A 462,001-nucleotide genomic window follows, 5' to 3' on the forward strand; every position below is an offset into this window, starting at 1 on the left:
TAAGATAAAACTTTAAATCTGCATTAGTTGATCCACTAACAAGTTGTTTTTTTTTAATTTATTTTTTGTTTTTGTTTTTGTTTGGCTGTTTTTGCTTGTTTGATTTGATTTTTCATTTGATTTAGATTTTAGATTTGTAATGATTATTCATTAACTATTTAATCCATCAGCTTCAGTACTTCTGTCGTTAGTGCTCATTAGCAAATGTTAGCATGCTGATGTTCAAAACTGAGATGGTGAACATTGTAAACATTGTGTGTTTTACCTTTAATTGCATTACTTTCAATGGTCACTATGAACATTGTTAGCATACTTGTTAGCATTTAGCTCAAAGGAAACTATTGTGCCAAAGCCCAGCCTTTTGTTTTCTTAGGAAGTTTATAAGGGAAAACTTTTCAGGAAACTTTTGCCCATTAAGAAGACACTGAATAATATTAGCACCAAGTCATATTTCTGGCCATATGGTGAAACAAAAAGCATACAGTGGAGGAAATAATTATTTGATCCCTTGCCAAATTTGTAAGTTTGCCCACTGACAAAGAAATGAACAATCTGTAATTGTAATGGTAATTTTAACAGTGAGAGACAGAACATCAAAAAAATAAATCCAGAAAATCACATCATATGGTTACAAATTGATTTGCATTTGATTATGGAAAATAAGTATTTGATCCTCCAGCAAAACATGACTCAGTACTTGGTGGAGAAACCGTTGGCAAGCACAGAGGTCAGACGTTTCTTGTAGTTGGTCACCAGGTTTGCAAACATCTCAGGAAGGATTTTGGTCGACTCCTCTCTGCAGATCCTCTCCAAATCCTTAAGGTTTCAAGGCTGTCGCTTGGCAACTCGAAGCTTTAGCTCCCTCCACAAATTTCTATGGGATTAAGGTCCGGAGACTGGCTAGGCCATGACCTTAATGTGCTTCTTCTAGAGCCGCTCCTTTGTTGCCTCGGCCGTATGTTTTGGGTCAATGTCGTGCTGGAAGACCATCCATGACCCATTTTCAGTGTCCTGTCTGAGGGAAGGAGGTTGTCGCCCAAGATTTCACGTCATCCTCCACTCGTTGCGGTGAAGTCGTCCTGTCCCCTTAGCAGAGAAACACCCCCAAAGCATAATGTTTCCACCTCCATGCTTGACAGTGGGGATGGTGTTCTTGGGGTTATAGTCAGCATTTCTCTTCCTCCAAACACGGAGAGTCGAGTTGATGCCAAAGAGCTTGATTTTGGTCTCATCTGACCACATCATCTTCTCCCAAGCCCTCTCTGAATCATTCAGGTGTTCATTAGCAAACTTCAGACGGGCCTGTACATGTGCCTTCTTGAGCAAGGGGACCTTGCGGGCACTGCAGGACTTTAATCCATTACGGCGTAGTGTGTTACCGATGGTTTTCTTGGTGACTGTGGTCCAAGCTGCCTTGAAATCATTAACAAGTTCTTCCCATGTAGTTCTGGGCTGATCCCTCACCTTTCTCATGACCATCAATACCCCATGAGGCAAGATCTTGCGTGGAGCCCCAGACTTAGGGCGATCGATGGTCATTTTGTGTTTCTCCCATTTCTGAATAATCGCACCAACAGTTGTCTCCTTCTCACCAAGCTGCTTGCCGATGGTCTTGTAGCTCATTCCAGCCTTGTGCAGGTCTACAATCTTGTCCTCGACGTCCCTAGACAGCTCTTTGGTCTCCATGGTGGAGAGGTTGGAATCTGATTGATTGATTCTGTGGACAGGTATCTTTTATACAGATGATGAGTTGAGACAGGTGTCTTATATACAGTAATGAGTTGAGATTCGGAGTACTTTCTTAAAGCAAAAGGACTAATCTAACCGATCTGTGGGAGCCAGAATTCTTTCTGGTTGGTAGAGGATCAAATATTTATTCCCCACAATCAAATGCAAATCAATTTATAACTTTTATATAATGTGATTTTCTGGATTTTTTTTTTTTCTTTGATATTCTGTCTCTCACTGTGAAAATAAACCTACCATTACAATTATAGACCGTTCATTTCTTCGTCAGTGGGCAAACTTACAAAATCGGCAGGGGATCAAATAATGATTTCCTCCACTGTAGGCGATCTACAGTTGACTCAGATCGTGCAGCAACTTATGACAGCGACACTTCCTCCTGTTCATAATTGAAGACTGCAGATGTAATGCTATGTAATCCCGTTAAATCATAACCTCAAACCTACGCTCATGTTACTGGCTGAAAAGGAAGGAGACAACCAATTGGCTACAGATAAATTACCTGTTGAAAAAATACATTGTTGAATCGAGTCACGACAGGGAAGTCTCAAAAACGGAAGTTCACAAATGACAAGCAGTTGTATCTGCAGGCTCAACAGTTTGTATATTAATTTAACAACATCCTAACATGTTTTTGATAGGAAAATCATATACTTTTAAATACATACAGTATATTTGTGGATTTCTATTACAAATATTGTAAACAAGAAATATTTGTAGTGCAACAGAAAAACATTTGGGAACCTATTTTTTGATGTTTTTTTTCTTTTTTTAATTAAACATTTTTGTGTGCATTCAAAAACTTTTCTGTGGCGGTAGTCATTTGTAAATCGCGAAATACATTTGTGAATGAATTAATTAATCCTGAGACTAATCTGACTCCATCTAGAGTTTGTAACACAATCAATCATTAGAACTGATAATTAAACAGGTAGAGCGTCATGCAGATTCAAGCCGTAGAGCTCCAGTGAGTCACCTAACATTTTCTTTTGAAAAAACAAATGGGACTTTTATATCTGGAGCCAATGGTGCCAAAATAGACTCCTCCCACCTCACAACTTTCAAAGTTGAATCAGCTATGAGATGTCAAAACACTCCATAGACCTGAGGGGAACCGCATATTGTCTTAGTTATTGCAGGCAATGCCTTTAACATTAAATCTAATTATTCAAGCCATTATTTGCATGAAATTATGAATAACAAAAATATAGTCTGTGATTTTCACTTTTTCAATTGTATGAATTAAGTGCCATTCAAATACTGTCTGGTTCCTACCAGTACCTAAATGTAGTTACAGTGGAAGAAAACAAAACTATGTGGAACACGGGAGGAACAACAGGGTATTTTTGAGAACAGCAGAAATAATTTACACCTTTGTAAAAACAGGGTACCAACATGACAAAACAGGTTTGAGAAAAAATGCTGCTAACCACCTTGCTCTAATTACAAATTTAACCAAATTACAGGTTAGGGCAGCTGTAAGTGTACATCACAGACAACAGTAAATCGGGCAAAAAGGATGAAAACAGAGATCAGGTGCGCTGCAAAGACGATCCCCTCCGAGGCATCATCATCTTGGTTGGATTTGACATGTTGTTAGCCTGCTGTTAGTCAGCAGTTAGCTTTTTTTTCTGTAACTGATGATTGAAAAATTCAATTGGATGGACCTCGTAGTAATTTTAAGAACAGGGAAACAGCTTTGATACAGTGCCTTAACAAGACTCCAGGACCAAAAGACGAAGACCTTGTCACTGATTTTGTTTTTTAGTGGTTCAAATTTCCAGCAAATCGGTAAACAATGAAATTATGTCAACCCAAATTATGTGGAGTTGAGAAGCTAACTTTTGGGACCTCCGGGGATTGACAGCATCTCGGTTGTTTTTGTCCTGTTAATCCCGACTTGTCGATGAATTTGTTGGTGTATTCACTGTCTGAACAACATCCTTGTGCTTCATCCAATATTATGCTTTTGAAAGGGAGTTTATTTTGGAGTCACTCTAGTGGCCCTCAGCGGTATTGCACTTCACGGCACTTCTGCAACGGCTTTACTTTTCAGGCCCAGACACGACCCCCATTTTGATATAATGTCTATGCTTTATACAGATTTTGCTTTCTATAGTGTCATGTATCTTCCACATCTGATCAAAAACTGTCATGTCCAATACATGAATGCCAAACACGATAAATGTTTTGGAGGGTTTCACACAACTGACTCAGTCTGCTGTAATAGAAGACTCAATGTTGTTGAGTACTGTTAAGTTGAACAAGCAGAAAAACGGGCAGAGCAGGGTGGAAGGTCACAGAGGGCTGAGCTCTTCGCAGAGTTCAATGCTGCACAGGAAGTTTATGCAGAAGAGGTCAGAGACGTCACAAAGTAGCCACAACGATGACACCGAGCCCGCTGCAGAAGTGAAGGTTGCAGCTGAGGTTTTAGTAGAGGAAAAACTATTTTTAAAAGTCACCTTCTTGGTTGTAGATGAATGTTGGGTTGGAAATGAACAGACAAAGTCATAGAACAGACATAGACAGTGTGATTTTCACTTTTCACGATATATCATCTAAATTTGATAACTTTTTTTGAAAACTGGTCTGTTTGTCAGAAACTGCTCCATGTTTGCGATATATAAACACTGTGCACTGAGCTGTGAACAATAAAACAACTAGCTGGAAAGACAAAAAAATGTATGAGATCTATTGAGAGCAGAGTGAAAATAATATCAAAAGGAAATAAGTAAGAAAGAACAATCGTAATAACCTGTATATAGGACAACACTGATTACAAGACACAAAAAAATGAAAGGATTAGAAATACTTTGACACTCATCCTGTCAAGTCTGTCCACACTCAAGTTTGCATGTATTAACCCAGCAGCACCTGGAGGGCCAAAGGTCGCTGTGACCTCAGAGAACACATTTGTGGCCATAACTCAGAGCTCCCCGGTGTGTTTCTGTGGTCAAGACTGTGGAAGACGCTATGAACTTGTTTTCAGACGTGATAATATATTTCCTCTGTGGCAACAAAATGTAAGCCGTTGAGAAATATCTGACACTTACTAGCCAAGCAACATTAATGCTACTAACCCATAATGCAACAAATGTCATCTAGTCCTGGAATATAACATGACCACAACTGATTCAAACCAAATGTCCTGAAAGAAATATTGTCTTATAATCGGAGCAGTACGGTAGTTTGTTTGACGTGTTGAAAATGTCGGCAAGCAGTTCTGATGGAGTTAATTCATACGTTAATTCATATATGCTATATATTTATAGTATCACAAACAAATGCTCATATATTTGCGAGTAATTTATATTTACATTTCAATGTGTATTTTGATCCTCTATCAGATTAATACGAGTATTTAACAAATAGTGATCTGTCTTTAGCCTGTCTCTCAGACTCAGTAGGCACCTTAGAACAGGACAAAAATTATGACAACTATCTCATCAAAATGGGATTATTTTCAGATGGACCGCCAGAAAACTAATAAGAAAAAGGGACTTGAGCAAATGACACCAAAATGACTCGTGGAAAAAATGTATTGACTTCGTATTTCACGAGAGAAGTTGAATGAGTCTATGGAACCATGGCCTTTTTGGAGCCAATCCTTAGTGGTCCTCAGTGGTATTGTAATTTAAAGCACATCCGCATCGGCCTAATTTTTCAGACCCTAATGCAACATCCACTTTTATATACAGTCTATGATGCCAACCCATCTCAAAATCATTGTACTGTATGTGCAACTTCCCGACACCACAGCCTGAGAGCAAGCAAGGGAATACAATAATAATTTACTTCAGCTGTGGAAGGGTGATTTAAAAAAAAGTCTGACTTGAGGTAAACACATCTAACATTTGACATCTGTCGGAACCAAAAGACAAGCTTGAATTTTTTTTTAGCATTTTGATATTTTTTGTGTATCCAATCATGTTAATTTGGAAAGTTTCAGTTCAGATATTTCAGACATTTTATCACAGATTTTTTTTAATTTTTTAGTATTATAGATATTATATAAGCTTTTTTTTTCAGTTCGTCTTCTTTTGATATTTGATTTACATTTATTTAATCACTCTAACTTCACTGCTGCTCGTATCTGCAATGATTAAATGAAGTGCGTAATCCTGCTCGGTAAACTCTAGTGATATTCATGTTTGACAGTCAAAGGTTTGATTTAAAGGTTACTATGACACAGCTGATGTGATTTGGTCTCTCAGCAGTAGGAAAGCATTTTTAATAAATTTCCAGCGACCCTCACAGTTTAAACATCCTTACAGCGAGCATTCGGGACGGAGGCAGCTGTGTCATTAACTAGAGTGACTGCACAGAGTATCCTCAGATGCAGCCAGCAGGAAGCAGGTGTAGAGGAGGAGAGGCTGTATGATGGAGACAGTTAGCTGCTGGAATAAACCTTATCTCGCCTTACATTGTTTCTCACAGTCTAATCACACCACGTTAGACTGAGAGATGCAAGTACAACTGTAAATCCCTTTTTTTTTTGCCAAGCTGTACAACATAGAGCTCAGATCCCTGTGTAGAGGCCAGACAGCCCCACTGAGATGTCAGGTCCACAGGACACATATCTGCTCACAGAGTCCTCTAAAATTAGCTTCACTGCTGACTAACATCCCAGGAAATGCTCTTATTCTGTTTTTTGTTGTTGAGAGTTGAAAAGGATCATGTGTCATGTCAAAATGTGTTCAAAAAGGGTTTAAAACAGCAAGAACTCATTTTGTGCTGAAATAGGTTAAAATACTGAGAAAATGTTATTTATTCATTGTTTATTTCATACATTTTTGTTAAAAGTTAATTAGCTATTACATTACCAATCATCTGCTAAGTAGCCTGATCAGCTATCCTGAGATCGATTGCTTTTGTCTTTGCCTGCACAGCCGGGGAATTCGCGGTGTAAATGCGTTCATTGAGTGTCTACAACCAGGCGGCTGAACCCTGAGGCAGCTAAAGAGCGGGATTGAAGGTAAATCACGCATGTCGTTAGTGACGCACATAATGAAATATCTTGTTAGAGAAGAGGTATCAGAACTGGAAGATGACGGTATGTCAGAATTGTTACTCCTGAAAGATAAAATCACAGACCGGACCAGATTCTGGAACAGCACAGGCTGAGGAAATTGTGTTAACTGCAGAGACAAAGAAAAATAGACGAACGAAGGACTACAGAACAGCATAACAATCTGCGAGTGGATCAGCTCACCACTAACTCTCCTGGTCCTGAGACGCAGCACCAGCTCCAACCTACCATCAGTCCTCATGTCAGTGTGCAGCCGAGTCCATGTTGGCGCAAAGATTTCAAAATCTCAGGCCAAATTGGCAAACCAGGTCAGAAGGCAAAACTGACATTTTCCAGCCTTGCTCATCAGATTAAAAATGGACTGAACAGAGGTTATCCTGAAATGGAGATAGTAGATGCTGTAATTAGGGCTATCTCCCGAGGCTCACAGTTACGCAGCTATTTAGAAGGAAAACCCCACTTGACGCTCCCCACACTTGGGCACATCCTGGGCTTCGGAGTTTAGGACAGGGGTAGCCTCAATGAAAGGCCTCAGTGCAGAGATAGCTCATATCAAGTTTACAGTACCTGCCATATTTAAACACATTTATATCTTTAGTTTGGGAATAGATTTAACCTGCTGTTCTGCCACATTACTAATTAAATATTCTAGCAATCAGTCACTCACTGCACATGTCTATTTCTTTGTTCCCAGGGAGAACAAAAAGGAAAAACCCAGTGTCCCAGCCGTGCAAATGGTTCCCAGGACCTACACTGAAACAATAACTATTTAATAAATACTTGTTTGTTCTCTATTTGGCAATTCTAAGCAAACAATGTTAAACTACATCATCTCAAAATGCTGTCTGCATAATTGGTAACAGCTGCGTCGTTACATAGGCTAAGTCTGCAAGGGGACCTCATGTGATGCACTGAGCCCCTTTACTCTCTCTTTCAATCTCTATGCACTCATGTGCCTCTCTTAGCTGCATGCCTTTTCTCTCACATAGTTTTTGCTTATTGTTTGTTGCTTCTCCATTCAGCTCCCCTTGCTCACAGTTTTTGTGGTCTTTGATTATTGCCCTCACCAACAGTTCATGTATGTATGTCTTTGTCTATGTCATGTCTATGCTGTCCTTTTCTCTCTCTGCTCTCCTCTCACCCCAACCGGTCGAGGCAGATGGCCGCCCACCCCTGAGCCTGGTTCTGTCGGAGGTTTCTTCTTGTTAAAAGGGAGTTTTTCCTTCCCTCTGTCGGAGGTTTTTCTCCCTTAGGTTAGGTGGGAATTGTTGAATTGTTGGGTTCCTCTGTATAATGTTGTAAAGCTCTTTTCTAAGGACTTTACTGTGTTTAGTGCCATGAAATAACTTGTGTTGTAATTTGGCGCGATTTTGATTTTGGCAGACACAAACATTTTCTAGATTTTCTCATTTAACTGTTAGCGTGAAAGCTAATGAGCATTTCGCAACAATTGCTTTAAACCCTTTAAATATGACTAACAGAAGTCACAACAAAACAGTTATTTTAAGCCAACATATCAGTTTAAGAGACATTACATTTTCTTAATGAAAATGATCTTAGCATGGGCTTATCAGAAGTCAACCTCACTGCAGCGTTCTCTATTGGTGGCATGTCTGTACATGTATCTCCATCAAAGTATCTAAATGACCAGTTACAACAAAGTTTGGCCAAAACAGTGGATGAAAGTTGAACCCTACACGGCTCGTGACTTCAACACTGACACCCGGTTCATAATGCACACAATGCCCAGATAAGAAATCCAATTAAGTCGATGCTGCGCCATCTTATTTCCCATTTCTGCAATCATCTCATACATGTCTATAAACAATAAGCCATTGAGAGTGTAATACATTTTTCTCATAGATATGCAAATGCTCCATTATTAGGGGATGGAACGGTAACAGGGCGAGTGACTTTTGATCAGCTGTGATCACAACTGGGGTTCAACCAGGAAGAGACACTGCAGCTTTACTCCATGAAACCTCTTGTCTGTTGGTTTGAAAAGAAAACAATAAGCCTTTGATGATTCCTGTTTGAACGGTGTGTGCTGTGGCAGATAATTATCACAAGTAACTTCAGCAAAGTGGAGAGTGGAGCCCTGTTCAGTCTGAATCAAGGTAGTGAAGCCTCTTACCTTTGAGGCCTTATGGCCTTTACACACCAGCGGCATGACGGATCAGCAGCACAAAAATAAAAACTATTCAGATCAGCAGCAATGTGAATGTGACCCAGTTGTTCAAAAACTGGTTTGAAAAGACAAAAAAAAATATATTTTGGTTCATTAGCCAAATCTGCTGTGATACTGTTACTTGCTTACAACGAACTCTACTACATTTTAAAGTAAACTACATTAATCACTATTCTGTTTGCCAAATGTTTTGCCGATTCCACTCCATATGTTGTCCTTAAAATAATTAGGGCCCGAGCACCAAATGCGACCAAAATTGTCGCAGACAATCTTTGGATAGTAGATATACGTGTTTTCAAGGGGATCTACAGTGATATTAAATATCTTCCTGTAATGTGTAGTGTATGCAAAACTTTGCAATTTCTCCAAACGTTTCAACTTCACTAAAAGTTGAATCACCATCAACAGGCCAAGGTGGAATTTGAACCATTAATAGCAACCTTGGTGAAGTAGAATCTTTTACCTGTTGAGTTAACCAGAATGTTGGTTGGGTCACTGGAAGCTCTGAGTGAACTCCATGAAACACTTTCTCCTGCCATGACTTGTTCTCTGGCAACGAAGATAGTCCAGTGTTCTACGACGCTGCTTCAGAGCTGGAAATGACCTCATGAAGACATGGGTTTGAGCCCCACTTCAGGTATTACACCTGGTTCACAGAGGGGAGTCCCCTTAATAAGCCACACGGTTCACGGAGAGCAACTCCCTCTAAGGGTAAGCTGCATGGTTCACGGAGGGTGAGTAATTCTACGTGTAAGCCACACAGGTTCGGGTTTGTACATAAAGTCGTACTAATACCAAACCAAAGGAATTCCTTGGATAATAAAGGGCTTTTGCACCTTTGGTGCTTGGGCCCTAATAAAAATCCACCAGCAGAGACTTTTTTTTGTCATATTTCGGTCAACGTGCTATAGTATGACACAGTGGTGCACTGGTTAGAGAAGTTGCCTCACAGTGAGAAATAACTTGAGGCATGCATGTCAGTTCAGAAAAAGGTCATACTCCAAAAAACAATTAAAAAAAAAAAAGTCATCCAAAATATCCAAAGTATGTTGTCCAAAAGTTTTTTTTTCATATTTCGGACAACATGCTATAGTATGACTTTGTATTGTCGTCCAAAATATGAAATAATGATCATATTTCATATAATATATATATCATATAATAGTCTTCAAAAGGACAAAAGAAAGTCATGCTATATTATGACTATAGTATGACTTTTTTTTCACGTTTTGGATGACAAGCTATAGTATCACTATAAAGAAAGTCACAGTATCCCAGGCACAGTGGTGCAGTGGTTAATGCTGGTGCCTCTCAGTCAGAAGAACCAAAAAAGTTTATGTTGTCTAAAGTATTAAAAAAAAAAAAAAAAACCTGATACAATAACATGTAATTGAAAACTGGAAAAAAAAGAATTTACAGTTTCCAACTTCCAAAATTTCCAAATTTCCAACAATTTCAGATTTATGACTTTTTTTCATATTTTGGACAACATGCTACAGTGTGACTTTTTTGTCGTCTCCCAGTCTAAAGGTCCGGGGTTCGATTCCCGCCTGGGACTATCTATATGGAATTTGCATGTTCCTGTATAAGTAATAACCTAAAAGTAAAATATATTGTCCAAAATATGGACGACTAACTTATGCATAATGTAAAACAATTGTCATGCATGTAGTGGTAAATGTGACAAAGTCACACTACAAGCGAGAACATGCAATCCTCCACAGACAAAGTTCCAGGCCCCCTATTGAACCGAGTACTTCCTGATTGTGAGATGACAACGCTGGTTTTGGAACTGCAAAATTGTGCTACCTTTATTGCATGCTTGTCTGACTTATATGACTTTTCAACATATTATGGAAGAGAGGTTGGTGGTGCAGTGGTTAGCATTGTTACCTCCCAGTCAGAAGGTTCCAGGTTCAATTCTTGCCTTTAATGTGTCTTTTCATCTGAGATGTTAATGTTGTCCTTTCCTGCGCGAGTCTCGAACCTAGAACCTTCGGACTGGGAGGCAACAATACCAACCAGTGCATCGTCGATCACTCTTCCATAACATGTTTAAAAGTCATATAAGTCAGACAAACATGCAATAAAGGCAGCAAAATGCTGCAGTTCCAAGCCAGCGTTGTCATCTCACAATCAGGAGGTTCTGGGTTCGATAGGGTACCTGGAATTTTGTGTGTGGAGGATTGCATGTTCTTGCTTAAATGTAATGTTTTACATTATGGACTACATGCAAAAGGCAGTCATCCATATTATGGACGACAAACTTTACTTTTAGGTTATTAGCTTTGCAGGAACATGCAAATTCCACATAGAATTTCCGAGGTGGGAATCGAACCACGGACCTTTACACTGCAAGACGACAATGCTGACAACTGACTTTAAAAAAAAAAAAGTATTATTCCCCGACCCGCTGGCTCCCCGACGTGCAGCATGCGAGGGCCCGCATATCAGTGCTTGCAGTTTTAATTGCGTTTGTAATTTATCAGGCAAAACCGAGTGGGTGGAAATACAAATAATCAACATATTCATTAAGAGTTATGATGTGACATTTGTTCCTCTTCCACACAATGTGATTGGTTGATGCCTATACTCATGGTGTGAAAGTTCAGGAAAATCATTGTCCTTCCGAAAAAAATATGTAACTTTTTCGCCAAGTGATTGTTAGCACAAAGAAAAATGTCCCTAGTGTGTAAAGCCCTTCAGAGTGTGCAGGTTTGTATGATTCAGCCGGTGATGTGTCTGATCACCTTCTCTAGTCTGGATGAACCCACTAATTAGTGAAAGCAGCTGCTTTAGCATTGGCATGGAAATAAATCTTGACCCTCTTAGCAATTGGCTTCACTCTGTGTTCAATCAGTGCACACAACGGTCCTCCAGAAACCTTTTACATGTAACTGTTTCTACAAGCAAAGATTTAACACATCTGTGTTTAACCTCATCACATTTACAGTCCATTTAGACTGCCATTGTATGTCATTAACTCTTGAAAGGCCTTAAAGGCTGTGGCAGTGACTGCATCAGGGGTCTCCAACCTTTTTTTCCTCTGGGAGCTACTTTGATCAAATTAAAATGTCATATTTAGTAACCTTTATTCACATAGCTGAGCTCCACCCAAACCAGCTTAATGAACTTCTTTTTGTATCACAATAGTAGAAAATAAACAGTGTGTGCAGGTTTTCAATTTGGGGGGTGGGAGGATTTTCTTTTATGTACAATTACACAGATGTGTGTGAAACTGGAGGGCTTTTAATTTGAAAAATAGCAGTGTTCAGCTGAACTGCGGTGTAACTTTGATTTCATACTCACTCAGTGATAGACAGTGGCTTTATAGATCCGCCCCGCTGTTGCGGTCCAGTTGAAAACATTCTATTTTTGTTATTTACCTAATTTATGAGCGCCCATTTCTGGGTGCTCAGGGAGCCTGGTCTCATCTGTGGGGCGTCCCATGCTTAATCCAAAATAATCCTTTGTGTGTATTCCTCGGAAAGCAACGGCTTTTCACTCCGATTCAACGTTGCAACCTGATTTATTGCTGTATGAAGTCATTAAAGGAGAAGGCACGCTTGCATTCCTGGCTCTTGAAAAGGAGTTTGGCTGCCTGCTTATCTATGTTAACACTTTGGAAGTAAAACACATAGAGAGAACAGTGTAGTACATTTAGGATTTTTTTTTTTTTAAACAGTTGAGTTTAATTGTCACTTTATCCATTAAAATGAAGTGTAAGTCTGTTCCATTAAAACCCTTTTTTTTTTTTTTATTATGGTGTTTTACTTCAGCAGTTTGTTGTTTTTAAAGCATTTTGGAATCCAATTCTCAATCTCCACCAGGTTTTTGATGATGTTGAGTGCCTTTTTCAAAGCAAACTGCAGAATGATACCCTCCCACCACAAAAGCTCAACTGCAACGAACATGGGATTGTTATCGACATACTAATTATCTTGTTCTCTCTTACAAGAGTCTGTCTGAAATATAAAAACCATCCATTAATATCACAGAAATTAGTTTCAACACTTCTAAGTAACACTGGATAAATGATTCAGTTTTGGATCTGCACTAAAAAACAGTTGAGGTGCCAATTAATGTGCACTTTAAAGCTACTATAATCAATATTTTTACACAAACGGTTAATTACGTAATGCAATTTGTTGCTCTTGGTGACGAACTACAAAATGACCACTTATAACTATAACTGCTTCAGCTTTTTAGCATGTTCTGGTTTTACAGCCTGCAGTGTTCACTCTTCACTCTATCTTGCTAAAAGGATGGACTTTCAACAAGTGGACAGAAATAACTGTTTTTAAGACCTGTTGATTTGGCTTCAGAATTAGGAGCACTTTCACAAGTAATTTAACAATAAACCCCCAAAAATCCAGTGCAACACGCCATAAAGACACATTTTGCTTCATGAAACCTTCTTCACATACAATGAACTCAAGACCAGCAAAGAGTGTAAAAATACATGCTGCACCAACTATTTACAAGCAACCTCACAGCAGCAAATGGGGTCATATACAGTGTACACGAGAAAAGTCACCCTGTTGTGGTATTCACAATGTCGGGACATTTTCTCACATTTTGTCTCGAGTTCATGAGTTGTGACGTGTTTGCTGACGTTTACAGAAATGTCAGAGACCATGACAGCTAATTTTTGTTGGATGTTAACAAATATATTGTAATTTTAGTCATGTAGTTTATCTTCATAACTTAAATAATAGCCTCTGTTTGAAGAAAATGTTGATCTTCCCAACAGCCTCATCTTTTCCCTCTGTACCTTTGTATTTCCTGCATTATGTAATCTCTCCGTTAACCTGTTAAATTGTCAGCCTCTGTGGTTTCTAGAGGCCATCCATGTTGTCGTTGCCTAGCAACCGTGTTTTGCAGCTTCACCACTTTAACGCCGAGCATACAGTGCACACGACTGCCCATATTATACCCACGAGCTCACAAGTGTCATTTGAACCAAGAATATGTTACAGCTGTGAAAGACTTCACAAGTATTAAAGTATCAAATTGAGGCTCAAGGATGTCTCAGTCTTTTAAATGCCTTTAGCTTGAACTCTTCATGTTTCTGTTCGTGTTGACTTATTTTTACTGTTTATGTGATATGATATGATATGATATGTTATGTTTATGTCTATTCAAATATAAAGTGGGGAGTTCTTATCACAAGTGGTGGCCGAGTCACATTGTTGACTCATGTTCGCGCCAGGTGCGAACAGACCTATGAGATCACTTGTCGATGGCAGGGTGATTAAAGAAGGAAATGTTTATTTTGGTCCATATCAAATTACTTTGTCTTGTAACAGGAGGATCAGGCTTTTTTTTTTAAATAGCCTTTAAAGTGAATCCTCTTAAGCTCCCTCACTCCACTTCTTAATTACAGAGGGCAGAATACATGTAATCCCTTCTTGATGAATAGGAGCATTAGCTGTGGATAGAGGAGACTTCTTAGAGGAAATCAAATCAATTTCCCCATTGAACCAGTGTAATTAATTAGTTCATACGGTCGAGGAGACAATAGTGTCACAAAAAAACAAAACACAGATTCAGAAATAAACAGACACCTCAGTGTGGCCTGGTTGCCTTTAAGGCAGGTAAATTCCTACATCATCAATTATATATGATGTTAATTAATATTATTATCTTTCACCACATCTGGTGCCTTACAGGTGACAAATGAGATATATGAGAAATGTTCATAAACAGTTTCCCACTGAAATAATAGTCCAAGTTACCAATCGTGTATTTTTAGTATTTATGTCATATTTTCTTATAAAAATCAGTGAATCTTTTTGTCATGAAGAAGTACTGTTCATATTGTCTGTCACGATAGAATAAGACATTGAAAATGGATGGACGTAGTCATACAGTATACTGTATGCCTTGCAAGTATACAGCTTTGGTCTCAATAAAAAAGACAACATTGACTTCCCATAGGTCTACAGAACACAGAGACAATTTTCTTAAGCTAATAATGTGGAGACCGATGTTATGAAATTGTCATAATGTAAAAAGCAAATCTAAAGCTGCTACAATAAATGTTTTGTTTTGTTTTGTTTTTTATGAAGAGGTCGCTCCTAATGACAAACAGAAATCTTTTCACCAACTCTGCAGTTCTCCTTACCTCTGCAGCGCATTTTAGTTTCTTTCAGCTCATTATTTTGACCTTCCTTACTGCTTTCATGGTGTCTTTTTTGGACACAGCAGGCAGATGTTTTTAGTAAAACACTGTTAAACCCGCTGGAAACTACAAACTCAAAGTTAGTGTAGCTAGTGAAGTGCTATACAGAGATGAAAAAAAAGAGTGGAAAATATACTGTATGTAGGCTACATTCTTAAGGTGGCCAGAGACATACCTCAAAGGATGCTGTTTTTGCTCGATATCTGCTGGATGTGTAGTATAAACAGCTGCTTTCTCGCTAACAAGTTTGTTACATCATCCTAAACAATTCTAATATGACAGTCTTGCGCACATTATTTCTGTTTCCCCCATTATTTAACACTTGATTTGAGCCGTTCCTACTCTGTTCAAGTTGTTGGCTTTGAAATATGTGGTGAAAATGTGAAAACATGGACAGTATGTAACTTGTCTGTCTTCTGTCCATCACATGAAAATGTAACCTAACCTGCGTTTTGAAATATTTCTCCTTGCGGGATCAATAAAGTATATCTGTCCATCTATCCCATCTATTACTTTGGTAATTATTATTATGTTGTTTAGTTTGGTTATTCATAGGGCCAACACATCCAGACAGACAGAAACAACAACCATTCAGGCTCTCATTCACACTTAAGGGCAATTTTTTTCAGAATCACCCAATAACCTGACATGCATATCTTTGGATGGTGGGAGGAAGCCGAAGTACCCAGAGAGAACCCACGCCAGCACAGGGAGAACATGCGAACTCCACACAGAAAGGCCCTGGCCAAGGTTCGACTCCAGAACCTTCTTGCTGTGAGGCGACAGTGCTCAGCACTGCACCACTGCGCCGTCCCACAAAAATACATAACTGCAGTAATATTTTTCTCGTCATATGTCACTTTATTGTATTCGAAACATTAAAGTTGTAAACAGTCTAGCAGCATCAAGAAATTGCATCTGTTGACCAATTTATGAATAAAGTTCCACCTGCAAGTACAGTAGGCGACAGGTGATAATTAGCTGTTTAGCTTACAGTAGCACATGTAGATTACTGTAGCCTATTCAGAGTGTCAGTGTTGGTTAATGTGCATAATTTCCTTCTTTATTATGCACTGTATTTGCCTGTTAGTGGAAAAAGTTTTGCTGCCCGTTTCATTAAAGATCCCCTCCAGTGAAGTTTTTAACCTTGTTAACATGTCCATGTGGCCTTTTTTAGATGTTAGAAGAAATGAGCGAAATAAGCAGTCAACGCCATAGCAGAGAATTTATGTTTTGTAACTGCAGCCAAGGTTTCATAATTCACCTACCAATCCCATCAATTATAGGGCGCGGCAATATCGTCAAGGATACAAATACATATTCTGTTTGAGCATTGATTGGTTCTATTTGAATCATGTTGTCTTCTTCTGCAGTGACTTAATGGAACCTTACCAGAGAGATGGTGCCACCAGCGCTCAGTTCCTAATATTCACATAACAGTTGTGGATGCAAACATGAACTCTTTCCATTTTCTTTTGCCAACTACATGAACATTTGTTTAAAGTTTGTGCTTTACTTTGATGGAAACTAGAGTCCCAGTATACATTCCAGTGAGCACAATGAGGCTTTAGATGTGGTAAATCTACTGTACATGTAATGCAGCAGTTGTATTTGTTACTCCACTGTGTTTGATAAGTTAAAAAGCATGTTGCAGAACAGGCTGTCGGGCTTCAATGAGCTTTTCTGCATGACATGTTAAACTTCACATGGATTGAACTGCGACGGAATGAAGGAGCAGACATCAGCAGGTGGTGTGCGTGAAGCTGTGGGAGCACTAAAGTGTATTTGAAACAAAGATTATTTCATATATGTGCAACATATTTAACGTTTCTAATACTGGGCCTCATTCATTATTCAGACCAACGATAAAAATCACCTTTAGATGACCTTTAAATGTTAGTAGAGTCAGAACGTCATCATTTCTATTTGGACCATTTAATAGAAACTGTGTATCATTCTCCATTGTTTACCATGACACTGCTTTGTTTTCTTAATGCACAAGCTATTTATTCTAGCCAGCATGGTACGAGCAGCCCATGTCATGGTGAGGAAAACTGCCCAACCAGCAAGCTGGTACTGCTCTGTTGTGGATTTGTGGTGCATTTGTGCATGTCTGAAGTTTGGCATGTTGAAGTTGAAGTTCGTGCACAACTGAGGGGTTTCAGTTACCGGGGCGGATTAGTCCTCTGCCCGGGTTGATGTTGGGTGGAGCAAATATTGGAATAAAGTCACGTCGCAAAAATAAATGCTAAAGATGACAGTTATTCTGTATTAACAGGTGCTTCAAAACTGTCTGATATTGGAGGAAATGTCGAACTAGCACAGTATGTAGACAGACTCCAGTGAGAAGGTGAGGTAGTGTGGACTGTTGGGGGTTTGGAGCAATAATCGGCCCCGCCCAGTTTCAACATGGGAAGATGTCTCATCGGTCAGAATACAAGCAAGAAACACCTGTACGGCTTTGCACAAAGTAAAAATGGGTTTGTACGGTCTACAGCAGCGGTTACATCACCATCTCAGCCATGAAGTGGGACTGGCGGCTTGGTGACAGAGTGACTACTCACAGGGCTAAGTAGTATCAGCATTAGTTCTTGGGCAATAGCTCCCTGAGCTTCTTTTTAATTTTTCCCTACAGTTTTGTTAACACTTCTATTAGCTTGTTAGCATACCTTAGTTGTTTTTTTTTTTTAAACTGACTTGTAACATTTACTCTAGTCTCAGAACTGTTCTTTTATCCTCTGACCGAGGAGGTGGGATAAAAGTGATTGGTTAGCGGCTAAAAGGCTACAATAACTCCCTCCATTCAGGCCTCTGTGCTGGTCTTTTCCAGGCCCACAGGAGTGGCGCTGGGCTGTATGGTGGCAATTTTAGTGTAGCGGCTACAACTTCCATAATATGACACACACTGGCTCAAAAAGCACTTCCATACACAATCATTGGAAAAGCAGTGGCTACAAAACATGAATGCATATTTCTGAGCCTCACGAAACCTGCTGAAAGCCTTTTTACTACCAGAATTTAATCCATTCAATCCAATAACATTTGGAAAGTCTAGAAGAGCCATTCAACATTATATTTTATTTGGTATGTGTTCGCAGTGGCCAACCGGAAATGAGCCTGAAGTCTCGGACATGCTCTTAACCTATTTGATATTAATGCACAGAATGGACCCAAAATCTGCAGAATTGTGGGAAAGCTCACTGAAACATGGCTGAGATTATTTTGGTGACAGGAACTCTGACATAAATAAATCCACCTTTGAACGCGTTGTCCAGCTCTCCATAATACATCGATGCTCTGACCCTTTAAACATCATCATTGTCACAATTCACAGCGCAACTCTGTGCAGAACATTTAACTGATTTCACCATTTTAAACACAAGCGTGTCCAACATTTAACATCTGACAAAACGATAATGACCACGTGAGTATTTTGTGTGTGTAAATTGTATCATAGTGACATTACAGTTTGGCATGATCAATTCTGTAATGACCTCCATTTCTGAGTAGGTCACATCCTTTTATGGCCAAAACCGAAAAGAGCACTGTCAAGCCTCACAGCAGTTCACCAGTTTTAAACTATACCTGATCATTGTTATTGTCTTTGCGGATGCCTGAAAACAAAGGTTAAATATTCAGTGAACTGTCTTTTGGGAGACATCTGGGTCACTGACCACAATAAATATGCTCCTATCTGTCACTGAGCATGACCAAAGCAAACACCAGATAAGTGGCTCGCAGAATGGCTGGATTAGCTCCAGCTCCAACAAAATGTCAGCAGTTATGCAAAACAGCAAAGCAAACAAGACAAAAGCATCTCCATTCATCAGACAGTCTGCATAAAAAGTCTCTGCTGCTGTGTGATGGGTGAGCTTCACAGGAGAAATATTGTCAATGAACTAAACCATCAACAGCAATAATCAGATGTTTATAGCAGTCTATCAGTGCAACTGGAACATTTCTGCTTAGATCTGTGTTGTACAAAAAGTTACACTGTAATACAAAGAGGAATCCATCATGGAAGAGACAGTTTTAAACTGTAGCTCAGGAAGTCTCTGCTGAGTGATCTGCTCTCCTTTTTACTTTAAACGATGAGGCTGGTTTTATTCTGTACTTTTGTTTTTTGTCAACACTCCTCCAAAAAGTCCAAAACTATCTTGTTAGTTTCTCTCAAAACTTCCCGACTTCCCTTGTCTGTGACGTATTGTATTGTCACTATCTCTATCACAACTGCTCTCCCACCTGTTATTGAATTGAATTCAGGAACTGTAGGAAGCAGATGTAGTTCTAGTGGACTGAGAAAAAGTGGATGCCACCAATAGATTAAAAGAATGTCAAGAAATTCAAGTTACTATTCCATTTGCAGTCAAACTAGTATGATTTTATAGTAGTAGTAGTAGTAGTAGTAGTAGTAGTATACAATTCATTTATATTCAATAGTTGCAGATGTTACGTTTCATTCTTATTATTGTGTAGTCTGTTACATTTGTAAAAACAATTTGTCAGGACTAGGTCATGCTTTAAGCTTCTTTTATGGCCATTGTAACTTTTGGCAAAATGGAGGGAATTTGGGCGACAGACAAATCTAAAAAGTCCATATACATATGTAGTATCCAGACTTGGATTAGGAGCATTCATCAGTAATGATTTCAGGTTGGATGGTGAGAAGAATTTGGTGGGCCTTCAGACTTAAAACAGCCTTAATTTGAAACATTGCAGGTGTCTGCATCGTCACATCAGGGACAGATGAAACAATTAAATACAATCCAGGAGCTCCATTTTAAGTAACAAGTCTTTACTGCTTTGAAAAGTTATTTTGGTTATTACTTTTGTCATGAAAATCATGAAAAAAACAGTAGAAACAGCCTTTTGTGCTGCATCACAGCAAAGTTAAACCTGGTTCACAGGGAACTTTACCTGTGAATCAGTTCATCATTAAGTCAAAGGGAACATTTGAGCCAAATTTGATGGACTTGTCATACATACATACATACAGCATTCACAAGAATAGGTCGGACGGACCAGCAACTGGAGAACATACTTCCTCCAGTTAAAGACCGTCTCCAGCTCAGAGGTAGCTTACAGTAGCCTGAGCCTTCAGACATAAATTACTCTATATCCTGAAACACATTAAATACAATAATCGTATGTATAATGATATCGAGTTGATTAATCAGCTGTGATCCAGAACACAGTTCTGTTAGAGTGACAACGTGAACATTAACAGACTGAGTGCAACACCTCCAGCCGTCACATTCGCCTCAGAGGGACACTTGTTGTGAAACAACAGTCCCACAAGCTACATACTGTACATCGATCTGTGGAGCTGGGCTTTAGTTGGCCTGAAGCCTGACTCATTAAAGAGAACAGAAAAGTGAGTTTTATTCTCAATCGCTGCCAATAAACAGAGTAAGAATGGAGCTGTGAATATTACAGGAGAGCAACAGTGCAACCTGAAAGGAAACACTGAAACGACTGTAGATACTAAATGACTTATTATTATTATGGTTATTTTGTAATGTATTTTGTCGATTATCCAATGTGTTCATTGGAACACATAGAACACATAGTAGTTCATTGGAACTACTATACCTATAACAGCTTCCCTGAAACTCCCTGAAATAATTATGTAAAATATTTGTATCACTTTGATATGACAGTATTTCTAAAGGTTTTATTTTACCTACAGTACCTTTATCCATGGTTATTAATTCATTTGACATTTCAACTTTTGTCCTGCCTAGTTGGGACAAATACCATGTTGTTTTAGCTATCAGAAAGACCGTCCAACAGGACTGTTGGACATCAATGTTCTCTCACCGTTACGATGAGTAAATACATGCAAAATAATGAATAAGCCTGTTAACATGTTAACATTCAGCTGCTGAGACGACAGCTGAAGAAAAAAAAAACGGATGCCATAAATTCCAAAAGCTGATTAGCGCTTTAAAAATCCTTAGTTTGTTAAGAATCAGAAGCATTTCAGCTGGAGAACTCCCAAACAGTTTCTGGAGATGCCTCATGCACTTTGTGACAGTGATTACAGAGTTAACTGATTGGGGTTTGGTAGGTGTCAGCCTATGAGACGTTACAGCAGGCTGTGTGTAAGATAACACAGTACAAACATGGAATTGTGTCTAATTGTAAAAAATGATTGCTGTTTTTACTGTTGATTCTACACTGCAAAGGTTACAAGCAATATGATTTTAATTAAACATGCAGAGGTATGTAATAGTTTATGATAATTAATGATTAATAGTATTGATCGGGTTTTTAGGATTACTTTTTAGAAAGTAATACCAAATATTCATAAATAATATGAAACAAATTGAGCCAAATAAAATCCAGAAACATGACGAATTTTATTGTTCATGTTGATCTATGAAATCTTTCATCCCTGGAACACAGATGATGTTGAGGTTTGCCGGGCTGTACAATAAATACAGGTAACACTGTTCACTGGGCAAGGTAAGAAAACGCTGTCCGTTCCATGGAAGAGCATTTACATGATTCCTACAACTACATTAAATATGATTACCTGAACTAAATCAGTGAATTTACATCAGATCACGGTGTACACAACACAATACATACAATTCATAGATCACAGTCTACACGTGTTATCATCTGTTCTCTTCCAGTTTAATTGATGCTGCGTTTTGTTTTTCTGCTTTGGAGATTTGAGAATCCAACGAAGAAATATTAAACTGTTAAAAAAAAAAAATCCCTTTCACTGGGTCTTGTGGTTCCTTTAAAATATCAACATAAGTTTGGTAAATGGGTGAAATGTTTGTCTAAAATAAATAATGATCAATCCTCTAAATGTGCCCAAAATAAATCAGTGTTTATACCGTATATGCCTACACTAATTATTTTTCTGCTTTTTGTAAACAGGCCACATCGATTTCCAAAAGTATGACGTCTGACGTCAGAGGGCAGAGCTGAAATCACTTACATCACTTCACTTGATGTACCCTCTGAGGTCGTAGCACCACGTACACCAAAATGGAGGGGAGCCTTTTTTTTTTTTTTCAGTAAAGACACATTTTGTATGTTCAAAGTTTTGGTCACAACTCCCATAAATATGGTCCCTGACACCAAAAGACACTTGGCCACACGATTTGAAAAAAATATGGCTACGATGCTTCATACAGTGAATGTAATCTGATCGATCAGTCAGGTTACACGTCACGTTACAGTGAGCGAGTGGTCACGTGCACTCACACAAACTAGTCTCTTTGGCTCTGGAGAGCACCGGTGGTTTACATGTTCCATCCCAGTCCAATGTGGGTGGCCAGCAGGTAGCACATGGCGATCATACATGTCATTATCATCATGGGGAACCCTAACCTGTGAGAAGAGAGAAAAATCACACAATAGATGAGAAAATTTGTATTTTATTCTTCCTGAGAAAGGGTTTTTTTGTAAAATAATTTTGTTGACCTTAATGTACGTTCAAATTATATAGTCGAAGCACAGAGAACAATCACAGACAGAACAAATAATGGTAAAAAAAAAAAATGTAATGAGAGGCACAAATGGTGAGACGTGTGTCTGGTTCAGAGTCATTAACAGATTTCCCCTGGCGATCATCATACTGATTGTCAATTATTTTCTCAATTCATTGTTTAACGCCTAAAGTTCTAAGTTATGTGTTGAAATTTCCACAAGTAAGGCCAAAATACATGTAGTTGACATTGAGCTTTGTGGATTAGAAACACTTGGGAGAGTTTTGAAAATGCAATTACTATGTTTATTCATTACCAGGCCAGTGAGATTAGAGAAACTCAAAATTTCCAAATCTTGACAATTATCTTCTGCCTTATCAAAACTGTAAATTTGTAAATGACAGCATTATAACAATGAGTCAGTAAACAGTGATATTATTGGACCTGGTCTAAAAATTCTTAATTCTGCCAAATTTGAATGGAAATGTAATGGAAATTAATCAGTGTTGGTAGGCAGCGTCATTAGTGAATGTGCCTCACTCAGCAAACTTCTTAAAAAGGCATCAGGTTTCATTTTAATAACAGATAGATTTCAGTCCTGGTACACGGACCTCCACGGTGGAGAAGGTTAATTGTTTGGTCCTTAAAGTTGGGCATTTTTGATTAAAGGAGCAGTGTGTAGGATTTAGTGGCATTTAGTGGTGAGGCTCGGTCAAAGTCAGCTGGGATAGGCTCCAGCACCCCCATGACATTGGTCAGGATAAAGCAGGGTTGGGTGGGGTGGGATGGGGCGGGGCTGGCTGGCTGGCTGGCTGCATAGTGATAATTGGTGATCATTTTTAAAATGACCCATGACTCAGTGGAGTAGTTTTACCATGTTGTGGCACATGTCCCCTGGTTCAAATATTATAGGCAGAAATATGAGACCTCCTGTGCACTCCTACTAGTAAACAGTTTTCTCAACAAGTCTCAACGTGCAACAGGGAGGTCAAAATGTATCTGTGACTGTGCAACAACGATCAGGAATAAGATACCAATGTTATTACTGTCCAAACCAAGGTTTTACTATGATCAATCTTCCTGTTTATAAAGAAAGTGTAGCATCTTTCTTTAAAGAATGCAGCTCTGAAGAGGAAACAACCTCTGGAAAAACAATATTAATACACTAAATACTAACTGGAAGCAGCTGCAAAGATGATTGACAGTGTTTTTGTAGTTGCCACCTGGTAATTATGCATCATCTCACTAATATGAAAATTACTTGCAGACATGCAGAGAAAAACATGCCTGCTTTTATTGTTGGAAAGTTTAGCAGTTGTCGCATGATAACACAATAAAGGTTGTTGGAGTAGCAGTAACATAACATATAGTACAAACAGTATAACCAGTCCAAAGAATATTATTTTTTTCTATCTACCTTATAATTTAGTGTAACTCAGGCATGTTTCGTGTGTCGTGCCATGACAAACGACAGGATTGAGATTCAAACATCAGCAGAGTAAAAGTGGGTAATTACAGGCACGTTTAGTTACATTTCTCCACATCAGATAAATGAAGCAAATTGCCTGACGCAACTTATTCATGAATAAATGTTATATAAAGTGGTGGGTTCTTCGCAATGTCACATGACATCACAATTGCCATCTCACCATCCTATTTTACTGTCAAATTACTTTTCTTTATTGAAACAGTTTCATTATTTGTCTCTTTTTGACCCGTTTTGACCTTTGACCGCGACAGACAGACAAATTCTTCATATTAGGGAAGACCAAATTATTGGAAAATTCCGATGTGACACTTCCCTGAGCCCCACAAGCTCTTTTCACCCAGCCCCTTCAGAGTGGTACTAATTCAGTGTCTTGTTCAAGGACACATCAGCCTGCAGGTGAAGGCTTGTCTTCCTGCTCACTAACAACCCTGCCGCTCCAACACATGCCTAATGATGTGCTACATATTGTTTGCAGAGTGAAGTCAGACTGCACTTGTCAAAACAATCTGAAAAGTATTCAACTGCATGCAAACACCTCACCAGTCTAAAGTTATCACTGTGGCAGACTATAGTGTCCTGTGAAATACTGCCTGGCATTTTTAAAGGCCAAACCACTTCTCAGTGTGATGACTGAAATTGAGTTTATTCATTACGCAACAGCGATGATCGCTGCCATAAAAGTAGCATTTCAGTCCTGAATTAGTGCCCTTAATTTCAAATGCGTCCTCAGACGACTCCAGCACTGCAGATGGTTTGTCGTTTGGACGCCTACCATGTCCTATATGGACACATGGCTGCTCTGAGGGCCAGAGATCTGCTCGCCCCCAGTCGGTGCCACAGATCACTTTATTTTTTTTATTTTTTTGGGGGGGGAATAAACTTTATATATATTTATAGTGCCAGCAATCAATCAAAAGAGTAATTAAAACTCCAGTCCTGCTACTGAAAAATTAAGAGAACCATATCGTTAAAACATCATTTGGAGCAGATGTTGCTTACCAGTGTAATGGTGCAGTGTGACATGCGAGGCCAAGTCAAAAACTCAACATAATAAAATAAACCATGAAACTACCGCTGCCATATTAGCTGTGCTAATCTCCCTATAGAGATTAATGACAAAATGATGACAACCTGTTATTTGCGAATGCACAGCCAACTATTGCATTGATGACCTTTATATTCCATTTTGTCTGCATCTTTTACCAGCAGACGTACTCTTGTGGGAAATGAGCGTTATGCTGATGTGGATTTCATTAAAATAAGTACTGTAGCCACGCGCAGGTCAGAGAGGGCCTTACAGACAGTTTACCTGCACAATTTCTTCTAAGAGCATTTCAACATCAAAGATGACCTTTTACTTAATAAGCAGTGATTCACAGCTGCCAACGACTGTCTTGTTTTATTTTTAACTTTCTTATATTGGGTTGTCTTAAAACTAAAATCAGGTATGTAAATATCCTGAAAATATATTTTTCAGTTGATCAACTCTGCACAAGCAGAAACATTTCTTAATAAACTATTGAATTGATTTCATTTGTTTTCTTGGATAATTTAGTCTATATCAACTTATGGAAATTCACTGGACAAACAAGACAGATATTGTAATGAATGAAAAGTAATTTTAAAATGGCAGATTTTCCTCATTTGTTCGAATACTGTAAGCTTACTGTAAGTCAAGTCAATATTTATGTTTTCTAATCATGGTCAGCATGTGTGTGATCAGGATTGATACCCAGTGCAATCAGAACAGCACCCTCTTTGTTTTCTGGGACCTCCTGATTTACAAATTAAGCTTCGGTGTGGAAAGCTTTCGTGATGGCAAACAGTGGCAACTTTGTGCCAGAAACACTTAAATAGAGTCACTAACTATTGAAGTGTTTGGTGCACTGTGTTTCATGTTGAAATTCAAAATGAGCACATATTTTTCATAAAACAATAAAAGTTCTCCGTTTCAACATTTGATACGTTGTCTTTGAACTATTGGATGGAAACAGCGTTGTATATTGTGTATAAAGGCATTTATCAACATCATGAAGTGGGTTGCAGCTTAGTTTATTATTGGCTCTGCTTCTTTATAACCAGAAATGATGATGTCAGATGTGACTGTGGTCCCAATATGGAAGTTTACCGCTAATAAAGGCAACAGGAGCATTTGTACTACTGATAAATCTAACTATCTGGAAGGCCACGGATTGTCAGATAGTCACTGAGTTATGTCACTAATAAAAAATGACATCTAGCACAAAACAAGAATAAATAAAAACACAGAAAAGGCAGGAGAAACCTTCTTTGATTAAACAAATGCTCAAGAACACAGAACAATGACTCACTTGAAAAGTCTTTTGTGTCAATTTTGTCTCTTTCTAAGGGGTTGGACGGAGTTAGCAACTACTGGCCAACTATATCTGTTTTATGAAAGCTCCATTTTAAGATGCCATTTCTGACTGCCTCATGCATTGAGTCCTCTACACTAAAGAAGGTCAGAAAGACATAAAAGATGTCCAGAGAGCCTTAACTTAAAGTAAATGGTGCACTGTATGTGTGTGGGTGCATATCTGATAATTGTGTGTCAATGTATTACTTTTATTGCTGTAACTATTTCTTCATTCAGATGGATAAAATTATTCTGTTTTCATTTAATATTCATGTGGAAATGTCAAATTAGTACTTGAACTGAAGACTAATGAGGCTAGTCAAGCACTTACGCTCATTAATAATGATTTCAATACAATGTGGTGGTGCATTTAAATTGCAACAAAGCTAAACTTTCTGAGATGCCAGATGAACTACAAAGGTGAGTGTGATTATTATTTTTATTTACACATTAAAAGTTTAATCAAGGATTAATCCTGAGGAAAACCTCACACAAGGATGCTAGAAAAAAGCTAAAAAGTTTAAGTACAAATCATCTAGCTAAACAAAGACATCATGATTTTTCTTCTGATATTTAGCATTAAAAACCTGAACTTTCCCTTTCCTAACTTACTGATAACTAAACTTTTAAGGACATACTAAAATGTTTCACAGAAAATGGCTTTGCAATTTATCCTATACTTTCATATTTATAGTAATTCTACTAACAACACACAGTTGTGTTTGAACTCGCTGAAATGTATTAGTTTACTTAATATTTAATTGTTGTTGTGCATGTATTTTTAACATATTTATCAGTCAAATTTATTTTTCTCTACCGGTTTTAAAACTGAGATATTTAAACTCCTGCTCAGCTTTGTGAACCCCTTTCTTTGTAGCGAGAGGGTGCTGAGAAATGGTAATGTCTGAGGCTCAGGAACTATATTTCAAGATGTTTTAAACATAAATTACATGAAGGAATTAGGTACATGTGCACATTAAAAAACATGTATTACTAAGCTTCTATGTTCCACAATTGTAATGGATGCAAAGCAAAGGCAAATCCACTACAATCATGGAATGGACTACTTGTTGGGTATCATGAATCATTTAACCGATGCCCCTCAGCTACTGGTCCACTACAGTGAGGTGTCCCCCAGGGATCAATACTTGGTCCTCTCCTACTCATCCTCCACATAGTATCTGCTGTCAGGCATGATCTCCCTCTATGCAGATGATGTCCAGCTCTACATAACCACTAAATCCATCATCACCGCAACTCAGTCCACTCCAACCAACTTCTTCAACCAAGCAAATTTTCTCAAACTCAACTGTGATATATGTGACATCCTCTAGGTAATAGTTAATGGAAGTCTTTCATTTCCAGCTCCTAAAAAAGTTCCTCACATCACAATGGACTGAGGTCAAATCTCCTCCAGATTTCCTCAACTGACACAGCCCTTCCCTAAGCTTGCAACCTCTTACTTAGTTCTTACTGTTTACCTGCAAAGGTCTGAAGAAAAACATTTGTCTCATTTGTTCAGTATAAATTAATTGTTCCATACCCCCTGTCTGCCTTAGTAATTGTTGCATGCCTGTCAAGCTCTCTGTTCTTGCACAGTATTATGCAATTAAACGGTAGCACATTATCAACTTGAAGTTCTCAGTCATATTCTTCCAATGTCCTTGATTTCAGATACAGGTGAACAAAAGCAGCAGCAGCTAATACTGACTGGTTGAGCAGAAACAAGCTAACTAAGGAAACTAACGTTAGGTTCATGTGTTGGGTTAAAGTAACGTCGCCAAGTGGCATTTTTTTTTCCAGGTAACTTTTTAAAAGGGGGAATCCTGTAAAGAATCTTAAATATGCACATGTTGGCTACGTGATATTGTGCAGCATGATTATGGTTACAGCTGCTTGTTCCAGCCAAAAGCCCTCACATGCTGATGAATCATGTAGAATACATGCAAATACAGAAACAGCCTTCATGTCGTATCTCAGTATAGAGCTACTGCTATAAAATGTGTTATAAAACATTCCAGAGTTGGATAGAAATGCTGCATTCAGCAGTGTAGCTGGAGAGTCACACCAGCTAAGTGTGTATATTGATGTGTAGTGGGAGAATATAGTTCTGTCCATACTACTGAGCCAATGTTAGCTGTTTCTGTCAGTACTATATATATTTTTATTAAAATCATACTTGCACACACAAACGGGAAATAGGAAAATGAAATGGGAAATAGGATTTACCCAGGTCAATGCCCTTAAATAGTTCATGAACATGAGGCCACTGTGACTATCTTTGTGGAGTGAATGTCCAGTTAGGATGGATGGAGTGAGGAATCTAAACTGTCACAAGCAGAGGTCACCTCTGCACGAGTGAATCACTTTCTGCTGAGCAATACCAGTTTCCTCATCACAGACACCGCATGGAGGGACAGAGGGCAGATGAAAAAGTTGCCACAATACAGCACAGAAAGGAACAGGGTTCACCTTGTCTAAAAATTCCCATCGTACCTCGCCATCTCACACACTGACTTGATTGCATATGATGGGAGGTCTTTGAAAGTCCTGATGCAATCTCAAAGACTCTCTTTAGATAAACCCAATGGATGTGCTTCTCTGACTGTATGACAAAACAGCACTGCTGCCCATGACAATGGTTGGCCTGCTCTAGTCAATAAGCACTGTGACGTACAAAATGTGCAACGTTCAGGCTGTCGAGTGGCACAGAAATACTCACAATACCTCCAATAATATGTATAATGTTGTCACTGATTATGGTGAATGTTAAAACTTCTTTCAAATGAAGGTAGCACACCTGCGGTCTATAGTGCAGGGGGCCTTTGTTTCCAGCATGGTACTCATTTGCAGATGCAGAGAGCTGTGTGAAGGGAAATATTAATTCTGTCGTGTGGTGCAACAAAGAGAGGGCGCACGAGGTGTGGAAACTGAACAATGCTCCCCTCTCTTTGATGCAGCTCACATTGTTTGATGTCATTTGTTTTGGAGCCTGTTTGTACTTGATGGTCAATGCACAGTCAATGACACAAGCGCTGCCCTGCTAGTGGCTCTGACGGACCATTTTAGTGAAGCCTGTAAGCGTGTTAATATTTGCTCATTATCAGCTACAGTTGCTGATATCTTTTCAGGGAAGATTATAACTTAAAATACAGTGAACTGATTAAACCAGTTTTTCTGAAACATTTTGGCCAAAGCCTTAAGAGACCGTTTCCAATGGACCCCATGTCACGTTTCAGATGTCTATTAGTTTCAAACAATCCCACCATTTTTATTCCTCTAATCTTCTCTGATTGTTTCACTTAGATAAGTTTAGAAAGACCAAAGAGTTACGTCTATTCAATATCATACAATAATTAAAAGAGTCCAATAAATAGTCTATCTCGAGACCCCTTGAAAGGGACACAGCACTTTTAGAAACCACTGGACAATACTAAATAAAAACAGCTTAGTTCATTGATAAGCTGCCGCTACTAAACTGTAACAGGTTATTTTTGCGATGCTGCCTGGGTTAATGGTTTGAGGAGAGGAGGATGATAAGGGGCTGGAGGCATGAAGCAAGCAATAGGGACCATAGCTACTAACTGCTGAGCTATTCGGGGCCGCTTATTTTCCTTTGTGATGGCCTATCAAAAAGGCATCCGTGTCCCCGTGGGCTCATCTGGCCCCTGAATTCGACCACATGATACGGCACCAGTCAGCCCCAGCTGCCTGGAGTCACCGACAGACTTTCTCTCCCCCTTACCTGACTCTCTGAACAGCTGTGACCCTTGCCACAGACAGCCAATTAAATGTAGTGCTTCAGCCGATAGCAATGCTTCCATCCAGTTACTGTACACACAGCTACAGTGAGAGAGCGGAGCTGACAGGCTGCAACTGTCTCCACTCATTTCAATGATATTCTAAGCAGATGGTCATTCCTGTGTCTTTTGGGTGCAGCAACTAACTTGTCAACACACTATAACCTACTGGGAGACCTTCTCCACCTTTTAGTTGATTGATTTTAGTCTCTCTTTTCTCTCACATTCACTACCTCACTGCCTCCTGCTCTGAGAAAATAAGGAAGAACTCTATGGAGCAACCTACCACAGAAACTTGAAGTCATACCTAAGATGGTCACATTACCGTGCTCTATTGTTTGCAACAGTCGGCCTCTTATTTTGGGGTGCTAGAATGCTAACATTTGTCAATTAACACCAACGACAGCATATAGCTGAGGCTGATGGGAATGCCAATGCAATACGTGGTTTTCACTGGACAGGAAAAGTATGAAAAAACTTTAATATTAAAGGTAATTTAGTTCCCTTGAGTTCAAGGGTAGCTAAAAAGTTTTCTAAGTATCATCAAATTAAATGATGAATTATTTGGATAGCTTATCTGTTCTGAAAAAAACCAAGATATAGCATGAATGGTTAGCCTCTATGATGACCAAGATATTAGCTTAGATGTGGAGGCAGTGAAATTAAGCTGGGAGGTAGGTGAAGTCAGGCACTGCCAGGATGTCAACAGCTGGAGCCACCACACTGAACTACAACTACATTCTTCAAAAAAACCTATTGGTTCCATCACCGAGGCTCTTTTTACAGGAGTAGGATGAGGATCACCAAAGCTACTGCAATTCATTGCAATGGTCCAATGAAAGTCAATCTCATGGCAAGAAAAAGTCCAGGGTTCATCAGAGTCATTACTATTTATTGTCTGGGTACCATAAATATCTGTACAAAATTCCATACCAATTCATCCAAGAGTGGTTGAGCTCACAAAAAAACATAATTACACACAAATGAGAAGTCATCCAAGTGAAAAGGACGCTCACATAAACTGGCAGCAGTGATCAAACTCTGTCACTCCATCCAGAGAAAAGGTTTTCTGATCTGTGAGGTACCTTTAATGACAATAGTTCACACCCAGACACAGACCCTGCATTCAATCACAAGTGCCAATAAAACAGATATAAATCAGATTGTGGTGGCTCTGCTCTGATGGAATGTCTGAGTTTCATGTAGATATTAGAGCCTCTGACTCCCAAAAGGAATGGTCTCTCTCTGTCTCTTTTCATCATTACATACAGTGCATTTAGTAGCCCCATAAATCTAATGACATCCTATTTCCAAGTGATTGCATATTAAACCTAATCAGACTCATATTCATCCTTGTTTCAACATCACTGACCACTTCCGCTTCTCCAGCAAGCAAATTGAAAAGTATGTCTGTCTGTTACGTCACCGGAGTGAGAATTATAAGGGAGCAGGTGGCAACTTGGGAGGCAGCCTAGTTACCGTCCAGCTCCAGATATAACCAGTTTTCACCATTCAATTCAAGTTTGTTTATCCTTTTTTTGTAACCACCATTTAGTCCTCAAATTAAGCTCTTCACAGGGGTTTCACTCAGTATCAATTCAATCAGTCACACGTATGAAATGGTTTTTTTATGACTCAGTGTAACAAACTTGTTTTTCTGTAGATATGAGTGAATACTGCTGCAGTTTGAATCCTGCAGACTCGCTGTCGTAAACATTTGTCAGTGCTCTCAGGTCACTGAAGAGGACACAAACTAGGATCACTGCTCGGACCAGATAACATAAACTCGTGTGCCGCGATGCTTCCTGGAGTTATTGTACTGACAGAACAATGCGCCGGCTGTAGAAAGATACACTCAGTTCCTCACTTCCAGCAACACCTTCTTAAAGAGGTGAGCGGCTCCGGCCACGTGACACACATTTAAATGACGAGGACTCTGTGGAATCTGAGGCTTTTTGCAATTCCAGTTCTGACAGGGTTTTTTTCTCTAAATGCTCTGAGGCCACTCATACACACTGTTGGCATTTTCTACCGCAACATATGACAGACATTAATGTGTAAGTACGCCTTCTGGCAGAACAGCCTATGGTACAGCATTCCCAGTAATGTACAAGTCTGACAATCCCCCCAAAGACATAAACAAAAAAATAAAGCCACTACACAAACACGGTGTTCATGACCTTTTTCTCACACTGACCTGCTTGAAATGTGAGAGCTCATGTTGTTTAGGGAGAGACGGCTTACCTGAAGAACTCCACGAAGGAGAAGCCGTATCCGTGTTGCTCAGCGATTCCTGCACACACAACGTTGGCTGATGCTCCGATCAATGTGCCGTTTCCTAAACAGAGCGGAAAACAGTCAAGGACAACTGTGAAGTAAACCACTATCCTTTTAAAGAAAATACTCATCAGAGGTGGAATGTAACTAAGTACACTTGCTCAGGTGCTTTACTTAAATACAAATACGAGTTCCTTGTGCTTTACTTGAGTATTTTGATTTTATGCAACTTTATATTTCCACTCCACTAAAGAAAAGGGACATATTGTACCTTATACTTCATTACATTTGTCTGACAGTTTTAGTTCCTTTTAAGATTACAGTTTTTCATACCTGTCCTGTCCGGTCAAAACCATATATTTCCTAATTTGGTGATTTTAAATTAGAGTTTTTCTGATAACCTAAATAATCAAATGTTCCTTTATGGGCTGAGGGAATTTTTTGACTTCTTAAGCGAAACAAACTATTTCAAAACCTTCTTAAATCAGCTTGAAAAAGCATCGTTACTAAGCTGAAAACATGACAGATTTTTTATGAGGTTGTTGATTTTTTTCAGAAATGTATGTACTCACAGGATAATACATACAGGACATATACAATAGTAAAATAATGACAGGGAGCATTTACTGCACAGTGTGTACCATTACTTTTAATATTTTCAGTGCATTTTGCTGATGACACTTACATACGTTTACTTGAGTAAGGTTTTGAATGCAGGACTTTTACTATAGCAGTAGTATTTTTACTACAAGTGTGGTATTAGCACTTTGCCTTAAGTACAGGACCTGAATACTTCTTCCACCACTGATATTTACGTCTTATTTCACTTTACATCATATAAGGTGGAAGAGCACAATCACAAAGGACTTTAAAATATTCAACATCTGCACTGGTATAATAACAATAATAATAAAGTAATCATCAACTTTCTGTGTACTCAACATTTTCAGTGTTCATCTAATATAAAGTTGCACTTTTTTTTTCTGTTGGCAACATTTTGACAGTCGGCGTGCGTATCCATCGATACTGCTCACAACTCAAAACGTGTCAGTGTGAGGATGGAGCTGGGCAGTGGCGGCATCATACTGCCGATCGATGAAGGCCTGTCACAGTGCAGTTGATTAAACTGAAACACTGTGACAGCTCTCTCTCTCTCTCTCTCTCTCTCTCTCTCTCTTTGTGTCCTTCCCACCCAAACAGAGCCGCACTCCGCCGAGGGGCCGGCTGCTGGGGGGCAGCAGAGCAGGAGCGAGGCATGCATTGAGGGCCTTGAGACTGTTTTCGCAAAAAGCACAGCCTGACCTCCCCTAGGAGAGGCACAGTTGCACAAAGTGTGGCTGTCACTCAGAGCATACGAGGTCTCCTTCTGGCTGGGGCCATCGATAAAGGGCCACACCTTTCAAACAGGGATAAGCCCTCAAATCCCCGCTGTCTGTGAGGGAGTCTGCGAGGGTGTTGTGCGTTTTGCCCAAAACCAAACATACACTTTATCTATAACAGAGAGGAGAAGGCTAAAAATGAAGACTTACCACCGAGACAGGCTCCCATAGCCAGAGCGAAAATGAGAGGTTTTACTGGCAGGTTCACGTCAGCATCCTGACTCAGGTTGATGATAACTGGAATCTGTGAGCACCAGAGATTTAAAGTCATCGATAACATACACTGTTTTTAATGTGGTGACCGTCCTGACAGTTTTTATATGCGGTTTAGTTTGGTGTCTTTAACAGGGCAGGTTGTCTTGTGAATTGCACATAACAGCAACCCCCATGTACACAGCTCCATCTACGATGGTTTACTGATGAGCCACATCGTTTCCCACCATGATGGCCAGACAGTGTGCATTCAGTCATGTCATGGAGTTTTCTGAAGGTAACACATAAAACATTAAAGCTGTCGTGTGCAGCACAACGGAGAATATTTGCACTCAGTCCTGGCGGAACCCGGCCAGTGTGTTGTATGACTGAATGCTGCTGTGTGAATCACATGACTCCAAACCATACCAGGAAAGCAATCATATACAGTACATCGCCTTATATCCACCTAAATGTTTGCTGCCTGGTTGGGAAAGCAAAACCCCTCCCTGAGTGTTTACAGGAATGACTAAAATAGTAAACTGATTTGTATTTGGAATTGTTTGTGTAACAGACTTATTTCCCATTTTGAAGACAGTTACAGTACATGTTGAGTTAGTGCACCAAGACTTTAGGTTTTTTTCCACAAATTCAAATAAGTTGCGACTCTGTTTCCAGTGTTGATGCTAACCAAAGCTAACCCCTGCTGGCGTGATATTTATAACACAGACATCAGAGGATTATCAATATTCTCATGTAAGTCTGGCCAAGAGAGCATATAAGCGTAAATGGTGAGCTACACCTTTGAAAATGAAAGTGCTTCTAAATTCAATCATCCATCCATCCATTTTCTGAACACAAACATTGAGGTCTGAATGGGGAAAACAAATCTTTTCTCAGCTTCAGTCTACTGTGACAATCAGGACATAGTTTCTTATCAGCCGTGCACTGAATTGAAAACTGACGCGCTTTGAAGTCCCCCTTTTTTCAGGTGGAGCGACGCTCGTGAAAATATGGAAAAAAGACTGTCAGAGAAAAGGACATTTTCAGAACCCCGTGGACCCACCGGTGGGGGGCTGACTAGTCGAAAATCTGATGGTTTAATTCCAGCGAGCAGCATCTCGCTCTATCAGTGGGATAACATCTTGTCCTTTTGTTACTGTCATTTTAATTGAGCACACTGGCACCCCTCTGAAACATTGATCTCTGTACAATCTATTAATTTTTTGCAAAACAGACAGCTGACAACAAAAGTGGTGAGGCGGCAGTTGGTCAGACATTTGTAACAGAATTAATTGATAGCTGCGTCAGTCCCCGCAGTTCACGTCGACGAATGATTCATGGCCCTCAGAGAATTCGGTGTATCGTCCTATAATTTGTATGAGAGCATTTTGTAGGCACTAATACAGATTTCAAACACAATCTAACATTAACTGCATGTTCTTATGAACATAATGACACTGCTGGGACTGCTTCTCTCCCATGACGATAATACTGTATATAATAAATTATGCTGGAAGTAATAGATATTATCCAGTATGTTAAAGCATCTTAGTCTCTGCATGTCCTCTTAAAGTCCTCTCAAAAGGAATATCCAATGAGAAAAGAAGAGACTTTTATCACTTGCCATTTTTGTCGATTTCTTATTTCTATTATCCTCAAAATGTATAATTATCTCCAGACTTAAATAGGTTAAAATGTCAATAACAGAACTGTACAGTGTGTGTGTGTGTGTGTGTGTGTGTGTGTGTGGATAGAGACTGCAATAAAAACACAGGAACCACTGCATGTTAGAGTTTTCCTAGAGCTATAACAATGAACAAGTCAGAGTTGACTGCCCTTCGATTCCTGCACTATGAGTAAACCTCACCATGTCTTTAAATACACAGCCTTTTTCTGTCCCAGCAGGATTTTGTGTTATTTCTGTGTTAAACAGTAAGACAACAGTAAGACTGTGTTTGTGTGACGTACTGGAGTGTGAAATGCTGCTGACACCTCTTACCATGGTGGCGGTGAAAGGGATGTTGTCGATGAGAGAAGAAGCCAGAGCCGAGACCCACATCACCAAGATGATGGCTATAGCCAAGCGGTGGTCTTCTGGCACCGCCTGAGAATAGAAGAACGAGAGTAAACTGCTGCTTTCATTGATACTCGCATGCACACGCCCTCCCTCCGCCCGTCACTAATTTCACTCAAAATACACCAATTATGTTCAGTCTTTGACACTGAACCTCTTGCTGGCGGATGAAGCTATTTTCATGTGCGACACGACCACAGGCGGAGTTTTATCACTAAGAGTTCTCTGTCCTACGAACATGGTGAGACCAGTTCTCCACATGTGGTGACAAGCGTGACAATGCTTGAACCCTCTTGATATTCTTCTATTAGGCATGTGTGGCCAGGTTAACGGAAACAGTGTCTCCTCCTTTCACTTGTTTTCATCCTTTTACTTGTCCTCCAGCTGGATCAAGAGAGAAAGGCCGTGCAATTGAACCCAGCATGTTGTCTATTGTTTGGGGACACTGAGTGGGTCAGAAAGCACGAAGAGCGCTCCACCTGTCATGATTGATTATCAGACCTACAGAGCCCCACAGTCTAAACACGAGCCGACGTACCTATTACTGGTGCAATTCTCTGCTAAGAGACACCTCGCTTGCATGATGCACAGAGGCAAGAATATGGGATCAGATCCCCTTCGACTGCTGGCAGGAATCAGATATAAACAAAATAATTGAATTCAGAGCTGTGCACAACAAACGGATCAATATGCATGAAATGCAATATCATGTCACCACTGACCAATTATCAATTATGCCAGCTGCGTGGAGACCTGAGAGATGACTGTTTAGGTTGAGAAACAAAAGGAAAAACTCACTTTTATAAGCTCCGCTGTCTGTTGTCCAATGTAGTCGATAAGCTGCAGCTGGGTTAAAGCCTGAAAAATGAAGGGGAGAAGATTAATATGGGGAAAAAAATCTGAGAGAATTACTTATAGTTGGGATTAAGTGAAGAGAAGAAAAGCAATTTGGTTTTCATTTAGTGGCCATTAAACAGACAGATCTATCCTTGTTATCGTTCCTGACACTGAGGATAAAACAATATTCACATGCCGGTGGCCGGTCCTTGCAGGGACTGATTTTCTGACACTATGTGGTGTTTAATGATGTCAACAAATAGTTTTGAGCACATCCATACCAAAGACTCAGAGAGACACAAAAAAGCTTCTCCTTTCATCCTTTCACCGGGTGGCTCATGGGTAAAGATATAGGTAATTACTTTTCATATTGTGAGCTCACTGACAGGCTGAATTTCTGTCACTGCCCGGTGTACTGTCACTAGATCTGAGCACTGATCCTGTTTTCATTTAGTATCCTGTGAAGATGCTTGTCAGAGGAGAGCCCAGCTAAAGATACATTTATCCCAGATCTGGTGCTTCAAATACAGATTGCGTTTTCAGTCCAAAATTTCTTAAAAAATAGAATCAGGCTTCTCTGTCAAAGGCCAGAAACACAGACACAATGTTTAAATACCTCCATCAAAACAAAGAGGCAGGCGAAGAAGAGCAGCGTGGCCCATTCCACTCGGTGCAGGATGATCTCGAAATCCTGGATGTCAGCCAGAACCAAAAGCCACAGTGCACCCAGGATAGCGATCCAACCTAAGAGAGAGAAGAAGAAACACCATCTGACGTCTCCCTTTATAGCTACAAAACACTCTCACACATATAAAAAAAATTCTATCACGGTCACATCCAACAGACACCGACACCAGAGTAGCAAATTTACACCGATTTATCAGAAGCAGAGATGTCGCTCACAGCACAAGGGTCCACTTCAAGACTTTTTAAATGATTAAAAGTCATCTCATGGAATGAAGTTCCACCTGCTCTCTGGTCAGTCAAATATATCTTCAATCACTTTTTGTTAAAACACTAGAGGCCTTTATAAAATGTTGCAGATGCTACCACTGCGTCTTTACATGTAGATATAAAGTCAAAGATCCAAAAAACATTGAAATCAAATATGTATAAGACAATATAGGAAAATAGCACGTGATAGTTTAATGTGGTTCGGATGCAGGTGATAGGCATGACAGAAAAAGACTTTGACAGCCAGAACATTCAATCTTATCAGTGCTGAACCCAGACCATCACTATACTGTAATAAAGCAGTCATAGCATGAAGTGGTTCTTGATGGAAACAAGTATTTGCTCTTCTTTGTGGGTTTGATGAAGCAAAACGTCATTCCAGTACATTCTAGTCTGGAGGATAAAAGTTGGCCCCAGCCTGTTGATATTTACAACCACAGAGTGTGTTTGAAAGAGGAAAGAGTGCGCATCCATTTGGAGAAAATTTGATTAAACAGGTGAGCACCAGTAATTACCTTGGCCGAGGCCTATGGGGAAATCATTTCACAACTGAGGGGAATTAGAGAAGAAGGAAGTGCATTGGAAGGACACAAAAAAAAGAGAGAGCGGCGCAGGAAAGATTCAGCACAGAGAAACTGATAAGAACATCAGGACTGAAAAACAAACTCATCAAATCATTATATTTGCAGCTGCACAGCGTGTTTACATGCTCAGAACCTGCTGAGCTGTTCCTGCTCATCTCAGGCCACAGTTCAGCAGTTCAGCATGATCTGGGCTCGTAATTCATGTTTTTCGCAGCCAGTATGGTTCTCTAATATTGACTTTACTCCTGAGGCAATGATAAACAGGCAAAAACTTATTGGAAAATTTAAAGGAAGTTAGAATGGAAATGGCCATTGATTCTGTAAGAGACAGTAACAAAGAATGTAACTAAGAGATTTACATGAAAATAAACAGTAAAAATCATTTAATAAAGGTTGTTTTACGACTTGTTTATGGGTGTTTTCTTCTGGTCATACTATAGCTGGCTTGCGTTTTTAACCAAAAGTTGACTGATTATACTTGTCTGAATGTCAAACAGGACTTTTTGGTTCTAACTGTTTCATATAGTTTTCATTGAGAAAACATTTTCAGCAAACTTTGCCAGGGAGGAAGCGCAATACGCTTCATGCTGGCAAACAGTTGGCTGTCACACATCCACCATACATGGAGCAATATTCATTGCCACGATATACCTGAAAACACTTGTGCTGACTCTTCATGGCCCATAAATGCTCCCCTATGTTCTACAGCTAGTTGCTAACTTTGTCTGTCTGCTGTTTGGAGGCAGCTGCTTGTTGTGTCTGGAAACTGAGCTGATGAGCAGTAAGACTGAAGTTAAAGTTGACTTAAATATACTTAAAAGAAGAGCAATCATGTCATCGTTACCGTCTCTCAACATTCACTCAACATTACAAGTCATTTTTTCAGTCGGTAATATAAAATATTGATTTGTGAAGCTTTAAACTCATTTGAAAAAAATGCTTACACATATATTAAAAACCAATTGTGTGTTTGTGTAGTTATTTTGAACAGTAGCAGCCATCATTAGTGTAGAAACACGTAGGTCCTTCAATACCTTCCATCATATACAATTCATTGATGATCTGTGGAAGATAAAAACGTGACACCAGTGGCTTTGAAAACAGCTCAATAAAGAGTGCAATTCATGTTAAAATACCAACAGAAAATACCACGTGCTGTATTATATTGTAGATCTGCTTACATGGCAGTGAGTCAGAATTACTATGAACGTAAGGTTCTTCTGTGGGGTGAGACATGAGGCTGTACTGAAGAGTCTGATAACATTTCTCATCAGAGTTTAGAGGAAAGATCAAACGAGCTGACATGCTGCAACAACAAGGAGGTCAGCATGGGTTAGAAAACACAACTTATCTCTAAACACTACAACTAGAATACACTACAAAATTGTGATTTACTGGGGGAAATGTGTAATGTTTCTATCTCATACAGATAAAGTCTGGTGGTATTTGTGGGCTAAATGCACATCTTATTTCTAATCTAAAGCTGACTCTTACTTAACTTTCATTATAAAGTTCCGTAAAGTCTTTTGTTCATTGTTTTTATTTCTTTGCATTCCATGAGTTTGTGGATTGAAATCAAATGATTAAAGATTAGAAACATGACTCATCGTGATCTTCCTCACATGCTTTCACATTTGGGAAGTTGTCGTAGTACACTAAGTTATACGTCCAGAATAATTAGCCCATTAAACACTGTGAAGTTCTGTGCTTCTTTCAAGGACCCCAGAAACAAAAAACAGGAAGACAATTTGATTTCCTCACTAGCTTCATATTCCCCAAGGCTGCCTCGTGTACAGGACCACAATCAAACTGCAGCAAACCAAAATAAGGAGTTCTCAATTAAAATGAGCATTTAAACAAGTCTGCATTTTGTGATAGAGTCATCTAACATATACAGGAGACGACAGTGTTTGAGACAAGAAATGTGTTGGGAGACATATCTCACCACTGTTGGATAAGGAACATAGGTGATGAAGAGATTTGTGCTCGTAAATATAAGGTTAGATAAGGAACTGTTTTGTTTCAGGTATCTTTTAGCCAGAAAAGATACAAAGATTTGACTAAACAATCTCAGTAATTTAAATGTGGAGATTTAACTAAATTAGTGTCTTGTGAAAAAACAAATGTCACAGGTTGTTCTAAGCCCCTTCCAGTGACTTTCACCACGACACTCTCCTGATTCCTGCCCAGAGATCAATAGGGTTTCATCCCGACCACAGTTGTAACTCACAGCACCGCAGACACATTAGAGGGATTAGATGACCAGGCAATAATCAGACTGAAATTAAATCCCACCGTGTGAATTTAATACAATTTTAATGAGGTTAAATTTTTAAAACACGTGTGAATGAATAGACTGAGCTTGCAGCGGCAGTCAACCCGGATTCTGACCTGCATGCATTAATGAGAGCTGTGTTTGGACAGGCGCCCATCCCTCTGCGGGGATAGAAAACTCGCCGCTGTGGGGTCATTCCCATTTAATAAATGTCACAGAGAGGTAACCTGAGCAGCGCCTGTAATTAACTGAGCATGCTTGGTGACTGAGTGGCCTCAGCAGTGAAGGGTGTGTGTGTGTGTGTGTGTGGGGGGGGGGGTCTCCACCAAATTCTTCTCTTAAGATGCTAAACGCTCCACTATGTTCCCCAGCTAGGAGGGGATAGTTCCCAAAAAGAAGGGGATATTGAGTATCTACGCCCTGCCCTGTACTCTACTGTACTGTAAGATTCCCTAAATTGGAAACTCAGGAAAGCTGCCATCACGCAAAGAAACTGTGGTTTATAAAAGGCCGACAAACACAAGATGACATCAGAAGAAGCATGCATGTTGTAGAGCAAGCTCATAATCAACCATCAACAACAGTGCAACTCTGGTCAGCCTCAATGTAGACGAAACACTCAGTAGACTTAGGTGGCCTTTTCTCCATAGAATTAGGTTTTTATAATCAATTCTTTAGGTGAATACAAGCTCTATATAGAGGTTCAACAGTTAGAATAAAGATCAATGGCCAGGCAGCTTTAAGCAGCTACCTACTGCTACCTTAGCCATAGATAGGCATATTTACTGTATATAGAGAGCCTTCTGACAAAGCCAAAAGGTGAAGCACTTAATGTGCCTTTTTGCAGATGACGTCATTGTCTATCTTCAAAACACTAATAACACTTCTCAAGCTTTGGATGGGCCAGGATGACTTTGGATGATAACTAAAACACAAATTTAATGAGGGGTTTGTGTGTGTTAAAGTGATTCCACTCGTTCTAACAGAGCGACCGCAAAAGGAAAACAAAACACTATATAGGAGATTATCAGTAAGAAAGTCAATACTGTGGGAAAAACAAAAAGGAGAAAAAAAAGGCTTAATAATAAAATGTCAGCAATAAAACAGGAGGGACGGTGGATGAGATCCTCCAACAAACACCGATCAGCAGGTCCAGATCTTTCTGTGATGAGCAGGTGACTTTTCATTCAGTGCCTCGATAGTGTTCGTGAACCTGATGAAGCTACCTGTGAATTCTGCGGGACACATTCAGGACCTGTGACAGCTCACCTGAATAACGGGACTGGGGGGGATATCCAAGCAGAGATACGCTGGAACGACCCAGAGGCAAAATGCTGAGTCGTAAGAAATTTTTTAATTGCTAGTATGACGTGGCTCCTCCTTGTTGTTGACTGTCAATCACCATTGAGTTCAGAAATGTCATCGCTGGACAAACGATATGTCTAAATATTTTTTTTCCCTTTGACATCTCAAAAATATTTCCACAGTGTAAAACCACGTTCTCGTATTCTTTAGTTTCTCTGCGTCTCCTTCTCACCACAATAAGAGCAGCAGTCTCTCCAGATTTGCGCATCTGATTTAATACGTTCCTTTCAGTCGTACTAAAATAAACACGCAATCACTTCTCCTGTTTCTACGTCCAGGTTTAGTAAATATCGTTGCGGGTGTTAAATGTACGTATTTGCAGGTTCCCTCCCAGGATTTTGCACCTTCAAGCAGAAACACCCAATATGACATATGCATGCAGGCAAACACACAAAATGGACAAAGTGTGTTAAATTGCACATTTGAAAGACGCAATCCTCACTGCACGTCATTAGTAGGTCTGCTTGGACATTTCTTTGCAGGTGGTGTGGAGTTTGCACGTGATTTTACACACGCAAATGTTTAGTAAATCAGGCCCCAAGTGTTATAACCAGGAGGAAATACAAAATAAAATGGGAAGTAAAAATCAGTAAATATCTTGAAGTGCTAATCACTTGTGACTTAAACAAAACGTACAATAATTACAACACGATAAACGATGTGATTCAGAAATATATTACAACATTAGCAGTGAACTTTAGTTTAAGACTTGAGCTGGTTAAAATGAATGAATAACTCCATCACTACCTGTTTGAAGCCCAGTTTAGAGACTGGGATGAACAGATTTCCAGGTTTATCTGGGCAGGAGATTGGCCAATGGTAAAATTATAAATACTCCAAACTGACAAAGATAGAAGAGGTGTAGTACTGCCTAATTTCAGAGCATACTAATACTCTGCATAGCTGAGATATGTAGTTGTAGTTTATTGGTGCTCCCCTGAGTATCAACCCAGATGGAAACACACTGAGGTGAGTCTGGATTAATATAAGCTTCAGGCAAGGCTAAGCAGAGATGAATATACAGACCGAATGGAGAAAGAAAAAAAAAAATCACACTGTAGAAGAACCAGTGAAAATATGGTAAGAGATTGTCTAAAAATACAAAAGCGTAGGAGACAGTAAACTCCTGATATGGCCTTCTCAGACCAGCAGCTTTAAACCTGCAGACGCAGATAATACATTTGTAGGGTGGAGAGAAAAAGGAATGACAGCTGCGTGTGTACTCACTGGAGGCAGAACTTTCCAAAGATTTGAAAAAGTCAAAAGAGAATTCAACTTTGAAAAAGGAGATTTGTTCAGATATTTGCAGTTCAGACAACTTTTCGACTAAGCTTTAAAAAAAAGGCTCATCAGCTAAGGGTTACAGGAATTCCTTCCTAAAATGTCTGATAGTTTACAAAAATGTAGTGGAGGAAATATATCTTATGTGAAATCAAAATAGGAATCGGAATTGAATATTGAGCTTCTAGAGGGTGAACACCTCGCGTAGCTCTAAAATATGGAGGGATTTACATCACCATTCTCTGGGGATTAGCATATCTGCAAACACAGCTGCAACTGTCAAGACAATGCTGCTTATTTTTCCCAAGAAACTTGTATCAATGTTGTAGCTTCACTGGGACACTGTTCATCAATACAGATTTGAAACTCATGAATAGTTGTCACGTGATGGGTCTAGATGCAGCTCCCAAATGGTTGCATTTGCTAGTCAGGCCATTATTTTCACTCATTTATACTGCAAGACCGCAGGAAGCTGTGTTTCATAATTACATGACAGAACTCACAACTAACCAGTACAAACATTGCAATAATGAGACAGTGCTGCGCTCACCGAGATCGAGATGAATGCTGGGAAGGAAGGAGTTGAGAAAGAACATGAAGATCACGACGGCGAGGACGGACACGCACTTCACCAGGAGAACCTTGTCAGTTATTCTGTGCTGTGGAGGAGAAAAACTGATTATTTCTGCATGTGGAAAGGAGGCAAGTCTATCACACAGCTGACAGTTTCTGTCTTAAGTGAACTCGGCCGACTTCATTATTGAGATAACATCATCGCCCCAGTCACAGTGGGAGAGAAATATGTCTGAGGTGAAGTATCCGAGCCTACCTTCTTTTGCAGTTCTTGAATGTTTTGCTCCCAGTTTTTATCCTCCTGAGAAATTTGTCTGTCAGAGAACAGCAAAATATAAATATCACATTAATTTCATTTCTCTGAGGGAGAATAAACCGAAGTGAATCGTGGTGAAACGGTGCCTCTATTAGCGGTTTGTGACTACACACTGAATGTTGAGTTTTGTGTTAGGTATTTCTGTATTTCCCCACTGTTAGATGTTTGTGTTTATGGACTTGCTATTATTGCTGCTCGGGTCTGGAAAGCGTAGCAAAAAGGGATTAAAAAATAACGTATTTCTGGACTTGCACATGTTTTCATCTTCAAATGAAACCAAATTTGTCACGCTTAAAGCCATGACGTTTTACACAGTTAGATCATCTTAAATTAAACTAATCTTCCATTAATTAGCATAAATTATGTCTAATTGCAAAAGTAGCAAAAATAGATACTTAATTCTTTGTGTCATTAAACAGCCTGCACTATATGGGTTGTTATTCAACCAGGAAAAAAACAATAACATCACTTCAAGTGTGTTTCTGTGAGAGCTGATGGAAGCAGTCTCAAGAAGGATTGATAATTTTGTTTTGTTTTCAGTGCTTCTCTTTTAACCTTTGGAAGGTCTTCATCATCTTGCGGAGCAGACTTTCCAGGTTGAGGACTTTTTGCATCAAAAGGCACTTCACGGCCGTCTCCTCTCGGCTGGCCGGGTTAATGCGCTGAGCCGTTTGCCTCCAGACCAGGATCTCATGCTTGAGTTCTGGAGGAGCCGGACAAAGAGGAGAAAAAGGGAGAAAGCCACTTGTTAAACACACGGACGACGGACTCATTACAGCGATGAAGCTTATAGTGAGGGTTGCTTGGTAATGGCTCCTACAGCTGAGGCTGAGTGAGAGGATATCATGATGTTTTCGGTCAATATGCATCGTAAGCCCCCACAGAGGGACGAATGCAACCAGACGACGCGCGCATTGACTGCTTAGGAACAGCCAAAGCTGAGACAGAAACACCTCCTGAGGGAGCTGGACCCTTGTGTGAATGTCAGTAGGTGCCATCCTTTTTCGGGGGGGGGTTGCTAGGTGACCTTAATAGACTGTAACTAGCCCCGGGAAAAAAAAACCTTTCCTGTAAGCAAATCTGCACAATTAGCAGCCGTGGCAGGGGTTGGGGCTGATTTAGCCACATGGTAGGCAAGGCTGGCAGGAGAAGCGGAAACTCCACAGGGTAGGATTTACTGATGGGCTATCGGGCCTGCATTGAACGGTCGCCGCGGTGAACAGCGATGGCTTCCTTCAGTCTGCCTGTAGCTGGATGTGACAGTGCAGCTGAAAACAGTCAGTAGTCCTCAAGTCTTAAATGGGAGCGGTGTGGTGACCGCTGGGGAGCTCGGTGGTCTCGGTTTTAATGATCCCCTGCTGACGTTGTCTCAGAGGGGGACGCTGTGGTGTTGTGGGTAAACACTGATAAGAGGTGACTGCGTTTCCCAGGAGAATTGTTAACAATTTCACACAAATATCCCTGTTTTTTGGGGTGTATTTTTGTTCGCCTATCATCTCCATCCTCGGGGTCTCGTATGCAAAGATCTACAGCAGGACAGAAGACACGGAGGACACAGTCGTTCTCCAAACCAAACACACCCTGTGGTTTATATTCTTATTAAATGAACTCACTCTCCCTCCGGACAGTGTACCAAGCCTCCAAGGAAGGTCGATTCATTTTTTATTCTGTTGCTGGATAATTAAGGAGATACATAAAAGAATGGTGGTGCACCAGATTAGCTGAGTCGTTAACACAATAGCACAATTAGAAAGGAGGGAGGTCCTGCGCTGCTCATACGCTGATCTCTGGATGAGTGAATCTGTATTTTCACTGCCAGCTCGTCACAGCCAACAGCTGAGCGTCGGAGTGAAGAGGTTTTCTGAGATGAGCATGTGGTGTCTGGGACACTGGGTGAATCACCAGACTCTCGAGGAAGGCGCGCCGGTGAAAGAGGCAAAAGGCATTCTACCTCAATTAATGATGTTGGAGTTAGCTGTTAACAGAGCTGTCCAATCTGGGGTACACGGGCCAAAGTTTGGCCCGCACCTTGTTTGTTTTGGCCCACTACAACATTTGACAAGCTCGTGCTTCTTTTCCTCATTCTTAAGTGCTGTAAAATCCAAACCAGAATTACTACAAACTGTAAATTTTGTACAGCTAAAAGTACATGATAGGAGTTTTACAGCAATGTGCAGCACAGTGCTGTTCAGCTTCCTAATTAAACTACATTGGTCTCCATCTTATCTATGAGGAATGATGCTATTCTCTCCTTCTTTCCTGCTAATGCTCATGTGCTGTTAGTGTGTCCTACGTCACTGACTTTATGCTGCCAGTAAAGATGAGATTCGAGGCAGTTACACCAATTAAAGGACTATTTTGCTGATTATAGACTATTTATACTACTATTATAAGAGTAGTGTATGCATTATTCTGATATTCTATTTTACATTTAGAATGTTAATTCTCTGTGAAATATATAATTTTTTCATCAAATGTAATTTTACATAACAAAAACATTTCCTTTTGGCCCGTGTCTGTCATCCAGATACATTATTGGCCCTTATTTGAGCACTTCTGGTTTATCATCATGAGTCCTTCAATTAAACTAATTTCTGGCCATTAACATTAGATAGCTGTAAACTTAGTCATAAACATGTTCACAAGGAGACCCTCCCTTTTATCAACTAGCAATTCATAATCCAGACATGTTCTGTCTGAGATGACGGAGACTTCTCACTATGTGAATGGAGTACTATGGAAATGATCCTAACACAGAGAGCATGCATCACATATCAGATGTTGAAGTTCGGGGGGGTCATAATACAGTTAATTAACTTTTTTATAGGTCGGTGCGTCACCTGAGAAGGTGAGTAGCTTTATTGCAAACGTAGTGTGAGCAAAGATGTTTTTAGGGGTTTAATACACTTCATAATAATAAAAAACAACATCATAATTGATTTCAGATTGTGCCGCATCCAGGGAACAACTATGATTTACATTTTGGCCCCATGACAACATGATAATCCCTCCCCAATGGCACCATCTAAAAAAGAAAACAGCTTTCATGAGGAAAGGATTTTCTAAAAGACAAATTATGTTTATCAAGATTTTAAAAATATACACAGTAAATTTCAAACATTGTATTTGTGACAAAGCGCTGCTGCTCACCGACTATTTCAATGGACTCTTTGTTGTAAAGTTTTTTGTTCCAGTAGAGCATCCGCAGGAAAGGAAATGAAGTGAGAAGGACGAGGCATATTCCGAGGAACATGTAGCCTGTGAAGGTGGCGAAATCAATCCCCTGTAAGACACATAATTAAAACGTGTTAGCCACACACAGCTTGCACCGGACTTCACTCAGATGTGACAAATTGAGGCTGGATGACAGTTTTGGCGAGAAAAAAAAAAAAGGCACAACTACATGCAGTGATGATCTGAAAACCCACCGTCACAGAGAGAATAAAGTAATGTGGTCCTCAGAAAAAGTGAGACTAAAGCTCACGTAATACAGATAACTTTTCATTATGTGAGACATAGTTTAGGATAAAAGCTGAACTGTGTGTAATACAGTAATCTAAGTAATTAGAGTTCAGTATGATTAACAAAGAATAGAAGTCTTGAGTATGGTACAGATAAATGGCATTATAGGTAATAAAGGTTTTAAGATTTAAGGGCCACCTGGCAAAATGACAGCGTTAGATAGGGTTTGTTCAGTATGAGGAATAAAGCGCCGCACACTCGGTGTTAGAACTGGTTAATAGTGACCTCTGCAGGATTTCAAGTTACAAAAATACAGACACAAAAAGAGCGAGAGAGAGGAGGTGATACAATGAAAGATGTTGCAGGATAAACCAGCAGATTATATTTTCACTCACGACTTCAAATGTCATTAATGAAAGCATGGGATATTAAGTGATGGATTTAATGCACAGGTTCGCTTCGTGTCGCGGAGTTAATTTCGTCTCGATGTCACCTCATTGCCTCACTCGCGCAGCGCACTCTGACTGCTTCTTTATTCATGCGCCCATAGAGACCTGCTCTGTCAGTCTGCAGTGACCTGCAGGGCAGCCGCGTGGGCTGAGGACAGCTGCTTGGGCAAACCTGCAGAAAAACTCTCATAATTTGTGTGTAAGTCTGGTGTTTAGCTTCAACCAATGAAACAAGAGTAAAAACTGAAGATTATAATATACTATATCTGTGTTCAGAGTCCACTAAATATCTGTAACATATTTAGAATAGTTCCACAAGATACAGTGCGTGCGTGTGTCTGCTGAAAATGTATCTCTGGTTGCGGTCGTAAACTATGATCCTGGTGTGTCCACATTTCAGCCCCAATGTCAACAACTGGTTGGAGGGGATCCATTTGGCAAGGAAAGCCCTTCAATAAAATGATACCAAAAGAGGTGGAGATTTTGTATGCGCCGTGCTACCTAACAAATCAAAGCCAAGGACACTGTGATGAGGGGCAGATTCCCCTGAACACACACTTCACAGCTGTGCCATTCTTTCTATCTCTGGATTTCCCCTTGACACAAACAAGCACACGTGCAAACAAACAAGCAGGCGAGCAAAGCGGGTGTGCGCGCGGGCGCAAGCTGTGCTTATCAGAGGCCAGACATGACTGAATGAGTGCGCCGCCGCTGTGTCCCAGCGGTTCTGTCACCTGGGAAATGCAGCCAAGACAAACTGGCCGTGGGAGCCTGGTGTGGCAGGAGCTACTGTACACCGGAGGAGACCACATACCATGTGGGGAGGAGACCACATTTGCTGTACCCGCAAAGGCTAAAATGTCACCCGCACCAAGCAGATGCCACACCAAGCAGTTGGGAAAATGTCATGTCTTCTAGAGATGTAGCAGTGTGCCCCTTTGAGTATACAAAGAGTGAAGGTTATGAGAAGAGCCTACAAGTCATTGCCCTTTTCAGACAGCGACAGGCTGCTCTGATAAACTGAGGAAAATCTTCTCACTGCTGTTTTACCGACATCTCTTTTAGTCACAGTCTATACGATAGAAGACAAAATATCATAAGGTGATAAATAAGGAGTGTTTTATCATTTAAATCTGAACACAAACTCAATTAAACCAACAAATATATCATAAAACGTATGTTCTTGTGATGTCCCACAGCAACAATGCAACATTGGGCTATTGCATTTCAATGTAAATAAATTCTATGAATGTCAAACAGTGTTCTGTCACCTCCTGAGCCTGGTTGTCATAAAGGTGTGCACCACAGGTGATGTGCATCATTCACCACTGGAAGAGAGCTGGGCGTACAGTTACATGGTTTCACACATTATTGCATCAGGAGTGACAGTGTCTCCTCCACGAGTTTAATCAGAGACTAATCCCAAAGACAGGGTTCTCAGCGTGCCCGAACATGCCACTTAGAAGACGAGCGCATCACCATGGTGAGTGTGTCGCAGGGAGGTGAAGCTTTAGAAAGGTGTTACTCCAGGGAGGTGTTGGAAATGATTACATGTTGGGTAGGAGGGAAACAGGCTGCTTCTAATGACTGCATGTATACAATCCATGGCACAGTAATTTTATATTTATCGGTAATGACAGCTGTATTTTTGGACAGTGCATGTCCACAGTATGGTGACCAGATGTCCCACTTTATGTGAACTGCACAGCATTTTCATCCCTCGTCTTGCGTCCCACATTTTGATTGGCTGTACTTTTTAAAGACAACACTGCAGGACAGTCTATTCAAATCTTTTCCAAAAGTTGTGAAGACAACAGGGTAGGTTGTTATAATGGGGCTTTGTCAAACTGTGCGCACACGGGTCAAGTGCAGATTAGTCTGTCATCATCTTTGCTGCCAACGGCGAAAATCACAAGAAAGTCACAAGCTATGCAGATTTCTGCAGAATATGATGGAAAACTACCACAAAGAAAAGGAAATGCAGCAACAACAATGACAGGAAAATACTTATAACTGGGTGTAGCTGGTGGAAGAGTTTTTTGCCTTTTTGTCATGTCTCAAATCCACATGGGGAAGAGTATGTTGTGAAGCAACCCAGTACAGAAATGTATGGTTTATAAAGAACAGTTTAAGACACCTCCACATTGGCCATATTTTTTGGATCCGGAAACTATGTCCACTTTTATTTACAGTCTAGGCTTCAGCTACACAAAAGAGTTGAAGAGCGAACCTTTTGCATTAGTTGCCCCTGCCCTCTCTGGTGGAATAACCCCTGCTGGCTGATAAAAAAGAAAACACATTGTTGAACAATGGGCTACTTGGGATTTTTACTGGGATTTTTACTGCATACAGACATGCAGCTCATTCCAATTCTGCAAGTTTAAGGGTTTTCATCAGTGGGCCAAGAGGCTCAATCCCCTTCATTTGACAATAGATAATGACTTTGCAAACATTTAAATAAAAATGTTTGAGATTGTTACTGTAAAAAAGGTCTACATTTGAAGTCAAATCGAACAAACATTTGATTGAGGAGACTGCCGAAGCAACAGTCCGTCACGCTGAGCAGCTGCCTTGAAATAAGACGGAGTAACAGTTTCTTCTCCCACTGTTTTGACATTTTTAATTCCTGTGATTTATGACGGTTGCAGCAAAAATAAGAATTGGTTCCACTGGCTCTACATCTCCATTCATCACCTGCACATCAGCGTAAATAAGGGTCAGCGCTCATGACTGTATAAATACACACAGAGATTGTGCTGAACAAAGATCGCAAATGTACGAGCCAACAAACACAGATGATTACATTTTCTCACAGAGCCCATTTTTAACATGCAGGCAAATGTCTCTACGTACTCTGTAAATGTGTATGTACTATAAATGCTGTATTGGGCCGTGAATGCCCCGGGTTGTCTGAGGAATTTGAAGGCCTTACAAAAAAGCTTTTCAACAGGACATCACACTGCCAGTAAACTGTTAATGGGCACACAAAGTGCACACAATTATATTTCTGTAGGATCTTTGATTCACCTTATTGTTATTGTCTAAGTATTTTGAAGTTCTTTACGAATATGATGTGCTGGGTTGCCAATGTTACTGCACTTTGCACCGATACTTATGTTTTAATAACAGGGAAATAACCTCAAGAAAGGAGAGAGAATTATTACATGGTCAAGTACCAATTTTAAAACGTCATGAGTGTATATGAAACATTTCGAAAACCAACTGTAAAAACATCAAAATACAATCTGTTCATGCTATAAAAACCAGGCTGTTTTTCTTGGTCATTAAGATCTCACCTGCCAACTGTGGTATTGGAAATGTTTGAGGTCCATTTATAAAAAAAAAACAATTGATATAAACAAAGCAACTAAATGAAATTTGTTAACTGACGCTCCAGCTAAGTGTTATACAATGTTATGTCATATGAAGATATTAATTGCATATGTTTGCTGGTATGTTAAAGGGGCAGTAATTCAATTTCGACCACTTGGGGGCAGAAAGATATATCCGTCCGTCTGTCTGTACATCCCATTCTCATGAACATGATATCTCAAGAACGCCGTCAGGAAATTTGGTCAAACTTGGCAAAAAAACATTCTCTTGATACTAAGGATGAACTAATGAAATTTTGAGTGGAAAAGGTCAAAGATCAAGATCACTGTGACCCCAATTCAACACATTCACATGAACATGATATCTCATGAACGCCTGGATGGAATTTCCTCAAATGTGGCATAATCATTCATTTGGCCTCGAGGATGGTTTGGTAGACAACGTTTTAAGTCACTGTGACCTCATGTTCCACCTCATCTGTCCGTCCAGTTCTTGTGAACACAATATATCTAGAACGCCTTGAGGGAATTTGCTTGAATTTAGCCAAACCAACGATGACCTGATAAGATTCTGGTGTTCAAAGGTCAAAGGTCACTGTAACGTCACATTAACCCACACCTGTGAACGAAAGTTTTTCAGAACGCCTTGAAGGAATTTCTTCAAATTTGTCACGAATGTTCACTTTGGCTCAGCAATGAAATGTTTGGATTTTGGGGTTCAAAGGTCAAGGTCACTATGAGTTTAATATCTACGTGTGTTTGGACAGATATACATGCACACAACAACTTGAGTGGTTATCGGAAGCAGACAAACACTAAGCAGTAATTCTAGTCTTTATCTTGCTCTTCTGACTCACATGCAAATCAAATGCTACAACCAGAATTTACATTTAGCACCATGGTGTCCTCTTTATTGCCACCTGACAAATGTAACTCCAAACAAACCTCGATGAGCAAAGAGAAGGTGAAAGCTCCCTAAATTTCTGGCAGCAACACAGTCCCTTTCAGGTAAATATCAAAATATTTCTTATTGGAGCTTTGAAGTGGTGCTGCTGTCCCTATATGTCACATCAGAGTTGCTTGGAATAATAACTGTCAGGCCTGTTTATCCCTGTGTGTTTATTAATGCCTAAAAGCCTCGTCATACCATGAGGAGCATTTCAAAACAGTTAGTTGAACATATTATGGATTAAGGAGTGAAGTGCCAACCATGCTCACAAAGCTCTTCATCTGTACATGTTGATTATGTACTGTACTGATGTACAAACTTAGACAAACACTGACACTGAGTGCTTTGGGGCGGGGGCAATTCCTTTCTCATATATAATTTTTCTTGAACACAATCCTTCCCTTCACAGAGACCAAGGGTAAAGCTCATCAATACAAACACAATAACTCAGGAAGAAAAGTCTTGAGAATTCATCTTTTGATCAGAGCGCTGACCTTACTGACTATTTCAAAGTCTCCTCACAACAATTAAGCTACAGAGTCCATGAATCTAACAAATACTGCTGCCATTGTCGACAAAAAAGATACATAAAGTGCAAGAGGCAGCAGCCATGACAAGCACCTGAGGGATGTTTAGACTGAATCCACGAATGCTCCTTAGTGTGTCATTCACATGTCAGTACTGAACCATCTGTAACAGCTGAAACAGAAATTTCCTCTTTACTTTGTTACATTCAAAGTTGTGAGGCACATTGTGTTTGTTTCACTCAGCGTTTGGTTCATGTGTCAGGTTACATCGAGCTGCATGTTAGAGCATGTTTAAGCAGAGAGCTGTAAAAGTGCTTACTTCTCTGCGCAGGTGCTGATTTGATACTATAATCACGTTGGGTGGATCTCCGACAGCTGTGGCGGCCCCTCCAATGTTGGTGAAGATTACTTCTGCAATCAGGACATGTCTGGGGTCTAGATTAAGCACCTCACACAACCTGCGAAATCAGATAGAGACAGAAAAGCCCTTCAGCGCCGATTAGATTGCAACAGGAGGCAGAAATAAATACAGCATTACAGTAAACTGAAGCTTTCCTGTACTGGTTCTGTTTTAAGGATGTAATGTGTGTTTGCCTGGACAGGAATTCATTCATCTCTGCAGCATGATCAGCAGCCTCGTTTATAACCATTGCATACTCACAAAACGAGGCTTGAAAGAGGCGTACGCTGCTCTCCACGCAAAAGTTGGAGTTCATAAAAACTTGACGGGAAAATCTGCCCACCTGTAAGCGAAGTCTGACCCATGCGTTAGCAGGTTTGGCAGACAGATGGTGAGGTAGTAAATTGAAGGCAGATTGTACAAATTAAATGTGAGATGCATGATATGAGGCTGATCTACGTGCGCATATTTTCACGTGATTTATAAAGGTAACATTGTGTTCAGGTGCGCGTGCACACGGTTTTATAAATCGGAATATTTATTTGCATACACCATTTTCTGTGTTTGTGAGCACATAATCTTTTAGTATAAATCCTAGCCAATGTTTTATAAATGAGGCCCCAGGTATGTCAGGCGCAGTGGAAGATTTTTTTCTATCTGTTCCTATACTGTACCTTATGGTGACAGGCGTGAAAAGCATCATCGTGGTCACGTTGTCCAGAAAAGCAGATAAAATGGCAGCGATGAGACACAGGATGATGATCATGGGCCACACTCTTCCTCTGGATAATTGGTAAGCCTTCAGAGGGAAGAAATACAATGATGAGACAAGGTCGAAGGCAATTACTAAACCATTTAGATGATGTCAGAAAGGATTTTAAAACCCAAAGCAAATGTGTCAAAGTCATCGTTAAGCGGCGTTGCTGAGGAACGGTTCGGACACTGTAAAGATGTGTTTGAGGCTTTTAGAGCATCGTGATGTCATGTTTAAACTGAAAAATGTACACTTGAATGGAGAATTTTCCATTATGAGTGGTACTTTAAAAATACATTAGGTCCTGTACCCAGATAAAAAAAAAAAAAAAAAGCAAGAACTGCACCCAGAATCCCACACAAACCCTATCTTTCTCAAGCTGCAAGACTTTAATGGTAATACAGCCGTCCTCACCCCTGGGAAGGGCTCAGGATGGACACCTTTTGTATGTAATAGTACAATGAGCGCGAGCTTCAGGCTCCTCTCTGAGAAGGTGTTTTGATTTGAAGTGCCTGCCCTCATCCAACTCACACTTAAAATTCATGAGCCTGCATGATCCCTCTGCTTCCAGGTCTGAATATCTTCCTAACAATGACATTTGCCCTCCTTCAGCATATACAGCGAAGATTCAGGATTGAGCAGCACAAAGTGTTTTCTGATGGTGGGAAGCCTTGACCTTCTTTTGAAACGAGAAAATTAAGGTCTTATCCTCCATAGTAGAGCAACAGACTCATTTGAAAATGCATATTCCTGTATTATAGGATAGATGTGCGACTGTAGCACCAGAAAATTGTACTTCAAAGTGCTGAAATGTACCAACATACAGTACAACTGTATGTTCTTTTTGTGTTGTGCAGTAAAAACATATTTTTCTTCTTAAAACATGGACTTAAAAAAAATTCACCTGATTTCAAAGACCTCAGTTTCTTAACTCCATGACAAAATAAAACTGTCATTCTTGAAAGCATGTTACTGCTATATGTTTGGGTCAGGATGTAGAGGTAGACATCAAAACCTGTTAGGCCATCTGACCTTACAAAGGTCTTCCTAAGTCTTCATCATGTCAGATAAGTCAAAATCAAAACTGCAGGCTTGTCATGTATCACCGCTAATTTCAGAAATAGCTCAATTTCTGGAGACAACTCACAAGTTGGCAGCTACTTTCATAGATTTGTCATTCAGTACTCAACATTGACAAAGGTAAACATGCCAATAGTTGTTAATGTCAATAGTGGAATTATTATAAATTATTACTCACCTTCACAGCACAATAATCAAAGAAGCCAGTTTCTGAAAAAATGGCCACCATCACCATCTGTAACAAAAAAATAGGTTCTGAAACTGGTTGTGAAACTAAGAAAAATTTAATTCCCATTATAGTAACAAGATTATGTGTCACCCTGATATTTCAAAAATTGCCACCACAGATGACAAGATGGGGCTCAGATAAGAGAAGGGGGTCATTATCAATTTCTAAATGTGCACTTTATTATCATATCCAACAAGGTATGACCGCAAAAGAAAATGGTTTTGCTTGGGGACAACTTAAAACTGAATATTAAACTTGTACAAAAACCTAACATTAGGTCTTTGAATGAAGTGTACTGCTGAATATAGAAATACACCGTTTGGGCAGCTGTTGTCAGTGGACGTTTACTATCTGCAGTTATTGAGCAGCATCACATTTAGGTATCACTGATCTAGCAGAATTATCTTTAATGCCCATGATGTAATCTGCTATAACGCTATAATTTGTAAGAAATGACTGATTTGAAATAAGTTCTCTCTGTTTCTAACATTCATAGAAACCTCTCAAACACACTCTTCAACTTGGTACCAAATACGACATGTTTGTTTCCATGGAGACAGGATTTTTATAGCGTCTCCATGACTCCACAGAAACAGATTTACCTCTATCAGTCACTCAGAGGACTGACAGAAAGGGCACGGAGTGAAGTTAAGTTGTAAAAACATTCAGGAATATTACATCAAGATTTTTTTGTGTTGAGAGATTTGTAAATAAACATGTGAAGAATGTCTCTGACTTTCTCACCATGCCAAACAGAAGAGCCAGCGTCTCGTAGTCGATCCACTCCACCACGTTGGCCAGACTGGGACGCTGTGGGAGACACAAACACAATCATTAGATTTGGCAGAGATTTATGAACAGTTATCAGATCTGTGAAGGGAAATATATATATATAATATATTAGCATCAGATACACTAATAGCTGACATCATGCAGAGTTATAACTCCTTGTTCCAGACCCTGGCATTGGGTGATTTACATCTTTTTGCACAGATGACTTTACTTGCTGCAGCAGGAAAAGCAGGTGCAACCTGCAAAACTAAAACTGCTCTGTTCCTAAAGTGACCCAGCGAGTCACAAAGGCCTAGTACTCTCCAACTGGAGTCCATAATTAATTGTATTCATTACACCTGTGCTTGCTCCACCTGCAGAAGCTGCAACTTCGAAAAACCCTTTTTTTAAGTTTAAGTAACTGATCAAATAATTTCCTCTGTTATCAAAAATAAAGTCAACTGGCCTAATCGACATGTCAGCTGTGTTGCATCTCACATTAAAACATGTTGTAACTGTTTCTACACAAGTTACTTGTGGTGGAAACACCTGCTTGGTACAGACTGGAATAGTTTATGGTATAAAAAAAAAAAAAACTATAACATATTTGCTTACAGTTAGGATTGAGCTAGGAAACCAACTTCCTGTTGTTGCCTAAAACTTATATTTGGACAAAAAAGCAGTTTGGATAAGTGAAGCAGTTGCAGGCATCACACCTCGCTAGAATAGAAGAGTAAAAGAGACTTACATCACCAATGATAGCCAGAGCAGCTAAGGCTGCTAAAGATCCCAGCATGGCAGCCAGAGTGCGGTGCACAATCTGAAAATTCAAACGATACACAATAAACATTTTATTGAATGTTTCTGAAACAAAGTAAACAACAGTATTTATGTTGTTTACCTAAATATAGAGACAAGACATCCAACACTCATCACCCTGGCAATCCAACCTTTTAAACATGCACACTCATAATCAACTACTCTTAGGTCAAAATGACCTTTGGTTAATTCACATCAGGGAATTAACATTATAGTTAAGCTAATGTCATATACTCCATAATCACTGTAATTTGAGAGAAATCCTTATCTAATATTTCCCAAAAACTGTCTGATTTGCAGCAGCAGGAACATGAAATGAAAATGAAATGAAGAAAGTCAAGGAGATATTACACATGAATCCACGATGCTGTTGAGAGTCGCCCTCCTCCAGCGGGCCCCATCACCACGCTCATGTATGACACATCTCATTATTAACATTTGAAGCCTGTGATAAGCATGGATGTGTTATCAGCCACAGAGCTGCTCTTCTAACATTACTGCCAACGCAGTAAACTGCAGGAAAGTAGGTCACTTTAACCCTCCTGTTGTCCTTGGGTCAAAATGACCTGCAGCTGTGTTCAACCAAGTTCTATTTTATTTTCATATTTTTTGGGGTATCATTGGTGACAAGGAGGCTGTGAGGGTTTCTTTAAAGAATGATCACCAATGATCCCAAAAAATATAAAAATATAGAAATAAAATAGAACTTGGTTGAACACAGCTGCGGGTCATTTTGACCCGAGGACAACACGAGGGATAAGTACATCTGTAAATACTGCTCCCGATGAAGGAAGAATCTGCAAATGTTACGTTGTAAAATTACAAACATTGTGAGGAAAATTACCATCGTTATAGAATGTATCTGTAAAATTTGATAGAAAGAGTATTTTTACCAAATATATATATATATATACTGCAGCTTTGTCAGGATTAACATTATTTTTAATAAAGCACTTTTACTATCACAGCCATGAAAAAATACATATATCAAAAAAAAAATTCATTATGAGACTTATGTGTAAAACCTTGTAAAAAGTTATGTTATTTTTTTGCCTGTTAATTCTGTTGTCGATTGTAAAAGAACAACATCACTGTCACAACAGTAATTGTCTTTAATGCATACTGAACTGAACTTGCTGAACTATTCAACATTAACCTGGGTCTCATTACTCCAGATGAAGAATAGCTCAGACACTCAACTCCTATTTGTCTGTATGAATCTGTTCAATAATGAATAAATGAGAACAAAAGCATCCCATTTTTCTGTCTCAACCTTTGTCAAGAATGACGAAAGGAAAATCTTCACTTTAGATGTCTTTGGTAACATTTCACTGAAGTGCCCATTAAAAATAAGAAAAACTGATGTCCAATTACCAAAACATTGACAGATCCCTCTGTTTGAACTTGGCATTCAGAATATCACAATACCCTAAATGTGAGCATGTGCTCACTCATTAAGAAGCTTGTGTCGGGTTCTCATCAAAGTTTAATGCAGAAAGAAAACATGACTCTCCAGTGAGACAAACAGAAACCTGACAGGGCTGATGACATCTAACTGATGGCTGAGTAGCGAGCACTGTACGTGTTCGACTTTAGAGACAATCGCTCACACTGGGAATTACAGCCTCTGCAAACAGGCCTGTCGGTAACTCAGATGACACGAGAGAGTGTGTTCAGAGCAGAACTGCTCTGTCATCGCTCACAGCCTGCTGTTCACTTTCATATCATAGTGTTGCCCCTGCCGGCACAGTTTAGTGACTTCACACCTTGTCACGCTCAGGGAGATTAGCCTGTCTAATTAACACCAAATGCTGAGTGGAAGTAAATGGAAATCTCAGATGTACACCTGGGCAACTCTAATTCATAAAGGGAAAAAAAAAATGTGTGAAATAAGAATTTGTGAGCAACAAGTAACAAAGATAAATGTAAATGAAAAATCACTTGATATTTGTTTCATATCAGGTAGGAAATAATGTTATTGATGGCAGATAATAAATGTGGTAAGAATTTGAAATTCATCGATTGCTTAATAATGCAAAAAGAACAGACAATTGAAGGCTATAATGTGAATGTAGAACTTGTCAGAGAGACGGAGGAATAAAGCAATTCATATGGTTGTACGGCTACAAGGTTATAATCATTACAGTATTTTTTTATTTTTTTTTATCATTCCAAGGTCAATTTATTAGTAATATAACATTTGTGACCCATTTATCTGCTATTGTAATTGCAGCCTGTGTATGTAATGGTAGAGCAAACAAAGCTCTAGAAGTGTTGCAACATCTGTGGCCTTCAAATGGGTCCTGTTTACCGTGTTCGCAATAAGAGTCCGTATGAAGACCCCCTCTGGTGGTACTCACAAGCTCAGATCTTTAAGGTTTTCATTGGATGGTATATTAATGTATTATGATTTTAGCTGCATACCGTTTTCCTTCTTAGTTTCTTAGAAAATGTCCCATCTGTCATTCTGCCTCTTCATTTGCATTATCTGCATTACGTTACCTGCCTGCTAGCTTGCTAAACTGAATGCGAAACATACCGTGCACACGACTTCCCATGTCCACTTGAAGGTCAATCATAACTAATCCCAATTGTCCTGCTCTAACAGCTGCAGCACATCCATGATTCAATAAAAAATAACAGAAGCGTGAGAGAGCCGTCAGATGAGCACGCCCTGCACGCCAGACAAAGGTGTCCAAGCAGGCACAATTAAAACACCTGTGGGGATGTGCTGCAGTGTGTAGGGCCTTTATGGTGTGCTTTTCACAGCAGCCATTTTGATTTGGCAGAGATGGGGAAGCACAGCTGTTGCTAATAATGTTACCGATGGCTCTGTTCATATTCAAGTGTCCCAGCAGGCCATAACGGTGTGAACGTGAGCCAGAATCAACAATATCAGCGAAGCAGCTAAATGAAATTCAGCCATGATTCATTTTATAATTCACACCTGTGTTTTCCTACTGTGACATGTCAAAATGTTTTCTGAGAAGAGGCTGTTTGAATTCAGCACCAAAGTGGATATATTATTTTCTTGGTGGTCTTTTTGACCAGGATGCTGACGTGAAAACTATTGACGAGTCAGGAACTGATAACTCTGATACAACATGAATCCGGTACCTCTTTATTTTGGGTGTAAATTTGAGATCATTCTTAAAGAAATGTCTGCACACACACAAGTTGTGTTCTTCCTTTCAAGCTGCACGGAGCTACACATGTTACACATTTCAAACTAGGCAGCGGATATTGAGCACCCACTCGTTCATCATCCGTAGAAGAGCACGAGCATCGCAGGTTATTTACCTCAAAGATGATAAGAACATAGACCCCGGCCAAGATGACTCCAGAGATGGCCACCTGCGTCTCCACACTGACATAGAGCGCCTGGTGGGTCATAGACAGCGGCACAACCTCATTATCCTGCAGGAAGGCCTGAATCGAGATGATGATGGGGTCACTGTGCGGGAAACAAAACAGCACGACGACGAGAACAGTGTGTGGGTTGTTCGTTTACTGCAGGTTTGAAATCAAAGAAGGAATTGCTGTCAGAAATCTTAGCAGTGGATAAACCCTAAAATATTCTGTGATTTCCCAGTGTTTCACAATGATGTAACATTATATGGCATTTTATTGAAAAGAAAACGGTTTTCTTGTGGGAAAAGTAACTTCCCGTCACAAGTTTTCTTTAAAAAATGCCAAGTGTCAGTTCTGTGTCACCAGTGGGTTTCACTGATGAGTTAGACATTACTCCTGTACACCTGAAGTGAGGCTAATTTTAAAGCATTTGATGCATCTTGTCAGAGTGGAAACTGATATAATTTATTAATATACTGCATAGATTCATTATTATTTAATATATGACTCTTTGATTCTATATCATGCTACATCCTTCATTTAAACCTGTTTCATGTTTTCCAGTTTATGACTGCTGATTTATAAATGTTAGTACTTGACTTCACACAGGATGAAAGCTGATGAGCTCATACGATCACTGAAATTGCATATTGCTATGGACATTAGCTGAAATATTGGTACATTTTACTCTAATACATAAATAAAATAAACAGTAAATGAAAACTGAGAGGTATTAAACCTATACTTATCTTTGAGTATTTTTTATTAGTTGTAGTTATAGTTACATGACGCCAGGTGGACGGCATCTGGAAATCCTGTTTTAGCGACCTCCAGTGGTTTAAATGTTCCTGCTGGGGCTTCTGACCACTGTTAGTGCTGGAGCAATGCTTTCCTCATTTTGTTTGTTTTTGCATGTCCTTGTGTACATTCCTGCCAGTCCTTTCACATATTGCACTGACGTACAGGTGGCACTAAAAACAGTAGTAGTACAGCAGCAAGGGTGGGAAAGAAAAAGACTGCCAGCTACCGAACAAGGCAGTGATATAGAGGGAGAAAGTGAAGCCAATGCGGAACTGCCTTAAACTACAAGACCACCGATGGCCACTAGGGGCTGGCTCCAAAAAGCCTATCGCTCCAGAGACTCAAACTTTTAAGAAACATTAGCTGTGAAAATATGAGGAAAGCAATGCATTCAACACATTTGTTAGACCTTAAAGACATACTGAACTAACATTTCACAAAAGCAGAAACTTAATTTACGAGAAAACTCCACCTTGTTGCAGGGATGCAGAGGACTACTCCAGGATGTGACATCGCTGAGTGTAGGTGTGTAAGTGTGCAGGTGTTCAGGTTTTTGTGTACAACCCCCTAGTCATGAGGTGACAACTCAAATAGAGCGATTGTATTACTTTTAGGTCCACATACATTAAAAATCAACTGGTTTAAATCAACACAGTGTCATCCAGTGTTGTGACTACCTGCTGACCATCTCAAAGGTTTTTGTTAACACCATCTGGTCACTTCGTTCCAGATTTAGAGGAATGCTCCAATTATGAGTCACCTGTTCACAAACAACAGAAGATGAACAAGTTGGCTTTTCATCAGTCGACGCTTCCCAAATGAAACGGCAAAGAAAATGCGTCTGGTAGAGGATCTCACCTGCTGCGTTCGCCTCCTGCGCTGTCCTGGCTGCTCAGTCTGCTCCACCTGGATCAGGATGAACTCCTCGCGGTTGAGGTCTATCATCTGTCCTGCGAAAGGCCCCGCCACCTGTAGCTTCAGCAAGGTGTTGTCCCGAAAGTCGGTTAGATTCATTGCTGTGAGTCGAGGACGGTCAAGAGAAAAATGTGAACATGTTGAATGTATGTTTCTACATTTGAAACGAGACTGGCAGACGAGCACGTGATAAAGAAAATACGATCCTCCCTCCTAGAATAAAACTCACGGACTGAAGAAACACAGCAGCTACATGAATACCTCACCTGTTAGGATTTCTACCACTCCCATTTATCTATCTTTTCCTGCAGCATTGAAAGTCCTAACGACACAGCATAACACAAAATCGCCACGTGTGTCTTCTGTAAAGCGGTGAGAAAGGATACAGAAACTATCTGTCTGAGAGACTGCCAACATCCTCCAGGGGTTGTCTCGATCCGGATACATGCTGAAGAACAGCTGAAACCAGACAAAAGTCACCTGTAACGCTGAGAAAATAGATGATATGGGAAATATCTTGTACTTACGCCGCTGTATAAATTCAGTCAATGCATTATGTAGGAAAGTTGCCTTGCTAAACCTCAGATGGTAAAAATAAAAAGTATGCTGTTTCATTTAACTTAATCCAGTGAGTGAGCTAAAGCCAGGAGGTGATTATCTTAGTAAAGACTGAAGACAGGGCAAAGCAGCTAGCCTTACCAATGCTCAGCTTCAGTAATAAGCCAGTGATGACAGTAATGACTGACCTTCACCACACATCACAGTAAAGGTCAGTCATCAACATGATTTATCCTGTCTGCACGTACAGAAATGTAAAAAAAAAAAAAAAGAATTTGTGGTTTAAGAATCGTGTGTTCACAGTGATGTCACGGGAAAAAGAGTTGATTGGATGAACTGCTTTTTGCCAATAAAATCGTTTTTGCTTATAAAACCGTAAAACCATTGTTTTGCTTTTTTTGTTAAATTTCTCATTAATGAGCCTCAGATGTATTTTTTAAACTTTCGACAGAGCCAAGCGAACTGTTTTCCCCTTTTCATAAGAATAAAGATGTTGTGTAAATAAGGGGAAAAAACTAAACTTTTAGCACAAACTTGTTTTTTATGTGATTTATGTGATAAAGGTGTGTTATTTTGGGAGACGTATCCACTTACACTGCAAAGAACGACAATAGCAAAGATAGTGGCGATTTTGGCGATTCTGAAGCAGCATCTGACAAGACAAAAAAGTGGATATTCATTAGAAAAGAATAGAGATTAGTATGATGGTACTGTATACCAGCATTTTCACACTCAGAGGTTGGGCCCCTAAAGGGGGACACACAAGGAATCTGTGGAGTCCCAACATTAAATAACAAAATCTTTATTTTTTTGGACTTTTCTCAAATCTTTCCTACTTTTTTCTGATCGTTTCCCCTCTTCAAGTCTCGACATTATATTTAGAGATTAAAAGGAAGAGATATAAAACACAGTATATGAAATACTCCAGTCAGTCATAGTTTTCTCCTGGTAACATGACAGGTCTCACTTCACATTGCTGGCGAGTCTGAAGTTGATGTTGTCCACAGCGTCGTACTTCTCCGAGGAGCCGCAGCGGGACAAGGAGAGGCTGGTGACCTCGCTGCCCAGCCGATACCGTCTCTCCACGTCCAAGGAGCCGCTGTCCCAGTGCTCTTCACCTCCAACAAAGCTGGGGTTATGTAGGGTCATGTAGGTTACACTGGCAAGGAATAAACACTGTCAGTCATGGTGCAGAAATAAACACTGGAATAAATACTGGCATTAAGACAGCAGCTGTAGATCTTGTCAAGCTCTTAAATTGAAAAATGTTTTTACTACTGAACAGCAAAAACATCTCTAAAAGACACGCACCCCGTTATCATAAATTTCTTACACAAGTCGTACCACTGCTGATTGAATCAATGTAGGAAGGGTTTTACAACGGTGTTATTTGTTGAGCTGTTTCATTAAATGAAACTGCTGGCATGCCATTGTGATTCTGCCGAACACGAAACATTAAAAGCAAAGTACATAATCTCCTTTTCTTTTCTTTTTTTACAAGGTTTATAAAACTGCTTCTGAAAAGAGAGTTTAACAAACAGTCCACTTTATGGAGCCCTAAAGTCTTCATTATAAAATATATTGTGAAACAAATTGCCTTCATAAATTGAGTAAATTATATAAATTAGCCATTGTCATTATTATAACTCATTATTATGCAAAGTTATGCCATCACTCTTCAACAGTACTTTATCTAATTGGAGTTAATGGCCTTCTTCCAGTGAGGTTTGTGTTCCACATTTTATTTCATAATGTCACTTTTAATTCATTTCATGTTTCATGTGAGTTGTCCCCAGTCGAAGCCCCCTCACCTTTCAGCTAATCACACTGCTGCCAAGCTTTAGCTAGCAGATGATGTAGGCCAGAATAAGCTGTGTCCAAAATCACTTCTGTACAGCGCTCTACATTTACTGTCCACCTTTTGGTTGAAGTGTTCGGATTCTGTATGTGAATTTATTTGCAATAGTGTCCCCTAAATATTAAAAGAAGTGTCCATAGCAGGTACGCTACTTTCTGCGAACAATTACACATTTTATAGATCTTAAATGACTGTTGTTCGACTCAACAGGTGACAGTGATGATACAAAAACAAGTTGATAAGTGAGCGTGCAAAATCGTAGTTTCTTGCCTACTATTGAGTAAACTATTGACTTTCCATTGTCGTGAATGAGTAAACAAGGGAGGGATTTTGGACAGAGCTTCCAAACTTGACATTTGTAAAAGTCCTATTCGGTTGTATGGTTTTGTCTTTCATAATTTTTCACAACTTTTTTACACAATTTATCAGTTTAATTATTTTGCTGTTTTGTTTTGAGCCATTTGGGGCTCCATGCAGGAGCTACCATGTATCGCCTGAAGAATTACTCACCTGTCATCTTGAGAGAATTTCAGCAGAGACGACCTCTCTGTAATGTTGGCTGAATTTGTTTTTCCTCTGAGGATGTTAACAGCACTGAATTTTTGCCTGAAACTAGAAATGCAATGGAATACAATGAGTTAAAAAAATAAAAATAAAATAAAAATAGCAGAAAAACAGGGAGAAACTAAGAGCTTTTGTGAACTTTGACCCCAATAGAGAAACCCTCAGCTGTCAGTCACCAGTTTAAGAAGCATGCCAGACCTTTTGTCACCCCCCGCTGGCACAAAGGTGGGTGAGCAGCTGGTGACTCAAGACCCGAGGAGATCATTAAGGGGTCTGTGTTACCCTGCTGCTGCACTGTAGCCCCCAAGTGGCTGCCTGCAGCAGCACCTGCCTCTCTGCTGGGTCTGAACCAACAATCACATCCACACATGTACACGCACACACAAAATATCTGTCTCCATCTATTCCATCATCATATGCCTAAAAAGCAGGCCAGTGAGTGGTTAATTAATCATAAAAAAAAAAACACTTTCATCAAGCCCACTGTTATCTCAACAATTACTTTGAAACAGTAGAGATGTCATGACAATTGTGTAATGGAGCCCACTGAGGAAAAACTGTTAGACAGAAATCTTTGTAAAAATGAAGGGTCCTCCTCTGCTAATCTTATAATCTTGAGGGGTTTTCATATAACCCCCTCAAGGGGTTATATTGCCTGTCATGCAAGGGGGAGAAATGTCTAATTCATAATACCTTACTTGTGTTGTTGTCTTACAAGTCTGGTAGGCATAACCAAGCACGTTGCAGACAGGGTGCTTTGAAGCAGTGAATGTGACAAGGGTGTTGGATAATGGAGTAGATTACACAATTGGAAAGTCTGCTCTGTTAATCCTCCTCGATAATGTTATACAACTATAAGGAGATTTAGTGCATGTCTACAAATATTTCCTCCCCTCTTTTGTTCCTTGTCTTGACTTTGATTCTGTCCCCCAAATGTGACTTGGCAGAGATTGCACTTCACTAAGTGTTTAAAGTATATTAAGCTCAGACAGAAAGGAAAGGAAAATTGAAATTAGAAGGAGTTTTTAGTTTTTAATGCACTTACAGTGTCCAGTCACTGTGATTAGTGTTGACCAGCAGAGAAAAAGGTCAAATGTTACCACATTATTTTTTTAAACTGACGTTTTTGGATGGATTTAACTTCCTGCAAAAAATGCCTGGTCATAATATCATATTAAGTTCTGTTTTTAGGTACTTTCCTCAATTGGGGTGATTTTTTTTTTTTGGAAGAGACTGAACACTGTTTTTGTCCATACAATGTGTTGAATGAATGTTATTATAAAATGTACTCTTTGCTGGCGTCACACTTATATCACTCACAATTGTTTTTGTAACCTAAAGAACCCATGTTTTATTATTATTATTATTATTATTATTATTATTATTAAAACAGTTTTTAAAACAGTTTTAAACAAAATCTAATACATTCATTTAAGTTATAATTCAAAAAAGTTGAGAATTCAAATATTTCCAGCTAGTTCTGTGATTTGCAGTATAATATTTTTTTCATCAAAAATTAAATCCCAATTTTCTCAGAATGTTTTCCAGTTCACATAAATTGACAGCCAAAAACCCACATTAACTCAACAAATTATATTGACATTTTTGGGACAATCTGCTCCAGATTAGCGCATTTTTCATCGCAACAATATCTGAAATGGAGAGTAAACATTGGACATGGGGCAGAATGAACACGTGCAATCCAGCGACTGTTTACTAATAAGTTAGCCATATCCAATATCTTAGGTTGGTTTTGCTCTGCATCAACTCTTGAGGGAAATATCTGTCTCTTTGCTGAATATAACTGCAGCTACAAATGATACGAATATGTAAAGTGAGTGAACAAAAACAGCAAGTTGTGGGCTTCAAAGCTAAAACACTGAGATGAAACCCAGAAGTCAAAAGTCTTTATTCAATGTTTGTATAAAAACAAATGATAGCTGCTTTAAAGTTTAAAGCGGCAGCATTAATTTTAATGAGCATGACAGGAACCACAAAGTGCTAAATTACCATACAATGTGGTCTTGCTACTTCAAAGAACTGTTTTACAAAGAAGTTGCAATATTACGCAACAGTTTGCTGTTCCTTAAGCCTATTAAGTTCAGCCTAAACCTGTCTTCAAGCATGTTTTACAGTCTTGTGTTCAAACACAGTTAAAAGTGCCAGACAGACAACCTGACAGCTACCGCCGCTGCAGCATTCTTTCTGCCGAGGAATGAGCCTCTGGGCCGGAAAAATATTGTCAACTTGTCAGATGCAATCATGTTCAAATGTTTAACAGCAGCAATCCCTCACAGCTTTTATTACCGTAAACAGGAAACTACAGGCAGCAGGTGAACAGGGTAGGTTCTCAAAGGAAACTATCAGCTCAGTCTTATGATCTCATTTACGTCTGTTAATTTAACCATCACCGGACAACTTGATCATTTCTGGGTTTTTTTGTTTTTTTTTTCCTCATTCTTCAGCTTTTTCATTCATCATTTTGAAATGAAAAGAGTAAACTGCAGGAAAGGTTACAGTACCTGATGACTGTAAAATATCAAATACAAAACAGCAAATCTGATCCACCACAGGAGACACACAAGTATCAGCTGCAGTCCACTCTTTATCATGTACAACTTTGACTTAGTTCATGAAGCACAAAATCCCCCAGTTTAATCCTGATAACATCACAGCCACGGGCTTGAGATTAGCCCCCCTCAGCGTCTCAGATCACACACCTTTAGGTCTGTGTGTGAGAATGTTCAAGCTTACATAGGAAGCTCAGGTCTTTTCCACGTATGTTTATACATTCTCCAGAGGATTTATCCAGTAGGCCATGTGTAATATGTTTCTGGATGTGTCGTTCAAATATCTGTCATGTCTTCACTCCAGAAAAACCCAGTAAGGAGAGAGAATTAGCGCTAATCTTCAAAACTAGTATACAAAAAGAATAATGTCAATGTGGAATCTAGACCAATTAGTAACCGAGAGCTTTAAACACAAGCTTTTTGCTTAAGATGGCTTTCTTTTTTTCTTTTTACAATTTGTGGCAGTGAAAACCAGCTGTGAGCAAAACTTTGGGATATTATCACCCTTTACTTGATATAGCTAGCTTGTTAGCACACACTTATTTACACATCAGCTGTTGCAAAATTACATCAGCATTCATTTGGATTCATGTTTATGTCCCCCTGGCTAATATTAGTCCAGTATTCATTCTCCTGAGGGAAACACAGGCTTTTTAGCAGCTATAAATACTCTGTTGTTTAAACCAGCTAGTTACTGACTGTTTGCTGAGCTGGTGGTGTGCAGTGAAAGCTTTATAGTGAACCAAAACAGTAAAGATGTGGGTTTCAAAACCAAAACAACAAGCTGAAAAATACTAAAATAACACCATCGAGCTGAGGGGAGCCAAACACCAAGTCTTAGTGCTGTGAACGGTGTGGCGTCATCTTTTTGATGACAATCTGACAAACAATAACCAATACAATAAGCCGCCCTTTTTAGAGATGAATTTTTGTGTAGAATTAATGGAGATACATTATACAAGCAGTCTTTGGTCAGGCTGCTTTCAGTTTAGTTGAACATTCACTAGGAAAAAAACATTACCGGCTAACAAGGACTATATAGCAATATCAGCTGAACACCATTATTCTCCAACTACATAAACTCGATCAGTCCGCCATCTGCATGAGGCAGGAGGTGATTTTCTATATTTTTCTTTTTATTATTAAATCTCATGAAATGGCCAAAACCAACAATGAATGGATTAATGAAAACAACTATTGCCTGCAGTGGTAGCCAGGTAGGCGTATAATTTCACCTTCTCTGCCGTAGGGCTTCATTGTCATCCTCCTGACACTATTAAGAACACATCAGTGAGCCACCAGATGACACGCTGCTTCATTACCATGAACGTGGGCTCTATAGTTTATTCTGAGTTAATCCCACCAAGAAAGAATTTGGAATAAAACCTCACAGCTGAGAGGAGATCCCAACATTGACAGTGTTTACTCCAGTTTAAGTATAATTTTCCGGTGCCCAGATGTTTCAGGTAATGAGCAAGCCTTTCTTATTCGCCACGGTGGACATTTATGAGCTGTTTTTAGCCTTTTATATCACTATTATGGAACAAACAATCTTAGGGCCTCGTACCACAAACAGGGTGGTGAGTTCCACAAATATTGCACTGTTGGTTTGGGTCTTTTCACACTTTATTAGATTGACTTTCATGATTACCAAACTAGTCTTTGAAATCAGCCCATTGACTTATAATGAAACCAATTAGAGTTGCTAGAGTAGCTCTCCCTCCAATAATGCTTGTTAATAATAAATGAAGTTATTGCCAATCAACCACAGTGAGAGAACAGAAGCACTTCATACCCGTCCTCTGGTCGAACGGGGAGGAAACCGTCAGTGTGGAGGACGCACTGTGGGGAGGGTAGAACCGCAGACTGGCGGATCTTCGGGGTCTCTCTCCTCTCTGATAAACCCTGCAGCAGGAGCAGCTCCCCAAAGTTCCCTGCGACTTCCTCTGGTGACTTCAGGCTGCTTCTGCCCTGATGGTTTTGGGCCGACGCCTGAGACATTTCAATCTCCAGGTTGCTTTTGTTTTCCAAATACATGATGGCACCACTGCAGGGAAGAGGGAGGCAAAGTTTGTTTTTTTAACAGCAGATATCAATTTAACAGTGAGGTGTAGCAAAAATAAGTCATCAACCTTCTAAGTTGACATGGCTAACATACGGAAAACCATTTGAAGCCCGGTTTCTGGTTCTTTTAGCTGTTTCTACTCTTCACAAACCCCTGATGGAAGTATGCGCCTTTTAGCTGCTCAATGTTACATGCTGACAAGCTGTCAGCTACCTGTGGCTGTCAGATATTTGGGTTTAAGCAGGTGCTGCAAAGTACAGCAGGTTCACAAGAGGTTTGACATCTAAAGCCCCTTTCATACAGCTTGTTCAAGGCGGGCATATTGAGTCATTATTGTGCCGCTCTACTGTTTTACATGTCACGCCTCTGATTCCAGAGCGCTGGTATGCTGTGCTAAAAACTAGGGCAGCATTATGTCAAAAAGTAAAGCTGGTCTAACTACGTCTTTTCTTTACTGAAGTATTACAGGGGGAAAACCGCCACCGGCTGCTGCTAACACAATGAGAGCTGTGAGAGTCAACCCAAACAGTAAAGCCGGAACACAGACTACCAAAACAATGAGCTGAAAGACTCTTAAAGGCTCCACAGGGTTAAGAGAAACGCAGTCAGGTGATTCATTTCTGTGGTTTTATCACGACGTGGGAATTTTTCATGTGATCCGTTGTAACTATGAAATCTGTTATTCCTGTACAGCATCTTTGTGACTTTTCTGTTCAATTAAATTTCAAAAATTGTGGATTCTTTGATATTTTATCTTCTTTCTTTGATTGCAAATGCTGTTGCCTGCTTTCCCTCCACCAAATAAATGCATTTATTTTTCTTGAGCTTTACAATTTTTCCCAACAAGTGATTGCAATTATGCGACTAAGTATTTGCAAATAGCCTTAGTACAGACTGTTGGATGAGTTAAGGCCAAAATTTGTTTGGCTTTACATCCCTAAAATTCTTCTCCCGGGGGAACAATAAGCTCTGTTGTACAGCAGAGATCCACCATCCTTTAGTGGTGATAGCTACAGGATACACAAAGTAACTGTTTATGCCTGCTCCTGTCTGAAATGAGCAATAAACTACCGATAGCCATCAAACCTGGTGTGATTTGCAATGTAAATGGTTGTGCTGAAATTACAGAGGAATGTCAACATGCATTATAACAGCTGAGTGATGCTCAGCACCCATAAAGCACAGCGTGAGCTCAGTGGATGAAGTCAGCTACAGCAGACATGTGGTCCTCATCAACACAAAGGCTGCATGAATTCGATGGGATTATTGCTCACATGAAAGGGAACAGGAACTCACATGTGACTTTTGAGCCCTTTGCCATCATACTTCTTTGAGTAGAAAGACTATTCCTGCAAAGAGGCAGCACACACGGATGAAGAACTGATGATCCTACAAACAATTTGCAGCAGTTTTTCCAGGAAAAAGCCCATCACTGCCAGTAACCCCTTCACATGTGTAAATATATTGATCAGAGTTGCTTTAAAGTGAAAAGTTGCACCACTTTTTGTCCATACATCCCATTTACATTCATCTCTTATTCACAAACACAAAAAGCTAAAGTCTTAAAAGTATTAAGTTACACGCAACTATACTCAAATTCACTATTATAACATTACAAAGCATATCACTTCATTGCCTGCTGTCACTCATTTTGTTACGGTTTATATAATATGCTTGTCCAATGCTTGTGATGAGCCTCATCAGGGAGCAGAATGAGCCTTTTTGTTCGGCATCCTGACTGCGGGCTGAGTGTGTGATGGCAAACACAAACTGCTTTCTTAAATTTTCCACCCTTGTTCACCGAAATTAAAAAAAATCCAGTTCAAAAACTAAATCACATTTAAGATGAAGGACTGTGAAACACAAAGCTGAAACAGAAGGATTATACCTACTGTATGTGTCGGGCGTTTACCTCTTGTTCGTTTGACTTTTTCATTTCTTTGCTTGTCATTTTCAGTATCAGATATTGTCTAAGCAATGTAATAAATGATCCATTCAGTGGGCATCTGTTTAGGTAGGTAGGTAGGTAGGTAGGTATTTACTTTATTAATCCCCGAGGGGAATTTTTTTTTTAAATTTACATATAAGTTTACAAATTAGTGGAATAAATGAAGGCATTTTCTGTGGCAATGTGCAGCTGGATTATGACATGATACTTAAACAAAGCCCAAGGTGTAACAGAGAGGGGTAACTGAAGCAAATTTTGATGAGGCACAGATGAAGATGTCAAACTTACCTTGACAAATGAAGACAGAAGTCCTTTTAGATGATGATGATGATGATGATGATGAAGACAAGGGCAATAATGATGATGTTGAATGATGAACTCCAAAAGCAAAATCACAATCCACACCAATAATCCTAATTTAAAAAGTGAAATTTGATGTTCTTAGAGATGCCGGGACCGTTTCGGTTTTAATGTTGTTGTTGTTGTTTTTTACTGGTAAATCTGTGAGCACAGTGACGTAGTCGAAGGCGAGAGTGGCCAAGGTGTTTCTTCTCCTCTCCTCCCCAGCAAAGGAGGGAGATGTTCAAAAGCCGTCTGGGTACCGAGGAGTTGAGGGGGAGTGGAGAGGTGGAGGAGTGGAGGAGTGGCACAGTTTGCTCTCCACTAATTGTTGCTCACCAGAAAACGTTCCCATTCAGTCGTTCTTACTCCCCTTCTCCACCTCCCCCCACCATCTCCAACTCATGTGCTCCAAAGGAACAACCTAAGACAATTTCTTTACACAACATTAGCCCTAACTGGAAGTGACACGAGTTATTTTCAGCCAGATTATGTTATGTTATGCCTATATTTAAGATTTGTAAGATGGGTTTAAAATAAAGATATTATGTGGATATGTAATAATAGTTGTTGCATAACACATCCTGATTAGCCATAATGCTGTTATTTCACACTTTGTTAATAAATTACCGGGATTTTTATGAACTGAGATGGAAGTGGGTCTTCCTGGGAAGGGGAGCTGCCATACATAAACCTCTGAGCCTAACCCACTTTAACAGGGTGAGTCAACGCCACAGATTTAAGGTGTAGAAAGGTCAGACAGGTCAGAGACAGAGAGGTTTCAAGGAAAACTTAAACCACCCCTCAGACTCCAGTTTGAGAAAAGAACGTCTGCATGTTTTGCCACTCTGAACGATTGTTTTCACCATATTAGATCATCATCATATAATTGCAGTGGCTGGCTCATTCGTTCCTTAAAAAAAAAATGTCGAAAGAAATTTTGTTTTGTTTTTTTTGTTGTTTTTTTTTTTGAATGAGGATATGATTTTCAATGTTTGTGCAAATGCATGTTCAAAGCGAGACTGGGTAGTGGGTGGACGAGTTTGCTTGCGGGGAAGGGGAGTGGGAGAGTCGAGTTAATCCAGACTTAGTAAGAAAAAGGTCAAAGAAAAAGGTCAGAGGGTCAGAAGTTTAGAAAAAAAACTGCTTAATGAAATGCACTGTCCAAAAAAGATCTCTGGTGCTGGAAGTTGCTTATGTCTTCGGGTTAAATGTAATAAAGGGTCTCACATTTGGAAAAAGTAGAATTGCTGCACAGCAAATGACTCTGAGGTTTGTAAGTTCATATTCAAGCACAAAGACTAACAATAAACCTCAATTGTATAGGTATTTGTACTTTGGTTTAGGATTTCCATTTTAAGCTGCTCTGTACTTCATTTCAGAGGGAAAACTAAGGTAAACTATGAACTAATTCAATTTAAAGTGGCAACCTCTCAAATGCATCTATACATGTTCGAGCCCAGTGGACAACCAGAACATCTGCGTCTACAAAGATCACAGAAGGACATTTTTACTTCCTTTTTGCGTGACATAACGGTGCATTTAGTCTTTTAATCCCAAACCGTATATTTACAACTTTTTTTATATATAAATGGTAAATGGTCTGCACTTATATAGCACTTTATCATTTTTGCAGCCTCAAAGTGCTTTACACTGTTTCCCATTCACACACATTCAAACACTACAGGAACTGAGCTGCCATCAGGAATACATTCCAGCACCAATAGTACGCCATCAGGTGAAACTTGGGGTTCGGTGTCTTGCGCAAGGACACTTAGGCATATGGACAGGAGTAGCCAGGGATTGAACCACCAACCTTCCGATTCATCTACCATCTGAGCAACAGCCGCCCCCATATATGCCCCTTTTAATACATGTACATATGAAAAGTGCAAATATAGTTAGTAAAATGTTATTCTCCTGTTTCAACTGTAATCTATAGAGAAATGTGGGACAAGCTGATGTGTTCAGAGCTGTCTGAAGCTGTCCAAGCTTTTTTCTTTGATATATTGTGTTTACATACATTTAGTTCCCTATTTGCTTAATGTACACAACCGGCATTGTAATAATATACTTTATATATGACAGAGAATATGTAAAAGCATAATAGGCCGTCTTTAAAGTACAACATATTGTAAGATTAACCAGTGATTTCCAACTTGTTTGGCTTCTGACATGTACAAAAACCTGTGTAGTCAGGGTCACATTTCACATGTCGCTGAGATGTTAACGGCTCCAGCAAATAGAAATGTTTCCCTCAATGTCCTTTGTTGCACCTAGTTAGTGCTCATTAATCACCCTGGCTAAGATTCAGCCAAGTGGAGTGGTGGTCTTCCCGTAAAAATCAAAGATGAGAGAAAAAGTCCATAACCTGAAAACAGATTTGCAGATCAGAGTTGGATTATTTCTTCTTTCCTCTCCCCGTAACCATCTGACAGCCCCTTAGATGTATCTGCCACCCGTGGGTATAAAACGGTAAAAAAAAAAGTAGTTTAAACTAGCTCCACCTGCAGCTGCTACAACAGCAACATGCTGCTGACACACTTATGCTTGAGTAATAATAATTTAATGATGTCTTATATAATAATAAATGAGGCAGCGATACCAAATCATTGCTTTTACTTTAATACTCGAACTACATTTTGCTACTAATACTCATGTACTTTTCCTTAAATGGGATTTTTCATGCAGGACTTTCACTTGTAATCGAATATTTTTGCATCGTTTAATTGGAACTTTTACTTATGTAAAGTATATGAATACTTACTACCGCTGATCAACACCATTTTTTTATTTTACAACATAAAAGCCAATACCATAAGTCTGCAAAGGAATTAAATAAAAACTATATTTTTCTTTTTACTTTATTTTGTTTATATTTTGGTTTTTGGTGAAAAGTAAGCTATTTTTCTAAACATGGACAAATGAAATTGTCCCTTTTTAAAAAAAACAAAAAAAAACAGCAGTGACTGTTTAAAATTTGGGGATTTGAAAGGTGTCATGACAAAATCAGGGCGTGTGTCTTTAATTTAATCTCTTAATACTTTTGCCTTTGACCCATCACAACTGAGCAGATTGGGATTTTACCATCCCGCCATCCATGAGTAAAAGCCAGTGAACCAGACTAACAGGACCAAAGTAATTAGAAATCCCCACTACTAAAACCTGCCCCCTATGAAAATCATCTATCCAGGGAAGTGAATAAAATCAGAGACAACATTATCTTTCCGTTAATTCTCCACCCCAAAATCATTTTTGTGGCCTCAATTTACACTTCCGGCATCTGCTGCCTTCATTCTCAGAAATCAATGAAGACAATGTTTCCCATTGAGCAACCGGAGTCACCTGGTCTGGACTCACCAGAGGAAGGAACGCTACGCAGAGAAGATGTCCAGGGGGCAGACTGCACACTGGTCTTGTGGGCTGATGCGAGATATAGTAGCAAGATCAGAGCAATCACATGTACAACAAGGACAGAGGAGAGTAAGCCGGGGGCTTTGAATGACGGTAACTCGTGTCACACGGACTCTCAGAGTCCTGGATGAATGAGTTATTCACTCCAGGGTGTTGGTAATCTCATACATGCACAAGCTGACTCTTCATACCAGCAGTGTCATGTGACGCAGAGCAGACATCATCATCGTCATCCAGAGGTGCTTTTGCATTGTTAACAACTTGTAGAAAAAAATGCTGCCCAGACGAAAATATTTAATCATATCACCCCTGTTCTTATTTTATTACAGTGGCTAGATCACACTTTAAGATTTTACTTCTATAATAAAAAATACAACATGGACTTGCACCTTCCTATTTATCCCCTCAGGTCACTCCTCATATACTCGCTAGGACTCTTTGCTCTTAAAATACCGGTCTCCCCACCTTTCCAAAAATCTATAAACCGTCAGTAGGTGGTTGGACTTTGTCTTTCCGAGCTTCTCTTCTCTGGAATCATCTTCCCAGCTGTATTTGTAGGAGCCCTAAATGGTAATCTCAGGTCAATCATTGTGCACAAGGTTAGGAATATGGGTTTATGTGTGCCGTCTCACTTCTGCATGTTATTATCACAACTTCTATATTCTGCTGCCTCTTGACTGTTTTATTGAATGTAGTGCACAAGTCAAATATTTAGTTTTGCTCACATGTATACACTTCTGTGTGATATACTGATACTGTTCATTGTTGGCTTTATTACATGTACAACCCTTTGAGGACTGCTTTGTGATATTGTTCTATAATAAACTTTGAACTGACTTGACTAAATAGGGAAAAAGTAACGAATGTGAATGAACTCTGGTCAGCTATCGTCGATCATTTAGAGATGTGTTACACACCGATGTCCATGTAAACGAGCAATGAGCACTAATGTTTTAGGATTCTCAGTCTTCCATTCACAAATATCTTACTTTTTTCATATTATTCATACATGTAATATCTGATGACATAAATGAAATGGGGGATATTTGTTGATAATGTTGCATTTTGTAGTGGGAAAAATAATTCTCCTGTTTTACGGTGGCTGAGAACTATTGAAAACCTCAATCAATATATTGAGGCTAATAATAAAGATCTTAAAATTTAGGGTTTCTACTCTTCAGTAAATCCTTTCCCAGATCATGTCCTGTGACATTCGGCGGGCATCACTGATTGGAGTCATGACCTGGACTAACAAGTTCCAGGATGTGGAAGTTGCCTTTAAAATAGAACAACGTGAAAATTGGAGGAACTGGCGATGTTCAGATTCCTACTCATCACCCAGTACCATCAGGGAGGCATCGGATCTCTCCCACAGTCACACTGCAGCATGCCAGGAAGTCCAAACATCCAGCCAGAGACACAAAGAACTATCTTCTGCCACAAGAAGAACAAAGAGTCCTGCAACAGATAGTATGACCCACACAGAGCTGGGATCTTTACATCATGGTCTCAGTCTGATTGCAAGAAGAGACAGGAGACACATACATCCAGTCACTTCTATTTATCTAATTAGTTCCTGTGCATCTGTTTCATTTCAACTCAGTGTTCACAGTGCCAGGCTAATTTGTCCGTTTCTCTGCTCTGCTGCGTCTGTACTTCCCGAAGGCTCGACCTCAACCGGCTGAAAGACAGACCAGAACATCAGCATTTTAAGTGGCAAATAGTAAGGACGCTAATGTTAGCATCAAGCTAAAAAGCTAAAAAAAAAAAAAAAATAGACCCTGCTGTATTCTTTGTCAGAAGATTCTTTAAATGTTGAGCCTCAGGTATTTATTTTTGTGCTGCCATTGCTCTCCGAAGCAGGCAGATGAGAATCAGATACTGCATCCGCATGCAGCTTGGAGGTGTGTGCTGGATTTCCTCTCCTCCTTCTCGGTGTACCGTAGACCCGAGAGGATCATGTTCTGCCAACTCCGTGACCTCTCTGGCTCAGCAGATTGCTAACCAACCCTTTCTGAGAGTAACAGTGGGCGAGGGCCAGAGCCGCCATCGCCAATTCATCAGGGCACTAATGGCTCACAGCCACGCTCGAGCTACAGCGAGGAGAACGCATCTTCAACTGAGAGCCTAACAGTCCTGGCGGCCACAACGGACGGCTGATGAAGTCTTGGTGCTCTTGTGGGCTGATGCTGCTGACCTTTCAGAAACCTGATTGTGACTGAACTCCTCAGAAGATTTTCTCAGGGCTGTTCTTCTGCTTTGGGGAGACACGGTGGAATTTGGATCATATAGTTGGATCCCTCTGAATATTTCTCGCCTCAGCTGCTTATCCTTTGGACAGTACAGCGGCAGGCCACAGGTCAGCAGGTTAAGCCTCCCAGTAGCTGCTGGTTACTGATGTGACCCGTGTAGCGTTATCTGTTACACCTAAATATTCAGTACACAGCAATACTGAGGCTGAGACAGGCTTCCTGCAAGGTGCAGCAAATTATGTTTCAGACTTTAAATGAAATTCAGTAAATATTTCACAGTTTAAGACCCACTTTTATTAAATACATGTTTGTTAACATGTGAGCACATTTTTGTTCGGACTTCCCAGCCGTACATAGCAAAAGTCCCCAGGTGTATAATGTATGAGTTAGCATAATGTGGATATGTGTATTGATTACTGTACAGGGGCCAAAGGGATCCGGAGGCCCCTGTAGGCCTGTGTATGAGGTGAATGTAAATAGTTTTTTCGTTAATAGTAACAGAGCTCAGTAAAAAGACTACAATAAGAGGCATAACTATTCCATAAGCCGAGTGGCTAAACTGCCAGACTTGAAGCCTCAGGTCTCCCTATTTAGCCGTTGGCATCGTGGTTTCTTTGGCCCCAGAAGTGACCATATTTGGAAGCGCTAGGGAGGAGAGAGCGGTAGGTCTGACTGAGAACCTGATGACGCTATGCTCATAGATAACTGACTGCTCCCCTGGCATGTTAATCGAACCAGGGACGCCCCCAAACATCAGCGGTGCAGTACTCTCTGTGACACATGCACACGGTCACATCCAGTTAAATTGTGTCTCTCTAAGGTTGTGGAACCATTGCAACTTAAAATGCCATCAATTTAATTTAATGAAGTCAACTATAATCCTGCTGCATTCAATGGTTGGTCTGGATACTAATGTGTTATTCTCGATTTTGGTCTCAAAATGTTGCTTAAAAAATGTTGACAATAAAAGCCTTGTTAATGTAATGTAGTTGAAGGTATATCGAAATATCAAGGTTTTAAAAGTAGACTGGCGTACAGCAAAGTAATGAAGTACACAATGATTCTTCCTTCATATCTCACACCAACAGCCGAATGCCTTTATGTTAACTGTAGTGCATCACGGTTTCCTGTTTTCCGTCTTACTTCCTTTTAGTTAGAACAGCAACCTTGAAAATGTGATTAAACTGCATTTAAATCATCATTTTGTTACAGGGAATCGCTGAACATGTACACCTGCCAGGCATGGACAAAACTGCACCCACGGCCAGGATCAATTGTAACCCCAAAATCATACAAAATTCGTATTATTGACTAATTTTGTAGTTGATTTTCCACAGAAGATTGAACTTGACAGACTACATTATTCACTGTGGTAACCAAATTTAACTGCGGCAATTGGGTTTAAACCCAGTGAACCTCAACCACAGATTTTAAATGTTTAATCCGAACATAAACAACAACAAAATAAAATAAAATGAATGAATTTTGTGGAAACAACCAAGTAAATGCCAAATGAATCCTCGGGGTTGTTCAAGTTTGAGTTTTTGTTGAGTGCATTGGAGTTCCTACTTCATCCTGAGTGAGGAAGGCCGTCTGGCCCGGCTCTCAGGAGGACGAAAGATACGAAGGCTGAATCTGATGAATAGTGGAAATGAAAATCCAGGGAACGGCCAGAAGGAGGCAACGACGGCGGCGAAGATCTAGTGAGCGGTAAAAAGATGCCAATGGAGAGCAGGAGGCAGATGACAGCGACTTGGACAGCACAAGTCTTCTGTCTGTAGTGAAGCAAAAACAAAAAATAGACGTCGCAGAAGGTGCAGAGTAATCACTCAGTCGTCCATGTAACAGTTCACTTGTGGTTCATTTCTCTCTCTACGACACTACAGATATCAGAATAACCTTCATTTCAGTAATATTTCACTAATGCATTTCAGCTCAGAACTAAATATTATTTGTACTGCTGTCTGACCTTGTTTCCATAACAACTTCTCAGACTACCTGGCGGCATTAAGAAATGAAGGGTTTGTGTACATGCTGAAATGCCGGAGGGCTTTTAATTTGAAGCAGATACAGGAAGTGTTGAGTTTGTATTAATGCAATAACTATAAAAGGGCAAGCGGCCGCAGATCAAAAGGAGGCTTTAGGTGGACTTCACAAATCAGTCGATACACAAAATTTCTATATGACAACTTCCCACTCATTTTGTTTTCGTTGTCTCTGTTGCATGGCTTTAACATTGGAGATGATTAGAGACTAAGAGAACATTTTACTTCCTCATTTGGAGAAAAAAGTGTTGGAGCGTTGTTCCAGTACGCTCCTGAATTTGAGAGAAGTGGACGCTTTTTGGATGGGAGCCAGAGTTGTTTTTTTTAAAGCCAGCTCCTGGTGGTCATCAGTGATATTGCACTTTCAGGCCCTTCTGCATTGGGTTTCATTTTCAGACCTGAAAACTTTTGTATAGTCTATGCTCAGCACCATCATTGCCTGGATCCAGAAAAGCAGCAGACAATTTATGGATAGATTAACCTTTATTAGAAAATAAGTGCTCAATTTATGACTTTAGGTTTTTGTTCAAATTGATACTCCCAGCTGATGTTACTTACCACAGCACTTGTTGAATGTAACTTTAAAAAAAAAATTAAATTCAAGGCTTTCTAATACTTTCTAAAGCCTTTTTTTTTTAAGGGAATATAATGTTACACAGGTATGCTTAAGATTTGAATCCAACTGTCTTTACACATTTTAAACATCATCAGTTAGTTTAAACTTACCTGTAATAGACCTTAAATATACAGATGACTGGGCTTTAGTCTTATTCCCATCTCCCCACTCCATCTCGCTCATACGCTGCCTTTCCAGGAATTATTGCTGTTTATACAGGGTTCAGTGGTCCTCATGACTTTGGCCACTTTGAACACTTAAGTTATTCTGATCCATTCAGTCACAAACCAACTTTTAGAGGAATCTGACCTTCATTTTATGAGACTAATGGACGCTTTTACATTCAGTGGCTTCGACCATTGAAATGTTCTCCGAACTCAGGATCACATTTATCGAGTTTTATTTTATTCATTTAATTAAAAAAAAAAATCATTTTTATTTTTTCAGCACTTTCTATTTCTCTTGTCCATTAGTCTCAAATTTTACTGTTTGCATTTGAGACAATATACTGTTTGCAGCCAATCAGTCACCTGTAAATCACTTTTACATTGCAATAACATGTAAGAAACGTCTACAACTTCAGCTGAACTTGGCCATCAGTAACATTTGTGATTTTTGTTGTTGTTGTTGTGGTTTTGAATACAGCCCATGTTCATGACAGCAGATCTGCAGCACAGAAATGCTTTGCACTGTTTTACAAGAGGGCCGGCACAGATAGAAAGACGAGGAAACGTTTTTTGAGAGTTGCAGTTGCTGCTCCTTTGTCTACCTCCCACATGCAGTCACATGCTGCTGCCGACTCACGGGGCCGCCTGTTCTCTCTCGGTCTGTCTGTCTGAACCATCCCGAGCCGAGCAGCATCCCTCATCCCGCGTGATCCGAATGCACTGGCCTGAAACTCTTCTATTGACATGTTGAACAGCTTTACACCATGTTTGGTATAATGCTGCTCACACTCTCAAATGATCAATGTCAGTATTGGGGCCTTGGTTGCTTGATACTTGCACTGATACTTATTCAGAGAAGCTGTAATACCTCATTAAAGGGCAACCAAAAACCAAAGGTGTGTTTTAATATTTCAGTGCAGTTTAAATGCATGTGTCCACATTCTCTGTATGTGGGGCATCTATCCCAGTGTAATGGACTGATGAATTAAACATGTGGAAATCCAATGTGTTTAACATGAATCTTGCCCATATTTAATATTTTCTTCACAGTATACTGAGTTTCCTTATTAAAAATATCTTCATCCAGCCTTAAACTATTTGAATCAAGCAGAGAACCTTTTTTGCATGTTGACTCTGCCTCTCAATCTACTCCTTAATTTTTTTTCAAACGTAATGAAAAAGCCAATACATTTTTTCAAGAGCCTTTTTTTTTTTTTTTTTTAAAGATCAGCTGCCCCACAAATTCCTCCCTCGTTTCATTGCTGATCATAAAATGTGCCCTGAAACTCACTTTTTGGAAATCAATCTTTAAAGGATATGCTCAAGTTTTTTCTTAAAACACTATTTACATGTTCGTACTGTATTCTGTGAGATGTTGTGATTCACTATTTTTTTACTTGAAATGTAATATGAAATAAACCAAACTAACTGTTTAAACTAACTTTAAGGGAGTAAAATATCTGAATAAACATGTTTTATAAAATGCCACAATACAATTTTGACATGGCAAAAAAAAATACATTTCTGTGTGGTTGCCGACTAATTTACATAACAAACGCTACAACTTGAGATGAAGGAGATCGTTCATTCCTGAGCTCGGCTCTCCTCCCTCTCCCCGCCTTCAGCCAGGACTGTGCTGGAAAGCACCTGACTCCCTGCAGCATAATGTACTAAAGTACTCTGTGATTATTACTGGGGAAAAAAAGCACTAAGTCTTCAAAGAATGCTAATGATTTTTAAGCCAAATGAAGCCTTCATAAAACCTTCATAAAACAGACGGCTTTTTTTTTTTTTTCCCCTCTCGTGACTCCACAGGACTGTGCATAATTTTACGAGACACATACTTAAGGGAGGTCACTACAGCTAAAGACGGTATGAGGAATGTGTTAGTCAGTGAGTGGAGGTCTTAAGACCCCCGGACATCACATCACTTTCTTTCCCAGCACGAGAGGGAGGCGCTCTGCTAACAACAGCACGTCACAGAGGTAATTAGGGGAGATGTCTTTAATCCCACAGAGCTGCAGGCTAACAATGTTGACCGCCATCACGGTAACACTGCTGCTGCAACCTTTGTGCTGTATATTAAAAGGGATTCTTAAAGATATCAAACTGAAAGTCGGATTTAAATCCATCTAAAGCGCCGCCTGATGAAAAAAGACCAAAAAAATCAAATAAAATGACCCATTTTGAAAACATTTAGTGCAAGTTTCATGAGATCAGCCTTTTAACCTCCCCAAACACATCCAATTTAAACAATAACCTTAATCCACACAATAATATCTCAGGAAGATTGTGTAAAAAAAAAAAAAATAATAATAATAATCCAGGAAATGAATGTCATTTTAATGTTTGCGATTAACAATTCCTGTTGCATTTGATTTTCTAAAAACCTTTTAGATGCTGTTTGTGTGGCACGCAGAAAATGTCAAAAAGAAATACAATCATTTCACTCCAGAACCAAAATGCTGCATCAGAGGAAAGTATTTCTTTTTTCCCGTTTTATTTATTAACAGAAATTTATTAACATTTAATATGCAGGAATGAGACCTGTGAATACATGGCACAATCATATTATATACATTCTTAAAGGAGACAGTGCACAAACATGGTGGAGGGTAAATACAGGAATTTTAAAATGACCCTTCGGTGGGCTCGGACTGACGTGAGCTGGGTGAGAAACACTGACGGTTTTTTTAAGTTAAAAATGTTTGTTTGTTTGTTTGTTTTTTTTATAAAGAAACATGGCTATTACCAAGAAACAAAAAGTAATACTACGGTTCTGTCACATTAGTTTCTATATACAATCTAGGGACAGGTACTTCACACAAACCAGAGGGAGAAATCTACCACAGTGCTAGGCTGGAGCCTTGTTTGTTTTTTGTTTTTAACTCTGTAACTGTAATAATATACATAATTGTCATGTAACACAACAGAACATGTGCAGCTGATCACCCCACTTTATTTGAAAGAAACTAAATCAGAGCAAACCTGCGTTTGTTCCTCTCTTTAGCTTATAATGCTTTTAAAGCTCATTGCACATCCCCCCTCCCTCCCCCCTCCCTCACAGACGTTTGTGTCTCAGTATGAACGTGTGCATTAATAAGTGAGATTATCGCAGTCTCTCTGTGGCAGCTCGTCTCTCCACGTCCGTAAAAAGGCTCAGTGTCCCGTTAAGTAGTCCTGCGTGGAGTCCGATGCGAAGGAGTCGGCGTCCTCGTTGTCGGAGTCCTCGCTGCTGTCGTCGGCCGCGGGCTCCCCGGACAGAGCGATGCGGGCGTAGTCGTCCGTGTCGATGGACTTGCAGAAGTGAATGGCGTATTTCAGTTTCTCCTCCAGCACCTGTTTACACGAGTACCTGGGCAGCTTGAGCAGGAAGAAGCAGGTGTAGGACTCTGGCAGGAAGTGGTCCGGAGGGTTGTACTTATCCAGCACCTAAAGACAAACAGAACAGATTAGTGTTGAATGTCTAGACAACAAATAGCTTTAAAATCAAAGGGGCCGTATGGAACTTTACACTTACTGCTTCTAAATAACATTTTGTGATCATCAGAGTCCTTTTTTTTGAACTAATCGAAGGCCTGTAATGTTTTGGTCTGATTTGATGTCTGCATGTCTCTCTGCTCCGCCATCATGAAGGATGATTTCATATATTTAATGTCCATTTTTCTGTTCAGGATCATTTCCTAAAAACATTGAAGAACAGGGTTTCCTACGTTTGGATTTCTTTCGTGAAAATAGTGTCTGTGTGTTAACTGCAGGTTGGATTAACTCGGTAAACATGAACAACCGAAGGAGTTATTGTTTGGTTCGTAGTCTGTGGCCTTTTAACCTGGAACATGGACGCTAGTCATGGAGACTCTTCAGGCTCCCGCAACATACACTTTGTGATACTTCAGCTCAGTCACTGAAAATCCCTGTATGTCAGCTGGGAAATATATTTTGATGTGAGGTAATAATTATTTTTAACAATTACTTCATTTTCACTTAAAAAAAAAAAAAAAAAAAAAAATAACAGCCAATAAAATGTAAGTACAATTTTTTTAGAAAGTCTTTTCAAAACCAAGATAATTAGATTTTGTTTAAATTTAATTTATTAACATTTTCTTACACATACAACTGCAAAAAAAAAACTGACAGCAGAAATGTCTTATGTGCATTCAGTGTGTGAGTGCTGGCAAAAGTAACTGCAACATTATTATTATTTGGATATTTCATTGACGATTGTTTAGCACCAAATGTTTTCCCTCAGAACGTCGCAGCAGGACTCGGCGTTGGCAGTCTGACCCCGGGGAACAAATTCTCAGTGCTGCGCTCCCTTTGCCCACAACAGGAAGAGTCTCTCAACCTTTCATCAGACTTCACACAAAATACTAACAGCTGATCTGAGCTGTGCTGCAGTCATGAGAAACCGACGTTGCTTCAGGTTAAAGCTACAAAGATTTCCGTAAGGAAAAAAATCTGTCATCGCTTCTTTGATTCTTGTTTTCCTTGAATCTCTCACCAAGATGTGACGAATTAAAACAAATGACGAGTACCCATTTTTTTTTTTTAAATCCTTTGTTTGCCTGCTGGTGGTCATGTTTCTCCTGCTCCGCTTCCGCAGGATTCCTTTAAACTGTCAGATTTAATTGTTAATTAATTAATTATGTCTCACCTGCACAACGAAGTCCCGTCCCCGGAAGTCGGCGATGGTGCGGGGCAGACGCGTGCGTCCCCAGACGAACCTCAGGAACAGAGACCTCTCCGTGTTGGAGAAGGACTCCATCACTTCCCAGAACCACTGGATGAGCGGCGCCGTCGGCTCCACCCCCTTGTAGGTGGCCACTGACTTGAGCAGGTGGAGAGGGATGTCCGGGCTTCCGCACACCTGAAGAGAAGGAAACGCTTCCTGTAAATTCTGCACACACGGTCGGAGCACCGAGGTAACGTCGCCGCCTGAAGCGGCTCCTCCTCACCATCGTCTCCAGCTCGTAGCCGGTGAACAGAGACAGCAGGGGGACGGGAACCACTCGGGCCATTCCCTCGCGCACTGCAGACACCTGCTCGTCGAACTCGTGCAGCCTACAGGGTGAAGAGAAGCGTCAGCGCCAACACGCTTGCAGATGTGTTTGTTTGTGTTTGCGCTCGGTTTGTTTTCTCACCGGTAGTTAATGGCCAGGCGGACGTACTCGGCCCGGTTCTCCAGCGTGATGTGGGAGTACTTGGAGCTGAGCTGGATGTCCTGGCCGCTGGCGTTGGGCACCGTGAAGGGGAGGGTCATGGCCTCGAACTCCTCAGCTGTCGCCTCGTTGTCGCGGATGTACATCAAGCCGGGAATAAAATCCTTATCAACCTGGGAAAGAAAACAGAAAATCTCCGGTGGATATTCAAACAAAACTACTGCATCAGTTTGGCTCTTAATAAACTACAATTTACAGTCCATTCATTTGTTTTTGTGTGCGGTTCTGAGTGTGTGTTACGTGAGCGCACTCACATTTTCTTTGAGCTCCCCAGTGATCCACTCTTGTGCTAAAATCGTTTCCCATCTAACCTTTTTAATATCTCAGGGGCAAAACCACAAAACAAGAGCAGCTTTGTGAGGCAAAGGGCCTTTTTTTCCCCCCACTCCACTATTCTCCCAAAGATGGTTGAGGAAGCCTCATGATCAGAGCGTGAGGGCAGGAGTGGACTCGCAGCTGCTCTTGGACCACAGCCGAGGTTACGGCTCACAACTTCTTTCACTTAAAAAGAATGATTTCAGATTTCAGCCTTTTTCTGAAGAGCAGGTACAACGTGAGCTCCCAGAAACTAGTGGAGAACTCGGTGCCGCCGCAGAGCGGGGAGCTGATTGGCTTAGTTTTATAATCCGAGGAGGAATGTATAGGAATGTGTTCTTTTTGCAGGTTTTAAAGCAGGTCATGAGGGCTGGAAATGTTATAAAATATCTGACATAAAGTGAGGCCTTCTTCTGTCTGTCTTAGGAGTGGAGATTTTAGTTTAGAGACAAGTGGAGCGCCTGTCAAGTTGTAATGGTAGACAGAGTGTTAAAATAATACACTAAGCTGTAATATGTTCCAAATGGTTGTAATTAAATTGAGGGTTTTTATATTCCTAACAAAATCACTGTCTTACTTTTTGTGTTTCAAGTCAGCTCCACATATTGAATGAAATCAGATTTTCTTTTTTCTTTATAGAGCAGGTCTATGCACAATAGAAATACTGTGAAAGTATCAAAATGCCTCTGAGAAATGTACTGTTTGGACTTCACTAAGTTTGTTAAGCCACAGTGAGGTTGTGACATCACTCATGTCACACGTCATGTCTGTCCTCAGCACGGCTCAACGTTCAGCCTCGTGTGGAAGAAGACGTTGAGCCACAAGGTGGAGAAAACCTGTGGTTGGCCTGTGACATGTCTCAATTAAAAAAAGGAGTTCAGAGGCCAATCAGAGGAGAGCTGGTTATTGATGTCACAAAACAGCTTGTTCTTCGTAAAGCTCCAGAGAGAAGCTTAAGAGGAGCCGTAAAACTGCAAATAAAACACCAGAAAAGTGAAAAATATGGGACCTTTAAACTTGAGAATGCCATCTGTTCAGGAGAAAGTATTGAAGTGTGTCTATTGGTGCGCTCCTAAAATCTTGAAAACGGCCCCATCATCACCACCACCCCTTTTAGGAAGGTCAAACAAGGATACTTTTTTCGTGACTGGATTAAATATATTACGAGACTGCATTGATAAAAAAAAAAAAAAAAAAGCATGATTTGTATCCGAGTTTGTAGGATATTCTTATGATGTCTAATGCCGACCCTCTAGGACATTACTCTTTTCTGTCATGGAGCTGTAATTTAAATTGTATTCCTCTTGTAAATACATGTTCATTCTATTGTATGTGGGTGTGACACCGAGGTGCCTTCAGGTCATATGAATCAGTCTGAAGAAAATCATTTTTGTGCTTCTCTGAAGTTTTGTTTGTGTGGATCTTATCTGCTGCCTCATAAATGACTTAAAAATGCATTATAGATAAATAGGATATAAACAATTTGTTTTCATTCACGTGGCAGAATGTCTGTTATTGACTTGTTCAACAGCTCTGAAAACAGGGCGGGGTATCACACAAAAATATTTAATACTGGCCCCAATACTGGTTCTTGAATAATACTTTTTTCATACAAAATGTATAAAATCCATTTTAAGAAAAATTAATTATAAAAAAAAACATTACAGAACAATTGTTTTGTTTTCTAGCGGTTTAGATGTGGAGAGTGTAACCCAGGTTGATTTCTGTAGCAATAAATTAACAGATGTCTCCTACTGCTAAACAGGAGTCATCGCTAGACACTACAATTTACCAATGTTCCCTAAATGCCTCATTTTTGATTTTTGATTTGATTTTATACACTTTATTAATCCCCGAGGGGAAATTTCTTCACTACAGCAGGGGGGCTCTCAGGGGGGAGATGCTGCAACAGGCTGCCACTAGCGCGGCGCCAGGTAACCTGACCTGAGGTGCATGTTTTTGGATGATGGGAGGAAGCCGGAGAACCCGGAGAGAACCCACGCAAGCACAGGGAGAACATGCAAACTCCGCACAGAAAGGCCCAGGACCGGATTCGAACCCGGAACCTTTTTTTTTTGCTGTGAGGCGACAGTGCTAACCACTGCACCACCGTGCCGCCCAATAGCTCATGTGCTATCAGTAGATGATAATTGGGTGGCTGCACACAGAGAAGCCTTCAGTTACTGCAGAGTACTCAGACAGGTGTGTGGCCAAAAATGAGTTAAAAAAGATTTAAAATACGACTTTCTAAGGTCAGATTTACTGTAGTAGATTCTATTTATGGTAAATTCTGTGGTTCACTGATGCTGAAGAGATTTAGTCCGGCCTGAACGAAGCAAAAGTTAAGCATTTTAAAACAAAACGTGTTAGTGTGGATGAAGCTGAGATTAAAAAAATGTGGTACTGAGTGATGAGGCACTTTTCAAGAGTAAACAGAACCAAAGTCTAACTCAGTCTGCGCCTTCAGTACTCGGCCGCTTTCCTGGAGTAAAATTACATTTAGTTTGAAGACAAACTTCCTGGAAAAAACTCTCTTTCATCACTCTGAAGTGACGCTTAAGAACAAACGTGTTCTCACGAGTGATTCAGGCCGAGTGCTTTAAATGTTCAATACATTTTCACATTCAGTCAGTCTTCATCAGTGCACACGCACACTCTCCACACACACACACACACACACACACACACACACACACACACTCTCTCTCCACTCACACACACACCCTCCACACGGCGTTGTGCTCTGCTGAGCAGGGCGGTGCTCGTACCTCACTGAGGTCAGCGATGGTCAGGTTCATGCCTGCCAGCTGTTTCCACACGGGCTCCGCCAGGTTCAGGCTGAGAGGGCTTCCAGTCCGGATTGCAATACCGAGGAGCACTCCTGCAGACGCAGCAAGGCAGAGCGCATTACCCGCAGAGCAAACACGAACAATCAGCTGTCACTGTGTTGTGGAAAATGTGTTCAACGAAATAAATGAAATCTCTCAACTAAAATGAAGCATAATCAACAGGACAGGTGTTTTATCAGCAAAAATACACACAAATTACTTGTTCTTTTTAAAAAAATAAAAGCATATTTTCAATTTTTGTTTATCTAGGATTAACACCCCGGGCCTGACTAGGAGATTAACTGGATTATACCTAGGAAGCGGAACATGCTCATGTGAAGAGGGGACTTGGCTGCGGGGTTAAGCAGGAAACAGTCCCTGTTGGCGCCCGACTCATCGCGGCCGTTGGGGGTGACTATGAGCAGCGGCGTCAGGGCGTTCTGCAGCTCCTCGCACATTTCGGCGATGGACTCGCTGTAGCCTCCGCCGCAATCATCCACCGACTCCCCTGAGGAGAAAGGAAACGTATTAAAAACATATTAATGCTGACAATTAAATGTTACTTACAGTTGACGGAGGGGTAGATGTCAGAGTGAACACATACCTACAAATTTAACCTTCCACACGCGGTGAGGCAGCAGCAGGCTGTCAGGGCTGAATGAACTCATTTTGGCACACATCTGACCAAACACAGACTTGGTTCCATCCGGACCTGCAAGACCCCCTTTACTGCGGGAACGCTTCACCTGCAGGGTCAGGAAGACAAAAAAGAAAATGATTATAGTTTTATTTGTTTTTGTTCTGGGTTCCCGCTAGATGGAGAGGAAGCACTGATGAGCATGACGGGCTGGATGTGACAGCCACCCCCCCTTCACACACACACACACACCCACACAATCAGACAGGGACAGGGTGGAGGTGGGGGGGCGGTGGTCTGAGCCAAGACTCTATGTGAAGTAAAGTCTGAAACTCCAAGCAGGACTCCCTTCAGACAGGAAGGAGTGCAGATCACACACCACGAAGGAAAAAAAAAAAAAAAAAAAAAAATCCCCTTATGAAAGACATCACATGTAATGCTCAGGAGCCTGTCTGGCACGGAGCCTCACAGTGAGGGGGCGGGGGGTGAAGGGGCAGGAGGATTTGAAGAAACAGAAAAGGGATCGAGCCACTGATTAAAGTGTGTTTCCTGATTGTACCTGAATCCTGTTCAGCTCCACCACCGGTCCGTGCTGCCTGTCCCGCACCATCGTGGCTTGAACCACCTTCCTGAAGGCTGCTTCCTGTTTACAGACATAAAAAAAAGAAAGAATCTTTTAGTGCCAATCAAACACATCAAATTATTCTGTCTGTGCTTTGTGTGCATGTCTCTTGTTTTTCAGCTCCACGTTGTCCCACCTTGCCCTGCGAGATGAGGATGCCCCTGAGCGTGTCGAAGCCCACCGAGGGGCCGTGGCCCGTCTGGCCCAGCCGACCCTCCAGGTCAAACATGGGTATGCACGGGCAGAACAGCTCGGAGATGTGGTGCAGCAGCAGCAGCCTGTTCCTCAGGGCCATGATGGGGATCTCCTGTAGGTGGTTGTACTCCATGGGAACCTTAAACACACCACAAGGACATCCAGAGATTTGACAGCTTGGATCGGCATTCAAGTGTTTGAAAGAAGCTTTGATTTAATGTCTGCAAAACTTTACTGCCATCTACTAGAAGCTGTAGGCACAGGATTCATTTTCCACCACACATAGTCGCTTCCATAGGAGTACATTACCTGTGCAGGTAATTTTCCAGCGTTGGTGGGCTTGCTGGTGGACCAGGCGAGAGTGTGGGCGGAGCCACAGGCCACCCTGTTGATTTTCTTGCCCTGCAGTGCGGCCACCAGCCGCGGCCTCTGGATGGCATTCGTGGTCCCGTCTCCAAGTTGGCCCTCGTCGTTGTCGCCCCATGTGTACACTTCTCCTGAGCCAAACACAACAGCAAAGCTTTTTTTGGAGCTGCAATCCAGCCTGACTAAGCTGAACTGTTGGGACTCAATGACAACAAACGGAAAGATGGCAGAGAGAGTGTGTACAACAAGCTCATGTGAAATAAGCAAATACATCTGTTGGGAACAAGTACGAAAGGCTCCTACCATCCTCTGTGCAGCACACACAGTGCAGCGACCCCGTGGCGATGGCGATCACTTTCTTCCCTTGGAGTCCCTGCACCTGTCTGGGGCGTCGAACGTGGTCATCGGAGCCGTGGCCCAGCCGATGGTAGTCTCCTTTCCCCCTTTAGATGACACAATACACACACAGACATGAGCCCTCACATCACGGACGACAGTGACACGAAAAGCCATGACAGATCTTCTCAGTAACATACTGTACATACCACGTGTACACGGCCCCGGATTTAGTAAGAGCCACAGAAAACTGAGAGCCGCACTCCACTTTGACGACTCCGAGACCCGTGAGAGAGTCGATCTGAAGACAGAAAAAAAAATCGTGGAAAAATCATACTCAGAAATTGATCTCCTCACAATACACACACTGTACACTAGACTGTGCTTTATGGATACTGTCGTGTGGAGTCATACTTTCTGTTTGTAAATAAAAGCAGATCATCCATCTAAAAAGGGAAACCTTCCTGTTTCACTGAATGTTGGCATCACATTGTAACTTCTCTGTTGTCAGTGGACATGATGAAATGTGCTAACTTTGAGAGCATTTCAGTGAAAACCTGCTATTCATGTTAAATGATGTCTGATCCATCACTTGGCCTTTTGATGGGCACCAGGCTGTGCCAGCATAAATCTGTGAGACCCCAAGACACTGTTCTCCTGCCCTCCCCTGACGGACCTTTAAGCTGCCTTTGAATCCTCATCTAAACCCAGCAAAGAGCAGGTCCTTGGAGGCACGACTCAGCCTCATTCCTTTGTTGTATCTGTTTAAAGCTTATAAAGGCAGGTTGACCTGCCTCTGTAAGCAGTTTCAACTGAATGTCATTCAACCTCATTAGTAACTTTTCCACACATTAAACGTGCCCTCTGACCGAGAGTATTGTACCAGAAAAAAATGGTTTGAACATGAAGCTCAGTGTAAGAGAGCCAGAAGCTCTAAATCTGGGCTATTCAAACTGCGGCCCTCGGGTCAGATACTAATAATCCCGTCATTAATTCGATATTGGGCAAAAGAAAAAAAGCAGTATTTCTGGGGGTATTTGTTTGATTGACAGGCCTGTGGTGCAGTCAGGTTTCTATTATAGGTGGGCAGGTGTAGTGTCATCAGATTCCCAATCAGATGAAGTCAAACTAACAGCTTGCCAGATGCTGACGGCCAAAATAGCAAACTGGAGGCTTCAGAGCGACCGTTCTCAAACCAGTGGGTGACGTCACTGTTGGTCGCCGCTTGGTCTGCACCGAGACATTCAACACAGCCAAGACTAAGACTGCTGGGCTAACATTAGTCTCTGAGACATTTGATACCTTTGCTAGCAGGCCTTTGCTTGTCAGAAGTGCACATCTATGAAAAGGTTATTGATTTTCTGATCTAACGGTAAGAAAATGTGAAGAGTATCTCTAAAACTGTCCCACTATTCCTTTAACCTCAAATCTATCACCATAGGCCCAAATCTTTAAACTCGCAGTACTCCAATGTGTTCTGAAAATAAAAATTGTGGCTACTGGTCTGAAGAGAAACAGAAAAGTAAAGATCGACAGTCTTTGCTCAGCTTGATACTCTGATCTCCCAAATGAAGTAACCGGAGAGAGAAGACATAGAAGTAAAAAGTGTTTCCTCGGCTGACCTCAAGATCACATTGTTTGGTAATCTTACCTTCATGGGGATTTTGCAGCCATCACTGCCTCCCCGGCCCAATTTGCCATAGTCCCCGTCTCCCCAGGACCAGACCATGTCATCGTCAGTTAGACACAGCGTCTGTGCGTCCCCGCTGCCGCAGGCCACGTCGATGACCCGGTGACCCTGCAGTGCGTCCACCTGGATAAACCACACGGACAGTTAACTCCTTTCACGTTTAAGTGCACACCACTTTGAGCCTTGTGAGAACCGGAGCTAAGTGATCACAGACCAGTTTGGGTTTAAGCTGGTCCTCGCTGTCTCCGTGGCCCAGTCTCCCGTAGCGACCCTTGCCCCAAGTGAAGAGCTCTCCGCTGGCAGTGATGCAGGCGCTGTGTGCCCCTCCGGCTGCGATGTCCACCACCTCCACTCCCCTCAGGGACTCAATGACACGAGGACGGTCGCAGGGGCTAAAGTCAAAAGGAATCCCATTTACGTTAAAAACATCTTTTAACAATCTTAATTCTTACAATGATATGATCATTTATGGTGAAAGTGTCTTTAAGTTGATGTGATCTTAACCTTCGGTTCCCGTGGCCCAGTTTTCCATCTTCAGCTTCCCCCCATGAGTAGACCTCTCCCTCAGAGGACAGTGCCAGGCAGTGCTTCCCTCCAGAGTTCACAGCCACCTTCCTGATGAAGACGTGTTGGATGGACTCCAGTAAAGTTGGGGTGGACACCGATTCAGTGCCACCAATACCCAGTCGGCCCCCTGCTCCATATCCTGTTGCATATAGCTGAGGATCAAGATATAATAAATTAGTATAACAGTCAGATTGACAATATTGATCAACACTCTTGCTAGAAAGTTAAATTATTTTTGATAAAAGCAAACAAAGCTAAAACCTTTCCGTCTGCAGTGACGGCAAACAGAGTCTGCTCCCCTCCGATCAGCTGGACCGGCCGCAGTGTGGCGAGGGCTTCAGTGGGTGTGGGTACTTTGACCTTTGCCCCCTCGATGCCCCCCAGCTGCCCTCTGTGGTTGTGGCCCCAGCCGTAGATGGTGCCGCTGCCCCCGGCGGAGAGGGTCCAGTCATCCGGCCGCCGGTTCATCCACTGCACGAGCTGCTCGTCGTGCTCACGCTTGAACAAGTCGTGACTCTCGTGGAGTCCGTTCATGCTCTCGTGATCGGCCATGAGCTCACGAATTTTCTTTGTGACCTTTAAAGGGATGAGAATGACCAAGGACATTTGATTAAGGACATTTTTAGGTGAACAAAATTGATGGAGAAAGTGAATGCTGGCACACGTACCTCATCCAGGAAGGGTCTTGGTAGAGAGGTTCTCTTATCAAGGGCTACAGCCACTCGGGAGGCAGTGCAGTACCGGCGGAACCAGGCCCACTTATGGGTCTCAGCACAGCAGGGTAACGTATCGAGCTCAAGGTCACAAGCAAGAGCAACCAAGACCTGGAGGAAATGTTGAAATTAGAATAAGAGAAAACCATCTCTAACATCTATTAAAAAAAAATCCCCAAAACCATCAACCTTGTTGGCTAAAAATCAACAACTGCAAACTTACCTTGAAAAATGGACTATGAAGCAGCTGCTTCCCTCCCCTGACAATGGGGTCCTCGTACTCATACTGCCTCTGCAGAGCCTCTGGTAGGCCCTTCACAAGAGCAGCCAGAGCGCTGCCTGTGAAACTCTGAAAGAAAACAGATTATCAGTCAGTTACATCATTGTTAAAACAATAAAGCTCTTTTTTTTTTTTTGGCTTTCCATTAAATGTTACTATTTTGTTCAATTTTGTTATTGTTACAGTTAAAACAATTACACAAAGCAAAACAGAGGCACTGCAGTGGATGGTTGAAGGAAAGTGAGCTGAGAGAACTGAGCCAAACACAACGAAAAGCTACAAATTGTGGGAAAGAAAATGTAATTGATCGACTAAACAAACACATTTATACACCATGAAAACAAGAGACTGGCATACTGTCTCTTTACTTAACTTGTGAAAAGACTTTATGTCAGTCATGTCAGATAACATGGCCAGAGCAATGCCATTGATCAACCGTCCCTCAGCTACACACAAATATTACAACGACAACATATTCAGTTACCAATTAAAACAGAATAATTTATAAATATATTTGCCTGCACAGTACACGGTGAAAGACCAGATACAAAAGGACCTGCACGCTTGCTCCAATTAATTATGTAATAATTAATTTTAGATCATTAACATATAAGCTTCCCCACTGTAAATAGTTCAATTAGCTAGTACTTTGTGACAAATAAATGAATGATATTGTATGGACGTATGCTTTACGTTTTCAAATAAGTGACAAATATAAACAGTGAGTGCTCCACAGCCTCCGTGTTTGCACTCCTTCCTTGAACTTCTTATTTCACAGGGTTTTGTGACCAGTTTTTCCAGTATACTACTTGTGCTCACAGAACATTTTGTCAATGCACTTGATGTTGTCCAGAAGCTCTATCATGCCAGCATGGTTAGCTTTTAAAGCTGAACAGGCACTGTGCCAATTTCATTAAACATGTATGACGTGTTAAATCACAGTACACAATAATTTTTGAATTTTAATCTGTCTTCATGCACTGCCAGAAACGACCTCTCTGCTCAGTGGTGACCTGAATGTGTAACTTCACGACGGGGAAAAGCCAACAACTATCCTTCCTCCTATGCACTGTCATGTTTTGACTCTGTGTGCAGGGGGAGCGGGGCAAAGAGGGGCTGAACCAATGAATGTACCGCACGCAGCTCTATAATAAAAACGTAAACCATTTTAAATAGTAGAAAATATATAAATCAATATGTGGCGGTTAAAGATTTATGGGAAATACTGAAGGGACAATCGTGTGTCTTGATTGGAAAAAAAAAAAGAGAAAGTTATTAACCCAGGCAGGTCTTAATCTACTAGGCTAATCCGCCCAAGTAGAGCCTATACAATGGAAGCACTGGTGAGTTTCACTCTGTACTCACCATGGAGCGAGGCTCGCCTTCACTGTCCCCCAGCAGTCTGTTTATGTTGATGGACTGACCGTACTCGGTGGTCAGAAGCTTTCGTAGCCTCTGCAGAGCCCACATCCTGTGTCCTGCAGCTACACACAATAAAATATCATAAATTAGTATTTCATAGAGAAATAGAATTTAATTTCATGAGAATTGAATCTCCAACAGATGAATGAACTAATAATAAGCTTTATACATGTATAAAAAAAACTACCATCACAAAGTGCTTCACAAACAATGATAATGAGAAAGAATTGGAAAGCAATCAAGCATAAACTCACAGTTGACAAGTAAAAATCACAAATATTACAGGTTAAAGTGAAGATAATGGATTGAAGTAAACGGATGAAAGAATTGATAAACTGAGTAACAGGTACAATAATTTGTAAAAAGTCTTGAGACGTGATTAAAAGTTCTAGTCTACGTTCTTCAGGTTAGCTAATGCAAAGAGTTGGAGCCAGAAGAGCAAAGGCCTTGTAGTAGAGTAAAATGTTCATGTCCCAGAGGGCAATTTGCATTAAAAAGGTACTCTAACACATACAAACAATACATAATACACAACACAGTACAAGATGTATATGGTCTTCAAATCTAAAGCAGGAATAGCCAACACGGCCTCATTCTAAAATCCTAAACTACAAGCAGGTGAGTTAAGATTTAAAAGCTCAGCACTATGCCATGCTGGGCCTTTAAAGTCAGGAGCAAACCTTTTAAATCAAATCTAAAGTGGACAGGCTAAAGGGAAGCTAAAACATGGGCTTTGGTTAAGAGTCTGGTGTCTGCATTTTGGACATCCTGAAGCTTGTGCAATCATGTTTTGGAGAAGACAAGCAGACACAGCAATTCAATAAACCGGACGAGGGAAGATAAAAACATTTATAACTCTGAAGATCATGAAAAGATCAAATGGAAAAAACAAGACTGAGCTAGCTTTTAAAAGTGGGATTCGAGAGCGAGGTTCTGATATAACATAACTTCAGGTTTCTTCACGTCAGGTATCACATGCAGAGCTTCAGTGCCAAGCACAGGCAGACCTTGGCCAAAAGTGTGCTTGGACTTATTAGTAATAAGGATTTCTGGTTTGAAGGGGTTTAGTTGAAGAATATTTTCTGCCACCCAATCCTTAACAGCAGCTGGGAAATTTGGCAGGCGAGATAACTTCACCGAGTCAGAGGCTTAGCAGGACAAATACAGCGGAGTATCATCTGCACAACAAGGAATGTTAATATTTTGTGCAATTTGATTATGTGGGCCAAAGATAGTAAATAAAGAGAAATTAAGAGCAGTATTAGAGATACCAACCCATGTTACCAATGTATTGATAATAATGCTATGATCAACTGTCTCAAAAGCTGCACAAAAGTCAAGCAGAAGCAGCACCGAGCATTCACCTGCATCAGCCTTCATCAAGAAATCATTACACTACAACTGTATACCAAAGTTTCACTAAATTCCACCTTTATGTGGACTAGGGTAAAGTTTAGTCACAGTGAGTCAGAACATTCATACTGTACCTAGCGCACTAAGCTGAGCGCAAGCAGCAAGTGAAGCAGCTAGACGAGGCACGATGCTCCTGTTGGAGGCAAAGTTGAGCCTGAAGTCCAAGAGACATGTGACCAAGTCCATGGAGGGGCAGGACAAGATACAGCGATCAGACAGCAAGTCCTTGGGACCTGAGGAAAACCATGAAAAAGACTGTCATAAACCAAGGCAGAGTGTATGTGAGCCAGAGTAGTGGTTCTATTATAGTATGACTTCATAAAAATGGCACATGTATCAGTATAGTAATAAACAAAATTTGTGTTAGAAATGTGTAGCCAGCATGTATTCAACATGTCTCACCAGCTGCAGGCATGATGGGGTAGACAGTGAAGCGCCATCCCCAACCGTTAACCGAGCCATCGCTGGTGAACTTCCATTTTAGTTCGTCTCCTGGGATCCTTAATTCACTGGACCAATCGGACCACTCCCGACCTGAAACACACACAGCAGGTAAATACATTCATGTTTGGTTCTCTTGGCATCACTTCGATTTCATGACAATTAAGTTGAATGGTCTCCCTCTCATCACCTGATCGGACAGAGACAATCCTGTTGGCTCCATCCATGATTGTTAGCGGGTCGTGGCGTCTCTCGGTCGAACACTGTCGGTCGAACTCTATCCTTAGACCCTCAGCACCTACAGGACAAAGTAGAAACTGTTGTCTACATCCAAGAGATCTGTCATACACAAAATGATCAAACTCTTTAAAGGGGCAAAATTTTCAGGTGAAACGAGTGCGTTTGTTTTTACCTGGGATCTTTACAGTGCCACTTGTGGATGTGTCATCGGTGTACGGATGGCTGCTCTCCACAACAACTGGCTGGGAGGACAGACGGCCACTCTGTGAGTCCGTGGCAACGTCCTCCAACTCAGTGACACACAACTCCAGCAGCATGTCAGCAACCTGAAACACAATCATGTTGAATGTTGACATGTTTCCTCCAAATCGCAGACCTTCACACACCTACGTATCAGAGAACGCAGCACGTTACCTGTGGATAAGCTGTACCCATGCCGGACAGCACAGCAGACAGCACGTCCTTGCCTTTCTCCCCGGAGCGACAAGACACTGCCAGCTTGAGCACGTCCACCATTACTCGTGTATCATCAGGCACAAGCAGACTCGTGAACTCGTCCAGGTACTGAGGCTCTGGACCAACCACTTTACTCTGACTCTCAGAGTCCTGAAGACAAAGAGAAGACAGAGGAAAAGGCCGAGTTAGATACTTACGGCTGAGGTGAGCAGTTTAACCAAGCAAACATGGGCTGCATAGTACGAGACTGACTAACTTCTTTTGTCTTGGTCATGGTCTCCGCTATGATGCTGGCTGCTCCGGGGTCGTCGGTGACGGGGATGAAAGGACGCGAGGATGCTCCACAGGCGGAGGGAGTCACAGCTGATGATGGAGTGATGGCATCTTCTGATGAGGGGACCTGTTCACACACAAAGTCACCAAATATAAGTATTCGTTGGATAACAGCATCAAATATAGTTTTTGTATCAGGTTATTCTGGTACTTTATTTAAGCTGTAACTATTTTAACAATCCTGCACATCATTAGTAGATCAGCTTGGACATGTTTTTGTGGGTGAAGTTTGCACGTGTTTTTCTTCAGTAAATCAGGCTCCGAGTGTTTGTCTAAAGTGCGCGCACCGTTTCCACCAGTAATCACTGTGATGAAATTAAAGCAGATAAACAGTGAGAATAAGAGCTTTAACACCCAGAATTAAAAAACTGAGAAATCTGTTGCGGAAACAAATTCAAGTTGTAAAATAAAAGTGCTCAGAGCTGCTGGTGTTTCCAAGATTAGAACCAAATATAGTTTGCTGATGGTTGCGTCTACACACCTAGTCATCATGGATAAAAAATGCACACTGCATGATTACTGTTTTACAGTAAATCAGCACAAAATATAGTTGAGGCTGCGCTTTAATGATGTAAAAGCCAAACAGTGTGAATTATTAAGTTTTACAGAGACAAGGACCGATGCTGTGAAAGTGCATGTCGTGTTCCTGACCTCTCCCTTCTTGTCTTGCCAGGGATTAGGGCTGACCCGCTCTTCAGCTTCAGGCGCGACAGGAGGACCTTCTTCATCACTCACGCTGGATGAGCATGAGGAGTCTGACGGGGGAACAGGTGAGCTGGAAGGACACTCTGCTGGCAGGATCATGCTGGCTGGCATCAGTGCGTCAACCACTGCATCCCTAGGAGAACACACACAACACATCCTGTCAACTATAATACCGACTAATGACAATTACCAGCACCAGTCAGCAGATTAAAACATGTAGAGGTCAATAAACATCCTACATATCTCAGCCTGTTTGGGATTCCAGCCTCGGCCGGATGGCACTCATCCAGTTCTTGTGCAGCAGTTAGATTTTAAGTGGTGATAAACAAACAAGATGGTGATCCTATTTAAATCTATGAATGTCCTGACTGGTTTCACATTAGAAGTAGACATGAATTTGCAGTTTTAGTGATCATAATCAAAGCTCAAATACATGAGATTTAACTAAACAGTAGAACTACTTATCCTCTGCTCTCAGACAAATTTCCTCAGACTGCGCCACACTTGCCACGTGAGCCCTCTCCGTCACTTGAAAGGGATATTTCAGACCCAGCAGTCAGCCTACCTTGCATACATGATTTGGAGGGCAGACAGCACGTGAGACAGAGCCTGCTGCTTGGCCAGGTTGCCATCCAGACTGAGGAGAATTTTGGCCAGCGAGGGTCGATTCGGCTTCACGCTGTTCTGACCGCTCATCTTGTTGCTCGCTGCTGATGAGTCGCTGTCTGACTGAACACCTGCCGTGTACAAAACCAAAACAATGGAGACACACACTGTCATTAATGGGAATAAAAGAGTTGCAGATACCAGTTGTAGGCCTGCAGTTTGTACCACCTGCTGATGGGAAAATGAACTGCAACAGCAGCCAACACCTGCAGAGGTTAATATGGTCATTGGTCTCACCTACAGGCAAGGAGTGTTACTACCACTACTACTACTGTTACTACCACTACTACTACTACTGTTATTACATCTTTAATATCTCCAGCAGTAGCTGAAATAAAAAAAATTAACATTAATGTAGAAAAAAATTATAAATTTACTGTGATGTAAATACAAAAATGTATTGAAAAATTGTACTATGGTGTTTGCGCCCCTGATTTAGAGTACTGTTAATGATAAAGTGTAACATGCTGTCAAATGTTCAAATCAAACAGCAATTAAAGACCAAAATAAGCTATTTTAAGTTATACATATTATTTCAGCTAACATTATTATTCATCAGAACCAAAGATTTTGTAAAATTTCCTTAAACATGTCCCAGGAGGAATTTATTTGACCGCTATCTGATCTCTCTTGACAATAACTGAAGCGCTCCCCCTTGTGGACAATCTGCAGTCTGCCACTTATGAGTCATGCATAGCAGGACTGCTTGTTTATATTTCTATAAACCAATCACAATCATCTTGGACACGGCACTAAGCTCAGGATGCAGTGAAGGTGCCCTTGCAAAGTAAATTCAGAGAGGACCTGTTTTGGTGGAACATTTGCACATGGGGAGGCGAGTCCAGACATAAAATGGCTAAATCCCAGCAAAAGACAGAAAAAAAAGCCCTCCAGATCTGAGTGTGTAGAAAAGGAGGACTACCTAAGTATGATGCTCCGAGGGAGTCTCGGGCTGTCTGGAAAAGGACCGGCTCATGAACTGAAGGCGTGGTCACGTCCACAGTGGTCCAAGCCACGCTGTGGGAGGAGCCACATGCCACTCGAGTGATCTTCTGTCCCTCCAGACCCTGAACCAGGGTGGGCTTCCTGTTAACGGTGGTGGTGCCATTCCCCTGCTGCCCGTGGTCATTGTCGCCCCACGCATAGACCTGAGACAGAAACACAAAACAATGACTGGATTTCATGTCAATATGCAGCATTCTGTCAGCTGGTGTCTCACAAAATTTCTTCTGCATTTGACACATTGCTGAACTGTACAGGAACTTTAGGATTAAGTTACAAAAAGGACCAAATGCAGAAGTCAAGGCAACGCTCCAAGCTCTCAATCTTAACAATCTCTTCAAATATTGAGTAGTTGCCTCTCATCATAAGAAGTGATCTGCTAACATTATTAAATCTGCTCTCAGAAAATGTATTATACGAGGCCAAATAAACTGTGCAACAGCAAAGGTCAAAGGTGTCTGGGAAGTAAAGTGAGATTCAATAAATCAGCTTTGGATGCAGGAGGAAAAACTCGCACATCTGGAACAGAGCCAGGGCAGTAAATTAGTCGAGTGTCTGAACGCGGTGCTTTGGTTTCTAACAGTTTCTGGAGGTCAGTACGAACCTGTCCCGTGTCTGTGACGGCCAGACAGTGGAGTGCTCCCACAGCAACGTGGACAATCTTTTTCCCTCTCAGTCCCTCCACCATCTGGGGCTTCCGAACGTGGACGTCAGTGCCGTGGCCCAATCGGAAATAGTCGCCTTTGCCCCTGTTTAGAAACACAAACAGTTAACGGTCAGAGGAAAGGCTGATAATGACTGATCACGTAACTGTAAGTCATTCATCGGTCTTACCAGGTCCACACCACTCCAGATTTTGTCAGAGCCAGAGAGAACTGGGCTCCACACTCAATTTGGCAGACACCCTGCCCGTTGAGCCTTTCTATGTTCTGCGGTATGTTGCAGCCTTCGCTGCCTCCACGGCCCAGCTTCCCGAAATCCCCATCGCCCCAGGAGAACACCAACCCTGAAAAAAACAAAAGACACATTACCAACAAGACACTGAAACACAACCATCCACGTTTCCTGTGAGTCATTTTAAGGGTTACTTGTAGACTTTTCATAGTAAAGTGTTTTGTTTTTTAATCTCCGGAGATACTAGAGGTTGGACACTCCACAGGTTGCCTATAAGCACATTAACAGAAATACCTTCATCAGTGAGGGCCAGAGTCTGAGCGTCTCTGCTCCCACAAGCAACCTGGATAACACGGTGTCCCAGAAGCACTTTCACCTGGTGGACAGACAGAACAATCACAAATCGTGTAGCATCAAATTTGACACACTTTGTAGTGCAGTCAGAGTCTAGGCAGCAACAAACAAAAAAATGAAGCACGACATGCAGCACAATTAAGATAATAGGTGTAAATATTTGTCTTTCCTTAAAACCGCTGATGATGAGGTGATATAAGTTTCAGTCACAGTAAAACTACATTAGATTCTAGATCCTACCATCACTCCTACAAAGTAAACAGAGGGGGAAGAGGAAGCTACAGACATACCAGTTTGGGCCTGAGTTGAGTGGTGTTGTCCCCGTGTCCAAGGCGGCCATACTCCCCCAAACCCCAGCTGTACAGCTCCCCGCTGGAGGTGATTGCAGCGCTGTGGGAGCTGCCGCAGGCAATGTCACGGATGCGTTTGGTCTTCAATGCCTCAATCAACCGCGGCTTGTCACAGTTCCTGAAGGAAAGACCATGTATGTCTTCAATAATCAACACACTCTCTATGACGATATTAAAGAAGAAAACTCTCCGCGCCAGGAACAAATAACATTCAGGGCAACGGTGAGTAAATTTACAAGTCTAACTAATATTCAGCTATACAGTCTAATATGTGAAATCGTATTGATAAAGACTCTGGAGTTGGAAAAAAAACTTGGGAATTTATCGGCTTTGTCCTAGTTGACTAAACGGTATATTACACTTTGTTTATCCTTTGCACTTGAGTGCCTACAATGTAATAATACAAGTTATGTACAGTCTCTAAGGTGTGCTCAGTGTCTATGTTAAATAACATACATTCTACTAAAGTGTCCCAGTTTGCCGTCGTCTCCCTCGCCCCAGGAAAACACCTTCCCGTCCACAGTCAGAGCCATGGCGTGGCGTCCACCAGAATGCACGGCCACCTTCTTCACCACGTAGTTACTGAGCGCGGTGATCTGACGGGGGATCGGGATGGTCCCGCTGGAGAGGCCCAGACCTAACCTGCCGTTAGTGGCTTCTCCACACGCGTAAATCTTCCCCTCCACGGTCACTGCAACGATGACACATCAGTTACATGCCATCTGTCACATGTGAAACGACATTAAAAGCATTTATTAGCTCACCTGCAAAGAGGCTTTTGGAGCCACCGGCCACTTGCACCACATTGAGAGCAGAGAGCGTTTCAGAGAAGGAAGGCACCTTGATCTGTGAAGAAAACAAACAAAAGTGATTAGAGAGCGGAGCCGCTTCTGAGCCCCTCACATCCCCGAGGATTCGTCTGGTTCCTGCTGCAGTGTGTTCTCTACAAGTTTGTGCCACGTCCTCAAATAGGCTTTTTTATGCTGCTTATACTTTTGTACTTGTACATTCAAAATCAAAATGGTATACTTCATGTGTGTAAAATTGAACAACTGGAAACTGACTTTGGGGGAAACTACGATGCACTCGTAGAATTTTAAAATTGTCCAAATTATTGTCATTGTTTTTATATTATAATCTCTAGCTAAAAAAAAATCTGTTCTCAACACAGGCCTGGCGGACTACTATTGTGTATCATAAGCTTCATTAAACAATGTTCTCATTTGTCCCAAAACACACTACAGTGTTTCAAATTTAAGACAAACAAAAACAAGCCCACAAGCTTCGACTTTGAATTATAGTTTACTTGACAAACTGCACCTTCGAGCCCTTGAGTCCTCCCAGCTGGTCCTTATCATTCAGCCCCCAAACAAACACTTTGGTCCTGATAGTGGCTGCCGACTCCAACCCTGATGACTTCTTCCGAGCAAGACTGAAAGACGAATGAATAGGAAGACAGTGAGAGCCATATGTTTTCAGTCAAATAAGGAGAGCGGAGGCCATTCCAGCAAATAAATATTCATTCCTTGGCCTGTCTTACCTCCCAGTTGCAGTTTTGTCATCATCCTCTTCTTCATTGTCAGATGCCAGGAAAGGGACTGTAGCCAGGTCTTCATCCTCTGCTCGGATGCGTCCCACGATGCCGAGTCCATGAATCTTGCAGTCGATACCCGAGCTGCGGCACTGCTTGATTGCAATCTCAATGTATCTGTGATACTGCGGGGGAGACATCATTGAAGTTATTACAACAGTAATGCAAATAAACAGTGATGAGAAGCGGATGGTAATAAGAGTTTTAAGACAACTAACCTCAGTGCAGTCACTGAGGAGAAGAACAGTGGTGTCGGTGGGATTGATGTTAATTGTCTTGAGCTCAATTAAGTTGTTCAAAGAGCTGCCACCTGTATATTAAAGACAAAAGCATTATTTCTGAGTTATAAATATACAAAAGCAAACCGGGTATCATACAACTGTCAAAAACACACAGCATCTGTTTAAACTAACGGGCAATAAAATACCTTTATTAGTTTATCTTTAAAATAAAAAACAAATGTATTCAACTCACCTGACACCACTACCAGTGAGGGCATGTAGCTGCTGTCTGCCGGGTCGACAACCATCTTCAGCCTGTGCACGAGAACGTCTGGGAATAGCTCGAGACGAATCCAGTGCTGCAAAGAAAATAATTACGTGACGCATTACACACTAACAAAGCAAATTAAATAGACCGTCGTCCAGCACATTAGACAACACAACTCAATTTCCTACCTTTCCCTGTGAGCCAGAGGACTGCCAGCACTGATCACTGAGATCAATGAGGCGAGAGGCCTGGTTAACTGAAGAGGACACGTTGAGGCTCTTGACGGCGCGCGACCAGTCGTCGATCAGCATCCCGCGCTGGCTGCTGTGGTGCTTCTTCAGCTGTTTTCCTGAACGGCCGCAGAACGCCGGAGACTGGCCTGATTGTGGAGGAGGTGGAGAACAGGTTTACACATGTGCAACACACAACCCGCACAGAAACACCACGGATGAGATCGCAGCGAGTGTGTGTGAGACTGACCGGGCTCGTTGATTCGGCCGAAGGAATGTCTGGTGTTGTGTTTACGCGTCTTGAAGCAGTTTTCACAGAAGTCAAAGTCATCGCAGTTTCTGCATTTGAACCTGGGGCCGTTGATGGGGAACATCTGGCAGCCGTCACACCTGCAGACAGCACAGAGGCTGCATTTAAACTAAATACTGAGATACATGGTTAACTGAGGAGACAGAAATCTTGAACATATCTCTACCTGACTCCAGGATGAACGCTGGGCACCAACTCCATCTCAGACAGCAAACCGGTCCAGTGGGACTGCTGTGGGAAGTCCACGATCACATCCTTCCCATTGGCACTGAAGGCTAAAAACAAACCATTTAGCTTCATTAGTGCAGTAAACAGAAGATTCAGGTTGCAGCAACAGAAGGATGTGTTCAGGTCATGAGTACATTAAGGTGACTGGGCTTACCTTTGACAACCCCGACACTCCTGTGAGTGACGGAGCCCCATTTGTACTTTGGTGTTGTGACTGTGGGCTTCACCCTCACTTTGTCTCCAATCTTTATGTGGGAAGGAGAACTTTGTGGTGGGAATCCTGGAGAAGCAGAGCCAGATAGTGAAGAGAAATTAACAATTACTAATACAATTAACAATATATTTTGTATCAACCATGTGCAATAATTATCTGTTTTTCTTTACATTTCACAGAATAGGTTAGGATGGTTTTTTTGTTGTTGTTTTTTTAAATTCTATTCTTTTGTTTTTGTATGCGTATTTGTAAATTAGTTTTCTCTGTACTCATCTTTTATTACCTGTATTCTTAAACTGTTGTGACAACTAAATTGCGACACTAAGGAATTATGAAAGTCTTATCTTATAACATGCTGTCACTGTTTTACCAAAACCATTCACTTCACGTCATCATGTGACATTAAAATCACACAAGATTACCAAGTAGCTCGATGTGGATGTAGCGGACCCAGTACGTTCCTCCTTTCTGCTGCCAGTCACACTGCACATTCAGGTCGTGAAGTCCATCTCTGTCCAGCTTAATCACCTTCCCGACATCGCCGTCATACACTTCCTCGTACGTTCTGCAGCACTTCACCATCATCCCCACCTGCAGGGATGCCACCCGTCCATCACACTTATTTTACATTTCCTGAATAGAGTTTTAGAAAACTGAAAAAGGCTGATGCTCTCACCTGAATGTTCTCTCTCACATAAACAGCATAATCATCGTTGCTTTGGAAATCGGACCTCTTCTTAAATGTCTGACTTTCAGTCACCACTGCACCTGATGGCTGATGTAACAGACAAACAATGTCTTAATAAATCATGTCACGAGGAGAATTTGACATGCTGAGGGACAAGTGGTTCAGTCTGTGGTTGTGTTTGTTATGGCAGAAATAAAAGAAAAAGTAAGGCACCACAGAGAATGTCGGCTCTGGCTCCTCCAGCTCCTCCAGCACCTCTTCATCGGAGTACTCATCGGACACGGTGTCGGCGTCTGACAGCTCAGTGACGTGAATGTCTGGGTGGTCCAGCAGCCAGCTCACCAGAGCCTCAACACCTGATGCACATTCTCAGTTACTCTCCAGAGGTAAATCTCAAAACATTATATCATAAAGCATAATGATACAAAAAGAGTAAGTATACCTGGGACACCAGAGGCACTGCCTGTAGTTCCAGACAGCGACTTCAAGGCAAACTCAATGTTTTTCCGTGGGAACCCCATCTCCATGAGCTGGAGGACTATGGGTAAGGGCGGGACAGGGGAGGTCTTCTGTTTCTTCTGTTTGGGTGGTCTGACGTGCTGTATGGTGACGGGCGTGGTGGCCTCACTGGAGCTGCTCTCCTCAAACAGCGGCGAGGACGGGTGGGCCGATTCCACAGCCAGGTACTGACAGACTGCCAGAGCTGCCGCCTGCACGCACAGATGATATTGAGGTCAAACCAAACACACCGGATCGGATGGATGCAACATTACAGATCACACTGACGTAACGCCGGTTTCCTCAAGTAAGGTCTACTGACGCACCTCCATCTCCTGTCTGTCAAAGATAGCTTTGATGGGGGAGGGCTGAGTGGCAGCAGAGAGCAGCTGCTGCAGGAGGATCAGTGGAGGCAGCGGGCCCTCAGGGGACAAGTCTCCCACATCAGGAGAGGACACCACTGTATCCTCTGCAAACAAACAGAGAGACAGAGAGGTGTGTTGAAATAAAATGAAAAGTCTAAATCTACAAAAACAATTTCACTAAGGCAGATAGAATCAGAACGGTCTAATCTTCTATCAGAAGCTTGCTGCACATCCACCCACATTTAGTCTCAAGGAAACCTGCGCAGTGTGCAAGGTATGCACGGTGGTTAGTAAGACACTGCTAACTTTGTCCACCCACGTAGCAGCGAGAACACACAAGAACAAGAACCCACACAAGTCTAAATAATAGGTTCATTTTCATTAAAATATTACAGATGTCGATAAGGTTCAAAATTTTGCATTTACTAAAACTGTGAATCTAAAATTACAAAACCCAAAAAGTAAAAAAAAAAAAAAAATAAAAAAAAACTTGAATATAACTGAAGGTCTTGTCTACCCCATGACATCCACACAAAAAAAAACTGTACATGACAGATTTAAACTTTACAGCACTGAGCTGAACTAAACAGCTGTCATTTTCAGCAAAAACCTACTGTAACCGACCCAGTGAGCTTTCAAGACTCAAACATCCTTTCAGTGGGAGAGGTCTTACCACTGGGGTTGGGTCCGATGTCCACAACTGCTGGCTGGGAGAGAATCTGCCTGAGTTTGTCCTGATGAGAGAGGAGGGCCCGCGCTGCCTTCAAAATATACAGCCTCAGCTGCTGGCACCGCAGCAAGTGGATGTCCACCTGGTCGGCTGCAAACACAACAGGTTTGATTAAACCCACTGGATTAGACCTTAAACTCTAAACACTGAATCAAAGCATCCTCTCAAATCTTAATACTTTTTGTTGGTGTCTTTAATGGAAAAAAATTATGAGACAAGCTATCTTTAATCAAAAGAGAAAAGTCTTGAATACTTTCAGGGATGGCACTTGAACAGACAATAATCTAAATAAAGTCAAGTGCTGTGTTGTGCACCTGTAAGCCCTCGGCTCAGAGATTTCTTCATGCGTTGTTTCTCCAGTTTGCTTCCTGCGAGGCTGACCAGCTGCGCCCAAACAGCCAACATGGGCTCACTGAAGGGCAGGTTCTGAACACTGAAGGTCACGGCAGGCAGCTGAGGAGAATAAACATTAAATGAAGTCAGTTTGTTCATGAATTGGAGCCAGTTTACACGCTTTATGTACATATGAACATCTAAACACAAACCGGTTTGAGATGGCTGAGCAAGCAAACCCTGCAGGTCCTCATCTCGTGGAACTGGACGGTGATGCGTCCTTTAGGGGTGATTCTTGTGACTGTCCCCTCTCCGTACTCCTCATGAATGACTTGGCCACCCAGTCTGAGGCGCCCATCAATCCCTCCAATCACTGAAAGCACTGCCATCAGACTGCCCACTCTGGGACCATCCGAATCAGGAAAGTACTCCTCTAGGAAACACTGAAATTAATGACATTAAGAACACAAAAATGTATATTAACCACTTTGTTAGAGCTGATTTTTATCAATGATGTCAGAAAGAAAGCACTGCAGCGAGTTTTAGCAACACAGTAATTGAATCTATAAGACTGCAGTAAATCTTACAGCTTCAGATTGGCAACCTGCCATAACGTCTCCAATGAAGCTCAGCTGAGTGTTGATGTAATCATTTATCATGCTGTTCCACTGGCCAAGAGAGTGCAGAGTACGCAGGACGGACACGATCTCCTCTGCCAGAGTGCTGCTGTGAGTGGCAGTGAGAGACGCCTGTGGGCGGGACTTCCTCCTCCGTAGGGAGCCTTCTGTTTAGGGGGGAGGGAGGGAATAACCATTTAAAAAATACAGACTACAATGAAAACAGCAGATTTTCAAATCTTAAAGCATGATCCATGGCTGCACCTCTGAGGAGTGGCAGGTCTGAGGAGCAGGTGCTCAGCAGGCTTCCCAAGAAGCCGAACAACTTCTCCACCAGGAACTTCATGTCCTGAGAGCGCTCCATCTTGTCCCATGAGGGGAGGACTGCCTGCAGGAGGCGCAGTGCCAGGATCTGGAAACACACAGGGTGCACAGGACAAGGGATGATTCCTCCACAGAGACTCTGTTGGTGAGAACAACATCCTCCTGTTTTCTGCATGACAACAAATGGAGTACTTAAGGGCTGATGTGGGATCTACAAAAGCTAATTAACTTTCATTTATTTTGGACTGTAGAAGAGAGAAGAAACTAAATTAGGGGACTGTGGTTTGCATCATGAAAGGCCGTAAAAATAGTTGTTGTGACATTATGAGAAGCAATCAAAAACTTCAGAGATAGATCCTGTTGCAGGTGATCAAAGCTCAGCACAATAATGCACAAGGAGCAGGGGGAAGCTATAACTTTCATGAGTAAGTATTGCAAGTTACGCTGCTTGATCAACGTTGAGTTACACACATTTCTGTGACCACTGGTGGTCTTGACCCGAGCAGAGGGTGCACATTTTTGCTCTTTGCTTAGTACCAGAAAGAAGTTGCAGGAAGGTATGTGGTGGAGATTATGTTGCTGTGAGTGAAAAGTTTTGCATCTTTTCAACACGCTGTGAGCAGTCATGTTGGAGAAACCAAATGCCATCACAACACAGTTCAGGTCGTGCGCACTGCTTGTTTTCCCTCAGACGCCTCAGAACGTCACAGTAGAACTCGGTGTTGACAGTCGACTCTCAGAGGCAAATTCAAGGTGGAAGAAAAGTTGAGAAAACGCTCCCAACGTGATTTGACCTCTTCGTGGGCGGCTGTGACAGAGTGGATGGTAGAGCGGTTTAACCAGGAATCATTAGATCTGTAGTGCCAAATTATCCTGGGGCAACACAATGAATCCCATATTGCTCCCAATGGCAGGCGAGCACCAAGTATGGTAGTTCTGCCACCATTGGTGTGTGAGTGGGTGAATGGGAGGCAAACTGAAAGCACTGTTACCACTACGCTGATGAAGCCCTATATAAGCTTCACCTGCTCTGTGCATGTCTTGGTGCTGCAGTCTGTTTGAGCCCAACAGGAGCAGTCTCTTGAACCTTTTTGATCATATTTTTCTTTTTTCTACCTTTTGTCATATGACTTCTCTTAGAATTCCTAACTGGATTTTAGAGACTAAACAGGCTTTGCTTTCAGTATCTTATATACAGCTGACAACAATGTACAAAAATAAGCTCCCTACAAGTATATTTAAGTGGGGATGAGAGACTTCTCTACATAAGACACTGATAGATTTTTGTAGAACTAGAGAATGGCATCATCAACAGCACAGGAAGCGAATCTCGCACACAACCATGGTAACCCACCTGTCTCTGCAGAGTAACAGCACTAAAGGACTGGTGTCCCTCAACGATTCGGATGAGCAGGCCGATCCACGCAGAGGTGCTGAGGGTGCTGCACATCTGCGGCATGAGAGCAATGCTGCGAATGAAGCCCAGGGTGCACCAGCTCCTGTGCTGCTCCCGAGACACCAACCTGTGGGAGTGACAGCCTGACAACACAGATGGGTCGAGTTAAAATAAGACGCTATATGTCTTGCAAATAAAAAAGAAAGCCCTTTATAAGGATGGTAGTTTAGTTACCGGACTTGTCATTTGCTCCACTTTCCACAAGCATCCTTAGGAGCCCACACAGGGTCCGTGTGGCGTCTGTCTGCAGCACCTCTGCGTAGATCCCAGATGACAGAGACAGTGTCTTCAGCAGGTTGACTGTGCTGGTTAGCATCATTGCTGTCGGATGGCTGCTCTTTTCCATCAGCTCACCTTCTGAAAATAAAGAGATTGTAAAAGGTCAAATTTTGGACCTCACATTTAGCTTGTAGCTCTTGTGATCTCTACTGACCTGTGTCATCCTCCGTGTCTGAGTCCTCGGTGGGGGGCTGGGCAGCTGGAGGGGGCTCTGCAAGTTTGAGGTCATACTTGCCCTCTTTGCCCATCCTGTAGGAGTTGGTGCTGCTCGTATCCCACTGAACTCTGATCCAACCGTCCTCACCCAGTTCCCCGATGACCCTGCCGAGACCGGGTGCGGGACCGTCCTGGACAAAGCATGCAGACGTTTAGATACTAAACATTAGACTCTTTACCCTGCTGTACACTGATTACAGCAAGAACGGATTCAGGTACCTGATCTCCCCACTTCCAGTCGACTCCCCTCATGACCCTTGTGCCGATCTTCATCATGGCTGCCAGCTCTGGGCCTGAGGCGGGTAGAGGAGCAGGGGCCGCCTCCTTTCTGGATTCCTCCAGTACCGTGGCTGAGCCTCCATGTGCACATAAACTCAGGTCCTCCTCATTGCTGTCTGTGCTGGGTCCTAGAAACATAAAAGAGACATCAAACACCAACATACATTAGTACGTGTAGGTGTAATAAGATGCCCTTGTGCTTCTATTCTGAAGAGCCTGTGTGTCTTTGACTGGAGAGTTCTCACCTATGAGCCTGAGTATACTCTGTGTGAGGGCCAATATGCCAGAGTTTAGTAGGAGACTGAGGCTGTTAGACCCGTGTTTCAGGGACAACATGTGTATCATGGCCAGGAGGAAGCGGGCCTGGGGAATGGTGCCGAGGCTTGGTCCCGCCGGGTTCTCATTGGTGATGGTCTGCAAGGGAACGGGCTGCACGCCTGGTTAAAGGAGAGGTGGTCAGTGAATCAGATTGTATATAACAAGTCTAAAAATGTTATAAATGTTATTATACATCAGCTTTCTTTGATGATCCAGCCATATATTCACAGCACTCACCGAGCTCTTTGAAGCGAGCACTGGCCTCCAGCAGGATGTTGCGGACATTGTGGATGGCCCAGGAGTACAACTTTCCAAAGGTCACCTCCAACAGCATGCGGTTGAAGGGAGGGATCAGATCAACGTCCTTCAGGCAGTCGGACAACGGCTCTCTGAGAGTTGATACAATAAAAGGTTTAATACCTCAGCACCACACCAAAAACAGATGTCATTCTTGCATCATTATTAGTGCGTTTTTTCTGGATTTTGTAGACACACAAGATCACATCAACTGCTTTGCATTGGCATCTGTTTAACATAGATGTCAAACTAGTGACCCACCCAATGTTGGTCCCTTCTGGTACGATCCTCTGCCAGCCGCAGAGCATCGCGTACTGCACAGAGGGCAGCAGGAAGCTTTTGGAGGCCAACTTCAGCATGGTGTCGATGCCCTCCAGCCGCACCTCAGCTCTCTCCAGCTATGATGAAACAGAAATAATAATGTGTCATTATCAATGCTATACTTTAACCTTCCTTGTTTTAACATCATCACACGGACTCCCACCTGCTTCAGGAGACATTTCCTCATTTTCTCTACATCCAGTGGTTCCTCCTTTAGTGCAAACTCCACGATGGTGGCCATGAGGCTGGACTGAGAAAAAACACCCTGAACACTGTGTTTCAGCCAGCGGTACTTCTGCACATTGGCCACGGTGTTTAGAAGTGGATGCCACTTGTCCGGCTGCAAAGTGATACAAAAATACAGGAATATCAAACGATATCATGATATTTTGACTACATTTGCTTGGAACTACAAATTTAGTCAATTAAAACATGCACATGACCAACCCTTTCACCCTAAATATGTATTGTTACATTGTGTCTGAGGGTAAGGTGATGCTCATTTTGTAGCATAAGATAAACTGGATGTGATTGAATAATTTTGAGATGGATTGCAGAAAAGAGGCCACCTTCTTTATGCTCTTTTTTTTGTTTATCCAACAAAAACCATCCAACAATAAACCTACCTTGGGTGTCTTGCCAGCTGGTAATTTCCTATCAGCAGGTGTGGGGCTGATATGCACATTAAGCTCTTCTTCATTGGTCCCTTCATTCTCCAGCTTTGGCTCTTCAATGTCAGCAGACTCTGACTTTTTAGGCACTACAAAATTTTTAAAAAAAGAATACATTTAAATTGAGAAACAGTAGAAACAGGAAAATAAAAGCCTGTCCCTCAGCAGGAGGTTTTGAATATCACACAGGGTGTAAATGCCCTGAGCAGCGAGTCACCAGTTCAGTTGCCGGCTGCCTGGACCTTCACTGCATATCATTCCCTGCTCTATTTCCCCACATTTCCTGTTTATCTCTACAGTCACAATCAAATAAAAGGAATAAAATCCCACCCCAAAATGTAGTATCCCACCTCGTTTTTTCCTGCGGTCCCTGATAAGTTTCTGGGTGATCCTCCTCCATCGCGGCTGTGAGCTCAGCAGCTTCAGTTTGGACACTATTGACAGGTCGTTGCTTACAGCGGGACGCAGCTCATTAAAGAGAAAGCGCAGACGCTCGATGACGGGGGCACACACCTCCTTGTAGGAGCGACCTTGTTCCTGATGGGTCTAAAAATGAGTGCGACAAAGCAAACAAAGCATTAACAGCCCCATTCTTCCTTGTTTCCTTTTTGTATCAGGAAATAACTGTACAACACTGTCCACTGAGGAGCTCTTGTGAAACCCTACCTTGATTAAAGAGCACTTTGCCTGGTAGACCATGCGGCACACGTCGATCACAGATTTCGGGAGGGACCTCTGTTTCCCTTGGTCCACACCCAAGGCACATTGACTGACAAGGGATAGAGCAATGTGACCTGTGACGAGAAGAGGTTGGACATCACATTGCTGAACAAACACAAGCCATTAAAGATGTGATTTGCTTTTGTTTGTAATAAAACTGTTGAGGATTGTGAGATTCCAGAAAGGAAAAATAATAAATTAGCATCTTAGCATTGCTACTAACAACAAAAATCCAGTTTCAGTGACAAAGTGAGCCAAAATCAGCTCCTAATTCATCCTCAAACAACCAGTCCGAGTCCAGTTGCTAGGTTACCGAGGTCTTGATGTTTGAGCAGGCAGCAGAGCAGCAGGCGGCCAACCTCCTCCACAGGGTGTTCAGGGGGGAAGGTGATGGGAGTAATAAGATGGTACTGCTTACAGCAACGCTCTATTTGGCATAAAAAGTCCTAAAATATCACAAAGAAAGAGGTAGACATGAACAAAATTTTCCTTCGGCTTCACACCTGCCATGTACTCGCCTCTTCAGTTATTTCTGTCATGCTTGTACCTTCACAGTGTGGTCCTGAGTGTTGTTGTCAGCGATGGCCTGCAGGAAAGGCTGTGCGTGGTCGCTGAGGGTTATTCGGCGGGAGTACAGCTTGGCCTTATCCGGGGTGGTTGTACCCAGAGAGCTGCAGTGATCTTCATCCTTCTCTTCATTGTAGTTGTAGTGGATCTGACTGGTCTGCAGGCCCCCAGAGAATATGGAGGACTGCAGCCATTCTGCACAGAGAAATCAAACATTTCAGTCAAACACGTCGATTCAAAGTTTGTTTTGAACAACTTGAATTTATGATTTTTGAACCAGATCACTTTCAAATCATGAAACTCACTGGCACATTCAATCTCCATGGCAGACAGAGGGGTGCTCTTGGCCAAGTAGGAGGCGTGAAGACCCAGTAGCAGTCCCAAGTTCCTCTCAGTGTCGATAAGTGGGGAGGACAGACTGCTGAGATCTGGAGTCGTAACGGTCTCCTGGTTTGGCTGTAAATGATTAAACGTCTCAATATTAAAGGGAAGAACCACTTACAAAGTAAGAAGTGGCTTTTATTAAATGAATGTCAAAGTTGTTACCTCCATATATTGGCCAACACAGAAGGACTGCATCGACTCTCTGGTGTCCTCAAACTGCAGAGCAGCTTCTAAAGCAACCACAGGGTCCTCTCCTGCAAACTGGGCTGTGGAGACATTTCGTTCCACAGCAAAAGGACATTAGAACAAATCATTGAGGATTGTTCTGTACTTTCTCAAGCAAATGAAGCAAAAAAGTTGAAAAGAATTCGGTGACATTTCATTTCAAAACTATTTCATAGTCTTACCCAAGATACTGTTTCCTGCCAGTGACTGGGACTGAGCCTGGAAGTCCTTGATGTCGTAGACCTTTCCGTCTATTACTGTCCAGAAGCCTCCGTCCTTGTTGTGATTCTCCAGGTCGGCCTTTCGGATGAGAGAAACCTCCTCATTGTTCTTGGAGTTTTGCCCTGTAAAGAATGACCCTGCCGACGCAGCAGAAAAGCTGGTTACGTAATAAACTACAAGGCAGTGAATAACATCTAATCTTCATTCTCAAATTGAGGCTCCTGATTCTAATAAATCAGGGAGATGTGAGAGTTACAGATGGTGTTATACCCATAATGCCTGGCCAGGCCAGGTCCTCGTTATCATCCCTCTCGTATCCTGGAGCCAGGTGGTTGAAGCGGTCCAAGTGCTCCAGGAGTCCAGCCAGGAGGGGGATGGAACCGGTCTCCTGCATCAGACCAGCATCGATGGTGAGGAGGAGGACGATGGACACCACCAACTCAGGCAGGAGGACGCCTATCAAAGAAGAAACAACAAGACATCCACAACTGTCTCACAAGCTCCTTAAAAGTATTCATGTAACTCATGCTGCACATGCGCACTTGAGGGACAAAATTTACCTGTTAGATCTCCTTCAATAACACGAGAGACTTCAGCAAAGTGGCGGCGACCAGTAGAGGCAATGCTTGTTGCCACAGGGAGGATGTCTCCAATGTGAGTACACAACAAGGCGATGTACTTCTTTAGCAGGGAGCCAACACCTAGGAGCTCAGGATCTGCAAAAGAACCAGAGAAATCAAACGCTGCCCGTCTAGAGATTATTTTCAAGCTGGATGAGTAAAGAAAAGGTTTGAGGAAGGGACTTACTGTATCCATTGACATTCTCTGTGCCATTGACACCCAGGTACAACTTGCTGACCAGCAACCTCTGGAAGCGCAGCAGCAGGTCCAGAGATGCAGAGCGCTCCTTGCTCACCTGCTCTGCCTCCAAATAGTTGGAGATGCGGCGAGCGACATCCTTCAGCCTTGCGATGGTCTGAGAGGCGATGTTCCTGCAGAAGTCAAACAAATAAATCTGCTAGTAGACAGCAAGGAGTTATGCTGCATTAGTGGCACAGGTGGAGCATGACTGAGGGTAAAGTGCAGGTACCTCAAAAGCTGCTGCACGAGCTGCACCAGAGGCAGGCTTTGTTTCCCTGCTGACTCGTAGATACCCGTGTTGATGAGGTCTTTGTCCAGCATGGTGCGACAGCGGTGCATGGTGGAGGCATTAGCTTCCTGCTCATCGATCTCCTTCTCTTTTTGAGCCTCCTTCTTGGCTTCAATATCCTGTCATTAAAAAAATACAATGTGTGACTGCCTTATCCCAAGAGAGGTTCTTTCAGTAATTCAGCAATAGAGGATTTAAACTAATAATAACTCATATTCTGCATCAGTTACAGGAATTAAATTGTGTTTAATATCACAGTAGTGTCTTAGAGTTATAATGAAATCTAGAAGATTGGATCTGTCAATTTAAACTGAGACTTTGGCATGAAGCAAGGTTCAATGATCTATTTATCATGTTACATATGTAGATTTTTTTTTTTCTCCAGCGTTTGTGGTAAAGACCAGTGGAAACAAAACACAAATCTACAAGTCCTAAATTATTGAATTTGAATGGAGCCACTAAAAAAAATAGTTGAATGACTCAGCAGGACTTGTTGAAAAGTAATGTTGAATCCCGACAAGTCTGTTCTCAGAGATTTTAAATTCAAGCCAAAGCTCAGTCCAAAGACAAATCTGTTACATAAACAGACAAAGTCTTACAGCTGAGGCTACATTTTGTGAGAAGGACTGCAGGAGTGATGACTCGTGCATTTAACACACTGACCTGTATCTCAGCAGTGATGGCTGCATTCAGTGCAGACTCCAACCCCCCGTCTGCCATTAAGCTGCTGACCAACAAGTCGATCATGAAGCGTCGTCCAGGACTCACACTCATCTCATTTCCAGATGCTGGAAAAATATAATTAAAAGCTCAGACTGTCTTAAATCACTTCTGTCAAAGTGAGCAGAGCTCAGGTGTTCTTTATTTTGTTGACTCAGATGTTGTGATTTGTACTCACCGGCATTAGGCAGCAGTGATGATAGTGCCCGCGCCCTCTCCTCCGCTGTGGGCAGCAGCACTGACCAGCCACTTTGGAGGACAGCTTGTGCAGCTGCTTGCACAGTATTGAGCACACCGGCGTTGCTAGCTAACACGACCACGGTTTGTTTCAGGTTGTTGAGCAGCACGCTGCCGAGCCCCAGTCCCAGCTCCTCTGGATCCACCTGGTTACTGATGGCTGCGTGGAGCTGAGGAATAATCAGGGAGCTTTAGGGCTGCAACTAACAATTAATTGTATTACTATTTATTATTCATTACTTGATCATTATAGGTTATGAAATGTTAGAAAAACCAAAGATATTGAATTTAACATCACAAAACATGAAGAACACCTACAAATATTTATATTAAGGAAGTGGGATTCAGAAGCTCCAGGAAGGATTTTGAGATGTTTTCTTACAATGAGTCTTTAAATCAGTCTAGTGTGACTGCGACAAACTGTTAGAACTGAAAGGACACAAACTAGACATGGGAGACACACTGGAAAAGCCTGAGAACATCTCTGATAAAACATCATCTGTTGCCTACCTGGAGCCTGAGCAGGTTGAGGGTAGCGACCACCATACACTCCTTCTCCTGTGGAGGAGGCCAGTCTGAGGTGCCGTCCATGTCCTCACTGACCTGCCGCAGGAGCAGGTCCAGCTGCTCAAAGGTGACGGGGCAAACATCCACCACGAAGGGCGCACGCTGTCCTACAGACCACTCTGAGCAGGAGGACCAGGCGAAGCTCTGCGGACAAATAAATACTACATGTGTTGAATCCGTCTTTTATCATTGTGAGCACATCAGATGAATGGTGAGAGTTCCATGTGTTACCTGCCCTGGCCCACAGGAGATCCCCACTATGTGTTTGGAGTTCAGCCCTGGGAGAGCCTTGGGCTGCTTCTTGTTGGAAAAGAGCGTATCGAAGTGTTGGAGCTTGTCGTTGCTGCCCCAGCTGTGCACCTCTCCGTCGTCCGTGAGGGCCAAGCAATGTGTAGATCCCACAGCAACGTCCACAACTTTCTTTCCTGATTGCAAACAGAACACACAGAGATAAGTCTTTCTATTTTAAAAGCCTCTGAAAACCATTGCGTACGTCGTCCACTCACCCTGCAGACTGTCGAGCAGCTTCGGGTAGCGGACATGCTCATCAGTGCCGTGACCCAGACGCTGGTTGTCTCCTTTCCCCCAGGTGTACACTTGACCATCTTTGGTGAGGGCTACTGAGAACTGGCTGCCGCAGCACACCTTCACTATGTCCAGGTCCTGCAGCTTCTCCACCAGCTTGGGCGTCTTGCAGCCATCACTGCCTCCTCGGCCCAGTTTACCATAATCTCCGTCCCCCCAGGACCACACCTGACCTGTGGGAGCAGACAGAGGAGGTGAATACTAACACTACAGTCTGCTTGAACTCGGGCTCGACTCTTATTCTTACCATTTTCTGTCACAGAGAGCGTCTGAGCATCGCCGCTTCCACACGCCACATCCATCACTTTCATTCCTTTCAGCGCCGTCACTAGCATGGGTGTAGTTTGGTCCTCGCTGGAGCCTGGAAGCACAGTCAGGAGACAATTTCATTTAAGTGATAAACAACACAAAGATGTTATTATTAAAGATGAGACACCAGGGGCGAGCGTGTGAAGCTCACCGTGGCCCAGTCGACCGTAGTTCCCTCGGCCCCACGTATAGAGCTCGCCATCGGCTGTGATCGCAGCGCTGTATGTGCTCCCGCAAGCAATGTGTACCACGTGCTTTCCTGTCTGTTTCCCATTGAAGGCGGCGATCATGGTGGGCTCTTCTAGATATCTGAAAAATAAAGTGGAGCAGACTGAAATGCTTCTCAGACAGAATCAAGGATTTAGGGCAACAAGATCATTTCAGGAAACGTCCTGATTGTGTTCAATAGTCGCAATTTGTGTTTAAAGTATGTTTACGATTTTATTAACAAACGGATATTGAAAGTTAGGATTGAATCCTTTCATTCTGACTTTGAAGGCAGTCAGTGGCATCTTCAGTGGCTGCCTTTGGTCAACAAGCATAAAACATTTAAAGAAATGCCCCAGATTTGGGAAATAATGTATTGTACATGTTCTCCATCTGTTTGATCAATAATTCAACTTAGTGCCCCAAATATCCAAACTCCACAACTTCAGTGTTAAATCTGTGATGCTCCTTCCACCAGGGCAGTATCACACAGTCCACACAGCCTCGTGTTTTATATGATGGGACCAGGTGGAAATACAAAAGTAAGTAAAGCCTGAAGACAAATGATTATCATTGTGGATTTTCTCTAGCTACTTACGTGGTGTCTCCGTGGCCGAGGCGTCCACCATCACCACAGCCCCAGGAGAAGACCTCCCCATTGGACGACAGCGCCAAGTTGTGCTGCCCATCAGGATGAGCCGCGAGCTTCACAATCTTCCTGGAGGTCAGACCATGGATCAGCATCGGAGCCTGCAACAAAATAATTCAGTGACTCATTCCGCAGGAGGCACAAAGATGAAAGGATCAGCTGCTGGCTGATGTTTTAGAGGGAGGTATATCAATAAACAGAGTATATCAGAGTATAACAGGTATATCAATAAACAGAGAAGACCCGAGCTGCAGGACTGACCAGGGTTGTGCTCTTGTAGTTCTGGGTGTAAACAGCACCACTGCTGGACAGGATGAGAAAGCCTTTTTCGGAACAGACGATTTGTGTGACCCCGAGGCTCGACAGGGCTTTGCACTCGATTGGTCCGCTAACGTTGGCATAAAGTTTCCAACCCAACAGGCCCCAGGCGATCACTTCCTGCAACGTCCCCTGGAACAAAATGAGACAGACAGTTTAATTTGGACTGTTTACCTTTCTGGCAGCAGGTTGACAAAACTACATAAAATAGACATAAGAAAACAAAAGCCATGTCAGCTTTCAAATCTGAAGGTGGTAATGTTTGTATGAATTCATCTCATTATTATTTGATATGAAGAAATATGATGCTGAAGAATTAAAAGTGTGGTGATGATGCTTGTCCGTGCTTGTCATACATCATACTTTATTGTACCAATTACAAGGCAAGGCAAAAACGGAAAGGCCTGAACCCTGTGAAACACTCAGCAGCTTTTGATTGGAAACGAGGGCTTTAAATTTGAAAAAGTTACAGGAATTCGCGGGACTCAGTCGACCAATAGGATAACTTAATCAGTAACTTACATACTCTGTGTGAGAAATTTGCATTGGAATACAGCCAAAAAGGAAGCATAGTAGCACATTAAAGTAAGGCTTCAGGGAAGGTATCGCCTCACTGATCTAAAATCAAGCATAAACAATCCGTTCATCATTGACAGCTAATAAAAGGAGTTGTTACCTTGTGTGATGTGGGGGAGTTGCAGTGTGGAGGGCTGCAGGGAGAAGCCAAGCGGTCCAGGTGAGCCATGATCACCACTGCTGTTTGCCGAAGGTCAATGGCCAGTTCGTTATCCTGAGGCAAGGTCAGGTAGCGCAGGAAACTCTCGTTGGGACTCAGAGGGGCTGCGAGGATCTGGAAATCACAGCAATCAACCACAAAGAACTTGTAAGCTTGATTCTTGAGCAACTTCAATCTCTCATTGTCTTATCTTCAAATGATTTTGTTCCATTTATTTTTTTAACTTGGTGTTCACCTCAGCTTCCTCTTCAGGAACGGGCTCCTCCTTGCTGCTGTAGATGTTCTGAAAGCGCTGCAGGAGGGGCAGCAGAGGAGCGCTGGTTCCCTGCGTGGAGCGCTCGTTGTCCATCTCTCTGGTGCCGCTTTCCCACAGACGTAACAGTAGCAGGACGGCAGACAGCAGCTGACTGGAAGGACACAATGAAGAAAACACACAGTGAGAAGTGAGGAGGCCGTTTGTTTCAACTGAAGCAGGTATGAAGGATGTCTGGTTACCTGAGCGTGCCCCTCTGGACAGCCAGCTCCAGCAGGATGGCCAGCGCCAGGTGCTGGTCCTGAAGAGGAATGTTACCCTTGGTGCTGGCACTTCCATGTACATCACTGGTTCCAAAGGAGACAACATGAGCTACACAGGATTATCCAGCGTGCAGTATACAGCAGGGCTGCAAATAGTGATTATTTTCATTTCTGATTAATCTGCCCATTATTTTCTTGGTTTATTAAACTTCAGAAAACAGAAAAAAGTCCAAGATGACATCCACAAATTTCTTGACACTAGAATAATGTTTGACATTTTTCTTTTAAAACAGTGACAGATTATATTTTGGTCAACTCATCATTGTATCGTTCATGTACAGTAATATTATTCAGCAGCTGATCAGTTAGTAACAAACCTGAGGAACTTTGTGGCTCTCTCCACAACCTCCAGCCACACTGATGACACAGTTCCCTCATCAAACAGTGTAGCCTCAGGCAGGGCCCGCAAGGCATCCAGAGACTCCTGGAGCAGCTCACTGCAAAGGTCTGCATCATCTCCTGCACCAGAGAACAAACCTCTTCTGTTTTATAATCAGACTGCAGCGATTACATCACACAGAAGTTACCAAAAACTATGACATTTATAGTTCAACAAGTCAAGCATTCAGAAATACAGAGGATTTATATTATTGTTATAATGTCATTATTATGAATAGACCCCATGTTTTTCTTTTAAATCTGACATTAAAATTTAAGTAATAATATAATTATTAATATTAAAATATAAATGTATATCATTGTTACACAGAATAACTGTGCTCGCAGAAATACCAGCAAATATTGTGCTAGTATTATAGGGCCACACCGCTTACACACATATCTACTCTATAACAGACTCTCTTATTCATCACCATTAGTATTCAGTAAATGGAGAAGGAGAACTATTTTTACATCACTTGTTGAATCTGTTATAATTGATAAATAAGAGCCGTTGTTTGAAGCTCTCATGCACTTCCATATAACTGCCTTCAATTCCACGTGTAATGGCAACCAGTCAGAATCCGAATGCTCCTCGTCTTAACCTTCACAGGACCTTCATTATGGTGAAAGAACACAGTTACACTTGTTGTTTATACCTTATATTACAGCTACAATGAGGATGAGAGGCTTAACTCTCTCGCTCTCTCTGTGTGTGTGTGTGTGTGTGTGTGTGTGTGTGTGTGTGTGTGTGTGTGTGTGTGTGTGTGTGTGTGTGTGTGTGTGTGTTGCTCACTACAGAGGAGAGGCTGGAGCTTTGTTCCCTGTCCCACCCAGCCCCGGTGGACAGGCAGCTCTCAACCTCACGCATAACAAAAACAGCATCTCTACTTGAAGGATGTACATGAGGAACACAGCCACTGGCAGATTTATTATTTACTATTATAATCAGATTCTGTGATTTAATTCCATTGAGATCAGGGTTCAATATCAAGCTCAACTTTATGTTCTTTTTAAGGTCATAGTGTGTGGTTGTGTTTTACTGGACTGCATGATATTAAAATATATTTGTATAAACCATGCACACATACATGAGGGGACTAAAGTTAGACATAAGTACAGTGCAGTCCAACAGAACAACACAATAAACTACAGCCTAAAATGATAATTAAATATATTCTACTTCTCTGTGGCACAGATATTGATCCTTAATTATTCTTAATTTATCTGCCTGTAATCGGGACTTCTGTATTTCAGTGCTGCAATCAATTTAGAGCTACATAGAGCTACCTCCATTTTCGCCCCCTTGGTCCTATCCTATGATCTCTCAGTCCTTCCTGTAGCAGCAACCACAAACTAAAGCTAAAAACATAGCATTGCGAAATATGCTGGGTTGTTTACCATGACCGGCCTCTAACGTGGTGCAACACATTCATCAACAGCTGTTGAGCAAAGCTCAGTGACCATGACAGCAGCTATCATCGCCTCTACTGGAGGACACAACGTCTTCAGTCTGTCTGCATGCTGGGAGGTTCTTACCTGACCTCCACGCACGACGCAGGAAAGCAAAGGCAAAAGAGAGCGCTGCCCTGGAGCCGACTCTGGCCAGACCTTCAACACCCTTACTGGCCGGACGAGGGCTGAAATAACACAGACACACAGGGATCAACTCTTCAGATTAAATTATAATATCTGCGGTTATTTTCTATACTGAATATTGTGTTGTACAGTACTGGAAACCTTGTTTACATTAACGTCTGCCCAGCCACTCTGAAGGGAGGACCAATCAGGGAACAGTCAAGCCATTTTTTTCTAAATGCAGTTGCAGCAGTGGTAAAGTTTCAGCGCTCATGTTCCAGTAATTAGTTAGTAGTAGTAGTAGTAGTAGATCCAGTAATCTTGACATTAACCCAAGAGCCAAGCGCATTAGGATTCAATAACTGGAAACAATTCCCTATTGAGTATACCAAGCGTGACTATTTTGGTCTGGATATGGACCAGGCTACATGTGAGGCAGAGTTTCTATTAAAAAAAAATAAAAAAAAAAAATAAAAAATGCTATCTTGTGCTTCTGCTGACATTTAATAATGCAACTAAACAAAGATCGGACTCATAAAAACAACAGTAAAATCTTACCACGAACACAAAGAACTAAAAGGAAGTCCGTAAACTGATGCGTACGTAAGCAGAAAAACGTTGTGGATTTTTAAAATGCACCCTAACTAAATAAATATACAGTACACTGTATGTGAATGTATGCAACTGAGGTAAAGAGTACATCTACAGCACAAGTACAGTATGTCCTAGTACATACACATACTGTGTGTGGCTAAGAGGCTCACAAAAGGAAAACACCGTGTGCACTCATACGCAAAGCTGCAGAGTTCAAGTGGTAGTCTGCGTGCTGCACATACCACAATGAAAACTGTACAGTCCTGTGTAAATGTCTGAATGAGAGCATGTACATTCATAACATTACAATATACTTTAATTCTACTTCCAGCTACCGTTGACCACTCTGCCACAGACTGGCTGTTGTCTTTCACAGCTCACTCAGGGAGAGAGGAGAGTGTACAGCCTCCGCAGGTCACAAGTCAGCACAGACGCATTCACATTCAAAATGAACTGGAACATCCAGTTCATTTGCTTATTTACAGATTATGAGGAAATGCACCGAGAGGAGAGCCACAAAGGAATGAGGAGAACATGCACTCCACAAAGAGAGGCTCCAGCTGGTTTGAATTCTTGATCATATTGATCGACCTGTGGCTTAATTATTACCTTTTATTGTCAGCAGCAGGCAGTGGAGGGCTGGGGGGCGTCTTCCAGCGGACCTTGTCCTTCTCCTCCATCATGCTGTGGCTGAGGGAGATGAGGTAGCGCTCCAGGATGACCAGGCGCTGGCGCAGACGTTGGCCGGAAAGGGTGCTTTTGGCCATCTGAGCCGAGAGCTTCTGCTGGTCGTCGACCAGGACCAGGAGACAGTCCTTCAGCTCCGTCTCATCTGTGCACACAAGGAAGGGGGGAGGAAAACAATGCAAATTAAAAATCAGCCCCAACCAAATGCAACCCGAGTTAGCCTCACAGAATAAACTTGACTACAAAAAAAAATGTGCGTACAGTAAGGACAAAATTACATGTTTGTTTTTAATGACTAGATGCCCAAATCTGTTATTCTGCTGTCATAATTGCAGAAGCTGTAAACAATGCTGCAAAAGCTACCATAAAGCAATTGTGATTTTTATGGTGTTAATTCAACAGTGAATAAAATTAGTATTAATTTCCATTCAGTTTCTTCTGCAAAATAAAAACAATTTCTTGAATCAAGCTTTATCGCAAAACATATGTTGAGATGTGCTTGCACAGTCTGTACATATTATTGTACCCGTTCAGCAGGTGTCTCACACTCAGGCATTCAGCATGGGAAAACGAAAAAAAAAACAAAAAAAACATGCTACTTAAAGTGACCCAAAATAAAACCATGTCCTCTCTGTTGACATTAAATATTTCTTACAACCCATAAAAATCTGCACAAACATACAATTTATAGTGACACAAAACAGAAGTTACAGGACAAACAAAAACAATCAAACCATTTTTGGCATTCATAAAACATACTGCTGCAATTTAATAATTTAAGCTGCTTTCTGCAATTAAAATTTCACAATGTACCTCTGAAGTTTACACGATGCACTGAGGATTTTCACAGTATAACATGTATGGAGGGCTCAGTGTGAAAAAAAAACACATTTATCCTAAGTTAATCTTTTCACTGACAGTGCAGTGTTTCAAGAAAAGGTCCTGTGACACTGAAGCTTTTTACTTGCAGGCTTAAATGTTTCAGAGTGAAAAAAAAAAAAAAAAAATCACCACATTTAAAACTCTTCCTCACTGACTTTCTTAACAAACGGCCCTTTGTTTTGAACTTTTTGAAAAGAAAACGCTTTACTGTGTCTATACAGCAGCGCTGCAGGGAAGACAAGACGGGCCAAAATAGCAGGTCTGAAATCCACTTAAGCTTTATGTAAGCCAGAGTGGCCTGAGGTTGTATGACCCACACTCCAGTCAGCTGTGCTCCGCTGTCAGAGCAGATATGGATCCCGGTCAGACTCTCACTGATAATTTTACATTTCTAAAAAGTATCTTGTGCTGAGGACATATCAAAGTCATACGGGTTGATCAAAACTTGGACACAATAAAGAGAGGAAACGAACATTCACTGCTGCGAATCAGAGCAAAGCCGACATATGTCACCATCCTGATTTCTAAACAAAAGCTCAGGTCTGAGTTGTAGCTGAGACCTTCAGGTTCCAGATATCTGACCACACGAAGGAAAAGCAGGAAGTATTCAGTTTGAACTTTAAGACTCAATGACAGAGCATCGGTCCATGTAGCGATCCAGTTACACTCACTATACAATCAGACCAGTGTGATTTCCTGGCTCACTCAATAAAAAAAAAAAAAAGAGAAAGAAAGAGAGAGAAGCAGCCAATTAGAAAAACCTGCACTCACTGGACATGTAGACCGGGCCCCCATCCCCCCCCCCACCCAGCGCTTATCTCCTACCACCATGACACCCTCCCACCCAGACCCGGCAGTAAACACAACTTGGGTGACGCTGCCCCACTCTGAACAACATTGTAATGCCTACCAAGATTACACCCTGCAGGAGTAAAAATAACCACTCAGACCAGCGAGTTGTCATTTCAGTTTCCTCACCACACGTGGCAGCAAAACACGCACACATGAGCAGGCCCTGACAGACGTGGAAATGATAAAGAGAGAGCTTGGCCACGTGTCACACTGGTCAGTAGAATTGTATCTAGTCGACATTTAGGTCTTGTGAAACCATCTGGTGTCAGCAAGGTATTAATTACCCTACTTGGAAACAGAAAGGCATAAAATAACAAGAGCCACAGCATGAGAGGAGGGCAAGCATCGGAAGTAGGCTGCAAACGGGATGTACAGCAGCCCACCAAATATTAACTGTGTTCGGGTAGCGCTCTCACCTGGTTGCCGCCCCCAGTCCCAGGTCTCGATGATGGAGTGATGCACCGATGTTAACGTCTCCTCCTCCTCTTTCTTCTCTTTGTCGTTGGGCTCATCCTTCTTCTGAGCTCCAAAACAATCAGTGCAGTCTTCTAAAAGAGCCAAAAGAAATGATGACTTTTAGCTTCATTCACAGCAGCAAGGTTAAAACATCATCCCAGTCCCCTGTATCAAGTGTCATCCTCCGACAGTGTGTAAAAATGTTGCATGTTATCAGAGCCAAGGGGCAGTTGTGTGCAAATGGGTCACAAACATAGGGTGTTAAATAAATCCTTAGTGTCACAGAGCCTTACCTGGGTGAGCTGATTCCTCTCCATTGAATGTTATCTCCTCATCTTTTACCATTTCATTCCACATCTCACTCAGACCCTCCGGAGAGAATGCCCGCTGCCAGAGGACAGAAACAGAAAATCAGCACCAAGTACATCTTTATACAATCATCTTATTCACATCTTTATGTTTGTTCTGCAGAATCTTCAGCAGGAGTATGAGACAGACTAGTTAGTATCACATTATCAGGGAACTACAACATAATACAACTGAAATACATCCAGTGTGATCAGTTATTATTCCCATAAATAACCCACTCAATGTGTGATATTTGCCTGTATTTCATCCCTCTCTAAATGTTCAAAGATTCGGAGCATAAACTAATTCTGTCATCTCTCTGACATGTGGATGAGAATCTCTTGTGCCGTCTTCAAAACTCAAAAGTACCAGAATAGCTACTTTATCTCAGAGTGTCAAGTGATTCAAGAAGACATCTGCTAAAAAAAAAAAAAAAATAATAATAATATCTGTGTGTCATCTGCTTAGTAATACAACATTCATGCATGGCTTTGCTCTACTTAGAAACGCTCACGAGCTGAAAGCCTACTCTTCCTTTCAAGGATCTGATGTCTGACAAAAACATGTCTGTTCCAATACGACACAGATCAGGCACATAACACTGGACTGCACCGCGCCTCCTTCAACACCGTAGACAGCTCTAACGATGGGAAAACATGACACCCTGGCTCAAATTAAGTCCTCATTTGATGTTGCAAACTGATTTTCGAATCCAGGGTGAGTCCAGACAGGCTGCAATTTGAGGAGGCGAGAGCAGACAGCTCAGTGCACAGCCTCGTTTCTGACTACGAGAGTCTCCCGGTCTTCTCTAGAATCAGCATACACTGAAAAAATCCCTCATAATTACTAACCCCATGAGTTGGTTTTCACAACACAGACCTTTTTAAGAATACCTTTTCTGTTAAGTTGCTGTATCATTAAAGGCTGAACCTCTGTTCACATCACAGGATAAACAATCTGTGCATGAGGATTGATGCAGCCTGCAGGCCAATGGCTGGATATGTTTCATGTAATCAGTTGTGTCAGCCCCAAAACTCTGAAATCTAACATGTTGGTGTAGTAGACAGCAGATGTAGCTCATGTAATGTGGAGTCAGTGTCTGATATCATAGCAAAAATATTTTGGTAAATAAATTGATACGATTGACAAAATCGGCTGTCAGTGAGGCATCAAAGTTTATAGGTTTTGCAGTACATCTCCAACATATTGCAAAACCAACTGACAACAATTTAGGAATGAAGCAGTTGAAAGAAACGAAGCAATACAGTCATATTTAGGTAGCAATGAACCGCAGGGAGCACCACAGTAGCTGCAGAAGAATTTATTCAATAATCCAAGGGGGTAACAATTTCTCAGCTCATATAAGAATACGTAGAAGCAAAAAGCAAATGTTTTTCAAACGCTTCCTCCCTTTAAGTACGTACCTGCAAATCTATCTTCAGCCATTTGTCATGAAATCTCAGCTGAGCATGGAGGGTAAAAGATGGAGAAGGCATCTTCCCCACTCCTCTCCTGGCTGCAAACGCAGCCAACCTGCAGGAGAAAGATATGAAACGCTGTTATAATTTGAGACACATTTACAAAGTCACAGCTAATAAAAGACATAATTAAGAAAGTATGAAGGAAAGTTGAGCTTTTTGAGTTTTCACATTAGCATGCTCATTCCCAGGCTTGTTTCCAGTTTGCCTTAAAAGTGAATAAAAAAAAATGCAATTTATCACCTGTCTGTGTGCATGATGCTGATTAAAAAAAAAACTTACATGGTGAATACAGTCAGATAGAATCAGTATATAATACTGTCACACAAATGTAAACAAAAACAAAAAACCCACGGATTTCCCTAAGCCAGGACTGACCCGGTTCAATACACCGTGACAGATATTGTACATTAAAAATAACAACCAGGTTAGTTTTAACACTGTTTTCGTGGCATTTTCCACAAGAACGTTTGATAAATTACCTCCACACATAAAACAACTACACACAGTGCTTTACCCGGCCCGCAGCGATGGGTTACACCTGGAGGTTAAAACGTGTTGTGCCACCTTACGTTGTCTCCACGGACGTAAACAACGCGGTGACTTCAGGCCAGAGATGTGTGAGCACAACGTTACACGAAACGTTGGGAGGATATCGCAGCACTACGTGCTACAAAGGCACATTCGCTGTTAACCTTGATGCCGTGGTTCGAGCCTGGTCACCGTATTTATTTTTATTTTTTTAATTTTTTTATAGCAGATATTAATCTCCAGTGGTTAATAACACACGCTGACGCAGCATTATCGAGCTCGTCGTGAAACACCTCACGCCGGGTTAACGGTCACGTTAGCTTTGGAGACGGAGGCTAACTCCTTGTTAGCCAGAAGCTAAACTAGCTTCCATCATCCAGGGCAGTCGTGAACGAGGCTCTCCGGGACGTGACACGGAGCCGCGGGAGAAGCGACGGTCCGGGGGAGTCCCGCACCGCGAACGTGTACACGTGTCAACTTTGAACGCGGAGTTTTAAAGAGAATTACCTGCGGCGTCTTCTCGAGCTATTCTCGTCCCCTCAGCTGCTTTGCTGCATTGACAAGACGGGTCATAATGTACTTGATTGACAGCTCGCGGACCGGGGCACGAGGCACGGAAACAAATTACGTAGTTTTAACTGCGAGTTTCGATGCGGTAGATCTGTATCACCGCAGCCCGCCGCTGGGGCGGGGCTTCTACTGCGGGTCCGACCGTTGGCCAACGGCCGCACGTTCTACTCCGCCCGCTTGTACTGACCGGTTTATACAATATAAGCGCTCCTTTCAGATTCGAGGCGGGACATAGGAGGGGCGGGGTTGCCCCCGTGAATGAAGGCTTTGACCGTCCGCTGGGCGGCGCTGTGTCCCAGGAAAACGTGGAGGAAATAGTCACAATCACAGACAATACCCACAATAATGGCCATTGATTCAGCACTGCGTGGTGCTTCGTCTGAAAATGCCGGAATAGCAATAGCTGTAATATCAAGTTTCATCAACGGTTCGACATTTGTGCTTCAGAAAAAGGGAATATTACGTTCCCGCGCCAGAGGTAGGCTGAAACAGCAGCTTTAAAGCCGTTTCTTGAAGGATAGCCACTTGGTTGTTCATCATGTGGCTGTTCTTAACGCCATTTAAAACGCTCTTATTAAGTTGAATGAAGCCTCGCAGGGCCCATAGACTGTATATGAAAGGTTGGGCCGCAGAAACTAAACTCTTGGCTGTATTTCCTCCAGGAGGGTCGTACCTCACAGATGTGGTGTGGTGGAGTGGCACACTGTGCAGTAAGTATAGCGACACCTACCGGTTGTGGATGTTTGGTTCATGGAGAAAGCTCATGCAGAATTTGTATCCCTAAACGAAGTGTAGTTTTGGTGCCTGTGTTCATATTCAAGGCCAATGTTCTCACGCACCTTGTCTGTCTTTAGTGATTATTGGCCAAATTGGGAATTTCCTGGCGTACAACGTGGCCCCTGCTGTGATAGTTACACCACTGGGAGCCCTTGGAGTGTTGTTTGGGTGAGTTTGCATCACAAATGCATTGTTACCCTTTTTCTTAAGCATTTATCTCGTGATATAGTTTGTCCAAATTAAATTAAAAAAAAAAAATCATCATATAGTGCAGAAAACAAAACAGAGTTAAAACACAGACTCTGGTTTAAAATAGAAAGATCCTATTTTACAGTGATCTGTTTTTCTGTTGTACCTTCAGGAGGAATAGTTAACGACAGAGCGGTTTATCCTTATCTCACACACCCATGCTGATCAGGCAGGTTTTTTGCCTGAGGCTCTGTACGTTGTTGTTAATTATTGATCTTTTTGCTCTAGTTTTGAATTCAAAAATGCTTTTTTTTTTATATACAAGTTTCAATCCTCTTAAAGCATTTTGGCATCATAAAATAAAGTGATCACGAGGTGATTTAACCTCACTTTGTTGCTGCATCATTTAAAATCAAAGCCCCAAAGTGCTGAGACAAGAAATAGAAATAGTGTAAATACATTCAGCACACTATATGTTGTAACTAGATGCTGTTTTTGTGTGCTGCAGGGCTCTGCTGGCTTCTCGGGTCTTGGAGGAGCATTTAAATATCCTGGGGAAGCTCGGCTGTGTGTTATGTTGCTGTGGTTCTGTCATGCTTCTCATTCATGCCCCTAAAGCAGAAGCCACAACAAGACTGGAGCTCGAGGAGAGGCTACTGGACCCAGGTGAAGAAGTGAAGTTTGTAATTTTCAAACACGACAGTAAAAAGTAACAATCGGTCAATGTCCTGTTCAATTACTCTACGGATTCAAAGTCAACACCTTATTCTGGGCTATTATTTCTCCTCCAAAATATGCAAAATAATGTCATTGTATTCAAATGTATTACTAATAGTTGACTCTCATCCTGCAGTGTTTGTAATGTATGCCCTCTTGGTGCTCCTGCTGCTGATCACTCTAATTGTGTGGATTGCTCCGGCTCACGGCTCATCAAACATCATGGTGTACGTCGCCATATGTTCCCTCTTGGGAAACTTCACGGTTCCGAGCAGCAAAGGGCTCGGCCTGGTCGCCCCGGACGTGTTTGGCGAGGGGGCGTCGAGCAGCAGAGCCCTGGCTCTCTTCTTGGGTCTGCTGGGCACGCTGGCTGTCAGCATCCTGACTCAGTTCGTCTTCATCAACAAGGCCCTGGAGTGTTTCAGCTCCAACATGTTCGAAGCCATATACTACGTGGCGTTCACGTCAAACGTGATTCTCGCCTCTGCTCTGCTCTTCAAGGAGTGGACCGCACTGACGTTGACTGACAGCTTCGCCATGCTCTGCAGTTTAATAACAGTGTGTGTCGGGGTCGTTTTGCTCCGCATTTCCCAGGAGGCTTTGATCACATGGACGAAGAAGGAGGCGCGAGAAAAGATGGACTGATTGTGTTGCCCACACAGACTCTGGACTTGATTTGTTCTACCTCCTATTTTAATGACCAAAGCTGCCGTATATTCATAACTAATTCCACTAAACTTGAATATCCGTGCAGTAACAAATATCAGAAAATATAAACACATAATACAGTTTTTCTTGTTTGTTTTTACATGATCATTCCTGCTTTGATTCCATTATTACTCCTGAATACAACTCTCTCCATCATGGAGCCTGTTTTTTAACTTCGGCTGAGCTCTTAACAGCAAACTCAAACATGCCCTAAAGACAGTTCATTTGTCAACATGATGTATTTACCCATTTCAAATAGTTGCAAAGTAAACACTATAAACTAGTAGTGCAAAACTAACAGTCCACTCTTCTATGATATACAAATGTGCAACTGTAACGACTGCACACAGCTGGATATATTTCCAAAACTATCAGAGTGATGTCATAATCTGCTTGTGCCTGTAGCTGAGGCCTTACATCTCAGCTGTAGGACAGGCTCCAGTTCTCCCCCATGAAACCACTGTCCCAGAGTGCTTCATAATGACTGCTTGCTGTATTAGGTTTGTGCGAGTCCATGCGTATCCCTGAGGATTACTGGTACTGAACGTGGATTGTGAACGTGGAGCTTTTGTATTTCGGGAATGGCCTATGTTTTGTAACTTTTGAACTTTACTGCCAACTACTGGATTTGAGCATTTAGTAGGCCAATCTCCCTGTGGTAATGAAAGTGAAAATAACTTGTGGATCTTCTCATGATTTGGATATTCAGATCCACAATTTATTGGGTTCTTCTTCAGCTGGGATTTCACCCTTCCAGCACTTTTCATGCAGTTTTTCCCGTAATGCTGCTGACAAACAAACAAACCACCGCGAAAACACAACCTCCTCGGTGGTGATAATAACTCTTACTATCCTAAAGAGCGCTGCCCACAGGGCTTTAATAGGCGCCTCAAATGTTCTCCCTTTCTTCCAGTGCCAGACTGACTCAGTGTAGAAGCACCAACACTTTGACTTATTCAGTGTGCCTGTCAATTATTCAGGGTAATTTCAGAAGCAGTCGCTTCAGCGCAGGAGTTGTATTGAAGGTGCAAAAGTGTATCAGCTGTGACTGAGTATTTTGTCTAATGGAGGAATTTGTAAAGCTGATACCCAAATATACTCCTTTTGTTCTGGGACCATAACTCGTTATTTTATCAGACTAAATGTGGATACAGGTTCTAACTGTGTCGTTAAAATTATTGGTGTAACAGATTGTTTTCATGATTATGTCACAGGAATGAACTGTGATTACTAGCTCTGTGAGACCTGATTAAATGAATAAAGTGGTTTAAAAAGTAAATAAACCAGTAACATGTTGCTATCACTTGTGAAATACTCTGGCTTCCCCTTTTCTTACACAATTACTGTTTAGAAGTCTTGAATAGATGGGTGGGTTTTACCATCTTCCTCTTAATCTCCAAAATTATACTCAAGATTTTGACATTGAATTATAAAATACTGTTTTCTCTAGTGGTGGAAGAAGTATTCAGATCCTCAACTTGAGTAAAAGTATCAATAAAACAATGTGAAAATATTGCATTAAAAATATAATCCCTGTACAAAAAAATTCTACTAAGGTAAAACTTCAAAAGTATTAGCAGCAAAATGTAGTTCAAGTATTAAAATAAAAGTTGTAGTTTGGTCACTCTGCCTGATTTATCGTTATATTTGATGATTTGTTCTGAAGCGTCAGTGTGTAAGCAGCGTGTTACTGTTGTAGTTTCTGTAGGTGGAGCTGGTTTAAACTGCTTTAGATCCAGTTTTACATACAGATCAATTTTTGGGGGTCGTTAGATAATAACAGATGACAGAAGAAAAAAAAACACATTTCTGTTCCACAAATCTGTTTTCAATTTCTGGACTTTTTCTCTCATCTTATATTGGATCATTTAAACATTTAGACTACTGAAATCCAACCATGTGAGAAGTTTAGAGGGAAGAATCTCTATTTGTTGGAGCTGTTAACAACTTATTTACATCTGAAACAAGTTGGAAACTATACTGGTTTAATCATTAACAAAATCTTCTGTTTTAAAAGCTTGTTATAACATCCAGTGAGTCAAATATTAATTTAAAAACGTTATTATTAATGTAATTATTAATTATTTTAACATTCTAAAACTGGCGAATGAATGTAGTGGAGAAGGAAGTACAGTATTTCCCTCTGAAATGTGGAGTGGAAGTGTTAAGTAGATTCAAATGGAAATACTCGAGTAAAATACAAGTAGGCCTACTATGAGCTACTTTATTTATTTATTTTTTATTAGAAGCTACTTTTTGACTCTTGGTTTTCTTCCGGTGATACCTGCTGATTTTAAAATATTATCTTCAGATTAAAGAAAAAAATGTCCACAAATGGATTCCTTAAATTAGAGCTGGTCGTAATGTATTTAATTCCCCACACATTTTGGTGTTTGTTGTTGACCCAACACTTATTTCCATATATCACTAGTTTTGTTTTTATAATAAAATAATAATAATAATACTAATAATAATAATAAAAAAAAAATTAAAAGCTGTTTAATTTATCCGATTAAAAATGTGGTGATAAATATAATTTGAAGTGTTAACGTTTCCAGTGTGCTTCTGGGTTTCAGCCTGCGGAGGGCACAAAGTTCACCGGTCACGTCTGCGTGTGACAAGCGGAAGAAGAGCCTCGCAGTGCGGCAGTCAGTCGTCGAGCGGTCGGTGTCGGTGTCGGTGCTGCTGGTCGAGCGTGGAGGAACCGGGACGTGATGGTGGCCGACGGAGCACGAAGGAAGGCTCGCCGTTAAGCTCCCCTCTCAGCTGCCGACAACGTCCTCGCGTCCTCGCGAGCCGCCGCCGGACAGGTGAACAGGTGAGTTCAGCTCGCGCTCCACTGACGTGACGACTCGTCGAAGGTGAGTCGAGCACGTGACTCCGGATGAACCGACTTCGACGGCCAACGAGCTAGCCCTCGCGCTAACGGAAGCTAACGCTGCTAGCACGGCACGCGACGACTCGTAAATACGTGCTCGTGAGGTAAAAGTGGGGGGAAATAATAATAATAATAATAATAATAATAATAACTGCGCCGACGTCAGTGCAACTTGTCGTCGGAGCTCGCCGAATAAGTGCTCTCTCTCTCTCTCTCTCGGGCAATTTCCAAAAAGCAGCCCCCCCCTGTGGAAGGGCGACTCCGGGCTAGCTGCACCTAGCTCGCCCAGGTTAGTGACCTCAGCGGCGCTTCTACTTCCTGCAGTCCTGAGTCTTCAAACACGTTTATTTACATAGCAGGCGACTGAGATGCAGACGGGGTTGTTTTTTTTAAATTTGTTTTATTTGCCAGTCAAATCTCCGTCCTGTGGTTGTATGTGTCCCGACGGTAGTGAGCGGAGGGTCCTGATGGTGCTGCTGCTCCCCTGATGGATCCTGCCCGCTCCCCACATCATGTTTTCACCGTGTGTAATGTGTCCTGTGGGGACGGTAGGTGTCCTGTGGGGACGGTGAAGACTTCACTCGGGGACTCCTCCCCCCCTCAGCAGCTTCCTCCATGTCCTTTCTGCTCTGTCTGTCCTCAGGTGTCTGCGCCGGTCAGCATCCGCACGGTTTGGTCGTAAATGTGACGGACCACAACAACGCATCCAGCCTCGCGATGGGTCAGGACAGGGGGAAGTATGATTTCTACATCGGCCTGGGACTGGCCATCAGCTCCAGCATCTTCATCGGAGGCAGTTTTATCCTCAAGAAGAAAGGACTTCTGCGGCTGGCGCGGAAAGGATCGATGCGGGCAGGTACTGTCCTTCTTCTTTGTGTCTGACGTCCATCACAACTCACCGTGAGGGACACCTTGTTGAACTTTGTCAGCTGAGTAAAGGCACGCCCTGCCGTCCTCTGCGAGTCAAACCAGCGAGGACAGCCCGTCACCAAATCTGCTCACCTCATCCCGACACTTCCAGCTCCCCTGTGTTTGTGTTTTGTGTTGTATGAGTCATCAAAGCTCCCAACGACTACTAATCATTCATTTCAGCATTTCACTCGACCTTCAGCTCAAATCCAGCGCGGCCGCCTGACTTGCATGCAAGTCTGGCCGGTTGCATAATTCAGATTTTGGTTATATGCAAGTGTTATTTAAATGAGGAGAGTCACGTGTGACAAAATGTTTGTGTTTTGCTTTTCAGGCCAGGGTGGCCATGCATATCTAAAAGAATGGCTGTGGTGGGCTGGTTTACTATCAAGTAAGTGATTACAAAGTTAATCATGTAATTAGTGACGTACATAATGAGCATATTCCCTGTAGATCCTCCAGTTGAATCATATATAGGAAACATCTTTTCCATACTTCCTGGTTACCTTTTAATGTTTCCTAAGGTCTTTTTATATTACTATTTTTCAGTGTCAAATGCATCCCCACTATGCAATGAAATGTGTCAGTGATATGGAGTATACGTAGTCTAGATGTCCAATAAACTGTCCACCCTACTTTAGCCCAGTTTTAACTCTACTACTGGATGTCTTTTGACTTTTTAAGAGGTTAAGATTTAGAGTTGTTGTTTTTGTCATATGGACAGTAAAACCACAGGCGGTCCTCCGTTCACCTTCAACATGAAGTTTGAAAAGAAAAATATATATATATAAACCTCAAAGGAATGTAGAAAATAAAAGAACAAGAACAGAAAGAGTTAAATCAAAATGCAAAAAGCAGCAGGGAGCAGTGATCCTGGAGTGACCAAGAACGGTTGGTCACTCAGTTACCAAATCCAGTGTTTCTTTTGTGGAGGACTGTGACACCTGCTAAACATTGGGAGGTAATCATGTACTTGCTATTGTTGCAACGGTCAGTAAACCTCAGGCTGTATTAGTGTTTACCGACTGGATGTCATCTGACATTACAACACGGTTATCCTCTTCACGTTCTCATCCTGTATCCTGACCTTTTACAGTGGGAGCTGGAGAAGCAGCCAACTTTGCAGCATACGCCTTTGCTCCTGCGACGCTGGTCACCCCACTGGGAGCCCTCAGTGTGCTTGTCAGGTACGGACGACTGAAACACTTAAACATTTATCTCGATTGACATTTTCCGCGTGTTTGGAAATGATCTTGTGGAGTCGCTGAAGTGACGGGGCTGATGACGAATGTTGTTGCAGCGCGGTGCTGTCGTCCTACTTCCTGACGGAGCGGTTAAACCTGCACGGCAAGCTCGGCTGCCTGCTCAGCATCCTGGGCTCCACCACCATGGTGATTCACGCCCCGCAAGAGGAAGAGATCAGCAGCCTGGAGCACATGGCCGAGAAGCTGGTCGACCCAGGTACACGACATCCTGTCTGGAAATGTTTCCGGTGTCAAAATCACTTCATCATCGAAATACTAAGATTTAAAGATATTAAAGGGAAACTTTGACCCTATTTTTTTTTTTGGTTCTAAGTGACTAATGGGAGCAACAATTTTTAAAATTGGTCCAGTATTGAATGAGAGGGATTCAGATCACGGCTTTAAAATGGACTGCAGTGTAATACTTTGGGGGGAATTGCGCCCTGTCAATGTTGTCCACTTAAAATACTTGTGTTTACAGACTCCGATTCTTCGTCTGACACTGTTGTGAAATGGTTCCCTAACCTGCAGGTTGCTCAGGTCTCTCTCAACACAGTCATTTTAGCTAATAGCATGACCTCCACTCTGTTTCTCTCAAAACAGCATTTTTGTGTAAGAAAACGTACTTTGGTATCAGTGTAGTAAATCAAGGCAGGCAAAGAGCCAAAAGGCCCCAAGAAATTTCAGAACGCTCCTGACTGTCATTGAGGGTCAAAATTGCCCCCAAGATTGTGAAAAGTTAACAAAATGAACAGGTGTAGTCTTATTCTATCATACCAGTCGTACATCAAGTCATCATTCATTTCATTTCAGTTTCCGTCTCCAACATACACTCACGCACCTCCCACCTCTTGAGATTTCAGAGTGAGACATGTTTCTGGTCAGGGATTACATTACATTACATTATATTACATTACATACGTAGTCTGAAAGTTGCATTAAGAATCGGTGCCAAACTCCGGCACTCAAAGCGGAGACAGATTGTTACATTAATGTCCGCAAGTAACTGCTGCAGCTGGAAAAATCCAGCTCCTGTTGGAAGAATACCAGTTTCCCTTAAAGAATTTAAGAGTATGTAGATGTTTTATTAGCGATATCAGTCTTTACTTTCCTGATCTAAGGCCTGAACTTCCTTTTGTCCGACTTAACTTGTCTTTCCTCCCATTTCTTTCTTTTTAAAGGGTTTTGCATCTTTGCCACTCTGGTCATCATCGTGGCCCTCATTTTCATATTTGTTGTGGGCCCCCGTCACGGTCAGACCAACATCCTTGTGTACATCACCATCTGCTCGGTAATCGGGGCCCTCTCGGTGTCCTGTGTCAAAGGACTGGGCATCGCCATCAAGGAGGCGCTCGCCGGTAAAAACGTGAGAAGGAACCCGCTGGCGTGGATCCTGCTTCTGGGTCTGGTGGGCTGCGTCAGCACACAGATCAACTACCTGAACAAGGCTCTGGACATATTCAACACGTCCCTGGTGACGCCCATCTACTACGTGTTCTTCACCACGTCGGTGCTCAGCTGCTCCGCCATCCTCTTCAAAGAGTGGGAGCACATGGGCACCGACGACGTGATCGGGACCCTCAGCGGCTTCCTCACGATCATCGTGGGGATCTTCCTCCTCCACGCCTTCAAAGACATTAGCATCAGCTTGGCCACTCTCGCCGTGTCCATTAGGAAGGACGAGCGGGCGTTTCCCGCGGCCAACGGCACGGCGGCCCACAGCACCTACGAGCTGCTACATAACGAGTCCACCGAGGACATGGAGGACCGGGAGATGGGTTTGCCTTTTGACAGCGTCTCCAGAAGGAACGGCGCGACGACGTCCTCGTTGGATTATTAAGGAACTTTATTTTTACTGACCCAACGATGACGTTGTTGTAGACGTGGTGTATGAAAACAATAAGACAATCAGCTGTGAGGGGGGAGTGACTCGGACAGACCAGTGGATTGTATTTAATGTTTTAATTTGCCTTACTCTTCTCAGAATATGACTCCGGTCATATCCTGTTACAGTTAGAACTTAATTTCATTCCTCTGTAGCTGTAAATAAGTTTTCTAAGAAATGTTTTGTTACATGTACATGCATATTCATGCACTGACTTACTTTCTATGAATCAAAAAGTTTTAATATATATTCTATATGAGGTCCTGCCGACAATGACTCTGATAGGACGTTCACTATGATTTGAGTTTTCGTGATACTTGAAAGTAATAACTTCTGTTGGGCGTCATTCTCGACTTGTTTTGTTGTTTTTGTAGTTTTTACATGAACAGCTCTGGAGAAGAACCAACAGATTTGTTACATATTTATTGAATTAAAATGATTAAAACAAGGCACAGTGAATAAATGCTTAACAAGCGTATGAGCTTTTGTTACTTTTCAAATTTCCTTTAAAATGTTTAGCATGCATGTTGAACAGTGTAGAAAATAGACTGACTTTCACCCTCACTTAAAATATGTTACTATTCACCCTTAATATTCAGCCCACCACTGCAAACCCTTAAATACATATCTGATAAAACTCATTTCCCTCCCTGATCTATTTCTGCAAGTATAAAACAAAGAATAGTTAATCCAAAAAAGAGGAAGGATCTATTCTTCTGATAAGGCACAAGTGAATACAAAAAAAAAAATATCATTCTGACAAAAAAAAAAAAAAAAAATGTGGCCCAACTTCTTACATTTAATGGTCCTCTGCTACTAAAGACTTAAAGGAACTCGGGAGTAATAGTTGTGGATAGTCTGGTAATGCTAACAGTGCGTGGAAATTGTCGCTGGTCCACGGTGTCGGCGGCGGCAGCACTTCAGCTGCTGGCGAGCGACTGGTGAATCGGCGGCTGGAAGCAGCGCACGTGTTCCACCGGCATGTTCTCGCCGTCTCCCGACTTCAGGTACTTGTTCAGGATGGCGAAGATCTCGTTGTTGAGGACCTGGAATTTGCGGATTCTGTCCACCATCTTCTTCAGCTGCTGAAGGGAAACAAGACACAAGAACAGTGAGTCTCGTCATGACATAAAAGGACGTTTACTTGTTTATTTAAACCCACGAAGTAAAGGAAGACGTTCTCTTGAGGGCGGCTGACTGTGCTGCGATGCCGTGTTCATTTTGTGCCATAAAGGAATAGTTCCACATTTTGGAAAATGGCTTATTCCCCTAGTTGCCAACACTTGGATGAGAATATCACCGTTCATGTCTGTTGAATATGGCGGTACGGCCAGGAGGTGTTTCGCTGAGCACAAAGACGGGAAACAGGAAGACGTAATGAGCCTGCCACTTCTAAAGCTCTGTCTCTGTTTAACCTGTTTCATAGCAAACGATTTATCAGGGTTCCCACTGATCCTGGAATTTCTGAAATATCAAGAAATTATAAAAAGTCTATTCTATATCATTTACTATTGTTTGTAGCATGTTTAAATTCGAGTTGCCATTTACTAAAATGTCATATTTTCCACAGAGTATTCCACTTCCAGCTCGTCAACAATCACTTCAGTCATTATATGCTTTTTCCTGTCGCTGCTAATGAAGGCAAACATGCAGGAAAATAAAAAATGTCAGGAGCTTTAGCTACAAAAATGATGACTTCAAGTAGACAACAGACAAGCTTCGAGTTTGTAAAACTACTATTGATCTATTGAAATATTAGAGGGAGTCCTTTGCAGCCACACCAACAGTAAGCATCATGCTGCAGCCCAGTGGAGGAGAATCAGGTGCAGCCTGAGCAAATTCATTCATTTTCTTCCCCTTTAAGAAATATTTTGCTCAGTTTGTTGTTTAAGCAGCTGAAAAAAGCGTGTGGTTTTGAACTTGAAGGTAAAGTGGATCACGGAGCGGCGTGTCGACAGGAAAACACCTGCAGCCACAGAAAGAAGCGTTCCATAAATAGAGTAGAGTGTGTGTGAGGTTTATCTACGATCGCGGTCATCTGATACCGCCTGTTCACTTGAAGAAGGTTCGTTATTGGGTGGAGGGGGGTGTTTTCTTTCTTTTACTAGTAATTTAATTTCTTGATTTTTCGGACAGTTTTCTAATGAAGCTTTAAAAAAAAAAAAAAGTGATGGCTACAAAACAGGTCCTCTAATCGCAGTTTAAAGAAACGTTGCTGATTTTGTTCACACTGCAGGTGACAGTTCTGAGTAAAATCTTGTTCACTGATAAATCAGACTGCTGGTGTGAACTCTTGGTACTGAAGTGATGTTGTTACTGTGTGGATTAATGCCTTTGTTTGTTAGTGATGAAGGTCAGTAACAGAGCTGCCTGCTCTTCAGTTTTAGCTGCTGAGACTCACTCTGACATGTTTTACTATTAACTGGCTGGTGTGCAATCACTTAAGGAATGAATGTTATTTCATAAACAAATGCTGTGTATGTTACAAAGTGCTGTAAATACATCAGCAGGGTCATATGTTCCTCGATTAAGGCAGTTCTTTAAATAATACTATTTCTATTCATCTGAACTGCAGAACATATGTTCCAAATTCAGACAGATATGAAAAAAAAAAAAAAAAATGATAGAAATATCAGAATCATATTATACAGGGTTTCAAATGATGAAGTGTAAACACGGGTGCTGTTTTTTATGAATGAGTTATGAGTGAGCTAACATTTAGCAATTTTTGACTGTGTTTCTGATCAGTTATTGATTGATTATATTACTGACTGGAAAAGAAGCTCCATCCCGTTACAGTAGGTCAGTTCCAGTACTGAACTAAAGAGCTGATATAGTGTGATAAACAAAGTTTTAGCTTTATGATAAAATAGAAAAGACAGTCATGTCTGCTGGCTGATGTGATGAACTTCCATTCAGAGGTTATATTTAACAGCGCTGCTCTTCATCTCTCCGACTCACCACGCTCTTGATGACCTCGTCCTTGCCGTCGTGCTTCTGCACCTTGAGGAGGTGATAGCTGAAGTCCAGGATGTCGAAGCGTCTCTGTTGCCCCAGCAGGGCGATGATCATGCAGCCCGCCCAGTGGAGGCCGTCTCCGAAGCACTGCCTGCAGAACGGGGGAGTGGGGGGAAGCAGAGCGTGCGTGAAGAAGAGGCACATTTTGATGAAGACGAGGCTGCACAGATGTGCGTCCTGCTGCACTCACTCCACTGTGAACTCGTGCGCTCCCACGGGGATGCAGTACACAAACTGCATGGCACTCCAGAGGCGGTGGAACTCCACGCACTCGTCCACGTGCATCACGCCGTTGCTCGGCAACGGCCCGCGCCAGATGGGGTCCTCCAAGAAGGCTCGCACGCGTGTGAGGATGACTTCGAACATGGACAGACCGCAGCAAAGCCTCTCTTTGGTCAGAAGGTCGCCCTCTCGAGCGATGGCTATTTGCTGAGAGAGAAGCGGGACAGGAGACGTGTTGGAGGACTCGGCGACAGTCAACACATCACATGATTAACATCTTTTATTTGGAGAACGATACAATAACAATGCCAATTCTACAATCAAAACAATAACGGCTGCTTCTCGTCCTGGCTTTTTGTGCCGCTCCTACCTGCGGGGTGCCGAGGCGCTCTATCAGTGGAACCATGTGCAGCGCTGTGTATTTGACCTCCAAGCGCTTCATCTTGGCATCCAGACGTTCCCCCTCTACACACACAGGGAAACATGAAACACGCATGAGTCCTGTCTGTGTAGCCAGAGCCCGACGTGCCCTCGTCCCCTGAGCTCCACTGTTGTTCAAAACCATTAAAACAACGCCAGTGAGCCGCACTGTCACACGGTGTGACGTCTTCTTTATCACCATGAACGCACGCACGTCCACTTTGAGTCAGTCCCTCGTACGCGCCCTCCTGCTGCCAGCTCACCAAACAAATGCGCTCCATGAAACACACAGACATCACTTACGACCACAAGTCAACTCTCAACCTGCGGGACACCCTGTCAATACATCGTTGGACTGCCGGCAGGGAGCCGTGCGCACGCCGCTCACACTATTCTTCATATTACATTACATAGACGTTGTTGAGGGCCCAACACAGAACATGAATTTCACACCTTCCAGTGCGGCTGCAAACACGTCTGTCTGCTGACACGGGGACCGACAGCACACCAGCAACACTGATCCTTTCGCTCAAAACAACAGCAAGAATATCTCCGTTAAGTCTGAAAATGATTACATGATCATGTGATCACAATTATTTGAGCTGACTGCAATGATTTTGCATAATCGGAGAAGTTGTTTCCACTCATCTGTATACAAACAGCTGGATGAAACAGAAACAGACATGTCAGATGTCATCACGATTTTTTTCATTGTTTGAGGTTTGACTCTTTCAATGACGTCATCTTGTGCTGCTGAGGTTTAAGGGGACATTAGTGGAAAATTAACACCACGTACGGTTTATCTTCTAACATTTCACTAAGTGCATCGTTTGAAGAGCATCTACTGACATTAAAATATTGGATTTAGTTGCAAAGTGAAAAACCTCAGCACTGCTGTTGTTTTGAAGCCAAATGAGAAAGTCGAGGCTCCTCCGATTTGTCAGATTTGTAGCTGTCAAAAGCTCTATTTGTTTGTTCAAATGTTGAGTGCCAATAGACGGTGTGTATTATTAGACTGTGATCAGGCATATACCTCCATAGTGGCATAAAATGAACAGAAAAAGACAATTAAATCTTTAATCGGAATTATTTATATGACAATTAACTGAAACTTTAACATCATGACATCCCCGCTCTCTGCTTGTAAATAAACTACTGAATATTATTTCCTGTGTTTACCTTTGACATGGACTCTGGGCAGGATGTTCTGGAAAGGTGCAGCATGCAGCAAATCACAAACTTCTTCCTGCGACTGGAAAGAAAATACAGTCAAACTTCAGTACAAGTGCATAGAACAGCATTCAAACACATTTGTGGTGAATCTTAAAGCAGAAGTATTTTCCCGGTGCGTACCAGACTCTGCTCACTCAGCAGACAGAACAGGAGGGCGTTGCCCACTTCTCTCAGGTTCTGGAAACACACCGTCTTGAGCTCGGCGTACTCGACGATGTCCTTCAGCTGGTGGTGGAAGAACTCCAGGATGCCTGACAGGAGATAGTTATTTCATCGCGTTACATACCCGTCACACATACGTGGAACAGCCCTCGAACATCACAGCAGCAGGTACGCACTGTTCCATAATGGGCACATGCTGCAACATACGTCAGCAAATATTCACTGATATCTGAAGCATGAAGCGCTCTGAGATGAAGCTACCTTTTGATTCCTTTCAAACTCTGCTCTGCTGCATATCGCGTGTGTATATTTAAGCAGATGTTTTAACATCTGTAGCAATGTGACAAGGTTCAGGCACATCAGTGCCTGATTGCAGCATGCGTGGGCTCCATGGAGGACGACCCAGTAAGAAAGAAAAACTTCAACAACAAAAAAAAAAGAGGACTGGATTTGCAAAAATGCATACTGACGAGCCACAATGCTTCTTGGAGAACTTCCTTTGGACAGATGAGACAAAACCGGAGCGTTTTGGTGAGTCACACAAAATGATACAGTCTTCCAAGAAAAGAACAGCATAACTAAAGTGAAAAATGTGGAGGTATGGTTCTGGTTGAGGGCTGCTGTGCTGCGTCTGGCACGGGGTGCCATAAAAGAAACCTTAAGACTATCAAGGAATTCTGGAGGGAAACGTGCCGCCCGGTGTTTGAAAGCTCGGTCAGCCACAGGTCATTGAAGGAGCTGAAACAGACAGTCTGGAGTCTGGCCTGAGACAGCTCCAACAGTTTGCTCTGGAAAACATTAGGTCATGTGTCACGTCGAGCGTCTCCAACGTTCAATGGGACCCGTAACCTAATATTTCTACGTCTGTATGTTGGATGTTACACTGAACCTGATCAGCCTGGTGCTCCGTCTTACAAGAGGAATAGAGGCTACATTTTCACCTACCTGGGGAGCCATACTCATGGCGTGGAAGTCTGCAAATCTTGGGCATCACCTCCATCAGGGTCTTCACATACTGCATTATGGTGCCCTGAAGCTGCACAAGAAAAAGACAGCATTCAACTGTTTTTACTGTTCACTTGATATACGACAACCTTATAGTGTAATTTATAGAAAGTTCCAGCACTGAGCTCCCACACACCGTCACTGCCTGCTGTCACACTCACCAGGCTTTTGACCACCTTCAGCAGTTCCTCCATCACCACGGCGATGCCCTGGTAGCCCAGCAGTCTGCACATGACCTTGATGTGTGGGGGACCCAGGAAGTTCCTGTAGGAGCTAAATATGCTGCTGTAGGCCAGGTTCAAGGTCTAGGGGAGCAAGAACAAATACTTGGATGATAAATAATCAACACATTTTTTTCTGTTAAAGCATCTGCTCACTGGTGGCTTTGCCTTTATTAGCAGATGGGTACTGAGGGTTTAAATGTGACTCATGGAGACGTATTAGTGACAAAAAAAAACAACCAACAATCAATGAGTAGCCATGACAACGTCTCCGTGAGGCTTTCAGCTAAATGCTAATGTTTACCCTCTCGAACATATTGGTTTAGCATGTGAGCACGCTAACATCAGTCACTTACTAAACTCAAAGTAGAGCTGAAGCTGATACGAATGTCAGTAGTTTGCAGGTACTTGAAGTTTGGGACAAACTTTTTGTAATCTCCTGATGGCACAATCTGTCAGCAGATCACCAAAGTCAGTAGGAATCATTGCCTGGAATCAGTTCAAAAAAAAAATTGAATTGTTGTCATATAATAACGAGCGTATGAATGTGCTCAGGAGATATTAATGTGTCTGGTAGTCTGTCAGACAACTTGTGTGCAGATTTTGGTCTGAGGGCGGAGCTACACCAAAGCTCCAATATTAAAAATGCAAAGGATGCCTTTCACAGCAGAGTTTAATTTGAATTGTTTGTAGAAGTGGAAATATAACAGTGCAGCATTGGGATCATCCTGCGGGGACCCCCATTAGCTGCAGTTAATTTGATGACAGCCTGCTCGGCAGTTGTTGAGAGACTTTGCGGCGGAAATAAACGGTTGGACAGATGGATGGACCGACTGAACCGCACGCCTGCTCCTCACCAGACCTCAGCACTAGATGCTACAGGTACAGTAGCATGGACCAGACAGCTGGTCAGGAGGAAATGAATGATCAGTATCAGAGGTCTCCACATAAATTATCAGGGCAAACACTGGAAACAAAGAGCAATATCAGGGCTACACAATTACCAACCATTTAAAAAAAAATGCGTCTATAATGCACTCTTTTTTTTTTATAACATCCAGCGAAGGAGATTTCAGCTCCCTCTCTCCCCTGCCAGCAGAGTTGAAGCTGCTGCTTCTGCTGCTCTAATCCAGCAGCACTCCCCTCTAGTGTGGCAGCGGCGGTGATAAGGACGCACCGATCTCCGTCTCAGTCCCGAGGTCGGAAACCTACACAGCAGCAGCCAGCGTCAGAGCTCCTGACACGGAGACGCTGGAATAGATGTTGATACGAGTGAACAGCAGCAGCACGGTGTGATCTGAACAAACCAGCTCAGGCACTGCAGATCGCTCTGTTCAACACGTGCTGGCCCAGTTTCTCCGGTAAGTCTCCCTCCTTTCCATCTTATGTTTTAAACCGATGACCACTAATGATTTTCTTACCACACAGACATCTGTGTTCTCTTGCTATGGGATACAGATGATGTGACATAAATGTGTTAAAGGAGGTATTTACTAAATATTTTGAAAAATAGAAAAAGTATCTTCGACTGATTTCTAATAGAAAATTCAGAGGTGACTCTACTGCTTTGACAAAAAAAAAAAAAACATTATACGACTTTAAACCTACAATCTAAAAAAATGGTACTGCTTTAGTATTTCTATTTTATTTTGAAAAGCACTTTAAAAATATAGAGCAAAAAATCACTTTGAAGGTGTTTGTTCCCAATGAGCACCACACCCACCCTGTATTAGTCTCAATAAGACGAGGCAAAGTGAACACATTCAAAGTTGATTATTAGATAAAATATTTCACACTGGGTGTCATGTTTACCCATTTAAGTGAAAAATAATATTTAAAAAAAAAAAATCAAATTTGAGCTTTTCTCAAAATTATAATTTGAACACATTAAATCTCCTTCACAATCAAACATGTAAACATCTGCTTTGGCTCAAAAACGATACTTGATGAGATAAAACAGCTACTTTCAATGTGTCTTGTAAATAACGTTCCAATCAGAGCTAAAGCCAAACGATTAAAACCGGCCCAGCTGAAGGTTAACAGGTCGCCAGCTGAATTAAAACAGGTGACTAACAGCACAGATGAGCTTCTTCAGAAATCATCTTGCATTATGTACTTTCTTGAACATCTGTGCGTCCCCACGCTCCCCCTCCCCCGCCACGTCCCAGATAATCCCTCATACAGTATTTATTATCCTCTGACAATGTTGTTGTTTTTAACTTTTTATGCTTGATATGATGTCGTTTGTCATTAATCGTGTTTAACACTGCTCTGTGAGCAGCAAGGCAGTCAGGAACTAATTACACCTTTCACTGAAATTGTAATTTGGCCCCCGGAGAGTCGAGCTCCTGATTTATTTTTTGTCATTGCAGCCGAAAGGTCTGAAATCAAAAGACGTCAGCCGAGGCTGTAATCACATCAAACATTAACAACAACACCACCAGCTTTCTTCACGCTGACTTAACGAGCTCCACCTTACACCAGCAGCAAAGCAGCACCAAGCAGGTGTGGCTGCTCGATTCAGACGCTCAGTTTTTATCCTCCCCTCCAAAGTCCATGTTGTTTAAATGGTAAATATACTTTTGCACATATGTGCACACATGAATGTGTTGGTCCTAAAATGAAGTGTGTTGAGGAACATTGTTGGTGCATCCCTGCAGCGGATTGTGTGATTGACAAACAAAAACCCGGTCTCAAGTCAATGCTGCAGGATTTTACTGTTATTTTCAGGCCGTATTTTTAAGACGGTAATATTCTCCTACATAGGAGGGTGCACAACGCACATACTCACTGTTTGTTACACACAAAGGAACATGCAGCAGAAAACAAACCTGCAAAACATTAAAAAATAAAAGGTTTACAATGTGAAAGATTGTAATTGTGTACATCAATCCGAACATGAGCGGGTCTGTTTTCTCTGCAGAGAAGTGTTCTTTACGACTACCTAACAAATCCGCCTTGATAACAGCAATACACCAGGGTGTAAGCACACCTGGCTCATAAGGGGCGTGGTCAAGGAATCTCTTATCGTTTTATTTTATGTTATGACCGAAACACACCTATGTTTAATTAAGAGACCGAGTACCGTCCCTTTCAACCATATGCTTCACTTTGTGTTCAGATCATCCACCACTGAACTCACAAAAGTGGATTTGAACAGACACTGAATGCACCTGGGCCTTCGCTAAAACCGTGAGCGATTGTTAAAATGGAGCCCAATCACTATGACAGAGGCTTCATCTTTTAGCCACCGGATGGAAAGGCCGCAGAAATGGCAAAATTCGACCGGTCGCGAGCCAACCAGAAGCCGCTCGGCGCTCCGCCACACTCAGGGTAGGCGTCGGCTCTATTTTGACAGAAACGCTATGTAGATCACATCAGTCTGCAGAGAGCAGATCAGACCGGCAGGAAGTAACACTGAGGAAAGCAAAGAGCATCTGGTCAGTTTTCAAAATAAAACATGCCCCATCATATGTCACATCACAGCATCAACGTCCAGCCCCGCTGGTTTTCACGTAGGACAAGAAATGTGCTCTCCTCCTGCCACAGGGACTGCATGTGAAATAGTTACAAAAATACTGAATAGGATTATTGTTTTTTACCGACTAAAAACACCAAACTATTTCAACTTTGTTTGCAGGCTTGAGCACAAAGTAGGAAATAACAACAATAAACACAAAAGAGACACACAAAAAAAGAAACCGTTTAACAACATTTACCCTCCCTAGAAGCACAAAACTGACCGACTGAAAAAAAATGACCAAATCAGGAAGGTAAAACAAAAAAAGGGCAGACAAAAACTCTTCATTTTTCTGAAACTCTCTCGGTGGTTTATGAAGTCGAGCAGAGAACGCAACAAAACCGCAGCGCGCACGCCACGGGACAAAAAACCCGTGTTCGTTGGGAAATCCAGGTCATAGCATCATCTGAATTTAGTTCCGTCATCATCTCACCCCGTGTTCATCCTCTCTCTTCTCCAGATCACCTTTATCTAGTGAACATACAACAACTGTAAGAACTGAGGTAGCACTTCACTCTCATCAGCAGCTCCTCCTGATGGGGACCATAGTCTACAACATCTCCTCCACCTCAGCCAGGGTGAGCTGGCCGTCGTCGCCCGGCTGCCTGGACACCTTCTACAGCGTCATGTACGACCCCAAATGGAACAGCCTGCTCATGGGCTACAAGCGCAAGAGCTTCATGCATGAGGAGCGCATCCCCGTCAGCCAGACCAGCACACACCTGGCCAACCTCCTCCCCCAGACCGCCTACTTCTTGTGCGTGACGTGTCAGGCCGCCAACCCGGTGCGGGAGCAGTGCCAGGTGTTCAGCACTCTGGGCGACAGCAGCGAGGGTCACGACAGGGCGAGCTGGGAGCTGGCGATGGGCGTCTGGCTGACCTGCTGCGTCTTGCTGCTGGTCATCGCCGGCATCCTGTTGTGGGGATGTCTTCACACCATCTGCTCCGTCCCCGGCCGCGGCGCCGACGGCGGCCCGGTGGCGACCAACTCCACCCGTCGCCAAGACATGGCTGCGTCTGGGTGCCACTACACTCCCCGAAGCAGCAGCGAAGACAGCGTCAAACACGTCATCCAGCCCCCCCATCTCTCGGCGCAGCCCACCGGCCACATAATTACCCCGGACCATGAGCTGAGGGCGCTTGCTAAGCTGTCCGGCAGCAATCCAGCATGAATCAACTGGATTAAGGTCATCGCGGCATTGTTCTGCCCAGACCGAATTGTCACCGAGTATTTTTATCCACTCATGAAATCCTATTTGTGTTGAGGAAAAGATGTGTTTTCACTTCTCAAAGACAAAAAAAAAATGATCTTTTATCCTATCTTTATTATGTTTTCTCTTGTAAATAACAAGATGCTCATGAAGGATGTTCTTATCGGATACTTCTAGATTTTGAGTCCACGAGCTTTTTTTTCCATTTATTATGCAGATTCCAAACAATGCTTCTTTAATGATGCTTTTCCACTTGTATTGTGTATATAATCTCAATAATATGTAGTGAATGTGGCTTTAATATGTTGTCGTACACAGCTGGTGAGGTCATGTCAGACGTCAATAAAAAAAAAGAAGAATAACCTCTTATGGAATCAAAGAAAATAAAGTGAAAAGAGCACGTTCTCGCTGTGGGAGTGATGAGAGAAGAAAAATGCACTGACCTTTGACCCGTACAGATACTGAGGCTGAGTGTTGGGTGGCTTGTCCCTCTGGAACTCCTGAGAGAAGGGCAGGACAGTGCGCACGAACCTGAACACACAGATGAAGATTATTTCAATATTTACCATCATCAGGATCTAATGCAGACAATAAGAGTTGGCAGTAAACACCCACAAAGAATGGGTCGCTTTGACCTTTCAGCAGCATTGTGTTGCACAAAAAGGTTTTCAATCTGTGAGTAAACCAAACATTGAGCATGAAACGTTTGTACCTACATACCTACATACATACCTACATACATACATACATACATACATACATACCTACATACATACATACATACATACAGTGTTGCAGTCAAACGTTTCTTTCCTGGGGCAGATTTTCTACAGGTTAAGTAGAAGTACGCACTAAAAGAAAAAGTTCATGGTCTGTTCTTAAAAAAAAAAGCTGTCCCTCACTGCACTCACCGTTGCCATAGACAACCAAAAGCGCAAAGACATGCATAGCTATGTTACGACTTCAGGGAAGGTGCCCTTGAGAAAGTATTCGTGATGTGCTCAACGCGATTTTTTTTTATAAACACTCTGCAGGGAGGAAAATAAAGGGACATTCAGTGTTAATGTGTTCTCGCTCATCTCTGCTCCACATCCAGCTTCAATAAATACCGACTCCTGAGACTTCTTCCATCTCCAGTTAACCAGCTCCAAGATTTCCATCACAAGTAGTCAAAATTCACAACATGTTTGTTATTGTTGATTTAAAGACCCCGGCTAACAATGCACCATGTTCATTCACAGATTACAGCGTTTTCTCTGCAGCACAACGGTCTACATGCTCTGGTGTCTTGTAAGCAACATCTAATCAAAAGGGTGATAAAGTACATCTAACATAGTGGTTTATTAGTTCTCTATCAATGGAGGAAAACCTCAGCTCCAAACTTTTTGTTATTATGTCAGCATTGAGTTTGCCTCTATTTATGCTCAAATGGGTCAAACAACTAGGAACTCTGGTATTCTAGAGATCAGATGATTAACTAATTTGTTGACCAACAAAATATTGTGTTTTTTTAAAATTAAAATAAAAAAAATTATTTGTTAATTGCTGTCATTTTCGTTCAGCCAAATTGTTTCCTTTTTTTTTGTTATAAATTCAGCTTTTGGGAAATTATGGGTCATCAGTTACCCTACTTTGTTCAATTTGGTTCATTATATGATAAACAAAAATAATCATTATTTGTCGACTTACTACTATTACCTTGCCTGACTTTTTTTTTTTTTAATTTGAAGCAATTTGTGAAAGCACAACATTTCTTTCAGGATTATATACTTTTACCTGTGAGCACAATGTAAACCAGACCTGGACACTCACCTCTACAACACCGGGGCACCACAATCAGGTGACGGCAGTCACCTGCTCTGTTCAGTTGGTAACTAAGGCACGCTACTTTGCATTTGCACTTACATGTGTTTGTTTAAAACAAGACCTTTGAATAACCTTTACAAGGGTGTAGTGCAATTTAGTGCAATTCATTTAAGTACCGGTGTGCATCTGTGACGTGCGCCACGGGTAAGTTAAGGCTGGTTTCTAATGTTTACACACAATAAGCAATCATGTAGATTTCCATCTCTTTAATTAACTTAATAAAGTCAACAATATATTAATATTGACGGTATATGTTTGAATAATGGAAATGTTTATCTGGAACCAAACATGTCATAAATTGCCAATATTGCCACTGTGTTACTTGTGTATTATGCATGATGACTGATACAGCAATTACATGCAAGATTACAGATTACAGCTTGCAGTCTTAAATTTATGCTTTGAAACACACTGGCTATTGTTGCCTGTTTTCTCTTATAGCTCCTTTAAACAAATATCAGAACTAATTAGCAAAAGAACTGACCATGAAAACACTAAAACCCCAAAGAACTGGCAGAGCCTTAGCCTGAATAGTTATTGTACTGTCAGTGAGGGAGGAGTCCGAACCAACGCACCTGTTGGTGGAACCGTTGTAGCAGTAGTTGGGCAGGAAGTCGTAGTTGAGCTCCCAGAAGACGTGCAGCGTGATCCTGCCGTAAGGGGCCGACACGTTGTGGTTGGCCTCGCGGAACATGGCGTCCAGGCTGTCCAGAGTCAGGAACTTACTGAGGAGCTTGTGTGTCATGCGGTTGATGTCCAGAAGACCTTCGAGTTCCTTTAACAGGGTCATACACAGGAAAATAGTCCACAACTGTACACCAACACGTCTGTCACTCAGGCCGAGGACAAACTACAGATCATGAGAAGATCGCGTCTGCTTCCAGAGACAAAACACTGCACGCTGTATCAGTATAGTCACAGATAGAAAAGAGTCTCTATTAAACTGACATTACATACCATGATTGAGGTGAGGTCCTCGCTCTCGAAGCGGTTGATAGCCAGCTCCAGAGATTTGTAGAGGGCAGCTGAAATCCTCTGAGTGATGAGTCGGTTCAGATCGATGGAGCGGCCGAGGAGCTGAGGATCACAAGAGAGGCGCGACATGAGGGCAAAGTAATGAAGGCGGCAGCACAGAGAGATCCAAAGACATGACTGGTTCGGTTCATACCTGGACGTGGCGCTGCTTCAGCAGAGTCTCGTAGCGGTTGGAGGCGGGCCAGGGGATGTTGGCTCCTTGGTTCTTACAGTCAGCCCTCAAACGTTTGTCAAGCAGAAGACTGAGGGATTCAAATAAAGAGAGAAAGTGTGAATCAGACATTTTATAGCAATTTGTTCAGGAATGAAATGCAGAACAACAGTAGTTCTCAACCTTTTTCTGTCAGACGCTTAACAGATGAACTTATTGAAAACTTGAGTTTAACTGTGTCTGTATCTGTTACTTTTATCCAATACATTCAACCATTTATTGATCACTTTGTTAAATGTTTCAGCTACTTATCTATTACTTTTAGCAAGTCATTTTAAGTTTAACCAATTATTTTGAGACAGCCTTTTAAATTTTGAATCTATGGTTTTCAGTTAACCGTTTTGAACAATTACTCTTACCTAATCATTTCAACTATTTATTCAGCACTATTAGCTTAAAGCCTCTGGTTCTCAACTTGTGGGTCAAGAAAAATGTGTGTCCTGAGACCGGACCTGTCTGGAAACAGCAGCTAAGCTAAGGCTACTATCTGGATGTCTGAGCTGGTTTGCTAATTAGTTTTCATTCATTCTTCATGGCAACAAATGACAGCTGTGCACTATGCAGCAGCCTACTGTAGCTGGAAGCTTTCTGATTTTTGAGAATTAATTTACAATCCACTTTGGATGGTTATTTTCCACTTAACACACAATCAAGTAGATGTACTTCTCTATTGTCAACATGTTCAAATTCAGTGGGCAAGTGTGCTTCTCTAGTGGAAAGTCCTCCTGCATTACCACACAGATCAAACTAACCACATCTGTATTCATGAAACAGTATGAAAAGAGGAAAAGAAGAACCTACCTTCCGGCTAGAATCTTGTAGTAGGCAAATATCTGATCAGCCAGCTTGTACACAAACTGATCGAAGCACAAGTTGACCTGAAATTACAACAGAGGCACGTTTGAGAATCCGTTTCAATCCGTGATGGCCATCCTAACAGAAATTTATAAAGTCTTGAGCTTGCAGATAACATTTTTGAATCATTGATCACCCTGACTCATGTTACCAGGTAACAGGATGAAGTTAAATCAGATTTAGTAAGAAGAATTGTTATTTTTAGATTTGGTTAGAAAACAGAAGAAGAAACAACTTCTATGTATATTTGTTTAAACATCAGCTGAACACATCCACACTGACACTGAAAATATAGACTGAACTTATCCTGGAGACAGAACGAACTCCAGCACAATACCTCAGCTTCTATTTCATCGTAAAGGAACTGCTTCTTGAATTTGGTCAGGGCGTAGTGTGCACTGTCGTTGTACAAATCCAGGGGATACAGCACATACCTGCAGAGGAGCAACGATACAAACATTTTTACTGAATTTATTCAGACGCAGGACTGAATTCAAGCTGAGACTGAAATGTGGAAAAAAGTTAGTTTAGTGTTTGGAATATGTGATGGAAAAAAAGTGCAGAAGGTGAAACAACCATTACAGTCCATCACTTCGATCCTTTCAGACACATGTTGAAGAACATAAGTCAGTTTCATATATAAAGCTTTAAGTTTGAGGATTTAAACATATTAAATCAACATGACTGAATGCACTGAGCAGCTTCTCCACCACCAGTATCACTGTTTCCATCTACTACATAGACAGCTACATAAATATTTGGATAGAAAGCCATGTATATTTTAGGTTCCAGTAAATGATTACTGTCAATATTAAATATATCTATACAATTAAAGCACAATTTTGCTGGACCATTTGAAGAATTACAGCACATACGGCTCATGCCAGTTGATGTACTTAATGGTTTATGTAAAAACTTGCATCACATTAACGTAATCCTGCAGCAAAGATTTAAAACATGAAACATGAAAACATTTATGATAATTTCAATGTCTGGGATTTGACCTCGGGGTCCTTTTAGGAAACGGAAGATAAGAAGAGACGGGCGGTGGAGTCGCTGAAGGCCTCGGGCCAGTCACACCGGCAGTAATCTCAGACAGACAGACATCTGTGGTGTCAAAGTTCAATTTGGGGAGGAAAGGACAAAGACGCACTGTTTTGTTTTTGTACTTCTAAACAGCAAATTCATCTGTGGGGAAGAATTTGGTTTTGGACTTAGATGGATCTTTCACATTTTAACTGTGAGGAAAAAAAAAATGGCTCCCAGAAAGACAAATGTCTAAAATGTCTACAAGTTCATGATGAGGAAATGTGATAAGTATGGGAGGAAATATTTTACTCCATCATGGAAGCCTCCTTGGTGTCCAGGATGTGGTCAGTGAGGATCCAGGGCATGGACATCTCAATGGGGAACTGGATCCTGCGACCCATCGTGAGTTCCAGGAAGAACTCTCTGAACCACAGCTGGGAGAGGTCACAACACTGCTGCAAGGTCTCTGCATGGAGGAGAGGAGGGATAGAAGCAGGTTTTAATAGAGGGTCTCCATTTAACGGCTGCTAAACGGCTTCTTCAGGAGCCACCGGGTCCAACTGGTGGTTCTTCTCACCGCTGAAATTCAGCAGATGTGTGTAAAAGAAGGACTCGCGGTGGAACTTCTCAATGTCCATGATGGTGGGTCCTTCCAGGCTGCTGCGCATAGTCTTCTTGGAGCCACTTTTGTCAGCAATGAGAGACTCCAGCATGGTCCTCACCATGTAGAGCTGCATATACAAAACAGAGAGAAACCATGTAACCCAGTACAATACTGCAGTACAACATGTAGGCACTTTACTTAAGTGTTTCCTTGTTGGGCTACTTTTGACTTCTACTCTATCATATTTCAGAAGCAAATATTGTACTTTGGACTCCACTATATTTATTTTAAAGCTTTATTTACTGGTTATTTTGCCGTTTCAGCTTATTACTATGACATATTAATAAATGATGCTGCATTATTGTGGGTTAAGCTACCCAACAGTATATGAAATAATAAAACATTAATACATCTATAGTTATAATACGTGATTCTGACATGAGTCATTCTGCATAATGAGTACTTAAGGGCACTGTGAGTACATTTTGATGCTAATGCTTTTGCACTTTTACTTAAATAAGATTTTGAACAGAATTTGCAGGACTTGTACTTGTACATTGTAGTACTGCTACTTTTACTGAGGTTAAGGATCTAAATTATTTTTCTACGACTAGAAACAAGGGAACAAACCCCTTTCCATGTGCTCAATATCTGTGGGTAACTTGTATGAAAGCTGTCTTTGTTTCCTCCGAGAATGTCGGAGAATGATCTCATCAAAAGAACATTTTCATATTTTCTATCATTTTCTACTCAAAACAGTTCAGTTGCAATCTAGTCATTAAAAACGGACGGTTCACACACACCTGGAGAACAGATTAGTTCTTGGAACAGACCTATAAACTGATAAATCTGTGAGGTTTATGCAACACAAGAGATCCTATAAATAAACACAATGTGTGATATATAACATAACTGCATATGATTGCTTTTAAGCCCTGAACAGCACGTGTGAATTTAAACAGAGCCAGACAGACTTTTAAAGTCATTCAGAGATCAAGAAAATTGAGGAGAGAACAATAGAGAGAGCAGAACAGATTGGTTTTTGATACAGAGCAGCCCCGTCTGAGACCCACAGGCTCATATCATCTCCCTCATCCCTCATCTTTAACATGACATGATGTAAACCTGAGCTCAAATCTGCAATGTGCTACAGAAGCACCCGCAGCTACATAAGCCTGATTAAAGCGGACAAGCTGACCTTGGATTACAGCAGGAAAGGCTAAAGTGAGTTAAAAAGAATGGATTTATCAGCAGAGGTGCTGTGGTGAGACCTGCGTGCTGGAGGGCCCCACAGCTCGCCGAGGAACTTTAATGTCAAAGCCACCCTTGGGATCTTTTTCTCCACGCAGGGCGGGGTCGTTGTGAGGCTCCCTCCCGGTCTCCCAGTCGCAGACCGTTTTCCGGATGGCCTGGAGGACGCTGCGGACAGCGGACAATTCAACAACTTTGACAAACAGTTACGCACATGGACGCAGCTACATGCAGCTGCCCCTGTCCTTGATGAATGTGATAAAGAGTAAATATTGTTGCTTGAAGGCCTTGGCAACAGAACGGGGTTCTGTTTATTATAAAGCACAAAGATTTCTAAGGAAGCAGCTACACAGAATTTGACTGAAGGTTTCATCTGTACAAACCACTCACCATCACAATCAACATTGCAATACTTCCAGGAGAAATAGGACCTTAAATAATACTTCACGCAAACACAAAAATCTTTGTTAAATAGCGAGGAATTTTTTTCACTATTCACATTTTCATGCACATGAATGCATTACATATACAATACATAGGTACGAGGTGTGATGAAAAAGTTCACAGACGGTTTCTGTTGTGCACTAACATAGTGCAACACTGTGACGTGCACGAGGAAGAAGTGAGCATGAACTTTAGCAGAAAGCACACATCAAATTCAGTGTCAAACTCAGGAAATTGGCAGCAGAGACCTGAGAAAGGTTTCGGAAAGCCAACGGCAATGAAACAATGAGGTGTTTCGAGTGGCATTTGTATTTCAAGGAGGAGCAGAAAGTCAATGTCCAAGACTGAAGAAGGTGCCTCAGGTCAGGAGTCCAAACAGGTGGGTTTTCTTTGACATGCCAGATTTAGCTTCCTGTGACTTCTTTCTTTTGCCCAAATATCTGACACAACCTCTGATGTGCACTCTCTGCTTTCTCGTCCACGTTGAAATCAGAAATGCACATGTATTTGTTCTCACAAAAACATATGTAACTCAGGTGCTGATGTTAATCAAGCTGCGTAACTTGAAATCATTACAATGAAAGATATATCTTCCCTGATCCGTACCTCTGGATGACATTCTTCTTCTTCTTGATGGCCTGCCGCAGCGGGTCACGCAGGGTCACCTGAGCAAAGTCCTGCAGTGCGGAGTAGATGGTGTGGCGGATGGCGTGATTGAACACACTCTCCATGCGTCCCATCAGCACCTGCAGTCCCTTTATCATCGCCATCACCTGCCAAGAGCACAACAATCAGTGAATCACGGGCCTACTGGTAGCTGAAAAGACACATACTATATATGTAATGTCCTAACAGACCTCTACGAGGGCAAACTTCTCCTCGCAGGTGTAGTTGTATCTGGTGGCTCTCTCGTACTCCTCAGCGTTGTCGGGGCACTCCTTGTTGGAGTATTTGTCTGTGGGGTGAACCAGTTTCCAGGAGTACTGCGGGCAAAGCCAGAAAGGTTTTTAGAAACACGACAAGACAAAAGTCATCAGTGGAGTTTAAACTTCATTCATTTTGGCAGAAATGATGAATGTCATGTATTTATCTCCTCTGTACGGTTTGTGCTTCCTCACCACTTCCATAACGTGAGCGCTCCACTGGGAGAGCAGCTGCATGCCCTGCAGGGCCAAATCAAACAGCTTTCTGTACTCAGTGTCAGTTTTTTGGGACTCTTGACGACCCGATCCAGTCACCACCTACATGGACACACATTAGCACACTTTAAGACGTCCTACACAGATTATCCACTCCATACAGTGCTGATTTCATCACCAAACCGAGGAGTGAAAAGATTCAGCAAAAACAGGTAAGAAGGGCCGAACAGTAGTTAGGTAGTTTGTTGAAACAGAGCGAGAGTAACGCTGCTCCGGTCTAATTAATGTTCCCACTTTAACACTCTGATCCACAAGTCCGTCAGCTGAACACACTGAAGTCTAAACCGCTGGAAATCCAGTGGGGCAAAACATCTGCTGAAAAGCTTGTTACATCACTGCTGGGAATTTAAATATTCCTCACACAAGAGCTTGTGAAGCTTATTGTGGAGAAATAACCTGATGTCGTGTACGCTTCTTTTTTCATATGTGAGAGAAGGGTTTGTGCGTCATGAACTGACCCACTCATAATATATTGGCCTCAAACACATTCCAATACCGCGCTGACGGCTGGTCGTACCGGCAGCGTGTTCAAGAGTCTCACTTTAATCCTATATGAATTCCATACTAACCTCACTGTTGCTGTAGCGAGCCAGCTCGGAGATGAAGCGCATGTGATCCTCCCGGATCTGAATCATCTGCTCACAGATGTTGTACTGGGGGCTGCTGGATATAGACGTGCAAGTCCACCTGGAGGATGGAAGAGGGAAGATGGGGGAGGAGGGAGGAGGAGGGATGGGAGGAAATGTAAGGATATATTGTTGTTAGTGATAAAAAGACGTGCCAACACTGACGGATAGAAAAATACACTCGTGGATTTATGGAGACAAATACGACAAAGCAGACTACATCTGAAAGGTAAGACATGAGGTAGATATGTTGGATACCGGCTTACAATAAACAATACTTGTTAGGATGAATTCTTTCTTGTGGTTTTTATTCTCATCAGAGGAGGAGGACTTTCATTCTGTTACCAATGTAAGTCATTAAACATTAATATTTAAAAAAAAACAATCTACAGCAACAGGAGTAAAAAGCTCTGACATAAAGGTATAACCGAAGAGAAACTGCTTTACATTTTAAACAACAAATAACAACAAACCACAATGTGTCCCTCAAGATCACACAATTCTATATAAAGGATATATAAAGGCCGGCTCTGTCTATATTTTTCTGACTGTCTTATTGCGGAATAAAGGCCTGATTTACTAAGATCTCAAATAAAGGCTACTAAATTGCGTGTTCCTTCCAAAAGTTTGCACATTTGTTTTTGCACCCGTTTTGCGGGCGATTTACGAAGAGTAATTGCGTCATTAAAATCAGGTTCAAATCGCTGTTTTTAAATGAGGGGTTTGCGTGTTAAAGTGATTCCAGCAATGGAAAACAGAGCGACCGCAAAAGGAAAAGGAAATCTGATCCCATTGAAATTAAGAAATATAAATATAACAAGAACAAAATGCTTTATAGGAGATTATTATAAAGAATGTCAAAACTGACATGTAAAAACAAACGTCTCTGGAGAGGTTCCTTAAAAAGGGGGAACGGCTGAATGAGGAGACGACAGGAAACTCCAACACCACCAACAAAAAGAAAGCTGCATTTAAAAGAAAATGCCAAGAGTCCAACTTAAATTACGGGTTCATCGCAACCGGTGATTCATTCTCCAAGCCCGCTCTGTATAATATGTGGCGACCGGCTATGTAATTGTGTTTTGTTTTTGTTGCATGAGTTTTTTTTAAATTGCTGGTATTTCGTGGCTCCTCATTGTTGATGGCTGTCAATCATCATTCAGTTCATTCAATAACTCAGAAATGTCATCGCTGGACAAACGGTATGTTTGAATAATTTGTAAAACCTCGTTCTCGTATTCTTTAGTTTCTCTGCGTCTCCTTCTCACCACAATAAGAGCAGCAGTCTCTCCAGATTTGTGCATCTGATTAATATGTTCCTTTCAGTCGTACTAAAATAAACACGCAATCACTTCTGTTTCTACGTTCAGGTTTAGTAAATATCGTTGCGGGTACTAAATTGTTCTATTTGCATGTTCCCTCCCAGTATTTTGCACCTTCAGGTAGAAAAGCCCAATGTTAGATATGCATGCAGGCAAACATGCAAAATGGATGTGTTAAATGTTTAATAATCTGCAGGAGTAATTTGTCAAAAATACATAACGTTGAAAACTTAAAATGTTAAATATGAGCTTGTTATTCTTGTATCGTCCTAAATTTCCTAAAGATGTTGTTTGAAAACAATTCTACTATTTCACCCTATGATGTCTGTCAAGCTACTGTGAGGTAAAACAAACTTGACAGTACAGGTGCGATGGATTTTATGACCCACTATTTGAAAAAGATAAAGTGGAAGATGCAGCTAAAAGAGCCCCACCTGAAACTGTGGGCCAGCAAACAGATCCACTAATAGCTACCACTTAGCTGTAATTTTAACACCCAGTTATTAGCTTATATAAAAGCCAAACACGTGTTCTCTGACAGCAGCTGTCTGGAGATGGATGCAGCCTCGTCAGAGACTAGGAGAGAAATCGCCTGCAGATGAGAGCAGGGCAGGAGAGGCCAGCAGCCCTGCAGTCAGAGCAGCAGGTGGGCGACGTGAGCAAAACAGCATCACTGACTAATTTTAGTGATCCGGTATGGCCGGATGAAGTGACTGATTCTGACAGGCGAAAGGAGAGCTCTTCCTCTGTGAGCAAATGGGCCGTGTTGTGTAGCCGCTTGTGCACAGTCAGGACTGGAGAAGGGTCCTAACAGTGCTAAACACGGGAAGCATTTGTTTTTCAGGTATTTAGTCATAAATCAAAGTGCAGGATAGATTCACATTTGATCCTGATGTTGGCACTCAATAAAAACAAATGATCACCAGAGTTTTTGCTTCATCCTGAGGGGCACATGACGTTGTGTATCACAGCTTATGGCCATCGATACAATAGTTATCGAGACATTTTACCGTAAATCAAACACCAACTTCCCGGTGACACGAGAGGGAAATAAGGAGATGTGATATTGATATGATCAATATCAGATATTTTAGTCCAGACCAAAACGGTTGACTTAAAAACAGACGTTGCCATCCCGAAAGCCGTCCTGGCTACATGACAAAAAACTACAGATCCAGCTGGACTAAGGATTTACTAGGCCTTTATACAAAAATAATAATACATATTAGTGATCTCTTTTTAAGGGTCACTGACAACAATAGACAGGACAGGGAAGTGAGAAAGTTAAAAAAAATAAATAAATAAACTGGACCGCCTCCTTGTTAGTTTTCATCTTTTCATGGGATTTGTCGACACTGGTTTTCTTTATGTGGATATATAGCTTCATTCTCCATCTTCAACCAACTCTACACTGACTTATCATGTAGTTTCATCAATGATCAACATTGATCATTGATGAAACTACATGATGTAAATGATGTCAGCATTACGTTCCTGGTTCAATTCCTGAGCACCCAGGCCTTCACTACATGTCATTCGTCTGCTCTCTTTCCCAACATTTCCGGTCTGTCTACACTGTCTGAGGAAAAAGCAAAAAATAACTCAAAATGATCTTCACATGTTCAGTTTTACATAATTTTATGCATCTGTCGATAGACCTGCCTCACAGAGACACAAAACAAAAGTTTCATCTCACCTGGATTTGTTCTCTTCAAAGTGAGCACTGGTCTTGATGTAGCGGGACAACTCGATCTGCATGTCGCCGAACAGAGGGACCACCTGCAGTTGCTGTGAATGCACACAATAAGAGCGACATTTTATAGTGACGTGTTTTCTTTTTAATCTTTTTTCATTTTAATAAACAGATGTCATAAAGGCTTTCAGGGCGAGTCATAAAACAATATAGCTATGACATCACCCATTGGTTTGTGAACTGCTGCTTTGAGTTCGGCATTTCAGCCGTCACCATCTTGTTTTTTGGAGCCAGAAGTGACCATATTTGGACGAGGTGGGGAGGAGCATGCGGTGGACCATATTGAGAATAATAGACTGTATATAAAAAGTGGCTTTAGTGTCCGGGTCTGAAAAATGAGGCCGATGGGGAAGAGCCTTAACCTGCAATACCAATGAGGGCCTAGCTTCAAAAAGTCTCCATAGACTCCCATTCAACTTGCCTCATCAAATTCCTCACTTTTCATACCCGGAAACTACGTCCACTTTTTTATACAGTCTATGACAGAAACGTACTGTAGAGAGGTGAATCTGCGAATCATTTGGCAAAACATGTTCGTGTTCAAATTGTTGTTCCCTGCGTACCTTGAAAAACTTGTCGATCTTGGTGAGGTTGATCCTCTTCTTAGCATCTAGTTTGTAAATGTTGCTGCTGTTTCCGTCCATCAGGTACAAGCCAAAACCCATGACCTGGAGAAGAGGAGCAGAGGTTACATAAACATCTATTAGTGTTTAACAGTGGTCCAGTAAATGGTTGAGACTGAGTGGGACAGCAGGTGCCAGGCTTTACTTACTTTGAGCAGCATGTGCTTCTCATTGGGAGTGAGATACAACTTGTTCTCGTAGTAGTCGACACACAGGTTGACGATGTCGGCCAGCAGCTCTTCATATCCATTGATCACCTCCAGCTGCTGCTGCAAAGACTGGTGGATAGTACAGAATAATAAATAATTATATACAGTTGAGTTTTAATGAGGGTTTTTTTTTTCAATATTCTGTATTATTTTACCTCAAAACTTAGTTGTTAGCTTAATATAGTGCACATTATGATAATACCAAGAAACCCAAATGAGCCTTTTCTTTTCTTTCTAATTCCTAAACTTAGAAATCAACAGATTATTTGTGTGTATTTTCACAGACCTGTGTAAGAACCCAGAGAAACACTTGTACATAAATTCATTTTAAAGTTAATACGTTTTGGACAGTAGGATGCACGTCAGACCAACCTGAGTGATTTTGTTGTGGTTTGCCAGGAACATGGACAAGTTCTGAGACTCCTGAATGGATGAGGGTTCGGACATCTTTCTGAGAAACTGAGCAGCTCTGAGCAGAGGAAAGAAAAAGTGCTTTAGTGAACATTAAATAGCTTTATTCTAATCTCTAATCTATGTCAGTGTCAGAGGGAGAGACGTGAGGCATGAGCTGCACTTTGTGTAACATCTTTGTCAACTTGTTTAGTCTTTCTGAGTCTCAACAAGGTTAAATCTGAACACACAGGCATGATAAACATATTTTTTAGATTCAGTGTAACTTAGACTTCCTGATATATCATTATCTGTGATACAGATAAAAAAGAAATATCCATAAACACACAGAAATAACAGAAAGAGGTACTTCTCACAACCCCAGAACTTGCCAAGAATCATCAAGTTTTTAAGTTATCCTCATTATTAAAGTGTTCAGGGGGCAGTTGTCTGTACATCAATGAGCACATTGCAGACAGGAACTGCTGATAATAAATTCAGCATACTTTTCATGGTGCCAGTACAGCAAAATGTAATCAAATAAAAAACTTAAATTGAGCTTCATCTGTAGCCTAAAGTAAATAAACACTCTCCTCTATCCACTCCTACACAGATATTTTGCATTTACACTGTGTTTAAACCTGCAGATGTCCAGAAAAATTTAAAAATTAAAATAAAAGGGGGAGTGTGTGTGTGTGTTGTTGTCAGACTTTGAGGTCCCCTGGTCAAACACAGTGTTCATACAATGAGTTTAGGGAGGGCACTGGAAGTGGTTTTCAATGTGATGCTGCCCTCTAGTGTCTATAATGTCAATGACTGTGTGAATTCAGGCCGTTACTTTTAAAGTGTCTGAATACCGTTTGTAGGCAGAGTGGTCGTTCTTGACGCTGCACTTCATGTTCTTCAGTTCGTCCAGCACAGCGAACATGTTGATGAACTTTCCGAGCGTCAGCAGGTACGCCTCGGAGACAAAGTCCTTCCTGCGCTCGGTGTGACACAAGCGACGGACCTCGCCGCAGAAACGGTCGATCGCTGTGCGCTAGATGGAAATAAAGGAGCTAGTGAAATAGGTTTTAATAGCAGACAGTCAGTCAAGAGTCCAGGCTGGTGAAATGTGTGATAATACCTGGAAGTACATGAAGTTCATCAGCTTGGTGACTTCGGGCTCCAGGACCTCCACCGTCTTCTCATAGATCTCCACTCTGTTCGGCTGCTCGTTGCATTTCACCTGAGAGAAGAAGAGGAACAAAAAGAGGAAGAAGGATCGTTCCGGGAGATCAATGTAAAAACTACAAAGTGAATAAAGAGGAAGCAGCCTTGTCCGACCATCAGGGCTGAAACTAACAACTCTTTTCATTATATATTAATCTACATGTTATTTTCTCTGCTGTAGTTGTTATCTTTATGTCAGAAAGGTGTGCTGTTGCTATTTCCAAAAGTCAAAGAAGAAATAGTCACATTGCTTATTCTGTTTAACCAACAGTCTAAAATGTATTTTTCTTCATAAATGACTCAAATAATAGATCAGCGGTATATACAACAATATAAACAAGCCATAATGTTAAGAGAAACACAGTGGTTACCTGTGGTATGGCACGTGAGCAGCTCCTCCAGGTGTAGAGCATGATGGCGTACTCTTGCCCCTCCTCCAACATGTCATTCTAGTTCAACAAACAAGAAACAATCAGTAAAGATCAACAAATCATCACTGAAAACAAAACCAATTCCAAATTTGCACACATTTTCTAAACTAAACCAAACACAAAATAACACACATTAGGATGAAACACTGCTGCACCACTGATTCTTTTGTAAGGCATTTGTTCCCAGTGGATGGAGGAAGTGCTTTCAAGCCCGCCCTGTGCCCATACAAAGTGCTGTTTGATTCAGACGCTGAGCAATTATCCCTCACTAATTGGACACAAAGCCCCACTATTCCTGTTAGAAGCTGGTCCCAAGCATTCATTTGTCCCCGAGCCATTTGTTTCTGGGCTCGGAGCCTCTGATCTGTCTGCTAGACAATAACAAACCTTCTGTTGGGGCAGAAAAGACCCTCAACAGATCCTGTTTCCAACAAGCCTTTGACCTCATTATGGGGAAATTATTCTCCCAGCGAGACAGAAAGGTGAGAGAGAGAGAAATGACTGAATGAATGAAGTGCTACAAAGTGATTTCTGAGAGATGTGACTGGTACCATGCTGGAGTGGACGGTGGCCTGCTCGATGTATCTGGCGATCCCCGTGACGAACGCATTTCGGTCCTCGAAGTTGGTGTTGAAGTTGGGCTGCAGGGAAACGGAAAATAAACAACTTACACTCCTGTACAGACAAGAAGTAAATACATGAGATTAAAAAAGAGTCAGTTGTCTTTTTAACAACAGAGATTTTCAAGGTCCCCCTATAAAATAAATTAGGATAATCTGCATACTCAAATAGGTTCACCTATATCATTTTATGTCTTCCTTTCACAACTTGAAGTGGAGAAATGGTTCCATGTGCTTAATAATTTAGAATCAGAGATCAGTGCCGTCATCTGTGAGCTTGCAGATGTTAATGCTAATATTATTAAAGATAAATCACATTTTATGATGTAAGCCTACTACTGGTTTGCTGTTGCTTGCAGCAGGTAAACATACTTCATTAGCAGACTACAAACTGTTTCTCACTTTTTTCTGTTTCCAATTACCTTGTTTTTACACGAGATGGTGAGAGTGTGTATTTACTGATCTATACAGTACACACTATTTGTAGTAGAAGCAATGCTGCAGGACAATACATGTCCACAGGTAGATGGTTTTGTAGCTCATAGAGAGCTGAAATGATGACTGTGTTTTTCTGCTGTGTACCCTGCAGCGATGCTGTGTAAAGAGACGAGTAGGATCAGTTAAAAAGGAGGTGGTTAGGGTTGGAGGTTATTTGGATGTGGGTAGAGAGGAAGTTATACTTCAATATAACCTTTGTGGTCCAGCTTAATTTGTTCAGACAAAGAACAAAACTTAATATATTTGCTATTGGTTGTAAATGTGTACATACTTTATATGAACTCATAAGGCTGCACTTGTATGTGGATGCGTGTTAATGCCCCGTGTTTCTCAATATTATTAGTATTATTCTCTTTATTTGTCTCTCGGTCCTTTAAACAGCAGCTAATAAAACCAACTGCCTCTCTGTGTGTTCATCTCCCAGAACAGAAAGAATCTGATAAAAACATGAGAGAAAATATGTTCACTTGGGGCCATCAAAAATGCAGAGCAGCAGAGGAAGTGCGCCTCAGTCTGCACAGATAAGAACTTGGACAGCTGTGAGCACTGACCTGATACATGACCGAGGAGGGCAGGGGCTCGATGCATGGCTGCTGGTCCGGGAGCGGCAGCTCCTCCAGCAGGTCCACGTTAGAGAGGGCGTCCTCTAAAGTCACTGTGGACGCCATGATGCTGAAAAGGTCAGAGAAGGATCATATTTACAACTTTGGTTCCAACACGCAGGATCTATACTGTTGCTCATATAAATCTAAAACAGAGCATGGCCGTCATCAGTAACAAACTGAACTACTGGGTCTTATTTTATTTCAGCCTTTCGTTTCAGCAATCGAACATGACTGAGAATCTGCACACATGCCAGCAACCAACATGCTGTTGTTAAGCATGTATAATGTTGACTATGTTTAACATCTTAGCTAACATTTGCTCGATAGCACAAAACAACAAACGTCATGGGATCACCAGAGTCATCAGGATTTGTCTTTAGAGAACCATGAATGTCTTTAGTCTTAAGGCTCTTTGGGACCGAAATAACTTTTTCTGAACTGTTGGAGGAAGAACTGCCAAAGTCACACAACAATACAAACTAAGCAACCAATCAAGGCAGCAAAAGAACAGCAACTCCTGTGTTTTGCTGGGTAAAATTACTGTTTTTGTCAAGGAAGTCCAGTTACACTAAAGACAGCAATATAACGGCACAGTTTGCCATCGGACAGGGCAGTCTGCCCGCAAGGTAAAGCAGTGAAACTATTCTAAATACAGTCGAAACAACTGATGTTGTTTTTTTGGATAGGCCTTCGTTGACATGGCAAACACACATTTTGTTGTTGACCCGGTCTGCAGCATTACATTGCTTGGCTTCCGTGCCGATTCAGCTGCCTGCTTCTCCAAACTGGGGACGAGCCAACCTCCATCTACTTTCAGTAGTGAACTAACCATGGACCTTACACAGCCCCACTTCAGTCTATCCCTTCATCCTTTGCCTTAGAAAAGGAACAAACACAGACAAATGGGCCGTTGTTGTATGTCGTGCCAACCACTGCCCAGCTTATGTTATTTAAGTATTCCTTTTAGCAAAAAAAAAAAGCCCATGAAGGGATGAAGTTCTCAGAGAAAGCTCCGCTCTAGGTAGTTCCTCTCAGGGAGTCCCCAAAACTGTTAGGTCCATAAACACCTGAGGTAAAGCAGTCTAAACCAAAGCGGTGGAGCAACCAATAGCCACTGTAATAGCATGGCTAAAACTGGATCATATTTTTTTTTTATTTATTTAAGGAAACAAGAGAGAGAGAGAGAGAGAGAGAGAGAGAGAGAGAGAGAGAGAGAGAGAGAGAGAGAGAGAGAGAGGTATAAACCTGCCGTTGCTCGGCCTGGAGGCAGCAGCAGAGCGGAGGATGGGTCACTGAAACCAAACTGAACTTCATCCTAAAAACTCCCAACCCAGAGTGAGCTGATGTGGCTGCAGACAGATACCCTTTAGCTCAGAACAACTCCTCTGCAGGAGCTTCACACCGTGTTTTGGTTCCTCTTTGTGCAAACAGCTGTCACAGTGCTTCCTGGTCAAACAGCCTCAGTATCAAGCAGCAAGGTCAGTGCTGAATCAACAACCTCATCTATCTGCCAGCATTTCTCTGTGTATCTTGACATGTTTCTTTTCTTCCATAAGACACCTCCACCTGGTCATAGCTCGTCTGCACATCAACATACCTGAGGATAGTTTTTGCACTCATTCATGTACAGACACGTGTATAAAGGAACAACTTCATGTACTGAAGGTATGTGAATTGTTTTTGGAGGTTTCCTCTACATCCAGGTTGTGATAGTGTTATCAGTTTGAATACTGCAGGCCTAAAGTGACAATATGAATACAACAGGCTATTTTAGAGGTGAAATGCAGAGTCACATTCTTTAGGGAAATCCTCGGCAATACAACATTATTGCAACGCCATTATAATTTTACCAAATTTATTATTTTATGTAGAAATTCAAGGGAAAACACAAAACATCTTTTAAATTCATACAGACACTGTAATGTCATGAAAATTTGATTAAATGCAAAAGATTGGTTCTGTATTGGTAAGTGGTGAGGTGTGCTTTGGTTTGCATTCTCCATCTGCCGCCGACTGCTGACACTGCACAATCAAAAAACCTATTGCAATCAGAATTGACAGCGAGTCAAACAATCCACAGCGTCTAACCATCAACACAAAAGCCTGGTGGTCACTGCGTACGCAGCATCAGGGTCAGAGGGGGTCACCGACCTCCCGCTCTGCAGATGGAAGTACAGCACAGAGCACAAACAGGAGAGCAGCGCCAGAATTAAAAGACTTCGGTATGATGCTGAATTTTAAAGCCAATGTTAATGCAGATACTTTTATCTCTTTGTGGGTCCTGATTCAATTTTCAGAGCTTTTTCTAAACATCTTCTAGTGAAATCCCCTCGGTTTGGGAGGTGATGTGGGAAATAAACATCAGTTGCCATGGCAATTTAAGTCTGAAAAGTATGTCCCACCCTTCTGACTCATGCAAAGAAAAGAATCATCATTATATTCTGGTTAAAAGATGCACAAATGTTGCCATCCAGTGGAGTAAAGTAGAGTGATAAATACCCATTTATCTTATCTTAATATTGACAGAAGTACAAATATCATTTTTTAGCTTCCAGGGAGTCTAAAAAAACAAAACAAATGATCTAGTTATATGATGCTGGACCAGACAGAAACTAGAAACAAACATAGGACTGCCTTTTTGGATTATTATTTTTTTCTCTTATTCATTATGAAACACACAGAGAAGACCTGGACGGTCTAATGCAAGTTAAGGTATGCACTCCTCAAACATTTCTTTAAAGCATGTGCACTGTGGCCACAGAATCAGATTACAAAAGGCTGCTGCCCATTTGATACATAAACAAAAATGTTAGTTTGTCTATCAGTTTGTACCATCTCTTTAAGACTTCCTTTACTAAATGAAATTGCATTAATAAACTTTTTTGGCACAACAAATACGGCTTTTTTTCTTTTCTTCAATTTTTCTATTGTGCAACTAATGAAAAACACCATTTGGAGTTTCTAATGCACTAAAATTGAATTCCTGATCTACTGAATATCTTTAGATGGAAATGATCAGTTCTTAGATTTAAAGGTAGTTTGATTTCAACTCAGTTCACATGCTAACGCTGCGACAGGCAGCGCTAACTCATTTATCACATCATAGCCGTATAAACAATGCAAGTCAGTTCCTGAGTTTGGACGGTGACATGTTTCCTTTTGTTTTCATGCTGAACAGCACAATGAACTTGAAATGACACAACTGAGATTCCTTTTCATTATGATGATTTGATGATATTCTATGTTGAGTGAAAAGTGTAGGAATTGTAGCATTGTTCCCACATTCAGCAGTTTATATTCATCGATGTAACCCTCAGATTAAAGCGGCAACTCGGCACTTGAACATCATCATGTGGGACTACAGAACCAACAAAACTAAAAATGTGATTTACATTCCACAGTGTACATTCTGCACTGTAAGCAATGTGACAACTAATCAGTAGCTGAATAGTTTGACGCTGCTTCTGGATTATAGTCAGCTGAAAGTGCACCGTACAATACAAAACAGGGAGTAAAAATAGGTGCGGTTAGTTACGAAATGCTGGTTTTTTTTCTTAAAGAGAGAAGGAAGTCAGATGGGAAGACGTATAAAAGAAGCGTTCCAAAACAGGTGGCATTTATGAATTAGCAAAACATTTTTTTCAGTTCGTCAAACTGAACTGCAAATGGTTAAGTAAGCAGAATTATACACAAAATATCGGTCATCAAAACCAGGCAAAAGAGGGAACTGTGAACCACAGAGAGCATGTGATACAGGAAGGGCAGACACTGAACATTTAACGCGATGTCCGAGAAACTGAAAGTAACTTATAAAAAAATATACACATTTCCACAACTATATTTTTTGGCTTGGAAACCATCCATTTGGAAATATGTAACTTTTTGAAACATTTAGTAGAAAGTACAACTACTTTTGAGGCTATTGGTCAACTTTAACTGTGAAGAGAAATAATGTCCATTGATTAAAAAAAGAGAGAACCTTTTGCTTTAGTGCACAGTTCCTGTTAAGACTACAGCATCTGGAGCCGTCTCCTCTTGTAAGAGACAGACAAGAGATAAATTAGAAGAGTCACTCCTCTTAAAGTGGTAATTTAGTCTGCCAGGTTGGAGGCCACTACACCCACTGCTGAAGTTGCACACCATGTATTTGCAGGGCAACCTGTGGCATTACACAGTAAGGAGCTTAAAACCAGCCTTGGGTACGTAATCTAGGTGCGCCAAGCAGAGGGGAAACACAAGGTACCCAACACGCAACAGTAATGATAACAGCAATAACAGTTCATTTGTAAAAATCATACAAATTTCTTCATAGGACATGATAAAATGAAAACAATGTCCAACAGGGACAAGAAATTAACAAAAAGAGCTCAAATCTGTGAATAGAAACAAGAGATTTCTCTCAGCCTTTGAAACAGTCCCAATGAAAACTGTTGGCAGAGATGTCTGGGGGTCATTTAGACCTCAGACCAAAAACAAGAGGTAGGGCAAATTGCTCAAATATTTAACTAAAAGTGTTGGATAAATGTCATCCAATAGATGGATGGTTGAAATATACAGCTAAAGTAATGGAAGAACAGTTGAAGGATATCCAACTTAAAAGTTCAGTATGTAGGATTTAGGGGCATCTATTGTCAAAAATGCGATATAATATCTATAAGTATGTTTTCACAAGTGTACAATCACCTGAAACTAAGAATCAGAGTTTTTTGTGCCCCTAATATCTACATAGGAAGCGGGTCCTCTTCCACGGAGCCTACCATGTTGCACCATCATGTTTCTACGGTAGCCCAGAGGGGACAGTCCAAACACTCACTCTAAAGAGGACCGTATTTGAGAGTTTTGGGCCCCAGTAGGAAGGGGAGGGTGACTGCAGCCTCACTTCATGTCACACTGCTCCTTTCAATTAAAGGTTAAATGCTTGAAACATAAGAATTGAAGTAATGGATAAATAGTTGAAATAGTTATTTAGCTAAAAATGATGGATAAATGGTTGCAATGACAAACAGCTGAAATAGTTATCTAAATGTAATGGATGAATGGTTGAAAAACAAAACAATAACAGACAAACAGCTAACTAGCAACCTAGCTAACCCAGTTAGGTCATAGTAATGGATAAACAGCTGAACCAGTTAAATTAAAGAATACATGGCTGAAACCAATACGTTGAAATAATTGACAACCAGCTGTAAGAGTTGGCAAAAACAAATGGAGAAAAGCTTGAAACATTCAGCTTCTGCAGCTCTGAGTGCTGCAAGTAGGACAGCAAACTTGACCAAATCGACATAAACTTTGACAGATGCATATTTGCAAAAAGGGAAACTATTGAAAGGATGTATAGTAAAATCAATGCTGCGATTTTTTTTTTTTAAATTTTTTTTTTTATATATATATAAATTCTAAATGAATACATACATTTCATCTGGCAGAGCTGTGAGGGTCCACCAGCAAACAGCAGTCCTGCAACATTATTTTTCAAATCTTCCACCATGGTAACCAGAAAACACTACAGAGTTGCACCGAAACACACTTCATGTGCCACCATTAAAAGGTGCTAGTTTGAAGGAAGTTGGAGGTGTCGAGATGAAGGTGCGAAAACTGGTTCATCACTTACTTTACAGGATATCAGACAACAGTCACTGCTTAGCACATCAAAACGAATCAGTTTATCTGTCAGTCCGTGCAAACAGACTTCAGTCCTTCAAAATATTAGTGTCCACCCTACATTACAACACTTCCTGACTGTGTCCTCCAAGTGCTCACCATAATACATAAACAGTTTTCTCTAAACTTCAGAGGATCCTCATGCCTCTGCAGGATTTTTCTGGATTTGGTTTGTCTTGTACATTTTTTCCATTTACTTCCAAGCAGTTGTGGCAACATATTTTCTTTGGTCTCAGACAGACTTCTACACTTAAAGGAAACCTCCAACTGCAAACCCTACTTAAGTACAAAGGGACGGTAGCATTACAAGCAACCTCCCAAAACTCTCCAACAGTCACGGGGTAACAAATCTACATCCTCACATGGCTTTAATAAGTCCTCAATAAAGAATATAAGTGGGAAATACAAAGCCACTAAGTTTCAGTGGCTTCAATATACTGTATTATACTGTAATATACCACTAGAGGTGTTTAATTCTGATTTGGCTTTTAAGCATCACTGAATAAGAAACCGAACCACAGAGGAAAATAACACCACGACGTTCACCAAATTAACAACTGATGTGGTTTCACCTAAAGCATCTTCATACCTCCCCCCCCCTCCACTTCCTTCCTGCTCACACTGATGAGAGACTCCAACAACCAATGAATAAATAGAACAGATGCAAAAGTCATCATTTTACATCAGGCACACGTGTTTCCAATTGTTTTTGACTGTCTCTCAACAGGGCAGCTCACTGTATAAAATCAAGAAATGCAAGAAGCGATTATTTTCATTACCCTACTGACTGATCTGTAAATGATTTTGAAGATTAATCGATTAGTTGTTTTGATTCTAAAATGACAGAAAATGACTAAAAATGATGACCGAGCCCAAAGTGCAGGCTAAAATGTGTTGTTTTGTCACGGCTGTTATCACGCAGGACTAAATAAACCAGAAAATATTAATAAAGAAGCTGGGATCTGAGAATTTCGGCATTTATTTTGAAAAAAAATGAGTCGGCACGACTCAACGACCATTAAAATGCGGCAATTAATTTTCTGTCAATCTTGATTATTTATGTACTGCAGCTCTAATGAAAACACTTAATAGTTTATAACTAAAACAGTATTTCGCTGAAGAGTTTTGGGACGCACATATTCTCTTACTGTCAGAAAAGGCCAACTCAGGCGAGATTTACAGCGACTGGCTGGACAGTGAATGTAACATCAGGACAGTAGGGTTCCTGAACACAACATTGTCCTGGCTGCGACAGTAACTCTCAAAAGAACAAACAAGAAGGGGAAATGAGTGCCGCAAAAATAAGATAAACACAGTTTCACATTTCACAGTCGCTGACCATAAGTTGAAGCCCTCTGAAGAGTGTAGTTATAACTTTTATCCTACTGTTGCTATCACACCTGGCGGACTCATTAATCCAGGTAGCAACTTGTTTCAAACTCTCCGCTAAGTAAATGTAAATCGTTTGATAAAAGCGATTGTTTGCTGGTAAAATAAAAATAAAAATAAAAGAAGAAGTCGTCCAGCATGTATGTGTGGTGATAATGGCTGTATCCCTGCGCCTCCGTGCCGCGGCCTGAGATTAGTCACCGCCCGGGCCTGTGAGTCGGGAACATGGCTTTACATTGCGTCAAGCTGTTCACCTCTTCAAGCGAATGATCCCAAAGTCCATTTTAAAATAAGTCGGTTTTGAGCGGACAACTTTACCGGCAGGCTGTCGGGAGGGACACACGCAAAGACATGCAGCACAACTTTTTTCTTCTTTTTTCTTTTCCCAAACCGGGGGCGAGTTAGCTCGAAATACTCTCCTTCTGAAACCAACTTCGCAGTCAATCATTTCTACTCACCCGGAGTTGTTGGTTAGCAGGGAAAACTGGTGCGTTTATTGACCGCACTACAGCGCCATTCAGCCGCGCAGCTGATCCTTCTTGCGACCCAGATAGTACCAACTTTGGACGACTTCTATCCCAAGTATTGTTTTTTTTTTTTCCCCTGTCGTCGCCCAGAGGAATCTTTCCTCGGTCGGTGTTATTATCATGGGCGGGGGAGAGAAGCAGAGCAGGGAGTTCCTGTCCCTCAAATAGGGAAACTCAACAGGAAACTCAGCTCAGAGCTGCGGTGCTGGCGTCCTCCACTAGGGCTGGGACGCCGAGGATGAGGAGGTGTCGCCGGAGGAATGTACAGTAACCTGGCCGCGTGTATGGAGGGTGATTAGTGCCAAACGTAACCGCCCCGCTGCACTCAGCACGACTGGTTGTTTTTTTTAATATACAAAAAATTATAACGTCCCGATATTAAAATGACAAAAACTCAAATTTATTTTCCTCCATACCACTATGTAGTTAATGTTATAAGCTTCAGCTTTATATTTGAACCAATGCATTTACTACTTCTGACAAATTAGGTCCTCATAATGTATTTCTTTATACAATATGCTTACTCTGATTGTTTTGCATCAACAAAATGCCCAAATGAGGTTAACAAATTTTAAATTAGTATTTTTTTTAAATATAAATATTGTTGATAAATAATTGTTATCACCATAAACCTAATGACTCAGGACCTTCCTGTTGCCCATGAGACAACGGTGTTAAACACTAAACCTCTTCGCCCCCCTTACGGAAGGCATACCACAAATGAAGCTAATAGGATCAGTCTAATCTCTATCTTTAGGCTACCATTGCTAGTGAATGCGAGAAAAAGAAAGGCAGTATTGTCTGAAATGAATAAATTTCACCTCGTGTACGATTACCTACGGCCGTCAATTAGATTTAAGATTGAAAGCATTACAGGCTGGTGCAATTGGACATAGTAATTTGCCAGTATTAAACTGCATTGGCCAACAACCGCAGTGGTGGCTGCTACATTAACATGCATGTATACATAACATAGTGAACATTTAACAAACTTTTAATAGTTGTTAACTAGTAACTAACTGAAGTAACAATTGGTAAAGACCACAGTTTATTGATTACCTGAATATAGCTGAGGCTCATACTGTGGTTGGCTTCCACTGTTTACAGTTTAAGAATTAGTTTGCAGTGTGATTATGCACAATATGTTTCAACCAGGCAAACATTTAATTCAAGAAAAAAAAAAATCGATATGTAGTATATACAAATACTCCCCTTTAGGTCAAAACATTATGTTTTATATTAATATATATGTTTTATATTCTCATAACCTTTACCAAATTTATTCAGTTATTCCTTTTTTTAATGAGGACTCTTGTACAGCTATCAAGTGTTTGTTACGTTGTGTCGGGAATATGATTGATAAACCAAGAGCTGAAATTCAAAGCTGCATTAAAGAATATCAAAGGAGTGAAACTGTTAGTTTTCAACTCTGAATTAGTTGATGGCACTGTCAGTACAATTATTAAACATTTATTGTTAGGTAATTTTGTATTTAAATTATACTGAATAAGAACAAGGCATATACTGTACATACATCATAGTGCAATATTTATTGTGATTGATATATATACATTATTAACAATCAACATATCAGTTCATAAAAACATCTTTACAAAAAGATACAATATTTTATATTTAGTTGATGTATGTTCACAAGTAGCTTGTTTAACTATGACCCCTCCAACACTAACTACTCCAAGTCCATCTCTCAGAGCAGCTGATGACGTCATAAGTTACACATCATGAAGAACAATGATAGCAGTCAGAGAAAAGACAGAGAACCAGACAGTGGAGTTCAGTCTATAGTGCCAAAACACAGACACACAGATGCTTCCTCAGCATTGCTCAAATCCCGCCATCAGAGAGAGGGCCAGAGACTCCACTGTACAAGGAGGAGAAGCAGAGGCAGGAGGATTACTATCTGTCCATGAGGTATAAAGTAAAGAATGTACTTGCACAGCTTTAATAAGACATCAGCAGGATGTACAATATGAGTCCAACAAGTGGATTTACTTACAATGAGGAAAGGAGCCACGACATACTGCCTTATTGAGTATTGTCACGAGAAACATGTGACAGTTTTTGAAATCTGACTCCATCTTATCAATAGACTCGATCCTGAAAAGGAAAGATAAAAATGCAATATTTAGTTCAAAATCGGCCTGCCAAGAAAGTCACAGCAGAACAGATTTGATGGACGGTTGGTGGCTTCTTCTTCTGGGATATTTGTTGAATTGTTCGTAACAAAAATGGGTATGTCATCTTCCCACAGTTCCTGACAGTTTGTACCCTTATTGTTACTTTAACAAATACAAATACACAATAAATTACAGCTCAGATGATTATTTTACTGTAGTTTAAATGAGAGCTCTTACTTCCAGGCTCCAAATCCAGCTTGCCACCGGTCCGAGAAGATAAGGACTAGATTGAGAACCTTCATTATTGCCTCCTTCACAAAACTGACCTGAGAAAACACAACCGCATTGGACAACAGTCATAAATACATGTAGAAGCCATCGTGCCCAATTGCCTCAGTCTGAACAGAGAATGCAGTAAGATAACCGGACAATATGAGAAAAAAATTATTATTAATCTATTGATCCCCAATGGTAAATTCCTTTCTCTAGCCCCCTTCACTGTGACATTACAGTGCAGCTCCAGCTAAGTAAAAATTATGCTGGAGCTGGTAATCAAACCACTGAAGTGTTGTAAATCAGCTCAACCACATTTTAAGTTTTCCCAGTTCACTGAGCGTGCGGTTTACCTTCTCCCTCAGCAGACAACGGTCGTGGATTGTTGCCAAATATCTGTAATGGATCTTGATCAGCTGGTCCAAGTCCTTTGCTTCCTGTACTTGGTGCTGAAACTCCAGTCCCGTGCTGTGCAGAATCTGCCAAGACACAATGCAGACAGATTCAAGAATGTATGCAAGTGATTACATTTCAAGTTAAAGATCTCATATTCTATAAATTCAGATTTAATTTTTTTTTAATATAATGATCACAGACATACCCTGAAATGTGTATCACCAACTCCTGACTGCGGGCAATGAACTGATTGCTAAACTGTGCACACAGATTCAATATCATGACCAGCACCACTGCACATTAAGAGGCGGTCTGTAATAACGCCTATTAAATATCTATGTTATTATACATGATAATTTATCCTTTCATATTTTTAAAGTTTAATGTTACGACCAAAGGCCGCAGGTTCACTGTGGCTTTTCTTTGATTGTTAATGTTTTAAGTAGCAGCGTGATATTGGCCTAGTGAGTCATCAGGCCTTGAGACCTTTTTCACAGACAGATCTTTTACAATCTCAATACAGCTGCAGTTAATAAGCTGGGTGATTCCTCTGAGCCAGTTACAGGGCTCAGACAGAGTTCAAATGACATAATTCACTCGGTAAATGACACAGAGCCACGATTATTGGTATTAATAACACGTTAAAATGTCTGCTCTGAAAAGGTCTTTGTTCTGATTCTTCTCACCCTTGTCATGATGTAGTTGTGAAGGCTGTTGACAAAGTGCATCAGTTTAACCCGCAGCAGACACATTCTGTGGATCTGCTGATTTATTGTCACTTTGACCTTCACTTCCTCAGCCAGAGCTCCCTCCAGTTTCTTCGTGACATCTGTGAAATCTATGAGAAACAAACATATATTAGAGAGATAGCAGCTACAGAACAAAGAAAGGAGACAGTCGACATACTGAAGACATGCATGCATAAAAAACAACTGATTTATTTTCACACATACTAATTAAATGGCCTCTGTTTTGGCAACCTAATCTTCTTAATTGCACTCCTAACTAGGACTAGAAATAACAATAATTTGTCAATCATCTTAAAAAAATAACATGTATAAAATGTCATAAAACAGGTAGTTTCTCAGAGCCTGAAGTAACATCTTAAAATGTCTTGTTTTGTCTGATCAACAGTCCAAAAAACCCAAATGATATCATGACGATATTATGATATTGGAATATTTGTTTCAGCTCTGATTAAGCTCTTACCACTGAATCGAAGTGTATCCAAACTGTATTTGGCCCATTTGATCTGCAGCAGGAGGAGAAACACCTGGTTGTAGATTTTCTGACACTCAGAGCTGATCACAATGTCGACGGGCCAGGGAACCTGCGGAGAGTAATACAAGTCAATGTGACAGTTTCAAAAAGCAGAAACAATATCAAAGCAAACTCGTTTCCGCTGCTGACCTTGTAACTCAGAGTGAGCACTTCTAGATTATTCACAGGGTGTTTTTTCCGGGAAGGATCGATGGTCTCCAAAAAGATCGACAACCTATGAAATATGAAATGGTGGATAAAATATTGACTTTTCAATAACATAAATACACATTAACCACGTAGTTGTCACACCACATCTTCAGTGTGATTCTTCACGCATAAATATAAGCAGTACCTGCTGCTGTCCTCTGGGTAGCGCTGTCCAACAGCCTCCTGCAGCTGCACGTTAAGAAAAGACAGCTGCTGCCAGCTCTCCTTCTCTTGCACTTTGTCAAAGATGGCCGTGTAAAAATCGTACATGGTGTCTCCGGCTTCAAGCAGGAAGTAGTTCCTCATAGCCTGCAGGTATTCCAGCAGCCTGCGGACACATCAAAGAGCTCAGTATGCTCAAACTAAACAAAGCGATTAGCGGCCGTCAATCATTCAAGACTGATGCTTACTTGTAGTCTTTTTTCAGAGTCTTCATTAGGTTGCCACAGCACTCGATGTACCTCCTCTCGATGTGGGGGTAGAGGCAGGAGCGCAGGGTGAGCTCGAACGTCTGGCAGGTGACGGACTGAGACGAGCGGTCCACAATGAAATCACCTCCGGAGAAACGCTCGTGGAAGTCATTCTGCTCCAAGTAGAGCCTGAAGGAGGGGAGGCAAAGCGCAGAGCGACTTAAACTCTCTGGATTTACCCACATAAATCTGGGATAAATAAATAAAATCCCATGGAAATCAAATTATCTTTGGACAGAACCATTTGGGAGATTATAAAACCAGCAGTTGAAAAAAAAAAAAGGCATCAAATTTAGCAACTACTTAAATGATCAAATTGAAACCCTGAACTGTATTCTTCTCAAACATGAATAGTTTTTACATTCTAGGGTTTAAAATCACTTCATGAATTATTTCTGAGTGGATCAAAAGTGCTCCAGTAGCCTGTTGTGACTGCTTACCTGGCGAAGTTGATGGCCAACAGCGGGTCGTGGACGTCGTCGATCTCCAGGTGCTGCGCCATGATGGACTGCATCTTGATCAGACTCCTTTGAGTGGCCTGTTGCTCAGTCACTGTGTCCGTCGGAGACTCCTCTTGGCTGCAGAGGCGTGACTGCACCGACTCCAGAAACAGTGTGTACAAACTCTTCCTCTCGGCATCTGAAATGTCATATTTTCACGTTAGTTGAAGACGTTTCTGAAACAACACTAAACGTGAAGAAATCCAGTAACCAAACACTGACCTCTGGAGGATCTCTCCGACTGCTCCGCCTCCTTACAGTCCAGGTTTTTGAGCAGCTGCATGGACTTCCCTGCCATGATGATCTGCTTGAGGACGGGCTTGAGGAAGGACACCATGGTGAGCTGCCTGTTGCTGGAGGTCTGGTCCCCGCCGGAGCTACCGCTGGCCGCGTCGTTCAGCTTCTCCTCGTTCTCCACGGTCTCCGACACACTGTACAGCGTGTATGTGGCGTACCAGAAGTCCCTGTGGTTCACTGGGACGTCCTTGTTCCTAGGCAAAGGAGAGAAAAACAAAACTCAGCCAATCAAATGCAGCAGATGATAAAGATGATGAAATATAATCCTTGTTAGAAACGTACCTTTGGATGATGAACTCTTTGGCCGGGTCAAACAGATGGCCGTGAACAATCCATTCGTCCACAATCTCTAAATATGGCCGGACTGTCTCCGTCCATAGAGAAAATAATAGAGCCACCTGGCAGAGAAACACAGATCACACTTGTAGATTTGTTTTCTAGTCAACATCCCAAAATACTGCGTTGAATTTAAATATCGCAGCACGCACTGCTTGTTCTGAAGCTTCCCCGACGCTGTCATACTCAATGATGGCCTTGTACAGGGTGTTGAGCAGGTGAGAGGCCCGCACTACATTCGGGGTGGCGGGCGGGACTTCAGCGACTCCTGTGCAGAAGACTTTGTGCAGCACTTTGATCTGAGCCAAGTGACAGCCGAGTCGCTCCAGAACTGCAGACAGGGTCAACGTCTCGTCTGCAAAAAGACGCCGACTCATCAAACAGAAAGTAACACGAGAAAGAAACTTCTCAGGGATCAAATACGTGTGTAGAAATACAAGTAGGAAAAAAATTACTACAATAACAGTGTAGTGTAACAGTGCATGACTGCACACACAGCAGGGGGGGATATAGCACAATGCCACAATAGCTTATATGTGGGTATTTTCAAAATGTAGGAGTGTTGATCAAAACTTCAGAGACTTTTCCTGTTGCGTGCAAACAGAGCGCAGCACGGTAATACGCACTGAGGAGGAGGAAGCAGCAACCTTTGAGTGAGTATTCCAAGTTACATCGCTTGATCAGCATCTTACTTTCACTTATTTTTGTGGACCTGAAACTTGAGCGGAGGGCGCACATACAATTTTTGAGGAACAGAAAGGTGACTGCTTTCTGTTTGAAAGGGCGAGAAGGGAGCGGTGACGGAGAGAGGATTGTGTTGTTGAGGGTAAGAAACACACTGTGTGCGTGCGTACCGCCATGTTGGAAAACCCACCACATCAGGTCGTTTGCATTTCTCTCAGAAAGTCCCAGTAGAACTCAGAGTTGAGAGTCTGACTCTGGGGGATGAATTCGTGGTGCACTACCTTGTGAATGTCAAAGAAAACCCACCTGGTTGCTCCTGACCTGACGCACCTTCTTCAGTCGTGAACAGTGAAGTTCAGCCCCTCTTAAAACGCAAATGTCACTCAAAGCCCGTATTATTTGCCGAGGGAGTTCACGTCCGCCATCGTTATCGCTGTGTACATTCCTCCATCAGCTGACGTAGAGGCAGCAGTGGACACCATCCTCTCCACTGTGTCCAAACTACAGACTGAGCATCCCGGTGCATTTTTGTTAGTTACTGGAGACTTTAACCAGTCTGGATAAAGTCCTGCCAACTTTGCACCAGTATGTGAACTGCCCCACAAGGAACAATAAAACTCTGGACTTACTGTATGCTAATGCCATGGATGCATACAGTGCTCCTGCCCTTCCCCCCCCTGGTAGATCAGACCACAACCTGGTCCTGCTGACTCCCAAGTATGTTCCTCTGGTACAGAGGCAGCCTGTGACCACCAGGACTGTGAGGAGGTGGACACAGGAGGCTAAAGACGCCCTGCAGGACTGCTTTGAGTCCACGGACTGGGATGTGCTGTGTGGACCACATGGGGAGGACATCAACAGCAGGACAGACTGTATCACAGAATACATCAAATTCTGTGAACACTCCACCGTACCATCCCGGACTGTACACTGCTTCCCCAACAACAAGCCGTGGATCACCAGTGACCTGAAAGTTCTTCTTAATAAGAAGAAAGCAGCCTTCAGGTCTGGGGACAGGGAGGAGCTCAGGAGAGTGCAGCGCCACCTGAAGGAGAAGATGAGGGAGTGCAAGGACTCCTACAGGAGGAAGCTGGAGGCCAAATTCCAGCAGAACAACGTGAGGGAGGTGTGGACCGGTATGAAGGAGATTACTGGGTTCAAGGGGAGAGAGAGACAACCAGGGGGAACCTGGAGAGGAACAATGAGCTAAACTGTTTCTTCAACAGGTTTAGTTCACCGCCCTCATCTGTCCCCTCCACACCTCACAACCACCTTCCCCCCTACCCCCTCTGTCCCCCCTGGTGAGCTGCATGGACACAGAGTCCTCAACTCCAAAGGGCTCTGATACAGGAGATCATTCCTGATACAGGAGATCATTCCTGCCCGCTGCAATAAGGCTGTACAATAACTCACCTCTGGCCAAATCCATCACACAACAATAACACCGTTGGTTGTCTGTTTTCTTGTTTGTTTAAATCTTTGCACTATTGTTTAGTTAGTTTTAATTTAATTATTCTATTTTATTTTATTCTATTTTATTGTATATACTGTGCATTTTTATATTTAATATTTTACTGTTGTTTTATTGCTTTCCTGTACCTATAATGCTGCTGTAGCGAAAAACTTTCCCCTTATGGGATTAATAAAGTAACTATCTATCTATCTATCTATCTATCTATCTATCTATCTATCTATCTATCTATCTATCTATCTATCTATCTATCTATCTATCTATCTATCTATCTATCTATCTATCTATCTATCTATCTATCTATCTAAACAGCTCGTCTGGCTCATTGCTTCATTGCCGTTGATTTTCTGAAGCACTTTAAGGATCTCTGTTGCAGATTTCCTGAGTTTGACACAAAATTTGACGTGTGATTTCTGCTGAAGTCTGTGGTGAAATCATGTGTAACAGATTCAGCCCCTGAACCTTTTGATCGCACATCGTATGTATGTGTGAGATTAGGAATAATGATACGAACTCATTCTACACCAAGTTAGTTCGACAGGTCGCGGGATATGAACTGTCAGGGTCCCAAAATATCAGCTGGCAGCTGAATGTTCCACAGTCATTAAAGAGCACGCAGTAACATTGTGAGCTGTCTTATCTTAAAATAGCACCTGCAGTCTTTATGCAAAACTACCTGGCACCTCATGAAAATCCAGGGCTCTGTCCTGCTCACTACTATTCACCCTCTAAACTACCAGGCAGGTTATAAAGTTATAGTATTGACACTGATTTCCCTCCAGTAAACACACTTGCACTTGCCGTTGCGTATAAGCTCTCTCTCAATTGTGGTCAGCTCCTCTTTGAAGCTGGTGAAGTACTTGTTGAGTGCCCACACAAAAGCCTGGTAGGTCCTGAAGGGAGGCTCGGAGCCCTTCTTGGAGCCGTGGGAGGAACCGGAGCCCGGTGGGCAAGGCTCTGAGCTGTGCCCTGTCACCTCGTCTATGAACTTCTGCAGCCTGAACACCGCCTGCCCGTACACGGCGATGTGCTCCAGCACGGAGCGCAGGCAGTTCTGCAACATGAAGGAAGAAGAAACTGTTTCCTGTAACTAACAAAGGACACATTAATAAAGAAATAAGGAGTTTGGGGATTTTGGACTTACACTTGTCAGATGAGTTACCACCACGTTATTCCTCACCGACACTTTTCCATCGTGATGTTGGAATATAAAGTGTTTCTTCACCCCCGAGAGCAGCCTGCAACACAACAGTCATTCAGCTCATGATAATAGACAAAGATTCAAATGTTTGGGGATCCACAAGTTAATAAAACTTGTGAGAAAGCAAGAGATCAGTTTCTTTGGAAGTTTGTACAATAAGCACCGTCACACATCATCACGTCTTACCACAGTGTCTCCCGTATGACTTGCGTCTCTGTGACAAAGGCCTTCTCTTCTGGCAGATACAATGGATCAGTGTTGTACAAGTGCTGATCCCTGAGAAGAGAGACACTGAGCATCAACATACGAACATTTTTAAATCATTTCAACTCACAAATATAAAGTTGACGTTGGCCAAATATATGATTTTAAACAACACACTCATATACAGGCAATTTATAGTTATCAGTCTTGGCTGGTGTCAAAAATATAGATTTCTGGTTTAGTTTGTTGATTATTTGCATTTTTGTGCTGTTTTTTTAAACTTCCCATAAAATTATGACTTTATTCTCAAACTAGTTTTTTTTAAAGAGTGTGAAACTGATTTAAAACTCTGTTCTCATGTAGATACAACGTATTTCTTCATATAATTGCAATTTTATTTTCTCAAAATTGTGACTCGGTGATTTCCAAACTGAGGTACGTGTACCGCTGGTGGTACATGAGGCTCCTCCTGATGATACACAAGAACCTCTGATGATACACAAGAACCTCTCTGATGATACACAAGAACCTCTCTGATGATACACAAGAACCTCTCTGATGATACACAAGAACCTCTCTGATGATACACAAGAACCTCTCTGATGATACACAAGAACCTCTGATGATACACAAGAACCTCCTGATGATACACAAGAACCTCCTGATGATACACAAGAACCTCCTGATGATACACAAGAACCTCTCTGATGATACACAAGAACCTCTCTGATGATACACAAGAACCTCCTGATGATACACAAGAACCTCTGATGATACACAAGAACCTCTCTGATGATACACAAGAACCTCCTGATGATACACAAGAACCTCTGATGATACACAAGGACCTCTCTGAAAGGTCTAACGGTTGTACTCTTCAGTTTTGTCTGCTGTGATTTCAGTCTGGAAACACTGTTTACATTCATGTTTTCACAGCCACTCTGAAGGGTGGACCGATCAGCAACCAGCGGGGATGTCTAAGTGCGATGACGTTGACGTTCAGCATTTTATATAGTTTGTCAAAAAATAATTCCATACTCTGAGGGAATTCACAACAAATGAAGTCTTACCATACGTTGAGCAAGTTGGAGTGTAAATGCAAGCTGTGAGGAAAGCGAGGAGCGTGAACCACCCAGTATGGCGTCACTACATGCTGCTCAAGCCAGGCCCGGGCGTCTGGCTCTCCCACTGGAAAGACAGATTTAAAAATAGATTTAATACAGACATGCAGACGCTTATTCTGGTCCTGTCTCATTATTCCAGAACCATAAAGACTCCCACAGTCTACTTTCCATCATTATGACCATTTTGCAGTGTAAGTGGTTCCTACCTGTCCACGTGACTGGAACCGTCTTGTTGGTGTTGTCCTGGTCCTCCTGGGGCGTTCTGTCCAACTGGATCCCAGAGTCGTCCCTGCTGATTGGCTGCTGACTGTCATCATCCTCGCTCTCCTCCTCAGACCACTCCTACAGACCAGATAGACGTCCATTCAAACTCCATGGGGCACTGCTTTATGTCTGTTCAACTGCATGTGTGGCATTCATGTTCATAAAAGGTGGGTTTGATTTACTCACAGGGGTATCTGGGAAAGGCCCGATGTCTATTTCCTCACCCTCCATCAGATATTTAACCCAGTCAAAGTTGTCCTCTGGTTCTGCACACACGTGAATTGAAGATATCATGATTAACACAAACATGTCAGAGTTTTATAACACTATGTATTAGTCAAACTATTTCTGAAACAAACTCACCGGCCTCCTTCACCCTGGGTCGCTCTGTAAAGTTTGTGTTTGAAGGGGACCCCGATAAGAAGAGCAGCAGCGACAGTATGCTGTAGTGAGCATCAGTCTGGAAAAACATACAAAGAAACTGTGCTTTGTGGATACAAAGTAGAAAATAGCACAATTTGCTATATAAAGTGTATATCTATTTTCATGATGCTGTGACTTTGCCAGTGAAGTCAGTGTTATTTTATAGACCCTCCCTGCACTCATGAGGTTAATTTCAGTCAGTCCATGTCTGTTCATTACCTTTGTTTCATCTGTATTAGGTAAAGGTGAGTTAAGGAATTCTTCAGTCAGTCTCATCCAGCTTCCTGCTTTACTCAGGTCCGAGTGGACCATGAGCTTTTCGTAGATTCTGGAAAACATGGCAGATACAGCATCGTGCAAATGACCAGGTGGAGGATTCTTCAGATAATATGGAAAATTGTGCCTCCAGGGGCAGATTTTATCTTGGAATTTTATTTCAATACGGCATTAGTGCCCTCTGAATCTTATCTAACTTTTAGAATCAATGGCAGTGATGTGATTTGACTAGACAGGACTTTAACAGATATATGTACTGTAGGGCTACAACCCACAGGAGAAGAGAGGTCCCAATCCAGAAAACCTCTCAACAGATTTTTCAATGATTAAAACAAAAACAAAAATATTACCAAAATGAACAAAAACTTTTTAAAAAAAATTACGCAAGGCAGTGTTGAGAAACAGGAAAGACAACTGGGGAAACTCAGTGTGGCTCCACTAACACATTGACATAAAGGGTTTTTTTTTGCTGAAGGAATTTAATGAAGTTCTTTACAACTTCTAATCAGAAAGTGTTTTTTTTTCCTAAAGTTGTGTGTAAATGGAATATTGAGCTTCAAGTCAAGTCAAGTATCTTTAATGTGATTGTATAAAAACAATTTAAACAAAAAACAGCAAAGCGCTTCCCTGAGTCACGTAGTGCAAAAATGTAAAATACGTTACTATTAATAAATAGGTAGCTTCTGAAGATGTTGCTTTAAATTTAAAATGTTATGAACTTAGAGAAACTCTCCAGGTGACACTCCCTCCCATAGACCCCCCCGAGTAATATAATAACACCATAAAACACCACTGTGCCTCTGCAAAATGACGATGCAGGAGCAACGAGCACCACAAACTCACTCACCCGCTTATACTGCGTTGAACTTTGTGACTGTCGACGTCCAAATAGCGATGAAACCTGCCAAGAAAACAGGTGATTATTATTCACCGTCTGGGGCTTGCTAACATTTGGGTTAGCAGCCGACCAGCTGGTCTCCCATCCTGTCGATAGCTGACTCACTTGAAGTTTGACCAGGCGAACTTCAGCGCCTGCTGGAAGTTGTGGTCCTCCTCATCCTCGACCCCGCTGACACAGCTGATCAACTTCTTCGTCTCTCTCTCGGTCTCCTTCTCGAAGGTGCTCCAGTATGCCATGTTGATGTTGACACTGGTGCTGCAGTTAGCTTAAACTAGCAGCTCCCTGTCTGTCTCCCTTGTCTCCCTGTCTGTCTGTCTGTCTGTCTGTCCTGCAGCTGGCCGAGTGGGTCTGCGCGCTGCGCATCGAGCTCCGCCGAAGACACGTTAAAAATGTGCCATTTATCGTAAAGGCGCGCAGGCTGCAGCTGTCCTCTCCAGCTGTCCTCTCCAGCTGTCCTCTCCACCGATCCTTCCTGCGCCGCGCTTTCCTACCACAGCAAACGAGGGCGAGTGCGCACGCGCGATATCAAAGTAAGATTTTAAATTGCTGATATTTTGTCGTTTTTATGTAAACACGTGTTTAAAACTGTCATTTCACACAGCAAAAAAAAAAAAAAAAAAAAAAGAAGCTATACGTTAAGTGTTAGGAAAACACCGCTGACCGCTCCACTACTCGAAAGGATCACTTATAGCTCACTTATCTCCCATAATCCTTTGCACCCCAGCGGGGTTACGCTTGGTGGTATCTGTTGGAGCCTCTTTCCTTCAAGGCTCTTTGTGATTTCCAATTTAAGGATGCCCCTCCTCCAGTCTGCGTAGTTTTAAGACAAGTTCACAAAGAAACTGGGGAAATGTACTTCGCCTACTTTGAAACGGGTTTTTAATTTATTTATTTTTTGTTAACCGGGAAGCATTTAAAGATTTAATTTGTGCGGACAGCAATGGAAATAAATCTGTTAATTTTGTCGTCAGTGGGGCGTGGCTAAACCCTCCACTCATAACTTTACTGTTGCAGCCACGGTGCCTCACAAAGCGCTGAGTCGACGCTCCGGAGAAGAAGCTGGGCAGCCCTCTCTCAGGCGAAAGGAAATGAAGAGGAGGCTACACAAGAAATACTTGATTTTAATTCTGGCATATTCAGGTTTACTGCTGATAATCCCGTACGTGTTAGATTACCGGGATAAATCCGTCCAATCCTCGAAACACGCGCCGTTGCAACAGTCCAGATGCCCAGATTTGGAGAACACGGTGGCGCTTCTGTGGGATAAGGGCTATAAAGTGAACGGCAGCGAGGGGATGGAGTACGCAGTCAACAGGAGCCAGTCTCGGATACACATCTACCTGCACGCCACCTGGAGGACTGGCTCCTCATTTCTGGGGGAGCTCTTCAACCAGCACCCCGATGTGTTTTACCTGTACGAGCCCATGTGGCACATCTGGCAGGCTCTGTACCCCGGGGATGCGGGCAGTCTCCAGGGCGCAGTGCGGGACATGATGAACGCCCTGTACCGCTGTGACTTCTCCGTCCTCAAACTTTACGCTGGTTCGCAAAATATCACCACGTCGTTCATATTCGGGTGGAAAATGAACAAGGTGATATGCTCGGAGCCGCTGTGCGACGCGCACAAGCGTCAAGAAATCGGCCTGGTAAAAGAGGACCGATGCGCAAAGTGCCAGAAGAGGGACATCAGGGAGCTGGAGAGGGAGTGTAAGAAGTACCCGGTGATGGTGATCAAAGGAGTCCGCGTTTTGGACCTAAGCACGCTGGTTCCTTTGATGAAAGACCCCGCGATCAACCTCCAGATCATTCAGCTCTTCAGAGACCCGAGGGCCGTGCACAACTCGCGCTTGAAGTCCAAACAGGCCCTGGTGAAGGAGAGCATCCAGGTGCTGAGGAGCAAGAAGCAGACGGACAAGTACAAGCGGCTGCTGGTGCCGAGCAACAGGGTGAACCGGGCGGAGAACTACGTCTCCAGCGCCATGGAGCTCATCTGCGACAACTGGCTCAGCGACATGATGCTGGTGATGAACGCGCCTCCGTGGGTGAGGAGGAACTACCTGCGCATCCGCTACGAGGACCTGGTCCAGCACCCCATGGAGGAGCTGCAGAGGCTCTACCGCTTCTCCAACCTCTCCACCTCCCCGGCTCTGGAGAAGTTCGCGCTGAACATGACGCACGGTCAGGGGTATTCATCAGACAAGCCCTTCCTGATATCATCAAGGGACGCAAAAGAGGCGATATATGCGTGGAGGGAGCGGCTCAATGTGGAGCAGATCGATCAGGTGGAGGCCTACTGCAGCGAAGTGATGAGGCAGCTGGGCTATCAGAAGAACAGCGTGGACAAAGAAACATGAGGATGTTCCACAGAGGGATCAGTGGGGTCAAGGTGAGAAAGGAAATCACGTTCAAACGGTAAAACACAAGAGAAGAGTGTCCTGTGTACATTCACTCACCTAGTTTTCAACCAGTGGTCGAAACTACATTTACTTAAGTACATTTTTGAGGTACTTTTACTTTACCTGAGTATTTCCATTTGATGCCACTTTATACTCCCACTCTGGGGACTAGTTGTACTTTCTACTCCATGACATTTATCTGACAGCTTTTCTTGTCAGGTGATGATGATGATGTGACTCAGTGGTTGAAATACCAAGCTTTTTAAATACAGGTTGTTAAAGATGAACCCAGTGGTTTCCAACCTTTTTGTCTTCTGATGTCTTGGTGTCGAGGTCACACTTCAGATGTCGAGTTGTTAAGAATTCCACCGAACAGTCATTTATTTCCCCTCCACACTTCTGACATGGTTTCATTTCAGTAAATCCTCTAATGATCTGATAACTCCACAGAAATCAGAGATGAGAGATAAAGTCCACAAACTGAAAACAAATTTGTGAATAGGAACTTTGCCTTTTCTTATTTCCTCTCCCGTGAAATCATCTGATGACCCTCCGATTGATCTGCTGTCTGTATATGAAGTAGTTCAAACCAGCTCCACCTGCAGAAACTACACAGCAACATGGTGCTTAAACACTGATGCTTCGGTATCAATAAGCTAATACTGTATTTCATATACTGTACAATAATAAATCAGTCAGAGGGACCAAACCAGCACATTTTTCTGTTAATACTTCTGCCCTTTTACTGCAGTAGAGTTTCTCATGCAGAACTTCTATTTGTAATGGTGTATTTTTACATTGCTGTCGTGGTACTTCGTCGGTGAACGATCTGCCGATTTCTTCTACCGCTGTTTTCAACCTGCGCTCCTGTTAGCACAGGAAGTCTGCTGCTCTGCTCTGTGGTTGCGTGACCTTCGACCTTCTTCCGACTGAGGCAAATTAAAACCAGAGTTGTTGTTGTGGGGAACAACAGACTCACATTTATCCACACGATTCAGCAAGAAAACCACAACACAATTGGATCTAATGTTTTTGAAAGCCTCCCACCACCCTTAACATCAGTGGCTTATTGTTACACAGTGGTTTTATGTATCTATGTACATTTACTCAAACACTTCCATTCTGCTTCCTTCTTCTGCTGACATGTACATGTCAATGAAGTAATATTCCAGTATTTATGTATGATACGAATAACATAACACCCTAAATTGGTCCATTTTGCATAAGAAGTATTTTTACTTTTGATACTTAAGTAAAAAAACATTTTTACTTCTGTACAAGTCAAAATATGAAGGCAGTTCTTTCACTTGAAAGCGAACATTTTCATTGTGAAATTTCTGCTTTTACTGAAGTAGAAGTAGAATACTTCATTACAGAAGCATATTGCTGCCACGCCAGAAAAAGAAATACGGATCGGGTAAGTCACACTCTGCAGGTGGAGTCATTTCTCATTGATTCTCACTGATCAGCTCAGGGGCATAATCACCTCCCTCCAGCACCAAATTATTACATCATAGTTTCACGTGATGACAAGATAAATCGTATATTGTTATAAGATGAGTCTATTGTAATAATGTGATCTAGTCATAATAACCTGAAAATATCTTCTCATAACACGACAAACATGTTGTCTTAACCTGAAAAACATCTTGTTATAACAATAAGCTTTTCACTTTACAACCTGATCCGTTTTTCTTTTTCTTTAGTGGCACTAACCATCTTCCGTACTTCTTCCCCGACCGCTGTTACCTCCCTTGAATGTTCGCCTTTCACTGTGCAGCATGATGTATGTGCACAGTTGGACACTAAAAGGCTGTTATTACAGCTTGCATCTGCTGAAGGAAAGAAACTTCTTTGTAAGACGTGAACAACAGTTTGATTTTGTGACATCACAACTCGTCATTTATTTTGGATTTGTTTTTGCCTGTAAACAGCCACATGCAGTTTTTAGTCGAATCCACCTGTTGATCATCTTCATTTTTAGTTTTCTCATCACAGTCCTCCCTCATATCAACTGTTGCTCAGATAATGATGTACTGTTAATAATATACGTCGCGGTTGTACTGTTGCTTTTTTTTAACACAGAGCTTTCTCTTTAACTGTCTCACTGAGTTATGAATCACATGATAGATTTTCAAAGACAAATGTGTTTTGAGATTAGATCAAATTTTTTTTTTTTTTAAACATATACATAAATGCTCCAAAGGGGGGAAAATTATTGTAATCATTTTCCAACATTGACATTTAAACACAATAGACACCACTGTAACTGATTTTCGTTACCGTCGCATTTCTCCCTCCTTTTAATGAGCGACTGATCTGCTGTTTAATAGAGGCCTCATTGTTTGGTCCCTGGCAACGGCGGGTCCCTCTCATGGACAGCAGGGGGGTCTGGCAGCGAGTCACCGGGGCCTCAGACTGTGCTATCAAGAAGGAGATCATTGTATGTGGCGCTCCGTGATGGGATGGAGCTCCCGGGGGGGAATTACAACCAGGCTGTCACCACCAGGCCTTCACAAGCACGGCCCTCTCCAGCCGGGCCGCCTGCAAGCCGTCAGCACCGCACACATGTAGGGTGGAGCCCCCCCCCACTGCATCCACCCTACAGCACTGACAGAGAGGACCAGGAACATAAGGCCTACACACATTCAATAGGATTATTAATCCTATTGAATGTGTGTAGGCCTTATGTTCCTGCATCTGTTTCTCTTTGCAGCTGTGTCATAATGTAAGGATTTTATTTGAATCGTCAAATGACTTTTTTTTTTTCTCTCTCTTCCAGGGTCCTGGTTTATTCAAGGCTGAAGGCGAACGCTGGAATAAAAAAGCTGGAATGTGGCCCACTAGGAGTTCTTAAGCAGGCCACTCAGGTTGTTTCCCTCCAGCCGAGCCGGGTCGATGAACTGGACAAAAATCCAAGTGGAAAGAGAAGCCAATCACGGACAGATGAACTGGAAACAAGGAGAAGGCAGCTTTTTTTTTTTCACAGTGTTCTCTGTTTGACACCATCAGGGTCAGATAGAGAGAATGTGAGGAGGAGGATAAAATAAGAGAGGACAAGACTGGTCTGTGCTGCCGTTTCACTGGCTGGCCTCTGTCCTTCTGTCCTTTTACTAGCGCTAATCCTTCCTCAAATCCCCTGCAGGCAATGGCCATAAAAAGACCCAGAGGTGGGTCCTTCTCGGGAGATGACTTGCCGGGGATCCAAGGGCGGCAGCGCCGTGACATCCTCTCACCTGTGCGACTTATCCGTCCTATGACTAAGCGTGGCAGTAAGCTCGAGCATTACTAATACTAAACTGCAGCTGGCTCACTAACAGTGCTAATGTAGAGCATTCAGAGGAGAAGCTACTGTATTTTCCTGAGAAGAGGCCTGGCTGAGGAGCTTTTGTTCCACCCCCGGGCCCCTCAGGAATCTGGACAGCTGCAGCACCCCGTTGACAAAACACTCACATGGGTGTGAAATCTTCTGATATCCTACAGACTTCTTGGAGAGCTGCCTCTGTCCTCTGCCGCTGAACTTCTTAGCCAGTTTTTCACAAAAACAACAGACAGTACTGACTCCTCTTGTTACCTGCTGTTTGTAGTTTTCGTCTAAAACTTTGTAAAATACTGTGATGTCCCTCTGGTTGAGGATGTGCTGCAGATGGGGTGAAACGTTTACCAACATCCATGTGTTCAACTTCACAAGTTGGTTCTGTAAAAACGGTTCCGGGTGGAAGAAGTTCTCCTGTCAAAGAATTTAAACTGACTGAAATAAAAGAGTAAAAACTAGAGAAGCTGAAGTGAATGTGTGTGACTGCTACGCACATTAATCCTGAGTCATAGACTACTTTATAAACACAAGAATTAATTTATCTTATTATACTGGCTGAGTTATTGATCCACCTGGAGTGAACAGGAGCTTTAAAACACATCTCGTAGTTGACTTTTAATGATCATAAACGGCATCATAATGCTCTAAGTCCAAGATGATCAGTGTCCATTAGTGTGCATTTTGAAACTTAAAATTTAATGATGTCAAACAGGCGTCCATAAACTATAATATATTAGCAGTATGTTATTATTAACCCATTCATTCACCATAATCACCCAGCCCAGTATCGCGCCGCAGCGTGTAACACCCACTTCAAGCCACTAGAGAATACCGTGTCAGTGTCACGTTTTGCTTCGCATGTCTGAAGAGGGTTGAAGAAGGAGGTCACGTTATGAAGTAGAAAGAGTGATGAAGTCCACGTAATGAGGTCAGGGATCATTTGACAGAACAAAACAGACTTTCACCTGAGAGGCCAGTGCTCCAGTCCATGAGCACTGGCAAAAGGTGGATTTATTTTAAGTAACATAACGTATTTAACTGACTTAAATGAAGTAGTTTTGATTCATAAACCTAATCAATGTGTGACCGTGTCACATTTAACATAAGCCATGATCTTTTCCTGAACCTAACCACGTGGTTTCAGTGGCCATTTACTTTTCACACGTAGGTGAGTAAAGACGTGACACTGACTCAATGTTGAAGCAAGATGTCTGCATTGGAAGATTAGTGAGAGTACACAGAATATTTTGTCATTAACGGTTACAGATATCTCTCAAAGTTACAGCATGTGAAGGCACCCACTTGCATGTCAACAGATATATCAGCAGTATTGATAGAATAGGTCTGCTGTACTGATTTTTATTGCATGCTTTGGCATGATATCGGATCGAATTACTTTACATGCAGTTGATCTGATTTGGCCTCCATAGACTTAAATGTGCCCCATCATAACTCATAAACTGCGTCTCATCATAATGAATACACCTGCAGCTGATTAGTGGGCAGCGATGGGCACTTTGGAGTTTGAATGAGGTTTGTGTTGTACACAGGTCCCAAGTTAAAAATACAATGGGACTGAATATGGCCCCATAAACACCCATGAAGGACAGTGTGTCACTCTTAAACTGGACACGTCATCAAAATGTATTATGTACGTGTATTATGAAATATCGGGGGATTTCGTACGTCACACACAAGCTGATATATGAATGCAGTATATTTAGGAACTAAAAACTCTAAGTTATCAATACTTATCAGTTCCATTTAAACACTAAAGAGACTTCCTGTGAAGGTTTCTCAGACAGGACCAACACACAACTGGGTGGCTCAGAAGTTGATGATTTTTATTAACATGTCAACATGCAGATCATGGCAGAAAGAACTTGGCAGCCGGTTGCTACGAGAAAACAACAGGTGCACTTATTGACAATTGGGCTACATCTCATATTTCTCAGGTACAGAGAGCATTTAAATTTAGCCGGCAAGACAACTGACAGCACAACAGTCTGTAAGAAGACGGGGAGAGTGAGTGAGTGCACATGAAGGTTATATAAGAGTCCCACTGGTGTTCCTCTGCTCGAGGTAAAGTGCCAAACTCTGCTCATTTATTTGTCCGCGGCCGTCGTCCGGGATATTGCTGTCCATAAAGTGCTCCGACGTCTTCGAGAAAAATTCTAGTTAGCGTGTCGTAGACCGACGTGAGTTCATGTTGTGAAGTTTTCTGCACTTTTATTAGTCGATACCGCAGAACATGTGGGAAAATTCCCCGGAGATATGAGCAGAAATCATAGCTTTGTCAGATTTTGTTTAATAGTCCAGAGACACTGTCTGCTGTGTGTATGCAGATAAAGTGTCTTCAGGCTGGGGACAAAATGGTGAACAAGTGGTTATTTCAATGTTCCCTATCGTCAGGGGATTTCAGACAGCGATCGCAGCTTCACAGTGCTTGTGACTTTAAAGGCGACATGCAGCTTACATAACTGGATTCATTTCCTCCTGGAGGTGAGCTGTAAAACTTCTCCCCCGGTGTGAAAGCCTCAGATTCTACTTTAACAATCACGCCTTTCACACCCGCCCACGTGCACTCATACATAAAGGCAGCAGCCCGCTGCGTGCAGTCGAAATGGGGGGAAACAAAAGGTGACACGTGCTGAATTTAAAACGGGGAGCGGGTCAGATGACTGGCCTCCTCCTCCTCCTCCTCCTCCCAGAGGGAAGTGATGGTTTCACCAGCTGTTAAGTTCATGAGGAGTGATGCTAATCAATCTGGAGGAAAACAACAAAAACAGTGGTCTGTTGTGGGAAACAGCAACTAAGACTAATGCGAAGAGTGAAATTTGAAGGCTCCTGTCATAGGGTTGCATGTTGAAGTCGAGCCATTTATCTCATCTAAAACAGGTAACGACAGCCGGTAGGAGCTGTGCAAACAAGTCAAATGATGCCACACTGTATGCAAATGCAACAATCCATCTAATGTGGAGACAACGTGCATTAGTTTGATACCAAAACAAGAGAACATACTGTGTCCCTATTTATTATAAAAGAGCTGTATTTTCATGAAAATGGGCAGTCGGGTTGCCTGCAATAAAAGCTTAGGGAAGCGTGAGCATTATTCATGTACAGCAGCTGTCAAAGACATAAATGAAATGATGTCGAGTAGGTGCACAGTGAGTTAAAGGAAATAGTTTGACATTTATTAGCTTTCAAAGAGAGAGTTAGATGAGAAGGTTGATATTACATCACATCTGTCCGGTAAATATAAGCCTATACAGCGTGTTAGCTTAGCATAAAGACAGGAAACAGGGACGCAGCTAGCAGAGGTTGAAGATCCCCTTCATGTATTTTAAGTATATATAAAAAAAATACTCTGCTTTGAGTAATAAATTGTGTCTGATGTTTTTTTCCAGAAAGAATCTTAGAATTACATCTAAACCTAAAAAAAAAACACGCACAATCATACGTCTAAATATTTTTCATTTCAAATGTCTGACCATCGGATAGAAGATGTCTGTTACATCTCCAAACCTTTACTCTCTTTGTATGTACGATGCAGGATTCAAGTTTCCACATCACACTTTCGTAAGCTGCTGATTGGACCACGATCAACTGAACTAGTTGTGATGTCACAAATCTTCCTCACAGGTACACGCCTCAAACTCGCATTTTAGATACAGAGAAATGAACATGAAAACAGCCTTTTCAAGTGTCAACCTTTGCACAGACATTGTTCTGTGGACTGAAACTCAAAGATCCAAGAAAGCATTATTTTAGTGGAGGGGAACTTTAAAAAACTAAATGAAATGTAGGCTATCTTTAACAGTCTAATTCAAAACCTTTTGAAAAAAGGAAAATTACTGATTTTGCTCTTTAATTTTTGTACAGGTTAAACAAACTCCATATTAATCTCTGAGCTTTACGCGTGCTGGCATGTAGATTTTGTAACCTTTGGACAAACTAGCTGTTTTTCTGTTTCCAGACTTTGTGCTAAGCTAAGCTAAGCTAACAGCGCTCCTGGCTTTGGCTTCACATTTAACAGATTTCTCAAAACAGTATCATTAACTATTGCTTAATCATAATTTTTTTAAAAAAACATTGACAAAGCATTGCATCATGGATGAAATCAGTCTTCTGATATTCTTTTTTGGATGAAATGTACGCAGACACATGTAAACGCAGTCCTTTAAATAAGTAAAAGCTCCAAGTAACAAAAGTAAATTAGGAGTTTAAGTTAATGATTTCATGATTTTATATATTGAGGTTAATATACGAGGTAAACAGAGCAGAGGCACCATGTTTACGTGTATACACGCTGCTGATGCAGGTGTATGCACTTCTTTTAATAATCTCTTTTTTAGTTTAGACTCTGAGTTTCCCCGGTCTTAACGTTTGTCTACTTGAGTCTACAGCTAAACAGGTGAAATCATGTTGGTAGCTGCAGCTTTTCTGACACTGTGCTTCAAGACCTCAATGCAGCATGTCGCTTACATGTAGAGCTGAAACAATGAACTGGTTAGTTGGTTAATCGACCAATTGAAATGAGTCATTTCAGTCATTTTTCAATCAAAAATCACAGACGGTTACTGGTTCTTGTTGATTCTCCAATGTGATGATTTTCTTCTTTCTTTGTCATGTAAGGTAATTACATTCATATTTTAGTTTTTTGACTGCTTCACCTTTATCTGTAAAACATGAATTGGACTTAAGTAATCAAGAAAATCATCAGCAGATTAATCATTTGAAACATTCTTTATATTAGTAGACAATACTGATTTTTTTTTTTTGTGTGTGCAAAAGATTCAAAAATACGATGAAGGTCTGCTTTTTATTTTGGTGCTGCTAAACTGCATATTTCAAGCCTAACTCTAAAGTTTTGAGAAATCAGCATTATTTCACAGGAAATAATAATATTAGCATTGAAACACTTATTGGTGTAATTATACACAGAGATGCTGTCCGTAACAGTCATGGGTGTAATACACTGAAAGGAGCTGTCCCACTGAAGATGAACAAAGCTCAGCACTGTAGCTATTTACATGCTCACATTCATCACCCATGACCGGCTGTGGTGGCTGAGACGGAAACACCCTCGCTGTGTGCTCCTCACAATCTCTTCTGCAGCGATGCTTTTTGTGTGAAACAGTGGACATTTTCACAAACTTAGCAGCGTCTCGTGAGCGGCACAAATTGACTGAAGAACTTCTTTTCTATCTATAAACTGTTAATGTTTGGTCTGCGCGGCCTCTGTGCCGCATCGAGATGGGTCGGGACCACAAAGGAGGCTCTTGGCATTTTGTCAGTGCTGACTGGTGGCCTGTGAGGACATACTGGTCAGATCACATGATGAGAGACAGTGACTTTTTTTTTCATCTACTTCTTCATCACTCGAGTTGAACACACAAAGTTCAAAAGTGCAGATTTCCACTCCTGACGCTCCAGAGGACTCGTGTCTCCTGGAGAGTAAACTCCATCTCTTTAAATAAGGATGAAATGCTCCAGTAGCTCTGCTGCCGGGGCCGAGAGGGAGCTCAGACTGAACCATCCCCTCCTGTCTGCTCCCATATCTCCAATCTGTCTTGTATCTGAAGGACTGGACGCTCTCTGTTGTGGAGAGCTGAGGGGCAAGGCGGTCTGGGGGTCAGGTCAGGCAGGAGAGGCAGCGGTTAGATGTGATCCTCGATGGGGAAAACCAGGCGCGTGCCTCGGCTCAGCAGCTCCTGCTCGCGGGAGTCCAGCTCACGCTCCAGCGCCTCCTCCGATGTGCTGCCGCTTCTCTTCCCGTTCACGCTCCAGCCCGAGCCCCCGGCGGCGTCCGCCCCGGCGCCGGACGCCCCGTTGGCCGTGATGGCGGTGTCGCCGAACGTGAAGGTCAGGTCGGCGTCGCTGCGGATGAGGTCAGAGTCGGGATCTCTCAGCTGCTCGTGGTTCTGAAAGCAGATTTCAGAGTGGAACATGGGGGGGGGGGGAAACATGAGGATGACATGCTCACAGATGTGGGACACGTGGTGTGAACAGATGAACACGCTGACATCAACAGCGCAAAGGCTCATAAGGGACACTGTGGATTTACAGAGGGGAGGACAGGAGACTTTCTCTTAGTGACTTGTGCAGCTGCATCTGGATTAAAGACAAACAGGAAACCACAAGTTGCTTAATATCACAGCAACTGGCAGTGAACGAGTGTACGAGCTCACGGGTATAAAAAGGACATGAGTCATCAAAAGTTGAAAGCACATGTTGCATTCGGGTCGGAGAGCTCTACAACATGAGGTTACCGCTGCTCTAATTGACTGGCTGACAATCAATAGTCCACCCATGTCCCCCGGGATGAGTTAATGTCAGGTCACTGCAGGGATTACATAATTGTTTTACTCCAACTTGGAAGGGAAATAGAGGAAAAGTCTGCAAGTACATCCATCAGGTATTTTGTGGAGTTAAAAACGGTCACACCCTTAATTAAAATAGTAACACAACTGTCATCCTGAACACCACACAGCACCCTGCTGCAGTACAACAGTCACCAGAGCACAAAGGGAGCATTAATATGCAGCTGAAAAGAGTCCCAGAGAAATCCACATTTTAGTGCTGCTGTTTGTTTGTTGTTGTTAACAAAACTGTTTGGCCTTTTTAGAAAATGAAACTATATATTTGTGACCCATTTCTCCAGATTAAAGTATTTAGTAGGAACCAATGAGCTCAAAGCTGAGTGCCGCAGATATTAGGGATGCATTAAGAGGCGGACTAATGGAGAGTTGGGTTTGGTCTTTTCATGAGCCTTTTGTTTTCTAGAACGATGAATAAATCAAGTTAAATTGGTCAAGTTTCCAAAAATGGATGGATATCCAGCTTGAAGTGTATTTTCTACCACCATGTTTTAAATGTTGCACAATTTCACGGTCAGAAGGAATCAAAATCTGCTCTATTTGACCACATTTCATAATATCCATAACCGAAGAGGGACCAGGCAGGGAGCTTTATTTAATCCGGTCTCTTCCCATTTGACAACACAGAGCTCTGGATGGCCCTGATTTTATGAACAAACCACCTAAATTCATTACCCGCTTGGCAGGCAGCCCGACGGCAACCAACCAGGCCTGGAAAACATTTGTGGATGCTGAACTTGAGACAGAACTTTACTTTCTTGGAATTAGAATTAAATTAGAGATAACATATTTGTACTGTGCAGTAGAGAAATGCAATATGGATTTTCTATCCCCACAGTGAAGGTCTCTGTGGGTTACTGTGAAATGAAAAAAAAAAAAAAAAAAAAGCCTCCATGTCCAAGTGTTTCACATGAAGTGAAAATGGGAATTTGCCAGAGTGAATCCAAGTGTGACCGTGCCCTCAATGGCTGTTTCTGTGTTTAAAATATCAGAGCGCAGTGTCTTTCAGAACAGTGGTCATCATTGAGGTACCACTGAAAAGGGCCTTTTGTGCCCACTGAATGCAAAAAGGCTTCTCGACCGTCCATTTTCTCTCTTGCTGAAGGCCTCGCTTCTTTGTGCGATTACTGGCAGGCATTGAGAATACTTGACCATATTACAATTCTCCTGAGAGAGCAACCTTCAGTATTCACGGAGAGCCTCCCTGAGGCAGCGAGTCCGAACTGAACACGGGGAAGGAAAGAACACTTTGAGATGCACAAGGTTTTTGTGCATACTGTATTTTCTACAGTATTTTTAGGGTAATCACTGTTCCCAGAAAAAAAGACTCTTAAAGAAGAAAATAATAACAAGAATCAATTACAACTTAACCAGATCCAAAATGTAAACAAAAATGTTGTGTTCTGAAAACTGAAAACACAACTCTTGGTTCGATGCTGGCCACTTTAAAAAAGGTCAAAAGCGGTTTTATTTGACGGGTGCGATGAGCTCGTCAACCCAAACGACATTTATTATAATAGATTTATGTAACGGGATCACAGCTTGGAAAATGTCAGTTCACGTGTCTTTAAATAAAAAGTTTGGGACGCGAACTTCTTTGCTTTCTTGCCGAGAGTTAGAAGAGAAGTTGAATGAATCGATATTCTGTCTCCTGTCTATTTACTGAATATAGTCGGGTAGCCAGATCTGTTTACACCACGCTGTGCGTGAAGATACAGCCAGCAGCTGCTCAGTTTAGCATAAAGACAGCGGATGCTGTTATGGTAACAGGCACATACAAACAAGGAAGTGGAGTGACTCACTGGGAACTAAAAACAGATTGCGGCATTTTCGTGTTGTGTTTTCAGATTGTTTTTGCACTTTCAGATTGTGTTTTCTTCTGATGGTGTGCAATGTAAATGTGACAGGTGACGTTTCTTGGTTTAGTGGCTAGTTAGCTAATAGCATAGCAGTCAGAGCTAAAATAAAGCAGCAATTGAGAAGGAAGTCGATATTATATTGTGTTTTTATCCATTACAACGTTGTTCAAATTGTGAGCTCTATTATCTGGATGGCTTCGTTGAGATCTGAAGGACGTACAGAATGTCCCATCACGTTGGATTTTCTGTCTTCTGCTAACCAAACAACCAGTTTAAATTAATCTAATCTACCTGTTAATCAAGACTGATGAGCGCATTGTCATGAGACCACAGATTTGGAGCAGAAAAACATTTCCCAACATAAAGCTAATGATAGTATTTAAGATCCATCTACATTTTGTTTCCTTTTTTTTTCTTTCTTTTCAGCATAGTTTGGGAGAACAGTTGGTCTCACACCGCAAGCTTAGTATCCACATATTTCACCCCTTTTTATCTGCATTGAAGAGCAAATCTTTTTTTCTGCATCTTGCCCGAGGCGGATGAGCCCCAGATTTCCTGGAAGAGTGGTGCTTCAGTTTCCTGGTAGCTGGTGAGTTGAGGTATATTACCATTAATAGCATCCATGATCCACAGCTTGATAAAAAGGCTTGTGATTGATGGGGTTTCCTACCACTGCAGACACGCTTCTTTCAATTATACAAACCTCAAAAGGTTGACTTGCACTTTATTGTTTCAAACCCTCTGAAATGGAGACAGAATGTATTTTTGCAGCAACGAGTCAAGACAAAACCTCTTAAAGTGCTGTTTTTCCTGTTAATGTTTTTTTAGTTTCCATTCTTAATTTGGAGAATAAACTATAAAAATAAACTATGAAAATAAATAAAGAGTTTGTTTTGTTTACATCCGGCTGACCTCATCTCACTCTCTTCACCTAACTCTCGGCAAGAAAGAAAAAAACAGTTTGGACCAAAATTTTAGAACAACTCTTTACAAACATCTGACTGGACAACATGCAGGAAGCAGATTTTTTTTTTTTTTTTTTACAGTTTCTGCAGTGTGACCGAGGACTCTTCACAGATCACTGGTCATGTAGGAGCGTCACTGTTTGTTTGCATGCTGCGTTTTTGTGCTTGTGCGTGTGGACACTCACCTCGTAGGCCTGGGGGCTGGTCAGACAGCTCGCCAGCGGCCCACAGTAGCTGGGCAGAGTGGAGGTGAGAGGCGGACCGCTGTGTGTCAGAATAGGCTTCAGGTAACTGGACGTTTATTAAGGACAACAACACAAAGAGCTCTACAATTATTAACAGGGATCAAAGGCTGTAAATTAACTAGAAGTGATTAATTAAACCATTAATTACAGCTTATAAAGTCTTTTTATGGAAAGTTCTCTTGAAATAGCCAATAAAACACAGTTAAATAAACATTTACAACTAGCCGTGTCCTTACTGTATACAATAATACTGTCAGTCGTTTCCTACTGGAAGTTCTATTCTTGCAGAAACTCAGCGTAAACACATTTCAACTGATGAAATAACGTAGAGGATGTCTGCCAACAGGATATACTTTGAGTTTAAATCGGAGTCATTTGGTGACTCTTGGCAGCAGTGCAGCATCAGGAATCAGCCAGCTTCTCTACCTCTTGTTTGTAATTAGTCAGGCTGTATTGCGCTTCGGGGAAAAGCCAGCGCCTCGTTCAAGTGGTTATTGTGGCAAGAGGAGCGGTCAGCTCCCCGTCAGAGCGTGCATCAAGCCGAGCTGTCGAAATCAGCGACACAGTCCCCCAACCATGAAATAAAGCTCTTGCATCATAGATGTTTACCTCAGAGATGACAAAATGAGAGAAATCAACCTGCTCGCTGCAGCTGCATACAACACGTGTCACCAGGGGGAAAGTCTCCACTGTAAGAAACACCTGCTCCGTTCAAAGGCAGCTACACAATCAGCCACCTGGGGAAGCAATTGCTCAGCAGAGAAAGGAGGGAGGCAGGAAATGGGGGGGGGGGGTGAACTGCTAAACACATTTACTTAAGTCGGTTGTTGCAGCCAGACTGATTTAATCTGATCCCATATCCTTGGATGATCCAACAAACATAACTAATCCTGACTGGATATGAGACTTGACATTACCACAAAGAGCCACACTAGTTCAGACATATAATTACCTCGTGGCCTCAATGCAATTCATACACATATGTCCTTGTTTTTGTGAAGCAGGACGCAGAAAGGATACTTGTGGTCAAAGGTGTACCACAGCCTGAAGAGCCACGCACTCTCCTGTTTGGTTTTACTTAGTCCTTCAGCCTGGGCGCCTTCCTGGGAGAAGCACACACAAAAAACACACTCTTATATTCTGGACTTGTTGCATAAAATATCTGGAGAAAAAATGATCTTGTTAATTCAAACCCGGTAATTAAATTCTTCATAATCAGTTAAAGGACTGATTTGTTAATTTTATAACACCGAGCTTTTATTTTGAAATATAAGCAACAAAAGCGTGATCAACAGGTTAAAGTTGTAGTTTAGGAAAGTGCTATACAAATAAAGTTTATTATTATTATTAAAGCATTTGCAATCATATGATCAGTACTCGTGATCCTATGGTGGCAGTAATGTGAGGTAATACATATTTCACAGAATATTTACTTTCCAGGGGTTTGTCTGTTTTCTACATTAAATACAAATACCATAAAATTACAGGAAATTGCTTTTACAACAAAACGTCAACCATCCAATAACGGTTGTAATAAATACATCTAATCAGAAATTATAGTCGTTTGACATGACTATTGAATCGTTTAAGTTTAGATTACATTGAATTCTTAGTAAAAATACAAAAGTGTTGCACCTATTGCAGATATGTATTAATACCTAATACATTAGATATTATAGAATTTCCAGGCATGCACTGGGGCCACAGCGCTGCTGCTGCTGGTATTTTGTTTTTCACAGTCCTTCATGTCTTTTCTCTCTCTGTGTTCTGTATGGCTGACAAATCTGAATAATTTACCGTTCGATTGTTCTACAAATGCAGTGAAATCTGGCCAAAAGCGTTCATAAAGCACATTTATTTGTAGGCCAAATTTGATTTAATCTGCTTTAAATGTGTGTGGGATTTAGTGAAATCTGGCAGCGAGGTTACAGGCTACAACAAACTGAACACCCTTCGCCTCATCCTTCCCTTCCCTTCCCTTCCCTTCCCTTCCCTTCCCTTCCCTTCCCTTCCCTTCCCTTCCCTTCCCTTCCCTTCCCTTCCCTTCCCTTTCCAAGCATGTAGGTGAATTTAGAGGCTGTGTTTGATTGTCCCTTCTGGGCTACAGTAGAAATGTCCGTAGAAGTGGACTGCTCCATATGAAGATATGAAGAAAGGCTCATTTTAACACAAAAACACAACTGTTCTTAGTTTCAGGTGATTATATACTAATAAAAACATAATCAACAATATTATTATATTACACTTTAGCCAATAGATCCTTCTTGAAATAGTTTACCTAAAATGTATAAATTTATTAAACTATTAAAGAGTTAAAAAAAAAAAATCCACTCGCCTGATACTGTCAGAAATGTCTGATGAATCATTTGTATATGAAAATTACTTAATAAATGGGATTCATCCAGAGAAGTCTTCATCAGGCACAAGCTAACTGTGAATAGTTCACTTTTGCAGGTTTGGGCATAAAGATGACTGCAGATCATTTAAAGACGGTTTTGAGGCTAATGGCAAATCACCTCATAAAGCTAACTCAGTTATTCACAAACGGTGAATAGAGCCCTGCAACCATCAGTATGTGATTAATGATTGTAATTTAAAATACCTTGCTGAGGTGCAGATCAAAAAGCTTTCATGAAAAAACAATTGTATTTAAATAAAATATCAAAGGACACCTGAATATTATAAGTCTACAAACTGGCCAGTGTAATATCCGACGTTACAATAGAGCTCCTGCACTCGTCCCGTTGCTGCAAACAAGCTCACAGCGTTCTGTCAGTAGTACAGTGGGACATAGTTTAACAGGGTATATACACTGTACATGCATCATCATCAGTGAAACCCCACTGAAAAGTAAGTTAAAGGATTTTGCACACCACAGCTAACGGAGCTGTTCTGCTTCCGCTGTCTCGTTCAGCAAATTCGCTAAAAAAATATTTTTTGCAGAAAATGTAACTATTTACATGTTTAGACTTGCTGACTAGTGCCTGCATCAACATAAAGTAGCAGAAGCAGAAGAGTTTCAGCAGGGAGAAATGCACTGACAAAAGACACATGAGCCGAGTGGGATCCTCACCCCCTGCAGGACCTGGAAGCTGTCTCCACAGGGCTGCAGGTCTTGATCTGGATCGACATCCACCCTGCAACACAAGAGGAAGTAGAAAGAACTGAAAATGTAATGTGAGGTAGTCAAATGGCTCAGTGAGATACCAACCAGCAGCATCTGTCAGCCCCTTACATTGTATGCCTGTAGCTTCCCCACGTATCACCTCTGCTCTTCTCTGACAAATCAGGTTTGTATTTTGACATGATATCGTAGACTGTTCACTTCGACACAGAAACCATCCTGCAGAATACAGATGTATCTCCTCTGTGGCTGACCTACTTTGAAAACCCACACATCAAAATTACTGATCGCTAAACCATTTTTGTTTCAGACAAATGCTGCAAAATAGCATCTTATCTAATATAGTCAGAAAAACAGCCAGAAACTGAAAGATATGCACGATAAGGCAACCAAGGGTGACATTAAGTTATAACTTTTTTACTTGTGACGCAAAACACAAAACTGCACTCTGATAAACAAGTTGGATTTCCATCTGTAGGCTACGGAAAATAAAATATTAGTTTGCGTAAAGAACCCAACAGTCATATAAACTATGACACTGGGTCGAAATGATTTATTTTCCAGTGGTGCTTGTGTTACTTCGACCCAAGCTTTGACAATTTTAACCCAGTTATTTCTAGTGTGTAACATATTTAAACTATTATTATGTAAAAGAACATTGTGACATTTTTGCTATCCACTTATTTACTTCCTTACTGAGAATTAGATGAGACCATAAACGCTGCACTCTGTGCACGGAAACAAATATACAAATTTCCAAAATGTCAAACTACTCATTTAAACAGCGTACACTTGTTTTTTGCCTTCGGAGCTGGTCATGAATAATTTCCCTGTGGTGTCTCTTTCCAACAGAGAGGGATTAAAACTGAACACAAGCACATTTTAAAAGGGGCGCTTTTAATTCCCATAAACTGACTAATCCTTGTGGACAGAAGCCAAGGCAGAGAAATGCAGCCTTTCATGGTCAAATCTTGAACTACACCTGACACTGCAGCTGCAATAGAGGCTTCAACTAATGTTTATGGTTATCTCAAGACTTTTCCATGGCTGTCATAGAGAGGAAATATCCTGTCAGAAGGAGTGAGTAACTGCATTGTCTTTCTGGTTTCCACCTTAACAGCTTGAAAAGAAGCAGGCCACGAGTATCCCACTGTGTTTTAAGACTTTTTTTTTTCTCCACAACACACACTGGTACACACACACACACACACACACACACACACACACACACAAAGAGGATCTTTAGGAGGTGGAGGCTGCCTGGAGGTCAAAGGCTGAGCGGAAACAAAGTGCTGGGCGCTGCATCAGGAAGGAGGAATGGTCCTGAGATTAAGACGTAACTGTTGGGGGCCCCGAAAAAGAGAGACGCAGAGCTCAGCACACATTTCCCCTGATAAGAAACAAACGTGCTCGTATTCTCACACACACTTGCATGAGAGACTTCAGTTCACCCACTAACCTTTAATCCTAATCCTGAAAACATCCTCTCTCCTCCTTTAATCCAACAAATATTCCTTGCGAGCAATTTTGTTTTGCTGGAGGAAAGACATGGAATTCTGAGCAGAGGAAGCATCTTGACTCTCAGTGCGTTACTTTCCGCTCATTAGCTTCCTCTTTTGCACACAGTTTTAAAATAATTTTGCACAAGTTTGTGGAGCTGCTTCTGTGGCAAAATGTGTGCGACCTCAAACCTTCCCTCTTTTTCTTCCCCCATGGCCCTTTACAGACGCCCCATGTTCCCCGTCACCACAAACAAAAAACAGAAGTAAAAAGTTAGAAGAAAGATTCTTGTCTGAAGCAACCACACGCTTTCCCAACACCAGTTACTGTCAGAGACTGTGTCCACGTTCACATACAGCACCTGAAATACTTCCACTCTCCAAGCTGACGGCGCTCTTCCTGCAATGTTTTGCTGTTCCCAAATCTGTCACATCATAAACATATGTATTGAACACATTAAAGTTAAATTATTGGTATATTTAGCTTTTCTATTTTAAGACTGATAAAAAGTCCCATCATGTGCCTTTGATGCTCTTAAAAGGAACTGCAACACATTTAATCTTATCTTTAGATACAGCCAGTGAGCTCATGTCATCTCTCAGTATCACAGCTGTCCTGTTTCAATATTTTTATCCAGACAAAAAAGCATTTTGGGTTAGGGTAATGGAGGACAGTAAATGAGAGTTTAAGCAGACCACAGTGAGTACAGTGTTTTTAAAATTAATAAACTGGCAGCAGCCTCTGCCACATAGTATCTGTTGTTTTTGGAGACATGCACTAATCGTCAGATTGGTACTGAGGCTCAGCAGATGTTCAGGCATGCTCATAAAAAAAAGAAAAATAATACAGGATTAAATAACTACAACTCTTCAACTGACAGTTCAGCTGCTTTCAGCTGCTCTCAGTATTTTTGAACCAACACTTGGAAGTAAACGATCTGTTATCGTTTAACTGGGAGATCATCTGCTACTGGTGGTAACACTTCAGCTGTCAATTTACCACAAGTTTCATCTGGTCAGTTCTTCAACTTCTTGCATCACTTTCACTTACTTCCACTCCACTGAGAACTTGAACACTCATTCACTTCACTCAGTGCTTTTAGCTAAACTAAAACTTGAATGTCTTTCTGATGGAAAAATAATGAACTCATCATACTTGTCAAATGTTTGTCTATCTGTTGCACAACATGGTTCTATAGTCTCAGTTACAACGTCTCTGTACCTTTATCTTGTGACCTACGACCTCACTCGGTACTATCTATAAAATCAGATCTACAGAGGGAGTGGGAGTGACTGTCAACTGTTTAAGACTGTATATAAGCTGAACTACGGAGGAGAGACTTCGAGCAATGCTGGACACCCTTCTTTGAGTGTACATGTATTTGCTCCTTCTTGCAAGAATAAATGTCTGATATGTTTGATTTTGAATACAGCCTCTGAGTAATTTTTCTAACACTTTCAGATCCAGCTGAGATTTCAGCTCCTTTCCCTTCTTGTGTTTTGACTGCCACTTCAACTAAAACCTACTTCAGACCTTTTGCTTTAACTGCCAGTCCGACTTCTTTCATAAATTATATTTTGATAACCACTTCAGCTCCTTTCAGTTTTAAATTTATTTCAGCATTTCTAGATTAACTACCATTCAAAATTATTGACTGCCACTTCCATTTCTGTCAGCTGCACCTTCACTGTCTATCAGGGTATAAAGGTGTTACATATCACCACATTTCCTGTCTGTCTCTACTGTTCCCATCAAAGAAAGGCAAAATATCACAACAAACACATACAAAAAGAAAGTAGACTTTCCTGGTTCATACAGTTCAACCAAAATTATGTAAATGTGTTGCGCAAACACAAACAGTATATCATGATATTTGAGTTCGTCCATATCGTCCAGTCCGATGCTACAAATGCACCTAAAACTAATCACATTTGAGTCAAGAGATTAATTAATTAGTAGCTCTTTCCTGACCCAGCGTGAGCACAGCGGGATCTCTGTCTCTCCTGATGACTGCACTGCCGAGCTCTGTAATAAGCTGCAGGCCTGCCTGCCTGCTTACAGACCATTCATCAAAACCGAATAACACAAGATGTTTTCTATTCCGGCACCAGTCCTCCATCACATCCTGCTCATCAACTGGGTGCATCACTCAGGCTGCTTCTTAATGAGCCTCACAGCCAGAGAGGGCTGTGTCGTAAAATGTAATAAATTATATTGTGCAAATTTAATTTTTGAGGAGATGGGAAAATATACTGTTCAATACCAAAGTGGTTTGATTATAAGGCAGCATCCATGCATGTTTTATTAATGACCTGAGCAGTTTAATGTCCTTCAGGGATATAAATGTGCCCCCATAAAGAGTAAAAATGTGTACATTTGTGCACATATAGCTACAGAGGATGATACCAAGATCACAGAGAAGCACGGCTGATATTTGCCTGCCATGCACCTCATGTTGTGGTTACCATGGTAATGAGTTCACAGGGAGATTTTGGCAGTGCTGTAAACCTCCACCAACCACAATAGTTCCTGCTCGGTCCGAGGAGGCATTACTCATATTAAACAGACCTGTTCACTTAGGCCGCTGTTGTTGTCACGCACAGACGCACGCACGCGCGCACGCACACACACACACACACACACACACACACACACACACACACACACACACACACACACACACACACACACACACACACACACACACACACACACACACACAATCCGCTTTATCATGACAAATAGAGCCTCCCAGTGCATCATGGTCAGATGACAATAAAAAATGAGGCTGACCTCCACACAGACAGAAAGCAACATGACCAAATCACTGCAGCATCTCACATTGGGGCATCTCATTTTATTCAGTATCCCTTCAGGCTCAAGTTCAAATGTTCAGGGTAGTTACTGCAGTACTTCCTACAGTAGATCATGCAGTAATCTCCTTCAAAGATCGAACAAAAGGCTCTAGATGAGAGGACTGGACTATGGAAAGGAAGCAGCAGTGGAGGACTCTGGCCCCCTCTTCTGGACATCCCCAACAAGAGGCAACTGACCAATTTCAAGATGTCAACAGGAGAGGACTTACATGTTGTTGGAGAAAGTAGCTACATTTATTAAAACTGATGCAAACAATGAGCGTATATTTAAGTGCTAAACAAAGAGGCAATATAGAAGCCATGAAGTCGAGAAAGAAATGTTTCACGTTTTCAGGGCAGAGGATAAACTCGGTAACACGCTGTTGTAATGTCTTCCTGTCATGTTATTTTCTATTATATTACCCCAAGAATTAAAAAATGAATTGCCATAGAATCTATCAGATAATTATATTTGCTCATTTTATTTAGTTTCTTTGAGGAAAAGTAAAAAAAAAAAAACCTGCATATACCTGATTATATATATTTTTCGAGGTGTTTGTCGGTTCTCGGACTTTAAATGTTAATTTATAATTACAATTGTATCACAAATATCTGATCAAAAGGTAAATTATATTTTTTTTTAAATTGCAATAAATGAATCAAAAGGGGAGATGTTGATAGCTGTGGCTCTGCTAAAGCTAAGCTAATTAATGCTAGCTTTAACAAGAGTTGTTTTTCCTCTACTTTTCTCCTTTATGACTGAATTTAGATATTAATCTCATTAACTTAGTTAATTAATTATCAAGATGTCATTTCATCAAAATTGTTTTAATTACAGGCAACAGCTAACTATAAAAAGCATTAAGCAAATGTAGTTCTAGTTTTAGCTGTGGTTTTCTCTCAAGTTAACTTGAGGGGAATTTGAACACTGCCTTCACAGAAATTATACATTTCTATTGAATAATATTCTATTAACAAGAAGTCAAATTTTGTTGTAAGTTCAGTATTACCAACTAATTTCTGCATTTTGCCTTAATGTGTCTGAAATGAGTTTCTCTTCATCTTGGCTGCTCCATAACACCTGACAATGTTGTGCCTCTGTATTTTAAATTTGGGAAAATACTTAAGCATGAAAGTTCAATAGGATACGATTCCCAATCAGAAGTAGCAAAATCAAACAAGACAATGTGTTAGTTAACTTTATCTCACTTCTTTAATGATGCACAAGGCCTCAAAAGTCATGCTGTGTCTGATCAAGGTTAATAATAGTTTCAGTCCATATCTTTTCAACACCGTACCTTATGCCAGATTACTTCATGGGAAATGTAGAATACTAATTACAGGCCTCACCTGATGTGCAGCCATGACAGCATGGGCGTGGTTCCTCCTCCGAACACCCAGACAGTGAAGAAGACAATGAGCAGCGTGGTGGTGAACATCATCTGACGGGCGTAGGTCGCCGTGTCCCGGATGGCCAAGGCGAACGCCATCGCCCCACGCAGACCTGCAGAGGAGGACGTAAAAAATAAAAATAAAAAAACATCCAGTAACACTGAGCCTGACATGATGAAGAACAATAGAAAAAAAAGGTTGTTTTATCATACCCGCAAACATCATCATGTGCTGAAAGTTTCCTTTGATCTTGTGCCTTCGACCGAGGTTGAGAAGGAAGGAGAGCGGGTAGATGTTGAGAGCTCTTCCAATGAATATGGCAATCTGACCGGCGAGTCAAGAAGTTTTGGACTCAACAATTTCATGCTGGAGAGATTCAGGGAGCGAGGTGTGCTGACCACAGCAACAGAGAAAAGTGAACTTCATTGTAAAGCAGTAAAATATTTCCTACAATTATATTTTTGGAGATAAATAACACAAAACTCTGCACAGGAGACTTTCAGTTTAGACTAAAGAGAAGTGTGACTTGTCCACAGGACGTCACAACCGTCTCCGAGTCCCCAACTATGGCCTAGATGTGCAGCTGTAAATCAGATTCAGTGAAAAGAGTCGAGACTGAAAACAAAAAGGATACAAAGGCTCCGACGATGAAGATGGGACTGAAAATGTGATTCTGGAAGGTGAACAGAGCCAAGCCCATGTAGGAGAAGATGAAGTTCTCAGCCAGGAAGTGAAGCACCTCAAAGAGCTGCAAATAAAAGATATATATATTCAGTTTAGAATTATATGAATACAGAGTATTAAAAATACACAGGTCGAGCTTCAAAGGGTTCACGTTAACAACATGTTGTCTGAGTTAAGTGCCTCATCTGTCCCCTCAGAAAAGCTTTGGCAGTTGTTGTTTCCTCTCTCTCAGGGTGACAGACTCTCTGGCTGCCATGCTAATCACATCTACGCTGCTCTGAGCGGTGGACAGAGGACAAGGGCAAACACACCAATACAGAGACAAAATAAAAATGCACACCACAATATTAAGGAGAGTTTTCTTCATTTCCGTTTGTCTCTAAGTACATTAACCTTGTTACTGTACTAAGTGAGCATAGCTGTCTCTGAAACTGAATTACGAGAGTCTGGCAGTACACTGATCCAAAATGTGTCACCCTGCATGTTGTCTACATGCTAATCTGTACCCTGTCCTCAAGACTGAACCCCCTCTGGCAAACTAAACAGTCACGTCCTCAGACCGCCCCGATTAAGGTCACAGCAGGCTGAGCGTGGCGCCATCTGGCACGAGCACCCTGTTCGTACTACAGTCCAAAATAAAAGGGGCTCCGCGTGCAGGGAGTCGTCAGACGTTACCTGCTTGGTGCGTTTTGTGGACTCCTCAGACAGGTTGTTGTAGGTGTAGTGAGCCTGCGTGATGCCGCAAAACAGCACAGCAACAACGCCTGTAGGACAACACACACGCGTTAACACATTCAAGGGGTTTAATACAGTGACTTCAACAGACCGACTGCGTTACACAGGTACTGGTTTAATTCCCAGTGGTACAATTTAATGTTAGAAAACATCTGAACCAGATTCCTATTCAGTCCTCTTACAGCCTCCCTACTATGTAATATATCATCTGTTAATTTCCTCTACAGCCCATCTGCTGCTTAATCTGAATTTAAATCCCGACACATTTCATTTGTATAACAGACAGATTTAATTCTCTGAGGATAGTTTACCAGTACTTTGTTTGAACTGCTCACAGCTACGCGTTTCAGCACAAGCGACAACATGTGAGCTCCACATGAAAAGACTCAGTCTTGGTAAAGTGAAGGGAATGTCAATGATCATTTCAAATACAGGTGTAAAAAACAAAAAACAAACTGTTAAATAACTAAAAGTTCTGTTGAAAAAAAACTCAATTCTCTTTTTAAAGAGACACTCCACCAATTTATTTTTTCACAAAAGGGCAATAAGGCATTATGGGAAATGTAGTATCCAGTGTTTTTGGAGCTCTACCATTATTTTTTTTAATCCCCAACCTTATGAAATTAAACACTAAAGCATGAGCAAAAACTTAATATTCTGTCAAAGGAGCGACAAATTTAGGTGCAATTCTGATAAAGCAGAAGATGACTAACTGGGAAAGAATAGCAAGAAACCTAAATATAAGTCACTGTTTTTTCCATTTTTTCTTTTTGGATTAGAAATAAATTGAGCCTTTTTGAGTCCTTCTCTCAGGCCCCAGGATCGTTTCTTGCGCATAATGAGGTTGCTCACCTTATGCCACTTTGTAGATTCCAGGAGCCAAGAGCACGAAACTTTTGATATAGTTTATTTACATAGGTTTAAGTCACACTGAAGGCCAACAGACTCTGAAGATGCAGACTTCTTTTAGCCTCCTCGCCACACATTTCTACTGCCAACTTTCCAAACTGCATGCACTTCCTTCAATGCTGCACACAGACGCTCACCTGTGAACCCACAGGCCTCGGCCAGCAGGAAAGTGCTCCAGGACATGAGGAAGAAGAGGGCGGTCTCCAGCAGCGGGAAGCAGTGCAGCTTGGTGAACTTGGTGACGTAGGGGACCAGTTAAAGAAGAAGACTGTTTCAGATCTTTATGAAGTACAACTATAACACAGCAATTGCTCCGAGAAACAGTTCAGTTCAGGAAATCAGAAATGAATTTCATTTCAAAGCACGCAGGGAAGGATATGAGAGCGGTGACAACTCCTGTGGCTGCACCCATCACAAAGGAGCCGCTGAAAATCCCCAGGAAAACACCCACTGACTTGAAAAAAGCTGAGGCATCAAACATGTGTGTGTTTGCACCACTGGGCTGGTAGGCCACAATAGACCTGGAATACAAAAAACACAATGAGCCAGTCATTTTCAGTGCATGTCATAAATTTCTCCTCATGATTGAGGACATAACTCACTTTTTGAAAAATAATTGTGCACCTGTGTGCATTTTTTGTTGATTTGTTTACATATCTACCAGAATAAAGTAAAACAATAGGCCATAAAGAAAGAGCGCTACCGCAGGTCCTTTGTTCCGACAGCTGTCAGACTATTCAACACCAACCTAAAATATTGCACTGTTCATTTCATAGCACCTGACACTTCCCATTCATCACAAACTCTATTTATTTATTTGGTTTTGTGTATATAGTCTGTGTGTGTGTGTGTGTGTGTGTGTATTTATTCATTGCTCTTATTTTTTTATCCATCTTGTTTTATTTATACGTTTGTTATTTTTTTCTTATTGTGTGCACTTTTTTTGTGTTTATGCTGCTGTGACGACTAAATGTCCCTACTGTGGGATTAATAAAGTCTAAATCTCGAATATCTCGTGCAGGATGGTGATTTGTAATCTTCCAGCAGAGGGCGGCACAGTGTCGTCTGTCTGTCTGTCTGTCTGTCTGTCATGAGGAGCAGCGATGCAGAGCGGCGCTGCCGTTTCACACTTCAGTGTTGAATTTCAAGAGAAGCTCAAAAACCTCACAGGTCGACTCGTTTATGTGGTGTAGATGGTGTAGAGGCAGGGAACGTGATGAGGATGGTGGTGGAAGTATTAACAGCCTCAAAGTATTAATATCACTGATATTACAATTAAAAGCTTTTCATTTAAAATATCCCCCATGACTGTTATACTACTGTAAATTATATTATTAGATTATTATCACTGCCACTATCACTGTTGATCACTGCATTAAAGTAAAAGCAGCATTTCACTGCTGTGGCTGGTTGAGGTGCTGCTAATTCTTCACTATTTTGCAAAAGACTGCATCTGATTATTACTTTCATTGTGGAATCATCTGCTGATTATATTCATGATTAATCGATTGAATGCTGATTTGTAAAATTTTTGAAAATAGTAAGCCTGTCAGAATCATCCAAAACCTGTGCAGTCCAAAACTCAAAATTATTAAAGTGAAAAGGAAAAACAGCAAATTTCAGCTGTACTTGTCCATTAGGTAGTTTAATTCATAACAAAATATTATAATTATAAGCACTGATGTGTTTTGCATGCAAAAATATGAATCTATAAAGTAACTCGTAACTTAAGTTATCAAATAAACATGCTGGAATAAAATGTATAATATTTGTCCTGTTGTGAAGCATAAAGTAGCATGAAATGAAAAACCTCAATTAAAGTACAAATACCCCAAACTTGTTTTTAAGTTCAGTACTTGAGTAAATATACTGAGTTACATTCCACCATTGGATAAATATTTAACTTACGAGGAAAGGACAATGGCGACTGCATCATTCATTACACTCTCTCCAAACAGCAGAGCGTAGAGATCCCCGTCTGCGTGGAGCTCATTAAAGATGGCCAAAACCGTCACTAGACCCACAGACAGAGAAAACAGTTCAAACATGGGCTCATTTTATAAACACAACCAGAAAACACGTCCCACTGTCAGCATGCACACCTGGGTCTGTGGCAGAGATGATGGCACCGAAGAAAAGGCAGTCCGTGTAGTAGAACTTGTCAGTCAGCTGTCCGACCACCTGCATCAGCTTGACCACACCGTACATCAGATTCCTGCACAGACAGCCGGTGGAGGGGAAGAGGAGGAAGTACAGTATTAACCAAGGTCACAATGGGAGGATTTATTCACAAAGTTCCTGATTTGTAACTGACACTTACCCAATAACAAAACATGAGATGGCAGTGCCAAGAAAGGCATACGTTATGATGGAGCCCAGATTCCTGAAGAAGTGTCTCTGCAGGAAGAGAAAGAAGAATCAGATGAGGAAAAAGGAGGAAACAAAAAAAATTTCATTTTCAGAAAAAACTTCATTAAAGAAATGCCTTGAAGGCTGAAGCCTTCGGGTCGGTAAGGGTGGCTGGGTGAACAACTCCTGGCCAAACAGGACTCGCAACACAAACACACCCAGCTGTTTGACTGGTTGTAAAACAAACAAGCAGCGAAACACAAACGGTGCTCCGGATCACTTCCAAACGCAGCGCAGTCCAAGAAACAAAAACTGTTGGTGGGCCTTTTCTAAAATTTTGACAATTCTGTTGAGGATATACAACTCGGGTAGATGACATGTAGTCAATGATGCCAACATTATCAGTTACAGTCCTTGGTGTTTCGCTACGATGGTCTCAAACAGATGATGAACTGAATGGAAAAGTTAGGTCAAAACTAAGAAGCACAAAAACATTAAAGCCATAAACTGCATATTTCTCTGTTTCTCACTGCTGTAAATTGTGTTTGAAATTGACTCTCACAGATGATTTTGGTAAAAAAAAAAAAAAAAAAAAATGGTGAACTTGAAGTCTGTTATGAGACACGACCTCCCTCTTCCTATTTCCTGAGGCCTGTTGTTTGACTCAGCAAATTCCAACTTGAATCACGAGAAAAACACAAAAAGTGTCAAACCCACAGTCGCCATAAACCATCGCAGTGAGATTTTTTAAAACAAACAACTTGAGGCATCACACTTTTCCAAAATAAGAACTATTAGTTGGCACATACTACATTTTCCAGTGTCTTTATCGACTAGCGGTCTCGTCATTCAGAAAACATAGCTCAGTAATTGCAGGTATCTGCTGGTTCCATCTTCTAAGATGTGACGATTTGCTGTTTTCCCATTTTTTTATACGAGTGTAAATTGAACACCTTTTCAGTTTGGGACAAAACGGGCAATGTGATGTCATCTTGAGTGACACCTAGATTCATCTATAATTAAATATTCATGAGATGCAGATGAACAATATATACTAACAAGGTGAAGAGTCTATGGGCACGCTGGCCACTTGATAAGGCTTCTTGGAGCTAAACACTTTAGAAAGCTAACATGCTCACAATAACAATGCTAACATGCTGATGTTCAGTAAATATAATGTTAACCCTGCTCACCATCTTTAATTTCGCATGTTAGCACAAAAGTCAAAGTAGAGCTGAGGCTGATGGGAAGTGAATACGTTTTGGAAGGATTTGGTCATGATGGTAGTGATACATGGCCACGAACGTTAGCACAATTCATCCTGTGGGGAATATGAACGTATGCACCAGATTTACGTATAATGAAACCAGTAACTGTCGAGACATTTCAATCTCAACCCAAAAACCAACCTCACATTGACGCTAAAGGAAAAGTTGAAGATACAGTATATCAAAGTCAAGATGGATTCATCCTCTGGGGACAAAGAAAGCCTCTACAAAATCTGGTCCCAACGACATCCTGTAAATATTTCACAGGATAGGTAAAAACTTTTCCTGCTGATGGTGACAAGTCAAGGAATTCCCAGTCAAGTCATTAGGATTCACTCTCTGGGGGGAAATAAATGTACTAACTTTCATAATAATCAATTAAATAGTTGCCGAGATATTTCGGCGTGGTCCAAAGAGGTGAACCGACTAACCCCTGTAGCTACACCGCTACAAACTAAATTACAATTCAACCTCTTCACTGTTACACCGTCAGACCTTTATGAGAAGCTGTGTACAGTAGCAACGAACAAGGCCATTTCCCCTGCTTCATCTGGTTTCTCCTTGATATTATTTATCACTGTATAATTGGATGAGGTAGAGTTATGCCCTCACACAAAGACCATAGATCAGATGTCAGCAGCTGTTTAAACTCATCTCATTCTCCACTCCTTCAAGGGCGGGACATTAAAGCGCCGATGCAACCCGCTGTTTTCATACACAAAAAGTACCATCTGCTGTATTTGAGATTCACATGGTGTAAATATGGTGATGGGTTGATGACGAAACCGCAGGGCCGAATCCCAAGGACCAAATAAAACCTAATCTGCTTTAAGACCATAGAGTACACTTTACAACAATCGAAAGCAGAAACTGCTCATATTGTCAGCGTCAGGCGGTTTTCTGTGCCAGCGAAAATGCCAGAGAGGAAACGAAAGACATCTGCTCTGGACTTCCCCCTCAAAAGGGGCCACTTATGTTCAGCAAACACTGGCCAATGAGAGCTTTTCTTATCCGGCCATCTGTCCAATGAAACAGCAGTTTGTGGCAGCAGGTATGTCCACCTGGCCCCACTACAACACCCTCTCACATTACTGTGGATCTCACCTTCTTAAGACTGTACCCAGCATGGAAAATGATTGGAGGCAGCAAGATGTTGAAGAAAACTTCAGGGTCGAATGTCACCTAGAAGAGACGAAACATTTCAACCTATCAGTGTGAATCAGGTGGAAAACGCAGAGCTGAAGACCGTTTTTCTTTACTACCTTGCGCAGCATGTCGTTCTGCTCCACATTGTGAATCTCTCTGGAGTTGATCTCCCCTTTGAGGGTGTACTCAAAGAACTTGCCGCTGACATTAAGCAGCAGGGTGCTGGCAGGTCCCTCATTCAGCAAGCAGCTCGGGGGTGTCTTGTTGTGGTAGCTGGTGGCAGGAATGCCGTAACGCAGAATCACACCTACCAGCAAACCTGAGAAGAAAGATGATCACAGTAAGACAAATTTAAATAGGTATAACCTTTTCAGTTAATCAGCTAATGAATGTGAGAATCCACAAGTATCCAAAAGGAAATGTCACCAGGTCAACTGATACATTTTCACAGGCTCAGGCGGCGACACACAGAGAGCAAAGACAGAAAAATGGGGAGATGATAAGCAGAATCTCGTGCAGAGCTACAGCCGGGAGAAAAAAGGGATGAGGCAGGCGGCAGAGAGCGTACAGTAAATCCCCCGATCAGACAGCGGTTATCTGCGGGAGACACGGCAAAGCAAAGCTGCCAGCACTGCGCTCGCTGATTCTCTCATCTATAGGGTTAACCAGGAACATCTCACACACACACACACACACACACACACACACACACACACACACACACACACACACACACACAGTAAAGGTGGTTTATTTCAGGGACAGAATCACCTGTTGTTTTGATTTTTTTTTTTTTTTTATATATATATTCAAATTACAAACTTCACAAACTTTCGGTGCTTTCCGTGGATTTGGACGAGGAAGTTGCATAATAGGAAAAAGAGCACGTGATAGCATGAAAAAGGATTTCTATCAATCAGTGTTGTGACAAGGTTTCTGCTTGGCAGCACTTTAACACTGTTGAGAGTCCAACAAATATAAACAGTCTGGTCTGACACAATATAGATTTAGACTTCACAAAATCCAACTGAATCCACCAAAACTAGATTTGTATGAGCTTTTGATTTACAAAGATTATGCTAAAGATAATAAACCCGTCTTATTGTATCTGCGCACGAGCTCTACGTTGCCACCACTGAAAATAACTAATCTCAACTCGAATATTTATGTCAGTTTCCTGTTTTTGACCTGCTGTCAAGTCACAACTCCCCGCTGGAGCACGTGGTTCATGTTTGAGAAGCTGGAAAATAAAAAGCAGCTTTGCTGAAGAAGCATCAGATACATTTGCTTTTTAAGCATCAAATTAAAAAAACAACAATAAATCAAAGTCTGCCTTTTTCATGATGACATCTCTGGTTAATAAGTGACATTTGTAGCACTGAGTGACAGAGATCTCTCTGATAAGGCATGTGACAAGACTAAATTCTTCGTGTTGTCCTGAGGCATTTACATTTTAAATGTTTAACTGAGCTGAACACACTTTGTGTTTGGAAAGCGGACTGATCTTTGATCATTTCTAAACTGATAGTTCCATATTTTCCCAGGTTATTTAGTTACATGAGTGAATATCCATGCTTGTCGTGGATGTCCCTGTTGAAATAGACTTAATAGGAGGAGGGGGAGGGGGGGGCAGTTAATGATAATGTTGGCCACATTTAACATTATAGCCTTCTAAGCTGCAACTTAATGTGGAAGGTACTAAACACATCATTTATGTCCTTTCCCATTAACTACACCTTTGAAGTACTTAAAGCGCTTAAAGGATATTATAGCAAACATTTAGAAAGCACATATGGTGATTGTATTTCAGAAGGCCATTTCCAAGGTATTCTACAATGACAGCTGTATAAGGCACATGTTTGTATTATATTGGTGTCCTGTGAGAGAATAAAACAACATTGTATGCATTTAGGCTACTGAAACCCAGCTCACGGTAGCACAGAGACGGTTGAAGTGGCTTCAGATATGTCAGGAGTACTGATTCCCAGTCAGTCAGGGAGAAAGCTACACATGCAGCAGCCTAGTGGAGCCGAAAGCACCTTCTAGAAATTAGGACTGGCCCAGCCAATTAGGAGCTATGAGAGCTGGTGGGAATGCGGAGGCGCGTCAGTGAATTTGTTCAGATTTAAATCATCTCCGTGTCTTCAGGTCTATCTTCTCATCGCCTCTGTGCAGCCGCAAGGGAGACTGAATCATGCAAAGCCTGCAGGAAGGTGGTGGTGGTGGTGGTGGTTGTGAAGCGTGTGCGTGCATCTATGCGTGTTGGGCAACGAACATATAATCTATAAGCCTCACCGTAAATCATTGCCAGTCCGGTTTCGTGGAGGAAACGAACCCGTCTGTGCTTGAAGAGCCATATGGTGAGGATGGTTAAGGTCAGCAGCAAAATGAATGTCAGCAAATTAACGCTGTCCTGTCGGTGACTTTCCTCTGCCTCCTTCTCGGTGGCTAGTTCCTCCATTCCGTCGTCCTCCGCCTTCAGCCCCGACACCATGTTCAGTAGGATCCAAGCGGGCAGCATCGCGGAGGCTCCGCTCCGCTCCGCATGTCGGAGAGCGTCCATGGTGCAGGATGATGCTGACAGCACACCGCCTCTATGCCATGTCACTGCCGGAAGGTACACAGCTGAGCCGAGGGGAGAAACGACCCGGTGCTCAGACCGTAAACCGGCGAGTTCAACCTTTTAAAGGTACACGGTGCGATGTTTAAAAAAAAAAGAAGAAGAAGAAGAAGAAGAAGAGGGCGAGGAAGTCGCTCCGGAGGAGAGACTGCGCTGCCCTTGTGGAGAAGACCAAATCTCGCTGCTTTCAAGTCCGCTGATTTCGAGCTACTGAGTCATTGTCCTGGGATTGTGATGACTGGGCAGTTTTGGTCTTCTTCTAAAACAGGAAATTCAGGCTGCGTTTGAACGTTAAGACGAAAAGTAGAAGCAAATATCCTGTTTGGATAATGTGGTCTTGGTAGTGGAAGTGGAGAGAGGTAACAGGGGGCCACAGCTGGAGGGGGGACTTAAAGTGCCACTGATCATTTTCTTTATTACGTAATAGGAGATCATTCCTGCCCACTGCAATAAGACTGTACAATAACTCACCTCTGGCAAAATCCATCACAGTACAATAACATTGTTGACTGTGTTTCTTGGTTTGTTTGTATATTATATATATATATATATATATAATGTACTGTATATACTGTGCATTTTATATTTATATTTTTTACTGCTATTTACTGCTATTTTATTGCTTTTCTATTATTCTATTCTATTATTTTATTCTATTATTTCTATTATTATCTTATTGCTTCTGTATGCTGCTGTAGCGAAATAATTTCCCCTCGGGGATTAATAAAGTAAATACCTACCTACCTACCTAATCGGTGTCATTTTGAGCGTCCACGGAGGGTATCACCTGACTCTTTTATTCCTTTCATTTGGTAATTATGGTATGTCCTCTTCACATTTCCTGTTGAAGTACCCTTTCACACTTTCCTCAAAGGCTTCTGTTTTCAGTGGACAAGCTCAGTGTATGCAAATCAGACATTTGAGGCAATTGGGAATTGGACAAGTTCCCGTCTAGGGATGTCCCACGTGACCCCGGGAACTTTACTCTTCACCTGCTGTCAAAATATCGAAAAGTGACAACCTCACTTTTCTTTTTCAATAGTTTAACCTTTAACACAGCTAGCCAGGCTAATTAGATGTCTTATTTGTGTGCAGAGCGAGTACATTATTACCTTTTCACCACAAACCCACAACTGTGTTGGAGCTCTGAAAAAGCTCACACTTTCATTGTGGGATATTAGTTTGATAAATGGTTTGCCAGGCCTTCAGGTGTATTCATCAGAGGTTGCAACTTTCCCACGTTCCAGTTTCCCGTGAGCACTGCAGCTAAAGTTAACTACTATTAACTAATGAAAAGTGAGCAGCTAAAGACCCAGAGATTTTTCTCAGCAGTTACTGGGGACTGAAAACGAAGCAAAGACGACATTAAATATTTAACTTACATTTGCCTGAAAGATGACTTCAAATGAATCCTAGCTTTGCTGACATCTGCTCAATTGTGCTATCGAAAATGTACTGCTAAGTGGGTGTTTGTAACTGTGTGTTTATGTGTGTGTGTGTGTGTGTGTGGAGGGGGGTTCAACAGCCCCATGGCCCTATAACAGGTTGATCCAGCCATGCCTTGTCCCATCTTGAAATAAATTGGGAATTAGGTAGGTAGGTAGGTAGGTATTTACTTTATTAATCCCCAAGGGGAATTTTTTTTTCGCTACAGCAGCATACAGAAGCAATAAGATAATAATAGAAATAATAGAATAAAATAATAGAATAGAATAATAGAAAAGCAATAAAATAGCAGTAAATAGCAGTAAAAAATATAAAATATAAAATGCACAGTATATACAGTACATTATATATCTATATATATTATATACAACAAACCAAGAAACACAGTCAACAGTGTTATTGTACTGTGATGGATTTTGCCAGAGGTGAGTTATTGTACAGTCTTATTGCAGTGGGCAGGAATGATCTCCTGTATCTGTCCTTGTGACAGCGGAGCTGGAGGAGTCTTTTGGAGAAAGTGCTCCACTGTCCCTGCAGCAGGTGGTGGAGAGGGTGGTCAGGATTATCCAATATGGACAATAGTTTGTTCAGCGTCCTCCTCTCCACCACCTTTTCCAGGCTGTCCAGTTTGAGCAATTAAAGCAGTTCATTCCTGAAAATACATTTAATTTTAAAGCCAATTCCTCACCATAGTGCGTCAGATAATGATTTTGACTTTAATCACACACAGCTGTTCTCGCAGATGAAGGAACTTAATAAGACTGCAAAGCACCTTATCTCTACCTTAGCAGAGATGTCATTTTCAATCATGTCAGCGACCCATTTTCCGCTCTCGCTTAGAAACTCTTATATATCACGCTGTAGGAGAGTTAGTATTCAGATGCTCCTCCAATGGAGCCTCACTAATGGTTGCAGTTCAACATGTACTTGGCATGAAAAGGGAGGGGATGTACAAAAAGGCCAGGCTTCAGAACATCTTTCAGAGAAGCATGAGGGGGGATTACCTATTATTAGAGTGGCCTAGTGGATTAAGTTGCTGGCTAATCTGATGTGTGGTTGGGTGTTTCCATGTTGTTTGTGGTTTCCTGTGCACAATTGGTATAATCTTTAGTGAAAGCTCAAACTAAATGTAAAGCTGGCCGGCATGTAAATAAATGACCACAAATCAGCACAGTTGCAATATATTACGCGATGACGATGTTTCAGCACTCTTTTCAGTCTTATTATTCCATCTCATGTTATTGTTTTATAGCTGGTAAATTTGTATAAACTGCTTTTTGTGATATAGAAAACACCCAAAGGGGTGTGACCAATGTGTGACTGAGGGTGCGTTCAAGGTAGTCTGGTAGAGTAACAGCTGAGTGGGCCTTCCTCTTTAGTCCCTCATGCTAGTGGTGAGGTTAGTCTAATTTGAATGCCCTAGTTTGTGTGGGTTGTGACCACAGACTGTGGTTGCGAGGTAACTTCATCCTGCCACAGAAGAAGTACAGACGATGAATACACTTCATAATCTATGAAGCACTATTGTACTTCACAATAAAGATTTAATGTACTGAAACTAGACGAATTGGATTGGACAGTTGTGTTTACACATACAATGAATTTGACTCCCTGTATAGACAATAGTATAATTAATTGGTCATAAAAAAATAACGTCTGTGCATCTCTTATTTATTCTGCGTAAAAATAATAAAATCAGTTCTGCTTGAGATCGTCTTTTTGTACTTGTCCCCAAACGTCTCATGAGTGCACGCCTCCTCTGCGTGGTTACGTCACTCTGTCCTGGTCTGTGATTGGCTGTTAGAGTGACACTCGCGATATCGATTGGTTGCGAAACCAAGTTGTTGAAACGGGAAGCTAAAAAAAAAAAAAACATCTCGTCAACTGAAGTGCACGTCGCTGAGCTTCTGCTTCACATTGACCGCTTTCACCAAGCTAACGTTACGGCTGAAGAACTAGTCATATCTGGTCGCTACTGAAAAACCCCCCCAAAAAAACAGCAAAATGGGGTGTTTCTTTTCGAAGAAATCCAAAAGAAAGTCGTCAGAGAAAGAGGACCGTACGCCGACAACAACGACTGTCGAAACTCCGACCACCAGTAACGCGGTTCCCCTTGGCAACAACACCGACGAGGCGCCGAAGCAGTACAGCTGGGACAAGAGAGAAAAGGTAAACGGAGCTCAAATAAAACACGCCGGTGCGTTTCTGTAAACGGAGTTGAGCTTTCCTCGGCTGTTCAGTCGTTTTCCAGGTAGCTAAATGTAGATTTAACACCTTTAACGTCACGTTTGTGTCACAAAACACCCACAGCTGGTCTAATTATTATGTACCGGAGCTTCAGTGACCCAGTCTTACCAACTAATTACGTTACCTAACGCCAATATCCGTATTTCTTAACTGATTTCCTGAGTGCTGCGGCAATGAAGGCAGACGAAGTTTAGTTGCTGAGATTCATTGAAACCCGCTGCGAAGTATAGTTTCATCTAATTAATTAGCTGTTGCCGTGGTAACCAGGGGGTCCCCGCGAGCCTCATTAGAAGATGACAACATTGCTGAGTTTTTGTTTTGTTTTGTTTTTTGTAGTTCAAAGCCTCGCTCTCCCTCTCTCACTTAGTTGCCCCATGTAGCCAGCGTTATCTCATTATGGGATTACTACACGACGCGGGGGAGGTCGCTGCTCCACGGCCGGCCTCACTTAACGTTGCCTGCTCAGGCAATAAAGGCGTTAACTCGACCGCGGTTCAACTTCCGGTTTGACTTGTGGGGGTATTTCATCTTTAAATGTGGTGATGCAAGTCTGCATCATGAATCCGGTGGTAGAGCCCGGAAATAGACTGATAAAAGCCCTGGAAAAGAACAGGCTCAAAATCAAATATGACTGATGTAGTTAAACATGAAAGGAATAGTTATATATGTCATTGGTGTTGAATTATTGTCACAGACATGTCAATACCGCTGAATGCACTGTGCAGCAGTTGTTATTGGATGTCAGTATCACAGGATTGGTTCAAACAAGGAACATCTGACTGTGATGATCATGACATTTTAGTTGACAAATAATTGTAATCCAAATAATGACACTTCAGTTGTCTTTATATGTTCATTTTCTGCCACTATTGTAGTTCAATCCCAATGTACTTTAAAAAAAAAAAATAAACCTACATCCATCTTCTCCAAGGAAAAGAGCCATTTTGTGTGTGTAGTGTTTGGCTTTGCAACTAAATCCATGATGTCAATGTCAATAGATGTTAATTGAAATGAGCGTCGGCCCAATACTAGAAGTTAAGCACCTTGAGATGAACAGTCGGTGGCGTTATTTTTCACTCGTAGAGTTAGATCATAGCAGACGAAGGGGACGCAACGAGATGACGCCAGTCAAATCTGGAATGGTGGAAGATGCCTTGGAAATAATATGAGATGTGACATTTCTGTTTCCTCCAGCTGTTTTCATACTGATGAATTGAAGCGATTTGAACAATTATGGAAAATGATTGCTGTCAGGTCAAATAACTGTGACCAGGCGATTATGTAGTAATTGTGATCTGTGCACCTTCCAATGTATTGTTTGACTACTCATTTCCTCTCCTTTGTCTTATCACAGGTTGACCCCAAGGACTACATGCTAACAGGGCTCAAAGATGTCACGGTGGGCCGCCTGCCCGGCAAACTGAACGGGCAACAGTTTGTCATCCAGGAGTGTGAGAACTGCAACATCTATGTGTTCGACCACTCTGCGACCATCACCATCGATGACTGTGTCAATTGCCGCATTGTTCTCGGACCAATCAAGGGCAGTGTGTTTTTCAGGGACTGCAAAGACATCAAGTGCGTGGTGGCCTGTCAGCAGTTTCGCACACGGGATTGTAAAAAGATGGAGGTGTTCTTGTGCTGCGCAACTCAGCCCATCATCGAGTCGTCTACGGGGATGAAGTTCGGCTGCTTTCAGTACTACTACCCCGAGCTGGCTTTCCACTTCAAGGACGCCGGGCTCAGCATATTCAACAACAACTGGAGCAACATCCACGACTTCACGCCCGTGTCCGGGGAAAACAACTGGAGCTTGTTGCCAGAGGCTGCGGCAGTTCTGGATTTTGTTCCAGCACCGGACCCCGAGTCTGAGTTCAAGTCGGTTCGAATCTCCTCCGAATCCGCACGCAGCATCGTGCCTTTGACGAAGGGAGGGAGGCGCAAGGACAGTGAAGAGTCCTGCCTCTTTGTTTTCTTCGCCGGGGAGTACGCCACCGCAAATGCTCGTAAACTGATCGACGAGGTGAGTCAGAGTGCAAGTGAGTTTTGTTAGTTTGACAAAAGTGTTTTTGAAGTGTTAGTAAAAAAAGAGGAAGTATTTCCTTCAGTCAGGTTTCAACTGTAGAACAAGTCAGCCCGCCCCTAGTTACAGAAGGAAAGAAAGTTCAACAAAGAATCATAATAAGGTTAAATAGTGAAGAAATCTTACCAAGCTTTAGTGTCCACTGCTGTTGAAGCAATGCAAAACATACTGACGCTGGTTATCTGCCCAATTAAATGAGTTGCAGGGAGTTGAAACTTGAATTACTGACCATTTAAAAAGTTGGTTGAAAATAGCTCGTCTTCTCTCTTGAGAAATTTTAGAAACCACACACATCAAAACACTTTTTTTCCAGACACGCACTTCTTTTTTTTAACCGAGAATACTGACATATATCATTACTCAGTAGTTTTACATGAATATTTAAAATCTTTTTTACATTCTCAAACTGCAATTTTTCCTAATAATATGATTTTTTTTTTTTGCCCTTCCCAAGACCTTGCAGAGTGATTTTGCCTGAATGCTTCTCCACCATGTGAAGCTGGCTGGCGTTGCCTCTTAAACATTCCAGTTATGTTTGTACTGTTGCTAAAAAATGCATTACTCCACCACATAAGCATGAGACCGGCTCCACATGTGGGAGAGTAAAGAAGTCTAGTTGCAAGAGACATCTTGACAGACCGTCTCTGTTGTGCGTAATGGACGGTCCTTTAAATGCTTCGTGGTTCACTGCTAACCTTCAATGGTTATTATTTCACTTTTTTTCATCTATTTTCACAGGTGACAGCTAAAAGTTTTGTGCTGATCCAGACGAAGGAAGTGTCAATGCGACCTGAAGATGTGAAGAGAGTGTTTCAGAATAGCGCAGATGATCTTGTGGAGTGGATTACCAAAGGTAACTTTCTTTTTTTTTAAGCATTTGTTTGTTTGTTTGTTTTGTTGCTCCAATATACCGGCTGCATAGGAACTCAGCCAGGTATGTAAGAACTTATCTTACAAAGCTGTTTCAGAAACCAAACAGTTAACACATGTACCACTGAGAGAAAGTATAAAGCCGTGGTGTTCATTTTACAAGAGAGCAGAGTGAAAGAAGCTGTCTGTGTCTTAAAATGCTTCAAAAGGTTGAGGGAGTCCGTTTCTTATATTCCAGTAAAAATAACTACTACTTACTATATTAAAATGTCCATCTGTCCTATTTCTTTTGGATTTCTTCTGCCACCCAGATATGTAAAGTAACTTTCTTCCCTCTCATACCACAGCGTGCCACTGTTTTATGGAGGTTTTTTTAGACACTATAAATCCATTTTGGTCAACACACTCACAGGATTTTTATTATGACAACTCTGCTGACTGCTAGTTTTTCAGTGTCGATCTGGCACATGTTGCAGAAATCAGCAGAATCCGCTCTCAAAACTGGTAGTGAATAACTCAAGAGCTTAATATGAGTAGAAAGTAGTTAATGTTCTCTCACATGAGTGTGTGTGGACGTAACAGGATGTTACACTGAGCAGGGAGACCTGTACTGATCTGTAGTTTGAATAAGCTGATACAGGAGTTTGGATAATTGGTGCACTGACAGATTGTGACCTTAATAATTTTACTACTAAAGGTTCAGTCATTGCCCTCGAGCTGAACGGCGACGGAGTTGTGGAAGCCTGCAAAAACATTGCCAATGACGTGTTCAGCGGGACCAAGGTAATTCTATTAAACTCATCACATGTTGGCCTATCACAGATATATCAGTATCGGCATGTTCTCTTTGATATCTTTGTCGTCAGTGTTTGATCACTACAAACTATTTGATACATTAATTTTGTATATTTTTTACTCCCTAATATCGGTATCGGCATAAAATTCCAGTATCGTTCCAAGCTCTTGTCTTTTGATAGGTTTGCACAGATATGCTTACTTTCTCATTAAAATATAATCCCAAACATTACAATATGTTTTGTTTCCACAGGTTTTTGTCTCTGATAACAAGAACACATCCTCCCGAGACGTGGACAGCTTCTTCAACTTTGCTGACATGCAGATGGGCTTGTAAACTCTTACACGTCAGAACAAACTGCCTGAACGGATGAAGATTTTTCTATCCCGGCCCCCCACCTGCCGTCCAGCTCGGCCTAAATACGAGTAATGATTATTTGCCTCTTTTCGTCCTTAAAAAGTAGGTAGCAAAACATTGAGGACTGTCTCATAAAGCCTTGAATAGAACAATTCAGTTCCACCAACCATGAGTCTGCAGACTAAATCACCCTATCATTCAGAAACATTGGCTGTAAACCACTAATGAATTGGTTGCTAAGAGTGCTGTGAATATTTATATTTCTATGAATGTATTTGGTCATTTTCTTGCTTTTATCCATTGTGAATGTAGCATCTTGCTGTAACTGCAATTCCATTTTTTATTTAAAGTGTTGCTTCTCATTACTGTCAGAAACCGTCATCGCAGTGAAAAAAAACAAACACAAGAATGCCTGAGGGAAAAATTTGTATTTTACTTTCAAGGATTTATTTGTGTGTGTGGTTTTAGAATCAGGGACTCAGTTTAAAATGTGTATATTTGAAAGATGCTGTGTAGGTGAAGACTGTATGTTTGTTGATATTTGTTAGGCCAAAGCCAGATTGTGAAATGTTGAGTTTATCTTGCTGTCGTCAGATTAACTGATCTGTTTATGGCTAGCTTTTTGATGTAGGCACTCCATGTGATCATCTTTTTTTTATTTTTGTAATATTTGTTTTATATTCTGTGCTGAATGTTTTTGTATAGAAAACAAATTAATGACCTTCAATATAATTTTTTAGCATGTGACATCATTTTGTATTCAAAGATTAAGATCACTGAAAGAACGCTGCATGAAAGTTGTTGGATGCTGACAAACAATTTATAATCACTGTATAATAAACGATCTATCCTCCTGAGTTAGAAACATTCCTGTAGTTACCATCATCAGCACACGCACTCGGTTTTAAAGCTGACATTTACAAAAACGGAATATATTTCAAGATAAACAGGCTCAAGGGAAGTATTCAGCTTCTCTCTGTGACCTGATCAACTTGTCCTTTTTTGTAAAGAGCTGCTAGAGTTCAGTTTAAAGAGTTATTTTGATCAGATGGAAAATACAAATACGCCTGTGTCTGATTGTTAAAGTGTCTCAGCTGTTTAATAATAACTCTCATCAAATCAGTGAGCTGTTTCCCATGGTCTTAGAGGAACACATTACTTAAATGGGAGTGAGTGTTACTTTATTCCTCCTGAACAGATCATTTGTCATCAGAGTGAATCATGTTGAATTCATTTGGGGGAGTTTGTTGAAAATGTGCTATCTTCCTCTGAATCACAGTTTGCAGCTTTCGCTTCAGTTATTTCACTTCCACCTACTTAAAGAGAATTATTCAGTTCATCATTAATGGTTCCAGTTAATGGTTAACGTCTTCACTTCACCCAGTTGGACTTGTCACTAATTCATCCACCAGTAATAAAAGGCATGCAGCACATTGCAGATATGGTTGAATCTGAATTAATTCTGATATATCCAACAATTTTGTACAATTGCCTTTAAGACAGAAATATGTAGGGATTTCATGTGATGTACTTTTGTATTTGTAAAGTTTTTGTACTTGATCAGTTTTTTGTAGAGCATTTTGTCTTTATGAATGCACATCTGTTGTTTCTACACTTAAATGACTTCCTGTCTTTATAAAATGGCAGAGTCACATTAAAAGCGGTAGAAGGTCATATTTTTTGCGACGTGTGGTTTATTTGATCTAAGCGTGTGATCATTGTTCAAGACTCGGTTGTTGTCCTTGTGTCTGTGCTGTGTGCGTAAAGGTTAACGCCAATGGAAAAAAAAATAAAAAAAATCGAGCGCACCCGGGCTGGAGGGAACCTGGCGGGGTTTAGGACCCGGCGGGACGCGCGGTACAATAGAGCTGTTGTGTCGTGTTGGTGGACAGATTGCTGCCTTGGAGATTCCCAGTGTGTGGTGGTGGTGGTGGTGGTGGGATACTAAAAAAACAAAAACCCCTCAAATCAATCCGGACCTACAACCAGAGCCCCTGTTTCTACCAGCAAATGTCTCCAAGGTGTGTCTGCGCGTGCACGTGAGCGGAATAAAGCGGACAGCAGCGCGTGGACTGAAGGTAAGGTGGGAGGAATGTGAACAATATGCTCGTGTGTTCAGTGGGACTCAGTGTGCCAGGATTTGCCCTGGATGGTTTAACCAGGCCACGGGGCCTGCTCCCTGCCTGCCTGCTTCTTTCTTCTTCTTTTTTTTAGGTCTATTTCCGCTTCTTTCTTTTTTTTTTACTACATAAACATTAGCGACTATTAGGCGACAATATTCCTGATAACTTACGTTTCTGCATCATGAATACTTACCCAGCTGAGCCATACAAATATTGGCCTTAATGGCTCTAGGAAGTGACATCTTTGTATGACGGTGGCGCCCATGTTTGATTTCCCAGCCTGTGGTGGCGCAGCCTGCAGCGGGCCTGTGCGTGTGTTTGGCGCCAATACTTCTCTTTGGGAATCTACAATGGTTGTTTGTGGTATGAATTTAATAAAAAATCAATTTAAAAAAACGTCTGGCGTACTTGGAGCGCAGTAAACTAACAACTTGCACCCAGACGTGACATTTGTTGAAGATACAATATGGGAGGAGGGAAATGTAAATAAGGTGGCGACAAGCGATTTGGTCATTGTTTCCTGTTGGGTCAGAAACGTCACACAAGATGTGATGTCATATCCGTACCTAGTCCCAGCCTGCAGCTCCCCACCACTTTATACTGTATGTGCACGTGGGCGGGCAGCAGTGGGACATGGACCACAGACCGGACGGACATGTGACACTGAACCCTGCGACCCACCGGGCTCTGTGAGCTGCAGTGTTGGTTCTGTTCAGGGATGAGAAGTGGAGTTTGGGCAAAAAAAATATCAAGGTGGGCCTCAAAATCCGATGGCTCACAGATTTCAGTGTAATGCTCGTATTAGTGGCGAGGAAAGATGGGAGTACCATCATAAAAACCACAAGCAGTGTTGGTCTGCAGTAACTCTGTCTGTAGCTGTGATACAAGAAAACAACTGCTTGTTGGATGTAGAAGATGGTGAAACATTCCCAACTCGGTTTGTAGTTTTTAAAACAGCACACAAAAGAGTATGTGCATGAAGCTATTTAATTATTTTCTTAGTTCAATACAGAGTTTTTAAGTAGGTTTTTGGAGGGCTTGGTGGCTGTGTTACCGATGGCCAGTTATTTGACTCAAAACAATGCATTTTCTCGTAATCTTGCACTATTATCACTCCAATAATTATTTGAAAATCAATCTCTGCCATAAAATTAACAAATCAGCAAGTACTATTAAAAGAAAGCTCATAGGTGAAGCATTAAAGTGTTTTTTTTCCCACAGCATATAAGCCATTATAGCTTATAGCTAAGTGTTATAAGTCCAACTCACATTGCTTTTTGTTAAAGACTAACAGTTCAAAATCCAAAGATATTCAGTTAGCAGTGATATAAATCATAGACGTGTATGAAATCCACACATTTGAGAGGCTGGAACCAGTAAATATTTAACATTTTTTTGCATTAAAAATGAATTATGAGTAACCCATCATTTAAACAGATGCGGGTTTAATTTTTTGGTTGTTGAACTATTCACTGAGTCTGAGGTCTTGAGTGACTGAACACAAAGTTTTCAGTGTTCAGAGATGGAAACACTTCCTGGATGTCATTAACAGATGTTGGGCTGTTTGAGTGCTATGCTGTTCTTTGTGTTGAAGAGGAGAACACACTTTTATCTGTAGTTTGGGTCGTTGTGACTCGTTACAAAACTGCTGGTTTGTTGGCGTTAGTATGTTTCACTCCACTATGGTATGGAGAGGAACTGGCTCGGTGCCTTCTCCTCCTCCGACCCCTCCTGTCCTCGTGGGGAATGCGAGGCATGTCCTGTCTGTTGAAACAGCGTTCTGTATTTGGGGGCTACTCGGTGAGTCCTCCACTATTTTGAAACCTAAATGAGTCGTCACAGTGGTTCAGTAGGCTAAAGGCTCCCACTGTGGACCTGTGCTGTCTGTCTGTCCGTCCTCTTTCATTTCCTTCTCATTGAAAGACAAATAGGATATCAAAATGTGAAAACGAAGGGTTTAGCGACTGATTTTGTTAGAAGCTTAAAATACAGGATGTTCCACAGTGCGTTTTAGACTAAATGCTCATATTTAGCAAAAAGGGGACATGAACTTAAATATTTTAGTTTATTGCATGTAGACTAAACAGTTTTTTGCTTATATGACTGACATACGTTTCTTTTTTTTGCAGATATGAAACAAACTGGTTAAAGGTATATCTGAAGAATCTACTAGCATGCTTTTCAATGTGAAATTTATGGTGAGTAACTACTTTGTGTAAAAATAATTATTAATTTTGTTTATAATTTGAACAACAAGTCCCTCTGTTATTTAGTCTTAAAATCATTTGTAATTCTTATTTTCTGCAGGATGTTACAGGATGAAACGTCTCAGGTCGTCCAGCAGCAGCGACAGTTCTGACAATGAGAGTGAGTCGTCTGTCAGAGACACCGGACTGTGTTTCATTTTCTCCGCTGCTCTTTTTTTTAATTTTTTTTTATTGTTATTATTACTCACACTCTCGGTTTCTTCCTTTAGGTCCTTCAACCTCCTTCTGCTCCTCTAACAAGTATGGCAGTAAACTTGGAACCCCCGCCTCCAACCCAAAGAAGCCAGCTGAGGTAGGAGCCGTCCTTCACCATCAGACGCTGATGTTAAATATCAGAGACCAGTGTCTGACTCCCTGCGTCTCCCCGGCCTCCCCTCTTTCCCCGCAGGTGTTTAGAAAAGACCTGATCAGTGCCATGAAGCTACCTGACTCCCACCATGTCTCCCCAGAGGACTACTACCTGCTGGCAGACACCTGGAAGCAGGAGTGGGAGAAGGGGGTCCAGGTACCGGCGAGTCCAGACACCATCCCCGAGCCGTCAGTCAGGTGAGCCTGTCCGATTCCTAGAGGTCCGTCTGTGGACAAACCAGTCTAAAAGTGTGACTCGCAGCCTTGTTTTAAAGAGCCTCACAGTACTGACAGGTTTTTTTGTGTGTCCTCTGTGTTCAGGATTATTGCAGAGAAGCCCAAGGAAGTGCTTTACACCCACCAGAGGAAGTACATCCAGTGCTCGGGCCAGGAGTCCACAGAACCAGGTTACGTCAACATCAAAGAGCTGGCAGAGGCCATGTGTCGCTACGACCTGGACGACGTGGACCTCTACTGGCTGCACGCACTCAACCGACAGCTGGACCGCATGGGTGAGGAGCAGGATTGTAGAGGGACAGTCCACCATCACGTTCACATTGTTCCAGCCCAGTGATGTTGCACAGTGTAGTCAGTATCTACAGACATGACTGATGATGGTCCCGACAGAGTCTGCTGGGGTTTTTCTCTAACCATGTGGGGACGTTGTCCCGTTTTCATCCTCCAGGGGAGACGCTCATAGACGAGCTGACGATGGAGCGAGCCATGGAGGCCCTGGAGAGGCAGTGCCATGACAACATGAACCACGCCATCGAGACGGTGGAAGGTCTGGGGATTGAGTACGACGAGGACGTGATCTGCGACGTGTGCCGCTCCCCCGACAGCGAAGAAGGGAACGACATGGTGTTCTGCGACAAGTGCAACATCTGTGTGCACCAGGTAGACGTCATCCGTGTGCTGCTCTGATCACACAGGCAGCTCACGAGTTAGTCCATCAATTAAAAGTAAAAGCACACGAGACAGCAGAGGTGTCACTTGGAAGGCCAAGTAACTACCTGATGATTGAAGGTTATAATTTTGATCAAATCCAACTCTTCTTGGATAATTTTGCGTCTTTCCAACAGTTGAGTGATTCTGATGTATTTCATATCTCTCGGCTGAATACTTCATGATTATTTTTTGTTAAATGAGACTTTCTGTCTCCACATTTGACTGTGTATTTGTAAATTGTGTTGCCACCAATTGCACTAGTTACACATTGGCGGTGTATCAAATAGCCTACTTGCTATTCTGAGTGCATACAAAATGTGTTGAAAAGTTCGGTAGCATGCAGCGCACAATGAGTAATGGTCAAAACAGTAGGTGTGAAACTCTGGATGCTTCTCACCCGCAGTAGTCGCCATCTTGACTATGTAGCAGTAAGGAAGGGAACAACAATTGATTTTCAAACATGTAAAATTGGGGGCCGAGGAAGCCGCAGCTGTTGGGACGTACACCACACTGGAAGCTGTACATGCCACAAAAAAGTGTTTATTTTTCACTAAGTACTACTATACTGTTGTAGGAGGATTAAAGCCATCAGTTGGTTTATTGTGTGCATTCTCATTTGGAATAAAATGACCAAACAAAGCAGCAGATATGTTGGCAGGTGATCATCATCATTCAAATGTTGAATGCTTCCTTTTGAAATATACACACTGTGCAACTAAGTGAACCTGCATGTGGTGTGCTATGTGTAAGTGTGCCAGTAGAAGTATGTAAACTGAGGCCCAGCAACTGACTTCCTTTTAAGTTTTACTCGGTCACACGCAGTCAGTATGCTTCATCCTGCTGCTCCCCCCGCAGGCCTGTTACGGCATCGTCAAAGTACCTGTTGGAAACTGGCTGTGCAGGACCTGCGTCCTCGGCATCGACCCACAGTGCCTGCTGTGTCCCCAGAAGGGCGGCGCCATGAAGGCGACACGTGCCGGCACCAAGTGGGCACATGTAAGCTGCGCGCTGTGGATACCAGAGGTAAATAATCAGTTTATCCTCCGTTTGATCTTAATCTCTTTACATCATTCTGCCGTACGTGTGACGTAACTTCTCATCATGCTGTGAACGTTACGATTGTGTAGGTGAGCATTGCCTGTCCTGAGAGGATGGAGCCCATCACCAAAGTCTCCCACATCCCACCCAGTCGCTGGTCTCTCATCTGCAGTCTGTGTAAACTGAAGACGGGCGCGTGTATCCAGGTGAGTGTTGGTCAAAAACACTAGGAGGGTTGTTAATTTTATAACGACTACATTAATGCAATTTTAACTTTCAATTGTTCTTCTAAGCTAAATATGTTTATCTTTTAAATTAAACCTCCAATCCACACCTGCAGTCATCAGTGCCCTGAGACCGAGTTGCACTCTGTCATTCAGGTTTCCCAAGCACTCACCTGCCTGTTCTGTCGGCTACCTGACTTTATCTTCATACCTGGCATATAGAGATGAGACTGGCGTCAATCAGCATTTCCTAAAATGTTGAACTATTTCTTAAAAGTACTGTTCAAGTCCATCAGGGTTACAAAAAACTATGAACTATGTCACTGTCTTTTTTTCCTTTGCAGCACTAATAAGCAGAATACTGGTTATCCTATTAAAACATTTTTTTTTTATCAATAATGTAACTGTTTCAATTACTTCATCAAAGTTATGTACATTAGTAGATTTGATTACTTTTTGATTATTTTTCTAACAAATGTTTTAAACTGGGTGATGAAGCAGAAAAGTCCTAAAATATAAATTTAACCAAGGCCGTGTAATCCTTTATTAATATCTGTATCTACTGGACGGAGCCAAATATAGAGCTGAATTACATCTGGAACACACATAGATGATATGGTGGGCCAAGAGGAACTTTATTTCATGTAACTTATCGCGGTTACATTAACTTATTTGTACAGATGTTCCCTCAGGTGTAACATCGAGCATTTCAATGACAACATCATTTTCACAGCTGGTAAACGAGCTTTATACTGTACAGTAAAGTTTCAGTCTTTTTCAGATTTTACAATGAAAATATTATTGAATTTCCAGCAGTGAAAGACGTTCTTGTCCAACAACATGACCAATGACCCTTGTGTTGACTAGAGCAATGCACAATGATTTGATCGGCAGACAGACCAGAGATGGTGCAAATTCAAACAAGAGAACCAATCAAAAACAAGTCTCAAAATTTAAGAACATACTGTCGAATAACTAGTTACTCTCTTTAAATCATGTAAATGTAAGGTTTTTTTCTAAAAAAGTTTGCTTTCTGTAAAATATGTAAATTCTTAAAGCTGCTCCTCCAGTAATCTTGTTTGCTCCAGTAAGTGAGTTGTAGTCCATGTAAACGTCATGTCTGTTTCTTCCCCCTCTGCTCGCAGTGTTCGGTAAAGAACTGCACCACTCCCTTCCACGTGACGTGTGCCTTTGAGCACAGCCTGGAGATGAAGACCATCCTGGATGAAGGGGATGAAGTAAAGTTCAAGTCTTACTGCCTGAAGCACAGCAAGTCTAAATCTGGGGAGGCTGGCCTGAGCCCAGCTCGCTCTAAGCCCTCCGGTGAGGCGGGCAAGGTGGGCCAGCGGGCACAGAGGCTGCAGGAGCTGGAGGAGGAGTTCTACACTCTAATCCAGCCGGAGGAGCTGGCTCAGTTCCTCGGGCTCTCGGAGCGTCTGGTGGACTTCATCTATCAGTACTGGAAGCTGAAGAGGAAGGCCAACTTCAACAAAGCTCTGCTGCCCCCTAAAGAGGAGGAGGAGAACCTGGTGCTGCAGCCGCAGGAGGACAGCATCCACACACGCATGCGGATGTTCATGCACCTGCGACAGGATTTGGAGAGGGTGGGTGCTCATTATACTGCAATATGGAAGTGTTTAATGCTGAGTCTGTATTTCAGGCTACAGAGCGTTCCTCGGTGCACACTGCTCTTTTGAATATAATTATCTTCATTTTATAGAGCCACACGGTTTGTTTTACAATTCACATTTTGGTCACTTATCACAGAATTCATATTGATTGTAGTCAATACGTGCAGTTTAATGGTCAATGAGGTGTTTTTTTTTTATATAACATATTTTAATTGATAATATTGATAAAATATACAATCTTGACCCTTTGTCTGGCCTTGGCCCACGTATTTAAAAAAAAAACAAAAAAAAACTTTTAGGTTAGTGTTGAGACTTTAGAGAATTTCCTCAGTCGAGGTCTCGTGTCACAAATGTCATTTTCTTTTGTATTTTTTTGTTTTACAACATATTGAAATCTCACTGATCCACACACGAGCTGAAAAGCTGCAGCAGAGTCTGGAGAGCTTGTCAAGGCAGAGAAAGTCTTGAAGACACCTGCTGCAGTCTACAAGAGAGCTGCCACTTGGGATACGATTGTTTTAAGAGGAAGTTTTAAACAAAACGTAATAATATATTGTGTCATGCTGCCTATATAATTTGTGATGTTTTCCTTATGGTGCAGGTGAGGAATCTGTGTTACATGGTGAGTCGGCGGGAGAAGCTGAAGCTGTTGCAGAGTAAAGCCCAGGAACAGATGTTCAACCTGCATGTGAAGCTCATCAACCAAGAGCAGTCTGCCGGTGAGCACAAATTTAAAGTAATCAACATTATTTCAGTGATTTTTTTGTTTTTCTTAATTAAAAGTTCCATATTGTAGAAAAGGAGATTTCCATTTCTTTTTGGATTATAAAGCAGAACTATGTGCTGTAGAAATACAGTTTAATTATCAAACCGCTCAGTCCACACAGCTTGTATTCAGCAACTGGGTTTGAAAACGAGCCAGTTGGTCTTCTGTAAGTTGGAGAAGTCGCAACCAAACGGTCAATACATCCAACCTGAACCCTCAGCATGGCCCATCCTCCAAACTTTTATGCGAAAGACCAACCGCTCATTCTTCGTGGAGCTTGCAAGATACAAGATTGAAGAAAATGTCGAGGAAACACTGCACAGTCGTTGGACGTCAGGAAAAAAATGTGTCATTTCACATCCTTTCATAGAGAAAGTTGGAGATGAGGAGATGGTTTTTGGTACTTTAAACTGCAAAAACATCTTTCTATGGACAACAAGAAGTGTAAAATGTGGGTCCTGTAAGATTCCTTTACTTGATAAATATTGGCTAGATCTTGAACTTGTTTGTCTTCCTTCCTCCGAAGGTCTTCCTGTTTCGTTCCCAGTGGAGAGTATCCTGTTCCGTCCTCCTCCCAGGATTACTCTGAAGCTGAAAATGCCCAAAGCTTTGAGTCTTGGAAATGGAAATCCCAGTACCAAATCCGTCAATGGGCCGCTGTGCCTGGACAACAGCGTGAATGTCACTGAACATGCTGGTGAAGGGCTGGGCCAAGGCAAACCTCAGCTGCACGGCCGCGGTCTGAGAGAGGAGCGCTCCAACGGCCGACTGTCTTCCTCAAGCCACCCGAGCGGCACAACGCTACCTATTAAACCAACCGGCAAACCTTTAGCATTGCACGCTGCGCTCCACGGCCATTCATCCAACAGCAACGGCAAACTGGACCAGGACAGAGCCTGTATGGCCAAATCTAACGGCCTCTCAGAGAAGCTCGTGGCTCAGAAGGACAGCTCTTGCCAGACGCAGAGTGACCGGGACGCTTCAAACGAGACTTTGGACAAGAGCAGCTTTCGCAAGTCTGCCATGGAGCACTTTGGCAGGTCCTTCAAAGAGGCCACCATTAACTTAGTACGGACCACAGAGGACCTGCGGGCCTCTGACAAACTGTCCCGAAAGGGCTCAGCCAAAGAGAGGCTGTGGGCCAAACCTGTGTCCGAACACAAGGTGAAAAGCGCGCGATCCTACCAGGACAGCGACGGATACTGTCCCGACCTGGAGCTCAGCGACTCCGAGCCGGAGGCCAAAGGGAGACGCAGGCGGCAGGTCGGGCTGCCGCAGCCGGACGCTCCGAGGAAAGGGAAGCAGTCGCTGGGCTCCAGACACGCCATGCAAAGGTGACGGCTGTTTGTTGCCTCCTGGCCGAGTAACAGGCCGTCTCTAAACACATCTCTATCAGGGACCAGACCGAGCCGCGGTGCTGGCGGTGCTGCGTACATGAAGCAGAGGACACAGAAGGAAGCAGGAAGTGAAAGTACATCACTCAGCGGGAGTTATTGAAGAAGCATCATCCTGTGTTGGTTTGAGAGGAACAAAAATGTCTTCTGAGATTATCATGCTTGCCTTTCACGTGGCTAAAAATTATAATTGTATTCCGCACAACTTCGTCCTGTTCCCCTACACGCAGGTTCAATTTGCCTTTGACTAAAACTGATGTACATAAGATGGGTGAATTGGGATCATGTAAATAATGTGTAACTGAAACTTTATTGACACTTGGATGTCAATGTGGTCAGAAATGAAAACTGACATGCCAGATGGAAAGTTTGTAGGGATCTCCAGCATCTGCTTCACTCGTTTCTTGCACATTATCTGTTACAGCTGACCTGGTTTCCCCCACAGGTGATGAAGTCCACGAAGTCACTGTTGAAAACACAAATGCCTTTTGTGTGTAGAAATGCGTCCCAATCTTTGTATCTTTAGTTTTGCTGAGACAACCGTTCAGTTTGTGTCTTAAAGTGGGAGGAAGTGTGTAAGAAAGTAAACTTACATTCCATGATGTGTCCTTCAGTCCTGGATGCATGAAGCAAAAACTGAGTATCGCTGTGTGATCGATGGCCGTCAGATTGTCTTTATTTCTGATCTCAGATCATCACATGATCAGCCTTCATCATCACAAACTTTAGATTGTGAAAAGGAGCTGTGAGACGTGCATATTTGCAGTCTTTATTGTTATGTCCCCGATTTGATAATAAACACTGCGGCATGAGCGGCTCAGTAGAGCTGCATATTGTTATTTTTTTATACAGATGTCAAGTCAATACTTTTTAGTGATACCTTATTTTTCTGAACTCATTTTACCACAAAGCCTCCATTTTGTTTACCAGTAAAGTAAAAAGTGTCAAAAGCATCAGTGTTTAATGGTGTTCAATGTTTAGACCAGTAGATGCAAACAGAAGTGGCATCCACGTCCTTCTGAAGACAACGCTACGCCATCCGTAAACGTGAAACATGGCTTTCACCTTTGACCCACATCATGATCATCAGTTTACAAATACACACCGAGGACAATTTAGTTTTGTTCCGTTGGCCTTTTTCACCTCTAATTATGTTGTTTACGTCTGCAAGCAGCCGGCAACAAAGACTGTTGTCACAACTACCCTTATCATCTACAGACAGTCCTGCACACAGTGCTGTATGTAGGTCATATTTCAGTCACTGAAGTGGATTGTGATTTGCAAATACAGGAGCCCGCTTTAACACTAACACGTTCACAAACACACAAAAAGGACCTACATATGCATTTTCTCTTGCTGCGTTGTTTTTCTCATTTGGAAAGTACATTTTTGAATAAATCCTTAAAATGAATGACGGTCTGCTTTGTAGATGAATTTTATGCAAGAAAATGAACCTCCAATTATACCTGCAAGCTGCAAAAACTGAGTGTGTTTGCACAGATAGAAATAATTAGTTTGAAGGAGAAAAGGATGAATGCTAACATATAGTCAGACAGATAGCTTTGTATCAATTATTTGAAAGGAAAGCTAGATGGCAGCATTGCCACACTTATCAACTACAGACAGTCCTGCACACAGTGCTGTATGTAGGTCATATTTAGTAAATGTGTAGAAAAGCAAAGGTGTAACTAATAACATTAAATAATAATGCCGCTGTTCAGTTTTGGTGTGTCAGAGTGCCAGTTCGTACAAGACCAGGTCCTTGTGATTCACCAAACTGAATTAAATACTGTCAGAATTTATGTTATTAATTAGGTTTGTATTATCACTGATGATGTGTTAAAAATATCTGCTGTAAAAAAGGCATTTAGAAGTGGAGAGAGAAAACGTCTGGTGTGGATTAATGGGAAGTCGTGGAGGTTGAGTGTTAGAGCAGTTCGTCTGCTTTGCTTCACCACACTGGTTAGTGCTGTTTCAGGGTTTATAAACCTGCTGAGGAGGCTGAGAAAAACCTGAGCAACCAAACAGACAACTTCATCCATTTCCTCCCGGGGAGCCAATCCTAGTGCAAAGGTCAACCTCTAATACAGCGAAAGGTTCTGTTTCAACACTTACCAGTTAAATCCAAGCCCTTGCAAAGAAAACAGCATTTGATAAATCGTGATATTCGACGTCTTAAATCTGACTGTAGGAAAACAGGTCTTCGGGTACACTACGTGGCGATGAGGGAGTTGATTGTTCATTACAATAACAGGGTTAAAAATGCTAGATCACAATATTTCTCCAAACTTACCTCTGCCCATCAACATAACCCAAGGTTTTTATTCAGCACTGTTGACCGGCTTTTAAATCTAACTCCTCCCGGTGCCTCTGCTGAAAGAGATGCTGACTGTGAAAAGTTTTATCTTATTTTATTGATAAAGTTGAGTCAATCAGAGCCACTATTATCCCTGTTATCCCTGTTATCCATTTTTAACAGTCCCCTATCCACCGGCTGTGTCCCAGACTATTTCAAAGTTGCTTGTGTGCAACCTCTTTTAAAAAAAACAAAAACAGGCCAAGATACCAATCTCCCGCAGAACTACAGGCTGATCTCCAAGTTGCTTTTTATCTGAACATTTTTTGAAAAATAAGTATGCAAGTTTTTGCTTTTAGCAGTGGAAAACAATAACACTTTTGGAAAATTTCCAGTCCGTCTTCCGAAAACACCAAAGCACTGAAACTGTCCTTCTGAGGGTCACCAATGACCTTTTAATGGCTAAATCCTTGTTCTTTTAGACCTCAGTTCAGCTTTCGACAGTCAACCACTGTATTCTGTTCGACAGACTGAAGCACTGGGTTGGAATATCTGGCACAGTACTAAAATGCTTCACCTCATATCTGACCAACGGGAGGTTCTGCATGTCAATTAATAATTTTAGGTCGTCTTTTTCCCCTGTAAAATATGGGGTCCACCAGGGGTCCGTTTTGGGACCTATTTTATTTTTTGGACAAGTTATACGCAAACACGGGGCTTCCCTCCACTGTTATGCTGATTTTTTTAAATTTTATTTCACTTTATTAATCCCCGAGGGGAAATTTCATCACTACAGCAGGGGGGCTCTCAGGGGGGAGCTGCTGCAACAGGCTGCCACTAGCGCAGGGCCAGGTAACCTGACGTGCATGTTTTTGGATGATGGGAGGAAGCCGGAGAACCCGGAGAGAACCCACGCAAGCACAGGGAGAACATGCAAACTCCGCACAGAAAGGCCCAGATTCAAACCCAGAACCTTTTTGCTGTGAGGCGACAATGCTAACCACTGCACCACCGTGCCGCCCCAAGTGATGACACTCAAATGTACCTGTCCGTCAGTGGCTCTGATCCTGGCATGCTGAGTTCTCTACACGACTGCCTTGATGACGTGAAAAGCCGGATGTCACAAAATGTTCTACAACTCAACTCAAGCAAATCAGAGATTCTTGTAATTAATCCGCCACACTTAACCAAACAAATCCACCCATCTGCTGGCCTGCTTGTAGAATACATTACACCTGTTGTAAAAAATCTATACAAATAAAGTTTATTATTATATCTGAAATTCATTAAATTATCAAACCATTTGAAACTTTAGGTACATTTAATTAAAAAAAGACCCTTGGGCTGCCACTGAACCCCGTTGTCATTTTTATGCCACATAATGTAGAAATAATGTATTTAACAAACAAACAAAAAAAGCCAAATTGTTGCATTTTGTGGCGCTATAGCAGGCACTTATCCTAAACTTAGTAAGTATTTATGGATATAAAATGTAATGCTGCCTGGACACTTGTCCTCACATTTTACATAATGCAGATGCTCCCAGGTCAGTGGTTCTCAACCTTCTGGCCCTTTAAAGCAAAGCAGCATCTTATCACAACCTGTGAACTATGAAAGAGTCATCAGAAAGTGATGTTTTGTTTTTCAGGTTGTTTCTTTTTGAACAAAAGAGGCCTTAAGAGTTAAAATCATAAAACATGTCACAACCAAAAATATCAGACAATGAGGAATTTTTTACAATAAAAAAATAGATAAATAGGTTTTACTGAACATGAAAATCTGTAATCTTTAAAGCAACCAAAGGTCTTCAGACAAATGTAGTGAAGTAAAAAGTAGGCTACGATATTTGGCTTTAAGGTGTCTTGGGAGTAGAAATACAAAATTGCATAAAAAGTATAAATAACTCAGAATTGTACTTTCTCTCAACTGTGCTTTGAGCTAAATGCTGAAGATAACACGTTAACCTCACCATACTAATACTAAGTTCAGCAGTGATCATGTTTACCATTGTCACCAGTTTAGTTTAGCATGCTCGGTTGCTAACATTTGCTAAACAGAGGAGGAAAAAGAGGAAACGAGTACCTCTGGCCACGCCCCATCCGTGACGTCTCACCAGGTGAGCTGTTATTGACAGCTGAGATACCTGCCATGCGGAGGCGTGTGCAGACCTGCGGTGTGTTTGTGTTTACAGCCGCAGAGCGGTACGGCAGTCTCACACTTCCGCCCTCTGTGGGTCAGCGTTACATCCCCATGCAACATGCCAGTGGGCTCTTTAAGAGGAGAGACTCTCCGCATCTGCTGATCTGTCAGCCGGCGCGGTGCCGCCCGCCCTCCCTCCCCGCACGTCCTGCTGCACCTCGGGGTGCCCGCCAGACCCCCCGGCGTAGGCAAACTCCGGGTGGACGCACCTGAAGTAGTCAGCAGATCGTACGCTGTGGATGATCGATAATCCGACCTAAAATGCGCCGGGCCCACCGTCCTCGCCATCCCGGGCTGTGCAGGTGTAAAAGGTAACCGGACGGAGCTGCTGGGGGAGGCACGCGGCCACGCTTCATCACCGGATCGCATCATACATGTTTTATGTGTCGGTTACAGACATGGTGTTTCCTAATGCTCAGGGACGGGCAGCTTCTTCTGGTACACGTCTTCGATTTAAATTTTAGTCACGGTGTTTCCTCTGGTTGCTGGTTCGGCCGGTTCAGCTGGTTGGGCGTTTGGAGGAAGCAGCAGCAGCAGTCTGATCAAGTAAGTGAGAGATAAACAGGACGACACCTCACATCACTGAGCCACTCTGAAGCTGGACTAGAAACTAAAGTTTTCTGCACATTCATCCTTACAAATCCCCAAATCTCATCTAAATTCACTTCTTGTTGTAGCTTTATTATTTTACTAATTTTGCTTTTAATTGTTTTTCCCTTTTTAATATCATTTTTATCTAAGTATCTTACCCATACATGAATCTGATATATGACAAAATATGTAAACAACACATATTGTATACATGTCCATTCATGTCTCACACATGGATATGAGTATAAATGGGATATACATGTCACACATATGGCATATATACCAGATATGATTGAATTATGGCAAAAATGTCTGGTCTAAAATAAGTCACATATATATATACACACATTTCTAATAAATATTAGTACAACTGTAAATGTGTGTTATACGTGCCTAGAATCTTTTGTTTACTTTTTTTTACTGGCTATATTGTAAATAAAGCTTCTACCTTTAAGTTAAAATAAAGGTTGAATGAATCAATTGAAACAAACCAGAGTACACAATAGCTGCCTGTGTATTTTTAGCTTAATACAATAACAGCATCCAGATATAGAAGCATAATGTAATCATCAGTTCTAAATGTGTGTTCACTAAGGGAGTGCAGACGCCGGAGCGCAGCATGTCCTCCGTGGTGGCGTCCGGACTGAGTGAGCCGAGCCTGGCAGCGCTGCCCATGGAGAGCTGGATGTCTCACCTGCCATGTGCTCTGTGGGACACCCCCTTGTACCACCTGGCCATCCCAGGTAGGCTGCGATATCGCAGCACATGGTCGTGTTGATGAAGGTGGTGAAGTAGTGTGGATGGTGTGTGTGTGTGTGGTTTTAGTGTAACCCACAACACAGTGCCATTTAGGGCTCAGCGGAATGCAACTAAACAAAACACATGCAAATGGGGGAAAATGCAGGCAAATGATCAGCAGCAGTCTGACAACATGTGAAGCAAAAACTAGAAGTTAAACACAGGACACGTACACAGCATAACAAAAAGTACTGTCAACACGGCTAAACACAGACTTCTGCAATTGAATTCCTGTTTGTTATGCTGCGTATGTGTTCTTTAGTTGCATGTCGATCTCTCAGGGCCACCACAGCTATTCCATATTATAGTCCTATGTCTAATGATGGTTAAGTGTATTATCTTTGCCCCATTCAGGGAGCCACAATGCAATAACCTACTGTCTGGATATGAACGACAGATCACCCGTTGACCTCACGCAGCCAGACATGCTTCAAAAGTTGGACAAATATATGAAACCCCTTATTCGCCCCTTTGTGTACAAGTGGGCAATAACCCAGGTAATGAGTCATCAAGACATTTCCACTTGTTGTTTGACCTCGTGATTTTTTTGTATCTTTTTTTTTTTTTTTTTTGTGAAATTTAAAGCTAGACCTGAATTCTGCACCCTGTGTCTCACAGGAGTACACTATAAAGCAGCAGCTGGACTGCGGGGTCCGATACTGCGACCTGAGGATTGCCCACAGGCCCAACGACAGCTCCACTGACCTCTACTTCTACCATGGCGTTTACACCACCCTCACTGTGGAGGTGAAGTCATGACTAGCAGACACAAATGATGTTACCGCAGTAAAATTTAGGCTCGCAATGTTGATGCTCATTTGCATCTAGAGCCAAGACTAAAACAAAACACAGTAAAACAATAACTCAGGAAACACTGACATTAAATCCTCCTGAAAAATACTTTAATTTCACCCGTTATTATTATTTTGTCCAACAAAGCACTCTGAAGTCAACATTATGTTTGTAATTTTGTTTTTTTTAAGATTAATGAAGCAGAATTTTACTCTTAAAGAGATCCCATGTACCTTTTTACCGACTAGTGTAGCTACAAGTGACGATGGTGAATTATAGTGTAATACTTGCGTATGCATTAAGTTAGTGAGCTCACTCAATAGGAGTGATGACTGTAATGCTTTCTATCACTAGCCACTATAAGCTACTGCTACATACCAGGCTGTATCAGCTAAACCACCCATTAATGTGTTAGGGAGATTTTTCTCTGTAACAAATGAATTATATAGTCTCACTTTAAGCAGATACAAAGAGGAACTCGTACATTATCTGGCTGTATTCTTCTGGGACAGGAACATCACACTGTTTTCAGTTTAACATCCAATGTATCAGATGCTCTGGCAATTTTTCCACTCAGGACTTAATCTGATTGTTGTAAATCTTTCTGCATGGCTCTGGAGGGCACGCGTGCAGCTTAATTCCAAGAGAATGCATATTAAAGGTTTTGCTTCTTGCATAGCAATGCTATTTAGCAACCAAAATGACCCTATTTGTAACATTACAAGGAAATCCATGCACCTCACTGTAGTAAATTTAAAAGTCTTTCAGGCTGTTCGTGTGATCAATACGATGTATTTCATTGACCTCTGCTCTCCTGCATAGAGCTGCAATGTGGTGGATAAAAAAAAAAAAAAATCCAAATGCATCCAAACCAGCTTTGTTACAGATTTGACACAGTTTCCCACCATGTTGTGAATGTGAATGTTACAAGTTCACTGTGTGCTGTAATCTCTTAAAATACGTCTCCGTCTTGTAAACGGTGTCTTGTGTTCCTCTGGCAGACAGTTCTGATGGAGATCAGAGAGTGGCTGGATGCTCATCCCAGAGAGGTGGTCATCCTCTCCTTCAGCCACTTCCTCGGCCTCAGCCAGGAGCTCCACATGCTGCTGCTCACAACCATACGCAACGTATTCACCTCCAAACTCTGTGACAAAGCGGTACGGCTGGGCTTCCTGTTCTGTACGAGAATTTAGAGCTGAAGATGGTTTACATTTTTCCAATGTTTAGCCTTGAGTATTTAGTTCATGTGGGCCGCAGTGCTTCCTTGTTGTACAGTAATTTTCACACAAATAACATAAGAAATGTCACATAACGTGCGTTACCACGGTTAAATATGTTATGTAAGTGACTTGCTTTCGTTAATTAAAAGCTTTCTCAAGGACTCAAATACTGGTCTGCCAGGTGAAAGTCCGGTGTTTGTTCCATCCAGCCAAGCCTGACCTGATCCTATTTGGACTTTATCACTCATTGTGCTTCGTCACATGACCTCCTCCTCTGACCCTGCTCATACATGCGTCTGATTTTCACGCCTAGACGATGGCAAAACGTGACACTGACACAGTAAGCTGTCCCATAGTGGACTGACGGGTATATTGCACACTATGGTGTGCTACCGGGCTGCTCTGTTGCCCTGGGTGACACGTTCACTGTAGGTTTATTTGAACTCAATCCCACATACACCATCCTGCGGTTGTAAATACTCGCTAGAGCCCCAAATCTGTATTAGTCCGCAGCTCAAAATAGTCCCCAACAAATGCAGTGTTTACTCCTGTTTGAGTAATCTTTGATTAAACCAGCTGTTGAAACCATATACATGCGACTTCTTTTACATAGATTTACATCTTCACTCATAAATAATGAGTTTGTGGCTTGCAGAGTAGAGAGTGAAAGTACTTTGAGACAGATTAACACATTACTGGTTCTGTCTTTTCATGGGATTTGTTGTTTATCAGAAGAAAAAAAAGATATATATATATCCATAAATAAAAATATCAAAAATCTCAACACAGAATGAAACTAAGGCCTTTATTTTGTTGATTCCAGGAAGCGCTAACCCTCCGAAGACTGTGGGCTTTAGGCCACCAAGTGATTGTGTCCTATGAACACAATATTGCCAGCTGCCACAGTGAGCTGTGGCCACATATTCCTTACTGGTGGGCAAACAAATGCAAAGCTGAGTCTCTCATCGAGGAGTTTGAAGACAGGAAACAACACGGCAGACCAGGTATACATCAACAACTTATAATGTCAAACACAGCCAGAGAATAAAATGTGTTTATCACTCGTTCAATTACTGTAATATTTGTGTGTATTTTCTGTTTTTCAGGAGGATTCTTTGTCACAGGAATTAACCTGACAGAGGACCTGAAATACATCTGCACTCATCCAACAGAGTCGCTGAAGGACCTGGTGATGTCCACGTATCCGACGCTGCTCGGCTGGGTCAAAGAGCAGACGCCCGGCTCCAAAGTGGGCTCCCTCAACATCATCGCCGGGGACTTTGTCACAGAGAGCCACTTTGTACCAACTGTCGTTACACTGAACCAGAAACTCCTGAAATGGTCCTCATGACTTTTCAACAACGAGCATGATTCTCCAAAACAATGTGAATTACAGCATGAAAAACACACAAGCTTGATTTGTTAAGAGTGACGGAGACATATTTAAGTACTTGAATTATTCTTTTAAATATCAATGCACTTGCTGGAGGCAGCGACATGTGACTTTTTGATACTTTGACCTGCACTTGTTTGATTACGTTCAGTTCACTATTTATGCAATGTATTGTATCAGTTTTCACGAGTCAGCAAGGCGGACAGTTTTGTTACGCTGACCAAAGCAATAACGATCCAACTAATCTAACCTTAATGTAGGCATTTTAGATGAGTAAGCACAAACAATGTATTCAATGAGCACATATGACTGTACCGTAGGATACACTTTTGTAATTATAATATGGGCTGTGAATTCAAGATGTAGCTAAGCTGTATCACCTACAATACACATATTTAACCATAGAGAATGTAGAGGAACTTGTGCAGAATGCATGGAAAATTTAATTGCATGAACCCAACTTTGATTGTCTGACTTAGAATCGACTTTAGCCAATAGGTTCGGCCTTAATTAAAATAATGCTGCACCGCTGTGCCTGTGGAGAAATGCTTTTCCAATAAACATGAGCATTTTTAAAACAGTGATCTCATTTTATTTGTTCAGACAGATTAATATTAACATGTTTCTACTTCAGAAAAAGCACAGAGAGTAAGTGTAGCATGTTAGGATTTTTGTTTCCTTTGAAAACACCTGCACTGTAGTCACAGTTTGAACTGACCGAGGCATTTGCTTCACATGCAGTAACCACGTGTTCTTGGCCACAGGGAATGTCAAACCATGGGGTCCTAAAAGTGCCACAGAGTGGAGAAAAGCTTTTATTTTTCCTTGCTGCTTGTGTTCCTTTTAATGCTTTTTTTTCCCCTGCAGTTGTTTTTATTACATAACCTGTGTGAGACATTGCTTTTGTGGGAGCAGCTCAGTCCAATCCAGGTCCATCATAAAAGGACAATGTGATGAAACACAGGGATATTAACCTTGAAGCTACAAATAATAGTCGCTTGTCACTTTTTCAAAATAAAAATATAATGGTTATCTTCAGATAAAGGCTGACTGTCTGAGATGTAAAACATTTTACAGCACAAGGAAAATTCCAATTGGTAGATAACAACAATATCTTTGGTATGAAAGTTGTGTGTGCCAATGAAAAATTATAGACTTTTACTGTGTCCATTTGAATTAAATTGCTCAATTAAAAATTATGTTTAGCCTATATGTTATGAAAAGAATCATAAAATATGTCTCTGTTTCATCATTATTTTTAAAAGACAAATTATAAAAAAGGTAAATCAGTCATAAATATGTTTTATCCTATTATGGGTCTTCTATTTTATGGTTAGGTTCAGGTTTGACTGTTTTTGTTCTTTGATCGCTTTAATTTAAAAAAAAAAAATGAAGTTGACCCAGCAGCATAAATCTTTCTGATTGGTCAGTGACTCCCCACTGCTGCTGCTTAAAAATGATTTTATTTCATTATGCTGGTATTCATTGGAGGTTGCGTTTATAAGGATTAATAGATAAAGGTTAAAAAGTTATATTTCTTCCATTTACCTCAGCGTTTCCTGTCACATTCTATCACATTGATTTGTTTTTTGTAAATGTAAATTTTCTCTATAATTTAAAGCCACAGAGTAACAGGAGCTCTAACAGGGCTGGCAGTTGTTTCCAGTGTTGTTAACAAAGGTAAAATGTGCATTTCTCATCAGGCAGTCACTCCTAGTGCCCTCCAACAGTCTGTTGAGAGATGAAAACTTTATGTTTTTACTACCTGAGGTATTTGAATTAGAGATCAAACACAACTGAGTCTAAATTAGGGTCTGACTTTTAGTTTTTATTGCACTGTTTATATCCACATACATTTTAAGAGACATTAATGCTGAGTCCCTTTTTCAGATTTGCAAAAGTAAGTTAACAGATGAATGTTAAGGAAAGTAAAAGTGATAAAGTCTAACATTTGGGTGCAGAGAGCATCGATGCAGTGCTGGGATCAAGTCTGGAACCGACTAACAAAACTAAATGTTTTGTCTCTTCTTTGTCAAAACTTTTTGTGGCCTTTAAAGCATTTTTGTCATTGCCATGCTCATGTCCTCTCACTCTTGAGCTGTTTTATGTCATATGATTAGTTCTCTGGTCTTCAGAGTCCTGGGCAGTGAGTTACACCTGTCAATCCCATAATATAAGTCTAAGGAGAAAGAAACTAGAAAGTAAGTACTGTAATTGTTCCAGTGGCGGTGTTGTATTTTTGTTTTTCTACATCCATTTGGCTTATTTTGGTCAAAAAACAGATATGTACTTCACACCAACATTTCTCCTCTTAATTTGCTCATTTAAAAAAAAAAAAAACAGCCTGAGTAATTTATATAATAGTTCCAGAACAAAATATATAGATAAAAGAAGATAAAAAATATATATATCATTAATGACTAGTAAACCTCATACAGAAACATTTTCAACAGTTTGTTGAGTACAGACATTATTCAGTCACAAAACAACAGGAAGTTAAAAATAGTTTTAGGGTTACAAGCTCCGCCTCCATGCTGCTACGTCATTGCGATGACACCGAGGTAAAGGTGTTCGTGTGCTAAACTAGTGTAAATAATATGTGTTTAAATACGCATAACACACAGAAATGCAGGGAGTTTAATTCTCCTAAAGTACCCCGTCCCAGCGGCTACATGTGAGCCAGCTGTGTATCCGTCAGTCAATACAGAAGAAACCAGGAAATTATAAGGCTCCACCCCCTCTCTTCCCCTCCCCCCGCCCCCCCGCTGCTGCCCCTGCACTGTGGTCGGTCATTTAAAGGAATCTGATGAAGGAGGGGAAAAACATCCATCATATGATGACAGGCTTCAACAGGCTTGTCACGTCTACAGTTCAGACGTGGTTTCGGTGAGTCTCCTGCGGGTCCGCCGGGGCGACATGGATCACAGCTGCCGGGACTGGATGTCAGCTTTACCCGAGGAGCTGTGGGACGTTTCTCTGACGAGCCTGGCCATCCCTGGTACATCCAATACTTCCCTTAAACACAGTTTGTACTGTCATTTATGCTCATTAAAACTAGAAATATTAACTGATCCACTGATTTGAAACGGATTATGTTTTTTCAATTGGTAATCACCTAATGTTCATGTAACTTAACAACAAAAACATCACTGGTGTCAACCTTTAAAATGTGGGCTTCGTTTTGTGGTGTAAAGTAACTAAGTAGGCTATATTTACTCAAGTAGACCACTGTACTTATGAATAATACTTGAAGCTACTGTACAGCTGCTACTTTGATTTTGATTGATACAAACAAAACATACTGTATTATCAGCATATATAATATGATGACTCATAAATTAAAGGCCCTCCGTGTATAAGGTGTTTGAAGCGATGATGGGATTTATATAGCAAGAAGGATTAAGTTGTAACTCATCTGACTCAAAACTAAAAGGACATCTTCTGAAAAAATTACCGGGACTTACAAAATATTATCTCCTGTGAAAGATTTTATTTAAATCACCTTTTATCTAAAAAGACTTTTACTTTTACTTTTGATACTTTAAGTATACTTCTTTACTTTTACTGGAGGAGGTTTTCAAATGCAGGTCTTTTACATGTAATGAAGTATTTTTACACTGTGGTATTGTTGCTTAAAAAAGGATTTCAGTACTCCTAACATCACATGCTTCATTTATTCAGGAGGTCTCAGGACAAAACAATCACCATCCCACAGCGACCACTCCAGTGATGAAAACAATCCAATGTTATTAAAAATGACAGTCGTAGAACCTGAAGTAAAGAAAGAGTGCACAAGTGTTTAGTAAGCAGTTTGTTATCCTCTGAAGGTTTAATGTGTCTGTTCATCCAGGGAGCCACGATGCCATGAGTTACTGTCTGGACATTAACTCGCCCCTGGTCAGATCTGAATCAGACTTTTTCCGCCTCCTGGATGGACTTTGCTGCTGCTTCACAAGGCCTGCCATTTTTAAATGGGCTACCACACAGGTAGGTGGTGTTATAGTGTAAAGTACAGGAACAACCGGACAGCTTGTGCTGATCATTATGTCAAAGTGGTCAGAGTGCAGCTTACTGGTGGTTTCTAGAGTTTTGCAGAGCCTTCAGCTTCCAGGCCCCTCTCCTGTGAAACCAGCTCCCAGTTTGGGTTCAAACACTTTCTCTACTTTTAATTTTAGGCTAAAAATTTTATTTAAAAAAAAAAGTATAATCAGGGCTAACTCACATAACCCTGAACCATCCCTTAGTTATTCTCACTTTAGCTGTCCAAGCATTTGTGTGCCACTATTGTTTGCTATTTCAACATTTCCTTAACATTAATATTTTAATGTGTGTCTATTATTTTATCCCCTGTAATTGGGACTATGTTCCATTGTGATTTTGCACTGTAAATATAAATTGACATCACCTGATTGTCGAGCAGTTTGATCTGTGAGATGGTCCAAAGTTTGAAGAGACACGTCTTGTGTTTGTTCATCTCAGATCTTGTATTGACTGGAAACAGCTGCCGGCTGTTGACGAGTGAAGTTGAAGTGAACTGAAACAGGTCGGAGTTTTTGAACCGTAAATCCAAAACAATGAGAAGAAACGCACAAAACCACTCCGTAGAGATTAGAGGAACTGCCATGTCGGGGATGGTTTATTTTAGGTTCCTCATTATGAGTGACAGCTTTCACACGAGTAGTTACTACAACAATTGATTATTATTGTACTTATCTATAATTCTATTCTCTATAATTGTTTTACTGGCCCCATGAACCCAACCCATGTTCATTGTATTGTATTTTATTTTGTGTGTTGTACGGTATTGATTGTACTGTCTGTCTATGCTGTCCTTTTCTCTCTCCGCCCTCCTCTCATCCCAACCGGTCGAGGCAGAACCTCTGAGCCTGGTTCTGTCGGAGGTTTCTTCCTGTTAAGAGGGAGTTTTTCCTTCCAGCTGTTGTTCATGTGGGAACTGTTCAGTTGTTGGGCTCCTCTCTATAATGTTGTAAGAACTTCTCCAGCTGTCTCAGGTTTGAAGAGTGCCTTCTCCAGCCTGCATGTTTCTGCTCTTTCTATAGATGTTTAACAGGATTCAGACCAGAACTCATAGACAACCACTTCAAAATAGTCCAATGTTGTAGCCACCCTGGGGGGACTTCAGTCATTGTCCTGTTGGAGAACCATGACCTGAACCTGTGACTGAGACAGAGCTTGTTAACACAAGGCAGCACATTTCGCTGCAGGATGCCTTGATAGTATTAAGATGTAATGGTGGTCTCGAGGCACCCTGTGTCAGACGCGGCAAAGAGGTCCCAAAACATAAATGACACATATTTCTATGAGCTGTTAACAGTACCAACAAATGTTTCTGACTGTATGTGATTTGGCGCTATATAAATAAATAAATAAATAAATAATCTCCGAGAGGGAACATTATGTATTTAATTGTCATATAACATACTGACAGTTGTTGTCTCTTCCTTCAGGACAAAAGTGTCGAGGAGCAGCTTTCGATGGGGATTCGCTTCTTTGATCTGCGCGTTGCTCACAAACCCAACGACTCATCCAGGAACCTGTACTTCACACACGTCATATACACACATATAACAGTGTTGGTGAGTTTAATTTACTTTTATTAAATAACTCAGTTTTGGCTTTCATAGTGTGCTCATATTAAATATTCCTCCTTTACAGGAGACCCTGGAGTCTATTGCCACCTGGCTGAAGTCTCACCCAAAGGAGGTTGTCATCCTCGCCTGCAGCCACTTTGAGGGACTGGACGACAGATGTCACGAATCGTTCATTTTCTCCGTGAAGAAGCTGTTCGGGATCAAACTGTGTCCCCGCATGGTTAGTTTTCTTTCGCAGGTGATGCGCGGTATTAAAAACAACACAGCAGCCTGATGGCATCTAACCATCCCTCCACAGGAATCGGTCCTGACCTTGCGGAGTCTGTGGGCATCCGGTTACCAGGTCATCCTGTCCTACGACTCCCAGATTGCAGCGAGACACAAGGAGCTGTGGCCCGCCATCCCGTACTGGTGGGCCAACAAGCGCACAGCAGAAGGAGTGATCAGCTACTTGGACTGGAACAAAGCCATGGGACGTCCAGGTGAGTTCGACCAGGGAGTGCAGGGATTAGGTTTGAAACATGAAAGCATATCAAGTGTATTTTTAAGTTAACAGTCTGGTTTATTTGTCCCCAGAGAGTTTCTTCGTCTCCGGTCTGAACCTGACAGCTGATAAAAGTTACATCACCAAGAACCCGAAAGAATCCCTGCGGACGCTGACCTACAGCAACTGGGAGAGTCTGAGAAAATGGCTGGAGGAGCAGATGCCTGGATCGGACCCCTGGAGCCTCAACATCATTGCGGGAGACTTCGTGGGGCCCCTCCCACTCTGCTCTCTGGTGATCGCACTGAACCGAAAACTGCGGCGGAAGAATCCCAGCCAGATGAACAATTATTACCCGTGATTTTACACGTAAAGTGATTCTCAAAACAACCACATCGTACCTCATCAGCTTCTTTCATTTGATACAAATCAGCATTTTCTGATTTTCTTGCATTCAATTAAGGTGTTTGGTTTTACTTCAAATCATTCTGTATGTTTTGTCTTTACCTCTCTTATGTGCAATCAGTGTATGTTTACAAGAAAATGTCTTATTCTTTTACGACTTTGTACTTTCAGATATTTTACAGTAAACAAACAGTCTGTTCTTAAGCTGTCTGTGTCACAGTCTCTGATCATTATCCGCTTCTGTCGTCGTGCAGCAGGATGGATCCCTCCCCTCCCTCCTCTGTTATCTGCCTCCGAACAGTTTCATGTAGCGCCCATGAGCGGCGGCGCTGATGATGACCTTGACGACAGCAGAGCCTTCATCTGCATTCACCTGCACGTCCTGAACGGTGGCTTCTTTATACAGCCAACTGTGGAGGAGGTTACACGTTTACTCTGTCTGCTCTTTTATTATATATAAGAACAATAATAACATGTAGACAGGGAACAGATCTCACCTCAGCTGAGGAGTGCTCAGATTAACTTTGAGATCTAAAATCCGTTTCCCTGTCGACTTCACGACCTCCTCTTCCAGAGCCGTCTGCAGCTCGTCGAGGCCTCGCTCCTGCAGGGCAGATATGGGGAGAGCACCGGGATCTGCAGACTCATAACTGACACACACACACACACACACACACACACACACACACACACACACACACACACACACACACACACACACACACACACACACACACACACACACACACACATTCTGGGTTTAATGTGTGAAACGACAATTTACACTCAAGAATAAAGTCACAAGGAAACTTCTTAACAGCAAGTAGCGACTTTACAGTGGCCCCGTGTTCAGTCGATTTTTATGGGTTAACCCTGCTGTGGAGCAGGACCAATCAGGCTGGGCAGCAGTTGGGGTTGGCCCACTGTATATTGTGGCAGGAGTGTGCCAGTGGGAAAGATTTCTAAGTCTAAAAAAATTAAGTGCAGCATGAAAAGCACACACGTTCTTTTTTTTCACCAAGGAATACACTTGGTGTTATTTTTCACAACGAGAGGTCAGCGAGAGGTTTTCTCTTACTTGTCGATGAGGTCAGTTTTGTTGTGGACCTCGATCATGGAGCTCACCAGCCTGTCGGGGATCTGCAGGTTCTTCAGGACGTTCAGCACGTTCACCTTCTGATTTACCGTCTCTGGATGACTGATGTCTCTGACGTGAACCAACAGATCCTGGAAGGACGACAAAGACGAGCACCGAGTCAGCAAATCTACTCCCAGACATACCTAAAAAATATTTTTTCATCAGTAGATATGATCAGCTGGAACATATCTGCACTTCTGCAACATATGAGATCTGTTCTTTTTTTTTTATATATATATATAATTATAAGGGTCCATATTGTAAATTACTCTATTCTGTACACATTACATCTATTGTATGTCTGTTGCCCTGGGAGACGGATTCCTCTTCTGTTGCTCTTCTGGAGAATCCTGACGTTTTTACCTGTTAAAGTTTGTTTCATCCAGTTTGAAGCTTTAAGGACGAAGATAGTTTTATACAGACTGTAAAATCCCTCTGAGGAAAATGTGTGATAAAAACCTGACTTGGCTACATACAGAGTGCTTAATATCTTCCAGGGTGGCAGAGAAGGAGTCGATGAGCCGGTGGGGCAGCTGGGACAGAAAGCCGATGGTGTCCACGTACAGAACGGTCATGCGGCTGGGCAGCTGGCCCGCGTGCACGGTGACGTCCAGGGTCGCGAAAAGCTGGTTCCTGGGCTGGAGGCTGACGTCGCCGGTCAGAGCTTTGATCAGAGTCGTTTTCCCTGGACAGACGGAGGCAAAAAACAACAAAAACAGCATCGTAAATTTCATAAAGTTAAAGACTTCAACACTGCGAGATCAAAACTCTGCACACTGGACCCAGTCTCTCACCACAGTTGGTGTATCCCAACACGGAGATGACGGGGAACTCCCTGTGTTTACGCTGAGATCGCAGAAGGTTCCTCTTTCTCCGAAGTTTTTCCAGCGCTGAGCGGATCTTCATCTCTCGCTCCTTCAGCAGCCTCTGCTGCACCTCGTACAGTGTCTCACCTGCAGGGACCAATCAGAGTTATGGATCTTGTCTCCAGCAGGGCAGATCAAGCACGCGTGTTTGATTACCTGAGCCGCCGATGTACCTCGCTCCTCCGCCCTGCTGGTCCAAGTTTGACATTTCATTTTTCAGACGAGATCTGAGATGACATTTCAAGTGTGGTTAAATACAAACAATAAGGCGTCATGACATCAGATGAAGACTTTTTACGACCTCTGTTAGCTGGCAGTGTAACAAAAACAAAGTCACAAAATGAAAAAGTATTTGAATGATGGGAAGTTTCAGGCAGTCACCTTAACAGAGGAATCTCTGCCAGCGAGATCTGTAACTTGGCCTCTTTGGTTCTGGCGTTGCAGCGGAAAATGTGGAGGACTACCGAGTATCTGTCGAAGACTTTCACCCCCCAGGTTTCTTCAAACTCCCTCTAAATACATTAAAAAAAAAAAAAAAAAAAGGAACCATCAGTGCATGAAGCCTTACATACACCACAGCCAGAGATCTGTTTTCAGACGAGCTCACCTCAGACAAAGGAGACAGACGCTCAACATTCACAAACACAGCAGTGATTCCTGCTGTTTGTCTGATTCTCTCTGAAGGGAAAAAAAAAAGCAGAGATGATTACTATTAATACATTCAAAAAATATAGAAACGCAACACTTACGTCTTCACTTCAGGAGTTGAAGTAAAAGATCTGAGACTTTTTTTATGGACACAAAAAGCTTATTTCTCCTAAATGTTGTTGACAAGTTAGAATCCATGTTAGTGAGCACATCATCTTTGCCAAGATAATCAATCCACCTGACAGATGTGGCACATCCAGATGCTAAATAAATGCATGACTGATGCACCTTGAACTCGTCTCAATAAAAGGCCTTTGAAATGTGTAATTTTAGTTTGAATGAATTTCCACATATGGGTACTGATGTGCATCTTGTGCTGCTGTCTGTCTCGGCCCGGACTCCCTTGAAAAATAGATATTTAATAAATAAAGCTTAAAACGTGTGTTTGTGGAGGGGTGTAGGGACAGTCAGTATTTGCCTCATGCAGTGCTCCTTGACATGGAGTTGATCAGGTTGGTTATTGTGTGCTGGTCCTCTCCTCTTCAATGGTTGTGCCACGTTGCTGGATATTAGCAAGAATTGGAAGATGCTGCAGTACACGCCGATCCAGAGCATCCCAAACATTTTCAATGGGTGACATGTCTGGTGAGTCTCCAAGCTGGGAACTGGGATGTTTTCAGCTTCCAGGAGTTCTGTATAAATCCTTGCAAAATCAGGCCTCATCAGCATTATCATGCTGCGATGGTGACGGATGAATGGCACGACAACGGGCCTTAGGAAACCACTCTCCCACACAGCTGCATGCACGCTGCCTACCATCTGCCCACTGCAGTGTAACCCCAGAGTCATCTGTGAAGAGAAACACTTCTCAAAGTGCCAGACGCCATCGAGAGCTTTTGCCAACTCAGCAGCGGATGTGGCGTTCCTGGGCTGAAGTGGCTGCATGTGGTGTGTAACCATGTTGAGGCGGGTTGGATGCACTGCCAAAGTCTTATGCAGAGAAATGAACGTTCAGTTTATGAACAACAGCTGTGGTGGATATTCCTGCAGTCAGCATGACGACTGCACGCTCTCCCAAAACCTGTGACATCTGTGGCTTTGTGTCGTGTGATGAACTACATATTTTAGAGATGCCTTTTATGCAATAATCATGCAGTTTAATCAGTATCTCGATGTGTCAGGTGGATGGATTATCTTGGCAAAGGTGAAGTGCTCACTAACACCAATTTTAACTAAATTTGTGTACAACATTAAACGAATACAACTTTCATGTGTATAAAAGAAGTTTTAGATTTAGTTTTACTTCCATTCGTGGAAAATGTGAGTAAAAACAAAAACGTTGAGTTTTTTTGTTTTTTTTTGCTGAGTGTGCATGCATGTTGGCTCGATGCACAGATTCCCAGGTGGATGCTGGGAGCGGATCTTACCTGTGAGAGACTGGAAGTTGCCTTTTCCAAATATCCTCTTCTTCTCTGGTGTCTTGGTGGACAGGATGATCTTGTCCACCACTCTCCAGTTGTCCAAAGTGTTCACAAGCCCCACAGCCTCGGCCATCATGAGCTCAGCTGCAAATGTGACAGTTGAAAATGTGAAATGATGACCTTAGGAGTGATCAGCAGTCTGATTTATGTGTGCTTGTGTTGTTACCGGTGGTCAGATGCTGCTTCCTGCTTCCCCACTTCACATCAGGGTGGACAATGAACACCCTGTGCTGTCCCTCTCCGATGCCTTCAGGGATCTGCTGCTGGAACAGCTCCTCCACCTCACTGTCCTCCAGGAAATCTTCATCATCATCATCACCCTCCTCCTCCTCCTCTGTGAATCCGCTGCTGCTGCCGCTGAGGTCGTCTGTGCTCTTGAAGCTGCACGCAGACAGTCCAAACGCCCTGGACTGGAGGGTGGGTGCTGCTCTCTGCCAGGGTGGTCGGGAAGTGTTGACTGCAGCTGCATGCTGGGAGGTGCGGATCCGTCTGCAGGAGGACGGGGCTGCACCCTGACGGCTCTTCGCGCAGGGTCGCTGCAGCAGCGGGAACCATGAATGGAGCCTCCTCAGGGTGGTCATGTTGCCTCAGGAAGCTCTCTTCATAGTGCCATCAGGTCTGGAGTTAGATCTCACAAAGTCACAGGACAGTATTCATGCCGCAAGTGACAGTGAGCCGCTGCAGCTCACCCACGAGCACTGTTTACGTCCTCTGCTTCTTCTTACCTCCAGAAAGGTCACAAACCAACCAGGAGAGCTCACGCGGAAATATGGCTGTTAAACTGTCATAATTATTACTTCACTCAGTAAATATAACAAAAGTTTCATAGTGGCTATATAGTCTGAAAAACACAGCATAGTACATGTGCCACTGTCAACGCGCTGCTGTGTTTTTAGTTTGCCCGACTCTACTCCTTCTCCCTGAAGTTGGACTTGCAGGCAGTACTTCCTCCCATGCTGTCGACTATTTCTATCTCCAACCAAACGTTTCGAGCTACACTTGCTTGTATGCCACATAAATCAAATTTAGCACTGATCGGGATTCGTCTTTGCCACGTAATAACTCGCGAGGTAGTATTGTTAAAACCACATTGAGAGGAAGACACTTCCTGGAAAGCAAAGATCAGGGCTAAAACAGATGAGGTAATATGACTGTTTACGTCATTTCCTTTCATAAACAGTTCACGGTTTTTAACGTTTTAATTTTGGAAAATTTGAATCATACACGAAAACAATTAGTACAAGAAGATTTGGATTTCTTATAAAACACATTTATAATACAAAAATACAAGTTTAGAAAAGATTGAAGGTCTGACGGTTTGCTCCGGCCCCTGGTGGAAAACCAGCTTACTGAACATTTGGGGTTTAATGTCATTTTCAGAATACATTTTTGATTTGTTGATATCTTTATTGTAGTTGCGCCATTCTTACTGTTGCTCAGCCACCTTCATAGCAAACATATTGTCATACTTTTGTGTAATTATATTTCAGATTATTTTGGAAGTTACTGTTCATTTAAATGTTATTCCAGCTTCACTATGCACGGATATAATAAAGCTCTCTAATGAACTGGTGTCCAATCAGAGTGCAGAAATAGATCTGAATATCGCACTGTTAAAAAGTCAAAGGTAGAATGAATCAGAGCCCTACAGATATTTTAACGTCATTTTAAAAGGTTCAAACAACTTTCTGAGAAAATAAAGATAGTTTATGATCATACAACTGAAAAAAAGTATTCATTATTTAACTAAAGAAAGTAGAGTATACATGTCTCATAAGTGTGAACTTTTTTTTAACCATTAATTTTAGGCTACCATTAATAGCCTACTAAGTGTTTTGGAAAGATGGCCAATTGTTTTGGAAATACTTAAAATGATATGATTATATTTATGCATTTCTGTAACTATTTTTGCCAGGTAAATATTTGTCCAATATTTGTGTCCTGCTTTAAAAACACCATGTTCACTAGCCTACTGAAAAGTTGTTTTTTTTTTTTTCCATTTCAAACACATCTGCTACACGAAAATCAGCAGCTCATCTATATGATACCAAAAGTGCCACAATTAATACTCAATATTAAACATCTGGTAAAAGACTTAATGACACAATCAAATTCATTTTTTTTTTGTTGGTATTCTTTGGGGGAACTGGGAACATGTATGTTGACGATATTTAAAGTAGGTGTGCCCTACCCTACACATGTGCTGTATGTTTGCTGCGGTGCCATCTCTCTTTAGTGTGTGTGGGTGTGTGCGAGAAGTCAAACAGGTCGGACCGATCTCTGGACTCTGAACCGGCTCTCTGCTCAGACACGGACAAGTCTCGGGTTTTAAAGTTGATTCACGGTATATATATTACTGTTTTAAAATCACGGCGGTATTTTTTTTTTTTTAATCTCATTTAAATCAGAAGATCCGGGATCGACAGACAGAATGCAGGTACGGCAGAACAAGCCGCAGCATGACTGGTAATGAAATCCTTCAGAGTGACGGAAGGTCTGAGTCGGACGAGCAGAGGAGGAAATGAAGTCAGCCGGGCTCATAGACGACGGAGTAATGGACGTGTCTTGGTTTTCTAAGTTTAAGAGTAAAATGTCTTTGAGTAGTTCCTCGGTGTACTGTGCGCTAACGAGCCCTCAGCGGGAGGCACCGGTGGCGCTGTGGCGCGCCGGACTGCTGCTCAGCTTCCTGTGTGCCTGCAACTGTTTGGGTGAGATGACTGTCTGACTGCTCGAGAAGATCACACACAGATAAGTCACATTAAAACTTCCCCATGACTTACATGTGTGTGTTTCTCCTCAGAGGACGGCTGTGTTGTCGGGATAGTCGGACTGCCGGTGTCCCTGCCCTGCTTCTCCCCTGACCTGCTGACCTTTGTGAACTTTTCCATTGAGTGGAGGAGGGAGGATGAAGTGGTGCTCAGGTCGGTGTGGGATGAGGACGGAGATGTGAAGACGTGGAGCGTTAAGAACGCCACAGTGTCCACTGACGCCGCTCTGACTGGAAACTTGTCTTTGGAGCTGCCGGCAGTCGATCCCACGGAGGAGAAAATGTATTTCAGTCTCTTCATCATTTCAAGGGAGAATCACAGCACCCTGCTGTGCGACATGTGCCTCAGGATAGCAGGTCAGTTCCACACACATAGGAAGTCATCAGAAGAGTGTTTAAAGGGACTAACTGCTGTCTTTGATGCTTGTTTGCAGCCAATTTCAGCCCCCCGCTGTTGCAGCGGGAGGAAGTAGCGCAGGGCGATGAGACGACCTTCCTCTGTCACTCCAGCGGCGGGTATCCTCGACCCGCAGTTTACTGGCTCATCAACAACACCGAGGAGCCCCCCGAGGGCTCGGTGAGGACCCTGGCAGCCTCCCTCCCCGGCTCCCACCTCTACAACATCACCAGCCACCTGACGCTCAACATTTCCAAAGACTCCAGCGTGTCGTGCGTCATCGAGAACATGCCCATGAACCAAAACCTGACATCCACAAGCTGTGAGTCGTTCGTCGGTGCTCAAGTCGGGCCTCAAACACACCGGCGGGTCACTAATCTGTGTTTCTCGTTGGTGCTCAGATGGAGTGCAGAGCGGCCCGGTGATAGGCCGGGCGTCAGAGGCCATGTGGATCTTCAGCACGGCTCTCTGTGTGGTGGTTGGACTCATGGTGATAGCCGGGGTGGTGTATCAGATCCACCTGGACCGGATAAGTAAGAGGAAGAAGAAGGAATACCAACAGTCAAAGAGAGGTAGGCACGTCACACACCACGGAGGGATGACGTGACTGACATCAGACAGTACAGGGAGGAAACCTTAAAAAAAAAAAAAAAATCCTGTCATAAATAGTTTGTATTTGTCAATTTATTTCATATAAAATCCAGTAAACAGAATATCCTCAATCAAGTATCAGGTGACCGTCTGCTTTTCAAGCAGCACCTGGTCACCTCAGTACACCTGCCTGCAGGTTTTCAAGGCTACTGATCTAGGTTTTCTCAGTTGCTTCTTTCTTTCCTTGTAATCCATCCTGACATGACGATCTGCTGAGTAAATTAATAGTTCTTTATGACTCATACTACATACAATATCCTGCTCGTTTTGCTTTTCCAACCCATCGCTGTTAAATTAAATATACTGGGAGCGATTAGTGCAGATTTTGTTTCCAATCCAAGGATTCATCAGTTGTTCTGGGAAGTTTGGAGAAAGTAAAGTTCTTCTATTTTACAGGATTATTAGAGGAGAGCTCACAGTGGAAGCTCAAATATCACAGACATAAACACCAAACTTTCTCATGTTAGATTTAGAACATTTCCCGTGTGTCCTTAAAGTTCAAGTTTTATTGAAATCACAATTTGTTTCTCCCTCGTGTATATTTCAGTGTCATGTCATCGTAAGTAAGAAGCTGTTTAAACAAAGCACATTGAACTGTTGATTTAGATATTTTTAGGGCCCTATTGTATTTCGTAAAAATGTTCTTGGTCGTTCTTCTCCTTACGTAAAGCAGGTCAGCTGAACATTAAATAACTGGAACTTTGTGAAGAATAACATTTCCAATATTTTCTGAATAATTAAATAACATTTACTTTGCTTTAAATGAAGCTAATTGAAATACATATTTTCCTTTTCTTTAAGACCATATTTTATATATTTTATTTTATATCCCAGGAAAGGGTCTGAATCGTGTTAAATCAGTTCTGGGTGACGCAACCAGCCAATGAGAACAATGCTATTATTTAGTTAACAACAGTAATGAGTTTTGTTTCAACCTGAAATAACCTTGATCAAGAAAATCTCATTTAGAGATCCCCCATTATAAAACACCCTCAAACCCTGCACTTTACTGCAGCTGGAAAACCTGAACTCCTGTTAAAACTATTCATGTAGGTCTTATGAAGAAAACCTTACAGACCTTAAATATTTCAAGAGCTTTTGTGACCTCTAAAAACATCTGAAAACATATTGCTTTCACTGAAATTATATTTGTCATCAACAGGACACAAAAAAATACGTGCGTACATGGAGGAAGCAGAGGCGATGAAGCTGCAGTCAAAGGAGACAACAGTGTGACATCCAGTTAATAAATCCTCATTAACTGTCACTTTTTTATTTCTAAGCTGTGAGGCAGCAGAGCACTGATATGTAAATATGTATTTGTTGTGATCACCACTTCAATATTCAGTGTGAGTGGGTTTTTAACACAGCATGTAGATGAGAGCCGCATCCTGGGTCAGTTTTATGTTGAGTGGTCACTCTTTATTTCCTCACAGGGAGGAGGTGTTGTATTTCAACATTTAATAAACATTCCCAAACATCTACCTGAGGCTTTTTTATTTCACAGAAACTTTTACAGCTGAGAATTGAAAATGTTTTTTACATTTTAAATATCTGAAGTCACAATGAACAAAATCTTATAAAAAGTGAAATGAACGAAGACCAATTAAATGACAAAATATTTTTTAATTCTCTAGAGATGAATGATTTCAGTATGGACAGATGTACTGTATTTATTAAAACATTTTAGAGCTCCGATGTAGAAAGACTTTTTTATTGATTCATTCATCAGAATGTTCAATTAACAACTGGAAACCATTTAAAGAGGTACATTTTCACATTAAGCTATAACCAGTATATATAAAAGGATTTCACTTCTCATCAATACTTGAATCTCCTTTTGATCAACAAGGTGTTTCGGCACGACACAAAAATCGTAGTTCATAAGTGAGCAGCGTTACATCAGGTGTTATCTGAAAGTTATTGTCCAAACTGTATCTCTGTTCCACTAATAGGAGCTTCACAGGGAGATAAAATGTCGCGCTGCAAAGAGATCTGTTGTGTTGTACCTTTGTTCCCCATCTGTAGATAACCGAGATACCCACACTAGAAGGCTGAAAGTCTGACATGAGTTTAGATTTTTGGTTAATTTGGAGCAGCTTTCAAATTAATCTGGAGTTGTTATTAAAATTACAGGTTTAATAACAATCAGCTGGATACAAATAGTTTGCTTTTTATAGATAAAATGACAAAGTGTTAATATAATCCTGATTTTAGATGAGAACATGGTTATTGAGAAATCATTATGACCTGTTGATGTATTTATCTTAATGACCTATATTCATATATGATCAAATATTAAACAAAATGAGCTGAAGGCACTCCTATCTAAAGATTCTGAGAAATGCAGCCTGAACATCTGGAATTTAATTTGACATGAAAATGAGAAGTTATTATTTGAACACAGAATCCGATTCAATGATAAACGGAAGAACTCACTTTGCTGAAAGTTGTTTAACAATGAAAACATGAAGAACAAAACAGCAGTAAAATGCAGAAATTAGACCTTAGTCCATGAATCTATTGCCCCATTGCATTCTGGGGGGTGGGGGGGACATACTGTACCCACCTCATGTCAGTGCAAATACAAGATCAGCACTTTTCCAATCAAATAAATGAAGTGCACATATCTTCATCCAAGATGAATAAATCAGTCCTCAAACTGCTTTAAAGAACCAAACGATCTGGATGAGAATCAAGGATCAATCGAGGATTTCAGCCTGAATCAGTTGAACCACATGATGAAGAAGAGGAGGAGCAGGTCACAGCGCTCATCTTCATCCTTCCTGCACAGACGTCACTGCGTAGAGGTCATCGCGGCGCTGCGCTGTGATCGGGATCTGCTGCCGGATGTCGGCCAAATACTGCAGGTCTGAAACAGGTGACAGATGTAGAGAGAGATATACAGACACAGCAACAGTTCGACAGGTGCAGGACAACACAACACAAAACAGGTGACATGCATCAATCAAGTGTTCTACGAGGTCATCTTCAGTCTGTTGTTGCACTGTATTGCATTATACTGACAGGTGTCCATTTTATTTGACTCCCCCTGTAGATGAAGGACTACACGGACTATGACCTCTCACTCAGGCCTGAATACTTACTGCAGAGCTGACCTGCGTTTACTCTGCCCCGTCTCACTATCTCCAGTGATAAATAATAGCAGAGTAAATGAGTTTGACTAATCTTAAACCTGCAGTGCACTTTTTTTTTCTCCACCTTCTGCCAATGGAGTAATTAAAAAAAACACTGTTGACGTGTGATTATGCCATGAGCTCTGCAGTAGCCAACTGTGGCTGGAAAACAGCGGAATAATTGGGAATAAATTATATAAAAGGCGTCCCAACCAGACAAAATCACTCAGAATTTGATCCATTTGGTCTCGTAACATTTGGAAAGTCAAAAAGACCCGCGCAAATGAATTATTTGATCTCTATTCAAATTAGCATGAAGCTAAACTGGAAGTTAACCAGCTCGGCAGGCAGTAGCTTCTGGTGCACATACTTCATGTCCAGTGTGCATTAATTCGACCAGAGCGGGAATGTCTCACCAGACATCAGATTTAAAAACTCGGATTACTGTGAAACACAAAGAGATTTATACGGTGACGAATCAGCACTGTCTGTCTCGAATGTAACGGACGATCATTTATATGTAAAAATCCTGCACTATAGTTTAAAATAAAACTTGCATTTATTTTTCTGACAATCTGATCAAAGGTCTCTCAAGTATCATACAAGACATGAACAATTAGAGGATGTGGCAGCCTTAATGTGCGCAGCAACAAAAAGCATAAATGCTTCATCATCAAGAAGTTTTGAGTGACATCGTGCGGCAAGTCAAGACCATCAGGTGTTTGTTTAGTCTGACAGAAGTCGACCTGCATTTGTAACTTTCCTGATCAACACAGTCTGCAGAGACAAACAAATAACTGTTACTCACCGATGTCGGCATAAATCACAGCTTCCTCTGGTCCCGCCTTGGAGACGACCTCTCCCCTGAAACGACAGGTCGCACAGTTCAACACCTCAAACATCCACAGACAGAACAAGATGTAGGGCGACATTAGTGGAAAGCAACTTGTTGTTGTTATTGTTTCACAGCTCATGAAAGAAGAGCTGTGAAGGCCGAGACAACATCTGGAAGAGAATGAAAACCTTCAGATTAAACTGCACTTCTGTTGCAGCGACTGACTGCAGAGGAGCTGCAGGAAGAGTTCAGCTGACTGGAGTGGTGGAGCATCAACGCTGAGCAGAGGCATCAGACAGAAACCTTCCCTGTGACCTCATCATAAAAGTCCAACATATGAAGAGTGGCACAAGAGAATGTGAGACTGAAAAGAGTCTAGCATTCACAGCAGGACAATGATTCACAGCAGGCCTCAAAACGACTTCAAGAAACACGAGCTGAAGCTTTAGGAGCAGCAGGCTCGATCCCCTGACGTGCACATCACGGAAAATCTGTGAGGAGATCTTAAACAAGCCGTGTGCGAGATGGTCTAAAAATAGGCGAGAACTTGAAGTGATCTGCAGGACGAGTGGATGAAAAGTCCTAAAAGAACAAAAACAGATTCAACTGGATACGTAAAGTGTCGTCAAGCTGAGATGTCTGAGGAGCTACGACGTACTCACTTAACTCTTGTATATACTATAATTACTGTTCAATTCATCTTTCTTTTTTTTACGTTCATGATATTAAAAAGCAGCAGTGTTTTACCATTTGGAGAAAGAATCCTTTTTAATGTGTGTTTACTGCAGGCTTTGTATTTACTACTTTCACTTATATGTCATTTGCCCAAACTTTTTAATTCAAATATGAATCCAGCTAGCAATATATAAAGTAGTTAGTACTTAGTATCAAGTCAACCTGCTACAACATTAAAATGTTATTTCCAAGCAACAAAATATTGACAAAATAAACAACTATATAACTCTGAAAGGAGGCAAAATAAATACTGTTTTGTGGTTTTGGTGAATCTTGCAGATTCTACATCTGTATTTCAACTGAATTTTGAATGCAGAACTTACATGTCATTAACAAAGTAGTTTAACCTGAAAAGATCTGAATGTTGCTGGTTTTACTGACACAAGTTGTTCGTTTGAAACGACCTCCCTTTCTTTCCCTCTCGGTTACTGGATGTACAGACAGTCCCACTCCTCCTCCGCTCATGTTTGCTCACCACGGGTTAACCACCGTGCTGTGACCCCAGGCCACGTAGGAGGCCGATTCATCTCTGGCAGGTGATGCTGTGGCCACGTACACTTGGTTATCCAGCGCCCTGCAGAACAGACAACAAAGTCATACACGTCAAATTACACAGCAGTACAATACGAATCATTTTTCAGAGTCAAAGAAAGAACTTCAAGACAGCTGTTAAAATGAAAAAGTACTATTGATGCACATGAATCAATCATTGCCATGGATACGGTCACAATGAAGAACAGGGTCTATGGTGCTGCAGCAGCTGTATTTGGAAAGTACTTCAAAGTATGAGATCCTAAAGTTGACAAACTTTATTTTCTTGCTATTAACTGACTGCACTAAGATTTCAAAAAATGGTATCACAAATGTGCTGCTTTGTTTTATTTGAGTCTGCAGCTTTTGAAAATCAGTCTGGATAATTTTAACTCTTGACAGAATGTAAACTTTACACAAGTTATTTCACAGGCATAAAAATCTACATTAGATACAGAATTTAACAGTTGTACTGTTAATGATTACCAGATTTATATGGCACAGATCATTTTGGGTCCCTTCATGTCACGCTAATCATATTTCACGGTTGTAGGTTGTATTCAAGCCCAAAGTCTGGAATATCTGGTTGTCTTTTAGATGACGTAACAGATGAGTGACAAGAGTCAACCCACATAGAAGATAAATATAATAGGTCTTTTTGGGAGAGACTGACGGGGAGTCTCAGTCTGACCTCCCCCTCTGCAGCAGCTCCCAGTGGGCCGGGCCGGTCGTCATGTTGAAGGCTCCGGGGTAAACCAGCAGCTGGCAGCCTGACGGACAAGAACACATCCACATCATCTCTCCACACACACCACCACCACCACCACCACCACCAGTAGAAATGATCTGAACACTCATCGCAGCCTCTTACCTTTCCTGCTGTAGAGCTGTGCGAGCTCTGCGAACCTCATGTCATAACAAATCCCCACACCAACTTTACAGAACGCTGCGGGAGAGACATCACAGACCGGAATCAGATCACGATGATGCTCGTCCACACAGCGGGGGGGACAAAAGGAGGAGACGGGAACCGACACTCACGTGTTTCAAACATCGACAGACATCCTCCCGGGCTCAGCGTCTCGGACTCCTGGAAGCGGATTTTCCCTGGGACGTCGATGTCGAACAGGTGAATCTTGAACACGTGGAGAGATGAGTCAGTTTATGAGGAGGCTCCTCCTCTCCTGTGAGTGACACACACACACACACACACACACACACACACACACACACACACACACACACACACACACACACACACACACACACACACACACACACACACACGTACCTTCCTGTGTTTCAGAATCATCTGTCCATCAGGGCCGAACACCGTGCAGCTGTTATACAGCTTCCCCCCGTCCTGCTCAGGGATGGATCCTGTTCAACAACAAGCTGCAGCGTTAGTTTCTCCACCCTAAAAAGTGGAATGGGTTCAGATCTTTGTCTTTTTAGTTTAGTGTCCTAGTTTGTTTACATCCTTTACGCCACTGAAATCGGCCCCCTTTTGAGCACAAGGCCAATTCATCAGCTGAGAGATCAGAGCCAACGACAACATGGGTCTCCTCTGCACTTGTTTCAGTCATAGTTCACATCTTTCAATGTGACTCCAAACTGATGATGACGCAGAAAGTTTGGACTGAACTTGTCTCAAGAGTTAGTCTGCTTTATCTACTGCCGAACAATCAGTGCTCACAGGGTTTTTTTGTTGGTGTACAAAGAGCACAAAATATAATCAGGTAGAAGCAACAAACCATTTTGATTGGATACTTGTAAAACTGTTTTCATCCGTGACAGTCAGTGTTTTCTAGTAATTGAAGATAATCCATTTTATGGTTGCGCCAAACATGCTTTGTCACATTATTTTCAATAACACCCACAACATGAGCTTGTTTATTTGTATTGTCAACAACACTGTGACATACCATTACAGGAAAAGCACGGGGGTAATCAATAACATTCTGACTTTATCTACTGACTCTATTGAAAGCCTGTTGCCTTTTAACTCTGTGGCTCTCACACTACGCCACGGCGATATACACGGCTTATACTGCAGTTAAAGAAGGGAAAAGTAGCAGGAAGCGTCACTCTACGGTCATAAATAAACTTGTGACGTCAAGACAACAACATAATAGAAATAACTGACATTTAGAAAAATGAAAATACAGGGAAACATCTGTAACGTGTGGTTATAATGACACTATAGTCAATATATTAAAGTGACAGAAATAACACACGAGGACATAAGAGGTTATCGTTACAGCTAAACTTTAAAGAGTAGAGTTACAATTTTACAATGCTTCCCTACCTCCCACCAGATACACCTTGTTCTCCTTCGCTGCCTCCGACAGCACCTGTGTGGATTCTCCGGGGATCTTCTCTGCATACGTTGAGAAGAAGCCGGTCCCGTATGGAGAATTGAAGCATTCCTGTGTTAAAGACAGATGGGAAATCAAGTCCGTTTTTAGGCTCTTCATTAATAATCGAGGCCTACAGGCAGACATCGTGTCCAACTATGTCAAAAGGTCAACCAGGGAGTCTGGCGTACAAGGGCAAAACAGCTGGCCACCTCTGCAGAGACCTGGGTCTCTCCCTCCACCCATTCATAAGTGTTTGTTGGTGTAGTCAACTGATGTAAACAACAGACCTTTTATCACAGCAAACATGTCAGCCTGTTTTAGCAGACAAAGCACAGCGTGAAGGAGAAACATTCAAAATGCCTCTCTGCCTCTCATTCAGATCAGCCGGCTCCGGGGTCCTGGAGTGTTTTCAGTCAAAAGGCGTCAAAACATTTGTTTAGGTAAACATACGGGAATAGAAATGGTCATTTAAGACGCTACAAAAATGCAAACATGTGTTTACAAAAATAATTTAAGAAAGGAGGTCAACAAAAATATTTTAACATCAGTGAACATTTCTTTATCGAGTTCTTTGACCTTTTTTTTTTCTGAAGCAGTCGTTTTCACCGAGCAGAAAAACTGACAAGGTTAAACAAACGTCAGCTCGGTCCCGTCACATGTCCCCTGAAGCACCACAGAGAGCTGCATGCACATTATTCGGACACATATGCCCCCCTCCCCTCCTCCTCCTCCTCCTCCTCCTCCTCCTCCAGCCTCCCCCCTGCTCTCCCCTCAGTGAGCCTCCTCCTCACCGGCAGTAGCACCACGTTGCTGCCTTGCTCCGCGGCCTCCGTCACCAGCCTCCGGGCTCTGCTCAGGTTGTCCGCCTTGACGCCGGTCACCTGCAGCTGGACCACAGCCAGGCGGAACTCTGTCGAAACCACACACCGTCACCGCCAGAGACAGATGGAGGTCTCCGGCCACTGCTCCGGGTCTACCACCGCAGCAACAACCACGACTGAAGCACACTTACAAACTGGAATTACACTCTACAACTTTACAATGTTAACATGCAGCAAAAGAGCTTTGTACTCACTGCTCATTACTTTTCCTAAAGTGGACATGAACGCGCAGAGTCCTCAACTCCAGAAGGGTACTTCCGGGTGGCTGCGTGGTTTTCAAAATAAGAGTATATAATTAGTGTAAAGTCTTGTCACAGGCTTTTTGACCTCAGGATATCTCATGAACGTAATTCTACACTGTGAGAAATAATAATGACCGCTTGAAAATGTAAATTTGATTGTTGTTTAATCTCGAAGACATGTGCTTGAGTTTATGTGAAGTTGAGCCTTTAATGTGAAGTTTAAGGTGATGTTACGTCGCGAGAGGTGGGTATTTCTCGGCCAATCCGTTTTCAGTCCAAGATTATAAAACCTTCCTCATTGTGTAATCAACAACAAACATTGGCTTGATATTAACATGCTTGACAAAAAATAGCATATTCTGTCTTTTTAAGGGTCAAATAATAAACATGTATTAGGGATAAAACAGTTTTGAATGGGTGGACTCTGCACCTTCGCTGTATTTGCAGACATTTAGAAGATTTTAATGAATTTTGTCTTTTTTTTTTTTTACACATTACTATCATTGAAGAGATTAGATTACCACCCAGATGGTGAGAAGAATATCTAGGTACTGTCGAAATGTTTTTCAAACATTGCAGATAAAACGTTTTTTTTTTTTTATGATACATGATTCAGTCAAATGTTCAATGAAAGCTTCAACTTTGTCACTTTAATTAATAGAAGGCTCTTTTTACCCATTAAATAGTGGTGGGAGCAATGTGGAGGACATTAGGGTTGTTACAGATTTCCAGATTGCAGTTCCTTCACCACTGGAGCAGGCAGATGATAATAACATTATACTATTCTTATTGAGCCTTTGATTTAAAGTCATTTTTTATGTTTCAATAAATACGAAGGTTCAAAAGGTTTACAGAGTGTAAATATGCTGTAGACTTATACTAATTAAGGTGAGGGCAAACAGGACTGCAACAATTAAATTGAGCAAACTCTTCATATTGCTATGAGCTATTTGCATAATGATCTTTGTTCAAACATGAACACAACTTCCCAGCTGTGGTAAAGCAGCTGAACACATCCACCATGAAATTCCAGTTTAACTCTTCACTGGTTTACACGAAGGAGTTGCTCTTCCTATTTCTACTTAAACTTCTGCTTTTTCAGAAGACAGATGAAAACTACTACTAATAATAATAAAGATACATATAACAGTTTTAATTTACAGACAGGCAGTTAATTACCTCATTATGATTGTGGTATTGTGCGTGCTATCATCATTATTAAAACTCTTCCAATGAGTGTGTCCACAGTTGCAATCCAATAATCTCCATTTATTAAAAACAGAAACGCTTAGAAAATAATAGCAGTACAGTAAGGTGCAAATTACACTTGAGACATGTTGCATTTTCGACTAGTGGTTGACATCCTTTGCCAGAGATGTTACAGGGTAATGCAAAGACTTCCAATCAACAAGGTTTCAGTCAATAAGAATACTGAAAAATATCACAAAATTACAAATTACAACACAATGCATGGGTTACACAGGAATGCTATGAGGCGACTGGAGTGGAAATAAGACCAGATTTAGAGTCTTTAATTAAGGTTTTAGGTTTTGTTTTGCCCATATTTGAAATGTGCCTCAGTTTTAGTCAGGATGATGAACCCTCATTTTAATTTGTAAAGATAAAGACGCTCTCTGGACTGACAGGTCAGCTGCTGCTGTCATTAAGGAGGCTCTGATGCTTCAAACCCAGGCTGCCCACACAACTAGACTTCAACGCAAATGAATAAGTAAGCGAGAACGAAGCAAGAAAAAGTCAGAAAGAAGAGTTTTAAAATTAGAGGAGAAGCAGCGGTATACTGTGATATGTTGCCACTGCTGGTGTCAATATCACACATCACAGGCATGAGGCCGAAGGCAACAGTGGCAAGCAAACTAAAGCTGCTCAGTTTTAGACAAATACACCTGACAGGACGGACTGATCTGAAACATAGATATATTATAACTTTCCTTTAAACACATGAACATTTCATTCCTTTTCTGAGCTGTGCTTCAAAGTGCACAGTCCTCGTTACAGCGACCTGATCGGAGAGGCGTCGGGACAGTTTCATTTAGGTTTCTGGGGAAAATCAGTTGCATACTGAATCTGTGATGGAGTGAAAAAAAATACTGAGGTGCTCAGGCTCTTTGAAACTACAATCACTGAACCTCCCGTAATTCGAATGTAGTCCAGAGGGGCAGCGGACGATGCTTTCTGAGAGCTACATCAGACTGCTATGAGATGAGGTTAAATCTTCATTATAAGCAAAAGCAGAGAAGAAACTCTCTCCCAGAAACACTGTGAAAGGCTCACTGTACTCGTTAGTCTGGACAGAAGGGGAACTTCCCACCGTGGGAACCGGTTCAGGGGCCACGTGAAGTTTCACTGCATATTATAACAATCAGGATATGCTTTTCAAAATGACATTGCAAACGTCTGTGCTAATATAGAGCGGTTTTCACAATATATACATTACATATTTACGAACACCCTCAAATAGTTTCTATTTAAGGCTGCCAGTTGGAAAAGAAAAGTTATTAAAAAAAACATTTGTTAGTGGTAGGAAACCTGCCTGGTGTGCCAGCACTGATTTGTTTTGGGATCTTGATGTGCGAGCTCGCTGACTCATGCTCATTTCCTGACCAGAACGATGGATGTTAAATTTACTGCACGCTTTAAAGAGAAATGCAATACCGTTCACAACGGAACGACCGGGTCAGAACCGAGATGCTCAAGTCAAAGGACACAAGTCAGTCATGTATGGATCGAACATGTTTTGCCACTGGTTGTTCAGCCGCTACGTTAAGGCCAGAGGGAACTGCACTGTCATGACATCCCGTGTTTTACTAACAGTAAAGAAGAAACTACACTATAACCGATATTTGTTAACGTAGTGTAAAATAATGGTTGGATGACTGCGGAGCACCTAAGTATTTCGACACGCTCATCTTATCCCACAAGTCTGCAGTCAGCGGTGTGCCCGCATGTCCCGAAGACAGACACACGTGGCTTCACAGTCAACACTGCACTGGGATCTGTCCGAGAGGGAGGACACCCGAGGGAGAGCGGGAGACGGTTTCACTCTTGGCAGACAGTTCGCGTCGCAGGGCGGTTGCCACAATCTCCCGTGATGACCCCGCCGTCTCCGTTTACGAGCTCTCTAGAGCATCGAGGACTTTCATGATCTGCTGCTTGATGACCTTCGTGGCGTCACCTGCGTTTGGTATCAAATATCTGAGGGAGGACGGAAAGAAGACGTTAGAGGAAGCCAGGACACTTGAGATTCATCTGCTCCAAAGAACTAACCAACAAAATATTCTCTGTCAAGCTTCTGTAAAGAGTTTCATACATTTGTATAATGTTGTAACATAATTAATGTCGAAGTCTAACAAAGCCTGTTGCACTTTATTGTATGCGCATGTAAAAACGCTTATTAAAAAAATTAATTATATAAATTGTAAATGTAGTTTTTAAAGAAAACTTTGGTGTTCGACACCATTTGTCAAGAAATATGCATATTTCCATTCTTGCCGACTTCCATTGAAAGACTCACACCACTTTCATGTCTGCATGCTAAACAGAAAGCTGGAAGATGGTTAACTCTGCATACCAGTACAACTCACTAAGTACCACAGTATATCAGACGTTGTTTAGTTTGAAAAAATAAAAAAGACAACTTGGGCTTTTATTTTTTGATTTGGGTGCAGTAACTGAAGTCTTGTCATCACCGTGCTGCAAAATGTCATCTGTAGTTTCATTATTAATGAACAGATATATGGGTGGTTTCAATCTTCACACCCAAAAGAACAATTTCGAAATGCCAATCTATTCCTTTAAGCCAACCCTCTGTACTTTTTTCATTATGTAAAAAAAATGACTTCTTGTTCTTTCCCAAAATCAACTACGATAAACTGTCACTGAGACTATTGTTTTAACCTGTTGCTAAAGTTACAGTTGAGGTTGTTTTTTTTCCCAGTTTAATGACATTATAAACCTCATAAACAACACCAAATGACCAAATTGACCCAGAAGTAAGACGATATTCTTTTCTTGAAATATATTTTAAATCGGTCAGAGTTGTCTTCTATTCTGCCAATACTGTAAAGAACAATGCAGCTCACTGAGTTCTGCGAGCACCAGATTAAACATTAACAAAGAAAGAAAAAAAAAATTCTATCCCAAATTTAAAGTCACACGAGATTAGTTTCTCATCAGCACAATACACAGTACGTAGACGGTGTGTAAACAAGCACCTCTCAACCGCTGATATCTCCACTCCAGCAGAGTTGTTGCTCCCAAACTTGAACGTGATCAGTTCTGGGTGCTTCTTTTTGGAGGTGATCTTCACCACAGAGTTCAGTGCTTGTCTGGACTGGATGTAGGCAAAACCTTTCCGTGAGGCGATCTCTCTCAGGCAGTACATGTGAGTCGCTGTGATCAACAAGTGACTGCGAACAAAAAAAAAGAGGAACAAACAGAGATTCGGGGATTGTTGCTGCTTCGTTCTTTCATTTTTAACAAAGTGGAATTAGGTCACGTTTAAATGCAACTTCCCCCATCCATACACCCATGAGCCTGGTCAGATGGGTGTCAGGGTGTCATGTGATAGATAATTGTTACACTCATTACCAGATTCATTCAAACTGTGAGCTGTCTGACTCACCTGGGGAACATGTGACCCGTTTCTTTCACCTCGTTACATGGGATGTGATGCTTTATGTCTGGTTTGTTTGTCCAGGTCTGAATGTTGACGATCTCCTTCCTGTCGTCGTCCGACATGGATGAGCTGTCAATCTCATCTGGGGGAACATCACACGCAGGTTACTACTTTGTTTTTCAAAATAAAAGGCCTGACATTCCTTCAATATATTAGTCTCAGTCTCATTTTCCAACTGCAGCTGCATTTGATCTGCCTTTACCTGTATCATACTCTTCCTCATCACCAATACTGAAAACAGGCTTCACCCCCCGGTAAGGTTTGCCGACACGGTCGCTGCTGCTCACGTGTCTATTAATGGCAAACAACAAGGAAGGTTTGAGTGTCATTTCAGTGAAGGTTGTGAAGAAATGTTAACACCTGTGACGACATCATCAAATGAACACAGAGCAGACAGTTTGCACACACGCAGCGATGACATAAAGACGTCCAGGCTGCAGTAGAAATGATTAGCCCACTACTGCCACAGGTTACACTGTTAAATCTAAAAGAAGGAGGTTAGATGAGACACTTATCGGAGTAGCAGATTAGTCATTTTATGATATTCAGGGCTATTTGGAGGTAATTATAATGGTGTTTCTATTTTTTGGGGTCGTTGTATAGCCCTGACTATCATCTGAAAGAACAACGATGAAATGGACAGACAGACTGTTTGGCGCATCTCCAAGCAAACACAGGTGAAGCTGAGGTTCGCTCTAAAACAGTCGGGTTGTGGAAGTGAAGATGACTCGGTGTTTCCTAAAAGGCCGCAGCAGCTCCGACAGCACAAACTGAACAGCAGTTGAATGTTGTTAGTGAAAGCATGAAAAAAAAAAAAAAAAAAAGTTCAGAAGAAACATCATCTTGAACGCAGCTCGCCCAAACTGCGCGGGGAACGTGTAGCGCTGTTACATGAGTGAGCGGTAGAGGCAGAGATGCTGGCGCTAAGCATGCGTTAATGCGACTCCAGTGATCCCGGGGACCGGTGCGGGTCTACAGCCAGTGGGGCATGCTGGTGACAAACAGCTCGATGGTTGGGAGCTCTTACCGATCTGGAATCACCTTCTCTGGCCAGGGCAGATTGAAAGACATTCTAGTGTGGAATAAGGCACAAGGGACTTCATTTCAGTTCAATTACACCAAAACTGCTAAATTAAATGTCAGTTACATCCATCAGAACCACCTAATCACTGTAAATCAGTCCTGGGCACATACTGTGATCATGTTGACCCTTCAAACATTTTACATAGTTCACAATGAATGTGTTCAGTCAGGCGGAAATGTGTATTAAACCCAAAAGACAAAAGTTGCAGCAGCTTCTAATGAAAGCAAAATATTTTGGTGGGATATATTGTGAAAAGACCAGGAAGTCTTCCAGGGGAGTGATTTTGTTTTGTGTTGTTGTTTTTAGTACTTTATTTGTAAGGGTGAAATCACACATTTACCATTGTTGCCATATTTTAACATTCAATTGTGGCTTTACAAATCGAAACTTAGGATTTAAACCTAGAAAATGAGGAAGTGACGGGTAAGTGTTTGTTTCAGTGGTGAAGGTTTGTTAAAGAGGAATTTAGAGGAAGAACTGGGTTCCCACCTGTCTACAGGGGTGGAGGTGTTCTCAATGAAGCTGATCATCTTCTCCTTTACGTTGACTGACTTGGACTTGAGAGCAAACGTCATTTTGTTGACCAGCGACTTGACTCCTTTGCCGTCTCCTGGGCTGCTCAGAGACTCTCCCTGTTGTTGTTGGAAAGCAGTTCATGTGAAGAAGGACAGAATAATATAAGGTAAACAAGTTAACAATTCAGTAAGTCCCCAACATGGAGCGTAGTGCGTCAGCGATGTTCATGATAAACTGGGCCGTCTGCCTCTGGCCACTTACATCAGCAGAACAGAGGCTGCTGTGAGATCCAGATGTGCTGACGATCCAGTGGACGTACGAGGAGTCGAGTCCTTCGATGTTCATGTCGACCAGATGCTGCTGGAGCGCTGAAACCACACAAACTACAGTGACTTTTCCCTTCTCACCGATAACAGATACTTCACAACAAGTGCACACACGTTTCTCTGAAACGTCTCTAATAAAAGAACATCGTTGAGGCTGTCGGCCAGTTTCACTCACAGGAGGGTTGTTTTTTTGTAAACATTACGGTGATTCTTTCTTGTCTGATCATCTGTATTTTGTTAACATTCATATCCTATGTCTTTTGATATGCAAGTCCATGCAGAGTTTACCTTTGTTTAATGTTAACCATCATGTTGTGACAGCTGATGATGGTTTACAGGGACACGTGATGAATTAATGATAAAGGGAGCTATAAACAGCCACCGCAGTGCTGCTGCTCCGACACTGTGTGAGAACCTCACTCTTGAAGTGATATGAAAAACTGCACTACTTTTTAAAACAATTTTTTTTATTGATAAGTCTAATCAAGGCTAAAGGTGGCACAATTCTCAAATACAAAAACAGTGATTTTGTGGCTAACTGGGGGGTTTTCCGTGTGCACACACGGTTCCACAATTTTAGAAATGTAGAAAAACACATCTAGACCCAAGACTGTGCACACTTTTAACTTCGAATATATATCTACTTACCCATGAAACCTCCTTTAGCGATGCTCACATATTCTTTGTTTTTCTGTAACAGAAAGTCTTTAATTAGCAACAATGCTAGCATGTAGCACATGATATGATGAAACACCGATAATTAAATCATTTGTGTTGCCAAACAGGAAACAAAGGACACACCAGGAACTTTTCTCAATGTCTGTTCAGTTGACCTTCCATATTTAGATCAATCGAAAGAAAATTAATCAGCAACTGTTTTGATAATCTATTACTAATTTAAATAATGTTCAAGTCAAAATTAAAAACATCTGCCTGATACAGATTCTCCAATTTTGATTTTGTGTTACTGTAAATTGAATTACTTTGACATTTGGTCGGAAAAAAACTAAAGATTTTCCGTCCTTTAGATTTAAAAAAAAAAAAAAAAAAAAAACCCCCCGCCATGGCCATGTTTTAATTGACGCCCTACTTCCACCCCTCTCTGTCCGCGCTGCTCACCTGTAGGAAGTGTGCCAGCACCATGTTCATGTACATGTCCTCCTCCTCTCTCCCGCTGCCCATGAAGCACAGGTGCTCTCCGCTGGCGATGGAGCCCGACTCCAAAGACTGCTTCTGTGCTTCCAGCAGGGATTTCACGGAGAGAGCAAACTCAGAGGGGTTCTGGAGCATCTGCGGGAAGATCGGAAGCAGATTTATTACATTTATATACTCTACAGAGAGTTTTATACATAATCAGTACAGTCAATATCTCTCACCAGGTCAGAGTCCAGGTGGAAGGCCGTGGACAAGTGTCCAGCGTTGTACTGCTCTGCAGGCCGGCAATCCACCACGAAGAAACGTACCCCATCCTACAAAGGAAAAACCTCTTTCATCCCACATCATCTTCTCTCCTGCAGCTCACATGGTTTATGTGGCAAAAATCAAGACTTTTCTTGTTGTTTGAAGTATTTAAACTGACCTGCTGCAGCTGGTTGGCCTGCAGGATTTCAGGAACGGACACGGGGAGGCACAGAGCCTGACTCAGGTCCGTGTCTTCCTCTTTAAGAGCCACCAGGCTGCTACCAAACAGATTCTGATTCATCTGCAGGGGAGGAGGCAGGAAACACAAAAACTGTTTTTAAACAAGGACTTTTTTTTAAGCTGCCCTCTTTGTTAGCAGTCTTGTTTGTTTCAGTACGCTTCCAACTCTTTTACCTTTCTGAGGGACAGAGGGGTTTTACTCTGGTAATACTGGGCCAGTGAAAACAAATCTTCAATGTCCTCAGCTTCCAGGAGAGAAGGAGACGCTTCCAGCATTTCTGTAACGAACAAGGTCTTTTTTAATCCCAGCTCATAAGATATTGAGCAAACCCACAAAAAAGATGTCAGGAAGTGAAACTCACTGATAATGTCCTCTCTGCTTTCGCCCTCTTGTGCAAGGATGGTCTCTCTGTCGGGAATCAAACAAAGACAAAAAAGGACATTCAGAACAACAAAAAAAGGAGTTTCTAATTGGATCACATATCCATATAACGGTTTGCGTACTTGGCATTGACGAGGATGATGAGCGTGAGGAAGAAGACGAGGAAAGGGTCAGCCTGCTGGAGGTAGGAGTCCCACAAGGCCTTGGTCACTTCAGGAAGGCAGTGGCTGGAAAACAGACTGCCCAGCTGTGGAGGACAGAGAGACACAGACACACAGTTCAGACGTGGACACACGCAGTCGACTGTATGTGGCAGGACGGTTAATACGAACATACCCAGTCGATGGCGTAGGAGTCAGGCGTGATCTTTTTGGTGTCTAAGAAGGAGCAGAGCTCTGGCTCGTGATACTGCAGCAGTAGTCTGTAGAGGTGGAAGGGCCGGCCCTTTGGCACACAGTCCCTGAAAGGGACGCATTTAACAGATACGGCAGTTAGCGTTTCATGAGTGGGATGAAGAAGAGAGTGTAATGTTGCGATGATTCACCTGGGGATGTATTTGTTCATCACAGCGTAGAAACAGTTGTAGAGGTCGCTGCGGGGAAGCCGAAGGCCGAGCAGTGGTTTGAGCAGGTGCGGCCAGCTGAGCTCCGGGGTGAAGCTGATGTTGCGCGACTTGCAGTAGAACGTGATGACCGACTCGACATCGGAAACCATTTCACTCCTCTCTTCTTCTGAAGCTCCCAGCTGGTCTGAACATGGCAAACAAGGAGAGAAGCGTTAGTCACGTTTTTCATACACGCGTGTCCATCCACACTTAACATCCAAAAACAAGAAGCAGAAAAAAAAAGAACAGAAAGTTATAAAGAAAAGGTTTTTACAATAAAATATGCGTAAGAAAAGGTCTCTTTCTGTTACTCCTGTAGGTGTGGGTGTCTCGTTTTTATTCTTCATAAGACAGTTTCTATTTTGAGCGCACCAGATCAGGACAGCAGACCAATCAGAGTCCTTTCTTCCTCTGAACTCCTGAAGATTCATCAGAACAAGACAGTGGCTGAGACTCCAGCTCATCTTTCTTCTTTCTATTATTATTATTGTGTGTTTGTGTGTTCAGAGCGAAACTGACACACAACAGCTACAAGACGCTTCAAGTCGTGCTTCAAAGGAATATTCTCATTTAAACCATCCACATTTCAGCAGATTAGCTGCACTTCATGCGTGCAGCATTAACTGCACAAAACAATCACTGCAAAGTATTATTTTCCATAAAGACAAACACTCTTCTTTGTCTAACCACAGACTATTAGCTAAAAAATGTGATGACGTTGTTTGTCTTTTTTATACGGCACAATTGATTCAATTATAACGCGTACTTCTGATTTCATGGATCTGTGGATCTGTGCACCACAAAGGACTTCAGTTCATTCTGTTCAAGTATTCACGATGGCGACGTACTTTTGTTACTGCAGGATCGTGTTAAACAATTCAGAGGCACATCCATTTACTCACCGATCAGCTGTTGACCGCGGTTGTGAATGAGCGTCTGTTCTGGTAAATCGAGGACGCCGTCCCAGGGGGACAGGCTGTCTCCTTTTCCAGAGACATTTAAAGCAATCTGCCGACATAAAACAAGGATTGACTGCTAAACATGGAGGTACTGAGTGATGAAAAGAAACCTGATAAACACACAACAAATACAGTCATCTGCTGCTCCACTAATACACAACAAATCGGTAGAGATCAAGCTTGATATATAATATAATATAATATATAAACTGATGATATTATTATTACTATTCAGAGACAAAAAACAACTGAAATCTTTACAATACCAGGAATAACTTTTTAACAGAACTATTTGCTTTAGTTGTTTACCAGATGAGAATAATTACATACAGAAACAATTTGTTATCTAACTGCAACATTTGACATATTTAAGTATCAGGAAATGGAGAAAATACAACAGATTGTTTTTTAAAAAGGTCACAAATACACCTGTGTATGAAATTTTGGGCAAAATGGTCCCATCTTTATAAACACTCACCAAAACAACAGTTAAATCATAAAGATGTTTTCATCACATTAGGTGGTGTTAACATTGCGACTGGACTCTACAGAAAACTTAATCAATGTTTCCGTCCATTTATTTGTAAATAAAAACCTGTTGCTCAGTTACTTAGTTTTACAAATGACTTTGACAGCGAGACATGCACCAATACGAGAAGGAAAACGAGCACTCCTTCACTTCCTGCCAAGTATTTCACTTTGAAATCGACCCAACTGCATTTACTCATGTCATCAACTTTGTGAACTGTATACATCTTTAAATACATGTCAATTGGTAGACTGAAGCTCTACTTGACGTCGTCCCACTGCAGATATCAAACAGCTTGTTTGCCCGCACAGCTAAGGGCAAAGTCCAATCATCGTCGTCATCTTTACATCAGTCAGCTATTTTTTTTTTTTTATAGCAGAGAAATAAAGTGTTAACAAGTAGAAATATAAAGCGGGTAAGTGGCACTTGTTCCCATACTTTACATATGAAACTGGTTGTAGGTGTGTGGTTCAGACAGGAGTGAAGGCTTTCCTCTGGGCTGTCAAGAAGCAGACACAGCTGCTCTGATTGAGTGACCTGATCATTTGAGCTCTTTAAGCACGACGTGCTGGTCTGTCAGGTCTGTTCACGTCTTTCCAGTCTGCTGACGTCTGTCCACTTTTTAACAATAGTCTAATAATAGAAGACTTTCTGTCTCCATTCAGATGTCGATGATCTTGTTCAGTTTCACTGTTTAAAACCGGTCTTAACATTGGCGGTGATTTAACAAGCTCCTTACCTTCCACATCTTCGCTCTGTGTTGAGCTGAGTGCTCCTGGACCTGGACGATGCTCCTCTCCATCTCCATGTCCGAGCCACCGGAGTCCAGAGCCTCAGCCAGATCCTGGTCCCTGAACAGGGACAGACACGGGACACTTACAACAGGGACACGTTTCCCACAAAGTAGAAGCGAAGTTGTCCGTCGTGGTCACATTTCTACACAATACTTTGGACCCGCAGCGGTTTTGTAGGGATGACTGTCTGTTTTTATAAAGTATTAACGTGATGAGACGTGTGATAAATAATCAAAGCTTGTTCCAGATATCTGTGGACAGTTTTATTAAATTCCCAATGAGTTGTACTTTTATTATTATGCAGTGACCAATCTTCAACATATAACAGCTGATCACAGACACACACTCATTGTTATCATTATTATTATTATCATTATGATGAGAACCTCGGTGACATTTATCATCGTTATCTGTTGTATTTGTTGTATTTGTTGTATTTGTCCGTCTGAGCTGTAAATATCTCACAACCGACTCGGCTAACCGCCGTTAGCTCCTAGCTGACGGTACCGGACCGGGACGAGCCCAACATCCACCATCCAGCCCAAATGTCCCCCCCGCGGCTCCTCTTTCGTTTCTTTACGTCGGATTCTTTGAGATGAAGCCGACGCGACTGTCTGACACTCAACCGGGCGCCTCTGAAAATGTTATTCCGACAATAAATGGTCTCACCAGCTGCCCTGAAGCGCTTCCTCCACGGCGTCCGCCATTGTTGTGTTGACAGGGACACGTCAGAAGCCGTCAACACGGCCGATGTGTCGCACAACGCGTCGGCCGGGAAATGGACAACCGAGATTGCCTGGTGAGTGCAACTAGTTGCCCATGTTAAGAAATGACCTGACCAATGACTTGAAGCTTTGATTTGTGGCACAGAATAAATTCTTACATAATAAACACCGTCTTGGAAAAACATTAAATATTATAAGGACACACGTGACTTGTGTCTTTAATAATGGAACAATTATCTTTGGTAATGTAGAAACACGTTTACATTTAAGACCTTTTTTTTTTATTAAAGCAGACTATGGCAGGAAAAGGTGTCATTAATAACACAAGCTTTAAGGTTGATTTTTTTTTTTTTTACTTTAATCAAACTGATTTTGATTTATTTTCCTACTGTGACGTTTCAAAATGTCTCACTTGTCTGATTGTCAACAGCTTTAGTAAGCTTGACATTCAGCTTAATTGTAGGTCTGTTTTAATGTTAAATACAGATTGATATTAGTTTGATCAAATATTTCATTTTATCTTAGACAAGTGCACTTCTGAAATTTTAAACCTCAAACAGTGAAAACTATACTCAAGGAAAAGCGTAGTAACACTTTGTTACCTGCAGGTGGCACACTTCAACTGTTGTCTTCAGAAGCAATCATTACCTTCTTTGCCTCGAGGTGGCAGTGTTGAATTATAAATTATCAATATCTTCAGGACTAAACTGCTGCAATAACCAAAATGACTTAATGAAGGCACAAGGTAATGTGTATAAAACCAGAGCAACAGTGGCTGACAGCTCCTCTTTGTGGACAAACTGCAACTTGCTCAACATTAACTTGTTAGTTTTTTACATTTCATTTAGCTGATGCTTTTATCCAAAGCGACTTACAAGAAGTGCATTTCAACCATGAGGGTACAAAACCCAGAACAGGAATCAAGAAAGTACAATTTCTTCAAGAAAGCCAAACTACAAAGTGCTATCAGTAAGTGTCATTTTAAGTGCTATTAAAGTTCTACTGTTCAAGGTGAAGTCTGAAGAGGTGTGTTTTTAGTTTGCGGCGGAAGATGTAGTTTCTGCTGTCCTGATGTCGGTGGGGAGCTCATTCCAGTTTTCAGGTTAAAAGCAAATTCTACAAGAAGCTTGTTTTATAAACATGTCTGAAATACGAACACCTGTCTACAAATCCATATTTAGCAGTAGGCACATCAAAGTTAATACAAGAGAAGCGATAAGGTTTATTAGCACATTAAAAATAAATGAAAATTTAGAATAGAAAACAAAATTAGGTTTTCTAAGTGATATCGAGTTGTCTGCATGACGCAAGGCTCAGATGTTAAATTCATTCAGAATTCAAGAATTATAACTTTATTAGGATTCATGTTTTCTTTCACTTTGGTCACCATACATATTGTTGATGAAGAATGTCAGTGTGATATCTCATCAAACAGACAAGATTTAGGTAACATCTATTTTTCAAAAGGTTAACCAGTTTATTTCTTAAGTTTGAGACAGAGCTGACCAGCTGCAGCTGGAATGCATGATTTGGTTCTTTGGTATTAATACACATTCAGTGAAAATGCGCCATCACTGTTGAGATGAATGAACGTGACAGAGAACAGGAGCATTTCAGTTTACTTTTCTACAAATTGAAGACGCTCCAGACGCACAAACACTCAGCAGTGGTGGCTAATTTAATTATTTTTTTTAAACAGTGTACGGACGCTACTTGAGAACCAAATCATACACTGTACCAAGAGATTCTCAGGGCTGCATGTAGGCTGGAAACAATAAGGCTCGGGTTGTGAGAATAGAATTTGAAGAGGAGAGAAAATTAATAAAAATAAATCAGTTTTAAGTTCTCTGTCAAAACATGAAACCAAAAGTAGCATGAAAAATAAACATTCACAATAAAATAGAAAATAAATCATGTTTCTTAATAAACGTAAGCCAGGAAAAACTACTGAATAACCAATCCCTTGTGACATATCTGAGGAAATTCAAAAATAACATCTTCAAAAAAAACTAGAGACATAAAGTTGGCTATGTTTGTCTAATCGAAAGTGTTTTGCCCAAAGTTAGGATTTCCTAGTGTTCAAGACAGCACGAGCGTTGCATTTACATTTATTTATAAAGTGAACATGCTGCACAAAGTATATAAAAAGAAAAAGAAAACAGGCAATCCCACCAATAAAAACAGGATCCTAAACCAAGCTCTCTGCAGGCCCGTATCCATGGGATCAATTCCAGCATTACAAATACAGACATTACACATTTGACTACAATTTCAATCTTGCATTCAGGACTGGTAATGTGTTACAATATGGAAGTAGCCGGGCAAAATCACTTTAGATCAGCATAAATTAACAAGTGAACAATCCATTAGAACTATATAAAGCTCTCTCAGTATTTTCTGTAGATTTCAAAGTTGTCACAAAGCCTTAATGTCAGTAATTGGTTCAACGGACTGCACACGTTTCAATTCTCTTACATAACGACTATTATTTTCAACAGGTATACATGGCCATTCATGTAAGTTTATCTCTCTAGATGACATCCTTTCTCTTTATTCTGAGGAAAGAAAATAGATATGACAATGATATCATGGCTGAATTAAATGTCAGCAAAGGGCTGTGTTGGTTAAGACCCTCCTGGCCGCCCCACACCCGGACAAATCACTGAGTCTACTCGAGGCCTGGATCACAGCCTCAGCTTGATTGTGAATAAAAATCCTGTTTCCATGACAAGAAACCCCTTTAATGGGATGTAAACACAGTAAATATTTAGGGTTGTTCCTTGTTTTCCTCATAATCAGTACTTGTTTTTTCTTCTTAAAAAAAAATAATCTAAGTACTCTTTTTATTTTTTAACAAATCAAAGTTAAGTCAGACGGTTGCACTTTTAACACGGTTAGATTCAGCAATGCAGACTGAGACTGGCGAATGATTGGCAGAGAAGTTAGAGTGTCGGGGGTTTCAGGCCGTACTTCCTCGCCACTTCTGTCTGGGCGTATGCTGCGTCACATAACGAGTACAAGTGGGCCATCTCCATCTCTGACTTGGCTAGGTTGATCGCTTTGTTGAACATTTCTATTGCCTTGTCCAGATTGCCCCTGTGAACAAAACACTCTGGTTATGTCAAGCACTTTAAAAAGACTTCTAACGTGTGGATTTGATCAGTCTGTTGCTCTCACCTTTGAACTTCGATGGTTCCCATAGTTTCATAGGCAAAGTCACATTTGTTGTCAATCTCAATGGCCTTGCTGATGAGCTCCAGACCCAAGTCAAGGTCCTGTTTCCACTGAAGCTGCAACAAACTGAACACATATTGATCATTTACCAACATGTTGCATTTACATCAATCACGTGAATTATGAATGAATCAGAAATGTTTTTTTTTTTAAATCAGTGTTCCTAAATAAAGGGGATAAATGCCTACCCCTTGTGGACATATGTGGTTGCATTGTCTGGTTCCAGTTCGATACACTTGTCATACATCTCGTCAGCTTTCCCAAACTGCTGCTGATCAGTCAAAGCCTGAAAAGATAACAAAATTATCATTTGTTGACCACACCAGCAAGACTTAAAGGCCCGACTGTCTCTTTCCAAATGATAGTAAACAGTTTAAGAACTGACATAAGTCAGTTTTCCTTTCAAATGTCGTAAGTACTCAAAACTTTGTGGTGCCAATTTTCAGACAGGTGCTGTTAAACCATTGCAGATGAAGAGGATACGACAAGATGAAGTCCACTAATGACTCCACAAAGATGATGTTTCATCTGTCACATTATTAGCTTCTCCACTGTAGCTGAAGCTTTACAGGATGTTGAAGTCACACACTTCCCTTACATCATGACTTTGCTGCATTTTGCTTTTATCATTGCACCAAATATTTCCTCTGAGAAAAAAGTTCACTGCTTTGATCAAAAAGAAAAATCAAGTTTTTGTTTTCGTACCTGAGCATAAAGAGCGTAGCCTTCAGCACATTTTGGAAACCTTCGAATAACATCCTCAAAGCCGTCCATGGCTGTCTGTACCTGTGACGGGTTGTTCCCAGTGTATGCTTGTCTGTACTGAAAGACACAAAAGAAAAAAACTCTTACCAGCTGGTCATATATATTGTACCAACCACACATGGTTACCATGTAAAAGGATAAAATTCTGAAAACAACTCTAATTATTAATAAATAAAGTAAGGTAGTAGGTGTTTTCGGACCAGAGGAAGTTTTTCATAGCATTAAGAACTGTTGCCCCCTTTTTTTTATGTCCCCAGTGCAAGAAGCGAGGACGATCCTAGCTCTTAGAATGACATCTTCAGGGACTACTTCAGGGACTACTCATGTTAAGTTCTTTTGCAGCACAAGAGGAACTGTAGTGACGCAAGTGTACAGTTATTGGTTCACTGTTTTATTTTTCTGTCAGAAAAGCTCCCCCACAGAGGAGCTCAGCCGGTTACACCGCTCTTCAAAGCCACCAGACTCCCTTGATAAAAAAGGTAATTCAATCTCAGAACATGGGGGCTGCTGGTTGACCGCTGCCTTGACTGGTTGGTTGGTTGGTGTTGTACTGAGACTTTGGTGGTGTTTTAACACATTAGTGTGGATCTGAAGTAACACCAAATGTCACAGTCACACAAACGAACTAACCGACCATGGCAGCAGTAGACCGGCAACTTCTGTGTTCTGCAAAATAATATTTGTGTTTTTGTCAAGGGAGTCTGGTGGCTTTGAAGACAGTGACGTAACAGCTTCAGCTTCAGCTCCCTGTTGAAAAGGGCTGTGTGATAGCTCAGTAAAGCAGTGAAAATATTCTAAATATAGTGTGCACTTTTTTTTCAGGTGCAAAAACACTTCATTTCTGAAGTGGTCTACAGCAGCAGATTGCTTAGCGTCATGTGGGTTCAGCTGCTTGCTTCTCCAGATTGGAGACGTGCCAATGCCCATCTACTGCATGTAATAAAGTGATAACTGATATGCACCTCATACAATCCCACTTCACACAATCCAAACTATCCCTTTAATCTTTCTCTTGAACAGAACATGGACAAATGGACTGTAATTATTATGTCGTACAGGAGAGACTTTGCCAACCGCCTTATGTCACTTCAACATTCCTATTGGTGGTGCAAATGTACACAGAAAAACAACCCATAAATGTATGAAGTTCGTAATGATGCTCCCCAGCAGGTAGTTCCTCTGAGGGAGTCCCCAGAACTGATCCGAAAACACCTCATGTCATGTTCGTCTTTAGTTGATTACTCACGAGGGCAAAGCACTTCTGTGCTTGAGCCAGAGCCGAGTCGGGCCTCAGCAGGATGCACTCATCAAAGTCTCCCACCGCCTCGTCCACCTGGTCCAGGAGGATCTTCAGCTGAGAGAAAACACGGAGGACTCGTCATGAGGTGTCAAAACATGTCCAGCATCACATGATCACGTTCACTTTGCACTACAGCAGAGACACCGCAAACATAAGATAGTTGTCAACTGATAAATGAACAAGCAGGCGGTAAAGGAAACACTCCTACCTGCCCCCTGTGGTGATACACGTCAGGGTTGCGTGTATCGATCTCAGCAGCCATGTTGAAGTCTTGTGTGGAGAGCATAGGCTGCTGCTGCTGCATGTACATGCTTCCGCGCTTGATCAGAGCATTGGCTCGTAGCTGTGAATGTGGATGACAGTGCAGAAAGAGAAGCTGTGAGGTTGTAGCTTTTGATGAGGATGTGTTTGTTGCACACAAATCATTAGATGAACCCAGAAATAGACATGCAGTGAAGTCACGAATGATTTTTTTTTTTTTTTTTTCTCGAATAAAGACCAATATGGAGCACACTTGATGACAGTTTATCAAGAAAACCTTTCCAGGAACTGCACTAGAGTTACCAAAGACCTTGTTTGACTCCATGAAGGAATGTGGTGCATTAATCACAAGACATTGTACAGTAAGTTATCTCAGTTACCAAATCCCAAAGATTGGCCGATACAAAGGAGCCTTAACATATTCTACTAGAAGCTAGCAGTCTTGTAGTGTCACTAATCAACTATCCCATGTCTCCGACAATCTTGACTCAGAGCCAGTTTATGAAATATGCAGTCTGTACCTTCACATTGGCGTCCTGCATGTTGATTACCCGGTCCAGGTCAGGTTGAGCAGCATTAGCGTTGCCAATCAGCAGGTAGAAAGTGGCCCGCAGCAGCAGAGCCTCAGCAGTGTATCGGCCTCCTGACTCGATCTCCTTGGTGCATTCACTGATGATCTTGTCATAGTTCTCCTCCTCCATGTACTGCTTTGCCTTCAGGTAGCCGGAGCTAAGGAAAAGAAAAAAGAAAACAACAGATGAGGAAAAGAGTTTATTTTCAGGTGTTTGAAAATTACTTCTCACCAAATGCGCTTGTTTAATTGCATTTAAATATTTTTACTAGCACAACATTTTTTTAATGGATTTTAATACTAAATAAAGTCATTTTGACAAAAAGATGAGTGAAATACCACTGTCTATTGATTAACACAGCACATAGCATTGTAGGCACTTTCTGTAGTTTTAAGGTACATAGAAGGGGTCATTTGATTTAGACTGTAAACTCATCCTTGGTCCGTCCTTTGGAGGAAGACTGAATCTGATAAATAAATACCACTGACTTTTTAGTGGATCAACATTTCCAAATATCCAACACTTCCTGGATATGATACCTTAATCATGAACATGATTGTCCAAATTCTCAGCAAAAGATGAATCCTAATAAAATCTATTCCCTTAAATTTTAATCCAATGCCACAGTGAGACTAAAATTCCCAAATGTACACAAAATCTGAAGTATCTGAACCACAACATCTTCTGACACATTCAGTTTAGCTTGTTGTACAGCTCCTTGTGCTGAATCTGAGTCTTTGTGTGAGCCTACCGATTACATTTCAATCCTTTTAGATAGAGATGCCCGTTTTATTAGCCGATAGTGGCTTAAGACAGATACATTGTTAATGGTGTATATGCAGGCCAGTAAATAGTAGTACTTTTTTTTTACAGAACATAATGCAGAAAAACATGCTCGGTGTGGATTAGAAATTTCTCTATTTGTATTTTTTAAATAGTTATTAATAATTATCAAATTCCCAGCGAAGTTCACCGTTTCAGTGCAGTGATGTCAGTGTGGACAATAAACATGTAAAACATCCTGACTATATTACCAATCTGTCACAAGTGTCAAAAGTGTTTAATAACCACAATTGAGGGATCAATGCGAAATACGCGTTCGTATAGATTGTTTACAGAATATCGGCTGATATATTGATATTAGTTATTGTTACTCCCTAATATCAGCATGGGCCCCAAAAACCCAGTGTCGGTGAGGCTCCAGTTTTTGTACAAAAAGGGATACAGATTCCTCTGGACCATCACCAGCATGTTGTTCTGTACCACCAGTCTCTCTAACTCTCCTGGTAGAACCACAGTTAATGAATGAAAATAATATTTAGAAATGATTCTGACCTCTCTGTGACCTCAGCTGCCTCTCCCTCCTTGTCCTTGTCTTCATCTTTCTTCTCGCCCTTCTGCAGGGGCTGGGAGATGATGTCATCGGTGAATGAGCTGAAGTAGGACTTGATGAACTGAGGAGAAGGCATCATCGGCTCTCGGTTCTGAGGAACAAAGTCAAAAAATAATTACTGTGACAGTTAAGGGAAACAGAAGTAAAACAAAAGGTTATAAAAGTGGACAAACACCTTGTACTTGTCTTTGGCCTTCTCCTTTCCCAGCTGTTTCAGCACTTTGTCTGCTAGCAGCATGCTCTGCTGGTTCTGGAAGGCCTCAAGAATACACACTGCTGTGACATCTGGGAGATACACAGAGAACAAAACAGACCGTCAACGAGAGACAAACAATTTAAGTTAGGATATTTTTGAGAGATAGAAGAGCGTCTCACCCTCTAGGCACTCCTTCTTGTTGTCTAGTTTTTCCAGGGCTTTAGCCCTCCTGAACAGAGCCTTGACATAACGTGGATTCAGGTCCACAGCATTAGAGCAGTCCTGCACCACCTCCGTCCATTTCATCTGAAATCAAAGGTTCAATCTAGTTATATTCTAAAACAGTGCAGCCCAATTTGGGGCACGCAGTCTAAGTTTGGCCCTCACCTTCATTGTTTTGGCCCCCTACAACATACGACAAGCTAATGCTTATTCTCTTTATACTTAAGTGTTGTAAAATCCTAACCACATCGACTACAAACCGTATATTTTGTGCAGCCAAAGAGTATATAATATGGGTTTTATAGCAATGTTGAGCTTTTCTATTAAACTACATTGGCTGGTGTCTATAAAGAACAATGGCTTTCTCTCTCTCCTGCTGATGCGTATCAGCTAATTACTTATTAGTATGTCGTACATTGCTGACTGAGTTGCCAGCCAGGATCAGAGATCGAGGCAGTGGCACAATGACAAAATAAAGTCGAGAAAAAAATTGGCAAGACTACTGATTTGACAACAATTTCTGCTAAATAATTACACATTATGCAAATTAGAGTGTAGGGTTTTATGTATTCTGAAAGTTTATTTTAAATGACATTTTAATGAAATGTAATTTCACATAACACTGGCATGTATTTTTGGCCCGCAGCTCTCCATCCAGATACATGTTTGGGCCTTATAGGAAAGGCTTTGGGCACATCTGTTGTAAAACATGTCTGCTGCATCTAAACAGGGGTTGGTATAACCTCTGGAAGGGAAAACTTTCAGTCAATCATGAAGGAAAGAAATGTTGATGATTTGCACAGAATCTGCAACACATTGACCAAAGAACAGTTTTACCGAGACATGTAATCTGTTCTGGTTTCAGGCTGAGAGAACAAGAGGATCCTTAAACATACACTGAAGCCGTCTCATGCATTTGAAGTTTAAAGAAGATCAAGGTGTTGTGATGTACAGATATCTTTTTGCAACCAGTTCAACCCAGGGAACATGTCTGGAGACAATGTTGAACTAAGAGTAATAATAACACTTTATCATACAAGTTGAAAACACTTTTAGTAGTGGGGGCGGAGACTTCTGGACCTCATTGTATAATGTCTGTCTTTAGACATTTGTTGTTTTTACATTGCTGAACACACCCAGCATCAATCATAGGAACTATTTCTGCATAGTTTAAAAAGAAAGATGTGCCGACCTGCTGTTCGTAGGCTGCTGCTCTGTTCTGGTAAAATGTTGATAAATCAGCCTTCTGCTCTGTGGGACACAGAGCGATGGCCTCTGTGTAGCACTGGATGGCGTTCTCGTACTTGCCAGCCTTGAAGTACTTGTTGCCCTTGTTCTTTGCAGCTTGAGCCCGATCCAATGGGCTCTAAATGAGAGAGAGAGAGAGAGAGAAGGAAACCATTATTGATTAAGTACTCTAGATGGACTAGATCAACAACTACAGAGCCAAAACTCTGTTTGCTTGTTTTTTTACAAACCCCGTTTACAACAACTCTGCCTAAAGTAACCACAGATTTGATTTATTTCCGTGGTATTAAGACTGCAACAATATATAAACTTCCAACTGCTCGTTGAACTGCGCAATGGTTAGTAGAAAAACCTGTTCACTGCCACAGCAACCAGCCTCCCAGTGTATGCTTGCTATGAATTATGATGCCTGCATATCCGTGTATTGCTTATTCCAAATGCATTACGTCACATTAATATTACCCAAATGCTGGTTATTTATTTATTTATTTTTTACTGTTTACATTTCTCTTTTGAGACAATTTGAATAAAGAAATGCATCGCGTGCATGCACGATTTATGACAGCTGTTTACGAGCATGTTGGCCAGTCTGTCTGATGACAATCTTATTTTGCTGCAATAAAAATGACTGAAGTGAGATTTACTGTCAACAACAACTGAGGCAATTTATTTGATCAGATAAAACGGATGTTGACAAAATGTACCTTATAATAAAAGGTAATGTATCACAACATATGTTGTCACAATACTCAGCATATCACAAAATGTTTGAGACTGTGCTCTGGTAATAATATTTAAGTAAAACCGATAGCAGACATGACCCGTGCATAACAGAAAGAGGAAACTGCTCCGTCGTGAAACAGACTACATCTCCACCCATCTCCACCTCCCGGATATGCACGCCCCCAAAACATTACAATTATCTACCACAATGTCGGAGCGTAACACAGCGGGTTGTTTGTTTTAAATATTTGAACGACAAACACGCGTTATTCGTCAGCTGGAGGACCGCTAGCTCATTAGCTCGGGCTAATCCACCAGCTGCTGCCGGCCTCGCTCTCGTGAAGGTGTCCGTCCCGGACGGGCTCGGTAACGTCGGGTGTCCTTGACCGGGCGGCGTCGACCCGTTCAGTCATAAAAAAAGCAGCTCCCGCGCTGCCCTGAGGGAGGAGGAGGGGGGAGGGGAGGGGGTATATGAACAGCACGGGCACGAGGAGCGTCCCGGCAGCGGGGAGCTCACCGTGATGTCCGGCTCGCGGCTGGCCCGAGCTGCGCCGTCTTGGCCCTGCACGGGACTGGCGCTGCCTTCTGGGGTTTTCCGCTCCCCGGTTCCTTTCCCTTCCTTCGTCCGGCTGCGGTTCCAGAGGTAAACCGCGCCGACTCCCAGCACTATGGGAGTCCCGACCAGCAGCGCCAGCTGCCAGCGGGGTAGTCCGGTACCGGACTGCGGCTCGACTGGCTTCGAAGCAGCCATGATCTCCAAACCGATGGTTAGCACCGACAGACAGCGTGAGCGAGCTCCGCTTCTTCTTCCCGTGCTCCGCGAGGTCACAGCCTCGCGGAGGATTATGGGATACCGGCGGTGGAGCACGCGGGGGGGGGGGGGGGCTGTGTGGTAGTTGTAGTTCGCGAGAAGCATTTTTGTAGTCCAAAGAAAATCTCAGACAAAATGACAGATAATCATAAGGCTTCATTTAATTAACATGTTGTCCTATCCTGGAATACATATGACCATATTTACAAATGAGTAAGAAGTAGGTTGATTAAACACCAGTTTGATATCGACTTCTAACCACGATGCACCAATCACAATGTTAACTGAAGTTTATGATATCTGCGATCAGATTTCAATTTCAGATTTGCTAAATCAAATTTGATCAAATGATTAAACCAACAAAACATGTTAAACTGCCCTGATAAATTCAAAGCTTGATGTCAGTGAGGAAGCTATCTGACAGTCAAAAATTCAGCCATTGTGGTTAAAGTAGGCTAATAGATTTAAATGCTTGAATAATCTGTTATGTTTTCACTCAACCGAAAGTTTCGACCGGCTCCAAAGTGTAACACACAGACGACTTTTCAGATTCCCTGTTTTACACTGTGCGATTCTGTGCTTGGTTATGTTTACAATAATACAACATATACGTATGCCATATCATATTACTTATATATAGGTCGTATTATCAACTATTAATCCTAAGGGGTAGACTAAAGGCTGTGTTTGTGAATGAAGGTGTAGACAAAAGGCTGTGAATTAAGGTGTAGACAAAAGGCTGTGAATTAAGGTGTAGACAAAAGGCTGTGTTTGTGAATGAGAGTGATACTGCTGTGCCAAACCAAAAGGTCACAGGAGTGGGTCGGCAACCTGTGGGGTCACATACTGTTGTTCTTTGAGTCATAAACAGGACTCCAGGGGGTGAAGGAAGACAACCACCACCTCCACCAACCAACAAAGGACACATCACCACACATTACTTTTTGGTTTCTGTACTATAAGAAGACGGTCAGGGAAAGTCAGGAGTTCAGACTTCGTGAACTGACACATACTCTGTTGCGGTCAGGGAAACATAGTCTGGACCCAGAGCTCTGTCAACTGATTATTCTGCAGCTGTTAAATAAATATCTTGAAGCCTGACATCTTCTGGGGGCTGACACATATTGGCTTTGTACTAGCAGGAGCCCAAGTCCAACAACACTTAACGTGACTCTTCGTCCAGTTTGAGTTTTATTTGTGAAGAATAACAGTACATTTTTATCTTAAAAAAAAAACTGAACCAAATTCCTGATGTGTTTGAATTTTTAAATTTGTCTTTATGTTTTTATAGCCTATATTTTATGGTCTATATGCAGTCTCACTGCCGCCACCAGGTGACAGTGCTGCTGCTCGCCCCTTTTTACATAGTCTATGTTCTTGTACTGCAATAACCTCTTGAAAAATGCTGTGTAAACCTCTGCATACACATTGTTATTTGTTAAAACATTAGAGAGAACTGTTACTGCTGCCATGAAATCAATGTGCTGCAATTTAGTAGGATTTGTTAGATAATAATAATAATAATAATAATAATAATAATAATAATAAAAAAGGCTGTTTTCTTTTTGTATTATGTGGGTTTTTGATCTGATCAATGTGTCCTTTTGTATGTTTGCCAGCTTCAGCCTCCTCTGTCCCATTTCAGAAGGTTAGTGCTGGTCTCTCTCCACTGTGCTGCAGCAGGACCACTCAATTTGAGCCTGAGGCCATGTGTCCTCAAACAGTGACCAGCTCTGAACAGTTTTCAAAGTCAACTGTATTCAGCTGGTTCGAGGGACGCCTGTGTAATAAAGACCCTTGTAGTAACAAACAGCTTTGATGGGAAAATGATTCCCTCATGAGGTACTCCAATGACATGCTGCAAATGATCTCGCAACTGATTTGTAACCTAGTTACACAGTCCTGTTGTTTCTTTCTGTTCATGAACTTTTGGAGAATTAAAAAGTTTGTATCGCAAGTAAAACGTAAAAACTGAGTCTCTTAAAACATGTTGCTGCCCTCAAAATGATCAATGCTTGTTTTGAAAGGCAATAAAATCAATTCTGCCACCAAACCACAACACGTGATGACACACAATAACCTTGTATATGTTACATGTGGCGTGTGTAGCTGCAGTGAAACACTACAGTCACTGAGCTGATGTTGCTTTAAGAAGGTGAAAACGTTGTACGGATAAAGGTTCAACTACAGATGTCTGATCTGTCTATTGTTAATTCTTTGTAATGTGCCTGCTATTGTTAGCACCTCCTGGCGCTTACTGTTCGCTGCTGCCACCATATAAGTTTGTTAACCTGTGACCACTGAGACATGCTCTGAAAATAAAGGGAGACAGTGAGTACTTTGAAAATGTAAATCTTTACAGAAAGAATACATGAATGCACCAAATTATTCCAGTTAGATCATTTTATCTGATTAATTGAAGTTAATGCAGGTAAAAAAAAAAAGATTGTAGCTGCTGTTGCTATGGTTTCGTCTACTTATAAACTAGCAGAATCAGGTTTCAAAGTATTTTTGTAATACTTTTGTATACTTTTTTTTTTTCCCAGTAATTGAAAAATTAAGGATTATTTGCATTGAAATTTAAACATTAGAGTATCTTATTTTTTTCCATTTGTCTCCAGGTGGAACCTTAACTGCCCCTTATTATAGGCTAAAGACAGATTACTGTAATCTCATTTTCAGGAGAGAGCAGATTTACATTACAAGCAGCATGAACGTCTCACAACAGTGCTTGACCAGATTTGACATCTGATTTAAACCGTTGAGATGATTAGCAGCATTTTGACCCTTTCAGTTTGTGAAGGAGTGGAGGAAGATTTGGTTTGTGTCCAAATTTCAATTTCACTCTCCACTGAAACAACCAGCTTTAAGTATGATTTCCTTGGACTCTATGTGGAGTAACTAATACACATATGCAAAGTTTTCCACCTGAAATGTGCTTTTGTAAAGTGGTTTCCTTTCTCATATCTACTTTGCAGTTTATACGTTATTCCTATGTTATAATTGTGCTTCTGTGTGCAAACTAAAAACCTATTATGTACAATAATATCAGTTTTTCTTACTCAGATATTTACTGCACAGTGTATAAACTGTACCTTAATTTGTGTGCTACTGTATCAACCTGACCAGAGAAAAACTCCTTATGGTGCAGTACAAGTCAATGTGCAGATGTGCTTCTGTACCACAATTGTTTCTTGTCAAGTTGTTCTTATATTAGTCCATTCTTTGATTAAAGAGCGCAACACAACAACAACAACAACAAAATGACTGTGTAATATGAAAAGATGCTTCGCCTCTGTCCTGTATCACACAGGCCCCCAGGCTCTCAGCACACAGTAGACAGAGCTGCCCTCACTCCATAATTATTGACAGGTTTGATGTACTCAGCGAGTGGAAAGTATGGGGAAATTGGAGTTTCAGTTGTCTGCCCCCAGGCCCATGACTGTAATGGAAAGATTAAAAGCAGCGGTCACATCGCCCACCCAGCGTCGCAGCTCCACGACTCCCGCCTCACTGTTTATTCCCGTCACCTCCATTTTTACTTTCTCCCAGCGACGTTAAATAGATTATGGGGGATTCACTTATTTAAAGACCTGAGCAAAAGATTTTTCATTTATTTTGGGATCATCCAAGAATAACACAACTAGAGGAGCTGTGCACGGGGCACGAGAGGCATCTAAACGAAGTAAGTTACATTTGCCGTGTGGGACAGCGATGTGTGGTAGAGCAGACAGTCAGCTACATACTTAGTAGGTCAGCTCGGTGCCGTCTTTACACTCTGAGCTGGGATCCCACTTTCATCTGTTGCACCGGGACGTGCTGCACCAGGAGGCTCCCTGCACAGCCCCACCATGTCTCTCAGGCTCCTGCCTGCGATCCTTATGGACAATGACGACGATGATGATGGTAACTTCACCAAATGGATGAGCAGTTACTGGGGTCACGGAACAGAAGCTGGACACTCCAGAGAGAGAAAACGCAGCTTCAGAGGGCCTGCGAAAACACACGGTGATCGAAGAGCATCCCTCCCGACTGTGGTAAGGACCACCTGTATTTAACAGATCCATGCATGTGACCGTTTCAGCTCTTAAGTGTTTAGTTTATATTTGCACTGACATATAAGCAGAAGATAAACACTTACATAATTAGGTACTGCCAGCTCTTTAAACCATGTCTGCCAAATATTGAAGCCTTTTTTAAACTGATGTAAACTTGTTGACACAACCACATTTAGAGAAGAATTACAAAAAAACAAAACAAAACAAAAAATGCACCTCAACTAATCAACATCCAATATGTCAGTATGGAACATTTATAAAATCTATGAACACTTTATTCAAGTAATAAAGCTGAAAAAGAATAAAATAAAGCATGGTTATCTTTATATTTGACAGGCAATGACAGAAGGTTAATACATCTATACACTCGTCACACATGTTGGTATGAGGACTAAGTATGTTATGTAGATCTGTTATCCTGTTAAGTAACAGGATATCCTGACCTGCGATTTGTCTCCACACGTTTCACATCAATAACGTCGGCTGATGCACGAGTACGTGACGCATCCACATCATAGAGACTCAAACACACACAAAGATGCAGTTTAATACGGTGTTTACAACTGATTGTATACTTGTGCTAAACAACAGAAAAAAGTTTGTTTCTTTCTGTACTGTTACATAAAAGCCTGCAAAATACATAACTAGTAATGCTTTAAGTAACAAAACTGGTTTCAGATATTGTTATAACTAACCACCTGCCTTTAGTGTCCTCTATTATTTTACATCACTGTGGTCAAATGTTGCAAATGCTCTGCCACATGCTAACTTTAGAGTCAGTTCACTACCTCACTCTGATTACAATGACTAAAAAACATCCCAAAATCAGTCAGTAAATGCAGCAAAGCTTTGAGGCCAAAATGAACACACTTGGGCTCTGTAGATAAGGGACATTTGGGGAAACTTTGAAATACAACGCAGAGTGCGTCTCCATCACCAAGCCAGAGTGAGATCTGAAAAAACTCCAGCAAAAGCGGACAATTTAACCTCCATCAAATCAAAACTGTGACTTGCTCTCAACTGCAACTCTACCAAACCTGATCCAACAGAAATGAGGCACAACAAATGCTGTATCCATTTTCATTATATCAGTAATGGGCGTCCTGTCTCTCTCAGTGAATCTGTCACGCTTACTAACCTCAGAAAAGTGGCGCCGCTTGTGTTTGTCTAACAGATACGACCTGGTCCTCGTGAACACAATGAACGCAGACCTGGTTGTGAGTCTGGTCTTTGTTCTGTTTCCGTGTTGATGTCTACAGTATGAAAGTTTTTACAGATTTTAATCTTTCTCCAGCTCAAACAAACAAACAAACAAACAAACTAACTAACAAACCCTCTTCTCAGAAATAAAATATTTTATGAAGATGCTGGATCTGCTGTGTTTTCAGTTGCAGGCTGTTGCCTGTCAAAGATCTTACAAACAGCAGCCACGTTCTCCATACGACAGTGTTCTACTTTGTTTGCAGCCTCCTGCCAGAGGGAGGTCAGAAGTCAACGCCAGCTACACAGCAGCACACTTGTAGCTCATAGAGAGGGACAATTTACCAACGTGGATATTTACCGAAACGTAAAAGTACGTTTTGTACTTTTAAGCTGTACTAGTGAAGAGACAAGCAACAACGTGTGTTCGTAACTAAATTTGATGTTTTTATATCCTGTATTCATTTCACTGACGAAGGTTGAATTTCCTGGGATCTTGCAATGTCTCGTGATGGATGGAGTTTCTAAACGTCAACATTTTTGGTCATTTATTTAGTAGTGCCGATGACACATTATCATGTGACTTGAGCTGCACTTCATTTTAGATTTTTTGAAGTCTTGAGTTTTAATTTTTTAGAAGCCAAAGGAAAACCTCACAGATCACCGGCAACTTACGTGAAACTAAAGTAGCTAAGAGGAGATAAAACAAGTGAACATATAAGTCGGCCTCCACATGGTGTAAAACGAAGCACTGATGGCCCAAATAATGCAGCTCTGTTAAAAATGTTGACGTCTGTCAGCATGAAAGTTCGTGTTTCAGCCAATACAGATCCACCGGAGGAGCTTTGCTATCATGTTACTTAAGGTTATTGGTGAGCGAGTGATTAACCTCACTCACACACAAAAGCTCAGCATGGTCGTCTCTCTGTTTTAAACTTCTCACAACCGCTCTTAAAACTTTAAGCTACCACATGAAAATATCACATCACTGTCTTCATGTCTGCTAAGTTTGAATCAGTGACGACAAGAATTGTGGCAATTGTGTGATCCACAGTCCCAGCTGGATGCCATGAAGTTAAACAGGCTCCACGTGGCGGCGATGGCACCCACACCCAGCCATGTCAAAACCAGGGAGGAGAAGGGGGAGGTCCTGCCCCACCAGAGAGCTCGACGGGCCTCCTCGGACGACCAAAGCCGACCAAAGACAGCCCTCCGCATCTCCACCATCCCGGAGCTCACAGAGTCATTTGAGAAGAGACTTAACCTCGATGATAAGAGGACCATGTCTCTGGTGAGCAGCAGTACTATAAAGTTCATTAAAGAATAACCATTTCTGACTGTTTTTTGTACTAGCTCACCGTGTTATAGATCATCCAGTTAACTCAGACAGATTTGGTGTCCTCTGACTTTCTCCAACAACGTTATATGAAGCTCTTAAAGATTACAGAGATCTTAGAGAGTATTAAAAGGGCTATTGAACTGCATAACACAACCCAAAAGCTCATTTTAAACATTGATATTATCAGGACTTTCAGAAAAAAGTACAGTTTTTCAAATTTCATAAAATGGCTAGATTTCATTTATATTTTGATCATGTGACATTTAATATTTTTTTTAACGGTTTTGTTTTTTCTTGTAATCTTGGATTACTCTCTATAATTAAAATTGTTTTGCTTTAATTTACTTGGAGTCACCGTACTTGCACTCTACAATGCAACATTAGACAACATTGCTAATGTAAATATATTAAATACTACATAGAAAACATTTACTTTAGGTCAAAGGCTGAATGAAACAACAAAGCAGATGTTGTGTTTTACAGACTGAAGATGACAAGTTGTGCCTGATCTGTCATGAGGACATGCGAAAGAACGGCGGGCGAGTTCAAGAGCTTCACTGTACACACCGCTTCCACAAAGAGGTGAGACAACACACACGTCAGATCTATGGCATGTCTCCTCTCTGCACTGTGTTCACTCCGATCCCAGCATGTCACACATCAGATCTGTGGTGCATGACAGCAGCTCAGTCCTGGACAGGCATGATGTGAACTGGTATGAAAACAGAAACCCACCTCTGTAGAAGCATGGAGCGCTCTGACACTCTGGTCCTCCTCTCTGGTCCTCCTCTCTGGACACTTACTGACTGTGATGTCTCCGTCTCGTGGGTGCTGAAGGCGGCTCGGAGATTAGAGCAGTGTCGGCCCTGCAGCAGCAGCGAGGCGGCGGCTTGTCAGGCGAGGAGGCTCTCGGATGAGAGGAGGAAGTCTATGGACGGACCGGTTTCCATGGAGAAGGAGCCGTACACGTTCCGTCGTCAACTTTCCCTGCGGAGACATCGTTGATATCATTCCGTGGGAGGGGGGAGCTCGTCTGTAAAAAAGATGGAGGAGTCGCACCCATTAGCCAAACATCAGGATCCTCTCCTGAACTTTTATTCAGTGTGACATTCAAGTGTTCAAAGCAGCTCAGGGCCATGACTCTGCTTCACCTCCTCTAAAGCTGTCCTTTGGATCCAAACACTGTCAGCTTTCCTTATTACAACTCTTCCAATAAACAGTCAAGATTTTTGAGGATTTCTACATAAAAGCATTTAAAATGTCTGAAAAAGCCTGAGATTGTGTTTGAAATTATTATTAGGAAAAAAAAGCTTTTTAACCTTTTAAAAACACACCTATTTTTTAGGCCTCTGCTCGAAAATTGCATACCCATAATAGAAAGAGTATATCTCTGCAACCACAATAAAAAATTATATATATATAAAAAAAAAATATTTTTAATAATAAAGGGAACACTTGTGAGATTTGTTCAGATGTGTAAATATCAGTATATATGTCCATATTTTAATAATAGTTTTGCTAACTCTTCTTCCTGGCCCCCAATTGGGGACCTCTAGACCTTAAAAGGGTTAATAGTTTATATGTCAAAAGAATTACTGGAAATGTCCTGCTTATATAGGCATGTATTTACCTGCTGCCATACTGAAACACATGCTGTACAGCAAAACTGGCAAAGAATGGATGCCTCTACATAATACCACTTTTATAAATGAGATATATAATACATGCTTCAATAGTTCATAAAACATGTAATGCTCAGTTAATATCTTCCTGGTTAAATTCATCAAATGGTTTTAATATCACACAAATAGAATATTTTCAACTTATACAGGAGATGTAATTTCTGTGTTTCTGCAGCGACTGTGCTAAATCTTTCTCTTCAAGTCACTTTATATGTTGTACAGCCTGTAAGACAACTTATATAATATTGATTGATTTGCCGGTGCTTTAATTAAGTGTTTTGTGTTCAGTCAGAAGTTCACTGTTAATATTTTGTGTTGTAACAGGCTATTTCAAGAGTTAATAAATGAGGAAACAAATCATTACATTTAAATTAATCTACTTTGGATTGTACCTGCTTCATAACTTTCCGGGCTCCTTGAACAACGGAGTCCTCACAGCTCTGGGTGTCGATCCTGTTGTACTTCCTTTACAGGCCAGCATGTTGGAAATGACCTCCTGATGTCAGAGAAGAAAAACACAACCTGCAGAAATTAGAAATGTTAGAGCTGAGTGAAAAATAGTCACAGTGGGGGGTAATAACGTCTTTTAAAATGTGTTTCAGTGCATGGAGCAGTGGCTATGGAAGAAACAGACGTGTCCCACATGCCGTGTCCACGTGTCCATGCCAAAGCCCCTCTATTGGTCTTCGTCCCGCAGCACAGTCCCATAACCGATCCTGCACCTACACCTGCAATGCTTGCGTGCCCATGTGACCCACTGACCCCGAGCGCTCCACCACGTCTCCAAACCTCGGTACTTCTGCATGCTCACCTACTGACTGTCTTCTGCGTGGAGGGCCCCGGACCCTGTGTGAGAGTTAAGAACTGCCCAACGAGAGAGGAACTGTTATCTGGTGCTGTCTCTCACTGTTTATTTATAAAGGAGTAGGTTGTTCTGTCTGAATGAATGCAAGAAATTATTCAGACATTCTGAGGACTTTAATAATATGCTAAATTTGTTATATTTCTTGGTAACTCTTGGTTATTGTGCTTCATGCTGCGTTTGATTCAGGTTGAACATTTCCAAGTCGAATTTTCTTTGTTTTAAGTTTAAAATCGAACGCAAATGCAATCAACACCATAAGAAACGAGTCTTCCTGTGACAGGCAGCATCATCACTAGAGCTTAATTCAATACATCAACAAAATGGAAGAGGTTGAATGACGGAAGTAAAAAATATTTGACATCCATATTGCACTGAACATATTACAAATGATGCCTGGCTAGCTGTTTGCTCCTGATTCAGGTGTTTATGCTGAGCTAAGCTGGCCATCTTCTGGCTGTAGCTTCATATTTAGTACACAGAGACGGGAATGGCGTCAAACTCACCATCTAACTCTCATCAATAAAGTAGATATTTCCCAAAATCATAATTTTAAATGAGATGTTGAGCAGATTATCTATAAAATTTATACCACATTTGACATTTCATGGTTACTTCAGGTTCTCTAGTTTTGAAGAATAAATATCTTTCTGAACATCAGTAGTATGTTGAGTATTTCCACACTCAAATTAATTGTGGCGGGTGTATTTGGGAATTTTGTATTTTTGTGTATCAGTCCATGTTGTGTTGACAACAGAATAGTCGGAAATGATAAGACTTACAGCTTCATTAATAATTGCATTGCTGATCGGAAAGCGAGTCTGCGCAATCACCTGTTTAATGCCTGCAATTATGATCTTTTCTCTGAAGTTAGAAAAAGTTAATTCCTCCTTCTGAACCAGTCATATCTCATCTTCCATCTGCACCATCTTCCTGCCCTACTGATATGTTAATGTTTTGCATGTAAAAGATTTTGCATGTAAAGTCTCATTGAATGTTGTCTGTACTCTGTTGAGCTTTAAAACATCTCTGTTGTGTTGTGTCACAAACGAATAGTTTACAGCGTGTACTAAAAGTCCAACAAAATCTGACTTCCTGTATATATAAAGTATTTATTCATCTTATGTGGCTCATATTGCAAAATTTCTGATCTCAATTTAATAACTAATCAGTGAATGCCGGTAATCTACTGTGAGGATTCTTGGCTTTATGGTCAACCAACATGAATCTGTTTACGTTCTGCATAGTAGGTAGAGATTGTGGGGTTGAGTATAATTTTAATGTGGCCGTCTTTTTTAAAACAACTTTGCTTTAAAGGCTGAAGTGGCACTAAACAATGAGCGCACAACAAGCCAGTAGCAGTCCAGCTAAAAATGACACAATGTTCCAGGAATGTTTTCAATCTGTTCTTAAAGGTTTGATAACTTTCCCTAAAAACATTCGAAAACCCACTAAAAACATTTGAATACTGCTCCCACAAAACATTTGTATAATGTATTTAAATGTTATCCTACTCTAAAGTACTAAAACTCTGGAATTCATTAAAGAACAAACCATGCTACCGAAAAGAATCAGCAATAAGAATCAAGTCAAAATGTTCTGATAATGTTATGAAAAACATTTTAATAAATTTTGATATTTTTTGAATGTTTTTAGAAAAAACTTTACTCAACCTTTAAGAAGAACATTATGAGAACAAAAGAAACAGAACAAGAGCATGTCGTAATATCCTCAGAACAAAACAAACTCTATCTGGGAGCATCAACCTTCAGCTGCTGTGTTCACTGTCCTCTGGAGAACCAACAGACTGCTGTGTTCTCCTGTGACCGATGTGACACACCCTCGTTAAATGTGGTTTGGATTTCTTTTCAACAAAAGCAAACTTGTCTCTCTGATGACACATCATTTCTTATTTACTTATGCTCCCATTATACAAATTATAACACTGCAGCTTTGAAAAAAAAGGTGTTTGAATCCACGTTTCCATGCACTGCCAACACCGCAACAGACCTTTCTCAAGACAGACATTTTGTATGAACTATAAAAACACAGGCGTACGTTATAATATGATGCACAGCTCCATCCCATTTAGATGTAATCAAAGTCGTGCCACTGACACATCTTACTGCACTGCCATCGTAACTCATGTTATTACTTGCACCTGAGTTTAAGAAATTGAAACGTGGTTTGTATTATGTCTACTGCAAGTTGTCTAGATGATAATGTGTGTAACTCCCTGTTTCAATGTTGCAACGCCTCTTGTTGTGTGATTGTTGCATGTAGATTTTGAATATGGAATTAGCTAAGAAGCACATACTGTAAATACAGTGTAGTAATGAGTACTGGATCTTTACTTTGGGTTTGGTTTTTCCCATTTGAATTTTGTATGAATTAAACAACTGAGATAAAACAGCTTTGGAGGTAGTGGTGAATGGATTTTGTTATGTTTTGACAGAGCCAGACCACAGTAGATACAAACAAATGTATCATCTGCTTGTAAAGGGTTTCAATCTTGTGAAAATGTTTACCTATTCTTTTTAATGCCACCAACATAATACATAAAGTAAGGATTTTGCACTTCTTCCTCAGCAGTTTTCTGTTTCCAATTGAATAAGATCAACCTTCTCGCCAGTAGGATGACATATTAAATCATATTACCTTCCATGTTATTTTCATTCGTGTTAGGATCTAGAATTCCAAGGATTGCCCCCCATAGGGTCCAAGTATATCGGTCTTTGCAGGATTTTTGACAAGGTCCGGAAGATTTTGTTCCAATAATCTGATATTTTTGGGCAGTTCCAGAAAAGTTCCAGCAAAGAAGCTGGTGTCAACACACAGCGGTTACATGAGGGATCTATCTCTTTTGTTTAGACTAATGTAAGCAGTGTATTATCTTGAATTGTAGGAGGCCGTGTCTTGCACAAACTAAGTACTGTGAATTTAAAAAGAAAAATCTTTTACCTTCTCAGAAGAGGTAGGCAATTTTATCTTTTTGCACACTTCACAAGTGAACGGATTAAAAACCCTTCAGTAAATTACTCCATTTAGTTAAGGTTGTTTTAAGTAAAAGCTGCCACTTATATGACAGAGTGTTTCCTTTTTTCGAGTTAAAACAATTGATAATTCGTATTCTGTTTATTGTGCTGGCTGTTTGCTGACAACCCTCTCCTTAAATTATATTTCTAAACGAGTGAGCGGACGGACTAAACCTCCTGTCAAGGGATAAGGAAGCCTCCCAGCTGCTGTGTACGTGCAGGGGCCCTTGTCCCGGCACGGCCTGGCCTGCCTGGCCACAGAAAAGCAGCGGTTTCCTGCGAGCAAGGGAGGACCGAGCCAAGCACCAGCGGGCGGAGTGAAAGTGCACACGTGGACACGTGGGACTGGCATGAGTTCCAGCCAATGACTGTGCGGGCTGGTGACGCCGCTCGCGCCGGCCATCCAATGGGATGGTTTATTGGAGAGCCTAAACTGTTTAGAGTCGGAAAAATTAAAAGGGAAAAAAACGGTTGTGAAACGGATCCAGTCTGGAAGCTGCTGGGAACCAGACTCGGAGGATTTTACAGATGTTTACTTCGTGTCTCGCTGACGAACAGAACAGAAATCTTTCTTCTCTGCCTTTGGAAAAATAATTTGTGTGATTGGAAAAATGAAGATACTTTAATTTTTCTGCGTGACTGTACTTAAAACAACTTTTCATATCCAGAGGCAAACAAACTTAGGTAAGACCCCCATATTTATTTTACAATGAAGGAATACAAGACTTCCTGTACAGTAACTGTGATTTACAGCCAGGCCTATTAGATGCAACACTCTCACTTCTAATACACTCACTGCCTTTACGTCTAATAAAAAAAGAGTAGAAACGTTTCCATGTACCATAAAACTTTCATGCTGTGTTCTTCATGTTCAATTCTCCCTCAGAAAAATACTAAATGAGTTGCTCTTAAGGTTTGAGACTGTTTAGGAAGCTTAGCACTGTCTGTGTGTCTTATTTCAGAGAAAAAACTAACTCAACACAAACGTTTTTGAAAGCCCAGTCTCTGTTTTTCAAACAGCTGGGATGTGTTAAATGGAAAAAGCCTCATCATTTCTATCCCCTTTAAATCCGTGAGGCCAGCAGATCCAACACTAGAGTCTAATGTTCCCCAGAGGGAAGTTCATGCTGTAACCAGCACGTTAAAAAAAAAACACCCCTACCCATAACTTCATTTCATGTTCTGCTTGGTAGTTTAAGTTAAAATGAAGCGTGGCAGTCAGTTAGTAAAGTAATAAAGATGCAGTAAAGTGCAAGCTGGACATACTGAGGTGGAAAACCTCAGAGTTTCTCTTTACTCCATTACTTGAGTGAAGATACTTCCTCCTTGTGCTCTGATTAGAATATTCATTTATTTACTGAAATCCTTGTCATAAAGAAGTGACACCTGCAACCAAGACGGCGGAGATGTTGTTGTTCATTTTGTGAGTAAATTGGCCAAACATTGATGGGTCTTCCAGTAGCAGTGGCATGAGAGAGGGATGATCGCCATGGCGACTGAAGTGTTTTCCTCAGCCTGGAGGGCCTGCAACAGGCAAAGGGCCGTCTGACACAGATGGGCTCAGTTTAACATCTCAAACAATCTGTTTTTTATTGAAGGTCCTCCTTCAAAAGGTTCTCTTTGTTGCTGGGCAGAATATTTTCTGTCATCTGCATCACAAAGGAGAGTACAGCCATGCACCTCATTAATATTCTCTGATCACGATTGATGTTACTCCTGCTTTGAGACTTTCCAAATCATTACTGAAGGGGACTAAAGTGTAAAGCTTTTTTCAACTCTTTAAAGTCACTTCATATTTACAGTTAAACTGTGAGGGAGGTGGAAGGGTTTGCAATGTCAGCCGTTTTATTTGGAATATTTTTCTTTTACTGGACTTTTCTTTTTGTGTAACGTGTAAATATAAATCACAGATGATGACAGCATGATCTTCACCCACAGACCGCAGCCCATATAAATCAGGTGCAGGTTTAATTCTCACGGAAATGAGGATTAATCATTACCAAGAAGAACCTGTAGTCGGTCAGATGATGCTGCACGCCTTTTCATGTCCCAAATGAGAAAAGAGCTCTTTATAAAAGAGTGCATGTAAAGAAACTAGTTTCCATTTTTACTTGTAAAGGTACAGGTTTCCTTCACCGTGTAAACACCCTTCTACAAAGTCTGCTGAATGGCTGTTGCCAACACACACACACACACCAATTATGTATGATTATGCTGTTTAACTTAATTACAGACACTCCTCCACTTTTCCATTCTTATTTCTTATTGCTTATGTCTAAAAGTATATCACCATTCCTCCTTCCAAGGTATAAAATACCTGCCAAATTGTAAATAAGATCAAATTATCTTGTATGCGTGGATACATTTCCTACTACCATTTCAAGGAAACTATTTTGATCCAACAGTATGTGGGAAATTCTCCGTTATAAAACAAGAAAACATGTTTTCAGGTCTGGAGATCGTAGATTAAATCTCAAAAACTATGGAATTGTGAAGAACAGGTGCTCATAGATGTCTTTCTTCCTGTGATACAGGTGTCGTGAGTCATGGGCAGCTTCAAGGGCCATGCTCTCCCTGGCAGCTTCTTCCTAGTAGCTGGGATTTGGTGGACAGGAAAGTTCTCTCTCTGGTACGCCACCCGCAGGAACAAGAACATCGGTTCCACTCGACTGACCAGCCGAGCCTCACAGCGACGCCTGGAGATCATTGAAAGCTCGGTTATGCTCTTCTTCTCCTTCGTTGGTGAGCAGGTCTCTCTATTCCTTTGCTAAAGAGAAAAAAAGCCTCGTAACTCGTGTTTTTAAATGTGCATCGGAGGACTCTTCTGCAAATGTCCAGCACGCACCGAGACAATTCAGAGTCCTGATGTATTCAGTCTTTACTGAAGGAGATGTGAGTGTGTCCTCTGCTGTGCTCCTCAGGGATGCTGGCGGAGCAGTTCGCAGCGGATGGACCGCGGCTGCAGTTGTACGACTTTGAAGAGAAACACTGGGAGCATCTGATGAACTGGCAGCACGCCACCATGTACCTGTTCTTTGGCCTAGTTGGGACTGTGTCTCTGGTCATCCACACCACAGAGGCAGCTCCTCTGGCCCTGGACAGGTTGATGCTGGCTATCGCTTTCTTCAATGAAGGTAAGAAGAACGATACATACTGTATATTTTTTTTTATCATCAGTCCCTTTGATATTATTCATAGTTCAGTGACTCTCTAGCTTTTATTTGAAGACACCCTTTGCCACCACAGCCCCACCTGATCCCCACCTGTTCATCACCACCCATCATCTTTGTTTGAATTGATTTTAACTGGGTGTTAACAGTATTTTTTCATCCATTTGAACTGTCAAGGTTCACTTTGGTTTTATTAAGTTTGCATGTGTATTTGCCAGAAGCTGTGCATTTTGATCATTTATCTATTAGCCTACTTTCTACTAACTTCAATGTATTGTTTTCTTTTAGCTGTTTATTTTAACTGTTAACTTTAGCTATATTATTAATTCTTTACCCTTTACTTTTAGATAACCATTTCAGCTTAGCCATCTGTTCATCTATTTATTCATTACTTTTAATGAATGTTAACTGATCTGTATATCCATTACCTTTACTACTTATTTCAAGATAGTTTTAGTAGTTAGCTAAAAGTACCTTAAATTGCACTCTTAGATAACTACTTCCATTGTTTATTCATTCATTTTTCTATCTGGAGTTATTTCAACCATTAATCCATAGCTAACGGTAATTTGTTTAAATCTATATTGATCACTTAGTTAGCTATTTCAAGTATACAGCCATTACTAACCAGTTTAACCATATATCCATAACTTTTATCTGACTTTTTGAACTGCACTTTGAATACCATCAACTATGAGTTTTCAATCATTTATGAACTACTTTTAGCAAGCTTCTCTGATCATTTAAATTTTTTACAGACTGTCCACTCTTACTTGTGATGTTCAAGTTACAGCTAACTGAATACGTCGATATACAGTTTATATGCAAATAGAAATGTCTGTGTTTTTTGTTTTTTTAACATATTTGCAGGTGTCCCCTGGTAATTGCAGATGTACCTTCAAAGGTGCAATTACCTCAGGTTGAGACCCACTGATTTATACCATGGACAGAGTATATCTTACGTTTTAGAAGGCTATAGTTTAGTAGCTCAGGCATCTTAGATTGGCACATGAATATACGGCTGTAACTTTGGATGAAAAACTTAAATGCAGTGAAGATGCCATTTGACAATAATGACAATAAATGCATTAAAACATATTTTACATTGATGCCTTTCATGCGGGTTTTTTTTTTGCTTTCAGGATTTATTTTCCTGTACCACCTCCACGGCAGGAGCATGCTGGATGTCCACGTGCACCAGCTCCTTCTCTATGCCATCTTTGGCGACGCTGTTGTTGCCTTCCTGGAGGTCTTCCACCGAGGTAACATCATCCTGGAGCTGCTGCGCTGCACCCTCACGATCCTGCAGGGAAGCTGGTTCTGGGAGGTAAATCCGAACAGGTGCCGATATATAAACAGAAGTTCATGGTAGTACCTGTACATTAAACTCCTGACATCCCCTTCTCTTTGGCCACAGATAGGTTTTGTTCTGTACCCTCCTCGTGGCCCAAAGTGGGACCTGGATGATCACAACAACATGATGTTCGTTACCATGTGTTACTCGTGGCACCTCGCCTTCGCCATGCTTGTCGTGAGCGTGCTCTACTGCACCGTCAGCTGGTGAGAACCTGCTCCACATCTGCTGCGTGTTTATTTGTCCTGGAAATCTTACAGATTTCATCCATCAACTTGAGTACTTCCACTAGCGCTCCCTTACAACAGTTTACGTTACGTTTGACTCTGGTATTTGTTGTGCCTTCTCCCTTCAGCGTGGTGCGCTCCAGATTGAAGAGGACTCCTCCAATGGAAATGGGACTCCTGAAGACCAGAGAGCAGGATCCAGAGTCCGAAGATGAGATTTTATGAAGAGGACTGCTGTGCACCGACATTGTGGCTCATGAATATCACAGTTAAATCAGGGATGTGATGCTCGCTGTCTCAGTGGCAGCAGTGCGACTAGAATAAAGGCACGCAGACAGAAAAGGGATATGGACGTGATTTCTGGATAGAAATATATCTCTACGTCTGCTTTATCAAATCAGCTGTAAATCCCCACTATCCAAACTCTCATTGTTCGTTGCTTTTTATTGTACAGTGACTTCATACTTTTCATTTACTGTCATATTTTTGTTATTAATTTGCACATACAGTACAAGTGGACATGAACATATAAGAGTAAGGTTTTTATGACTCATCATTTTGGTGTTCAGTAGTGCCATATTGTGGTCAAAACAATCATATAACTTATATTTCTGGAAAGCACGTATCTACATTTTTTTATGACTGTTTTGTTGTTGTATCATAATGTCACACTTATGAGTCAAACCCAAATGCCAAAGCATAAAAATTCTATTAATCCATTTTAAATATTTATATTTTTCTATTTGACACCAAATGTATTGTTGTTGCTTATTCTTTATGACGTATGTTTCTCAACCCAGAGTTTATAGTAAGCATCATACACTTTTCTGTCACTTGAAAAGTTATGTAGAATTCATGCTTTGCTGAGAGACATGAACAAAATCAATGTTTACATGTCCCTATAAATGTTATTATCATTCATGAATCACATAATCATCTAAAGGATGCAGTAAAAGTATCCTAAAGTTGATAAATTGTTCCTACAGACTTGATTTTGTCAGGGCAGGACAACAGATTACATATCTACTGGCAACAGGCTTGAGTAAAGATCTTCTATGTTAAATATGATGTAACACTCCATGCTTAAAAAGGAGGCTGTGTGTGTGTGTGTGTGTGTGTGTGTGTGTGTGTGTGTGTGTGTGTGTGTGTGTGTGTGTGTGTGTGTGTGTGTGTGTGTGTGTGTGTGTGTGTGTGTGTGTTGCTTTAAGACCGAAATTGACTTTTTCTGCAGGTTTACTCTGATTATACCAATCGGGGTGGTTTGTTGAGGATGACAGAAAATAATGAAAAAATATTAATCAAATGTGTTGTTTATCTGATTTAACAGTTCAAAAGCCAAAGATATTCTATTAATTATCACAAAATACGGGAAAAAAAACAGCAAATCCCCACAATTAAAGTAAGTATCGTTGCATAAAAATTATGCCACCATCAAGAGACCCTGATTATTTATTTTTTGAGTGATAAACAACGAATGAGATAAACATACGTATGCTACCAGACATGATGTAGGATTGATCTAAAATAATTACTTATTTTAGATCAATCATTATTATAAGTAAAGTAAAACATTGTAGTTTTCAAAAATAATTTATTTAAAGTTGCCTGCTTGCTTTGGTCAACTTTTCCCCATTTGTGCAGTAAAATTGATTCTCATGGCTGAAAGCAAAACAAAAATCAGAGTGGGACCTCTGCTGCTCCTCTACTCAGGTGTGACTAACATGAAGTCCCCCTCCTGGCCAGGTGAGGTACTGACAGCTCCTCCGGCTCACTGCCGGCTACCACGTGACGTTGTTGTCAAGCCACACATATTTAAGGAAACCCGACAAACTTTCTGTCAGTCCAGGAAACAAATCAGGCTATTTATCAATCCAGTCGGCTTTAAAGGATCTTCGGCCATGGATAAATTAAAATCGGTTTTAAGCGGTGAAGAGGCAAGCAGTAATGACCGGACCATTTTACAGGTAAAACTAAACTTTTACTAAAGTGTGATCCCAGCTGGGTCTCTTAACTGATCATGAACTCAAACCTCTCCTGATGCAGAATGTGAATGAAGCCTCGACTCTGGCCTGGGGTACACGTTTGAAGGGATTCATCGCCTGCTTCGTGGTGGGAGCCGCGTGCACAGTTTTGGTAATTATCTCATTTATTTATGATCATTTCTACAACGATGTTCTGTTGCTCCCCACAATGAGGAAGCCTGCAGGGAGAGCTGAGGTGGACTTACTGGTTCTTCTTGCTCTGAGGAATGTTGAAGATGTTAATTCATTTGGCTGCACTAACTCGTCCTGCCTTCACGCGCCGACTGCAGCTCACAGATGAAACATTACATGTGATCCACCAGGTCAAGAATCACCTGCCTTCATGTGTGTCTTGCAGGGAGTGTGTATGCTCTTTATCCCAAAGATTGGGCTCATTCTCTTCGTCGTCTTTTACACATTTGGAAACGTAGCTGCTTTGGGCAGGTCAGTTCCAACAACAACAACAACACCTTGCATGAAAAAAGTTACATGTAAACAGCTGATGAAGAAATTGATGGGTTTATTTTAAGGAAGACTATCTATTATATTTAGTATTGATGGGGACATATTGAAGACGCATTTAAAAAGACATTTTTACACATTTGTATTTTGCCCAATAGCACAATGTTTCTGATGGGGCCAGTCAAGCAGCTGAGAAGGATGTGTGACAAAACAAGAGCCTTGGCCACCGCCATTATGATTGTAAGTGCACTTAAATAACGTATTTTTCATTCAGAAGGCTTTTAACCCTGTAAATGTATCTGGCCTCATTCACAAGTCCACTGACTTCCTGAAGAAAATGAATGAGGAAACTGTTTTGACATTCAGGTTGACTAAAAACGGAGTGATCCTTGTATACTCAGGTAGCGTACTCGAGCACAATCATATGAGGGGCACAAAAGTCATACAAAATGTTTGTTAACAAAAGATGGACTGTGTTACTTTTATCATATGAGTTGAGGTGATAAGAAGTAAATATACTACTTAGAATTTAAAGTTTACTAGAACCACAGTGGTTTGAAGACTTTAAAAAAGTATCGTATAAAGGCGTGTTTCATAGAGAGGGGCAAAAAAACCTATATATTGAATTATAGAAAGTTGTCAGTTTGTTTTTCCCAGATTTGTTCCAGTACTTATCATATAACTTAAGATATCCTTTCTCTCTAGCATACATAACACTTGGCTTAAAGCAATATTAAAACATTAAACTTGACAATGATTATGGATTAAGTGCTAAATTAGGCTAGGAAGATCATAAACAAGATGAACAATGAATATTTGCAACAGTCTATTCTTAAAACATGCATTGCTGTCAAAGGTGTCTTTATCATGATCTTAAAGCAGCAGTGTGAGGACTGTACTGTAGGGGAGGAGGATGTGCTTTAACATGACATTATAATGCACCTTATCCAAGCTCAAGAAATTATTTTTAAATGTACAGCTCAGGTGTCAAACTGTAAGAAAGGTAATTCAACTTCAAATTTTACACTACATTGGTACAGTCACACCCAATAATCTGATATGGCTCTGCCCTGGTGTGAACAGGATGGATGTGACTCCTTACCTGTGGTCAGTATTAAATATGAAGACCCCCACCTGCATACAAACAGTCATAGTTATATATTTTCTTGGGAAAAAACTTGAAAATGTGCAACAAAAGCAAACACAATGTTCCATCTGCTTTCTGGCAGTAAAAATGGAAAATCTCAATGAACCGAATAAAAGACTAAGAATGCAATATATATATATATATATATATATATATATTATGAGCATGATTCCCTTTATTTGTTTTTTTAATGAAAGGCCATAAATCAGTGTCCATTCTCTAGAAGACAGTGTTGTTGATTGCATTTGTCCCGTTCTTGCTCCAGACCTGCCTCGTGTTGACTCTCTGCGCAGCCTTCTGGGTGAGTGAATCACTTCTCACTATTTTCTGTGTTAGCAGCTAATTTGTAGAATGTTTTAACTTCAGTCTTTCACAGCGATCTTGTTTTCTTTCCTCACAGTGGAAGAACATTGGACTTGCTTTGTTATTTTGCGTCTTGCAAATCTTATCATTTTCATGGTGAGTCACTATTCCTTGTGAATTTGAACTGATAAATTACTGTTAATTTGAGACATAAAATGTGTTTTGTTTGCAGGTACAGTCTGTCATACATCCCGTGGGCGAGGTTTGTCATTTTAGTACTATTTATACAAACCGTCTGCAGAAACATTGAGTATCAAAGTGTCATTCAAAGCCTGTCTCTGTGTCTGATTCATGTAAATTACTTTCCAGGGAGGCCATCATGAAGTTGGTGGCTGTCTGCGTGAAGTGAGCCTTTGTTTGTGGCGACGGATCCGGCTGGATGACGTGTTTTTAAAGAAAGCGGCAGGTCTCTTCTTTAAGTTACTGAAACAGCCTCCTTGTGATTCTGCTTCAGAGAGTCTGGGACTCTTCTGCTGCACGGCCACCTCTGTTTACAGGAGGAACATCTCCAAAGATGTTTCTGTTGTCTTTTTATGTTTCATTAATTAACTGATTGATTTTTAGAACTGTACCTTCCAAATGAAACTGATTTGAATAATTGTGTGCTTTCTTTATATTTGTAATAACTCACAATTTTAAAGGTTTTGTAAAGCAACACATGACTGTGTCATATAGAGGATATATGCTAGTGAAGAAAGTGCAGGTTTCAGCATGTACCGTATTTCCATGAGTCTTTTCTTCGATCAATTGTTATCAATAATCTGAACAATATTTATGTTAAACACAAATATCTTGGTCTTAAAACAAGTCACTAACACTGCACAAAGGTTGGCTTATCACAAATTACTGTATATTTAAAGACAAGTCACAGATCACTGTTCTAATAGCAAGCAGAGTTAGACTGTGGCTCCTGATAGTTTCTTTGGGAGTTATACATTTTAACCATTGTTAATTTTTACAGTTTTAAAGCTATTTTGAATTTTACAAAAACACTTCTTTATGAGGTTAAATTGTTTTTGTCTGTTATTTAGCAAAATCTTGTGTTTTAGTGTTTCACTTTTAAATGAATCTCCTTTCCAGAGAAAAAAATATCAAGAAAACTTTATGTTGAAGGGATTGCACAGAAATACAAAAACACCTGTTCATGCTGGGGCCTGTGTTTGTCATTATCTTTCTTACCAACTATTAGTGAACTCTGCTATTAATCCATCTAATAATATGGGTCGACCTGGAACAAAAACGTTCATTACTAATGGTTGCATCCAAACCATTCTTTTTTCTATCTGACTTGTGTGTATTTGTACAACATTGCATATTTATAGGTGTGTTTCTATGCATAAATGAGACAAGTTGAAATAAATGATCAGGGGCCCGTTTGAACATCTTAACAGATTTTGGTTTGTGCTGGTATTCCTGTTCCTGTCCCCAAACAGATCTGTTCCCAAATCAGTTTTAGTGTGATGTAGGACAAAAAGCCAGAGTCCAAAGTTTATCTGAGGTAAATAGGAAGCTTGAGCTGTGTGACTCAAATCAAGTCAAGTCCGGAGGATATTTTCTGAAGTAACAGTAACCTTCCACTGCAGCTCAGCGATTGATTAAACGTCACCAAATACAGCCCCAGGCAGGCCCTGAGCCCCCAACCTTGCACCGCCATCCTCTCCTGGAGGAAAAAAAGTGGCGTCCGAATTCTTTCTTTGTCTGGTCACTTATAAATTATCACCATCAACAGTACAAGTTACAATTTCAACCATCAATCCCGACCTTGACGAAGTAGCACCTTCACCAGATGAGCTAACCTGCCCGTTAGATGAGAAAATAAGAAGCTGCAGCTGCAGTCACGTGTGATCCACCTTCATCAGCAGGAAACAAGCTGTTTGACTCTTTGTACCTGCGACTGTAGGTGAAGTGAATCTTCGTCATAACAAACCTCCGTCTGCCTCCACATCCTCCTCTGCACGGCTGCAGTACTGGACTCTGTGTGAACTCTGTTCCTGTTCCACTTTCTCTGCCGATGTTTGATCTTCAGCGCTGAAGATGGTCCAGCGGTCTTCAGAGAAAGAAAGGAAGACATGTGGGCGGGAGTTCGAGTCCCGCCGAAGGTTGGAGGGTGACTTCAAAAACAAATTGGGTATGGAAAATGAACCCACGCTGATAACCAACAAGAAATCAAAAACGCAAAATCGATAAAACCTCAAATAAAAAAAAAACAAGCAAAGCAAAACAAAAACTCCAGCAATAAACTGTAACAATATTAATTTAAACAATAGTTAAAAAAATCCACAAAATAATAATAAAAAAAATTCTTGCAGCTTTCAGAGACCTCAAGTCACAGCATAGTGGTGCAAACAATTATAAAATAAGTAGACCTCACACTCTGATGGTTATTTATGAACTGAGAAAATTATAATGTAATATTAACCCAAATCTGTTAAACTCAGACCCTCATGGATTATTCATTAGAGTTCTTTAATCAGACAGGATTATTTCATTGTGGCACAATTATTGTGGCAGAGTCAGTAAAGCGCTTTCCCATGATGTAAAATGTCAGAGGTTCATGTCCTGCTTTAAACAAAAATACAGAATATTAAGTGTCACTGTCTATTCTTTATTGTTAATTTTAATTTGAAAAGATTAAACTTTTTATTTTTTTTTTAATTTTTTTTTTACCATTTGTGCTTTTAAGTTATTTAAATTGTATTTAATATTGATCAATTTACAACATGAGATAATGCAGCGAACTTCAGTTATTGTTAATTGCCTGAGGGTGGCAGCAGAGGATCATTTATAGCCTATAATGATATAAAGTACTGTATATGCTTTTGTAAGAAAGGAAGAAAGAAAGAAAAAACCGGTATGGTATTCTACATCACAGGAGGGCTGAGTGGTCTGATAGCCAGGTGGGCAAAGCAGAAGGTTGCTGGTTCAAATCCTGTCATGCATAAAAAGTCTCAAGGATCTTTCAGTGTTAGTAACTGCCTTTTGACTGTTGAAAGTAGTTCTAGGTTTAAAAATAATTTTCATATTTTTAACTTTAGGTTTTAAAATAATGAACGTTTTTCTAACTTTTACAGGAACTCCAAACTACTGGCGGTAAATATATTTTTCTGTCTGTCTTTTCTAATGTTCTCAAAATAAAGATATAAAATCAGGAGCTGATTTGTGGGTCAAAGCTGTAAGAATTTCCTCTTTGTTTCAGAGAATGGTGGAGTGGTAAAGGTGCGTATGTCTAGACACTAGTATTATTAGCAGAAGGTCCCAGGTTCAATACTGAGCTCAGTCAACTCTTCTTGCATACAACATCTATACAGTGACAACACGTGGAGGCCTACTCCATCAGAACATGTGTTTTTACATTGAACCTTTTCCTAACTTTTATGCTTTAACCCTGGTGCATTTGTTTACACTCAGGAATTTAGAGCACAAACATGTCCACATCAAAAACATGCCATAAAATATCAAATGTTGATAACATTTTCACTTAGTAATTTATTTGATCAAAATCTGACCTTATCATAACCACCAAATATGTATTCAGTTTTGGTAAAAAACCCTTTTCTGAGGGTATTGTTTATAAAAAAAAAAAAAAAAAACACGAAAAAAAATCATACAAATATATTATTATTTATAATTACGAAATATAATTCTGTCTCTTACGTTTAAAACGTCTGTAAAAGCGCGCGCCTTTCCTTTACGTCACGTGACACAACCAGGAAGCGCGGTTGCGCACGATTCGTTTACGACAACAACTCTCGAGGGCTCACTTGTCCGTACGTGTCCGCGGGTCAAGATACTTCCCTGTGTGAGTGAGTGAGTCCTTGTTTAGTCTGCAAACATGACGGACCTTTTGATAAAAATAAGAAACAGCGTAGCAGAGAAGAAGAAGAAGAAGGCTGTCGTTCAGAGCGACTTGCAGCAGTGGGGTTTCACAGGTATGGAGGAAGTGACTGACGTCATTCACCGTGAAGAGTCGTTAACTACGTCGTGGCTTCAGAGGAGTTGAAGCTGCTTTGAGCGTCTTCTTACCTTTGTTCTCTGAGGAAGACGTTCAATAACTCTCCTACTTGATGTGTTTGATTTACATATGAAGCTGATATGAAGCTGTGCCCTCGTCTCTTGCAGGGATCCAGCTGAGAGCCTACCAGCTGGATGGTGTGCACTGGTTAACTCAGTGCCTGAAGAACCAGCAGGGGTGCCTCCTAGGAGACGAGATGGGTCTGGGGAAAACCTGCCAGGTGTGCGATCCACCAGTCAGCGTCATAAACTGATATCAGATATTCATGACAGTATTTTTTTTAGACAGATATTAATCCTTCCAGTGGTCTTAATATGTTAATAACTTAATATCACGCTGCTGTACCTGTTACCTTTCCTGAGAGTTGCCGTAGTTAGTCATACCGAGCTGGACAGCAACTCGCTGTTTTTCCAATGCATGCAAAATAAAAGGCACAGGCTAATTCAAAAAGCTGTCTTCATATTGTATGTGAAGACGTCCTGGTCCTGATTTCTCCCTCCAGACGATCTCTCTGCTGGTCTACATGTCCGGAGCTCTCGGGGAAAAAGGTCCGTTTTTGGTGCTGAGTCCTCTCTCTGTCCTTGAGAACTGGAGGAAGGAGCTGGGATGGTACTCTCACGTTCATCTATGAATCCATGTTTTGATCTCTTCTCAGCGCTTCCTTTAAAGTGTGTGCTTAAACTTCAGACCTCTGTGTTGCAGCTTCGCCCCCTCTCTCACCGTGCTGTGTTACAAAGGAGACAAAGAGAGACGGGCTGAGCTTCAGAGGGAAACTAACACCGACGGCTTCCATGTTCTGCTCACCACGTATGAGGTCTGTGGCTCTTTATTGTAAGCAAAATGTCCTCTGTGTTGACACTGACGTGTTTAATCATGTCATTTCCAGCTGTGTCTCAAAGATGCTTCATTCTTGAAACGGTGAGTGTGTTCTGAGTTACACAGATATCATGAGAAACATTTAGTCACAGCAGGAATTTTAAATTAGGTTTAATGAGTAAACTAAAGCGGCATTGGACCAAGTAAGTCCTGCATTGACATACTGTTGGTGCGTATGAATGAAATGACGCCAATACACACACAAAACATCATCTAACAATGTGTTTGTGTGTAATTTTCTCCATCATTTCTTATCCATGAAAAGATGCTGGCAGTTGTTACTTGGTTTATTTATGTATTATTTACACAGTACGTGGTGTTGTTAAAAGATTTGACAAAATGTGTTCACTGAAATTCTGTGAAGAAATGTTTCTCATCATAAGAAATAATGTTATGATTAGTTTTCATAAGTTAATTCCACGTTTCCATGTCACCACTGGGCTCCTCAGGTGGAGGTGGAGGGTGCTCGTGGTAGACGAAGCTCACAGACTGAAGAATCAGAACTCGCTGTTGCACAAAACCTTGACAGAGGTACTGAACTGCACCTAGTTTAGGCTGTCTAGTATTCCTTTCTTCATCTTCTCCACTCTTATATCTCTTCTTTGCCTTTCATTTGTCCCCTTAACTCAGTTTGTTTGTGTATTTCTTGTGCAGTTCTCAGTTGGTTTCAGAGTCCTGCTGACAGGGACTCCCATTCAGAACAACCTGCAGGAGCTCTACTCGCTGCTGAGCTTCATTCAGCCCAGCATCTTCACAGCAGACCACACGGACAACTTTGTCAGCTCTTACTCCAATATACAAAGTCAACCTGCTTTGGGTATGATACATAATCATCACAAAATATATATAAGACTCTCGTGTTTGAATATCCGTCCACTTATTCATGGAAACATTTTGAAAGATAAGAAGGTGGAATATATTAGTCAGATAAAAAGTGAGAAGGTCTCTGTCTTTGTGTTTCCAGCCGCTGAGCTCCAGAGCGTCCTCGAGCCTTTCCTGCTCCGTAGAGTGAAGTCAGAGGTGGCTGTCGACCTGCCCAAGAAGACGGAGCTGGTGGTGTACCACGGCATGTCGGCTCTGCAGAAGAAATACTACAAAGCCGTCCTGATGAAGGATCTGGGTGAGGCTTGTGCTCTGCGGCGAACACCTCAGCAGAGTGCAGTTTTTTTATTTGAATAAACTCAGTCTGCTCATGAAGCTCTGCTTTCAGAGGCTTTTGGGAATGAACAAGGCAACAAGACCCGGCTGCTCAACATCTTGATGAACCTGAGGAAGTGTGTTGACCACCCGTACTTGTTTGACGGTGAGATGTCCTGATTGTAAATGGGAGGTTTTAACCACTTAATTGTGATGCATTTAGTCGCTGCTGTGAAAATGAGATATTGAAGCATGTGTTGTATTGTAATGTTTTGTCCCTGTGTCTCTGACAGGAGTGGAACCGGAGCCCTTTGAGATGGGGGAGCATCTCGTTGAAGCAAGTGGGAAACTTTGCCTCCTGGACAGCATGCTGACCTTCCTGCACTCAGGGTCAGCAGGTTAACTTGCTGTTTGGCTCCACCTGGTGGCGGCCGAGACTCAGTCAGACTGACTACTTCACTGTGGTGGTTTGGTAACTCTGACACCACCAGAACTAGACGCTGACACAATGAAGGAGCCCTTAATTGCACTTTTAAGTCACACATTTCCTCCTTAAACTGAATCTGACCTTGTGTTTGTTTTCACATCTGTGTTTGAAGGGGCCATCGGGTCCTGCTGTTCTCTCAGATGACGAGGATGCTGGATATTCTTCAGGACTACATGGAGTACAGAGGTGAACGAGGGCCATTATTTTACATCTTAACAGTCCAAATCTTTTCCACAACCTGCTTAAGGTCCCTTCAAACATTGTGAGAAGAAGCTGTAACGTTTTAAGTTCACTGGATACACTATTCTTTATTCTACTTCCTAATGTTGAAAGTGAACGGTATATATTTTATTGTCTTTTCTGTTCAGGTTATAGCTATGAACGTCTGGATGGGTCCGTCCGAGGGGAGGAGCGAAATCTAGCAGTGAAGAACTTCAGCAGCAAAGACATCTTTGTCTTTCTGCTCAGCACTAAAGCAGGTGACTGAACGGCTAAAGTGTTTACAGGAAGACTAAGCTGAATCCTTAAATGAAACATCACTGTGTCAACAGCGTTCACTTTTAATGTGTCAGACATGCACAATTTTTAAAACAGATTTATTTGTAAACTGAGAATATATTCTACATAAAATTTCTTTTAATCTGAAGTTATGATCAGTCGTCATACACATAACAAACATATTGATCCTTGCTTTTTAATTCTACTGCCACATTAGTTCTATGAATTGTTGGTCAAGGTAAAGGTTGCATCTTCCACAAACTGTTGGCAAGTTTTTATGTAACACACTAGTTCTGTGTTTTGTAAGTCAGCTACACTTGCAAACCTTTGTGCATATCTGAGCCTTCATCAGAGAGAGGAAAGGAGGCTGATCATTAAGAGATAAAAGCTGCAGCAGAACGAGATGCTGGTATCTCTCAGGGCAGCAGCTTTTCTCTTCATGCCTACTAAAAGTAGGGAGAAAGAAACCTTATTTCCTGTCGCAGTTTATCACTCTATAAGATGCACACGGTAAATGCACAAGTTCACCTGCAGTACATTGTACATAAATAAGTGCACACTGTTTTCAGGTACTGTGACTTTCTAACACTCTGTTTCTGCAGGGGGAGTGGGCATGAACCTCACAGCTGCTGACACGGTCATCTTCGTGGACACTGACTTCAACCCTCAGAATGACCTGCAGGCCGCTGCACGCTGCCATCGGATTGGGCAGAACAGGTATGAAACATTACTCCAAGCAGGAAACTTTAATTTGATTTATCAATGGAGCATGTCAGGTTACTCAACACAAAGAGCTCCACTCATCCTGTGAAATCTGCTGGATAATATCCTCATTTTCCTTGGGGGAGCTTTCTAAAACCTGAGGAATAAATCCAACTGTCTGTAGTTAGGTGTGAAAAAGTACTCCCATGTGTCATTAGACTTCAGTAACACTTTAAGAGAAGAATCAGACGCACCTCCTCCTCTCAGGGTTTTGCTTTATTTTTTACTGTACTCTACATTGTAAAACAGCATTGAAGACATTAAAACTATTAAATAACTCGAATTGAATTATGTATTAACAAAAAGTAAACAAACAAAGATATCTTTTGCGTGGTAGCCGCCGTTTGCTGTGATAACAACTTTGCACACACTCGAAGTGTTTCCTGCACTCCAGCTTATCGTAAAACATCTCAGTTGGGTTTATTTGGGGTGAGAGTTGAGGCCAGGTCATCCGGTGGAGCACTGCATCCTTCTGACTATTAGTCAGTCAGCCCTGAAGACGTCCTCATGTGAGCCGACTTCATTACATTTAGCTGATGCGTTTATCCAAAGCGACTTACAATAAGTGCATTTTAACCATGAGGGTACAAAACCCAGAACAAACAAGAATCAAGAAAATACAATTTCTTCAAGAAAGCCAAACTACAAAGTTCTATCAGTAAGTGCCATTTTAAGTGCTACTAAAGTTCTACTGTTCAAGGTAAAGTCTGAAGAGGTGTTTTTAGTTTGCGGTGGAAGATGTACAGAGTTTCTGCTGTCCTGATGTCGGTGGGGAGCTCATTTCACCATTTAGGAGCCAGGACAGAAAACAGTCGTGATTTTGTTGAGTGTTTAGCTCAGTGAGGAGCAACAAGCCGATTGGTAGAAGCAGAGCGAAGTGAACGGGCTGGGATGTAAGGTTGGACCATGTCCTGGATGTAGACTGGAACCAATCTGTTCACAGAAAGTACCAATGATTTGAAATGGATGCAGGCAGCTACTGGTAACCAGTGAAGGGAGCAGAGGAGGAGGAGGAGAAGGAGTAGTGGGAGTGAATTTAGGAGGTTGAAGACCAGTTGAGCTGCTGCATTCTGGATGAGCTGCAGAGGTCGGATGGCGCTAACAGGTAGACCTGCCAGGAGGGAGTTACAGTAGTCTAGACGTAAGATGACCAGAACCTGGACCAGAGCCTGGTTGGAAAAGATGGAGAATAGCTTTTTGGGATTGGAAAATGAGGATTGAATTCTGGTTTGGTAGAAAGAGCTTTTGGCTGCAGAGATAAAGGCAGAGAAAGAGGAAAGGAGAGATTGATAAGTGAGCAGGTCATCAGGGTGGTTAGATTTTCTCCATTTCCTTTCTGCTGCTCTCATAGTGGTTCATCACACTATTGGATGTTTTTTTTTGCAACTGTATTTAAAGAAACTTCAAAAATTCTTTACATTTTCCCACTAATTGAACTTTGTGTCTTTAAGTCATGATGAACTGTCATTTCTCTTCTCAGTTGAAATAGTTGAATGGGTCTGTTTGCTGAATACCAACAAAACCTCGACACAACACGACTCAAATGCATTTTAAAAGGCAAGAAATTCCACCAGTTAACTTTTGACAAGACTCACTTGTTAACTGAAAACCACTTTAGGTGCCGACCTCTTGAAGCTGGTTAAGATGCTGACAATAATCTGTGAAGCTCTCATCAAGGCAATGAGTGGCTGCTTTGAGAAATCTGAAACATATTTTGTTTTGTTAAAGAGGTTTTTGTTCGGCCGGTACGACATCATCTTTTTTTAATCAAAACTTTCCTCCGACTTTACGTTTGATTCAACCACTCAAGTGGCAGTTAATGTAGCCTCAAGCAGAGATGCAGAGTGGGCTATGAAGGTCTGATAGGATGATCACTTCCTTCTAACTTCACACCTCCAGATTTGATCATTTTTAGTCTTGTAGTGTTTCAGTTGAGCTTCACATCACCTGCATTATAAACAAGGCTGCTGGACTTTAAAAGATGAGGGATTGAACAGGCAGGAAAGCTTCAATGAAACAGTCGTCGAGCAATCTTTAACTTAAGAGAAATGCAATGCGAAGCCGCTCTAATCTGTGACTGTGATTTATTACAGGCCTGTGAAAGTGATTCGCCTCCTGGCCAGGGACACTGTGGAGGAGATCATGTACTCTCGCGCTGCATCCAAGCTGCGGCTCACCCACACTGTGATTGAAGAAGGACGCTTCTCGTTACTGGATCAGGCTCAGTCAGCTGCTACAGGACTGCAGGTTTGTGAATAACAGCATCGTCCAAAGTGTCGTCTCTGAATCCAGCACCTCCTGTGTCCATGTTGATTCAAACCATCTCCAGCTGTCTTTGATTTCATCCCGTCTACTCACCTCTCATATTTCCTGTCCCACACAGCTCAGTGAGATCTTGAAGTTCGGGATAGATAAGCTCCTGTCATCAGATGAGAGCTCTGTGCAGGATGTGAAGCTGGAGAAGATCCTCGGCCCGTCACGTGACGGTCAGTGGGTGGATGACGACGACTCCACCGCACTCAGGGAGGAGGAAGAGGAGGAGGAGGAGAATGAATCTGAGTCTGAGTCTGACGGGCAGAGTAGGTTTCACTTTGAAATCTCAAATCCCTTCAGAGTATTGAGTTTGTAATGTGGTTACAACAAGTATGGTCTTTTAAACCGGACGTTCCTGCATGTAAACATCTCACTTTTGGTTTTCACCCTGCACATTTAGAAAAAACACCCCAGATCTCATACAGGGTTCATATTTGCATCTCACGTATCATAAACAAGCCTTAAAAGCTTTTATTATCGGGGAATATTTGTGTAATTGCAGATGGATTGTTTGTCTATTATGTTTATCATTAAACTTAATGTGCAGGTGATGTTTAGCTCCACTCACCATCATGCTGTCCCATCCTTTAGACCACATGTACTTCTTCGAGGGGAAAGACTACAGTAAAGACCCGAGCACTGACGACCAGACGAGCTTTGAGCGTTTGTTGGAAGAGCAGCTGGCTGAGTTTCAGAGCGCTGCAGGGGACGGACGAGCTCTCCGACACAAAGCTGGAGTAAGAGTTTATCACTTTAGCTCATTCCAGCCTTGTGCAGGTCTACAATCTTGTCCTCGACGTCCCTGGACAGCTCTTTGGTCTCCATGGTGGAGAGGTTGGAATCTGATTGATTGATTCTGTGGACAGGTATCTTTTATACAGATGATGAGTTGAGACAGGTGTCTTATATACAGTAACGAGTTGAGATTCAACATGTCCCAGTTAACTGTTTCTTCTGATCCAGTGTTAACAGATGAACTGAGATTTGTGAACTAGTAACGTAACAGAAGCTGACAGAAAATTTAAAGGCCTCGTTTATTTTCTCCAGTGCTCACAAAGAAATGGTTTGAATAAATGAAATGAGTGTTTAAAGTACCAGTGGACTGAGAAACTCGACAGACTCGATGTAACGAGACGTTTAAACTGATTTCTAGGATTGTGTAATGTTGTAGAGCTCGGGCTGGTGCAGGCTGAGTTGATGTGTTAACCACACGTCAGTTTGCCTGGAAGCAATAGGAGACCCTCCTCTGAACATTGTGTGGTCTTGGTGCAGTTGAGGGGTTGACTGCATTTCAGAAACCAGAATAAAGTAGACCCGACAGGAAAATGGAGATGGTTACAACACACAAACGGCATCTGAAGCATCGGGAGCTGGGATTGAAAGATACGTGGAGTCAGAGCAAGGCTGCAGAAACCTCAGATGTGTTGCTGGTCATCCCAGTTATGGTGATTATTCTGTATATATTTAGCAATGTTGCTATAACGTTGTAATTTTCCCCGTTGCGTTCCCAGGTGTCACTGTCGGTCGCCCTCGAGATACCGGCGAGGAAGAGGAAACCTCTGACTGAGGCTGAGCTGAAGATGAAGCGGCAGAGGAGCGAGGAGGCTGCGGCCAAGAGAGCCAAACTCCAGGAGGACATGAAGAAGAAGCAGCAGGAGCAGAAATACAAGAAAAAGTAAAGATCTGTCAATGGACTCAGTTTTTTTTAATTTTTTTTTTTATGAAACTGTATCATCCATTTGAGCTCAGACGTCTTTATTATTTTATTTTATTGTACTCTATCAATCCCCGAGGGGAAATTCTTTCGCTACAGCAGCATCCCGAGGGGGAGCTGCTGCAACAGGCTGCCACGACCGCGGCGCCGACTAACCTGAGGTGCATGTTTTGGGTGTTGGGAGGAAGCCGGAGAACCCGGAGAGAACCCACGGAAGCACAGGGAAAACATGCAAACTCCGCACAGAAAGGCCCAGGACCGGATTCGAACCCGGAACCTTTTTGCTTTGAGGCGACAATGCTAACCACTGCACCACCGTGCCGCCCCTCAACATTGTGTGTGTTTGTTTCTCCTGCAGGATGGCATGGTGGGAGTCCTGCAGCTACAGGTCACTGTGCCTTCAGTCTGTGGCCAGTGATGAAGAGGAGGAAGAGGATGACGACGGCAGCATTTGCTCCACAGACTCTGACAGCACTGATATCCACTATGTTCTGGGAGATGTCACTCATCCTCACGCAGCTCAGGGAGACGCCGTCATCGTCCACTGCGTTGGTACGCACTCTGTGCAGCAAGATTACCATAGCAACAGGCCATGACAGACTGATAGACAGAGAGGTAGTGTATCTTCAGAACATTTTCTATAGTATGTTGTATTTATGTAAGTAACGATTTGTGTGTAGATGACTCGGGCCGGTGGGGCCGAGGAGGCCTGTTCACAGCGCTGGAGGGGAGATCTGATGAACCACGAAAGCAGTACGAGCTCGCAGGGAAGATGAAGGGTAAGATTAACCATGTTTAGAAAGAAAATGAACGCTCATTGTGTTGGACATCTTTATCTTTGGGATCTCGATGAGAAAGAGACACATAGGTTCCAAAATGCATGTGTGAACATATTGTTTGTTTCAGATTTGGACCTTGGAAATGTGCTGCTTTTCCCCATCGATGACAAACAGTCCCGACTGAACGGCCAAGATCGAGTACGTTCTGTTTAAATGAAATTGGCGCTGCAGAAACACACGAAACTCTCGTGCCTGGAAATGCACGTCTGTTTCAAGAATTGTTCGACCCTGTGATACAGCTTGTTTGGTTTCGTGTGTGGTAGCTGAATTGCAAAGTTGTGGCAAAGCAGCAGCAGATGATATCTTAACCTCCTTCGATCAACTTCCTGTCTCCTCAGGTGGCTCTGATAGTGGCACAGCAAAGAGACAAAGCCAACAACTTGTCTGGGATCTTTCTAACAGCGCTGGACGAAGGCCTGAAGAAGATTTCTGCTGCAGCCAAAAGAAACAAGGGTACAGTTAAGCACTGAAAATTGAATTAAAACACACGTGCACAATCTTTTTTAATGGAGTCTGTTCATGGTGAATATGTCAAGGCATTTTTAGGGTCATTCTTGCTAAAATCTCTTTGCCAATAAGACTGATAATTAAGGGTTGCCTGGATGGGCACATTGACAGCAGCGTTTAATTGTTATAAGACTTGACTAACGAGGATCTGCAGGACGTGTAGGACGTGTAGGACGTGCAGGACGCGTAGGACGTGCAGGACGTGCTGTGTATTATCTTGCTGGTGTTGCTATGTGTGCACAAAGTCTTAAAAACTAAATTCCTGAGCAACAACACAAGACAGGAATTTAAAGTCCCGCTGGTTATTCAGCACAATAAGACGAACTGATTATTGGGCTTTACACTGAAATGATCTGCATCTTTTCTCATTTACTTTGCAATGTTTTATATATTATTGATGGAAAGCTGCACATCTTCCTGAAAGACTTCAGCTTGAGGAGAAAATGATCATTATACATGCAGGAGGTTGTGACGGTGACAGTCCTGTCTTTGCATTTTCCCCCACAAAGCCGGTGTTCATCTCCCGCGTATCGGCCACTCCACCAAAGGTTTCAACTGGTACGGCACCGAGAGGCTCATCAGGAAGCACCTCGCGTCCAGAGGCATCCCCACATTCATGTATCTTTTAACGTGTTCAACACAGGAGCTCTGAAAAGTAATGATATTTATTCAAGATATTTTCCCTTAACCTGAGTGACAAGATACTATCACAGCAGAGCTGTCAAGAAGACGGCTGCAGCTCAAACATCCACCTCTGCAGCCTCCACGTCAACATCCTCCCCCGAATCACAGTTGCGTAACGCTGACAGGCCGACCGACGAGACCGAGGCAGAAAACCGCGGCCCCTCGGCGCCGCTGCAGAGCCACGGCCCCACGGAGCTGCCCAGTTTCATGAAGGGAGTCCGTGTGTTTTTCTACAACTTGGCTGCATCACAGAGGAAGAGGCTGGCCCGCTACCTCATCACATATCCTTTCAGAGGCAAACAGCTCTTAGTGTGTTTACAGCTGCAGCAGGTTGTGTGAATGTGTGTGCTTATGTGGAGTAAAAAAACAAAACCACAGCAGTGAAACGCGGATGTTTTCCGGTCACAGTTCCTTAGCTGAATTGCACTTATGATGGAGATGAAGAGGAGATCATGAGTCCGGAGGTCACCCACATAGTAGCGGAGGTGGAGAACAGCATCCACTCACAGGTTAGTGTCACGCTGAGGTTCACTGATCCACATCAGACAAGCAGCATCTTTACATTTAGACAATGATTGATTTGGGCTGCTAAAAGAGTTTCAGGACGCTTATCGTGAAGCAGGAAAAGTTTCCCCGTATGTCACCTTTAAATTTGCCTCTGATTTGTGTGACCCAGGAGCTGCAGGATCTGCTGTGTCGGTACAGTCAGGCTGTCCCTGTGCAGACGGGCTGGCTGGACTCCTGCTTCTCCAAACAAAGGAAGGTCGACACAGAACAGTTCCTACATCCGCTCAGATAACCGTGTTTCACTGTTATTTTAAATCAAATTATTTAATTGTGCTTTCTCACAAGCCTGAATGAACTCTGTTGGATGCTTGACAAAACGCTAAATGCCAAATTATTTTATTGTTTTCTTTGGACTGCTCAATTTAGAGATTCTGGTTTAATAACATGTACTGTTGGATAGAAAACATCCAAAATACACATTTAGATGTTTGTTTTAGTCCACTGTTGCTATTTGTGTCTCTAGATTTCTCCTTAGTTTACCAATATGTGTTGTATTACACACCTAACAAATACATCCTCTACTGTTGTTGCTCTGGGTTTGAAGATTTTGTGTCTGTAAATACGGGTTCCATTTAAAAATAAATAACATAAATACATTTTACAGTACTTATCTTTAAAGGTTAATTTTTTTTAATTTGTTTTTTTCTCAAACTCTGAGCCAGAAGCCTCAGTACCACGAACACTCACCAAACTGTCCAGCTTTATTCCTTTCTATATGATGAATTCTTTTACAGAGGGGTTTCTTTATAAAACATTTTCTTGGCAAAAGGAGTCCTTTGCTGTAATTTAAGGAGATATCCTGAATCCTCTGTAAAACTTTTGACTCTAATATGTCAACAAAAAGTAAGTAGAAGTTTCTGGCACAACTTCACATCCTGACAAGGTGTCAACAAGCGGAAGCAGAACTTTTGACTCAGCTTTAATCTAATGTAGAGATTTATCTTCTGGAGATTTATCTAAATTAGCGCATATTTAGTTAGATGAAGCCTCATTTGCCTAAGATGTAACAAAACTTGTAATACAAAAGGTACTTTTTAATGTATGTTATTTGATTTTTTTTTTTTTCAATTGTAGTGCCTTGCCTGGGATGTATTTATTTAAATAGATGAGTGAATAAATGAACACCTTTATCTTGTGCTGTGTTGACACCTGTGCTGGAATTTGCTACTGAAGTCTTAAACACAACACAAGCGGAAGCACTGCTGTCTGTGTTTCTTGTTTGTTTAAATATTTAAAAAAAAAATACATATCTATACTGTACTGTATATACTGTACATTTTTATATTTCACATTTTTTTTTACTGTTATTTTATTTCTTACCTGTATCTATAAATGCTGCTGTAGCGAAATAAATTTCCCCTTGGGGATTAATAAAGTAACTACCCACCTACTTAAACAGTCAGGGTTTAGGTAATAAAACGTGTGCGTGCGTGCGTAAACGCAGCGCGCGCACAGTCTCGCGGCAGGTGAAGGTGGAGTCTCGCGGCACACCAGAGAACAAAGTAGCTCGAGCTCGTCCGTCAGTCATTTCCATGTCTTGTGGAGACGAAGATAAAGACAGCTGAGAGTTTTGTGGCTTTTTTTTTTCTTTCGTTTCGTTTCGTTTAAGGTAAACATTTCGGTTTTTATGTTTAATTGAACACGGCAGCGGCGGCGTTACCTGAAGGAGGCTCGGTAACGAGAAGAAAAGACGGTAAGTTGACATGAAGTTATTACTCACAGCAGGTTACACGTTGCGCTTTGACAAATAACTTGTGGGCTATTAATTAACGTTGTATTAAGCTTATTGTAACGCTCTTAACAAAACATCGGCTCATAAGTTTGCAGTGTTTTAAAAAAAAAAAAAAATGTTCTTCATGTTTTTTTTTTAAAGCAATTAACCTTTAACGTCGAGCTCTGTATAATGCACCGTCCGTGGTTTCTACGTGAAGTGGGGAAACATGACTTATATGACGCTTTGTAACTCGGGTAATAGTCTTCAAGTTGATTATAGCTGATTACTGGAAGGTCTTATTTATTTACCTGTGTGTTAAAATGCATGAAGTCAGCCCGAAATAAGAGTAGCCGGAGAAATATCTGGGTCAGCTTCAGTCTCGCAATGGAAAGAGCAAACAGCTTCGTCTTTGTGTGACCACAGAAAGACTGCTAATGAGTGTGGTGTACATTTACAGGAACTACCAGGGCTGAATTGGAAGACAAAGCCACCTAAAATGAGGTTACACGGGTCTGAAATCATACTCAGCAGCTCCAGTTGTACGTGAAGAAAGTGTGTTGGAGAAACACGAGCGTCTGAATGAAGATTTGTTCACTAATAACAGACCAGTAACTTCACTGGACTTAACTCTTATGTAAATGTATTGATGTGTCCATGTTGGTATAAATGATGCCTCGAAAATTACAGTGAGATTATAGAAATGAACGATTGTGTATCAAACACGTCATTACTCAGCGATCCACTGACATGTTTGAGCTTTAGAAAGTTTAGTCTTTGAATTTTCCTGTCAGCGTGCGACATCATTTCCTTTCCCCCTGGTTGACTTGTGTCCTGAGCATCAGCCACCTAACATTCAGAGAAAAGTCCCTTGTGTGGGTGACACCTCGTCACACAAGAGTGGGCTCTGATGGAAAATCAACAAGACACTTATGGCAGTGTGGGCTGCTATAAAGAAAAAAGAAAGAAAAAGAAAGTATTATGTATCTCTGAAACAGCTGTCTTCATACTTTAAATCAGATATTTGGCCCCGCAGGTTTGTTTAAACTGACACCCTCGTCCTCAACGGACGTTCAGATGCAGCTTAAACCAGACACACATGGACGTCAGCAGGAAAATGATGCTGCCCGCTTCAGTCCGCTCCGTTTCAGCACCAAATAGGTGAGACAACAGATACTAGATTCTGTAGTGCCCGACCCGATGTAACGTCGTGTTTACATGCCAACTTGCAGCAGACGTCTCACTTTGATAACAAATGATAAAAGCTAGTTGAAAATGCAGGAAGTGTGAATTAGCAGCTCCACTGAAGGTAAGATGACTTTCACCAGAGTTGGGGAGCAACTAGTTACGTGAAACGGCATTACAAAATGTAATCACAACATAAATGGAGTTGTAATCAGTTACAGTTACTGAGAAACAAACATGTAAATAAATTACAGTTAGCATTCAAAACGTTGTAGAAAATAATAATCGTTCTGTTGCTTTGCATCATCAGTCATCAGGCTGCATTCATATGACGGCATGGGCTCAAACTGTTATTAGTCTTCTTTTTTTGAGTTTTCTATTGTCTTTGAATTTGTGCCACCGCTCTGTCAATCGAAGCGATGTGCATTGCTCCAGGCAGTCACGGCCGGGCAGTTGGCCATATTGCCGAAAAAGACGAGGATCCTAGTTTCCGCGCTTCTATTGAGGTTATGGGAACATTTCTCCTTCACTGCAGTCAGCTGTGACCGACACACCTTGTGATTTGTTTTGGCGTTTGTGCTTTAAAATCAAAATATTTCAATCCTATTTCAAATTGTATGAAGAATTTGTAACTAAAGTTTGACAGTGATCGTTGTTGAGTTCTATTTACATGTTGTTGTTTTTTTTTTAGAAACATTTGTCAGAGAAGTAATCAAAAAGTAATGAAATATAATCAATTACATAACTTTGATGAAGTAATTAAGATAGTTACATTGCTTTTTACAGTTTTAAATGCGTAACTTGTAACCTGTAACTTACTATATTACAAAAGTAGCCTTCCCAACACTGATCTTGACCAATATTAATTTGCCTTTATTGTATTGATTAATGTGTTTCTTGTTCACAGTCACATCAGCCTGCTGAGAAGTCACCTCAACACACCTGAAGAGGACGATGAAACCATGAGCACAGTGGAGCAGGAAGCCAGCGCTGTCCACAAACAGGACTCCACCTCCAGCCCCGACGGCCACCGCCCCCCCCCGGGCCCCGCCACGGTGGCCGATGACTCCCTGTTCAGCAGACAGAGGCTGGACGGGGAGCAGCAGCACAGACACTTCCACACACTCCCCCAAACCAGCTTCTGCTCGTCCCAGTCCCTTCGCAGCCTTCCGGCTGGGTACGGACAGCCCACTCCGTTCCCGAGCCACGCCGACGGCCCCTGGCTCCACCCGAGCTTCGCCAGCAGCTGGTCGGAGTATCCCAGCAGCCTGCCGTCCTGTCTGAGCCACAGAGATTACTCCTGCTGCTCCGGAGAGAGCTGCCTCTCCGGGTACAAGTTTCTGTCCCTGCCCGGCAGAAACAGCACCAACATGAGCAGCTTAGAGCAGCCGCTGTCTCTGCGCACCAACCCCCCGTCGGCCGAGCTGGGTCACCACACGTTGTCTCCCTACATGTGCTCGTCGCAGGGAGCTGCTTGTTGCGCTCAGTATCCTGCAGATGCCTTCAACAGGGGGCCGGTAGCCAGAAAACACCCCTGGCCTCCGTACCATCCGATGCACAGCCCCTACCGTGAGTCTGACGATCTCTTAGTTTGAACTTTATAGCATTCACAAAAGCGGTGAAATGATAAAAAATGACTTATCTGTTAGTCTCGCTGCAATATAATAAGCGGTGAGCCCGTAAATGATTTGTCTTTATTTTCTCTTTACTGCCTCAGATCCAGGAGACTACAGACTTCCTGGAGCTGGCTTCACGCACATGTGAGTTCTTTGTTTAAAATCGTGATTTTGTCTCACATCTCATGTCGCATGTTCGACTGTGGCTGAAATGGTTTCTACCTTCGCTCAGTGGCCACCAAGCTCCCGCCAAAGAGAAGCAGCCTCCGGACAGCATGCCGCTGTCTCTGGAGCAGAGTGAGTGTCGACCGGGAGATCAGAGTCACGTCACTGGCTTCACCGCCGGTTGAGTCCTTTAACATCTGTGTTTGTTTCTTTTGAATGTAGGGAGAGTGTTCGTCACGTACGAAGCGGACAACGACAAACACGTCAATGAGGTCATCAACTTTGTTGCTCTGCTGCGACACAACGGCTTCGACACACATGTAAGTACAGCAGGGAGGGATCGGCTTTTTTTTTTTATTTATTTTTTTCTTCTCATTAGCAGACCCTTCACCATCCCGCCAAGGGAGAGGAGCAACTGAAGAAAAAAATCAAGTTGAGGGAAGAAATGTCATTAAGAACTGTAACAGATGGCCAGAACCTTATTATTTCATTATATAAACAAAAAAAACAACAACAACAAAAAAATCACTGACATAAACTTCAGGGAATATGAGATGAAAATAAAAATAATCAATTTAGTTTTTGGTTAAATTACATAAGTTAAATCTAGCGTGTACCATTATCATCATTAATGATAATAATAATGTTTAATACCTTCAAATGAATGTAATATATAGTAAATATAAATCAATTTTATAGCTTGATGCATTTAAATATGTGATTTAAAAGTATCTTAACAACATCGAATACTCTCAGCTAAGCGAGTAACTTTGATTTTGTTTCATCAGTTGTTGTTTTTCTGGAGTGGATTCAGCAGCTGCCTTATCGGCGTAGCTGAAGAAACCAAAAGAGCGAGCCGTTAGTTCGGAGGTCTTACTGAAGCTCGCTGTGGCTCTCCATGTCGAGCCGGAAGCATTTTGCGCTTTTGCTTCCAATGTGTTGTTGACTGGTTGGTTTGTTGTCTTGCTGTTGTTTTCTTTGAAATGATCCATTTTATTTGATTACAAGTCAAATGTTCCTGATTCGGGTTTTGTAGTTCAGGCTAACTCCTTACTGGCTGTAATTAATCCGCTGTCTGACTAACACCTTTCTTTGTTTCAGATTGACATTTTCGAGCAGCAGTTCAGAAGTATAAGCAAGATTGACTTCATGGAGCGGTACCTCAGCGAGGTAAAGATTCACCACACCTTTTGAAATGTCTAATTGACAAAAGGAGAAGATAATCCCTCAAAAACACGTGTATGTAATAATACTAATCGAGCCCATTGGGGAAGTTGTTGCACCAATTGGAGCTCTTTAACCTGCAGGGAACATGTTGTATCAAGAAGTTTAGTAATTACCAAGAATGCAAACGGATCACCAACAGGTAGTTATCGTTTCTTCGCGCACAGAAAGAATACCTGATCATCATCATCATCAGTCCCAAGTACTACGAGACAGTGACGGCCTCCCCTGTGGGGCTGGAGACCGACGAGAGGACCTTCAACACGGTTTACATCCACAAACAGGTCAGAGTCCGTCACCGCTCCACCTGCACATATTTACTTTACATAATGCTGAGGCTTTAAACTGTGTGTGTGTGCGTGTGTGTTATTTTTCGTGTGTGTCTCTCAGCTCCAGAACGAATTCATCCAGAATGGAAGCAAGAATTTTAGGTTCATTCCCATTTTGTTCCCCGGGGCCAAAAAGGTATGTTTTATGTTGAAAGACAGGAGGGAGTTCATGGAAAGCATCTCGCTTTCAGTGAGACATTCTTCCATCTTTTATAGTGTGAAACACACGCCGGATGGAACCGAACCCCAAAACGTAATAATCTCCTCTCTGTGTTTCATGTGATCAGTGTCACGTCCCAAACTGGCTTCAAAACACGCACGTTTACGGATGGCCACGGGGTCGGGACGACATCCTACGGCGGCTGATGAGGGTCGAGAAGTACATTCCGCCTCCCATCGGAGAACTTCCAACCATTGTTTCCACCCCTATATAAGAAACCTGGAGACGCACTGGACTGAAATCCAAAGCCTGCTTTTGTGGAGAGCCGCCGCTCATTGTCGAGGTGAACGGGAGCGCACGCGCCGTGTCTTATTTTACCGGAGTTGGACTGCGTAGGTGTTGTCGGGTGAACTGTTGCCGTACGGGGATATACTGTTGTGAACTCATTAAAATCAACATTCAGAAAAATGTTGCTGCGATAAGAAGGCACAGAGACGAGCCTTTTCTCGTCACTGTTGTGTGTTTACCGGTCGCAGCCGCGGGTTTCATGATTTCACAGCCGAAAACAAACAATTTGAACACACGTTACATGATTAAAAGGGGAACAGATGTGATGGATCGTCTGACGGATTGTGTATTTACACTTTCATACACATGTAAACATCGACAGACTCGGTACACACTGGCTCTCAGTACAGGAGCAAACAACTGGACACAGTAACTGTTGTGTTTTAGAGTAACAGTGACAGAAATATACTCATGTAGTTTAAAGTAGTGTCTGGTTTATACAGCCTGGTGCATAATGTGGAAAGAGAAGTGGCTGGTTACCAAAACCAATCAGTTTCTTCTGATTTTAAACTAAATCAAAGCCAAAGGAATTTATTCAGCATCTTTTTACACATTCCCTTTGTCAGAGGAAGGTTTTCCAAATGATTCACCAGCCACTGAATCTGGATGTCAACATGTTTGAACATTGTAGCCCTTTAAAAAAACAAAACCAAACATCTCCAGCAGCTCAGAGCAGCTCTCACTAATGTGAAGCACGTTATTAGAAAACAAGGAACTAAGACGGTCACCTCAGACACAAGTTCACTTCATGTTATAATATTTAATAAACAATGTCTGGTGTGTGCGCAGCCGTCTCTTCTGGGAAACACTGGAGCGAGTATTCGTTAATTGGCCCCCAAACTTTACCGCAGACAAGTAGAGACCGAACCTTATTTGCCTGCGGGGCCGCGTGGGCACTTTTTCTAATCGTCAGCTGCATTTTTCTGTTCGCGAGTGAGCCATGAGAACGTGAAGGTTTGAAGCGTGCGTCGCTCCGAGCTGCAGACGCACCAGCACGCCGCCGCGTTCCCGAAAGGTCGTCGCCCCGGCTCCGACGGAAACTCGGCCGAGCCGCTGGTCTCGTTTCACCGAGGCGGGAACGAGGCCTCGGAGGAGAGCTGGCGTCGAGTGACACGCCGCCTCTCTCCAGGTCACGGGGGCTTACGTGGAAAAGCTCAAACAGGATGTCGTAGCGAGATAAGAAGCTGACACAGCTGCCTGCCTCGCTGTGCGGTACGGAGCTTCTCAAGAATCAGCAAATTTGCGCCGAAGTGGGTCATCGCACGCTGCTTGCGGTGAAGGACAAATCACGTGCAACACGGTGACACACTTACGAGAAAATGTTTGCGAGCGCGGAACCTGTCGTCCTGAAATCCTAAAACACCAGCGATAAAAAAAGCAGAGTGCGGATTAATGGTTTTATCTTCACAAGAGGTAACACTGCAGATGTTCATACAGACATCATTAAAAAAAAAAAAAAAAATCTGAATACAGTGTGTCATATATTCATCCATATATTGAAAAGTACATGAAATAATATTAATTTTTAATAACATAACAACAAAAGGACAATGACATCTGTAATAAAAGTGGATTACAAAGTGACATTTGATGTAAATAACTCTTAAGAATTAGGTAACAGAAACAAATCAGACAATAGTTCCATTTTACTGTATGTAAAAACACTGAAGTGCTATTTGTTCAAAGCTACAAAATACAATTAAAAAGCAGGAAGCGTTTTTTTTATTTCCTTCAAGGAAAAGTACTATAAAATAAGTTACAGTACAGTGAATTTGTCCAAACCGACTTTTGTTCCCGTCTTCCAGCCTTTTTGTAAGCACAAACAGAAGTAACTCATACAGGAGTAAAGAGATATCGTATTTCAAAGTCAGTTTCCTCAAAAAGGGGAAATGAACAGCCGTGCTGTCGTCCATAACCGCATCTGCTGCGTTCGTGTTTGGAAAAGCCGCACGAATGCCTCTGAAAATGTGAAACCTTTCAATGTTCGACATCGTCTGCACGTCACCTCGCCGGCGTCCTTAGCAGGAACAACGTTGTACTTCATGAGCTCAGAAAAATTACACAAATACTTCATGTTTAGTCACATAACACGGAGGCGGGCCCTCATACGTCGTCAGCCGGCAAAGGAGGTATGTTGAACCTTGGTCTTGTGAAAAAAGCCATCTTCTCTCTGCAGACAAAGAACGCAACTTATTAGTACGACTTACATCCTGTTTTTTATTTTGTAAAATAAAAGTTTACAACATAGAAACAACCAAAATGACTCCGAATATGATTTTTGCATCTAAACTTCAGAAATCGCTCTCATATCTGCCTGATAAATCATCATAATGCTGAGTGTGAAGGGGAAATGAATCCAACCAAAGCCATCATATATCCTCTTGATCAAATAGAAGACTGTATTTCTGCTGATGTTTGATATTTTGCACAAAATCAGATTCTCCCCCCTTTTAATGCAGAGTACTTGTGTGACACCAGCTCCTACAGCGGGTGTTGCATCATGGGTACCATGTTGCTTTAAAGGTTTCCTGTGGAGTTTTTCCATCACCGGCAGCATTCTTTTACAGGTAGGTCCACATTTTGTTCGTCCACGTGCACGAGCATCAAATATAATGTTACACCGATCCAAATAAGTCGCCAACAAATGCAGGAAATATGACAGCTGCTGGCAAGCAAACATGAATGTGAACAATGCACAGTAATAAAAAAACAACCCAGGATTTATGATTCATGATTTACGAGTCATGATTCATACACCCAACATGTTAGTTAGATCTCAGTGCAGGTTGCTCTTGAGAAACACTTGAGTGTCAACAGAAATTGTATTTACAAGTGGATTCCACGGGACACCTGTAATGTTGCTTCATTCGGTGGTTTCAAGTCTGGAATGTCCATTTTGAGTAACGCTGTGTGCTGCTGCCACAGAATACAAGTTCAAATGGGTTGAAAGCATTTCTTCATCTCTTCGGACTGCCCAGAATGATCAGTGTCCCAATAAAGGGCCGGAAAAGGTTTGAAAAATGTGAAAATATATGTGAGCCAAGACAATAAAACTACACTTGACTGTTTATTAATGTAGTTTGCAGAGTTTTATCTCAGTAAAGGTGTGTATCTGAACCTTCATCCTCCTCCTCCTCCTCCTCCTGACCTATGACAGCGGAGGGGTGGGGTGGGATGGGGGGGGGGGGGACTTTTCTGATGAATTTCTGATGACATCACGCCGACATATCTGATTTACTTGAAGATGTCGCTGTACTTCAGTGACAGACTTCCCTTCTCCTTCACCGTTTTGAAATCAGTGTGTCAGTAACGTTCCCGGTAGAGTGGGAGAAATAAACCTGACTGTGACTCAGGATATCCCCGACCTGAATGTCTGCACCGGCAACGGCTCCTTCTGGCTCTGCCCTCTCATCTGCAGCACTTCTTTGGAAGCCTTCCTCAGCCTCCTCTCGGCCGCCTCCTCCTGACGCTGCTCCTGCTTGCTCTGGCCGGCCTGCAGAGCAGAGAAACGGTGAACTGCAGCCGAGTCCCGGGCGGTCCGCCGGGCGGCCGTGGCGCGCCGTGCCTCCGCTCTCACCTGTCTCTGGGCCTCTCTGAGCAGGCAGCGGAAGCGCTCGTCTCTCAGGGCCCAGTGCGGCAGCTCCGTCACCTCCCTGGACTGCGGCTCCTCCAGTCGCAGCTTCAGCTCTCTCAGGGCGCTCAGCTCCTCCATCAGCTGCCGCTGACGGGTCCTGCAGGCCTGAAGATCCAGCTCCAGGTCCAGGGAGGTGCGTGTCGGCTGCTCGGCCAGAGAGGAGCGGTACGACTGCTGCTCTCACACGCACACGCACACCAGATATACAATCAATGAAAACACTCCTACAAGCTCGTGACCAACAACAACAACAACAACAACAACAACAAAAAGAGACCATACCTGCTTATATCGCAATGTTCTTCTTTCCAAAGTGTTTCTGACAAAAGGAGATTTCTTTGGTAAAGTGGAGCTGTCACTGTCACTGCGATATAACTGAACAAGAGAAGAAACCGGTCACGTCACGTAAAGAGAGCAAACAGTCAGCACCGACATCAGCCTTAAATCTTTCCTTCTTTTTATTTGGAAAAGAAACCCCTCACCCTGCAGACATACTGACTCCGAGCGCCCGGTGAGAAGGTCTGAGAGCGGACGATGGTGCTGCCCCGCATGAACGGGGAGGCGTGGCCCCAGCGGCCCCCCCTCTCTTTAGGCCGGACTCTCACCGGCTCCGGGAACAGGCCGTCTGTCATGGTGGCCTTCTCCAGCTGCAGCAGTGATTGAGCTTAACGTCAGATTCTTCTGCCACGGGAGAGAATCTATCACACCGAATGCTGCGGACTTTACCTTTATAGTGGAGAGTTTGCTGGTTGTCTGGTCACAGCGCCCTCCGGTGGTGAGGCAGATGCCCTCAGCGCACAGACCCTCCGAGCAGGGAGCCGTGAAGGCGGTGCTGTTGCTGCAGCCGCTGTCCACCGACTCCGCCTGCCAGCTCCTGCAACACACGTCCTCGTCATGAAAACGCACAAACCGGAGGCCGAAACAAGTGGACTTTGTACACAACACCACCAAACTTGTCACCTCTCAGACGCCGCCTCCCCCGGCTCATCCTTCTTCTCCAGCTCCGCGTCCCGCTCCTCCAGATGGGTGGTGGTGGTGGTGGAGGAGGTGCGTGACAGCAGAGTGCACACGGTGTCCTGTAACGTCACAGCAAACTCTCAGACACCATCTACACGCTGTCAACACGGCCCCTCCCTCCTCCCTCCTCTCTCCTCTCTCCTCCTCCTCTCTCCTCCCTCCCCTCCTGACAGTTTGAGCTCACGTGGGCTGAAGCTGCTGTATGAAGGCTTGTTTGGCTCGTGGGACACATTCTTGTCAATTACTCGCTGCACCCCTGCAGACTAAAAGCTACTCAGCAACACCGCAAGGAGGAATTTGGCAGGATTTACAGCGTAAAGGTGCAATATATAACATTATTAGGATTAAAACATTTAAAAATATATAACATTATTAGGATTAAAACATTTAAAAATATATAACATTATTAGGATTAAAACATTTAAAAATATATAACATTATTAGGATTAAAACATTTAAAAATATATAACATTATTAGGATTAAAACATTTACAAATGAACCAAAGTGATCCACGGAGTGTAAAGAAACTGCAGTTTTGACATCAAATCAAAGACGTCTATTGCGTTGCACCAGCTAGCTCCGTCACTGTCCTGCCTCTTAACACCATCCTGCGCCTCCACAGGGAGTCACTGTAGGTCCAGTCTGCCCTCAGGCCAACATTAGAGGTGCAAGTAGTGTTATTCTAACCTCTTTCTGTGATTAATACAAAAGTAAACAGCTGAAACTCTTGAAACGGTGACGTTAGAGCAGCAGAGCTCATAATGTCACGGTCAGCAGATTCAGGTAAAAAAAAAGAAGGATTTTCTGAAGTTTGGGTTCAACGTTTGTCCATCAATGAATTGAATTTGAGCTTTTATTGCACTTTTATTTCAGACGTTCACCTCATGTCTCAGGTTGTTGGTGCACAGAAACTCAGTAGATAACATGATATTTTTTCTTTCGAGATGAATCTGGTTGGTTGGGTGGTGCCCCCCCCCCCCCCGACAATGACAGGGGAATTGGTTGGTGCAGGAAAACAACCACAGCAGAAACATATATAGATCTGGATACGTTTGTATTTGTATTGTTTTTTTTTGTTTTTTACTGTTTGTGATGTCATTAGCAGCACGAAAGATCCTCATTGAATATTCCAAACAACATTAATACACCCGGTTTGTCTGATACATAAATGTGTTTCATTTTGTTGGACGGGTCGATGAATTAATAGAGCTAGTGACGCACAGCTCTTGTAACTCCAACTGGTCCGTTGTCAACAAAACAGCTGTGAAGAATGACAAATGACCCGCTGAATGACGAATACGCAGACAGGACCTGTAAAGAAGCAGGTTGACTACGTAGAAATAGCTTATAAAAGGTGGCTAACTGGAACATCAGTGGTGAACTGGCCACCGGGAATACCGGGACAAATCCTGGTGGGCGGGCGGAAGTTTTTACTGTAAACTTCAGGCTTCACCGATCCACGACTCGAACTATCAAACGGTAGGGCAAGAACATGTCAATTCTACCAAACTGAACTGGACGTTACCGTGACTCACCATCACTTCTTTACAAGACGGGACTTCAATCTTACATTTTGACCGTTTGAACCTGACACGTGATGAAATCAGTTTTTTTCTGGTAAGACTTTAAGATCACTTCCTTTTTTAGTGACGATCCAGCAGGTTTGAAGACGCTTCTCTTTTTACCTTGAAGTCCCATCTCAGGTCCAGAATAAGCTGCTCCTAACTCTGTTCTCATTCGGTAATCATTGTGTGAGCACTCACTGTCCTGAGGTCACCCGACACGCGTCATTCAAATGAGAAAACGTGCGTGTTTGTTTACCATGGCTCTGGACCTCTGCTCGTCGTCCTGGCCGTCGTGGTGTCTGCGGAGGATCTTCTGCTCGGGCCTTTGCGACTCCGTCCCGCTCAACATGTGGACTCGCAGCCAGTGGTAAACCATCTCTGCGCTCCCCTCGCAGTCTGCCAGGCTCACCTGGGAGGTGCCCTGCAGGAGCACACGCACGCTTTCGTCAGTTAACCGCAGATGAGGAAAACGTCCGTCTCCTCCGGCGGTGAGGTCGTCGCCGCTGAGGCCTCGGGACTCACCAGTAGCTCCTCCTGAGCCTGCGGTCCCAGCGAGCAGACGGACAGCTGCAGGGCGCACACCGCCAGGGCGGTAGCGGGGACAGGAATACGGAAGCCTTCGTTGAAACTCATCTGGCATTGTGGCTCCAACGCTGTACAACAGTAAAACGCACAGGCCCGGCCGGCGTCCAGGGGGATCAGGTGCACCTTCACGTACCTGAACGACAACAAAGGAACAGGACGACCGTCATAATCATTTCTGCTTATTGATAAATACGACACGCTGCCTGAGTTAGACCGCGGATTTCTGAGAGACTCGGTATAATGGCTCCGTCGCATCTCCAGTTTACTAATTTACATGTTTGTATCTTGTTTGTTTAATCCGTTAAAAAGGTTGTTTTGTCTTTCTGAGGTTTACATGTATGAAAACTACATATTCTCTTTCCATATTTTTCAAACCTATCAAACTCAGTGTGTCAGTCTCTGTCACACTAATTAAAAGAGCTGAGAGGTAGATTATTTAGGAAGTAGCCAAACTTTTGAAATTGAAAACACTGAAAATTGCTCAAATATTGGAAAACCACCCAATCTGGCAATGATGTTGGTTTTTTTTTTACCTTTTTGACAAAGCCAGGACAGCTGATAACCATGAGAGGTCTCCCGCTTATCTAACTAAGCTTCTGCTTTAACCATCAGAGCTGACAGTACTCACACTTTATATCCGTCTCTCACAATTGACCTATTTAAATTCTTCAGCTGCAGCAGATGCAGTCGGAACGACTGAGAGCTGGACTCCCACCTGTAGACAGAAGAGTTCAAAGAATACAGAGTTAACACACATACGAACGGGGAAGGAGCCTGTCACCTACATACAGTTCAGTACAACAGTTTACTCACAGCAGTCCCAGTTGGATCTGAGTGGACTCGCTCACAGACGTCAGCTCTTTCATGTACGACATCTCGTCGAACTCCTCGGCCCTGAAGGAGCAACGACAAAAAAGAAAATGAGCAAAACGTTTTCCTCTTACTGGACCCAGACTTGTATATTCACGTGAAGATAGCATGATATACATTGTGTTAATGCAGTAAGAGCTATTTCTGTATGGATGTGATGTTACCTACAGCGTAACTGAATTCTGATTGGTTCTGGTCCAAATCATTTTTCTTGGCCCCGCCCCCTTCCTCAAATGAACCACAAATGTGACATATCACAAATGACTGGGACTAAGGTCACTGGACAAATTTGAATTTCCCAGCGTGCATTCTTCCTTTGTAACTTTAAAGAATAAGGCAACCAAAATGGGTCAAAAATAATATTAATAATTAATAGTGATAAATAAAAAGGGCTATGACTCACAATCACAGGTGCACAAGGTGGGAAGGCGGTATATATACCCATCACAGTCAGTGTACCACTTCTGTAGCAGTGACACACAAACGCCTGTCCTATAAAAATTCACGGGCCTATAGTTATATCTATAGTCAAAGCATTAAATATTACTGTCTAATTTCATGATAGTTAAGATCTTAAGACACATATTTAAAATGTGAAAATTAGACGTTTTCCCTTCTTATTTTGAAGACACTGACGGCATCAAGTCCCACAACAGTCAAAGCTGTCAGTGGTTTTGGTTTGAGGTGTTGCACTCCTCTCCTCTTTCAGCAGGAGGTGCCTTGACCTCGGTGTTGTGTGAGTGTTGTGAGGGTGGACCTCCTCCCACCTGCGGCCCCAGGCCTCGAACACGCCGCTGTCAGTGGCCAGAGCGTCCTCACAAACCCCCGCAGAGACTCTCCTGGCTCTCCTGCCACTTCTGTTGGCGCTGTTTCCCCTCAGTGTCACTCCTGCAGAGACGAACACCGTTAACTCACACGATTCATCAGAGAGCCGTCGGTTTATGGGGAGAAAGGTCAGATCTCCTTCACTTGCCTGTGGAGGTGAAAGGCGCCTGAGCGCCGCTGTCTCTGTGAGTCTTGTTGTCCAGTTGGAGCACGGCGGCGGGGCTCACCGGGTCCTCGCCGCTCAACATGGCAGAGTGCGACAGGGTCTGGGACTGAGCCCGCAGCCCCTCTAACAGGCCGCGGCCCGCCTGCTCCATGTACTCCTCCGTCATCTGGGTGAGGGGGCAGTCCTGGGGGGCGGAGTGGTAGGGCGTGTCCATGGGGGAGCTGGGCGGCGACAGGGAGGAGAGCGAGGAGCGGGAGGAGAGCGAGGCCAGGGACTGCGGGGTGTCGTGGGAACGTTTGGTTTTGCTCTGGCTCAGCGGGTCGGGGGTGAACATGGAGCAGTCTCTGGACACCGTCTCCGGGGGAAGCAGGTAGCGGAGGTGGGGGTCCAGGGGCTCTCCGGCCCCGTCGTGGCGCTCGTACTGGGGCAGACCGTAGATGTCGCTGAAGCTGATGGAGCTGAGGGAGCCTCGGCTGGACGCCAGCGAGCCGCGACTGGAGGCCAGAGAGCCGCGGCTGCTGCTGGACGACACCGTCAGAGAACTGGCCGACAGGCTGCAGGAGAAGGAGAGAACGGTGGGTAAGAAGAGACACACACACACACACACCGAGTGAAGAGCGCACTTAAGGAGGAGTGTGTGCTGCACCTTTTCAGCTGGGTGTGCAGGTAGGTGGTGATGCGTGTCGCTTCCTCCAGCTGTCTCAGCAGGACGTTCCTCTTCTCCTGCTGCAGGATCCTGTCAGGAGGGATGAAATGATGCATTACAAACGCACAGAGCAAAGTTACAGGAGCACTTCACCTTCTGGTCTTCACTGTTTGGAGAGAAATTAGACTCAAAATGTTCAGATATATATTACATGAACAGTTTGACACACCTCTATTAAAACACTACAGAGGAGCCCTGACTTGTACCCTTGACTGTCTGATTTCCAGCAGAACAACAAGTCCACCAGCAAGCAGGAACTTTTTTAAAGTATATATTTATATTTACAGGATACTGTAAGGAGTCTATAGTTGGTAAATGTATGCATGTGTCCTAATTGAGCGGCGATTCTCCCGAGAAAAGAGACTTTGAAATTACACATAATTTCAGCAAAGTATGTTTAGACAGTTGCGTACACAGGAAGTGTTTCAAAAACAATCATATTTGTAAAGTTCAAAGCTCATGCCAAATATATGTTATGTATACTTTTACTTTTAGATGTTTATCTACAAACAAAAAAAAACTTGAATCTGCTGCATAACATCAAGTTGAAGTGACACTATTCATCTCAAATTATGCTCATTTTGTTTTAACAGAAAATAACCTTGACTTTATTTTAACATGGTGCTGTTGACATTTCCTCATTAATAATGTGACATTAACCAGATGTGGTCAAGGAATGATTTCTACTGTGCTGCTAATTATTTAATGACTATTAAATTGACAGAGGAAATTATTGATAGTATCGTATGGCTTTAACTGTATTAATGCTGAGTTTAAATGTGTGTGTGTGTGTGTGTGTGTGTGTGTGTGTGTGTGTGTGTGTGTGTGTGTGTGTGTGTGTGTGTGTGTGTGTGTGTGTGTGTGTGTGTGTGTGTGTGTGTGTGTGTAGCAGCCGTTTTCCTCAATGTTGCAACATTTATATTAAGGTAGTAATAAAGAGGAACTACAGATGTCATCCTAGAAGCCCAGTTAGGAAGTGTTCAGAGAGCAGCCCGTCATCATCGTCGTCACTGACCTCTGATTGGCTCCCTGGCTCTGGGAGCTGTGGGCCCTCTGCACCTCCTCCTCCAGCCGGGAGCGCTCCTCCTCCAGCTGCAGCAGGGTCTCTGGCGGGTGCTGCTGCTGCTGCTTGCTGACCAGGATGATCTCCTGCAGGAGCGCCTCCTTCTCGCGCAGGAGCTGCATGAAGTCGCGGTCGCGGTCGGCCTCGGCCCGCCCCGACCAGCTCTCACTGTCCAGCTGTGCTAGCTGGTGCTGGATGCTCTGCACCCTGAAGAGACGATTCAGAGGGAGGCGGGACCGGTTAGCACATTCAGACCCGGCACTGCCATGCTGACACGGACACAGCTGACAAACTTATAGGCAGAGGTGGGCAAGTGCACGCTGTGTTCACTTGGTTGTGAACATTTGTTTACATAAAGTTTGCTGGAGCCAAATGTGCCTGTCACTCTTCATCCAGGAGAAACCGCAGAGTTCACATGGGACAAGAGACCAAAAAAAAAAAAATCTGGAAAAAAATTCCTCTTGCTCACATCACCCACTTCATAATATACTGACCAACTTACATATACACATTATTATATTATATTATACCAAAGTGGCATAATAAACCGTTTTAAATAGCATCTTTTTTAAAGGTGGCAATCACAGGATAATTCATGATAATATTATAATATCATCACAGTATGTTAGTCAGTATAGCAGCTCCACCAGACAGTCAACAACCATGAGTCATCACATCTGTTGGGAACACTTGTGAAATAGTAACTCACTAAGCTCTCTGTTGGTTTCCAGACATCTGATGATATTTTTAACATTTCTTTCAACACTTTATTATTACTGATAGTTTTAACTTTAAGTCTTTCGTTGTACAATGTTTTTGTTTTGACGTTGACATTTTAATGAGGGGGTTCTTCGTTTGTTTGCACTTATTGTTTTAATATTTCCTATATTTAATTGCCTTTGTTTTTTATGTTTGTAAAGAGTATCAGGATGTTCCATGCTATAAATATAACTGAATTGATATGATTTGAGTAAAAATATCTTCTAAAAGAAAAAGAACTGGTCATATAGTGTTTTTATTCATGACATTACAAATTGTTTTTCATTCAAATGTAAAAACAGCCATAAATCAGCATCAGTGTGAACGTAAAGAGAGCAGAAGTTTTCCAGTTCAAAGTACTGCATCAACAAACTGCAGGTTTTCAATCAGAAGACAAGGAATGAAAATAAAACTATACTGATGATGTTTTTTTTTTTTTTTTTTTTACATAAAAGGTACCTTTGATATTTTGTAGTTATTATACAAAGATTTATTTTCATTGATGGTTTTACAGTAATATGTAGTCAACTCAAAATGAGCTTATTTGCCAATAATTACATGAGAAAATTGATACGAGAACCTGACAGATACTGAATGATTGAGGCTGACGATGATAGTAGGAAGTAAAACATTCTGATATCGATATATTAACTGAATGGTCTGTATAGGGCTTTATCACCTTTTGGTCTCCAAGTGCTTTAACATGGTTTTCCCATTCACCCATTAATGAGACAGATCACCATGCAAGGTGCTGCCATCAGGAGCACATTCACACACTGATGGTACACCATCAGGAGTAACTTAGGGTTCAGTGTCTTGCTCAGGGATGCTTAGGCATGTGGACAGGAGGAGCTGGGGATCGAACCACCGACCTTCTGATCACTGGAAATGTAATAATTTGATCTAACTATCAATTTTTAAATAACGCATTATGTTGTGTAAAAAAAAAAAAAAAAACAGTTTTATCATATAACTGGCTTTGCAAAAAAAGAGGACGTGTTCCTTTCAAATTAGATGTTTTAAAATGACGCTTGATAAAGCTGACTGTGCATTTTCTTCATGAAGTCACTTTCTACATATTCATATTTGTATAAATTCTCCGTGCAGCTTTACACGCAGCTTCTGAATACTACAAACATGTTCATATCTCCACTGGAACATCAGCTCCTCACGTCTGAGCCCCGCATGGAGCTTTAATGCTGCGACTATAACAACAGCATTCAGCGGGTCATCTCTGCCGGAGCTACCTGCTGCATCAACCCGTGGTCCGTCTCACAGCTGAACATCAGTGACATGTTTACTCAGAGTTAAATAGGAGCTCAGAGAGCGAAACCTCAGCGCCGATGAAATAACTGTGTTTGTGTGTGCTGCAGTTGAGACACAGTGACTCAGTGACAGAGCATTCAAGTTTCCACAGGTCTCCCTTCTCTCTCCCTCCCTGATGTCATGCTTGGCATTGCTGCTGCTGGGTCACCACAGCAACATGAATCTTGTTAAAGAAATACAAAAAATAAAAGTGTGCGTGCAGTAATAACACTGCTGCAGCTATCGTCACACTGGAAGACACTCAGTCATACCTTGAAGGAATTTCAGGCTCCATCCAGCGTACAATTCAGCCTGTGCCATGGGCTGAGCTGGGATATATTTAACCGCACTGTGTGTATATTAAACCACCTTGCGGAGGAGCAGGGTGTGCGTCGCGGCAGCCTCTCTCTGGCTGCGCACACAAAGGCTGCACACAGTCAGCAGCAGCGCGGCCGGGCAAGAATGTGACCACCCAGCTCATTCTGCTGGCCAGACATCGTTCAGCGGCCGCGGCCACCGGCCGCAAATACTATTCATAACACATCCTCCTACTCTCCTGCTGCATGACGCGCAGGGCCTGAGGTAGGGGGGGGGGGGGGGCAGTGTCACACTACTACGACTCACAAACAACAAACACTTACTTTTTCTTGGCCTCCTCGTACTGCCAGTTGAGTTTCACTTTGTCCACCAAATGTGAGGAATCTTGGGAGCCAAACTTTAAGGACATGAGAGTTCAAACATTACAGGTGGTTTGACGGCACAGATTACAGGAATAATATCTAGTCATTTCAGATACATGAAGGGAGTATGAGGAGCTTCCTGTGATGTAAATCTGATCTAGTCATGATATTAGGAGGAGACAGGGAGGAGCAGCAGCGTCTCCTACCTCTCCCATGATGTCAGTCTGACAGCCAGTGTCGCAGTACTGCTGCAGGTTGCACGAGTCGCCCGCCGGTCCGGTGCCGCTCACCATCTCGCCGGTCGAGTCGCTGATCGACAAGCCGCTCTGGAAGTTGACCGTGAGCTTCGCCAGGCTCTAAGATAAAAACAGTGATCGACACAAGAACAGGGAATCAATAACGCAGATGTGTCTCAGGAATACCGCAGCAGGGCGGGACAATATCTCAGTGACATTTGTTGTGTCAAATTATCATCACATTTAAAATCATCTGGCTTCAGTGTGTGCACATGAATAGATTGTGGCACGGGCAGGAAATATCTCTGCAAATGTGGCCCGACAATCAAGACTGAATCACCATCTTGTTACGGCTCTCTTATTCAGTATTTATCACTACAGTGAATATTTTGTTTTGCTGACAGAGTCGGGCGACGTGGTGGATGATTCAGGTGGAAATGTGATTTATTAAAAGACAATGAGGAGAAGCAGCAGAACAGTAGAGCTGAGCAGACACTAGAGGTCAGTATGGAATATCCCCACAGCTACAACAACAACAACAACAACAGCCGGATCAGACATGAAGTTCTGATGGTGATCTTTATATGAAATGAATGAACAGCAGCTACCTGGATGAGGTCCTGCCTCTCCTTCTCGCCTGTGGTGATGGCCTTCTTGATGCTCCGCAGCTCGTTGAAGATGGCTTGAGCCTCGTCCAGCTTGTAGTTTGTCTGGCTGCAGGACATCTTCCTGTCAATCCTGTAAGACAAAAAAACCAACATATTGAATTGAATGTAATGCACTGTGTATAGTGTATGCTGAGCGGCTGTGGTTCAGATAGTAGAGTGGGTTATCCACTAATTCAAGGGGTTGGCAGCTCAATCGATGTGTCGTTGGACGCGAGCACCCTGCATGTCAACTCGGTCGCAACTGGTGTGAGAGTGTGTGTTTGCGTGTGTGCGTTTGAAGGGGTAAATGAAAGGCAACAATTTGAATAATGCTTTGTAAACTAATAATGCAAAAAAGCGTGATAGAAGTGCAGTCCATCTATTGAATATTTAACCGTGTGTTTACATTCTTTCCTTTCAAAATAAGAGGCTGTATTGAGTTGTCGACTTAAAAGTCTGAAACTAAAAAAACAGGTAGAAAAGATGTCGCCCTGAGCATTATATCCTCATCTTTTATCTACAGTTTATGCATATAATAAGTAGGTTTTGGCTTTTTACTTGGATTTGGGGTTAAATATGGACTCCCCAAAATAACCAAATGTAGTAAAACTGAAGACATCAGTTAATGTGGCGTTTAAGGAAATTATATAAAATAGATTGTATAAATAAAATAAAGCTTTATACTTTTCCTCAACCCTCCAATCAGCTGTCAAAAGCGCTATTTTAACTGTTTAACAGTTTAGGAATCCAGGCATCATGTGATTAAAGCATCTACTGATTATGAAATTAAAGAAAAACACAATACACAGAAATCTGCATACTTTGTTTCTTCTAGTAAATCATCTTGTAGCCTTCAGTGTGTGTGTGTGTGTGTGTGTGTGTGTGTGTGTGTGTGTGTGTGTGTGTGTGTGTGTGTGTGTGTGTGTGTGTGTGTGTGTGTGTGTATGTGTGTGTGTGGTTGGGGGGTGTCGGCTGCTTGGTTGCGAGCTGGAGAAAGGCAGCACGGTGCCTCCTCTCCTCCATCAGCGGGCCTGGCACGTGGCCTCCCCTCTCACCACAGCCCGCTTCCCTCACCCTCCTTCAACAGCAGGTACTGTTCATCCAGCCGACCCTGCCTCTTCCTCCCAAAACAAGCCCTGCTTTGTTCCCCCCGCCCCACTGGCAGGGCCTGGGAGTTTATACCTTTATATGCTCTGCAAAAAAAAAAAAAAAAAAAAAGGGGCAGTACCCACCCCTCTGTGCCTGCCTGTATTGAACCCCGACCACCCCTCTGCCCCCCCTCCCACCCCCCCGTGTGCTGTATATATGCTCACATTTTCTTCAGCCAGGTAGGTACTGGTTGGGATGATCAGGAGATCAGCGAAAGATAACTTTGAAAAGTTTGTCGAGATAAGATGGAGCACAGATGAGTACAAAAGAAACTGGTCTGAAAGAGATGAACTCCTGACTCCGACTCTCGAGCTCTTTAAGGAGGAGGGCGGCGAGTAAACGGTTTGCTTTATCTGATGCGACATGGCGTGGAGGACAATTTTCTATATTGCTGACAACAGCTGAGATTAGACAGAAAAAAAACAACAGCCGGGGGGGGTCCGTCGTGGGCAAAAACAAACCCAGAGGGAACAATAGGACGCGCATACAAACAAAGACACAAACACGCATTGCGAGCACCCGTACGTACACACACACACACACACACACACACACACACACACACACACACACACACACACACACACACACACACACACACACACACACACACACACACACACACACACACACACACACACACACACACACGTGAAAATCTCAAGGGGAGGATGCTCCGTGTTTTCTCCAAGCTGTGTATTCTCCTGCCTATTCTGGGAATCACTTGAGTTGTGCATTATCTCAGAGATAAGGGACTCTCTGCCAGGACTCAGGAAGTGCAGAGGAATTTGCTGCCAGATATCTCTTGTGTTTTTGAAACTGCTTTGGAGCCCCCCCCCCCCCCCCCCCCTCACCGCCCACCTCCCCCCTGCTCTGCAGAACAACTTCCTCTCCAGGCTGAGCCTTGGCTCCCTGCACTCCACTGGTGCATCCTCTTCCTGAGGTGGAGTCCCCTTTTCCATCAAAAAACTCCCTCCATTTGCCTTTTTCTCAAACGCTCTCTCTCTCTTCTTTTTTTTTCTCTTTAGGGAGGCAGAGCTTCTATTTCTAACATAAAATTTTGGAGCTGCTCAGAAATGTTCCCAGCACAGAAAGACAACATGTATGCGTCTGAAAAACAACACAAACTAAGGAAAGACGTGTTGAGGAAAAAAAAGGGAAAACTTCCTCTAAAATATGAGGTTAAAAAGTATCCTCTTATTTCTTCAATATCCTCAGTTTCTATGTGGTTCAAAGGGCTTTTTGATCCAAATCTTTCAAACATTTCAGGACATTTCTGCTTAGTTAAACTGAATAATGTCTACTAACATCATTAAATTGTATTGTTGAGCTGTCTGAACTGTTTTAAGAGGGGTTAAAATATTCAAAAGGGATAATGTGAATGTGAAAACCTGTAAAACTACATGTAATAGTTTGAAGACAAAGAGACGTGGAGAGGAAGATGAGAAGAAACACAAAAAGTTGAAACATAAAGGACCAAACCAAACGCAGAGGGAGTGAAAAAGGGAAAAGGCGGCTGGGTGTGGAGCAGCGGGGCCGAGTGTTGGAGGAAGGAGAAGGGTGGCCGTGGGAGGAAGGGTGGGCCTGGGACACACAGAGGCAGAGGAACACTCACTCCTGCAGGGTCTCCACTCCCATTTCCTTATACTGCAGCTCCTGCTTCACCTGGGCCAGCTCCTGCTTCAGCCTGGAGAGCTGCGGACACAAAGCGAACACCGGGTTACCGTGGAGCACAATGGGCTTCTCTCACCACCAGCACCGGCCAAAACCGCCTAGTCATGACTATTCACATACAGGAATGCCCTGCCGTGTTTACACAGAGGCATGTATGCGCACGTGTGTGTGTGTGCGCACCTCCACACACACACACACACACACACACACACACACACACACACACACACACACACACACACACACACACACACACACACACACACACACACACACACACACACACACACACACACACACACACAGATTAATGTGAAATCAGCCTCTGCTGCTTTGTTTTTAATATGTCTGATATAACTCTGCCAACTTTATAAAGGTAAATGTAAATCAATGGAGTACCTCATTCAGAGGTAGTGAAAATTACTGATTGATCAAAAGTTGTAATACAACTAATGATTGATGTCTTTATTTAAAGGCTTTGTTGATGTTATGTGGAACACATTTTATTGTAAAGAACATCAAACGATGATCCTATATATAATCTTGCATACATTTTATTTGTACTTTTATCAGAAAACTAAATACAGTCTGACCTGTGGATTCCACCGGGCTCGGGTTTATCAACTCGAATCGTTTCAAACATTTTGCTGATTTTCCTTGACTTTTGTGTTTCTCTGTGTGTAAGTAGGCTACGCTGTTAAATTGCTTATTTTTCTGTCTGTTTTGGGTTTATTGTTTTCATTTCCCCTTTGTTGTGCTGGAGCATTCAGACATAGTAAAGCCATTTGGTTGTGTTTTAGTTGCTAAAAAGAAAACATCTAACATACTAACAATGCCTGTTAGCAGGAGGATCTGGGTGATAGACAGTGATGTCGTAACTCGATATATGACTGGGAATCAGCACAGCGTGTTTTATTTTGAAAATTGAAAAGATTTTCTATGTTGTTCCCGCGTCGGACTTCTTTCAAAAGTAGACAGTCGGTCTCGGTGGAATCAAGTCTTAAGAGTGAACAGCTAAGCTAACAAGGGCAGTGCTAACATGCTGGTGCTCAGCAGGTATAATGTGAAGGTTTACATGCTTGCACTTAATATAAGACCTGATGGTGGCGCTAAATGAGAAGTTACAAGATCCTCAGATTTATTAACAATCAATTTACCTGAAAGTATCCTATGATACATAATTGATATGATCATATGAACATTTACCAAACATGATCTCTCAACAGTGAATTTTGACTGACTAAATTATTTTAACGAAGTTGCTGACTACTTCAAATGAAAAGTGCTGATTTATAGGTATTACCTACTTTGTTCATAACGATCCTCTAAAAACAGTTTGTTTTGGTTTGTTCCAATTGACAGATTTCTATTGTAACATAGACGTAAGACGTAACATGACAGTTACGTCTTCCTCGAGACTTCAGGTTAAAATGTCCCTCACCCTGATCTCAGAGAAATGTCCAGCTTGGCCCTGTGAGTCAGGGACCTGGCCCCTGCCTGACCCTTTGATGATGATCTCATCCTCATCCCCTTGAGGCCCCGGGCCAGAGCCACGGTATCCTGTAGGGGCCACACCCCGGCCCCCTTCCCTGCCCAAAAGGGCCCCTCACTGCAGCCCATTGTTCTCCTCCTATAATGACTTACCCGCTCTCGTCTACAGCCTATTTCCACTTTGATTTGGTCAGGGTCGTATTTCGCGTTCGAGGACGAGCCGGAGAGCGCTGTGAACACATAAAGAGAGAGGGACAGAGGGGGATCAGCAGTTAGTTAACAGTGAAGATTTTAAGGTTGTAGGGAGCATTGAAGGGGGATCCGGTGTCATCTCCCAGCCTCTGCTGTCTCTGGACGGCCCCTGGATGCTTTGTGTGTGACAGCTGGCTGGAGTCAGAGGATGAACTGGGTGGAGGTGGTTAAAAGGGAGGGTGGGGTGAACAAGTAATGAGGATTTGGAATATTTTCTATAGATCTGCTTCCCCCACCAGTCCTTGAAGGGACATCCGCAATATAACGTGTCCCGGACAGAGAATTAGGTCAGCCAAGGTCAAGGTTTTTGTTCTCATGGAGCCTCAAGGTTCACACTTCTCCTCACACTCCATCTATCCTCGTATATGTGTATTTTTACTATAAAACACAAAGCTGTGTACAAATCATCAATCAAGTAAGAGGAGTCGGAGGTGTTTAAGGGACACGAGCTGGACTTTAGTGTGACTTACTGCTGGTGATGGAGCGGTTGTCCTCAGAGAGCTCATGGAAGAGCAACATTTCCTGCTGAGCCAGCTCCAGTCGCTGCTGCTTGATCAGGTACATCTCCTTCTTGGCTTTGAGGGCCTCCTGGGCCACCACAAGGTACTCCTTCAGCATGCGCTCCTGCTCCTGCCGCCACTGAGTCCGCGGGTTCTCGATCTGGGTGGTCTCTGACAAAAAGGACAAAATTATCAGCGAATAATCAAAAAATATACACGTGACAATATCAATCAGAAAAGCGGTCGCATGTATGAGCAGCCCGTTCTCATTCGGAGGGGTTGGATGGAATAAAACACGACGTTCACCTGGGAGACCGGAGTTTGAGTCAGAGACGGCAAAAATGGATTTCATTGAAGTCATTGAAGTTATTTACATAACAGGTCAAGTAACTTACATGACATACAGGATGTTACGCACCGAAAATGACTTATGTTATCCAAGCTATGATCTTTTCTTAAACCTAACCGCATGGTCTTTGGTGCCTAAACCCGAAGCATCTAACTTTTCATGCCTTGGCAAAGCAAATTGTGACACAAGTCCTCGGGTGGACTGACTGGTGGGATACCGGGGTTGAATATTCAGTGGCCGTTCAGTCAGCAGCAAACCTCACTGAAAATGAGTTGCAATGAAATCCGGTATTTGTAATATTATTTGTATTATATCCAGTATAATTTTTATAGTGTGGAGACAAAGAGCGTGGGATGCACTCACTGTTAATGTGGTCGATGTAGTAAACTCCAATTTGCTGGTCATAAACTTCCTCCCACCCGAGAGGCAGTTCATCTCCAACACAGTCGGCAAACGTCAGCGGTTTGGTGATCCTGAAAGTATTCAGAAATGATTCAGTGCAACAGAAAAAACTAAGAGATAACAGCTTCAGGAATAATATCCAACACTCCTGACTTTTTGACCAATATTAAGATAATTTCACCCATTAAAATGATTTTCTTTCTGATATAAGACTGATAGTTACAGCAGTATCAAGCCGAGAACTTTCAAGACCATATTTAAGCTTTATTGCATTCCCATTGTGAAATTATGTTGAGCTATTCAATTAATATAATTTTACATCCTCCCCACGCAAATCTGCTTTTGTGTCTCCCACATTATATAATCTTTGCTGTTAGCCTTCTTCCTGTTAGCATTAACAGGTCTGCAGGGCGCTCTGCCTCATTTAATGGTGTTTTCAGTGTCAATCGAGGGGAAAGAAGCGAAAAGTGAACATTCACTCTAAAGAATATTCTCTCCCCGAGCACCCCGACACTCAGCAGTCGAACCAGTCTTATGGACTACAGCTGTACTACTCTAGAGATGCATTCTCTATTAATATCATTCATCACGATGAGGCAGAGCTTCTTTTGACTTGAAACTATTCCTCCTGTGTTGTTGATTATGAGATTTAACAGATTGCAGAAGTTCTCCTTGAGGACAGAACAGATCAGTTCAGGTGGTCACAAGACCAGACTGTGGATAGTTCTGAAGGAAAGAGGACAAAATAACTTGGTTTCAAGTGTTCAGACTTTTTAAACTACAAATTAAAGCACGCTTTAATTTCCTGAGATGTTCACAGGACATTTCAAGTGCTAAAAATCCCAACATGCCGCCTAAACCGAGGAACGACATGTATTTTGTGAACATTAAAACTTAGTTAAGTCCTGAGTTTGACATGACTTTTTCACATTTTTACGCCATATAAATTAAACATTTTATAACAAATAAAGTATATGTGCAGTTACAGCAAAATACAGCCCAAACCCAAGCAGTCAACTACACAGCCAAAGAAAGAGCCAAAATTCAGATGATTCGAAGATGGTAACAGCTAAATTAATAACAAGCCCATCTTAACCTAGCAGCTAGCTAACCACGCTCAGCTTTTGATCTCCTGATCTTTTTACTTGAATTCACAATTTGGTGCACTTAACCTACTTTAAATCACATATTTAAAATGTACTAAATTGTAAATTAGAACATTCATCTTAATACTTTCAGCCTTTTTTTTTTTCCCTCTGAGAGCTTTACTTTGACAATATGAAAGTAGGATATAGTCACTTAGCTGAGCTCCACCAAACCAGCTGAAAAAGCTTCTTTTATGTTGACCATAACAAATTAAAACTCAACACACACATACTCAACCAGGAGCTCCAAAGCTACTGGTTGGAGACCCTCACTTTAAACCCTTTTTCTATAGTTACTTCTCTCTGCTTCAGTGGTGCAACAAACTTCAGACATCATTTCTTTTGTTATATATCAATTATGCAGTTCAGATTTAAAATCAATCATTATGACAATTTGTTAAATACAGAAATGATTTCAAAGTGAAAGTACAGCAGATGCAACATGGCTCTTAGATTTGTGAAGATTTGAGACTTTCAATCTGGATTAATACTAGTTCAACTGGATTTGTAAAACCTGCATATTCATTTCATTGAATTAAAATACAAGAAGTAATTATCTTTTACAGCAATATTAAGGCTTCATAAAACTCTTATTTAACTTCTCTCTAAACTTGAATTCGTAGTGATTAAATGTCAACAAAAGCTACTGCGTGAAAGTGTAATGTGTGATTTAAAATACAGAGGGCCTGGATGTGAGCCCGTCTGCACAACCTGTGACATGCTGCAACAGTGACTATGACGGGGCAGAGCTAATGACATCAGGCTGATACACAACTATCTCTACTAACCCAACACGTACCAGAGTGAGCTGTGACCCAGCAGGTCTGATGACAGCACTACATACAGTCACTGATTACCATCAGTCAGCGCAGACAAAAGGGGGGTCCGGCCACAGTGACCCCTTCCACCACAGTATGCTCACAATGCAGACGGTGCATGAGTGCTGATCCTGGAGAGGAATGCATACAATGAGGGGACGGCCCGGAGAGAGTCGCCGAGACATTCTGCACCGCATTCCTCAGGAGACGGACGCATCAGCTCTGCACACAAACTCACTTCTCTAGATCTTTTTAAAAGTCATTTTTAGGCTAAATAAACAGTTTTCAGGTCAAATGATGATTCAAATTAGAAGAAAACACAGAGTTACTCCTCCACTTAAAAAAAAAGAAAAAAAAAAGCTGTCATCAGGGTCTAGAAGATGTTCCAACACAAACATATTGAGGCCGTATCCGAGCTGATGATGAATGACATGTGCCTGTCAAAACCCTTCAATACCTCAAATTCAATGAACTCCTTTTGCATTTCACACACTTTGGGGGAATTCTACATGCTGCGCGGCTAATGTGCAGCTTTGAATGTGCAGTAATGCAGAAGGTCAAATCAATTTTACTGTTCAGCATTTCTTCGTATGATTCTCATACGACGAGGGAACTCGTACTGAAGTCTGTCACTCATTTACTCACTCTCAAATACTTTCACAAATAATAAGATTAGTGAGAGCAAATACACTTATTGTGAAGCTGCAACTAACAATATTTTTTTTGTCTCATTTTCTCAGCCTTTGTTTGATCTTTTAAATCCTCACATTAGAGAAGTCAGAAAATGTTATGACATTTTAACTTAAAGAAAGACTTTAACGACTAACAAAGTATCAAAACACAACATTACGTTTTTGTCAATCGATTAAAACAAACGTTCCCGACCTTTTTTAATTGAAGTCGTTATGACTCATCACTTCAAGCAAAGTGTGATTTTTGTTTTTTACCTCATTTGATAGATATTGAATAATTTCCAGGCATGAAGAGGTCAAACTATTCAGGCGTTCACTGGGAAAAAAAATGCTAAGTGACAGAAGATGAAGATCATAAAACATAAACATAATTCTAGGAATCAGAATATGATCTCTGTGGGGATAGATGATTAATTGACCAATCGTTTCTCAACATCAGTCAGAGCTAGAAACACAGGTCTTTGAATGCCACAACAAATATTCCCACTGAATGGACCTGCAGCAGTTTCTTCAGTGACTTCCCAGATCCACCACAGACAGGCAGCAGCATGGTGACAGCGGGTTAAATGGAGTCTCGCATGAACTATGTGCATTCAGTGCCAAACACCAGGACAAGCAAACACGAGCGCACTCCCTGCCTGCCGCTGCCTCAAGTGTTTGTTAAAGGTAAACAAATGTCCAGACACTAACTGCACTTGTAAATACTTAAAAAACACTCAGATGGGACAGTTGCACCTTTATGTCAGGTTTTATGTAAACACCGACTGAAGGAGGAGCCGTGACGAGAACAATCAAAAAAGCATTAAGTACAAGACAAAGCGAAAAATCGGCTCGTACAGTGGTTCTGCTCTATTTTAGATAGAATCAAAACAGTCGTAAAAACAGAGAGGACGACCACAAGAAGCTTTTGGATGGGAAGCTGTGTGACGTCAGAGGGAGGTTAGTCCTGAGCTGCCCTCTGACCTCCCCAGGGAGAATTTTTTTTTTTTTTTTTTTTTTTTTTTTTTTTTAAATGAGACAAGAGGGAAAAAACATGTCCTCTCACAGATTTGAATATCTGAATGTTTGGTTTGTTACGCAGTCTTGTGACAGCAGCTACTGCTTTTCCAAGTCATGTCTTTTTGGTCTGTAACTGCTGCACAACAGACTCACACAGAGGAGGACACACAGCATTCACACAAAAGAAAAATCTTTGTGATTCAATTCAATTCAATTCAATTCAATTTTATTTATATAGCGCCAAATCACAACACAGGTTATTTCATGGCACTTAACGCATTTAAAGTCCTTACAGCAGAACTTTACAATATTATACAGGGAAACCCAACAATTCAACAAAATGTCTGTCCATCAGTCCGTACACGTCTGACGGAGAAATAATTGTGTCATCAGACTGACACAGTGACCCTGAACAGGCCTGTGTCCGCTGACACTGTGAAACGACCAACAACATGCCGAGAGGAACGCAGGTCTGACACTGCGTGGCTTTTTAAGGCTAAACACTTATTTCTATAGTAACTATATTCCTATAGGATTATTTTGGAGTTCCAATGGGATTACTGTAACTCTGCAGCAGGTGCTGGCACAGATGACCAGGGAGTTTTTAGCTGTGCAAGCAAGTGTGACTCTCTGGATGGAAATGTCAGTCTGTGGGTTGGCCCGTCCACCACTTTGGTCCCGACTGAAATATCTCAACAACTACGGGATGGATTGACATGAAAATCATTACAAACATCAGAAAATCTCCAGAGGATAAATACTAATGACTTCAGGCATCACCTGACTTCTCCCCTCTCGCACCACCATGATGTTTATATCTGCGGTTCTGACTGAATTGCCTCAACAGCTATGGGATTGATTGTTAAACAAAGCTATACTTTCATTAATGTTAATTAGTGCTAAATTTGAGCATGCTAACAAACTCACTAAAGATGGTGAATATGGTAAACAGTATTTTAGATACATCATTTTGAGCATGTGAGCATGCTGGCATTAGCTTTTGAATTAAAGCACTCTACTGGCAAAAACTACTCGAGTCGACCGATACTGGATTTTTTTTTTTTGGGGTCGATACCAATATAAGGAGGCAAAAAAATTCAGATATCGACCGAGACATTTGTGACAGATAAATGTATGTGTGACAAGTTATGTAATGGAGGCAGATTATTTTACAGTTTAACAATAAATTCTATTGTTCAATAAAAACATTTGCACCAATACATCTGTGTATCTGTGTGGCTAATATTGGCCAATATAATCTGCCAAACGATAAATCGGTCTGGCTTTACTAACTCCACCAAACAGATGCTCTAACATGACTCGACCATGATCGTACACTCCTGGAGACTCACTCCTGTTTCTCTAAAACATTGTTTTTGTTTTCATGTATTTCTATTTCTCTGCCATGCAACAAACTTTGGGAAAAAATTAAAAGCAGACATCAGGTTTAGTTTGTTTAAATTTTAAGAGCTGACCCAGGTAGTTGATTGAACAATGAAAATAAAATTGTAGGATTTGGATCAGCTGCAGTTTTGATCATCAGTTATTTTTCGAGCAGAAACAACATTTGGCTCCAGATTTTCTTTCAAAGTGAGGATTTTTTTTCTCCATTTCCCAAAGTGGATATCTTTAGACGATGGCTGATGGCAAACTCAGGCCTGATGGCCAGATATGGCCCACTTTATATTTTCTATGGCCTACGAGTAAATCCCTTGTCTGGTTATAGTGTCACTGTTTCCATCTTTAACAAATACGGGCGTGAAATTGAAATAAACACCTGATGTCTGCTTGAAATTGTTTTTAATCGTATCATAAACAGACCGGAACAGTTTTAATAGGTTCATCTTGTATTTTGCTGTCTGAGATTAAAACCATAAAAAGGGGGGGACGTGATTAGTTTGATCCAGGTGCTAATACATCTATTAATATTAAAGAGTTATTTAATTAATTGAATAGAATACAGGCACTCACAGATCAATACATTCCAGTCTATTGTGGGCAAAAACAGATAGCTGAAACGGTTTTAGCCACAATAAACTGGAATGTATTGATTTGTGAGTGTCGCTTTTCTGTTCTTTTCGAATTACCACTACATTATTGTGCGTGTTGTATTTCTTGATGCTTTAGTCATTAATTGATCGAATATTCTGTGCGGCTCTCGAGCCTCCAGTGATCGTCCCACACGACCTTCTTGCTCATGAGTTTCAGTAGCCCTGCTTCAGGCTGCTGATCCAACAAAGCAAATAATCTGAAGATGTCACAGAGAACACTGAAATTAACCATTGGTTGCAGCCATTGTTCTTACTATATTTTCACTTTTGTATTCATCCTGAACATAAAAAACAATGAAATGACATCGCGGCATTAGGAAGAGAAAAACGCTGAAACATCACTACATAAAAATACTGGTGTGGTTGGTGAAGCTGCTCAGCCAGCAGTCAGTGAATGAGGTTATTATTAAACGCCCAACGTTTTGTTCTGAAATTTTACACATTCTCCAGGATCCACTTTCAATCTAAGAGGAAACAGAAAATGAGACAGATATCGGAAATAGAAAGAATAGAGACCGAGAGAATGACAAGCATGCTCAGCTGTGGAGGACTGAAATGCTGCAGGGTCTGCTCGTGTCCTGCAAATTCCCAGCAAAATATATTTAGTTGTTGAAGACATTTGCTAATTCTAGAATAATCTGTGCCATCCTGGGTTGTCCCAGAGGATATTTCTATCCCCCTTTGCATGGGAAAGGCATGTGAAACCGGAATCTGGGCCGCTGGACCGGGTCTGGTTGGGTCATCCCAACCCGCTCCTTCAGCCTTTGTTCCTGGGCTACAACAATTAAGATGTGCTGGCGAGAGGACGGCAGGTTCCAGTAAAAAATAATACTGCTTCTTCCACTTCATTGCGGGACCCAAGAAGCTGCGTTTAATACTCTGAATTTGGGTTGTTCTCCTTCAGCCTGATCACAATGAGCTCACTAAGATTTGACAGCCACATGTTTTGAAGCAGCTCACAAAATTCAAAGGGGCCGTCTTTCATACGGTTCACTCGGTTCACATTAAATTAAAAAACATGCAGCTGATTACTCCTCCGACTGTTTTAAATGAGACAGACATTAGACAGGATGCGACATGCAATACATTTTTGACACCGGTGTTTGATTGTGTGATGGTTCACTGTATAAATACACCAAACAGCAGTGTGATAACAGAGCCGGAGTCGACCACAGCAGAAGACTGTAAGTAAGCTGCGCGCCTCAAATCTAAATCACAGTGACAAACTTATGCAGCCACTAAAAGCCTTTTATCATTCCCGCAAACCAGCTGCTGAACCCCACAAATAAGACTTGAGGCTTGACCTCTGGATAACGAGCATCTCATACGTGACCAGAAAAACACCAAATGTGTTGACAGCGACACGATGTCGCAGACGGGCACGAGGCGATAACAGAAAATTATGCATGTTCCCCTTTTAACTCCATTATGCGCCACAAATGCCACCTGCTTCCATTCTCGTATTGTTGGCGGGTGACAGACGCTGGGAAAAAAAAGAAAAGAAAAAGGCCACAAGTGTTGTTGGCCTGAAAATTCCTTTCTGTGTTAAAAAAGAAATGTGAAAACAACTTTGGGAGGAATGCCGTTTACGTCCGGCCTCTCTGAGGGACGGTGCTGCATTTCAGAGCAGCTGACAGACGGACCGACAGACGGACCGACGGACGGACACCCGCTTCTCCCATTATGCGTTGAATATTATGAAAATAGGTGTCTATAATTAGACAGAGATTCCTGTCTCTGTACACATTTAGACAGCGTCTGGACACATGGACATGGGGCTTGTCTTCTTGGGAGTGGAGCAGAGTTTTAAAAAAATGTCTGGCTCTCAGGAACTCTTTAAGTCTGATAAAACTCAAATACAGATAGACTACTATAGACTCAAATCTGAGTCTGGCCAATACTGGACTGATACCTTTCAGTGCCGATACCGATATCGGGAAGTAAAAAAAATATTTTGCTGTTGATATATCGGCCAAAATGTGACAAATATAAAAATGAGGTAAGATGTTTTACAGTGTAACGACTTTTTTGCCCAAAATGACATCTGTGCATTCAAACAGTGAACTTCATTGTTATTAGTTATAACTATGATAAATATAAAAAATTGCAATAGAATAATTTTACAATTACCCCAAGCATCTTTTTCTGTATAAGTTTTGTTACATAGTCAATGCGAATCAGCCAAGATAAACGCAGATACTGATAAATCTGTGATAGGCCAATAAAATCTGTCACCAGAAAAATTGGTTGGGATCTAGTAAAAACGCTCAAGTAGCTCATTAAAAGAATGCATTGAATAATACAACATATGATCCGTGTGAAGGAACCAATGTAGCATCATAACCATAATCAATTCAAAATGAATCCCTCCAATATCTATATTCACAAATGCTCGTCATGGTGGTGAGAATCTCCTTCATGAGCATTCAAGTCTGTTCCTTCCCTTTCCTGAATCAAAACACTTCGTTTTAAAAGAACAGTTTGATATTTTTTTCAGTGAAGAGTTGGACGAAAAGATTGAAACTCTCATGTATGTTCGGTAAACTTTAAACTACAGCCAGCAGCTGGTTAGCTTAGCTTAGCAATAAGGCTGGAAAAAGCTGTCCAAAAATAACAAATCCAACCGGCATGTCGACGTCTTAGTAAATAATATGTTCCTTATCTTGTTTATTTAATCTGTACAATACCAAAGCGTAAAAATTACAATGGCGACACAGCTGGAGTCTCTGCTGGATGCCCGCTAGCAGCATCATGGTGACAACATGACCCCAGGAAGCAACTGTCTGGTTAAGAAATACTCTCGCAAATAACTCCCTATGAAACCACAATGTGCCGTTTCCACACTCCACTTATTAAATTAATCAAACAACATATAACATGTTAATCAGTGACCTTTAGAGGTGTGGCTAGATGGATGTTTTTTTATTATGAGGACTGAGCCAGGCTCACCTGTTGACCTGTTTCCAGTCATTGTGCTAAGCTAAGCTAACCAGCTGCTGGCTGTAGCCTCATATTTACTGTACATACATGTATAAATCATTTATACCTCCCACAGTGTCAAAACACTCTTTTAAAGCCCCCACCACCAGCCAAGACCAGGCAGCAAACCTCCCATTGGTAAACTGTAAACTGCCTATTTAAATCCTCAGTTAAGCATTTTGGGTGCCGCCAGCCAAAAGTGACCATATTTGGAGGAGTTGGGGAGGAGGGAGGGGTGGATCTGACAGAGAACCCAAAGACACTACACCTGCCCACCAACACCAGAAACCTGACTGCACCCGAGGCACATCAATAAAACCAGACCCGTCCCCAAACATGCCGCTTTTTGAGGTCTAATATCTTATCAATCTCGGAGTTATATTCATAAGAACCACCGCAGGTGGTCCCTCTCTGAGGGAGAGAATTTAGCGACTGACACTATAATGACTCGTAGAAAAAAAATGCATTAACTTTGTGTTTTATGAAAAAAGTTGACTCTTTTTCTATACAAGTCCAAGGGAGCCAGAGGTTTAGTGGAGCCAGCCCCTAGTGGCCTTTGGTGGTACTGAACCTTCAAATATTGGCTTCATGTTTCTAACACGGACCCTCACTCCATTTTTATTTACAGTCTGATGCCAAAATTAAGTGCCGCTGTATAAACAAAAGATGAATGACTGCATAACAACACAATTGCAATAACGTAAATTAAATCTTCATAGGATAAGTAATAATGGTTGACAATTACTGTACATTAATAAACACTTAAAAATGACTACCGTGTCTACATTTGAAAATCTTTATAAACTGCTTATGAATTAAAAATTAAATAGTTAAAGTGCTTATATTCGAATGTTGACCACACTAATCTACCAGCACATAAAGATCTGCTGAACCGAAGTAAATGGAGAACTTGTCACCTCTAACACGAACTCTCAGTGATTTTAAAAACAAGCCGTAGCGTAGAGAAAGTTACACACCGAGCGGTAGAGAGTTTTGTCAGCTGCATTTTTCTTTCTTTTTGAATATGAATTGTGCAGATATGTGGAAGGGGGGGGGGGGAAACAAAAAAACAATGGTGGCCTACAGCGCGAGGTTGGTCCACCGAGTCTGGCATGTCCTGTTTAGGTTGCATTCTTCACAATATACACATAAAACACAAGCAGCCTACACGTCTGAGAGTAGCTGCTGAAGAAAGAGCACCAAGGCGCACTGAGAGTTGATGTAAAGCAGAATCTAAGCTACTAGTGAGCGTTTTTCTTGCTGTAAATCATTCAGAAATATATCATGTAACATATGATAAGCTGTTGGGGAAGCTGGACATCAAAGGGGGTGGGTGTAACCCTTGTAACGCTAACTGCAGGGGGAAAGTGGTTTGAGCTTCCAGAACAAGGAGCGAGGTGAAAGCTGAAGACAAACATATTGTCTCGCTTGTGAAAAAGAACACAGAAAACACATGGGGCCAAATGACACCGGATCAAGCAATGGCATGTTCGTAGCCTCCCCCCAGCAAAAAAGACAAAAAAGAGCCATCATAATGAAAACACTGGGGGAAGCAAAATAACAGCGGGGTTCAGCGCATGTGAATAACCTTTCGGCGCTGGAAACACAGCTCACCCTTTCCAGAATAATTGAATTTGGTGTGCTTTGTGACCAAGTATAAAGGCCTCCCTTTGCCGAGCGGCAGGCCGGCCATGGCTGTTGCATAACAGAGCTAATAAAGGAGGCCTACAGGGCCGTGGATGCGAGGAGGAGGTAGACACATGGGAACTGCCTCTGTTCTGCTGCTTTGTCTGGGGCCGCGAGCAAGCAGAGCCCCCGGGCATTAGTGTAGGCATGCCGAACATAACGCTCATACCGCAGCAACAAAAAAGCCCCACAGAACTGCTCGGCTTCTCTGCAGGGGACGGCCGCGACCTGCTCGAAGTGTCCACCGTCCTCAGAGGCACGAGCATCATCAGGAGGGACGTCAATGGCCTACAAACTGCAGCTGTTTAAAGTGTTAAAGTTTCGTCATATGACAGAAAGGTAAACAGTAGGGCCTGCATTTGTGTGTCAGAGCGAGCTATATGCTCAGAGACGCCACATCGGTTCCTCAGGTGTCTGAACACTGCGTTCACACATCCATCTCATTTTTCACTACACGCTGCCACCTCCCCCCCAAAAAAACCCATCTCCAGCCTCCCTCCTGCCTGCGGACGTCCAGCGCACCAGCAGGAGCGAACTTGAACTCCGGCTGATACGCAGCTCCGTTACAGCACATCATGATCACCACTGACAATTAGGCTTCAGCTCAATGGCTCTTGTGTTTCAGTGATTAGGTGATAATCCACCCGCCGGAGGCCGCCGTGCGGCCGACGACCCTCGCCGCGGGCGGCGTGACACACCGCGTCCCAGGACGGCAGCGCCTGCGTTCACACTCACGGCGTTCGCACAAGCTGCTGTGCTTTTGCTTCCTGAGCGTCAGGAGTTCAACAGGAGCTCCTGAGTGTTTCCACCTCAGGCAGATCACACTATTACATCACAGCCAAATGAGGCACGTTTCAGCCCCCTAAATCCCACAAGTGTTATCAAGTGTATTTATTACACTTAGACATTTCATAATAAACTCATATTTTTCTTTGGTCCCAAAAAAACTGTGAAAGGACAAAGACCGTGAAAGATGTTTTTTTTTCTTATAATTGCAAGTACAGTAAAGAGAAATTCTGACAACTCATATCGGGCCAATCATATAACAATAATATCACCAACATAAGGAAGACTTTACATGGCTTTGTGGTCGTCAATATTGCAACGTAATTGTACAGATGGTTGGTGCTTTCACAAAATATTTACATAATTAAATTTACAATAAATAATCCTCAGTAATGTGGAGTTATTGACTAAGTGGATAAAGCCAAATATAGAACAGGTTGAAGGGTCTGTTATGTTCAGAAAATGACATCACGTTACTGTAACGCAACCTTTAAAACCTGGAAAAAAAACAACACTTATGCGACATCACGATATCCAAAATCTAAGACGATTTCTGGTCTCATATCATGGAGCAATTTTATGCTGATACATGATGGTCAAAAATGTATTATTAAACAATTTTGGTCACGAAGCCCTTTACAGTTTGCTCCACATTCACACACAAATGGCTGCTGAGCTGCCATGTAAGGTTCTCGCCGGCCGTCAGGACCAACTTGGGGTTCAGTGTCTCATCCAAGGACTCTTCAGCATGTGAGCAGGAAGAACCACCAACCTTATGACTAGTGGGCAACCGGCTCTACCATCTGAGCCACAGCCGCCCATTTTTGCTGACTGATTGTCATGTGAAGTCATTTAAATGACCAATTATCAACATTAGTGTCATAAATCTTAAAGATGTGCTGCTCTGTTTCATGTCACTGTAAGTTGAATATTTTGGACTGCTGGTCTGACAAAACATCAGCTTGGACTCCAGAAAACTACAATTATTAAAAATGATTTTCTGACATTTTTGAAGGCCTAATTTGTCAATCGCAAAAATAATTTCACGTTTAATCAGTAATGAAAAAGACGGTGTGATCAGCTCACACCTCGCTGCCTGGACAGAATCTGATTTTTTTTCTTCTAAATCTCTGGCTCCTACATTACATCATGTTGCAGTATTTCACCTGCAGTTCAAGCTTGTATCTCAATGAAGGCCAATAACAACATGTGGCACACAGCAGTCCTCAAAGTATCAGCTTCGGATTTGAGTTAAACAGAGCAGCTGTCAGACAGGGGGAAGTATGAAACTCATCATCTCTGCCATCCACATCAAGCGGCATGCAAACAGTCCATTTATCTGCAGCCGATGGAAAGATCTAGTTTATTTTTTTTTTTTAAGAGTGGCAACACCAAATGAAAAGCTGACACCTTTTTGTATCTATTGCCCGTTAGCAGTTTTAGCGGTGTGATTTATTGGAAAGTCAGTATCAGGTGGTGACAGAGGACATTCCTCTGGCGAGATAACCTATAAATCACTGAGCAGCACCAGAACGAATGCAGAAAACATTCTCTAGTCATGCAAACCTACAAGCCCACAGTCCCCTCCCTGGCTCGCACGCTGACGACTAGAAGATCTTGTGAAACTGCTATCAGCTGCACACAACAATGGGTTCATCAGCCTGCAGGGAGGAGGGGGGCCTTCAAGGAAATCAGGTTTTTCTGATCTAGATTACATGCAGCTACTACATTCCCACTGCTGAAATCAGCTGCTAGAAATCTGTATGTACTTTACACATTTCCTTTATAAAACAACCAGAGACTGAAATTCAAACCGGACTCGAGACTCCTGCCATACTTGAAGCCTTGTTTTTGTGAGTTTCTGCCTTTCTCTCATTATACATCAGAGTTTAAATACTTGCTGTAATTCCCAGTAATCTCACAAAGTCTGCTCTGAATGCCTGATTGAGCCCGTTTCTGGGCTGGTGAAATCCCAGTCCCCACAAAAGCACATCCTTGCAGCTTTCCCAGTGGCCCAACTCGCATTCCTCACATAGTTTCACAAAGATTTCTGGGAGTTGGAGTTTAAAGCTCCACTACGCTCCTGTCTCAAACAGAGCCAGACCCACACATTGATGGTCATTTTGGGGATGGCTGTGACATTAAAGAGGAGACTTAGGGGCTGTTCTTGACACACCGCTGGTCACAAGGAGGTGTCTCTCTATGCAAAGGAAAGGGGAGCTGGATAACAATAGCTCTCTGTATTAGGTGTGTGAGCCAGGAATGTTTCAGGTCACTGGAAGTCATAAATCTGCAGAGTTTACTGATGAGTCTGAATGACTGAGGATTGAAACAGACATCAGGTTTTGTCCTCTATGACCAAGAAACAGATCAATCCCTCAGGTGCCACACTGACAGGCTTTAAAGTGCCTCCCTGCTGCTGGTTTGGTGCTCTGCAACACAACAAACCGGAAAGGCTGAGCTGCTGTCTGATCCCATGTACAAAAAAATAAAAAATACATAGCTGTGAAGACTTTTAAGTTTGGAGGGGACATATTGGAAAACTGTGAGCAGCTGGTCTGTAGGTGACCATGGGCGTTACATGCCGTGTTTTGCATGACAACTTCTCCAGGCGCTGGGGAGGCCACGACCGCTGCCAAACCTCAGCTGATCACATCGGGTCGAGGCGACATTATCCACCGCAACCTCGTCTCACATCAGAGGGGACGGAGGGGAATTTACTGCCCTGCTCCTTACAAACACAAGCTGCCTTCCCCTGTAGTCCTCCACCCCGCTTCCCCTGCTCCCTCCAGCCGCCCTGGCATCTCCCTCCTGTGAGTTACGGTAGTTTGTAAAGAAGACTTGTTGTATTAACGTGACTTTGTGCGTGTGTGAGAGAGAGTGTGTGAGCCCACTACTCCCAGGCCTTTAGCATACCTATCTCTGGGGTCAATCCATGAAGTTTGCCGGGTGTTGTGGTCGATAAAAAACACTCTGCCGTCGTAATCCCGGGCTTCCTCCCAGCCCGCGGGCAGCGGCAGCTCGGAGCTCTCTCGCCGCTTCCCGCCGCTGACCCACGGCATAGCGTCGAGACGGTGACAGGGCTGGAGCCCCCTGCCCTGCTTTTATCCCCCCCCGGAAAAAAAAAGTCGCTCCTCACTGCATTACAACGAACTCGGCCTCGACACACGGCACATCGGAGACGCAAACACAAAACTTTCCAACCCCGAGGTTGTCCGCTGAAAAAGCCCCGCCGGAGGTACATCCACTTTCTTCCTCCGAGCCCCCAGAAACAGTGGCGCGGCGCCCTCACGGTCCTCGGTCCTCCATGTTCGCCTCCTCCACCATATTTCATTCCTCCGTGTCCATATTCGGGAGCGGATTTGCATAAACGGTCGGACGTACGCCTGAACGAGCTCCCCTGTCCAATAGGGAAACTTCAGAGCTCCACACTTTCATTAAAGCTTATTAGCGCGGCCGAAAACACGGTTTCTAAAATATATTCAACGTTTCCCCTCAACTGGGATTAAACACGATAAAAGCGGCGACAAGAAAAAAAAACCAAGTTATCCAACAGCTGCTGTTTGACTTTCAAACCGCAACCTGTTGATTCACAACTATTCATTTAACTTCATAAAATAAGCTCTTATTATCGTCATATAAAGAGCGGATATGACGCAAACTAGTAGTTTTATGGTATTAAACTTTCATTTAAATCCACGGACGACTCCCCCTGAACACACCGACAGACCCGTGGTTTGTTGTTGTTGTAGGACACCTCCAGTGGGACGGCAGCGACACCTCGTGTCCATAGTGGGTATAACAGCGCTGTCCACACCAGCGTCGCTACAGGAGCTGGCAGCTGTCTGTCTACCTGAAATGTTCTCCTATATTTTGGATCTACTATTAAAGCGTTTATGTTTACACTGTGCATTATGCTAAATACATTCGTTTTTTTAAATCATATTAAAATACATTCACCAACTAATATATACACCCAGTCGCCCACTTTATCAGGTGCACACACTCAAATGTAATCTTATAATAAAATCTGTAATAAAATCTCAGTTTTTATTTATACTGTCCGTAAAGGTGTATTTAAATGATATGTTTTAGCACAGAGTCGGTGTTGTACTGGACTGCACTATATTAAGAGGTATTTCTACTATTCTGACCCCTTCATGTATGCAAATAGAAAGGACAAAAAAACTTAGAAAGACCTCAGAATAAAGTACCTCCTGTAACTCTGAATTCAAGAATAAATGTATATTTGCAATTTACACATTTTCCAAAAATGTCACAAAAAAAAGGTACAACTGTATTATGACAGGACAGTTGTATTGGCCTGCATTAGACTGGCAGGTGAAAAGGTCCACTGAGTCTTTATACACAATGAATGAGATAAACAGGGAAGAGGTGAGTATTACCCCTTGTAGGTTAATCCAACTTTATGGATGTGGGGTGTGTGTCCTGTCAATCTCTAAAGTTTGGTCAGATGTGGCTTTTAAGGGCCCAAAGTCCAAGATCCTCAATTTAGGACTGCTTATGCCCCCTGAAGGCATTTAGAAACACATTGGAACCAGTATTTGCTCTTTGTGGCCAATAAATCAACATATAAACAGCTGCAGTAGTAACTTACAACGACAAAATAAAAGCTAAATGTGTACAGTTCAAGAGCCACAGTGGTCTCTGTCCTCATGGCCAAACAGAATGAATAAAATGATACAGAAATAAACATTTATTTACATCACGTGCACTGTGTTTATGTTTGCTTGAGTGACAGATCGGTGCACAAAGTTGGAGCTGGATGTTTTAAATGATCCAGGACCTTTGTCGACCTCTGTGTATGAAGGAAGGAACTGCAACAACACTTATTTCCTCATACTTTCCTTCAAGTTTCTGGTGCAGTGACCAAAATTCAGTCTGACGTGAGTTTCCAAAGACGGTGGGGGGGGGGGGGGTGTAGGTGGGGGGGGGGGAGGATTTCTGTTGCCAAACCGGTCGCTATTATCACAAATAGCTTCCTTACACCTGAATCATCTGAGTGCCTTTCCCTCTGAGGCTGTGTTTCTCACACTGTGCAGATGATAGAAGCTCATTTTTCTGGCAGAGTCTGGTCCTGTCAGTTATCCCGAGAGTCTTTGTCGAGACATCAGTCAGCAGTCAGCTGAGAGTTTTCTTCTCCAGAGGAGGAGGAGGAGTTTGGTGATTTTATCTGTGCATTTTTGTTTGTGTGTTTGTTAGTGGTTTGTACGAGCGTCTTGTGTGTTTATGAGTAGGAAACATTTTCTCACATCGCAGCTTTGATCTATAGCCTCCCACGATCATTTCCCACAGGCTGTGTAGTGTTCATATCAGAGCACACAATAAGCTGCACTATGTGTTTCCAGCTTCAGTCACATGCGGCCAAAAGCCTGACTGTCAGAGCAGCCAGCCCAAACTGGTAAACATGACAAAAATGTCCATGTATCATTAAGTCACCTGGTGTGACCGTCAGAAAATGTCACTGTCTGAGGACCAGCTTTATTTTCCACGCATACTATTATTTCATGGATGATGACCTGAGGCCCTGGCTGTCCTGTGAAAAAGTGCCTGAACTGCTCATAAGTTTACAGGATGAACACTTTGAGGACAGAAGGGAGTGCTGGAAAAATAAGTTCTCATCAAAATGAATAAATAAAAAAAATAACCTGCAGTTTTAAGTTGGCCCGTTTCATTTGTTTGCTTATTCATACACAGTTATTGCTGTGTCTCTCAGAGGACGCACAGGATGCAAAAAAATTGACATCAGGTAGTTGATTTTTTTTTTCAGCATAAAGTGCTTGAATAAATATCCTGTCTACATTTAATGATGCCCCGTGTGGCGCACAATTACAGAAAAGCATTTGACAATGGTCTTATCAAATGGTGGTCATCTGTGCCTCTGCCTCTGCTGCCCATTGGCACAGCAGCAGGAGCAGGAGGACCGCTAAGGGGAGGGCCGAACGGGCCCCCTCTCCTTCCAGCAGCAGAAGATGTGTGCTCCTCTGAGTGGGAACTGTTTGTGAACGAGCTCTGAGTCCAGAGGAGCGGTCAGCTCTAATTATCAGGTGTTTGTGAGCAGCTTCTGTCCCGACCAGACGCCGGCAGGCCTCTCCATCTGAAGAGCAGCCGGAGAAGAAGAACTCTTGTGGCTCGGTGAAGCGTGGAGGCCAGAGAGGGAGAGACCGAGAGAGAGAGAGGGGGGGGGAAACATGAACACATGTGCCTGCGCTCTGGAGCTGCTGGGGATGCTGGTCTACGTTGGAGCATGGCTGTGCGCTTTGGCGACCACCATCCTACCGCAGTGGCTGACCATGTCCACCGCGCTGCTGCCGGTCGAGAGCTACGAGCTGGGCCTGTGGGAGACCTGCGTGGTCCAGGATGTCGGAGGCATGGAGTGCCGGGCTTACGACAGCCTGCTGGGCCTTTCCAGTGACCTCAAGCTGGCCCGCATCCTCATGTGCGCTGCCCTCGCTGTGGGCATGCTGGGAATCCTGGTGGCTATACCTGGACTTCACCTGGTCAACAGCTGTAAGGAACACGGCGGCAATCGCACCAAGAGGACTTTAACCATCACAGGAGGGGTGCTGGGGATGGTTTCTGGAGTGCTGTGTCTGATCCCCGTGTCCTACATGGCCCATTTAGCAGTGATACATTTCTTCGATGATAAAGTGCCCGACGTGGTGCCTCGGTGGGAGTTTGGAGACGCCTTGTTCTGCGGCTGGGCGGCGGGATTTCTCCTCATGGTGGCCGGGCTGCTCATGGTCACCTCCTGCATGTGCTCGCAGGTGGAGCCTCAGCCTGTACTGCAGCGGAGGTACCAGGTGATGAGTGCAGATCCTAACATGAGGAAACGCTCAGAGTACGTGTGACGGATGAATTTCTGGACCTGCGTAGAAACTGGCAGCACAAACACAATCACCTGTAGAAGTGCACTTCAAACTGCTTCACCAAAATGATGTAAATATCTGGTCTGATACCAAAGACAACATCCTGTTTAATGGTTACTTTATCAGAAAAAAGGATTTTGATCCGAGGCTTTGCACCGCAGTGAAATTGATATCATGTTTCAGCTATTTTTAATGACTCACCTGCACAATCAGACACATCAGTAAAAATGAATATTTTTTATAAAGATTTAGAGTTTTATAAAATGCTTATTCTGGGATGACTTCGGGATCCTTCACTTATCAATGACAAAAACAGAAGATGTTATCATTTCATGTCCTGTTTTACGGGACTCTTAAGCTTTTAAAATGCTGTGATTGTAAGTTATTCTTAATGCTAAAACATAGAGATTACTTCTTGAAGCACAAATTATTCTGTGTTTGCTTATGAGCTGGATTGTGCAGCATATTCAGATGATTCACATAAAGACTTCCATTGCAATTCTGTAGAAAAGCTGCCTCTTTTTTTCATTATAAAAGGTCGTTTTCTTGTGTTAGTATGTAATCTGTAATAAATAAACTGAATATATTATATTTTGAAGTTGATAAGATGAAACTATGCTCGTCTTCAGTTATGTCAGAGGTGGAAACATGGCTGCTCTTTCCCCGCCTTCACCCCTCCGGTCGTCTGCGAGTCACAGACGACCGGAGGCGGCGAGTGGACCAAAAACAGCCTTTTGGGTTTGTCAGGTGTGTCTGCGGCGGTGGAAACACAGCTTGAGACTAATTCCATCAGATTTCCTGGTCACTCGCTGGGCTAAGCTGTGTTTAATGAACGCTTTAATGGGCAGTGCGTACTGTGAAGAATGTAGAACAAGTTGACATAATTACAGAAATTTGCCCAGGTCGGAGGGCGGCACCGCTCTCTGCACTCCAAACCTGTCTGTGTCACTTACACACACGGGTACAGTGACATAAATGTGTTATTGCATGGGAGGTGGATGATTTACAAAGCTTCCCATCCTAATCACGGTACTTTCAGTGGACTCAGCTCTTATAGAATGAAGTTAATGAGAGATAATGATGTTTTCATAGACGCATATGTTGCCTGAGGGGCCCCCAGACATGCCAGACTTTACTTGTATAAGTGGCTAACAGTGGAACTAACAGTGGAAGTGGATTGAGAAGGCGCCCTCCCATCCTCTGACTCCACGCAGGCTGCAGGGAGGGCCTGCTGTCTCCCAGGGTGAGGGCGGCTATCAGCAGGGAGGCACTGAAAACAACCGCCGAGATATTCTTTTTGATTATCCCCACAGTCCAGCTGGAAATGGCATGTCCTCTTCTCTAAATGCAGCCGACTGCAAACAAACAAACAAACCTGCGCCGAGGGCTTGATAAGCAAACTGCTGGAATATGTTGTTGACATTCTTCCCAAATTTATCATCTGTGGAAATGAGTGTAACATAACCCGCTGTTCAGATCAAAAGCAGATAAACATCATATGATGGCAGCTACACTCCTGTGAAATCAGTCTTCCGTTACTCAGCAGACCTGAACACATGTCGCTCTTAAGCAATCATGATAACACGCCTAACCCCGACAATTTTCCATATGTTACCCAAACCTATCTTATCTGAAAGCTGAAGGATGATAACAGTTATCTTTCAATCAGGTCTTTTCATGACCTGCAGAAACAGACATTTTACCGACGGTTTACAAAGAGATGTTTGCAGCAAGGCAGGCTAATCTCAACATTATTTCAACTGTTATCTGTTACAGACAGCAGTGGAAGAAATCCTCAAACTCTCTACAGAAGTATCGGTACCACAATGTTTAAATAGTCCATTTACTGCATTCAAAATTCAGAGGCATCATTATCAAGAGTAAACAGTAAAAGTGTTTCTTCTGCAGAGTGTTATGACATTATTTGATTCCTAATACTGATGCATGAATGCATAAATAGCACTTCATATAATTTGGTAGATTAACCCAGTGATTCCCAACCTAGGGTTCAGGGTCCCCCAAAGCCTCGCCAGATAAATCTGAGGGATCATGTGATGAGCAACGGGGGAAGTAAAGGTTTACGGCAAATAAAAGGCCATCAGTTGAGCTAAAATTTCATCCAGCTCTGTTTGGCTTTTGGTTGAATGCTAATCATTCACCTGACTTTCATTGAGCCTTCCTATCAGTGTTCCTCCATTATACATTATAACTGATAGAGTAGATGACTTCTCATAACAGATTAGATAAAACATAACAAACTGTAGGTATTATGGCAGGCCTATCTGCAGAGGGGAATGTGCAGGAGAGGTGGGAGGGAGGTGAAAACGCAGATGAAGGGATGGACGGGGAATTACTTAAATACTTTCTCCAAATCTCTGCTCTGCTCTGGAGGAATGTTTTTCAATAATATTTGGCTAAATTAAAATGGGGTGTTTTTCTTTCTTTTTTTTTTTTAAACGTGTAATAAAGCACCTTACCACCTTTCTGTAGTGGTCAGAGAAACGTCTACCATTCATCCACTTCTGAGACTTGTGTTTTTGACAGAGAGCTCGTCTGAAGAGGGCCTTTTGTTCTTCAGCAACTAGCCGCCTCCACGGAGGTGCAGCAGGCCACTGGACTCGTGTGTGTGTGTGTGTGTGTGTGTGCGTGTGCGTGTGTGTGTGTGTGTGTGTGTGTGCGCGCGCGTACGTGCGTGCCTTCCCTGGCAACAATCACCACAGTGAGGCGGCCCCCTCTCCGTACTCACATGCCTGCTCTCGTCAGCCTCCTACCCAGGTCACATGAGCAGGGCCCCCGAGTCAACCTGACCCGCTGAGATCCCTCCTCACATGCGAAGCCCACACCTTGGCATGTCACGTCACCTCCTCCGGCCTGCGTGGTGATAACCCCGATCAGTCATTACAGGAACGCTCAGGTTCCTGAAAGGCAGCACAGCTCCATAACACTGGAGAGATAGCGTTTATTATAACGTACTGTGAATAAGCATTTGTCCCTGAACTTCAATCCATCACAGTTTAATGAGCAGCATGAGTTTAAAATGGAGATTTGATTTGGATTAGGCTACAATAAAATATCATAACAGCTGCAGCTCGCTAACATTAAAAGTTTGTTTGGAGAAAAACAAAGAAAAGTAAAAAAAAAAAAAAATGCAAAACTCCAAATAAATACCATTGCTGCATCATATCTGTTGGCTAAAAGGAGAACACACATTAAACGTACATGCATCAGGTAAACACAAATAAGACTTGTTGCTCCACATTGGCTGGATGTGAAAACAAGCAGGTGTTTGCCAATAAGTTCTTAACTTAACAAGTGATGATATAACGACGCAGTGTTCACAGCTTGTTTCTGCTGCCCCCCAGTGGTCACAAATCCAGTTAAGGCAGGTTAACAAATGGACTCTGATGTAGACTGGCCTACTTTACTTGCAGGCTTAGACTAAATATTGCTCAAGATGAAGAAGGTTTGAATTTCACACAATCAGTGTTCAATCCTACACTGTCTTTATTAAAATCCTTTTCTCCCCAAGCAGTAGCTTTTTGTTTTTCACATTGTAGTTCAGTGACAGTGAAGTAATTTGACTGTCATTCCGGATGATGTTTTTTCATCTGGCAACTTGGATTAACGTGTAGCTAACAGTGTCCTTAACATGTTATTTCACAGTATAATTAATAACTTTCTTAATACAACTCAAAAAAATCAATAACAAATATTTGTTTCAGCAGCATTTTTCTCAAAATGTTTTTTTTTTTTTTTCAAATTAAAGAAAACAAATGTAAAGTCAGTTTGGCACATCATGAGTTTTCTTCACTGGTGAAGGCAGGGTTATTCCGGCCCTGGTAGTCTCCATTTGCCAATTCAGACTTCTGTGGCAGTGTTGTTATTGTCCAGGGATCATGCAGCGGGTCCCTGGGGGCCTCCGAGCTCAAGGCCCGCCACACGTACCGGTAGCTGAGGAAAATCAGGCTGCTCATGAGCATCAGGATGGAGGCGGAGATGCCCACTCCGATGGCCGAGCCCACCTGCTGCCTGACGGGAGCGGCGGGGAGGCGGAACTCAGGAGGGAAGTGTATGGTGCTGTTGTGGAGCACAGACCTCATGTTCCACACCAGCGGCACCAGGGAGAACGTCCCTGTGAGTAAATACAGGGCCCCCGCCAGCACGAAGACCAGCCTGATGTTCCTGCGGTCCTCCACAGAGAAGTAGACCATCCTCACGGCTACTGCGGCGCTGATGTTGCCGACTAGGCCGCAGATCACCGCCAGCCCCATCAGCACCTGAGCCACCGAGATCTCCACGGGAACGAAGGCGTCTGAGATGCTGATGCTCTGACAGTACTCCGCGCTGGGAAAGGCGTGGCTGTAGAAGCACGCCCTCCAGATCCCCACCCAGGCCACGCCCGCGGAAATGACGGACACGTCGTCCACGTACCACAGCCGCCACTCATTGAAGCCGGCCGTACAGATGGTGAGGATCCATGCCAGGACCCCGACTATCAGGCCCAGGAACTGCTGGTGAGCTGTGTGAGTCAAGTAAATCATTCCTGTCTCCTGCGCGACCGCTACTTCTCAGAGAGACTGATCGATGAAGAGGTCCCAACAGCCATCACTGAAAACATAAACATAAGCAAAAACATAGCTTAAACTGCTTAAATGGCTTCGTACCAAAAGTACTCGGAAGGAACCTTTAAGGAACCAGTTCACCGAAGTGATCAAAAACATATTCTCTTACCCTTTTACCTAGTGGTAGTAAGCCATGTAGAAATATTTATCTGCTGATGTTGTGAGATAACATCTTTAGAGATTTCTGTCTCAGGCCCAATAAACACCGTAAATTTACATCGTGATACTCAAAGAGGAAAGAAAAAACCCATTCGTTGCCAAACTGGAGTGTCTGGATTACTCTGGATTACCCACAAAAACTCTGTGAATAGTTTTCATTTGAACTACGTTACTTTCTTCCTACTAAAGAAATAACTCAGATCTTTACACCCGGTTTAAAATACTGCGGCTAGTTTATAAAGCACTGAGGACCAAAATACATTTGTGATCTGTGTTATGAACCATCCCGACTCCTCAGGTCAGGTCTGTTTTCTGTCCCCAAAGTCAAACACGGAGAATCTGTGTTTGGTTTTTCATGCTACATAAATCTGGAACGAACTCCCAGAGGACTGCGGGTCTGATGCAACCCTCACATCTAAATCAAAGCTGAAGACTTTTCTGTTTAACACTGCCTTTCATCCGGTAAAATAATTTCTTATATGTCCTGTAACTTTTACTCGTGTCTTATCACTCTATTTGAATTCTTAATTTTTTTTTCTAAATGCTTTTTCGTGTGTCTTCTGTCTTCTTTTGCTTTCACATTTTGTCTTAATGCCTTTTATTTTTTTCTGTAAAACACTTTGAATTTGCTTTGTTGTTGAAATTAACTGTACAAATGAACGTGCCTTAGAGCTGTTGAATTGACCCTTTAAGGTGTATTTAGCTGGTAGAAAAAAAATACAAGTGAATGAAATGCAGATTAATGTCTGGATGCAGAAACACACAACAATGTACTTTAGGTTATTATTCCACTGTAATCAGTGAAGCAGATTTATTGTCAGAGCTGGACTGATGAATCAGCTGCGCTGGCAGATATGAACTCGTGAATATACGGTATCATGTGGTGTGTCTGGCAATAAGAAATAGGAAATCGCAGAATAGAAAGAGATGCTTGATTGGTTTTGTAACAATATCTCTGTTAAGTGTGTTTTTACACTGTAAAACTTCTCACTAAAACACACAACTTGGTCACTGTGCTTCAAAACCGGGATCCAAAACATTATTTACTGTAAATTAAAAAAAACATTTTTGCCAATGTTGGCCGTGCATTTCATTAGTCCATAGTTCATCTTTATATTTGTACCTTCAGTATAAAACGAGTCTTACACACTTAACTCATCCTGAACTGTAGAACTTTGTGTCTGAAATACTGCTCTCACACCAAATTACAAAACCTGATCCACAAATCAAACAGTAGTGTATTATTTCTACCATAAAGAACAGAGTATGTACACGTCACTGAAGAGTGCGCTGCACGTGTAACAATGTACTGCGACCATTACCACAAAAATATCAGCTGACATGATGTCTGTTATCGTCTGTCAGCAGTTATTCTTTTCATCTTTCAGGGAAAGTGTACATTTAATAATCTGTCTGTGTGAATATGAATAAAGATTCAGATTAATAACACTGAAATAAAACCTGCTCTAAATAAAACAGTGTTTAAAGTCCTCTTTTGTCGCATTATATCAGCATTTCATTCACTCATTTCTGGGTTCTCTCAGAGAATTTCTTCAGCACAATTACCAAATATGTAAAGTGTGTATGTAATATATCTGTAAATTCAATATGTTGAGAAAAAAGCTATTGCCTTCAGAGGTTGAAAAAAATAAACAAAATAACATCAAAGGAGAAACTTGTCAGTTCTTTTGAAATTTCAAGGAAAATGTGGTGGAAGCTTGTTTTATAGTCACCGTATGTTCGAGCCGTGTTGTAGTTAATGATTGTCTGTTTAAATCTTTGCAGGTTATGCAGCAAAATAAATCAACCATCTGTTGATCTATTTTGTTCATTCCCTCCTTTTACTCACCTTCAAACTTTCTTGTTCTCAATATTCACCGAGTCGTTCCACAGAAGTCCACATTTTGCTTCGGTTCTGTGACAGGAAGGCTGCGACACCTCACCGTTAGAGATATTCCTCCTAATCTCAAGGTCTTTACCTGCATTATTATCAGCAGAGAGAAGGGTGCGGTGAGGTTAATGAGTGACAAGAGGACAGCGATTTCAGCACACTCTTTATTTGATATAAAGAAGCTGATAAAGTGTTACGAGTCGGGATGTAGCAGTGGTTGAAAGCGTGTGAAACGGTGACAAATGTGCGGAACAAACATCATCCAATAGGCTTTATGACACTGATTTAATCCTTAAAAGTTCAAGCTGGTCAAAATGCTGTGGAATGATTCAGCTCCAGATTTGGTTGCAAAATGACCAACTTGAACGTTTTCTACGTGTAAGTAACAACGTGGTAACTATGCACCGTGAAAAACAACACAGTGAAGTAAGAAGACGAAACACAGCAACACTTGGTCAACTTAAATGTGGCAATATCATAATCTAGACAGGATTTTTCTGGCTGTGAATAAACGCGAGCAGCACTGCAGGAGCGAACGGTGACGTTCTGCAGGCACTCCACATGGAGATTTAAAAAAAAGTCTGGATGTGAAGTGCTTCTAATGTTCAGTGAAGTTGAACAAGAGCTCTTTAAAAAAAACGGCCAGAATCTGCACACTTCCTCTCCGCGGGTTCAGTCACATCCCTCCAGCTTCTTGTTGTGTTTAAACGCAGAGGAAAGTGAGGAAAGCGAGGGCACAACAATCTCAGTAAAAGGCCACCAGTTTATATGTAAGTTAATGAGAGTTTACTGAAATATATAAAAAAGGGGTTCAGAGTAAAATGATTTAAACGTGATAAATATTTGATTTGCTCAGCGTGTCTACACACAGCAGGCTGCTCCAATCAGTTGAAGATTCCCTCCTCCCTACTGTTCCCTCCTGCAAGGATTCAAAAGGCTACAATAAATTACTAAAAAAAAATCCGTAAAAACAGAGCAAAAAAATGGCATGTATGACATTAGATACAGTGGCTGGTTGATGCCAACGATGCTGTCAGTCACGGTGGCGTTATGACGGTCCAGTTCAAAAAGCGTTTGGGGTCCTTTGTTCCCCTGTTTACACCACGAGAAGTCAGAGGATGCACCAGTTCTTCGTCCTTACAGTCCTCGAGTTAGTTGTTGGTCTCTGTCTCCCTCTGCTGGCCACACGACTCAGGTACACTTTGGAGCCTCAGTCAGAGTTCGAGCTGCTTCAGACCCAACGGTGTCCGTCTGCTTCACAAAGCCAGCCTCTGTTCGATGGGCAGGCTGTCCGTCAGACATTTGAGCTGCTCCTCGCCCAGTTTGATCTTGTCCTCGAGCTTGCGCTGCTCGATGATGAGCGCCGACTTCATCTTGACGAAGTGCTCGTAGTCCGTAAGGCTGTCCTCCGTCAGGTAGCTGGCCAGGATGTCATAAACCACACGTTCCCGGCGGTCCAGGTTTTCCTTCAGCTCCTTTGCGTCCTCGTGCTGTCGGATCAGCAGCTTCCTCTTCTCAATCAACGTACGCTGAAGAAGAAGAAGAAAAAGAAAATCATATTTTAATTTGATTGAAAACACCAAAAGACCTACTTTTAAGTATCTTGTAGTTTTCCAACTCACCCTCTCCTCAGGTGTGGCGTCCTCCTCCAGACTGTTGAGGGCGTTCTCCACTCTGGCCAGCCGGCCCGACAGCGACAGCAGCAGGCTCACCACCTTGTCCAGGTCCCCGACAAACATCCTGAACTTGTCCAGCTCGTTGGATTTGCACACCTGCTGGACTCGGACCTCCACCTCGTCTCCCAGAGCGTTGTTGTCCAGGACGTCCTCCTGAAGGCTCTCCCTGGCCTCCCGCAGCACCTGCAGCTTCTTGCTGAGGCTGTCGATCAGCTCTTGCTGCGTAAAAAAAACAAAAACAAAACAGGGATTAGTACTGTTGACTGGCAAAAAAAGACCTTCAGTCTAAAGTAATATGACAATAAGTCTTTGGTACCTTCTTGTTGGCCAAATCAATGTCCAGCTCATCTTCAGAGTCTTCCTCCTCCTCCTCCTGCTGCTGCTCCTGCATGTCCTTCATCTTGATGAGGAGCTCAGCTTTAGGAGCAGATGTGCTGTAATATGTGGAGCTGGTCACCATAGTGACGGCTGCTGCCATACTGTCCTCCGTTTCCCTGAAGGTGCAAATGACAAGTTTCTCACATCATCAAACAGAAACAAATACTTGGTGTTTTCCAGCAAGTGTGAGCTCAAATCTCAGAGATGATTAACAGAGATTAACATATTTTTTAAAATCCGTTTCTCGGTGTTCATACGTCGACAGGTCAGACAAGGTGCGTTGAGCAGGTACGTTGTGTACAAAAGTCAAATGTGTCTTCAACACCGCTGCACTACAGTTTTATTTGGGGCAAGTTTGAAAAAAGAAGCACAGCTACACAAAGATTACTTCATGTTTTAATGTGGACTCTGCTGCAGATCATTCACATGTAAAACGTTCAGAGGCTGCTCCTGATTCACTCTGTCCACACGGAGCAGGAGGAAGCCATAACCTCCGCGGGTTTTATTGTTTGATCAACATGAGCACCCGTTACACACGTTTTTGTGATCACTGATACGTGTACATTTGTGATTTCACCGCAGACTTGAGCAAAGAGTTCACATCCAATTTGGAGAAGACCAATTTAGAAGCGGCAGCAGAAACCCCTGAAACGCTTCAGAAACTCTGCAGCAATAAAACGAAGCGCCCGGCGAGGTTGTTTGAGTAACATTTGCGTTTCAAGAGGGGCAGAAAATCACCGGCCGACGCCGGAGAAGGTGCGTCGGGTCCGGAGCAACCAGGCGGGTTTTCTTTGGTGCTCGCAGGGTTGCGTGTCGTGAACTCATCTCCCAGGTTGAAACTGTGACGTTCAGAGGCGTCTGAGGGAAAACACTCGGTGCAAACAAAGTTGGGTTCTCCAACATGACAACACACCGCCTGCTTGCAGTTTCTCACCTACAACAACACGATCCCTGATAGGCGATAGTCTAAAATCTAACGTGAGGCTCACCTCTCCTCAGCAGGTCGGGAGTTGGTCTGTTTCGTCTGCACCTTCCTGCGCTGGTGAGCTCCCTCCAGCAGCTGCTCCCCCTGAGGGAAGATCCCCTCCATCAAGTCCATCGTGGTCTTCATCTTGCTCTGATCCAGAATATCAGCCAGTGATTTATCTTTCCCCATGATGTCCCTGACCAACTCCTCCCTCTTCTGGTCCTCCTCCTCGATCAGTCCTGTGGTCACGGCCGGCTCCTCCGCGGGCGGCGGCTGCTGACTGTTGGAGTTGATGTGATCTCTTACGGTGGTCACGCACGCGTCTCTCTGGGCCGTTTGTTGGGTGTTGTCGGGCTCCCTCTGCCGGGTAAAGGCACAGAAGACCGAGTCCTGCCCTGCAGCCACCAGACCGCCGAGCCGGGTGCCTCCGTGCCGCTCGGCTTCAACGGCAGGAGCGTCACTGTGGCGCAAAAACGGACAATTCTCCTTCTCTGTGCTTCCCTCCGAGTGCACGATCCTGATGGGCACTTTTCTCGCTGCTGTGTTTTGGTTTTCTATCACATGCTCCATCCTGAAATATCAGAGAAACAGACAGTCTTAGAAAAAGACGCTGGAAGAAGTTTCCCCCTGAAAGAAGAAAATCTCGAGTTGCAGTCATTCCAGCCTGATTTCAAGTTTCACTGCATTATGGCAACTGAGATTTTTTTCCATGCCCAGTGTGCTGGAATATCCAAGACATCTGGACTCCTCCCACCACTTTGGTTTGTGCTCACTGTAATGATCCGACTGTACAGTCAGAACTTGAGGACAGATGATATCAATTAGTTCCGAATCAAGAAAATGAACAAACGGCTTCGTGTTTGAGGCTTTAGAAGCACATTTTACATTTTCAGCATTGAGCAGAATTATCTCTAAACCGCAAGTGGCTTTGATAGAAATGCAGAGAATCCCTCTAATTTACTGCGGCTTGATAGCACTCACATGTTGGTTGTAAGGCAGCGGCTCTCAATGAGCTCCTTTGTACATGCAGCATAAAGACACGATGAGCAGCAGCTACAGGGAGCTCGGTCCTCATGACACTTCTGAATAAATCGCTCCACTGACTAGAAGTAAAAACGTTACCTGCTTGATTCTTCATCCTGGAGAGAGACGGGAGGCTTGTCGCTGAGCCTCTGTGGAGAAAACTGTGGAGATGGTGAGCGCTGCCCCTCCATGCTGGCCAGCCCTGAAGGTCTGTAGGAGGAAGCCGGGGGAGAGGAGGCCGGCTGAGGATTGGATGTTGATAGATGATGCACTGCCCCTTGTCCTTTGTCCACAAGTCCTTTGCCCTGCTCAGAGTCTCCCTTTGCAGAGTGGGTGGGGTCAAAGGCGGAGCTGGGATCAGTGTGAGGAGGGCAGTGGGTGAGGACTTCGCTCTGGGAACCGGTGAAGGATTCGTGGGAGTCGACCTCTGGGCATCTGGGCGGGGGAGGCTTCTCCGGCGCGGAGGGCTTTCTCCTCGGTCCGGGCGGCAGCTCCACGCGGCTGTGGTCGTCGGGCCGGGGGGGGCGGGCTCCGGGAGGCTGTGAGAAATAGATGTGGGTCTGTGGTTCACGGTGGCCGGGGCAGCTCTGTGTCTGCAGTCGGGTTTGGCTCCTGTCGTGGGCGGAGGCGGTGGAGCTGAGTAATGTTCAAACTCAACTGGTTTTTCTCTCACTTTACAGTCACCTGGACGGCTGTCAGAGAACCTGGGGAATACAACAGAAAGCTTTTAATTACACAGCCAGGCAGCACGGACTATCATCTGCAGATCTATCAAATCACACACTGAGGCGGAGGCCTCGTTCGTCTCTCCAGCAGCCACTATGATTATGCCAGTATGACAAGACGCACGTCTCCCTCTCCTCTGCAAGCCTCCGTTCTGGTAACTGTTCAGCTGGCAGCCTGAAGAAGAATATTTCAGTTCCCCACAAAGTCTGCATAGGAATAAATAATCCTGCAGTGCAGAGAAGAAGACCGGATCACTTTTTCCTGCCTCATATTTACAGTTTAACTCTTTGGAGGTAAAGTTAGGCAAAGAGAAGAAAAAAAAAAGAAGGTCAAAGTGTGGAAGTCTCAAGACTCATTAGAGGCCTGATCATGGTCTAAATTATAAATAGATTTGAACCCGTAGAGCATAAAGCAAAGCTGTCAATAACTGAGCCACCCACACTATGAAGTAAAAGCATTCAAAACAGCCTAAAACTGTGTTTTCATGCAAACAGATCACAGCTCTCATACATGTTCAATTAGGAGAACTCTGAGAAGATGAACAAATAAATCACGCAACTTTGATTAAAGGCATAATTGTATTGATTCTGCAGTCACAAGATAAAATATGGTGACTTGTGGACCGACAGACGCCACCTCCCAGCTGGGACTCTTACAAGCTGTGACAAGTTGGCCGGTGAACAAATGCTGGCGGAGCTCACACCTTCCTGGAGCCTCAGCTTCAGCTCAGCGTAGTGTGAGAAAGTTACCTTCCTGAAGCATGAAACATGATGCCACACATATTACTGCAGCATCCAGTAGGAGGGATATGAGTTACAGTATATTATCATGATGTAGGTATTCAACTGGTGACACATTATTATGTCAAATTAAATCATTCAGTGCGACCGGGCTGTAATAAAACTGTCCATGTCAACATGATAAAGCAGTTCTTGAGCCTCGCTGCCCATCACAGGTGTCCAAACATCACTGTTTACTCTGAACCTCTTACTGTGTACACACTGCTACACAATATTCTTTGTTAAACAAGAGAACGTAACTTTTTTTGGGGATGTTTTCCGTTTTTACAAATGTTAAAACTGATGAGCAGCCACAGAAATATTTAGCACATTTAGGATTATAGAATATTTAAATACTAACATATGAACGGACTCACCCTGTGCGACGCTTTAATCCTGTCATCTCTACGGCGCAGAGCTAAAAGCGAGCGTCCTGTCTGTGTGCTGGCTCCCTATGACAGAAGCCACCTGTTGGTGTCTCTTTCCACCTGTATCAATAACACTATCTGGGTGGGGCATTGGCTCACTCAGCTCATCTCAGACTTTTCAATGACAATAACGTCCTTCACACTGTTGTTGTAATGCAAACGTGAGTGTCAGACTGCTCAAACAATGAGATTGCTCAAGATCAGATACTCTACACCCCTCACCGAGTTTCACCTGTGAGAGTTTAGACAGAACAAAAACACTCCTGAAGAACTGGTTAGGAGCCATGAAGTCATATTGACCATGTCACTATTGATTGCTTAAGAAGGATTTTAAGTAATCAGAGAAATGTCTTAAAACTTCCGGTTATCATGCGGTTATTAAAAAGTTGGCATTTTAAAATCTTGCTTTTCTCAAAACAAAAAAGTTAGACTCCAAAAATTCAGTTTTCCATAAAGTTAAGTGACTCAGAAGAAAGACAATACAATAGAAATCATCAAAACTGATTCACCAGACTTTTATTCTCTGGTATGGGTGAAGCTCCAAAAACACTGGATCCTACATTTCCTGAAATGCAACTATTTCGCATCTTTAACTAGACCCTCCCTGCTTGTTAAATACCTACTTCTTTCGCTATGCTTCAAGTGTAAAATTGGTGGAATGCCCCTTTAATTTCAGGAAAAGTAAGCCTGACTGGTCCAAGACTGGATGTAGCTCAACGGTGGAAAAACACTAAATAGCAAGAGCACTACATTTCAAAATAAAGGGCAGCACGAAAGAAAAGAGGACAGATGACTTCGGACTCAACATTATACAATGATGTTTCTATATGACAAGAGTTCATAGAGGATCATCAAAGGATCACGTGAAATCATCGACTGTTACCTGTAAACATACCGCGTCCACAAAAACAGTCACCGACCGACCAGCCAGCTTTAATCTACTGTGACCAAACCACTTTATACACACAGACAGTGTCACACCGTTGGGAGGGTTACACACACACACACACACACACACACACACACACACACACACACACACACACACACACACACACACACACACACACACACACACACACACACACACACACACACACACACACACACATTTTCAAACAAAGCTGGAGTTAATATTTCCATGCTTTTCTCTTGTGACTAAAAAAAATGAACTGTCTCACAAATCAGGATTAAGTTAACCTGCACGTAGCTGGTTAGACCCACCTACTGTCTGACTGGATGCTCTGTAGCAAACAGCAAATTATTTTAAAGAATTGAATTTGAATCTTCCATAATTATTTTCTTTTTCAGACGCAAACACAAAACAAGAGTTTAGAGCCACGCTAGCAGCTTTGTGACAGCAGTTTGAACTAAATGCTAACAGTAGCATGCTAACATGCTGATGTTTACTATCTTATTTTAGTGTGTTAGCATGCTCACATAAGCTACGTGGCACGAAACACCACTGAGGCTGATGGGAATGTCAGAATTCAGAAATAGTGATCACAATTCATACTCGGAGGAACATGAATGTCTGAACCAAATTTCATTGCATATCCAGTCATCACCAGGAGATTTTACTCAAAAGCACAAATGTGGATCTCACTGGTGGCGCGAGACGAAAAGTCATTCGGATTCTTCTTCTGCTCGACACCACGAATGTATAATTGGTAATAGTTGAGATATTTCAGTCTGGACCAAAGTGGTACACTAAACACTATTGCATTCCACAGAACCACCAGCATGGATCAAATCCAACTATGCAGAGCAGCAGATCTCACTGATGATAATGTCAAGCCTTCAGGCTGGCCCCCGTGAACTTGGGTCCCCGTTACAGATGCCTCGCCTACACCACCAGGCCTCCAGGACACAAAGCGCAGCCAAAGAGACGGCTTATGTTGTCACAGCTGCTCCAAGGCAGTGCCACTGTTATGCCTTAGATCATAAAGACTTCAGTGTTCCTCTACAAGCTCACCGCCCTCTGTCACTGATAAACCCCGGGAGCATAAAAACACCACGATATCACGCTATAACATGCTGATAAAATGAGGAGGACGCTGGTGCAAGAGCAAAACCATGAACAAAAAGATCAAAAAGAGAAATGCTCATTGTAGTATTAGCATTCAACTTACCCGCTGATGACGAATAATACTTGTAGACTTCCACTGATACCACTTAAGAAGCGACAAAGTATGAAACAAACAAATGCAAAAACACGGCTATTTTTGAATACTGTACTGTATGATGGATGAAAGAAACCCCACAGACATTGGTGTTCCAGCAGGTTCCAGCAAATGAGATTTACTCACCGTGTGTCAGTGCTGAGCGGTTCAGCAGGTTTACTCTCCGTCTGGGAATATTCAAGTTCAGACTTTCTTGCAGGAACTGGAATCTTCTGTAAATAAAGTTGAGCAAACACAGTTGCACTTATGCAAAAATATCCCAACAATTCACAGAAAAAAGTCTTCCAGCTCCCCGAGAGACACGTTCTTGTCTTTGAATTATTCTAACCAGCTCATGTTGGAGCTTCCTGGTTTCTCACTTCTAAAAAAAGAGCTTGAGAGGGTTGATGCCCCTCTCTCTTCCTTAAGCTCAGGGTGTGTCGATTAATATTTGACTTGGCTTTTCCTTTGTTGCTTTCACTTCGTCAGTATGTTGGTCTAAATGAGATGTCAAACCACCTCGACGGCTGGAAACAGTTGGAACATTTCAGAGACTAAAACCAGGGATCTCTCTCTTTTTTTTAAATATATATATATATATATTCCAATAAAATGATTAAGTTATTATGGGATCACCAACTTTCTGACTTGGTGCCTCACCTGGCCGTAGATGTCCGCTGAAGGAGAAGATCGGGATCTCTCGTGCAAACAGGTGCTTTTAGTTCTCTCCTCTGATTCCGGATCTAGTATGTTATCAGCTGACCGGTACCGTCCGGAGGCTCTTTTTTCCGGCGCTTTCTTCTGTATATTCCACCGGGCCTCATACTCAGCGAAGGTGCCCAGTCTTTGCTGGTCCTGGACGGACTGCTTGTGTGCAGAGTAAGGAACTCCGCGGGCCTCCTCAGCTTGATCTCTGCCCGTCATCCCTTTCACCGTGTCCTCCGCTGCGCTGGCGGAGGCAAGATCTCGGCCCGGGTTCTTGGTTTGAAGGGGCATGTGATTGGGGAAACCTGGCTTCCCACTTTCTTTGAAGAGTTTCTGTTGGTCCAGTGAGGAGCTTGACTTTTCACTGAGAGTTAGATCTTCTTTCACCCCGACTTCATGGATTTTGTCCGGTTCGGAGAAAGACCTCACCTTCTTTTCTGCAGGAAAGCGCTTCCGGCCTCCGATGCGAGTTACCTGAGCGCTGGAAAGTCCTGAATTAGTCATTACTGACTCCGTGACGGTCGGCAGAGGGTTGACATCTTTACGAGCGTGCGCTGAGGATGGGTAGTTAGGCAAGGCCTCGGCTGCAGACTGCTCCAGTAAAACAGGCTCTAGGTCTCTCCTCCTGAAAGAGGTAGCCTTGAGCACCCTCGCTTGTGCTTCCTTCAGATTATCCTTGTAGGTATTAGAGAAGGAGCCATCTGCCGAGGTTGGGGGGGTACTTTCAGTGGACTTCCGGACATCCTGACTTTCTTCAGTCTCACACTCAGCACCAGGCAGGGTAGCTGCACTCATACTTTTCTGCAGCCTCGCTCTTCTCATCTGGATTTCGTTTCTCAGCGTGGTGGCAAAACGTTCGCTGCGCTTCACCTGCTTGCCTTCGAGGGACTCCTCGGAGTTTGTGCCTCTTGTTTTCTCGACTTGGTCGGCGGCATCCATGGACAGTGAGTGAAGCATCGGGGTTGCCTGGGGGCAGATCTTGTTGCTCACTTGGCTGTGATGTCTGATGTCTTGGGGCGGCTCTCTGTGCTGCAGTGGCAGAGACCTCCGTTGTTCGGACTGTCTGCTCGGAGGGTAACTCGTGCACTGAGCCTCTGTGTTTTGTGAGTTGTGTCCTCTCTGGCCTCCCCTATCATCAGGGTTGGTTTTAAGTACAGAGGTTTCTAGTACGGTGGTAACTTGGTGCTTGCCGTATCCATTACTGTCTTTACCGTATGAGGAGTGCTGCTGTTGTTGGGGCAGATGGTACTTGACTTTGGTGACTGTCTGCGGGCTGAGAGAGCCCCGATCATTTCCAGTCTGTGCCAGACACGAGACGCTCCTCCTGTCCTCCGGTATTCCTGACAGAGACGGGGCGTTGGGCTGGGTGGGCTGGCAGGTAGTGACACAGTAGTATCGGCTCGGTCCGCTGCTCTCAGTGTTCTGATCAGTGGCTGTGGAGGACAGGGAGGTGCTGAGGTTCCTCCTCTGGTTCTGGCCAAAGTGTTGTGTAGAACCGTTAGTGGGCAGTTCCTGCATGCTACTATAGTAACCACCAGCAGTCTGTGGCTTTGGTACGGATGAAGCCCAGGGTTGAGGATAGAAAGTGCCTTTGTCACTGTGCTGTCTTTGATGGTAGGACTGGCTAACGTGGGGGGGTTGGCCTTGCCGAACATCACTGCTGGACAGGGAATACTGCTTGTTTGAGTTGAACTGGTTGTAACTGGATTTATCAGACAAAGTGTAAAGACTGTCACTGTCATTCTTCGGGGAAATGTTGTGGCGGCGATTTTCAGAGGAACCTTTGCCGGGTATGTGTGAGTCAGGTCCTTCCGGGTGAGCAATAACGTGCCCCCTTTCATGTACCTTAGTTGCAGCAAAACTATCGCTGCGTGCAGGTGGAGGTGGAGGAGGTGGAGGAGAGGGGGAAGCAGTCTTCTTCTTTTCAGGGACGTTCCACACTGGTCCAAAGCTGATTCTACTTGAAGTGGAATGACGAGAACCAGCCGAGTCCTCGGTCTGTGGACCGTCGCCGCCTGAGCCGACTCCTGGCATCTGAAAATACATCAGCTTGTCGTCCTGTTTGAGGCCCTCAGCGGCCAGACTCTGGGTGTTTCTACCACTGATGTGCTTTCCTCCAGCATCCCACTGACCGACTTTATAGAGCATATTCTCCGTCGAGGCAGCATTGCTTTTTGAGAGGGTGTAGTCGGGTGTTCCTGAGCTGGTGGAGAAAGAGCTGTAGGCCGAGTCTCGTTTCCCTCCTCCGAGGTGCTCCATGCTGTTGTTTGACTTGGCAGGCGACAGCTGACCGGCCGGGTATGGATGCGAGACATGTTCTAGACTGTCCATGCTGCCGTGAGAGCTGAACTGGTCGGACACCCTGCGCAGGTTTGTCTGCTCCCAGCCGGTGGAGAGATCAGTCGAAGATGAGCTGGAGGTTTAGAGGAAATTACAAAGTGAGAAAATACAAAAAAAAAACTTCTGCAAAAGATGAATGAATTATGTGATCTCATTCTGTGCCGACATGGCCAGTTAATTTAGTCACATTTAGATCTAATTAACTGCAAGCTTTTGAAATGAGCAAAGGCAGATTAAACACATTTAATACACCTTTGTACACAAATCCATGTTTATGCAGGGCTATAGCATGGCTAATGCGAGGTAAGCCTCCATATTATCATATATTGTTCAAAACTGCTTCATGTCTAACACTCAAGACTCCAGAGACAATCTTCAGGATCCCAGAGCTACCTTGCATCATATCTTGTGTGCCAAACTGCCGTGGGCGGAGACTGTGTTTTGGCAGTCTCCGATTGGCTCTCATTGAACTTGGTGGAGTGCCAGGAGTGAGGCCTGCTTATGGGTTCATTCCGCCTGCAGAGAGGGCAAAGAAACACAGACTGGATTAGAGACCGAACCTTTATGGAAAACAGTATGTGCTTCCACATATGAAGGAGTACATCTGGAAGTCACAGCTAAAGCTACTAATGCAACTGAGCAAATTACAAAACCCATGTTTTTTTTTTTTAATGTTTAAATGTAATATTAAATGTTCATGAAGATTGTTGCATCTATTTATGAAAATATATGTACAGGTTAGATACATTAGATATTTTTTTATTAAATTACATGGCTGTCAGATTTCTGATTAGATTTCTTTTTTTATTCTTTTGAAACGTTGAAAAGCACACTGTCGTAGGACGTTGGAGGATCTATATATTTGTAAGCAAACACAAGCTAAGTTATAAAAATGTACTTTCTATGAGGACAGTAGTTGGAGCTCAGGCTTATTTTCTGATTGCAGTGATAGAGCTCCTGTGTTATACCAGTTATTGTTGTGTTGTAATTTTTTTTTTTTAACTCAAAAAAAGTAATTGTTTTCCTGCATCTAGGATGTTTTGCAACATTTCTGATTGACTCCAACATTCACACATAGAAACCGTTTTTAATCTATGTTTCTGCTTAATCATGCATTTACAGTAACATATGAAACATACCCTTTAAAGTGGCTCTTTCTGAGATGCATGTCAGAAGGTAAACAAGATTTAAAAAACATAAACCTGAATCAAATACACTTTTATTTTAATATAGACAGAAAATATATGTTCACACATTACTGGAAGACAATGTATTGCATGCTGTACAAATGGGGTGACCACCATTCATCTAATGATATGAACCACAAGACGATACACAAAAGGCATGCCGATGGGTCAGGTGGTGAACCACAAGAGAGGAAGAGTTTCTGTGAGAGGACCGAAGGTGATATCAAGACTAGACGAATGATTTATATGACAGGAAAGCAGGAAGGAAGGAGAGGAAGAAAAAAAGGGAATGTGTGCTACTGATTACGATGAAGCCACAGAACCGTACCTCATGGAACTTCGCAAAATCTTCGTAAGAAAGCTTCTCGCCACATGCACGTCATTCTCTGAGGGCATTTTCTGAGCTACAAAATCCACCATTTTCATATTCCTAGGCAGCGGGAGGAGGAACACACAAACACTAAGAGCTCACCGAGAGTAGACAGGACAAACAGCACCTGACACTTAAGACTGTTGGGTAGTTGGAGGTTTGTGCACACAGAGGTCTCAAAAACTCAGCAGGATAAAGGTTCCCTAAATCTCTTGTGATCAAACTCAATTATGACAAAGTATTCTACTTGACGGGACAGGAGAGTAACTCTACAGCACTGTACTGTAAATGTCTGCTCATATATGGTGTTGTGGCGCCCTCTCCTGGTCAAAATACAGATTGTTCATGTCACAATTTTTTCAGTTTCATGGAAGTTGGGACACGTGAGAAAGGCCGTACAATGTTTGACGGACAGACGAACACATTACAAAACGCAAACACCACAACGAAACAGACTCAGTTTCACTCATCTCTCATTAGGCTCATTATCGGAACAGGACGTCGTCGCTGAGGTGAGCTGGCTGCGCTCAGACTCTGCCATATGGTCCCTGAGGGAAGACGAGCCCAGCATGGGCCAGGGGGGCTTAAGAGAATCGAGAATCTCTTACACAATCAGATCAGCCACCTCACCCCTCAGTCCAAGCTGTCGTCTGCCTCCCAGACAGCCTCTCTGTCCCCTATGAGGTTCATAGCTGACATAGTTTGACAGGAAGCAGGGACTTTGGTACGTAGTTACACCCGTAGTGATAGTGATCAGAGTTGTATGGAGAGGAGATGAATTGGGCCACCCAACAAATTAAGTTTATATAAAGAGGGTTAGTGTTATTTTCTCACAGTCCATGCTTTAAAAGGAACACATTATATTTGTATAAAAAACAAGCCTCTAATCCCGTTGTGTCCTGATGTAAGTTTCATCAGTTTACTACAGCTGGAACTTGGTTACTACTTTTACTGAGAGGGAACATTGGTGCTCCACTGGTGAAGAATTTTAGACAAAGCTTTGCTTGCTTTCATTCTCATTGGACTCAAGACTTGCCCTACAAAGCCATGAGGTCAGTAGGTCTTGCCCCTTCAGTCACCTTGTCTAAAGGCCTTCAATGATCTGATGACAAGAGGGCCAAACAACAGCTTCCTTCGGATGGAGTTCTGAAAATGCACTCCGTGGTAAATTGAATACTAAGAGCTATTTGCACCTTACACTCCTTTTACAGATGAGAATTTTCAGATTGAGACAGAGATTTGGTTAAGCTCGATAAAAGTGGGACAATTCCACAAAATGAATTGTGGATTAGAGTTAAGGCCTATTTGGAGGACAAAGAAAAGCCAACATGGAGCTCAGTCTTCCTTGTCTCCTCGCAGTCTGTGTTTCTGGGGCACTTGGAGCTAGCCACACATGGCGCTGGCTATTGGTATGCAAATGAAGCGGGTTTTATTAGGCCTATCGTCAGGGCTACAGCTGGGCCGGCACAGATATGCTAGGAAAGTGAATCAGTTAGTTGGAATGGGGGCAGGGGGAGAGTCTGTTTTCTGAGTGATCAGTTTAGAGCCTGATTTCACTTCAAATTTGTCCGGTACCAACTGGTCCACATTCACAAAGAAACAGCCCGCACATACATTACATACAACAACAAACAGAGCACTCATTAAACCTGTGGACAAACTAATGGTCGGTTAATTAACAACACTTTGGGAGAATATTCACAGATTATTTCATTTTACCTACAATCCTTTTCCTTCAAAGATTAATTTGGTTTTTAAATGCTAAATCCTGCTGATCATGGCTTAACCCAAATGAAGGATGACCTCATACTGAATGATAAGACAAAAGCAATCACAACAATAACAGAGTATTAGGATTAAAAAAAATAAACAAGCAAAGAAGGCCCCAATAATTCACTGACACACAAAAGGCAAAAATCTGCAGGTTTGACAGCGTTCAAACACAAAAGTCAAAAGTTTAAACTATGAAAAATTATTCATACATACAATACATTTCATTCAAACTCACCAAACATTTGGATGGAATTTAGAAAGGAGACAAAGAAGAAATGTGGTATCCCAAAGATACTCCAGCAATACGAGACTGGAGCTCAGTTTGGACAACAAAGTGAGACGAGTTGCACCCCTGTGCTGGTCAGGCGCTGCATTCCATAGACACTTCAAAGACAGGCCAAAATAAAGAGACATGCAGACCGCCGAGGTCTGAGCATCATCACACAACTCTCACCGAGCACCCTTCCTCCAAACACACACCAACTGACACCTCACACCTAATATTCAACACTGAAATGGCCATTACCAAAACTAAGTTCTCCTGACAGAATTAGCTTGAGCAGAGGGGGAGATTTCCTTCAGGATTACTGGGTTTTTTTCTTTCCTGAAGAGGGGGTGGAGGAGTGCAAGGAGAGGGAGGAGGGCTATTGTCACAGCCAGTCCCCTTGGAGTATTCCCCTACCTTTCATTGGCTCCAAGGGGCTAATATGCTAATGATGGGATGAAATGCCGGACTCTTCTCTTCCCATCTCCCCCGTTGTGAGGCAGACATGCATTTCAACCATTACTATGGCAACAGGTTGATCTCTAGGGTGCAAGGGCACCCTGTTTCCTGAAAGCCTTGGGTAATGAGCATTGCAAGGGCCCAAAAAGGGATGTCGGCAACACAAGGCAAATACAACTTGGTATAAAAAACTATTGACTTATTTCAGATTGTGTTGTACTTTTGAGTCTGAAGGAGAAAAACTGGTCATACATAGTCATTGATGCTCATTTTCTATTTGGTATATTTCATATAAATCTATATGAGGAACGTATTTTCCTTTTAAACTACGTTAATTGGCTTTGTAGTCAACGTAGTGTGGTGTCAGGTGCCACCGAATTCTGCTGTCCAACTTCCACAGTTAAAACTGACTTGATACTCCCCTTTGGACTTTAAAGCTATCGTATAACTACTGACATGTGTTATGATGTGGTTCCATATTGGAAATGATTAACAATGCAAGAGTTCCAGCTGCTGTGCAGTTTGAAAGAAATAGCCAATTGTGTCTTTTGATTTTCTGGTTCTTAACTTTAGGTAACATATTAAAGTACAAAAAAATAAATAAACTCTTTAAAATTTAGAAAGCTCTTTAATCCAAACTGATATTTGCATTTGTTTCTGAGGGGGGAAACATCCCTGCACTGCTGAGTGACCAACAAGTGTATTTTTCTTTTCTTTGTAAAACGTGCTCTGGCACACCAGCAAGAGGTCTGGTGAGAGGCAAGAAGATTAGTGAAGAACTGTTGCAACCTAAAGCTGATAGGAAGGCAATAAAATTCACAGTCATCTATTGTGAGGGAAGCAGTCAGGCATACAATCCAAACAAGGTTTTTATTGTGAGAACCAGCGATTGGATTATGTTCCTCACAAGTTTAACAAATGCAACTGATATCATAGAATGCTAAAAACATCTTTAATCTAAACAAATAAAAACATGTAACAACAAGGGGTCGACATTAACGAGTTGAATATGATTTGTCATGCTGTGAATGTGGACAAAAAAAGCATTTCTGGTCTTATTTATTTCATACTTGACTTGAAAAGATGGAGGGCTGCATTTCTCAGACAACCTCCTGTGGTGTGATCGTAGATAGTTGAAATATTCATTAACAACCAAACTCCCAAGTTTTTAGAAATTAATGTCACTCTTTATCATTTTAGCTTCTTGGCCTAGTGTCTTTGTTGGTCGCTATTAAACCCAACCATCAAACTCAGACTACAATTCAGAAATGGAAATTAAAAATTAGGGGTAGCTGCTAATAATCAGCGAGGTCAGTTCACCTATCAAAGTATGATAACGACTCAAAACAAAGCGCAGCATCATGTGCAGTGTTACTGGGCAGAAAAATGCTGAGGTTGTTTTAAGCACCCTACCTGCACTTTTGCAGGTGAGCTGTTGGGTTCCATTTGGTCCCTAACAGGTCCCACAAAGACCTTCTTCAGCAAACCTACAATCAAACCAGTCATGTTTGGGGTGAGAGAGGTGAACCGTGAGCAGAGCATGTAATGACCGGCACATTCCTGGGCTGAGTGGCATTCCAGCTGTCAAGTCAGCGGCTGCCTGCGCTGACCCATCGCCCACAGACACCTGGAAATCTTTTGTCTGAGGCCGAGCAGCATCACTGGAAGTCCTCCCTGCATCATCATGTCCGAAACGATGTCCATTTATTACTTTTCAGGTTTTATTGGGCTAATCAATGATGAAGAGCGCAGGCATAAATTCACCAACAACCTATGAAAGCATACAACTGGGCCACAGCTGAAGAGCGAGACACCAGAACATAAGTGAAGCAACAACAACACATATTGTGTGGATTAACCATAGTAATAATAAAAACACTGACGTACTGTGGACTACAATCTATAAAGCTATAGCGTATAATAGTGCAAGAGAACATGTACAAAACGGGAAAATCTGTTGTAAAGGTGTGAAGCTATTAAATCTTGATGTAACGTCAGCCGTGACTTGATCTGAACGTCGTTCCCTGAGGGAGATTTTCCCCATAAACACTCCGAATAGGTGCTATGTGATGACAAGATTTGTAATTTAAGATGCTGAATATGACTGATAAACACCGCAAAGCATAGTGAAGATATCACTGCAAGCCAAACGAGCGATCATGGCATAAACAATAAGCCCGACCACGAAGGCAAATTATTAGTGTTTATTTTATAATAAGTGCAAAAAAAAAAAAAAAATGCACGTCCAACACGGATTAACCAGTTCTTCCAGGAGTTTGCAGAGTTGTTGTGATTGTTGCGATCAAAAATGCTTGATTTTTCAGAAGTTTGTCTCAAAAATTGTGATGTCATTTGTGGAGTATTAAGTGAGTTTTTTGCAGTAAAATTACAGGAATTTCTTTGAACAATTACCCGATAAAGACTCGTATGTAATCATCTCTGATAATAAGCATGGGGGCGGAGGGGGAGAGCCCTGTGGAGTTATTTTTTATTAATAAAGCAGGTTTTGTTTGGAAATGCTACTTCATGCAGTGATACATTCAGGAGAGCTTCTGTTGACAACATATCTTGCGGAAAGATTTCGAGATTTTTGCAAAATTTCGAGCTTTTGCAAATATTGTGCCGATTGCTTGAATTTGTGTTTATTATTGCGATTACAAGATCGTGATGTCCTGGAAGGACTGATTAACCCTGATGATACCTCATAAAATGTACATGTATGTATGTAAATGAACAAACAGTTCTTCATGTCACTTTACAGAAAACACAGTTCCAAGCAACTTTTTCTTATTAGACTGCTTAAAAGAAAACTTCCTGTAAAACAAGTGAAATCGAATTCAGTGACTCGCTGTTATCTCACCTCGGTAATGGAACAAACCAAAAAGGATCAGAGGGGTGCAGTCAAGACTATGAATCATTGAAATCTCTAAACTATTAATTCCTCACTTGAGACCGCAACAATTTCAAGAAATCTGCTTACGACAAGAATTCAGTGCGCAGCATTCCCAACATACTTCAGAGGTTTATTTAGTAAAACAAAGCTGCACTGCAACCCTGCTGAACGCTTACACTGTAACTTATTCCTGTAAGCTTTTCCAGGAATAATTGGATTGTGCACTGAAACTCAGTGCAGTCTTCATTCATCTAAAACAGCCACATACATGTTGGAAACAACTCTTTTTGACGCTGCAACAGCTGCAAGGAAGAAACACAGACGTCGCCTCCTGCTACAGTGGGCGACTTCTTTTCAGTGCAAAGTAATGAGGCGTGTTCGAGACTGTGGTGCTTCTGTAATAATGCCAGAAGGGGGAAACCAAATACCACAACAAACTTCGAGCCTCTTGTTTGTACAGTGTAATGGTTCACTCCACAGTTAGTTGCATGCACAGCAAATGCCTTAATGGGAGAGGAGAGGAATCCAAACGGCAGGGGTCCTCGTGGAGAATAAAATCCTGAAAGGCCACAGACCGCAAAAGCAAACAAAATAATGTGAACACATTCTGGAAAAAGAGTTTTACTTTTGTGTGCTTCACAACCTTTTAAAACAACACGGGGCATCCATCAGTGCTTCAAATTGTCTGTTTCTGTGAGCTCCAGGTGTCAAACCGTTTTCTTTTTTTCAGGAAAGTTACAGTTGTAGAGCTGATCCAAAGAGAAGTGTCGGCCATTTACAGTTTGGTGACACATTACTAACTACTCATTTGCCACATTAACAAAAATAAAACTTTTGGATTTCACTCAGTCAACAATAACAAGCTGGAATGCATGCAAATGTAATGTGTTCATGTGAAACAATTATTAAGTTTCTTTTTTTCTTGCTCTGTGAAGCACTTTAGGATTCATTGTTGTATGAAAGGTGGTATATAAATAAATCTGAGTTGCGTTGCCGTGTTTATATGCAGTAGTTAAAGTTGTTTTACACAAATTGTGCATGAAATGTGCAATTTAGCCACAGCTAACACCCTGATTTAGTTTTTAATGCACAGACAGATTTATTGTCCAAAATGCAATTATCTGTAAAACCTATACTTCTTCATTTGACATGCAGGAGCTGCAGCACAGAGTGAACTGGAGTTTTGTCGAGGCATGTGCAAAGGCGACAACATGCTTTCCCACACATTACCACACCTATCTGTTCTCTATGTGACGCGTGACAAGCCTCTCCTCTGCCCCTCTCCCATATGACATTACACCGACTGTCTCCCATTAGTCACTACATGCAAAAATTCATGACTGGCTAAATCAAGCTCCTCCCTTCTGCAGCCTGTGAGGAGACCACACCTGTACACAAGAGCAAGTTCGGACAGCTTTCTGATCTCCGCTCAGCGATCCCCCATTATCCCTGACATGCACAGGCACAGATGAAGCTCTAAGCAAACATCAGAGCTCCGTGTGGGGACGGGTAGTAGTGGAGAAAGTTGGAAAACACTTCCAAACCCCAGCACCGGTTTTCTTCTCGACATGCAGACAGGAGTTGGATTGAAAGCAGAAGAAATGGTGCTGGAATTGAAGCTTTGGGGTTCAGTAATGAGCAACTATCACTCTGCTGTATTCTAAATCAGACACAGACTTGTTATTGTGGCCTTGGAAAATGAGTGAGTGGAGATGCTATTTGAGACGGACCGAACAAAACAAATTCTTCAACACAGATGAGCAGAAGGAACTACGAGTCCCGGGGGACAGAAAGTCTGTGTAAAACGCATTATGAACAATAAGACTTGTCCTTGTAAGGAAATGTCTTTCTCCATTTAGAGTCCCCAGCATACTAAAATGACAATCTCCAGATCCTTTACTAATCCCGGCTGCTCTTCTGTAGCTCAATCTAGTCACAATTTACTCTGTTTAAAAAAGGGAAAATACACAAATAATGTGATAACAGACACTTCAGCTGGCTAGCTAGCAAGAAAGTAATTAGCCACAACACTTAGAAAAAAATATTGTTACTGCATGTGATCCCATTTTCAGTTGATTACTTGTCTAATTTCTCCAAAAAAAAAAAATCCACTCAAGATATTTCACTCAAAGCACACTCGTAGCTACTTTAGTAAATATGCTAATGTATAATATAAACGGTCTGCAGTCAAGAGGTATTAACGCAGCTTTATAATCATTTTAAAGGTCATAGTTTGTTGTGATGCGTACCCATCCTTCAAACCGTTACCACAAAATTAACTAATGAACCACAAACTTTCACAGGTCTTTTCTTCCTTTTCTTTCCTCTAAAATGTTTGTGACTCATTTTGAACCAAGAAACGTTCTCATAAAGCAAATATCCGTGACTACACATTAATATCTCCACCTTTCTGTAGAAATGCAGGTGCGAAAATAGTGGGTGTGATGTGGGTGGTCCACACCGTCTTAGCCACTTCAGTGTGATCTAATCAAATCAGAAAGATCTGATGACTGATACTGGTTAAACCCCCAACAACGTAGCGTTATGTTTAAGTATCAATATAATAATTAAAGGTATAATTTAGTTTAGATTTGACTGGCAGTGGTGTGGTCATCATATAGGGATTGAAATTACGCTGAACTCTTGATTGGTGCAGAGAAACATATGACATCACATTTTCCAACTGAGCCTTGCCCACTTTAAACAAGGGGTATACTCTGAATGGACGGGGGAGACCTGCAAGGAGCAGATCATGTGACTAATGGAGGAAGCTGAAGGCCCTAAAACTTTATTAAGTTACTGTGCAGTTTCATTTAGTTGCCTCACTACTTATACTACAAACCCTATTAAACCAAATTGGGCCTTAAAAGGCAAATTTGCTCCAAATATAACATTACAAATATGGCTAAATAACTAACATACGCCCTCCGAAAAATGGCTATATATATAAGCTATTATATAACATAACATAATTACAGATTTGAATAGCACTCAAAGTAGCTGCAGAAGAAGTTCAAATGCTAACTCGGCTGTTGTATGGTCACTTGACCTGCTCTTGCAGGTCATAGTTGTCTGTCAAGAGTCTCCTGAGAAAAGCAATTATACAGATACAAATACTCTCTCAGGTAAAATAACTATAACTAAGAGTTTTAAATCTGGCAGAAAAGAATGTGTTCATGTGGGAAACCAAGTAAGAAGCTGACAAGGAAAATACATTTTTAGGGCCTTTAAATTCTCCCAAAATAAAATGACTAAGTATACACACATTTGTGATGTTTGTGAGTTTATGTGTACTCTTGCATGATATTTATAACAGCATACGTTGGTCAAATGAAAACAGATTGTTACAGATCGCGAAACGTCCTTGTTTCCAGATCCCACTGCAAGATAAACATGTCTATTGAGAATAAAACACAATAAGTGAGATTCACAGCCTCGTCCTTGTGGAGAGATAAATGGTGAATTGACTTCCTTGTACGGTAGAATTTGTTCAGGGATTACGTTATGATTATGATACAATACAGAAGAAAGACAGACGGAAAAGAGGGACAATGAGACTAGTGTTTCACGCACAACGAGGCCGATTGTAAGACCTCTAGTTGACAAATGATTCATCAGTTAAACAACATATCAACACTAAACAATCCAATGAAGTCAATAAGTCACAAGGACGGGTTTTGACAAAAAGAGTGAATGTAATTATTTGTTGTGGGTTTACTGTTTCTTTAGAATAAAGGGTAAGAAGTGTGGTATAAGTGTCGCTATAAGAGAAAACAATGCAAACGAGATATGCCTTATCATCAAGGTGTGAGAGCAACTGACGACGAGATGTGCTCAACTGATAAAAATGTTTTTGTTTTTTTAAATCTCAGCGTCATGTAGCGTTGTTTGCATAATAACTTCCCCTTGTGTGTCCCTGTCACACCTGCCTCCAGGGGATTTAACAGTTACAATGATGTCATCCAAAACCTTTTTCTTCCTCCTTTCAACTTTGTCGTCATGAAAAACTGTCTCAAACCGTGAAGTCTTGATGACAACAGCACAAAACAACCTGGCAGAACAGGACCATCCAGCTCCCAAGAAATCAACAGTGACAACGCAGAGCTACAGACAAACAGCCACGAGGGCCAGGCTCTCCCGTCTCCACTCCTCCATCACCTTGGTTTGTTGGAGAGGTTACCACGGTGACCTGTTAGGGCTGAGGGGGAGGTGACAGCAGCAGATGCAGGAGGAGGAGAGTGGGGGTTGGTTACCTACCTTTTCACCACCAGACTGAGGGTCTTGTGGGAGCCTTTCACCAGGCAGATTGCCTCCTGTCTGAAGCCACTCAGGGGAATCTCGTTGATGTTGACAAGCTCGTCTCCCACCTGGAGACTTACAGCTGCAGCCTTGCTGCCCTCCTCAACCTGGAACACAAACACAGCAGATGATACCTAAATATTTCAGAATACCAACTTTTGCTGCAAGCGATGAGCCACGATATTTAACATTTTAGCAATCTTAAACCATATCAGTACTTCTTTCGGTTGCTTTCTCTCAAAAGTTCCTACATTCTATTTGTTCCCATAACACCCGTTTGAATTAAACTCAGGACACTCTACAGAAGAGAAAGATATGAAATGCTAACAGTTGAAATAATGTTGTTGTCTAAGCAGTTAGCTGGCAGTGAGCGCCAATATTTAGTTTGAATTGACAACATCCTGATGACGTACTGCGTTTGCTCAGTGAAAGGTGTGGGGATATCGAAGAGGCTACACGACATCAAACTACCTTCATGTACATCTGCCACCGGAAACGTGGACAATACCAAAATGTCAAAGTGGATTGTTTCTTTAATTGACATTATGCAAATTATTTGTATTTACAAGAATGCCTGCAAACTTATTCTGTAGAGAATATACAGTTTAAACGTGCGTGCCATGAGACTTGTTAAGGCCATGAGGCTCCTGCTGCTGTGTTGGGAAAGATTTAAGATCACAAATTTTGTAAACTTAAGTTTTAGTTTTGTTTTGAATTATAAAGCATATCTAGGTGCTAAATCAATACTGTGAAAGTGTCAAAATGCTCAGTCCACAGAGAAATGCACAACAAAACACATTTTTAAAAATCAAAAATTGCCCATCTGAATTTTTTCATGTGGCTGATTGAAATGAGTAATTGATTATTAAATTATTATTTTGTTGGTATTACAAAACCATTTATTAAAGAAAATGATGTTACTGATGCTCATCGTAAACTTAATTTCCAATTTTGTAATAGAGGTAAATGCTGAATATTGTGAAATTCATAGTTATCAAATCTTTATGGATGCTGGGTTTTCAAACCAAGAAAAGCTGAACATCAAAGAAAAATGCAGCATAAAGTCACTAGTCTCTGGATGACATGGACTCTGATTTTACAGTGCAACGGTGACAGAAGACACACCACACTGTTTACCATTATTAACAGCAGGTAGGCCAGCTTCTAAAGACGAGAATCAAAGGCTATAAAAATACTTCAAAAAGCTGCTGTCCAGGCCAGTGGCATGATGTAAAAACAAAGCACTGTGTTTGTCTGAGGGCAGACACCTGGAACAACACAAAGGGATGTGTAGTGAACAAAGGAACAGTGCTCTGAACTCAGCAACTCCTCGTAATGATGTACCTCTGGAGGAGATACACTGACACGAAGGCTGACTGGAGATAGAAGATATTAAACTGACAGAAAGTCCAGCTTCGGTCTCTGAAGTGCCAGAAATACCGCGCGTTAAGGTCAGTGCTGTCCTCACTCTGATGCAGAAAGTCAGATATGAGAGGTGCAAGACGGCACGGCTCGGTCTGGAGAGAAAAGCAGCGAGAACTCGCTTGGCAGTTGGCACATTAACACACAAACGCAAAGCTCTGCAGCTGATTATCAGTTCTCCACTCAACCTGTGAGAGGGGGGCTTGTATGACTCAACTGCAGAAGTATGTGTAGGTTTACAGACCATTACGTCTTATATGGCCTGTATCCTCAGCACGGAGAACCAGAGCCCCACATAGCACTAATCACACTGCAGCCTCGTTTCATTTTTCTGGAGTAGACAGTTCAGCTGGGCTGGATTGGGCATTTTTATGCTGGCTGGCAAGATTCCTGAGCTGGTCCTGATATGGTAGTGTTTCTTGTGAAGAGTCACAGCCTGTTATATTGACTGAGTTACAATGTTTGAAATGGATACAAAACACAGCACGTTTACTGAAACTGGAAAACTATTCTCACCAGAAAAAAAAGCAGTTTGACTCATTTGAACTGAGGAACAGAAAAGCAACTGCTAAATTAGTAGTTTTAGATTATGCAACATTAACACAAGGTCTTTAATTCGTGGTAAGGGGTCGCATAATGTTGGTTGTCAAAAATCTAAAAGAATAGTTAGGTGAGGTTCTGATTGCTTAAATGATCTTGACGCATAGAAAATATAATGTTTTAGATGATATTGTAAAGCCTTTCACTTTAGGTAGTACACTGGATTACAGTGTTTGAGGCCACATCAGGCTGCTGTGAAAAATCCTTTGGGTTGCCTAAAGAAGTATTTTTACATAAAACAGAGAGCACGTACAGTCAGTAGCGCAGAATAAGAAGACAGAAAAAGTACAATTTATACGAAAAGAATGAGAGAAAGCAAACGTAACAAGAGAGAAAATAGTGCAGCCAAAGTTCTCAGTCCAAAAACCATCTAATGACAGTACCAACTGTTATCTGCAACCTGCTGTGTATATAGTAGATACAAAAGATTTATTTTTCAAGATCAACAACATAGCTATCACAGCCTGGGGCTACATAAACGTCTATCCTTTCATTCAATACAACCTAACAGGAAACATGGCTGCACAAGAAGAGAATATTTTCAGAAGAAATAAAGAATAACAGCAAACAGTGTCACAGAGCAACACAAAAGAAAACAAAAGGGCAAATAAAGCTGGTGTTCATTCAACATCAAGGCAGGAGGTTCACACTGCTTTTCCGAACATTTTTCACCACAGAAGCCCAATCAGCACGAGCCATGCTGTGGCCTTTGTTTACCATCTTCCTCCAGGCTACAATCAGTCCGACTGCAGCCATCCTGGATTCCTCAGTATCCTCAAAAATAGCCCGATGTCCCTCTGTGGGTCATGAAGGGAAGGATGTGGTGGCAACGAGGGTAAGGAATGTATCTTTTCTGCTGACAGTACTAAACGCAGACTTTATGTACGTTTTTTTAGACGCACACATCACTGACAATGTTCCCTGTAGTTTGACAAGCCACCAGCAAGCGCATAAAACAAACGCACCCACAGCTGACTTTTGCACAACATGCAGTTTTTGTTTTGTTTATTACCATCTGTCCATGTTGCTGTAGACGGAAACATATTTTAAACATTTGCAAGTTCTTGCAGTAAATCATTATATTTGGTTGTAACATAGCTTTGGTCATGCTCACCTGCACATCTGCAATACAGTTCATGACTCTTTTAGTGGCATCTATTGTTGGCCTCACTCTCCATAGGCAGGATCAATGGGTCAGTATGTACTAGTGGGATCTATTGTCAGAAATATAAAATAATACACCATCTATGTCTTCATTAGTGTATAATCACCTGAAACTAAGAATCATTTTTCCGTTATCTTAGAATGAGCCCTTAAGATCTCTCCTTCCACAGAGCGCATCATGTTGCACCGCCATGTTTCTACTGGGTCCCAGAGGGGACAAACCAAACACCGGCTCTAGAGCATTACTTTTTTTGCAAGATTCATTGCTACTGTGGATTTTCTTATTCGCTTTGAAGGGAAGGGTGAGATGAGGGGTGTTCAGCTGGTTGCAACCTCCAACGTCGCCAATGAATTTACCGTTTCAGTTCGCTGATGTCATTTTGAACAATACAGATTGGCAATAAATTGTAAAATATCCTGCTTTCATGATACTTCTTTGTCAGCGTACCGTTTCTTACTGTCACTGGCTCTGATTCTGCTGCACCAACAAATGTCTGCAGAGAGAATCGCAGTTGAAACAACAGACTGACAGAAGAAACTCAACTAATCTTGCTGCACACATTACGGGACCTATGCTTCCTCCAGAGGAAGAGTCTGCTGCGTCCCATACACACAGCCTCAGGAGAAGTTAATGTATCCTGTTGTACAATCAGTCATTGAGTCAATGTCATCTACATGGTACTCTGAGTACTTCCCAGTCTGTGGCATCAAAACATCCCTGCAGAGTCTCACTCTGCTTCCTGTGAACACCTCCTCACAGTCGTCATGGTCGCAGGCTGCTGCTGAACAATGGGTGTGTAGGCGGGGGTGAATGGGGGGAGGGCCGGAGAGCTGTACGCATCCCTACATTTGCATAAAGGCTTCATTTTACGGAAGGAATACACAAATTTATCCCTCAACTTTAAAGGGACATATGCCCTTTAACTTTTGAATGTTCACCAGCTAGTCATTTACTGTCTGCTGCTGTTTAGGTCATTTAAGGAGGCTTTTTACAGCTTTTTCACTGAACTCCGCTGCCAGCTGTAAACAAAAACAACACTGATGGCAGTGAGAGGTAATCACACCAGTAATGACCCCAAAGATATGAGCTCAAAAAAGCTTAAACACATGAGCAGAAAGGAACTACAGAGTTGCATGGTGATAATTATGTATTATATATATATATATATATATATATATTGCTTATGGCTGCTTTAAAGTGGGTTTTAAATGCATCCATGTTATCACACGATTGGCTGGTTTTCCCTCAAAACGTTTTTAGTTCTGACAAAAGGGTGTCTGTGCAACCCGAGTTTCAAAAACTGTCAAGTACAAAAAGCTGGAATGGAAAGCCTGATCACATTTGTATTGTACATATTCTTTCATCAGAAATGTTCTGAATTTTGTGTTCAGAGAGAAGGAAACCTTTGACAAGTCTGGTTCATTTTCAGTTTAAAAACCTGACTTAAGTCAGGTATCAAACAGCATTCTTGTTGTAACGGTGCAAAATCTGAAAATGTTGAAAACCATTCCCAGCAGTAAACATAGCAGCCCTATTTCTGAGATTCCAGTAAGACATACACTCAGGTATTAGTTCATAATGTCCGCCTCTGTGAACATATTAATGTTCAGTTTTTACTCAAACTTACAGAAGTGTTGATTCAACTTTATGATAATTTTGATGGATCCAGTTTGTGGCACGTATTACATTATGCAGAGAGTTGTTTCTGTTATTTGCTCCAGCCTCACTGATATAAATGAGAAACAAATAACCTTCATGAAGGTAGGACGGTGAAGGTGTGCGTCATAAAGTTGTAACTGAGTGTGTTGAAACTTTAAGCTTTCCAGCAAAAAATTACCATCAAACAAAAGGAATTCCAGCTTTCCACAGGAGACTAAAAAAAAACCTATTTTTAAAATAAGACCATGAGGTTTGTCCCAAACTTTAAGGTAACACTGAAGGAGCTTTACAATAACTGTGTTTTATTTCTAATGTAAAGGTCGAACAGCTCCATCAAAGAGCACACGGTGTCTCGTTCCTTCCTCTCAGGCTAATCAATAATCCCTCCAGCATTCCTCATCCATACCTCCAAAAACAACGGTCTGTCATGAAGCCTTTTGCCGCACACGAACCATCATCTCATTTCTGTGAATAATCTTTGCCCAAGGATTTGAGCAATTCTGGGGCGAGCGAACGCAGCCAAACTGCTGCCACACAAAGGATTCAATAATTGGTAAAACCTGTTTACCTGCAGGTGATTTATCACAGCGTGTTAAGAATAAAGACCTGATTGCAGCGGGTCTGGTACTGGTTTTTCAAGACCAAACAATATTTTCTTCCATATAAAATGTGATCCTGGCAGAGGAAACATGTACGAGGTGCATGCCCAGCTGTCTTGTGTAAAACAGGATTATTTAAGTTTATTGAGACGAAGGACTTTAAGTCCATGAAGACCTTGAGTATAACCGGAGCTATGAGAGGAATGTTAAGAATTTTAATTAGATCCAGGATATTTTTTAAACCAATACTCCGAACCTGTCATCAAAGTGTGGACCCTTTTTTTATTATCCTTCACCGGAGCGCCCTCAGAGAACGCATAGAAGACAGAAAACGGCCAACAAAAGTATTGATTTAGGCAGACGAAGGGGCACGCATGTTCCTCGGATGAATGCATAAAATGCAGACATCCTTGCCAAGACCAAACTCTGCTCACCCTTCACGTAGAAAAGCAGACCCATTCGAATTCTAGTTGGAGGAGGAAGATTTTAATTTCTAAAGCGATAAATAGTAAAGTGCATTTCGGCTGAAGTATAAGCAGATATCGGAAAACTAACTCGAAAATCCTCATGGGTGCTGCTGTGTTACATTTCTGATCAGTAGGCAGTAGGACGGAGAAATTTGAACAGTTAAGTAATCTGATTTGTCTATATCATAGTGTTTGCGTACATTTTTCTCAAGAGCAGAATAAATACAGAGCTTTACTGTTCAGGACAAAATGCTTCAGGTCAGATCAAACCGAACAAATATTCTGAGCAGATTGTAGCTGCTGCATTTTTGTTCTTGTACCCATTCAGGCAGGATAGAAACGTTAAAACAGCTCTCCAGAAATAGGACATTTAGGTGCAAGAACAGCCACCAGTATGTTTACCTTTATTTATTTATTTTAAATTGGGAAGATAAAGAGCAAAGTGCACCTCAGTTTATACTGAGTGGACAACTACGTCAGCAGCCTGTTCACATATTTATGTCCTTAGGCAGACAAATGGTGGTAATACGAGACCTTAAACATTTGTTTTTCCATCAACCGCAAAGTAGGGGAACAGTAGGTTTACTTGCATCTTTATCTGGTTTTACAAATAATTCAATGACACACCTTTTATAAATCAGCGGCTATAATCTCAGAGGAGCTCCAAAAGAGCACGAATCACTAACCCCGACTTAATTTATCCCATCATGCCATTCCTACGGGCTTCAGGCTGTCACGGATAATTCACAACATTTTGAAAATCAAACAAAGCTCCAGCATTCCTCCTCCTCCCCCGCTCCTGGTACCACGAGCTACCCTCCGAACTGAAATTTAACCCAGAGCAGAAGCAGGGGAAAGCAAATGTCCAGGTGAGATCTAATAACACACGCCGCAGACTAAGTGACAGAAAACTAAACTCTGAGGCATTTCAAGTCAGCTTGACTAATATGTGTTAAATCTAGTCCATGACTAATTTGCTTTATGAGATTACTGAAAAAAAATATATATATATCTTAGTTCCAGCCAGGAAGACTCCGGAAAAACCATGAAATATTATTTCAAAGGAATGTAATTATGCAGATGAAAAGGTGAGAGTTAGAAAGTTGTCAAAAGATTTTAAAGGAGGTCAGATCTCACCATCTGATCCAAACAGCTCCACTTTTGTTGGTCTTCGGAGTGCAGATGTAGCGTTCAGTGACAAAACGTTAACAATAAAAAGCAGAAGTCAAGCTGTGCAAATGGTTCACCCCCTCACTATTCAGCAATGTGACCTAGCCATTTAATCTTACAGCTTAAAGACTTAAAATGGTCAGAATGTTGGTCATTTAAATCACATGTTTGCATCGAGCGTCGGTAACGGGGTGACGGAGGTCCTCACTGTGTAGCTCTGGGCCCATATGGTGGAGTTTCGGCCATCTGTGATGAACTTTGGAGCCAATTTGGGTCAATACAGAAATGACGAACAGAAAAAGAAAAATCAAGCAGGAATGCAGCTCCAGACAAACAGGTGCTGCTATCTTACCATGAGAAATTAACGAGCAAGGTCTTTGGTAGTAAATCATTACACGGTCAACGGGGAAATGAGGTTACACAGCTGATCGGGCTGCTCTGTGGTTAGGTACTCTACCTCTCATGGTGACTGACGACGCCTATTAAACAAAGCCATGGCAGAATTATGAGCTGTATTGAATGTTGTGGTTAATGTTTAGATTTTTGAGCACTGACTTTATTACAAATTCAGCCAAAATGTGTTAAATGACCAGAGCTATGCAACATGCTTGGACCGACAGATCATACATGAAAGGAGACGGTTAACACTCTCTGTAAAGAGGCTGCATGTCCAAATGCATGAGTGACAGAAATAGAAAAAGAGCCACGGTAACAGCTAATCGAGGCTGCACTTTGGCACAGTTCAGCTAAAACATGCTCATAATGATTTTGCTCATATTGCTGATGTTTAGCAGGTGTAATGTTTATCAAGTGGTACATCTTCATCAACTCTCCTCTCTACATTTCCCTTCAGCACCACCATAAAAGTATGTTTTTGCAATGTTTAAAGTAGTTGTTGAGGTGTTACAATCTAGTTCAAACTGACTGACTTCTACTAGCACGGCTGAAAACAACAGGCTCATATCAGTGATCTCAGTCTGTTTGTAATATTGAAATATTAAAATCACTTGATCCTGTCTCTTCCTCCTTATTTTATCTTCTTCTGTTTGTGATGCACAGAAACATGTTTGCTATGTATAATAAGCAGAGAATTTTCAGATGTCACGACACTCAGCATTTTGTTGTCATTAGATGACGGCAGCTACTAAAATTATAGTCTTGACTGGTCCGGGCAACTACTGCCAAAACTGATGGTTTGAGCAAACACAGTAGAGAAAGTAATGTTTAACACTGTGAGCCACCAACACCTGCTCCACCATGTTAAAGGACTCATGAAATTGATTTGAAATCATGATTTGTTTGGCATCCTCCACATCGAATGATGTTGAGGATCTTGACAATCGTAGAGACTTCCTTTGAGAAGCTAATGAGTAGCTGATGTTGATGTAATTGTACACAGACAGAAAAATACACGTCTCTGACTCATATTCCTGCAGCTGTTAAATTGGTGAGTCTAAACAATGTCAACAATGGAAAAGATTGAGTGCAATGTGACAATTAAATTTTATTGTACTGGAGAGTTTGAACACGTCGATGTGTGCAGAAGATATTTAGATTGAAACAGACAATTTACAAAAAGGAAAAATTATAAGCTTTTACTATGGCCTAAAAAAGTCTAATAAAATGCATTTCAGCACGCAGTGAAAGTCCTGCTCTCCAACCAGCAGACTCCAACACAACATCTCCCTTCTCAACTATCTCTGACATATAAAGACTGGTTTGAATGACTTACCTTTGTTATGAGCAGAGGCTCCCGATGCTCCAGTCCCCCTCTAAGCGTAAACCCCCAAGGCGCACCTCCCGAAAGAAACACATCCACCAGCTTCCAGGCCTCAACATCTCTGCTCCTCTGATCCACATCTCCTGATTTCTGCATCACGTGCCAAAGGCTCTCTGCTTCTGTACAGCGCAGGCCATCTTTATATCCCTCAGCATCCATTGTACTGTGATAAACATAAAGAAATGAGCATTAAACCATGTCCAGTAAACGCATCATAAGAAGCCCCTCTCTGAAAATCAATAAGTTAAAGTTTAAGAGATGGCACTATATTTAAAAGGCTCAAGTTCTGCCCCAGTCTCCTATTCACTGTATTGAACGCTGGCACATTGTCTTTAAAGCCCGTTTTGTTCTGTGATACGCTGATGACATTCAACTGTACCTCCCACTGAAATCCACTGAATAAACAGCCTGGTAGAGCTACAGCTAGATCTTCACTGGTCATAGCAGCATTGTGACGGTGAATTTTAGAAATGATCACAACTTTACTGATCAGTTTCAGTTTCCACTCGTCACAGTCTGGGTTCATGTTATACTGCTGACCTGCTCAAGCCTGAAAAATAAACTGCTAAATAAAATAAAACAACTTACACTCATGAATAAAGTGATCACATGTCAGTGGCTAGACAGCTAAAATGAGGTAAAGACTCATTCGTAGACTGGCTGATTAAATGCTTTATAGTCAATATTGTCTTTATCCTGTTACTTCCGGTCTCATCTTGAGATTTTCTGTTCAGATGTTTTTGTTTCAAACACACACGTCTACCTACCTATGTGATACAAGAGAAGTCTGCTTTAGGCTGGCCTGTGTTTTGGTTTTCATCAGCCAACACTGATTAAGATCATTGCTGTGTCACTGTCTGTCTGTTAATGCGTGATGATTCACCTTCAACATAGAAGCTATAAATTAATAAAAACATTTATAGATTGTACTAACGATTATTTTCAATGTTGATTCTTGACAGAAAAATGGTGAAAAATGTCACCCTGTGTTTCCCAAGGTGGGGCCTGAAACGTCTTGTTTTGTCCCAGTTCACAACCATAAAATATTCAGTTTATCATCATGGAGGAAAAAAGGAACCAGAAAATATTCACATTTAACAAGCTGGAATCAGAGAAATTTGGTCACTTTTCATTAAAAAAAACATTTAAAACATTCGGTGACAGCTAAACGATTTATCCACTGATCTATACACTACTTTACTATTTAACACACAAAAGAGTGGTTTGTAATTAAGCTTAATTTTAGTTCATGGAGAATACTGTTTATATTCATTTGATCAAGCAAATAATCAAATATATATATGTTGCTATTATTACTGCTCCAAACTCATAGCAAAGTTGTTACTTGCAATGATTGCTCTGCTTCGCCATTTCTTCAACACAACAAACTCTAATTGCCCATCATCTTGATCATTACAACAAATCTGTGAAGAACAAAGAGAGCATGAGCATGAATCTGTAAAAGTGTTGCAAATTATCAACATAACAGATATCAGCGGGGAAAAAAACCCATCAAAAACCGTGCATCCCTAGTCTTTTATATGGTGTAGGATTAAACTGGCATCAGTGACAATAATGTCTGGAACAAAAGAAAAATAATAAGAGCATGGCAGTGTTAAGTGAAATTCAAACATGGGCATTACAAAGCTTTGCACTATAGCTGTGAGCAAACTCAATCTAAGATCACTATAATAATATCAAGAGTTGTATTTGTCAGGAGTATGGATGTCAATGCATTGGGATAAGACTGGCTATTGACAGTTTGAATTTAGGATTATTTTTGGCAATAAAATAAAAAGACTATAGCATTTATGAAATCCTATTTCAACACACGTCTTCCACGGTTAAAGTGACTGTCCGCTGAAGTTACGGTGTCTTCATTTAAAATGAACTCTCGTCCCCGTCTGTCCTGAGAGCGACTAGTTTGAAACACCTGTTGTCACTAATCAGACATGTTGACTTTAACTTGATTTAAATGAACACACTTATCGCTGTGGAGCAACACAATGGGAACCATCCTCGGCTGTCCCGACAAATAAGCCCCGCTGAGCCGCGTTAAACAGACCTGCTCTCCTCAATAAAGAAACACGATCCGCGTGCGAAACCAACATTTAACTTCAACACCGTGAAGTCCAAACATTTTATATAAAAACAAGATATTATAAAAAAAACAAAACGGGGCGACCTTACCTGGGAATTAAAACTTTTGGACAACCCGGTGAACACGAGAGCTCCGTCGGGTCGACACGCAGCGACGTCCCGGCTCTTCGTTACACATCCTTCATCTTCAGAAACCGGGAGGTTTGTTTTGGGGTTGTTGTTGTTGTTTTTATACTCGGAAGGAATCAACTTTTTAGTCGTAACATAATTGTGCGGACGGCTTCGCGGAATAAGATGAGAACTGACACCGTTTCAAAACGCAGCGGTTCGACCCGGATCCTGCTTCGCGGACACGGACCGAGCGGCACCGACACGCTCCGGGAGAGTTCACGCGAGCTAAGCTACAAGTAGCTCCGTCCGCGGAGAACCGGGACGACGAGCGGAGCGCGACGCGGCTCGCGCGCGTCATCTACCGTTAAGCGTACAAAAGGCGAGATTTCTCCTTGAAGAATTTACACTTAGCGATTTAAACCCGTTTAAGATGAGACTTTAAAAAAAAAAAAAAGAGTCTAACAGGAGGGGCAGGTCATTTTGTCCGCAATATATTAGTCCGTTAGGAAACTATTAACTTGGTTAAAGACTCGTAGAAGAAAGCGCGTGCGTTGCCATGCCAACTTGTTTTAGCCTAAGGGTCGGCAGGAGGGTCAAACCGAACTAATTCGCGGAAGTGGCCGAGTGGTATAACGTCACCAGCTATCGCCTAGTTTCAAACTATCAGAAAAACCGACATATACAACCAAAAAAATATGACCTTTAGAGCATGCTCATGAACTTATTTGAACTTTTTTTTGACTGGGTGTTTAAAGTATGTTTAAGAATTGGGGAACCTGGCTCGGAATAGAAAACGAAAATGGCCAAGTTGAACAAGAAAGCGAGTCTGTTGTTGGTGCTGATGAAGACGGGAATGGTGGAGTAAACAAAGCGGAGGCTGCTGCTGCTGCTGCTGAAAGTGAGGAGGACGGTGCTGTTGAGAAAAGTGCTCAACCACCTCAACTGCTCCAGAAAGCGAAGGGTTTCAGTGGTGAGTTTGTTCAAATTGATGAAGCTTTAATTTTGTTGTTGTTGTTGTTGTTGTTGTTGTTGTTGTTGTTAGTCGGCTACCAGAGTTGTAACTCTGGTGAAAGTGCAGCAGCCAGACATCAGTAACCTCAGCATGCTGCTTCTCTGCAGGCTTCATGTTTACTTTCGCCAGCAGTGCCACAAAGAAACTGTCCGAGTCCGTCGTTGAAACAGCACAGACCTTAAAGAAAAGCGTGGAGGAGGGGAAGATCAATGGACTTATTGATAAGGTAAACAGCTTTGCTGTCAGTTATTTAAATTATTGCACCTCTTCTTTGTACTAAACTGTGTTGGTTTTTCCCCCCTCAGACCATTTTGGGTGATTTCCAGAAAGAACAAGAAAAGTTTGTTCAGGAGAAAAATGCAAAAAAGTTTGGTAAATACCTCGGTGTTTTTATTTGCCTGTCTATATTTCAACTCATAATTAAACTTGAATTAAAACACTACACGTACATACATTTACATTGCAGTAACGACAGGCCGGTTTTCTTTGCTCCCAGGTGCTGCTGTGCCACCATGGGTTGGCTATAATGAAGAGGACACCATACAGCAACAGATTTTAGCTCTCTCAGCTGTGAGTGACCCCACAAAACCTTTCTTTTATATAAAACAAATAGTTCAATTGTGCATCACTATATTGCTATTTGATTTATTTTGGTGACAGGACAAAAGAAATTTTTTGCGAGACCCTCCTGCTGGGGTGCAATTTCATTTTGACTTTGAGCAAATGTATCCCATCGCCATGGTGATGTTGGACGAGGATGAGCTCCTCCGGAAGATGCGCTTCCATCTGGTTCCCAAACAGTGAGAGAGCTTCACTTACATATCAACTTTGTTGAGCACTGTTGTCAGCGCGTCCATCCTTACATGTGTGTTTATTAAAAACATAGGTATGTTTATTTCCTTCCACTGTGGAGATGATTGCCTTTTCCCTGTGTTGTTCTTCTTTTTTTTTTTTAGGGTGAAAGAGGAAGTCTTCTGGAAGAATTACTTCTACAGAGTGTCCTTGATAAAACAGTCAGCTCAGCTCACAGCCTTGGCAGCACAACAGGATGCAGAGCAGAGGGACAAGGAGAGAACTTGCTCCAGTCCTGAGGATCCTCATCGTAAGGGTACAGTCGAACCTCAAGTGTCAAACTCTCAGGACATGATTGATCCTAATGTTGTTGTCAGAGAGGAAAATACAGATGTCTTTCAATTTATAGCTTCTTACACTAAATATTAAGCATGATTGAAACAAAAGAGCGGTCAGGTTCAATGTGTAATAAACCAAAGAGTGTGTTAACATTAAGACCTTTTTGCACACAGTATTTTACCTTTAGTTTGTCAGATAATCTTGTTAAGTGTTAAAATCAGTAGTAGGAGCAACATTATATGGATTATTTTAGTATGAGTATCACTGAAAATGATGTCTAATAACCATTTATACAGATGTAGCTAAACAGAAAACGTCCTCTGCCATCCACAGTCTCAAACCAAAGTCAAGAGAGGTGAGCCACCTGATATCAAAGTCTAAAATACACAATATAATTCCATCTAAAGCAGTGTTTGGAAAAATTCTGACAAGCTGACCTTTTGTTTGTGTTATTAAAGGATGAAGAGGAGCTCTCCACCAGTCCACCTGTGTCCGAATTTGTAAGTGATGCTTTTGACTCGTGCAAGATAAATGAGGAGGATCTACGCAAAGAAATGGAACAGCTGGTTCTGGACAAGAGGGAAGAACAACAGGGCAAGTAATTTAGTTCAACTGGGTTATCATGTATTTGTAGGAGTTCAATGTGTGACTCAGCTTCTTTTTCTTTTCTTTTTTTCTCAGAGACTACAGACTGGGAAAGAGAGTTGCAGGAGGAACTTCAAGAGTACGACGTGCTGACTGATAATGAGAACCGTGACGACAACTGGGACAGAGAGATCGAAGAGATGCTGAAGGACGACAGTTAGAGTAATTAAACAAGCTCCCTCAGCTTGAACTGCTTGAAAGGCACATTTAAGGTCAGGAACTGTGTCGTGATTTATTACAATGCTGGTTCTCCAAGAACTCTGAGAATGGAAAAATGACCACAGAGCATCATTAATATTTCAGCACACGGTTGCTGTCACCCTAATAGTTTTTCAGGTAAATAGATGAGAATAAATCCTGTCATGCAGCACAGGTTTGTATTGTGGTCCTGGGGTAAGCCTTCACAGAAGATTAAAAATCGACCCTAACAAGCCAATGAAAAGGATAATATTAAATACTAGAAGTACTGTTAAGCTAAAGCATAACAGAGACACAAGTAGAGAAAAGACAAAACTGCATCAGCAACATCTCTTACACACCAATATCTATATAAAACATGCTACCATTGGTTAACATTAGCCCATATAAGCTACTGGTTACATCAGACCAAGGGAGGCTGAAGCAACAAAACCAGTGAGTATATTGAGTTGAGCAGGAGTGCAATTTACTAATAAGGGAAAGAATGTGCTATGTCTTCTTTCACAGGTTACATAGGTTTGTTTTTAAGTTACATTTTAGACATTAAAGCGATATTATTGATTATATAGTAAGTTCTGGGTAATGAAACTTAAACTATTTAAACCAAAGTATAAAATCTTAGACCGGAGACTTTGATGTGCCTTTCTGGCCTTACTGATGCCAGCCTGTTGCAGAAATAACATTAATTGAATAGCATGAACCAAATCCAGGGACTTTTTCTGGGAGTTCTGGTGGATTTCACGTGAACAGGAAAGTATTTGTTTCAAGTTTATCTTATAACTGAGCCAACTGTTTTCTTTTTCTTTCTTTTTTTATTGATCTTTTCATTTGTTGGTTTTTAGTAACTTTTGATATCCTATTTTGATATCACTTTTGAAATTCTGTCAACAGTGTATTTCTGGTTAGAATTTAACACAATGTATTCATGGACTTCTGTCACTGACACAAACATTTATATTTGTGATCAAATTTGTTGTTTTACTGTAGGATGTTGACATACTTAGTGTCTTAGTGTTCTTCCTGTTCATAGCAGACTTTTATTCTGAAAGACAAACCCAAAGTCTGTGTTGTGTTGATGCTTATGCAAACTGCAGTCTATGTATTGTTGAATTTGATTAAATATCAACTTTATTATCGTTCTGTGTTACTCGTCTTAAACAACACTTTGAGCCACGTCTTCTTTTCACCACTAACACAGGTCAGTGTGCTCCTGATGTGCTGTATGTGAGTGACAAGCGCAGAATGAATGAGGAAGCCGGCTGTTTACGACAGTCTGTCTGAACCTTGAGAGCTCTTTATTGCTGAACTTGACAACTCATGTAACGACTGCATGTTTCACATTATACACAATATAGAACAGCAGCGATTCTATCAGTCACACTTTTCAGATACAGTAAACAACGCACCATCAATTACACATGAAAATGCTGATATGGAGTCATATAAAAGAGGCAATAGATGAGTTTAGAGTTTGAGTTTGGTTTAAACAAACATACTGAACTTATAATACAGAGTGAATGCCGGTTTATATTAGTACAGTCCTGTGTCCAAGGATTTGAGTGTGTACATGTGTGGAAAGGTTCACGTTTTAGGACATAAAAAAAATTGTAATACTCTGCAAGGGTTCACGACACTATTGCTATTCTATGCTTAGTCCCTTCTTTTTTTTTTTTCTTTTTTTTTTAAGTCACAGTAGTTAAACAGGTAGTTTACATGCTGTACAGTGTGTCACATATGGCTGTCACAGGTCATTTAGTTCTGAATAACTACTAGTTTGGGGTAGACAGTGAAACGGCTTCAACAGAGAAAACTGCCCTCCCTCACTCCACTTTCAGGTCGTCTTCCTGATCAGACCTCTGCTCAGGTTGTAGTCGGGGAGAGCTGAGGTTAGAATAGAGAATGAAATGCTGAGTAAAGTGGTTGTGTCATAGCATGTGGACAAAGTTAACATGAGGGTGAGGGACTTCTCAATCACGCTCAGTCTTTGCAGCCCCCAAAGTGGTCTGAATAAGCAAAGGTAAGTGAAAATACATGGTGAGTTGGTGGGGAATACTCAAACAGAGATGCCTTTGCTTTTAAATGTCTTATTAGTCATTGTTCTGAATGATTAACAAAGGTTTGGTACTGAATACTGTTTATTACAAAGTAGGGTTTAAAGAGATATTTATAGTATTTACCCTCATTTTATCCAATTCATCTAGTTAAACCTAATCCAACTGCATTACGTGTAAATTTAAATGTCTATTAATCAATGTGCATTAAATTCAATCAGTGTATGTAATAATAAAGGGATAGCTTTTGCAAGAAATCAAAATTCTGTAGCTCTCAGCCTCTTTTTAGTTTATGGTTATGTTCCAGCAGACGAGCCCTGATAAACCTTCCGTGTACAACTCAGCCAGACCTGCAAAATGAGTGACCAGCAGGTGAAGGCCCATTTAGCGGTTACAAATCCAGAGTAAGTCAGGAGACGATGTTAAAACAGCTGAAGGAGAGAAAATAGTTCATACCAAGACATGATGTTAATGTAGGCTGGACTTAATGAATCCATAATGTTTCAGGTCTCTTGCTGTGCTCCAAATGGCGTACTTATATAATAACACTCACTACTTTGAGTGCATAAGTGCATTCACACTGACAAGTAGGGAAACTTGCAGTGCGCTACAAGTTGATGCCCTAAAAACGGTCCAAAGATTTTGAAACACTGGACACTTTTCACACTCGATTGTCGCCATTTTGGCCACGCAGCGGAACGGTAGGGACCACTGACCTAAATGACTTTCACATTTCAGCGACTGAAGAAGCTGCAGATCATTTCTGGGTAAAATAATTAATGATGGCAGATAGGTTGGCAGAGGATGCGTTCAAATGTTACGCTTAATTCCACTAAGTGCAGAACAGCAAGTGTGTGATTTGAGACAACAATTTCAAGTACTACAAAAGCAACAGTCCTACCGTGTAAAAGTACTATGTGAGTGTACTAAGGGAAGTACATCGTTTGGAACACAGCCTTTGTCTTTGACGTCTTGCTTTGAAGTTTTTCTGCCACTTAGTGACCAGAAATGTATTAATTTAGCTTTGAATCAAAAACTCCTGTGTTCCTATGTGAGAATGTACAATACTAATCATTTACTTTAGTGACATCAGTTATGGTTGCATCTTTCATTCACTGAAAGGCTTTAATAAAAAAATAAAAGAGAATCACAGTATTGAACATGAAGAAAAACAACCGTTAACTAGTTCTTGCACATGAAACATAAATAAAATCAATCCAGTGTATTTACCTGCTACATTGCAGTGACATGCAAATGGTTCTGTTAAACAACAGTAATATATTCTCTCTTTTTATATATGGACAACAATCATTGATTAAGGCATTCAACATTAAGTGGGATCTGCCATTAGAAACCCATAGACCAAACAACGGGACTATAGGAGTGATAACGGCCTGTAAACTGAAGGAACCCTCATCATTTGACATTAGCCACTATACAGTCGTTTCAAGTTAGACTGCAGTGGTGCATTACAGTGTTTGTATATATGAAATGAAAGATGTTGGCTTAAAACTATTTTCTATGTCTGAGAAAATATAATAGGTGAGATGTAACACCTCTTTGGTTCTATTAATGTAACACTTTTGACTTCCCTTAATAATATGTTATCCTCTTCTGAGGGTTTGACTAACATATTTTTACTTCACAGAATAAAGTGATCACATCGGCTTTGGTCGAATCCTAATCAAGCAGAACTTCCCTCAGTACAGCATCTTAGGGAGGATTTGAAAGCAGCATAAAGCTTCATTAAGCTGCGTTTCTGTCTTGGTAACAGTTAATGTCGTCGCACTGAACGAATAAGTAACTCAGTAGGAAATACACAAACACTGCTACGTTGTTTGTCTTTAGAAAATAGAAAGAAAGGTAGAACATAGATGCACAGGAAAACCATGTTGGTGTGTGTGTGTGTGTGTGTGTGTGTGTGTGTGTGTGTGTATCAGTGTTATCAGCTACATCCAGCTGAGTAGCTGACATATGAAGGCGTGTGTGGAAAGTGGATGCTGATGAAGACAGTGTTTATGTCAGTCCAATTTCCTCCAGCACGCTGCGAGGGGTCTCTGCTTCCTGTGAAGGGAGAGAAGGACCACAACTCCAGTGAAGCGCTCAGTGAGACACACACACACACACACACACACACACACACACACACACACACACACACACACACACACACACACACACACACACACACTCTCTCTCTGACACCACCACTTATCTGCTGGAGTGTCACCACCGCCTCAACGACAGTAGCGGTGGGGAGATATTTTAAGGACATGACAACCATTCAGTTTACGCGACACGTCCTGAATCAGTATTTATGGATTTGAGAGTGCAGTTGAGTTCAAGCTGCACCGATCAGGATTATGGATGGTAACATTGAATAAGAATGAATACATGTAAAGTGAAAGAGGAGGCTTTTAGCGATAAATCCTAAAGTACGACCTAAAAATGTTACAGTCATATTTATTAATGTTTTTAATCGTTAAAGTTAAAGTAGAGTTTTCCTGTAAACAAATACGATTTTCTTCTACATTTAAAGTTTCTCACCAAAGTGCATTTAGCATATCCTACAGGTCGAATAAATCTGTCGAGTCATCATAACGTTAGTAAATTTGCCATATTTGGATTTGTTCATTGTTTACGTCCATGTTTGCTAACGTGCAGTCTTCTTCTTCACTGTCTTTGTGAGGACATTGATATGTTCTTTAGCTGTTTTTTTTTTTAGCTGCCACCAACTTTAAACCAGTGGAATAGAGTGAAACTGTCAGCAGGAGTTGATGATCACATGCTTGTGGGCAGACATGTGCATAATATAAACACGACGGGGGGTCTTCTCAGAAAAACATTGGTTCAATAGCACGGAGTCCATTTAAAACTGCACTAATCAACATTTTTGATCTTGACGTTGAATGAAATGAATACATGTAAAAGTGAAAGGGTCTCATTGTGATCAAATCACAACTTTGCTATTCAGTTAATATTTTGTGATGTGACACTAAAACACAAATAGTTATGTATGATATGTATGAAATGTATGATATTCATGTGCACAAACTTGCAAAAAGAAAATTAGAAATTTTAAATAAAAAAACTAAACAAAAATAAGATGAGAGGTAGGTGACCTCAAATGGATTTAACAATTGGTCTCCATACTTTAACAAATTATTTGATGCATGTTTACTTCTGTATCCAAGTTGTATGTTAACCAATGTGTCACAAACTGTGGATGACTGTACACAGGAAATCAGCAGAGCTGGTGGTTTGTGTCAGAAAGAAAAAAAAACAAAGCACTTACTTTAGCATCCTAAAACAAGGTTCAGCACAAAGTAAAGAGAGGAGTTTCATCAGAGCAGTGAGACAGAAATATATCTGTATGTTAAGAGGAGGAAAACGACACACTTCTACACAGTGACCTCTGTGGCGCCACGTCGTTTACGCAGCAAAATGTTCAACCCACAACCTTGAAACAAAGACTATGTATTATTCACCAATTATAGACGTCTCACTCGGAGTATTTTGTTGGAATGATGAATCCTTCGCTTTGTATCGCGACAGTGTGTAATACAACCGCCAGTCCACTAGAGGACAGTGTGTCAGTGTCACGGCGTTACCTCGCAAACACGTAAAACAAAACCAACGTGGTAACGAGGAAAACAAACCACATGGTTACTGTTGGGCATCAACTACCTGCTGAGGAAAAGATGTCTTTAAATAAACGTTCATCTTTTTCTTGTGAATTCAAACCCTGGTTTCCTGGGTTAGTGTCTGCTGTTTTACTTACCCAACAACCACCCAACAACCTCTTGACCTTTATCACATGACCTGTCATCTCACTAGCTTCTACTTTTTACACCGCTCTATCTTTCACACCGACATGCTGCCCTCTAGTGAACTCGCAGGTGTATTACACTCTCTTGGTCTACAAAGCAATTGGAGCTGAGCGCAGACACATTCAGTTTGTTTGTGGAGCAGAAGAACACATTCACAGCAAAAAGTACATCAGTTGATGTCAGCATGAACTTCAGAAGGTGCCACATGGAGGGGAAACAACATAAACTCAGGCAAACATCTGTTACATAAATGAAAAACACCAACGGTTTTAATTGACAAAGGATCATAAACAATATTTTTATTACCCATTATATACATTGATAAATGTATCGCTCAGGTCATCGGGATGGTCTATTAATGCAATTTGAGATGATTAGTAGTACAGAGATGAACAATGAAAGATCATATAAAACCGTATTAGTGCTTAATTCAGTGTGCATTTATTTACCATAGATAAATAACATGTAAGGCTAATTATTTCAATTGGTTTTACATTTCTATTAGCATCTTCAATTAGAAAAACTTAATGAACCCTTAGTTAATCAGTGCAAAGTGCAATATTTCTTTATCATAATCCCACTCATAACACTTACCTTGAGAGTGGGCTTCTCTCGATTCATTTAAATAGGAAAGGTCACGGTCTATAAATAATTTAAAAGACTAAAAAATGACTACTCCAATTTAAAAGCTACAAGGTCTTCTAGTGTGTGCCATAGTCTGAACACAGGTTTTCATTTTCATATAATAGAAATAACTAGAAATCACAGCAAGGACAAAACCTCAAATACATAAAGTACAACGTGGAGTGAGAAGACACAAACAAAACTGACAAATCAACAAGAGACATGGCGAAGGAACAGACATGACGTTCACTCACTACCCATTACTGATATAACATGAATTCACACAAAAACATGACCTGTGAGGCAACCGATAAAAATACAGATGATAAAACTAATGGGACAAACACCTCTTGGACATAATAATTTAAGTGTGAAGGTCATGAGCCTGGAATCTGTGTTTAAATAGATTAGCATCATATTTTATAATCTGGTTTTCAAGTTTTCTTTTCAAATTGTTTTTTTTCCCACTTAAAATATACTCAAGGAAACTTAAACACAGACACACTTGTGCACCTGTGCTACAACCGCTGCAACAGGGGGCAGACTTCCCCCACATACTTCGAGTGGCAATAGCATAAATGAACCGAAAAAGAGGTGATGAGGAAATAACATCGATATTATTTGTCCCGTTCGACCCAAATCCGATGTTTTTGAACGCGTCATCCTGATCCAACATTGTGCAGACTTAAAAGTAAAACAAAATTGTAAAATTATTTTGTTGACCATCAAATTTGCTTATTTTTTTTCACTTTGGAAACAGATAAAATAAGAGACCCTTAACTCAAGGTCCACTTACTAGATTTCTTTCAGAACTTTAAGGTCCCTGAAAGTAACAATACATCACCACAACATTTGTAATGAGTCATTAAACATATTGGTGATATTAAAAATGTATGTTTTCATGCCGTCATTACAGAACATCAATGGCTACCATAAAAATATCCAATCCAGCCTGAAGGTTGTTACCATTTACTTAAAAATGTACTTTAAATATAGTGACAATATTGGATCATGACTGTCGTGTATGGATCTGAACTGAATCTGAGAATATTGTAAGACACCCAAACCAATGACAGTGTCAGGTGCTCAGAGGGCAGAAAGAAAGGTGCCAGGCACTGAGGAGCTCAGCATGCAGGGTGGATAGTAGCAGCAGCAGCAGCAGCAGCGGCGGCGGCGGCGGCGGCAGCGATGGCAGCCAATCAGTACACAGGCACATTAAAGTACTCATGACGGGGCTGGGGGAGAGAAATGCACACAGCTTAGAAAACAAGACAAACACTGAGTCGTAACAGCCAGCTCACGTCACACTTCACCCACAGGACATGCAGGAGGCAGAGCAGCAGGCAAGACGAATCCATTCAAGACAAACAACCCTCACAACTGCTTTTTCTTTTACAATTAAAGCAATGTTCTCATAAAAAGCCTGCTTATTCACTTTTGTGCTGGGAATAAGAGGAAAAGACTCAAAACCCTTTTTAATATATGCATGATGAATTTGAAGCTACAGCCTACATATAGCCTTACCTTAAAGACCAGAAACAGTGAGCTTATCTTAATTTAAAAATGTCTGTTTTACGTCAATAAGCGGAAAAATACAACACAAAGAGCAGTAAAACAGAAGTAAAAATGCAACATTACATTTGAACTAACAGATCCAAAACTGCCTGAATGTAATCATGTTAAAGACTCTGCAGTGGACAGTGTCCATGAAATGTTAACACATAAATGGAGAACGAAGACAGATGACGACAGACTTCTGTTTCCAATACAAACACATGCTGTCAGCTGTGAAGACACAGTTACTATTAACAGGAGACCAGGAACGAGACCGTGGAGACCGTCTGAAACAGCAGGAACTTGTGCTACACACACACACACTGACATCAAGTAAAGACACGGAGACTACAGGACTCTAGATGTACACACAACCTAAATCCACAGACACAGAGTATTCACCTTAGCAGGCCTAATTCTGGAAAAGACCAGAGGACTCAGAGGCCATATTTGGGATCATCACACCTGTGAGGCAAACACGTTTATAAGGACAAAGACAAACAGAGTGATGCACCGCCGCTCAACTCGCAGCCTACAACATCTACACATCTGCGGGATGGACTCAGGGAGCAGTGCGGGGACATCTGTTCATTTTATCTGATGTCTCCCATGCAGAGAAATCTTCTGAGGCATCATTATTTCTAAAAGAAAATCTGCTTGCTGGCACCAAAGTTATGGCCGGCTCCTGAGAAATATTTCATTAAAGGCTTATTAAAATTGCCTCGACCAAATCTCCTGTGGCATGTTTTCAATGTAATTACGGCTCTATGCACTTACTAATGCCTAGAAGCACAAGGCCCCGATTCCAAAACGAGCCCCAAACGCCCCTGCATTGTTTTTACAGAGCAGTTTTTGGTATCCACAAACTTGTATGCACGTTATGTCCAGATTTTCTGGTACTTTTATCCTCAATATTACAATCTATGAATGGACTTTCTCTGTTTACCATCTTATGTGCCACCATTCTTATGTTTTCCAAGCTCCAGCTGAGTAGCCTGATTATCAAATTACACCGTGACGGGGTTTAATAACTAAATTGTTTCTCCTTTAGTCATTTACAGCAACTGAAACATTCAACATCTTGAATTTGATCTGATTGCTGTCCTGATTATAAAACAAACATAATGACAATAATAACTAATTATTAATGTGTTCATTCCTTTGGTGCACCAATAATGCTTGTTTTCTGACTGGTGGTTATATTTATGTTTTAGTAACCCGTGAAAAGACCAAAACTAACAAGTATTGCTGATGTATCCAAAGCAGCTTCTTATCCCTCCGTGCCACAGAGCTCCATTAAAAACACATCAAAGCGTCACACTGCTGCGCTGCGTGACTTGTTCCTTAATTAGTACGAACACACACTTTCCAGTTTATCTTAAGTCAATCCCACATTTATCATCCTGCTGTCAGACCAACTTTCTAGCACACCAACTGCGTATTAATCCACGACAGAAAATAGTGCATGACATGTGCACTATTTAGTTTTGATCAAGTAACGTTTGTGTGAAGGAAAAGTGGTCACACAGATTATGATGCAAAATTATTATCATTTTGTCTTCAGCGTATTAGAGGACACGACTGCAGGCACTATGGAGGAGATGGGACACAGATGTGCTCCATCACGGAGGGAAGTGCCCTCAATCACGCCCACATACTGCGAGAGCACCAATTATCCAAAAGGTTAAAAAGGGACTGCGATTTTTAGCGACATTTTATGGACCAGTTCAGTTTTTTCGTCAAACATATTGTACCTTTCTTATACTTGTTTTTGTTTTTTTACCCTGAAAAAAAACGAATTTCAAAACATCAGTTTTAAATGAATACGATTTTGTGTCGGTGGTCAGCAGCTCTTCAACACAGGTGTGTGTTCCTCCTCTCTTCTATCCTGATTAAGTCACGTCTGCCAAAACCTGCAGCGCCCTGATGTTTTAGGAAATTACAGAGCTTTTGTCTGTGAGCTGTTTAAAAGATCTGCAACATCAGTGGACACAAACGGGGTTACGCAGACAGACGGATCAACACTTTGTTGGTTTTGGTCTTTTCATGGGCCACAGGATCTTCATCCTTCATCATCTTGCATTAATTAGAATGTGTAACAACTTGACGACATAATATTAGTACGAATAAATGTGAAATACTGTTAAAATAGTGTTATTGTTGAACATTTCATTCAGTGCTGTTAGTATAACATGAGGCTGGTCTTCACACAGGCAGCATAGCTCTTTCACTTCTAGTTACAAATCAAATTTAGTATTACTTTTTTTAAATTACAGATTGTGTCCATTGAAAATAATCGTCTTTGATGGTCTGTAATAAGGTCGAAATGATACCAATTTAAAATGCCCACCAGCTTTGTCCAAACTGAACAGTGTTGGATTATACTGCCTGTTGGTGAAATTGAGTGTATTCAGACATGTCGTATATATTCAAGCTCATGTCTGTTATGACCCTCACGTTGCGTCATGTATCTTTCACTCAGAGCTGTGAAGACAGTCACGCTGACTGAAGTACATGCAGGTAGAAGTTCACGGCACAACTGAAAACTCATGCTGACTGACTGACTGCACCAGTCTAGTAGTTACCACGAGCCTGGTTGGACGGAGTCTAGGACATTTACAAGATCTCCTCATTTGGCAAACTCCCTGAGTCTTCACTCTGGCTCTATGAATAGAGAATTGAGCCAATCAGAGATCTCCTTCCCTCCGTCCTCTTAGCGTCCACTTGGATTGAGCTTTTGACCAACTTCTTCCGAGAAAATCAACTAAATGAGTTTAAACAGCCGCCCTCTTCATACACTTAAAAAGAAAAAGCCTACATTAAGAAGTTACTATATCCTTTAAGTATCATAGGACAGTGTGTTCTCTACAGTGCAGCTACCTGATGGTCCAGCTGACTGTAAATCAATGAACAGCTTCACAGTTTGTCCTCGGGGGATTATGGACTTGGCCAGGCAGCAGCTGCCTCACAGCTAATGGAGATGGACCACCTTCACATTTCCTAATGCTTCCCGACTTCATCGCTCACTTCATCACTTACTTTGGGATAATTTATATTTCCACTTGGGAACATAAGGCGGGTCTAAACATTGTCACCCTAAATAATTTCATTCACAATATTATGGCAGATCTGTCAAATAAAATGACAAAACAAAGAAATGATTTGTTGTTAATTCATATACAGTTCATACTTGAGACCACCAATCCTTATTTTCTTAATTTTATGTTGAACATATTTGATAGTAAATTTATTTTTAAACTGTTGAAATGTTCAACCTCAGATACACATTTTAGTCACTAATAGCCAACACTTTGAAGATATTGTCCAATAGGAATCCAGTGTTGGCGGTTCTCTGTAGCTCCCATCACTTTTCTCCAGTGGATGTTATGGGCTGTCAGCAGTGGCCTGATTTCTCTTCCCAGAACTCATTAGCCCGGCATTTTGGTGCACTGACCGACTAACTGTTGAGCAGATAAATCCAGCAGACTCATCAGGCTGCTGCCTGCCTGACTGATTACTTCTATATTATACTCGACTACTATGTGCCACCAAATACACTGGGCATTTCATTCACTGCATGTTCAACGTGAAAAACTGCCTTCACACGCTCATCTTGAAAAATTGTTTGTTAGTTTGTTTTTGATTCTCTACGGAGATTTCAAAAAAGGTATCTCTGCAGAAACATACAACTTCTTATTAATTTGATGACTGCAGGGTAAACACATCTGATAAACGACATGTTTAAGCTTTAAGTTAAGATATATGACATCAAGGAAGTGATGTGACTTTGAGCCTTTTTTTTTTTTTTTACTGAAGCTGAAACTCAGCTGTGGTGCTGTGACCAGAGTTTGTTTGGATACTGCTGACTGTGCTCACAGTCAAAACTCGACTTGCTGTCACACTGGTTTTTCTATACTGTGATTACACTCCCTCTATATGAAATGCTAATATGGTCTCAGCGATGCAGACAATCACACTGTGTTTCTGGGACTCGAACCTGAATTCTGCTCACATCCGACCATTAACCATAGACTTTTTGAAAAAAGTCTATTTGGATCAAAATTAAGTTAACTAAGTACATTTCTAAAGTAAGTTTTCCCTGGAAATGCAAACTTCTGTATGAAGCTACTTCATGTAAATATGCTGCGGATGAAGAGTTACTGGTCAGTGCTGGATTATAGTGACATCACAGATATCAGCGTTGATGTGAGGTCAATATGAGGCAGAAAAACACATCAGCAACTTCCACATTCACTGTGTGCTCCTCACACTTGAACTACTGCTGTTGCTGGTGTGTTGTTACTGTGCGCTTTAGCATTGTGTTGATGAATCTACTGTCCATCTAAGGAGGCTACTGCTCTAACACTACAGCAAGGTTCATTTAGTAAACTGTACCTGCAAACAGACGCGTCTGAAAGTCTATATTCTGCAAATCACAACAGTGAAGAATACACAGGCAAAGAGAGAGAGAGATGAGTCAGCTGAAATCAAGAGTAAGATCAAGCAAGAACTAAATACAAGACACATAAAGCATCTGTGGAGGTCCGTGGAAAGAAAATTACAAGAAATGAATGAGAACAATTTGCAAAAACAAGGCAGCGTAAAGCATCTGAGGACTATACCCATCATGCAAAACTGACAGATACAGACAGACGTGGTCATCAGGAGTGAAACACTGATCAGTGTGTGAAAATGTGTGAGAGAGAACGACCGTGAAGCACAACTTAACAGAGCAGTGCTTCAGTACAGGAAGACACATAAACTCAACATTCAAGACTCCCTTTAAGTGGAGGGTTAAGTAGCTCTAGTTAAAAGGTCCATATTTCTTGTAGTGAAGAGTAAAACATTTGATTCAATCTGAGTATTTTTTCTTTTAAGGAATTAAATTCAGCACACAAAAATGCACCATCAATAAGTCCCACCACTGCGGTGATAGGAGCTAAACAGGAAGTCTTTTATGAAACTCTGGGTTGACCTGAGAGTGTCGTACCAAAGCAGCTGTCACCATCTAAGTCAAGTGCATTTTAAGCACTTAAATTATGTGTGGACTTGAACAAAACTTGAACAAATAAAAAGCAGTTTATACTAGTTGTGACCAGCAATGTATTTCCATTCTGTAATTTGATCTGAACCAGTAATGGAACAAACACAGTGAAGTTGGATTTATGGTCCAGTGGCTGTGGTGAAGGAGTAACCCGGCCCTTTCCACTCATATACGGAGTAAGGGCGAGCCCATAGCCAAGTGGCTAGTGTCCATACAACATAGTTAAAAAGGCCCAAACGCTTTTTGCACTTTGTTTTGGTGCAAAGGTTGATGTATCGATAAGAAAACAAACAAAAAATAAATAATCAACAAATGACTTTGCAAATTAAGTATGAAACCAAACTTGCTGTCACGCACAATAAACAAGGATGTTACCAAATTAACCAGAACTAGAAATATGAAAATCTGAACTTTAAGTGAGGAAGTAGTTGCGCACTTGTGTAAAATATGCAGACTCTTATTCACTCCTCTTTCTACTTCACCTCTGGTCTGAAAAGTCAAAAAGGAAGGGAAGGGTTGAAAAGAAAAGAGAGAAACCTATCCAGTAGTATAAAGTTATGGTTCCCATGTGGATTTCATGAATCCTTACCTCCTGTAGCAAGTCAGCCTGCTCAATGGCCTTCAGTACATTCTTCTTGGACGTCTCCTGAGCTTCCCCACCCAGCAGGAACTCATCCAGAATGAAGTAGGCCTTCTCAAAGTTGAAAATAATGTCCAGCTCACAAACCTGTACACGAAAAGTTACATAATACTGATTATGAATGAAAAGGTTTTTGAGTTGAAGCTCAACAGGTGACAAACGTAAGTTACTGTAGTACAGATAGATGAAAGACAAACAGTGACAGCATGAACGCACACTGCCAAAGTATTTATCCAGCAGCTCCACATATCTGTGGATGATCTCCAGTGTGATGAGCTCGTTGTCCTGGTCCTCTATGGCACAGCAGAAGTACAAGCTGGCATATCTGCAACACAGCGACAAGCCAAACAACTTCAACTCCACAAGCCAAACAACAAACAATAGCATCATAAAAAAGAGAAAGAAAAAAAAAGCATCTTTTGTTGTGAAATTTGCAACGTCATCCAGACAGAGTGAATTCAAGAGGAGCTGACTTCATGCATTTTTTTTTTTTTTTTTTAAATCAGTCAGACGGGCTCTTCAAGCGATATACTGTCTCCCATCTCAGTGAAATGGTGCCGAGGGAGCACCTCTCCGTTATTATTGAGGACTGCTGTTTACTGTGCACAAGGTATGCATTCAAAAGCCAGGAGCCGGATGCAGAAGGCTGAATCAGTTAAACCCCGTTCTGCCATGGTGCCTGATCCCTGATAAATCCCAGGGCACTCTTTAAGCATGTGATGATTGGCTAATAAAGGAGCTGGTCAGTTGATCCCTTGCAAGCAGGGCACAACGAACTGCGCAGTATATTTTACACAGACAAGCAAAAATAACTGGCTCGAGTCTCAAACATGACAGAGTGGCAGCTTGCTGGCAGTATTGAAGTCTGTTTCTGGTTGGACTGTTTGAATGTGAATCCTTGATTGTTTTCGTGGTTCACTCCGTCCTCGTCTACTGTCTGTGCAGTTGAATGCAGGGCACAGCCGAGCTCGGGAAACACAAAGGGTTCAGTTCAGTAGTTTAATTGCCTGTGGTCCAGAGGAGTGAGGCAGCATTTTTACTGTAGTGGACTCGTGCCAGCATGCATGGCGAGAGGAAAGTCAACGGGTTGAACCTCTCACAGTAAATCCATACTCTGCTGCTGCATGGCTTATGACTCTGTTTACAGTACAAGTATATTTGTCTTTAAGGTATTTCTTTCTTTTATCATTATATTGCTTATGACTTTAAAGGGTCATAATGTCTTTTTCACTCATGGCAGAAAGTTCGGAGCCTTTCTTGGAGCTACATTTTGAATTGCCCAAAAAACAACAACCCTGATTTGATCCAATTAATTTTCTTACTGTGTCATGCACAAACAATATGTCCAGACCAAACAGGCTTACAAGACACCATTATTAAAAAAAAGAAAAACAGAAACCAGAACCGGAGTAACAACAAAACTTTCAAGTGATTCTGAACAAATAAACCCTCCTGATGTTTCTTCCAGCAAAAGGAGTTCCTCTGGCGACGGATCCAGCCTTATCTCTGATCCCAGACGCATCAGATAAGACCCGGCATGACATTTACGAATTTAGACTGCTAAAGCACAGTGCTCTCTAGCGAGTTGTCGGAAGTGTTGGTTTTGGTTCGGAGCAAACTTTCACATTTTCTAAGGATGAAGGAACCTCTGTATATCAGCCAACATCAGACTGGTGCCTCAACACACCGTACTGAGGCAGGACGTGGATATAACAGTCGTTTTGTAATATAACTAGTTTGATAATGTCAAACATTCGCTTCGTCAAATGTAAAGAATCTGCTGCTTTTCTTTGTCATTTTTAATAGAAATATGATTACATACGGGGTTCGGGCTGATGATCAAATAAAACAAGTACTTCAACTAGATCTCTTTAAACCGATATAATTTATAACAGCCATTTTTCGGTACTTTATTTGACACGTTGATTAATCAAGCAATTCATCAGCCTTAAACATGCTGTATGTCTTCAGAGTGACAGGCTGTATGATGAAACATCCGTTGCTACACTTCTTAAATCCTCTTACAACAACTGTGTGCTCCGTTTCCACACACAGCATGTCTTAATATGTTGTTGCACGGGATGTAAAATAAGGTGCTCCAGATCTCGTCTTTTTCAGATGCCCTTTAACATTTGATATTTAAGATGTGTGATTGTACATCATGAACAGCCTACAACTCAAACAACAGGAACTGTTATTGTCTCACTTTATTGTGTCCACTCAAGTGTCCTGAGGCTCGGTTGTAGACATCAACTACGTACCCGCAAATCTGACCAGACATCTTGTTACTCCCGTCTCTTCTCTATCTCTTTCTCTATGGAGACATATACACGGTAACTTCTGACCTCTGCAGTACAACTAGTTTCAGAGTCAACAGCCATCATCACTTTTTAATGGCAGATTTATGTCTTAATAAGATCCAATAAGTGACCCCTCAATTGTTGAAGGCAAAAAAGACAGACGCATGAAAAAAAAAACCTCCTCATACCTAATAAACTATTCAACTGTAGGAGGTAGTGATATCTGTCTGGTTGAGCGACAGTGCAAAGTCGCTGTGTGATCGGCAGCTCCAGTGCTTTGTTTGTACGTCGCTGTCGGGTCGCCCGGGTTCACCAAAAGTCTGCCTGCTTGTCCGTTGGCACGGCAACAGGATATAATGAGGCAAAATTAATGCCCTTTCTTGTTGTAGCCTGAGTGGAGTCATGATGCCCTCATCTCTTTGGTAAAACTCTCTCCTGATCCCCGTTCGGAGCCGTGTCTGTGAATGGTGGGTGTGTGAATTGCCCAGGGAGGTGTGAAAATATTCTCATCTGCGAGTGTTAAAAAAAAAAAAAAACCAGTCCAGTTTCTACCTACCTCTTGTACACGATCTTAAGGTCTCTCCACTCGAGAAAGCTGCACATTTTGGGCTTCCGAGCCAGGACTGTCTGCACCAACTCTCTGGTGATCTTCTTTTTCTCCTTATCAGACAAAGGCACGTACCATTTCTGAAGCCTGAGCTTGCCTTGCCGACTGAATAGAAGCATGAACTGCATCTAAAAATGACAAGATGACAAAAAAAAAAAAAAAAATCAGAGGAGCGGTGAATGAGGAGATGAGAGGAAGGAGTGTGTGGTTAAAGACATCCACAGAAAGAGACGAAAAGCATTCAAAAGAGCAAATCACACCGCTGTGTGTGATTCTGACAAGTTCAACTGAGAAAATAATTACAGCAACACATCAAACACAAGACATAATACTTGACATATTCAGTTTAATCAGGTCAATCAAATTCAGGAAATTAATACAAATTCACGTAAAAGTGTATTAATGGATGTGCATGAATGAATGAATTGTGTGCTGCCATGTGTTTCAGATAAACAACGCTCTATTTCACTTCAGGTCCCAGTTCAGCCTTAACAGCTGACCAACAACAACATCCTGCATGTTTTCAGTTCACAAACACAATACATTAAAAAAAAAAAAGTCTCTCACGAAACGGTCGTTTTCACTGCCAGTTTAAATGCTTTTTCATCTTTAGTAGCTAAAAACATGAGTGAAATCCGTCCAGCCGTTCACAACACAACACAGCCCACCGGGAGCACCGGGAGCACCGTGGACACCGGGAGCACCGGTATTAAACGGGTAGCAGGAGCATGTTCTGCCGCCGCCTGGCTTGTTAAAAATACGACGTGCCACCTTGTGCGTGTTTGTGTTCACATCTTTATGTGAAGGTAAAATAACTCGTGCTCCAAACTACTTACCTTGAATAATGCCACCGTATTCCCGTATGAAGAAATGAGCCACCCAACGGGACCGTGAGAGACTGTCAGTCGATATCGAGCTTTTGATTGGCCACTGAGGTGCTCATGGCGTTTCTTATTGGCTGATATATTTTAGTAGTGCCCGCCTTTTGGACGCTTTAACTAAATAAAGTAAACGTGATTGGCTGCCTTGGACAGCAATCAAATCAGTGGGTTCCGCCCATTAAAACTTATTTACCACACGCTTCCACTGAATGTTCAAAAAGAGGCGAAATAACCAGGAGTAAATGTAGTTTTTACCACAGTATACTACCTATGACGAGTGTTTAACGGGCAAAATAACGAAATTCATATGCTTCTTATGACAGGTAAAATAATAAACAATGCATAAACTCATTACATTTTGAAATTGAGCAACAAACACTAAAACTTTGCCTTGAGTGGCATTTAAGCAATTTCTACATCCAACCACAATACATACAGGAAGTGAATGTGACTTGAGTGATCTTGTGTGACTGATATGGGTCACTTACTGCACATTACTGGGCTCAAAAACATCTGTTCATGTAACAGGTGATTCCTATTCCCCAAAAGTCCCATAAAGTGATTTTTTTTTTTTTTTTTTTTTTAAATCTTGTGTGCACAGGTTGTTATCTCGTGGGAACAAGATAACTTCTACCCACAAGATAATTGTCCCAAAAAGTGATGTTTAGTTCCTAATAAAAAAATTAATGAAACCCTCATAAAGCCCTCACGTGTTGTGGTAACACTTTTTTATGTAGTTTAAACAGATGATATATTATGTGTGATTAGTAAATTAGATGATGCATCCATCACAATGCTACAATGAGCAGCTCCTGGCTCCAATTGGCCTACATATTTACTACATCTTAAAATATTTAAGATCATCTCCGATTGCTTGGAAGTAAAATTAACTTTTGTATAGAACATCGTCTAACACCAGTGTCCTCAAACACCTGAGTGGGAGGTCACTTATCACAGGACACCGCTGCCACCAAGAATGGCACTCACTCTTGATGTATGAGAAGGTGTTATTCAGTTGCCTACAGGTGCAGTACAATAGAGCAGCCTGAATGCGGTGTGTAAAGGCCAATAAAGAGTCTTAGATAAGGCCATCACAGGTCTGTGGATTACAGTAATCCTATCCACTAGCATTGGGTATCACACACATCTCATTCCAGCACAGCTGAAGAGGAAGATGGAGGTCACTTCTCGTCGTGCTGCTGTGCTGTTCCTCCTGCTTCTATCTCAGGGTAAGTCATTGGGCTCCTCCATGAAGGATTTTACTAACTGAACCTACCTTTAAAAAAATCAGGAATATACTCACAGCTCTGGGTAAGTCTTTGTATCTTTCTGTGAGTGTGCCAATGATTACATAAGTACACAGTAATGGAGGTACTGCACAGAAATGTTGCTGCAATCAAATGAAACTAACCAAGTTTTATGCTAAAGGGGCCAATAAGCAATTCTTTGTGATTGTGCAAAATGTTTTTTTTTCTCCCAGTATTACACAGGTGCAGGATTTTTCTGGAGACATGAATCATGCTGAATAGAGATTAGAAGTGTTTGTTAATGTCATGCAAAAACCTGCCAACAATTTGTTTAGTTTATTGTTATTGTTAAAGTTTATTTCTCACAAGGTTTGTTCAGCTTCTTTAATGTTTTCTTCTTTCTGTGAAATTTGTTTTTTGGGGGCTGCACATTTTATTGCTTTTACTGCTTTTACATTTCATGCTTCTATTGATGGGGTGTAGCCCTGATCACTGTTCACCCGCAGGAGGTAAGACAGCACCTAAAAGAAGTCTGAAATGTGATTCTAAACTGTCTCGAGAACAAACCTCAGACTCAGTCCTCCACCGTGTGCTCCTCAGGAGGAGGAGGTTGTCCAGGAGGAGGAGCTGCAGGAGGAGGACCAGCAGGTGATCGAGACATGGACGCAGAACATCCAAGCCTGCACCTGTGACTGTGAATCTGCCGAATCATCTACACGAACCCCTGCTGTCATCCAAGCTGTCCCGCCGACCTTACTGCCACCGCCGCCACCTCAGGGTCAATCACTGAACTGCATGCCAGGTGAGACCTCCACTGGGGTCACCTGACCTGGACTCACTTGTAGGGCCCTGTATATTTCACCTGAAAGGTTGTTGGATGTCCTTTATTTATCAGGCCAGAACAAAAGTGATGAATGGGACACACTTTAACTGAAGGACAATGATATGCTGGGGAACATCACACACCTGAAGATTAATGCTGAGCAGAGTTGTATCCTGTTGATTTTTGGGCACACGTAGGGCTCCAGACAGTGTGATGGATCACACAGCTCATGATAGCTGGCTGTGTCCTCGTACGCACTCTTTGAACGGACTGCCTACTGTAAGATGAAAGGGGCTTGCATTGACAGTTTGAGGTTGAGAAATGAACAACTGTGAGGAAGAAGAAGAAGATGAAGCCTGGAACGACAAATGCTGTTTAGATAATCTCATTACCTGTGCAGGAATGTGATGAGCAGATTAGGGAGCCCAAAATAGGGTGTGTCCTTCACCTAATAGCGTGATACTGGGCAAGGCAGCACACATCAGATGATGCCCCGATCATCTTCTTCCACCTTCTCACGAAAGCCTTCTGAGTATAAAATCTCACTGTAAGCCCGAGCATCACAAGCTGGAGAGTTGAGCGGAATAAGAGAACAACGTCACAGTGTCGAGCAAAGTGAATGTTGCTCTGTGCAATTAGTCTGAAAATGACTTCTAATTTTTTATATCAGCAGGATGATTTAATGCAAATGTTTAACACAAAAAGGTGTCCAGTTACAGTTTCAAATGAAGAGATTCTTTTCTTTTTAATTTTAATTTAAAAAATACAATGCCTCCTCAGAATGCCCATACCACAGAGCCCTGGGCTTCGAATCTGGATCCGTGACCATAGACCAGATCAGCTGCTCCAATCAGGACCAGTACAGCGGCTGGTACTCCTCCTGGATCTCCAACAAGGCTCGCCTTAACAACCAGGGCTTTGGGTGAGTCACGGTGCCAAGCCTTGCTCCTCTCATGTCATATACTGCACATTCTGCAAAAAAAAAAAAAAAAAAAAACACAACATATGTGATGTTTTGTTAGGTGTGCATGGCTGTCCAAGTTCAACGACCAGTACCAGTGGATCCAGATTGACCTGAAGGAGGTGGGTGTGGTGTCTGGCATCCTCACCCAGGGCCGCTGTGATGCTGATGAGTGGATTACTAAATACAGCATCCAATACCGCACTGTGGAGACCCTCAACTGGATCTATTACAAAGACCAGACAGGAAACAATAGGGTAGGTTCACAAAATCCAAGATTTACCAGTATGACACTCATCACGACTTTTTCCTAATAATAACTCCCACAAACCTCTCAGTGACTCACTTCGCTCCTGGTTTTCTGATAACAGCAGCTTGTCTCCCATTGGAAACACTGACTTTGAACTCAGCCTGTTCAAGATTATTTTCACACATTCCCTCTGAAATGTCTGTTAATGAGGGGAATATTCCTCTAACAAGATTGTATATGTAAAAATGTATGGAATGATCACCCCTCGATTTTTGTGCCAACACTAACTAACTTCTGAGTACAACCTCCTCTAGATGCTTATATATTTTTCCTGCAAGCATTTTGGTTTAACTTAAAATGGATAATGTGCATGGGATAGTATTTTTATGAAGGCCCTAAGAGTTCAACATTATAATAAAATATACAAACAGTACATTGAGAAAAAAAAAACAGCATACAAAATATGTAACGTGTCTAAATAGAGCAGCAACTGTGTGAAAAAAAGAAATTCTTAAAAATATTAAAACATCGGACCCCTTGCTTTGAAATGTTTCTGTATTTTTCTGAAGTAATATAGTATATAGTATACAGTAACATGATATTCATGTGAAAATACTTTATGAAATAAACCATATTTTTGAATCAACACGTAAAAACAATCATTTATTTGCTTAAAATTGTAAGCAATTTATTATGGAAAGAAAAATGATGAAATCCACATTTTGTTTCAATACATCATGTTTTTAACATTAAAAAAAAATGTATTGGTTTATTTTTACACATTATTATTTATCAATTTAATATTGGACTCTTTGGGACTCCATCATTTTTTGGTTTGCCTATCAAATGTATTGGCAGTATCTGTTCAGAGTGATTTCAGCACTTTAAAGTGATTCTGTTCATCAGTTTCTCTGATGGAACATTTCAGAGTCAAGTTCCTTCGTATATCACATTTTGTTTTACTTTTTTGAATTGTTTCAGTATGAATAATTGATAAGATGAAAGGCAGAGTGGCTTTTCCAGTATGTTGAAATATGTTTTCACTTCATCAAGTTGCCTGCAGCAGGGTTTTTACTTTGCAATGTTTTCCTAATTAGTTGTATCCCAGAAGAATGAATGTGTGGAAACGCAGAATTCAAATGATGCACTAAGATGTTTACTTCCTTCTCTTCAGGTCTTCTATGGAAACTCTGATCGTTCTTCCACGGTGCAAAACCTGCTGCGCCCTCCTATTGTGGCCCGCTACATCCGCCTGCTGCCGCTGGGCTGGCACACCCGCATCGCCATGAGGATGGAGCTGCTGATGTGCATGAACAAATGTTCCTGAAGTGTTCTCCGCCTGCTTTTTACTCCTTGTTCATCCTTCCCCTGCCAACCTGTCACATGCCAAAAGGAGAACACTGGTCCAGCACTGAAAGATGCATTATGTTACTTTGATATGACCTTTATTTCTTGAACAAGTCTGTCCTTAATTCTTTAGTGAAACTCAAAGCAATAAAAGTCTGGGCAGGTGGGCATATTTGATGTCCTTTGATGTAATATTGATCTGTTTCAAAATCTGCAAAAGTTCAGTGTGTTAACACAAATGTGTAAATACAAATCGGAAACCTTCCAGTTCAAAATGCAAATTTTCTGACCTTCAATAAAGCTAAAAGAGTGTAAAAAAAAATTGGATTACTTGCTCATAAACTCTCTTTAAACACTACTTCAAGGACATAAAACAGATTCGACGGACGAAGAGTCAAATTAAATTGGCTTGTTTTATTTGAATTTCACTGTTACATATGTAAACATGAATATTCTAAAATCACTAAGCATTCATTTGTGGGTTTATTTTCTCATGTAAATGCTCTGTTGAAAAAAAAGCAGATAAACATTGACTATGCTACTAATTTGTGTCTGTAATAAAAGCACAAACTTAATACTAGATTTCATTTAAACAGTTGATAAACATCTTCTGTTATAAATATTACCAAACAAGTAGTCACACATCAGTATTAATATAATACACGGTGCTCCTTCAGCAAAACAATAATCCAAAGAGAGAAATGTATTGTGTCAAGTACAGAGTGTGCACAGTCCTTACAGGGCACAACACGCAGTACGGTACGCTTATGTCTGGACTCAGTGTGTTACAGGTGGAGCCGGCGGGCTTCGTGTTTCAGTCCTCACACACTGAGCACATGATGAACATGAAGTGAGGAAGAATTTACAGAGTCAGAACAATATTGCTGAGCCACACAGTCTCTTCAAAGTGCAACATTAAAAAGGTTTAGGGTTTATTTCTGCCAAGCTACTCTCTTATGGCACTTGATTTCCGACAGAGAACAGTGTTACAGTGCAGCTTCTGCCTCCACTGTGTTTCCATTTTTTTCTAAAAGCTCGTCCCAAGTGGTTCAGTGTGTGCAATCAGCTAAAAATTACAGTAGAGCAGTGATTCCCGACCAGGGTAGGTGGAGCCTGAGGCGGAGGAACATGGAGAGAAGATAATGGAGCTGTACTCCTTTGAAAACATACATATTACAATATGAGTAATGTCAGTGGTAATAACATTAGTTGTGTGTTTCTGTGAACTTTTAGTCTCCTCCGAATTGTATCCATTCGGTTTGAAATCAAGTCTAGAAGAGCCGCACGACAAACAGCAAAAAAGGCCAAATGAAGTGGACAAATAGTTAAAACAGTTAGCCAACATAAAATTAATTCATAAATAGTGACGAAGCAAAGAGAAACGGAAAAAGAGTTGAAACAATGTGGGAAAATGTCCGAAATAGCTAAATGTAGGCTAAAAGAATTTTACATGGCTAAATTAGTTACCTATAGGTGATGGATAAGTAATAAAACAGCAAAAAGTATGTATAAATGGTAGAAAAGTTAGTGAAATGTAATGGATAAATAAATGGTTGCAATAGTTAGCTAAAAGCAATAGATGGTTGCTGAAAGAATTCCACATGTCTAAAAGTATGGTTGAAATAGTTTGCTAAAAGTAACAGAAAAAATGAAATGGTCCAAGCAGCTAAAAGTATTAAATAAAGGGCTCAAACAGTTATTTAAAAGAACTGGATAAATGGTTGACATGCCCTGGTGCTGCTCAAAGTGGAAGCATTACAACTGCAAACATGAACCAAAATGCCCGAAACATTGACAACTGTATGGAAAACTGCTGGAATAATATGCACTCAGATAATAAGTAGTGTACTCAGATGAAGCTGACAGGTGGTGTTATTAAAGGGGTGCTTGAGTTCATCTCAGAGGGCGGTGACAGTACGTCAGGCGTAAATAGTTGGGAGCCATTGCACCAACATATCCAGAATGGCTTTTGTGTTCCTCTAGCTGCTGTAAAAATCACCTCCCTAAAAAACATTTACGGTTTATATATTAATTTTTCACAGCAGTTAAACTTCATATCGTGTTTTGGACGTATATCTTTAACTGATGAAACCAGCAGAACCCACTTGGAAGTTGCTCGTGAAATATTTAAGTATAAAATGAGCAACAAATAGACTTCCTTGAATCCTGTTAGTGAGGGGAGTTATCAGAGAAGCACATCCTTCATATCAGCTGCAGATGTCCCTCGTCATTAACTGGATCCTTGAAGTTCCCTCAGCGCAGTGCAGAGTATCAATGTTAGAAGAGAATAAAATTAATCCATAAGGGTATTTGTTATAGCACTTTTACATAGATACATATTTCAGAAGATATTTTTTTACTGATTTTTAAAACTAATTATAAGGTTTGTTCTATTTGACGTGATTGAAGGGTAAATTGTAGTTTTAACTGTATAATACTGGTTTATAATATGCAAATGATAATTTACACATATAGCGCATGAGCAGTCAGTGCCTACATGTTAGTGCGTGGTAATCTCAGAGTACAGTAACTGCAGTGCTTTGTTATCTCCCACAGAGGGCGATGTAGGTCAGGCTTTCTGTTAGTTTATGGCACCAAAGTTTCTAAAATGGCTGCATTTCATAAAGACATTAAAAACTACCCTTAAAAACAGCAGCGTGATCAGATCTAAGCCTTGAGATTGTCAGTGCCCACTCAGAGGAACTGCACATACTACAGCTATAGTTTAAGAACAAGACTGCACTGACTCGTAGTTGCACATTTGAGCATCTGTAACCAGCATGACAGAGCACATCCAAGGGCGAGATGTCTTGGACAGAGTTTACAATCCTGGGTGAGATGAACACAAGTTACTGACGTTACCAATCTCTATTCAAACAACTGATAAAACTTGATTTGTTTAGAATGCCTTAGATTAGTTTTAAGGAAATACTACGCAGTAAAATGTACTATATTTCTATATTTAATAGAAACAAAAATACTTACACTTAAAATCTACAGTTTATCTATCCATTTATATATATTTAATTTGTAATATATTTATTTTATAATACAAATTATAATCAGAATTACATACGTAGTAATATAAAGTCTATCAAACATGGAAGCTTTAAAAAAATTAAGACAAAAAAAGGCTTCTGGCCTGTTTGCAAGCAGTGTGTAAAACTGAAGGTTTGGTATTTGTGTGTGTGTGTGTGTGTGTGTGTGTGTGTGTGTGTGTGTGTGTGTGTGTGTGTGTGTGTGTGTGTGTGTGTGTGTGTGTGTGTGTGTGTGTGTGTGTGTGTGTGTGTTTAGCAGGTGTGCTGTCATACAACGGAGGTGTAGGAGCCACAGAGGGGTAACGGAGAAGTCTGACGTGGATGTGAGATGTGACTGAGATCACAGAGCCGTCTCTTTCAGGTCATTGAGGTTTGGCATTCGGGATCTGGACGGGCGTCCGAAGCCGTGCCCGTTCTGGCCTCCCTTGATGCTCATCTGCTCCGGGTAGGGGTTGCCCTCGGGGCGGCCCAGGGCGGACGAGTGCCAGCCGGAGTCCAGCTGTCCGGGCAGCGGGTACGCCGCCTGTCGGCTCTTGAGCTGGGGCGTGCTGACCCCTGAGAGACCCCGGCTCTCAGTGAAACCACCTTGAGCGGAGGCTGAATTAGGCAGCGGCTGGTAGCGCATGTCAGAGGGCGCGGTCTGGTTGGAGGATGAGGAGGAAAGGTGCAGGAGCTTGCGCAGTGACTTCAGTGGCTGACTCTGCAAGACACGAGACAGGTAATCAACATACTTAAATCAAACATTTCAAAACAACACGCATCAGGAAAATGGTTTTCTACATGGGACTCACTGGGGAATGTGAATCGGACAGCTTCTCAGGTGGCCAGTCCTTGTCTCGGTCTTGGTCCCGGTCTCTGCTCTTGTCACGGGTCCTGTGGCGGCTGCTCTGGTGACCCGAGGACCTGGAGGCCTTCTGGATGACTGTATCCACTCCTTCACTGGGAACCTGTCACACAGAAACACGCAGGTGTAATTCAACCCGTCTCAACTGACAATTCTCAAACTTGAAATAAAGATAGGTTCGCATAATGTTAAGGACAAAAAGAAACACAAAATGTGAAGAATTATTGTTTTTTCAGATTTTTTTTTCCATTGCAGGTTTTCATCAGTTTAACAGAGTCCAACCAAAACCTTAAAATATGCTTCAGAAAACACGTTTGTGTGCTTCATGTTGTCCTTTACATTGGTGCATTCATCAAAGATGTAAATATTATTTAGGTAATACTTTTGTATTGATTTGTTTCAAGTGCAGTGAAGTCAGAAAAACTAAAAAGAACATGACATGCATCTGAAGAAAACCCCCGAGCATCTGCTGATCTGAGGAAGAGAAGAGACGACTCCTTCTATAAAGGTTTTAAAAAGGTTTTAATATTTTCAAACCGTCTACCGTTCATGCAAACGATTTTCCACCAGCTCAGTCTGACTGCCTTATTTCTCCTGTACAGATTGCGTTTATATGTGCTCTGTCATCAGCAGTGATGCCCTCCCTCCTTCCCCAGACTCTGAACAAACGGTCATTTATAAATAGAAATGTGAAGGGAAGAAAGCGTCTCAAACACCTGTTTCATGCTGAACCTTTGCTGCCACTGAGACGGCAGTCAGTTTAACATGTCAAAATGTGGTCTCGTTCATATTCAGCAAATATTTCTGTACCTCTTCTCCATCCCTCCCTCGTCTATACTCTGTTATCAAGTCGTGGGTTTAGATACACAGTTGATCAAATGCTTCTGTGTGACGTCAGTAAGCAGTAAAGCTTCGTGTGAGCGTAACCAGGCTCACAGACTCGCTAAAATCTCGTCTGCTTCAACCGAAGCCGGAGCGCTCTCGCTCGTACTCAGCTCAACCAGAGACATGCTGTTAGAGGGCTGTGGCTGAAATCACTGGCCACTGATCACAATCAGATGGACCAAACACAAAAATGCCACGCAGATCCATCCATTTATCTGGATAGTCTTTTAAATGACGAAGATTTTCTTTCATCTAAAACATCCAGGAGTAAAAGCCAATGAAAGATCTGTTATTTAAAGGTTGAAAATAGGAACTTTATAGCCTGGTAGGTGTTGCTTCACTGTATTTAAGAGTTGTACTGAAACTGTAGATGGATCTGGCTGGTTTGTGTTAGCAATTCAATCTCAAACACAAATTACTTCCATCATAAAATCATCAAAGAAACCAGGCTTAAGATGACACAACAAAAGAGTGCTGATTAACGGTGTTAATGCATGCGATGTTAGATGTGTGACACGGAGGCAGGAGGTGAGTAGGATAGTGTAAAACGGCATGTACCATGGGAGAGGACACTACAGGGAGGACTCTCACAGAGGAGCTATGCTTTATGTTATTCTTTGGGCTAAACAGAGGGAAAAGACATTTCTTGATGACAGGAGGCCTTCCTTCAGGGACTTCCATCTGTAATATAGAGGCACATGACTGGTGGCACAGGTAAACATGATGCACACGGTAGTAGCAATAGCAACAACAACAACAACAACAACAACAACAACAAATGGTTTTAAATTTCTCTCAAGGTTGACAATAAGGCAAAAGATTAAACATTTGAGAAGCAGCGGAGGAGCTACTGCATGTAGACAGACATCCAGACGTCCTCAGATGTTCTTAACACACAACTCACCATTTGGGATTTTTTCTTTTTCTTCTTTATTGCTCTGAAGAAACCCTGCTTCTCCTTTTCTTTGGATGGCTCAGAGGCATTCAACACCACTGTATCTGGGCCAGTCCTGAAAATAAAACCCAGCACTGAGCACGATGTCCCAGCTAAAAAGTTTTCACGAGGCCAGTGTGAAATTAAATTTGACAGGAAATTGTTTCAACAACAGCAACAGAGAGCGAACAAATTAGTATCGTCATCAAGGTAGCTGAGCCTCAGAGAGATGTTCTTCGGTGAACAAAGTACGCTATTTTTGGTTGTGGTTAGAAGATATAATTACCAGGGGTCGAACGCCGGCTGACGTTTGGAGTGATTTGTCAAACCGCTGCCGTCCCCGGACATGCCAGAGCCCCGGCTCTGACCCCGGCTGTCATGGAAGGAGTTGTCCGGCCGAGGAGACGGGACTGTTCAACAAACACAACAAATAGCTTCATTCACCGTTGATAAGCAGAGATATACAGTAAACAAATCGTAGCAATTGTATTGGGTCATAACCCACAAGCTCACATTTATTCAAAAGCATCATCAGTTATAATTTATGTCAGACAAGACTGGGAACTGTAACCAAGAAAAATCTAATGTTTTGTAAGTAATATGTTCGTAATGTATAAGGTATATACTGAATAAACAACATTTTTAACATTAATAAAAACAAGACAATATTTATTTGCTGCTGACTACTGGAAAAAAAAAAAAAATCCAGAACCAAAAGGTTTTGTTTTTACATTAAAGCTACTATATGTATATTTTAAAGTTCTCAGTTGTGCTGCCCCCTTTTGGTGACGTGAAAAACTGAGGCAGACAGCAACTCTACACCAAAACCTCACAGGGATCCTTTACATCCGTGATGCTGAGAGAACGATGAGAACTAATGAGAACTGACGGACTCGTTTTGCTACAAACCAGATCTTATGCCATCGGGCTCCGCTAACATATTTTCAGATATCATCATATTGTAGGTGCAATTTTTTATTGGCTATAAATCATGAAGTAACAACGAACATTTTTACAGTAACTTTTTGAGTAAATTTACATGGTCTCTTTTTACATAGTTTGTACACTAGAGAACGCTAACAAATTAGTTTTTTAACTGTAAAATATCTCAATCAGTACATGTCACTGTGTCACTCACACTTTTCAGCAATGCTAGAAGTGTGTCTGTCAAGATGGCACTTTGTTCCAGACTAAAATGTCCCGACTATTCTCTGGGTTGTAATGAAATTACATTTATTTGTAGTCCTTTGGTGATCCCCTGACTTTGACTCTCGCAAAACGACAAGGAAACCTTTTTGATTTGGAGTGAAATGTCTCTTTTTTTTTGGTACACACATTTAAAAAATATATATATCATGGATTGAAAGACACCATAATCATGTTTCTTCTCGTAGTAAATTGAGCAGGACATAAACCTAAAATACTTTTTTTTCATTTACAGTAAACTTCCGTGAGGTTTCTTGATTAAATCTGAAATGAAGTCTTGACTTAAACAGTGCAGTGAAAGCCAGGAAGCCAGAGATATCACACACTGACTAAACCAACCTCTGTAGAAGCTGCCCACCCGCCTGGGCATGGATTCACTGTAGATGTTGCGGTTCTCTTTGGAAGAGCCCCCATCTTCTGCTTGCTGGTCATGATATAAGCCAACCTGAGTCACAACAGAAGAACTAATCATATACAAACCTGAGAGGTTAACTGCTTTGCATGCCTGTCTACCTTTATTTACTTGAAAGAAACAGAGAGAAACGGGGGCGTATTGATTTACGAGTGGTCGTTATAATAAAAAATAAAAATCTGTAGAGGCTATAAATGTATCCCAGAATCAAACTGAAATGTGCCGTGATGACAAGCTCGACCGTGCTATCATAAGTAATCACATTAGAGGGAAGCAAAGCACACAAGAGAAAATGAAGAGGCATCTGATGCAGAGAGACAGAGAAAGAGAGAGCAGTTCATGACAGCAGTATCCACCCACATCCGCACTCTGGGAAGACTGGATGTGGGTGGGGAATGGTGGGTGCAGGCAGAATGTCGGACCTCGCTTTTTTGCCGCTGTGTGTGAAAAGATGCGCTGTTGTCCCTGGTGGAGTCCCTTATTGGGGGTCTGCTGTGGGTGACCTCGGTGGGTGCCTGTTCACTCTGTTAATGGAGAAATGATGAAGCATGAAGTGAGCTCAGCATTGCAGCACATACATACAACTACACACACAGCCTATATACTGTGTGTGCATATACAGTATATATAAATGAGCAGGTAGCACAAATCGCCGTACACCACTCTTAGCGCATGTTCATAGAAGAAGCTGCAGTAATGTTAATTCTGCCTTTTCACTTCGTTACAAACCCGGGCTGAAAACCTAAACACACATCATTATATTTTCAGACGCCACCAGAATAAATCCTGGCTGCATTGTTGGACAAACTGAGACTGAGGCAGCGTTATCCAACACAACCTGATGGAGGCATCTGATATGATTAGATCCTGAAGGCTTTCCTTCAGGTTGGAGAGCTTCGACGTGGGTGGATGACTGACCCTGCTCATGTCTTCTTCTCTGGACGAGCCCCCAGAGTGACGGGGCAGCGTGCGGTGCTGCAGCTGTGGCGACAGGAGCTGGAGGCTGCTGGCTCTGGTGGGCATTCCCTGCCCGACCGAAAGCCCCTCGTCCGCCCCGTGTGTCCTCTGGTGATCCCTCCGCACGTACATGGAGTGGCGGTGCGGCCGCTGCTGGGAGGAGAAGGGGCTGGTGTATCCTTGACCGTAAGACACAGGGTCATGTGGGGCGGACAGAGAGTGACCGTGGCTCCTTTCGACGCCACCGTCCCCAGGATCCAGGGCGTCTGGTGACTTGGCCTCCTCTGAGGTCTTATGGCGGGTGGAGGAGCGCCTGTAGGACGAGTCCAGCGTGTTGCTCTCTCTTTCTGAGCGCATGCTTCCTCGTCCAGCTGCGCCGGGTCCCAGTCTTTCCACTCGGCGGGCTGACGGGCTGCTCGGAGCTGTGAGGTCGAGGCAGCTGGAGGGAAAGTAGCGAGATGTAGGCTCGTCTGCATAAAGATGTACATCATTTAGGTTCCCTACTGACTTGGCATCGCTAAGCGTGCCGTAGCTCTTGGACAAGTTCAGGTAGGCAAACTTGGAGGAGGAGGGCGTGGAGCTGTGGGACTCCATGTAGCTGTGTCGACTGTGTTTGTCCCCTGATTGAAGTGTGTTGGTCTTCCCTTCCACAAAAGAGTGGCGGTTCTGCTGGGAGCGGAAGTTGGATTTGAGGTACTTGGCTCCGGGGCCGTCGGATATCTTGGACCCCAAGTTCATGTCGAAGTCGCCTTTGCTCTTGGCATCACCTGATCCGAGCAGATGAGGCAGGTTGCTGCTGGCCAGGTCCATGTTGCAGGAGGTGGAGTGGTTGAAGATCTGCGGCTGGTAGTTTTTCGGATGCAGGGTGGGGCTGAGGTTGATGGCTGCAGACATGTTGCCGTTGAGAAAGCCGTCGTTCGGGTGCAGGTCTTCGTGTCGGGGTAAGCTGGAGCACTCTCTGCTGCTGGAGCGGTGGCCTCCTGAGCTCTTTCCCCCGTGGCTCCTGAGCAAAATCAGAGAGAAAGGAAAAGATCAATACGCTGAGCATCAGACCGTCCATTTTACACAATAAACTGGAGGACATTGGCTGCGATAACCAAGTAGCTTGCTACTTATATGTCGGCACAAGTCACACTAGTTTAGGTGTAAAACAGGCAGAGCAGGGTTGGTGGGTGTGAGTATTGAGAGGAGTAGTTGTGGGACGGCAGGACTGCCGTTGAGTGCTGAGGGCCTAACTAGACGAAACACCGGTGAAGGGAGGTGCCCTCTTGATAACCTTAGTGAGATACCGCACGCTCTCACCGTGTTGCTGAGGCTTTGTCCTAGCTAGTCTTTTACTTGGGTGTACAACATGCATTGTGTTAGCATAGCATCCTGTGGATTAGGGACGCATTTCAAAGGTGAAGGCAGGTCGTAATACTGACTTTACAGAAAAACCACATGAATTTCATTTGTGCAAAAACTCACGTAATCACATGACACAAGTCACATTTTTATGGTGTAACGTAGATTCCCATGCAATATATTTTCTTTCATGTTGTAACATGCGGTAAACATGTGAAGCTCGTGTTTTTCTGTTAGGGAGTTGACCGCCATGGTATTATTCCGCATTGATATGGCATCTGTGTGTTTGTTAAAACTAGCTGAAGTTATTCCACAGTAACCATATGTAGTGGGCAGATATGGTCAGATGTGTTGTGGCACAGGGATCGATTTCAGGACCCTAATTCTTCCTAACATACAGTATGTAAATGTGAGCTTTTCCTGTATGCTGATGATTCAGCTTTGTTAGCAAAATCTAAATGCGTAGTTTTTTTTACATAGTCATATAATGTCAGCCCAGTCAAACTTAAGTGTTTGGTTAATGGACGATAGACTTATATAGTAAAGTTCCTCAAACCAGACTTCTAAATATCTGAAATAACTATTTAGGGTGCTTAAAAGATTGAAATATATCTGTTAGTTTTATGGTTCAAACATTGTGGAGAAGTCTAATGGTTGCCTGTTTTAGTTAGAAAAACAGCTATCAAACCATGCATCTCATTTCTATTATCGTGGTCATTTTAGGCAACAACATGCCGGCTTATTCATTTTATAATAGAAGATATGTTTAATTTTTGATTATGATAAAAACATTGAAGTATAGGGCATTTTAAACCACTAAAACGGTGTGCTGTTTGTAGTAAAAACAAAAACAAACGAGACAGTCTGCAAAAATGTCACCATGTGGTTAAAAACAACTGGTCACATTTGCATTAAAAAAAACCACATTATCTTATGTATCTAAACAACAAGAAGACACTGAGAAGCTTAAACCAACTCTTGGCTCAGTGCTGACCTGCTGGGGGTAGTGTTGTCCCCGTGGTGAGGTTTTCTCTTGGAGGAGCGTACAGGTGTAGGTGTGGGTGGGCCGGGCCGCTCCACCAGCCGCAGGGTCTGGAAGGCGTGGTGGTTCAGGCTCTGCTCTGTGAGAAAGCGCTCCGTCGGGTTCAGCAGTAGCAGGCTCTACGGCACAAACACACAAAGGGAGCCCGTGAGTCCTCAAAACACCTCGAACATCCAGAACTCACAAACAAACTGAAACAGTCATGCTATCATGAGTCATCGCTATTATGATAAAAGTCAGGCTGCTGCTGCATTTAATTATGTCTTACTGTCACCAAACAATGTTGTGAAATATGATTTGTGACATTTGCTTTTTTTGTCCCCGAATAAATGTGTCTAATAACCCGTCTCCAAAAACTCTCATAAAAAGCTGAATCCTGAGTGAATGCACTCGAAATAAGATGGTTGGTGAACTCTGAGCGCAGCTTTGTTTTTATATAACTACAATTTATAGTGGCAGCCACATTTTGTCTTCTCGTCTTTAGGACAGCAACAGAAGACGGACAGTAACTCTGCAGGCCTCACAGCTTTTCATTAGTCAACATATTTTGTTAAATTAACGTCTAAACCTCATCTTAAGAAAGCCTTTTTGGTAATGAGAGAGATGCTTGTCCTTGCTGAAGTCAGCCCTGAGATGACATTATGTTAGCGGTGAGTCATTATCTGCTCAGAAAAGCGCATGTGCACAAGCACAACCCACATTCTTGACATGGAGCTCCTGTTTACAGTGCAGACACAGCAATAACAGCAGTGCTGGAACCAGGATATGAGCTGAGAGATGCTGAAGCAGTGAAGAGGCATCATGCAGTCACGACGTAAACACCATGATAATGATGCAATTATCAGATGAGTACTTGATGAAAAGCGATTGTTGCAGGGTGCTTTTATGTAGCCTGGTGCGAAACAGAACCCAATGTCACTGCGTGAATATATGGTTCTGGGGATGCTCCATAGAGAATCATTTGCAGACATGTCTTCCTACTGGGCGTATACCTCTGGTTAATTTGAACTAATCAAGAAACCAATGTTTTCTTTTCCTGAGCACAGTGTGTTTTAAAAGCTGATTTTAATGAACGCCACCAGTGTGACGAGGTGCTGAGTATTTATTCTGCGCTGAGCATTCAGTGTTTTTTTCCGATCACCAAGAGTTGCCCTCGTCATTGTCAACAGCCGTCCAATCACAGTGAAGGAGGGGTGGGACAAACGCGGTTAACCACCGATACTGAACGCTGATTGGTCCGCCCTTCAGAATGGCTGTGCTAACACTAATACGGGCCGAGTACCCAGACGGTTATTCACAGAGAAGAACACTGAAGCTCGGCACAGCCAGGCTAGCTTTTATAATACGTTGTGAGCAGAAATGAACAGAAACTGATGAAAGGTAAAGAGAGCAGTAATCAAGCTTGGCCGGATCCTCACCTTCAGCAGGTCGAGCAGGGCTCCGCCAATGATTCCCAGGTATCTTCGCTCCAGGGTTTGGGGGTGGTTCACAGCGGGAAACTAAAGTATTACAAAAGCAGAGGATATTAGTAGAGTCAGAAATATCCATGAGAAATGACTGAATGATCACAACTTCATCAAGACCAGCAGAGAAAAGAAATGGCCAAAGATGACTTTCATTTTAAGGTCATTCCCTGCGTAATAAGTGACCAATCAAAGAAGCGGCGATGAGCCACAAAATGATTTTGAAGGTTTTTGTGACCACAGCTGAGAAATGATGTGATAGTTATCACATTCCATATTTTAAGATGAAAAAGTTATGGTTGGCCTTTGATTTATTGATTGATTGATTGTATAGAAATACACTGTATTTCAATATAGTGGCTAAAGTGGGCTTTTGAGATACCTGAGTAAGAAATCCTGCCTTCACAGAAAAAAACACAAGTTTCGCATGTTTTCCACATGTTTTCCACATGGGAATCATTTGATCACATTTATGACACATGTTGCAACATATGATAACATGTGAAGGTCATGATAACATGACCTTCACATGACACCATGAAAATGTTCCAAAAACCACATGTATGTGCAAAAATCAACTTTCACATGTCACCTGTGTATGTTATCACAAGTTTTTTTTCAAAGGAAAACTTTGCATTTTAGTGTCACTGCTATTTTGGCAATATACAGTCACCGGCCACTTTATTAGGCACACCTGTTCAATTGCTAGTTAACGCAAATATCTACTCAGCCAATCACGTGTTAGCAACTCAATGCATTTAGGCATATAGACACGGTCAAGACAACCTGCTGAAGTTCAAACTGAGCATCACAATAGGGAGAAAGGTGATTTAGGTGACTTTGAACGTTGCATGGTTGTTGGTGCCAGACGGGCTGGTCTGAGTATTTCACAAACTGCTGATCTACTGGGATTTTCACGCACAGCCATCTCTAGGTTTACAGAGAACGGCCCGAAAAAGAGAAAATATCCAGTGAGCAGCAGTTCTCTGGGCGAAAATGCCGCGTTGACGCCAGAGGTCAGAGGAGAACGGCCAGACTGGTTCGAGATGATGAAGGCAACAGTACCTCAAATAAACTCTCGTTACAACGGAGTTATGCAGAAGACCGTCTCTGAACGCACAACACGTGGATGCTTGAAGCAGACGGGCTCCAGCAGCAGAAGACCACCGGGCGCCTCCTGTCAGCTAACAACAGGAAACTGAGGATACAATTCGCACGGGCTCACCAACATTGGACAATAGAAGACTGGAAAAACGTTGCCTGGTCTGATGAGTCTTGATTTCTGCTGCGACATTCAGATGGTCGGGTCAGAATTTGGCGTAAACAACCTGAAAGCAAGGGTCCTGCCTTGTATCAGTGGTTCAGGCTGGTGGTGGAGGTGTAATGTGTGGGGGATATTTTCTTGCCACACTTTGGGCCCCTTTGTACCAATTGAGCATCGTTTAAACGCCACAGCCTACTTGAGTATTGTTGCTGACCGTGTCCATCCCTTTATGACCACAGTGGACCTTCTTCTGATGGATACTTCCAGCCATGTCACAAAGCTCCATTCAGCTCAAACTGGTTTCTTGAACGTGACAATGAGTTCACTGGACTCCAACAGCCTCCACAGTCACCACATCTCCATCCAATAGAAGCTTTGGGATGTGGTGCAACGGGAGATTCGCATCATGGCTGTGCAGCCGACAAATCTGCAGCAGCTGCTTGATGCTATCATGTCAATATGGACCAAAGTCTCTGAGGAATGTTTCCAGCACCTTGTTGAATCTATGACACCAAGAATTAAGGCAGTTCTGAAGGCAAAAGGGGATCCAACCCGGTACTAGCAAGGTGTACCTAATAAAGTGGCCGGCGAGTGTATATCTTCTATGTTGTCGGTTGTGACTGGTTTGACTAGTATATCACTTGGTGTCTGTTACTGTATGATGGCGACCATATTAGTTACTCTTCTGGGAATCTATAAATCCTATCTAATGTTGTGTGGACAGTGTGTATGCAAGTCTGATGATGCTCCTGTAAAATACTCCAGAAATGGCGCCAGTCAAGACAATGACCACTTCTGCTGTTACTTTTCAGATGCTTCTACTCCTAAAATTACATTGTGTTTACCCGGAGCACTGCTGCATGGGATTTCATTTTGATCGAATCTTTCTTCCGACTATTGTGAATTTGCCCCACCCCAAAAAAAAAGCATGTCCAGAAGCTGTTCTTTTTACATCACACATTTCCAAGTGTTACAGAAAGCACACCGTAGGAGGCTAACGGGATAAAGCAACCATCAAACATCCTGTGTTCACTCACAAGTCTTGTGTGGTTTCTCGCCGGTCTGACTGCATATTTCCATCAAACACCGCTCTCTTTGCTTATTGTCCTCTCTGCTGATCAGTTTAGTTTGTCGGCTCTTTACTCATTTAAATTACGAGTGCAGAAATGTTGTGGATTTTTTTTTCTTTTTCCTTAAGTGAGTCCTAACAATTGCAGGCATGCAATGTTTTTTTTAATCAACATCACTGTCAAATATATGCCTGTCTTAAAGGAGAGAGCTTTTTACTATAGAAAAACAACATAGGTATTAATAAGCTGGATTTCAGAAGAAAAACAAAAAACAGCGTCTATATTACGAAATTTTCCTACCAAAATTAATCCATTTTTACACCCACGAAAAAAAGCTGAATTATAAAGAAGGAGTCTAATCAGTGGGTATTTCTCTGTCAGGCAGTTTTACAAACTAATTATTATGTCCTGAGATGTGGGTAGGGAGGAAAGGGGAAGGACGACCAAGGTCTGTTGCGCCATCAGCCTGCCACAGAAGACTTATCACAGCCTTCCTTCACAGTGCATACAGGAGACATGATACACGATGACTCATTGTGATCCAATCAGTCACGGCACAGCAAACTCAGCCAGAAAAAAACAGAAAGAAAAGAAAACAAGCACAGAGTGAAAAGACTTAGCAGGGAGAGAAAATAAATAAGGGAAGAAGAGAAAGAGGAGGAGGCAGAAAGAGACAGTGAAGAGGAGAGAGAAGATCCACGACAGAAGAAATACAGTGAGAAGTGCAGCGTGGAGGGAGGGCTAGCACAGCGAGGGTGGGGGCAAAGAGTTACCCTGAGCCCGTGGAAGCGAGGATTGTTATAGAAGAGCTTCATCTGCTCTGGTGGCAGAGGTCCCAGGACTTTCTGGATGGTAAAGAGCTGGTCAATCTCACTCTCCCCTGGAAACAGCGGCTGCCCGTCACTCAGCTCTCCCAGGATGCAGCCCACCGACCACATGTCCACGGCCTTCCCGTAAGGAGCCCTGGGACCACACGTGTAAAGAGGATGCTGATGAAAGCCAGGCATAAGAACAGCTAATAAAAAGGTATGACAGTCTAGAGATTAGGTTCCTGGGCAAAGCTTAAAAAAAAAAAAAAAAAAAAAAAAATAGCGGGTGTACCCAAGGAGGAGCTCTGGAGAGCGGTACCATCTAGTGGCCACATACTCGGTGTAATTGGCATCAGTCCCCTCAGAGAGATTACGTGCAAAGCCTGGCAAGAGAAGACAGAGGAAGCAATATCGTATAATGAGGAGCTTTTTGATACGCTCTACATGATGAGAAATCTAAAAACGACAGCAGCCGGGTGACTCTCTGGATGCTTACTATACTTCAGAGGTGTTTGTCACAAACTAGTTGAGTTAAGTAAAAGCTGCACTGATAAAGGAGAGATGATGAGCCCTCTGAGAATACAGCGGACCGCTAAGAGTATACAGAAGCTACATTAACACAGGACATTGTCGAACACACATCCAGAGATAAAGACTTTATTTAAACAAGCTATTACAAAATTGAATTATTTCTTATAAACCTAAAGCAAATTTACAAAGTTAGTGTCCTAGACATAGATGAGAAGATCAATACCTCTCATTCCTGTATGTTAGGTAGTCAGGCGTCAGCAGGGAAGCTGTTAGCTTAGCGAGCATAAATACCTATAACAACTAGATATATAATAGACAGCTAGTCTGGCTCTGTTCAGAGCTTAAAAAAACATCTACCTCTCAAATATGATGAAGTACTAGGGCCACGTTTAAGAAACAAAAATAAGAAGACGATTTTGTATTTATTTTATATTTAGAGAATAAAATGAAAATGTTGAGAATAAACTGACATTTCAAGATTAAAGTTACACTTTATAGAATAAATCAAACTACTAGCTTTAGCGTGTATATGCTAAAGCTAGTACAAAATGTGTTTCAGCGCTAAAAGAGAGAAAAAAAATTCTTGTTTCTAAGATTTATCCTGAAGTACAATTTCACCAGCTCATCTAATGAGGCCTTTTGTAGACGCATACATCAAATATAACACTCCAAAAAACTAAATTTGTTGTCTTTATACTTACATTTTCATTTAAATTAAACAATTAAAATTTCAAATGTTATTTACCGAAGTTCCAAAGGTATAAAAATGGAAAATGAAGCGGGTCTGCCCTGTTTTCTGTGTGTAAAGTTCAGCTAATCAACTGAAAAGAAATAAAAGTATTTACCCCTTCACTCCTGGACGTTGTTTACCATATATCCAGAACTAAATTAGTACATATGTACATAAAACAACCATTATAACTGTCATTAATATTTAGATAAAAATATTTTTTCTAATTCTGAGGAACAACAATAAGTTACAAATATGGCAAACTGTATCATTATCGAATAGTTTTCAAGGAATAGATCAGCATTTTGGGAAATAGGCTTATTTGCTGTCTTGCTAAGAGTTACATAATATCACTATAATCTATGTTAAAACATCTGTCTAGTAGCACCTAAATATATATATATATATATATATATTTATATATATATATATATATATGTAAAAAACAGGTTTATGAAGCTTTAGAGGTGCTGGGAAGCTACCTCCTGGTTGCCGCTTTATAATTAGCGTACAGACATGACCATCGGTTCAATCTTCTTATCTAACTCTCAGCAAGACAGCAAGCAGGTCTGCTTACCTGCTTGCTGTCTTGCTGAGCGTTTCAGGAAGAAAACGCTGAAATTCACTTTTGTGATCCATTTATACAGCTCTTAGTGTGAGCTTTTCATTTCCCATTGGGTCATTCCTCAAAGCTGCTTGCCATCGCCCACAATCAAAACAGCATACAATGTAAACGCCAGCGCAGTAAGACACAGTCCCAAATGTAAACCTTCACAGCAGAGTCTGTTTGGCCTAAGTCTGTACTCTCAATGCCTTTGGCTGACACAGAGCAAACAGCAGGTCTTCCGTCTCTCACTCCAGATTGCCTGCATGATGGCGGCTATGCAATGTTTTTACGTTTCCTCCTGTTTTGTCGTGGTGCCGACAGACTGAATCAAAGCGTGATTAGGCTCTGGTTTCCCAACACGTTTCGTTAATTGAGATGAGAGAAGAATGCACAGCGGCAGAGAGGGATGCACACAGAGCTTTATAACCGGATGAAGCCTGCCTGCTGCACTCCTGAAGCACTGGTTTCAGCCAAATATAGTCGCTGTCGAAAATACTCCTTTTACATCACAGCTTTGACTGTCCACCTTTCTCAGAGTGTGAGGATTTGATAGAGGTGCTCACCGAAGTCACATAACTTGAGGACGTCATCTGAGCTGATGAGAAGGTTTTCTGGCTTTATGTCTGAGGAAGAAGAACACAGATGGAGAGTGAGCTGGTGAGGGGGCATCATCATTACATCATCACTACCATCCATTTCTGCCACCGCACGTTCATCTGTCTCAGTGAGCTGACTATTATTTATCTTCATTAAAAACAGCAACTGAAGAATAAGAGAAATCAAATTCTATCAGCAAAAATGCACAGATTGCAAAGAAAAACCATAACGCATCCACCAAATCCCCTGATAACATTGTCATATGTGTGCCCGGGTATACTATAGGCCATTTGGATGCCTGCTCTGTTGCTCTTAATGTGCCAAAAGCTCACAAGGGCCATCTGGTCCCCTGCTCTGCTGCCACTGATTCACCAAAAGATCTTCTTGTGAACAATAACTGTAGGTTGTAATGCATTAGAAAACCTTTAAAACCTGCACGTCGTTAAAGAAAAATGTTTTGATTTTACAATATAAGTATGCAGGACTAGTTCTAGGTGTTTCTAAAATGATGTACAGATGGAGCAGAATAAATGCTGCACTTTGTGGATGCTGCATGAGCTCAAGGCTGGAGACAGACTTTGTTTAAATTACATGTTTGCGTGCGTACGATGACAGACTTGCGTCCTCAGAAATGAACACAACACGTACACAATATGCAAATACATGAGCGTTAAGGCGGTGTAGGGGCAGTATGGAGATGCAACAGGGTCACGGACCTGCAGAACTAAATGGAACGTTACGTTAAAATTGCTGGAAATACGGAGTGTGGACGGAGTTTTGTCCCCCTGTAATCTAAGAATCTCAGAAAGTAGTGACCCCCTCGATTGTTGCCACGTTTATTGCTCACATCAGGCAAATCCAGATGTCCTAATGGTATCCAATTGAGCACAGATACGTCCAAAAGACGTCAGTTTCACGTCTTTGCAAAAGTTCAAATGACTCCACTGAGGAGCATCTGGTGGATGACCAAACAAGATCCAACTCAGACGTTCCGATATCGAACCTGTCCTGGACGTACCCCAGATGTACAAAAGTGGGTCTGGACTGACCGACGTTTTACAGAAAATGATCTGAACGTCTCCATGATGTCATGTGTTTGCTGGGATCCTTGATTCTGCGGTGGAGTAGGTAGGTAGGTAGGTCGGTATTTACTTTATTAATCCCTACTGAGTACTGAGGCAAGTATGTGAGCAATGACGTTTACAATGCAAACAGTTGTTGTGACGCGAACGAGTGGTTCAATAGCGAGTACTGTATATCCCCAGCCTTCGAGGGTCTCTTCTCTTCCTCACTAACACGGTCTTTCAGTGTTTTGATAATGTGTTATAAAAAATATAGAACTTACCTCGGTGAACAATGTCGTGCTTATGGCACCAGTGAATTGCTTTGATTAACTGGAAGATGTAGCTTCGCGCTTTCTCCGTCGGCACACCGTTGGGCAACTCCTCAAGCAGCTCGAGCATATTCTGAAAGAGAAAAAGAAAAACACAACCAAAACAAATCAAGATGACACCAGGCCAGGTGACGAACAGCAAAAGAGTCGGTGTAGACCTCATGTCTGTAGAGAAAGCTTACCTTCTCCACATACTCAAAAACGAGATAGAGCTTCCCTCTTCTGCGGAAGGCCTCTTTCAACTCGACAATATTCTCCTGCTTGAGGGTGCGGAGCATCTTAAGCTCCCGTAGCGTTGTTTCTTTAACCTCCTCATTTTCTACATGGACGTAAGACAGACAGGAAATCCGAATCACACTGAGCTTCCATGTACAGAAGTGATGAATATGGGATGCAGTCCAACAGAAATAAAAGGGATGGACGGCTTGACAGTAAAGTGTTCTCCGACGAGGACTCCTCATTGGAGACGAGAGCACTCTTACCTTCGCTGTCCTTGAATTTCTTAATGGCCACAATTTCATTGGTCTCCTGTAATAAAAACACAGCGGGGAGTGAAAAATTATTCCTGCTTTTAATGGCAAGTGTCTATATGTCATGCAGACCAGTATCTCGCCAAAGCGTGTAATACACCCGTCAGTCCACTAGAGGATGCGTGTCAGTGTCACGTTTGGCCTCTGCCAGAGAAGAAGAGTAATAAACGCCAAGTAGGGAGGAGGTCGAGGGCGGTTGGATGAAACAAAAACAGGACTTTCACCTGGACAGGTAGTAATAGGGTCCGTGAAATAGCAAAAGTCCCTGTGGATTTCATTTAGGTAACAAAAGGAAGATACATTCATAACTTAACATACTGAACTGGCGTACACCTAAAGCAAGTTACTTTTCCTGCCGAGTTGAGGCAAAGCGTGACGCTGACACGGTATCCTCTAGTGGACTGACAGGTGAATTACACATTTCGGCATAATATTGGGTTGTATCATAACAACAGGAAAACCCAACTACAAAGATGACTGACAACATGTGTACTGTGAATGATTACTAAGCCCAACTTTTGTCTATTTCTTGCTTCTTTTTATGAAATACTGTTTAGTTTGACCTTTTCAGGCTTTTTTTTTTAATTATTAAACATCTGACGGAGAGAAGCAAAAATTTGTCAATTAGTCAACTGACAGAAGAATTAATTGGCAATTGACTGATTGGTAATTTTTTAAGCAAAAATGCCAAAGATTTGATAGTTATTACACTCCATTTAGGACTCGTCTTGTTGTCACATCACAGTAAATGGAAATCATTGGGTTTGAAGAACTTAAAGATTGTGGGAAGCAAGGATGGACGTATCATATATTCTCTGATGATTTAAAGGCGATAAATCTATAAGAGAAATAAAACTGATGATGAAAATCATTTTTTGTTGAAGCTCTAGTGTGATGGGATGATCACACACTCCGTAAGAAGTGTAGCAAGTAGACTTTGCTTTATGAACGAAACTTTGCTTTATACTGAGGGTCACTAGCATACAAACACTAGGTGAATGATTCACTGCAGACATGTAGGACAAACAGAAACGTTTCTAATTCATGAAAAATTCTGCAGAAAAAAAATCCTTGTCATTTGTTTAAAGATAGGTGTGACATACAAAAACTAAAAATACATACAAAGATTTTCACAACCAATCGCCACTGAGTTGTCGTTTTCCAGAAACACTTCTCATCGTGCCTCCATGAAGTTCTCTGTGAGCGACGCCCCACCACTAGCCCCGTTTCTCGACATGTCCTAGTTAGGCCCGGTATTTCTGCCTACGGCTCAGAGCTGTGCTCTAGTTTCCGCCCCCCCTCCCCTCAGAAAGCCAGAGGCAGCATCGCACCACTCCAACATGGATCATAGTGAACGGTGAGCCCTCCTCCCAGCAGCACTGAAAAATATAAGATGACTCACAGCAGGGTCAGCTTCACATGCATCACTGTACTGTCCACTGTCCAGTGAGCTCGAGTGAACGGACATGATGAGCAGCTCAGTGCAGACTAAATAACCCGTTTTATGTCTGGACCTTGTTCACTACTGAAGAAATAAGACCTGATTAGTATCCACAGTGCATTATAAGAGATCAGGATCAGACACCTTGAATATCATTGGCTTTAATTGTATGTATTGCATTTAACTGTATAATTATGTACGTCTGCGCACAGTTACCAGTACCTGCAGCACTGCATGATGGTACACTGAGCTGAAATAATATTCACAATACTGTCATTGTATTTGAAAAAAACATCTGACTATTTAAGTGAGTGGCAAAACTTCCCCCATGAAACGTGGAGTCAAGACATCTCAGTTAAAACCCGATTGATACTGAAGTTTTTGAGATATCGATATTAGGAAGTAAAAATAAATTCTGATATCGATATATTGGCAGAATTGTGGTTATTAAAAAATTGTGACAAATATATGGAGGGAGGATATTTTACCATTTAACAGCAAACTTTATTGACATCAGTGCACTGAAACAGTGGACTTTACTGGTTTTGTAAATATAAATAACTTTGAAAAAATCAAAAAAATAGAACAATTACTAATTTACTTCAAGCATAAATTATGCTTTATGTTGTGTAAAAACAGGTTTTGATTTCTTACCATCTCAGCCACTATTATTTACCAACAAAGAACATTGCATTCAACTGAATGAAAGCCAGATCAGATGTTTACATGCAACAATGTCTATTGGAGTATTACAGGTAGCAAACCCAGGTTTTACAAATCTGGGATGAAACCTTGCCACGGTTTTAAAATTAGGATAAAATGTTCACATGCGCAACACATAACCAGGCAGCATTCGCCAGCTCAAGCAACAGCGCTGCAAATATCCTGTCTGCAGGCTTCAGCGTGCAGCGACCGTATCATCCCATCGCGGTCTTCAGGCAGGAGATTGCTTCCTTGCAGACTGTATCAGGTTCGAATGTGCTACTTCCACAACTTGATGGATATTTATAAATTTAAAAGAAGAGAAAATACTTGTCAAAACATTGGTTTAGTTATTAGAGTTGTGTTGAGTGTTAATTTTTTACAGCCCAATTGTTGTTCCTGCTTTACCAGTGGCATTGTTATGAACAGGCTGATCATGTGTCCCGCTTTG

The 462,001-nt window shown here is 41.8% G+C and overlaps 31 protein-coding genes across 57 annotated transcripts; 17 read left to right on the forward strand and 14 right to left on the reverse strand.

Moving 5' to 3' along the window:
* Positions 1-22,409: 22,409 nt before the first annotated feature.
* On the reverse strand, positions 22,410-69,794 carry oca2 (oculocutaneous albinism II). 2 transcript variants are annotated; one of them, XM_069703927.1, is made up of 23 exons: positions 69,553-69,794; positions 65,134-65,229; positions 63,733-63,924; positions 63,360-63,417; positions 62,594-62,666; positions 62,151-62,308; positions 61,970-62,052; positions 60,441-60,594; positions 57,070-57,141; positions 56,295-56,360; positions 55,500-55,556; positions 54,162-54,286; positions 53,407-53,545; positions 47,519-47,651; positions 44,924-45,071; positions 44,309-44,366; positions 44,030-44,138; positions 37,637-37,764; positions 36,982-37,041; positions 36,109-36,213; positions 34,065-34,158; positions 32,503-32,596; positions 22,410-22,497 (listed from the first exon to the last, which is right to left on the reverse strand). In XM_069703927.1, the coding sequence occupies exons 1-23, from the start codon at positions 69,792-69,794 to the stop codon at positions 22,410-22,412; spliced, it is 2,532 nt and encodes an 843-aa protein (XP_069560028.1). The 2 variants fall into 2 exon arrangements, with proteins under 2 accessions (XP_069560028.1, XP_069560027.1); XM_069703926.1 differs by having other exon boundaries at positions 65,134-65,235.
* Positions 69,795-83,066: 13,272 nt separating this feature from the next.
* herc2 (HECT and RLD domain containing E3 ubiquitin protein ligase 2) lies at positions 83,067-129,631 on the reverse strand. 5 transcript variants are annotated; one of them, XM_069704078.1, is made up of 91 exons: positions 129,565-129,631; positions 128,473-128,581; positions 126,994-127,087; positions 126,661-126,792; positions 124,433-124,655; positions 123,191-123,291; positions 121,591-121,732; positions 121,193-121,297; positions 120,933-121,104; positions 120,638-120,811; positions 119,905-120,093; positions 119,593-119,744; positions 118,939-119,096; positions 118,726-118,839; positions 118,400-118,651; positions 118,125-118,318; positions 117,837-118,037; positions 117,268-117,496; positions 117,033-117,157; positions 116,310-116,488; positions 116,027-116,211; positions 115,780-115,935; positions 115,490-115,675; positions 115,180-115,341; positions 114,935-115,038; positions 114,694-114,844; positions 114,369-114,583; positions 114,135-114,267; positions 113,768-113,895; positions 113,452-113,647; positions 113,057-113,190; positions 112,594-112,770; positions 112,371-112,507; positions 112,050-112,201; positions 111,740-111,931; positions 111,435-111,622; positions 111,154-111,346; positions 110,895-111,077; positions 110,619-110,803; positions 109,205-109,403; positions 108,911-109,107; positions 108,536-108,766; positions 108,305-108,443; positions 107,934-108,080; positions 107,222-107,364; positions 106,840-107,107; positions 106,611-106,753; positions 106,386-106,484; positions 106,132-106,300; positions 105,650-105,775; positions 105,434-105,542; positions 105,208-105,347; positions 104,916-105,106; positions 104,713-104,818; positions 104,457-104,548; positions 104,188-104,363; positions 103,968-104,079; positions 103,412-103,493; positions 103,104-103,338; positions 102,588-102,765; positions 102,238-102,319; positions 101,884-102,055; positions 101,654-101,798; positions 100,970-101,195; positions 99,947-100,118; positions 99,328-99,514; positions 98,600-98,743; positions 98,302-98,493; positions 98,060-98,213; positions 97,838-97,945; positions 97,609-97,740; positions 97,281-97,439; positions 95,737-95,855; positions 94,315-94,440; positions 94,047-94,202; positions 93,640-93,954; positions 93,316-93,530; positions 93,026-93,203; positions 92,773-92,934; positions 91,331-91,422; positions 91,089-91,228; positions 90,729-90,916; positions 90,361-90,558; positions 90,162-90,245; positions 89,570-89,711; positions 89,279-89,473; positions 88,906-89,018; positions 85,745-85,935; positions 85,559-85,664; positions 85,258-85,470; positions 83,067-84,035 (listed from the first exon to the last, which is right to left on the reverse strand). In XM_069704078.1, exons 2-91 carry the CDS (start codon positions 128,542-128,544, stop codon positions 83,763-83,765), a joined length of 14,526 nt encoding a protein of 4,841 aa, XP_069560179.1. In that variant the 5' UTR covers positions 128,545-128,581; positions 129,565-129,631; the 3' UTR covers positions 83,067-83,762. The 5 variants fall into 5 exon arrangements, with proteins under 5 accessions (XP_069560179.1, XP_069560181.1, XP_069560180.1 ...); XM_069704080.1 differs by having other exon boundaries at positions 90,729-90,913; positions 109,205-109,352; positions 115,180-115,356; XM_069704079.1 differs by having other exon boundaries at positions 109,205-109,352; positions 115,180-115,356.
* Positions 129,632-129,839: 208 nt separating this feature from the next.
* Positions 129,840-133,642, forward strand: nipa1 (NIPA magnesium transporter 1). The gene is made up of 5 exons (XM_069704103.1): positions 129,840-130,105; positions 130,290-130,337; positions 130,482-130,572; positions 131,102-131,259; positions 131,447-133,642. Exons 1-5 carry the CDS (start codon positions 129,973-129,975, stop codon positions 131,953-131,955), a joined length of 939 nt encoding a protein of 312 aa, XP_069560204.1. The 5' UTR covers positions 129,840-129,972; the 3' UTR covers positions 131,956-133,642.
* A 991-nt stretch (positions 133,643-134,633) lies between these two features.
* nipa2 (NIPA magnesium transporter 2) lies at positions 134,634-139,412 on the forward strand. Of its 3 annotated transcripts, none has more exons than XM_069704107.1 (6): positions 134,634-134,836; positions 135,540-135,752; positions 136,140-136,196; positions 136,902-136,992; positions 137,106-137,266; positions 138,231-139,412. In XM_069704107.1, the coding sequence occupies exons 2-6, from the start codon at positions 135,614-135,616 to the stop codon at positions 138,887-138,889; spliced, it is 1,107 nt and encodes a 368-aa protein (XP_069560208.1). In that variant the 5' UTR covers positions 134,634-134,836; positions 135,540-135,613; the 3' UTR covers positions 138,890-139,412. The 3 variants fall into 3 exon arrangements, with proteins under 3 accessions (XP_069560208.1, XP_069560210.1, XP_069560209.1); XM_069704109.1 differs by lacking the exon at positions 134,634-134,836 and adding an exon at positions 134,867-135,000; XM_069704108.1 differs by lacking the exon at positions 134,634-134,836 and adding an exon at positions 135,014-135,185.
* On the reverse strand, positions 139,343-174,474 carry cyfip1 (cytoplasmic FMR1 interacting protein 1). 2 transcript variants are annotated; one of them, XM_069704106.1, is made up of 31 exons: positions 174,238-174,474; positions 166,676-166,796; positions 165,558-165,647; positions 164,947-165,024; positions 164,490-164,591; positions 164,221-164,402; positions 163,346-163,442; positions 162,914-163,042; positions 162,705-162,809; positions 162,085-162,176; positions 159,010-159,127; positions 158,360-158,482; positions 158,099-158,224; positions 157,848-158,014; positions 156,818-156,965; positions 155,520-155,673; positions 155,252-155,408; positions 154,251-154,347; positions 153,860-153,936; positions 152,981-153,089; positions 152,770-152,889; positions 152,388-152,587; positions 150,390-150,477; positions 145,156-145,299; positions 144,935-145,025; positions 143,948-144,078; positions 143,774-143,846; positions 142,545-142,639; positions 142,143-142,381; positions 141,896-142,043; positions 139,343-140,016 (listed from the first exon to the last, which is right to left on the reverse strand). In XM_069704106.1, the coding sequence occupies exons 2-31, from the start codon at positions 166,790-166,792 to the stop codon at positions 139,855-139,857; spliced, it is 3,759 nt and encodes a 1,252-aa protein (XP_069560207.1). In that variant the 5' UTR covers positions 166,793-166,796; positions 174,238-174,474; the 3' UTR covers positions 139,343-139,854. The 2 variants fall into 2 exon arrangements, with proteins under 2 accessions (XP_069560207.1, XP_069560206.1); XM_069704105.1 differs by having other exon boundaries at positions 139,343-140,019.
* Positions 146,288-150,350, forward strand: LOC138624146 (fibronectin type III domain-containing protein 9). Its single transcript, XM_069704111.1, has 2 exons — positions 146,288-146,576; positions 149,196-150,350. The coding sequence occupies exon 2, from the start codon at positions 149,272-149,274 to the stop codon at positions 149,905-149,907; it is 636 nt and encodes a 211-aa protein (XP_069560212.1). The 5' UTR covers positions 146,288-146,576; positions 149,196-149,271; the 3' UTR covers positions 149,908-150,350.
* A 1,354-nt stretch (positions 174,475-175,828) lies between the features above and the next one.
* tubgcp5 (tubulin gamma complex component 5) lies at positions 175,829-186,996 on the reverse strand. The gene is made up of 23 exons (XM_069704112.1): positions 186,837-186,996; positions 186,681-186,734; positions 185,777-185,885; positions 185,498-185,594; positions 185,321-185,400; positions 185,077-185,212; positions 184,817-184,934; positions 183,729-183,818; positions 183,486-183,579; positions 183,143-183,395; positions 180,339-180,541; positions 180,133-180,248; positions 179,776-180,044; positions 179,494-179,692; positions 178,994-179,182; positions 178,729-178,911; positions 178,524-178,608; positions 178,323-178,443; positions 177,800-177,951; positions 177,071-177,196; positions 176,682-176,770; positions 176,324-176,424; positions 175,829-176,188 (listed from the first exon to the last, which is right to left on the reverse strand). The coding sequence occupies exons 1-23, from the start codon at positions 186,968-186,970 to the stop codon at positions 176,142-176,144; spliced, it is 3,045 nt and encodes a 1,014-aa protein (XP_069560213.1). The 5' UTR covers positions 186,971-186,996; the 3' UTR covers positions 175,829-176,141.
* Positions 186,997-187,518: 522 nt separating this feature from the next.
* Positions 187,519-193,562, forward strand: chst7 (carbohydrate (N-acetylglucosamine 6-O) sulfotransferase 7). Its single transcript, XM_069704116.1, has 2 exons — positions 187,519-189,120; positions 191,913-193,562. Exon 1 carries the CDS (start codon positions 187,823-187,825, stop codon positions 189,086-189,088), a length of 1,266 nt encoding a protein of 421 aa, XP_069560217.1. The 5' UTR covers positions 187,519-187,822; the 3' UTR covers positions 189,089-189,120; positions 191,913-193,562.
* A 2,056-nt stretch (positions 193,563-195,618) lies between these two features.
* slc9a7 (solute carrier family 9 member 7) lies at positions 195,619-220,834 on the reverse strand. 3 transcript variants are annotated; one of them, XM_069704114.1, is made up of 16 exons: positions 220,153-220,834; positions 217,974-218,176; positions 217,816-217,893; positions 215,415-215,491; positions 215,197-215,309; positions 215,003-215,108; positions 213,469-213,615; positions 213,232-213,332; positions 212,126-212,214; positions 211,401-211,514; positions 210,979-211,090; positions 210,725-210,878; positions 204,969-205,032; positions 202,916-202,998; positions 201,836-201,941; positions 195,619-198,370 (listed from the first exon to the last, which is right to left on the reverse strand). In XM_069704114.1, exons 1-16 carry the CDS (start codon positions 220,418-220,420, stop codon positions 198,107-198,109), a joined length of 2,079 nt encoding a protein of 692 aa, XP_069560215.1. In that variant the 5' UTR covers positions 220,421-220,834; the 3' UTR covers positions 195,619-198,106. The 3 variants fall into 3 exon arrangements, with proteins under 3 accessions (XP_069560215.1, XP_069560214.1, XP_069560216.1); XM_069704113.1 differs by having other exon boundaries at positions 213,232-213,337; positions 213,474-213,615; positions 220,153-220,833; XM_069704115.1 differs by lacking the exon at positions 195,619-198,370 and adding an exon at positions 198,404-198,501 and having other exon boundaries at positions 213,232-213,337; positions 213,474-213,615.
* Positions 220,835-223,780: 2,946 nt separating this feature from the next.
* On the forward strand, positions 223,781-229,133 carry rp2 (RP2 activator of ARL3 GTPase). Its single transcript, XM_069704118.1, has 5 exons — positions 223,781-224,092; positions 225,525-226,193; positions 226,992-227,106; positions 227,821-227,906; positions 228,172-229,133. The coding sequence occupies exons 1-5, from the start codon at positions 223,928-223,930 to the stop codon at positions 228,253-228,255; spliced, it is 1,119 nt and encodes a 372-aa protein (XP_069560219.1). The 5' UTR covers positions 223,781-223,927; the 3' UTR covers positions 228,256-229,133.
* Positions 229,134-230,180: 1,047 nt separating this feature from the next.
* jade3 (jade family PHD finger 3) lies at positions 230,181-240,420 on the forward strand. The gene is made up of 12 exons (XM_069704117.1): positions 230,181-230,354; positions 232,529-232,597; positions 232,707-232,766; positions 232,876-232,958; positions 233,055-233,212; positions 233,336-233,526; positions 233,700-233,911; positions 234,818-234,985; positions 235,090-235,206; positions 236,370-236,828; positions 237,457-237,574; positions 238,148-240,420. The coding sequence occupies exons 3-12, from the start codon at positions 232,718-232,720 to the stop codon at positions 238,957-238,959; spliced, it is 2,367 nt and encodes a 788-aa protein (XP_069560218.1). The 5' UTR covers positions 230,181-230,354; positions 232,529-232,597; positions 232,707-232,717; the 3' UTR covers positions 238,960-240,420.
* Positions 240,421-243,485: 3,065 nt separating this feature from the next.
* On the forward strand, positions 243,486-249,447 carry LOC138624153 (phosphatidylinositol-specific phospholipase C, X domain containing 1). Of its 2 annotated transcripts, XM_069704120.1 has the most exons (8): positions 243,486-243,821; positions 243,907-244,056; positions 244,697-244,844; positions 245,254-245,396; positions 245,518-245,646; positions 246,693-246,848; positions 247,735-247,915; positions 248,018-249,447. In XM_069704120.1, the coding sequence occupies exons 2-8, from the start codon at positions 243,922-243,924 to the stop codon at positions 248,260-248,262; spliced, it is 1,137 nt and encodes a 378-aa protein (XP_069560221.1). In that variant the 5' UTR covers positions 243,486-243,821; positions 243,907-243,921; the 3' UTR covers positions 248,263-249,447. The 2 variants fall into 2 exon arrangements, with proteins under 2 accessions (XP_069560221.1, XP_069560220.1); XM_069704119.1 differs by having other exon boundaries at positions 243,486-244,056.
* Positions 249,448-251,141: 1,694 nt separating this feature from the next.
* LOC138624155 (phosphatidylinositol specific phospholipase C X domain containing 1) lies at positions 251,142-254,761 on the forward strand. Its single transcript, XM_069704124.1, has 6 exons — positions 251,142-251,302; positions 252,155-252,291; positions 253,773-253,901; positions 253,981-254,136; positions 254,215-254,398; positions 254,493-254,761. Exons 1-6 carry the CDS (start codon positions 251,221-251,223, stop codon positions 254,759-254,761), a joined length of 957 nt encoding a protein of 318 aa, XP_069560225.1. The 5' UTR covers positions 251,142-251,220.
* gtpbp6 (GTP binding protein 6 (putative)) lies at positions 253,775-259,817 on the reverse strand. Of its 2 annotated transcripts, none has more exons than XM_069704123.1 (10): positions 259,105-259,817; positions 258,885-259,022; positions 257,417-257,487; positions 257,191-257,321; positions 256,966-257,036; positions 256,738-256,896; positions 256,420-256,628; positions 255,884-256,032; positions 255,303-255,455; positions 253,775-253,859 (listed from the first exon to the last, which is right to left on the reverse strand). In XM_069704123.1, exons 1-10 carry the CDS (start codon positions 259,517-259,519, stop codon positions 253,832-253,834), a joined length of 1,524 nt encoding a protein of 507 aa, XP_069560224.1. In that variant the 5' UTR covers positions 259,520-259,817; the 3' UTR covers positions 253,775-253,831. The 2 variants fall into 2 exon arrangements, with proteins under 2 accessions (XP_069560224.1, XP_069560222.1); XM_069704121.1 differs by lacking the exon at positions 253,775-253,859 and adding an exon at positions 254,934-255,215.
* A 1,389-nt stretch (positions 259,818-261,206) lies between these two features.
* Positions 261,207-264,237, forward strand: LOC138624156 (ICOS ligand-like). Its single transcript, XM_069704125.1, has 5 exons — positions 261,207-261,646; positions 261,739-262,062; positions 262,140-262,424; positions 262,504-262,674; positions 263,916-264,237. The coding sequence occupies exons 1-5, from the start codon at positions 261,460-261,462 to the stop codon at positions 263,987-263,989; spliced, it is 1,041 nt and encodes a 346-aa protein (XP_069560226.1). The 5' UTR covers positions 261,207-261,459; the 3' UTR covers positions 263,990-264,237.
* A 526-nt stretch (positions 264,238-264,763) lies between these two features.
* Positions 264,764-271,461, reverse strand: nit2 (nitrilase family, member 2). Its single transcript, XM_069704126.1, has 10 exons — positions 271,427-271,461; positions 271,143-271,261; positions 270,300-270,420; positions 269,283-269,371; positions 269,033-269,126; positions 268,863-268,937; positions 268,683-268,761; positions 267,936-268,034; positions 266,699-266,754; positions 264,764-265,625 (listed from the first exon to the last, which is right to left on the reverse strand). Exons 1-10 carry the CDS (start codon positions 271,452-271,454, stop codon positions 265,531-265,533), a joined length of 855 nt encoding a protein of 284 aa, XP_069560227.1. The 5' UTR covers positions 271,455-271,461; the 3' UTR covers positions 264,764-265,530.
* A 1,267-nt stretch (positions 271,462-272,728) lies between these two features.
* On the reverse strand, positions 272,729-283,718 carry tbc1d23 (TBC1 domain family, member 23). Of its 2 annotated transcripts, XM_069704128.1 has the most exons (19): positions 283,675-283,718; positions 282,951-283,062; positions 281,626-281,731; positions 280,664-280,868; positions 280,456-280,579; positions 280,242-280,366; positions 280,100-280,146; positions 279,912-280,015; positions 279,676-279,798; positions 279,473-279,565; positions 279,216-279,386; positions 278,745-278,787; positions 278,032-278,138; positions 277,744-277,886; positions 277,198-277,242; positions 276,373-276,461; positions 276,117-276,252; positions 275,707-275,901; positions 272,729-274,687 (listed from the first exon to the last, which is right to left on the reverse strand). In XM_069704128.1, exons 1-19 carry the CDS (start codon positions 283,710-283,712, stop codon positions 274,603-274,605), a joined length of 2,091 nt encoding a protein of 696 aa, XP_069560229.1. In that variant the 5' UTR covers positions 283,713-283,718; the 3' UTR covers positions 272,729-274,602. The 2 variants fall into 2 exon arrangements, with proteins under 2 accessions (XP_069560229.1, XP_069560228.1); XM_069704127.1 differs by lacking the exon at positions 277,198-277,242 and having other exon boundaries at positions 283,675-283,712.
* Positions 283,719-284,932: 1,214 nt separating this feature from the next.
* Positions 284,933-294,459, reverse strand: tomm70a (translocase of outer mitochondrial membrane 70 homolog A (S. cerevisiae)). Its single transcript, XM_069704129.1, has 12 exons — positions 294,162-294,459; positions 292,866-293,039; positions 291,631-291,757; positions 291,431-291,540; positions 291,198-291,346; positions 289,812-290,019; positions 289,238-289,372; positions 288,976-289,083; positions 287,670-287,786; positions 287,153-287,250; positions 286,908-287,030; positions 284,933-286,826 (listed from the first exon to the last, which is right to left on the reverse strand). Exons 1-12 carry the CDS (start codon positions 294,393-294,395, stop codon positions 286,673-286,675), a joined length of 1,737 nt encoding a protein of 578 aa, XP_069560230.1. The 5' UTR covers positions 294,396-294,459; the 3' UTR covers positions 284,933-286,672.
* A 3,877-nt stretch (positions 294,460-298,336) lies between these two features.
* On the forward strand, positions 298,337-303,473 carry lnp1 (leukemia NUP98 fusion partner 1). The gene is made up of 4 exons (XM_069703931.1): positions 298,337-298,492; positions 300,768-301,004; positions 301,536-301,634; positions 303,337-303,473. Exons 1-4 carry the CDS (start codon positions 298,337-298,339, stop codon positions 303,442-303,444), a joined length of 600 nt encoding a protein of 199 aa, XP_069560032.1. The 3' UTR covers positions 303,445-303,473.
* Positions 303,474-307,116: 3,643 nt separating this feature from the next.
* Positions 307,117-312,754, forward strand: tmem45a (transmembrane protein 45a). Its single transcript, XM_069703930.1, has 6 exons — positions 307,117-307,315; positions 309,166-309,373; positions 309,553-309,765; positions 310,944-311,128; positions 311,219-311,361; positions 311,511-312,754. Exons 2-6 carry the CDS (start codon positions 309,178-309,180, stop codon positions 311,605-311,607), a joined length of 834 nt encoding a protein of 277 aa, XP_069560031.1. The 5' UTR covers positions 307,117-307,315; positions 309,166-309,177; the 3' UTR covers positions 311,608-312,754.
* Positions 312,755-313,188: 434 nt separating this feature from the next.
* Positions 313,189-316,527, forward strand: sft2d2a (SFT2 domain containing 2a). Its single transcript, XM_069703932.1, has 8 exons — positions 313,189-313,346; positions 313,426-313,515; positions 313,762-313,847; positions 314,024-314,105; positions 315,278-315,313; positions 315,413-315,471; positions 315,548-315,577; positions 315,685-316,527. Exons 1-8 carry the CDS (start codon positions 313,281-313,283, stop codon positions 315,722-315,724), a joined length of 489 nt encoding a protein of 162 aa, XP_069560033.1. The 5' UTR covers positions 313,189-313,280; the 3' UTR covers positions 315,725-316,527.
* A 2,593-nt stretch (positions 316,528-319,120) lies between these two features.
* chd1l (chromodomain helicase DNA binding protein 1-like) lies at positions 319,121-330,983 on the forward strand. Of its 2 annotated transcripts, XM_069704131.1 has the most exons (25): positions 319,121-319,304; positions 319,495-319,607; positions 319,890-319,996; positions 320,090-320,201; positions 320,274-320,305; positions 320,713-320,794; positions 320,918-321,080; positions 321,228-321,383; positions 321,474-321,566; positions 321,694-321,790; positions 322,000-322,073; positions 322,256-322,366; positions 322,988-323,102; positions 325,241-325,394; positions 325,531-325,726; positions 326,052-326,197; positions 326,972-327,135; positions 327,533-327,726; positions 327,855-327,953; positions 328,081-328,151; positions 328,352-328,466; positions 329,030-329,138; positions 329,222-329,485; positions 329,632-329,713; positions 329,881-330,983. In XM_069704131.1, exons 1-25 carry the CDS (start codon positions 319,208-319,210, stop codon positions 330,001-330,003), a joined length of 3,069 nt encoding a protein of 1,022 aa, XP_069560232.1. In that variant the 5' UTR covers positions 319,121-319,207; the 3' UTR covers positions 330,004-330,983. The 2 variants fall into 2 exon arrangements, with proteins under 2 accessions (XP_069560232.1, XP_069560231.1); XM_069704130.1 differs by lacking the exon at positions 329,881-330,983 and having other exon boundaries at positions 329,222-329,685.
* A 340-nt stretch (positions 330,984-331,323) lies between these two features.
* On the forward strand, positions 331,324-337,225 carry traf3ip2l (TRAF3 interacting protein 2-like). Of its 3 annotated transcripts, none has more exons than XM_069703933.1 (10): positions 331,324-331,464; positions 332,519-332,643; positions 333,575-334,236; positions 334,385-334,427; positions 334,516-334,580; positions 334,671-334,768; positions 335,550-335,618; positions 335,840-335,956; positions 336,063-336,137; positions 336,289-337,225. In XM_069703933.1, the coding sequence occupies exons 2-10, from the start codon at positions 332,582-332,584 to the stop codon at positions 336,433-336,435; spliced, it is 1,338 nt and encodes a 445-aa protein (XP_069560034.1). In that variant the 5' UTR covers positions 331,324-331,464; positions 332,519-332,581; the 3' UTR covers positions 336,436-337,225. The 3 variants fall into 3 exon arrangements, with proteins under 3 accessions (XP_069560034.1, XP_069560036.1, XP_069560035.1); XM_069703934.1 differs by having other exon boundaries at positions 331,340-331,380; XM_069703935.1 differs by lacking the exon at positions 332,519-332,643.
* Positions 337,226-337,892: 667 nt separating this feature from the next.
* On the reverse strand, positions 337,893-371,246 carry wwc3 (WWC family member 3). 3 transcript variants are annotated; one of them, XM_069704133.1, is made up of 23 exons: positions 370,458-371,246; positions 356,347-356,456; positions 355,605-355,805; positions 355,036-355,112; positions 353,333-353,412; positions 350,530-350,659; positions 349,892-350,041; positions 349,647-349,720; positions 346,894-347,148; positions 345,819-345,908; positions 345,155-345,726; positions 344,949-345,069; positions 344,125-344,205; positions 343,940-344,026; positions 343,249-343,444; positions 342,983-343,147; positions 341,104-341,219; positions 340,870-341,017; positions 340,626-340,790; positions 340,426-340,518; positions 340,087-340,317; positions 339,875-340,002; positions 337,893-338,679 (listed from the first exon to the last, which is right to left on the reverse strand). In XM_069704133.1, the coding sequence occupies exons 1-23, from the start codon at positions 370,601-370,603 to the stop codon at positions 338,613-338,615; spliced, it is 3,483 nt and encodes a 1,160-aa protein (XP_069560234.1). In that variant the 5' UTR covers positions 370,604-371,246; the 3' UTR covers positions 337,893-338,612. The 3 variants fall into 3 exon arrangements, with proteins under 3 accessions (XP_069560234.1, XP_069560233.1, XP_069560236.1); XM_069704132.1 differs by having other exon boundaries at positions 339,875-340,317; XM_069704135.1 differs by lacking the exons at positions 337,893-338,679; positions 339,875-340,002 and having other exon boundaries at positions 340,232-340,317; positions 340,426-340,462.
* A 2,306-nt stretch (positions 371,247-373,552) lies between these two features.
* LOC138624061 (putative claudin-24) lies at positions 373,553-374,647 on the forward strand. The gene has a single exon (XM_069703936.1). It carries the CDS (start codon positions 373,754-373,756, stop codon positions 374,411-374,413), a length of 660 nt encoding a protein of 219 aa, XP_069560037.1. The 5' UTR covers positions 373,553-373,753; the 3' UTR covers positions 374,414-374,647.
* Positions 374,648-378,172: 3,525 nt separating this feature from the next.
* Positions 378,173-381,111, reverse strand: cldn34a (claudin 34a). The gene is made up of 2 exons (XM_069703938.1): positions 381,062-381,111; positions 378,173-379,039 (listed from the first exon to the last, which is right to left on the reverse strand). The coding sequence occupies exon 2, from the start codon at positions 378,970-378,972 to the stop codon at positions 378,226-378,228; it is 747 nt and encodes a 248-aa protein (XP_069560039.1). The 5' UTR covers positions 378,973-379,039; positions 381,062-381,111; the 3' UTR covers positions 378,173-378,225.
* An 83-nt stretch (positions 381,112-381,194) lies between these two features.
* Positions 381,195-414,897, reverse strand: shroom2a (shroom family member 2a). The gene is given in 14 exon segments (XM_069704136.1): positions 381,195-382,632; positions 382,726-382,998; positions 383,096-383,273; positions 384,147-384,695; positions 385,247-385,665; positions 385,668-385,851; positions 389,390-389,475; positions 389,903-392,360; positions 392,681-392,803; positions 393,427-393,444; positions 393,803-393,904; positions 403,492-403,640; positions 412,348-412,558; positions 414,586-414,897. Coding segments are annotated over 13 exon segments (5,019 nt in total). The 5' UTR covers positions 412,555-412,558; positions 414,586-414,897; the 3' UTR covers positions 381,195-382,359.
* Positions 414,898-415,131: 234 nt separating this feature from the next.
* Positions 415,132-418,728, forward strand: LOC138624164 (synapse-associated protein 1-like). Of its 2 annotated transcripts, none has more exons than XM_069704137.1 (9): positions 415,132-415,576; positions 415,726-415,844; positions 415,924-415,990; positions 416,115-416,188; positions 416,279-416,418; positions 416,575-416,726; positions 417,046-417,104; positions 417,208-417,343; positions 417,431-418,728. In XM_069704137.1, the coding sequence occupies exons 1-9, from the start codon at positions 415,363-415,365 to the stop codon at positions 417,553-417,555; spliced, it is 1,086 nt and encodes a 361-aa protein (XP_069560238.1). In that variant the 5' UTR covers positions 415,132-415,362; the 3' UTR covers positions 417,556-418,728. The 2 variants fall into 2 exon arrangements, with proteins under 2 accessions (XP_069560238.1, XP_069560239.1); XM_069704138.1 differs by having other exon boundaries at positions 416,575-416,720.
* Positions 418,729-418,863: 135 nt separating this feature from the next.
* On the reverse strand, positions 418,864-435,135 carry LOC138624166 (AP-1 complex subunit sigma-2). 6 transcript variants are annotated; one of them, XM_069704140.1, is made up of 8 exons: positions 435,079-435,135; positions 434,192-434,370; positions 431,552-431,660; positions 431,285-431,422; positions 430,047-430,077; positions 426,054-426,116; positions 422,939-425,332; positions 418,864-421,707 (listed from the first exon to the last, which is right to left on the reverse strand). In XM_069704140.1, the coding sequence occupies exons 2-6, from the start codon at positions 434,368-434,370 to the stop codon at positions 426,064-426,066; spliced, it is 510 nt and encodes a 169-aa protein (XP_069560241.1). In that variant the 5' UTR covers positions 435,079-435,135; the 3' UTR covers positions 418,864-421,707; positions 422,939-425,332; positions 426,054-426,063. The 6 variants fall into 6 exon arrangements, with proteins under 6 accessions (XP_069560241.1, XP_069560243.1, XP_069560244.1 ...); XM_069704142.1 differs by lacking the exon at positions 426,054-426,116; XM_069704143.1 differs by lacking the exons at positions 426,054-426,116; positions 430,047-430,077.
* Positions 435,136-436,297: 1,162 nt separating this feature from the next.
* On the forward strand, positions 436,298-439,731 carry LOC138624165 (retinoschisin-like). The gene is made up of 6 exons (XM_069704139.1): positions 436,298-436,352; positions 436,854-436,879; positions 436,971-437,172; positions 437,974-438,115; positions 438,216-438,411; positions 439,579-439,731. Exons 1-6 carry the CDS (start codon positions 436,298-436,300, stop codon positions 439,729-439,731), a joined length of 774 nt encoding a protein of 257 aa, XP_069560240.1.
* Positions 439,732-440,145: 414 nt separating this feature from the next.
* Positions 440,146-459,402, reverse strand: LOC138624168 (cyclin-dependent kinase-like 5). Of its 3 annotated transcripts, XM_069704147.1 has the most exons (16): positions 459,360-459,402; positions 459,060-459,196; positions 458,830-458,950; positions 457,451-457,510; positions 455,312-455,402; positions 454,984-455,173; positions 451,832-451,912; positions 450,366-450,532; positions 447,989-449,030; positions 447,493-447,594; positions 446,998-447,103; positions 445,739-445,862; positions 445,423-445,528; positions 445,077-445,199; positions 443,581-443,736; positions 440,146-443,489 (listed from the first exon to the last, which is right to left on the reverse strand). In XM_069704147.1, exons 2-16 carry the CDS (start codon positions 459,153-459,155, stop codon positions 443,130-443,132), a joined length of 2,925 nt encoding a protein of 974 aa, XP_069560248.1. In that variant the 5' UTR covers positions 459,156-459,196; positions 459,360-459,402; the 3' UTR covers positions 440,146-443,129. The 3 variants fall into 3 exon arrangements, with proteins under 3 accessions (XP_069560248.1, XP_069560251.1, XP_069560247.1); XM_069704150.1 differs by lacking the exon at positions 445,077-445,199; XM_069704146.1 differs by lacking the exon at positions 447,493-447,594 and having other exon boundaries at positions 459,360-459,401.
* Positions 459,403-462,001: the final 2,599 nt, after the last annotated feature.

Source organism: Brachyistius frenatus, unplaced genomic scaffold (assembly GCF_029030835.1).
Source record: "Brachyistius frenatus isolate BFR_SWC_R1_liver_20210118 unplaced genomic scaffold, ASM2903083v1 Contig_49, whole genome shotgun sequence".
Taxonomy (NCBI): domain Eukaryota; kingdom Metazoa; phylum Chordata; class Actinopteri; family Embiotocidae; genus Brachyistius; species Brachyistius frenatus.

Coding starts and splice junctions, on each gene's coding strand:
- oca2 (XM_069703926.1), bottom strand. CDS start 69,794: ATGTATTTGGAAAACAAAAGCAACCTGGAGATTGAAATGTCTCAGGCG. Junction 63,925..65,133: donor AAATTCTCTCAAGATGACAG/GTGAGTAATTCT, acceptor ATTCCTTGCCAG/TGTAACCTACATGACCCTAC. Junction 37,042..37,636: donor GCCTCTTTGTTTTGATGGAG/GTATTTAAACAT, acceptor TTCATTTTTCAG/GCTTTAACCCAGCTGCAGCT.
- herc2 (XM_069704076.1), bottom strand. CDS start 128,544: ATGCCTTCTCCATCTTTTACCCTCCATGCTCAGCTGAGATTTCATGAC. Junction 109,108..109,204: donor AGACCTGCCACTCCTCAGAG/GTGCAGCCATGG, acceptor CCCCCTAAACAG/AAGGCTCCCTACGGAGGAGG. Junction 104,364..104,456: donor TCCTCAGTGACTGCACTGAG/GTTAGTTGTCTT, acceptor TCTCCCCCGCAG/TATCACAGATACATTGAGAT.
- nipa1 (XM_069704103.1), top strand. CDS start 129,973: ATGGCCATTGATTCAGCACTGCGTGGTGCTTCGTCTGAAAATGCCGGA. Junction 130,338..130,481: donor GTGGAGTGGCACACTGTGCA/GTAAGTATAGCG, acceptor GTCTGTCTTTAG/TGATTATTGGCCAAATTGGG. Junction 131,260..131,446: donor GGAGAGGCTACTGGACCCAG/GTGAAGAAGTGA, acceptor CTCATCCTGCAG/TGTTTGTAATGTATGCCCTC.
- nipa2 (XM_069704107.1), top strand. CDS start 135,614: ATGGGTCAGGACAGGGGGAAGTATGATTTCTACATCGGCCTGGGACTG. Junction 136,197..136,901: donor GTGGGCTGGTTTACTATCAA/GTAAGTGATTAC, acceptor GACCTTTTACAG/TGGGAGCTGGAGAAGCAGCC. Junction 137,267..138,230: donor CGAGAAGCTGGTCGACCCAG/GTACACGACATC, acceptor TTCTTTTTAAAG/GGTTTTGCATCTTTGCCACT.
- LOC138624146 (XM_069704111.1), top strand. CDS start 149,272: ATGGGGACCATAGTCTACAACATCTCCTCCACCTCAGCCAGGGTGAGC.
- cyfip1 (XM_069704105.1), bottom strand. CDS start 166,792: ATGGCGTCCACAGTGACTTTAGAGGACGCCCTCTCTAACGTGGACCTG. Junction 164,403..164,489: donor TGAACTTCATGTACTTCCAG/GTATTATCACAC, acceptor ATTTCCATCTAG/CGCACAGCGATCGACCGTTT. Junction 159,128..162,084: donor TTTGAAGAGAACAAATCCAG/GTGAGATGAAAC, acceptor TCCATCCTCCAG/GTGGACTTGCACGTCTATAT.
- tubgcp5 (XM_069704112.1), bottom strand. CDS start 186,970: ATGGCATACTGGAGCACCTTCGAGAAGGAGACCGAGAGAGAGACGAAG. Junction 178,609..178,728: donor TACCCAGAGGACAGCAGCAG/GTACTGCTTATA, acceptor CATATTTCATAG/GTTGTCGATCTTTTTGGAGA. Junction 177,197..177,799: donor ACAACTACATCATGACAAGG/GTGAGAAGAATC, acceptor GTGTCTTGGCAG/ATTCTGCACAGCACGGGACT.
- chst7 (XM_069704116.1), top strand. CDS start 187,823: ATGAAGAGGAGGCTACACAAGAAATACTTGATTTTAATTCTGGCATAT.
- slc9a7 (XM_069704114.1), bottom strand. CDS start 220,420: ATGGACGCTCTCCGACATGCGGAGCGGAGCGGAGCCTCCGCGATGCTG. Junction 205,033..210,724: donor CTGTCATGGCTGCACATCAG/GTGAGGCCTGTA, acceptor CTTGTGTTGCAG/GGTGGATGTCGATCCAGATC. Junction 198,371..201,835: donor CCAGCCCCCAGGCCTACGAG/GTGAGTGTCCAC, acceptor ATCTGCTTTCAG/AACCACGAGCAGCTGAGAGA.
- rp2 (XM_069704118.1), top strand. CDS start 223,928: ATGGGGTGTTTCTTTTCGAAGAAATCCAAAAGAAAGTCGTCAGAGAAA. Junction 224,093..225,524: donor GCTGGGACAAGAGAGAAAAG/GTAAACGGAGCT, acceptor GTCTTATCACAG/GTTGACCCCAAGGACTACAT. Junction 226,194..226,991: donor CTCGTAAACTGATCGACGAG/GTGAGTCAGAGT, acceptor CTATTTTCACAG/GTGACAGCTAAAAGTTTTGT.
- jade3 (XM_069704117.1), top strand. CDS start 232,718: ATGAAACGTCTCAGGTCGTCCAGCAGCAGCGACAGTTCTGACAATGAG. Junction 236,829..237,456: donor TGCGACAGGATTTGGAGAGG/GTGGGTGCTCAT, acceptor CTTATGGTGCAG/GTGAGGAATCTGTGTTACAT. Junction 237,575..238,147: donor CAACCAAGAGCAGTCTGCCG/GTGAGCACAAAT, acceptor CTTCCTCCGAAG/GTCTTCCTGTTTCGTTCCCA.
- LOC138624153 (XM_069704119.1), top strand. CDS start 243,892: ATGTGTCGGTTACAGACATGGTGTTTCCTAATGCTCAGGGACGGGCAG. Junction 245,397..245,517: donor ACAAGTGGGCAATAACCCAG/GTAATGAGTCAT, acceptor TGTGTCTCACAG/GAGTACACTATAAAGCAGCA. Junction 246,849..247,734: donor CCAAACTCTGTGACAAAGCG/GTACGGCTGGGC, acceptor TGTTGATTCCAG/GAAGCGCTAACCCTCCGAAG.
- LOC138624155 (XM_069704124.1), top strand. CDS start 251,221: ATGGATCACAGCTGCCGGGACTGGATGTCAGCTTTACCCGAGGAGCTG. Junction 253,902..253,980: donor ACACACATATAACAGTGTTG/GTGAGTTTAATT, acceptor CCTCCTTTACAG/GAGACCCTGGAGTCTATTGC. Junction 254,137..254,214: donor TCAAACTGTGTCCCCGCATG/GTTAGTTTTCTT, acceptor ATCCCTCCACAG/GAATCGGTCCTGACCTTGCG.
- gtpbp6 (XM_069704121.1), bottom strand. CDS start 259,519: ATGACCACCCTGAGGAGGCTCCATTCATGGTTCCCGCTGCTGCAGCGA. Junction 257,322..257,416: donor GTCTGTCTCCTTTGTCTGAG/GTGAGCTCGTCT, acceptor TAATGTATTTAG/AGGGAGTTTGAAGAAACCTG. Junction 255,456..255,883: donor AAAACTGACCTCATCGACAA/GTAAGAGAAAAC, acceptor TGTGTGTGTCAG/TTATGAGTCTGCAGATCCCG.
- LOC138624156 (XM_069704125.1), top strand. CDS start 261,460: ATGAAGTCAGCCGGGCTCATAGACGACGGAGTAATGGACGTGTCTTGG. Junction 261,647..261,738: donor GTGTGCCTGCAACTGTTTGG/GTGAGATGACTG, acceptor GTTTCTCCTCAG/AGGACGGCTGTGTTGTCGGG. Junction 262,675..263,915: donor ATACCAACAGTCAAAGAGAG/GTAGGCACGTCA, acceptor TGTCATCAACAG/GACACAAAAAAATACGTGCG.
- nit2 (XM_069704126.1), bottom strand. CDS start 271,454: ATGTCCACTTTAGGAAAAGTAATGAGCA. Junction 268,035..268,682: donor GAGCTGCTGCAGAGGGGGAG/GTCAGACTGAGA, acceptor TCTGTTCTGCAG/GGCGCTGGATAACCAAGTGT. Junction 265,626..266,698: donor TGTGATTTATGCCGACATCG/GTGAGTAACAGT, acceptor CACCTGTTTCAG/ACCTGCAGTATTTGGCCGAC.
- tbc1d23 (XM_069704128.1), bottom strand. CDS start 283,712: ATGGCGGACGCCGTGGAGGAAGCGCTTCAGGGCAGCTG. Junction 280,016..280,099: donor AAGCAGAGAGGACATTATCA/GTGAGTTTCACT, acceptor TGTTCGTTACAG/AAATGCTGGAAGCGTCTCCT. Junction 277,887..278,031: donor GCAGCCTCTGTTCTGCTGAT/GTAAGTGGCCAG, acceptor CAACAACAACAG/GGAGAGTCTCTGAGCAGCCC.
- tomm70a (XM_069704129.1), bottom strand. CDS start 294,395: ATGGCTGCTTCGAAGCCAGTCGAGCCGCAGTCCGGTACCGGACTACCC. Junction 291,541..291,630: donor CAAGAAGGAGTGCCTAGAGG/GTGAGACGCTCT, acceptor TGTATCTCCCAG/ATGTCACAGCAGTGTGTATT. Junction 289,373..289,811: donor TGCAGGACGCCAATGTGAAG/GTACAGACTGCA, acceptor CCACATTCACAG/CTACGAGCCAATGCTCTGAT.
- lnp1 (XM_069703931.1), top strand. CDS start 298,337: ATGGACAATGACGACGATGATGATGGTAACTTCACCAAATGGATGAGC. Junction 301,005..301,535: donor ATAAGAGGACCATGTCTCTG/GTGAGCAGCAGT, acceptor TGTGTTTTACAG/ACTGAAGATGACAAGTTGTG. Junction 301,635..303,336: donor CACACCGCTTCCACAAAGAG/GTGAGACAACAC, acceptor AATGTGTTTCAG/TGCATGGAGCAGTGGCTATG.
- tmem45a (XM_069703930.1), top strand. CDS start 309,178: ATGGGCAGCTTCAAGGGCCATGCTCTCCCTGGCAGCTTCTTCCTAGTA. Junction 309,374..309,552: donor GCTCTTCTTCTCCTTCGTTG/GTGAGCAGGTCT, acceptor TGTGCTCCTCAG/GGATGCTGGCGGAGCAGTTC. Junction 311,362..311,510: donor CTCTACTGCACCGTCAGCTG/GTGAGAACCTGC, acceptor TTCTCCCTTCAG/CGTGGTGCGCTCCAGATTGA.
- sft2d2a (XM_069703932.1), top strand. CDS start 313,281: ATGGATAAATTAAAATCGGTTTTAAGCGGTGAAGAGGCAAGCAGTAAT. Junction 313,516..313,761: donor GAGCCGCGTGCACAGTTTTG/GTAATTATCTCA, acceptor TGTGTCTTGCAG/GGAGTGTGTATGCTCTTTAT. Junction 315,472..315,547: donor CAAATCTTATCATTTTCATG/GTGAGTCACTAT, acceptor TTTTGTTTGCAG/GTACAGTCTGTCATACATCC.
- chd1l (XM_069704131.1), top strand. CDS start 319,208: ATGACGGACCTTTTGATAAAAATAAGAAACAGCGTAGCAGAGAAGAAG. Junction 319,305..319,494: donor GCAGCAGTGGGGTTTCACAG/GTATGGAGGAAG, acceptor CGTCTCTTGCAG/GGATCCAGCTGAGAGCCTAC. Junction 321,791..321,999: donor CTGACCTTCCTGCACTCAGG/GTCAGCAGGTTA, acceptor CTGTGTTTGAAG/GGGCCATCGGGTCCTGCTGT.
- traf3ip2l (XM_069703933.1), top strand. CDS start 332,582: ATGGACGTCAGCAGGAAAATGATGCTGCCCGCTTCAGTCCGCTCCGTT. Junction 334,237..334,384: donor TCCGATGCACAGCCCCTACC/GTGAGTCTGACG, acceptor TTACTGCCTCAG/ATCCAGGAGACTACAGACTT. Junction 334,769..335,549: donor ACAACGGCTTCGACACACAT/GTAAGTACAGCA, acceptor TCTTTGTTTCAG/ATTGACATTTTCGAGCAGCA.
- wwc3 (XM_069704132.1), bottom strand. CDS start 370,603: ATGCCGTGGGTCAGCGGCGGGAAGCGGCGAGAGAGCTCCGAGCTGCCG. Junction 345,070..345,154: donor GGCGCCTTTCACCTCCACAG/GCAAGTGAAGGA, acceptor TCGTCTCTGCAG/GAGTGACACTGAGGGGAAAC. Junction 340,519..340,625: donor GGAGTCAGTATGTCTGCAGG/GTGAGGGGTTTC, acceptor TCTCTTGTTCAG/TTATATCGCAGTGACAGTGA.
- LOC138624061 (XM_069703936.1), top strand. CDS start 373,754: ATGAACACATGTGCCTGCGCTCTGGAGCTGCTGGGGATGCTGGTCTAC.
- cldn34a (XM_069703938.1), bottom strand. CDS start 378,972: ATGATTTACTTGACTCACACAGCTCACCAGCAGTTCCTGGGCCTGATA.
- LOC138624164 (XM_069704137.1), top strand. CDS start 415,363: ATGTTTAAGAATTGGGGAACCTGGCTCGGAATAGAAAACGAAAATGGC. Junction 416,189..416,278: donor AGATTTTAGCTCTCTCAGCT/GTGAGTGACCCC, acceptor TTTTGGTGACAG/GACAAAAGAAATTTTTTGCG. Junction 417,344..417,430: donor CAAGAGGGAAGAACAACAGG/GCAAGTAATTTA, acceptor TTTTTTTCTCAG/AGACTACAGACTGGGAAAGA.
- LOC138624166 (XM_069704140.1), bottom strand. CDS start 434,370: ATGCAGTTCATGCTTCTATTCAGTCGGCAAGGCAAGCTCAGGCTTCAG. Junction 431,423..431,551: donor TGGATAAATACTTTGGCAGT/GTGCGTTCATGC, acceptor TTTCGTGTACAG/GTTTGTGAGCTGGACATTAT. Junction 430,078..431,284: donor AGGCTGACTTGCTACAGGAG/GTAAGGATTCAT, acceptor TGTGATTTGCAG/AATATAGACTTTCAGACGCG.
- LOC138624165 (XM_069704139.1), top strand. CDS start 436,298: ATGGAGGTCACTTCTCGTCGTGCTGCTGTGCTGTTCCTCCTGCTTCTA. Junction 436,880..436,970: donor TCACTGTTCACCCGCAGGAG/GTAAGACAGCAC, acceptor TGTGCTCCTCAG/GAGGAGGAGGTTGTCCAGGA. Junction 438,116..438,215: donor CTTAACAACCAGGGCTTTGG/GTGAGTCACGGT, acceptor ATGTTTTGTTAG/GTGTGCATGGCTGTCCAAGT.
- LOC138624168 (XM_069704147.1), bottom strand. CDS start 459,155: ATGCTCCGCACCCTCAAGCAGGAGAATATTGTCGAGTTGAAAGAGGCC. Junction 455,403..457,450: donor CCTCAAGTTATGTGACTTCG/GTGAGCACCTCT, acceptor TTCTCTTGCCAG/GCTTTGCACGTAATCTCTCT. Junction 445,863..446,997: donor GGTGGGCAGCTTCTACAGAG/GTTGGTTTAGTC, acceptor TTTGTTGAACAG/TCCCGTCTCCTCGGCCGGAC.